At 46.8% G+C, this 487,587-nt stretch overlaps 6 protein-coding genes and 1 non-coding gene across 13 annotated transcripts; 5 read left to right on the top strand and 2 right to left on the bottom strand.

Moving 5' to 3' along the window:
* Positions 1-30,773: 30,773 nt before the first annotated feature.
* LOC137774345 (U6 spliceosomal RNA) lies at positions 30,774-30,880 on the top strand. The gene has a single exon (XR_011075866.1). It is a non-coding gene; the product is annotated as a U6 spliceosomal RNA (small nuclear RNA).
* A 38,258-nt stretch (positions 30,881-69,138) lies between these two features.
* CCDC174 (coiled-coil domain containing 174) lies at positions 69,139-94,244 on the top strand. Its single transcript, XM_068557805.1, has 11 exons — positions 69,139-69,224; positions 72,321-72,425; positions 73,130-73,230; positions 80,673-80,731; positions 82,701-82,875; positions 86,255-86,350; positions 87,335-87,477; positions 88,268-88,362; positions 88,902-89,034; positions 92,083-92,235; positions 93,653-94,244. The coding sequence occupies exons 1-11, from the start codon at positions 69,183-69,185 to the stop codon at positions 93,949-93,951; spliced, it is 1,401 nt and encodes a 466-aa protein (XP_068413906.1). The 5' UTR covers positions 69,139-69,182; the 3' UTR covers positions 93,952-94,244.
* Positions 94,245-104,169: 9,925 nt separating this feature from the next.
* Positions 104,170-181,547, top strand: C12H3orf20 (chromosome 12 C3orf20 homolog). Its single transcript, XM_068557977.1, has 14 exons — positions 104,170-104,644; positions 105,407-105,547; positions 109,586-109,705; positions 116,012-116,147; positions 117,145-117,429; positions 127,291-127,443; positions 128,216-128,336; positions 134,277-134,408; positions 139,489-139,612; positions 140,204-140,456; positions 168,385-168,688; positions 170,806-170,913; positions 172,006-172,148; positions 181,409-181,547. Exons 1-14 carry the CDS (start codon positions 104,170-104,172, stop codon positions 181,545-181,547), a joined length of 2,634 nt encoding a protein of 877 aa, XP_068414078.1.
* Positions 181,548-224,730: 43,183 nt separating this feature from the next.
* On the top strand, positions 224,731-340,213 carry FGD5 (FYVE, RhoGEF and PH domain containing 5). The gene is made up of 21 exons (XM_068558152.1): positions 224,731-224,851; positions 233,397-236,085; positions 273,842-273,974; positions 290,474-290,532; positions 290,645-290,675; positions 307,887-308,047; positions 308,318-308,474; positions 309,092-309,179; positions 310,842-310,892; positions 311,478-311,536; positions 318,583-318,654; positions 319,955-320,023; positions 323,560-323,643; positions 325,161-325,240; positions 327,468-327,567; positions 327,883-328,020; positions 329,047-329,176; positions 329,921-330,051; positions 332,596-332,724; positions 337,505-337,659; positions 338,502-340,213. Exons 1-21 carry the CDS (start codon positions 224,839-224,841, stop codon positions 338,536-338,538), a joined length of 4,566 nt encoding a protein of 1,521 aa, XP_068414253.1. The 5' UTR covers positions 224,731-224,838; the 3' UTR covers positions 338,539-340,213.
* Positions 340,214-351,098: 10,885 nt separating this feature from the next.
* NR2C2 (nuclear receptor subfamily 2 group C member 2) lies at positions 351,099-439,557 on the top strand. Of its 6 annotated transcripts, XR_011075696.1 has the most exons (16): positions 351,099-351,438; positions 364,599-364,682; positions 401,493-401,603; positions 414,812-415,012; positions 417,108-417,210; positions 419,424-419,603; positions 420,489-420,636; positions 421,390-421,483; positions 424,465-424,598; positions 425,564-425,741; positions 426,834-426,955; positions 427,610-427,749; positions 429,022-429,159; positions 430,548-430,653; positions 433,644-434,743; positions 435,361-439,557. XR_011075696.1 is itself a non-coding variant. In XM_068558266.1 (15 exons), the coding sequence occupies exons 2-15, from the start codon at positions 364,623-364,625 to the stop codon at positions 433,816-433,818; spliced, it is 1,890 nt and encodes a 629-aa protein (XP_068414367.1). In that variant the 5' UTR covers positions 351,099-351,438; positions 364,599-364,622; the 3' UTR covers positions 433,819-439,557. The 6 variants fall into 6 exon arrangements, 4 of the variants coding, with proteins under 4 accessions (XP_068414367.1, XP_068414370.1, XP_068414368.1 ...); XR_011075697.1 differs by lacking the exon at positions 435,361-439,557 and having other exon boundaries at positions 429,022-429,121; positions 433,644-433,732; XM_068558266.1 differs by having other exon boundaries at positions 433,644-439,557.
* A 2,235-nt stretch (positions 439,558-441,792) lies between these two features.
* Positions 441,793-457,166, bottom strand: MRPS25 (mitochondrial ribosomal protein S25). Its single transcript, XM_068558271.1, has 4 exons — positions 456,915-457,166; positions 450,657-450,763; positions 442,817-442,904; positions 441,793-442,168 (listed from the first exon to the last, which is right to left on the bottom strand). Exons 1-4 carry the CDS (start codon positions 457,046-457,048, stop codon positions 441,976-441,978), a joined length of 522 nt encoding a protein of 173 aa, XP_068414372.1. The 5' UTR covers positions 457,049-457,166; the 3' UTR covers positions 441,793-441,975.
* A 6,725-nt stretch (positions 457,167-463,891) lies between these two features.
* On the bottom strand, positions 463,892-487,380 carry RBSN (rabenosyn, RAB effector). 2 transcript variants are annotated; one of them, XM_068558726.1, is made up of 12 exons: positions 487,187-487,380; positions 484,839-485,155; positions 480,699-480,839; positions 477,501-477,601; positions 476,543-476,588; positions 476,263-476,424; positions 473,717-473,958; positions 471,611-471,681; positions 468,865-468,951; positions 467,730-467,832; positions 465,937-466,041; positions 463,892-465,244 (listed from the first exon to the last, which is right to left on the bottom strand). In XM_068558726.1, the coding sequence occupies exons 2-12, from the start codon at positions 484,984-484,986 to the stop codon at positions 464,096-464,098; spliced, it is 2,355 nt and encodes a 784-aa protein (XP_068414827.1). In that variant the 5' UTR covers positions 484,987-485,155; positions 487,187-487,380; the 3' UTR covers positions 463,892-464,095. The 2 variants fall into 2 exon arrangements, with proteins under 2 accessions (XP_068414827.1, XP_068414828.1); XM_068558727.1 differs by lacking the exons at positions 477,501-477,601; positions 484,839-485,155; positions 487,187-487,380 and having other exon boundaries at positions 480,699-480,782.
* Positions 487,381-487,587: the final 207 nt, after the last annotated feature.

Raw genomic sequence — 487,587 nt, forward strand, 5'->3', positions numbered from 1 at the left:
CCATGAGCTCTCTGAGAACTGGCATCTGCACAGACCCCTGCTCTTTCTGCCTCCTGTTCCCTCTTCTTCTGGCAGCATCATCCCACTTTCCTGGGGGAGCTGCTCCTCCCCTGCACTCAGGCTGGGTGGAGCTCAGCCCCCCAGCTCCGGGAGGGCCCTTGACCCAGAGCCCGCAAACCAGCACACCGTCAGCCCAGCCACGGTGATGGGCTCAGGGACAAGCACACAACCCAAGTCAACCCAGTGAGAGACGATCCCGGGACTCAAACAAATGCCTGGGAAGGGGAATTCTGTCCACTGCAGGGTGCAGGGAAGTGGCGTCATGCTGGAGCTGCTAGTGGCCACTGTGACACCAAAACAGAAGGGGGGTGGTGAGAATGATCACAACCTGATGATGAGGTCACCTCAGCACCTGGAGCCCACCGTGCCTGATGTCAGTAATATCCCCTTTTCTGTTACTGTAGCCAATAAATTCCCTTCTTTGCTTAAGCCAGTTCGGTTGGGTTTTTGGTAACGTGGACCCCCAAAGAGTCTTCCTCATCTCAGGTTCCAGTGCAGAACAGGGGCTCGGCAAATGCAGAATGAATGAATGAATGAACGAACAAGTAAACAGAACATAGATGGATATGCTCCTCAAACTCTGCCTTCAGTGGTGGTCCCAAACCCTGGACTTGAGTTGAAGGAGGCCACAGCTGGATGATGGGTTCCTTGCTGGCGCAGGAGTCCTGACTGGCAGCGCTTGAGAAGGGAGATTTGGGGTTCTGGTTTCCAGCCATCGAGAGCTTGCCTGTTATCCGAGCTGCATTTGCCAGGTGCTCCACTCCACGGTCCCCAGATTTTCACAGGGCTCCTTCTGCAGAAATGGTAGCTTCAGGGAGAGTGTGGGAGAGTACAAGACCCCCTCAAGGAGATGAGACCAGGGATGAATGAGCAGATCAGCCCAGGCAGGGAGCCAGGAGGCCTGAGTCCAGGTCCCAGCCAGCCCTGGGCTACAGGGTAGCCCCAAGCAAGTCCCTGCTGTTCTCTGGCCTCACGGGCTATAGTCCATGGTCTTCCCTGGGTTCACCCTCCCTGTGAGTCTCACTTCCTCTGCCCCGAGGCCCGGAGATGTTCCTCCCATCACCTAAGGTCACACAGCCACTGAGGCAGCCAGGCCAGGATTCAAACACAGGGCCATCTGACTTCCCTCCAAAATGAGGTGACAGAGCCCAGGAGATGGGCTAAGAGAAGGAAACCAATCACAGGGGGATCCAGGCCGGGCTCCACCCTGGTTTCTGCTTTTCCATCCCTGCCTCAGCCTCACAAAGCCCCAGAGGCCACGGGTTGTTGCCACCCCTACCTGCTTCCCGAAACAAATCAGCATCTCATCAGACATACCTTTCATCTTCTCAGCCTGGCCCTTTCTTCCCCCTGGGCCAAGTGTGACATTTCTGCTGCCCGGCTCTGCTGATCTGAGTAAGACAGAGGCCCCCAGGCTCTGCAGGTGGAGGAGAGGGGGTGGGGGGGCAGACCTCTCTTAACCACTTCTCCAGGCTTGGGGAGGGAGAAGACAATGGCCATCCATCCATCCATCCATCCATTCACTCTTTCAACAAATGTTGTTTGTTTTTGTTTGTTTGGTTTTTTAAAAAATTATTTTATTTATTTATTTTTGGCTGCGTTGGGTCTTCGTTGCTGCGTGCAGGTTTCTCTAGTTGTGTCGAGCGGGGGCTACTCTTCGTTGTGGTGTGCAGGCTCCTCACTGCGGGGGCTTCTCTTGTTGCACGGGCTCTAGGCGCACGGGCTTCAGTAGTTGTGGCGCATGGGCTTAGTTGCTCCGCGGCATGTGGGATCCTCCTGGACCAGGGCTCGAACCCATGTCCCCTAGCATTGGTAGGCGGATTCCTAACCACTGCATCACCAGGGAAGCCCCTCAACAAATGTTTCATTAAGTGCCTTCTGTATGTCAGGCTGGGAGGTACAGCCACAAACAGAACCAAGCCTTCACAGTGCTGATATTCTAGTGGGAAGACAGAGAGTAGATGACCAATGTAAGAATCAAGTAAATGTCACAGGATGTTAGAAGGTGAAATATGCTAGAAATAAATGGAGCGGAGTGAGGGGTATCTGAGCACAGAGGGAGATGTTGCCAATTCTAAAGGGGGTGGTCTCCTCAGAACCCAGACGGTGGTCTCTAAATACCTTTTCCCACTAAAAGGGTCCCCAGGGCTCCTCCGAGAAGAGGCTGATTCCAGGACTGGTGCAGGGAATGTACAAGACGAGCCTGGCACATCTTGTGTTGCCATAAAGTAAGGACACGCTTGAAGGCTGATGGGGAGGGTTGAAAGAACACAGAAGCCAGCTTGAAGGGCTCCCACCGGCCACATGTGGGCCAAGTTGAGCATCAGAAAGAATAATAACTGCAAAACTGTAAAAATCCATGTGTTCAAAATTCTCAAAAGAAAGAAAAACCTCCTTGGTTCCTTTGGAGGTAGTCCAGGCACCAACTGAGTATTCTATAAACAGAAAATGCAGGTAAAGAATGAAGCATTTATCCTGTCTTCCTGTATGAACAGTATTTTAGAGGAACCTAATAAGGGAAAGTCATTCTTTACAGAAGAACCACTGCAAATAGGTGCAGAAGAAATAACAGAATTGGAAATCCTAATGAAATAAAGGATCCAGCATTGGACATCAATGGAATGAACAGAACTATATGACAGAGGGACCAGGCAGACCGCACTTGAACCCCTGGACTGATCTTAGCATCACCAAAAGTGGAACATTCTGGCACATGTGCGTCTTGATAGGATGTGGAAGGAAGCCCAGAGCACCACCTGTGACATAGCCTTGCCTGCAAAATCGGACCTGAATTAAATCCAGCTCTAGATCCAAATCCTAGTGGACAGAAAGTACAGGAGACAGAAGAATATATTAATGACACCGTGAGACCATTCCACAGGACAAATGAGGGGTTTTGCCAACAAATAATTAGAGTGGAAAAGAAAAAAAAAAAAAAAGAGGGAGAAGGCACTGTTACAGATTAAGAGAGATTTGAGAGACTGATCAACCAAATGCAGTTCTAGGACCTTGGCTGGATCCTGATTTGAATAAACCAAGTGTGAAAAGACATTTTGGGAGACAATGGGGGAAACTGCACAAGGACTGAATAGGAGGCAAGATTAAGAAATATGGTGAATTCTGTTGGGTTGATGCTGTTATTTTAATTATGTATATAAAAAAAGTCTTTATCTGTTGGAGATATAGATGAAAGAAAAAAAGTTCATGATTTGCCCTTAAAATGCCTCAGGGGTATTCCTGGGTTATATGTGCCATTTAGAAGTAAATGAAACATTGAAATATAAAATAAAAAGAAACAGGGGGGTCCTAAAAGGCCTCACTTAGTGGGGGGCATTTGAAGAAAGGCTGAAAAGAAGGAGGGGATCATGGGGGGTTCTCCAGCAGGGAAGGGCCAGAGACAGCCTGGAGTATCCAAGGAGGAGGGGGTGCACTGGGGAGTAGAGGGGGTGTAAAGCTGGGCCTCCTAAGCACTCTGGCTTTTCCTCTGGGGAAGGTAGGAGCCACTGCAGTGTACGGAGCAGAGGAGGGATGTGGCCTGACCTGTGATTTAACACCATCCTCTAGCTGCTGGAGGGAGAAGGGACACCAGGTGGCGAGGGTGTCGGTAGGGAGACCAGGGAGGGGGTCCCTGCACAACTTGGGGGAGGGCCAAGGGTCTCTGGCCCCAGGTGGGGACAGAGGAAGTGAAGAGATGGGTGGAAACTGGTTTCTTTTGAAAGTCACAAAGCCTTTGTCTGCCAGGGTTAAACATTTGCAGAATGGGAAACAGTCTTCGGAGTGTGAGCTCTGGGGTCCAAAAGGCCTGGCTCAGAGGCCAGCTTTCCCCCCACTCTCTGTGTGGTTGCTTCCCCACTCTGGGCCTCAGTTTCCCCATCAGTATAATGAGGAGGATGATTAAGAACTCAGACAATCATTAAGCTGCTCTGTGGAGACAAAGGAGGTAAAAATGTCCTGCAAGCTGGTAAGGGCTGGGCATGCATTGCCGAGAGGGAAACAGCCTTTATTGGGCACCTACAAGGTGCCAGGCACAGAGCTCAGGGCTCCGAAGGCATCAAGCCTCACCTTATCACAGGTGATATCACCTGGGGAGCTTAAAACAACTATGGCTGAATCAGAAACATTTCGGGTGCCAGGATGGAGAATCGCTGTCTCATTGCCACCCTGTAACAAAGTCAGGGCATGGGCTTTCAGACAGGGAAAGTGACTGCTCCAGCATCACACAGCTTCCAAGTGGCAGAGGAGGGATTTCCAACACAACCCAGCCTACTACCCTCTCTGCCCATCCCCTGCCGTCCACCCTCATCAGAGCCGCTCTGAGCAGAAGCAGCCCCATGGGAGGCTCAAACGCCACCAGGCGAGCAGCTTATCCATCTGATGGTTCTGAAACTTTCCTGAGCCAGAAACAAAATGCCATCAAGCATTTTCCGAGTGGGCCAGGACGGCTGTCTGACAGGTGCACCGACAGGGCCACCTGCCAGGAAACAGGTGGCATATGCCTGTTAATAGTCCTGGCACTGCCTTCACAGCGCAACAATTAGGAGCAAACGCCTGGGCAGGCACACTGAGTATGCAGATTAAGTCGTGGGGCCCTTGGGTGGAGGTGACGGAAATGCTGCAATTATAGTAGGTCCCATGTGCCACAGGGGCTCCCCACTAGGCACGCCTGCACCCAGGCCTTCCCCACTCTGACCCCCAGGCCTCTTGCCCACTGAGTCCGCAGGAGGGGACGGCCTGGAGCGGGGAGGTTTAGAGTCCAACAGCACTGGGTTCAAATCCTGCACTTCCCTCATCCGTGAAGTGGGTATGACATCGCCCAAGCATCCCATGGTTGTAACAGCTTCACGAAATAACGCAGGTCTGGGGCTGGCCAGGGCTCTGTGAAAGGGACCTGCCTTATTATTACATGCCAGGTGTTTGCTCTCATACCACAGTTTCCTTGTCTGAAAAATTGGGATAAAAATAACTAAAGTTTGAGTTTTCCTCTACGGTAGACACTCCCCAGCTTTTGCATACAGCAACCCTCCCCATTGACCCCATGACGTGGGGCTACGATTAGCCCCATGTACCTAGTAGAGACCTAGGCACGTGGAGCAGGGCGGAGGGCCAGGGGTGCGTGGCTCTGAGCCTGAAGCCCACAGCTAGGCTCCAGGCCCACCCTCACACCCACTCCGCTGTTCCTTCCAAACACAGATGCCTCTGTTGTGGTCCCTGCGAGAGTGTGTGGGTGCGTGTGATTAAATACAGCAAATGTGGCAAAATGAGGACCAGGGGCACAGCCCACAACAGGGCCTGGGTGAGCTTCCAGCCTCTGTGCCCTTCCCACCTTGTTTTCTACCGTGTGGCCATCCCTGCAGGTGGGCAGCTCCGGGGCCTGCGCTTAGAGGCAGACCAGGGCCAGGCCATCCAGGGCTCTGACCAGCCGTGTGACCCTGGGCTCCACCTACCCTGGGCCACCGTGGGGCTATCACCCGGCATTTCAGGAGGTTCGGAAGGCTCGCCTGGGTCTGCCCGTCTGCTTTAAGTGGACACAAGGCAGCAGGGTAGACAACACCACAGCCTGGGGGAGCCCGTGGGAGGACCCCGGAGGGAGCCATGTCCGAGCATCGCCCTTCCTGGGGTGGCCTGCAGGTCTGTATCCCCCAGCCGGGCACACAGAAGACCAGGAGCCCTCACAACACTTTGCTGGGTACAAGCACAGGGGCTTGTACCCATCCACCTCATCACCGGCACGGTCCCCATCCTGCTGTGCACTTCCCCCCAAATCCCCAACGTCAAGCACAGAAAAAGGAGGGGGCCCAAGGTTGCATAGCTCGTTAGCGGCAGTTACAGACTGAATGCTTGTGTCCCCCCAGAATTCTTATTAGGAGGTGGGGCCTTCAGGAGATGATTGTCATGAATGGGATTAGTGCTCTTATAAAAGAGACCCCAGAGAGGTCCCTTATTGCTCCCCCTGCGTGAGGACACAGCAAGAAGGCGCCAGCTATGGAAGTGGGCCCTCACCAGAACCTGACCACAATGGTGCCTTGATCTTGGACTTCCAGCCTCTAGAACTGTGAGAAATACATTTCTGGTGTTCATAAGCTACCCAGTCAGGGTATTTTGTTACAGCAGCCGGAATGAACTAAGACAGTGGCACAAGTGGGGTCAGAAATACCAATGCCTGTTACCCCGCCCCCAACCCCTGCAGGCAGCACCCACACACTCCAGCACCCAGAGGTGGCCCTGCCGGGGTCCCCAGATAAAGAAAGGGAGAATGTGTCCCAAGGGAGCCCTCTGGGCTCTCCTCAGAGAGACTGGCCCAGCTGCAGGATGGCCTCTGTCTGTCCACTTGTCCTCAGGGCAGCAGTGTCAGCGATCTGGACTAAGTCTTGGGACGCTGGCCATTCAAACAAGCCACCACAGTGTGGGAATCAGAGCCCAGGCCAGTAGGAAACTGGGTGATACCCCACGAGGGCACAGAGCTCCCAAGGATAGTGACACAAAGCCACACAACCACAGGGGACTGGATAATCGTCCATGAAGCACACTAGATTGAAACCCTGGAGCCCCAGAATGTTAGTCTCATGGAGCTCCAGGATGGTGGGTCCAGAACCACAGAGCACTTATCATGGGACCACACCACACTGGGACCTGACCACAGGCCCCTGGAACAGCAGCAGACAGTGTCAGAGTTACAGACACAGAAGCCACGGTGGTGAGTGAACCCAGCCACAAGTCATCAGATTTAGGGTGGGGACAGGGTACAGGACGGCATCGTGGGACCCCAGGCCATGTCCAAAGGGACAGCATGAGTTATCGGTTTCTTGCCAAGCAGACTATAGTCTCCCAAAAGTTCCTTTCCACAGCCCCTGACCCCTCCAACCTTGCCCTCAGTCCCACCAAACTCCTCTTCCCAGGGCTTTGGGTGAGAGAGGCAGTCACGTGGCCACTGTGTGACCTGGGACAAGTTCCTGTCTGCTCTGGGCCATTTCCCCCACTGTAAAATTAGGGAGTTGGCCCTCTCTGAGGGTCAGTTCACCACCAATAATCTATGAAATGATCATCACTCTTCTCTCCCTTTGGATAAGCTTCTGTGGTTCCCAAAGGACCTCATTTGAATGAATGAATGAGTGAATGAACGAATGGACAAGGCACCCTCCTGAAGTCTGACCACTGTGCTTATCTGGGCTCACCTCCCGTGCCCCTGGATCTCAGCCTGTACTGTCTGTCCCCTAGATAAACCACATCCTTCTGCTTTTCTCCTTCGTTCACTGCATAGTCACCTCCTTGGAAGGCCTCCTCTCCACCTTCTTAAATCCCCTAGACTCTGCCGGCCTATTCATGGGTCACCTCCCCCAGGAAGCCCTCCCTGAGTCCTCTGGCCCTGGCTAACTTCTCTACCCGCACTGCTGGAACAACCGAACACTCCTCGGGACCCCACAGCTCCCTCCCCTACCCGTGTCCAGCCGTCAGCTTCGCTCTCTTGGACAGCAACAGCAGCCTCCTCAATGATCTCCCTGCCTCCACCCCCCACCTTCCCTAACCCACACTCCTCCTGGCAGTCAGAAATCAGATCTCATCTTTCCCCTGCTTATACCCTCCCATGGCTCCCAGGACACTAGATGAAACCCAAATTCCTCAAAAGGCCTACAAGGTCCCATGTGATTGGTCCCCCGTGACCTCTGGCCTCATCTCCTGCCACTCCCTTCACACTGGCGTCCCCCCACCCACACTGTTTCTCAACCACAGGGCCTTTGCACCTGCTGTGCCCTCTGCCTGGAACACAGCCCACCCCTACCCTCCACTCCTGCTGTCTGCACAGCTCCCTGCCTCCCTCTCCCCTTTAGGTCCTCGTTCAAAAATCACCTCCCCGTGATTCAGTGATTCAGCTGGGTTCCATCTGGGAGGCAGTCAGCCACAGTGAGGCTGTTAAGCGCCAGGCCCTTCCCTGGGGACAGGCGAGCCTCTGGGAACCAGGAGAGACCGCAAGAGGTTAGGGATGACGCTACTCCAGAGATAAGGAACACCTGGAGTCCGAGTGACGTCACCATACTCCTGGAGCTGCCGGGGGCCTCTCCTCTGCCTGCGGCTTGGGCAGCAGAGGCAACAAGAGAAAAAATAATAAGGACAACAACAGGGATAACCCAGTACCATGTGTGCCCAGACCCCATGCGTTCGGTTGTACCCTAGCAGTCATTCACTCACTGAAGAGATGCTGAGCAGCTCTTATGCGCCAGCAAGGAATAAAACCTGTAGCCCTTCTATTCCACTAGGAGACAAAGACAATAAGCAGAACAGGGCTTCCCTGGTGGCGCAGTGGTTAAGAATCCGCCCGCCAATGCTGGGGACACGGGTTCGAGCCCTGGTCCGGGAAGATCCCACATGCCGCGGAGCAACTAAGCCCATGTGCCACAACTACTGAGCCTGCGCTCTAGAGTCCGCAAGCCACAACTACTGAGCCCATGTGCCACAACTACTGAAGCCCACGTACCTAAAGCCCATGCTCCACCACAAGAGAAGCCACCGCAATGAGAATCCCACGCACTGCAGTGAAGAGCAGCCCCCACTCTTTGCAACTAGAGAAACCCGCGCGCAGCAACGAAGACCCAACACAACCAAGAAATAAATAAATAAAATACATAAATTTATTTTAAGAAAAGCAGAACAAAGCAATATAATGTAGGTGGAAATAAGCACACTGAAGAAAAAAAGAGTGGCATGAGAGGATTGTGTGTGGAGGAGGCTTCTCTGAGCAAATCTTCACACAAATGAAGGAAGTGGGGGACCCAGCCATGCAGATCTCTGAGTGAGGCAGAGGCTGCAGCCAGTGCAAAGGCCCTGCGGCAGGACTGCACCTGGTGTGTTTGAGGACCAGGAAGGAAGCCAATGTGGCTGGAAGATGAGTGAGCAAGGGAGTAGATGTCTCAGGATGTCAGAGGTTGTACGGCAGACCGCAGAAGGCTGGGGTGGCTGCAGGGAGGACTGTGGCTTTCCCTCTGAGGGAGGTGTGGGCCACGGGAGGGCGCTGAGCAGAGGAACAGGGGCTGTGGCAATGGGGTGAAGGTGGGGAGAAGACTTTAAGGACAAAGGTGTCTGACATTCAATTAGAAGATGTGTGAGTTTGTGCAGTGAAACCCCCTCCATTGCTTCCTCCTGGCCAGCATCTTAGTCAAGTCTGCTGTTCCATGTCACTCTCTAAGGCTTACTGTGTCTCAGCCTGAACCCAGATGGGCATTGTGGGGGCAGAGACCAACCAGGTGGGCAGGGATGTGACTCTTACACTGAAGCAGCAATAGCACGAGGACAGAGCCAGGGGCCGCGGAGGGAGGCTGCCCTGGGTGCACAGAAATCTTGGAGGGTATTTGGACCATGTGGGGCTGGGATTGGAGATGTTGAGGCAATTCCAGCCCAGCCAGATCGAGAGTGGAGCTATGCGGACACAGGCCTGCCCTTGCACTATTTCTTGCTGGACAGCAACAGAAAAGTTCAGAAACAATAAACGGTTAGCAATTCGACGTTGCCACAATACTCAAGCTCGTGATCAGTGGCTTGTGTTCTTCATGTCTTTCTTGTTTTACTTCATTTTTCAAGAATTCATTGCTAGTGTACTTTTCAAGTATATCAGTCTCCAGTAGATAAAAAAGAAAAATAACATACTAGCCCTTCACCAGACAGTCCGAGAAGCAGTGCCTTGGAGGAATTAACCAGTGACAAGAAGCCGGCACCTGGCCTGATGTGTATTTCAACATAAAGTCAAGCTGCAAAATAAAAGTTTAGCTTTTGAAATGACACAAAACTTTTACATGTGCTGAAATGGAAGCAGCTTTGTCAGATCAGCGTTTCTCAACCTCTGGCACTACTGACGTTTTGGACTGGATAATTCTTTGTGGTGGGGCTGTCCTATGCATCCTAGGATGTTTAGCAGCATCCATGGCCCCTACCCACTAGACGTCAGCACACCCCTCCCCAGTTATGACAACCAAAAATGTCTCCAGCTATCGCCAAACGTCCCTAAGGAGGCAAAATCGTCCCCAGTTGAGAAATGCTGGCTTAGATGTTCTGATTCTGTGTGTGTGTGTGCGCACGCATGCATCTAGGTGAATGTTTGTATGTGTAGGTGTGTTTCTGTGTACACATGTATGCATGTGTGTGTGTGTGTGTGTGTGTGTGTTTACCCCTGGCCCCCCTTCCTCACTCACAGGGCCAGCCTGCCTGGCCCCTATAGCCAGGGCATCTGAATCTGCAACCCCTAGTTTCACCCATTACTCTAAGGGCTGCCTGTCGGATCTCCCCTCCCTAAAGTTGGCCCGTGGATGAGGCATGGCTATCACTGAGGACCAGTCTGAGAAGGTTGCCATGGGAACCTCAGAGATGCAGTCCACACAAGAGTAAAGCTGCCTTTAATGCTTCCTATACCACCTCAGCTCCCAGAGCCCAGGGGCAATAGATCAGCAGCTGCACAGAAACCATCGCCTTCCGCCAGAGGTTGAGACTGAGAGAAGTGGTCTTTGGGAACCACTGGTCAACAAGAAGCTGGATGGCAGCCTGGCAAGGGACTGGTGGAGTACAAACTCCTAAGGACACATCGGGGAACACAGCTTTCAAACCACAGGTGTCTGTGCTCCAGCCTGGGGTCTCTGATTGAGAGTGACCTGTGTGTGCTCTAACCTGGGGGTCTCTGATTCACAGTGACGTGGCAGGGACTCAGGGTCTGCATTTTTAAAGGCCATGAGGTGATTTAGATGCACAGCAAGAGTTGAGACCTCCCTCTGAGGGCATCAGAATCCCCTGGGAAGGTTGATAAAAATGAAAGAAAGGAAGAAGGGAAGGGAGGGAAGGAGGGATGGAGGGAAGAGAGGGAGGGAGGGAGGGAAGGGAGGAAGGGAGGGAGGAAGGAAGAAAGAAAGGAAGGAAGGAAGGGAGGGAGGAAGGAAGGGAGGGAGGAAGGAAGGAGGGAAGGAGGGAAAGAAAAAGCAGGCAGGGAGGGAGGGAGGGAGAAGAAAGAAAAAGTCTGACAACAACAAGTATTGGTAAGGATGTGGAGCAACTGGAACTCACACATGGCTCGGGGCAACATAAAATGGTACAACAACTTTAGAAAGAAGTTTGGCAGTATCTCTCCAAATATGCATATCCTAAAACATAAATCAATAAAGCTGTTAAGAATATGCTTACCCTGGACTTCCCTGGTGGCACAGTGATTAAGAATCCACCTGCCATGACATGACACTATACATAGAGAATCCTAAAGATGCCACCAGAAAACTACTAGAGCTAATCAATGAATTTGGTAAAGTTGCAGGATACAAAGTTAATGCACAGAAATCTCTTGCATTCCTATACACTAACAACGAAAGATCAGAAAGAGAAACTAAGGAAACACTCCCATTCACCACTGCAACAAAAAGAATAAAATACCTAGGAATAAACCTACCTAAGGAGACAAAAGACCTGTACTCAGAAAACTATAAGACACTGATGAAAGAAATCAAAGATGACACAAACAGATGGAGAGATATACCATGTTCTTGGATCGGAAAAATCAATATTGTGAAAATGACTATACTACCCCAAGCAATCTACAGATTCAATGCAACCCCTATCAAACTACCAATCACATTTTTCACAGAATTAGAACAAAAAATTTTACAACTTGTATGGAAACCCAAAAGACCCGAATACCCAAAGCAATCTTGAGAAAGAAAAATGGAGCTGGAGGAATCAGGCTCCCTGACTTCAGACTCTACTACAAAGCTACAATAATCAAGACAGTATGGTACTGGCACAAAAGCAGAAATACAGATCAATGGAACAGGATAGAAAGCCCAGAGATAAACCCACACACCTATGGTCACCTAATCTACAACAAAGGAGGCAAAAATATATGATGGAGAAAAGACAGTCGCTTCAATAAGTAGTGCTGGGAAAACTGGACAGCTCCATGTAGAAGAATGAAATTAGGACACTCCCTAACACCATACACAAAAATAAAACTCAAAATGGATTAGAGACCTAAATGTAAAACCGGACACTATAAAACTCTTAGAGGAAAACATAGGAAGAACACTCTTTGACATTAATCACAGCAAGATCTTTTTTGATCCACCTCCTAGAGTAATGGAAATAAAAACAAAATAAACAAATGGGACTAATGAAACTTCAAAGCTTTTGCAAAGCAAAGGAAACTACAAACAAGACGAAAAGACAACCCTCAGAATGGGAGAATATTTGCAAACGAATCAATGGACAAAGGATTAATCTCCAAAATATATAAACAACTCATGCAGCTCAATATTAGAAAAACAAACAACCCAATCCAAAATTGTGCAGCAGATCTAAATGGACATTTCTCCAAAGAAGACATACAGATGGCCAAGAAGCACATGAAAAGCGGCTCAACATCACTAATTATTACAGAAATGCTAATCAAAACTGCAATGAGGTATCACCTCACACCAGTTAGAATGGGCATCACCAGAAGATCTACAAACAACAAATGCTGGAGAGGGTGTGGAGAAAAGGAACCCTCTTGCACAGTTGGTGGGAATGTAAATTGATACAGCCACTATGGAGAACAGTATGGAGGTTCCTTAAAAAACTAAAAATAGAATTACCATATGACCCAGCAATCCCACTACTGGGCAGATACCCAGAGAAAACCATAATTCAAAAAGGCACATGCATCCCAATGTTCACTGCAGCACTATTTACAATAGCCAGGTCATGGAAGTAACCTAAATGCCCATCGACATTTAGGATATTTAGACGAATGGATAAAGAAGATGTGGTACATATATACAATGGAATATTACTCAGCCACAAAACGGAACGAAATTGGGTCATCTGTAGAGACATGGATGGATCTAGAGACTGTCATACAGAGTGAAGTAAGTCAGAAAGAGAAAAACAAATATCGTGTATTAACTCATATATGTGGAACCTAGAAGAATGCTACAGATGAACCGGTCTGCAGGGCAGAAATAGAGACACAGATGTAGGGAACAAACGTATGGACACCAAGGGGGGAAACTGGAGGGGGTGGTGGTGGTGGTGGGATGAACTGGGAGATTGGGATTGACATATACACACTAATATGTATAAAATAGATAACTAATAAGAACCTGCTGTATAAAAAATAAATAAAATAAAATTCAAAAATTCAAAAAAAATTAAAAATTTTAAAAAAAGAATCCACCTGCCAATGCAGGGGATACGGGTTCGAGCCCTGGTCCGGGAAGATCCCACATGCCGCGGAGCAACTAAGCCCATGCACCACAACTACTGAGCCTGAGCTCTAGAGCCCGCGAGCCACAACAACTGAAGCCCACGCGCCTAGAGCCCGTGCTCAGCAACAAGAGAAGCCACCACGATGAGAAGCCCTCGCACCACAACGAAGAGTAGCCCCCGCTCGCCGCAACTAGAGAAAGCCCGCGTGCAGCAACAAAGACCCAACACAGCCAAAAATAAATAAAATAAAATAAATAAATTTATTTAAAAAAAATGCTTACCCTATGGGCTGGCAACTGCACTTGAAGGTATACAAGCAACAGAAATGTGTGCATCTGGCTCCCAGGAGGCAGGTTCAAAAATATTCAGAGCAGCATTTTTCATAAAAGTCAAAAATTGGTAACAATCTAGAAGTCCATCAATAGTAGAATAGACGAATAAAAATGGTGGTGCAGGGGCTTCCCTGGTGGCGCAGTGGTTGAGAGTCTGCCTGCTAATGCAGGGGACACGGGTTCGAGCCCTGGTCCGGGAAGATCCCACATGCCGCGGAGCAACTGGGCCCGTGAGCCACAATTACTGAGCCTGCGCGTCTGGAGCCTGTGCTCCGCAACAAGAGAGGCCACCACGATAGAGGTCCGCGCACCGCGATGAAGAGTGGCCCCCGCTTGCCGCAACTAGAGAAAGCCCTCGCGCAGAAACGAAGACCCAACACAGCCATAAATAAATAAATAAATAAATAAAATTAAAAAAAAAAAAAATGGTGGTGCAGGGACTTCTCTGGTGGCGCAGTGGTTAAGAATCCGCCTGCCAATGCAGGGGATATGGGTTCAAGCCCTGATCTGGGAAGATCCCACATGCCGCAGAGCAACTAAGCCCGTGCGTCACAACTACTGAGCCTGCGCTTTAGAGCCCGCGAGTCACAACTGCTGAGCCCACGTGCCACAACTACTGAAGCCCGCGTGCCTAGAGCCCGTGTTCCGCAGCAATGAGAAGCCTATGCACTGCAACGAAGAGTAGCCCCCGCTCACCACAACTAGAGGAAGCCTGAGCACAGCAACGAAGACCCAGCGCAGCCAAAAATAAAATAAATAAATAAATCTATTTTTAAAAAAAGAAATGATGGTGCATTCATGCAATGGACTACTACAGAGCAGTGAAAAAGAACATGGTGCTGCTACACACAGCACAATGGATGGAGCTCAAAAACATGGCGGTGAGGGGAAAGAGCTGGACAGAGAAGACTACACACTATGAGATTCCATCTATGTGAAGTTCAAGAACAGGCAAAAACAGACTTTATCGTGTAGTGATATATGTTGATACAAGGGGGTAACACCATAAAGAAAACAAAGAGAATGATCATCCAAAAAGTCAGGACTGTGGGTACCTCTGGGTGGAGGAGTAAGGGGGATGCCGTTTGAGATGAACCCCAGGGAACTTCTAAGGCACTGGCAGTGTTCTATTTCCTAACCAGGGTAGTTACAAGGGTGTTCACTTTTCTTTATCTTTACACTCCTCCTCTGTGTTATAACCAGATGTATATTTTACAATTTTATTTATTTATTTATTTATTTATTTATTTATTTATTTATTTATTTATTTATTTATTTATTTTTGGCTGCTTTGGGTCTAAGTTGCTGCACGCAGGCTTTCTCTAGTTGCGGCAAGCGGGGGCTACTCTTCATTGCGGTGCGCGGGCTTCTCATTGCGGTGGCTTCTCTTGTGGAGCACGGGCTCTAGGCGCATGGGCTTCAGTAGTTGTGGCACGTGGGCTCAGTAGTTGTGGCGCACGGGCTCTAGAGCGCACGCTCAGTAGTTGTGAAGCACAGGCTTAGTTGCTCCACGGCATGTGGGATCTTCCCGGACCAGGGCTCAAACCCGTATCCCCTGCGTTGGCAGGCGGACTCTTAACCACTGCGCCACCAGGGAAGTACCTATTTTACGATTTTAAGTTGAAGGGAAACTAAAGTGTTGCCATCCCACTCCCAGCAATGCTGATTCCTCAGGCTTGGGTTGGGGCCTGGGGATGAGCATTTTAAACACGCCCCCACCCCCTGGAGATTCTGATTCCCAAGGTCCTGTGGCTATACCAGGGTCTAAAACATCCATTGAGCATGTGTCGGGATGAGGAGTCCAGAAAGCCAGCTTCCAGTTGGCAAGCTGGACCATTGCTAGTAAGAACCCAGAGGACCGCCAGCACCATGGCCGGCCTACAGCAGGTCCATTTCATGCCGGTGCCCTAAAGAATGGCCCTGTGGGCTTAACGGAGGAATTCTTACTGGATGCGGGTGATACTGGAAGGGAGGGCGGGACACAGCTGATTAGTCACTGAGGGGGTGGCAGAGGGGCTAGCAGCCTACTGTGTGCACTCTGGGGGCCAGGCTGGGCGACAGCCCTTTAAGGAAAACAAAAAGGATGGGGTGGAAGCAATTAAGAGGCTGTCATCAGGGAGGCAGCTGGCATCTGCTCGGGCATCTGCCGAGACTCATTCTGTCTCTTCAGAGCCCAGGTGGCAGGGGGGCGTGTGGTGGGGGGGACGATACCGGGGAAGCTTCAGGCCCACCCTCTGTGTGAGAGGCCACGGAAGACAGAGCTGCATGGATGTTATGAATCCTATCAGCCACGGGTGGCGGTGGCGAGTCTCAAACCCACCGCCATCACCACCAGAGGGAGTGGGCTACCGCCCAGCAGCCCCTGAATTGCTGATCGCCTGCTAAGTGCCAGGCTCTGGGGCAATGCTGGGGATAGAAGGACGGCAGAACCAGCCAGCAGCTATAGGGCTCAGGGCGTGAGAGGGGGTAACAGGGAGCAATGGGAGGCTTTCCTGCAGAGAGGATGCTGGGCCGAGGTCCACAGGATTAGTGGGGAGTAACCAGAGAAGCCCCCGCCAGCCCCCGATGCAGAGAGAACAGCGTGGGCAAGGTCCTGGGATGGCAGTAAGAATGAACACCCCTGAGTGCTCCCCTGAGGCAGGCTTGGCTCTGTGGCTTTCCTGCATTAACGCAGCTTATCACATGATGACACTCTCAGGCAGACGCTACTATTCCCATTTTACAGATGAAGAAACACAGAGAGGTTAGGTAACCTGCACAAGGTCACACAGCTCATAAGGAGCAGAGAATGAATTTGAACCCCCCGTGCTACGCTGCCTCTCATTTGGCTGTTTTCCTGCAAGAATCGACAGGAGGCCAGCGTGGCTGGAGCCCAGAGATGGCGGAGGGAAGCAGAGAGAGTGAGGGTGGAGAGGGTGGTAGCGGTGGGCGGCATGGGAGGATGCTGACCTTGATCCTGGCAGCAGTGAGGAGCCACTGAAGATAGGAGGAAGTGAGGGTATCAGACACAGGTTTTAAAGGTGCTGTCTGGCCAGGGTACAGCCAAAGTCGAGCAACGTTGGACCGTCCACAAACACCTCCTCTCTTGTTCTGCATTAACTGAGCACTTGAAGGCACCATGGTCTTTCCTACAGATGTCATGGTCTATATTGACCCCTGTTAGATGGCAAGGACATCTTGAATACAAATGCACAAATTTTACAACTTGATGAACGCGAGGAAGCACTTTCTGGCATGAGCCCCAAAGACCCCATTTAAACCTTTGTTCAATCCTCTACAAAGCACAGTTAAGCCACTTCACGGTTTCCGTTGCCGTTTTTGTTTTATTGAGGTCGATTTCACTGAAATGGAGTCGTTCCTAATTAAAATTTGCAATGAAGATTTGACTCATCAATCAGTTCCTTTGCCCACAGCACACACACCACCAACTGCAGCAACTTCTGCCACCATGGATTCCCTGTTCCAGCCGTGATTTCTGTCAATTTCAATTCTCTCGGATCAGATTTTTGCAGATCTTAATGTTGGCATGGAGATTTGAATCTTCTGTCAATTTCTAGATCAATAACTATTTTTACTGTGCACAGTTTTAGCCAATGTCACTTTTATTTTGTGTTGGTTATTTCTACTGGTGATGTTCATGACAGATTGGATTGGAGACAAATGGTCCGTGATTCCTTCTTAGGGAATCTGTGACAAGTGGAAACATGCTTGCAAACCAGAAAAAGAAAAGGACTCTGAAGACAGAGACCACAGATAGAGGCTGCCAGGAAGAGAGAGAAAGACACAGAGACAGAGACAAAGAGGGGGAGGGAGACCCGTGAAATGACAGTTTAGCTCCTGACAGCTCAGCAGAGTCCAAACTAGTGGGCCACACTGCCCTGCTTCCTCTCTAGCCCCAGTATGAACTGCCCCACCTCCAGGCTGTGGTCCTGCCTGGGAGGCCCTTCCCTTCTTGACACTCAGCTCAGGGTTTTCTCATCCCACTTCTCAGTAAAGCTTTATCAAAATAAGAATAAAGGTCACTCGGATTGTATCCCAGCAGTCAGGACCTCTGGGCAGATACTGACCAGCTAACAACATCCCAGGTCCAAGTAAAACCAGGTCCAGGGCTTCCCTGGTGGCGCAGTGGTTAAGAATCTGCCTGCCATGCAGGGGACACGGGTTCGAGCCCTGGTCTGGGAAGATCCGACATGCCACAGAGCAACTAAGCCCAGGAGCCACAACTACTGAGCCTGTGCTCTGGAGCCCACCAGCCACAACTGCTGAAGCGTGCGCGCCGGGAGCCCATGCTCCGCAACGGGAGAAGCCACCGCAATGAGAAGCCCGTGCACTGCAACGAAGAGTAGCCCCCACTCACCGCAACTGGAGAGAGCCCACGTGCAGCAGCGAAGACCCGACGCAGCCAAAAATAAAATTAATTAATAATAAAAAAATAAATTAAAAATAAATAAATAAAACCAGGTCCAGCCCTTGGCCTGGAGCCAGGGAAGTCCCAGCAAAAGGAGGACTGCAGATGTGGCAGAGGGAGCTTGGGCGCTGGGCCAGGCAGGCCTGGGTTTGAGTCTGACTGTCTCTTCTCGGTTTCTAGGCCTCAGATCTCAGCTGCCTCATCTGAGAATGGGAGATAAACACACAGCTTGCAGGGCACATGTCAGATCTGGGCCTCATGTGAAGCACGTAACAGGCCCCTCTGCTTGGATGCCCTCTCCAGCCCCCACCCAGTTGGCCTGGCTGGGAAGGTGCAGACCCGCACAGTTCCGGCTTCAGAGCAATGGCCCCCTCCTCGCCCCAGGCTGTGGGGCAAAGAGGTTCTGAGCTTGGAGTCCTTTCTGGCTCAGCCTTTGGCTGGGGAGGGCCCTTCTGCCGGGCAGACCTGGACTCTGAGATGGGCCAGGGCCAGGGCCAGGGCTGGTTGTGGTAGCTCTTCTCTTGCCTGCCTTCCCGATCCATCACGAGTGGCTGCGTGGAGCTGTGTTAAAAAAGCCTCCGAGGCTGAGTCAGCAGGAAAGACTGCAGTGATCAATTGGCAATGGGCTGGGGAGTGGGGTCTTGTGTTCTCTGCATCTCTAGTTGGTGCAATGAAAGACCGAGGGCCTAGAGATCTGAGTTTGAGTCTCAGCCACACCATCACCTCTCTGGGCCTCCGTTCTTCATCTGGGAAATGGGCATAATACTATGATTGGTCTCATAGGAACTGTTGTGAGGATTAAGTGAAATAAATGGTGTATACCTAGGTGCTAATAAACATTATGAATGAAAGGGTTTTTTTCTTTCTTATTTATTGGGTGAGTCAATGATGAGGTAAGAGAGCCCTGGGCTGGATTGTCTTGCATTGGGTGAGCCACATCAGCTGCTTTCTCTCTCTGACCCTCGATTTCTTCATCCATAAAATGGGTCTGCTTCTTATAAGTTAAACATACACTTGGGCTGCAACCCCGTAATCCCACTCCTGGGTATTTAGCCAACAGAGATGGAAACGTGTGTTCACACAAACCCTTTTCTATAAGGGCACCTGGCAGCTTAAGTCACAGCAACCCAAGACTAGGAAGCACCCAAATGCCCATGAACAACAGATTGAATAAAGACACTCCCTGGATACACTCGGCAAGAAAAAGAACGAGGTACTGAGACAAAGCAGCATGCAGGGATCTCAAGACATGCTGAATGTGCAAAAACTATACACGTATGATCCCATTTCTATGAAACTCTAAAAAAGACAAATCGGGACTTCCCTGTTGGTCCAGTGGGTAAGACTCCGTGGTCCCAATGCAGGGGGCCGGGGTTCGATCCCTGATTGGGGAACTAGAGCCCGCATGCATGCCACAACTAAGAGTCCGCATGTGCAACTAAGAGTCTGCATGCTGCAACTAAGACCCGGTGTAGCCTAAATAAATAAATAAATGAATATTTTTTTAAAAAGACAAATCAAATTTATATTGATGAACAGCAAATGGGTGCTTGCCAGGGTCTGGCAGGAAGAGGAGGGGCACAAGATAGCTTTGGTGGGTGACGGGAACACTCTAATTATGCATGGATTGGGGCAGTGGTTATGCAGGTGTATACATCTGTCAAAACTTTCAAACTGTACACTGAAAATGAGTACATTTTACTGTATGTAAGTTATACCTCAATACAGTTAATTTTAAGAAGGTTCCCGGGACAACCTTCTTGCAAACTTTCCTGGGCTGGTCTGTGATCGGATATCACGTGCCAGTGGACAGGCCGCACTTTGTCACCCTGCAACGAACTCTACAGGTGGGAGGGACTGGGGACATTTCTTTGGGTGGTACCAGAAAAGGAGCCCGGGGTGGCAGCTGCATTGGGATTCCTCCATGAAGGCGACAGTGCCACAGCTCTGGGATCAGGCTGACATGGCCTGGAATCCAGCCTCCCACCTTCACCAACCTGCTATGCCACATGGGGCAAAGTAGTTTCTCTTCCTGAGTCTCAGTTTCTGGAACATTCCTCTGGGTCAAGGTGAACAGAGCTCCTGGCTCTGGGCTGAACACCAGGCATGCAGTGAGCCCTCATCAAAACCGGGAGGCCGGGCTTCCCTGGTGGCGCAGTGGTTGAGAATCTGCCTGCCAATGCAGGGGACACGGGTTCAAGCCCTGGTCTGGGAAGATCCCACATGCCGCGGAGCAACTAGGCCCGTGAGCCACAATAACTGAGCCTGTGCGTCTGGAGCCTGTGCTCCGCAACAAGAGAGGCCGCGATAATGAGAGGCCCGCGCACCGCGATGAAGAGTGGCCCCCACTTGCCGCAACTAGAGAAAGCCCTCGCACAGAAACGAAGACCCAACACAGCCAAAAATTAATTAATTAATTAATTAATTTAAAAAAAACCAAAAAAACAAAAAAAAAAAACCGGGAGACCAGCACAGAGACGGAGCACCTCCCCAGAGGCTCCGAGCTCCGCAGTGGCAGAGGTGGCCAGAAGCTCTCCCACGCCATTCCTCTGGGCAGTGAGGCAGGCCTGTCCATTGCATGCATAATGGTCTCCTCTGCCACTAATTACCATAATTCTCCTGTCAGTGTCACATCATCCCCCTTTCCTCCAGCATAGCGGCTGATGGCTAAACCACCTCACGTCAGGGCACTCAGAGAGCTGCTGACCCCACCATGGGACTTCATGCCGGATGCAGGAGCTGCTTCCCCAGCAGCCTGGGAGACTTCACAGGGTGAACTGCGTCCCCTGCCAGCTGGAGGACCCTGCAGGACAGAGCTGGTCTGGCCACCCCTGCACCCCAGAACCCAGAGCAGATGTGAACCAACACCTGTTAATGAGTAGGGAATGAAAACCACACCCAGTTCCCGGTGGCCCCAGAAGGTTCTCCTCCCCTCTCCCTCTGCTGAGGTCATGTGGCCTCTCCTGTCCTTCCCTCAGTGGTTTCTCCCAGCCTCAGGTGAGAAGCGGACAAATACATCTTTACATTGTCACATGGTGCTTATTTAAATAAGCACCTTTGTTGCTCGGTGATGGTTCACTTTATGTGTCAACTTGGCTGGGCTATGGTGCCCAGCTGTTTGGTCAAACACCAGTCTAGACATTGCTGTCAAGATATTTTGTAGATGTGATTGACATTTACAATCACCTGACTCTGAGTGAAGCAGATGACCCGCCATTATGTGGGTGGGCCTCACCCCATCAGTTGAACATCTTAAGAGCAAAGACCGAGGTTCCCCCCAGAAGAATTCTGCCTAAAGAGTACAGCATAGAAACCCTGCCTGAGTCCCCAGCCTGCCTGAGCTGCCCTATGGATTTCTGTATGCCAACCCCACCATCATGTCAGCCAATTCTTTACAATAAATCTCTCTTTTTTGATAAATATATAAATAGATAGATCTCTTATCCAATCTGTTTCTCTGGAACTAATACACTCCGAGCCCACTCTCCTCATCCAGATGAACTGAGCCCTCCACCGTGGACGTCAGTTGTTTCTGCTCATCCAACATCTAGACTCTGGTCTTCTGGTAACAACACTCTAATTTTGCTCTGGGGAGACGCCCTCCCCCACCCTCTGTCCATGCAGTTCATGGGGCTGACCTTGCCTCCAAGGCAGGCATAGCCATGTGTAGCCAGTCAGAGCAGTTCATTCTCCAGGCCACAGTGACTGGCTGAGGAACAGACATGTGACCCAACACTGTCCAGTGGGGGACAGCCCCAGGACTTTTGCTGGAGCCATCTGTGCATTCTTTTTCCACCGGACTGTAGAATGGTATGAGTCTGGAGCAAAGCCATCAGCACAGAGAAAGAAAGACAGGGAACAGAGAGACAGAGCTCTGATGTCATCCTTTGAGCCCCTGGATTCAGCCCTTCCTGAAGCTGTTATGCGCATGTAAGTTCTCTTTCTTGCTTGTGCCAGTTGGGGTTGGGTTTCTGTCATTTATAACCCAAAGCTTCCTGCCTGATACTGCCTCCTCTGCAGGCTTGACAGTGAGCAGGTGGCCATGGCTCAGCTGAGAGGGCCTGGTTTGTTTTGGACCCTGGTGTGTGCAAGCCTGAAGCAGAGCTGATGAGCAGAGCGGCCAAGGGAAGGCTGAGGAGGGAGGAGTGGGAAAAGAGACCCAGCACCGGGCTGCCAACGGGGGACAGGCTGGGAGAGAGGAGACAGCAGTTGGTGGATTTATCCCGTGTTGCTGTGGGTGTGATATACCTGCACTTCCTCTCTCCAGGGAACCTGCAGTAAAGTGACGTTTCCACTCCCACCCTCAGTGCATGATGGTCCCACTGCTCCACCTCCACACAGACACTCAGCAGTTTCAGCCTTTTCAACATGGGCCCTCTGATGGGTACCTCTCTGTGGTTTAATTTCCATTTCCCTCTGTGAGATGGTGCCGAGCACCTTTTCACACATTTACTGATCATTTGGATCTCCTTTATGAAGTGCCCGTTCAGGTCTCTTGGCCAATTTGCTATTAGGATGTCTGTCCTTTTCTTGTTGATTTATAAGAGCTCTTTATATATTCTGGATGAGTCCTTTGTCTGCTGGCAATATATGCTACATATGACTGCAAGGTGGGCACAGAGAGAGACCACAGGCCATTCACGAGACTCAGGCTTATTCAGGATGAGTCTAAAAGAGGTCAAGTTGCAAAGCTTAGATATTTTAGGAATCTCTGACCCTCACACCTTGATTACATGAAGGACTCAAGCACAGGCCAGGGAGAGCAAGAAAGCAGGAGGGCAGGGGAAGGAGGAAGAGGACCAACAAGTATTTGTCCTGTGCCAGGCCCTATGCCAGAGGTGTCACTTGCTTCACCTCATGTGCCTGTGCAGCCCCGGCCTTCCCAGAACATGAAGACCTGTCCGCACCTCAGGGCCACTGCACTGGCTATTCCCTCTGCCCATGCAATTCCCTGCAGAGTGGGCTCCTTCTCATCGTCCAAGTGTGTGCTTGACCGTCACCTCCTCAGAGCAGCCTTCCTGAGGACCACAGCTGAAGGGGGTCTCCACCCCCTGAACACCCTGCCTTGGCTACATTCTCATTTCGTGGCCTGTCACTAGAGTGGACATCCATTTGTTGACAAGGTGCTTGGCTGGCTCGCACACTAGGACGTAAGGTCCATTGGGCAAGGTCCTGTCTGTCTTATTCACACTGTACCCGCAGGGCCTAAGGCAGTGTCTTCACATATCAGCTGCTCAGCAAACATCTGTCGAACAAACAAACAAACGAACAAGTCTCATGACGAACCTGTCCGGTAAATACCAACACTGTGCCCATTTCACAGATGAAGACACTGAGACTCAAAGGAGTTGGGTAACTTGTCCAAGGTCTCAGAAGGAGTGAGGGGAATCCCAGTCCTTCTGAGTCTGCAGGCTGCCCCTGCCCCCTGCCCCGCTCCACGTTTCTTTCAGCTCTGGGGGTGGCAGTTCCCTGAATTGTTATCCTGTCTTATAACTGGATTTCCTGGCTCCCAGATGAGCTGGGTGAGGGGAACAGAAGAACTGAATGCAGTGGGGAGAGTGTGAGGCTGGGGCCCCTGCCAAGATGCCAGTGCACGAACCAGAAACAGGTCAAGTTTGCAAAAACTCGGCCCATCAGAGTGGCCAAAGCATCTCCAGAGATGCCCCGGGAGTCCCCCAGCCCAAACCCCACCAGCCTTGACGGGGAGCTCACCCCCTCCCAGGGCAGTCTGGTCCAGTCTGGCCCAGTTCAGAGGGGAGCAAGAGGTGTTGGGGCCTTCCTTAACCTGAGCTTAGCTGGGAAGCCTGGAGGGGATGCCCAGCACTTCCTGAACTGGGAAATCTGAGCGCTGCTGGACACATGGCAAGAAATTAGGTTAAAGCAGGAATAATCAGCTCATTAACCCCCTTGCTAGACTCCACACACACACAGAGCCTGCCTCAGGGCGACGCTGCCTACTGTCGCTGTCTGCCTGGATCTGGGTGGAACAGTACAAGTGAGATATTTTATTTATGGGTCGTGCATATTTATTAGGAAGAAGTAAATAAATTAGCTGCTTGCCATCTGCAACCACCAGCCCACATTAAGTTCCCTCCCTCCTCCTCCGCCTCGGGTGGGGCCACACCAGCAAAGTCCAGGTCCTGTAAAGAAGGGGCTCCTTTCTAGTAAGGTTTTTCTCCAGAGTTTGAGCAGCCCTAGAATTACAATTTTTCTGAAAAGAAACTGATATTGGGTACTACTCTAGGCCATTTGCCAATAGCTGATCCTCCCATCAAGCCTGGGAGGTGGGCATACTGTAATCCTCATTTTAAAGATGAAGACATGGAGGCTCAGAGAGGTCAGGTCACTTGTCCAGGGTGACACAGCAAACGAGTGGAGGAGCTGAGCTCAAGTCAGGGGAGGCTGAAAGACTTCTGCAACGTACTGGGGAGAAAGGCTGGACCAGGAGGCAATTATATTCTGGTTCTGTTGCTAGTTGCTGTGGGGTCCAGCCTGGTCCCTTAACTCTCCTGGCCCTTCTCTGTTGAACGGGAAAATGAAACACAATAGGACAGACTTCACATGGGGGAAAGGCAAATCGCCCCCCCGTTGAAAACCTGAGTGGCCTTCAAGCACACCACAGAGGCTCCTGACTCCGCCCCCCCTTAAAGGGGCCAGACAGCCCCCCACACCTGCCCCAGACTTGCTGTACAGCTCTGGGCACATCAGTGAACCTCTCAGAGCCTCAGTGTTCTCCTCTGTAAAATGGAAAAACAACTGGGTTGGGGAGGGCACAGGCTGTGGGGAAGAGGATCTCATGGATACGGAAAGCCTCGTAGGTCTGGTGGAGGCAGGCAGCAGGCTGGGGCCCAGGACAGAGGGGCAGGAGGGAACCCAGAATGCCTGATGGTGCTCCAGAGCCCAGAGACGGGCTGTGACTTGCCCAGGGCCACACAGCGATCACAGCCATGGGGAGTCTCAGACCATCTGCCTCCCAGGCTGCGGAGACAGCCCTGGGCACTGAGCCCAGCACCATCCAAGCTCAGCCTGGATCTGAATGTTTTATGAAGCGCCATAAATCTCTCCAGAATCACTCCTGCCCGCAGCCCGCAAGCCCTGCCTCACTGCCACTGCCTCTGCCTCTGCCTGCCTGCAGGCCCTTTTCATTAAATTAAGTGCAGAATCCAATGCAATTGCTTTTGGTTTTCCCAGAGCGGCCACCTGCCACCTCCCTCCAGGGTGCCCGCAGGGCCAGGGCTGCTGCAGGGCGCTCACACATACCCTCACAGACAGTATAGAGATTTCTGGATAAAAAATAATTTTTTAAGATGTTTGATTTAGTATCTTTACAGCTGACATTAGTGAGCCCCCACTAGGTGCCAGCACAGCCCCCTGAAAGCCCCAGGAGGCAGAATCGGCCCAATTCACACAGAGGGACAGTTCAGAGCAAACACAGGCCCACGGGGTCCCCAGTTCCTGGACCAAGGGAGTTAGGGGGTAGGGAGCTGCAGATGTGCAAAGCCAGCTCATCCTAGGGCCACTGTCAGAGAGAACAGGTGTGAGATGCAGCAGGAAGGAAACAGGTCAGACTCGAAGGAGGCCAGACGGCAACCCTGGTGCACTCTGCATCGAGCAAGTCTCAGCCCCCCGACTCCTTCACGAGGAGGGAACAACAGTAACAGCAGTTGTTCAACTGGGCACATAATGTGGGCCAGGCCCTGCAAAGGCTTCCCAGGACTCTCCGAAGAAATCCAGACTCCTCCCCTCGGCCTGCGGCGCCCTTCTGAGCCCTCCGGCCTCACCCCACTCCACTCTCCTGCACGCTGGCCTCCATTCCTCAAACACACCAGGCACATTCCTGCCCCAGGGCCTCTCCCAGCTCTTCCCTCTGCCTGCAGAGCTTCTCTCCCAGGTCTTCCCTTGGCTGGTCCCAGCACAAATGTCATCTCCTTCAGAAGGCCCTCCTTGACCACCTCGTCACCCTTTATCATCTCATCCCATCTCCTTGTCTTCCTTTGCTTCTGTGAACTCTTATTTATTTGTTCACCTATTCATGGCCCACCGCCCCGGCTCCGGCTCCGTAAGGACAAAGACTGTCTCATTCGCTGCTGTAGCCCCAGCACTTAAGAGCAGTGACCAGCACCTAACAGGTCGCGGTTAAACAACTGAAGAATGAATGAAAGCATGGAAGGAAGGAATCAGCCCACGTGGGGTCTGGTGCCGGGGCCAGGACACAGGCAGGAGGGAGGCAGCAAATGCCTGGGGTCCTGAAAGATGACGACAGCCCCTTCCCTGCCCCCACCCCTCAAGGTTAGTTCCCTGAATCCAAGGTGCTCAGGGGAGGGGGTGGCTTCCCAGAGGGAGCAGGGAGACCTCATGGGATACAGAGAGGGAGAAATGGTCTAGAACATGAGGAATCGCAACACTCCAGGAGATTATGTAGCCATTAAAAATGACAAGTGTGAGAAATAACATCTGCAGAGGAAAAAGCCCAAGCAGAACTGCCTTACAGGCTGATGACAACCACAAGTAAGCTGAGTCTCACTGCGCCTCAGCAAAATGCTGGAAACAACTTTGTTATCCAACTTGCAGGGGAGAGGAGCAGGTAAATAAACTATGCCCCATACAGCCCCTCGACGGGGCATTCTGCAGCTAGAATAATCCAGGGAGATGCTGACCCTATAAAGCTAAGTGAAGAAAAAGCAAAACATAAAATGGTATATGTCATAGGATCTAAACAAAAATAGACAGTGGAAAAAAGACTGGAAGGAAATGCACCAAAGCGTCCCTGGATAGTGAGTTGATAGAGGATGATTTTAGTATTCTTCTTGGTCTCTATCCTTCTTTTCAAAATGGTCTACATTTAACAATAATTGCATGCTTAATCAGGGAGAAAGTAACTCAATTTAAAAGGATACCCTTATTATTATTTTTTAATGATAGCAAGAGGCCAGAGGAGTGTGTACTTATCAGTGCTGCACGGGGTGGGGGGCTCTGTAATGTCTTTTTTTTAATTGATATTGCTGTGTTTAATTATTTTAAATAGTTTGAGTGCCCAACAAACATTTTACCGGATTTCTTTTTTGGAAATATAGACAAAGGAAGAACCAGGAAACTGGTCAACAGAAGGGTCAGGAGGCCAGTCCCAGCTCAGTGACCAAGTGGGGCCTTCTCCCCTCTGGGCCTCAGTCTCCTGGTCTGTAGAATGGGGTTAACCATCTTTGCCTCCCATTGTTGCTATAGGATCCAGGCCTCTAGAGAAGTGGTGTGCCCGCGCCCAGCACTTAGCAGATGCTCAGTAAATGCTGGTGCCCTCTGCCCTCCAAGCAAGCGAGACCCCAGCCAGGGTCCTCCCTACTGCTACACTCCCATCAGGTAGGCAGGGAGTGGTCCCCAAACCCTTTTGATCTTGCACTCCCACCTATAGAAAATGTTTGTACATTCCTCTGCAGTAACATATGCATATTATTTATGTAATACCCATGCTTCACTATATCTGTGTATCACATCATACAATACACAGACATAGAAAAAATTAAATTGTGATAAAACATAAATGTAAAGCAAAACTCTCAATATTTTTTCCATCTTCCTTCTCAAGAAATGTCCTGGGTGTGGCAGCCACACCCCGCTGTGGGGACCACTAGCTGAACCTGTGAGCTCCTGCAGGGCAGAGGTCACCGAGGGCTCAAGCAGCAAATTGTCCCAGCAAATTGTTGATGCTCACTCAAGAGCAGTTTGGAGGGAGGTTCAGGCTGGTTTACATTTGAAAGAAACAAAACAACTGCAAAAAGTAAATCACTCAAACCAGAATCTGACCCCTCCAACCAAGAACCCGAGAGAGCTGGACCAGGTAATCTCTGAGGGGGGTCCTTCCTGCTGTCCCCAGGCATCACCCCCCCTCCCAGCCCCTCCCCACCCACTTGAGGGAGGTGGAGGCCACAGTGATTTACACCCTCCTAGGGCCCAGCCTCACTATAAAATACAGCTGCCCTCCAGGACTCCTGCCAACCCAGAGCCAGCTGCCCATAAACCCCAGACGTAAATCTCGAGACCCAGTTCTGTCAGGACAGAAGGCAGACAGTAAATTCATAGCTCCAGGGCCTCTGGCAGCAGACCCTCCTGGGAGAATTCATTTTTCACCCTAGGATAAATTACCCTTGCTGGAGGGGAAGAGGTGAAGAATTTGTTTATTCGGTTGAAAAAATGGTTGTTTGAAGGGCACCCCCATGGGGCTCCCCAACGGGGCTGCCAGCTCCCAGGGCTATGCAGCCAGATGCCTCCAGGACAGGGGTCTCTCGGCAGGCCCCTCCCACTCAGCGCCCTAAAACGCATTCCTGCACATCCCCCAGCTCAGTGAAAGATACCAGCATAACCCCCCAGGCCCTGAGGAATCCCAGTCAGGAAACCCTGAGTGTCACCAGGTCGGCCAGGTCCCCCGCATGGTCCTCTGCCATGTCTGGCCTATTCCGCTGCCTGCTTCCCTCTCCTTGGGGCTTCAGCCTCCACCCTGCTGGACAGACAGGCCTGAGGCCAAACCACAGCCACTACCTATCTAGCTTGGGGACCTTGAACAAGTAGAACCACCTCAAATCTTGATCTTTTTTGTAAAATCACACAAATTCCCTACGGGAGTATAAGTCAGAACAGCCATTTTGGAAAGCTGCGTGGCCTCGGGGCTGGGAGTGATCTATTTCTCATCCCCAGTCAGATGTATCACTGATCGCTTTATGTTGATCTTTTAAAAGTACCAACGTTTGAGTCACTCTTCTTTGTGCCCAATATATCTCCTAATAAAAGAGCAAAGTGCAGAAATGCATGGTAGCAGGCCACCACTTGTGTAAAACAAGGGGAAAGAATAGGAATGTATAGTTGCTTATTATGCATAGAAGAAACTTCTAGAGGGATACGCTAGAAACAGATGATGGTGTTTACCTCCTGTGGGAGAGGCGGGGACTTGGCAAACAGAAGACAGACGCTGGAGAATGACTCTTCTTTTTTTTTTTTTTATCTGAACCATGTGACCCTTGAGTTCTCACGCCAGTCCCCTATTGATGGACAGCTGGTTTACGCCCTTTGGTTTTCTTCATTAACACTGCAATGAACGTCCTTATCCACTTTGTTTTATGCATCTATGTTAGATTTGTCTCGAGAATACTTAGAAAAGGGATGGCTGGCTCAAAGGATGTGAGCACTTTCCATATTGACAAGTAACTGTCAAACTGGCCCCCAAAATGATCCTACCTGCTTGTTGCATATGTCAATCTCCACTCCCCCACGGTCTCACCAACAGTAGACGCTACTCATTTTTTCATTTCCCCTCAAAATTGATATTGTGCTGTTGTTTCTATGAGCATTTTCCTAATGCTAACAGAATCATCCCCTGAGATGGTGAGGTTGACCATCTTTTCATTCACTTTCTGGCCATTTGTGTTTCTTCATCTAGTAACTTCGTGCTTGCATCCGTTACATCCTCCTAGACTGCTTATCTTTTCTTATTGATTTGCAGACCTCCTTGCACTCTGGATACTATTCTTTATCAGGGGTATATGTTTTAAAGACTTTTCCTCCCGGTCTGTGGCTTGTCTTTGAACCTTGTGAATGGTTTCCTTGGTCATAGAGAAGTTTCACATTTTTATGTGGTCCAATCTCTCCATTCTTTCTCTCATGGCATCTGCTTTTGGAGCTTCTATTTCCTCATCTGCTAACCTGGCCTTGCAGGGTTGATGCAAGGAGTGAATAAGGCATCCAGCAATGCTGATCAAATGCTCCTAAAAATGACAAGGATAGTCATTTGGGGGGGATCTCCCTGCCTCACCCTGCCTCCCAGCCCCCTCGCAGCCAGCAGGAGCTTTTCGAAGATAATCACTCTCCTGCTTCAAACCTTTCAGCTACCTAAAGAAATGATGCTTAAACTCCTTTAGTGGGTGAGTTCAAGGTCTCACGCACTGGGCAGGTGCGTGAATGTGTTATCGGTTGGATGGGGGCTGTGGTGACCACGCTCCACAAGGAACAGCAGAAACGCAAGCCCAGGGTTGCCAGATCCTCTGAAGAAAGCTGCACATCTGTTTTTCCTATGTGAAATCTCCCCCTGCCTTCTCCCACACACACTTAAAATTCAATGGCAACTAACTTTTTTAAGCCACTGCCAGCGACAAGCGAGGTCTATTTATGAGTTGTATGTGGCCATCTCTACCCTCACAATCTAGCCCCAACCCACCATTCCCAAATTGTGCCCCACTCCCCGCACGTACATATACCTCATGCAGCTGACATGCAAGCCACACTGCACAGCTGTGGACACAGCATGTTTTTTTGAACTCTGTTGTGCACATGCTGCTCTCTTGGCCTGAAATGCCCTTCCCTGCTCCTTTCCTTCCTGGACAACTCACCATTGCTCTTTGAAACTCAAGTCAGATGTCAACTTCAATTCCCCAACCCAGACAGAATTCCATGCTCCTTCCTTGAGCACCCCATCACTCATGACTCTTGGGACCGGAATTCCAAAGGAAGCAACCTGGGGTCGCAGACAGAGCCCTGGCTCGGGAGAAAGACATTCCTGGGATGAAATTCCTGCTCTGCCACATCCCAGCAGTGCATTCTCGGGCAAGTGACTTCACCTCTCTGTGCTTCAGGTGCCCAACTGTGAGACAGAGATAATGAGCCCTATACGTGGTTGGGTTTCTGGGAAGAGAAAATGAAATGGTAGAAGAGAATGACACGGCACATAGTAGGGACTTAATAATAGTTTGCAGAGTGAAAGAATAAACTTTAAAAACGAACAAATAGTGCTCGCTTCGGCAGCACATATACTAAAATTGGAACGATACAGAGAAGATTAGCATGGCCCCTGCACAAGGATGACACACAAATTTGTGAAGCGTTCCATATTTAAAAAAAAAAAACGAACAAATATTTCCTCAGAATGCTCTGAACTCAGCACATGGAAAAATTAGCTAATTTTCTGGAACGGAGCCTGGGGGTTATCTAAACTCCTGTGCCTGCCCTTTATTGCCATCTCCTGATTTCAGAGAAGGCCGTGGACCACCTACCCCTCAGTGGCATGCACTCTGAGGAGCCATTCAAGGCCAAGGACTGCAGAGGAGTGAGTCCCTGGAGTGTAAACTGAGGCAGACCAGCCAAAGGAAGAAGGGTGGGCACATCCAAGCCCCTGGTGTTTGGGAAGCACAGCAAGAGGCAGCAGCCCACAGGGCTCAGCCCCACATCTGTATGCTCCGTGAGATCAGAGGCCTTCTTGGTCTTCAGTACTGTGTGCTCACGTCTGGCATACAATAGGTGCTCAAAAAATGTCTGCTAATTGAATGGATTATTAATTAAATAATACAAATAAGGATGCTTTGCAAAGCATAAACTGCCGTACAAATGCAGTTCCCCGTGAGCGGGGTCCCTGCCGCCTCCACACTCAGGCCTGTGCTGGCCTGCTCCCAGGTTGGCGTCCCTGGGCTGGTTACTGCAGACCCACAGATGGATGGGATGGGGTTTCTGCCCCATGGAGCTCTGAATCTAGCGGAGGAGACAGATGAACAAACACACAGTTATGCTCCAACAGGAGAGGGGCAAGGACAAGAACATGGTGGGAGACAGGGGGAGGGGGCAACAGGAAGCTTCACCTTGGCCTGGTCTCAGATCGGAACTAGAGGAAACGATATTTGCTGGGTGAAGAAGAGGGCAGGGGAGAGGCACTCCAGGCAGAGGCAGCAGCCTGAGCAAAGGCTCAGAGGTGGGGCAGAGCAAGGTCTGTGCACAATTAAGGAGGAAAGAAAGGTTACTGCAGCCAGATCCCAAAGGGCTTTGAATATCAGAGGTCTCCAGCTTCAAAGGGAGTGTCGTTTGACCCGTCAGAGTGCGTTTGAATTGGTGTTCAGCATTTTAAAGTTGGGAGGTAGTACGTCAAACTCTGGTTTTTTAGTTTTTCTAGAAAAAAATCAGAAGATCTGGTGGGCTGAGCCAGGGCTCCTATAAAGTCTAACTCTCTGGTTCAACTTTGTCCCCCAGGTCCATTTCACTCCCTTTGCCCACAAATATTTACTCAGCAACTACTACGTGTCAGGCAGTGTGCTAGTTCCTGAGGATACAATGAAGAATAAGACAGGCATAGTCATGGCCCTCATGGTACTTACATATTGGTGGGAGAGAAAGGCAATAAACAAGAACATAACATAAGGTCAGGCAGTACAAAGAGCTGGGAAGGAAAAGAAAGTTACAGGACTAAAGGGTGCAATTTTAGATGGGATGGCCGGGAAGGCCTCTGTGAGGAGGAGACAGTTGTGCAGATCTAAGTGTAGTGAGTGAACCATGCCCATATAAGGTGAAAGATCAACCCAGAAAAAGGAACAGCGAGTACAAAGGCCCTGCGGCCTCCTTCATCTTTTGGGTCACTTGCCTTGCCCCTTTAAGCATTTAAGTGTGAGACCCCTACTCTAGGTAATGGAGCATAATGGGTAACGGGTAAGCAGGTGTAAACCACCCCCAGATGCGTGTATCAGATAAAACACTTCTGCCCCGTGGTGAGGGAGGCATGGGAAATAGGAATATGGGTGGAAGGCATTGTATGGTTTTTTTTCCCGTTGGAAAAAAGTAATAGGATGACAAGGAAAAGGCAGAGAAGGTTCATCGTACATGGCACATTCAAACTTGAGCCCAGGACAGAGGAGCCAAGAGTGAGAGCAGGGAAATCCCCATTTCCTTCCTCACGAGCTGCATCACCTGCCAAGCCCTGCAAAGTGGGAAGCAGGGGTGGGAGGAGAGAGACGGATAATGATAAATCTCCTGCAGCCCTGGAGATGTTTGCTGTTGTTGTTGTGGTTTTTTTCCCCCAAGCCTACCTGGGCTGCTGCTCTAGAAAGTCAACTGCAAAGCAAACACTTTGATGGCGTTTTGTTTTTTTGTCTCCCCATCCCCTTTCTGAGAAAAATTAAAGTGTAGATTCCTTGTCCTTTTGCCCACAAAGTAAAAGAAAAAGAGATACGATTGTTTTAAAAGAGGAGAGGAGAGAAAAACCCTACAATCTTATACCATTCTTCTTGGCTGCGCCAGGGGAAGGAGGCGATTCTGCACACTGACATCACAGTCTGTGTCACGGGACATAACTTCCGCCACTCAAAGCTTTATGTGCATTTTTGGAGGTACAGGGAAATGTTTAAAATCGGCTTCAGTGTTGACACTGCAGTTATTAAAACCAAACAAAAGATCCTTTCCCAAGTCTGGATGGTTCTTCTTAAATTTATCTGGGCCCTCACTACCTGATTTAAGGCAATGAGCAGATGTTTCACAGCAGGAAGCGCATTAGCTCCAGATGCCGCCGCTTTGTTCAAGACGTGCACACATATATACTGGCAGACACACACACACACACACACACACACACACACGGAGGACTTGGGGCAGCAAACGTTCGCAGCTCCCCTGCCAGCACTTGGCATGCCAGCATGGACCATTTGTAACCTCTGCCTGCAGTTCTGACAGAGAGATGAGCAGCGGGAGTAAGTAGCCAATCAGATCCCACCCCATCGTCTTCCCGTTGTCTCCTAGGTAACAGGCAAAGAGACACATCAGCTAGCTGGATACCACAGGGACTGGGACACACACACACACACACACACACACACAAGTTCCCATAAAAGTCCATAATTGCAGAGCCGCTAAATGTGCCTGTCAGAACCCTGGACAGTTCCCCAAAGGTATTCAATGCCTTTGGTTCCTGCGCACCGGCAGCCGAAGCTCCTACAGTTTTCCCACCTCCGCCCCTTTACGCATGCCATTCCTCTGCCGGGCATGCCTCTCCCCACTGCCATCTCCATCACTCAAAACCTTGCTCATCTTCGGATGGAGCCCAAGTCCTTGGTCAAGACTTCCGATGGCTCCCATCACAGAATAAAATCCACGCTCCTGGGCTTCCCTGGTGGCGCAGTGGTTGAGAATCTGCCTGCCAATGCAGGGGACACGGGTTCGTGCCCTGGTCTGGGAAGATCCCACATGCCGCGGAGCAACTGGGCCCGTGAGCCGCAATTACCGAGCCTGCGCGTCTGGAGCCTGTGCTCCGCAATAAGAGAGGCCGCGATAGTGAGAGGCCCGCGCACCGCACCGCGATGAAGAGTGGCCCCCGCTTACCACAACTAGAGAAAGCCCTCGCACAGAAACGAAGACCCAACACAGCCATAAATAAATAAATAGATAGATAGATAGATAGATAAATAAATAAATAAATAAAATTATTAAAAAAAAATCCACGCTCCTCCCCTATGGTGATCTGGCCTTTCATGATCTGGACCAACCTCCTGGCTCATCACTCTCCTCCCTCACTCCTTCTTTCTCTTCCTCCAACAGGTCAAACCGGCCCTGCCCACATTATCCCCTGCAGACCAGGGCTCTTCGTGGTACTTGCTGTTCCCTCTGCCTACACAGCTCTTCCTTCTGCTCTTGGCATGGCTGAGCTTTCTTGTTCTTTAGTCTTGGCTCAAAAGTTACCTTCTCAGAGAGGCCTCCCCTGACTCCCCTTGGCCACCCTACCTGAAGAAGTCTCCTCCCCTGGGACTCTCCACCACATCACCTTATGTTCCTGCGTTGTCTTCATTACATAGCTGACTCTGAAACGATCCCATTCCTATTTACTTGTTTACTTGTTGTGTCTCCCCCATTAAAATGTACAGTCTGTTACAGCAGGGTCTTTGTTTTGTTCATGGCTGTATCCCCAGCCCCCAGAACAGGGCCCAATAAATATTTGTTGAATGAATAAAAAGTCATTTCCTCCTGACTGCTTCTATATTTCCCCCTCTCTCTAATAAGAGAGTTGGACGTGATGACTTCTATTAAGCCTCCTGGCTAACATTCCAAGAGTCCATTAGAGAGCAGAAAGGACTGGCATAAGGAGGAAAATTAATCAGGCCACACCATGGGAAGAACCTGCCGGTGGAGATCTGACCTTCTCCACTGGGTCACAGCGCTCTCCTCCTGAGTGGCCTCCCTGATAAGAACTGGCTGCTGCTTTCAACTTCACGTTCCCCAGGCACTGGGCACCTTGAACTTTTGTTTTCTGAGGGACTGGGAGCAACTTGAAGCTGAGGACTGAGTTTTATTTCTGATCCCACACAGAGACCAGGAAGAGCCTGGGGGAGGGGGGAGGGAGCCCCCTAGAAGCATTTACTGTAGTGAATAGAAGAGAATGTGTCGCTGTCTACAGGGCCACAAGCCTCAAGGTGGAGGTTCATTACAACACAAGTCTCTCTCTCTCTCACACATATACACACACACACACACACACACATACACACACTCAAAAGCATCATGAAGCTTGAATCACAGAGTTCCCCAATCCCTGTGGCTGCATGTATTTCTCTTCAAGGGACGTGACTACTACATAAGGTCCTAAAAACTGTGCAGTGATCCAAACACATATGCTGTGCAAGTGTGTGCTGAGCACAACCACACTTTTGGCCAACCTCACTGGGCAAGACTGCGAGATGGACTCAAGTAGCCACATGGTAGACACAACCCAGACTGGATCCCCCAAACCCCAGGAGTGGGGAGCCTCAAGCTGATCATTCAGAATCCAGAAACCCACTCTAAGTCCTGAGTTCTCCAATGACCAGTACACCAGATCACTTCTGAAGTGGATGTAAAGATCCAGAAAGGAAGAGCAGGATTAGTATTTCTTGAGCACCTACTACGTGCTAGGCCCTGTTAACATTGACTCTTCAAGACCACCTGCAAGGTTACCTTTCCCACTTTATGGATGAAAAAACCTGAAGCTCAGAAGAATTAAGTAGTGTGCCCAAGGTCACACAGCTGGCAAGCAGAGGGGCTCAGCTGGGAACATAAATCTGGTCTCCAAGTCCACTCTTCTTTCCCCAGGGCCTTAAATTACACCACACGATAAGCAGATAAGCTGGTCTTGTTCAAAATGTCCTGCTGGCTGAAGCTCTCCTCTGAGGTTGTCAGGCCTGTGCCCCTATCTCTGCATCTCTCTCTGTCACACTCAAGCTTGGATGACCTCCCACCACAAGCCTCTCATCCAGCTGGACCCACATCTACATCTCAGAGTTTCTCATGTGAGACCCAGCCCACGGGATACAATTTTCCCATGGCCCAGAGAAAGCTGGGGATTTTGTCTTTTTAAAATAGTAATTCCCTGCTGGCGCGGGTGGATGCACCAGTCACCCTCTGATTTAGTGCTGCGGTCAAAGATCAACCTCAAGTAAGATTTTCCAAGGAAAACTCAAATTCTGGGTACCTCATGGCACTGAGGGAGGGAGAAGTGGCCTCCTCTCAAGAATGTGGCCAGTGGCAGGCAAAAGGACTGCAGGCATCACAAGACCCACACACCTCATACGTGTCAGTCTGAGCCTCGTGCACACCCACATGCATCTCAAACATGCCACCCATGTGCCTGCATGCACACCACACACACACACACACACACCCCACATGCCCCATCCATGCCACACACACGTGGGGAGTGGGGATCAGAAGCAAGAGAGCAACAACCTCCCTCTCAGGACATCACAGCCCCCACTTCTGAGCCTGCTCTGGGCTGTGCGCTGTGCCCCGGCCAAGGCGTCATTTCATCCTCCCTAGGCCCTCCCCTTACAGAGACAGAAAGTGAGCCTCGGAGAGAGGCAATTACTTGTCCAAGACCACAGAGCACGCCTGTGGCTGATTGCCGCATTTTCTGAAGGGTGGTGATGGGCACCTGGCTCTGCAAGATTTCCTTCTTAATTGACTCCTCTCCTTGGGGGCAGCTCCATTGAGTAGAGATCCTCCTTGTGCAGCCCTTCTTAATTTACTCCACTCCTTGAGTGGCAGCCCTGTCCGTCTGCCTCCTCACTCACCGGAAAGGAAACCTGGGCACCCCCTGTGCAGGAGTTACACACTTGACTTAGCCTTGGGAACAGGAGAGGAGGGGCAGGGACCCGCTCTCGCTGTCCTCCTCCTCCCTTCCCCCCATGCCCCGAACAGGAGCTTCTGGCCTCGTTGGGAAATGGATCCTTTCCCATGAACTGAGCCGGGCCCAGCTCGGGGGGCAGATGGGAAGCGGGGGTACTGGCACTACCAAAATCTGGCCGGTAACATAGACTTAGGTTCACCTCCCAGCTTTACCGCCTACTGCCTGTGTGACCTTGGGCAAGAGGCATTCTCTCTGAAGCTCAGTGCCCTCACCTGTAAGGTGGAAAGAAGAGCACCGTCCTGAGACGTAGCAGTGAAGGTTAAAGACAGAGGCGGAAGTGAGGGCCTGGGTACACAGTGCCCGCTGCCTGTAAGTCCGCCATCGTGCCCACTAAGTGAGCAGAGGGTGGGCAGCTGCCATCCCCACCTCACTCTGCCCCCGACGCGGTGCTGGCAATTCTCAATCAGCACCGAAGCCGAACTTCTCTCAGCGGTGGCAGGACCTGGGCGCGGGCCCTTCTTCTTCCTCCCTCCGCGGCCAGCGGCTCAGACAACAGGTATTCAGTGGAGCAGCCCCGGAGGCGGCCGGGCGGAGGGGGCTGCGCCGCAGCGCTGCTGCAGGGCCAGGCCGCGCAGGGGGCAGTGCGGCCGGGTCCACGCCCGCCCCGCACCCGCTGCCGCCTCTGGCCTCTTTGCAACTTTGAGGAACTGCACACTCCGGGGTCGGGACGGGGTTGCTGCAGGGCGTGCGAAGGAAAGTTGGGTCCCAGCGACTGCAGCCTCGGGATCCCAAGGCCCCCGCCGTGAGCGCCCGCACACTCGAAGCGCCGGCGAACTCTCGGGGGGCGAGGAGGCACGCGGTCGCCGAGCCGGCCCCGGCCGCTCCAGGAACCGGACCCGCGCGCCGGTCCCGGAGCGTCCAGAGCCTTCGCCGCAGCCCCGCGCGGTCGCACTGTCCGGGTCCCACCTCCGCGCGCCTCGTGCAGCCCCCTTGCCGGCTTCCCCCGGCCCGGCTGCGCTCCGCACCGCATTTCCTGCGGTGACCCTTCGAGCTCCCCGCTTAACGCGCTCCCCTCCCCTGCCTCGGAGGCAGGCGGACGCCCGCCCCCTCGCCTCCCGCGGGACCCCCAGCGGACGCCCGCGGTCAGCCCCGCGCTGGGCCCGCCCTCCGCGCCCCGCGCCTCGCCGCGCCGGTGCTCACCGGCCTGGGCGGCGGCCGCGTCCTACCTTCGTCCGGCAGCCGCTGCAGGCAGAGCGCGAGGTTCCTCCGCCAGCCCCGCATCCCCGCGGCCGCCCAGCGGCCCGGCCCGGCCTCGCCAGCCCAGCCCCGGCCCCGGCCCCGGCCCCGCCCCCGCCGGGCCCGGCGGCGCAGCGCAGCGCTGGGGAGGGCCGCGGGCCCAGGGCGCGGCGGGCATGGGCGGCTGCCGAGGGTCGTGGGGCCTGGGCGGCCGCCAGGCGCTCGGCTCAGCTCCGGAGCCCGCGGCTGAGCAGACGCTGCCAGAGAGCGCGCGCTTTCCCGGGCGCGGGGGCGGGGCGGCGGGCGCGGGCGGGGGCGGTGCGGAGCGAGACCGTGGGGTACCCGCAGCTGCTTGAGCCCGCTCGCCCGGCGAGCTTCCCACTGCCCGGCACACAGCACGTCCCAATAACGCTAATTACCACGAATTAGTTAATGAACGAGCGAAACAATAAATGGTTAAATAAATGGGTGAATATGTGAGGGAATGAATGAGTGAATGAATGAGTTGAATAAACAGGTGTATGGATGAGTGAGAAAATGGTGACGGAATGAATGAATGAATAACTGAGTGAATGAATGAGTTAGTGAACTGATGTATGATTTATGTAAATTAACGAGTGAATAAATGGGTGAAGGAATATGTAAATAAATGACTGAGTAAATGAACAAATGGGTGAATCAATGAGTGAGGGAGTGCTCCCAGGCCTCAGGCCTGTACGAGGCAAAGGACCTTCCACGGTAGCCCTCACCCCTGCCCTGAGAGTGGGGTGTTCCAGTTGCATCTTGCAGAGGAGGCACAGGGGGCTCAGAGAGGGCAGGGCCTGTCCGTGGACCCAGCAAAGGCTGGAGGCTGGTGGTGAGGAGGTCTGTCTGTCTGCAGGCTTTGTCCACTGAACCCCATCACAGTTCCCCACCATCAGCACGGCAGCCACTGAGCTCACCAGGTCTCAGAGGCTCTGAGGAAGAACAGGCAGGGAAGGGGCACAGGGGGTCCTATCCTTGGAAGTTAGATTTGCTTCTTCCATTAGAATGGGGTAGGGGGGAGGTGTGTGAGCCATCCAGACAAAGGAGTACTACACAGCTATAAAAAAGGAGGAAGGTACTCTCTGGAAGAGGGCAAAGTGAAGTACGTGTTTATAATATGCGCAGAACAAAGGGGGGGTAGGCTCTACCTTCATATTTCCTCTAGTGTGTGGAAAAGTATCTCCAGTGGACACACCGATGCCCTTGGCAAGGGGAGTCAGGTGGCTGGGGGCAGGTGGGAGAGACTCGATTTTCATTGAATCCTCTTTTGTGCCTCTTGAAATTTTGAACCCTGGAGATGCATTACCTATTTAAAATATAAAGTTTTTACGTAAATTAAATTTTATGACAATATGAAAAAGCATTTGTACCTCAGGAAATGCTGCCTCCCTGCTGCCCAATCAAGTAAGCCTATTTGCCTGGATGCCCTCCCTCCCACCTCCTGCTCTGGGAGGGAGAGGGTCTTGCTAGTCAACAGCAAAGTGAAATATGAACGTGGGGGTCAGTGTAGAGCAAGCTACCATCCATGAGTGCTGAGAGGAAAACAACTGGCCTCTGCTTGGATCTTGGGTTAGTCTGTTCTTAGCCAGGTTTCCTTGGGCAAACGACTTTATCTCTTTGAGCCTTAGATTCCCCACCTGCAAACTAGGGACCATCATAATGTCCTAACAGGATCCAGGAAAGCTGCAGCCAGGTGCTTGTATTCCAAAAGGGAGTCCAATGGTGGAACCCCAGGCATTTTGATCCTGTCAATGAAGCCACCTAAACCTTGGCCTTCAGAAGTACCCCTTCTGTAAGGTAAGGGTGGGCTCTTATGTGATCTTAGATCCCCGATATGTCTGCAAGGTTGGTATAATTAGCCCATTTTACAAAGGAGGGCAATGTGGCCCAGAGAGCTTAAGTGTCTTTCCCAAGGTCACACAGCCAGGAGTTGGCAGAACTGGCGTTCAAACCCATATCTGCCCAGCTCCTATCACCCCCAGACAGCGCTGCCCACACAGTCTATCTGATATACCTATTGCCTATTTGTGCTCCTAAGACCCTCAGACGGGTCACATCCCAGCCCCGTATTAATCCTGAATTATTAATCACTTCAGTAAATAGGGTGCAGGCCCAGGGGATTGGGGCGAGGGACGGGCATATCAGTACGCAGGCCCGTGTTTGCAGAGTGCTGACTCTACAACTTGTCTTAATGGTCGTGAGCTTTTGACGAGGAAGTGAGTCTCCCCCGGCAGCAGAACTGTGAATCACTGCTGTCTGCATCCAGATTGATGGCCTCATAATCAGGATGCCCGCTGCTCAGAGGATGACGGGGCTGGGATCACTGATGGCAGAGGCAAAGGTGCCAGCGCCCAGGTCAGGAGGCTCTGACAGGAAAGGTCAGTTAGGAGGGCAGGGCAGAGGCCTGGTACCCCTCCAGTGGCGGGAGAGGAAGAGGAGTGATACGAGGACGATGGGCCGTGTGAGTGAGGGGAGAGTGTTCCAGTTACCTACTGCTGCATTGAAGGCCGCTCTAAACTTAAGTGGCATAAAGCAACCATGTTATTATGGTTGTGAGTTCTACTGCTCAGGAACTTGGGCAGGGCGGATGGAATGTCTCAGCTCCATGATATCTGGGCCTCAGCTGGGAAGGCTGGGGGCTGGAATCATCTGGAGGCTTCTTGCCTTGCTGGTGCCCGAGCTGGAATGACTCCCTGTGGCCTGGGTTTCCTCACAGCATGGCGGCCTCAGGGCAGCTGAACTTCTCACGTGGGGCTCAGAGGTCCCAGAGCAAGTGTGCCAGCAGCACAGGTGGAAGCCGCTCCACCTTCATGACCCTGCGTCAGAAGTCACGAGCATCACTTCCTGCTAATCCTCGAAGCAGTCACAAGCCTCCCGAATTCCAGGCACAGACTCCCCTCTTGTGGGAGGAATGTCAAAACATTTGCAAGTATTTCTGAAACCCACAGAAGGGAAAAAATGTCAGAGGAAAGAAGAGGAGGAAGAGTAATAGAAGAAATCCTATTAACTGAAGGAGAAGAAAGAGAAAAAGTAATAGGGATGAGGAAGAGTCGCAGAGGAAATCATTTGCCAGGAGGAGTGATCAGAGAAGTAGTAGTAATAGGAAGCGGAGTGATGCTTGGAGAGGTAACGTTAAGGATAGTGACAAGAAAAACAGTAGCAGCCTGAACAGGAGGAACTGTAGTAGGAATGGGAGGGTTAAAATAGGAGAGGCCATTATACCTGGGGGGGCGGGGGGGGGGGGCGAGGAGAAAGAGAAGTTGTGCAAACAGCAGGGCAATATTTGGGGAGTAATGCAAGGAAATAGTAATAAGAATGGCAGCAAATGAACAACCTTGCAATGTAATAGGACGAGAGGAGGAAGGTAGTAGTAATGGGACGTTGTAAGCAGAGGAGTAGAAAAGGGAAGAGGAGCAATAGTGTGGGAGAAATGAATGCATGATGAGGGCGGGAGCAGCGGTAACGGGAGGTGGTGTGGCACAGTGGTTTAGGACCCAGAAGGTTCTGGAAACAGGTGCCTGGTTTCAGATCCACCTCCAAACTGCGTGGCCTCTGGTGAGTTTCTGAACCTTACCTCGGTTTTCTTATCAGTAAAATGGGCACGGCGATACTAATCACACCTCCCTTTTGAGGCTGTTGTGAGGGTTGATGAGTTAATTTGTGTAAAGCATTGAGTGCCTGGCTTGTACGGGGCCTGTGTAAGTGTTAGCTACTGTTACTAGTTCTGTTAAGACCACGGAAATGGGAGAGGTATCCCGAGCGAACGGCAGTCGCCACAGGGGGGCCTGTCAGGGAAGCAGGACCAGCAGAGTGAGGACGGTAAGCCCTGCCACGAAGAACAAGGCAGGGGCAGAACTCAGCCAAGGTCACTCACCAAGGGATGGCACCCAGGCCGCACCCAGGCCTCCAGGCCGCGGGCCAGGGCTCTCTGGGTAGAAGGAGAGAAGGTTTGGCTCCAGGTGCTCAGGGCTGGTGCCCTAGAACATTCTTGACCCCAGACTCTGCCTGCACTTCCTGGGAACCAGCCAGTCTTTGATGGGGGGCAGGCACAATCTGATCTGGTGAAGCAGGGGGGCTGAGCAAACCACCCGGCTGCAGGAAGGAACTATTACTACTTATCTTTCTCTTTATCGTCGAATATAAAGAAAATAAGATTTACTGGTATTTAATACATGGATTGAGCATGGTACATACATTTAATTTATAGGTATGCACATACTTAGGGGGTACATGCTCCCAAATTGTTTTGCCAAAGGGGGGTGAGACCACAAAATTCAGAGAACCATGCATGAAGGTAATCATACCCGAGCCAGCCAGCCCTCCGGGGAGTTTGTGTGGAGTCACGCCCTAACAATTGCTCTGCAATTACTGCAGGGCCCCAGCAGGGCTCCGAGCGCCTGTCCAAGGCCTCTCTGGGCCTTGCTTCTCTTTCTAAGCCCTGAGTCTAGGGCTGGGCTCCCCATCGTCCTGAGCTTTAATTTCACTCCCTCCCTGATTATTGCCATCAAAAAATTGGCATTCTACATTTTTATATGTCCTTCCCCTTCCAAGAAAATAATCCAAATATTTCCAGACGGACTGCCAGGACGCAGCATTGGGCACTGGAAAAAGCACAAGCTTCTGAGTCACCCAGGCCTAGGTTCCAATCCCAGCTCCACTCATTGGATCCTTGCCGAGCACCTACTATGTGCAAGGCACTGCACTTCGTGCAGGCGTAGATCAGCCACTTGGACAAAATCTTTGCTCTTACAGCTTACATCCTAAGGGAACAGCTGATTTGCTGCATGACCTCAGGCAGGGTCACTGTACCTCTCTGAGTCTCAGTTTACTCATCTGTGAAGTGCGGCTCATAACCCCCAACCTTGCAGTACGGCTGTGATGAAAGGAGGTCTGGAGTCTGGGGCATTCGAGGGATGTCATCTCAGGGGCCTAGACCTGGAAGGAACCTCAGCCCAACCCTCTATTCTGCAGCTATTGAGAAAAGCAGACGAGTGATGGGTAGTGACTTGTCCAAGGTCGCTCAGTGAGGTGGGGGCAGAGCAAGAACGGCCCAGGGGTCATCTCTTGTCCTTCTTTCCTCCAGTCTGAGGCTCTCTGCCTGGTCCAGCCAGGACTGAGGCCCATCATATTCCAGGGGAGAACAAAGCACTTTGACTGCTTCTGCCGACTTCTCACCTTTCACTCCACCCCCGAGGGGTCATGAGGGAAACGTACCCCGGCTCCCCTGGAGAAACAGCAACTTCAAGTGTCTGGGCCAGAAAAACCTGTGGGAGCCCCAGGCAGTCCAGCCTTTGAGTCACATGGAGAAAACTATTCTTTAAATACCAGTCCAGATCCATCCACGTCTCTACAAATGACCCAATTTCGTTCCTTTTTATGGCTGAGTAATATTCCATTGTATATATGTACCACAGGATCTAGAGACTGTCATACAGAGTGAAGTAAATCAGAAAGAGAAAAACAAATATCACATATTAACGCATATATGTGCGTTAGAAAAATGGTACAGATGAACCAGTTTGCAGGGCAGAAACTGAGACACAGATGTAGAGAACAAACGTATGGACACCAAGGGGGGAACTGGTGGTGGGGTGGTGGTGGGATGAATTGGGAGATTGGGATTGACATGTATACACTAATATGTATAAAATGGATAACTAATAAGAACCTGCTGTATAAAAAAATAAATAAAATTCTAAAATTCAAAAAAAAGCAAAAAACAAAAAAACAGTCCAGCCTCAGATGCTCAGGGAAGAGGCGCAGCACAGTGTGGGGAAGGGTGAGGAGGCACGCACAGGACCAGGAGCTCAGCTCCAACCCCAAAGCGGCACATGTTACCCAGCAAAACCAAAGCCTGACCCCCTGTCCCACCCTTTTGTCCGAAGACGAGTGGGTGGGCATGCTTTCACCCTTCCTCTGGCTACAGGGGCTCATGGAAGGATGATTTTCATTGAATCCACAGAGGACTCTACTCCAGAGCCCTGGGATATATAATTTTCTCCATCTTGATACATTTGCAGGGATGTTTTACACCCTAAGATTGGGGGACCAGGAAACTGCCTTCCTTGCCTGACCCTCAATCCAGGTCAGTGTCTATGGGCTTGGACTAAACGTCTCCAGAGAAATGTCTTTAAATAAGCAGATTCCATACTTGAGATGTGGCCAGAACTGCCCCAAACCATCTCTGTTTGCCCTGTCACATTTGCACAGTTAGGTTTTTTGTTTGTTTGTTTTATAAATTTATTTATTTATTTATTTGTTGGCTGTGTTGGGTCTTTGTTGCTGTGTGTGGGCTTTCTCTAGTTGCAGTGAGCGGGGGCTACTCTTCGTTGTGGTGCACGGGCTTCTCATTGTCATGGCTTCTCTTGTTGCAGAGCACGGGCTCTAGGCACGTGGGATTCAGTAGCTGTGGCATGTGGGCTCAGCAGTTGTGGCACGCGGGCTTAGTTGCTCCCCGGCATGTGGGATCTTCTCAGGCCAGGAATCGAACCCGTGTCCCCTGCATTGGCAGGCAGTTTGTGAAGCACTGTGCCACCAGCGAAGCTCTGTTTGTTTGTCTGTTTGTTTGTTTGTTTAAACCAATCACTGTCTCTTCTTCAAAAACCATGAGAAGGGAAGATATTAATCGCTCCATTCCATATGTAGCTTGTATCAGAGGGCTGCACAGCCATCCAGGACTCGAGGCGTCAAGATCCTAGACAGAGGGCAGCTCACTGAGATGAGCCCAACATTCTCCCTTGGGTCATCTGCACGGTGGGTGGAGGTGGAGAAGCCAAATGAGCTCTAAGTAGTTTCCTGGGGCTGACTAGACAAAGTTCGAAGTTCAGGGCTACCAAAGCCACCAAGACTTGAAGATCCTAGAGAGAAGGGGGGCACAGAGAAGTCAGCCCAACCCTCACTACCAGTTTTTCCCGTAGGCATTTGCTACTGAAAAGCAGAATTGAAGTGTTCTCCAGTCTCACAGCACTTAGGAGACAAAGTTGCAGTTTGGAGCCCATCAGAGAGGAGAAGCTCTAGGAACCATCCAGGGTTTTCGTTGGGACCATGGCAGGGGAGGAGGGGATTATAGCCCAGGAGTAAGGGGGAACCACAGGTAGACCAAAACTTACAAATATAGCAACCCAGACTTGTATCAGCTGAGCCCCTGATGAGATTAAGGCAATATACCCTAACTCTAGCTATGTAACAGGAAAGGACAAGTCTTCTCTGGAGGAAGCTAACATCATGAAGACCCTCTTCAATTTCTCATGCACAGTGTCTGACATTCAATTTTTAAAAATTGTTTTAAACCAGACACACCAATAAGCGGAACCAAAATGAAAAAAAAAAATAGCCAATAGAAATAGACCCAAAGGTGACCCAGATTTTAGTGTCATCAGCTGTGGATGTTAAAACAACTGTGATTGATATGTTCAAGAATATGTAGCAAATGCTGAATTTCACCAGACAATTGGAATCTGTAAGAAATAACCAACTGGAAATTCAATAACTGAAAAACACAATCACTAAAATCAAGAACTCAATGGATGGGTTTACAGATGATTGTGTGCCTCTGAAGAGAGGATTTGTGAATTGGAAGATGGGTCAGTAGAAATATGTAGAAAAATATTTCCAATATAGAAAACAAAAATGATGGAAAATACAGCAAAGAGATGTACGGCACACCGTGAAAAGCTTTAATGTACATGATCTGGAGTCCCAGAAGAGGAAGAGAAGTATAATGGGACAGAAGCAAAAGTCCTGATAATAATCAAGAATTTTCCAAAACTGATAAAAAGACATCAAGCCATAGTTCCAATAAATGCTACAAACCCAAAGCAGGATAAATATAAGGCAAACAACACCTAAGCCCGTACGAGTAAAACTGCAAAAATCCAAAGGCAAAAAGCAAACAAGCAGAAAAAACGTAAAAGCAGTCAGAGGAAAAAAGACGCATTACCTTCAAAGCAACAGCAGTCAGACTGACAGTTAACTTCTTTTTTTTTTTTTTTTTTAATATATTTATTTATTTTATTTTTGACTGTGTTGGGTCTTCGGTTCGTGCGAGGGCTTTCTCTAGTTGCGGCAAGCGGGGGCCACTCTTCATCGCGGTGCGGGGACCGCTCTTCATCGCGGTGCGCGGGCCTTTCACTATCGCGGCCCCTCCCATTGCGGGGCACAGGCTCCAGATGCGCAGGCTCAGTAGTTGTGGCTCACGGGCCCAGCTGCTCCGTGGCATGTGGGATCTTCCCAGACCAGGGCTCGAACCCGTGTCCCCTGCATTAGCAGGCAGATTCTCAACCACTGCGCCACCAGGGAAGCCCTGACAGTTAACTTCTTAACAGAAACATTGGAAGGTGGAAGGCAATGGATGGCATCTTTAAAGTACTGACAGAAATCAACTACCAACCTAAAATTCTGTACACAGAGAAAATATCCTTCCAAAAGAAGGCAAAATAAAGACACATACAACTGAGAGAGACATTACCCACAGACCACACTAAGAGACGTTCTATAGGGAGTTCTCCAAGCAGAAGGTGAATAATCCCAGATGGAAACATGAACATGCAGAAAGAAACGAAGGGTAAATTTGGAGTAAATTGAAATGGAACTTGACTGCACAAAAAAGCTATAATATTTTCTGGGGTTTAAAATACATGTAGCATTAAAATGCATGAAAACAACGGGCCAGGTAAAATACTGTGAGGTCCTAGCATGGTCTCCAACGTGATATAAGTACTAATTTACACTGGACTCTACTAAAGATGCATGTCATAATATTGAGGGTGACCACTAAATTAATCAGCAAAGAATATATAACTAATAATCTAACAGAGGGGGGAAATGAAATAATAAAAAATTCTTGATTAGTCCAAGACAAGGAGAGAGGAATAAAAACATAAAATGGGTGGTACAGAAGGAAAACAAATGTTGACATTGTAGATGTAAAATAGAATTAATGCAACAGATACTGTAAAAGTACTTATTAAGTGCAGGACTTTGCTCAGTGCAAGACACACAGACAATCAAATCACAGTCTCTTCCACCATGCCATTTAGTTGGGATTTTAAGGAGAGGGAGCAATCTTGTCATCTCCTGTTGAAATTCAAGGGAGGCTTCATGAAGATGGTGGCATTTGAACTGGGCCTTTAAGGATGGGAAAGATTTTTCACAAGAGGTAGAGCAGGCTTGCTAGGAGGACCTGGGCAATGTGGGCAAATGGCCAGTGGCAGTAAGGAGCCCTGGGTGTCAGAGGAGCAGAACAGTGTGGATGGGGCAGAATGTTTACACATGTGACTCATAGGAGAGAAAGTAATGAAGACCTGTCGGGCCAGATGAGGAGTAACCTTCAGTCCAGCCCAGGGAGTAAGGACCACATTTCCAAACCATGAAAACAAATAGCTGGAAGGAGGTATCGAGTTCATCTGGTCAACCTTCCCATTTTACAGATGAGCAAATTGAGACTTGTAAGCTCAACTATTAAGCTTTCTTAGTACAAGTATAACATGGACTGATGTGGGTTTTTGAGATCTCATTCTTGTGGCCCTTGGGGAGGATGGATTGGAGAGGCAAGATCAGAGGCAGGGAGACCAATGAGGGGTGTGTGATGGTCCAAGTGAGGGTGAGGAGCCCTGCCCTGGGGCAGGGATCCTGGAGATGGCTGAAGGGGAAGAGGCACATATGGGTGACATTGTGTGATGTGGCCGTGCTCCAGCAATAAAGCCTGGCTGAAAACCCCATGTGAATGAGTCAGGGTTCTCCAGTGAACCAGTAGGGTGTGTGTGTGTGTGTGTATGTGTGTGTGTGTGTATACATACATACATACATATAGATATTGATATATCGATATATTGATATATTGACATAGATAGATATAGATAGATAGAGAGATTTATTATAAGAAATTGGCTCACGTGATTATGGAGACTGAGAAGTCTAGACCAAGGAAAGCTAATGTTGTAAGTTCCATTCCGAGCCCTAAGGCTGGAGAAGATCAGTGTCCCAGTTCAAAGACTGGCAGAGAGAAAAGATTCTTTCTTACTTAGCCTTTTATTCTATTCAGGCCTCCAGTGGATTGGGTGAGGGCCACCCACACTGGGGAAGGCAAGCTGCTTTACTCAGTCTACTGATTCAGATGTTAATCTCATCCAGAGACACCCGCACAGACACACCCAGGATAATGTTTGACCACATATCTGGGCGCCCTAAGGCCAGCCAAGCTGACACATGAAGTTAACCATCACGCCACGTTAGCCGTAGGCCCCTCTACCCAGCACACTCAAGGAGAGGCCAACCTAGGCCAGAACACAGAGTGTGAAATCATGCCCCCAAACTCAGGGTGATGGCATTGTGAACCTTCTGGGGAAAGGAACTAGCATTTATCAAGCCTCAGGCAAGTTTGCGCCTGGCTAAGCACCAAGGCTAAGAGTGATCGCATTTAATGCTCCTGATCCTGATCACCCTCAGAGAAGGGTTTGTGCTTTTTCCTTTGCAGCTGAGGGAACTGAATCCCAGGGAGGCAAAGTGTGGCAGAGCTGGAGCCCCAGCTTGACTACTACGAGGCTCACACTGGTCCGCAGCGTTAACCAGGCTTACAAATGACTCGACCCAAATGTATTAATTACAGAAACATTACCTGCTGTACCCAACAGACCCCCAAATACATAGTGGCTCAAATATGATATAAGCTTATTTCTCACTCATGTGAAGTTCAAAACCACCTTCTCCATGCAGTGATTCAGAGATCAGGTTTCTTCTGTGTTGTGACCCCACCATTTCCACATGGTTATACACATTGAGCTGGTGAAAAGGGAAACAGGAGTCAGGGACGTTTGAGAGGCCTGGAAGAGGCTTACATCACATAATATAGATATAGATATATTCTTTTTGTTGCACATATATACAATGGAATATTACTCAGCCATAAAAAGAAATGAAATTGAGTTATTTGTAGTGAGGTGGATGGACCTAGAGTCTGTCATACAGAGTGAAGTAAGTCAGAAAGAGAAAAACACATACCGTATGCTAACACATATATATGGAATCTAAAAAAAAAATGGTTCTGAAGAACCTAGGGGCAGGACAGGAATAAAGACACAGACGTAGAGGATGGACTTGAGGACACAGGGAGGGGGAAGGGTAAGCTGGGACGAAGTGAGAGAGTGGCATGGACATATATACACTACCAAATGTGAAATAGATAGCTAGTGGGAAGCAGCCGCATAGCACAGGGAGATCAGCTCGGTGCTTTGTGTCCAGCTAGAGGGGTGGGATAGAGAGGGTGGGAGGGAGATGCAAGAGGGAGGAGATATGGGGATATATGTATATGTATAGCTGATTCACTTTGTTATACAGCAGAAACTAACACACCATTGTAAAGCAATTATACTCCAATAAAGATGTTAAAAAGTAAGAACAAAATAAAATAAACCTAAAGTTAAGCAAAAAAAAAAAGATATAGATATAGATATATAGTATCAATACACACACACACACACACACCCACACACACACACACACACTGTCTTAGATTAGACCAAGCCTTAGGGACTCTTGGTGCAAGCATTTATTTAGGGAAAGCGCAGGAGTACCTGGTAAGGGAGGGAGGGAAGCCGGATGAGGCAGGGAAGAAACCAAGCAGGGAGGTGGTTTCAGGAGAAGTCTGGCCTCAGCCTGACCCCACAGGTTGCTCTGGAGCACGAACAATACTTGAGGGAACAATACTTCCCCCCATCCCACGGGAAGAGTGTAACATCCCAGACACTGCCCCCCACACCCCCAGGAGGCTCCTGTTGGCTGAAAGCCATTCTGAGGAGAAGGTGCAGCCAGAGCTGTGAGCAGCCAACACACACAGCAGCTGGGAGGTGGGTGCACTGTTTGGTGACAGGGATCCGGGTAGAGCGCTTGCAGCATCTACTATGAGTGGAGAGAAAGAAAATGTTCCTGCAGGAGAGGTTTTTTGACCAGGGTCACAAAAAATAAGAGTTTTCCAAGAGTGGGGAATTAAAAATACTGATTTGGTACCTACTGTGAGCCAAATACTCTCCCCACATCTGGGCTTGTCTTGTCCCCGGATGGCAGCCCTGCCATCCTGTATGTGAGTGTCTGTTCCTGCCTGGACTGTGTGTGGCCTTCTGAGGGCAAGTTCTGGGTCCATTTGCTTTCGACCAGTGCCCCTTTCTCCAGCTCCATACTGTGTGCCAGGCCCGCAGGTGCCAGAATCCCCAAGGTGCTGGGGGACCAGTGAGGGACACAAACATATAGGCAAATGGGTCACCACAAGACAAGACTGGCCAAAATACCCCAGGAGTAGTCCCAGCACCTGGCCCCGTGCTCATGTAGGAGAGGGGCTAAGTGTTTGGTGAATGACAGAAGAATGTCCTTCCCAGTCCTCCCAGGTCTCCAAGGGCTTGCTGCATCCCTGACAGAGTAAGGTGCTCAGTAGAAATTTGTGAAGTGGATGTACCCGGGGCTGGATTTGGGCTCAGAAATTGTTTTCTGTTCACTCTTCACTGTGGCTAAGCTGGACGCTGAGTTCAGGAATGTGTCTATACAGACCCAGGGCTGCCATCCTGTCCCTGGTCCCCACCCCAGTAGACAGGTCTAATGCCAGACCCCAGCGGTCCTCCTCCCCCTTTCCCCCCATTCCTGGTGTCTTTGTAGGAACATGGTATTTAGTGCCTTGGGTGCTAGAATGAGAAATGTGTGCTTTGGTTCTACATCCACTGTGACCACTGACTTTGTCAGCCAGGGCTGCCATAACAAAATGCCACAGACTTGGTAGGATTTAACCGAAATCTATTTTCTCACACTTCTGGAGACTGGGGGTCCAAGGTCAAGGTGCCACCAGGGTCAGTGTCTGGTGAGGCTCTCTCCTTGTGTTGCAGACAGCCACCTTCTCACTGCATCCTCATGTGACCTTTCCTCATGCTCCCATGGAGAGAGAGACCTCTGGTGTCTCTTCCTCTTGTTATCAGGGCACTAATCCCATCTTGAGGGCCCTACCCTCATGACTTCACCTAAACCTAATCACCCCCAAAGGCCCCACTCCAAATACCATCACATTGGGGGTTAGGACTTCAATGTATACATTTTGGAGAGACACAGTTCAGTCCATAGCCACCATCTATGGTGTTGGTGCAGGCATAAAGGGTGAATGAGGTGTAAGAAGTCCCTGCCCTCACGGAGCTTAAATTCTAGAGGGAAGGGGGGAAATGGGGGAAAGTTATGAGGTATAATGAGATATAATGAGTGGTTAGAAGAAAACAAACAGGTTGTGACAGAGGCAAAGTAGAATCTACTTTGAGAGGAAGATCAGGGAAGGCTCCTCTGAGGAGGTGGCACTTCAGCTGAGATTTAAATGGCAAGGAGAAGGCAGTCATGAGAGGGTAAGGGGAGCATGATCTAGGCCCAGAAGAGAGGAACAAGCTGAGCTAGTTGGAGGCACTAAGTGAGGACTCTGGCTGCCCCAAGATTTAGAGGAAAGGAGGCCATGGTCAGAAATGAGGTTGAGAAAAATGGCAAAGCCTTATCCCAAGGGCTCTGTGGTCCCGTAAGGAGTTTGGATTTCACTCTCAGGGCAACAGGAAGCCATGTAGGGTTTCCGACAGGGAAAGACATGGTCAGATTCACGTTGCCAGAAGTTCCTTTGGGATTCTTTTGGAAGTTCCTTTGGGATGGCCTGCAAAGGTCCATTCTGCAAAGGAATGGACTTCAAGTGGGGATGAAAGAGGGGTGGTCATCAGAGGCTGGGGAAAAAATTGAGCTAATTGGTGGTCTGGGGCAAAGCAGGGGGACGCAGAAAAGGTGGGGGAAGCTACACCACTTGGTCCTAACTCTTTACCTCGTGAGGCCTTACCCTTTGCCGTTTAACTTTGCAGCGCCTGTTCCTTCGCGCTGGACTTGGCCACGTGAGTTGCTCCAGTCAATGGGATGTCAGCAGATGTGACCCCAGCAGAGCCTAAAATGGGCCCGTACACTTGGGAGGTGTTCACCCTGAGCCTCTGCCACCACTATGCACTGGGCTGGCCTGGCAGAGGATGGGAGACGTGTGCAGTTGCCCCAGGCCAAGGCCAGACTAGATCCGTGGCCAGCCAGCAACCCCCAGACACATGGGAGTCCCTCCAAGATGAGAGAACTGCCCAGCCCACCCCCAGCTGATCCTGGGCACGTGAACAGATGCTATCATTGGATGCTCTGAGGTCTGGAGTTGTTTGTTATGCAGCAGTACAGGAGCGCCACTCTGATCCTCGGGGGATACATTCCAAGACCCCCAGTGGAAGCCTAAAACCACGAGCAGTACCAAAACCTATATAGACTATGCTTCTTTTATGATAAAGTTCAACTTAGAAATTAGGCACAGGCAGAGAAAATATCTGAGATGCTGACATCACTACTCTTGCACTTTGGGACCATTGTTAGGTAAAAGAAGGGCTACTTGAACACAAACACTGTGATACCAGGACAGCCAATCTGAAACCAAGACGGCTGCTAAGTGACTAACGCCGGAAGCGTATCTAGTGTGGATGCGCTGGACAAAGGGATGATTCACGTCCCAGGTGGGAGGGAGCAGGACGGCGCGAGATTTTATCACACTACTCAGAACAGTGAGCGATTTAAAACTTCTGAAGTGTTTTTTTCTGGAATTTTCCACTTAAAATTTCAGAGCACGGTTGACCCCAGGTAACTGAAACCGCGGAAAACGAAACCGTGGCTGGGATGGGGGGTGGACTACAGTATTGTCTTTCTAGATAGCAGATACAGGAGGAGATAGAACCAGACCACACCTTGCTGATGTTTGTATGTGAGAGTGAGGGGTGGGGGGAGTCTGGAGGACCCCAGTTTTCTGGGTGGATGGGGTCCCCTAAATAAAGACAAGGAAGAGGGGGTTTGGAGGCTAGCAAGGACGCAGGTCTGTGGAGAGGATCAGAAGTCCCGTTCTCTTTGCTCTGAAGGACAACAGCGAGTCACTGAGGGCTCTCGAAGCAGGACAGTGACCTGGGACAGCAAGGAAGGGGGTATCCTGAACCCAATTCTCCCGTCCCCAGTGCGTTCCCCGCCACCCACCCCCCCCAACCGTGGACCTTTCCCAGAGGTTGAACTTAAACAAATATCTTTTGTCCATTCTGTTCCCAGAGAGAAACAGACCATTTCTCCCCTTTTCCAGTTGCTAGGACACTAATCTGTTTGAGAAAGGCGTGGGAACATCTGGTTGGCAGGAACAGTGCTTCCGGGAATTTCCTTTGTATCTGTGATTCTATCGACTCTCCTGGTGCTCCTGAGGGCCGGGGCTCTCCAGCAAGGAGGGGGCAGCTCCGGCTGGTCACCTGGGCAGCAGCGAGGCGGGCGGGGCCCCTTTCAGTGAGCGCTGCCTGGTTGCTAGTAAGTCCAGGTGCACGGGTGCTGCGCCCCACCCAGAGGGGCAGCGCTCATAGTAAAGGGCCCACCCTAGCTTTTTCCTGCTTTATCTTTCTTCCAAAGATAGACGTTAGTTTTGTGTCTGTTATTACCTGTCTCCCTCACTAAACATAAGCTTCGTGAGGCCAGTGCTTTGATTGGTCACCACTGTACCCCTGGTGCATAGAAAAACGTCTGACACGTAGTAATAATAGTACTAAACGTTTGTGGAGGGCTTACCAGCTGCATGGCATTTTTATGATTTCTTTAGATATACTAATCCTTTTAGACTTCAAAATGACCCTTCAGAACTTGGGTAGTATTTTTGTCTCCATTTTATAGGTGAGGAAACTGAAGCACATCAGCATCATGCAGTGGCTGACCTCTTGCCCTGTGCCTCCTTTGTGTCTTGCACACTCCTTAGCATGACTCTTGGTAGCAGACGGCTTAAGATAAAATATTTTTTTCCTTTTACATCATTGGTTTATTTAATGGAAATGCCCGTGTGGTAGAACTGCTTTGAACACAGCTGAGACAAAGGGTTAAACTGAGCCACTGGACTCTGCTTCTAGCATCGACTGGCTCTGACTTCCTTTGTGTGGGAAGTTCATCCCAAGGCTCCCATCTCCCAGCAGCCTTGCAGAAGTCCCAGAATTGAGTCTCATTGGTCTGGCTTGGGTCATGTGCTGGTCCTTGAACCAGTCACTGTGGCCAGGGGATCGACAACTCTGATTGGCTTAGCCTGAATCGCATGGCACCCCTGGATTCCCGGAACTAGAATGGGGAGGGGCAGCTTCTGGAGGGAAAAATCAGGGTCCTGGAACCTGAGGCCAAGTGGGGACCCAGCAGCCAGAACCCACAAGTGCCTACCACAGACGCCTCTTAGAGCCCTTTTCACACTGTACAATTATTTGTTCATATGTCTGTCCTCCAGCTGGTAGGGAACAAGGATCCTTCTCATTTATAATTCCAGAACATCATTCCAGCCCAAGAGAAGAAGAGCTTAATAAGTGGCCATTAAATTGTACGTTTTAGGCATTTCCTTGCTATGTGACCTACATAGCAAGTAAATCAGAACAGAGTCTGACAAAGACTTTTGTGACATGTATATTAAGGTAATGCTTCCTGACATTTAAAACATCATAAATTGAGTGTCTTCTCAGTGTCCATATCCATACAGGGTGAGTCCACGTGTCTCTCGTGGAATCCTCACAACGCTTGGGAAAGGAGACTCTCTCCTTGACAGGTGAGAAAACTGGGGCCCAGATGCCTTAAGTAGCTTATCAACGTAGCACAGCTGGCTAGTGGCATTGCTGGGAGTTAATCCCAGGCAAGCTGACTTTCCAAGAGTTTCTGATGGTTTGCTGAAGGGGTTCTTAATTCAGCGGGACAGAGGGAAGGATCTTGGGATCACCTTTGGGGCTTTTTGAAAATATTCCTCTGTCTTAGTTTGGGTTCCCTCAGAGGCGGACCCTGAGTGGAGAATTTAAGTGCATACCTTTTTCTTGGGAGGGGATCCAGGATGCATGGCTGACAGAGCCCGAGTGAGACAGAGAGGGGAAGGCAGCCAGTGAAAATTGCTCAGATGTGGACACTGCTGGGGACAGTTGGAGCGGAAAGCCGTGGAGACTAGCTGAGGGTCAGGGAGGAAGTAGCTCACAGTTGTCCTACCTGAGGGGTGAGGGAGCTGGCATGCTTACACCCCGACTCTCTGCAGCCATTGGTTGGGGCTGCTCCCAGGGGGCGGTGCTTTGCCAGCATGTCCAGCAGCCAGAAAAAGGCCTCAGGCACCACCAGATGGACAAGCCAGGGTCCCTCGCAGGACACTGACAGAGGCTGCTGGGACCCTTGTCCTCCCAAGCTGGGAACTACTCTGTAGAATCACAGACCAAAATATCTGAAATTGGGGCCATCCCAGACCCTTAATGGTGGAGCAGCTCAGCCACCTGCCTCATTCCCAGAGCCCGAGGAGCCCGAGGGGTAGGTGGCTGGCAACAATAGATGTTCTTGCAATATTATTGAACATTGAATGATTTCTCTTTGCCCCCAAGAAAGTACAGGACCGGAATCGCCTGAATGCCACATAGCCGGCATGAGATGCAGCTTGTCAAGAGCAGGGTCTGGCAGGAAAGCAGCCCCTGGACGGCGCTCGGTGAGAACAGGGACCCCTCTGCACCAGCGCAGCAGCCGGGACGTCGTCAGTGCCAATCCATGTTCACTTATTGGACAAGTGATTGGATAGTCTGAGACGTTGTCTTGAATCCCAAACTCAAGACTAATGTGGGGCTACCCCAGAGCTGAGAGCAACGGGCTTGCCTCTGAGCAGGGGCACTTCTACAGTGTGGAGGGCGCCCCCTGGGGCTGGGTAGCCACCCTGGCTTCACGCCTCCACGTCCTGGGTTCTGGACCCGAGAGAGAGGCGATGGTCCAGTGACCGTGGTGCCTTGTGGAACCTGTCACAGTCAGGGAGCAGCAATTCAGACTGTGACATTTCAGAGGGGTCACATTCTATGTGAATTTGAGGCAGTGCTTTGTAAAACATTAACAAAGCCCTATTTTAAATGCAAAACTGAAGATAATACAAATATTGCCCCCTACACACACACACACACACACACACACACACACACACACACAACAGCGAGCAGAAGGAAATGCAAGTGTCAAGCGTTTTCATAGCAGGCAGGCCTCCACAATTCTAAGTCATACTGCACTGCTGCCACACGGTGGCGCCACTCAAACCATAAACAAGTTGCCTCTGTCCGGTGCTTGGGGGTCTTGAATTATGAGAGTTTTGAATCATGCACGGTCTTCGGGAGCACATTCCTCACACACTCCTCGTTGTGTTTTTTGCGTTGTGCTGTTTAAAATGTTCGTTCTTTCATTCGAATAATTTAAAATATATTACTTTGTGACACCATTTTTTCATTGTTTAGTCTATCAGGCTGGCTTAGCGTCCTGGTCCCTGAGAGGCCCCAGAGATTTGCTTTCCTTTTGACCCTGGAAAGTCATCCATCCATCCCCTTCCCTCATCCATCCATCCCCAGAGACTTCTATGTGTATGTTCACGAAGCAAATACTCCCCAGCACCCACTCTGGGAAAGGTCTGGTGTTGGGAACTGGAGATCAGAGATGGACCACCCAGGACTCCCCAGCACCTAGAGGCTGGGGGAATCCAGGGAGGCCTCCTGGAGGAGGTGATGCCTCAGCTGAGTCTTGACATCGTCAGGTTGAGAGTGTGGACGTGAACATGAAATTATTAATTACCCACCTGTTTGTCTCATTGGCTGGACCACAAGCTCCTTGAGGTCAGGAAACACCTATTCACCTATTTTTCTGCCTTTCTAGTTAACATAGGAACTGGCAAGTGAATTAAGTATACTAAGTGCTTAGAGCCATGCCTGACTATGCAAGTATAGCTGCTATGATGGTGTTGTCATGCTGCTATTGTTGCTTTTAGCCAAATCACTGCATATGGAATAAATGAAAGAGTGCAATAAGCAAGTGGTGTGGTGGAAAGAGCCTCAGACCAGAGATCAAAGGCTTGGATTTGAATCCAGGATTTGCCTTTGACTAGCTCTGATCCTCAGGTCACCATCTATAAAATGGGGATAATAAAATCTTTCAGGACTGGGTGTTATGATGGTGAAACGAAATTAGAGGACACCCATATAAAGCATCCAGCATACAGTAGCTGTTCAATGCTAATTCTGTTCACCCTTCTCATGTTATGGTCCCCGGGTACTTAGCACCAGACTAGGCAAGCGTATGGGCTCAATAAGTATTTATTAATGGTTTGATGACTAATATTCTTATTGCTTTAAGAGTATTAATCATGGTTGATGCTCACTGTCTCAAACAAACCCTTAGCCAGGAATGGGAAATATCTGCCACATGAACCTCTGCTCCCTACTCACTTCCCAAAGGCAGACATTACTAATCAATCATGGCATTCTGTTAGAACTCTTGTGGTTGGAAATGACAGACCAGCTTAAGCAAAAAGGGGTTTGTTGTACAGCTACTGGAGTAGCTCAGAAAGCCAGAGAAGGAGCTGCAGGCAGCAGGGAAGCTCTGGGCCCTCCTGGGTACCTCATCAGGTCCCCGTCACCTCCTCATTTCTCGTCTAGGTGTTTGGATGTTTGCTGGCATTATTCTCTCAGGCAAGGCTCTTGGTGACTGGTAGCTGGCAGCTCTGAGGTTACCTCCTTTCTGTTTCCTAACCTGGAGGAAAGGTTGAGAGCATGCCCCTCTCCCTCCAATTTGAAAATTTCAGGAAAGGTGTCTCAGATTGGCCAGCTGGAGTCATGTGTTCAGTGGTGGGGCTGGGTGTTGGTTACCAGGACTGGCAGCCCACGGAGTCACAAAGAGTCGGGAAGGAGCCATTCATTCTCCTGAAGAAAAGGGAAAGAGAAGCTGGGCAGACACCAGTGATGACGGTCTAACTCCTCACTGCAGAGCCTAGATGAAGCCTCAGAATCCTTCTCAACATAGTGACCAGAGTCAGCGCTCAGGGCAAAGTCTATCTGATGTTTGGAACAAGACCACAGGGAGGTTCATGGTGCAGGAAAGAGGTGATTTTATCGGAAACTGCTCAGCCTGGGTTTGAATCTGAGCTGTCAGCCAGCAGGTAAGTTGCTTCACCTTCCTGAGCCTCAGTTTTCTCGTGTGGTGAGTATAACAATGCTGGCCTCAGAGGTCTCGTAAGGGTAGGTGAGATCATCTGTGCAAAGTTTAGCTTAATCCCTAAACATTCGATAAATGTGAGCTCTTAGGAGTTTGGGTTCCCCCAAAGCAGACTCTGAGACTTAAGATTTCCATGCGAGTAGTTTACTTGGAGGTAATCCAGGTTGTAATGTAAAGGAATGGGGGCGTGAGACAGGGAAGAGGAGGTGCAATAATGTGCAGGCTGTGCAGAATGGGACTCGATGCTGCTGGGGAACTCCGAGAGATGGCTGAGGATGCAGCTCAAGAGTTGTACCCTTCCCAGGGGGCAAGAGGGCTGGGGTATTGATGCACCAGCTGCCATTGGTAGTTGTTGGAGGGCTACTTCTGGCCATTACCTCCCAGGCATTTCCAGCGTGCCTTGCGCCTGGTCCAAGTTTACTCCTGTGGTCAGAGAAGCACCTGCAGGCAGAGTCACAGGTGTTTGCAGTAAGAAGCCACAGGCAGGAGGGCAGGGACAGTGTGGGCTGCAAATGTCATCATTAGCATCTGTAAGCTGTAGAGCCCTGTGTACACATAAGGGATGGTTTTAAGAAAGCGTCTTTTCTAGGGGAGCTGGAATTGCGTGGCATGGTCCTCACCCTCTTCAGTCCACAAATCCTGGCACCCCGTTTCCCCACTGTTTCTTGACCTCAGCTTTCATCTGCCATGCATGATTGTTTTCCCCTGGGACCCAAGTACGCCATTCCTCATCTCTGATCTGGGCAACGCCCCAGCTCCGCGGGGAACCGACACCTATGGGCAGGCTGGAGGCCGGCTCACTTCCCCCCACTGAGGCAAACCTAGGGGCAGGTTGACTTCCTGGAGCATCCACCGCTGGGTTCTCGGTGGCTGAGTGCTGGGCATTCAACCCATGCATAAGTGCGGTATTTGTACAAAAAATAAGCTCGGTCTAAAATTCATTATACTCTTACCTAGTTATTCATCTCTGGGCCACCCCCTTCTAACCAACTTCCTTCACATGAACGAGGTCTTGCCTGGTTTCTTTCAGCTCCTCCCAGCAGAGCTGGTTTTCTCTTTTCTTCTCTTATATAGCATTTTTCAAGATAACACTTCACATAATATAAAATTACCATTTTAAAGTATATATTTTAATGGTTTTTTAGTATATTCATTATATTGTGCAACTATCTAATTCCAGAATATTTCCATATCCCACAAAAGAAACCCCATACCCACTAGCAGTTAGTCTAAATTTCTCCCTTCCCCATTCCATGGCAACTATTAATCCACTTTCTGTCTCTCTGGATTTTCCTATTCTGTACGTTAACTATAAATGGAATCACACAATATGTGACCTTTTGTGTCTGGCTTCTTTCACTTAGTGCAGTGTTTCAGGACTCACCTGTGTTGTAGCCATACCAACACACGTCCCTTTTATGGATGAATAATATTGCATTGCATGGATAGACCACATTTTGTTTACCCATCATCTGTCGATGGGCATTTGGGTGGTCTCCACCTTTTGACTATTGTGAATAGTGCTGATATGAATAATTTGTGTACAAGTTTTTGTGTGAACAAAAACTTTTCTAGAGTATAGACCTTGGAAGGGAATTGCTGGGTCATATGGTAACTCTATATTTAAGCTTTTGGGGAACTGCAGACCGCTTTCCAAACTAGCTGCACCATTTTACATTCCCCAGCAGCGTATGAGGGCTCCACTTTCTCTCCATCCTTGCTGATGTGCTTTTTTCCACTAAAATTCTGATCATCCTAGTGGGTGAGAAGTGGTATCTCATTGTGGTTTTGACTTATGTTTCCCTGATAACTAATGATGTTGGGCATCTTTACACAGAGGATTGGTTTTGATTACCACACAACATGAAGGAAAATTCCTAATCTTGGGCTTGGACCTTTAGCATCTACCAGACTCAAGCTTCTTAGCTATAAGCAGGCACCCTCAGTCTGCCCTTGAACTGAGCCCTGCCCTAATTTCCTGGGAGCATCAGATCCCTTGGTTAAGTAAATGTCTGGTGTGAGTTAAGAATCTCCTGGTAGAAAGTGTTAGAAACCCAATCTACACTGGCTTGAGCATAGAGGGATATATGACCTCACTTATCTAATACAGCCCAGGGCCATGATAGCTTCAGGCACGGGTGGATCCAGGTGCCCTAGAGATGGCATCTGGAAGCTTTCTATTGCTCGTATTCTGAGCTCTGCTTTCCTCTAGGTCAGCTTTATTCTGTGACAGGCCCTCCCTTCTTGGTGGCAAGATGACTTTGAGCAGCCCCAGCCTCACCTCTTTGCTGTTAGCAATACCAGTGAAAAGAGAACTTCCCTTTCCCAATAGTTCCAGCTAAGGTCCCAGACTTGTCACTCACTGGACTAATTTGGGTCATGTACTCATCCTTAAACCAATGACTGAGCCCATGGCAATGGTATTTGCTGATTGGCTGGGCTTGGGTCACATCTTCATCTTCAGAACTAGGAGGGGGCCAGCTCCTCCCAAACCATGTAGACTTAAGAGTGAGGGAATGGTGGTTCCCCACAATAAATTGGGGTGCTCTCACCAGAAGGGAGATTGGACACAGGTCAGAGAGAGACCTCAGGTGTCCACTGGACCCCCTAGACCTGGCTACCAGAAGTCTGTCCCTATTCCCAATGCCCTAGCAAGACACCCACCGTCTGGTCTCATCCCAGGACAATGTGATAGACCAAAGGCTGGGAACACACCTCAGGTAAGGACAGGGAGAATGCAGAGCTGTCTCCCTGATGATCCAAGGGAGGAATAAACGGAAGCCTTGGTAAAACTCACTCTGGCTTGTTTTCAGATTTGGTTGTGAGAAACAGGCTTTCACGTTGATTACTTCCGTGAAGAGAAGCCCAATTCCTTTATGATAAAGTACCTCTCATACTAATGAGTCTCCCTAGAGCTGGTTAAGAGTCGGGGTTTGATTTGGTTGTTTGTTTCCTCCAAATTACCAGGAAGACTTTTTTTCTTCCGTTGGCGGCAGGAAGCAGCATTCCATCTGAAAACATCACCACCACCCTGCTTCCCTTCCCTGGGCAGCAGCCGGCTGACTCACTGGCTGGGCTCCACCAGGCTGGTTCGGTTCTGGACGGGCTGTGTGAACATGAATGTGCGTGTGCTCCCACCTCTCCAAAACACAACCCCACGCGTTTGCGATGCCAACGGCACAAACCACGAACGCACGGTCCCTGAAAGGGGTGTGTCCCCCATGCCTGGGGCTGCCAACAGAAGCCATTCGGCAAAGGCTTGTTAATTCTTAGACAGTCGGGTGTGAATATCGTGCTGACATTTATAGCACGTCTTCTCCACGCTCGGTCTCGCCCACGCAGAACCACGCACGTGCAGGAGGGAACGCGAGCATCCCGTGCAGCAGATGTTCTGGGCCCTGCAAATGCTTAAATATGTACTCTTTATCGAAGGCGTAGTTACCCAACACAGGACCCGAGGAGGGAGGAGAAGGGAGGGGTGCTCTGGCTTCCGCAAGCCTTCTCTGGGTGACCTGGATGGACTGCCTGATAAATCCCAGGCTTGGATGAAAACAAAAGGCTATCCTGGCTTTATTTTTTAAAACAAGCTCGGGAAAGATATTAGAATTTATTATGTAAACACACACACACATAAAGCAACACATGGGCTGTAGAGTCAGAGAAATCTGATTTTGGGTCTCAATCCTCCCATCTCTAGCTGGGTGACCTTGGCTCAGTCACTTAACCTCTCTGAGCCTCCTCCTCTGTAAAATGGGGATCTCAGAGGTAACTGCTTCTCGGTTGTGGTCAGGTTAGGTTAGTGATTCATAAGCCAGAACAGTGTTGGATATTATTTTCTTTGTTTGGACTTCTAAGTCAAGGTGGCGTGTCAGGCAACTTTGTCCTGATATTAGAGAGATTACAATTTCTAGCTGCCCTGGAGCTCAGCTGCCTGCCTCCAACTCTGGCATTCCCAAGCATCCCATGGTTGGGTCTACAGGTCGTCTCTCCTGCAGATCCAGCCCCTTCCTTGCTGTGACAGTAGCAAGTAAACCACTAATATGTTAAGTCATTGGTTCTCAAGGTGGGGGGCGGGGCATTTGGTAACGTCTGAAGACATTCTGATTGTTATGACTAAGGGTGGGGTGGAGTGGGGAGGGGTGACTGGCATCTAGTGGGGAGAAGCCAGGGGGGGTGCTGCTAAACATCCTCCAATTCCAGACCAGCCCGAACAGGCCCCACCACAAAGAGTTACTCAGTCCAAAAGGTCAACAGCCCTGAGGTTAAGAACCCCTGCTCTAAAATACGGGCATCTTGAAAGAAGGGACTTGTAGCTTGCCTTAAAACCCTTCAACAGCGTCCGTCACACCCAGGATAAATTCTGGACCCCTTACCTTGATCTACAAGGCCCTGCGGGACCTGGACCCTGGCCACCTCTCTGACCTCACATCCTACCTTCTCCCCCTCCTCACTTTACTCCACTCACTCTTGCCTTCCCTCTGGTCCTGTTTCAGACCCCACGGCCTTCATTCTTGATGTTCCTTAAATACCTTTCCTGTTGCTCTTCCAATTATTCGGGTAGACTTTAAATGTCACCTGCCCAGAGATAGCTTCCCTGGTCACACAGTCTGTATTAGATCCCCTCACACCACCTCATGCTTCTCTGTTCTCACATCACATCACCATCCTCCTTGCATGGCAATGACCGTGATTCACAATGAGCTGATGTGCTGCTTACCGGGTGAGGGAGGGATCTGTCTTCCCCCCCGGAATGTGAGGACACGAGGACAAGCACCATGTCCATCTCGTTTATTTCTGTACCTCCAGTGCCTTGCACAACAGCTGGCTTATGTGCACGGGTCAAAAATAACTTTTTTGAATGAATGAGTGAATGAGTCATGGGTGGCAAGAGCAGAGTCTTTGCAGTCAATACCCCTGGATTGAGGGACTTCCCTGGCGGTCCCGTGGTGAAGACTCCTCTCTCCCACTGCAGGGGGCCGGGTTCGATCATCACTGGTCGGGGAACAAGGATCCTGCATGCTGCGCGGTGCGGCCAAAAAAAACAAACAAACAAACCCTGAATTGAATTCTGGTTCCAACACCAGCTGTGAGTCACCTTCACTCTCCAAGCCTCTGTCTCCTTATCTGTAAAATGGGTGTGAAAATCCTCCCCCCAACCCCCAGGCCGCTACATGGATAAAGGGGGAGAGCATGTGCAGAGCCCCTGGCACGATTCCCAGCACAGAGCAGGCCCTTGTTAGCTGTGTGTTGAGTACAGAATGCTTGAGTAAAAGCACGACAGTCGATTCCCTGTGTGAGTCGTCTTGAGGGTGAATTCTCAGGGAGGAAGAAGATGGAGTTGGGGTACAGGGGGTGCTCCTTGGAATGAAGGGATGGAGAACGTGTGCTCCCAAACAGAGCCCTAGCCCCCCAGGCAGCCTCTGCTTCTCCCTGTCTTGATGATCCTATTCCTCCCCCACCCTCCAGGACCATGATCCTAGCTCCCTCGTGCCAAAATCATGGTCCCGGCTGTCGCCGGGCTTCCCTGCAGCCTGCCTCTCCCTTGCAGGATCCAGGAGGGATGCAGCCATTGTTAGGGTCCCTCTTGTGAGTTTCACAGTTCATCCCCTGAGGGCGCTTCCCCCGCTCTGTCTCTATCTATGTCCATCTAGACCATGCCAGAAATGAAAGTGGGCAGCAGGGTGTCCACAATAAATAGCTCAGGCTCCAGGCTCCGGGACCCAAGAGTGTCGGCAAGAAGGAATGTGGTTTGGGGCCTCTTTCTTTCAGGTACAGTCTCATATCAGATTTGGGGCCACAAAGGGACTTGGATTGTTTCCACCCCTGGATGTGTGAAGGGTGAGGACCACAGGCAGGATGCAGAGAAGGTGGCAGACTTGGAGAGAGATGGGTGCAGGAGCCCCGTCTGCTCGGAGAGGCAGGAGAGCTCCCATGGCCTCCGTCACCACCTAACCTCCCTCGGTTCCCTCCTCTGTAAGATGGAGATGATGAGAGGCCCTGCCCGGTTAGGTTACTGTGAAAGTTAAATTAGTTAAAATACGTAAAGTGCCACTTGAGGGTGGGCTGATCCATGTGACTTACTTCCAAAGAGCATGGATTGAGGATAAATTTCTAGTGGAGAAACCTGGCAAATCCTGAGTCAAGCCAGGTGATCAAGGTTAATATCAGTGATGACACCTCGATCTTGGACTTCTAGCCTCCAGACTGTGAAGCAATACATTTCCGTTGTTTTAAGTACCCTAGTTTGGCCCTGGTAACATAACTCAGGACAAGAAGAGGGGAGTAGGGGGCAAGGGCAAAAGCAGCCTCTGTTTCTCTGCTTTTCCCCACTTCGTGGCCTTCAAGACCCTCTTGTCACCGAACTCAGGTTCAGCTGCTCGTGGCTCAAGAATCCAATACTGAGAGACAGTGTTGGGTAAAAGGAAAGACAGCTTTATTGAGGAAGCCAGCAATCCTGGGGAGAAGGTGGATTCATATCCCAAAGAACCAACCCCCAACACCCCAGGTTTAGCTCACAGATAACATATGGAAAAGAGGAAGGGGCTAGGTGCTGAGGAGAGGGTTGCAGGTGCATGATCAGCTCATAGACATTCTTCTGATTGGTAGGTGGTGAGATAATTGGGAGTCAACATCATCAACCTTCTGGTTCCAACCAACCTGGGGTCTACGTGCTTGTGGGCAGCATACATTTAACTTCTTCCAGCTGGTGGGTGTTTCAGTATCTGTAAAACAGCTCAAAGGATATGGCTCAGCATGTTACCTATAGCCCTTGAGGAGGAACAAAAGGTCCTTGACTTTGTTTAATGGCCAAACTATTATTATTTTGTCGTGTTTGACTGTTTTCCTTTGTTTCTGCATTTTCTTACTTCTCTGATTAAATTTATTCTTTGGAACTCGGGGAAGACCTAGGAAGCTAAGGTTTTTCTACAAACAAGAGGTAGGCAGAGTACATTGGGGGTGGGGGGTGTCTGTCCTGGGAAGGCCCTATGGTGTCCTGCTCAGTTACACTCTGAGGGATACCCCTGCCCGGGCCTTGCCAGGTCCCTGACTTGCCCTCTGTGCCCCACCCTTGCAGGGCCTCACTGGGCTTCAGGCTCCCTCTGCCCCTCCCAGCTGCCTCTGTTTATGCAGTGGGCCTGGGTGGGGTTGAACATAGTAAAGCATCTTCCCCTGCTCATAATAATCTGCTGGGTTGAAGTTGGGAGACAGCACTTGGGCCCTACTTGTTGGCAGTTTTCTCAAGGCTGTAGAGTTCTTAGCACCTCTTTTTTTCAGTGATGGCCTCAAGCACCAGTTTCCCAGGCTGCAGGAAAAGCCCCACTCAGCATCCAGTTACTCCACATTTGCAAGCTCAGCTGGGCTTTCCAGGGCACCAAGTGATCCTTGTCCGGTCCCAGCTTGCCCCATCAGGCCTCCTGGCATTCACCTGGTGGGTCCCTTCTGACTGCAGTGACCTAATGACAGGTCTCTCCTGCAGAAATATTCTGGGGCCAGCTCCTATAAAAATTTCCCCCTTCCCCAGTAAAGTTGAAAGGATGAATGAATAAATGAATTAATTAATTAATGCAAAGCCAATATAGTCTCAGATCCACAGAGGGAGGACAGTGTGAGGTCCTGGCACTAGGCTGCCTGGGTTCAAATCCTGAGGCCAAGACTAGCTGTGTGACCCTGGACTAGTTACTTAACTTCTCTGTGTCTCAGTTTCCTCATCTGCCAAATAAAATAATAATAGCACCCACCCTTGAGGCTGTTGTGGGGATTCAATGAGATAATGCCAATAACTGATCTTGTACCTGATACTAATAAATGTTAGCTTCTTTGTCATCCAGGGCACGAGGCTCGGTATCTTTATACCTCATCCTGTGCTCATACTTAGAACCTAAATTTCCTTAGATCCGACCTAATCTTTTTTCACACATTGGACTTGGCTAATTCATCCACTGCTGAGTAATTTATTATCAGAGACAGTGTGTTGGAGACTGAACAAATGTTAAGACACTGCGGGCTGGACACATCTGGGAGAGACATTTTCAGTTTGAGGAAACAGGATACTGGGTGGAGAGAAATCATTCACGTGCCAAAAGGAGCCTGGGCTGAATTAAACCTCTTGACTTAATTATCAATTAAAACATTACAATAGCAGCACAGGTTACAACTTGCAACCCTGTTGCTATGAATCTTCATGCCAGAAAATGACTGCAGGAGCCCCCCTTTAAAATAAGAGCATGCCTGGGTGGCAGTGCTCACAGGGAAATAATTGCTGTATGTTTCCAAAGGCCGCCTCTCTCCATCTTTATTTAAAGTACCTAGGAGATCTGACAGACAATTAAAGGCCAATAGGAGAGGAAAAGGAAGAAGATAATAGCTCTCCCACCCAGCCTTACCCGTGGGACCCAACAGGGGTCGGGGGACAAGCTGAGCTCAAAGTGCTGCAAAACATGCAGCATCATAACACAGACTGTTGCCAGGCACGTGCCTTCTGCGGCGAGAAAACTGGCGCTGAGTGAACTTCTGTATCCCTCAACAGATGTATGCATAGCACTTTTCAGCCAGAAGACCATTTCCACACTCCTCTTTATCTCAAACATCCGTGCACCAAACTGGGTGCGAGAAGTGAGGCTCAGAGGCGGGTGATGTGAGGTTCTCAAGGTAACCAGAGGGGTGCAGCTCGGCTGAGCCTGATCTCGGTGGAAATCCTGTGTTTTTCAGCAGACGAGGGCCCTGACCTCCCCTTTCTTCCAGAACAAACCCAGGTCTGTGTGGGAGACCCAGTGGACTGAGATCTGGTTTAGAAGATGACACCCTAGGAAGAGAGCATGGTGTGGTAAAGAACAGAGGGCTGTGGCCTCAATTTTCGTACCTGGTAGAGGAAGGCAATTCCAGACAGACCCAGACATTTGGAAAGTATAAAAGGAAGAGGAGAATTTGAGGAACGGAATATGTGAAAAATGGTTGATGTGCCAGGAGGGCATGCTGGTCAATCCAGGATTAAGCTTTCTGTGCTTCTCCAGACCTGGATGTGTGCGAGGGCTGGGGAAACAGAGGAGACTCACTGGTTTGCTCCCGGTAATTTAAATGGCTTGGAAGGTAACTGAAATCAGCTGGATGCCACGGGAGTGAGAACTTTGGAGGATGGTATTGGTACAAACCTGCCTAATGAACATGGAGATGACAGCCAGGACACTGACAGGCATTATACAGAGAAAGCTAAACTCTCAAGGTCTTCTGGGGCATCCATAAACAACTAAAAGTTTTTGCTTTCTAGAAGCCCAAGATCAGAACACTGACTGGCCTCATTACCAGTGGCCAGCTAGGCAAGGAAACTGAAGTTCATGGTTTACAATCTGTCTATGGCTTTTCCTTCTCCCCTCTTTCTTTTATATAAATCCTCTTCTAGCCTTTATTAGATGAAGTCAATCTATATGGGTTCTCCTCTTTACAAGTAAATAGCATGCAAATAATTAACTCAATGCCTTTGAGTTATTATTTGACTCTAGGGTCCATCACTTGCTAGCTGGCAAATGTCCTTTGCATGTCACTTAACCTCTTGGGCCTCACTTTTCTCCTCGGTAACATGGTGTAAATAGCTCCCACCTCTGGGATCCTTGCAAGGATTAAATGAGATAATCCATGAAAAGAGGTACACACATATGCTATTGCTGCAATCATTATCATTTGTATCAGTTTCCTACTGCTGTTGTAACACATCACTACAAACTTAGTGGTTTAAAACAACACAAATTTATTCTCTTAACGTTCTGGAGGTGGGAAGTCTGAAATGAGCCTTACAAGGCTAAAATTTAGGTGTCAGCAGTGCTACACTGGAGGCTCTAGAGAAGGATTCATTTCCTTGTCTCTTCAGCTTCTAGAAGCTGCCTGCATTCCTCGGCAGTGGTCCCATCCTCCCTCTTCAAAGCCCACAGTGTAGCTACTTCTTATCTCTCATTGATTCTGACTTTTCTGCCTCCCTCTTATAAACACCCTTGTGATTACATTGGACCTACAGTACTTGGATAATCTCCTCATCTCAGAATCATTAATCACATCTGCAAATTCCCTTTTGCCATATAAGGTAACACAGTCACAGATTCTAGAGATTAGAAGATGGACATCTTTTGTGTGTGTGTTGGGGGGGCATGTGTCATTGGTCTGTCTACCACAATCATTAATACTTTTATCGACGAGCTCATTTACTTCATCTAATCCTAACTGAACCCCATGAAGTAAATACTGTTTTATTCCCATTTGGAAACTGAAGCACCAAGTAAGTAACTTTTGCAAGGTCACACAGTCAATAAGTGGTGAAGCAGTGATTCCAGCTGAGGAAGTTGGCTTCTGGAGTCCATGTTCTTACCAGCTGAACTATGTAAAGTGACACACTACACATATATAGCATTATATCAATGTTAGTTATTATTGTTGTTATTTCTACTAAAATTAATATAATAATCCTTATCTCATATGACTCTTGTGAGAATTTAAATAAATTAACCTGTGAGAAGCACCAAGCAGTGCCTAGCATACAGCAGGTCTTAAAACGGTATTTAGGTAGATCTTTGCAGTCCTACTAACCCATCTTTCTTTTCACTGAGAAGGCATTCATTTCAGTTCCCTTGCCCTTCCAAGATGGCGCCATCGCCACGCACACCCGCCCCCGCAACTGCCCCACTCAAGATGGCGTGCATTGCTCTGCAAGACGTATGCCGCCCTTCTCAAGATGGCGACAACACTAGCCCTGTTACCGTCCGCCCTCTTCAAGATGGCCTTAGCAGTTAGCTTCACTCCTGGGCATGCTGATCTTCTCAAAATGGTGAAGGACGCAGTGCGCACCATATCCTGACCTTCTCAAGATGGCGCCAGCGTCGTAAACAGCGTCGCTCTCATGAGGACACTTCCGGTTACGCCGGAAGCTTGTATAAGAGGCCTGCCGGGAGCTGGTGAGGCGTTCACTGGGTCAGGGTGCTCCAGTGCGACGATGGACCGGAGGAAAAAGCCCTTGGACGTCACGGCGTCCTCGGTGAGTACGGGTGTAGCTGATGTTGCGGGCTCCGCGTCTCCCCGCCTCTGCCGGACAAGAATCTCGACCTCGTTTGTTTCTTCACTCGGGGACCCAAACTTGGCCTCCCCTCAGACAGAACCCCGGCACGCCAGGGCCCACTTCTTGTTTATAGAACCCCGAACGTGGCGTCTCCCCTCCGCCGTGCACCGGCACCAGGCTTGCCCCTCAGACGCGGACCAGAACCTGGTGTCTTTTCCGGGTTTGGAATGTCCCTGCCTCCCCTCCGCAACAACAGGCCAGGCCTCCTTGCCAGTCTTGTCTTCGTTACCGTCGGAGGGGGAAGGCAGCCTCTGCTAGCTGTGCAGATATGTTTCCCTTCAGTTCAGGGACCGGCATGGTCCCCCCAGAACATTAGAGAGTGTGATTTGTTCCCCAGGGTCCGAGATGCCCAGCGTCCCCACCAGGAACTAAACAGTTGTTAATACACCCGTAGGCTGCGCTGCCTGGGAGCTGTAAGGTCTAACAGAATGTAAACAGCATTGTTAAGTTAGTTGCTTCTAGGAAGAAAACCTGTTCTGAGTACTTTTGTGCCAGCACTTTGTATGCACTACCTCATTGAATCTTCCTGACTGCTTTAAGAGGCAGGTGCTAGTAATATCCCCACTTTATAGGTGATGCCATTGAGGCTCAGAAAATGAAGTGGCTTTCTCCAGCTTACATACTGAGTTCTTAGTGGTGGAACTGGGCTCACTCCATCTGTTTGACTCCAAAGCTGTTGTCTTTTCCGTTATATCAGAGCAAATTGCCTAACCTTTGGTTTAATCTCGGATTTACTGCAGAATGTTAGGATGCAAGCGATACGAAGGAAAAGATGGAAGTAGCCCAATATTTGAGCTCCTTTCCCCCGTCTAATACTGAAAATTGGTACTAGTTATTATGTTTGAGGATTAGGAATCAAAAAGCTGTAAAATTAAAGTTATCCCTTCCTGACGGGTTAAAATTAGCAATACTCATAATGTGAATGCCATCTGGGAATTGACACTTTTCTGAGCATCTTCATTTTAAAGTTCAAAAGTTTAATAGGAAAATGTCTGGCTAGGAAATTCATGTAGTTAAGAAGGCTTAGAGGGGGCTTTCCTGGTGGCGCAGTGGTTAAGAATCCACCTGCCAATGCAGGGGACGTGGGTTCGAGCCCTGGTCCGGGAAGATCCCACATGCCGCGGAGCAACTGAGCCCGTGCGCCACTACTACTGAGCCTGCGCTCTAGAGCCCACAAGCCACAACTACTGAGCCCGTGTGCCACAACTACTGAAGCCTGCACGCCTAGAGCCCGTGCTCCGCAACAAGAGAAGCCACCACAATGAGAAGCCCGCGCACCGCAACAAAGAGTAGCCCCCGCTCACCGCAACTAGAGAAAACCCGCACGCAGCAACAAAGACCCAATGCAGCCAAAAATAAATAAATAAATAATAAAATTTTTAATTAAAAAAAAAAAAAAAAAGAAGGCTTAGAGGGACTTTCCTGGCAGTCCAGTGGTTAAGACTTCGCCTTCCAATGCAGGGGACGCGGGTTCGATCCCTGGTTGGGGAGCTAAGATCCCACATGCCTCTGGGCCAAAAAACCAAAAGACAGAATAGAAGTAATATTGTAACAAATTCAATAAAGACTTTAAAAATGGTCCACATCAAAAAAAAAAAAAAAAAAAAAGAAGGCTTAGAAGAAAAGGCTTAAGTTTTTATTCCTTAAATGTACAAGTCTTTTTTTTAGTGATACATGTAACTTTATTTATTTATTTTTATTTTTTGGCTGTGTCAGGTCTTAGTTGCGGCATGCGGGATCTTTCGTTTTGGCGCGCGGGCTTCTCTCTAGTTGTGGTGTGCGGGTTTTCTCTCTCTAGTTGTGGAGCGTGGGCTCTGTAGTCTGCAGCACGTGGGCTTAGTTGCCCCGTGGCATGTGGGATCTTAGTTCCCCGACTAGGGATCGAACCCACGTCCCCTGCATCGGAAGGCAGATTCTTTACCACTGGACCACCAGGGAAGTCCCAAGGCTTAAGTTTTAAATTTGTTTTTTAAAATTTAGAGTATTAGGCCCTAGAATGAACCTGCCCTTGGCATTATTAAAAACCCTGCCAAGACTATTTTTAAATTGCTTTCTTCCAAAGTAGAAATCATTGAGCTCAGTCATTTTGATTTTCCTTAAAAGTCAGTATGTGATGCTGGGGTTTTTAAGTATCTACTTTATAAATGACCATGTGTATAAGCAGCTGTACTTGGATCCTTAAAAAGGAAACTGTCATTACATCCTTTTTTGCAGAGTAGATAGTGGTGACTGATCCAACTCCCCTGTTCCCTTTGCTCTGGCCTTTCCTATTCTTGAACCCTGTTGTTCAGCTAAACTTGCAGTTTCCAAAACATGCTGAAACAAAATTCACTCAGTCCATTTTATTTCTAGCTGTTGAGATCTTGCCTATCCTTTAAGCTTCATTTCAAAGCCATCTCTGATCACTCTGGCCAGAAGGAAATACTCCTTTATCTGAACTTTTTGCTACTTAATTCCACTCTTCACAGTGTTTATTACAACTGACTGGTATTGTAAGTTACATTTCTTAGGAGATTGTAGGCTCTTTGAGGCAGGAGTATGTCTAATTCATGTTTGTATCCTGCTCTTCAGTGTTAAGTGCCAGACATATACTGGTGCTCAGATTGTTGCTGAACAAAGACGTTTTCCTATAAAAATAATAGATTGTTGTGATGTTTAAGTGAAATTACTACAAGAAAAAGCCAAGGACAGTGCCAGTCAGACAGAAGGTGCTTAATAATGTTAGTTGAATCTGAATCTAAAAGATGCAGATTTCATTTACCTTGCTTTATCACTCTCCCCTTGCCCAGAGGAAAGCCTTGAAGTGTTGAAAGTTAAATACATTTACAACAGAGCTGGAATGAAATATGACTGGGTTTTATTTTGTACTAGATTCTACATTTAAACATTTAGTTTTATATCCATTTTTGTCCATTTATAGGAGCTTGTAATCTTGTTTTGAGAATTATAAAAACTTAGAAATCCAGTCACTCATTAGAATTAATTGTTTTTGTTTGCTTATCGGTTTTATTTTAGTTGGTAGACCTTAAGGCTGAACTCTTCCGAAAACAAGAAGAATTCAAACAAGAAAAACTTCTAAAAGATGCTGGAGTTTTGGGGAAACCAAAACCAACTACTAAGGTAAAAATACGATCTAATTATCTCCATCAATTCCAAACATAGGGAAATTACAGCGTACTTAGGTTTTTTGAAAGTGTTCATGGTGTCTGCTACATAAAAATCCCTGTCTTGTATTTGAACATCTGCATGAAATGTTTTAAATATTAAGATAGAAATTAGTAAGATTTAAAAGCGCATTATAATGATCTAATTCTTAGCACTTCTTTTGGAATAGTACATGCTGTTAGTATGTGTTTGTTTACATTCCCATGGAAGATTGTCTAGCTTTACAGGTGTTATAAATCCAAACAGAGATAAACAATTAGATAATATAGAAATATAGCAGAAATATAGCTGGGTCTTTAAGAGTTGTGAATGTTTTTACAATTTTATAGCTAATGGTATCTGTTACTTGTATTACTAAATCTCTGTTATATATATTTTCATTAGTCTAGAATTAGGTTGTAATCATTCAGGAGATAAAAGAGTAGTAACTGCAATTGTATAAAGAAATTTTTTTTATGTAGTTAGGGCTTTTTTTTTTCATCTCCAGCTTTGCTATGTACCGTGTATTTGCAGGACATAGATTGGCTGTCAGAAGTCTAGTTATTTCCACTGATTCATAAGATCTAATTATCTTTTTTTTCCTTCTGATGTACAAGACAAGTAGAGATTTTTTGCAATCATTTGGTGATTCTGTCTTGTCTTTTTAAATTATTCTCCAGAAACCAAGTATCTGGAGCAGACAAAACGCAGGAGTTTCTAATCGAGCTGAGAAGGATGCTGAACAGAAGATTGAGGAACAGAAGACTTTGGACAAAGCGAGGTTAAGTTTCTCTCTGATAAATGTAGCTGCCGTTGTGGCTACCCAGGCAAAGGAATGAAAGTTCAACTTTTACTCTTTTTGATTTACAATTTTAATTTTTATCATCCTTCTAGCCAAATACTCTATTACTCTGAAAATAATATAATTTGCAGACATATATATAGTCTTATAAGAAGATAAAAGAAAGCCTCAGTTTAAAAGATGAAACAGTCCCACTTTGAGCCCCTGTTAGGCACTGAGGTATCAACAAGTGTTTAAGAAATGTCCCCATGGTGGTGTGGTTTGGGGCTACTAGGTGGCATGCTATTAGCATTTAGAAACTGAATTTCCCCCTCAACTTTTTAATATGAAAAACTTCAAACCGACAGAATATTTGAAAGAAGAGTATGGTGAACATTCTAATACTTTTCACCTAAGTTCACCAATTAACATCTTTTAAAATTTACTCTTTTCTTCCCCCTCCCTCTCTCCAGTGTGTGTAGAGAAAGTTTGTTAAACATCATGATACTTTACCTCTAAATATTTCAGCATATATCTTTTGAGAATAAGGACATTATCCTGCATAATTACAATACTGCTGTCATACCCAAGAAATTTGACACTGATAAAATAGTAGTATCATATGGTGCATATTCAGATTTCACCAGTTATCCTAAATAAAGGTTATGTCCTTTATTGTTTTTTAAAACATTTAATCCAAGATTCAATCAAAGAGTACACATTGCATTTAATTTTCATATCTCTTTAGTCTCTTTTAATCTAAAACAGTTCCCTTGCCTTTTTGTTGTCTGTTATGCCATTAATGTTTTTTGAAGAGTCCAGCCCAGTTGTTTCTACAGTGTCCCACAATCTGATTAGAGTCATACTAACTGTTGTTGGTAAGAATACTATTTTTTTTTTTTTTAATTTTAAGTTTTTTTTAAAAAAATTTATTTATTTATTTATTTATGGCTGTGTTGGGTCTTCGTTTCTGTGCGAGGGCTTTCTCTAGTTGCGGCAGATGAGGGCCACTCTTCATCGCGGTGCGCTGGCCTCTCACTATCGCGGCCTCTCTGTTGCGGAGCACAGGCTCCAGATGCGCAGGCTCAGCAATTGTGGCTCACGGGCCTAGTCGCTCCGCGGCATGTGGGATCTTCCCAGGCCAGGGCTCGAACCCGTGTTCCCTGCATTGGCAGGCAAATTCTCAACCACTGTGCCACCAGGGAAGCCCCCAAGAATACTATTGAATATATAGGTGATGATATGTCCTCCCATTGAATCACATCGGGAGGTTCATGATGTCAGTTTAAGTCATTATTGATGATGATAACTTTGATCACTCAGTTAAGGTAGGTCTGCTAGATTTTTCCACTGTAAAGATGCTCTTTTGCATTTGTAATTAATCATAATCTAAGGAGGGAAACTGAGACTGAATATCCTGTTCGCCAATATGTTTTCATGCGATGGTTTTGTCTTCACTGATGAGTCAATTATTACACTGATGATTTCAAAGTTAGGATTTTTCTAATTCTATCATTCCATGTTTATTATTTTTTCATTCTGTTTGTTAGCTGGCATTCTTCTGTAAAGAAGAGCTCTTCCCTTATTTGCAGTATCACCCTGGACTCAGAATACCAAGTTTTAATGTCTGTCATGACTGCCACATGTGCTTTTGGATCCATTGCATAATGAAAGTTGAAAACAGTGGTTGCTAAGGCTCCTCAGCTCTTTTGGGTCTGAGAATAAAGGGCAGAATATTAGCCCATTTGGGGGATTGTTTTTCTTAGTGTTTGGCCTATCCTCAACAGACATGAGACTTAAAGGTATGTTCATTTTTGAGACATTTTTCTCACTACTGGACATTATTCTTAGAATTTTAATTTTGTTGAAAGATGCTATAACTTTTTTATGCTTTATATATGTATTTTATTAAGATATAATTGAAATATAATGTTATATTAGTTTCAGGTGTACAACATAGTAACTCGATATTTGTATATATTGTGAAATGATCACCACAGTAAATCTAGTTAACATCTATCACCACACATAGTTACAGTTTTTTTTGTCTTGTGATGAGAACTTTTGAGATCTACTCTTTTAACAGACTTCAAATATGCAGTACAGTCATTATACTGTACATTACATCCCCATGACTTAGTTATTTTGTAACTGGAAGTTTGTACATTTTGACCCCCTTCACCTATTTCATCCATTTCCTCCCCACCCCCTGCCACCTCTGGCAACCACCATTCCGTTCTCTGTCTCTATGAACTTGTTAGTTTTTTTGTTTCGGGTTTTTTTGTTTGGGTGTTTTGTTTTTTTTTGTTTTAATTTCACATATAAATGAAATCATATGGTATTTGTATTCTTTGTCTGACTTATGTCACTTAGCATAATGCCCTCAAGGTCCATCCATAACATTGCAAATAGCAAGATGTCATTGTTTTTTATGGCTGAATAGTATTCCATTGTGTATGTATATCACCTTTTCTTTATCTGTTCATGCATCGATGGACACTTAGATTGTATCCTTATCTTGGCTATTGTAAATAATGCTGTAATGAACATGGGGGTGCATGTATCTTTTGAATTAGTGTTTTCATTTACTTCAGATAAATACCCAGAAGTGGAATTGCTGGATCATATGGTAGTTCTTTTTTTTTTTTTTTTGGCCACGCTGTGTGGCATGCGGGATCTTAGTTCCCCAACCAGAAATGGAACCCCTTCCCCCTGCATTGGAAGTGCAGAGTCTTAATCACGGAACTGCCAGGGAAGTCCCCATATGGTAGTTCTGTTTTTATTTTGTGAGGAATCTCCATACTCTTTTTCCATACTGGCCACCCCAGTTTATATTCCCACCAACAGTGCATGAAAGTTTCCTTTTCTGCACATCCTCACCAACCAACACTTGTTATTTCTTGTCTTTTTGATAGTAGCCATTCTAACAGGTATGAGGTGATATCTCATTGTGGTTTTGATTTGCGTTTCCCTCATGATTAGTGATGCTGAGCACCTTTTCATGTACCTGTTGGCTATCTATATGTCTTTGAAAAAATATCTATTCAGGTCCGTTTTTTAAATTGGATTGTTCTTTTGCTGTTGAGTTGTAAGTTCTTTGTTTATTTTGGCTATTAAGCCTTTGTCAGATAAATGATTTGTAAATATTTCCTTCCATCCAATAGGTTGCATTTTCATTTTGTTGATGATTTCCTTTGTTCTGCAGAAGCTTTTTAGTTTGATATAGTCTCTCTTCTTTATTTTTGCTTTTGTTGCCTTTGCTTTTCACGTCAAATCCAAAAAAAATCAGTGCCACAACTCATGTCAGGGAACTTGTTGCCTGTGTTTTCTTCTAGGAGTTTTATGGTTTCAGGTCTTACATTCAAGTTTTTATTCCATTTTGAGTTAGTTTTTGTGTAAGATAGTGGTCTAGTTTCATTCTTTTGCATGTGGCTGTCCAGTTTTCCCAACACCATTTATTGAAGAGACTGTCCTTTTCCCATTGCATATTCTTGGCTCGTTTGTTATAAATTAAATGACCATATGTGTGTGGGTTTATTTCTGGGCTCTCTTTCCATTCCATTGATCTATGTGTCTGTTTTTATGCCAGTACCATACTGTTTTGATTACTATGGCTTTGTAATATAGTTTGTAATCAGGGAGCATGATGCCTCCAGCTTTGTTCTTCTTTTCCAGAATTGCTTTGGCTCTTTGGGGATTTTTTATGGTTCCATACAAATTTTAGGGCTGTTCATTCTATTTCTGTGAAAAATGCCATTGGAGTTTTAACAGGGATTGGTTTGATTTTTGTAGATTGCTTTGGGTAGTATGGACATTTTAACAGTATTCTTCTAATCCGTAAATATCTTTCCACTTATGTGTATCATCTTCAGTTTCTTCATCATTGCTATGTAGTTTTCAGTGTATAGGTCTTTCATCTCCTTTGTTAAATTTATTCCGAAGTATTTTATGATTTTTTTTTTTTTTTTGGCTGTGCCACATGGTATGTGGGATCTCAGTTCCCCAGCCAGGGATCGAACCTGCACACCCTGCAGTGGAAGTGTGGAGTCTTAACCACTGGACGGCCAGGGAAGTCTCTTCTGTTCTTTTTGATGCAATTGTAAATGGGATTGTTTTCTTATTTTCTCTTTCTGATAGATCATTATTAGTGTATAGAAACGCAACAGAGTTTTATGTATTGATTTTGTATCCTGCAACTTCACTGAGTTCATTTCTTAGTGCTAACAGTTTTTTGGTGGAGTCTTTGGGATTTTCTTTTTTTTTTTTTTTTTTTTATTATTTATTTTTGTCTGCATTGGGTCTTCGTTGCTGCGTGCAGGCTTTTCTCTAGTTGTGGTGAGCAGGGGCTACTCTTCGTTGCGGTGGGCGGGCTTCTCATTGCAGTGGTGTTGCGGAGCATGGGCTCTAGGCACACAGGCTCAGTAGTTGTGGCGCCCAGGCTTAGTTGCTCCATGGCATGTGGGATCTTCCCGGACCAGGGCTCAAACCCGTGTCTCCTGCATTGGCAGGCGGATTCTTAACCACTGTGCCACCAGGGAAGCCCGGGATTTTCTATATATAATGTTATGTCATCTGCAAATAGTGATAGTTTTATTTCTTCCTTTTTGATTTGGACGCCTTTTTTTTTTTTCTTGCCTAATTGTTCTGGCTAGAACTTCCAATACTGCACTAAATAAAAATGTTACGGGTAGGCATCCTTGTCTTGTTTCTGACCTTAGAGTAAAAGCTTCCAACTTTTCACCATTGAGTATTAACTATGGGCTTGATCTTTTTTAGTTTCCTCTGTATAACAGAGTATTCCTTGGTACTTTGCTGTGATTTTTCTACCCAGTAACTTTTTACATAATACGTTCATTGTGCTCCTGGGGAATCAAGTCTCTCCATGATCTGCAGGACTTCTGCATCTCTCCAGAGCTTACAACAGGCAGAGATAGTTCCATGAGGATGTAAGGCCTCAGGCAAGTTACTTTTCCATTGAGACTCTTTCCTTATCTGTGAGGTGTGGTGGTTAATACTTAACTCATGAAGCCCTTTAAGAGATTAAATGAGATACATAGTGTCTGGCACATAGTGGGTTCCAGATAAGTGTCCCATACCCTTGCCCTCTGAGTTCCATCTTCACTACTTGACTGAAGAAATGTTCTTTACAGTCACCAATGACTTCCTCATTTACTAAATCCAGTGGCCATTTCCCTGACATCTTCCTTGATCTCCATTATTTTTAATTAATTAATTTAGTTATGTATATTTTTTGGCTGCATTGGGTCTTCGTTGCTACACGTGGGCTTTCTCTAGTTGTGGTGAGCGGGGGCTGCTCTTCGTTGTGGTGCGCGAGCTTGTCATTGCGGTGGTTCTCTTGTTGTGGAGCACAGGCTCTAGGTGTGCGGACTTTAGTAGTTGTGGTGCGCAGGCTTGGTAGTTGTGACTCGTGGGCTCTAGAGCGCAGGCTCAGTAGTTGTGGCGTACAGGCTTAGTTGCTCCACAGCATGTGAGATCTTCCCAGACCAGGGCTCGAACCCGTGTCCCCTGCATTGGCAGGCGGATTCTTCACCACTGCGCTACCAGGGAAATCCCTCCATTATTCATCTGAAGACTCTTCCTGCCATCTTAAAACTGTCTTCTTTCTGTTACACTGCATCCAAACTTCTTATCCTTTCCCTTGCACTCTTGTCCCCAGCTGTCTCTGTTGTGTTTATTTTGTACCACTCTCCCCTTTGCTCAGCACCTTCTAGCGCGCTGGTGTCTCCTTGAACATGTCAAGTTCATTCCCGCTTCATCTTTCCCCTGCCTGACTTGCTTTCTCCCTGAAGATTCCTTCCATGGTTGACTTCTTGCTATGCAAGCCTTAGGCCAAACGTCCTCTTCAGAGATGTTTCCCCTGACTACCCTATCTTAGTGTCCTGCCCAGTTGCTCTGTCCAGACAGTGTATTTTGTTTTCTAAATTTTTTGAAGTTTTATTTTTACTAAGATGATGAGATTCTGTAACGAGACTGCTTGTTACACTAAGCTCCATCTGAAGAAGAGCAACTTATCTCTTAGAAGTTGATATGACTTAGCTGGTCCACAGAGCACTCCATCAATGCATGACAAAGGGCCTCTATTGGGAAAACCTGCTTTTATTTCCTTCCCTTCTTCTCACTGTCTGAAATCCTCTTTTTCATTGATTTATTTGTCTTTCTCCCTCTCTCAAGTGTGACCCCCATGAGAGCTGGAACTTTGTCTTATGCACCTAAAACAGTGCTTGGCACTTGCGCAGTCAGTACTTACGAATGAATGTGTAAAATGAAAGAGGAATCTGACATAGATGTGAAGAGGCTGTAACTGGTGGCATGCTTTACGTGTATTATCTAATTAATCCTCATTACAACCCTAAGAGGCAGTGCTATCTTTCCCATCTGTTGTGATGTGGGAATTGAGGTATGTGAGAGGTTAAGTCACTTGTTCCAGAGCACACAACCGTGTGACCAAGGGACTTTATTGCCTTGGGACACCATTATTATTATTATTATTATTATTATTATTATTATTAATATTATTTTGGCTGCTCTGCATGGTATGTGGGATTTTAGTTTCCCAACCAGGGATCAAACCCACGCCCCCTGTAGTGGAAGCACAGAGCCCTAACCACTGGATTGCCAGGGAATAACCTTGGGACACCATTAGAAATGAAATTTTCTATTATGATTAAGTGTGATGCTTCACAAGCAAAAACTCAGATGACTTCTTTGGGGCTCTTTACCATCATAGGTATTTCTAGAATAAAAGAATTGTCAGCTGTCTTACCCACGAAAGAATACATGTCTCTAGAAATTAACATAAGCAGAGAGACTGCTGTGTTGAAATACCAGGGTTGATGTTTGTTTTTTATTAGCTATTTGTCATGAATACATTATTCATGTTCTGTATAAAATAGACACGATCATATTTTTAACAGACTTCCAAGAAGTTGGTCTCTACCTGCCTTAGGCCTGATGAGCCAAGGGAGACCAGGGACCCTTGTGTAAGACAAGGAATTTGTAAAACAAATGGAATTTGGCAATCTATTTGGAAGGTTGCAAATAGAAAATGTTTTTGTTTAGACATCTCTCTTTTTTTGGTATTTAAGTTGCATTTGGCATTTAAATTAAATTGGAATCTTCATTCTTCATGTATTCACTCATCAAATACTTACTGAGCATCTGCTATGCACCAGATACTGTTTTAGGCCCTGGGATACAGTCACGAATGAGAGAAACATGGGCTAGGCTTTCACGGAGCTTACGTTTAGTTGGCAGAGCAGACCTGGCTGGGCCTGAAGGTCCCCTCAGGGCCGGGTTTCAGCTCTAGCCATCAGGCTGGGTCCCTTGGGCAGGTTGCAGCAGTAAGGCTGGGGATGGGGCAGACTTACCAGGAGTGGCAGTGATAAGACCATTTCTAATACTTGCTATTTTTTTACTCCTAGGGAGAAATTGGAAGAAAAAGCCAAATTATATGAAAAAATGACTAACGGAGACTTTATAGGTAAATATGATTATTTATGTATCTTTATTTTCTGTAATTCATACATCTCTGTGGTATTTTATTATTTGTTAAAATAATTGTAAGAATAGGGAGAAATTTAAAAAATAAAATTGATTACTTTCCGTGCCAACACAGAGACAAGAAAATCAGCAATAGTTTTTCAGTTATCCCGTGGGTGCTGGGCCCCATGATAGGTGCTATGAAGGGACAAGCCAGTACGGTATAAGCCAGGTTCTCTGCCTCTGCCCTCAAGGCGGGTATCATCAGTGGAGGAAAATGGCACAGAACAAAACAAATTTAGGAAGCAAGGTCTAAATAGGCCACAATTACAGTTATTGCTATGTTAAAAAAAAAACCTGGGAGGAATTATGGTTCTATCAGGGTACTGGAGTTATGGTTCCTTTTCCCCTGTTTTTCTCTATTTTTAGTTTTTTTCTGTGATGTGCTTATAGTTGCTTTTAAAATAATAAAAAAAAGATCCCCCTTTCCTCATACCCGCCCCAGAAAAAGAAAACCCAACCTACAGTTCAACAGCAGTAGAAGAGATTTTACAAGGCAGTGCATATCTTATTGCCTTTAAAAGGCATGTGTGGAAGTCTCTAGGGAGAAGGTGGCTCTGATGGGGGTCTTGAAGGCGTTGGAAAACTGGAGAAAGGGATTCTGCAGGGGGAGAATGGAGAGAGCAGATTGGAGAGAGGAGAGGGCCAGAGCTGGCAGGGCCGACTAGCAGGGCTGGGTCTGAGGGGCAGGGAAAGGGGGCAGCGGGGCAGCAGGAGAGCAGCAGGGCTGGACCCTGATCATGGGCTGCCCAGACGGCAGAGGCCTGTTCCCTGTGTGGTAGGGAGCCCAGCATGGGCAGGTTGGGTGCTCGCAAAGCTGAGGGCCCTGGGAGACGTTTTGCCTTCCTCCTAAAGAAGCAACAGGGTGTCAGTCAGCAGGAGGCCTCACTGTTACATGGTCTTACAACTCAGTTCTGGGAACGTATATCTCTTTCCCATTTGAGTTACATGTTTTTGTGGCTTAAAAAAAAAAGTCTATTTTCATTTGATTCAAACTTTACTTATATTGTTAATATAGAAATCAAGTCCAAAGGAGTGTGTGGACGTGAAGATTTGGTTCTGTCCATACCAGCAGGCCCACCTCCTGATAGGCATATTGGACCAGCATGTTTGGGCTAGTTAAGTTTTGGAGCCTCAGCTATTCTCCACTGTACAGCGAGGGTAACACCAGTCCCTGGTAGTAGGGAACCTACTATCTGTTCCTTAGAGCTTAAATCTAGCAGAGTGAAACTTCATGTAAACATTGTGAATACATCCGCTATCCTGTGTTACATTAAAATCATGGATTGCTATTTAACTTTCAGTGTATGTTTTAGCTCAAGTAGATCGTAAGGCCTGCAGGCAGATGGCACTTTACACATCTCTGTATGCCCTGCAGATCCTGGCACCGTGCCTTACCTGAAAGTGGTGTTCTTTGGATTGAAAAGAATTCAGATGACTTCTTTACCTGTGTTATGACCCTTCAAACATTTGCCATACTTTAGCAGTATAATTAGGGTTATGGGATACGGCCCACATGTTTAGAGAGGGGTATTACTGATAGCGACAAAGACTTAACTGAGAAATATAGTTCTGCTTCTGTATTATGTAATTGGCTATATGAGTCTCTTGAAATCAAATGGTTTTGTTATCTTAAAGTCTTTTGTTATTGACAAGACAGTAGAAAACATTAGGCTTTTAAAGATTTTTTTTATGTGGTATATGTGTCCAGTGGCCTATTTACAGCTTCCCTGTCAGTCTCGAGGTGGCTCTGTGTCTTTGTGAGCATTTAGGGGGTGGGTGGAGACATCAACTACTGAATTGTCGGGTAATATAGCCGCCTAGTGATGAATGTGACTGCTTCATGTCAATTCCATGTGTGTTCTTCTTCTTTGATGTCAAGAATCTGAAAATTGATTTTTGTGTCCTAGATGAGGAAGTGGAGGATATGTACCTTGTGGATTTCACACAGAAGATCATAGACAAACACAAAGAAATGGAAGAGATTGGTGCCAATAGAGATTACAGAAGGACAGAAAGAGACGATGATGAAGAAACCGTTTCTGAAAAAGATATCCCTCCTCCCCAGGACCCCAGTGAAGAATGGTTGGTGATATTATGCCATTTGGTCACGTTAATATTGTCAGACTTGCGTTTAGTTTTTGAGAGTCATGTTGTTTGGTTGTTATCAAGCCATTTCTCTCTATCCTTAAATATTTATTTATTTACTATTTATTTTCACTGTGCTGGGTCTTAGTTGTGGCATGTGGGCTCTTCGTTGAAGCATGCGGGCTCTTTAGTTGTGGCATGGAGACTTCTTAGTTACAGCATGTGAACTCTTAGTTGCGGCATGCATGAGGGATTTAGTTCCCTGACCAGGGATCGAACACAGGCCCCCTGCATTGGGAGCGCTGAGTCTTACCCACTGGACCACCAGGGAAGTCCCAGTCTCTCTCTCTTTTTTTCTTTTTTTTGGCCTCATTGGGTCTTCATTGCTGTGTGTGGGCTCTCTCTAGTTGCAGTGAGCAGGGGCTACTCTTCGTTGCCATGCGCGGGCTCTAGGCATGCGGGCTTAGTGTTGCGGCTCGCAGGCTCTAGAGCGCAGGCTCAGTAGCTGTGGCACCCGAGCTTAGTTGCTCCATGGCATGTGGGATCTTCCTGGAGCAGGGCTCAAACCCTTGCCCCCTGCATTGGCAGGCGGATTCTTAACCATTGTGCCACCAAGGGAGTCCCTTTCTCTCTAAATCAGTTTTCTTTCTTTGGAGACTCCACTTTAAATAGGATTGGATTTATAGGTATAGAAGCAGTAGCTCCAATAAATAATTTCAGATAGACTGAGCTCCTGCCATGTGCCAGGCACTGTGCCAGGCACGGAGGCATTGATATGCCTGTTTCATTGATGTGAAAGAGTTGTTTAGGCAGAAGAATGTTCCTTTTTTACCCACGCTACCTTACAACCTCGTCCTTATTCGGGCATCACGGAGAGTCATCACGTAGATAGCGTCATCTCTATTTCCAGTGAAAAGAGGCTGGCAGAGCTGATCCAGTGAGCCTTACTCTGGCTGTGACATTTTCTGGCGGTGTGGTCTAGGCATCATGACCTGGATCTGGACTGCAGCAGCTCTGCCTTTCACTTGTGATATGGTTGTGATCAAGTTCCTACCCTCTCTAAGCTTCAGTTTCCTCATCTGTAGAACAGGGATGGTGATGCCTAGTAGGTGAATGATGGGGAAACTAAACTAGTCTTTTGTTTATGAGAGACCAGAATGAAAATTCCATTATGATTTTTTGTACCTAAGACATTGTTTAGAAACTTGTTCAAAAGGGCTTGAAATTGCATGGAGATGCACTGATGCTGTGTCCTGGGAGTAACCCTGCCTGTTCCCCTCCTGCTGGTGCAGAGCCCACCCCTTCCCTGCCTCAAGGCTCAAATGTCCTCTTTATGGGGGTGTTTGTTAGGAACTGCTAGGATTGTTGGCAGCACTTGTTGACCTTTTGTCAGCCATTGCCCCTGTGGGCAGGAGTCATTTATGAGTGAAGAGAGCAGTCTTCACTGCTTGGGAACACAGAGAACTTGCATCTTCATGCTGTGGAGGGGTCTTCTTACCTGCCTTCTAAAACACTTACATTTGGGGTGGGCTAAGTGGCCGCACGCTTGCTATAGCAACCAGAAGAGGAGCATGTATGATGCCATCCCTTCCGTCATGCTTCTCATCATCATTTCTAGTCTAAGTGGTTTCTCCCTCATCTGAGCTCTGGTAGCACTTAAACATACTTTCTGCTCCTTTGGGTTTTACCTTTTATTTATATTGACACATAACTGGCCTCATTACCAGAAGAAGATTGAGGCAAACTTCTGGTACTTTTTATACCCTGCCTGCTCCTGTTAGGAGTGTTTCATGAGTGTGTGCCCTAACTTCCCCCTAGAGCCCTGTGAAGAGGGCATGACTCCGAGCCCTCCTGTGTCCCCCTTGTACCTCGAGTACTTGTTTCTCTGAGAGCTTGCTCGGTGATTGCTGATTACATGGGGCAGTTGCTGGCTGCTGTTCTGCCACTTCTTTGTGATGGGATCTGAATGTTTTGGAGGCCTTCCCCGGAGACAGAATGGCCTATGATTGCTTTTCATAGCAGAAATCTCATCTCCTTTGGAAGGTTTAATGTCTTTTTTTTTCCTCTCATATTAATGCCTGTATGATTACAACCAATTTGTTACTGATTTGAAGAGTTTGGAGGGCAATTGAAGGTGTCACATACCACCATATGGTGAAGGAAGATGCACTGCAAGCAGTTCTGACACTTTTTTGTTTTTAAATTAGGTTCCAGAATTGTAACTGCTTGTAAAATCCTTTAGGTAGTTAAGTTCCAGGTGGTGGAAAATCTTTCCACAAAAATACTGTAAATAACTACTCAGACCATCTGGCGAAATGGTTTTTGTTCTCCATTCATAGAAGAAGAAAAAAGGAAAAGAAGAAAAGGGAGAAAGAAACTGCTCTCTGCTGTTGGAGGTTTTATTTCTGTGGTCGTCAGCTTTAGGACTATAGTTGTGGATTCCCAAACATTCAGTTTTTAAATCATAGTCTGACAGTTGGAATCGGCAGGTGTGAGACAAAAGAAAAGGCTAACAAAAGCAAAGCCACATGCATGGGAATCTGACCGTGAGTTGGTCCAGCAGCAGTGCTGGCCCTTCTGTGCTTTCAGCCTCCTGCCAAAGGCTGTGAGGGAGTCCTTGCCCATAATTTAAAAAATTAAAAATGTTTTGCATCATAATGCAAATGAAATGTTACTCATGAAAACCTGCCCTTTTCCTGTTGGGGGAGTCTCAGTATTTCACTGGCCTTGCCAGCTGCCTGGCTCCCCTGCCTCGTACCTGTACAAAGGTACTTTGGGCCAGGATGAGGAAAGGGGAACGGGGGTGAAAGATAACAGACTGGCCCGCTGCTGAGGTGCTTCTTTGGTATAAAATGTGTGTTGCTTGGCTTCCTCCTAGTTAAAAAGAGTCTCTCAAAGTACTTATATTAAGAAAGTTCTAATTCATTGGGAAGAATTGTACCAATTCGAAGAAATACAGGAAAGAATAAAAAGTCAAATTTGGGAAGACTGTAAGGAAGTGAGCAAGCTGAGAATATGGTACGGAGCAAAGTTATTATGATGCTGATAAAATATTTGGAATTGTTTAAACCAAATTAAAGTAAGTTCTGAGATGCTGCAGCAAGGGTCTTTGTGGGGTATTTATCTTGAGGTCAGAGATGTACATGATCATTTTCTACAGTTTCTAAAACTAAGATTTAATAAAGGGCTCAATGAACTTACTGTGTGTCAACTTTTAACTTTGAAAAACATGTTCTTACCAATGGTAGTGGTCTCTCAGGTTGAGGGTTTTTCTTGGTGATGGGGCCTAAATTAACTTTTTACTGTGCACCAACTCCCTGACTTAGGGAACCATATGTCATGTACAGTTTTCCATGTCTTTTCACTTTTATTTCAGGGTGGATTATGTGGATTCTTTAGGGCGATCCCGGCGCTGTATGAGAAAGGATTTGCCACATCTGCTGGAAATGGATAAAAATCTTCAGGGGAGGCTGTAAGTGTGACATGCAAAGCTTTGCCCATGACATGCAGACACGGGGATTGTTTTGTGCGCAAGGCTGTTTTTAGTTAATTATCTTTGGTGCTCTGGTATAGGAATATTTTTTTAATGTATAAGAATATTAGTGGAAGCACTTTTTTGGGGTTAGCATACACATACACACATAGTCCACACTCAGGGAACAACCTGAGTGGTTGATCATCCATATTGTGTAGCTGCTAAAAGGGATGAGTTAGAGCCTATCTGTTTACTTGAAAGGATGTCTGCCTACAGAGTAACAAATAGAGAATGAGCCCAGACCAAGCCAACAAACAAACCACTGCGGAGAAAGTGTTTAAGAATATACTCTTGGTTATCCCACAGCAGGTGGGGGCAGGGAGGTAGTTAGCTTAACTTTTTGTTTCTACACCTTTGCATTTTGAAGTAAGGGCTTTATGGCTAGAATTTTTTCTGTGGTGCCTAAGACACACGTAAGAGGTAACTTGCTAAAACATCCCAGGGAATAAAATTCTCACCAAGGGCAGCTATTGTGTGGAAAGTGTTGGGAGAAGCTCCACCTTGTCCACGTCCTCCAGGGTCAGGTGGGCCTGGGCTTGGCACAGGGAAGAAAGTGCAGAAGCCCTGAGCCACCTGATGAGACATGAGGTCCTGCACGGGAGACCATCCACAGGAGGCCCGTAGTTCCTCCTCTCTGCCTCTCCTGCCCCCTCCATTCAGCCCAAGACCAGGGTGGGAAGGAAAGTAATTTGTCTGAGTGGTGAGGCAAGATTTCATTATGCTAATGTAACATGTTGCTTGCTTTGATTAAAGAAAGGCGAAAATAGTTTTTGCAGGTTCCCAGTGGTATTGTGGGTCAGAAGCCTCTGTAAGGAATGTCGTCTTCGTAACTAGAGTTACTCATCCATGTTCGCCCTCCTGAACTGAAGCATTGCTGTGTCACAGCTCTTATCTAAGATGGTTTTTGCTCTATTTTCCTAGTTTCGTTAGTCCTGCAACTGAAAAAACCTTACTATCTGAAGATATGAGAAAAGAACTCCAGCGCCAGCAATGGGAGGAAGAAGAGAGGGAGTCCCTGAGAAGGCCAATGGGGCCCGTACATTACGAAGACATTCGTGAAAATGGTATAGACATCTGGCAACTTTTTTTTTTTTTTTTTTTTTTTTTTATTTTTGGCTGTGTTGGGTCTTTGTTGCTGTGCACGGGCTTTCTCTAGTTGCGGCGAGTGGGGGCCACTCTTCGTTGCGGTGCACGGGCTTCTCATTGTGGTGGCTTCTCTTGTTGCAGAACACAGGCTCTAGGCGTATGGGCCCAGTAGTTGCGGCTCGCGGGCTCTAGAGCGCAGGCTCAGTAGTTGGTGGCACACGGGCTTAGTTGCTCCGTGGCATGTGGGATCTTCCCAGACCAGGACTCGAACCTGTGTTCCCTTCATTGGCAGGCTGATTCTTAACCACTGCGCCACCAGGGAAGCCCCCATCTGGCAGCTTTTTAAATCATTTTTTTATCTTGAACAAATGACAAGCATAAAAGGAAGTATTCGGAAAGCAGCAGCTCTTATGTGGAAATAAAAGATTCTGCTTTCGGAATTGAAAATATCCCTTTTTTCACTTCATAGCCTAAAAATATTCATATTGGGAGTATCTTCCTAACAGAGGGTCTGTTAATCCGAGTTTGCTCCTCAAGAGAAGTGGAGGCAGCCTATGACTAAAACGTTAATGAATATTTGTTACGCTTGTCACTTGGCAAACAGGATGGAAACAACTTCTAACTTTTTTTGTAGCTGCTTCTTAGAAAAAACAAAACAAAATGTGTGAGACATCATTGTGTTCCTTTTTGCTTTGGTAGGAATTTGGTCTGAATTTAATTCACTGATCAGGGAAATCTAATCTTTTGGATAATTTTGACTTATTTCAGAGGCCCGGCAACTTGGTGTTGGATACTTTGCCTTTGCCCGAGATAAAGAGTTGAGAGACAAGCAGATGAAAACTTTAGAAATGCTGCGTGAGCAGGTACAAATTAAACTCAGTTGATGTTAAGGATTTGAGCGGTTGGGTTTCTTGTTGTACCGTACTGCAAAAAAATCTAGTAAATTAATTAGAAATTTACATTGCTATTCAGAATGCAATTATCGGTTTCATAAAGGTAATTGCCATATTATTTTGGTGTTTCAGACTTTAAGATTATAGTTGTTCAAAAGTAACCTGTATAACTTTGATGTTTTAAACTTGGTTTCAAATATGGCACTTTTGGAGCAGCCTGGGTGAGAAAATATAAGGTTATTAGAGGGGGATTAAGGAGTAGGACAGAATTTTCTTGAATGGTAAGCCTTCCAGGATACTCTGTGAACTCTTACTAAACTTCAGAAGACATCAGAGGGCTTGTGTAAGAGGACTTAACGGGTCTTCATGTTGAAGATCTCAAGGATGGCTTCTTAGAGGTGGCATGAAAATCAATTAGTCTATTTTTAGAAAAAAATTAATTATTTCATCTTTTTCAACAGAAATATTGTGAATAGGCTAATAATTTTCTAATTTTCTGTTCCGTTCAGACAACAGATCAGAGAACAAAACGAGAAAATATAAAGGAAAAGAGAAAGGCTATGTTAGAAGCAAGACTTGCCAAACTCCGACAAAAAAAGATGAAAAAATCAAAAGAGGATGGAGCAGAGGAAGAAGATAGAGGTATATCTTGGCTCGTGTTTCTAAACCTCAAAAGGAAAAATTTTAGTTCAGTTGATATCTCAATAATAGGACTGGCAATGTGGAAATCTAGTTTTATTCTCTAAGCAAGCAGTGCACCTTGGAGATACTGCCAGGAACAGTGTTTATAACCAAAGTGGCGTGGAATTACACTCCAAAGAAAATTTTAGGCTGTAGACAAGGGTATTAACAGTACATTGTGTTGTTTCATAGAACAGCATGGTTTAGTAACTGAGACTTAGGAGTAAAATACCTAAGTAAAATACTTAAAAGGTTTTTTAGGATAAAATTTAGTTGTGCACGTACATGTTTTAGACCTATTTCCATTTGTGATGGTTGCGGTTTTTGTTGGTTATTATAAATTAATGTATTTTAAAGAAGACATGCATTCAGAAAGTTAATAAAATAAAGGATTTACAAATATGGGTATAGACAGCTTACCAAGGGACTGTTGAAATGCTTGGGAGCACCGTCCAGTACTGTGGTCAGACTTGCTCACTGTGAGAGTTATGCTAGACTGGGATAAACTGCCCCAACAGAGACACTACAGAGACTGGCTCAAACCAGGTGGGCGTCTGCTTCTCTAGTTTGGACACCCATCCACGGCAAGTAGTAGCTCTGGCCTCCTCCTGTCTTACTGCTTCTGCCATTCCATAGAGGGTTCCTCTCACCTGCACGGTCACTAGCTCCCCAGCACCTGTTCATGATCCAGCCCTGGGGAAGAAGGGGCGGGGAACCAGCTTCCATTCTAGGAATGTGAGTCGGGATCACACACAACCTACGCATTTACATCCCAATGGCCAGAATCCACAGGCCATCCCCAGCTGCAGGGGAGGCTGGGAAATGGCCTCTCTGGCGAGGTGACACATATCCAGCTGAAGCTGGGGGGCACTGTAGTCCCAAAAGGAAGAAGGGGGTGTGGGTGTTAGGGGCACATAGAAGCTTCTCCAGCTCTCACAGAAACCTGTGCTAAGCCACGGGCCATTTTCTAATTCTGAACACACTTCAGTTTAGCTTTGAAAGGAGATCAGAACACTTAGAAATCGGAAAATGGTCCATTTAGTTTTGTATAAATGCTGTCTCCCTGTGACATGTTAAACTCTGTATTGTTTCTCTGTTTTTGCTCTACTCCTGAACATCTGTCACTTCCACAAGATGTGAAGTGCCACCAGTGCTTTCTAAAAATCTGTTTTCTTTTAAAATACGGCCAAAATAGAATAGCCTACAGCCTGTCGCCAGGCTCCAGCTCTTCATCACCCTCAGTCCCCTTGCTTAGTGGGAGACTCTTACTTTAGTTGAGTAATTGGGGGGTTTCTGGTCCTTCGATTGTTGGTCAGGGGAAGCAGGGTGGCATAGTGCCGAACAGAGACTTTTTTTTTTTTTTATAAACATCTTTATTGGAGTATAATTGCTTTACAATGGTGTGTTAGTTTCTGCTTTATAACAAAGTGAATCAGTTATACATATACATATGTTCCCATATCTCTTCCCTCTTGCATCTCCCTCCCTCCCACCCTCCCTATCCCACCCCTCTAGGTGGTCACAAAGCACCGAGCTCATCTCCCTGTGCTATGCGGCTGCTTCCCACTAGCTATCTATTTTACATTTGGTAGTGTATATATGTCCATGCCACTCTCTCACCCTGTCACATCTTACCCCTCCCCCTCCCCATATCCTCAAGTCCATTCTCTAGTACGTCTGTGTCTTTATTCCCGTCTTGCCACTAGGTTCTTCATGACCTTTTTTTTTCCCTTAGATTCCATATATATGTGTTAGCATACTGTATTTGTTTTTCTCTTTCTGACTTACTTCACTCTGTATGACAAGACTCTTAACTCCATCCACCTCACTACAAATAACCTCCATTTCATTTCTTTTTATGGCTGAGTAATATTCATTGTATATATGTGCCACATCTTCTTTATCCATTCATCCGATGATGGACACTTAGGTTGCTTCCATGTCCTGGCTATTGTAAATAGAGCTGCAATGAACATTCTGGTACATGACTCTTTTTGAATTACGGTTTTCTCAGGGTATATGCCCAGTAGTGGGATTGCTGGGTCGTATGGTAGTTCTATTTTTAGTTTTTTAAGGAACATCCATACTGTTCTCCATAGTGGCTGTATCAATTTACATTCCCACCAACAGTGCAAGAGTGTTCCCTTTCCTCCACACCCTCTCCAGCATTTATTGTTTCTAGATTTTTTGATGATGGCCATTCTGACCGGTGTGAGATGATATCTCATTGTAGTTTTGATTTGCATTTCTCTAATGATTAATGATGTTGAGCATTCTTTCATGTGTCTGTTGGCAATCTGTATATCTTCTTTGGAGAAATGTCTATTTAGGTCTTCTGCCCATTTTTGGATTGGGTTGTTTGTTTTTTTGTTATTGAGCTGCATGAGCTGCTTGTAAATCTTGGAGATTAATCCTTTGTCAGTTGCTTCATTTGCAAATATTTTCTCCCATTCTGAGGGTTGTCTTTTGGTCTTGTTTATGGTTTCCTTTGCTGTGCAAAAGCTTTTAAGTTTCATTAGGTCCCATTTGTTTATTTGTGTTTTTATTTCCATTTCTCTGGGGGCTGGGTCAAAAAGGATCTTGCTGTGATTTATGTCATAGAGTGTTCTGCCTATGTTTTCCTCTAAGAGTTTGATAGTGTCTGGCCTTACACTTAGGTCTTTAATCCATTTTGAGTTTATTTTTGTCAAACAGAGACTTTGAAATCCATCCATCCTGGGTTTGAATCCTGGCCCTTGTCACTGTCTACCTGTGTAGCATTTCTGATCTTAATTTTCCTTATCTATAAAATGGGGATAAAATGGGAATACGAATCCTGACTTTATTAGGGTTATTACAGGGTTAAGTGAACTATTGTATACAAAATACTTAGCCCACTGCCTGGCACATGATAGGTGCTCAATAAATACCGGTTATTGCTTGTACTCTCAGGATGAGCATGTTCTATTTAGTTTTTTAAGTAGTTTTAAGCTTTATTATAATGAAGTCTTATTCTCTTGCCAAAAATAGATGGAGATGTTATTGGACCATTGCCACCAGAACCAGAGGTCATGCCAGCTCCTCATACAGCTGCCCAGAGTAGCAAAGTCGAAGTCATCGTTCAGGAGAGGAAGGATACCAGGCCTGGGGTGCCACACGTCCGCGAGTGGGACAGAGGAAAAGGTAAGGCGGTCAGTTCTCCTCAACAGAGTGTGATTCTGGTGAGTCTTAGTGGTCCTTGGAAGCTTAAGGAATTCTCCACATCCTTGAACTTGTTTCTTCTCAATACCCAGGAGCATTAGAAAGTGTGATTATAAAAGATCAGGGTCTACAAGGCATCATGCCTAAAGGATGAGTTTTGTTTTTTTTTTTAAGAAGCACTTGGCGGAAGGTTTCTGAAATTCCCTCTGCCCCCGTGTGGTCTTACAGCTTTGGGATGCTGGTTTTTTTTGTTTTTTGTTTTTAATTTTTGGCTGCTTTGGGTCTTCATTGCTGCGCGGCTCTCTCTAGTTGCAGTGAGCGGGGGCTACTCTTCGTTGGGGTGTATGGGCTTCTCATTGAGGTGGCTTTTCTTGTTGGCGGAGCATGGGCTCTAGGCGAGCGGGCTTCAGTAGTTGTGGCACGTGGGCTCAGTAGTTGTGGCTCACGGGATTTAGAGCACAGGCTCAGTAGTTGTGGTGCACGGGCTTAGTTGCTCCGTGGCATGTGGGATCTTCCTGGACCAGGGCTCGAACCTGTGTCCCCTGCATTGGCAGGCGGATTCTTAACCACTGCACCACAAGGGAAGCTCCTGGGATGCTGTTTTTCAGGAACCGTTTTTTAAAACCTTATGAAGGTTTGGTACTTTAATGTATTCTGTGTTTTAGCGGTCTTTTTTATGTTCAGTTGAAAACAGTCTGCGTCCCAGTGTATTAACTTGGATTCACATATGGTCCCATTGGGTTATGCAGAATTGTCTGTAATTTTTTTCTGTAAATACACCATGGTCCCTACAGCAGCCTCTCTTTGGGAGAAGACTCTGGTTTATGTCTTTTTGAAAAAGATCATTTCAGTGGTACATTAGCGTGAATTGTTGGAACTGATGAGATCCACGACTAAAGTAGAAGATATGCAGATGGGTGAGTGCCTTTGGTTAGTGCTACTGTTAGAAATAGAGGTGGAATACCAAGATAGATCTGGACCTGGTGCCTTTTGTGTCTTCTAAAACTCAGTAAAAGACAAAACTTGTGTTTTGCTATGAAGTACCTGTGACGTCATGTCAGGCAAATGATTTAAGTGCTTGATTTTTTGTTTGTCTCTCACGTGTAATTTTAGTACTTTTTTGGCATTGTCTCCAGAGCCTGCCAGCCTTCTTTCTCCACAGAACCTTCCTTGAACCTTTCTCCACATGGAAGTTCTCACTCCTTTCTCTTAGCCTGGTTCCTTATCCTTTGTAAGCATTGCATATACCTTGTATTATAGTTTTGTTATTACTGTCCTTGTTCTCCAGAGAATTTAAGGTGGCTTTTAAGAAATATATACAATAATTAAAAAGTAATAACAATAAACATTCAATGATTCAATAATCAGTTCTAATAATACTCTTTCTTATTTTTACTAGACTTTTCCTTTGGGTATTGGTTGAAGAGGCAATCAGATCTCCGGGCTGAGAGAGACCCTGAGTTTGCCCCACCATCGAATTACTTTGTGGACCAAAAAAGAACTGGTTCTCTGAGTAGCCAGGCATGGAACAGACCTGCACCTGCACAGAGTGACCCGGGGCAGCACTCTGGCCAGAGCCATGACCCCGGCTCTTCACATACATCATCCACTCCAGCCCCCAGCGGCCCACCGCAAGCCCAGGCGGTCACTTTTGAAACCCTGGATGATATGATTTCATATTATAAACAAGTGACATGAACTTAAAAACACTATAACTTGGGTCTGTACTGTTGACGGTGCCTTCCTCTCCCAGAGCAGAGAAAATAACTTAACTTTAGGGACTGAATTGTAACTTTCTCTTCCTGTCTTTTCCCTGAAGATCCAGACTTCAGGCTGTATTTGTCAGCAGCAGGGAAGAAAATGAATGGTACTGTGGGAACTCTGGCCACTTAGCTGTTCATTTCATTCTAATTGGTATGGAGATACCAATTCATCTGGATTTACATGTGAGCTGAGATAGAGTAAACATACTCTGTAATATTTGATACTAAGGAGTTTGTAATCCTGTCTGCTTCATACCCACTCCCATGACTTACTCAGATTTAAGGGTTCCACTCCTTTCCTTTTGCCAGTACTAGCTTGTAGATGTCTTTGTTCCAAGCATTCAGCTTCCAGGTCATCTGGTGGAGCATCTGTCAGGAAGAATTTTGGCCTGTCAAATGGTGGCACATGAGGGCACACTGGGAGGCAAAGTGATCTAGTCTCCAGGAGGACCCTGACACTGATGGAGAATTAAGCATGTCATTTGAAATGATCAAGAAGACCAGGGAGGACTTCACAATCCAGAAAGGTAGACATTGACGTCACTTGTTCTTACTATCACCCCTTCTTGAGTGGTGATTATCACAGCCACGCATAGTGGGTGTTCATTAAGTGTGTATTGAGTGACGGGCACATGTGGAGGTGGCTGGGCGTGGTAAGAGCAAGAGATGCTCCTTAGCCACCAGGGTTGGTTTTTCATCTCCGCCTGCCTCCCTGGTTCTCCCGCTCTGGGCCCTGATCTCTCTCGGGAGCTGAGTCACCTCAGCCTGGGTGGGATGGACTTGCGCTGGAATGAGGGACAGCAAGGTCCTTTTGACTTCGCTAACAACGAGTGGGTGAGCAGAGCTCCAGAAGGACTTCCTGTGCCTGAGTACCGTTCCCGTCCTCTACCTACTACACCACAGTGTCCTCTTCACAGCTGCAGACAAGCAGTAGAAGTTGACCACCAGATCCACAGGGCTGTTACAGCTGCCTCCCAGGCCAGTGAGTCTTGTAAGAAGGTGCTAGAGCAGGTCCTTGAAGCGCCTGCTGGAGCCCGTGGTCTCTGTCCCCACAGCACAGTGGTGTTGCTGGGAGCACCCCTGTTCTCATTATGGATTGCAAGCTGGAGCACAGAGAGGGTCAGTGATTCATCACATGATGTCTAAGTGACAGATGGTTTAGGTGCAGGTTTGCTTCAGACTCATGTTTTCTTCAGCACCCTCTGCTCTCAGTCTTTTTCCCCAGTGTTGAGCAGTAATAGACAAAATTCCAAATTCTTGCAAACTTAACCTCTGAAGTCCAGATCAAGGGTGGAGTTGCAAGACCTATTAAATGGTCATTTTGTCAGCCTGATCAGGCAAATACCTCTCCTAACAAAAATGAAAACCAACTGACCCAGCTGCCTTTTTCTGCAGAAATTGACAAACTCATCCTAAAATTCATATGGAATTGCAAGGGACCCAGAATATCAAATATTCAAAACAATTTTGAATAAGAACAAAGTTGGGGGACTCACTTCCTGATTTCAAGACTTAACTACAAAGCTACAGGGATCAAAACAATGTGGTACTGGACTTCCCTCTTGGCACAGTGGTTAAGAATCCACCTGCCAATGCAGGGGACACGGGTTCGAGCCCTGATCCGGGAAGATCCCACATGCCGTGGAGCAACTAAACCTGTGCGCCACAACTACCGAGCCTGCGCTCTAGAGCCCGGGCACCTAGAGCCCATGCTCTGCAACAAGAGAAGCCACTACAATGAGAAGCCCGCGCACCACAACTACAGAAATCCCGCGTGCTGCAACGAAGACCTAACACAGCCAAAAATATATAAATAAATAAATTTATAAAAAACAAAAAACAATGTGGTACTGACATATTGATAAATCACTGAAACAGAGTTGAGAGTCCAGAAATAAACCCATACATCTATGGTCACTTGATTTTTTGACAGTGGTGCCAAAATCATCCATTAGGGAAAGAACAGTCTTCTACAGATGGTTCTGGGACAGCTGACTCGCCACATGCAAAACAATGGACTTGGACCCATACCTCACACCACATACAAAAGCACCTCAAAATGGACCAAAGGCTTAAATGTAAAACTGTAAAACCAACTGAAACAGCTTGTAGGACAAAAGGAGAGGAGAGAAAAAGAAAAATTGGAATACTAAAAGGAAAAAACAGAATTGTTAGATATCCTAGAATCATAAGGGAAAATAGAAGAAAAGAGAAGGTGAATAATAGACAAATAAGAGAAAGATGGGAAGAGGGTGTGTTTATAAGGTAGAGCAGAAGGACTGGAGAGGCCTAGTATAGAGAAGGGATGGGAAGACTAGTCAGGCAGCAACAAGCGCGTGAGTATAGGAGGCAGTGGTCGCGGAAGGGGCCCCCAAATAACCTTTTGTCCTTGCCCAGGGCACCCACGGTGGATGGCAGAGCAGTCTGTGCACGTTGGCTCAGGGTCACTGTCGACTAATAACTGTAAGTTGGATATTCTCTAGGATTTCAAAGGCTGTGTAAGCCTTTTTCTAATCGCCTTTTAACAGCATATGTTGAGTGTTTTGTGAGCCCAGTTTTATCCTCTTCCATTTCAGACTCAAGGTCCTTCAACGTTCACACAATTCCAGTTTTACTGTTTCTTGTGGGCCTGTTTTGTAGGAGTGTGTCCAGCAGATGGCACTGGAGTTCTTAGACTGCAGACCCGTGCTCTGGTAGCACTGCCCAGTAGAAATGGGGTGTAAGCTGTGTGTGTCAGTTTCAGTTTTTTCTAGGAACCACATTTAAAAAGTGAAATTAATTTTGTGGTATATAGTCATCCCTCTGTATGTGCCAGGACCTGCCATGGAAACCAAAATCCGTGGATGCTCAAGTTCCACAGGCGGCCCTCTGTACCCACAGTTCTGTATCTGTGGTTTCAACCAACTGTGGATCCTGTAGTGCTGTAGTAGTATTGAAAGATATGGGCGTAAGTGGACCCTCACAGTTCAAACCCATGTTGTTCAAGGGTCAACTCTATTTAATCCAGTATATCCAAAATATTTCAACATTTAATCAATATACAAAACGTTTAGTGGGATATTTTGCATTTATTTTCACACCAAGTCTTCAAAATCCACTGTGTATCCACTTATAGCCCATCTTAATTCAGATGCTAAATTTTCATCAGGAATACTTGATCTGTATTTAGATTTCATAAAATAAACATTTGAAAGTAGATTCATATACCCAGGTTCGTCCAAACATACTTAAAACATTTAAGAGTTTGCCAATAACTGAATTGATTATCAAGTTTTAAATTTAATAATATTAAAATGTAGTTCCTTAGTCATACTATATCACATTTCAGATGCTCAAAAGACACGAGTCTAGTGCTACTGAATGCACAGCACAACTCTAACTAAATGATCTGTTTTTACATGTTTTGTGGTCTGACTATACATAACTCTCCTGTTAGTAACTAAAGGACTGGCAAACACATCTCTTCCAAGCATACATTAAGCATTCACGCTACTCCTATGGCTTGTTTGACTTGGGAGCCAGCAGTGCTGAAATCTTCTATCAGAAAGCATGACCCCACCTCATTCGTGGCATTGTGGAGCTAAACGAAATGTTTTGGATCAGAAATTGCTTTGACTTATTTGTTTTCACTGTAATCTTTTCTCCAGGCCTTTGTGTGTTTTGATACAGTTCGTTTGAATTGGCTAAATAAATCATTTTGTTTGCTTGCACAACTCCCAAAGGAGAAACTTTAAATCCATATACATGAGATTCCTGCTATGTTTAGCCGTGCATTTGCCGAAGACTTGTGGGATAATTTATTTCCTCTTAAAGCCGTAGTGCAGCCTGGGAGATGGCTATCAGCTGACCTTGTTGTGACACACAGATGAGGCAGTAGAATTTAGAATTTGGAATGGACGTGGGTACTGGTCTTTACAGTTAATACAACACAGAGTAGCCACGCCATATGTGTTTAATGTTTTTTCAGCCAGAAAATTGAACTAAGTCAGTTCTACGTCAGGCAGTTCCTGTAAAAAACTATATGGCTAAGGTAAGTCGTGATAATTGAAAAGAATTTGTTAACCTGCTGAAAACCATGAGAGAAAATGAAACTCCCCTGGTCCTGGCACCTGCCCTGCTGGCTGGTAGGTGGTGAGGCATTTGCTGGTGTGGACCTGGACATTGGCTTAATGTTCAGAGCATGTGTGTGGGGCGGGGCAGAGTGGGGAGAACAGTGGGATGGTGTAGATCATTGTCTAGGAAATGGGAAAACCAGAACAATCAAAAGAAGCAGGGTGTTTTAGTGAAAACCTGTCACCCAGGCTGAGTATTGATCTTCTGTTACCGTTTCTCGGTAAATCCCAGCTGTTCGTGTAACCGTGCCCAGTAAATGTACGTCTGTCCAGTGATGGGAGTGGTCACCAATATTACTTGTTTTCTACCCTCTATTTAAACAGCATCTTTCCCCACTACATTTCTAACTGCCATGTTCTCTCCAACTCTAAGCTCATCTGCTAGGTGGTGGTTTTGCCCAGTTGTAAAAACCTTCCCTGGGGTACGATGCGTTCTGTTTCTATTTGGTCGTTATCAGCAAGTAAGCTTCCCTGAGCTTGAACATGGGTGTAGCTCTTGACCTCTCAGTCCCCACACCACTCCTCTCTGCACAGACAGTCTCGGTTGTTCAGGGTTGATATGGAAACCAGGAAACACAAGAATGGGCCCTGCTCCCAGCCCAGGTCTCCCAGGTCACAAGCCTGTCTGAGAACATGCTGCTTTCTTTTCAGGGACCCTTGTTTATTGTCTTCTTTCCTAAAGTGTCATCTTTACCTTAAAACTGAAAGACTTTGTATCTCTGCTTCCCATTATGATCAGCATAGGTGTTTATGGGATGTGTAATCAATGTAGACCTACCATTTGTGTGTTTTTTTTTAAATTTAACATTTCTCAAAACTGAGCTCAAGTTATTTTTTTGCTGCCTAATACTTCATATTAATCTGCGTCGTTGTCAAACAGTTCCTCAGTTGTTGGCTGGCTACGTTATTTCACTGTTAGGAATGAAGTGGCTATAAGCATCTTTTTGTTTGGTTTGACCACATTTGAAGAACTATCTTCCCTCCTCCTTTTAAAACTGTTCCCTTGGGCATTACTTTCAGAACTAAAATCACTGGGTCAAAGCACTGATCATTTTTTTGTCTCTCGATGGGTCTTGCCGGGAGACTCATCTTAATGGCCCTTTGGCGCCACAGTAGATCCCCCTGGTGGAGGATGCAGGTGGTTTACAAGTGGATTCAACTCGAGGAAGAGCGGTGACTGAGGTTGCAGTCTCAGGAGCAAACCTTGCTGGGCAGCAGGCAGTTAAGCTTGATCGTATGCACGTGACCCCCCTCTCCTTCCTCTCAGATCCACTTCTCTCCATAGCTCAGCCCTTCTTCCTCTCATCTGCTAGAGAATTCGAGCGTCTGTCCAGAACGTTCTTTTATATATTGAATGGAGAGGACAGCGTCTATTAGTTTTTCTAATTCCATTTCCACCTCTTGCGTGCATCAGGTGCGGGCTTGTTCTCTTGCCTGTCCCAGCCTGAAGCTGCGCTTACTCACAGGTGGCAGTCACATGGTTACATCTGGACTCACTGTCCTTATCAAAAGCGTTCTGGTTAAAACCAGAGAGAGCCAGAGACTAGAGAAAATAGCAAAGAAAGTCAGGACCAGATTACTTGAGGGAGCAAAGTTTAATTTTGGTTTTAAATATACAGCTGGATACAACTTCTACCCAAAAATGTATTCTTGAATCAGTGCCAGTACGAGAAGGAAGTATGCCCTTTTTTTTTCAAAGCCATGCCTGAATTTCCCCCTCAGCTTCCTTCTCTGTTGGGTGCCCTTGGTTTTCCCAAAGCCTGTTCAGAACTTTCCCACTTTTCATCCTTGTTCTGCTTGCACCCCACGGTGTACCCCTGGGGTGCTGTGGGTACAGCTCTCCTCCTTGGCTAATCCCACTGCAGTCGTATTTCTCACACTCCTTCCCACCACACCGCTGGCCCCTGGGAGGAGCGCCCTACAGTATAGATGCCACCTCTGCTAGCAGTCCTGTGGTTTCCCATCATCTGCAAGATGAAGCCAGGGTTCAGCGGTTTACACCAGCTCCTCTCAGCAGGCTGCTGCCCACCCCTCCCACACATCCCCCCGCCCCGCCAAGTAACCTGTAGCATCCTCAAGTTACTTGCAGTTCCCCAAACTTGCCAGGCTATTTAGAGCCTCCACCCTGAACAAGTGCTCTTCTCATCACCTGGAGTGCTCTTCCTGTCCTTGTTCACTAGTCACCTACTTCTGAACCAGTTTCTGTCATTTCCATTGCACAGCCTTCTTCAACCACTTCAAATGATTATCTTTTTCTGCTTAACATTCATTGAGCACTTACCTCTGCTAGGCATTGTGCCAACCCTTAACACGTATGACCTCATTTATCCTCACAGTCCTGGGAGGCAGGGCCTGGTGTCCACAAGTGCCAGGCTCAAGGTCGCATGGCCTGAGTTCTTAGCCGCCGGGTGACACTGCCTTTTCTGGATTTCCCTCTGCCTGGCAGAGAGCACTCAGACATGTCATGGTAGCCTGTGTGTGTGTATGCACTCCTCCCCTCATCTCTGTCCTGCCCCTAAGAGGAGGCAGCCCGCAAAACTTTGAAGATGTTGGAATGAGGATGGTCATTTTTCATATCCTTTATAAACTTCTTCCATGCTCTTTTTATTTCTTTGTGGGAATCGTTAATTGAAACTTTGTTTATAGCCATCTACATGGGCCTATTGGGCTATCTGTTGGATTTTCAGGCTATAAGTATTTTTCACTTTCTGGCATGTGGCAGCTTACTTGGTGTCTTACTTAGTGTCATGGAGGCTGTAAAAGGGGGAGAAGACGTGATGCTTGCCCTCTGCAGAGACCACATGAGATGCAACTAGCAATTAAAGACGATACATTGAGTACTTGCACTGAGTATATGATTACATAGCATGCAAATTCTTTGGCATGGCATACAAGGCCCTTCACGATCTGATTCTAGACACTTTTCCAGCCTTGTCTGCTACTTTCCCATAGAGCCCCAAGGCCCCAACCATACTGATGTGTTTTGTGGTTCCCTGAACCTGCCATGCTTTAAATGTCTCTGTTCCTTTGTACATACTCTTCTTTTTCCCAAGAATGCCTTCTCCCTCCTACCTGCCTGGTGACTTCTTATTCATCTTCTATGGCAGCCTTCAGTGCAGCTTCCTTTAGACTTTTGTCTTTGGGTTTTCATGACCTTTGTACATTTTTTTGGCAGTGGGACCCTTATATCAGTTTTGTAAGTCTGTTCTGCCTGTTGAGCATTGAGCTACTTGAGGGCAAGGCCTGTGTCTCAGTGATGGAAAAATGAACGAGTGACAATGAAAATTAGATATATGGAAAGGAGGGAGTGATGTTGTTCCCACACGGCTGGTTGTCCGTCAGGAATCACATTTGGCTGCAGGAACAGAGATCTGAATAAAGGGTCTTAAAGAGATTAGGGGTTCGTTCTCTCAGGTGAAACAAGTTTGGAGGCAGGTGGTTAAGTGCTGGTGTGTGGGTGCCGTGATGTCAGCAGGAGTCTGGGCTCTGTGCCTCTGCTCGGCCACCTTTAATGCATGGCTTCCCTCCTCAAGGTAACCTCATGGCTCCAGATGGCTGCCAGAGTTACAGCCATCTCATCCATTCCAGACAAGAAGAAAGAGAAGGGCAGTGAGTAAAGAAAAAGTGTTCTCTCCATGCAGACAGACTTCTTGAAAAGATGTCCAGGATCCCACCCAACAGCTCCACCTGCATCTCATAGGCCAGAATGGAGTCACGTGGTCACCTCTAGCTGAATTTTGCAGAGATAAATACATGGTAACAAATAGAGGTTATTTGTGCATTTAATTTAAAATGATGTTTCTTTCCAAAAAAAGCAGTTGTTCAATCTGAAAAGACTCTTCTCCAAAGAAGATATAAAAGTGGAAAAGTGGCCAATAAACACGTGAAAAGGTGCTCAACATCATTAGTCGTTAGGGAAGTGCAAATCAAAAACACAGTGTGCCACTTCACACCCTCTAGGATGGCACTAAAATAAAAAAGACATAATAACAAGTGTTGACAAGGACATGGAGAAATTTAAAACCTCATACATTACCGGTTTTGTAAAAAGAACTGTAGAATGGTGCAGCCACTTTGGAAACCAGCCTGGTAGTTCCTGAAAATGTTAAACATTGAGTTATCATACGACCCAGCAATTCCATTCCTGGGTATCAACCCAAGAGAATGAAAGCATCCATTCACAGAAAAATTTGTACCTGAATGTTCCATCGTAATAGCTGAAAAGTGGGAACAACCAAAGTGTCCAACAAATACTGAATGGATCAACAAATGGTGGTCTCTCCATATAATGAAGTATATGAGTGAAGTACTGGTACATGCTGTAACTTGGATGAACCTCAAAAACATGATGGTAAAAGAAGCCAGTCACAAAAGACCACATAGTGTATGATTCCATTTATATGAAATGTCCAGAACAGGCAGATCTATAGAGGCATACAGCAGATTAGTCGTTGCCTGGGGGGAGGAGGAATGGAGAGTGAGTGCTAATGGGTTTGTTGGGGTGATGAAAATGTTCTAAAATTAGATAGTGGTGATGGTTGCACAACTGTGACTATACTAAAAACCATTGTACACTTTAAAAAGGGTGAATTGTATGGTATGTGAATTATATCTCAATAAAGCTGTTTTTAAAACCAGCTTTTATCTGTTTGTAAGGCATATCTTCAAAATTAACCCCACAAGAAAGGAACTGGTAGGGGGTGGGGTGGGGTTCCTCAAACCAGTTAACATTTCAAGGATTGTATTCGTCTTCTCTTCATTTGAATCCTGGCTTTAAAACGGATCTGCCCTGCATGGTCAGGGTCAGATCCCTCTGGCTGGTTGCCCAGATGACCAAGATTCTGAGTGGTCTCTTTGTTCTGTAGACTTATCATTTCAAAAACGAACCTATTTTTCTGAGTCTCCAAAGCTGAGGAATAGAGATGCCAGGGAGTCAGCAAATAGATGTAGAAAGCCACTTTATCTGCAAACCAGCAGAATGTCTGAAGGGGTTGCTCTGTGGGACTCTTGTTCCTAGGAGATTTTTTTGCTGATGGATAGGCAGTTCAGTTGGAAGCCCGTGAGGAAGTCGTGTTGTGTTTGGAAAGGTCTCTATGCCAAGAGTCTGCAGGCAGGCAACTCCTGACCAAGAGCTCTGTCTCTATAAGCCTTCGATTCCTCATCAGTGAAACCGGAAAGATAATAGCCTTTTCACACCAGGGCAGCCGCACTGTAAATGCTGAGGGTGTGCACCAGGGGCGCAGTTCTGGAATGGCAAATTTGGGGTGGCTCCAGAGGACACAGTTTGAAGAGTGAAAGAATGAGGATTGTCTGGCAGGAGAAGAGGGCCATGGACGTCATGGGGAGTGGTTGTCAGGATGGAAGGTGATAGAACTGATGATTAGAAGGCTGCGGTAGCAGGAGTTGTCAGAAGTTCTAGATTTGAGGAGATGTGGTAAACGATATTAGTCATTGGATTAAAAAAATTCATCCTCCTCCTCCTTTCCCATCCGCCCTTGGATGTACATCTTGAATCCAGGCCCATCCTTGCGTTGCAACCAGGAGCTTCCACATCATCTTCCCCCAGAGGGAACCAATGAAACATCTTTTTGTTTTTGCAGGTTTTTATTGAGAGCCCACAAGCAGATCTTCCACCCTCAGATCTCTGGCTACGAAAGGTGCGATGGAACGTTTTTCCCTTGCCCATCCTTTCCCTTCCTCCAGCCCAGGGTCCGTTTGGGGAACCTGCTCATTCCCAGGCCCCTCCCAAAGTGACTCACTAACGTGGTCTCTGACGGGTCCCCGGGAAGGGAAGTGGGGTGACGGGGGGGCATCCCTTTGTGGGAGAGAGTGACCAATTATTTATCCTCCCGCATAGGATGCACTGGCTCAATGACCCGTAAGGGCCATTTCAGCACTTCATTCCATCTGTCCCCAAGGCCTCACCTTAGGTGAGAACGTTGGCTCTCATTCAGCTCTCAGGGTGTCTGCCTCCTCACAGCTGAAGGTCCTTCTTGTCTGAGATGGACAGTATTACCTAGCAGTATGCGTGCTCTTGGACCATGAATGACATCAAGACTAACCGAGAACTGTACCAGCAGTACACCGCCACGGCCCCCAAGCTGCTGGCCCGCATCTCCAAGCTGCTCATCGTCTGCCAGAACGCAGGCGTTTCTGTACCCAAGGGCATCAGAAACATCTTTGAGTTCACCTGGGAGGAGCTGATCACTGACCCCATGATCCCTGCCCCTTCTGAGATCCTGGGCCTGGAGATCAGCATTGGAGCCCCGCCCATGGTGCTTATGGAACCGGCCCCTGTGCAGGCCCCTGTCCAGAAGAAGCCACCCCCGCCAGTGCTACCACTGCCGATGCTGCCCGCTTCCACTGGGCCGGCCAGATTCTCCACGCACTCTCCCACCCACGGCCACCGGGGGCCATCCAGCCAGGAGACCCTGCACAGGTTCCAGAGGCAGTCTATCCACCTGCTGACCGAGCTCCTCACCCTGAAGATGAAGGCCATGCTGGAGTCCGTGTCCAGTAAGTCAGCGAAGACTGGCTCACCGGATCCTGGCTCATTTTTCTGGGCCTGGAAGGGTATGGCCTGGGCATGTGTGTATGCATCCACTGCACCCACCCCAGACAGGTCTACAAGGATGCGCTGTGAAAAGGTGGCAGCCAAAGGTCTGCTTTGCAACTCAGCTCCTTCTTGAGACCACCCCCAAGAATCATCCTTTCACCCCTCTCCGTTCTCCATTTTGTCTTCCAATCCCTCCAGCTTTGCTGAGCCCAGATTGAGAAGGTTGGCCATGAGAACAGTGTGAGGTATTGAAGGGGGCAGTTTGTGGAAATGACGCCAAGGTAGAGAGAGGCAGCACCCAGGAGGAGGGGGTAAATCGGGAGGGCCAGTTGGTGGGTAGCAAGACAGAGCCAAGCAGAGCCAGAACCAGGAGAGTCGTGAGAACCGGGGTCTGTCCACAATGAGGGTGTCATCCCAAGATCAGGGACCCAGAGTTTCATCAGTGATGGAGCCTTCTGGATTCTGTGTTATTTTAAATACCAATAGCATCAGTCCCCAGGCCTGTGGGTGGGAAGAGAGAAGGACAAGGGGGCAGAGAGCAAAGTACCATCTGACAGGTCTTGGGAGCTCGAGGCCCTCTCATTAGGAGCCCCCTCATACTTGCTCACCCTAGGAATAGATCACTCCCCCTTACTTCCTGGGCTGTTTATGGAAGTCCTTTTATAGAAGCATTAGCCCCATGCTGGAGGAAAATGAGTAGTTGCCTTTGATGATTCCTTTAGTAGGTGCCAACCCCCTGGACATTACAAGGCGCTTCGTGGAGGCCAGCCAGCTCCTCCACCTCAATGCCAAGGAGATGGCTTTCGACTACCTCATTGGCACCATCGGGAGGAGTGGTTGCAGTGTCGGACAGACGGGGAAAGGTGGGTACCTGAGCTTCAGCTCTTAGGCGAAAGGTCAAACAATACCAACAAGAGTGCAATGGAAAGGTCAAGTCCCCAGCTTAAACGTTTGACATTTCCAAGAGTTGAGGTGGATGTGAAGCAACAGGTATTCTCGAACACTGCAGGTGAATGTGTATATCCGTGCAATTCCTGTGGAGAGCAGCTTGGTGGTGTCTGCAAGGTGGGAGATGCTCTAGCATCTTACAACCCAGCAGTTTCTCTGCTGGGTCATTCCATAGAGCTGTGGTTCTCAAACTCTGCAATGAAGGACCACTTTGTAAAACTTGTAGTCTCTTGTGGATCACCCCTCTTAAAAACATGATAACGTCACAACAACATCAAATTGTTAAGCAACATCAAATTGTTACATAGTCTTCTAAATGTTTATTCTCAGTTTTTGTACTCAGCTGGTCATGGTCTGGTGTGGATTCATACCAGTCCACAGGCCACACTTGAGAGTTGCACTGCCCTAGACAAACTCACACACATGTGCAAGAAGTCATACCAGAATGTTTACTGCAGAATTGTTTGGGATGGAAAAAAAATGGAAACGACCTAAATGTCCATCAACAGGAGAAAAATAAATTATAGTGTATATAGATGATGGAACATAATGAGAAGTGAAAATGAATCAAGCACTGAAGCACACATATCAACATAGATAAACTAAAAAAATAGTGTTGAGCAAAAAAAAAAAAAGTTATAGAAGGATACATTTGGTATAATACCATTTAAAGTTTAAAATAACAAAATTATAACATTGCTTATGGGTACATCGTACAAAGTGTAAGTACAAAAGCTGAATGGCAATAACATGCAGAGTTAGAGAAAGTGATCTGTGCTAGCGGGAAGGGGAACATCTGGGATCTGGAGGACAGCAATTCAGTCATATCTGTACTGTTGTATCTCCTAAGCTTGGTGGATATACAGGTATTCATTTTGAATGCCTGAAAGTCCTCACTGTTAGGAGGCTTCATGCGAAGCATAAAAAATTTATATCCCATAACCATTTGCCCTAACCTATAAAATCCATCCTTTTTAGTGTCTCTCCCTGTCCTCTGAATGTGTGTCAGGCTTCCCTTGGTGGTCAGAGGTTAAATACCTGATGATGATGTACATATACACAGGGGAAATAAATTGCATAGTAAAATTGCAGTGCTCGGGGAAAAAAAATGCGGGATTTCGTGACGTCAATGTAAATGATGTTGGAGAGCTTCTGGGTGCTCACACGAAGCCAATCATTAGCGACGCGGAGGAGCAAAGCTAGTTAACTGCTGAGGACAGGAGAGTCATCTCGGGTGACTACTCCATGGAGAAAGGACGACTTGGTCATCAAAGGGTTAACAGTAAAAATTTGGATATTTTTGCAAAAGGCAGACATGAAGGGATTCATGTTTTATTGCTGTCGTACAGCCATTCAGGAGAAAAGGAAAATCACACCACCTGAAAAAAAGAGTCATTTTTATTTCTTATAAGAATTAGCATATGCTTACGGTATCAATGGATTTTTGTTCAATACAAGATGGAGAAGGTTATTTTGATAAACTTTGGTTTTGTTTTCTAACATAAAGTCCCAATCAAGCATCCTCCTACTATTTACCATGAAGTGGGTGGGGGCGTCTCTGTTTTAAGGGAAGGTACTCTGCCCATTGTGTTCAGGATCAGCTGTGCTCTGATAACACAGGTCCTCTGATTATGCTCTATTTGGTTGTCAGCAGACACGGAGTTCTGCGCCCTGCACTCCATGTAGGGCTCGGAGCTCCACCTCATTTGGGGGACAGCTGCCTGATGGTCTGTTGTGTGGGTAGGTAAGTCCACGGGAGGGGTCCTGGTAGCCCCAGCCCAACCGCCCACCCTCAGACCTGCAAGTGGTGCTCTCCTGTCTGAACGTTGTGTTCCCTCAGCTTGAAAAGGAAGTCGTCGTCCCCATTAGCGGTCCACCTCACAAGGTGTTTAAGCATCTTGGAGGGTCATAGGCTTTCACCTGTGATGCAGTGGCTTCCTGCATCTCTCGTGGCTTGTGGTTAACCTAGTGGAGGAGACTGCAGAGAGCCTCTCGGTGATGTGTTTGTCCGGCTGCATCAGCAGAGTGCTGAGCAAGCCTCTCCTCCATCACACTCCTCAGGAAATCTCTCTTACTTGTTGGCACATCTATTCCTGATGTTCCTCTCTTTAAACAAGCCGAGAGTTTGAAAATAAAATGTAGATGACAAAATATAAATGAAGGAGCGATCCGTTTCTTTGGGAAAAGCATTCACCCTAGAAGAACTTGAATTAGATAGGTTTCCCAGGGTTTCTTAATTTAAGATAGGTTTAAGATAGGTTTCTTAATTTAAAAAGAAGATTCAAACTCTTGTTGATCTGTTTTGCATGAATTTTGCTTTTCTGAACCATCTAACTGCTGAGATAAGACCCAAGTTGTTACTGTGTCTGGAGTGGTATTCCTTGAAAGCTGTAACCAGAATATACCCATTGCTAAGGTAGTATTTCCTCAGTAATAAAATTACTTTCTGTCTTTTCTCCTGTCCAATACCTACTAGTCCTGGCTTGTCTGGAAAGAAAACTGGACTGTTCCTTGATTTTTAGTTGATGGCAATATTATTAAATAAAACAACAAAAAAGAAAACAGATAATCTTGCCATTTTTATGTGATAACTGTTTTTCACTTTTGCAGTTCCCTTTGTGGTTCCTCCCTCTGGGGGGGGGTGTGTATTTTTTTTTTTTCCTGAGAATACTGCAACTTTTCTATTTTTCAGTTTCCTTTACTTAACAGATACAGTCTTTTCCAACACGGCTGTATACCTTTAACAGTTGTCATTCTGAGTGAGTGTAGAGTCCTCATGTTCATGTTCCATAGTTAACTGAATGCTTAGGTTTCCAGGTTTCTTGTTATTAGTATAATATACATTGTAATACACAGCTTCATGCACATTGCTTCTTATCACTGTTGTGTTGGTTATTAAGGTTAATCTCCCAGGAGAGAGATTATTGGGCAGAGGGTCTCAACATGTATATAGTTCTTGCTAAATATTGCTTTCTTGATGAATTTTCTCTACACCAGCAGTGTTGACTGGTTTTATTCCATCTTTCCCAGCATTGGCTATTATTAGTTCTTTTCATGTGGTCCTAACTTCACCAGTGAAGGTGATTGTTTATGAGCTTGCAGCATGCAGTGTGCAGTCTCTGGGTATAGTTTTTGTCTACTTAGGAGGTCAGGTTTGCCATTTTCTTTATGAATTTGAATGAGCCGTGATGAATTGCTTAACATTTCCTAACAGTTTCATGCTCAACTAGTGAAATGACTGTATTTGGGGGGAGAATAAGCAAATGATTTGATGAGGTTTATAGAAGAATGATCAAGATTTTCCACAAGTAAAGGGGTGCTAAATTTTAATTCTTAAGTGGTCAGGTATCAAGTGATTTTGCACAAGACAATGTGATTCTGCAAGAGACTAATCTATTGTTGAAGAAGCATCTGATTTCTGTGGCTTGGATAAGGGGAAACAGATTACTCTCAATTTCCTTCTAGCTAGCCCAGTGTTTATTCTCTTGACCTAGTGCAGCAGTTATATCTGCATTTATCCTTAGAGTAATGTCACCTGTGGTTGCTTTCTCTTCCTTGCTCCCTGCTCTGGTGTCATTTCATTCTTGAATTTTATTTTATTTATTTATTTTTTATACATCAGGTTCTTATTAGTTATCTATTTTATACATATCAGTGTAAATATGTCAATCACAATCTCCCAATTCATCCCACCACCACCCCCCATTCTTGAGAGATATTGAGGGCAGGGAAGGGGGGACACCATAGAGGAGAACTTTAAAGATTTCTCTTAATTACTCTGAGCCTTCTCCAGCATTAAAAAATCTTTTTCTTCCAGAAATTGGTTGTTTTGTAACAACAGGGCACTTTAGAATATCTGGTCTACCATACAACTAGGACAAAAACTTCATTATTATACTTTTGATTAAAAAATTAAAAAGTTGAAAGCAGAATCCCTGCCTGTTCCACTCCAGATTCCTCCACAACCATCCCAGCCATGGGAGTGAACTCACCTTACCAGCTTGTCTACGAGTCCTCTACTGGCTGTCTGAGCTTTTCCCTCTCAACCGGAAGGGAAGTCAAGAAGAAAACAGGTAATAGTGATTCCCAGCAAGACCTTTTGACCTATCTTTGGTGGTGGGGGTGGGATGGGGAGGGGGATAGAAGATTTCCTGTGTAGGTTGATGAGATGATTTGATTTGGTTTTCTGATAGGAAGGATATATACCTGCCCTGGCTGGAGACCCAGCAGCTATTGACAGATTCTGTCCCATAAAAGGTGACATATCTCAACCCAGTCACTCCACTTTGCAGTTTCATCGTTTGAATGTTTACAAGCACTCCATTTCTGTTAATGCGGTTCCTCTCACCTGGGGCAACACCCCTAGCAAACCCACATCTTCCACCTCCTATGTTATCCCATGCTCACCCCCTCTTCTCAGAGAGAGACCTGTGTTACCCATACTCACCCAGCAAGTGGGGGAACCAGTACCTGAACAGACGTATTTGGATACCAAGCCTAACCATGTGTCCCCAACTGGGTCAGTTTATGTGGGCAGAAAACCGACATAGAGGCCGTTCCTATTCTATTGCAGAAAACACAAAGCGGAAGGAAAGGCTTAAAGGAAAGAACTGGTGGCAGGTGAGACCAAACAGGGTAGCAGTGACTGTGCAGCCAGAGCTTGAAGGAGAGATGAGTTGGGGCTGGAGAGGGCAGAGAAGGAACTTTCTCTCGTGGAACTTCCAGGGCCCCCCAGGCTGTGGTGGTAGAGTGGTGGGGTAGGGGAGGGGCTGTATTCGCAAAGTGGTGGTGGGAGGACCCACAGAAGTTTGGGATGCTCAAAGACTGTCCAGTGATTCCCACAGACACTGGAGGTAAGGCTAGAAGTTGAGAAGCTTGGATTTTATTCCTGAGCCCACCTAGGATTGCTATGAGATTTGCCTTCTTCCAGGCCTCACTCTCCATATCAAGTTGATCCTGTAGCCTTTCAGTCAGTGAACGAATGTTTATTGAACAATTGCTAGTTGTCAGTCACTGTTCTGAATGCTGTGGGTACACGTGTGGATTCTCAGACAAGGAACACCTTCCCTGATGGAGGTGACATCCTCAGACTCTTGTTTCCCCTGTTCCTTTACCTCTCATGACGCATTTTCTGTCACTGTGAGCATCACTTCCAGCATCCCTCTTTATATGCTCTTGGTTTATCATATCTCCTCCTGAGCTGGCCCTAAATCTATGCAGTCTCTTTGAGGGGAAACAAAGTATCCTCAGGACACCCAGTGGTTTCATGATTTTTTTTCTTCCTAATGACCTCAGGGGTGATGCCTTGAGTAAGGTTGTTCCAGAACAAAAGTTACATATGTCTGTTGGTCTCTTTGTCTATGTGGCTGTTTTCCTCTGCCACCCGAGGATGTGACTACCCCATGATGTTGCATCATTCTCACTAGGATGTTCAACGCTGCTGCATTTCTTATAGGTTCCTGATATTGTTTAGAAATTATTCTCACACATGCGTGCTAGGATGGGTGGTTAACCTTCCCTAATAGTTTATAAGGAACCGTGTGTCCTAGCTTGCCCAGGAAAGTCCCAGTTTATGCTGTTGTCCTGGCATAGCTATTAATTATACCCACTTTCACTCCAAAGTACACTAGCTTAAAGAACATATTGTAGAGTCATTGTGGTTTTAAGTCACTTTGGGTTTGGGACCTCTGCTATCTGTTCCATGTACACGTGCTGTCACACCTTGCCCGCTGGCCCCCTTTGCAGTTCTAGGGTCGTGCAGACTTGGAGCAGACAGGCTCCAGGAGTTCGACCTACTCCCTGAGCAGACAACAGCTATTTCTGGAGCATAGCCCAACTTTACAGGCAGAGAATTGAGAGAAATCTGTCAACAGTGGTTCCTGGTTGTCACACTTGGGGACCCAAAGCAACTAGGGGCAGGCCAGAAATGGATGCTCAGGCCAGCAGATGTTCCAGGAGGTCAGCCAGCAGGTAGGTGGACCTCAGGGTCAAGTCTCTGGTCTCATGGCTGGAGGAGTCAGGAAAGGGACCAGGAACCACTCAAGGTGACAGATACCAGACATGGTACCCAGGCACCAACCAGAAACCTCAAGTCTTGGCTGACAGAAAGACTCCATTCTGAGGCCTTCAGGGCTCAGTTGGAGCCTAAACAATGCCCCTGGCCTGAAGACTCATTTTATTTTTGAGTCCAAGGTGAAGATGAGCCTGCATATATCAAGGGAGAGCATGTGGCTCCAGCTGAGTAGGCAGCAGAGGCTCAGAAGCAGGCAGGACCTGAATAGATGCTTCTGGAAATTCAACCATGGATGATCACCTCCACAATTTTATGTCATCATATCCTCATACCACCTAAGACTTGCCATGGGGGATAACTGTGAAAATAATGGAAATAAGCACAAAACATTGCCACCACAGATTTGAGCAGGCAGAAGAAAGAATCAGCTCGAAGACAGGACAATGGAAATTACTGAGTCTGAAGAACAGAAAGAAAAAAGATTGAAGAAAAATGAACAGAGCCTAAGGGAACTGTGGGACACCATCAAGTGGCATATGCATGTGGGAGTCCCAGAAGAGGAAGAGAGATCAAAAGAGGCAGAGAGAATATTTAAAGAAATAATGGCTGAAATTTTCCCAAATTTGATGTAATACATGAATATAAACATCAGAGAAGCTCAGCAGACTCCCAGAAAGATGAACTCAGAGAAACCCACACCAAGACACATTAATCATCAAACTTTCAAAAGACAAAGACAAAAAGAGAATCTTGAAAGCAGTAAGAAGTGAATCCTCACAAGGAATTTCAATAAGATCATTAGCAGGTTTCTTATCAGAATTTGGAGGATACAAGGTACAGGGCAAATATATTCAAAATGCTTAAAGAAAAAACCTGTCAGCTAAGAATCAATCCTGAATTCAGTAAAACTGTGCTTCAAAACTGAGCAAGACATTAAGACATACAAAACCTGAGGCAGTTCATGACAACTAAATCTGTGTTGCAGGAAGTGCTCAAGGGAGTCCTGCAAGGTGAAATGAAAGGACACTAGACAGAACCACAAAGCTATATGGAGAAATAAAGACCTCAATAAAGGTAATACGTAGGAAATAATAAAAGCTAGTATTATTGTAACAGCAGTTTGTAACTGCACTTTTTGTTTTTCTACATGATTTAAGAGACTAATATATTTAAAGAAAAAAATTAGTGTAAAAGCCAGTATTACTGTTAACTTTGGTTTGTAGCTCCAGATCTTAGTTTCTACATAATTTGAAAGATTAATGCATTTAAAAGAATTGTTAATTTATGTTTTGGGACATACGATATAAAAAGATGGAATTTTTAGGACATTAACAACTGACAGTGGTGGGGATGATGCTGTAAAGGAGGAGAGTTTTTGTACGTTATTGAAGTTAAGCTGGTAAAATTCAAATTAGAGTGTTATAACCTTAGGATGTTAAATGTAATCCCCATGGTAACCACAAAGAAAATAACTACAATATACAGAAAAGGAAATGAGAAATTTTAAAATTTCACTACAAAAAATTAAAACAAATGAAGACAGTAATGCAAGATATGAAGAACAAAAAGCTCTAATAAGGCATACAGAAAATAAACACAGTAACAGAAGCAAGTCCCTCCTTATCAGTAATTCCTTTAAATGTAAATTGGTTAAATTTTCTAATCAAAAGACAGAGATTGGGAGAATGAATAGAAACTCATGATCCAACTATACGCTGTAAGAGACTCGCTTGAGATCCAGAGACACAAGTGGGTTTGAATGTGAAAATATGGAAAAAGATATTCCATGCAAATAGTAACCAAAGGAGAGCAGGGGTGACTATACTAATATCAGGTAAAATAGACTTTAAATTTAAAAAGATTACAAGAGACAAAGAAGGACATTCTATAATAATAAAATTTCAATACAGTAAGAAGATACAACAGTTATAAACATTTATGCACCTAGTGACAGGCCGTCAAAATATATGAAGCAAAACCTGACCAATTGAAGACAAGTAGTTCTACAGTAATAGTGGGAGACATCAATAACCCACTCACAATAATGGATAGAATAACAGACAGAAGTAAGAAAATAAAAAACAACACAATAAATCAACTAGATCTAACAGACACATGCAGAACACAAACAAAACAACAAAAACAATGCACATTCTTTTCAAGTGTACATGGGACATTTCTTGGATAGGTCATATGTTAGGCCACAAATTAAGTCTCAGTAGCTTAAAAGAAATAGATTTCATTCAGAGTATCTTATCTAACCACAATGGGATGAAGTTAGAAATCAATAACAGAAGGGAAACTGGAACGTTTACAAAACTGTGGAAATTAAATAACACACAATCAATGGATCAAAGAAGAAATTACAAGGAAAACTAGAAAATACTAGAGACAAATGAAAATGAAAACAGCATACCAAAACTTATGGGGTACAATGAAAGCAATGCTAAGGGGAAAATTTACAGCTATGAATTCTTATATTAAAAGGCAAGAAAGAGCTCAAGTAAACAACCTAACTTTACAACTTAAGGAACTTTAAACTAAACCCAAAGCTAGAGAAGGAAGGAAATAAAGATTAGAGCAGAGATAAACTAAATAGAGAATATAAAAACAACAGAAAATCAATGAAACCAAAAGTTGATTCTTCAGAAAGATCAACACAATTGACAAATCTTTCGCTAGATGGACTAAGCAAAAAAGAAAGGAGACTCAAATTCCTAAAATCAGAATTGAATATGGGGCACAACTACTGATTCTACAGACATGAAAGGGATTATCATAGAGTACTATGAACAACTAACTGTGCTCCAACAAATTGGATAACCTACATGAAGTGGACAGATTCCTAAAACACAAAACCTATTTAGACTAAATCATGAAGAAATAGAAAATTTGAACTAGACCTATAAATAGTAAGAGATTGAATCAGTTATCAAAAAGCTCCCAACAAAGAAAATCCCTGGACCTGATAACTTCAATGATGAATTCTACCAAACATTTAAAGAAGAATTAATGCCAATCGTTCTAAAATTTTTCCCCAAAATTGAAGAGGGAACACTTCCCAACTCATTCTGTGAGGCCAATATTGCCCTGATATTGGAGCCAAAGACACTAGAAGAAGACTACAGACCAATATACCTGATGAACATTGATGCAAAAATCCTTAGCAAAATATTAGCAAACAGAATTCAGCAGCATAATAAAAGGATTATACAACATGACACTAAACAGGATTTATTCCTGGAATGCAATCATGGTTCAACATGTAAAACTCAATCACTGGAAGTTCTCTGGTGGTCCAGTGGTCGACTCTGTGCTGCCAATGCTGGGGGCCCTGGTTCGAACCCTGTTCAGGGAACTAGATCCCACGTGCCTCAACTAAAAGATGCCGCATGCCACAACTAAAAGATCCTGCACGCCGCGATGAAGATCCCGAGTGCCACAACTAAGACCTGGCACAGCCAAATAAATATTTTAAAAACCTGAAAAGAAAGATTTGGTCTATACCTATAATGGTATATTATATAGCCTTAAAAAGGAAGGGAATTCTGCAATATGTTATAATGTGGGTGAAACATGAGGACATTATGCTACATGAAACAAACCAGTCACAAAAAAGACAAATACTGTATGATTCCACTTACAGGAGGTACTTAGAGTAGTCAAAATCGTAAAGATAGAAAGTAGATTGGCAGTTGCCAGGGGCTGGGGGTAGGGGAGAATGGAGGGTTATTGTTACAGAGTTTCAATTTTATAAGATAAAAAGAGTTATGGGAATAGATGGTGATAACGGTTGCACAACACTGTGAATGTATTTAATACCACTGAACTTGCCTCTTAAAAATTAAGTTGGTAAATTTTTGTTATACGTATTTTACCACAACCACACAGAAAAACTCCCAAAACATCACAGTCTGAGTCCCAGTTGATACACTCTGCCCTCTGCCGAAGGCCGAGATAAGCCAGCCTCAGAGAAGTGTTGAAGCCCTTGAGCTATTGAGATGGATTTGGGACTTTTTGTCTTAAGTCAGAAGTGTCACAAGGGAATCCCTTCTGCATCCACCACAGCCACGTGTGTGCTCTCTCCACCCAGGACCAGGCCGCCCTTGGGGAAATGTGGCTGGATTCATCACTCTGCATGAGTGTTCCTGACACACACTCGGTTGACTCACAGAGTGCTGCCTCTGTTTCATAAGTGACCTGCTGGGGATTCTTGTCCCTGGAAGCGTAAATGACTCCCACAGTTATTTTGATTCTCAAGGGATGCAGCTCTCCTGCTCTCCCTGCCCCCTCACCCCAGGTGAACGTGACGTCTTGAGAAACCATTTTCTAAAACCCTCCCTAACCTCTTCATCTCCAACTACAGGCAAACCCAAAAATGTGGAAGAAGTAGTCTCGACATCCCCACAACGAGGAGCGGGACCCTCTGCCTCTGAGGTTATCGAGTTCAGCGACCCCTGCCCTGAAGCCCGGGAGAAGCTGCAGGAGATGTGTCGCCTTATGTGAGCACCTTAGTGGCTGGGGGCGGATGGGGGAGGAGGGCACGGCCTGTGTGTGCGTGGAGGGGGATCACGGACATGTCGGCTACCCAGTGCCCCCAGCCACAGTGACAGGGTGATGGTCGTCCCTCACACACACATCCCTAGTCCTTCCACATTCACAGTCCTTTTCAGTCCTACTGTGACCTTATGAGGAAGGCAGGTTTATGCCCGTTTTACAGATGAGGAAACTGAGGTACCCCAAGCACATGGTAAGGCATTGTCTGAGGTCCCACAGCTCAATGGGCCTGTCCCAGGACAATGTTCTTTGCCTCCTCACTGGTGAGACCCCTTTGCATGGCTTCTTAAAGTTTACACACCCTTACAGTTAAGAATGTTTATTTCTTGACATAATTTGTCAGATGTTCTCTTAGAAAAAAAGAAACAGCTCTCAAAACAAACAAAAAACACTGACATGGGTGATTAATGGTATTTATGATTTTGTGGGTCCCACAAGTCCTAGCAAGTGAATCTGCATTTCTCCAAAGGCCCGGACCATGGGCCATAAAGGATTTCAAACCTAGTCACATCTAAGCATATATGTGTCCTGGGGCTCCCAGGCCACTGTCACTGCAGCTGTAGAATATGCGTAGAGGGCAGCCACCCAGTTTGCTCCTTACTGTGACATTCCAGAAGGAAGCTGTCTTCCTTTGTAAGCTCAGGATTGGGAGGTGATCAAAGCCTCCAGCTCTGCCACCCCATTCCACACGCAGCTCCATTCCATGGGTCCCCACCCCTGTGCAAAAGGTGGAAATCAGGCCAGGGCCGGTCTCAAAGGGGTATGGGGACCTTCCCAGTTCTTCCTAAAAACATTGCCTGTAAGGATGAGGGGTTGGGTAGGGACAGGTACTTTGGGGACAGGGAAATGGAATGGGAGTCTCGGGAGCTGGGGAGGGGCTGCAGAGAGCCTGGTGAGTGAGAGGCAAGTGGCTAGAAAATATGTTGGTCTCCTTCCCTGCAGAGAAGCCGAAAGGGTCTCGTGGAAAGGGAGAAATATCTTCTACCCCATGATCTTACGCAACTACAGGGCAAAGATGCCCCCTAATCTAATGTCGACCCCCAAAGGGGACGCTCAGACCCCAGGCGCCCACCATCCTCACCCTCCAGGTGCTCAGACTTCCACTCCCACCCCTCACCAACCTCCTGCCCATCATCTTCACTGGGGCCGGCATTCTCAGGAGTGGAAGGCACCCAAGAAGGCCATCAAGTTGCATTACACCTTCTATGATGGGTCCTCCTTCGTTTAGTATCCTTTTATTTGGTGCTTCCCTTTCTCCCCAGCAGCTCAGCCCAGAGAACTCCAGGCTTTGACAAAGCCAGAGTGTTTCCTTTGACTTTTCATTTGGTCAGAGAAGCCTGGTGATGGGTCCTCTGGGGTATTAAGAGTTTGTCCAGGTCAGAGAAGAAGTACCAAGAGTCAAGCCTCAAATTCAGTCCTGATCAACCAGGACGTACTGAACCCGACTATCTGTGATCGCGTGTCAGTGCTGGCTGGGGGTACAGCAGCAGTCCCTGCCTTCGAGGCTCTCCCAGGTGGGAAGAGGTTGGAGACACAGAACAATTCATCTTTAGCCGAGAGAAGGTGATAGGAGACCCTTCATCCTTGGGGGGGGGGGGTCTTTGTCCTTCTGTCCCAGTCTCAACGGGTAAGCCCTGTGGTTCTTGCATACTTTGCCCCCAAGATCCATGTATTTGGAGTCTAACCCGCACCGCAGATACCCTGCCTGGCACATGCTCGGGTTGCTCTGCAGCTGAGGTCTGTTGGTATTCATGAGCATATGGGCAGCTGGGTCCCAACCTTGGGGTGTGTGAGTGGCACAACGGGACACATTTTCTCGTTGAGAATCTGGTGAAAGCTATAGACTCTCTTCCTAGAAATATGAACTGATACACATGAGTGTAAAACATTTCCTGTGATTGCAGGGGGTCTGCAGACCTTCAAAGCTTGTCCATGGACAAGAACCCTAGACTGAGGAAAACTAAGATTTCTAACGTGCAGGGTAAAGGCTGAGAGTTATGCATATTTTAGCATGAATGGAGTCAGATTGCTTTCTTCATTCACAGATGTTTATCGAGTATTATATGCAATGATTAGTGGAATGGAGTGAATGTACCACTTTACCTTAGAGGGAGGTGGCTCTCTGTGCTGTCTCAACAGGCGGTCCAGCAGGCCTGCCTGGCCAGGGCCCCCCTCGCTTCCTTTGGCCTCCTCTCCACTGAACTGGGAATTCAGAATTGCAGTATCTGTCAAAGGAGTCCTATTGTTTCTCTGACCATAAATGAGTGCATTCATTACCCTCTGCTCAGCCCTGCTTCCGGGGCACCTTGTGCATTGGACTCAGCACACACCTTCCCAGGCAGCTGCTGCTCACAGGGGTCATGGGGCTCCCTCTCCCCCGTTTTCTTACTCCACACTGCGTTGAATGGGACCATCGCCCTGAGCTCGTGAAGCTGTGTCTGTGAATTAAGTTGCTATTGGCAGGACCAGAGAGGGGTGGGCAAGTGTAGATCAGGGGATCAAGGTACTGCAGCCCAGCCTGCTGGGATCCGTGTTCCCTCGCCTGCCACAGAATCCCAAGGACCCCCTGCTGGGACCACCCCAGGCCTCAGGCCATCGATGCTGGTGCGCTTGACTCAGACCCCAGTGATCTTGGTCATTAATGTATTTCCGCTGTGGGAGTCCCAAGAGGCCTGGGTTCTAGGCCCAGTTCTTCTTGGTGACCCTGCACAAGCCATTCCATCTCTCTGGGCCTCACTTCTCTCCATTATAAGGTGAGGAAGTTGGACCCAGTGATCTTGAAGGACAGCATCTGTGTTACTGTGATCAAATGGCCAAAACACACGTGCAGGTGTTGGATCCCTCTGGAGTAGAGAAGATGTTTGGGAGGCACTTCCCTCCCTCATGGGTTCCACAGAACCCTGGGCTCGGCAGCTAATTCTGTCTTCACGGAGACTGCTGGGCAAAACTCTCAGGTAGAAGTGATGTGTCTGCCCTTGGATTGCCAAAAAGCTCCAAGCCCCAGTGGGTTTGCACTGGTCAGTGTCAGACCCCAGAACCATCCCGGCATCCCTTTCATTTGGGCTGTCAGCATCTCCTTGGATCTCTGTCCTCAATGGCTGAGTCTCCTGTCAAACTTCCCTCAAGTCCTTTTTTCATACAAAGATACAAACTCACCACATTAAAAACAAACCATAATCACCATGTGCCCAGTACTGTGCTAAGTGCTGTTCCTTTAGGGATTTGTTGAGCACTCAGAACTGCTGTGTGAGGTGCACATTTTTTTAATATGGTAAAATGCACATAACATTTACCGTTTTAAGCATTTTGAAGTGTACAGTTCAGTGGCGTTCATAGTGTTGTACAACCATCACCACTATCTAGTTTCCAGCACTTTTTCATCACCTCAGAAGGAAACCCTGTACCTATTAAGCAGTCACTCCCCATTTCCCCTCCCCCACGGTCCCTGGCAACTGCTCATCTGCTTTCTGTCTCTATGCATTTCCCTAGTCCAGACATTGCATATAAATGGAGTCACACAGTATGTGGCCTTTTTATCTGGCTTCTTTCACTTAGCATAATGTTTTCGAGGTTCTTCCATGTTGTAGTATGCATCTGTTCTCCCAGTTCCCCGACCAGGGATCGAACCCCAGCCCTTGGCAGTGGGCGCACAGAGTCCTAACCACTGGACCTCCAGGGAATTCCCTCCTTTTGTTTTTTTGATTGGGGTGAAATTCACATGACATAAAGTCCTCTTAATGTGTACAATTTAGTGGCATTTAGCACATTTACAGTGTTGTGCAACCAACTCCTCTATTGAGTTCACCCCAAAAGAAAACCCTATACCCATTAATTGGTCACTCCTCATTTCCCTCTACCCCCAGGGGCAACCACCAATCTGTTTTTTTGTCTCTATGGATTTGCCTATTCTGGACATCTCATATAAATGGAATCTTACAATATGGGGCCTTTTATGCCTGGCTTCCTTCACTTAACATAATGTTTTCAAGATTCATACGTGTTGTAGCATGTGTCAGAATTTCCTTCCTTTTTGTGGCTGACTAATATTCTATTGTATGGATATACCACTTTTTAAAATCCATTCTTTCATTTATGGACATTAGATTGCTCCCACCATTTGGCTAGTGTGAATAATGCTGCTATGAACATTCTTGGAGAAGTTTGTATTTGCACACTGTTTTCATTTCTTTTCGGTCTATACCTAGGAGTGGAATTACTGGGTCATATGATAATTCTATATTTAACTTATTATGAAAACATTCAGAATGTTTTCCAAAGTGGCTGCACCATTTTACATTCCCACCAGCAATGTGTGAGGGTTTCAGTTTCTCCACATCCTTGACTATACTTGATATTTTCCAATTTTTAAATTCCAGCCATTCTAGTGGGTGTGAAGTGATATCTTGTCATGGTTTTGACTTGCATTTCCCTAATAGCTAATGATTAGGAGCATTTTCATGTGCCTTCTTTGTATAATCTTCTTTGTAGAAATGTGTATTCAAGTCCTTTGCCCATTTTTTGATTAAGTTGTGAGAGTTCTTTTTATATTGTGGATACTAGGCCCTTATCAGATACATGATTTGCATATTTTTTTCCTGTACTGTGAGGTGTCTTTTCATACCCTTGATAGCATCCTTTGATATACAAAAGATTTAAATTTTGATGAAGTCCAATTTTTCTATTTTTTTGGATTTTATATCTAAGAAACTATTCCTTATTCTTCTGTTTTCTTCTAAGAGCTTTATAGTTATAGCTCTTACGTCTAGATCTCTGATCCATTTTTCAGTTGATCTTTGCATATGGTATGAGTAAGGGTCCAACTTCGTTCTTTTGCATGTGGTTCCCAATTGTCCCAGCACTATTTGTTGAAGAGACTATTCTTTCCCTCATTGAATGGTCTTGTCGCCCTTGTTGAAAATCAATTGACCATAGATATATGGGCTTATTTTTGGACACTCAATTCTGTTCTGTTGATATATATGTCTATTATACCAGTACCACACTGTTTTATTATCGCTTTGTAGTGAGTGTTGAAATCAGTAAGTGTGGGTCCTTCATCTTTATTCTTTTCTTCAAGATTATTTTGGTTATTTGGGTACCCTTGCAATTCTGTACGAGTTTTAGGATCAAGTTTTCCATTGCTGCAAAAAAGATTGATGGGATTGGTAGGGATTGCATTGTATTGGGTTGGCCAAAAAGACCCTAAGATGTTACAGAAAAACCCAAACAAACTTTTTGGTCAACCCAATATCTGTAGATCACTGTGGGGAGCATTGCCATTAACAATATTAATTCTTAAAAAAAAAAAAATTAATTCTTCCAATCCATGAACACCGGGAACAAATGATCTGAAATGCTATATGAGCAACAACTACAATAGAAAAGCAATAAACAAAAGGAAATGATACCATTTACAGTAACATCAAAAAGGATAAAATACTTTGGAATAAATTTAACCAAGGAGGTGTAAAACTCGTACACTGAAAACTGCAAAATATTGCTGAAATAGAGAGGACTGAAATGAATGGAAAGACATTCCAGGTTCATGAAGGACAACTTATTTCTATGTGTTGATGTTGTATCCTGCAACTTTGCTTTGCATGTTTCTAGAAATTGGTCCTTTTCAACTAGGTTGCCTAACTGGTAGAGGTACAGATCTTCATATAATTCTCTTATGATCTTTTTTCATTTCTGTAAGGTCAGTAGTAGTCTCCACTTTCATTTCTGATTTTAGGAATTTGAGTCTTCCTTTTTTTTTTTTTTCCCCCTCAGTCAGTGTAGCTAAAGTTTTGTTAATTTTACAGATCTTTTCAAAGAACCAGTTTTGGGTTTTGTCGGTTCTCTCTATTGTTTTTTCTGTCCTCTGTTTTGTTTTTCTTCTCTCTAATCTTTATTATTTCCTTCCTCTGGTAGCTTTAGTTTTACTTTACTGTTCTTTTTATAGTTCATTACGGTGGAAGGTTGGGTTATTGATTTGAGATCTTTCTTCTCCTTTAATATGAATATTTAAAAAATTTTATTGGAGTGTAGTTGATTTACAATGTTGTTAGTTTCTGCTGTACAGCAAAGTGAATCACTTATACATATATCCACTCTTGGTTTTTTTAATTTTTAATCTTTTTATCTTTTTTAAAATTGAAGTATCATTGATTTACTATATCCACTCTTTTTCAGATTCTTTCCCCATATAGGTCATTACAGAGTATTGAGAAGAATTCCCTGTGCTATACAGTAGGTCCTTATTAGTTATCTATTTTTTATATAGTAATGTGTATATGTCAATCCCAATCTCCCAGTTTATCCCTCCCCCCCACCCTGTTTCACCCCTGGTAACATAAGTTTGTTTTCTACATCTGTGACTCTATTTCTATTTTGTAAATAAGTTCATTTGTACCATTTTTTTTAGATTCCACATATAAGTGATATCATATGATATTTGTCTTTCTCTGTCTGACTTCACTCAGTATGACAATCTCTAGGCTGTATAAAAAAATGAAATAATGCCATTTGCAGCAACATGGATTGGACCTAGAGACTGTCATAATATGAATATTTATAGCTATAAATTTCTCTCTGGGTACTGCTTTCACCTGATCCCATAAGTTTTGGTATTTTGTGTTTTTGTTTTCATTTATCTCAAAGTATTTTCTGATTTCCCTTGTGATTTATTCTCTATCCATTAGTTGTTTAAAAGTGTGTGCTTAATTTCCACCTGTCTGTGAATTTTCTAAATTTCCTCTGCCAGTGATTTCTAGTTTCATTCTGTTGTCAGAGAATATACTCTTTATGGTTCCAGTCTTTTGAAAATTTATTGAGACTTGTTTTGTGGCCTGACATACTGTGTAAACCAGAGAACAATCCATGTGAACTTGAGAAGAACGTGTATTCTCCTGTTGTCAAGTGGAATGTTCTGTATATGCCTGGTAGGTCTAGTTGGTTTATACTATTGTTCAAGTCCTCTGTTTCTTGATTGATTTTCTGTCTAGTTTTTCTAGCCATTATTGAAAGTAAGGTAGTGAAGTCTCTCTTATTGTAGAACTATTTCTTCCTCTAATTCTGTGCATTTTTGCTTTATATATTTTAGGGCTCTGTTGTGAGGTGTTTATACGTCTATAGTTGTCATATCTTCTTGAGGTATTAGCCCTTTCCTCAATACATAATGTCCTTCTTTGTCTCTTGTAAAAATTTTTACTAAAGTCTATTTTGTCTGATATCAATATAGCCACCTTTCTTTTGGTTACTATTTGCATGGAATATCCTTTTCCATCATTTCACTTTCAACCTAGTTGTGTCTTAGCATCTAAAGTGAGTCTCTTGTAGATAGCATATAGTTGAGTAATATGTTTTGTTTTGTTTTTGTCCATTTGGCAGATCTCTGCCTTTGGAGAGTTTAATCCATTTATATTTAAAGTAATTGATGATATGGGAGGACTGAATTCTGCCATTTTGCTGTTTGTTTTCTTTCTTTTTCATGGAAAGGCATTTTATTTTTATTTATTTATTTGTGGGGGCTGCATTGGGTCTTTGTTGCTGTGCACGGGCTTTCTCTAGTTGTGGCAAATGGGGGCTACTCTTTGTTGCGGTGCGTGGGCTTCTCATTGCAGTGGCTTCTCTTGTTGCGGAGCACGGGCTCTAGGCGCACGGGCTTCAGTAGTTGTGGCCCGTGGGCTCAGTAGTTGTGGCTCACGGGCTCTAGAGCGCAGGCTCAGTAGTTGTGGCACACGGGCTTAGTTGCTCCGTGGTGTGTGGGATCTTCCCGGACCAGGGATCAAACCCGTGTCCACTGCATTGGCAGGTGGATTCTTAACCACTGTGCCACCAGGGTAGTCCCAAGGCATTTTATTTTAAATACAGTAGTGTGTACATGTCATTCCCAAACTCCCAATCTATCCCTCCTCCCACCCTTCTCTCCAGTAACCATAAGTTCCTTTTCTAAGTCTGTGAGTCTATTTCTGTTTTGTAAATAAGTTCATTTCTTTCATTTTTTCTTTTTGGATACAGCATATAAGTGATATCACATGATATTTGTCTTTCCCTGTCCTACTTACTTCACTTGGTATGATAATTTCTAGGTCCATCCATGTTGCTGCAAATGACATTATTTCATTCTTTTTAATGGCTGAGTAATATTCCATTGTATATATGTACCACATCTTTATCCATTCATCTGTCAGTGGACGTTCAGGTTGCTTCCATGTCTTGGCTATTGTAAACAGTGCTGCAGTGAACATTGGGGTGTGTGTATCCTTTCGAACCATGTTTTTCTCTGGATATATGTCCAAGGGTGGGATTGCTGGATTATATGGTAGCTCTCTGATTTCCTTTTCTCCACACTTTCTAGTTATTTTCTTATTGGTTCCCCTGGTATAATGGGTTGAATAATGTCTAACAAAAATTTATGTTTACCTGGAACCTCAGACTATGACCATATTTAGAAATAGGGTCTTTGCAGATATAATTATTAAGATGCAGTTATATTGGATTAGAATGAGCCCTAATCCACTGTTGTCCTTATAAGAAGAGAAAACAGACACACACAGAGGGAAGAACACCACGTGATGACTGAGATAGAGGTTAGAATGATGCATCTATAAACCAAGGAATGCTAAAGATTCTTGGTAACCAAAAATAGGAAGAGGCAAGGAAGTGTTCTTCCCCAGAGCCTCCAAGAATATGGCCCTATCAGCACCTTGATTTCAGGCTTCTAGACTCCAGACTGTGAGAGAATAAATTTCTGCTGTTCAGGTCACCCAGTTTGTGGTACTTAGTTACAGCAGCCTGAAGAAACTAATTACATTTGACAACATATTAGTTTGAGTTAATACCAACTTAGCCTCAGTAGCATGTAAGACTCTGCTCCTATACAGCTCCATTCCTCCTCCTTTATTTCGTTGTTAACAGAAATTAACTCTTTATATATACATTGCCATTAATATAGATTTACAAGTATTGTTTTATGCATTTGTTTTTTCAAATCATATAGGAAAAAAGGAATTATAAACAAAATAATAATATAATACTGAATTTTATATTTACTTATGTAGTTACCGTTACTGGTGTTCTTTTTTCCTTTGTTTGTCTTTGAGTTACTGTCAAGTGTTTTTTCATTTCAGCCTTAAGGAATCCTTTTAGCATTTTTTGTAGGGCAGGTGTACTAGTGGTGAACTCTCTCAGCTTTAGTTTATCTGGAAAAATCTTAATTTCTCCTTCATTTTTGAAGAATAGTTTTACTCAGTATAGAAGCCTTGGTTGATAGCTTTTTTTTTTTTCAGCTTTTTAAATATTTCATCCCAGTACCTCTGGCCTTCTTGGTTTCTGATGAGAACTTGGCCACTAATTTTATTAAGGATCCCTTGTACATGACAAGTCTCTTCTTTTGCTGCTTTCAAGATTCTTTCTTTGTCTTTATGCAGTTCGATAATAACATGGCTGTCTTTGAATTTATCCTACTTGCAGTTTGTTGATCTTCCTGAATGTATAGAGTCATATCTTTCATAAAAATTGAGGAGTTTTCAACCATTATTTCTTTCTGTCCCCTCACTTCTTCTGGGACTCCTGTTATGCATGTATTTGTCTACTTGGTGGTGTCCTACAGGTCTCCTAGGTTCTGTTCATTTTTCTTCATTCTTTTTTCTTTTTGCTCCTCAAGCTGGATAATTTCAATTGTTCTGTCTTCAGGTTCACTGATATTTTTCTTCTACTGCTCCAGCATGCTGCTAAATCCATCTAATGAATTTTATTTTTTTTGTTTAATAATTAATTAATTTATTTGTTTATTTTTAAATTAAAAAAAATTGAAGTATAGTTGATTTACAATGTTGTGTTAGTTTTAGGTATACAGCACAGTGATTCAGTTATATGTGTGTGTGTGTGTGTGTGTATATATATATTATTTTTCAGATTCTTTTCCAGTATAGGTTATTATAAAATATTGAATATAGTTCCCTGTGCTATACAGTAGGTCCTTGTTGGTTATCTATTTTACATATAGGAGTGTGTATATATTAACCCCAAACTCCTAATTTATCCCTCCCCTCACTTTTCCCCTTTGGTAACCATAAGTTTGTTTTCTATGTCTGTGGGTCTATTTCTGTTTTGTAAATAAGTTCATTTTTTTAGGGTTCCACATATAAGCAATATCATATGATATTTGTCTTTGTCTCTGACTTACTTCCCTTAGTATGTTAATCTCTAGGTCCTATATGTTGCTGCAAATGTCATTATCTCATTCTTTTTTATGGCTGAGTAATATTCCATCGTGTATATATGTGTGTGTGTGTGTGTGTGTGTGTGTGTGTATGTATATAACACATTTTCTTTATCCAGTCATCTGTTGGTGGACATGTAGTTTGCTTCCATGTCTTGGCTATTGTAAATAGTGCTGCAGTGAACATTGGGGTGCATGTATCTTTTTGAATTATAGTTTTCTCTGGATATATGCCCAGGAGTGGATTGTAGGACCACTGAAATTCTTCCTGTCTGGGGCACTTCTGAAATTCCTGCAAAAAGGATAGTAGCTGCCCACACCATATCTGTTTTAGTCAGGACCAGTGCTCCTTGCAGCCTCCTTAGTAGGAAATGAACAGGGAGACATTGTCTACTCTTCTAGATTGGTAAGAAGGGGAAGCAGCCTAACAGCATTAGAAACATCTCTGGCCTCAGAGTTCAGATACTGGCTCTGCCACTTCCTGTGGTGTGATGTAAGGCAGATCACTTCTCTTCACCTTGGATTCCTCATCTGTTGGGTGAATAACTTACCCTGGTTTGTCTGGGACTTTCCTGGTTTTATCACTGAAAGTCCTGCATCCCAGGAAACCCTTTACATGCAGGGAAACCCTACTCATCTGTGAGATGAAGGTAATAGTACCTACCACAGGGTGGTTGTGAGGAGTAGAAAGAGGATACAGGGAAGCACCCAGGGCATGGTTGGTTCCATAGTCATTTAGTTGTTACTTATGCAAAGTGCAGAAGACTGGGAATGATGTACCAAACAGCTAAAACACTGACATGTAGACTTGCTTTCCATGAGGCACCTAAGAGCAGAACCCTGAGAGTTTTCTGTTAGTTCTACTTAACAATTTCTGCCAGCTATCCCTCCGGAAACATCGCTGTGTGTCAGATCCCCACATGCTGCAGAGGAAGAGCCATCACCTGCCTGTTTAATGACACACCCAGCTTCTCCTTCCTGGCCATGTTCAATGCTGAAGGCCAAGGCTGTGTTCACTACAACCTGAAGGCCCGGTGAGTCGGTTGGGGGAATCTTGGCCCCATGGAAGTATCTCTGAGGGTGACAAAGTGGGACACTGAGGTGGAAAGTAGGAGCCCCTGGGAAAAAGATGGACCAGGCGGTGTCCAGAGGTCTAGGAAGACGGTGTGGCAGGGCCAAAGCAGTGCCTGTAGGGACATAGGTGCTTTGAGGCCCTTCCTTACTTGCTGGATTCATGTCATAGCCAATGAGAAGGGAAATTCCCCAAGTCCTACTCCACTTGTTCCCCCCAGAGCACTAAGATCTTCACTGTTAGCTAGATTCATGGAAGAATTCTTTAGGGGAGAGAAGTGTTTTATACTAGGAAGCAGTGAAGGAGAGGTCATGGGTAGCCCATATTCTTGGCAGCCAAATGTTGATTTTGTCTGATTTTCCTAAGGAACTGTTCCTGGAGGGATTGACTTACTTTCATGTGACAGATGTTCCATTTCCCATTTTGGTGCCTGAGCTCTTATATGCTCAGGCTCCTGGGCTACGGGCACACATTCCATTTCTCTCCCCCTTGGGTTTGGCCTGAGCCTCCACCATCTCCGTCAGATCTGACCTTCCCAACAGACTCCCCAGTAGCATCAACAGGTGTGAAGGGACATCAGACCATGTTAGGCGGGGTAAGTAGGGCCACCTGCAAGAGTCCACAGTTCCTCCAGCTGGGGCAGAGTCTCAGAGCCCTGCCTGCCTATAGCCTGTAGTGGTGGGGGCTTCCTTCCGGGACCTGGAGGAAGCTCCTCATTTACGTATCTCTCCTAGCTGCCCATACGTCTTGGTCTTGGATGAGGAAGGTGGGACCACCAATGACTACAAGGGCTATGTAGTCCACAAGTGGAGCTGGACCTCCAAGACAGAGACTTTGCTCTCCCTGGAATACAAGGTAAGGGTGGGCAGCAGAGGTGAGGCTTGCCACTGGGCTGCCCAGCATTAAGGGCCAGAGGGCTCCCTGTATGACAGGAGCCCTAGCCTCAAGGAGCTTGTAATCTCAGAGGTTCCCACGTTGATGGGCAGTGGTCCAGGGCTGGCTGAAGTGAACTTTTCACCAGCCTACAGCAACTGTTGGCTGCTGTATTGACCTTTCTTGGTAATATGCTTCCTGTTTTATTTTTATTATTAATGATATTATATTTTATAGTTAAAATGTCCTTTATTTTAGGAAGTAACTGTTACAGTAGTTGATAGTTTTATTTTTAATGCCTATGTGTGGCAATAAGAAAAATAATTCTATGTTGGTATCCCCAGTTTTTGTTTTTATAGTTTTACTATCTGTGAAAGAAAAAAATCTGAGAGTTAAAGGAAGCTGATAGACACAAATCTTTTTTTCATTCATTTGGTTTTTCAGCTATTCATCAAAGAGTTATTAAATAATAAATGTTTGATTACTAATATTAAATAATAACACATTTAATATATTAATAAAGCAAATAAGTGTGCTTGTCACTTTACCTATGGCAGAGTTTCTCATCCCCGGAACTACTGACATTTTGAGATGGATAATCCTTTGTAATAACTGTGCATTGTAGGATATTTACCAGTATCTCCCTAGATGCCCGGAGTACCCCCTCTCCTAGTTGTGGCAACCAAAAATATCTCCAGACAGTGCCAAATGTCTCTGGGAGGCAAAACTCACCCATTGTTGAAAATCACCAATCTAGGGGATAGAAAGATAGACAATACCCCTCAAGGAACTCAGAAATCTAGGGGAATAATAAGAGTATGTGGTAGAAAAGTATAAGGGCTGTGAGAGAAGGACAAGCTCATGGGGTTGGGATTCAGAGAAAGATCACAGAACATAGAATGCACCCAAGGTAAGTGTTACAGACAGAAGAAAAAAGAGTTACAGACAGAAGCACTGTTAGAGTTCATGGTAGGGCTCAAGCATCCTGTCTCATGCCCTTCCTGTTCATCCTCTACGTTGACCACTGGATTCTCATTCTTATATCTCGATTCCCGTAGACCATACCTCTGCTCAGAAACATTTAATTCCTTGAACATGTCTCACCCTTCCTACCCCACTGGCCTGAAATATAATACATCTTCTCTCTCTGCCAATCCAAATTTTCCCTCCTTCAAGGCCCTACTCAGACTTCCTGTCCTCATGGCACTCCAGTCCACACCCATTTCTCTCTTCTCCCAGTGCCCACTGTCTGGATTAAAAAGTAATCTGGGGCTTCCCTGGTGGCACAGTGGTTGAGAATCTGCCTGCTAATGCAGGGGACACGGGTTCGAGCCCTGGTCTGGGAAGATCCCACGTGCCGCGGAGCAACTGGGCCCGTGAGCCACAATTACTGAGCCTGCGCATCTGGAGCCTGTGCTCCGCAACAAGAGAGGCCGCGACGGTGAGAGGCCCGCGCACCGCGATGAAGAGTGGCCCCCGCTTGCCGCAACTAGAGAGAGCCCTTGCACAGAAACGAAGACCCAACACAGCCATAAATAAATAAAAAATAAAATAAAATAAATAAATTTTTTAAAAAAAGTAATCTGGACTGAAATGACAAATTCCAGTCATTGTACAATTAGTCATGTAATGAAGAGGTTCTCAGTTGTGGCTGCATATCAGAATCACCCATGGGACTTTAACAAAAATATAGATCCCAGGCACAGCCCTAGAGAGATTGTGATTCAGTTGGTCTGTCATGGGTTCTGGATTTTGTAGTTTTTCACAAGTATTTCTATTGCTTGACCAGGTCCAGGATCCCCAGTCCAGGGGTGTATTGAGTTATTGCCTTACTATTTAACTTTTTTTTAGTTGTATGAAAGTTTACAATCCAAAAAGATTATAAATTGGTTGCAGGCAGACACCATATGTTATATGTCAGTATGGCCAAGTGGACAGAGAACTCTGGGATGAGGGTCTGAGGAGCCAAGTACTAGTGTCAGCTTTGCCAAACCCTGGGTGTGCAGCTTTCTGAAAACCACTCAGCTTCTCTGAGTCTTGGTGGCTCATCGATACAAGGTGGGTCACAAGAGCCTCCCTCCTGCCTCACACTGTTTCTGTGAGAACTAAATGAAACAATGGTGGGGAAGGTGCTTTGACACACTAAAGTGTTTCAGCAGCGTGTTTTAGTTCATTGTTCTGTTCCCTAGAGCTGCATACAGAAATGCACAACAGGGGCTGGTACAGTCAGGAGTGGCCTGGAACACAAGTGGCCTTGAGTTGTAACATTAGTGTGTGTGCATATTATTCTCATAGATACAGATAAGAAGGAGGGAGAGCATTCTGGATAGAGGAATAGCATCTGTAAAGGCTTGGAGTTGGGACTCAGGGTGGCATTGTTAAAAGTTCACAAGTGCTTCTCATGAAAGAAAAGTAGACAAGAGCTGTATGTGTCAGGGGGGTGGAGGTGAGAGGCATTGGATATCATGCTGAGAAGTTTGCATGCTGTCTTGGAGGCTGCAGTGGCAAGTCTGTTTCTGCCCAGATATTTATCGTTCCCAGCATTTTCATTCCTCTCTGAAAATTCAGTTTCCCTCCAGTATCATTTCTCTTCATCCTGAAAAACTTCCTTTAGCATTTCTTGAAATGGAGATCTTCTGGCAACAAATTCTGTTTTCTTTCATGTGAAAAAGGTCTTTATGAAAGAATATTTTTGCCAGATATGGAATTCTGGTCGACATTTTTTTCTATCAGCATTTTAAAGATGTTCCACTGTGTCTGTCCTCCATAGTTTCTGATGAGAAGTCTGTAGTTATTCAAATCATTGTTCATTCTCTCTAGTTGCTTTCAAGATTTTCTCTTTTAGTTTTCTAAGTTTGACTATGATGTGTCTGCGTGTGGTTGTCTTCATATAAATTCTGTTTGGGGTTTACTGAGCTACTTTAATCTGTAAATTCACATCTTTCACCAAACTTGGGGAGTCGTCTGCCGTCATTTTAGGGAAAAAATGCACTCCAGTCTCTTTCCTTTTCTTCTGAGACTCCAATTACAGGTATTTTAGACCTTTTATGTCGTCCCAAAGGTCCCTGAGTCTCTGTTCTTTTTGTTATTGTTCAATATTTTTCTGTTTACTTTTCAGATTGGATAATTTACATGGATCTATCTCCAAATTCACTGACTTTATTCTGTCATTTCCATTCTGCTGTTATGCTAATCCTGTGATGTTTAAAAATTCCAGATATTTATTTTCAACTCTATGATTTCTGTTTAGTGGTTTTTTATATTTTCTGTTTCTCTGCTGAGATTTCCTAATTTTTCTTTCATTACAAATATATTTTCCTTTGCCTCATTGAGCATAGTTAAGTTAGCTGCTATAAAGCCTTGTCTGGTAATTTCAACATCTGGGACGTATCAGACAGGATTGGTTATTTGTTGCCTTGAGAACAGCTCACACTTCACTGGCTCTTCACATGTTGAGTCATTTTGGATTGCTGACATTGTGGATGTTATGTTTTAGAGTCTCTGAGTTCTGATGTATTTCTCTGAAGAGTGTTGATTTTTTTGTTTTAACAGGCAATGGGCTTGTTTAGACTCATAATGCAAACTTTGTCTCACCCGCAGTGGGCAGCAGCTCAAATCTCAGTTCAGTCTTCTGTTTCCCTGGAAGTAAACTGCCTTGAGTTTGCACTGCTCACACATGGTTCAGGGATCAGCCAAAGCTGTGGACTGTTTAATCATAGCATTTGGGACTCTATTTCTCTGTCCTTCTGTAATTCTCTCCTTACTTTTCTGTGACTGTAGTTGACCCCACGTTTTGTCCTTTGGTTCTTTGGGCCAGAAAGAACTCATCCCATGTTGATCCTTTTAAGTTTTGACTCTTCGAAATCTGCGTGCTTTTGCTTACTCTTCTGAGCCTTTGGGTAGTTGTTTTTTGTATTTTTTCCAAGTTCTGTGGGAGGATCAGCCTGTTAGGAGCTGACTCAGCTATGCTGGGAGTATAATCAGCTGGTTAGTTTTTAAGCTGAGGGCTGGTATGCTCCATCCAGCATTTATGTGGAAGGCTGACTGGAGAGGGAAAGATCAGCAGATGGAGCTAGTAGAAAGACTAGTTAAGGAGTTACTAGCCAGACTTGACATGATGAAGGGTATTAGTAGTATTTTTTAAAGGGACCATTTCAGTAAAATAAATCAGTGGCATTCAGAAGTGGGCTGTAGGGGATAAATGAGAGGAAGAGGGAATTATAGATGACTCCACATGGAGTGTGTGTGTCTGGGTGGAAACAAAGCAGTTTCTGAGAGGCTCAGAGGCCCATATGGTTTTTGATGTGCTGATTGGGCTCAGTGGACATCTCTCTCTGGACAGGGATCCTCCCCTAGAGTGAGAGATTGGGGATGATATACACGTGATATACATGTGGCTCACGAACTCCCAGGAAGATGAGCAGTGGCTGAGTTCATAGAGCACCATCGCTGGGACATTGGGAAGAGGAAGAGAAACCACCCAGGGGCCAAGATAATTAAAAACAGCTCTACCAAGCTAAGCCCTTTGCTTATTTTATCTGTGAAATCTGCTTAGTGCCCCAGAGAAAGATTCTGTTATTGTCCCCAGGCTCAGAGAAGCTAAGCAACCTGCCTAAAGTGTCCAACCACAGTGCTTGAGCTCCCAGCCACAGCTCACAGCTCTGTTCTCCACTCTCTAGAAGGAGAACAGGAGCAGGTAGTGTCTCTCTTGAGTGAGAGTGATCTACAGGTTTGAAGATGTCACACACTTGGCAGGAAGATGGTCATGGATCAGATGTTTTCAGGGTGTGGAAGGGGACTAGCACCCAGGCTGAACAGAATGAGGAAGGGGCTGGGTGGTGAGGAAATTTGAGTGTGGACCTTTGGACCAGCAAGTGGAATCCTAGAAGGAAATGGAAGGAGTGAAGATGGAGTGCACTTTCTTAGTTCCGAGGAGTTCTGGGGCACGTGTAGGTCAGGGACTGTAGAGCTACAGACGCCCAGGCCCCGGTGGGGCCACTGTGCATAAATAACTCTCTGCACACCTGAACCAGCCAGGGCCTTACGTGTGCGTTGCTCTGCCACATCCTGACAATATCTGCTCGTGTTTGGTGTGGGCCTTTGTGGTTTAGAAAGCCACTTCCATAATCTTTATCTTATTTGAACCTAGCACGAGCATTTTGACTCTGATATTGAAGATTGGGAGCTTCAGAGAGGCCCAGTGGCTTGCTAACCAGAGGCAGAACTGGGACTTACTCCAGACCACGGAGTTCTTAGTAAGGAGTCAGTTGCTATAAGGGCAGCTCACCCTCCCTGTGTTCTTCTCTGGGACTGCTACCTAGGAAATCCCACCCTTTTGGAAGTGATGAAAAAGGGTGGCTCCTCCTCAGGGGAGGAGTGGTGACACATTTGGTGACTGCAGGAGAGGGGAATGAGCATGTGTGGCACGGCCCTGGCTGGGTTCCCTTTTGCCATCTGCCCATCCATCTGCAGAGGGGTGAGTTCTGGTCCCCCTGCCAAGGTAGTTCTGCGTGCTTTCCTAGTCAGACCTGGTGCCTGGGTGGACACAGCGTCAGATTCAGGGACAGTGTTGGCTTCTGACTCCTATCCAACTCTACCAGAACCAAAGCTGACTCGCCTGTTGGATCCCTGTGTCTCCTTCACAGTTGGTTACAGGTTTGGGTTGGAAAGGGAAAGGGCAGGGGTAAGGAACCATGATTACTTTTTCTGCTCATCCCTCAAAGAAAAATTGGAATTCTTATGTGTTCTCCCTGAAAACAGGATTCTAGCATAATAACCAGAAAGATCTTACAACTCTCTTAGCCCCAAGCCAAGAGGGGTTTTGGTTTTGTGGTTTTCTGTTGTCCCTCCTACCCAGTCAGGAACGGGTAGGTGGGACAACAGAAGCAGGGATCCACTGAGTCCTGGTTTCTTCATCCACAGGTGAATGAGCAAATGAAGCTGACGGTGCTAGGGCAGGATTCTATCATGGTCACCTTTACCTCCCTGAATGAGACAGTAACACTCCCCGTATCGGCCAACAACTGTCCCCACGGGACATCACACGATAAACGGGTAAGGCACGCAGACCAGTCACCCAGGCCTGATCCCAGAGCGTTTCAACATGGATTGTCACTTTGGAATGCCTTTGTTCTTCCTGGCTCCCCTACCCATACAAGGCCCCACCTCTTTCCCTGCCTAATGGACTTCTACTCATCATTCACTGTCTGACTTTAGTACCACCTTCTCTGTGAAACTTCTATCAAGAGTCTTTCAGGTGTGACAGGATCCATTGCAGACTAGCTTAAGCATGGAAAGAAAGTGTATTGGCTCAGTAAACTGAAAAGTCAGTCTGTAGATAGGCAGCATCAGGCATGGCTGGATCCAGGCCCTCAAAGGATTCCATCAGATCTTCCCATCTCTTGGCTCTGCCTTCCTCTTTGTTGGCTTTATTCTCAAGGAGTTTCTCTTATTATGGTGACAAGATGGTCATGAGCCTCTCCAGGCTTATTGTTCTACCAACTTTGGTCTCCCCAGTAAAAAGAGGACTTCTCTTTGCTAAGCACTTCAGTAGAGGTGCCAACACCAACATCATTGGCTCCATCTACTGCCTGCACCTGAAATGTTCTCTGTGGTGAGGTATGTGTGTTGCTCTTACTAGCCAGGCTCGAGTGGTCATGTCCATCCCAGGAGCTGAGGGGTGTGATCAGCCCCAGGTATACCACTTAGGCAAACGATTAGGCAGAAGTGTGTTCCTAAAGGAAAATCATGGTGCTGTTACCAGAAAAGGGAGATATGATGCCGGAGAGAGTAACTGCCCATGTGTTGATGACCCTCTCCACCACCCCCTTTCCCATCCCAGGTAGAATCTGCCTGTCCCCTTGCTCAGCCCTCCCAGCCGTGACTCACCTCCATTCCAACACTGCTTTATTTACAAGCCAGCCTTCTCTACCAAACTGGGAATTCCCTGTGATTCCTACAGGTACTGTTGCCCTGAAGCACAGGGACTGCTTCAAATGAAGCACTTGCTAAGGGGGTAGGTGAGCCAGTGTTGGAGTCTGGAAACTCAGTTCTTCATTCACTGGGTCTTTGTGGATCCTACTGTGTGCCTGGTCCAGAGTCAACATTGTGAAAAGAGATGGAGAGGATGAGGGGACAAAGTCCCTGATCCCCGAGGAGTTTATAGTCTGGAAGAGAATAGTTGACATTCACCATGAGACTGGGGTGGCCACGGGCTCCTTGGTGGCACTGGCCGCTGGCATTACACACAGGGGATTGGCTCACTCAGGGAGCCTCCTTGGAGTGGGAGCGGGGGCACCACACCTCCCAGTCTTCCCGGGGCCAGTCCCAGTTTATGCCTATCAGCCCAGGAGTTATTAGTAGCATCCCTTTCACTCTCAGAAGTGTCCCAGTTTGGCTGATAAACTGTAGTCACTCTGAAGGAGGCATTTGCACTGTGCGGGCATTTGCCACCACATGCCGAAGGCTCATAGGCTCACAGGGCTGACAGAGCCCATCGGAGCAGCCAGCCCCATGTCTCCCCTTTACGTGGGGACACACGAGGCTGGCATTTGTTGGAGAGCCATGTTATCTAAACAAGACACAGAGAACACCTGTGTTTTTCCTGGAGGGAAGCATTGCACCTGTTTTTTTCACTGCTCTTACATTTCAGCAGCATTTCAACTTCATTAGTTGATTAGCTAATTCAATAAACATGTATTAGCACCTGCCGTGTGCCGGATTGGCTGCTGGGGATGTCAAAGTGAAAGAAGCCTCACTCCGTCTAGTCTCTGAAATACTTTCAGTCTAATGGAAGGGGCAAAAGCATCAACACAGGTTTGTGATCCAGCTTGACTGGTGTGGTGTGCGGCAGAGAGGGGCGCTGAGGGAGCTGGTAGGTTCGTTAAAGGGATCTCATTGAGCACCCAGGAAACTCAGATGCCAATGACTTCAGCCTACACTCCTCATGCCAAAGAGCAAAACAACGCCAGGATTTTGAGTCCATTAGGGCTGAGATGACTGCTGATTGATGAGTCCATTCTGTCAATTTGGTTCCATGCTCTTACTCTGAACGTCATTGTTGGCTGACTAAGTACACAGGATGTATGAGGTCACATGTCTACATTCCTTGAAAACCTTTTTATACTGTATTTTTAAAAATGTGCATTTACTTACCAAAGGCAGTAGATAATAGAAAAATTTTTGTTCACATAAAATTGCAGTAATGCTTCGTTTTTCTGGCAACCTCTTGTCTGGTAATCTCTGAAATTTGGAACATGGCTAAGAACCAGGACGTAAGCAGTTGAAGGCCCCCATGAACAGCTGAGAGAAATCACTCTAAGTTCCATGTACTGAACATGTCCTCTTGGCCTAGGAAAGCCCCTCAGTCATTCACATCTTATGTTTTCTTAGCTAAATGCAGCCTTAGAGAGCTAGAATCAGAGGTCCAGAGCTGTGCTGTCCAATATGGTAGCCATGAGTCACAAATGGCTATTGAGCACTTGAAATGTGACAATTCCAGGCTGAGATGGGCTAGAAGTGAAAGCACACGCTGCATTTCAAAGACTTAGTATGAAAAGAGAATGTAGCATTTCTTATTGATCATTTATTTTGATTACATGTTGTAGTAATCATATTTTTGATGTATTGGGTTAGATAAATATGTTATTAGAATTAATTTCACCTTCTGAGAATGTTTTTATTTATTTATTTATTTATGGCTGCGTTGGGTCTTTGTTGCTGCGCGCGGGCTTTCTCTAGTTGCGGCGAGCGGGGACTACACTTTGTTGCAGTGCGTGGGCTTCTCATTGCGGTGGCTTCTCTTGCTGTGGAGCACTGGCTCTAGGCGTGCGGGCTTCAGTAGTTGTGGCTCACGGGCTCTAGAGTGCAGGCTCAGTAGTTGTGGTGCGTGGGCTTAGTTGCTCCACGACATGTGGGATCTTCTGGACCAGGGCTCAAACCCGTGTCCCCTACATTGGCAGGCGGATTCTTAACCACTGCGCCACCAGGGAAGTCCCCTGAGAATGTTTTTAATGTGGCTTCAGGAATGTTTAAAGCCACACATGCAGTTCGCATTATATTTTTACTGAACAGTGGGGATCTAAAGGTGGAGTACTCATTAAGGGAAGCTCGCAGAGGCTGACAGTGAGGAAGGAGGCTGGAAGTTATCTATTAAAAAGAACATTGTAACTCAAAAAGCATAACCATCTTGGAGACATCTAGCGTAGGGATAAACAGACGAATACATTAAAACAGCTTCTGAAAACCACCGCATTCTAGAGGATAGTCGTTGATGTTGACCAAGGAGACTGATTTGCCCCAGAACATCCTCGTCTTAACCTCCTCTGTTTGAGAGAGCAGGATGGTGTACTGTATATTACAACCTTCTGACTAGATAAACAACAACAAATGAAGACTCATTGTGGGTAACAGGATTTCCAAATGTTGACCCTAGCTTCCAGATTAAGCATCTTGGAATATTTTTATGTGAAATCTCGAGGCTGGCAGAGAGCCTCAGCTAGGAGGTGGCCTTAGGCCTTCCCTTTCCTTGCTGGGCCTCGGTTTCCCCATTTGTATAGTGATGTGTAAAGGCCCACCCAGCTATCCCACACTTCTCTCCTAGGACTTTAAAAATCCATTCAACTGCAGTCGTGTGTGTGTGTGTGTGTGTGTGTGTGTATATGTTTGGAGCTGGTTGTCACCCACTCATCAGCAAACCTGTGGCCATCTAGGAAAGCTGAGGGGTGGGAGTAGGGTGGCCTCTTCCCTCACACTCCCTGTCAGTGGAAAACTTGTTAAATGGTTTCCCCAGACACCCATCACCCTGGAAGGAACCACCCATCAGAGCGACAGGCAGAATGGCAGTCCCAGGTGTTATAGCCCTGCGGCCAGGCTCCTCACTAAGTTTTCTATCAAGGCAGCACTTTGGAAGCGAAGAAATGCCTCAATTTAAATGCTTTATTAGCCCAGTGCTGCCTCAGATCCTTTTGGGAAGCAAGACTGCGTATAAATTATAAATAAATAAATAAAATTAGCCCAGAGGCAGAGGTTGGGGCCAACAAGCAGAAGGATCGTTGAGGCTTTGCTATTAATTGGGGCATCCTTTACAGAAGCTCTGCCTGCAGGACAAAGAGGGACACGTGGCTGACTTTATCGCTCTTCAGAAAGTCTGTCCACCACTCACCCCGCTCTCTCCACCTGAGGCTTCAATTCTGCAGATGAAAAATTATTTCACACCTCCTCTGTGTGAAGTGGGAGATATAGACCACGTGGACCCTGCCTTCAGGGGCTGACGAAGTTTAGGGATAAAGAAAGTAAAAAGTGACCAGCACCCAGAGCAAGAAGGACAGGAACGAGCAGATGTGCAAGCTCAACGTGGGGAGTGATTGCTGGTAGCTCAGCAAGTCTGTGACGCCTTCCTGAAGAAAAAGTCAGACCCTGATTACCATTAACTCCAGAATCTGAACCTAGTTTCGCCCCGGCAGAGGCAGAGGTTGAACTGCAGGGCGACCTCAGCTGTCCCATAGTAGCTCTGGAGCCAGTGTGGCCCTTTGGAGTAATCCTGAATTGAGGCCGGAGGCCTGGGCCTTGGTGCCCATGGGGACCAGTCAGTCTGTGTAACCCTGGCCTAGGGCAGTCTCTCAGCAGAGAGCGGCCAGCAGGGTGAAGAGGGTTCTGTGGGTCGTGCAATAGAGGGAGACAGGCAGCAAACGTCCAGAGAGGCGTTTGTCCACCCAGTTATTCATAGCGCAACAGGCATTAATTGAGTGCCTTCTGTGCGATGGGCACTTGGACACAAAGGAGACCAAAACCCGATCCTTGTCCTCTAGGAGCTTAGAGTCTGGCTGGGGAGACAGGCTCCCACGCAACTGATCACTTCACAAAGGGCTAACCTCTGTCTTCAGGCTGCATAGAGAAAGTGGTGAGGGTCCAAGGCAAGGAACAGTTCTGCCCAGTGCAACCAACCTCCCTGGGGGGGACGTTTGAGGTGGGTTGGGTCAGTGTGCGGGGATTCACTGGGCTGAGGGGAGAGAGGTGGGTCCCAGGCAGGAGCGGCACATCCTCTAAGCCAGGGCTAAGCCTTGTGGTCACTGGGCTGGGCAGACGGCTCCTGGCGGGGCAGGTGACAATGCCCTTCCCCTTGGCCTTTCCCCAGATGACCCACAGAATCAGCAGCATGGATGAAAAGGTGTCTAAGATGAGTCGGGCCCTGGCAGAGATCAAGAGGCGGTTTCAGAAGACAGTGTCCCAGTTCATGCACTCCGTCCTGCTGGCGGCAGGTAAGGAGACTATATAGTAAGATTATAAATCTTACTACCTAGCGTTATAAATATTTATTTGTTTCCCCATCCCCACCCCCCATTCCTGCTTGGAGTGCCAGAGGCAGGAAATCCTGTATGGGGTCATCTTTATGCCCAGTGCCCAACATTTAGTAAATGTTTGGTAAGTGAATGAAGAAATGAGAGGCCCTTGGCCAGTCTAGCAGAGAAAGCAAAAGAAAAATACAACCAAGAACACAGATGGAAATGACTTAAGTCTGGAGGCACAGGGAACAACATGGATGCATAGTGTACCCAGCCTCTACATTGAGTGCTATAAAGGACACAAAGCTGAATGAAACACAGGCCCATGGGGGAAGAGGGATCAAAGGTGGGTCTTGACAGATGGCCAGAACTGAGATCGATTTGTTCTTCCATTCAGCCAGCCCTCACGGATCCACTAGCCGCACTAGGGTGGGAGCACTGGGCCAGGCAACGGGAGGCAGCAGACTCTGCGAGAGTAATGGCCTGGAGAGGGAGCTGTGCGGTGTCACAGCGGGGCACGGCGGCCAGGCCACGAGGGGGAGTGACACCAGTGTCTTCTGTTCACAGGCCTGTTCACCATAGAATATCCGGTAAAGGAAGAGGCAGAAGTCACTCGGACCAGATTAAGGTCCGGGCCCTATCCCGAGCACGCCACCAAGCTGAGTTTATACACAGGAGAAATCCTTTTATTACAGTCTCAGTCAGCCCGACCCGAATCCTCAATTGGAGAGTCTTCGAAGGAGGAGCCTGTGTTGGCTCCTGTGAACCCCACTCGGAAGAAGCCCATCAAGGTCCAGGCCAAGGCCACGGTCACACCCAGGTGGGCTTGGGCCTTCATTTCTTCCAGCTTCTGTGTGTCAGATGCTGAGATGGGTAGTAAACACGCTATGGTGAACAAAACAGATGAGGCCCCCTCCCTCTTGGAGTTGAAATTTTAGGGGTGGGGAAAGATAGAAGATAAACATGTGAACAGCTGAACTATTTCAGTTAGGGATAAGGCTGGGATGAAAGTAGACCGGGGAAATGGGTTGGAGCCGAGGCTGGCAAACCACGGTCAGGGGCCAAATCTGGCCCCACTGCCTGCCTTTTTTATGGGAGAGCTAAAAGTCGTTTTTACCTTTTTATTTTTTAAAATAAATTTATTTATTTATTTATTTATTTTTGGCTGCATTGGGTCTTCATTGCTGTGCGCGGGCTTTCTCTGGTTGCGAGCGGGGGCTGCTCTTCATTGCGGTGAGTGGGCTTCTCATTGTGGTGGCTTCTCTTGTTGTGGAGCACGGGCTCTAGGCACGTGGGCTTCATTAGTTGTGGCACACGGGCTCAGTAGTTCTGGCTCACGGGCTTTAGAGCGCAGGCTCAGTAGTTGTGGCTCGCGGGCTCTAGAGCGCAGGCTCAGTAGTTGTGGCTCGCGGGCTTTAGAGCGCAGGCTCAGTAGTTGTGGCTCGCGGGCTCTAGAGCGCAGGCTCAGTAGTTGTGGCGCACGGGCTTAGTTGCTCCGTGGCATGCGGGATCTTCCCGGACCAGAGCTCGAACCCGTGTCCACTGCATTGGCAGGCAGATTCTTAACCACTGCGCCACCAGGGAAGCCCATTTTTATGTTTTTAAATGCTTGGGAGGAAGAAAATCAAAAGACGAGTTTTTCGTGACATGTGAAATGATATGAAATTCAAATTCAGGATCCATAAGTAATGTTTTAATTGGGGCACAACCATGCCCACTCATTTACATGTTGTCTGTAGCTGCTTTCCTGCTAAGATGGAAATTTTGAGTCATTGTGACCAAGACCACCTGACCTGCAAAGACTAGAGTTTTTACTGTCTGGCCCTTTGTAGAAAATGCTGACTGACCCCAGGCACGGAGAGTGACTGGAAAGTAGGGTGGGATGTGGTACACTAGGTAGACAGTCGGGGAAGCAGTTCTGAAGAGATATTTTAATGGAGGGCTGAAGGATTAGAAATAGGCACAAAGAAGGATCAGGAAGGAACATCAGGCAGAGGACAGAACAAGTACAAATACCTTGAGATAAGAACAAGTTCGGTATGTGTGAGGGAAAGTGAGAAGACCAGTATGGAGCACTGTGAGGAAGGGGGAAGAGGGATGCAAATTGAGGACAGAAAGGTAGGCAGGAGCTGGATCAAGTAGCCTTGTGAGTGTTATAGAGGAAACCGTTCTGTACCTGCAAGGCAGGAAGTGACATCATCTGATTCATGAGGCTTTTAGAAAACCGAAAAAAATGATAAGATATATATCTCTTGTGTTTTAACTTAAAAAATTTTATAAAATATAGAAAAATGAACAAATCCTAAGTCTATATAGCTCAACATGTATCACAAAGTGAACATACCCTATAGGCCCCAAGAAACAGAACATTATCAGCTCCTTAGAAGTTCTCTTTTGTCCCCTCCCTATCAATAATCCCACCGTCCTCCCCAACAGGATGATTTCTCACATCATAGATTTATATATTTTTAAACTATTTAAATAGAACTCTTCAGTATGTATTCTTTGATGTCTGGCCTCTTTTGCTCAATGTTACAATGTGAGATTTATCCATGTTGCTGCGTGTGGCAGAACCACTGCTCATTTTCATTGCTATGTAATAAACTATTGTAAGACTACACTAAAAATTTTATGCATTCTAATGTTGGTGGATATTTGGGTTGGTTACAATTTTGGTAATGACAGACTGTGCTGGTTTTTGTATATGTCCTTATTTCTGGTTGGGATATGCCTGGATGTGAAATTGCTGTCATAGAGTATGTGTATGTTATGCTAGATCCTGTAGTTCTGGTGAGACTACGTTTTCCAAATGGTGGTTTCAAGTTCCACTCCCACCAACAGTGTATGAGCATTCCAGTTGCTCCAAATCCTCACAATGCTTGATATTGTCCATCGTTTTAATTACAGCCATTCTATAATGATGAAATATTTTTTGATTTGCATTGCCCTGGTGACTACAGAGGTTGAGCACCTTTTCAATTGTTCATTGACCTTTTTGGATATTCTCTTTTGCAAAGTGCCTGTTGAGTCCTCTCATCCATTTTTCTACTGGTTGTTTGTCTTTTCTTGATTTATATTTTGGAGTTCTTTGTTGTGGATACAAGACTTTTGTCAGTTATACATGTTGCAAATGATTCTCCCACTCCTACTCTGGCAGTGGTATCTATTGATGCACAGAAGTTGCTAAGTTTAATGTCCAGTTTTCAGTCTTTGTGTTTGTAATTAGTTATTTGTAACCTATTTAAGAACTTTCTCTACTCAGACAACATGATGGTATTCTCCAAAGTTGCCTCCTGTTAGTTTTTTCTTTTAACTTTTGCATTTATATCCATCCTCCACCTGCAAATGATTTCTGTGTATGACATGAAGTAGGGGCCAAGTTTTATTTTCCCCCACATATATACTGAACTGATCCAGCATCACCTATTGAGACGATTGTAATTTTCCCTCAGCTCTTTGGTGCAAACTCTGTCATAAATCAAGGGGCTCTACATGCTTAAATCAAGGGTCGTTTTTCTGGAGTCCCTGTTTTGTTCCCTATTTGTTAAAACTTTTACCAACACCTAACAGTCTTAGTTATTATAGCTTTTTAAAAAAAAAAACTTTTAAAAATATTTATTTATTTATTTTGGCTGCACAAGGTCTTAGTTGCAGCATGCGGGATCTTTAATTGTGGCATGCAGACTTTCTTAGTTGCAGCATGTGGACTGTTAGTTGTGGCATGTGGACTGTTAGTTGTGGCATGCATGCGAGATATAGTTCCCCGGGCCCCCTGCATTGGGAATGTGGAGTCTTACCACTGGACCACCAGGAAAGACCCAGTTATTATAGCTTTATAATGAGTATTGATATACAGCGGAGTAAGTACTCAGTCTTTGTGTGATAAGCTGTTTTGCTATTCTTGGCCCTTTACATTTCCATATAATTTTAGAATCCTCCTGTAGATTTAAAACATTGTCCTGGGATTTCAATTTGATTCTTAATGTCTTTGTGATATTGGGGTATTTCAGTCCATGAATATGGTATATCTGTTTATTTGTTTATGTCTTCTCTAATCTCTCTGTAATATTTTGTGATTTTCAGCATAGAGGTCTTGTATGTCTTTCATTAGATTTATTCTATGATATTTTATAGTTTTGGTGCTCTTATAAATTATGTTTTAATTTAATTTTTCTATTTGTTGCTGGTTATAGAAAGGCAATTGATTTTGTTTTAGTTGAATTTATTTTTAAATTAATTACAGTAAACATTACTCTTTTTTGTGTAAAAGTCTATGAGTTTTGACAAATGCATAGAGTGGTGTAACCTCCACTGTAGCCAAGATACAGAACAGTTTCCCCACCAACTGAAAAAAAAGAAAGAAAGAAAGAAAGAAATTCCCTTATGCTACCCCTTTGTAGTCAAACTCTTCCCTCACCTGTAATTCCTAACAACCACTGATCTGTTCTCTGTAGCTATGGTTTTGCATTTCGCAGAATGTCATATAAATGAGATTATATTGTATATAGCCTTTTGAGTCTAGCTTCTTTCACGTGGCATAAGACATATGAGATTCATCCATGTTGTTGCATGTATCAATAGTTTCTTTTTTTTTTTAGTTAATTAATTTATTTATTTATTTTTGGCTGCGTTGGGTCTTTGTTGCCGCATGCAGGCTTTCCCTAGTTGTGGTGAGCGAGGGCTACTCTTCATTGCAGTGCGAGGGCTTCTCATTGTGGTGGCTTCTCTTGTTGCAGAGCACGGGCTCTAGGTACACGGACTTCAGTAGCTGTGGCACGTGGGCTAAGTAGTTGTGGCTCGTGGGCTCTAGAGCGCAGGCTCAGTAGTTGTGCCGCATGGGCTTAGCTGCTCCACGGCATGTGGGATCTTCCCGGACCAGGGCTTGAACCCATGTCCCCTGCACTGGCAGGTGGATTCTCAACCACTGCACCACCAGGAAAGCCCCTCAATGGTTTCTTTTTATTGCTGAATAGTATTCTGTTTCAGGGAGCCCCAACACCACCCCCACATTTAGAGATCTATTGATACTAGTACGCATGGGATTCAGCATATAGTTGTCTCATGGATAAGGTTTATTACAGTGAAAGGATACATGATAGGATGAGCAAGGGTAAAAGACACAGGTAGAATCTGGATAAATCCATATACAGACTTCGCCATGCGCTCTCCCTCCTGTAACGGGACACACCAAGCGTGCTTCCTTCTCTAGCAGTGAAAAATTGCAGTAACATGTGCGATGTTTCTGCCCAGGGGTGCCCATTAGCAACTCAGAGCCCAAGGTTTTTATTGGGTAGTAGTCATGTAGATACTCTCTGCCTAACAAATATCAAAGTTGCAGACTGCCAGAAGGAAAGCACGTGTTCAGCATAAATCACATTATTTATATAAACGGTGTACGCATAGTGTAGGAAATGGTTCAAGTGCCAAGTTCCCAGACGCCAGCCAGGGGCCAACCTTGTAGGCAGGTCCTTCTAAAGACAGCAGCTTCAGGCCTCCTATGTTAACTCTCTTCTGTATATATTATGTGACATAGGTGGGCAAAAATTTATTTATCCATTTACCCATTGAAAGACATTTAAATTGTCTTCAGTTTTTAGTGATTATTAATAAAACTGCTATAAATACTCAAGAACAGGTTTTTATGTGAGCACAGGTTTTCATTTCACTTAGGTAAATTCTTCAGAGTTGGATTGCTCGGTTGTATGTAAATGGTGTGCTTAACTTCATAAGAAACTGCCAAACTGTCTTCCCAAGTGGCTGTACCATTATACATTCCCATCAGTAATGTGTGAGGGTTCCAGTTGCTCCAAATATTTGTCAGTACTTGATATTGTCAGCTTTTTTTCCCTTAAATTTTAGCCATTCTAATATATGTGTAGTAATATTTCAATATCATTTTAATTTGCATTTGTCTAATTACTAATTATGTTGAACATCTTTTCATGGGCTTATTTACCATTCATATATTTTCTTTGGTGAAGTATCTGTTCAAATCTTTTCATATTTTTAAATTGGGTTATTTGTATTCTTATTGTTGAGTTTTGAGAGTTCCTTACTCTGGATATAAGTACTTTATCAGAAATGGGACTTTGAAATGTTTTTTCCCAGTCTGTGGCTTCATTTTTCATTCTCTTAGTAGTGTTTTTGTGGAGCAAAGTTTATTTTGGTGCTGTCCAGTTTATCTTTTTTTTTTCTTTTCTGTATTGTGCTTTTGGTGTCATGTCTAAAAACTCTTTGCCTAACCCAGTGGTTCTCAACAGAGATGATTTTGACCCCCAAGGGACATTTGAAAATGTCTGGAGACATTTTTAACTGTTATGACTGGGGAGGGGATGCTACTGCTATCTAGTGGGTAGAGGTCAGAGATGCTGCTAAACATCCTGCAATGAACAAAATGATCCCCCCCCAGCACACACACACACAAGAAAGAATTATATGGTCCAAAATGTCAGTAGTACCAGTTGAGAAACTCTGGCCTAACCCAATGTCACAGAAGTTTTCTTCTAAAAGTTTTATATTTTTATGTTTCACATTTATGTCTGGGATCCATTCTGAGTTAATTTTTGTATAAGGTACGAAGTGTGGGTTGAAGTTTATTTATTTATTTATTTTGCATATGTATATCCAATTGTTCCAGCAGCATTTGGGGAAAAGATATCCTTTTCTCTATTAAGTTGCCTTTGCACCTTTATAAAAAGTCAATTGCCCATATTTGTGTAGGTCTCTTTCTGGACTCCCTATTTTGTTAATATGGTGAATTACATTGATTTCAAATGCTGAACCAGCCTTGCATTCCTGGAATGAACTCCACTTGGTCATACGTATTATTCCTTTTCTCTGTTGCTAGATTCAGTTTACTAATATTTTGTTGAGATTTTTTACATCCTTAGTCATGAGGGTTATTGGTCTATAGTGTTTTTTCTTGCAATGTTCTTGTCTGGTTTATTAGTGTAATGTTGGACTTAAAAGTTTCTTGGGAAGTAGTCCCTCCTCTTCTACTTTGTTTTGAATTGGTATTATTTTTTTCCTGAAATGTTTAGTAAAATTGACCAGTGAAGTGGTCTTGCCTGGAGTTTCCTTTGGTGGAAAGCTGTTTAAAATCAAACTTAATTACTTTAATAAATACAGGACTGTTCAGGTCATCTATTTTTCGTGAGTGAATTTTGATAGTTTGTGTTTTTAAAAGAATTGACCTATTTCATCTAAGTTATTGAATTTATGTGCACAGAATTGTCTATAGTATTCCCTTATCATCTTTTTAATGTCTGTAGGGTCTTTTTTTTTTTTAAACTTACCATCTTCACTATATTTAAGTGTACAGTTCAGTGGCATTAAGTACATTCACATTGTGCAACCATCACCACCATCCACCTCCAAAACGTTTTTCTTTTTTTTTTTTCACACACACACACTGTATTTTATTTGTACAAGAGATAAATAAACTGATACCAAGCATTGTAAATGGATGACCACAACAAAAGCAACAATGATTGCAATTACCAAACACGAAACACACTCATACTATGTCATAATATTGACATTCAGTCCAGTAATCCTCCACTGTAACAGCCTCTTTACTTTGCAGTGAAAATTGATTTGTATATTTTTTGCCTCTGAGTCCTTGTGGGATTTTTTTTTATTCAAACAGAAAGTCACAAAAATTATAATCATCCTCATCAGTTCACTCAGTCCCATGTAATTAATTTTTTTTATCTTGATCTTTTGTTAGCACTGTTATGAATTCATCAGTTTTCCATTAGAGTTCTGAAAATGCTTATTCATTCATTTCAGCAGTATAGTCAGTTACCAGAAACCTGTACTTGTCAGAGTCTTTTCCATGAATTCCTTGAAGATGAAACCCTTTTATAGGAACATTTTTGCATAAGCATCAGAGTACACCCAGAACTGTCTGTAAATGACAAAAGACTTAAAAATGACCATGGTTAAAGATTTGATGAAAGTTCATAATAATGCATTTGACAAGGAAATTTAGTTATTTCTGAGATATACATTTTAAAGTAATAACTAGAATTATGACTTATAACATTATACCAGAACATATAAGATTTTTAGAAATTTCATGTAATGTCTGAAACATTTATATTAACATATTTCCATACAAATAACCCAAAGAAAGTTTAGTATTAGTTGTGTTTTTTTGGTTGTTTGTTTGTTTATACTGCACATTCTTATTAGGCATCAATTTTATACACATCAGTGTATACATGTCAATCCCAATCGCCCAATTCAGCACACCACCATCCCCACCCCACAACGGTTTTCCCCCCTTGGTGTCCATACGTTTGTTCTCTACATCTGTGTCTGAACTTCTGCCCTGAAAACCGGTTCATCTGTACCATTTTTCTAGGTTCCACATACATGCATTAATATACGATATTTGTTTTTCTCTTTCTGACTTACTTCACTCTGTATGACAGGCTCTAGATCCATCCACGTCTCAACAAATGACTCAATTTCGTTCCTTTTTATGGCTGAGTAATATTCCATTGTATATATGTACCACATCTTCTTTATCCATTCGTCTGTCGATGGGCATTTAGGTTGCTTCCATGACCTGGCTATTGTAAATAGTGCTGCAATGAACATTGGGGTGCATGTGTCTTTTTGAATTATGGTTTTCTCTGGGTATATGCCCAGTAGTGGGATTGCTGTATCATATGGTAATTCTATTTTTAGTTTTTTAAGGAACCTCCATACTGTTCTCCATAGTGGCTGGATCAATTTACATTCCCACCAACAGTGCAAGAGGGTTCCCTCTTCTCCACACCCTCTCCAGCATTTGTTGTTTGTAGATCTTCTGATGATGCCCATTCTAACTGGTGTGAGGTGATACCTCATTGTAGTTTTGACTTGCGTTTCTCTAATAATTAGTGATGTTGAGAAGCTTTTCATGTGCTTCGTGGCCGTCTGTATGTCTTCTTTGGAGAAATGTCTATTTAGGTCTTCGGCCCATTTTTGGATTGGGTTGTTTGTTTCTTTAATATTGAGCTGCATGAGCTGTTTATATATTTTGGAGATTAATCCTTTGTCCGTTGATTCTTTTGCAAATATTTTCTCCCATTCTGAGGGTTGTCTTTTTATCTTGTTTATGGTTTCCTTTGCTGTGCAAAAGCTTTGAGGTTTCATTAGGTCCCATTTGTTTATTTTTGTTTTTATTTCCATTACTCCAGGAGGTGGATCAAAAAAGATCTTGCTGTGATTTATGTCAAAGAGTGTTCTTCCTATGTTTTCCTCTAAGAGTTTTATAGTGTCCGGTCTTACATTTAGGTCTCGAATCCATTTTGAGTTTATTTTTGTGTATGGTGTTAGGGAGTGTTCTAATTTCATTCTTTTACATGTAGCTGTCCAGTTTTCCCAGCACCACTTATTGAAGAGACTGTCTTTTCTCCATTGTATATCTTTGCCTCCTTTGTCATAGATTAGTTGACCATAGGTGCGTGGGTTTATCTCTGGGCTTTCTATCTTGTTCCATTGATCTGTGTTTCTGTTTTTGTGCCAGTGCCATATTGTCTTGATTACTGTAGCTTTGTACTATTGTCTGAAGTCAGGGAGTCTGATTCCTCCAGCTCCATTTTTTTCCCTCAAGACTACTTTGGCTATTCGAGGTCTTTTGTGTCTCCATACAAATTTTAAGATGATTTGTTCTAATTCCATAAAAAATGCCATTGGTAATTTGACATGGATTGCATTGAATCTGTAGATTGCTTATAGTCATTTTAGTAGTAGTTAGGAGTAGTCTCAGGGCCCTATTTAGGGACACTGTCAGTGCCTGAGTTAGGAGTAGTGTCAGGGCCTTAGTTAGGGACAGTGTCTGTGCCTGAGTTGGGAGTAGTGTCAGGGCCTTAGTTAGGATCTGTGTCAGTCCCTGAGTTAGGAGTAGTATCAGGGCCTTAGTTAAGGACAGTGTCAGGGCCTGAGTTAAGAGTAATGTCAAGGCCTTAGTTAGGGAGAATGTCAGGGCCTGAGTTAGGAGTAGTGTTGGAGTAGTTTAGTAGGTAGGAGTAGTTTAATAGGTAGTTAGGAGTAGTTTAGTAGGTAGTATAGTCATTTTCACAGTATTGATTCTTCCAATCCAAGAACATGGTATATCTCTCCATCTGTTGGTATCATCTTTAATTTCTTTCATCAGTGTCTTATAGTTTTCTGCATACAGGTCTTTTGTCTCCCTAGGTAGGTTTATTCCTAGGTATTTTATTCTTTTTGTTGCAATGGTAAATGGGAGTGTTTCCATAATTTCTCTTTCAGATTTTTCATCATTAGTGTATAGGAATGCAAGAGATTTCTGTGCATTAATTTTGTATCCTGCAACTTTACCAAATTTATTGATTAGCTCTAGTAGTTTTCTGGTGACATTTTTAGGATTCTCTATGTATAGTATCATGTCATCTGCAAACGGTGACAGTTTTACTTCTTCTTTTCCAATTTGTATTCCTTTTATTTCTTTTTCTTCTCTGATTACCGTGGCTAGGACTTCCAAAACTATGTTGAATAATAGTGGTGAGAGTGGACATCCTTGTCTCGTTCCTGATCTTAGAGGAAATGCTTTCAGTTTTTCACCATTGAGAATGATGTTTGCTGTGGGTTTGTTGTATATGGCCTTTATTATGTTGAGGTAGGTTCCCTCTATGCCCACTTTCTGGAGAGTTTTTATCATAAATGGGTGTTGAATTTTGTGAAAAGCTTTTTCTGCAGCTATTGAGATGATCATATGGTTTTTATTCTTCAATTTGTTAATAATGGTGTATCACATTGATTGATTTGCATATATTGAAGAATCCTTGCATCCCTGGGATAAATCCCACTTGATCGTGGTGTATGATCCTTTTAATGTGTTGTTGGATTCTGTTTGCTAGTATTTTGTTGAGGATTTTTGCATCTATATTCATCAGTGATATTGGTCTGTAATTTTCTTTTTTTGTAGTATCTTTGTCTGGTTTTGGTATCAGGGTGATGGTGGCCTCATAGAATGAGTTTGGGAGTGTTCCTTCCTCTGCAATATTTTGGAAGAGTTTGAGAAGGATGGGTGTTAGCTCTTCTCTAAATGTTTGATAGAATTCACCTGTGAAGCCATCTGGTCCTGGACTTTTGTTTGTTGGAAGATTTTTAATCACAGTTTCAATTTCATTACTTGTGATTGGTCTGTTCATATTTTCTATTTCTTCCTGGTTCAGTCTTGGAAGGCCCATTTCTTCCAGGTTTTCCATTTTATTGGCATAGAGTTGCTTGTAGTAGTCTCTTAGGATGCTTTGTATTTCTGCAGTGTCTGTTATAACTTCTCCTTTTCCATTTCTAATTTTATTGATTTGAGTCCTCTCCCTCTTTTTCTTGATGAGTCTGGCTAATGGCTTATCAATTTTGTTTATCTTCTCAAAGAACCAGCTTTTTGTTTTATTGATCTTTGCTATTGTTTTCTTTGTTTCTACTTCATTTATTTCTGCTCTGATCTTTATGATTTCTTTCCTTCTGCTAACTTTGGGTTTTGTTTGTTCTTCTTTCTCTAGTTCCTTTAGGTGTAAGGTTAGATTGTTTACTTGAGACTTTTCTTGTTTCTTGAGGTAGGCTTGTATAGCTATAAACCTCCCTCTTAGAACTGCTTTTGCTGCATCCCATAGGTTTTGGATCGTCGTGTGTTCATTGTCATTTGTCTCTAGGTATTTTTTGATTTCCTCTTTGATTTCTTCAATGATCTCTTGGTTATTTAGTAACGTATTGTTTAACCTCCATGCGTTTGTGTTTTTTACGTTTTTTTCCCTGTAATTCATTTCTAATCTCATAGCGTTGTGGTCAGAAAAGATGCTTGATATGATTTCAATTTTCTTAAATTTACTGAGGCTTGATTTGTGACCCAAGATGTGATCTATCCTGGAGAATGTTCCGTGCACACTTGAGAAGAAAGTGTAGTCTGCTGTTTTTGGATGGAATGTCCTATAAATATCAATTAAATCTATCTGGTCTATTGTGTCATTTAAAGCTTGTGTTTCCTTATTAATTTTCTGTTTGGATGATCTGTCCATTGGTGTAAGTGAGGTGTTAAAGTCCCCCACTATGATTGTGTTACTGTCGATTTCCTCTTTTATAGCTGTTAGCAGTTGCCTTATGTATTGAGGTGCTCCTATGTTGGGTGCATATATATTTATCATTGTTATATCTTCTTCTTGGATTGATCCCTTGATCATTATGTAGTGTCCTTCCTTGTCTCTTGTAACATTCTTTATTTTAAAGTCTATTTTATCTGATATGAGTATAGCTACTCCAGCTTTCTTTTGATTTCCATTTGCATGGAATATCTTTTTCCATCCCCTCACTTTCGGTCTGTATGTGTCCCTAGGTCTGAAGTGGGTCTCTTGTGACAGCATATATATGGGTCTTATTTTTGTATCCATTCAGCAAGCCTGTGTCTTTTGGTTGGAGCATTTAATCCATTCATGTTTAAGGTAATTATCGATATGTATGTTCCTGTGACCATTTTCTTAATTGTTTTGGGTTTGTTTTTGTAGGTCCTTTTCTTCTCTTGTGTTTCCCACTTAGAGAAGTTCCTTTAGCATTTGTTGTAGAGCTGGTTTGGTGGTGCTGAATTCTCTTAGCTTTTGCTTGTCTTTAAAGCTTTTGATTTCTCCATCGAATCTGAATGAGATCCTTGCCGGGTAGAGTAATCTTGGTTGTAGGCTCTTCCCTTTCATCACTTTAAGTATATCATGCCACTCCCTTCTGGCTTAGAGTTTCTGCTGAGAAATCAGCTGCTAACCTTATGGGAGTTCCCTTGTATGTTATTTGTCAGTTTTCCCTTGCTGCTTTCAATAATTTTTGTTTGTCTTTAATTTTTGCCACTTTGATTACTATGTGTCTCGGCGTGTTTCTCCTTGGGTTTATCCTGTATGGGACTCGCTGCGCTTCCTGGACTTGGGTGGCCATTTCCTTTCCCTTGTTAGGGAAGTTTTCGACTATAATCTCTTCAAATATTTTCTTGGGTCCTTTCTCTCTCTCTTCTCCTTCTGGGACCCCTATAATGTGAATGTTGTTGCATTTAATGTTGTCCCAGAGGTCTCTTAGGCTGTCTTCATTTCTTTTCATTCTTTTTTCTTTAATCTGTTCCCCAGCAGTGAATTCCACCATTCTGTCTTCCAGGTCACTTATCCGTTCTTCTGCCTCAGTTATTCTGCTATTGATTCCTTCTAGTGTAGTTTTCATTTCAGTTATTATATTGTTCATCTCTGTTTGTTTGTTCTTCAATTCTTCTAGGGCTTTGTTAAACATTTCTTGCATCTTCTCGATCTTTGCCTCCATTCCGATCATCTTCACTATCATTATTCTGCATTCTTTTTCTGGAAGGCTGCCTATCTCCACTTCATTTAGTTGTTTTTCTGGGGTTTTATCTTGTTCCTTCATCTGGTACGTAGCCCTCTGCCTTTTCATCTTGTCTATCTTTCTGTGAATGTGGAGTTTTTGTCCCACAGGCTGTAGGATTGTAGTTCTTCTTGCTTCTGCTGTCTGTCCTCTGCTGGGTGAGGCTATCTAAGACGCTTGATGGGAGGGACTGGTGGTGGGTAGAGCTGACTGTTGCTCTGGTGGGCAGAGCTCAGTAAAACTTTAATCCACTTGACTGCTGATGGGTGGGGCTGGGTTCCCTCCCTCTTGGTTGTTTGGCCTGAGGCAACCCAACACTGGAGCCTACCTGGGCTCTTTGGTGGGGCTAATGGCAGACTCTGGGAGGGCTCACATCAAGGAGTACTTCCCACAACTTCTGCTGCCAGTGTCCTTGTCCCCACGGTTAGCCACAGCCACCCCCCGCCTCTGCAGGAGACCCTCCAACACTAGCAGGTAGGTCTGTTTCAGTCTCCCCTGGGGTCACTGCTCCTTCCCCTGGGTCCCAATGTGCACACTACTTTGTGTGTGCCCTCCAAGAGTGGAGTCTCTGTTTCCCCCAGTCCTGTCAAAGTCCTGCCATTAATTCCCACTAGGCTTCAAAGTCTGATTCTCTAGGAATTCCTCCTCCCATTGCCGGACCCCCAGGTTGGGAAGCCTGGCGTGTGGCTCAGAACCTTCACACCAGTGGGTGGACTTCTGTGGTATAAGTGTTCTCCAGTCTGTGAGTCACCCACCCACCAGTTATGGGATTTGATTTTACTGTGATTGCGCCCCTCCTACCATCTTATTGTGGCTTCTCCTTTGTCTTTGGATGTGGGGTATCTTTTTTGGTGAGTTCCAGTGTCTTCCTGTTGATGATTGTCCAGCAACTAGTTGTGATTCTGGTGTGCTCGCAAGAGGGAGTGAGAGCAAGTCCTTCTACTCCACCATCTTGGTTCCTCCCCTCCTTCTTCTTTTTTTTTTTTTAAAGATTTATTATTTATTTATTTATTTATTTAATTTATTTTTGGCTGCATCGGATCTTAGTTGCAGCATGCAGGATCTTCCTTGAGGCATGCGAGATCTTTCATTGTGGCGCGCAGGCTTCTCTCTAGTTGAGGTGTGTGGGTTTTCTCTTCTTTAGTTGTGGTGTGCAAGCTCCAGGGTGTGTGGACTCTGTAGTTCGCGGCACGCTGCCTCTAGTTGAGGAATGCAAGCTCAGTAGTTTTGGCACGTGGGTTTAGTTACCCCACGGAATGTGGGATCTTAGTTCCCTGACCAGGGATCGAACCCGCGCCCCCTGCATTGGAAGGCAGATTCTTTACCACTGGACCACCAGGGAAGTCCCTGTCCATAGGGTCTTTAGTGATATTCCCTATTTTATTTATGATATTGGTAATTTATGTCTTCTCATTTTTATCTTGGTCAGTCTCGTTACAGTTTTATCAATTTTATTGATCTTTTCAAAAATCACTTTTTGGTTTCATTGATTTTTCTCTATTGTTTTTCTATTTTCAATTCCATTGATTTCTGCTCTTTATCTTCCTTCTGCTCGTTTTGTGTTTAATTTGCTCTTTTTCTAGTTCCTTAAGTTGTGAGCTTAGATTATTAGTTTGAGCCCTTATATTTTTAATGCATAAGTATTTAATTTTGTAAATTTCTCTCTAAGCACTGCTTTGCCTACACCCCACAAATTTTGGTATGTTGGATTTTCGTTTTTATTCAGTCTAAAATATTTTCTAATTTCCCTGTGTTTTACCTTTGACCCATGGTTGTTTGGAAGTCTGGTATTTAATTTCCAAATATTTGAGGATTTTCCGGATGCCTTTCTGTTATTGATTTTTGGTTTATTTCTGGTATAGTCTGAGAATGTATTTTGTTCGCTTTCCATTCTTTTAAATTAATTAAAGTTTGTTTTATGACCCCAAATATAATCTGTTTTGGTGAATGCTGTGTGTGCACTTGAAAAGAATATGTGTCTGTATTCATGGTCTTGATGGGTGGAGTCTTCAACAAATGTCAATGAAGTCAAATTGGTTGATATTACTGTAAAAGTCTTATACATCCTTGTTGATCTTCTGTCTTGTTCTGCTGAGTAGTAGGAATGGAATGTTGATGTCTCCAAATATAATTATGGATTTGTCTATTTTACCTTAATTCTATATCAGTTTTTTGCTTCATACATCTCGGAGCTATGTTGTTGGGTACAGCACATTTAACTCTTTTGTCATTATGTAACATCTCTCTTGATACCTGATAATTATGTTCTGAAGTCTACTTTGTCTAATGATAATATACCCACTTCAGCTTTCTTTTGATTAGTGTTTGCTTGATACAACTATTCCATTATTTTACTTTTTTTTTTTGATGTGGACCATTTTTAAACTCCTTATTGAATTTGTTACAATATTGCTTCTTTTTTTTTATGTTTTTGGTTTTTTGGCCACGAGGCATGTGGGATCTTAGCTCCCCTACCAGGGATTGAACCCACACTCCCTGCATTAGAAGGCAAAGTCTTAACCACAGGACCGTCAGGGAAGTCCCCATTATTTTATTTTTAATCATCTATATCATTATATTTAAAGTGGGTTTCTTGTAAACAGCATATAATTAGGTCTTGGTTTTTTGTTTAGTCTGACACTGTCTTTTTTTTTTTTTTTTTTTTTTTTTTTTAATCTTTTGGCTGTGCTGTGCGGCATGTGGAATCTTAGTTCCCTGACCAGGGATCGAACCTGCACCCCTTGCATTGGAAGTGCAGTGTCTTAACCACTGGACTGCCAGGGAGGTCCCTGACACTGTCTTTTAATTGGCGTATTTAGACCATTTACATTTAATATAACTATTGATATAGTTTAAGTCTGCTATTTTATTATTTTTCTGTTTGTATCCTTTGCTTTTTTTATTTCTCTCTGTCCCCTTTCCTGCTTTCTTTTGTATTGTTTGAATATTTTTAGTATTCCAGTTTAATTTATCTATTGGCTTTTTGGCTATAGCTCTTTGTTTTTTAATTTTTTTTTAAAGGAACTCCTTTATTTATTTATTTATTTATTTATTTATTTATTTATTTATGGCTGTGTTGGGTCTTCGTTTCTGTGTGAGGGCTTTCTCTAGTTGTGGCAAGCGGGGGCCACTCCTCATTGCAGTGCGCGGGCCTCTCACTATCGCGGCCTCTCTTGTTGTGGAGCACAGGCTCCAGATGCGCAGGCTCATTAGTTGTGGCTCACGGGCCTAGTTGCTCCGCGGCATGTGGGATCTTCCCAGACCAGGGCTCGAACCCACGTCCCCTGCATTGGCAGGCAGACTCTCAACCACTGCGCCACCAAGGAAGCCCCTGTTTTTTAATTTTTATGTTATTGTTTGCCTTAGCATATACGTTCTATTCAATACATGCCTTACTTTTCACAGTATGTTTAGGCCTAATAGTTACCATTTCAAGGGAAATGTAGAAGCCTTACAATCATAAGTCTCTTTACCCTCCTTCCTTTCTATTATCATATGTATTACATGTACATATATTTAAACTCTTCAACAACATCATAATATTTGCTTTCAACAGTCAAACACATTTTAAAGCACTTAAGAAAAAATACATAGTGTATTATGTAATTTGTTATTTGTCATTTCTGTTGCTCTTCTTTAATTCCTGAAGTTCTGAGTTTTCCTTTGTTTGCAGCATTTCATGATCTGTGGCTTTCATTAGTTTTGGAAAATTCTCAGCCATTAATTCATGAGATATTCACTCTATCCTTTTTCCCTTCTCTCCCTTCTTCCTTCCCCTCTTTTCCTCCTCCTTTTCCTCTCTTCTGCATCTGGCACTCCAAGTATGTTTATGTTATACCTTTTCAGTGAGTTCCATGCATCTTTTTCTCTCGAGTCTATATTTTCCATCCTTTGTACTTTAGTCTATATTCTACTGACCTGACTTTCAGTTTACTAATATTCTTGTTAACTGTGTCTAATATGCTGATAAAACTTATCCCTTGAGTTCTTGATTTCATTTATTCTATTTTTAAATTCTAGAATGTCTAATTGATTCTTTTAGAATTTTATCCTCTGCTGAAATTCTTCATCTTATCTCCTGTTTTCTTGTATATATTAATCATGGCTACTTTGATGTCTGTGTCAGATATCTCCAATATCTATATCCCTGTAGATGTTTCTCATAGTTTTCAGTTAGTCCTTGACTTTTAAAGTATTTGATGTTTTGTGCATGCCACACATTGTATATGAAAAAGTATAGAGATAATTTGAGGCTCTGGATGATGTAATGTTCCTTAAGATAAGATTTACCTTTGTTTTCAACTGTCAGCTTGGCTGTGGCCAGACCACCCTCATCCAGACAGGAACTGAAACTGTGCTTTGGTCTTTGTTAGGGCTTGTCTATTTCTGTTTCACCTTCACTCTTCAGGATTGTTATCAGGGCCATCTTCTTCAATGGGCCCTGAACTCCCACTTTTCTCCCTTTAGCCATGAGCATGTCAGGAGCTCTGCTCAGTTGCTCAGCCTGTCATCCCCAGGTTTCATTTTCAGAATCAGTATTTGCTGAGAGGGATAAAGCTGTCTTAAAGGTCACATTCATCTTCTTGGTTTCCCTCTTCTTCCAGATCCTGACCCTGCAATTTCTCATTGACTTGTGAAGTCTCTAATGCATTTAAACAGTTTTTTAAAATATTTTTTGTTGAGCTTTTCTCATTTTTCTCAGAAGGAAGATTGGTCTAAAAGACACTAATTAGCCATTGTTGGAAGTGGAAACATTTCTTATTGCTCTGTGGGAAAATTATTTTAGGGTGGGAAGAGTGGAATCAAAGTAGTTAGGAGACGATTTTAGTAATCCTGATGACACTAACGTTGTGCTGTCAAGGGTAGTAGCAGAAATAATGAGAAAATTAGACATATTTCTAGTACATTTTGGAAGTAAAGCTAACAGAACTGACAGATGTGGGATAAGGGAGCTCTGCGATGGGCTGCTAGTCACAGTAACTTAGGCTCTAGGCTTTCAGCATTGCAGAGGTCACAGCTAGCAGATGGGAGGTGGTTCCAAATGTGTGGGCCTGTCTGAAGAGTAAAGTCAAGTTCAGCTGGGAAGGAGAACCTTGATGAGACCAGGCTGAAGAGGTTGGATCTGATGTGCAGGACAAATGGCTAAGTCCCAGACAGAGAAAGCAATGGGGAGGACCTTGTGACAGGAGCAGTGGCCTGTGATGGGAGATACGTGACCCCACAGGGAGGGAACTGGAGTAGTAAATACCCAACCTTATGCTCCTCCTCTCCTCCGATCTCCTGCTGGTGCCCCATTAGGAAAACCCAGCCTAGAATTTCTCAATGCCTGTGCAAGCGAATGCAAACGTACTTTATTTCTTCCTCTTTCTCTCTTCTTTTTTGCTTAAAAAATATCATATTAATAGCACTGTTCTGAACTTTGCTTTTTTTACTTAGTATATCTTGGAGATTATTCTGTGAATCAATTTCATCTTTTTTTTTTCCTCAGGATGGGTAATATCCATTGTATAGATGTTCCATGATTGATTGGCGCAATCCTTTATTCTTATTCTAAGCCATGCTGAAGACAATAGCCATATATATTCATTATCTCACACTTGTACACATATATTTGAGTATAAATTTCTAAAGATGGAATTTCTGGGCTAAAAGTCATATGCATTTGTAATTTTAAGAGATAGTGCCAAATTAATCTCTATAAGGGTTATACCAAGTTACAGTCTCTCATCAGCCAAATATGTTACCTTAGTATAGTTTTAATTTGTATTTATCTTATTATAAGTGAAGTTGAGTATCTTTACATTTCTTTTTCAATTTTTTTATTGTGGTAAAATACACATAACATAAAGTTTATTATCCTAATCATTTTAAAGTATATATTTTAATGATATTAAATATACTCATAATGTTGTGCAACTATCACCACCATTCATCTCTATTACTCTTTTCATCTTGTAAAATTGACAGTCTTTACCCATTAAACACTAACTTCCCATTCCCCCTCCCCCAGTCCCTGGCAACACCATTCTACTTTCTGTCTTTATGACTTTGACTACACTTAGTTCCTTATATAAGTGGAATCATACAGTATTTGCCTTTCTGTGACTGGTTTATTTCATGTAACATAATGTCCTCAAGGTTCACTCATGTTATAACATATTGTAGAATTCCCTTCCTTTTTAAGGCTGAATAATATCCTATTTCATGCAGAGACCACATTTTGCTTATCAGTTTATTGGTCAGTAGACACTTGGGTTACTTCCATGTTTTACCTATTGTGAATAATGCTGCTATGAACCTGGATGTACAAATATCTCTTCAAGACCATGTTTTCAATTCTCTTGGGTGTATACCCATAATGGATTTGCTAAATTATATAATTCTATTTTGTAATTTTTTTGAGGAACCACCATACAGTTTTCCACAGTGGCTGTACCATTTTACATTCCCACCAACAGTGCAGAGTGTTCCAATTTCCCCACATTCTCACCAATACTTGCTGTTTTCTGGGGGGTTTTTTGATGGTAGTTACTGTAATGGGTGTGAGAGTGGTGTCTCATAGTGTTGATTTCCATTTCCCTGATGATTAGTGTTGTTGAACATCTTTTCATGTGCATATTGGCCATTTTGCATATCTTCCTTTGAGAAATGTCTGTTCAAGTCCTCTTCCCATTTTTCAATCAGGTTGTTGGTTATTTTGTTGAGTTTTAGGAGTTCTCTATATATCCTGGATATTAATCTCTTACCAGATACATTATTTGCCAGTATTTTCTCCCATTCTGTGGGTTTCCTTTTTACTCTGTGGATAGTGCCTTTTGGTGCGCATAGTTTTTGTTTTTATGAAGTATAATTTGTCTATTTTTTCTTTTGTCGCCTCTGCCTTTGGTGTCATATCCACGAAATCATTGCCAAATTCAATGTTGTAAAGCTTTTCTGCAATGTTTTGTTCTAAAAATTATAATATTTTATGTTTTACATTTAGATCCTTGATCCATTTCAAATTAACTTTTGTATAAGGTGTTAGGTAAGGATCCAACTTCATTCTTTTGCATATGGATATCCAGTTTTCCCAGCTCTATTTGTTGAAAAGACTGTCCTTTCCCATTGAATGGTCTTGCACCCTTGTCAAAAATCATTTGACCATATATGCGAGGATTTATTTCTGGGCTTTCTATTCTATTCCATTGGTCTGTATGCTTGTCTTTATGCCAGTACCACACTGTTTTGATGACTGTAGCACTAGAGCAAGTTTTGAAATCAGGAAGTGTGAGTCCTCCAACTTTGTTCTTTTTCAAGGTAGTTTTGGCCGCTCACGGCCCCTTGCAATTCCATATGCATTTTAGGGTTGGCTTTTCTATTTATGCAAAAAGAAAAAGGTTTTTGGAATTTTCATAGGAAATGTGCCAAATCTGTAGATCATTTTGGGTAGGATTGCCATCATAACAGCATTAAGTCTTTCAATACAAGAACATGGGTGTCTTCTATTTACTTAGGTCTTTAAAATTTTCTTTCAACAGTGTTTTGTAGTATTCACTGTGTGAGCCTTTCACTTTCTTGGTTTCATTTATTCCTAAGTATTTTATTCTTTATGATGCTATTATAAATGAGATTATTTTCTTAACTTCGTTTTCAGATTGTTCATTGCTAATGTATAGAAACATAACTGGTTGTTTTCTTTTACATAATTGGTTTTTGTGTGTTGATCTTTTTTTTAAAATTAATTAATTAATTGATTTTTGGCTGTGTTGGGTCTTCGTTTCTGTGCGAGGGCTTTCTCTAGTTGTGGCGAGCGAGGGCCACTCTTCATCGCGGTGCGCGGGCCTCTCACTATTGCGGCCTCTCTTGTTGCGAAGCACAGGCTCCAGACACGCAGGCTCAGTAGTTGTGGCTCACGGGCCTAGTTGCTCCGCGGCATGTGGGATCTTCCCAGACCAGGGCTCGAACCCGTGTCCGCTGCATTGGCAGGCAGATTCTCAACCACTGCACCACCAGGGAAGCCCTGTGTTGATCTTTTATTCTGAAATTTTGCTGAATTTGTTTATTAGTTCTAATAGTTTGTGCTTGCACACATACCCATGTGTGTGTGTATATGTTCTTTAGGATTTTCTATATACAAATCATATCTGTGAATAGAAATAGTTTAACTCCTCCTTCTTTTCAATTTATATGACTTTCACTTCTTTTTCTTGCCTAATTGCTTTAGCTAGAACTCCAGTACAGTGTTGAATAGAAATGGTGAAAGTGGGTATCCTTGTCTCATTCCTTATCCCTAAGGGGGAAAGCTTTAAAGTCTTTCACCATTGAGTATAGTGTTAGCTGTGAGTATTTCATAAATGCCCTTTATCATGTTGAGGAAGTTCCTTTAACATGTCTGTCGAATGTTTTTATCATGAAAGGGTGTTGGACTTCGTCAAATGCTTTTTCTTTGTAAATTGCGAAGATCATGTGGTTTTTGTCCTCTTCATCTTATTAGTGTGATATATTGCATTGATTCATCTTCATATGTTGAACCACTCTTGCATTCCTTGGACAAACTCCTCTTAGTCATGGTGAATAATCCTTTTAATATGCTGCTGGATTTGGCTTGCTAGTATTTCTTTTCTTTCTTTTTTATTTAGTGCAAAAGCGATATTAAATTTTATTTTTTTATTTAGTAATTTAAATTAATTTTTTTATTGAAGTGTAGTTGATTTACAATGTTTTGTTAGTTTCGGGTATACAGCAAAGATATAGATATAGATATAGATATAGATATAGATATAGATATAGATATATTCTTTTTCAGATTACTTTCTCATGTAGGTTATTACAAGATATTGAGTATGGTTCCCTGTGCTATACAGTAGGTCCTTGTTGGTTATCTAGTTTATATATAGTAGTGTGTATATGTTACTCCCAACTTCCTAATTTATCCCTCCTTCCCACCACTGCCCTTTGGTAACCGTAAGTTTGTCTTCTATGTCTATGAGTCTGTTTCTGTTTTGTAAATAAGTTCATTTGTATCTTTTTTTTAGATTCCATATATAAGTGATAGCATATGATATTTGTCTTTCTCTGTCTGACTTACTTCACTTAGTATGATCAACTTGAGGTCCATTCATGTTGCTGAAAATGACATTATTTCATTCTTTTTTATGGCTGAGTAATATTCCATTGTATTGAGATATATATATATACACACACACACACACACACACACACACACACACACACATATACACCCCACATATTCTTTATCCATTCAGCTGTTGATAGCCATTTAGGTTGCTTCCATGTCTTGGCTATTGTAAATAGTGCTTCAGTGAACATTGGGGTGAATGCATGTTTTCAAATAATGGTTTTCTTCTTTTGTGGTATCTTTGTCTGGTTTTGGTATCAGGGTGATGGTGGCCTCATAGAATGAGTTTGGAAGTGTTCCTTCCTCTGCAATTTTTTGGAACAGTTTCCGAAGGATAGGTGTTAGCTCTTCTTTAAATGTTTGGTAGAATTCGCCTGTTAAGCCATCTGGTCCTGGACTTTTGTTTGTTAGGAGTTTTTAAATCACAGATTCAGTTTCAGTATTTGTATCGATAATTGGTCTGTTCATATTTTCTATTTCTGGCTCAATCTTGGGAGATTGTACCTTTCTAAGAATTTGTCCGTTTCTTCTAGGCTGTCCATTTGATTGGCATATAGTTGCCTGTAGTAGTCTCTTATGGTCCTTTGTATTTCTGTGGTGTCAATTGTAACTTCTCCTTTTTTATTTCTAATTTTATTGATTTGAGCCCTCTCCCTTTTTTTCTTAATGAGTCTTGCTAAAGGTTTATCAATTTTGTTTATCTTTTCAAAGAACCAGCTTTTAGTTTCATTAATGTTTTCTCTAGTTTTCTTTGTCTCTATTTAATTTATTTCTGCTCTGATCTTTATGATTTCTTTCCTTCTACTAATTATGGGGTTTTTTGGTTCTTCTTTCTCTAGTTGCTTTAGGTGTAAGGTTAGGTTGTTTATTTGAGAATTTTCTTGTTTCCTGAGGTAAGCTTGTATTGCTATAAACTTCCCTCTTAGAACTGCTTTTGTGGCATCCCATGGGTTCTGGATCATCGTGTTTCGTTTTCATTTGTCTCTAGGTATTTTTTGATTTTCCCTTTGATTTCTTCAGTGATCCATTGGTTGATTTCTAATCTCATAACATTGTGGTCAGAAATGATGCTCGATACGATTTCAGTTTTCTTACATTGACCAAGGCTTGCTTTGTGGCCCAGCATGTGACGTATCCTGGAGAATGTTCCGTGTACACTAGAAAAGAATGTAAATTCTGCTGCTTTTGGATGGAATGCTCTATAGATATCAACTAACTCCATTTGGTCTAATGTGTCATTGAAGGCCTGTGTTTCCTTATTGATTTTCTGTCTGGATGATCTGTCCATTGATGTTAGTGAGGTGTTAAAGTCCCCCACTATTTTGGTGTTATTGTCAGTTTCTTCTTTTATATCTGTTAACATTTGCCTTGTATATTGAGGTGCTCCTGTGTTGGATGCATGTGTGTGTGTGTGTGTGTGTGTGTGTATGTATATTTACAATTGTTATATCTTCTTCTTGGATTGATCCCTTAATCACGTGTCCTTCTTGTTTCTCTTGTAACAGTCTTTATTTTAAAGTCTATTTTGTCTGATATGAGTATTTCTACTCCAGCTTTCTTTAGATTTCCATTTGCATGGAATGCCTTTTTTCATTCCCTCACTTTCAGTCTGTATGTGTCTCTAGATCTCAGGTGGGTTTCTTGTAAAGAGCATATATATGGGTCTTGTTTTTGTATCCATTCAGCAGTCTACGTCTTTTGGTTGGAGCATTTAATACATTTACATTTAAGGTAATTATTGATATACATGTTCTCATTGCCATTTTCTTAATTATTTTGGATTTTTATAGGTCTTTTTTCTTCCTTTCCTCTTTTGTTCTCTTCTCTTATGATTTGATAACTATTTTTAGTATTGTGTTTGGATTCCTTTTTCTTTTTTGTGTGTATATCTATTACAGATTTTTGGTTTGTGGTTGCCATGAGGTTTTGATATAGTAGTCTATATAAATACATGATTGTCTTAAGTTGTCAATCTCTTAATTTCAAATGCATTTCAAATATCCTGCATTTGTACTTTCGTCCCCTCACAATTACTGGTTGTGATATTATATTTGTGTGTGAATGACTTCCTGTCTTTACTGTATGTTTGCCTTTACTGGTGAGCTTTCCTATTTCAGAATTTTCTTGTTTCTATTGATAGAAAATAGAAAAAAATTCTTGTTTCTTTTATTTTCTGCCTACAGAAGTTCCTTTAGCATTTGTTGTGAAGCTGGTTTGGTGGTGCTAAATTCTTTTAGCTCTTGCTTGTCTGCAAACCTTTTGATTTCTCTGTCAAATCTGAATGGGAGCCTTGCTGGATAGTTTGTCTTCTTACTCCTGGGTAGAGTATTCTTTTTTTTTTTTAATATTTATTTATTTGGCTGTGCTGCGTCTTAGTTGCAGCATGTGGGATCTTCGTTGAGGCATGAGGGATCTTTAGTTGTGGCATGCCAACTCTTAGTTGCGGCATGTGGGATCTAGTTCCCTGACCAGGGATCAAACCTGGGCCCCCTGCATTGGGAGCACAGAGTCTTAGTCACTGGACCACCAGGGAAGTCCCAGAGTAGAGTATTCTTGGCTGTGGGTTTTTTCCTTTCATCACTTTAAATATATCTTGCCACTCCCTTCTGGCCTGCAGAGTTTCTGCTGAAAAATCAGCTGATAACCTTATGGAGGTTCCCTTGTATGTTATTTGTTGCTTTTCCCTTACTGCTTTTAATATTTTCTCTTTGTCTTTAATTTTTGTCAGTTTGATTACTATGTGTCTTGGCATGTTCCTCCCTGGGTTAATCCTGCCTGGGACTCTCTGCGCTTCCTGGACTTGGGTGATTGTTTCCTTTCCCATGTTAGGGAAGTTTTCAGCTATTATCTCTTCAAATATTTTCTCAGGCCCTTTCTCTTTCTCTCCTCCTTTTGGGACCCACATAATGAGAATGTTGGTGCATTTAATGTTGTCCCAGAGGTGTCTTAAACTGTCCTAATTTCTTTTCATTCTTTTTTCTTTCTTCTCTTACGCAGCAGTGATTTCCCCCATTCTGTCTTCCAGCTCACTTATCCATTCTTCTGCCTCATTTAATCTGCTATTGATTCCTTCTAGTGTATTTTTCATTTCAGTTATTCTTCAACTCTGTTTGGTTGTTGTTTATATTTTCTAATTCTTTGTTAAAAGTTTCTTGTAACTTCTTGCAGTGCGCATCCGTTCTTCTTCCAAGATCTTGGATCATCTTTATGATCGATCATTACTCTGAAGTCTTTCTCTGGTAGATTGCCTACCTCCACTTCACTTAGTTGTTCTTCTGGGGTTTTATCTTGTTCTTCATCTGGAACATATGCCTCTGCCTTCCTAGTATTTCTTTGAGGTTTTTTGCATCTATATGCAGAGTGGATATTCATCTGTATTTTTCTTTTCTTACAGTATCTTTGTCTGGCTTTGGTATCAAAGCCATACTTTCTTGTTTCTCTTCATGCCTCATAATTTTTTGTTGAAAACTCATTTAGAATGTTACAATGCAGTAACTCTGGAAATCAAATACTCCCCTTTCTCCAGGGTTTATTATTGCTGCTTGTAGTTTGTAGTTGTTTGTTTGTGACCTTCTGTGAAGGGACATAGTTATGGAGTTCCCTACTCTGCCATTTTAGGCAACATCGCTCCTATTTTCTTATGATTAATTCATTTCTATATAACTTTCATAAATTGTGTGTTCACTTCCTTTGTCTATATTTTATTGGGTTATTAAATTTTTCAAATTCACTTACAGTTATTTATGTTGTAGGGGAACTAGCCACTTGTTTGTGATAGGAGTATCATATATGTTTTCCAGTTTGTCATTTCTTTTTTGTCTTGGCTTGTGATAGTTTCTCCACTCAGGGTTTCTTGGTTTTTTTCTATTGTGTAGTTGAATTTATCAGTCTTTTTCTATCATGACTTCTGGACTTTTGAGTCATAATTATGAAAAGTCTTACCTGCTCCAAAGTTATAAAAGGATTTTAACGTATTTTCTACTAGAACTTTTATGGCTTAATTTCCTACATTTAAATGCTTAATCCATTTTGGATTTATCTTGATATAAGTTGTGATTAACAGATCCAACCTTTTGCCCTGCAGATGTTCACGTTCTTGAAGAAGAGCTATCCTTCAGTTTGTTTAGCAAGTATTTATTAGTATCAGGTAGCCTCTGAATAATTATGAGCAGTAAATTACTTGCATTGCTCTTTTTCAGAATGATCTGGCTTCTAATGCTAGCCCTTACCACTTAATGACTGTATGAACTTGGGCAACCCCTTCACCTGGTGGGAGCCTTCTGTTTTCCCATTTGTAAACAGTGATAATAGTGTCTGCTCAGCCTATTATTTAGGGTTATTACAAAATAAACCAAGACAATGTCTATGCCAAGGACTATGGATGCTGTAAAATGCTAACCAGGGTGTAAGGCAGTAGTAATGATAAAAGTCAGAGCAGTTCTTTCTATCTGGATGGTACTTATTCCCGTCTAAATACAACAACCTTCACATCCCTGCAACACCCCTGTGCAGTGTCTGACACATAGTAGTTCCCTGATAAATACTTGTTTGATTATTTTTTGAGTACGCATTGAATCTTTACTCTTATTCCACTGAGGAGAACACTCCAAACTCATGAACTCATGGATCTTATGTTCCATTGGGATGGAGAAGTAAAACAACCAAAATAAATAAGCAAAATGTATAGTATTTTTTTAAAAAGCTTTTTATTGAAACCGTTTTCAGCTTGTTAGGAGGAAACATCTTAGTTTCAGACAGAAGTGGTCCACACAGTTGCAAGCTTTTACCTTAAACTGTTTCGGACAGGAACTTTTAAATTTATTTTATTTATTTATTTTTGGCTGCATTGGGTCTTCGTTGCTGCACACGGGCTTTCTCTAGTTTCAGTGAGTGGGGGCTACTCTTTGTGGCGGCGCACTTGCTTCTCATTGCAGTGGCTTCTTTTGTTGCAGAGCATGGGCTGTAGGCACGTGGGCTTCAATAGTTGTGGCACACAGGCTCAGTAGTTGTGGCTTGCGGGCTCTAGAGTGCAGGCTCAGTAGTTTTGGCACACGGGCTTTGTTGCTCCACGGCATGTGGCACCTTCCTGGACCAGGGATCGAACCCATGTCCCCTGCACTGGCAGAGAGATTCTTAACCACTGCGCCGCTAGGGAAGTCCTATATAGTATTTTAGATAGTCAGCAGTGGTAAAGAAAATAGGCAGGGAAGGGGGAAGTTTGTTGGGGATGGAGGGATGCAATTCCCAACAGGACAGTCGGGTGAGAAAGCACACATCTGGGGGAAAAGCCAGGCAGGCAGAAGGAACAGCAAGAGCAAAAGGGCCTGAGGTTGGAGGGTGAGAAGAGGCCACCGGGGCTGAGTGCAGTGAGCAAAGGTGAAAATGTTGGAGGAGAATAAGAGGTAGAGTGGGTGAGGAAGAGGTCAGATCAAGTATAGCCTTGGAGGGCATTGTAGGGACTTTGGCTTTTATCCTGTGAAGGTGGGAAGCCACTGAAGGGTATTGAAGAGAGTAGTGATGTGGTATGACTTGGCTCTTTTTCTAAAAAATTTTTATTAACATATGGTTGATTTATAATGTTTCAGGTGTACAACAAAGTACACACATACTTTTTCAGATTCTTTTCCAGTATAGTTTATTATAAGATATTGAATATAGTTCCCTGTGCTATACAGTAGGTCCTTGTTGTTTACCTGTTTTATATACAGTAGTGGGTATCTGTTAATCCCAAGCTCCTAATTTATCCCTCGCTCCCTTTCCCCTTTGGTAATCATAAGTTTGTTTTCTATGTGTGGGTGTGACTTAGTTCTAACAGGATCCCTTGAAAGACCCATTAGGAGGCACTGGTAGGCAGTCAGGCAAGAGATGATGGAGGCTTAGACCATGTTACTAGGAGTGGGGGCAGGGAAAGTGGTCGGATCCTGGATTTGTCTTGAATGTAGAGTAGACAAGCTTGCTGATAGATTGGACGGGATGTGGGGTGTGAGAGAAAGAAAGGCGTTCAGGATGATTCCAGAGTTTTTGTTGGATGGATGAAAGAGTCCCTTGCAAACCCTGTTTTGCAACTGAGGAAACTGAGGCACAGAGAGGTTAGGGGACCCATCCAAGGCAGCATTGCACATTGGTGGCAGAGGCCAGACTAGAACTGCCTGCAGCCCAACTCTGACTCTGCAGCAGTGGGGGCTTTGTTCATCTGGAGCTAGGCCTGGGGGCCAGGGACCTGCACCCCGCCCACTAAGCGCCACCCACTTGTTCTTCCTGGCAGAGGGAAGGCCGGAGAGGTTCACAGCCCCACCAGGTGGGCAATCTCACCCTCCGACTGCCCACTGGTTCTGCGAAAGCTCATTCGCAAAGAAGACGTCCGGGCCGGCTGCAAGTGCATGGTGAGGGCACCCTTGGTGTCCGACGTGGAGCTGGAGCGCTTCTTGTCAGCACCCCGAGACCCCAGCCAGGTGCTGGTGTTCGGGATCGTGTCGGGCCAGAACTCCACCAGGTCAGGGCAGCTCCAGTGGCTGCTGGACACACTCTACAGTCACCGGCAGCAGGGCCGTGCCTCCCCCTGCATCCAGGTTGGTCCCGGGCCCAGCCCAGGACACGGGTGGGGGAGACCCCCGTGGGGCTGGGATTGGCTAAGCCTCTTGCTGAGAGCACGTGGGCCGTCTTTCACTTCCTTTTCTCCTGGGCTTTTGCACACGCTCTTCCTACCATCTGCAGCCCTCTTCTCTCTCTGCCACTCATCCTCCTGTCTCAGGTGAATGTCACCACTCAAGGTGGGGGCCTTTTCTGACCTTGAGACAGGTCAGGGTGCTGGCCATTTTCTTCCAGACCACAAGCTGCAGATTATGGTCATGTACTGGAGTGAGCATTTAGAGGAGACGTGCTCACCATGGGACCCTCAGGGCTCAGGAATGTTCATGGCCGAATACCCGCGTGTAGGTCCCGTGCCAGGCCCCAGGGGTGGCACTGATAGCAGCCCGGGCAAGGCCCATGAGAGGACAGGTCTAGGCACGTAGGAGCCCAGGAACGGGGCCAGCGGGCTCTGAGGGTCAGCCAGGGTCTCCCAGGAAGAGAGGGTTTTGGCAGATGGGTGTGTGTTCCCAGCAGAGGCAGCAGGCTCTGCAAAGCTTGGGGGAAAATGGCCGCTCCAGGCCCCAGCTCACTGTGGTTGAAGTTCTAGGCGTTGGTCAGTCAGGGGCGCGTGGAACCCACCCCATCTCCTTGCTGCAGAGTCGTTCCTAAGTCTCATCATCACCCTGAATCAGCAGCAGTTCCCAGCCGGGTTAGCACAGTTCATGGGGTGGCCCCGTCCCCAGACCAAGTGGAGCAGAGGATGCCAAGTGTGACCAAGCGTGCGCATAAGAGCTTCATGTTCACCGCTGACCTCCTTCAGGTCCTCTTTGCCCTGTGACCTCTCGAATTCATTGCTTTGCCCTGTCTCTCTCTGGCTGCAATCCTGAGTTCTAAATTTCCATGTATGCCCTGGGAATGCCCCCTCCTTCCTTCTTCCCAGGGGTGCTGCCTCCCTGACCCCCAGGTGTCCACCCTCAGGCATGCACTCCAGCCAGTGCCTGGAGCTTGGCATCGGAACCCTTCTGATCAGACGCCAGAAGGCTTTTTACGGGTCTCATACATCAAAGCCACATATATTTTCTGGAGAGAATTCCAATTTAGTTAGATTCCATGAGCACTATTGAGTACCAGCTCTGTACCCATCTGTATATAGATATCATCCCTGCCCTTGTGGGAAGTTAGAGTTGACTTTAGTTTATTTCGGGGCTATTAATTGTTCACTAATAATTGTCTGAAAGTATAGGAAGGTGCAGTGGCCCAGCCCAGCCCTGGGCAGCATGAATGGGCACAGGGCCTGGGCTGAGGTGGTTGAAGCGACGCAGGAATGGGCAGCGGGATTTGAGGAGGGCAGAGGACAGACCGGGGGTGGTGTCAGATCTCACGGTGACTCTGGTGCCACCATTCCGGTGTCTTTAGTTAAGGCAGAAACGTTCCCTGACATTCTTTTGCTCTGATAACTAGAACCCCAGGTGCAGTTCTGCATTCCACACTTTAAACTGAACAGTCAGGCAGAACAGCTGGGGGCACCTGGAATAAAAGACAGATAGAACCAGAAAACATCACATTACACATTAGTCATATTAATGGACCTGTAGCACCCAGAAAGGAGGGGAAAGAGACAAGCTTTACTCTGGATTGACCAGGTCCTACCTTGAGGTGAACATTCAATTCAGGTCCTGGCACTGGATTGGGTGACTGGGAGGTGTTCAGAGGGGCAGCCAGTGGGGGCAGAGGGGGGTAGACGGTGGAGGAGTCCTGGAAAGGAGTACCCCCAGGAGCAGGGCACACCTTCAGATCTCTGCAGGGCTTCTCCCAGGCAAAGGGATAAACAAGTCCTGCAGACCCCAGAAGGCTGGGCTCGTGGATGTCACGTGGTGGGGGGCAGTCATTTCCGTGATGGCCTTCACCAGCAGAGGGCCCTAAGCGGATCCAGGACATCCTCTGGGGATGGTCAGGGGAGGTGTGCGCGCAGGGGCTGAAGGGCCACTGAGCAGGAGTTGGGAGGGGATGTTGTATGGGGCTCAGGACTCAGGGGAACCAGCCTGGCTGAGAACGTGGGAATCCAAGTGTGTCTTCTTGGCATGGGGGTGACGGGCACTCCTTTCTCTCTCGGCAGTGCCGGCACGACCCCTACCGCCTGCTGCAGTACAACCTGGACAGCCCCCTGCAGAGGGACCCGCCCCTGCTGGTGAAGAAGTACGCTGTGATGCAGGGGATGGTTCTGGTGAGCCGGGGCCCAGGGGGACCCACTGCCTGCTGCCTGCCACCCCGGTCTTTGCAACCCCTACCCTTGTGGAATCACAGATTTAGGGGCCAGGCTGAGGCCCAGAGAGCAGTACTGACCGAAAGTCACCCAGCGCATGTTGCTGGGGCTGGAGCCTGGCTCCCGTCCCCAGGCTGACCCCATGTGTCTCCCATCCCAGGAGGCTGAAGGGACAGGTGATGCTTAACCTGAAGAAACAAATTCTCTTCATCTGTTTGTTTTTAAATAACTTTTTGCTAAAAACAGTGTATTGTAAAAAAAAAACACATATATTCATTGTAGAAACTTTGGAGAATGCAGTTTAGAAAATAATCACTTCATCATATCAGCCGGATGGCCTAACTGTTCATGCACTGAGCGCGTGCTAGGACCAGTGCTTTCGGGAGCCCTGGGGCGTACCCCTGCTCACATTTTGGTGTCTGGGCTCTTCAGTAATTTTCTGCCTTTGAGGCCCTGCCTTTTAATTATGATTTTTAACTGTAGCATAAGAATCACTTTATTTCTCTACCTGTGTTCCTTTTGTTGGATGTTTATGTTATTTCCTTTTTGGTTTTGGCCATAATAAATAGCACCGTAATGGATATCCTTGCACAGAAATCTTGGACAGGCCTCTCTTGTTGAGACTGACACGTGGAGGGTGGGGGTGCAGAGAGCAGTAGGACAAGATCCCTGCCCTCAAGGGGCCCCCGTCCCCTGGGACCTGCTCATCAGTGTAACAGATAAGTGGGTTAGAGGCAGAGGGGGTTGGGGGCCTCTGAGCAGGAAGACACCCTTCTGGCCCCAGGGCCCTGTGAAGGGGCATTTCAGCTGGTCAGGCCTGCAGGGGGCAAAGGCTGGGATGGTGAGGCTGCCCTCTGACTTGCAGGCCTGCATAGGGGACAGGCTCAGTCACACCTCACTGAGGGACTCGGGGACGGCAGCACCCCTGCCCCGGAACCACCAAAGAAAGGCCTGGGTTCCAGGACAAGCTCTGAGAGCCCGCTGCACTGTCCTGAGATTCAGTGCTGATGTGCTGAGGGTCTCTCCCACTGTTTCCTTATTGTGTGCCAACAGATGTTCGCTGGGGGAAAGCTCCTTTTTGGGGGCTGCGTTTTGAATGGATATGGCTTCAGCAGGCAGAATCTGCTGAAACAGATCTTCCAGGCTCGACAGAACTGCAAGATGGGCTACTTCCTGCCTGAGAACTACAAATTTAGGTAAAGCAGGAAACACGTGGGATGAGGGGCGGGCACAGGGCAGGGTGACCGGGAGGGAGGGGCTAGCGCTGTGGGAGGTGCCTGGGCCCAGCTTGCTTGAGATGAGCAAAGGTAGGTCTCTAGGCTCCAGAAGCACACAGCCTGGTCCAGGGAAGGAGCCTGGTCCAGGGAAGGAGCCTGGCGTTTATGACGTTGCTCACAGCTGTATTGGGAGACAGCAGCGGATTCTAGAACGCCTGGGCAGTACCTGCCTAGGAAGCATTATCTGCCTGCAGACACGGGCCTGCCTCTGATTGCATCCCCACGGCACTGAGTCTGGCAGCGCGCCACTCCCACCAGGCCCTCAGTTTTCTAGGAGTCCTGACACCAGTGTCTCGCCCAGCAGTAGCCGGGCATGGCCCTGCAGTGCCTCTGTTTCTGGGTCCTGTTTCAAGAGGGTTGTTGGCAGACAGCCTTGCATCAGAGCCCTGAGAGGGCCTCGCCGTCCCTTGGTAGGGACCGTGTCTTCCTTACCAGAGTTTTCATCTGCTTTGTTTTGTCCCGATGTAGTGGGAGGATTCAAGGAAACCGTTCCTCTGAGGTGGGCAGGTGCGGGGGAGAAGAGACTGGTGTCGGGAAACGCAGTGGGTGGTAGGCCTGGGAGCCAGATCGTGGGCTGCGGGCACTTGGGCCTTCTCTGTCCTCCGAGGAGCTGCCACAGAGACCACCATCAGTCTGGGCTCGGGGTCCGTGAGGCCATCACAGCAAGAGCTGTGAGCATGCAGAAGAGCTGGGGTTTCCTCAGCCAGAGGAGGAACTTGGCTGCCCAGGAGCTTTCAAGCCCCAGTCGAGACTGGGGTGGGGTCGTGACTAGAGAGTGGACTGGTTGTGACAAACAGAGCACAAGGGTGAGGGTGTGCCAGGCCAGGGACAACTGGGGCAAGGCCCCAGGCTCCTACAGTCCTGAGGGGTGCAGCCACCTGGGGACAGCCCTGCCCTGAGGCGCAGGCAGTGGGTGGGGAAGTGGCTGCAGGTCCCTGCAGGTATTAAGCCATCAGGGGGCTGGGTGTCCTGCCCCACATGCCCTGGACCCCCCACTCCCTTCTCTTCGCATCCTCCGCTCATGCTCAGGGCCCAGCACGAAGGAGGCCCTTGGGAAACATCTGCTGAATGACGGCCAAGGGCTGATTTTATCCCAGGGAGTCAGAGGTCGGGTCAGAATGAGGACGGGCTGGCAGACAGTGTGTCTGCTGATAACTGGCCGCCCCTTGCCCACCTCCAGTGATGGGAGACCCCTCTCTCCAGAGGCCACCCCTTTGCAGCCTAAAAGTCATGCCGCTTGGTCAGTTTCTGATCAGCTGCAGCACGCCCAGCCTAGTGCTTGGTCAGCCCTGGGGATTTGGAGGTGGACAAGACCCGGACCTGCTCTACCCTCACTGATCCAAAGGGCTGGAAACTGATGTGAGAAGGAGTGAAGGGCACTAAGCATTAGAGAAACACAAGTCAGAATCACAATGAGAAACCACCTCATACCCATCAGGATGCCTACTGTTAAAAATCAAACACAAAAACAGAAAATAACAAGTGTTAGTGAGGATGTAGAGAAATTAGAACTCTGACGTAGGGTGCAGCCATGTGGAAAACAGGATGGAGGTTCCCCAAAAATTAAACATAGAATCCCCATATGATCCAGCAAGTCTCCTTCTGGGTACATACCTAAAACAATTAAAAGTGTCTCAAAGAGATATTTGCACACCCATGTTCATAGCAGCACTGTTCCCAATATCCAAGAAGTGGAAGCAACCCAAGTGTCCATGGATGGATGAATGGATAAAGAAAGCGTGGTCAATCCACACAATGGAATATTATTCAGCCTTAAAAAGGAAGGAAATTCTGACACCTGCTGCAACATGGGTGAAACCGGAGGACATTATTCTATGTGAAATAAGCCAGACACAGGACAAATACTGTATGATTCCACTTATATGAGGCCCCTCCAGCAGTCAGATTCATAGAGACAAAGTAGAGTGGTGCCAGGGGGAGGGACATGGGGAGGTTTGTTTAATGGGGACAGATTCAGTTTTACAGGATGAAAAAGTTCCAGAGATCTGTTGTCCAACAATGTGAACGTACTTAACACTACTGAGCTGTACACTTAAAAATTGTTAAGATGGTAAATTTTATGTTACACGCTTTTTTTTTTTTTCTTTAATAACTAACCACTTGGGCCACTTGCTTTTTCTCTTCTTGCACTTTATTTTTTTACAGTTATTTGTTTATTTGTTTATTTATGGCTGTGCTGGGTCTTCGTTTCTGTGCAAGGGCTTTCTCTAGTTGTGGCAAGCGGGGGCCACTCTTCATCGCGGTGCGTGGGCCTCTCACTATCGCGGCCTCTCTTGTTGCGGAGCACAGGCTCCAGACGCGCAGGCTCAGTAGTTGTGGCTCACGGGCCCAGCTGCTCCGCGGCATGTGGGATTTTCCCAGACCAGGGCTCGAACCCGTGTCCCCTGCATTGGCAGGCAGATTCTCAACCACTGCGCCGCCAGGGAAGCCCTATGTTACACGCTTTTAACAACAGTTATAAAAAGGGGGTTGGAGATGCTCTGTGGGTGCTTGCAGCTGACAGGGAAGAAAGGGACTGTTTTCCTCGGCTAGCGCGCTCCCAGGGCAAGGGCTGGTTTGGTCTCCGAAGCCCACCCTTTCTGCTCTGGTAGCACCGGGTCCCATTCTCCCTCTGGCCATCAGATCATCCCCTACCTGCTACACCGACCTGTCCACGTCTGTCCCACGGCCTGCACTTCCAGCGTGAGCCTGTCCTCACCACAGAAGGCTTCCTGGGCACTGCACGCTGCAGCTCCTTTCTCCCACGTAGGCCCACCCAGGAGGGAGCCTCTCCGAGCCCTCAATGCACAGCCAGCCAGGCTGAGTGGGGGCGGGTGAGGAGAGAGACCCTGTGGGCAGTGTGGCCTCAGTGGGAGCTGCTATGGCCGTCATCTTTGATGCCCAGGACGGGGCACCAACGCAAGGCCCAATGAAGGCTCCTGGCTCAGCAAACAGAGCCACAGCTGGGAGTCAGGAACGGCCTGGAGACCAGAGCTTGGAGGCCCCCTGCCCCTCACCCACCCCGTGTCTTCTTTCCTTCCTTCCTTTGTTCAGCAGATAGTGACCCCCCCATCCCCACAGCCCTGTGCTCGGCACTGAGTCCATGCTGGCCCAGCCCTCTCCTTGCCCTCTTGGCTTCTCTCGGACATTCTGCAGCTCTGGGGTGGGGTTCAGGCAGCGGCACAAAGGGACGGCCACGCAAGGGACCCCCAGGTGGAAGGCACAGAGGGACCCCCGACCGAGGGAGAGCTCAGCAGGCTGGAACAGTCAGGAGAGCTCCTGGGCAGAGTGGGCAGAAGCTGGGTCGAAAGGACAGCTGGAACGCACACAAGGTGGCATCTTGAGGAGGTGGCCGCCTCATGAGTCTGAGCTGCAGCCACCTGGACGCTTGGCGGCTGCTCTTCCCGGCCTCCCTCATTGGGCGCAGGGAGGCCTCCTTGTGGCCAGGAGAGGTTGCGCTATTGGCAGGCCCTGCGGTGGGTGCCTGTGAGCAGTGGCACGCTGGGCTGCAGTGGGGACGAGGGAAGGGCTCCTCCCCCGCCCCTGGAGAGAGCAGTGAGATACTCCTGGGAACACCAAGAGGCTCCACATGCCAGGGGCTCACCCCTGCCCCGGGGTGGGGGGATGATGGAGATGGGGCCACCTTAGCTACAGGTAAGACAGGTGCTACCGGATTCCCAGACCCCAAGTGCAGCCGGCAGCTGGGGGTGGTGCTTTGAGAAGGGTAGCCCAGGCAGCTTTGAGGGGCAAGGCCAGAGGGGGCTGGAACCCTTGACAGGCCCCTGGCGCTGAGGCCTCCTAAAGACTGTCTCCATGGCCGGGGGCCAGTGTTAATTCACAGACAACAAGACTATGGAGGGCCTCTGATAGGGGTGCCTCTCCATCAGGGTTACCCCCACTCTTGTTGGGTATCCTGCTGTTGGTCACCCTTCACCCAGGGACACACCCTTCACCTGCATCCCACTTGGCTTGACTCCATTTTTCCATTTGGTGGTGCTTTGAGTTCCTAAGACATGCTGAGCCACGGCCCATCCTGGGGAACAGGGGCAGGTTGGGTCGGGGTGTGCGGCGAGGGGAGCCCGCAGTGCTGTCTGCTTCCCCTCCGCCCTGTTCACTGCCATGTGCCCAGCGCAGGAAGTCTCAAGAGACCCATGCCTGGGGTCTGCTTTCCTGCCCCCTCTGTCCACCAGGATTCCAAGGGGACGGCGGGGAGGCAGCCTGGTCTACACTGCACCGCCGCAGACCACGGATTCCCCCTGCCATTGGTGCGGTCGCTGCCACTTGGGCCTGCCTTTGCCGTGCGTGCTGCCTACAGTGCCCGGCGGGGGTGGTGGGGAGAGGAGAGTGAAGCCGTGGGCTCCAAGCCCAGCTGCTGGATGATGTGGGAGTCCGGGAGGTGGGCCCCCTACAGAGGGGCTGGCCCAGGCCAGGAGCCCCTTGTGCAGCCCCCTCCCGTTGGCGCAGGGAGCAGAGGGGGCAGGGAAGTGCCTGGAGAGGCGGGGGCCAGGCTACGCCACACACGTGGCTTTGACGGTCACCTGCCCTCTCCCAGTAGGACGGGGACACCATTCTTTCAGGACCCTCTCAGAGCAGGGAGTCGAGAGAATCAAAAACTGTAAGAGGTGATGTGCTCTGCGATGACAAAGTGCTTTGTAAACTGTCGTATGCCCGGTAAACTGCAAAGCCTGTGTAAACTGTAATATGCCCGGTAAGCCCTGGAGCACTTTGCAAGCTGTGGTGAAATCTGTGAAAGACCGAGTCCTTTGTTAGGTGCTGCCTGCCCAACCAACCACAGGGGCTCTGGATGCTGTGAGGTGCCCCATCGACTGCAGAGTGTCTTGTAACTCTGTGTGCCCTCTACCCAAACCTGAAGACGGGCCTGCTCCAAAGGGCCCCGTGAGCTGGGAGCCTGGAAAGTGCTTCACAAACTGTATGGTACACTGTACCCTGTGAAACACTCTGTAAACTACAAGACACTCCATAAATGACAAGGCCCCTTATAAACTGTCAAGTTCTCTGAAGTGAAAAGTACATTTCAGACAGGGAGCGCAGTGCTGTAATTGCACATGTAATCCTCGGTAGGCTTTGTAAATTGTAATGTTCCCTATAAACTAGAGCAAAGTCTCTGTAAACTGTAAAGTGCCACCGCATGTGAGGGGACGCTCTTCACAGTTGTGCCACTTGATAGCATGCCTACCTTAGAAGAGGCAGGAGGTGGCCTTTCAGTGGCAGGAGGGGCAGGCAGCGGAGGGCCAGGGCACAGTGTCAGGAGACCCGGGTCTCTCCTCGCATCAGCTATGCCCACCAGGCCCCCTCCAGGGAGGATACTGTGAAGGGTGGGCCCAGTGCCAGGGAGGAGCCAGCTGCCACCAGGCCCTCCCACAGTGATGCTGCTGTGAGGGAGGGCCACTCGCTCTCGCCAGCTGTTCACGCCAGCATCCACCCTCTGCCCAAGGAAACCTACCAGGGGCCTTGTTCACCCTGTTCTCAGGCACCTTGACAGCTCTCACAGAGAGGAGTCAAGCCAGGCCTGGGAAGAGGGTGCAAGCTCTGTGTGTGCAGGGACAAGGCGTGGCTGAGCTGGCCCTCCAACCTCCACCCCTGTCCTAAGGGGCCTCCCCACCTCCACACCCAGGCAGCTCCCCTAACCAGCCATGGAGGTACTCAGCAGGGCTCTGGTTTGTGGCACTGTGAGCCTGCTGCCGGCCTGCCCTGGGTCAAGCCACTCTGTTAGGGGAACTGGAGACATGTGAGGTGTGCCAGGCCTGGTTGGTGAGATGAGACTTGTGAGCTCGTGGAGAGGAGACAATAGAAGCCTGCCAGCATGAGGCGGTGCCCGGGCTCTCTGTGTGTTAGCAGGTCACTGTGGACCAGTTCTTGAGGAGTCCTGGCAAGACCAGCTGGAGTGGGGGCCCAGCGGAAGGAGAAGCAGGCACTGGATAGGCAGGGGAAGGGCATGTCAAGGAAGGCTTCCGTGACCCGATCATGCAAGCAGTGGGGAGCCATTGAAGGTTCCTGAGCTGGGGGAGAGGCTTGATCAGCGTTGGGCTTTAGACTCATGAACCTGGTAGGGACTGGGTTGGGGCTACCAGGGTGTTAATAGGCTTGTCAGAGGAGCAGATGGTATGGATGAAGGTGGTTTTAAAGCCACTTCTGGGACTTCCTCAGCAGTCTAGTGGTTAAGACTCCACGCTTTCACTGCAAGGGGTGCGGGTTCAATCCCTGTTCGGGGAACTAGGATCCCGCATGCCCGCGCCTGCATGGCCTAAATAAATAAATAAATAAATAAATAAAGCCACTTCTCTCCCGGACAGGGGGACCTGAAAGAGCTGACTGGAAAAAGGCCACCTTCCTACAGTAGACCAGGGGCTAGATGTAGGGGGCTGGCCTCGATGCCACAGGGAGGAGGGGGGCTTCACTCTGATGAGGACCAGCCCTTGGTGTTACTATCCTTTTCACTGAAGTGAGTACAAAGGTTTTTTAAATTGCTGGAGGGGCTGGCCTGTTATAGACCCCCAGATGGCCTTCCCTGCTTATCCCTGAGCAAGGATGGTCTTGGCATGCATCTCCAGACTGTTCTTCCAGGAAAGCACCTGGCCTACTGTCAGCAGGAACAGGAGTGTTCCCGTCACCCCAGGAGGATGGCCGTGTGGCTTCACTGGCCTAGCCATTTGCGTTCCTTGATGCCCCGTCATTTGGTTCATTCGTTCATTCACTCATACCTACTGTGCCAGGTTGCTAAGATCAAGTCCTCTCCTCAGGTGATTGGAGGCTGACTCACAGAGCTGTGAACCCTGCACCAAAATAAATAGAGGAGGGAATCACTCCTTCTCCAAGAGTTCAGGGAAGGCTTCCCAGAGGAGGTGACACAGGAGCCTGGCCTTAAAAGATGAGTACAAGGTCCAGGAGAAAAGGAGAGGGAAAAGGCACTCCTGGCAGGGGATTGGATGGCGCAGCACACTTTGGGACCTGGGAGCAGGATAGCTGTGGATTTAGTGAGGCTACCAAGAGGGGCTGTTAGAAAAACGTGCCAGTGGTTTGCGCCAGATTCTGATGGGCCTCGAGCTGGGCATCACTCCAGAGAGCTGGGGCTCACCGCTGCAGAAGCTGCGGAGCCATAGACTGGTTTTAAGCAAGAGAGACAAGGCCCGATCCAGGAGGACAAGCCGCTGGGCAGCAGCGTGGACATTGGCCACGTAACGCTGGAAGCAGGGAGGCCAGGGAGGAGGCTTGTGCCCTGGAGGGGTGCTTCAGGATGGGCGGGACTGAGGGGCCAGCTGTGAGCCTAGCTTAGGGAGTAGGTGCTCAAAATTGCTTGTGGTATGAAAGAATGAGTGACTGAACAGGGAAGAAATTTAGGGGGACCATGCTTCTTCCTGGGCTTTTCCCTTCTGCTCCCCAAGCACCCTCTGCCACCCAGAGAACCCAGGGGCCTCCTCCCCATCCAGCCTGGGCTGGGGCCCTGCAGGGGTTCCCAGAGGAGACATCGGCCTGGCTCTGCCCCTGCTCATCCCCCTCTGCCCTCTGGGACCAGCAGGGATGGAGGCCAGCGCCCCTGGGCTCAGCCCAGACACCTGCAGCATCCGTGCAGGACCTGACTTCCCCAGGCCCCCTAGGCCTCCAGCCTGGTGTCCAGTGCGGTGCTGCGCAGGGTGGCTAGGACTGAGTTGTGTGGGGCAGGGGCAGGCAGCAGAGGGCGGGTAGAGGAAGGCGTCAGTTTGCAAATGCTGTGAATACACCCAGCCTTTGTGACCCTGTTTTGGTATTTCTCCACTTTTAATTTTTCTAGGGCCCTTGGAATAATGGAAGGGACCCCCTCCGCCCCCTTGTCTCTTATCTCTGAAATGCCCTGCCTTGAGCAAGTGGCATGCAGGGTCGGGTAAGGCAGAGGCAGGGGTGGGGGGACATGAGCTCAGTAAACATGAGAGACAGTGAACAAAAAGGCCAGCGCTGTCCCTTCCACAAGCCCACTCTCCTTTCTGCCCTTGTCGGTGGGACGGGGACAGAAGCCCCTGAGCTGCCTGTCCCCTGGGGCTGCTTGATGCCCAAAGCCACCTTGTCACTGGAAAGTGCTTGTTGTCAGTGAATGGCTGCAGAGCCTTGAGGTGTGGTGCAAAGGTGAGGAGTGAGCATGGGAGAGGCTTGGACAGAAAGGTGTTGTCTCATGACTCTAGAGGCCAGAGTTCAGATTGAGGTGTGGCTGCCACGCTCCCTCCAAAGGTGCCAGGAGAGGATCTGTTCCAGGCCTCTCTCCCTGCTGCTGGGAGCTCCTTGGCCGTGGCAGCACTACTGTCGTCTCGTGACATCCCCCATGCCTGTCTGTGTCCACACTTCTCCCTTTTATAAGGACGCCGGGTAGATGAGATGATAGGTCACACCACTCTGGTGTGACTTCATGACTTCATCTTTTTTATATATATATAAATTTATTTATTTATTTATTTATTTATTTATGGCTGCATTGGGTCTTCGTTGCTGCGTGCGGGCTTTCTCTAGTTGCGGTGAGCGGGGGCTACTCTTCGTTGTGGTGCGTGGGCTTCTCATTGCAGTGGCTTCTCTTGTTTCAGAACTCAGGCTGTAGGCCCACAGGCTTCAGTAGTTATGGCACATGGGCTTAGTTGCTCCGTGGCATGTGGGATCTTCCTGGACCAGGGCTCGAACCCGTGTCCCCTGCATTTACAGGCAGATTCTCAACCACTGCGCCACCAGGGAAGTCCCCATGACTTCATCTTCACTCGTTATTTCCAAATGAGGTCACATTCTGGGGTCCCGGGCGTTAGGACTCCAACTGAGAATTTGAGGGGGCGCAGTCAACCCGTAACACGGTACACGAGGACTTACATGCTGGCCTCCTGGCCTCTCTCTGCTCGTTCTGCGGGGCCCCCACGGCAGGCCTATCCGGTGGTCAGCACTGGGCGTACGGGTGTTGCTGACACAGGGTTAGGGCAAGTCCAGCCTTAAACAGAAGCCAGGGAAGCTGAGCTCAGTGAGTCTCCGGGTCCCCGGGGGTCCTCCCTTCACCGCCTCGGGAGGAGAGGCATCTGTGCCCTTTCCTCTCAGAACTGGAGCGTTGAAAGGACAGAGCCGAGCGAGGGTGGCTTGCCCAGGCCCCCCAGCTCTGGGCCCCCTCTGGCTGGGCCTCCGCTGAGCACTCCCTCCCCTCCCAGCCTCCCCTGCAGCGTTTCAGCCTCCACCCCAGGCCTGGAGGACCCTGACTCGGCCAAGACAGCGGTGTCGGGAGACATCCAAGGAAGCCTTTCCTCGTTGGCCTTGGGGAACAAGATGGAGGAGCCCTCCGCTGAAGCTGAGAAGAAGTAGGTGGCCACCCCCGCCCTGGGATCAGGGGCCTCCCCTTGGTTGGCAGAATGGGTGTGGCTCACAGCAGGACCCCTGGCTCCACCACAGGCCACAGAGGCCACGAGGGGCTAAGTGGCCTTGGGCAAGTCACATCCCCCCGGGTGCGGGTCCTCCAGCAATCCCTGACGTCTGGCCCATTTTATCAACACAACGTCCAGCTGGCCATCAAGGCTGCTCCCTGGAGTTGCTGGCAGTGCTCTGGGTGGTGGAGATGGAGGCCTTTTGTAGACTTCTCGGCAAAGCCCCACGGCCCAGACCCATTGGTCTGAGAAGGGTGGAGACTGCCCGCTGCCTCCCGGCAAGAAACTTCCTAGACCCGTCAAAAGTCCAGTGCGCTGGCCGCAGTAACTGCGAAGCAAATCATGTTCTGCAAGGGTGTGAAAATCACACATTTCTTTTTTTAAAATTATTTATTTATTTATTTATGGCTGTGTTGGGTCTTCGTTTCTGTGCGAGGGCTTTCTCTAGTTGCAGCAAGCGGGGGCCACTCTTCATCGCGGTGCACGGGCCTCTCACTATCGCGGCCTCTCTTGTTGCGGAGCACAGGCTCCAGACGCGCAGGCTCAGTAGTTGTGGCTCACGGCCCTAGTTGCTCCGCGGCATGTGGGATCTTCCCAGACCAGGGCTCGAACCCATGTCCCCTGCATTGGCAGGCGGATTCTCAACCACTGCGCCACCAGGGAAGCCCCACACATTTTTCATGAAGATAGAAAAGCAAAACTGTGAACACCCAGAAAGGTCACAGGTTCCGCCGGGACCCCCAGGTTGGAGCAACACCCAGAGGCCTCAGCTGCGCAGGCAGCGAGGCCCGCAAGGCCCACCCTCCTCGCCCAGGCCCGGGAGGCTCCAGGTACCACCAGACTAGCCCTCTCTACCCATTGCCCCGCATCTGCTTCTCTCTGTTTTGGTTTTTAGACTGGTACAGCCTGAAGTGGATCTGCATCCTCTTAGCAGAGCCAGGAGGAGCAGTAAGAAGATAACCACCTGGAAGAAACAGGCCTCCAAGAAGTGATGCCACCCCACGGCCACCCGGAGTGCGGCCTGGCCATGGCCCCTCCCAAGCCCATCCTGGGCCCCCCAGCCCTGCCTCTCCAGCCTCCCACCCCTTCTCTGAACTCTGCCTAATAAACAAGCGTGCCTCCAGCATCTGGGTGAGGCCATGGGATGGGCTGGCTCCTGCAAGGCCAAAGGCCCTGACAGCCCTGTTCCAGGCCGAGGCCTTAGAAACGCAGTGCTTCCTCTGTGGCCAGTGAAGTCAGCCCAAGAATCTCCCAAGGAAACGAAGGTCTTCAAGGGACCAAGCCAATGACACATTAACCCTGGGGAGGTCGTGGATGGGACTAAACTGTGCCCTTCTGCCCTTTGCTGGGTGGGGAAGGGCTCAGATTCTGGCCCAGGTGGAAAACAGGGTGAGAGGGAGAAGAGGGAGCAGAGAGACAGAGAGAAAGCCAGGTGGGTGGGAGAAGAAACAAAAGGAGAGATGGAGAGCCATGAGAAGGGAGAGTGTGGGAGGAGAGGCATTGGGGGCGGGGGGAGTGGAGAAACAAGGGAGGAGGGAGACTAAGGGGCAGGGGGTCGGGAGGGAGAGGGGCATGGAGTGGGATGGAAGGGTAGTGACAGGCCACACCCACAGGCCCTCTGGTGGCACTGGGAAAGCCAGAGCCCGTGTGGCTTCCATGCACTGACGTCCCCTTTTAGCCCAGTCTCAGTGCCCTTTGGCGGATTAGACGCCCCTCCCTGAGCTGACAGCCTGAAGGATCCTTACCAGCATCACTGACCCAGAGATGGCAGCCCCCTCTGGTGTGCCGATGACTCCCTGGCGGCACATGAGTGGGGCAGACGTCACAGCAGCTCTGGGCCTGCGTGTCCCAGGCTCCCGAGAACCACTTCCCAGCAGGGTGAGGACCCCAGAGCGACTGCCTTGTTCTGCAAGCCTGGAAGAGAGAGATTTCAGGCCCTGGTCCGTGGGCAGCATTGGGTGATGAGCTCTACACGTAACTACTTGTGCTCCCCCTGTAAGTAGTTGCTTCTTAAATTCAGTTCTTTGACGTTTAATTTTTATCCTTTGTATCATTCAAAGGCTTTTTTTGAATTATACATTTGTCCCCCTAGAAATGGATTTGAAATGATGTGCTATGTTCATAAGCCCGCGTCCTCTGAACTTAAGGGCCTGATAGTTGTTAGGGGTCCTGGGCGTCTAACCACTCTCCCCTCCTCCCCTCCTGAGCACAGGGACACAGGAGGACCGGAAGGCAAGGGGAAGCACGGTCCACCTCTGTCCTGGCACACAGGCACCCTCCAGCCTCTCAGGCAGGAGTCTGGTGAAGGTTGGAATGGAGACGTCAGCTCACCTCTTACCTTCCACCCCAAATCCAACCTTGGGGCCTGCACGCTCAGCTGTGCACTTCAGAGCTGCGTGCACAGAGAGCACAGACCTGTCTCTAAAGGATGGGCCTGGACCCAGCCCAGGGTGCTTGCCACACTGAAATGGGGCCAAAAGTGAGGTGGTGTGAACAGGGGTGCCTCCCACTGGTGGAATGGGGCGCTGCGAATGTCCAGTCCTACATCATCAAACTGTCTCCTGGGGAGGAGGGAGAAAAAGGGGAAGCCCCCTTCTCCACGGAAACACCAGGAGAGGGGGATAAGGCTTCACTCCCCCAGAAATGCCCTCAACAAACCAGACATGGTGGGAAGGTGTGAGATTATCTGAGGAAGTCGTAACTCTTGTCTTGACTAGAATAACGGGTATTTTCTTCAAGCTCCCTCCCGTCATCTTCCTTGGATATAGGGAGGTCCATGGCTTCCTAAAGCAAAAGTTGTGGCATAACTGAAGTGGACACTCCAGAGATGGCAAACAGATGGCACACATACTGCTGCCATTCACCCCAGGCCCTTGCAGGCATCATTAATCAATCACAGCACTCTCAACCCTGGTGATGCCTAAGATTCCATCTTCAGCTCAAAGGGGCAGGCAGCCACTACCAATTAACTACCATACTTTGCCATCCTTGGAGTAGCCCTCTCCTCTACCTAGGCCTCAGTTTTTAGGAAGACTTTTTTAAAAATTTATTTTATTTTATTTTATTTATTTATTGTTTCTGGCTGAGTTGGGTCTTTGTTGCTGTGCGCGTGGGCTTTCTCTAGTTACGGTGAGCGGGGCTACTCTTTGTTGTGGTGCGCAGGCTTCTCACTGCAGTGGCTTTTCTTGTTGTGGAGCTTGGGCTCTAGGTGCTCTGGCTTCAGCAGTTGTGGCTCGCGGGCTCTAGAGCGCGGGCTCAGTAGTTATGGCGCACGGGCTTAGCTGCTCTGTGGCATGTGAGATCTTCCCGGACCAGGGATCAAACCCATGTCCCCTGCACTGGCCGGCAATTCTCAACCACTGCGCCACCAGGGAAGCCCAGGAAGACTTCTTAGAGGAAATGAGGGTGGAGTTAGAGCCAGAGCCTAGAAGGTAGGTTTTGTTAAGCCTTGCTGTGTGCTATCTATGCCAGCAGAGAAGTAAGGGGTGATCTGATTACTCACCTCCCTTGCCTGGCAGAAGCAGACACAAATCCTCTCAGCCTGTCAGGGGGACATGTAATGATCAGTAGCTCCAAGACCTCTGGGAAAGAGGAGAAAGATCTCCCCTTATTACTGAGCATGTTTTCCCAATTCTTTTTCAAGGTGACCCAGTAGAAGTCCTAGGAGAGAGGAAGACTATCCACAAATAGATTGAGTCAAAGAAAAAACCAGAAGGAAACCCAGGGATCAGCATATCTAATGTCTCACTTTATAAAAAGGACTGAGGCCCTGAAAAAGGAAGGGACTACCAGAGCCGTACAGTCAGCACGTGGTAGGCAAGATTCCGTGCCAAATCTACTCTTTCCCCACTCCATTCCTCTGTGTGGAGTTGGACCCAGGGCCAGAGGGAGGAGAAACCAGGAGGGCAGCAAGACAAAGGTCAGGCCCCCATTTCCAGCAATGGTACGGATTAAATGGCCTGAAAAAGCTATCCTGTTAAAAAACACATAGAAATATTGAATAACATAAATCAAATATCCCTTTAATTGCATATTGGAGCTCACAAAGTAGTAAGGAAAGGCATCAGGGGCTGAAAAGAGGACCTGGGAAACCAAGTGGTACACAAGCGCTAAAACCACAGCTGTCCTGAGGCTGTTTTGATCCCAGTGACCCAGAACCTGGGCTTTAATGGTTGTAGGGAGACATGAAACAAAGACTTGACCTGAACAAGATGCCAAGCTTTAAATAATGCTCCCAAATATAGATCTGGGACCTTTGATACACACAAAATGACAAGAGAACTTGAATGTCTCAGTCAGGAAAAATTGGTTTAGTTGAGGATCCTTCCAAGAATGTACAACCCACGTCTGCCTTCCCAGAGATTTCGGGCTTTCATGTATATATAGTCTGTCTCTGAGGTCTGAGAAACCCAGTTAATAGCACCCCATGCAGCATGCCTGGCAGAAGCACACACAAATCCTCTCTGATGATGTTCACTCTCAACCTAGACCTCATAGGATTCCCACAGAGAGAATCCAGTTGAACGTGAGCTCACAATCCAAAATTTAAAAGTACAAGCCAAAGTGAATGAAAACAAATATCAAACACTAAATTAGACATCCAGGACTTTAGATATTGGCAGTGTCAGACAATAAAAAAATGAATATGTTTCAGTGTTTAAATAAACAGAAGGATCTGAAAATGTATGCAAGGAAGAAGATAAATATCATGAAACAAAAAAAGAGATGGAATGAGTTTTGCTTCCAGACATGTTGGAATAACTGGTACTGGAGATATCCTCCTGACACAGCCAACCAGGACAGGAGAAACAAAGTGAGTTCTACACCGCCCCCAGCCCCCAAGCTTTCCACCAGAGATGCTTTCTGGATCATGGTGCAAGAAAGGAGAATTGAGGCACATGATGACAGTATTGCCGAACTGAGGACAGAAATCAGCGTTTGGGCAGATAGCAGTGAATGGAATTTGGGTGCAAATTCAGAAGAGGGAGCTATGCAGAGAGGGTTCTAGGAGTCTGCATAGGCATCTTTTTGAGTCTCAGCTGAATGCTAAACTGCACGTGCTGAGGGTGTGGCTTCATGAAGCCAGGTAAAGAACTACAGGGAGCTGTGAACTGAGGGTTGGGAGATGTTCAAGTTCTATCCAATCAGAAGACCTGGAGACCCCAGAGGAGTAGGGATAAACTAGTCTTAGAAACAATCCTTGACAAAACGATAGGGACAGAAAAAATAGACAAGTGGTTGCCTGTGGGTAGGGGAGGGGATGACTACAAAGGGCATGAGGGAATTTGGGAAGGGGGGGGGTGATGGAATTACTTTATATCTTGATTATGGCAGTGATTATCTGTATACATCTGTCAAAACTCACGGAAGTGTATACCTAAAAGGGTGAATTTTTTTTACTGTATATAATTTGCATCTTAGTTTTTAAATTATAAGAAAACAAGCCTTGAAGGATCAAGCTGATCTTCAAGTAACTTGAACTGCCTGAAAAAAGCCAACTCTCTTTGAAGGAAAACAATACAATACAGACACAACATAACAGAACAACATAACATAACATCTGGCATGCAATTAAAAAAAATATGTGAAGAAGCAAGAAAATATGAGCTAAGACCCGAAAAAAAAAAAAGAAATCAGTCAATAGAAACAAACCTAGAAAAGATAGAAGTAATGCAAGTTGCTGACAAGGTCTTTAGAAGAACTATTATAAATATTTTAAATGATTTAATAGAACACAATGAGAGAAATGGAAACTACAAAAACACATGGATGAAAAATTTGAAAAATATGTTGGTAAAAATAATGTTAGATTAGATGCTGTAGAAGAAAAAAATCAGTGAATTTGAAGACAGGGCAATATAAAATAGCCAAAATAAAGTTCAGATGGTGAAAAAGTCTGAAAAAAATGAACAGAACCTTAATAACCAGTGAGACAACATTAAGTAGTCTAATATATGTATAATTTTGGGGACACAAAAGGAAGAGGGGGAAAGATGGTTAAAAAAAAATTTGAGATAACCCTGACCAAAAATTTTCTATACTTGATACAAGAATCTCAATGAATCCCAAGCAGGATAAACACAAAGGAAACACCACCAAGGTATCATAATCAAATTGGTGAAAATTAATAAGAGGAAAGCTTAAAAAGAATCACAAAGACTCATTATATACTGAAAAAATATATGAAAAACATGATTTTTCATCTAAAACAGTGTGAGTACTAAAAGAAAAAAGGCAACTTACGACTTTTATATCCAGCAAAAATATCCTTCAAAAATAAAGTAAAAAAAAAAAAAAAAAAAGTACAGTAAATGTGAATGGGTTACTCTCACCAATCAAAAAATAGGGACTCTTACATACACAAACTTGTATATGAATGCTCATAGCAGCATTATCCAAAAAGTGGAAATGACCCATATGTCCATGAACAGATGAATGTGTAAAGAAAATGTGGTATAGCCATACAGTGGAATATTATCTGGCCATTAAAAAAATAAAATACTAATATATCCTACCATATGGATGAACCTTGAAGTCATTATGCCAGACACAAAAAGCCACATGTTGTATGAATCCACATACATTAAATGTACACAATAGAGAAATCTCTAGAGACAGAAAGCAGATTAGTGGTTGCCAGGGAGTGGAGAAGAGGAGGGGATTTTAGACCGGAGAGTGATTGCTTAAAAAATCTGGGCTTCTTTTGGGGGGTGATGGAAATATTCTGGAATTAGTGGTATGGTTGCATAACATCGTGAATATACCTGAATGCCACTGGACTGTACACTTTAAAGGGGTTAAAACTGTGAATTTTATCTCAATTTTTAAAAAACCATTGCTGAGAAAAATTAAAGACAAATAAATAGAAATATATGATTTGTGTATTAGAAGACTCAGTATTTTTTTTTAATTAATTTATTTTATTTGTTTATTTTTGGCTGCATTGGGTCTTCGTTGCTGTGCGTGGGCTTTCTCTAGTTGCAGCTAGCAGGGGCTACTCTTTGTTGCGGTGCATGGGCTTCTCATTGCAGTGGCTTCTCTTGTTGCAGAGCACAGGCTGTAGGCGTGTGGGCTCAGTAGTTGTGGATCGCAGGCTCTAGAGCACAGGCTCAGTAGTTGTGGCACACGGGCTTAGTTGCTCTGCGGCATGTGGGATCTTCCCGGACCAGGGATCAAACCCATGTCCCCTGCATTGGCAGGTGGATTCTTAACCACTGTGCCACCAGGGAAGTCCCAGTATTGTTTTTAAAATTTATTTATTTTGTTGAAGTATAGTTGATTTACAATATTAATTTCAAGTGTACGGCATAGCAATTCAGTATTTTTACAGATTATACTCCATTAAAAGTTATTACAAGGTAATGGCTATAATTCCCTGTGCTATATAATGTATCCTTGTTGTGTACCTTTTTTATACATAGTAGTTTGTATCTCTTAATCTCATACCTCTAATTTGCCCCTCCCCTTCCCTCTCCCCAGTGGTTAGTTAGGAAACAAACTAACTGCTAGTTTGTTTCCTGTATCTGTGAGTCTGTTTCTGTTTCACATATACATTCCTTTGTATTATTTTCTAGATTCTACATATAAGTGATATCATACAGTATTTGTCTTTCTCTGTCTTATTTCATTAAGCATAATATTCTCCAGGTCCATCCACATTGTTGCAAATGACAGAATTCCATTCTTTTTTATGGCTGAGTAATATTCCAGTGTGTATGTGTGTGTGTGTGTGTGTGTGTGTGTGTTTGTGTATCACATCTTTCTCCATTCATGGGCACTTGGGTTGCTTCCATATCTTGACTGCTGTAAATAGTGCTGCTGTGAACATTGGGGTGCATGTATCTTTTTGAATTAGTGTTTTCATTTTTTCCATATATATACCCAAGAGTGGAATTGCTGAATCATATGATATTTCTATTTTTAGTTTTTTAAGGAACCGCCATACTGTTTTCCATAGTGGCTGCACAAATTTACAATCCCACCAACAGTGTACTAAGGTTCCCTTTTCTCCATATCCTCTCTAACATTTGTTAATTGTAGACTTTTTGATAATAGCCATTCTGACAGGTGTGAGGTGATATCTCACTGTGGCTTTGATTTACATTTCTCTAATAATTAGCAATGTTGAGCATCTTTTTATGTGCCTGGTAACCATCTGTATATCTTTTTTGGAAAAATGTCCGTTCAGATCTTCTGCCCATTTTTTTGATTACTTTGTTTGGTTTTTTGATATTGAGTTGTATGAACTGTTTGTATATTTTGGATATTAACCCCTTGTTGGTCTCATCATTTGCAAATATTTTCTCCCATTCCATAGGTTGTCTTTTCATTTTATCAATAGTTGACAAAAAGCTGTGCAAAAGCTTTTAAGTTTAATTAGGTTCATTTGTTTATCTTTGCTTTTATCTTTGCTTTTATCTCTGCCTTAGGAGACAGAACCAAAAAATATTGCTATAATTTATGTCAAAGAGTAATTTGCTTATGTTCTCTTCTAGGAGTTTTACGGTTTCAGGTCTTACACTTAGGCCTTTAATCCATTTTGAATTTATTTTTGTATACAGTTCAAGAAAATGTTGTAATCTCATTGTTTTACATGTAGCTGTCCAGTTTTCCCAGCACCACTTGTTGAAGAGACTGTCTTATCCCTATTGTATATTCTTGCCTCCTTTGTCTTAGAATAATTGACCATAGGTGCATTGCTTTATTTCTGGGCTCTCTATTCTGTTCCATTGATCTATGTGTCTGTTTTTGTGCCAGTACCATGCTGTTTTTTACTGTAGCTTTGTAGTATATAGTCTGAAGTCTGGGCCTGTGATACCTCCAGCTTTGTTCTTTTTCATCAAGAGTGCTTTGGCAATTCAGGGTCTTTTGTGGTTCCATATGAATTTTAGGATTATTCTAGTTCTGTGAAAAATGTCATGAGTATTTTGATAGGGATTGCATTAAATCTGTAGATTGCTTTGGGTAGTATGTCCATTTTAATATCAGTTCTTCCAGTCCAAGAGCACAGGATATCTTTTCATTTCTTTGTATCGTCTTCAGTTTTCTTCATCAGTATTTTATTGTTTTCAGAGTATAGGTCTTTCACCTCTTTGGTTAAGTTTATTCCTAGGTATTTTATTCTTTTTGATGTGATTTTAAATGGGATTGCTTTTTTACTTTCTGTTATCTCATTATTAGTGTATAAAAAATCAACAGATTTCTGTATATTGATCTTGTATCATGCAACTCTACTGAATTCATTTATTAGTTCTAATAGTTTTTTGATGGGGACTTTAGGATTTTCTTTATGTAGTATCATGTCATCTGTTCCAATTTGGATGCCTTTTATTTCTTTTTCTTGTCAGATCGCTGTGGCTAGGACTTCCAATGTTATGTTAAATAGAAGTGGTGAGAGTGGGCATCTTCTCTTTTTCCTGAATTTAGAGGAAAGACTTTCAGCTTTTCACTGTTGAGTATGATGATAGCTGTGGGTTGCCATAAATGGTCTTTATTATATTGAGATATGTTCCCTCTATACCCACTTTGATGAGAGTTTTTATCATGAATGGATATTGTGTTTTGTCAAAATGTTTTTTCTGAATCTATTGAGATGATGATGTGATTTTTGTCCTTCCTTTTGTTAATGTGGTGTATCACATTGTTTGATTTGTGAATGTTGAACCATCCTTACATTCTTAGAATAAATCCAACATGATCATGGTGTATGATCCTTTTTACATATTGTTGGATTTGGTTTGCTAATATTTTGTTGAGGATTTTTGCATCTATATTGATCAAAGATATTGGCCGGTAGTTTTCTCTTTTTTGCAGCATCTTTGTCTGGTTTTGGTATCAGGGTAATGGTGACCTCATATAATGAATTTGGGAGTTTTCCATCTGCTTCCAGTTTTTTTGGAATAGTTTGAGAAGGATAGGTATTAGTTCTTTATGTGTTCAATAGAATTCACCTGTGAAGCTGTCCAGCCCTGGACTTTTGTTTGCTGGGAATTTTTTTTATTACAAATTCAATTTTACTACTAGTGATCAGTCTGTTCAAAGTGTGTTTCTTCTTGATTCTGTCTTGGCAGGTTGTATCTTTCTAGAAATTTTCCCACTTAGAAGATTCAATATTGTTACATGTCAGTTATTTTCAGATTGATGTATGGCTTCAGTGCAATCCCAATCTAAATTTCAGTAGGCTCTTTTAGTAGAAATTGACTAGCTGATTATAAAATTTATATGGAAATGCAAAAGACCTAGAATAGCCAAACTTTTTGAAAAAGAGGAGCAAAATTGGAGAACTTTACTTGATTTCAAGATTTTCTATAAATCTACAGTAATTAAGACTAGTTTATTATCGGCAGAAAGATAGACATATAGATAAATGGAACGGAATAGAGTCCAGGATCAGAATCATGTGCATATAGTCAGTTGATGTTCAACAAATGACAGGGTAATTCAATTTGGAGGGGTAGTCATTTCAACAAATGGTGTTGGAACAACTGAATATCCATATGGGGAAAACATAGAATTGATCTTTGCAGCAACAATAATTAATTAACAATAATTAATTCAAAATGGATCATAGATGTTAACTTAGGAGCTAGAACTATAACACTTCTAGAAGAAAACATAGGAGAGGAAATATTTGTGATTTTTGAGGCAGACACAGATTTCCTATAAGAAATAATGAAAATAAAAATAGAGGAAAAAATAATGGACTGTACTTCACCTAATTTAAAAACTTCTGTTCTTTGGGGGGAAAAAAACTTTAAGAAAAAAGTAGTACACCACAAACTTGTAGAAAAATATATAAATTTCTAGAATAACTAAAGAACTCTTACAACTCAAGAAGAAGAAGAAAAACAACCCTGTTTTTTTTTCATGGAAAATATATTTAAGTAGATATTTTGCAAAATAAGATATATAGATGGTAAAAAAGCGCATGAAAAGATGCCTAATATCATTAGTCTTTAAGGAAATGCAAATAAAAACCACAAATGAGGTACTACTAGACACCTACTAGAATGACCAAAAAAATTTTTAACTGAAAATACCAGGTACTGACAAGTATATGGAGCAACCAGAGCTGTCATATTGGGTGGGCCAAAAGGTTTGTTCATTTTTTTTCTGAAAGATGGCTCTAGTAGCACTTAGTTGTCCTTAACTTCATTCAAAACAATTTTGTTAGATTGTATGTGACAGCCATGATTGTATGTGACAGCATTTAAAAAAAGACATCAAAATTGGTGAATTTTTTATTTTATGCACATAATGTAACTTATGCCTCATTTGGTACTGAGAATCTTTCTTTTGGTTAAGCACCAACCCGGAAGTACCATATGAAGCTTAGGTAGGAAGTGGACAGAGAGGGAGGGCTGCATACAGTGAAAAGAGTGAATGATAAAAAGGAAAAGGAAAGAGAGGAAAAGCTGTAGTCATTATTGGCATTTAGAGACTTACTACAGGCCCCTCAAAAAAAAAAAATTGGTGAATTTTTGTGTAGCCATTTTAATATTGAAGATGGGGAAAAAAGCACATTTTCAGCATATTATGCTTTGTTATTTCAAGAAAGGTAAAAACGCAACTGAAACACACAAAAAGATTTGTGCAGTGTGTGGAGAAGGTGCTGTGACTGATCGAACGTGTCAAAAGTGGTTTGCGAAGTTGACTGCTGGAGATTTCTCGCTGGACTTTGCTCCACGGTCGGGTAGACCAGTTGAAGTTGATAGCGATCAAATCAAAACAATAATTGAGAACAACCAATGTTATACCATACAGGAGATAGCTGACATACTCAAAATATCCAAATCAAGCAATGAAAATCATTTGCACCAGCTTGGTTATGTGAATCGCTTTGATGTTTGTGTTCCACATAAGTTAAGCAAAAAAACCTTCTTGATGGTATTTCCACATGCGATTCTCTACTGAAACATAATGAAAACGTTCCATTTTTAAAACAAATTGTGACAGACGATGAAAAGTGGATACTGTACAACAATGTGGAATGGAAGAGATCGTGGGGCAAGCAAAACGAACCACCACCAACCACACCAAAGGCTGGTCTTCATCCAAAGAAGGTGATGTTGTGTATATGGTGGGATTGGAAGGGAGTCCTCTATTATGAGCTCCTTCCGGAAAACCGAATGATTAATTCCAGCAAGTACTGCTTCCAATTAGACCAACTGAAAGCAGCACTCGATGAAAAGTGTCCAGAATTAGTCAACAGAACATTCATAATCTTCCATCAGGATAACGCAAGACTGCATGTTTCTTTGATGACCAAGTGAAATCTGTTACAGCTTGGCTGGGACGTTCTGATTCATCCGCCGTATTCACCAGACATTGCACCTTCGGATTTCTATTTATTTCAGTCTTTACAAAATTCTCTTAATGGAAAAAGTTTCAATTCCCTGGAAGACTGTAAAAGGCACTTGGAACAGTTCTTTGCTGAAAAAGATAAAAAGTTTTGGGAAGATGAAATTATGAAGTTGCCTGAAAAATGGCAGAAAGTAGTGGAACAAAAGTGTGAATGTGTTGTTCAGTAAAGTTCTTGGTGAAAATGAAAAATGTCTTTTATTTTTACTTAAAAAACCAAAGGCACTTTTTGGCCCACTCAATACATTGCTCGTGGGATTGTCAAATGGTACAAGAACTTTGGGAGTCCCTTTATTGAAAAGATTTCTCATAAAGTCACACTTTTTATATGACCAGAGGAAGGAGTCAGGTTGAGGAGTGGGCTGCAGACCCCAATCTGTGAGGAGTGGCTGGAGGGCCTGGGATGGTTCATCCTGAGCCCAAAGCCTCAAGGAAGCTCATCACTGTCTCCATCTCTGCAGGGCTGTCCCAGGGCCTGAGACTGTAAAAGAGAAGTCAGACAGTTTTCAGCACCTTTCCATTGAAATAAGATGGTGTTTCTTAGGCTGAAACCCAAAAACATAGTGAGAAATCTGCCTCTTTGTCCAAAGACCAATGGGGGCAGAGGTGGAGCCAGCAAGGTATCCACTCCTCAGGATATAAACATCCACTGAGAGCAATTCTGGTTCTTGTCAACATGGCAAACTGGCATGGACTGCTGGCTACTTCCCTGCAAATCAACCCCAGAGAAACTGTGGAAGCAAGAGAAAAGCATGGATACCAAGACCTAAATCCTTTGAGAAAACCCCAGAAGACTAAATATGTTTCGCAGTGGTTTATGTGGGTAATGTGGGTGGCTGCAGCCTGAGGAGGACAGGAGGTGGAGGTGGCAATGGAGGATAGTATGGAATCTTTTCAGCTCTGTCCTGCGTCTCCTCAACATAGCTTTGGGACAGTCTTCACCTGCTTCTTCACTGTAGCAACAACAGCAATAGGCCAGGCCACTAGTACAGGTGCAGGTGGTGATATTGAAGGAGTGTAAAGGCCTTATGGATTAGGATGTTGATGAAAGCTGGTGCTAACTGGCCAGGTGCCAGATTCTGACTGACCAGGTACCTTTGGTCATTCAGGCCTTCTCCTGTTCCCCTCTAGACCTCAGGGGCTTCTGGTTACAAGGCAAGGAGAAGCCCCCTTAGATGGTGCTGCTTCCCCCAGGGGTTTTTAAGGTCAAAACTTATCCAGAGGATTTGCCTGGTGGGGCGACAGCAAATCTGAGTGATGAAGTTCTGTGGCATGTGTGGCTCATCCCTTTACAACTCTGACATAATGGGACCTGTCCTTTTATACTTCCCAAAATACATAATCAGAGTAGCTGGCATGATCGAGGAAATTTGAGCTCAAAGGCCAAGATAACTAAATATATAAGAAGAATCATTTACTGCAAAAGAAGATAAGAAACTGGACAAGAAATACCATTTGAAGCAGGACTGTTGGTAAGACCAGAAAAAAGTAAGCACAGTCAGTATACCTAAGTACATAGGGAAATGTATTAGCAATATGAAATAAGTAAAAGAAATCACAAAAAACAAAGTGTAAATTCTAAGTTTAAAAAGTATGATAGTTAAAATAAAGAACATTACATATGTAAGATAAATGGTGAAGAACCAATTAATAGGTTGGAAGATCAGACTGAGGAACTCTCCAAGAAAGCATCAGGAAAGGCTGACAATATATAAAATTAAAAAAAAAAAAAAGACCCCATAGAAAAGATGTGGCGGATAAAAGTGCCAAAACCCAGATTATAAGAGAAAATAACATGAGAAAACCATAATTCAAAAAGAGTCATGTACGAAAATGTTCATTGCAGCTCTATTTACAATAGCCAGGACATGGAAGCAACCTAAGTGTCCATCATCAGATGAATGGATAAAGAAGATGTGGCACATATATACAATGGAATATTACTCAGCCATAAAAAGGAACAAAACTGAGTTATTTGCAGTGAGGTGGATGGACCTAGAGACTGTCATACAGAGTGAAGTAAGTCAGAAAGAGAAAAACAAATACCGTATGCTAACACATATATATGGTATCTGAAAAAAAAAAAAAAAAAAGGTCCTGAAGAACCTAGGGGCAAGATGGGAATAAAGATGCAGACCTACTAGAGAATGGACTTGAGGATACGGGGAGGGGGAAGGGTAAGCTGGGACAAAGTGAGAGAGTGGCATGGACATATATACACTACCAAACGTAAAATAGATAGCTAGTGGGAAGCAGCCACATAGCACAGGGAGATCAGCTCGGTGCTTTGTGACCACCTAGAGGGGTGGGATAGGGAGGGTGGGAGGGAGGGAGATGCAAGAGGGAAGAGATATGGGGACATATGTATATGAATAACTGATTCACTTTGTTATAAAGCAGAAACTAGCACACCATTGTAAAGCAATTATACTCCAATAAAGATGTTTAAAAAAATAAGAGAAAATAACAGAAAATAAAAGTTGAGAGGAGGAACTATGTGAAGAAATAATGAAGATTAATATACCATCTTTAAGAAAAATGAAAGACTTTAGAATGAAAGGAATAAGAGTACCAAACGGAAGAGATGAGGAAAATCCCAGACAGAAACATATCAGAGTGAAATTTGAGAAAATAAAATTCTAAAAGAAACCAGGTAGAGAAGGAAGACCACCTACAAAGGAGTAAGGATCAGACTGACATCAGATTTTTCACAGCAACACGAGATGCAAGAAGAATGAAGTGATATTTTTTAAAGACTTGAAGGTAAAGTACTTAAGGGTAAGAGTAGATGAACTAAAGGGACATGCTCATGTGACAAAATATTTAGCTGCTTAGGAGGTAGAGTAGATATTGATAAGGTAAGAATTAATAGGAGACACAAATGGAAGGAGGCAGAGTAGGAAGAACCGTGAATCTGTCTCCCCACCTGGACCACAATTGCCCTGGACCTGATGGCTTCAGTGGTGAATTCTGTCACACATTTAAAGAATCAATAGTTCTCAAACTTTCCCCAAAATCTGAAAAGGGAACACTTTCTGACTCATTCTATAAGGCCAGCATTACCCTAATACCAAAGCCAGACAAAGACACAACAAGAAAAAAAATCCTTATGAACATCAATGCAAATCCTCAACAAAACACTAGCAACACAAAGTTTAGCAGCATAGCAAAAGGATTATACACCATGACACCAAATGGGATTTATTTCTGGAATGCAAGGATGGTTTGACATGTAAAACTCAATCAACGTAATACACCACATTAACAGAATGAAGGAGAGGGGAACCCACATGATCATCTCAATTGATGCAGAGAAAACATTTGTCAAAATTCAACACCCTTTCATGATAAAAACACTCAGCAAACTAGGAATAGAAGGAGACTACCTCCACATAATAAAAGTCATATGTACAGAAAACATATTCAATAGTGAAAGATTGATAGCTTTTCCTCTAAGATCAGAAACAAGGCAAGGATGTCTGCTCTCACCACTTGTATTCAACATAGTACTAGAAGTTCTAACCAGAGCAGTTTGGCAAGAAAAATAAATAAAGAGCATCTAAATTGGAAAAGAAGAAGTAAAATGATCTCTGTTCACAAATGATATGATCTTGTATGTAGAAAATCCTAAAGCTTCTACCAAAAAAAAAAAAACTTGCAGAATTAATTAATGAATTTATCAAAGGAGCAGGATACAGTCAAAATGCAAAAGTGTTGCATTTCTATACGCTAACAATGAAAAATCTGAAAAGGAAATTATAAAAACAATTCCATTTACAATAGCATTAAAAAGAATAACATGCAGCACTTAGGAATTAACTTAACCAAAGAGGCGAAAGACCTATACAATGAAAACTATAAAGCCTTGCTGAAAGAAACTAAAGACATAAATGCATGAAAACACATTCCACGTTCATGGATTGGAAGACTTAATATGTCAGTGCTACCCAAAGTGATCTAAGATTTAGTGCAATTCCTATTATCCCAATAACATTTTTCCAGAAATAGAACAACCCATCCTAAAATTCATATGGAATCTCAAAGGACCCCTGAATAGCCAAAACAATCTTGAAAAAGAACAAAACTGGAGGACTCACACTTCATGATTTCAAAACTTACTATAAAACTACAGTCATCAGAACAGTGTGGTATTGGCATGATGATAGACATATAGACCAGTGGAATAGAGTAGAAATCCCAGAAGTAAACCCTCACATATATGGTCAAATGATTTTTAATGAGGGTGCCAAGACCATTCAATGGGGAAAGAACAGTCTTTTCAGCAAATGGTGCTGGAAGAACTGGGTATCCACATGCAAAAGAATGAAGTTGGACCATTCCATAACACCATATTAAAAAATTAACTCAAAATGGATCAAGGACCTAAATGTAAGGCCTAAAAAAATAAAACTCTTAGAAGAAAACACAGGACAAAAGCGTCATGATATTGGACTTGGCACTGATTTCATAGATATGGCACCAAAGGCACATGTAACAAAAGAAAAAATAGACAAATCGGACTTCATGAAAATTTTAAAAACTTTGTGCATCAAAAGACACTATTCATAGAGTAAAAAGTCAGTACACAGAATGGGAGAAAATATTTGAAAATCATATATCCGATAAGGGATTAATATCCAGAATATATAGAGAATATCTAAAAGAACCTCATTCAAAATTGAACCAAGGACCTGAATAGTCATTTTTCCAAAGAAGGCATACAAATGTCCAATAAGCACATGAAAAGATGCTCAACATTACTAATCATTAGGGGAATGCAAATCAAAACTACAACAAGATAACCACCTCACACCCAGTAGGAGAGCTCCTATCAAAAAGCCAGAAAACAGCAAGTGTTGGTGAGGATGTGGAAGCATTGAAATCCTTGTTTACTCTTGTTGAGAATGTAAAAAGGTACAGCTGCTATGGGATAGTATAGTGGTGCCTCAAAAAATTAAAAATAGAATTATATATTCCAGCAATTCCACTTCTAGGTACGTACCCAACAGAATTGAAAGCAGGGTCTCCAAAAAACACCTGTACACCCATGTTCATAGTAGCATTATTCACAATAGCTAAAATGTGGCAGCAACCCCAGGGCCCATTGACAGGTGATGGATAATCAAAGTTGTGGCCTGTACATATGATGGAATATCATTCAGCCTTAAAAAGGAAGGAAATTCTGCAATATGCTACAACATGGATGAACCCTGAGGACATGTAGCTGAGTGAAATGAACCAGTCACAAAAACACAAATATTGCATGATTCCACTTATATGAGGTACTCAGAGAAATCAAAATGGTAGAGACAGAAAGTAGAGTGGTGGTTGCCAGGGGCTGTGGGGAGGGCAATGGAGAGTTAGTGTTTAACGGGGACAGTTTCAGTTTTACAAGGTGAAGAGAGTTATGAGGATGGATGGTGAAAATGGCTGCACAACAATGTGAATGTATTTAATACCACTGAGCTGTACACTTAAAAATGCCTAAGATGGCAACTTTTATGTGTATTTTACCTCAAAAAATTATTTTTAATCCTGCAGCAAACATTTTTCTTAGTGGAGACACTGTAATGCATTCTCTGTAAAGTTAGGAACAAGATAAGGATACTACGGTCAACAGCACTGTATTAGAAATCTTGAACGCAATGTGGAAAGAAATAGAAATAAGAGTGTCATAGTCAGTTCAGGCTGCTCTTACAAAATACCGCAGAGTGTATGGCTTAAACAACACACATTTATTTCTCATCCTCTGGAGCCTGGAAGTTCAAGGTCAGGGTGCCAGCATGGTTGGGTTCTTGGTGAGGGCCCTCTTCCTGGGCTTGGCCTTTCTTGGTGTGTGCGCACAGAGAGAGATCGCTGGTCTATTCCTCTCACAGGGGCCCCAATCTCCTCAGGGGGCTCCACCCTCATGACCCCATCTAAACCTGCTTACCTCTAAAAGGCCCACCTCCAAATACCATTGCATTGTGGGTTAGGGCTCCAGTGTATAAACTTTGGGGAGAAACACAAATGTCCATAGCAAAGAGATACAAGGATGTGAAAGGAAATTATAAAAACATCCACTATTTGCAGGTGATTCAATCATCTGCATGGAACAACCAACCAAGAATCAATAGACAAATAACAGCTAATATGGATTCACCAAGATGCTGGACACAAGAACAACACATAAAGTCAACTTCTCGCAGTGAGAAGCAGTGGGCCAGGTTGCACGCACAGCGACGCGGGGGTCATAAACACACAGCTCGAGTGGATGAGAACCAGCATGAGATGCGCAGCACAGCGGCATTAATGCCAGGAATAAACTGAGGCAGGAGAAAGACAGAGCAGGGGGTTTGCATGAGAGAGGATGGGGCCTGTCTGCTGAGAGCCCAGGAGATCTCTGGAAGATGCAGGATAAATCCAAGGCTCCCAGTTGCTGAGGCCCCTGACATCCCTCCCCCAGAACCTGAAAGTGTCTCCCCCTTCAAAAAACAAAACCTGTGCTCCTCCCGTCCAAGCCTTTGGACGGTGGGCAAGCAACTTTGGTCCCTGGGCCTCCACTTGCCCCTCTGTAAAGTGGGGATAATCACAGTAACAACCTTCCAGGTCTATGGATGGATTCTGTGTGATAATGCAGGGGAAAGACTCAGCTCATGCTCAGCAAACGTGGATGAGAATAACTATTTATTAATAACTAGGTGATTGAAGAGCCCCCACCCCATGCGAAGCTCCAATGCAAGGCCCACTGCTGGCTGTCTCCCAGTCTCCAGCTCCATCAAGGGTTAAGGAGCTTGGCTGGCTGCTGGGGAGCACAAATAAAGCACCAGCCCAGCAGCGGCTCCCTATCTCTGAGCCATCTCCTCCCGCCCCACAGCTGGAGCCTGCGGAAATGAAAGCCCCTCTAGGCGGAAGCTCCTTCACCAGCTGCATCACAATGACATTCCCCACCAGGGAGATGGGGATAGGCGCCCTCCCTGGCTTCCCCAGTTCTGGGGCTACAGGGACGGTGAGCTGCCCTGGAGCTGTCAGCTCACATGTGGGAGAGAAGTTGGGTCGTTCTGTTCCTGGCCCTGTGGGGTTGGAGGAAAGCGAAGTGGGGAGAGGGGAGCTGGGAGGGTTGCTGACAGGTTGGGGAGGACCCAGTGGGTGCGCCCCAGGCACTTGGGGTCTCAGAGAACCAACACATCCTGCCAAGGACCTGCAGGTGACCACCCACTAGTGAGCTGTGAAATCCATTTAACGAGTTGTGTTCTGCATTTTTAAAAAGAGAAGTGGAATGGCAAATAGGGTGCATTGCAGATAATAAAGCCACAAGCTTTATTTCAGTCACCTTGAGTGCAGTGGCCAAAAACTGCACTCAAGGTGGGCCTTGGGCCAGAGCCCACTTGCCCGGGCCCGTGACCTCGGATGCATTGTGCCACCTTCCAGGCCTCTGTTTCCTTATCTGTTCGTGGAGAAGAGTAGCACCCACACCTCGGTCACTGTGAGAAAGGAAGGAGGGGTTCGGGAGAGCTCAGGGAATGTGGAGCCGCCATGGCTGTTGGCTCTTTTTGTCCTCATGTGAAACGTCTTTCTTCCCTGGGAGATGGGTCACAAAAAGCGGAAAGCCACTGGATTTGAGGACTGGGACAGGACCTGTCTACAGCAAGAATTTGGGGTGCAGGCTTGGGCAGGGGGGCTGCTCTTAGTAAATGAGAAGAGAGGATCCTGAGGGGAAAAGGAAAAGCCAGAGTCCCCAGAGGCAGGTCCATGTGTGCACAGCCCTCCATAGCCTACACCTCCCGCCATATGTTGAGGATGACTTTGCCCAATCGGAAGCCCCCACCCTGTGTTTCCTTTGGTCTCCAAATTAATGAACTTCTTGCAGACTCTGCACTGGGAGCTGTCCTCATATGCCCCCGTTCAGACCTGACATTAGACCCAGGAGGAAGGGACTCTCGTTCTCTCCAATTTTTAAAAAAAGAGACTTCATTTTTTAGAGCAGTTTTAGGTTCACAGCAAAACTGAGCCGAAAGTACAGAGAGTTCCCATTTACTCCCTATTCCCACCCGGTCCCCACCACACACACAAGCACAGCCTTCCTCACCATCAACATCGGCCCCCAGAGTGGTGTATTTGTTACAATTGGTGAACCTACACTTACGCATCTTTATCACCCAAAGCCAGTAGTTTACATTAGGGTTCACTCTCAATGATGCACGTTCTGTCGGTTTGGACAAAGATGTAATGATGTGTATCCACCATTATAGTGTCATACAGTGTAGTTTCATTGCCTTAAAAATCCTCTGTGCTCCACCTGTGCATCCCTCCCTCCCCTCAACCCCTGCTATCCGGGGGTTTTCCTTTTCCAAAATGTCATATAGTTGGAATCATACAGTTTGTAACATTTTCAGATTGGCTTCTTTCACTTAATAATATGCATTTAAGGTTCCTCCATGGCTTGGTAGCTCATTTCTTTTCTTTTTACTCTTTATTATGTCAGTGTCCCTGCTGTTCAGAGTTTAACTATGGTATTAATGCTATAATGTACTAATGCTTTTTATTTTTTTAATTTATTTTTTTAAATATTTATTTATTTGGCTGCATCAGGTCTTAGCTGTGGCACGTGGGATCTTTGTTGCTGTGTGTGGGAGCTTCGCTGCAACATGTAGGATCTTTTACTTGTGGTGTGCGGGATCTTTAGTTGTGTCATGCAGGATTTTTTTTTTTTTTTTTAGTTGCAGCATGCAGGATCTTTAGTTGCGGCATGTGTTCCCTAACCAGGGATCAAACCTTGGCCACCTGAGTTGGGTGCGTGGAGTCGTAGCCATTGGACCACCAGGTAAGTCCTGTAGCTCATTTCTTTTTAGCGCTGAATAATACTCCATTGTCTGGATGGACCACAGTTTATTCATTCACCCAAGAAGGACGTCTTAGTTGCTTCCAAGTTTTGGCAGTTATGAATAAAGCTGCTATAAATATCCATGTGAAGGTTTTCATTTATGTTTTGAAAATATAAGTTTTCAACTCATTTGTGTAAATACCAAGGAGTGTGATTGCTAATCCATATGGTAAAAGTATGTTTAGTTTTGTAAGAAACCACCAAACTATCTTACAAAGTGGCTGTACCGTTTTGCATTCCTACCAGCAATGAATGACCGTTCCTGTTGCTCCATATTTGGTGGAGCATTTGGTCTTGTCAGTGTTCTGGATTTTGGCCATTCTACAGGCGTGAAGTGTTATCTCATTGTTGTTGTTGTTTTTTTAATCATTTCCTTCATATAATCATAATCTATTATTTATTTATTTATTTATTTTATTTTTGGTTGTGTTGGGTCTTCGTTGCTGCACGCGGGCTTTTCTCTAGTTGTGGTGAGCGGGGGCTACTCTTTGTTGCGGTGCGCGGGCTTCTCATTGCGGTGGCTTCTCTTGTTGCAGAGCACAGGCTCTGGGTGCTCGGGCTTAGTAGTTGTGGCTCACGGGCTCTAGAGCGCAGGCTCAGTAGTTGTGGCGCACAGGCTTAGTTGCTTTGTGGCATGTGGGATCTTCCCAGACCAGGACTCAAACCCGTGTCCCCTGCACTGGCAGGAGGATTCTTAACTACTGCGCCACTAGGGAAGTCCCTGTTGTTTTAATTTATGCTTTCATAATGGCATATAATTTTGAGCATCTTTTCATATGCTTATTTACCATCTGTATATCTTTTTCGGTGAGGTGTCTGTTCAGGTCTTTTGCCTATTTTTTAATCAGGTTGTTCATTTTGTTGTTACATTTTAAGAGTTATTTGTGTATTTTGGATAACAGTCCTTTATGTGTCTTTTGCAAATATTTTCTCCAGTGTGACTTGTCTTTTCGTTCTCTTGACACTGTCTTTTGCAGAGCAGAAGTTTTTAATTTTAATGAAGTCTAGCCTATCAGTTATTTCTTTCAGGAATAGTGCCTTTAGTGTTGTATCTAGAAAAGTATCACCATACCCAAGGTCATCTAGATTTCCTCTTATGTTATCTTCTAGGAGTTTTATAGTCTGCAGTTTATATTAGGTCAGTGATCCATTTTGAGTCAATTCTTATAGAAAGGTGTAAGATCTGTGTATAGACTTTTTTTTTTTTTTTTGCATATAGATGCCCAGTTGTCCCAGCACCATTTGTTGAAAAGACTGTCTTTTCCCCATTGTGTTGCCTTTGCTCTTTTGTCAAAGATCAGTTTATTATATCTTTGTGGCTCTGTTCCTGGGCTCTCTTTTCTGTTCCACCGATCTGTCTGTTCTTTTGCCAGTACCATCCTGTCTTGATTACTGTAGCTTTAGAATAAGTATTGACCTTGGGTAGTATCTCTGACTTTGCTTTTCTGTTCTCTTCATTTTTTTAGAAGTGGAAATTGAGACACCAAAAAGTTAAGTAACTTGCCCCAAAATGCACAGTAAATGGCAGAGTCAGGATTTGAACTTAAGCCTTTTGACTACGAAGCTTGTGCTTAGGACAGAGATTAAAACACTGGAAATGGGAAAAGAGAGACAGAGGGGAAAAGGAAAAAACAGGGAAGGAGAGGAGAATGTCAGAAAAATAAAAAGCAACAATTTTCCCCACAAATACTAACCTGGGTCTCTCCTCCTCCAAAGCTGGGAAGAACAGTCTGGGGGCAAGGTGGGCGCAGGGAGAGTGTGGATGTGTTTTGAAGATCTGGAAGCCAACAGGATTTCCTAACAGATTGGATTTGGGCTGCGGAGAGAAGAGGGATAGTGGACATGACTCCAGTGTTCCGGAAGGATGGAGATGCTATTCCAGTTGGGGAGGCTGCAAGAGGAGCCTGCCTGGGGGTGAGGATTAGGAACTGGTTTGGTTTGTGTTCATTAGAGATGCCCTGTAGTCACCCAGGTGGAGAGGACTGATGCCACCTCCCCCAGGTTCCCGTGCAGCATGTCACCTGTGCAGGTGAAAGAAGGAGGAAGGGGACCTCTCTGCTCAGGGAGGAACTTTCGGAGACGTGAGGCACTGGAGGTGCAAGCTGTAAAGGAGGTTCCAGAAAGGATCACATACCTCGAGAGTTGGGGTATGACCAGATCCTGGGGTTTCCCAGCCTGAGATCCGGGACCCTTCTGCAAGCTGGCCTGGGGGTCGTGTGGGGAGGGAGGTCAGGAGGGGACTCCCCGAGGATGGCTGGTATTCTCACCTCGCTAGTACTTTCAAGGACACTTGTCAGCTGTGTCACCAGCTGTAAGCAATTCATTTTAGGTGGAAGCAGACAGGGCACAGAGTGAGAAAGGTACTCCTTCCATCCTCTTCCTGCCCTCGCATTACATCAAGGAGAGTCTTGGGTGGGTGCTACGCCATCTTTAACACCTCTCTGACACTTGCTGATCTCCCTTCTTAACCAAGGGATGGGGTCTGAAGCTCAGGGCCTTTGCAGGCAACAGTGTTTGGCTAGAATTTAGCAATGTCGCTTTACGTTCTGTCTCTCCAGTCTACTGTGACCTTGTACGTATGGCAAATTAAACAGTGATCGAAGTTTCTTTTAAATACATCTAAGTTGAAAATGTGAATGGGTCTAGTAATGGACATTCAATAAATAAATGTGGCAAACATCATGGAGGTGATGTGTAAATACCCAGCAATTGGGAAGCGTCTCTTAATTAGTGTGTTTGTAGGGTTGCTGTGAGGTTTGTCATTTTGTTTGGGGCACTTGCTGTGTCTGCCTCTGTCTGTGATATTTGCTCCCTTCTTCCTTCTCATCACCTGGCCGTTTCTTCTAGGAAGTAGGAACAGGTGGGATCCAACCTTTGCTCCCCCACCCCCCCGCCACCTTCGCTGGGCTCTGGACAGTCTGAGAACCTCAGGTCCGTGTCCTGTGGTCCCCAGTCCACTGGGGGGCGTCTCCACACGGCGCGACCTGCCCACACTCACACTGACCTCACGCCTTCCACCCTGGTCCTTAGGGCTCGGGAGCAGCGCTGTGTAGCTGCCCGTCTGCCAGGGCTTCCCGCGTCGAGGCCCCCTCTCTGCAGGCCATCTGTCTGCCCTCTGCCGCTCAGCAGCCCTGGGATATGGGGACCAACACTGAGAGGTGACAGGGCTGGTGAGGTCCCCTGGCGGGCGGGCAGCTGATCCAGGGTGACACTGATAGTGGTGCCAGGCTGGGCCCCCAGGCCTCAAGAAAGAGCCACGTGGGAAGGGCGGGGGAGGTGAACAGAGGTGGGGGGCCTCAGGACTGTGCCTTTCCCAGCCCCGTGGCTACGGGGGTGCCATGCCCCTTCTGCTTGCAACCCCCAGTGGTAAGGGGCTCACTCCTCCTGGCCGCCTGTGCCCTCCCTGCTCCGCTCCTGAGACAAAGCTCCTCTTCCTCACCCTGTGAATCCAACGCCTGGCGAGGTCTGACGCTGCCCTGTGGACCCCCAGACCTGCCTGCTGCCCTGCTCTGGGATAGCACGTGGGGCCTCTCTGACCTCTACAGAACCAGGAGGCTTTTCTGAACTCCAGGGTCTGTGACTGTAGCTGGAGAGGCTCTAAGGTGGTTTGCAGAATAAAATGAGGACAGGGCTGCGGCCACCTGTCTATGTGTATATTTCAGGCTGGTGGGCTCTGCGTCTACTTAGCCTCCCCCCACTCTGCCCCTACAGCGAGGCCAGCCCGGGGCACTGTTTCCAAGGTCTGGCTCTTTTAAATTTAGCTGCAGGAAAAAGCAGTTTGTGCGGGCCTGGACCACGGAGACAATCAGCAACAGGAAAAAGTCATCCGAGGGGAGTTTTCAGTGAATTATGGAGGCATTGTTCCTGCGCCCAAGGAGCCGGGGCTGCTGGTCCAGCCTCGCTGACCCAGCCCAGGCCTCTGGGGCCAAACACTGCCTGAGCTGCGTCAGGACAACACAATGTAAGCGTCTGAAGGCCAAAAAAAAAAAAAAAAGAGCAGAGGAAGAAAAATACTGGAAATTCCCTGTGTCCCAGCTATGGAAGAGCCTTTCTTGAAAATCAACAGCGAGGGAAAGGTTGCTGCCCGCCCAGGCGGGGGGCCTCAGGAACGGGAGGAAGTCACAAGCGATATTTTGAGATATTTTCAGTCTGGTGTGATGCCGGTTGATTTTCCAAAACATGAGGGCCTCATGCTGGGGGGAGAGTTGAGGTTGGACAGGGGTTGACCGGGGGTGGGGCCAGGCTCAGGATGGGCCAGGACGAGGACATAAACAGAAGCTGACCCAGTTGGAGAGCTGGGTGTCCCAGCTGGCTGACATGCAGGCCCCTCGAAGCCCTGGGAGACCCAGGGGGTCTCCCATTGATCTAGAGGCCCTTTCGGATCTCACCTTGATGAGAGGATCACAGATGAATACTGGGATCCCCTGCACAGAAAGCCTGCTAGGTGGCCAGGCAGATTCTGCTTGCTCACCTCTTCCGATGGGGAGCTCACTACCTAATATCAGCCTAACCCACTTCTGCATGGCTCAGCCTGGGAGAAACAATGGCAATGCTTCTGAAGGAGACACAGTGGTGAACAAAATAGACACAAATGTGTGTGCTCATGTGCTCTAGTGAGGAGACACAGACAATATACAAAATTAATAATGTTTATAGCATGTTAGAAATCATAAGCACTATGAGAAGGTAAAGCAGGGAAAGGAGCAGGAGGTGCTTGAGATACAATTTGAAAAATAAGGGGTTAAAGAGAAAATTCCTCCTCACTCTCAGCTGGGACCAGCCCCCACCCCGCCCCTGGGGCCATAGCCCATCTGCTTCTGAGTCCTGGGACAGCCTTGCTCTGCTCCAGGCTGAGCAGGGCCAGCTACTCATGGGAATGGGGCTCCAGCCCCCTCCTCCCCCCTCTGCAGCGGGTCAGAGCTGAATGCCTTCCCCAGAAGTGGGAACAGCACTTTAAATCCCTGCCCTCCATGAATGCACCTCTGTCCCAATTTAGCTGTTTTAGAAACTGTTCCCCGTTACCTCCCCCTGAGCCCCCCGACTTTGGACGCCGTGAGCGGCCAAGAAGCCGTGCCTCCTCTGTCCAAGGTACTGTGCGTGTGCCCACCCAAGATGAAGGATTTGCATTTATTCCCCTTGCTTCCTCTTGTGGAATTCTTTTTGGCACAGAGGTGGACCACTTATGAGACAAAGAGTTAATAGTAACATACAAAGAGTGCCTAAAGATACACAACAAAAATAGAGGAAGGAATACAGGCAAAGACTCTGATCAAGCAATTCGCTCCAGAAATGCAAATGGCCAATAAATAAATGAATGCAGAGCCGCTCTGCGTTCAGGCAGTGGTGGAGACAGAAACAAAAAGAACAGTGAGATGCCATTTCTCTCCCATCAGACTGGAAAACAATATTAAATATTGATGACATCCAGTGCCAGCAAGGAGGGGGGCAGTCAAGCAGTTTTGACACTGCTGGTGGGAGTGTGAGTTGCCACAGTCTTTTGGGACAGTAATCTGCAGTTTCTATTAAAGTTTAAAATGTGTGTGCCCTTTGATCCAGCAAAACCATACAGACACATAGGTGATAGGTACAAGGGTATTTGTTCAAAAAAAAAAAGGCACGTACTAAGTGTTGATCAATAGGGCAATGCTTGAATGAATCCTGGGACATTCTGTAAAATATTTGGCAGCCATATGTATGGACCTGGAACGGTGTTTGTGTATATTATTGGGCAAAAAACAAGTTACAAAGTCAGGTACATGGCGTGATCTTATTTTTGTAAACATGTTTTGAGAGAGCAAAGAGTAAAATGGAAAGAACTATTCACCAAACTGCTAACATTGTTTACCCCAGGGCAAGAGGATCGCTAAGGGCAAGATTGTTATATTTTTATGTCACTTCTGTATTGTTTGACTTTCACAGTCAGTTTTTATAGCTCCAATAATTTAAGTAGTAAATACTTTTTCTTAAAAGCCATTTTGAGAGGTTCTTATGAAGGTCTGCCCATAAGAGGGGGTCATCCTCTCTCTGCTGAGCTGGGAGTCTGGCAGACCCTCCAAGGAGTATTCCGGTGTCCACACCTCACCTCACATGAGCAGGAATCCCACTGTTCACTGAGCCTTGTGGGTTCTCCCTGCCTCAGTTTCCCATATCTGCCTCTTCCGTGCCTCATGCTACCTTCCCTGTTCTGTGAATAGTGCTGGTTCCAGAAACTGTGTCGAAGGGACTGGGCTGGGTTTCCTGATCCTGGTCAAAGATTTGGGAGACCAGGACAACAACTAGTTTCCACCTTGCATGCCAGCTCTGAGCAGTGGCAGAGGCTGCCCTGCAGAAAGGGATTCTGAGGCCGTTTCTAGGCTCCACTAGCAAGAGTGCTGTGATTGATTAGCAATGTCTGCTCTTGTCAGGGGACTGGTCAGTGGAAGCACCAAAGTCACTGATGGTCCGTGCTTGGTCTAGGCCAGTGATTCCCAACCTGAAACATGCACAGGAATCTCAAGAGATCTCGTTAACACGCAGATTCAGGTCCAACAGGTCTGGGGCAGGGTCCAAGAGTCTGCATTTCTAGCAAGCCCCCAGGAGATTCGGGGCTGCTGGTCCGAGGACCACCCTTTGGGGAGTGTGGGTCAAGGATCTTTGCAATCTCCATTCACAGCTACCTTATCTTCTCCCCCAAGTTTTCACACATTTGCAAACAGAAGTGATCAAACCCACCCCACTGTCCAGCACTTTTTATATCCATCACATCTCTGATTCTTGGAACAGCCCAGGTTATTATTAACTTCCTCGACGGACGAGGAACAGGAGGTCCGGGAGGGGAAAGAAGTCACCCATGGTCCCCCAGCCACTGGTGGCAGATTGATCGCCCACCTCCCTCACCCGCAGCCATCTCCTTTCTGGAGCCAGAAACCACCCAGAAAGACCCTGCTGCTCCCTGAAAGCCCTGCGTTCCCGGCCATAAATAAGTCCCTGGCTGCACCAGGTCCCTCCCCTTCCCTGGGCAATATTTCGCAGCAGGCTGGGGCTGGACGGCTGCGGAGGGAAGGGAGGCTTGCCGACAGCATGAGTTATGGGCTCCGGGAAGCCCATTCGTCACTGAAGGGAGAGAAGTTAACTCGAGCTTATTAACTCTACACGTTTATTATTCACATTGATCACCCGGCAGACAGCACCCGCCACCCCACCCTGGAACTGGCAGTGCATTCTGATCACAGGATGGTGTTGTGGCTACGGGGACTCCCGAGTCCCCAGGAAAAGCAGGTGGAGCACAGCCACCTCTGCTGCCCCTTCTAAGAGGCAAGGAGGGTTTCTCATCAGTGGCCTGTCACTCTTCCGCTCCCCACACATATGCCAGCCCGTGTTCCGGGCCAGGCTCTGAGCCGGGAGTTGGGACGCCGGGGATGCACAATCTGACCCCGTCTCCACCGTCATGGGCTGGCCACCAGGCAAAGGAGGTGGGACAGCCTGGTGGTTGGGAGCCCAGCTTTGTGGTCTGCCCGTTTTGATCTCCAGCTCTGCCACTCAGCAGCAGGTGACCTTTCATTTAAGTCCTGTGACTTTTCAGAGGCTCCATTTGTCATCTGTAAAGTGGGGACATGCTCATTCACTAGACTAATATTTATTGAGTCCCTACAGAAGAGAAAGACTCGCTGCCCCCAGAGAATTTGTATTTGGAGATGGAGACAGACATAAAGCAATTGAAGAACATAAATAGACAGATTCATTTCAGATAGTGGCGAGCGCCAGGAAGAAAATAACCTGGGTCGCCCGGTGGAGAGTGGCTAGCAGCGTCGAGGGGATATGGGTGGGGTGCCCTGGCCTCTCCAAGAAGGTGGCGTTTGAGCTGAGACCTGAATGACGGGCAGGAGGCAGCCAGGGAGAGAGCTGGGCCAAGGGAGAGGGAGAAAACTGCAAGGACACTAGCCGTGCTCGGGCAAAGATGTCGCAGGGACAAGAGAAGAGGCCGGGGTGCCTGGGAGTTCAGTGAGACGGCAGGGAGGAGAGAGACGGGGGCCAGCAGCTGACGTAAGGACTTCAGATTTCATTCCACTGGCTGGTTTTAGGTTAACAGAGTTGTTAGGGATATACCCATACTTGACCTCCCTCCATGGCTGTTATGAAGTCCAGTGGACACTGGGTGCCACGGTCTGATCCCTGTTGCGGGACAGTGCCCCCCATCCCTCAACTGCAGTGATAATGGCTCCTAATGGCTGACAGCTGCTGCCCCTCTCCTGGGCATTGCCCTTGGCTGCCACCCTTCTCCAGGGCCCCCTCCCCTCAAGGTGGGGCTAACTCTGTGGTGCTCTCGGCACTCCGGAGCTGCGCTGAGGCCAGTCTCCAGCCAGGACCACAGCCTCGCTTGGCGTTGTGCCTTTGCGCTCCCTGCATCCCTCACTCCTGCTGAGAGCACTTCTTCAATAATTCACATACACCTGGATCCCTGACTTGGGCTCTGCTTCTAGGGGACCCAACCTAAGACATGAGGATAGATCCAGCAGTGACTGTAAAAGCTGAACCCAAGGCCTGCCATGCGGTGGTAACTCAGGGTGAGCAACTTGCCTGGTTTCACCAAGTCATCCATGGTTTTAGCACTGAAAGTCCTGCCTTCCAGGAAACTCCTTGGTCCTGGGCAAACCAGGATGGTTGGTGGCTGGTAACTGCTTGATAAGATTCACTCATCCATTCAGCAAACACCACTTGCTGTGAGCCTGTGCCTGGTTCTGTCAGCGGAGCCATGGCAAGGTCCAGCCTCACGGAGCTCACAGTCCGGCTGCAGTTAGGCTGGCAGTATCATCACACGCTTACTCAGGCCTGCAGGTCAGGAGAGCCGTCCTTGTAGGGGGAGGAGTTGCCGCCCAGCGAATGGGGAGGGGTGTTCAGGAGAGCACCCGCCTCGGGGAGCTGATGGTCAGGAAAGCCCAGAGCTTCAGATCTCCAAATGCAGAGAGAGGCCACGAGAAGCAGGTTCTGGGGTGCCACCAGCCATGCCCTCAGCTGCTCCAGGAAACAGGAAAGCTCAGAATGCCTGCAAATCAAAAACTTCTTTGGGAAGAGCCCTCTGGGGCCACTGAGGCTCCTGGGCCATCAGTCAAGGCAGTTAAGACAGGACTGGGAACCTCCCGTGAGCCCCACGATAGCCCAGACAAGTGGGTCTCACCGAGGCTTAAAGAGGAGTCATCACTTGCCCACAGTCACCCAGCCAGTGAGTGGTGCAGCCTGGGAGGGGTCCCAGGGCTCTCAGGCTCCACAGCCACTAGGCCACCTCATTAATTCCAGAAGACAAGGAAGTCATTACGGCCTACATTTGATTCATCCCTTTCAGCACTCCCCTTTCATCCACTCTCTGATTCTAGGGGGAAGTGGATGAAAGTGCAAGTCCCAGAGCCACCCTGCCTGGGTCCAGACTCCAGCCCCATCATCCCTCTCTGCGCCTCAAGGGCCTCGTCTCTCAAAGAGGGGATCACAAGAGCACCTCCCTCCAAGGCTTGTTGTGAAGATTAAACGAGTTAATATATGGAGAGCACTTAGAGCAGAGACTGGCACACTGTCTCAGCTATTATTGCTTTTGTTATTACCATGACTTAGTACAAGCAAGACATAAAAATAAAACATTGGAAACAACCTAAATGTTCAGCAGTAGAGGAGTTATTAAGCAAACCATGATTATCTATTTCAGTGGACACAACAGTGATTAAGACAGGTGGCCTTGGCGCAGAAATAGACAACTAGACTAAGAGGACAGAATAGAAAGTCCAGAACTAGACCAACGTGGGTGGCATCACCAGATTTATGACAACGGAGACACTGCAATGGAGTGGAATAAGGATGATGAATTTTAAATAAATGCTGCTGGATTGGTTGAATGTGCACATGGGGGAGAAAAGATCCTTGACCCCTACCTCACACCATACTCCCATATCTGCTTCAGTGAACTCCAAGCAGCCATCATCTTGACCAGAACATTGGATCTGTGTAAGTTTCCCTAGTCCTGCACTTTGAAGAAGGTAACCTTATGAGAAAATGTGAGAACTTGGAATAATAAAGCCACTTCAAGAGCATGCACAGACACTGATGAGGAAGGCAAGGTGAATTTCGGTGGCATCAGTGGCTTCACGTGAATGAAAATTTTGGTTGTGATGGTTGTCCTTTCAGTAAAATAACGGACAGTCCTTTATTTTGAAGTTTTCTCACATAATTCACCCAGTCCAAGGTAATCACAGGAGTAGGAAGATGAATTTTAGGCAACAAGTAGTCAATAAGAAAGTTCCGATTTCCTTTGGAGAAAAAGGAAAACATGTTTTGTTGTCCCCCGACAGCGAGATGGAAAAAAATAAAATAACCAAGGGAAAAGTCACCCCACGCTTTCCTTGTGGCCGTGGGCCCCCACCACCGTTGGCGCCGCGAGGAAGTCGAAGGTTGAGTGAGCAAAACATGTTTTCCTTCGGCAGGACGTCTGTAGGAACTGTTGGAATCAATTATTGGGAAACACAAAAATAAAATAAACTTCAGCCTGTGGTAAACATTACCCCTTCTTTCTGGGATCAGGAAAACAAAGGTCAGGATTGGGGTCAACATGGAACAGTGGGCCAGCACGCCAAGCAGGAGGCCGCGACCTGGGCTTCGGTGAGGCCCGGCGAGGCAGGAGCCTTCCTGAGCCTCAGTTTACCCAGCTGCAAATTCATGATCCTGTGTCCATCTCACAGAGTTGGGGGAACTCACTACTTAATGAATGTGTACTTGGCTCCTACTCTGTGCCAGGCTGTGGACTGGGCACTCGGAGGTGCTGTTTTTGCAGGGCTGGTGTGCACAGGGCCAGCTTCACGGGTGTGCGGCCATCGCAGCCACACGGGGACCCACACTCAGGAGGGCCCCGTGCTTGGTTTAAACCCCCATGTTCTACTGTCACCATTTGGAATTCTTAATTTTTCGACGAGAGGCACTGCATTTTCGTTTTGCGCTCAGCCCCACAATTGCACGGCCGGTCCTAGCTGTGATGCTTTTCGCTTGCTCCCTGAGTGTGTCTGACCCCCCAGGTTCCCTCCAAGGCTTGGCCCAAAAAAGGGTGCCGATACATGGGTTGAAATGAATGTCAGAGGAAAGGCTGGGGGTTACAAATACTGCTCTACCACCCGCCCCACGTGTGCCCTGGTCACAGGGAACCCCTCAAACCCTCATCAGTGCTGCGACTGCCACTGGGGGGAAGTTATCTCCATTTTGGTTGGGGAGATCCTGAATTAAGTGCAATGGGGAAAGCACCAGCCATGTGGTTACAACAGACCTGGGATCACAACCGTCTGCTGCTCGCTGCCTCTGTATTCCCAGGCAAATTTCTGGGTCTCAGTTTCCTCATCTGTAAAATGGGTATAATCATACCTGCCACACAGAGTGCCTGTGGTGATTAAACATAACGTGTCAAGCACCACAGCTCCACCAGTTTGAGGAGGCACCGAGCCCACATCTATGTAGGCAAGAGTGTCTGCAACCTGAGGGAAGCAAATCATCCTCGGACTTTAAGAGTTTGACTAGACCCCAGAGCAAAGTCTGGATGCTGCTGCCTGTTCATTAGTGAAGTGTGAACAAATTGTTTTTATAAATAGTTAAAAATTAAACCGTTAAGTCAGTGAGGAGTGGCATGTGGGTTAGACCTTCACAAACACTAAAAGACATCAGATTCTAATTGATGGCCTACTTTGTGCCAGATACTTCTTCACTAGTAATACTTAGGAATAATATCTAACATACTGAGCGCATGTTGCATAACAGACACCGGGCTAAGCACTGCAGGGTCATCATCTTACTTCGTCTCCCCTAGTGGGCATGTGCAGTAGGTGCTAGAAATACCCCATCTTATAAATGAGGGGGACACCCAGCGGGACAAGGACTTGCCAGGGGCTCAGAGCTGGGAGGTGGGGCGGGGATTGGGGCTCAAAGCCCAGTGTGTGGTCCACACCCTCGTCCCAAACTCTGAGCTGTCAGGCTCCGTCCCCAGCTCACACTGTGAGATCATCAGAATTTGTCAGACCATGTGCTGAAGGTCCCCTCCCTCACACGCCGTCCCCTCCCTAGGGGCTCCCCTGAGCTGGAGAGGATCAGGCTCCAGCCTGCAGCCCCCCTGCCAGAAGGCAGCTAGGAGGCAGCTCCCGCGGGGTACCACGCGTGCTGACTGCAGCCTCTTCTAGAAGGATGGAGACCCCCAGCTGTGGGGCAGTGCACTGGTGCCCAGAGTGCTGAGTGTCTTCATGGTGTCGGATTCATTGCTCTAAGTTTCTGGATTTCAGGTAGAGGAGGCTCACCCCAGAAGTTGATGGTGTCCATGACAGGCGGTCACATTGCCTCTGGGTCCCTCCGCACGGGTGCACACGCGCTTATTAAGCTAATTAACATGGTCCTTGCAGAGCCGCTCCCCCGCCCTCTGCCACCAGCGGCAGAGGGGCAGAGCTCCGCTCCGGAAAATAAATCAGGAGTCGGGCCTGGTGGCTCATCCAAATGCCTCTTTAAAAATCGCCAGCCTTGCTGGTGCGTCGGGGAAGGTGACATTGCCACCCCCATTCCGCAAAGATGTCTCACAAGGGGAGGACAGCCCTGTGAGGACATGAGCTCCCTGTCCCTGGGGTAAGTCAAGAGCAGGTAGGAGGTCAGAGGTCGGAGGTTGGAATCGACTGCCTGGCAGGCCTTCCCAGGGCTGCCCCAGCTCGGCAGGGCAGGGTGTGGACATGCTCATGCCCCCTCAGACGCTCCTCCGCACCCTGAGATTATCGATGGACAGGCTCTCAGCTGATGACCCAGTTGGAACTTCAGGCTTTTTGGCTGGAAAGGATCCCTGTGCTCCTCCCAGCCCAGTCTCCACTCACAGTGGCGCCTCCACAGCCTCAACCCCGTGTTTCCCAAAATGAAGGCTCTCCACCTCAACCTCAGGGAGGCTTAACTCACTGGGCCTGGAATGCGGCTTTGGAGTTCGCACTTTAACCAGCACAGAGGGTGCTTCAGTCCAGGAAGTTTGTGTTCACCTACGTTAACCCAATGACGTGGCCGATGGCAGTGGCCTTGACAAAGCCTTGGAGATTTCTCAGATAGTCAATCACCTTTTCTCATCTGTGCGCGAGGCCCCTTTCAGCTCTGCGGAAGGTTAAGGAGAAAGGCACAGGCCCCTGGGTTTCCCCTCAACTCCGCCCCCTCCCAGCCGTGTGGTCTTGGGCTCAAGACTTTGCTTCACTGCGTCTCAGTTACCTCATCTGAAAAATGGGGATAATGATACATCCCCCCCAGTGCACGAGTCCCCTACACGGTTCTTGGTGATTGTTAACATTCGTGAACAAAACTAGTTCCTTACAGGGCAGGCATTTAACCCTTTCTCCCCTCACCTCCAACCAACTCCTCTTGAGAGCTGCCTTCCTGGCCGAGAGACCACATCTCTTCAGGCTGTGGAGGTGAGCGGGGGTTTGGTGATAAGGCCCAGGAAGGGGGGCCTCTGTCACTATCGTCCCTTCAGTACGCAGCAGATACTAGAGTGGCTCTCAGTGTGTGCCAGGCTCTGCTCCGGGCGCCCTGCCCTCCCTGAGCTGTCGTACCAGGTGGGGAGATGGGCACCACACAGGGAAACATAAATCCTGAGACGATCTCAGATATAGGTAAGTGCAGGCGAAGAAGAGACACTGGGTGAGGGGATGCTGAGGGACTGGAGGGATGGGGTTGTCTCTGAGGAGAGGTGACATTGGAGACCTGGCGGATGAGGGGGTCAGCCCAGCCACGGGAGAATTTGGGAAGGCATTTTAGAGAGCAGGAAAAGTCCCAGGGGCTGGAGGGAGCCGGGCAGGATCTGGGATGGAGAGGAAGGCCAGTGTGGCCGGAGCCCAGGGTGGTGGGAGATGGGGTGGGGAGGGGTTGTGGGGAGGTGGGGAGTGTGGGATCTCGGAGGCCCCGCGAGGAGAGCAGCCTCTGCCACAGTGCGGTGGAGCTGCGTCCACCGCATCCTCCTCGCAGCAGCCCTTGGGCGTCAGAGGGAGGGAGGGTGGGTGTGTCCTGGTGGGCCGTCAAGGAAAAGGCTGGGCCCCTGAACGGTGGCAGCACTGGGGGCAGGTCATGGAGTCCCCGCCCTGCCCTGCTCCCCAGCACCAGCACAGATGGTGTCTCCCCATGACTCAGGTCTCTCCAGGGTCCTGGGCAAGGTCCCCCCAGGAAGCACACCATTCAGAGTCCCTGTCACTCTGGTGTCTGCTCAGCCAGAGGCAGATCTTTAAACATGCGAATCAGAACATGCCCGGCCTGCCTCACCCTCCTTGGCTCCGCCTTGCTCTGCCGTTAGACCCAAAGGCTCTCTGCTCCCCCCCTCGCCCGCCCCTGTGCCTCGCTGATCCCCAGATGGCACACCTGCCACCCCGCTGCCCGAATGCTCCCCTCCCCCACCCGCAGCCCTGGTCATTCCCTGCAAGTCTCTGGTCTGCACGGACATGTGGGCCTATTGACCTGCTGACCCCCGTCTACACACACAGCCCACGAGGCAGGAGGTTGTCATTCGTGTCATTGTCGCTGCCATCAGGGCCTAGAACAGCTCATAGCACAAGTGAGTACGCGCTGGACGAGCAGGGAACTCAGCGGACGCGCACAACAGCCCCGCACCGTTTCCTGTTTCACAGGTAGAGAAACTGAGGCTGGAAGGTTCAGTCACCTGCCCCAGGTACACAGCCAGCACAGCCAAGATTTCAACGGAGACAGCTGACCTCAGAACCCACCGTGTGCCCTGCTGCACTCGACTCGCTGTGTGGCCATGCCTTTGCCCTTGGAGTGGAACTCCACGTTGACATCCATCCGATGGGTATGAAGTCCCAGCCCTGCCCTGCCCTCAGAATGGTGGTGAGACTTGGAGGATGTCACCTGTACAGTGCCACACCCACGACGGGCTGGTAAGAAGGGGCCTCAGCCAGGCCTGACCTCAGAAGGGTTAACATGGCCTCTTTGTCCCATGGTTGCCATGGGGACAGTTCCTGTCCTTCAGGAAGCAGGGAGAGCAGTTTCCTGTTTTGAAGAAGGCTCGAGGGCTGTTTTCCTCCAATCAGCCTGCCCAAAGAGGGGCAGGAAGCCTAGCGCCCGGGCCACCCCTGCTGCTGGGTGTGTGGTGGAGCCATGCCCACGCCCAGCCAGCCAGGAGGGGCCGCTGTGGAAATGCGGCCTCAGGAAAAAGCCAAACGGGCAGCAGAAGGAAAAAAAATGGCTGGCCGGAAGAGGGCGGTCACTTCCTCCACAGACCCTGGATCCCACCCAGTGGTGATAAAAACTCCGAGTGGCCCTGCCCAGCCTCAGACTCCCCTCCCCCAGAGCTCAGCCCTTCCTTGGGGAGTCAAAGGCCTGCTGCACAAAGGCTTTTGAGGCCCCTGCCTGTCCCTCTCACCCACCCCTGCACACTGGACACATCAGCCTAACTGGGCTACTGACCCCCAGTTCCCACTCCCACCCGCTGTGTGGCAGGCCCTTTCCTGCTCCCCTCTGCTTGTGTGATTTTTTTCCAGGTGCAGAGCAAAGCTTGCCTCCTCCTGGAAGCCTTCCTCGCATGCGTTTGAGCCCTGTGACCGTGGGTCAGGAACATTCATGAATTTAGGCCTAATCTCTCTTGGGGTCCCTGCCCCAGCCTCCTTGGGCCATCCTACCTCCGGACTTGTCCCTCTGGCTCCCCTCCCACTCCGGCTACAACACAGGTCTGGCCATGTCACTCCCTCCCCCAGAAACACTCTAAGGCTCCCCATCACCAGCAGGGTAAAGTCCAAACTCTTTGGCTGGCCATTGGAGAGCTTGTCCAGAGCACACTTCTCACCTCGCCCCAGTCCTGCCCTCCTCTTCCATCCCCACGGGCTGTACCCTCACCTGGAACGGCAACCCTACCCCTCCACCTGTAAATGCCACTTTAAAGCCCAGCCCAATGTCACCTCCCCTCCTCTAGCCCCTCAGCCCATTCAATCTTCTGCCTTCACCCCTAGCTCTACTGTGTCACTGTTAGCTGACCCAGGCCCTTTTCTCAGACCAATCCATGAGCTCTTCAAGGACAGGAAAGGGAAGAGAGAGGGGAAATAACATCCTTTCATCCTCACCGTGACCCCGAGAGAAAGGTCTCATTGTTCCCATTTTACAGAGGACAAAATTGAGGTGCACAGAGGCGAAGTGTCCCACCCCCCCACCAAGGCCACAGAGCCAGTGACTGGTGAAACCAGGGGCCTTCAGGACCCCCGCTCCTCCCTCTGCTTGTGCCTGGCCCGGTGTGTGCAGTGGGGTGGGGGTGAGGGCCCGATCTTTGGGGCATAGGAAGGGAGGGGTGGCCTTGCTAAGCCGAGTCCACCCCGGCAGGTGTCTGGCTCAGATCTGCCCACCCCTGGAGCCAGGAAGGCAACTCAATTACTTTCCAGGGGGAGATAAGCCCTGAAGCTGATGATGTCGCAGCCGTGGCGTTGTGGGGTGAGCAGTCCAAAAGCACAGAGAGGCTGCAGGGCTGGGGTCATTTCCGTTTTCATAACATGCATTTTATCCCCGGAGACAAAAGGCATAGAGCTGCTCCTCGTGGAAACCGGGAAACCAGGGGGACTCTGCTACAGAGAGGGATGCAAAGGTAGCTGGCCTTGCACCCCAGCTTTATGGAAGCGCCCCCATCTTGGTGGGAAACAAAACCCCGATCGTTCCCCAACCCCGGGCCAGGAAGCAGGGTCCAGGCTGCCTCCCCGTGCTCCCGAGGGGCTCCCCCGTTGCCCCCTCTCACCCATCCCAGTATACAGAGGCTGCTCAGTAAATGCTCTCTCCCATCCCTCTCCTGCTCTGATCGTGGGGTGTGGGTGCCCCAGTTCCCGGTGTACTTTGTTTGTAAGCATTTATTGAACACCAACTCTGTACTAGATGTTTAAATGATAATGATCATTTCTGGAGCACCTCCTGTCTTCCCCTGTCCCCTCCTGAATGCTTTAGATAATTTATCTCATTTAATGAGCAGAGACACTATTATCATATCCTTGACAGGGCGGCAGTGTGTTGAAGTGGGTAAGAAAACCAGCCCCAGAGCCAGGGTGGAATCCCCACTATTCACTAGCTATGTATCCCTGGGCGAATGCCTCAGCCTCTCTGTGCCTTGGTAGCCTTGTCTGTAACACAGGGGTAATAACATTGCCTACTTCAGGGGCAGGAGGAGTTTGTTTGTTGGGAGGAGTAAATGAGCTAATATATGCAAAAGACTTACTGAATGCACCAAATAAGCGCTCAGCAAATACTAGCTACCAATGGGGAAGCTGAGGCTGGGACCTGCCCTCCCGCCCAGGTCACACCCAGGTCAGTGTGGCTCCTGACCACTGCGCTCTACCGCCTGTCTGGGAGGCTTGGCCGTGGAGCTCACAGAGCCTGGGCGCTCTCTGTTTCTGGAGATCACATCCAGCTTTGGTGCTGGCTCTGCACTTTGCCGAGGCTTCAGGCAGGCGGGAACAGGGAACTGAATTTCAGTGGTTTTGATCTGAGGTCACCTAAGTTGTATGCAGAGCTCCACATCATTCCGACTTGGGCCTGGATGTCAGGGGGTGTGGATCCCAGCACTGGAATCCCCTGACTTACCGTAGGATCCCAGGCCAGTTATTTTTCCCTCTGGACCTCAGTTTCCCTGTCTGTCAAGTGGGCATAACACCTACCCTGGGTGGCTCACGTCTGCTGAGAGGAGCAAGTAAGATGGTGAGTGATTTGGAAAGCATGAAATCTAGGCAGACTTTGTGCCCATCACAGAGAAAGCAGTGTAGCCTGGTAGTTAAGAACATGTTCTCAGAGTGAAGGGGGTGTGAGTCCTGGCTGGGCTGGAAGGGCAAGTCACTTCCCCAGTCTGGGCCTCAGTTTTCCCAAGTGTGAAATGGGGAGATAAACACTTTATAGGGTTCTTGCGAAGAGTGTGTGTGTGAAAGGCTCAAACCCAGAGGGATGATGGTCATCACCCCCCACACAGTTATTGACCGCATCCCTGAGCTCAGTGAGTGGTTATAGCTCAGTTCCATAAGGACTAAGCAAGTCCAACCACCAGTATTAGCTCCGGATGTTTGGAAAGCCCTCTGGTCTTTCGCATCCATTTTCTAGTATTAGGAAAAGCAAACAAAGGAATAAGCGTTTCAGCTTCACGGCTCATCACTCCACACCACCGTGTGGTTTCAGCTAAACAAGTTCAGACCTGGGTTTTTTTCCCCAACTGCCCTTGGTGCTATGATCTTTTAAAGTAGACTCTGCTTAGCCTCAAATCCCAAATTCAACAGTCGTGGCAAGGTCTTAGCGAAGCACTGAGGTCTCTTCCTGCCCTCCCTTCTTCTTTCCACAGGCCCTGCAGCAAAGGGTAAGCTGGCCGTTGATTGAATTATCTGAGCCTCCCTCTCCTGCCCCTGCCTTGGGGGCCCTAGGTTCTTTGAGTTTTATTGCCAATCCCCAGAAATGATCTCAACTTTTAAACCATATTTCCTTCTTGCATCAAATATTGAAGTGATTGATCCACTCACTCATTTGTACCCATATTCAAACGGACACCTCCCGCCCTCTGTACCTCTACCTCCATCACCTCCTCCAAGGCCACCATCTGCACCACATCCATCAAATCCATAACCTCCATCCACCTCGTCCTCCACCACCTCCGACTACATCACGCCTTCCACCTTAACTGTGATGTTCACAGCTACTTCTATCCTGTCACCACCTCACCCTACCCCACATCCTTTGCCTCCAACACGACCTTTCCCACCTCCGCCATCACCTCCATCACCACCTCCATCATCTTCTCCACCGCTTCCACGCAGGGGTTCATAAAGTTTATGAAGGGCCTGTCTAAGTAACACAAATTCTGCCATTGATTTCCTATTTCAGAGGCAAAAGGTTTTCCCCACAAAATGCTGGAGGCTTAAGGACTCTGTAGCGGTTCAGAGATGAATAAGTCCTTTGAAAGGATCAAATTCATTTCTGAATTTGGAGAAACTGAGGTACACCCTAGGCCCTTGCCTGAAACGCGCATAATCTGATTCTATACTGTGGGCATTAAAAGATAAAAACAAGACAAAACCTACAAACTTGGTTAGGTATATGGAAGTGCTTGGTGAGTGCGAAAACATAAGATTTTTCATAATGATGGGAAACGAGTTTCACCTCCCCAGAGCCTTTCCACATTATCTAACTGAAATTTATTGATTCCTGTCTTCAGTATGTGTGCATTGAACATCCTCTGTGTCAGGCACCAACTGGCTCATGAAACAATTCAAATCAGACCTTCATACAAGTTTTATATTTTTAGTGAGCACCTAATATGCACCAGGAGTTCTGCTGGGTGCAGGCCCCCAGATATCCAGAAACCTACCCACCTTATAATAATGTATTAATAAGGAGACAGAGGTCAGAGGATTAAGTTCTCACCCCAGTGAGAACCTGGGGAAGTCTCTTCTCTACTTCTGTGGACTTTGGCAGTACATCTGGCCAAAAAGTAATGGGGTGAGTTATCCAGGGCAGTGTTTCTCCAGATGTATAAACAGATCACCTGGAGGTCTTGTTAAAATGCAGGTTCTAGTTCAGTAGGGCTGGGGTGGGGCCTGAGATTCTGCATTCTTAAGAAGCACCTGAGTGCTGCTATTGCTGGGCTCCACAGACGATGCTCAGAGCAGTAAGTGTTTCATCTGTGCAATGAAAACATATGGTTATCTGGGACTGCCTGGACCAAACGCTGGACCAAAGGCATCTAGGTTCAGGGAGGACAGCCAAGGCTGCGAAATGCCTCGTGGCCATTTGGAATTCTGCCTCCTCACAAGCTCCCAGCACAGCTGGTCAAAGTCACAAAAATTCTAGCCTCTGCCACCTTCAGTCCCAGAAAACCAAAGTGATCCCAAACATTAGTCTGAACCTCTGTCCCAGGCCTTTATTTTTGTGGACAACACATATTTTTTGAAGACCTACTAAGTGCTGGATTCTTTATTAGATGCCAGGGCTGCAGGGGTAAGCAGAGGAGACACAGCCCCTGCCCTGGAGTCATCACCCTGGCATGGGGCCATTTCTGGGCCTTTCGTCCCCAAATGAGGGACAGGAAGGGATGGTGGTGGTGCGGGGGGATATGTTCCATGTCCCCCCCCACCTACTCCCACATAGTAGATACATTGGCTGAATTGCCTAAATGAGTTGAGGTGCCCCAGCCCCGCACCCTCCCACAGAGTGCTGGGGTTGCTGCGAGCCTACACCCTGGCACATAGTGGGATCACAACCAAACTACTAAATGACCAAGCCACACCTTGAGCTGGGTCCTGGAGATGCAGACATGGGACAGCCAGGGCAAGAACAGTCAGGAAAGCTCATGTGAACTCTTCGTTTACTCGGTTTCCTCAAATGTAAAATGGGAAGAATTTTGATACCAGCTTCATAAGGTTGTGGTGAGGCTTAAATGAGTAAATATGCAGGTACAGAGCTTAACACCTTGCCAGGCACACAGTAGGTGCTCTATAAGTACTGGCTGCCAGTTACAGATGAGAGACATGACCCTTGCCCTCAGCTTTCAATGGCTGATGGAAGGAAGCCCTTGGTATGGCTTTCAAAGCACGCCTCACCCCAACCTTCTGTGCCTCTTATCAGATGTTGCCACCCTCTATTTCCCTGCCTTGCCAAACCCCTCACAGCTCTTCCATCAGGCCATGCCTTTTCACACATCTAAGTCTCTGCCCAAGCTACTCCCTCCACCTGAAAGGCCTTTTTTTTCTTTTTGCTGGAACCCTCTCCACTCAGGGGCTGCCTCTTGAGTTCCCACAACCTCCTGTCCCCATCCCAGCACTTGTCCAGGGAAGCAGAACTGCCTATGTTTGCGTGGCCAATCCAACGGGTGCTCAGGGGTGAAGGCTTGAGTCATCCGTGTCACCCAGCACCAGGCCTGGTCCCAGCGAGGTGCTGGCTGGTGAGCGCTGAATGGACAAAGGCTCCTCATCTACCAGGTCTCCCTTTCAATGTCACCTCCTCAGGGAGACCTTCCTTGATCACCTGTTCTCTACTCCAGAGGTTCTCAAACTAGCTTGCATCGGAAGGACCTGAAAGATTTGTTAAACACGGGATTTCTGATTCAGTTAAGTCTGGGGAGGGCCCTGAGAATTTGCATTTTTAAAAATTACTCTGCCCCACGACCCTGGTTTATCTCCCTCAAGGCACCCATCACTCTCTGAAACGATGTTTATTGCTTATTTGTCTTGTGTCTCCACTGACATCCCATTTAAGCTCCACTAGGGCAAGGATTTGGGGCTGTCTTGTTCTGCGCTCAGCACTGTGCTTGGCCCAGGACTGAATGAACGCCCGAGGTTGAAAATAAAGTGATAGACGGTCCGCTGGGCGAAGGGACCAGGAAGTCCCCAGAAGCCCAACTCGCCAGCTTCACCCCGCCCCTCCCATCCTAGTGCCTTGAACCTCGCGCAGCTCCCCGAGTCCCCACGGCCATGGCCCCTTTAAATGTGCGCGCGGACGCCTGGCCCCTCGGCTCCCTCGATCCCTGACAGAGCAGAAAGGGGAGAAAAAAAAAAAAAGCCTTCCTCTCCGGGAGCGGGAGGAAACGTCTAGGAAGGGGCGGAGGGGTAGCGGCGGCAGCGGCGGCACGGGCAGCGGCGCGGCGGCCAGAGCGCAGCGCGCGCGGAGCTGGGAGCCGGGAGCGGACGCGACACCGCGCGCTGTCCCGGCCGCTGCCCCCCCGGCCCCGCCCCCGGAGGCTCGCGCCCTGCGCCCCCCTGGCCCTGCGCGCCGCGCGGAGTCCTGAGTGAACGCGACGCCGCGCGCCCCGCGTTCGCGCCCCTTCCCCTCCCTGCCCCCGCCCAGCCCCGCCCAGCCCCGGAGGCTCGCACCCCCCCAAACCCCCACTTGCCCTGCGCGCTGCGCGAAGTCCGGCGCGCGCCGGGGGCGGGGCAGGCGCCAGGGGGTGCGGGCCCCGCGGGGCGGCCATGGAGTGAGGCGGCGCGCGGACTCGTGCTCGGAAGAACGGACGCACCGACGGGCGGCCCCTGGCTCCGCGCGCTGGAAGATGAACAGAGCAGGTAGGAGGCTCCGCGCGACCTCAGGCGCCGAGGGACGCGCGCGAGGGGCCCCCGCCAGGCGCTCCAAGTTGTAGCCCGCGGGGCGCCGGGAGCGAGCTGCCGAGAAACCCCCGACCTTCCCACTCTGCTCTGCCTCGGCCGAGGTATGGGCGGGTCACGAGTGCCCTCGCCGAGGAGGACGAGAACATCGGGGGCCGCTGCCCCTGTCCGAGACGCCCAGCCTCGGGGACGCCCCCTCGGTCTCGGCGAGGCCGCACCCTGGCCACATACGGCCGTATCCCTCTCCTACCGCGGTCCCGGTATTGAGAGTCCCCTCGCAGCGGGGAATGACGCTCCCTTCGCAAAGGCGACTTGGTCGCGCCCCTAAATCCTCACTCCTGCTCCTCGGGGTCCCCGCCAGGCCCTCGCTGGCCCCTCAGAGGCCCCTCCTGGCCCACGGGAACCGTCTGAGGTCTTCCCCACTGCGGGGTCTATTCCTGGTCCCTCGCTACTCCGAGGCGCGCCCTTAGCGGAGTCTTGCTCCCTTCTCTCTTCTAGACGCCCAGACTTGGAGCTCGCTCTCCGTTGGAACTAAAAAGCCCTAAATTATCACACACACACCCCCGCAGCGCACCCCAACCGCTTATAGTGCCGTGGCCCGGGGCCTTCTCTGTGCCTCCCCCGGGGGACCGAACGCTTAGGGGACGCCGAGGCTGAGCCGCACTCCAGGCGTTCCCTCCCAAGCCCTTGCTTCTCTGCCCTCCAAATCTGCCTTTGTTAGGCCAGGGATTCCGTGAAATCAAGAATGCGTTTTACAGTAGATAGTGACCCTTCCAGAGGAGTGCCATTTAACAGATTTATTAACTGAGACTCAGAGATGGGCGGTGCCTGGACCCAGTTCTTGGGTTCCTGACTCCTCCGCGGGGAGGGCAGAAAGTTCCCTCCAAGAGGCGAGTTTGCAAGGCAGCAGCCCCAGCTAACTTCATTTGCCTGACAAGGAGCGATTACTGCTCTTTTAATATTTTTCTCTTAGAATTTAGCAGAAGGCAGCTCCGTCTCCGACCAACACCCTTGTCCGAATCCGTACTCCAAAACACACATCCCTGAAGAAACAGGAAGCCACCATTTTGGCTGTCTTAGAACCATATCCTGCTGCCCTGAGTATGTGTAAAAAGTGTGTGTTTGTGTGTGTGTGTGTGTGTGTGTGTGTGTGTGTTGTGGGCTTTTTCTTTTTAAAATCTTTCTGATGAAAAAAGTCATTGTCTTAGGAGTGAGGTGCAGATGGGAGACGTTTGGCTGGATTGATCTGACAAAGGAGAGACTTGGGGGCCCGGGAGTGTGGTAGCCGCCTCCCTGTGTCCGGGCCCTGTTTTGCTGGGCGTGTACGCACCTGGACAGTGCATGAGTGTTGGTCGCAGGGTAGGGGGTGGGAGTGGGAGCAGGGATGCCCCTTTTGAGGAGTGGAAGAGGCTGGGGCAGGGTCCCAGCGCCCAGCCAGCCACTCCTTGTACGAAGGAGGTGGCCTGCTGCCTGATCTGGCACAGCCTGGACAGAGCCAGGCTAGCTCTTTCCTACACTCCTAATAAAACTTGCTGAAAACAATGGTGAGAGCCGGTCCAGTATTCCCACGTTTCCCTGCATGAGGCTTGGGCAAGCCCTCCCTCCTCTGAGAATCTGGGGGATGGAGTGAGCCGGAATACACGTAAAGTCAGGTTTGGTCCCAGGAAATCTGCCATCCAGTCATTTGTCTCCAGCATAACCCTGGTTACTTTTTCAGTGTGACGGCAGTCATAGACCTCACGTAATGATTTCTGTGTGCCAGGCTCTGAAGTTCCCGATCATGCAGCATAGTGGTTCATAGACTCCATGGGACTGAATGTCGTAACCACCATCCTCTTAGTTACTGTGACACAGCCAGTGTGTGGCAGAGCTGGGGTTGGAGTCCAGGTCTGTCTGAGCCGGGGACCCATGCTTCCCGCTCTGTCGTGGATCACTGGACTAGCCTAACAGCAGCCTAATTAGAAATCATCAGGCTTCGCTGGGACATTCCAGCAGGCACCCAGCAATGAAAGTTAAATTAAGATGCAATTGGAAGGTGAAATTGGAAGATAATTACTCTTGGAACATATGGTTATGAGAGTTCCAGGGGGAGTATGGTGAACTGCAGTTGAAACAGACACAGGGGCTGAAGATGGGAATGTCAGGGGACGTCATCAGAAAAGCCATGAGTTTAAAAGGCTGTCGTCGGCCAGAGCAAGCAGAAGGCACTTACTGACTGGTTGGTGCAGTCCCCTCACTCTGCACATGTGGAAACTGCGGCTCAAAGAGGGGAGGGGACTTGCCCAAGGTCTCCCCTTCAGTCAAAGGCAGAGCCGGGAGTGGAGATCAGAGCTCCGACTCCCAGTCCAGTGCTCCTCCCAGTACCTCTTCTGATTTAAACTCTGCAGAGCTGGCAAGGGAACAGCAACATGGATGTGTGAGTGGCAGATATTTAATTAAAGTAGAGAGAGAAAATATAAACTGGTACCAGGGGGCTGGCTGGGGATGATTTCTATCACCAGAAGCTCTTAAAAATCTCTTCCTCCTGTCAGTGTGACTCCCCACCCCCAGTTAACTCTTGGCTCAAAGGGTATTCTGCATTCGAGTCATCCTCAGGTGTAGCAAATTGCCAGGAGGTTTTTGAGAGTTGGTACCTCAGGGTGGGGAGGGTGTGCCCCCCAGGCCCTGTGTTACAGAGAGAGAGAAGGTTCATGCAGCAGCCAGAGGGACTCAGGAGGCAGCAGAGGGTCCAGCAGTTCCATCCATGCTGGGTTCTGGACAGTCAGAAAGTTAAGCTCAGCCCAGAGGAGGAAACCCCTGCTCTGATTTATCCGGTAATTGCCCCATCCCTGCCATTCTCTAAAGCTCAGCCAAACTGGACTCTTTACTCCCAAAGGGCTTGCATCTAACTGCCTCTGGGCCTCTGCACATTCTGTTCCTTCTGCCTGGAACACCCAACCTCTTGTTTTAAAATGTTTTTAATTTAATTTTTATTTTATATTGGATTATAGTTGATTTACAGTGTTGTGTTAGTTTCAGGTGTACAGCAAGGCAGTTCAGTTATACATATATATGTGTATCTATTCTTTTTCAGATTCTTTTCCCATATAGGTTATTACAGAATATTGAGTAGAGTTTCCTGCGCTATACAGTAGCTCCTTGTTGATTGTCTATTTTATATATAGTAGTGTGTATATGCTAATCCCAAACTCCTCATTTATTCTTTCCCCACCTTTCCCCTTTAGTAACCTTAAGTTTGTTTTCTAAGTCTGTGAGTCTGTTTCTGTTTTGTAAATAAGTTCATTTGTATCTTTTTTTTTAGATTCCCCATATAAGTGATATCATACAATATTTGTCTTTCCCTGTCCTACTTACTTCACTTGGTATGATAATCTCTAGGTCCATCCATGTTGCTGCAAATGGCATTATTTCATTCTTTTTCACGGCTGAGTCATAGTCCATTGTATACATGTACCACATCTTCTTTATCCACTCCTCTGTCGATGGACATTTTGGTTGCTTCCATGTCTGGGCTATTGTAAATAGTGCTGCAGTGAACGTTGGGGTGCATGTATCTTTTCGAATTAGGTTTTCTCTGGATATATGCCGAGGAAGTGGGATTGCTGTATCATATCCAACCTCTTTTTTGATTATTAAAATCCTCCCTGTCCTTCAGCGTGCACCCTGGTGCTATCTGTCCCCTGGGTCTTCTCTGGGCAGAACTGGTCTGAGACCCTTGTACTGAGAGCAGGGGCTCTATGTGGTTCCTCTTTGTGAGGGAAGCAGGGAGGGAGCAGACCTGGAAGCTCTCACACTCTTCATTTTCTCTCCTCCCTCTTCTGTCTCTCTTGTTGGCTCCTTCTCATAACCTTTGGGCCACCGGAGCTCCCTCCTGGGCTCCCGCTTGTCTCTGCCCCCGCTCAGTCACTTGGTGGGCTCACACGGCTCATGCCTTAATCCCGTCTCTGTGATGGCTGCCTCCAGGCCACTCCCGGGAACCCAGGCTGGTCCATCCGAGAGCCCACTGACAGTTCCTCTTGGGGCTGTGATAGGCAACTCAGATGTAACACGTGCCAGTTGAAATTCTGGTTTCCTCCCCTGGCACCTGCAGCCTTCCCCAGTTCAGTTGGTAACAAATTCACTTTTCCAGTTGCTGTGACTCAAAACCTTCGTGTTGTCCTTGATTATTCTTTCTCTTACACCCCAAATCCAAACTGTCTGTAAATCCCACCAGCTCTACCTTCATATTTGGAATCTGACCTTTTCTTTCTTTCTTTTTTTTTTTTTTTTTTTTTTTACCACTTCCACTGCTACAGCCTGGTCCAGGCCTCCATCTTCCCTGGCCTGGATTATCGCAGGCGCCTCCTTCCTGCTCTCCCTCCTTCCATCCTCACCACTTCTAGTTCGTTCATCACACTGGCTGGAGTGTGCATGGCCTTCTGCTCAAGGCTAAGCAGCATCTACACAGTCTTTGTTTTGTTTATTGATGTATCTAAAGAGTCTAGATGAGTGCCTGGCAAATAGTAGGTGCTTGATAAATACCTATTTAATGGAATTGGATTAAAGAAAACTGGATAGGAACGAAGGAAAGCCAGTCATTCACTTTATGGTCACAGTTAGTCCTTCTAACTCAGCCTTATGTGAATTTCTCACCTGGTTAGCGGTCCCTGGTCTCCCTGGCCTCAGTTTTCCTGCGTTTTGCCCTTCTCTGCTGGGAGCCTTGAGTCTGCACTGTAGAAGAAATGCTCAGTGGCAGAAAGGTGAAGGCAGAGGTTCAAGGGACTGGACCAGGAAGCAAGAAACCCCCATTCTGGGACTTCCCTGGTGGTCCAGTGGTTAGGACTCCACGCTCCCAGTGCAGGGGGCCCGGGTTCGATCCCTGGTCGGGAGCTAGACCCCACGTGCTGCAACTAAAGATCCCGCATGCCACAATGAAGATCTCGCATGCTGCAACTAAGACCCGGAGCAGCCAAATAAATATATATCTTAAAAATCCTATTATTAACAAAAAAGAAACCCTCATTCTACTGGGGCCCTGCTCTGGACTCGCTGAGTATTCCAGGCCAGTCACCCGCCCTCTCTGTGCCTCAGTTTCCTCATCTTTCAATGAGGGGTCAGACGAGGCCTTTCTGACTCTGGCATCCTTTGATCTCAGAGGGGTTGTGGATGAAACGCCCTGAGCTCTAGAGCTGGGAGCAGGGCATGGACACTGTGTACCTGTCACTCCTTAGGGGCTCCTGTGGGGAAGGCATTTTCTTGCAGGATCATGCCTCAGACACCCACTGTAACCTTTTCCGAGGAGACGGCGCCCACAGATCAATAGCTTGATTGGATGAAGGATGGGGCGGGTGGTGGGAGTGATGCAGCCTAGGCGATGGTCATTTTTCATGGCCCGTCTGTCCCTCTGTCAGGTCTCATGGTGCCCATGTGAAATACCACCTGTTAAGGATGAGAAGTGAGAGTCCCCACCCACAAAGAATAATTTCATGCCAATGCCTGACACCTGATGTTGAGAGCGTGAAGCTCGTATTATGTCATATATCAGTGTAGAGCAAGACTTAACACCAGGGGAAGATGTGGGGTAGGGAAAGACAGACTTTATTAGAACGATAATAGCTACTGCTTATTGAGAACACCTCTGTCTATGCAAAGTCCTGCTAATATATATCTTTTAATCTTCGTAGCAGCCTCTTCAGAGTAGGTGTTACTATTGAACCCATTTTACAGATGAGGAATCTGAGAGTCAGTTTCATAGCTTATAAGTGGCAACAGCGGAATATGAACCCAGATCACCAGGCTCCAAAGGCTTATTATTACCCTGTTACTCCACATTGACAGGTAGTTCTTTAAGCTCCAAATATTCAAAATTTTTTTAAACTAAATTGGACAGAGATTTTTCTAAATTAGGCTATATTTGATTGAGTATGGAAACAAGAAGTTGGAAAGTCACTTCTTTTATCTTGAAGACTCTGGGTTATTATCCGGATGCCAGTGGCTGGCCTGGGTGTTGGTGCGGATGAATGTAGGTGTGGGTTGGGACGTTGATGCAGTGGTTGCTTTAGCCTTTAAAGTCTTGACAGCTGTGCCTCTTCTCTCCATTGCTTGCTGTTCGCAACCACATCTTACAACTGGCAGTGTTGCTGCTCTCACTGCACCTCCACCCCCCACTGATTAGCTGTGTCCTGGGAAACCATACAAGTAAGTTCATTAGATTTATAAGCAATGTACAGAGGCTCTGGAGTCAGGCCCTTCCAGGAACAGAGTGCATGGGCTTTATAACCCTGTATTATTGCTGTCCTGGGCCTTTTTTATTTCCTTTGGGGCTCCTCAGCTGAATTTTGCATAGCTGTGCCAGTTTGGGGGAGATGATATTGACTTTGGCCTCAGATATACTGAAATTGAGGGGCCAGTGGGACAGTCCCGTGGAGATGGGTTAAAATCAGTTAGAGCTGTGCTAGCTGGCACCATAGCCACTACCCTTGCGTGGCTACTGAGCACTTGCAGTGTGGCTGGTCTGAATCGTGATGTGCTGCAAGTGTGAAATATACCTTAGATTTCGAGGACTTAGCACAAACAAGAGTGTCAGATATCTTGTCAATAACTTTGTGTATTGATTACATGTTGATCCAAACATGATTCATTGATTACATGATAATGTCCAAAATGATAATATTTGGGATATATTGAGTTGAAAAATGTACTGTTAAAATTAATTTCACCTGTTTCTTTTTGACTCTTTAATGTGGCTATGAGAAAATTAAAAATTACGTGTGTGATGATAAATGGGGCTCACATTATATTGGTCAGACAGCCCTGGATTAGAGATGACCAGGGTTAGATGCTGCAGGGATTGAGCTGGGAGTCAAACGTGTGGAGAGGAGGAGAGTTTGCTGACAGACCTCCAGGCCCTCTGCTCAGTCTTCCTTCTGTCACAAGCCAGGCTGGCGTGCTGAGGCTGCTTTGTATCACACCCAAGGCTTAGTGGGGATGGAACTGGGAGTTGAGACTAATCTGAAGGGGGGACCTGTATGTCCTAAACCTGGGCCATGAACAGCCAGACAGTGCTTTTTTTTTTTTTTTTAACTTAATTAATTTATTTATTTTTGTCTGCGTTGGGTCTTCTTTGCTGCACGTGGGCTTTCTCTATAGTTGTGGCGAGCGGGGGATACTCTTCGTTGCGGTCCGCAGGCTTCTCATTGCAGTGGCTTCTCATTGCGGAGCATGGGCTCTAGGCGCATGGGCTTCAGTAGTTGTGGCTCGCGGGCTCTAGGGCGCAGACTCAGTAGTTGTGGCGCATGGGCCTAGTTGCTCCGCGGCATGTGGGATCTTCCTGGACCAGGGCTCGAACCCGTGTCCCCTGCATTGGCAGGCGGATTCTTAACCACTGCGCCACCAGGGAAGCCCCAGGCAGTGCTTTTGAAGCGAAGTTGGCAGGATGGAGTTGCATTTCACGAACATCTGCATTCCTCACCCTGCCTGCAGTGTGGACCGGGGCTCGGAGGCACGGCGGGAGGTGTGAGGGCATGGGCTGGCTGTGGCAGGAGAGATGCTGAACTTGGAAGTGGGCGACTCCTCCCTTGACCCTTCTGCTTGTCCAGGTCCCTCCAATCCTGCAAAAGTGAGCTGAAGTTTCACCTTCTACGAGAGGTCTTCCCTAGCCGTGGCAACTCTTGCTTCCCTAACTCCTGTCACACGTGCATGTTGTGCTACATCTTTTATTCTGCCGTGGCTGATAGATCCTCAACATCCACAGGGGATAAGGCCTTTTGCAAATATCCATGTTGGAAAATACCATATAATTTCTCCTGTGAAATTTGGAGGCAGGGCAGTTAGCTAGAAACCAGTCTTGAAGCATGTAGAATTCAGAGGTGACCCTCAGAAGAATCATATGCCACCATCCCAAGCCTGTGGTGTATCATTCTGGAGGGAGGGAGATATTCAGTCATCATATTCCAGGGGTCTGTGGCTCAGTCCTCCAATTGTCCTGTTAGTCTTGTCTCCCTAATTCAATTGTGAGTCCTCAGCAGAGGTGTTCTTCTCTTCTTGGCCCTAGAAGCCTCTACCATCTACAGTGCTGCGTATATAGATAGAAGAGTGAATTAGTGGTGGAATGACTGTGGGCTCCATGAGGGCGGCAGGGATGCTGACCGTTAGGATCAACATTGGCTCATGGGCCCGTGCACGTCGAAAGCATTTACTACATAGCTGTTGAGTGAATGAGTGCAACGACGTGGACACCTTTATGTGAGGAGCACAGGGTGTCGTCCAGTTGGGTTCTGTTAGCTGGACTGCGCATAGAAGAAAGATCTCTTCACCTTGTTTACAGAATGAATCTTTATTGGAAGGTCGAGGGATTTTAAAGATGTTGGTGGAGGGTGTAAGCCTGACAGAACATGGTAGATTGGGTTCATGTGGGTTGGGAAACCATCTTCAGTGTTCTCTTGTGAATGGTAAGTAGGAGACTGAGTGTAAGGAAAGAAAGGTAACTGTAGCTTTTCTCTCTCCTTTTCTTATTTTCATCCTCTAGATTCACCCAAACCACCAGTTGCTCCCAAGCCGAAGGCTGCCAGTCCCCTCACGCCAGTGACGGCACCCAAATTCCCCTCGTCACCCCGGCCCGAGAGTCTTCACAGTCCCAACTCCATGTCCAGGGGGCCGAAACCCCCCATCGCCCCGAAGCCCAGGCTGGCTACTACCCCCAGTGAGTGGAGGGCCAGCATCTACATGATCAACAGCTTGAACAAATGCAGCAACGGGAAGCTGCCCTGCGTAGACAGGGGGCTCTACGACGAGCACCGGTCCACCCCGGAATGCTCCGAGCCCGAGGCAGACGAGGACTACATCGTGGCCCCCTGGGCTCCACCAGCAGAGGACGGACCCAGGGATGGGGGCTCCGTGGAGAATGCAGTCACGGTGCCTCCGGAGGGCAGCGGGGGGGAGGAGTGCCAGGAGAGAGGCGAGGAGTGTGAGCAGGAAGGGGCAGCGGCTGCAGAGGACTGGGCAGCCCCGGCTGAAGCGGTGCTGAGTGGAGAGGGTGATGGAGGTGTCACCCCCACTCCTGAGGACGTGGAGGTGGAGGACTGTGCCTGTGACTCGGGGGCAGAGGAGCAGAAGTTCACAAGTGAGGAGGAAGAGAAGCGGGTGGAAGAGCACAGCGTGTACAGCCTGGAGGGCGGAGGTCCTGGGGATGGAGAGGCAGTCCTTCCAAGCGATATCATTCTAAGTCGCCTCGATGCAGAGGATGCAGCTGCTCGTGGTGAGGAGCCTGGGCCGCCCGTGACACCCGGGGAGTCAGAGGAGGATGGTGAGGAAGGCCGCACCAGCACAGAACTGGGGGCACCAGATGAGTGTGTGGGCTCTGACGGGCCCGCTGAGCGGGACGCTGCCGATGGCGGCGAGGAGCCCCCAGAGAACGAGGGGCTGGCCACCGGTGTCCCGGAGGCGGAGGCGGCCACAGACAGCCCTGACATCTCCCAGGAGGCGTGTGAAGATGCCCCAGGAGGTGGCGGCCAGGATGGTCAGGATGAGCCACCTGACCAGAAGGAGAAAACTGACCCAGAAGAAACAGCAGTGGTCACCCAGGAGGCGGGAGAAGACCCTCAAGAAGGCGAGGACCCTGTGCAGGATGAAGGAGCCGAGGAGAGCTGCCAGATCATTCCTTTCGAGAGGGACTTTGTGGACGACTTTGTGGCTCCACTTTCAGGACGTCCCTACGAGTTCTTCCCGAGCGAGAGCACCTCTTTCTGTAGCGAGAGCTGCTCTCCTTATTCCGAGTCAGCACAAAGCTTAGAGTCAGAGCAGGAGCCGCGGTCGGGGGAACGTGCGGAGCAGGACCCCGCGGCTGGGCCTGGATGTGGCCGGCGTGGCTCCCTGCAGGGTGGCGCCCGGGAGGGACCCTCTGTCCCTGACGTGGTGGTCATGCCAGAGGAGGAGGATGCCGCGGACGACGCGCTCGCCAACCCCTATGAGATGGGAGTTGGCCTGGCATGCGGGGCAGACCCTGGGGAGGGGGAGAAGCCTGAGGCACAGGCTGCCTCGGACACCGCGAGTGGCTGTGGATTGAAGGAAGAGGTGAACTCTGATGCGGAGGGCGGCCTGGTCCCCATCGACAGGAAGAATGTCATCACGAGGGCCAGGCCCCACTCCGGGAAGATGGCTGGCTGTGTCCCAGAAACTGTCCCAGAAGAAACGGGACCAGAAGCTGGCTCATCAGCCGTTGGCATTGGGGGTGCCACCAAGGAGGCGAGGAAGGCGGTCCTGTCATTGGAGGGGAAGCTGCTGGACGTCGGCAGGGCCTTGCCAGCAAAGCCCAGAGCCTTCACTCTGTACCCGCGATCGTTCTCCGTGGAAGGCCGAGAGATCCCCGTGTCCCTGTGCCGGGAGCCCGAGGCGTGTGGCCTAGACGGCCATGGGATCAAGAGGAAGGACGACAACCTCTCTCTGCCCTGCATGATTGGCTCCTCTGGCAGCTTCTCCCAGAGGGGCCACCTCCCATCCAGCGGCACCTCCACCCCATCTTCTGTGGTTGACATCCCGCCCCCTTTTGACCTGGCCTGCATCACCAAAAAGCCCATCACGAAGAGCTCCCCCTCGCTTCTGGTGGAGAGTGAGCCCCCGGACAAGCACACCAAGAAGAAGAAGCCGTCCTTTAAGCGGTTCCTGGCACTGACGTTTAAGAAGAAGACAGAGAGCAAGGTGCACGTGGACGTCAACGTGTCTTCTTCCAGGTCCTCCTCGGAGTCCAGCTACCATGGGCCGGCCCGGCTCCTGGAGATGGACCGGAGGAGCCTCAGCAACTCCCCCCAGCTCAAAGCGAGGACCGGCAAGCTCCGGGCTTGCGACTCGCCCTCCTCCCTCATCTTCTACAGGGACGGCAAGAGGAAGGGCGTCCCCTTCAGCAGGACGGTGTCCAGGGTGGAGTCCTTCGAGGACCGCTCCCGGCCTCCCTTTCTGCCCCTGCCCCTGACCAAGCCGCGCTCCATCTCGTTCCCCAACGCTGACACTTCGGACTACGAGAACATCCCGGCCATGAACTCGGACTATGAAAATATCCAGATTCCACCTCGGAGGCCCCCAAGGGCCGGGACGTTTACGAAGCTTTTTGAAGATCAGAGCAGAGCCCTGTCCACAGCAAACGAGAATGACGGCTACGTGGACATGAGCAGCTTCAATGCCTTCGAGAGCAAACAGCAGAGTGCAGACCAGGAGGCAGAAAGGTACCGTGAAATGACATTTCCTTTGCTGTTTGCCAGGTGTAGCTATCCGAGAGGCATGCTTAGGCGTAGGGGACAGAACGGACTTGCTTTTTAGCCTCAGGCTCAGTTTCTCTCTAGCTTTGTGACTTGGGGTGAGTGGCTTCAGTTTCTTCATCTGGGAAATGGATTTGTGCTACCTCTAGGCAGAGTGTTTGAAAAGATGAGAGTACCTAATCTATTTGAAAGTATTGGCTAAGATGCCAAATATAGTGCCCATGTGACTGTATGTATTTCTGTTATTTGGGGTACATTTCTCATCTCCTAGGTACATGGCTTTACTAGTCCCTTCTGGGAAAGTCACCAAAAGAGAAGGTTCTGGAATCTTGTCAAACAAAATATCTTTCACCATCAGGAAGATACCCTAAATTGAGATTGAGACCTTTTTATTGTGTCAATATATACTCTGTTCAAAGGAACTAGAAAAGACAATTTATTTAAATTGTTTAAAGAGCTAAGGGTGCCCTGAGCTAAATTTCTGAATAGAGGTCTTTAAGAGGTACGTCCAAGCTGATTTTTTTTTTTTTTTTTTTTTTGGACTCAGTCACCTTGGAAGTGAGCGTGAAACACTGCAATTATTGACAACAGTGGCGGTTTTCTGACCCCACCTTCCCAAGACTGACTGAATGTCCTATTGATCATCCCAGGTGGATAATTGCCAAATCTTGCTGTTTTTTATGCACCATGGATGCAACTTAAAGGCACTGCGATTCAGTCTCAACCATTTACACGCTTGGGGGCACCTGATCTGAATTAATGAAAAGTCAGAATGGTGGTGATTTTAAAGGAAACCCTGATTCTTTCCCCTCGTGTGCAGTAACTCAACCCAGTGCGGTACAGCTGTCGCTGCTCGGAATTCCCAGGGGACCTGCAGTAATGACTAGATAAGAATGATTTGCAATTAGCATTAGCTCTCTCTGGAGTGTAGACACTAGAAGTGTTTGTGTGGTTTATTCTCCTGAATTTTTCATGTGGTTCCCCACCCTGGCTTCATCTTCTCCCTGCCCCAAGTCTGGGTAAGGCTATGAATTGGTTCTTTCTAGGTTTGTTTGCCAGAGCAAAGGTAGACATCAGTGCCACCAGAGGGATCCAGTTTAATTTGGAGAATGTGGATGTGTGCGAACTTTAAGAGGGTGGGAGTGGGAGAGCAGACAAGTTCATTGCGTTAATAGTTATCAGCGGGGTTTGACAAGACCCAACCCTCGCTGAATGCCTCCAGCGCTAATGAAAATAGAACCAGGCTTTGAAACCATGAAATCTCCATGCTGGGAAGGACCTCAAGGAGCGTACGGTCAAACCTCCCATGTCTAATAGGTCCCTCTCTTAACGGGCTCTGTGCTTGAATTCCTCAAGCCACAGGGAACTCACCACCTCCCAGAGCTGCCTCATCTGTTGCTAGGTACTCTAAGTTTTTCTTTCCGCCTGAGGCAAAAGCTGTCTCTCCCTAATGTCCCTATCCCACTGAGGCAGAAGCTATTCTCTCTAATATCCTTTCCCCACTCAATGCTGGCTCTTTCCCCTCAAGCCAGGCAACTGAGCTCATTTCCTCTTTTGTATGACTGTCCTTCGGAAATTGAAACCTGCTTCTGTTGAACCACAGAATTTCATAGCTGGAAGGGAACTTCAGACAACATTTGGTCCTGTTACAGAGGAGGAAACTGAGGCACAGAGAGGGAAAGAGACTTGCCTAAGATCTCTAAGCAATTTAGTGGAGAAATCAGTGTCAGGACTCAGATTTCCTGACTCTTGGTTCAGGAATTTGTAGTGCATTATGCTGAAGGATGCCAGGTCTGGTTGTTCAGGCTGCCCACTGCACAACCCCAGGGTCCCACTCACTTTTTAGTCTAATATGGTGCCCCTGGGGTTGTACAGTGCGCAGGCTACTTGGCCATATGCAAAGGCCTTGTTGCCTTGATCTGTACTTAGTCCAAAAAACAAAAAAGCTCCCTTCATCCAAACTGTAGTGACATTAAGGGAATAAAATACCCAAGAAAATGCTAATACTTACCGTATCCTGACTGCTTACTGTGCCAGGCACCGTGCTAGGTGCTTTCCCTGTATTATCTCACATTTGGTGCTACAGCCTGAGGCCTTGGTTGAGTATCCTGACTCAACCGTCAGACTCTGAATTTCAAAAGCACTGTTGCCCCGCTCTGAATTTATTTCCCTGACGGCCAGACTGACTGGGATGACTCTCCCGTGCAGGAACCACATCCTCTTGGACATCAATCAGTGAGCAAAGCTTTCTTCCGCTTCCCTGCATGAAACAGATCGAAGCAGAGGGAGAGAGACATCCCCGCTCTGGGCGGGAACATGTCTGGGCAAGGGCGGCTTCAGACACACGGAATTGAGAGGCAGGGGAAACTGCCACGGGGTGAGGAGCCACTGCTTCTTCGCCTGAATAGGGGCTTTGAGAACCGAGCGGAGGGGTGCCGCTGACCTGAGACACGTGCCCAGGGGTGCTTGGCGTTGGACAGGACAGGACGAGAGGGTGGGAGACAGTTCCTTCCTCCCTCCGCTGCCTGTCCTGCCCCAGACCTTGCTTCAGTGTGAAGATCAGAGGCAGAAGCCAAAATAAATACTGACAGTCCTGAAGGAGCACGGGCCAGTGCTGCAGGACGAGCGGGTTCAGCGCCCACCCCGTCGCTGACTTGCTGTGGGATCCTGGAGGAGGCTGGGCCCTGGTTGCTCCTCTGTAAAACGGTAGGATTGGAGCCCATCTGTACTTCTCAACCACCTGCGCTATCACTGACTGCTTTTCTTTAATTTAAATCAGTCCCTGTTTTTTACTTAAAAAACATTTAAAAAGGAAATTTTATGCCACTGTTGGGAAATGGAAAAGCAGTATTAGGTGTCATAAATAGAAGGCAATTGTAAACGTAGGATACAAAGAGAAATTAAAATAGCACGGGTAAAGTCTAGCTTGAGGTTATTAGTTGCCAAGGCTGTGAGCGGGAGGTTGGTCCCTTTGTTAAACAGGGAGCGGTGTTAAAGGCATCCTGGCACCACACGGAGACTTTCTACTTGGCATAATCAGAAGGATTCAGGCGGATTGAAAAGGGAATAACTCTCTCGTGGTGTGATTCAACGTTATTTAAATCCAAGTCCTTTTTCCACTGACAGTGCCTCCCTTCAAGAAATGTTTTGAGTATGTAATAGAGTTCAGAGAGCCCTTAGAGATCCCTAAATCAGAGCAGCAGCTCCGGGTCTGATGGATGATTATAAAGTTTCTTCTATGCAGTTACCTCCTTTGAGATTTGTGTACACAGATAATAGCATTTTCGAAGCTACAACAGTATTCTTATTAACCATTTTCTATCCTATAAAATAAAAGTGTATACGTTGTTACCTATGTACAGTTGTCGCTCCCCCACCCCCGTATGTAAAAGAGGTTTCGTTATCCTTTGGTTTAAAGTGTATCCCCAAAGCATTCTTTTTTGTCCTGAATTGACTCTCATACACACAAAAAATGTTTTCAGTAGTCTAGTCCAACACTCATCCTTTTCAAATGGGGTGTTTTATGTCCTCAGTCAGGACTCCTGGTTGGGGAACCCAGTCTTTACTTCTGAATGTCCCACGGGACCTCAGTATGTTGGTTATGCATTAGGAGCTTAATACATGCATGTCGATGAGTTGGTGATTTTGAGCTTCACTGGGGGAAAGAACTATCATTTATTAAGTATACTCTGAAACACAGTTTGGGGTGCTTTGTATACGCTTATTAAATATCCATTTGATGCAAAACACCACACACTGGTTTGTCCTGAGTGTCTCACTTAAATCCCCATAATTGTAAGTTTGCTTTTGGCATGATGATGATTCTCCTTTTAATCACTCAGTGTTATACCTCGACACAGATCCCCGAGGCCCCTTTTCCCCATTTCATCATGAAAACTTTCAGACTTACGGGAAAGTAGAAAGAGTTTAACAGTGAATGTCCATACGCCCACCTCCTAGATTTTACATTAACGTACCGCTGTGCTGCCTTTTTCTCATCCCTTTCCAGCGCCCTTTCCAACTCTTGATGCATATTGTTGCTGATGCATTTCTGGTGGCTTTTTATGTTTACAGATGAGGACACGGCAGCCCAGGGAGAGCCTGTGAGAGCACGGTGGCTAAGCGTGCAGGCTCCTGCCAGGCTGCCTGGCTTTCAGTCTGCCCTCCACCACTTACTGTGACTTACCTCTCTGTGCCGCAGTTTCTTTACCTGTAAAAGGCGATGATAGTAGTACTGGCCTCACAATGTCATTAAGACGAAGTGAATTAATGCAGCACAGAGTGAAATGTTCACTAAGCACTAGCTGTTATCAAGTGACATGATCAAGGTCACACAGCAGTGGATGCAGGTGGAGAATCGGGTCCCTTTCACTGAGGGAGTATCTCTCTGTCTCTCTCTCATACGACTGTTCTGCGTGTGTTTGACTCAGTGTTCAGGACCTCACATCCATAAACCAGGACCAGGCGTGAACTCGTGAGCTTCGGTGGTGGCGTGTGGTGTCAGCACGGCCTCTGCCTTCTGCGTGAGATGGAGTTGGGGCTGCAGGCAACAGCCTAAGCAGCCTTGATTTGGACCCAGCACCAGGGCTTTTTTGATTCCGTAATCTCGCTAGCAGAGGTGCCTACTCTGTGACTCTGACTGTAGCTATTATTTCACTTGTAACTCACGATTAGTTAGGCGCCTTAGGAATTTCCAGTTCCTATTTTCCAGGTGAGAAAACTGAGGCCCAGGGAAGTGGTATAAACCATCCTCTGTCACACAGGTAGTAAGTAGCCAAAACCAAGGTTCAAACCCCAGTCTTTCTGCCTCTCGACCCGGTGCTCTTTCCACGTCCTGTTTTCTGTGGTTGAAAAATGCCACGTTAGCTGGTGGTCTCCATCCAACAGCTGTGAAGTGTCTTTGCTTGCAGGAGTTAGGCTGGGGTAGCCTTGCTTGTCGGTCCAGAGGAGAAGTGGAAGGACACTCTCCTTTCTTTTCTCACGGCTGGTGGGTTTACTGCTCTCTTGGCAACTCGTCAGGAAGACTGACAGCATCTCCTGGGACTTGCTAATGAGGTGCTCAGATGTCTTTCCCTCCCTCAGGGCCTTGGGGGGACCCTGGCCCTCCTGTGGCCCCTTGTGCCTGAGGAGCAGCCAGGAGGAGCTCTGGGTTAGAGCAGCTGTCTGTACCGCTCATTAGGGGAGCTTCAGACGATTCAGCCCCGAGCAGCAGTGCTTTCCAGAGAGAGCTGTGGATGGGCCGAGGCCCAGCATTTCAGGCTCTCCTCCAGAGCTGTTCCTCATCGGAATGCAGCTCGAATTACATGCTCAGGAGTTTGTGGATTGGCCACGTGGTACAGCGCAAGATGAGGATTATGAGTGGGAGCATCCAGGGGATTGAATACTTTGGCTCACCAATGACGACCATTCGAGAAATGAGTAATTCTGAATAGCAACTGTGCTGAGTGACGTGTGGAAGGAGGTGGAGAGGGGGACCCGGTACCGTCACCGGCCTCAGCGCGCGTACAGTCGGGTGGTTGGAAGAGGACTTAGACCCAAGTCCCTGCAATGCAAGATCGGAGATGCTCAGGACCCAAAGAGTAGGAGTCTAGAGGAGGGGGGGGATAGCTTCGTGGAAAAGGGGACATTTGAACAGGCACTGAAGGAAAAGTAGGGTTTCCACATATGGAGGTAGAGGAAGGTATGAGCACAGACAGACACACGCGGGACTGTGGTTTTTAGCAGGTGAAGCTGCAGTGAAAGTGACCTAACCTTAGTTCAGCGCGTCCTTCGATATCTTTATTCTGGAAAACAGTTCCCATCATCTGCAGACACGGAGACTACGTCGGGGAGGCTGGATTGAAAGCCTTAAGTACTAAACTCACACCATCTTCTTCTCGTTCCCAGTCGGTGGTAGAACGTTGCACTGGCTCAGCCGATTCCCTCACCGGCCAACCACTAAACATCGGCTGCAGTTCTTAGCACTGGAGGGTGACGGTTCCTGCCCTCAGGGTGTTTCCGTCTGGCTGGGGAGAAAGGCAGACCGAGGTCCTTAGAACCTAGTGTAATAAAGGTCCTGTTAGAGGTCCATCCAGACAGCTCTGAGGAGAGGCAGCGGGGAGCCCTCACTGTCTGGGGTATCCGCGGGTATTGCCAGAGGAACAGCAAGGGGTTCGTGATGGAGACACACAGTCCGGGAGGAGCGCAAAGCCTGGGCAGGAGTCGGGGGTAAGAAAAGACCATGAAGCGTTCAGGCGGTTGGGAAGGCAGCCTGGGGCCCAGCCGAGAAGTGCCTTGCATTTCGGCTCCATGAGCCTGTCCGATACCCCAGGGCAGCGGGGAGACCGGGCCGTGGTGGGGATGGTGCATTGGACTGGCCGCCTTGTCGGCAGGATGGAGAGTGGAGGGGATGAAGCGACGGGAAGCAGGGACATTAGCCAGGAGGCCATTGCGCCGGCCCCTGCAGAGGAAACGAAGACCCCGCGGGGCTGTGGCAGGGAGTGGGAGGTGTGGGGTTCCGTCTCTCGAATGCGCACAGCAGCCCGGTCCTCCAGCGTCAGTTCACTCCAGGGCTAGTTGTGTCTGCCTTTGCCTTTCTCTTCTTAATCTGTTGTTTATCTTTTACAGTCTGTCTGGTCCCAAATAGATGAAAGGCTTGCGCTGGTTTCCAGTCAAAGGCATAGCGAGAAATAATAAGAATTTAGTCCCTAAAATAAAAGTTAAAGGATACAAGCCAAGTAACAAAGGTGGGGGAGGTAATTGTACGGACAATCCAGACCAAGGACAGCGGCTGCAATTAAAATTCTGAAATCCAGCACAGACTGTGGCGTGAGGGCCCCTCCTTCTCACCTTCCTGGCCCCCAGCATCTTTAGAATGCAGTAGATGTTTCGGTGAAGTGATTCCCTGAGAGAGCGAAAGCTGACTTATTTTTTTACAACCGTAGACAGTACTGCAGCAACAAAAATACGCATCCTTGTAAAACAAAGGTGATTTACGGCCTCAGCTACACATCCTTGAGTGGGTATATGGCAGAGTTGCAACCAGGCCTCCTGCTGGCTGATTGCATTGGTGCTGAGAGCTGCGTGGCTGGGCTTTGGGCACAGCCCAGCAGTGGTGTTCATTGGTATCTTTCTATCGGTCTGCAAGCCGGGAGCTTTCCTATTATTATTATGTTTTTGACAAATGAACTCATGCAGAGCTTTCATTAAGTTTCATTGAAAGGACCTGGAAATGCCATAAAAATTATTATAATCTCAAAACCGTCACATTCCTAATGCGTGCGGCTGTGCTTCTTGTTGAAATTGACTGATGAGAATATTCAGTTTTTAATTTTCTGCCTTAAAATAAGACCATCTGCAGCTGTTTCTTTTAGCAATAATTTTTAATTAAACGCAATAAAATTTACATGGAAGGACCCTAATAAGAAAATTGTGTCAGGAACACACTGATTGGAACATTTATTAGCGTGAGATTAAAGCCCCAGCTATTTTTTTTTTCCTCGCAGAGCTATAATGCAGACGAAATCCTGATTAAGTGTTAATCACAATGTGGTTTTACCTTCATAAAGTCAGGGTTTCCCTCTGTGGGAGGTGTGAGAATAATTCTCACTAATAGCAGACAGCCTTACTGCATGGGTTCTTTGGTGAAATGTCAGCAGCTGGTCTCCTTGACCAGCTGAGCCCCAGAGGAGGCGTGGAGTCTTTGTTCCAGCCTGAGTGTGGATGGTGCTGACATCTGGGGCCTCAGTCTTCCCGCCCGTGGACTGGGGATAAGCGTATCATGCAGAGGATGCAGCCAGAGAGCAAAAGTCATCTCTGTAGTTCGTGCATTTCTTCACTGAATTCATATCAAGTGAGGTTATTCTTTTGTGAAAAAGAAGAAAAAAGAGCAGAGTGATAGAAAGTGACGGGTGGAAGGGACTGTTTAGACAGGGTGGTCAGGGAGGGCTTCTCTGAGGAGGTGACGTGAAGTGAAGCCTGAATGGTGATCAGGCCTCATCAGGGGGAAGGGCGTTCCAGGCAGAGGAACAGCAGGGACAAAGACTCTGAGGCTGGAGGCCCTTGGGGGTTTGTGGAGAGGCCAGGAGTCCAGCGTGGCTGGAGAGCAGAATGCAGTGGGGAGAGTGACCAGGGATGGGTGGGCAGGGGCCTTTGTAAAAGATTTGGATTTTACTTTAATGAGACGCCATTGGAAGGAAGTGTTAGGATCCAAAACGTTGGAGTTATCTGAACTCGTTAAGACTTGTATGTTTACAGTCATCAGCAAATAATTTGAAAATGCAGCAGAGAATATTTGCTATCGAGAATGGTTCTGGCAGTATAAGGAGGTTTGAATTTGGGTCCCAGCTCTGCCCCTGACTATGTGATTTTTGAGCATCTGGGTCTCAGGTCTCTCTCCCACCTGTGATTGCTCTGGACTGGCTTGGAGCCAGCGGTTCTGAGTCCCCATCTGAGGGCTCTTTACAGAAAATGGTGGTGGTCCAGGGAGCCAAGAGGACACGCACCCAGCAGAGGGAGGCTGAGAGGTGATAAGGCTGGGAAAATTCCTGAAAAGGAGTGTGCTACATTTGGACTTGTGCTCCCTGCGTGAACGAATTTGATCTGTGAGCCTTAGGGAGCTATTGAAGGTTTTAGAGTAAGGGAGTGTCATCAGCTAGTGCTCTAGCACAGTTATTGTCAGCCATGAGGGGTGGAATGGGGGAAGAGAAGCCCCACCAGTAAGGTGACTAAATATCAAGGGATCGAGGCATGATGACAGGCCTCGCTCTGCAGCCTCCGTAATGTGATGGCCCCCAGTCACGGCAACTGCACAGTCACTCAGAGCAGAGTGACCCAGAGCTCTGGCTGCCTGCATCTCGCCAGCGTGGGGGTCTCAGGGTGCCTGGTGGTGTGTAGGCAGCACAGCTGACAGAACCAGAGAGGTAGCAGCAGGGCCGGAAGAGAATGAGGTCGAGTCCGGCTCTGCCCCTGTCCCATCTGAGCCTCAGTCTTCTCACCGGTTCCAGGGGTATGATGGTCCCTTCATCACTGAGCTGTCCTGAGGAGTCAGAGATAATACTCGCACAGGGCGTTCTCAGGTATTAAAAAATAATACCATCAGCCTTGGCCTTTGCTGCTGGGAGCCGTGTGCACCACAGCTGATGAGGCTTTGCTGCGTGTTCACTAGATGCCAGACGCTGTCTCAGACCCTTTACATGTGTTAACTCAGTTAATCTGAAAAACCCACCTGCCACATAGATACTTTTTTTTTTAAATCTACACTCAGCAGATGAGGAAACTAAGGTACAAAGAAGTTCAATAAAGGGCCCAAGGTCATACAGCTGGTCAGCAGCAGAGCCAGAATTTTAACCCAGGCAATTTCCAGCAACTGTGCTTTCAACTATGTTGTGAGGTTCCCTTTCACTTTGTGTGCATCACTACATTTAATTTGTTACATGTCCCTTTGGGAGTAGTTATCCAATTTTACTTTTTTTAATAGAAGAGGAAACAGGTTCAGAGTGGTAACATGACTTGTAAGCCAGTAAGTGATGGAGCCAGGACGGGAAGGAAGGTATCTTTAGGTATAAATTCTTCCCTTTTTCTGATACACCCCCAACTGGAATCGACCCTCCAGATGTCAAAGGTGAGGACACACAATGGGGTATGAATCTTTAGAACGGAAATGTCCTTAGTGTAGGCATTCAGAATGGACAGTTTATAATGACTGTCCCCTTGCTTAGATCCACATGGCCAGGGGATGATGTAAAAACTATATATAGAGAGAGTAGTGCACCCTGTTGCATTAGTAGTCAAAGGAATGATATTGTGCAGCAGGTTAACGCTTCCTTAGATTGCCTAGCTGGGCTCAGGAAGGGCCCTTGGGGAATTTATCATCCGTGCTCACAGTACTCCAGGTGAACAGGACAAAAAACTGATAATAATTTCTGAGTGATGAATTAGTGTTTCATCAGGCTCCTTGAGAATGTCCCAAGACTGTCCGGCCTCCCATAGATGAAGGCAGCCACTCAGCTGTGTGCGGGAACTTCTGAGATTGCAGCTGAGAATTGCAGTGTTTCCCTCTCTTGGAGAGGCCTCTGTCTTTGGCTGTTTTCCTGTAGAACGAATGTCTTAGGGTTGAGATTGTTTTGGGGGATGATGTGGCTGGTCTCTATGTAAACAGACCCATTCTCTACATGTGTGGGGTTGATCTGGAGCCCTGAATAGGGCCCAAGAGAAGTTTCTCTAGGTCAGGGCATGATCCGAGAACTTGACATTTCAGGCTTGCTTGCATGATTTTAATAAAGAAGACAAGATACACACATATGCATATCCGCCCCCCCCCAAAAAAAAAAAAACTCAACCAAACAAAAGCAGAATCTGCTCAGAGACCTTAAGGTCTGCTGTACTGTTAGGATGAGAGTTTCCTACACTTAAAGAGGTGTCCAGCAGGGTTGTCCTGTGGGGTCGTGAGCCTTCATCATGGTCAGTAATTAAGCATCAGTGGAAAGGATACCGGAATTGATCATGACTTACACAGGCCAGGAAATCTGAACGCGGGGGGGTCATTTTTGGCTGGGCAGGTAGAGTCCCAAGGAAGCAGCTCCTAAAAGGTGTCCAGGCCCCAGGGCTGGAGAGGCCCCAGAAGACTATAGGAAGACTCAATAGCAGCTCTGAGCCCGGTTCCAGAAGGCACCTCCCGTTACGGAGAAACATGTTTTTCACGCCCCCTGCCCACTGCATCCAAACCCTCTGAAATGCTGAAGAGGCAGTACGTGGGGGGTGGTAGCCCTTGGGGTATGGCCTGCCTCAGGGGAAGGCAAAGGGCCCCCTCTTGGAGTCAAGGGCCCAGCTGCATTGAAGCAGATGGGAAGGTTGGTTATTTGGTGCCCCTTGTGGGGGCTCCCTCACAGACTTCATCTCAGTGGTTTTCAAACTTTCTGTTGCAGCAGGATCCTTTTTTAAATGAAATCTTACTCGGAACCCCAGCATACAAGGCAAAGCTTTATTATTGTAATTCTCCTTCACAAGTTCAAAATTTTTAATACTTCATAGGAAGTTAATTAACGAGATTGTCATAATGAATAGAAACCTTGGAAATTGGGAATTATGGATTACAGTGCTGCTCTTATGGCCTAATGAGGGGTGTTGTTTGTGCAAAGTGGTGTATTATGGGTGTCGAATGTGTCTTCTAGGGCAGATGGCTGGGTTCAAATCCCTAATCGACGAGCTACTGGCTGTGTATCCTTGGGCAAATTACTTAACCTCTCTGTGCTTTAGCGGCCTCATCTGTAAAAGCAGGGAAGGTGGTACTGCCTACCTCAAGTGGTTGTCTCAAGGTTTGAGTAAGTTAACACCTGCAAAGACTTTAGCTGGAGCGTGGTCCTTGGAAGTCCTCGGTGCACTCTAGCTGTTGATACTCCAGCAGTGTCTGTACCCATGAAATTCCGAGCAGGTATTTGTGAATCCTTGCCAGAAAGGGCTTAGGGTTTCTGAGCAATGCAGTTTGAAAACCCCACCTCATCCCAGATACTCTGGGCAGGCTTCTTTTAGTAAGTGCTATCCGTTGAGTATACATAGTTATAAGTCATATTCACTGAGAATTTGATCAGTGGTTTACAGACCCCTGTGCAGGGGAGGTGGAGAAATGATGGTTTCTGCCCACCTTTCAAAAGCAGGGCTTTTATTCTGTTGAAGGGAAGGTGTAGCAGTTTGAGAAGCAGTTTAGGGGTAAATAACTATTGGATCATAAACTCCTGGATTATAATAACCCCACCACCATCTGGTTTACAAGAATGGAAATGAAATTAATGATATGAGTGGGGAAAGGGGGCAACCCCCAGTGGGTTCCACTGTCTGCCAATACTTCACATACCCGTGTGCACCCCACTGCTTTATACACATTATCTCGTTGATTATTGGCCCCATTTTACAGGTAAGAAAACTGAGGTGCCCAGACATCATGTGGCAGAGGAGGCAAACAGACGGGGTCTGAGAATGCAGAGCACAGAGCTAGGACCACAGGGTGGGCACACGGAGGGGTCCCAGCTCCACTGAGCAGTGCTTGCTCCTGGCAAGAGTTGTGCCCGTGTTAGGAGACTGATTCGCCCTCACTGTGGGTGTGTGCAGAGGGGCTGGATGAGCCCCTGCCAGAGAGGCTGTCCTGCGGATTCCTTTTGCAGGTCAGGAAGCTGGATGTTCAGAAAGTTATGAAACCTCGATGTGGCAGCCACATACGTGTGCACTGCACTTTACAGTTTACAAAGCTTTTCCATGCCTGTTAGCTCCATCGATTCTTCCAACAACGTCTGTTTGGAGTAGGCAAGACACCGATTAAAAGCAAAATTTAAGCAAAGACCTGAAGGAGGACAGAAGGTAGTCAGGCAGAGTTGTTTTCTTTGTGGGGCTTGCGGTTAGCCATTTTCCTGGAATGTTTCCCAGTGTCCTCGACTGAAAAATGGGGACAGTAGAGTGACAGGTATCTGATGGTTAAGAGTAACCCACACCAAGTGCTTGTTGCAGGGCCTGGCATGAAGTTGGTTCTCAGTGAATGTAATTATGGTTATTATTATGATTGTACTGAATATGAAGAAGGGATCTGAGGAAAGGCAGGAGGAGAAGGTCCCTGTAAGACCGAGGGTTTGGAAAATGCCAGGGAAGAGCAGAAAAGCAGCTGGAGGCTGGAAGAGTATTGTCCAAGGTCACGTAGCTGGCAAGTGGCAGAGCCCAGCCATAGGGCTCAGGGCTACCTGCTGCGATGCCGCTGGCCACGTGTTCTGTGATGAATTGAGCTGAGCAAGGCTGGTCCCGGGACGGACCCAGGACAGGCAGTGGCAGGTCCTGGGCGCACCTGGAGCTGCTCTGGGTGATGACAGGAGGAAGGAGGTGGTGTCGTGGGCTAGGGGTTGTTCTGGGCCCGCACTCCCCTCCCAGGAAGCTCCTTGCAGATGCTACATCTGGTTTCCAGGGAGGTCCCTAGTCCAAACCCAAGTTTCCTTGCCGTCCTGAGGCCAGAGGTCAAGGCTGGGTTTAGAGCCATGGAGTGAGTCGGTGGCTTAGCAGAGACCAGAGTTTAGGCAGCTGCTCAGCCTCCGGGATAAGGAGCCCCTTCCTCTCCAAACCCAGTCTCAGACCCCAGGAGGTCCCGAGGTCTCATCCAAGGCCGGCCAGCAGCACCGTGCTGAAGAGACATTTGTGTGTTGCAGCCTTTGCCCCAACTTCTGGTAATTCGTTTACCCTCCCCTGTTCCCAGCGTTGGGGAGGGAGGTCCAGGATACCACCTGGCTTTACAGAGGGGGAAGCCGAGGCCCAGAGAGGGGGCTTGGTTCCTCCATTCCTCCTTCCACTGGATAAGCTGCCACGCGCGTAAATGCATAAAGTAATGATGGAAAGGAGGACAGTGAGGGTGTGGAGGAAGGGCATGACACTATGATGAGGGAATTTCAGACGCTGTATTACGTGCTTGGAGCAGATTCTGGAACAGAACGCCTTCTTGGTGTTCCCCAAACCCCAGCAGGGAAGCACTGCCCTCCGTCCCTCCCCTCCCCAGGGCTGGTCACTTTCTCTGCTGTGCCTCTGTGTGGAGTCTGCCCGCCTGTGCTGACTATGGAACTGTCTCCTTTACTAGACTGTGGGCCCCTCCAGGGTATCACCACCGCAGCTCATCCCTGTGTCCCTGGCACTTGGCATAGAGCTTGGTACCCAGATGATGCTCAATAAGTACGTTAAATAAAGGGATGTCTTCTGGAGGCCGAAGGGCACTGTTATCTCCGAGGGACACACCACCAGATCCGACTTCCCACAGATTCTTCCTGAGCCCCGTCAGTGCCCGGGGTGCTGGGATGACAGGAGAGACAAGGCAGGCTGACAGTCAGCTTGGGGACTCAGACAGGAAATGCCTGACTGCACAGTTAATTACTTAAATTCAACTGTTCTGAGTGCTCCAAAGAAGTGCAGGCAATTCTAAGAGCTTCTGACCGGTGCCCTGATCTATTTGTGACTGGAGAAGACCTCTGAGAAAATGAGACCTCTGAGAAAATGAGACCCTTAGCCCTGGGGCTTGTGAGGCCTGAACTCTGATGAGGAGTTAACTTGATAGAGGAAGTTGATAGAGGGAGAGGTTCGGGGAGGACCCTGTGAGGAAGGTCATCTTGCCCGTTTTACAGATGAGAAGACTGTGGCTCAGAGCAGGAGCCTTACTTGCCTAAGGCCACAGGGGTATCAAGAGGAGAAGCTGGGGTTTGCATGCAGGTCCGTCTAACTCCAGAGCCCTTACCCTTTCTCCTGCTGGCTCTGCTCTGAATGAGGATGCTTCAGCTGGCCCTGGTGACGTCACAGTGTGCTGGGCCAAAGCCCTCATTTCCCACGGGAAGCCTGGCCACAGTGAGTGCACACTCACTGCTCTCCTCCCTTCCCGCACCTGGGAACTCACCACCCCCTCGCCCCGCCGCTGGCTCCTTCCTCTTCTCATTTGCTCTGCATCTCATCCGTCTTGGCATCACCTGTGTGACCCAGGTCTCTGTTCCCTCCATTGTACAATGAGAGGATCAGGTAACCAACTTTCTCAGGCTCCTGAGTCTGGGATTTTACTACATACAATTTTAAATTAATTAATTAATTAATTAATTAATTAATTTATTTATTTATTTTCGGCTGCGTTGGGTCTTCGTTGCTGCGCGTGGGCTTTCTCTAGTTGCGGCGAGCGGGGGCTACTCTTCGTTGCGATGCGCGGGCTCCTCATTGCGGTGGCTTCTTTTGTTGCGGAGCACGGGCTCTAGGCGTACGGGCTTCAGTAGTTGTGGCTGACGGGCTCCAGAGCACAGACTCAGTAGTTGTGGCGCACGGGCTTAGTTGCTCCGCGGCATGTGGGATCTTTCCCGACCAGGGCATGACCCTGTGTCCCCTGCATTGGCAGGTGGATTCTTAACCACCACGCCACCAGGGAAGTCCCTAGTACATGTAATTCTGACCTTAGGAAACATTTGTGAGCCTTACGTCTGGAGAGAAATATTCATCAATTTAAGGAGCCTCCACTGGGCATCTACTACGTGCCAGCCCCTGCAGGATTGGGAGCGGTGGGTCACAGGTGCAGCTTTGACTGTGGTCTCAGGGTGAGGGGGGAGCGGGATGCAGATGCGTAAACAGCTGACTGAACGCGATTATAAATGCAGAAGGAAAATAAACAACGTTCTGGCAGCGCAGAAGGAGCAGCCAAGTGCATTGAAGAAAAGCCTTCCCTGAGGAGTTTGCAGGGTTCAAATTGGGCATTTGAGCTGGGCTTGAAGAGTGAGTAAGCGTTTGCAAGGTGAGGAAGTGTGGCAAGGGCATTCCAGAGAAGGCACGGCATGTGCAAAGGCACACAGTCAGAAAGGGCCTGGACTGTCCAAAGACAGGACACGGGCACGGTGGCCAGACTATCTGTGGCAGGGAGTGACTGAAAGCTTGAGGTTCTGAAGGGCAGCAGGTAGACGCAGAGGCTGAGTGCAGGTTGGCGGTGGGTGGGTCTCCCAGCCTGGGCTCTCTCTGCCCTGACTGCCTTCATCAGACCATCCCTGCCTTTTCCAGCCTCCATTGAAATCACCTGGGATTATATGAGACTCTCCTCCCCTGGAGTTGGAGCAGGGAAGGGGGTAGATGTAACAATGTCTTTCTGAGGCTGGGTCTGCCTCCCAGTTATCCCTGGAGGGGCCACTACTCGGCTCACAGGGGCTTCATTCTCAAGTTGCTTCCAATCCATGGTGCCCTGGTGACAGTCATGAATTATTGTCCTTTGAATAGGCCAATTAGAGCTAATCACTGTGGGAAAAATAGGTGGCTTTCCCCTGAGGACTAGCCCTCTCTAGATTGTGGCTTTTCAGAATCCTGGTCTCTGAGTTGACCTCTGCCCTGTCCCATCCCTGTCTCTTTGGCCTGAGGAGCAGGTGGGTCTTGTATAAATGAAGTCCAGCCTGGGTGGACTCTCCTCCCACAGAGATGGAGGCAGGCTGGGACTACTTGTGGGCTGTCTGTGAATCATCACGTCGGAAGTGGTTGATCATGGCTATTCACAAAGTGGTTCACATGGTCCACAATTTGGTTTAGGGCATAGAGTCCTGCATCTCCCTCTGAGAACCAGAGCCAGACCAGGATATCTGGGCTCTTTGGCTCTCTGCCTCTTGCTGTGTAACCATTTGTTGCTTTCTGCTCTCTGGACCTCAGTTTCCCTATTTGCAAAAATGAAGGTTATGGGGAAGTGCCTTCTGAGATGACATATTAGTTTTCTATTGCTGCCATCACAGTTTACCACACATCTATTGGCTTAAAACAATGTCCATTTTTAAAATCTCACAGTTCTGTAGGTCAGAAGTCTAGTAGACTGGGCTGGGTACTCCCCTTAGGGTCTCACAAGGCCAAAACCAAGGTGTCAGCTGCCCTGGGCTTTTATCTGGAGGCTGTGGGAGAGAATTTACTTCCAAGGGCACTCAGGTTGTTGGCTGACCTCAGATCCACATAGGACCGAGGTCCCTACTCCCTGCTGGCTGTCGGCCGGGGCTGGTTTTTGCTCCTGGAGGTGGCCTGCATTCTTTCTCATGCTTTCCACGGAGCCCCCTCCAGCAACAGTGGGTTGACCCTTTCTCACGCTTTGGATCTCTGACTCCAAAACAGAATGTTTTCTGCTTTAAGGACTGGTGTGATTAGATTGGGCCACCCAGATAACCCAGGATAATTTGCCTATTTAAATGTCTGTAATCTTAAATACATCTGCAAAGTCTCTTTTGCCGTGTAATGCAAAATACCCATAGGTCCCAGGATTAGGAGTTGGACATTTTTTTGAGGGCCATTATTCTGCCTATGACAGGCCACCCTCTGACCCCCAAAGATTTGTGTCCGTCCCAAATGCAAAGTTCACTCCATCCCAGGGCCCCCAAAGATCTCATCCCATGATAGCATCAACTCAACAGATCTCATCTGAATCTCATCAGCTCAGAAGTCCCAGACCTCATCATCTAAATCCTCTCATTGGGTGTGGGTGAGGCTCTGGGTATCATCCATCCTGGGGAATAATTCCTCTCCATTTGTGAACTTAGGAAACCAAAGAAGTTATCTGCTCCCCTAAAACAGTGATGGGACCAATTATAGATATTCCCGCTCAAACAGGGAGAAAATGGAAAATGGAATCATATGACATTCCAGGGAACCTCATATCTGTCTCCCAAAACTATGGGGAGAAAAACACAACAGCACCAGCCTCCCAGACCCACACCCTCACCTCTGCAGTGGCTGACTCTATTTTGGCCCTGTCTTCCGGATGTTGGGAGAATACACTTGCACAGCTTTGTGTCAGTTGGTTAGAAGCAATAGGGAATTTAGTTGAAGTACAGCAAAAAGGATTTAGGTAGGACTTGAGTGATGTTTGATATGAGAAGGGTTTGCTAACGTGTTTCCAGCATTCCCCCTTCCCTTCCCTCAACACCAGGAAGTGGGAAACGTACAGATTCTCACATCAGATCTGCCACCTTCTAGCTGAGTAGAATGAGGACATTCATTTCACCTGTGTGCGCCTTAGTCTCCTCCGCTGTGAAGTGGAGCTATTACCGTGTACCCCATAGACTTCTTGTGAAGGTCCAGTGGGAATAGTATGTGAAAAGTGTTTTGTAGACTTGGAACTGTTTGCAAATAGTAGCTGTATTTGTGGTCTGGGCCCTGCTGTGCCCCCGGACCCCTGCCCCAGGGAGGTTAGACTGACACGGACCTTCTCCTCATTTGGAATACCCTCTTCCCCACCACATGCCAATCTGATTAATTGACCAGTGTTTAGAGGACAAGAGGTGCAGGATCCCACCTTGGGTGGTTCAGCACAGGGTCACGGAGGTCACTACAATGGCCAGAATTCTGGCCACAAGGAGGAAATTGTGCTCTTGGGGTAGTCCAGTGGGAGAGAAATTTGACCAGTGCATTTTGGTTCAAAAACCATTTTTAAAATGTTTTGTAGAAGGTGACATGCACTTAAAAAATTCAGAGCTGCAGCAAAAAATCAAATCTCACACCACTGAACCTCTGTTCTCCAGCCCCTCCCCAGATGCTTTATGGTGTGCATTCAGGGGCACGCACACACACACTCCCCCGATCCTTGACTACTTCTAGACATAAGTGGAAGTGTATTGAATACACTCTTCCCGACCCTGCTTTGTTACTTTAGACATTGTTCCCTATCAAGGCACATACATCTGCCCCCATTCTTTTTAATGACTGCAGGGAGCTCCAGTATCTGGTCACCTATTGATGGATAGCTAGGTTGTTTCCAGTCTTATACTCCTCTGAAAATACTACAGTTAATAACTTTATATACACATGTGCACACTTTTACAAACATACATGAAGGTTTAAAAAAAAATTTTAAAAAGACAGTCCCACAGTACTGACATAATCACTCCTAGCATTGGGTTGTATTTTGTCCTTGCCTTATGTGAATATATCTGGCGTTCAACGGGGATGTACTCATGTTGTATGTAAACTCTCTTATCTTGCTTATTTTATTTAACTGCGTGTTGTATTTGCCTACATTATTAAATAACTTACTGAATTACTGAAACTGGCGAGGAGACAGTCTGTTGGGCTTCGCGGATAAAGTAGTACCAAGTGATTGCACAAATGCTCCATTTGGTTGGTTGGGCCCCAAATTAACGTACTCATTCCCTTTCCCCAAGTATTTAGGGCCTTGGTGTTAATCTTGCTGCGTTGTACAGCACGCTCGGGTGAATGTATTTGTAATGAAAGCTTTTTTGGCGTTTGAGGTTATTTGCATAGGAGAGACGGTCGGGGAACGGGTGTGCTGTGTTGCCTAGGTGCTGTCCAGAGGGCTATGCCAGCGGTCGCCTGGGCCTGCCCCGTTGGTCCCATCTAAGACGGGAACTGAGGGATGATTGTGACGATTGTTAATAAAAGCGAGACAGTGCGAGCTGGGTGGGAGGTGCCGCGTGTGCAGGAGGGGTGGCGGCCTCTGGTACTGAGCGCCCGGGCGGCTGGGTTAAACGCTGCTCTGCCCTGGCTGGGATCAAATTATGGTCGGTGTGAATCATTCAAGATTCTGAGACTCGGAAGGGCCTGCTGGAGGGAGGAAGGAGATGAACAGGCTTAGTTAAGGAGAAGACGTATTTTTTTAAGACAAGATTTCAGAAAAGATAGAGGAAAAGTCAGGCACCGAAGGGCATGGTTACAACCCACAACTGTCCTTTCTCCCTTATCCAGAGGACAAGGGGCGGGGGGATGGGGGCCCCCAAGCCATCTCCCATGGGTCTGGGTGTGAAAGGAAACGCTGTCACCGGGCACCAGGCAGTGTTGACCTCATGGGTAGGATTAAGGGGTACCTGCCCCCCAAACAGCGCTCTCCTGCCTGCTTCCCACCGTTCTCAGTCACCTGAGTGTGCTTTCCTGGGGCTTTAGAACCCCTCCCTCACCTACCCCTGCAGCGTGCCAGGGTCCCAGACATCCCCCACATCTACCCCCGCAGTCTGTTAGGGTCCCAGACCCTGGCTTTCCGCAGTCCTTTTTCCCAAAGAGGACTCTCAGGCAGTTGCTAAACTCTGGGCGTTTGGCTTCCATCTCTGCTTGGCGCAGCTCAGCCTGACAGTTAAGTCGGGTGAGCTTTTTTCCTGGAGAGGCATCTGGCTCGTGCAGCTGCAGCTTTCCGGGATCCAGAGAAATATCTCCACGTTGTAAACCCAAGTTGTCCTCAACCCTGGAGCAGTGTTCGCAGCAGCCCGGCTGCCAGTTTCCCCACAGGGAGCCCCAGGGAGCTTCTCCTTTGACCTCCGGCCTCAGCATCACAGGCAGCCCTCACCTGTCAGCTGGAGACCTGCTGCTCCCTGGGGCTGGGAAGCGCTTTCCTGGAGGGCCAGGCATTTCTAGGAGTGGCCTCCTCCCCATCGCCAGAGCGTTGGTGTGGCGGTCACAGAGGCTGGCCACGTGCACCAACCGTGAGGCTTGGGAGGCCCGCCTCTCTTTCTTCGACCCGGCTCTTCCCAGCGGCCGCAGAGCCCCCTCAAGGCCCTGCACGCTTGTTGGGACCCTTTTCTCCCAACATCTCTCTGCTGCATCCCTCAATCGGAATTCCGTCTTGTCCCATTACATATCCTGAGCCCTTGCCCACACTGTTGCTTTTTGCCCAGCTGCTCTGTCACTCTTTCCGCAGGTTCACATCCTTCCCAAGGGCCCGGTTCAACCTGTTTTAAGTAGCACCCTCTGCTTGAAGCCTTTGTTGTATCTTTTGGCAATTAGTGGTATCTCTGATGTCATCCGAATTTTCCTAGGAGCTTCTCTCTCCTTCTCTTATGGCTCCTGGAACTTTCTGCCACCTTCCCTGTTTTGGAGCTGTGTGCCTGTTACTGGCTGTAGCTCCTCTACACCACAAACTCCTGGTGAGCAGGTGCTTCTCCCCCTCCTCCCGTGTCTGTCAGGAATCTGGCGTGTGCAGTACCGTGTGTGGATGTGAAGATGGGTGGGTGCTGGGTGGGCAAACAGATGGGTAGGTACTGGGTAGGAGGCTGGGTGTCAAACACTGGTCCCATTGTCCATGGTGTCACCTTGTCCAAGACGGATTGCCCCCGAGACCTCGGTGCTGTTCTTCTCCCCACCGTCTTCCTCCCCACTATTAAAATTTTTTAAAAAGAATTCTGGTTTTAAGAGTTAGCTATATTTATCAAATGCAGTCTTATGTTTCTTATTCTTAATTTAAAAATCCTGAGAATTGAATACTTGATATTTCTTCAAGAAAACAAGAATCTAAATCAAGTTGCCTTTTTCTCATGTTTGACGTTTTGCTTGATTTATTTATTTTCTTTTTAGACTCTGGCTCTCTATGAAAGGGAGGGTCCCCATCCAGAACTTAGCACAGCACCTGGCACACAGCAGGGTCTCTATAAATGTGAACTGCACAAAAATGAACTGAGTTGTACTATGCTCAACAGCCAAGGAACTCTTGGGGTCTCTGCAGCTTAGAGACCGTCCCCTGCATGTGCTACAAGGAGGTTTGAGCTGGGAGCAGAGTGAGGCTGATGTGCTGTGCCAGAATTCCTCCCTGCTGTGGTCTTTTCCTCTTGGCCTTGAAAGCTGGGACTGGGCTCCCCCTTCCCTCTGTAGACGCTCTCTTGAGGGCTGAGTCAGACCTGGCTGCAGACAGCCCTCCACCCCGGGGCTCTGCAGCAGGCATTGCATGCAGAGCGCCATGTGGATGCCAAGCAGCTTGCCCGCCCTGGCTGGGGATGTGCCTGGTCCACCCTGCCACCCCCAACCTCCCCGTTGATGAGGTCACAGCCAGCCCCTCCCCATCAGGACAAAGTACCAGTCGGGTGGCTGGAAGGAACGCAGGTCTCTCGGGGTCCACACCTGTGCGTACCCAGAAAACTTTTCTAATGTCCTTTGATCCTCACAGCAACCCTGTGGGTTGGAAGGAAGGGATTCCCACCTGACAGATGGAGAAACTGAGGCTCAGGAAACAGAAGTGGCTTGTCCAGGGTCGCACAGCTAAGGGAGCTGGGATTTGAACCAGAGTCTCCTGACCCTTTTAGCTATAGCATGTCTCAACTCTTACTGTGCCTTTGAAAAAAAAAACTATTAAAAATGCAGGTTTCTAGGACCTGCACCCTGAGATTCTGATCCACAGGGTATGGGGTGTGGCCAAGGGATCTGCAGTTATAACAGACCCTCCCCCAGGTACCCCAGTGCACCTTAGAGAAACACTCCCCTAGCCATCTGACTTCTCCTTAACTAGCTGCACGAAGAAGTCGCCTCTCCTTCCGTCAGGTCCACTCCTGAGGGCAGGCAGGCTTGGGACCTGGCTGACACTCCTGTATTTATGTAAAGGAAGGGACAGGGGAAGGGTCCCTTCGGGAGGGCCGGCCTGGACAGGTAGATACAGGTCACAGTGCCTGAGCATCTTGCCTTTCCATCAGACAGACTTGGTTTAAAACTCTGGCTACACAGTTTCACAGCCGTGTGGTCTGAGGTTAGTGGTTTCATGTCTCTGTGCCTCAGAGCTGGTAGCCCTGCTGCATTGACTTGCTGAGGGAACTAAACGACAGTGTCTCTGAAGGGCTAGCACAGTGTTGTGCTTGAATACAAAATCTCCTAAATAGGCCACATGCCTGTCTCTGTGCCTTTGTTTGTGCTGTTTTTCCTTCCTGGAAAGTCCTTCCCTCATATGTCCTCTTAACTCTCCTCCTCCACCCTGTGGATTGGTGTGGACTGCAGGAAAGGTTTCATCCAGCTGCATTCTGAAGTCATCCTCAACTTGCCAGCCACATCAACCCATAACTTATTTTACTCTGGGAAGTTTGAAATAAAACTAACAAAGTTAGTCAGTTTGGGGCTGGAAAGGACTTTCAAGATGTGGACGCCCTGCTGCTCACTGGACGCTTCTGTTCTCAACAAGCTGGTGTTTGAGTACCTCCAGGATCGGGGTTCTCGTCCCCCACACAAGGCTGTGGCAACATTGCACTTCTGTCTGTTAGTTCTCTTCCTGCTCTCAGAGGTTCGGGAAGTTTCTTGGAACCAGGGAGTCTGGGAACAAGTGATGCAGGTGGGATGAAGGTAGCAGGACTCCTGAGGCTGGGATGTGAGAGGGTTTATCACAGTGGGTTCCCAGACCCTGGAGTGGGGTTACAAGGTGGGCTTCGTATCAGAAACAGCATGGTCGAGGAACGCCCTGGAGCGGCGATCACCCAGCCTGCTCTTACAGACTCTACAGTAGGAACACTGCCTTGATGTGCTTTATGTTCAGATCCTGTGGAGCTGAATGAAGTTCCCCAGCGCCTCCCTGACTAGTGGCGGAATGAATCCAGAATCTGGAGAGAGGCTAAGACTGAAGTTGGCAGCCAGGTGGTCCAGCAGGTAGAGAGGAAGGATGAGGGGCTGAGGAGTTGGGCTGCTCGGAGGCTGGGTTTGGGGCTGGGATAGATACCGAGGACTATCTATCGAGAACTCAGCCCCCAGGCCCTGTGGTTTCTTTAGGTAAAGGCGAGCGACTCTCTTTGGAAAACTCTTCCCTGGTGGATGGTACTTCCAGCTCATTTCACATAGGGCTTTTCACCTGAATCACTAACTAGGGGCAAACTCATCATTGAACCTGGGTGTGCAGTTTGACCTTCATGTGGAAGAATATGTTTCAACTGGCCTGGGAGCTGAGGGCCCCTCACAGAGGACTGAAAGAAGGATTCGTGAGGATGGGGCTGAGGGAGGAGGGCACCATGCCATGCCATCCTCAAGGGTTCTGTTTTCCAGCTCATTGCCTCTTTTCCGGCCCTTTCTTTCATCCCGAGCCAGAATGGCCTGTGTGACGGTGGTTTTCCCAGCCTTCCACTGTCGTCGTCTCTGTCCTGGGCGTGTGAGGGCGAGGCTGTGCCAGCTGGCGTCGTAGCGCAAATCTCAGAACCCGTATTTCAGAGCAGTTACACACACACACACACACACACACAGAGCAAGCTTAGCTGCATGGTTCATAAATACTTCCAGACACCAGTCCACAGGCCTCTAAAACTGCTCACACGGTACCCGGGGTCTATGGGGCTGGTTCAGTGTCGGGAACCACCACTGCCATCTGGGGAACAGGCGTTGTCATGCGTGGGGGAGACCTTTCTCAGCCTGGGCCAGGCACACATTCTAGTCTCCATTTCTCCTCTCTACTGTGGGACCCTGGGCAGGTTACTGGGCCTCTCTGGTCCTCATTTTCTCCTCTCTAAGTTGGAGGTGATGGTGCCTACCTTACAGGTTTGTGGGGAGAGTCCACTGAGATGAAAGATGCAGAGGTGTTTGTAGACTGTAAAGTGCTATGTGGATCTTAGCTGGGCTGTGAGCGAGTCCTGTGCAGCCCATTTTTAGGCGTAGGGTGTTAGGTTGAAGCCTCAGTCTTGTCATCCGTGACGTGGCATGGAAACACCCACTCAGAGGCCCGTCTTCGGGAGTCAGTGGGAGATCACGCAGGGTAGGTGCTCGGCCGGGTCCTGGTGTGCAGGAAGCTCTCGCTGTAGCCGTACCGTTAACTCTGCCCAGAAAGAGTTCTCAGAGTTTATCATCAAAGATGAGATTTGGGAACGATTTGCTTGGGAATGCCGGCTTCTGTCTTCAACACCGAACACATGTCAGTTTGGTTTCCTGCCCACTGTCTCATTTGATCTCCCAGCAATCCAGGAGGTGGGCAGAGCAGGGATTTTTAATTTTTAGAGGTGAGGAAACGAAAGCGCAGTGGAGGGAAGTGGCTTTCCCTAGGGTCACAGAGTGGAGTTTCTGGCAGAACAAGAGTCTCCTGACTCCCAGAATCACCCTTCTAACTTCGAACTGTGTTGAAGTTGGAAATCCAACCCCAAAATGCGTCCAAGGTGGGCTGTAGCCTGGAGACGTGGGTCTGCCCTGGATGCAATGTTCAGTAAACACTTAAAAACAGCAACAGTAACATAGCTACTACATCCCAGGCACTGTCTTGGGTGCTTTTTATATATATGTCCACTCACTAAATCCTCTCAAGAACTCAGTGACATCGGTACTATTATTCTCCCCCATTTCACAGTTGAGAAAACTGAGGCACAGAAGACTTGCTTGAGGTTGCAAGGCTGGTAAGTGGCAGAGAACCAGGTTTTGGAAACCCAGATGGGCTGGCTCCAGAGTCTGTGCTCCTAACCAGCTTCCTCACTTCTAGGACTGAACACGTGGCAGTGAGGGTAGAAGGTGCTGGTGTAGAGATGAGCGAGGTGCCCCTGCATTGCCCTGCAGACTTGCTGTGCGGCCAGGGGCAACCCCCACCCCTAGCTTTCCTCTGCCCGCCTGTGGCAGGGGAGCATTGGACTGTCCAGCTCTAGCCGTGGATGGCATTTCTCCGGGTCCCAGGGAAGGCCTGGGGTGTGGAGTGGCCAGCCAGAGCCCAGGGCCAGCCATTGTGTGCGGGGCTGGCAGGCCACCGGGCGTGGCCCCAGCACTGCCAGCCCCCACCCCCCACCCCCAGCCCGCCAGAGGAAGTGCCGGTGTTTACAGGAAATGCAGGACAAGGCCTGGGAGGTGGGGGGAGGAGGAGTGGAAGATGTGTCTTGGCCTGGCGGTGGGGCTGAGGGCGGGTGCCCCTCTTCCCACCCAAAGGACGAGGCCTTTCGTTGCTGTTGAAGGGAAAGGTCCCACTTCCCAGGCAGTCCTGCCCCTCCCCTGCCTTTTTCCTCCAGGACGCCACACCCTGCAAGCCTCCAAATCCCAGGCCAGCCGACCCCTCCTCCCAGGGGAGGCTCCTGGGAGCGTGGAAAGAGCACTGAGCTGGGCGACAGGAGATCTGCCCCTAGTCCTTCTGCTCTGGACTCAGTCTCCCCACCTGTTAAATGGGTGACTTGCTGCAGCCCTAACAAAGGCACAGCAACACTCACTGCCCTGGTGCAGCCCGCAGCCCAGCTGTGAGAGGAAGGAAGGGCAGGCCAGCCCCACTCAGCCCTGTGACCAGGAAGTGCAGGGTGGCCTCACTTATGCCACAGAAATGTGCCTGAGAAGTGTGTGTGAATTGAAATTTTGTGAAAATGGGCCCTGGGTTGATTATACTGGAAGCACGGATTATTATTATTATTATTATTATTTTTTGTGGCTGCGTTGGGTCTTCGTTGCTGTGCACAGGCTTTCTCTGGTTGCGGCGAGCGGGGGCTACTCTTCGTTGCGGTGCGCGGGCTTCTCATTGCGGTGGCTTCTCTTGTTGCGGAGCATGGGCTCTAGGCGCGCGGGCTCAGTAGTTGTGGCTCGCGGGCTCTAGAGCACAGGCTTAGCAGTTGTGGCGCACGGGCTTAGTTGCTCCGCGGCATGTGGGATTTTCCCGGACCAGGGATGGAACCTGTGTCCCCTGCGTTGGCAGACGGATTCTTAACCACTGTGCCACCAGGGAAGTCCCACACGGGTTATTTCTAAAAGCCTGAATAAGAATTGGAAAGGAGACTAGCATTCACTGAGTCCGTGGCAGGTTTCAGGCACTGTTTTTGTTGCTTTTACATCCCCGATTTCACCCTTTGAGAGACAGGGGTTGTATTTGGGGCAGCAAGACCTGAATTGAAGTCTTGGGACTGCCTCTTGCTCACTGCGTCACCCTGAGCAAATCCCCCGGCATCTCAGAGCCTCCGTTTTCTCATCTGTGAAATGAGGATAATAGTTTATTGTTTCCCACACCTCCCTCTCGGGCCCACGGACTTGCCTGAGCCCACGCCTCGCCCTCCCCCCGCCCGGACCGGGGTGGCCTTCTCTGGTCTCCCTGCCCCCAGCGTGTCTCCTCCTGCCGCTCTTCCCAGGTGGCCAGGGTGAACTCTCCAGGGAGCACAACTGCTCGGGTCCTTCCCCTGGCTAGAACCTTCGCTGGCTCCCATCCCGGCCGGGATACACAGTCCAGGGGCATTTGAGAGCCCGCTGCCTGGCCAGCCCCTTGTCCCAGCCCTCCTCACCCCACAGCACGCAGACCCCAACGTCTCTCCCTTCTGTGCCTTTGTGCAAACTTTCCCCGAGAGCTCTCCCCTAACGTTCTTTTTCCTGTCTGTCTCGTGTTCAACCTTCAGACTGTCTCAGGTCTCCCCTGGCCTGGAACCGCCCCCCTACCCACACACACACACCCACACGCACAAGTTTAGGGCCCCTCTCCTGTGCTCGTAGCCCTCACCACCCTTCTTGTCCGCCGCTTGTCCGTCTGTGTCCCCGCTGGGCTGTGGGTGCCTCAGGGGCGGAGAAGGGGTATCTCCTCCCTCTCTGTGTCCCCCGCTCTGGCGTGGGGTGGACGGTCAGCACGTGTGAGGTGTGTCAGGCGAGACAGTGCAGGCAGCAGGCGCTCCATTTGCAGGAAATTGCTGTGTCTGTGCTTCGGGGCAGCTCTGACCGGGGGATGCCCCACATCCGTGTCTACTCACAGAAGCACACACGGATGCACGCACGGATCTGGCTGGAGGTGCTTCCCCTGGAGTCCGTTGAAACCAGCAGGTTAGTTGAGCACCTGCTGTGTGCAGAGTTCAGCCCTGGGGGCTGGTGAGGGAGAGGAAACCTGTGCAGAGCTAAGACCACAACCAGGTGAGGGGAGCCCCTGGGTACAGGGCCGTGTAGAGGGGAGCAGGCCCTCTTCAGGGAGGTGTGGCCAAGCAGGGGCAGATTCTGAAGCTTATGTAATCTGGGGAGTCTCTTTAAGATGAAGAGTGTACAACGAAGGATAGAAAATTATCCGCAGAGCCTTGAGAGGGACCCATGCAGGTGTGGGGCCTGAAGCTTAAGCCTCACTAGTTCATGGTAGACCTGCCTCAGTGGTCAGGGAAGGCTTCCTGGAATAGGAGGTGAGGTTGGAGCTGGGTCTGGGGCAAATCCATCGGCCTGGAGACCCTGGGCGTCTCCCAGGCATCTGTTCTAGGCCGGCAGCCCCGCCCTCGAGAAGCAGGGTGGATTCATAGGCTCTTACAGGCCTTTGGCAAAGGATGGCATTTCTTTGGAAATGTTTCTTCCCTGTTTGGGGGAAAGGAGGCTGGTGGAGTGGGCACTACCACAGATGAGCCATGTGACTGGAGTATGTGAGACGTTGGATGTCTGGGTCCAGGCCTGTTGCCCTTGCCTGTGTCACCTTCCCTTCTGGGTCTCAGCCTTGGGGTGTCCGCTCTCTGTCTGGACCCCGTGTCCCCCATCCAGGCGTCGCACTTTGTTCCCACGTGACTCGCTTGTTCACGTGTCAGGAAGGCCCCGCCTGCTACCCGCCTTGTGCCGACTGCACTGCGGACCCCCAGTGTGTCTGGGCACGTCTCGCACGTTTTCACATCTGTCTCCCCAGCACAGAGAGGGCAGCAGTGAACCAGATGAGTGAACATGTCTCGTGAGTGGGCCCAGGTGCGGATCACCTGTTTGTGGTTCTGTGTGGGAGAAGCTGAGGGAGGGGCAGAGCAGAGTGGGCTTGGGCGAGTCCTTCAGCCTCGCAGAGCCTCCGTTTCCCCAGATGCAGGATGGGGACGGTAGTGGGGCTTGTCCCACTAAGTGGCTGAGAGGGTCACAAGGGATGATCCCTGAGGCATGTGCAGCTCCGTGCCTGACACACGTTAGCTGCTCCTGCTGGTGGAAGCAGTGTAGGTGAGTGGTTACAAGGACAGGCTCTGAAGCCGAGGTCCCTGTGTTCAGATCAGATCCCAGCTCTGCACATATCATGTCCCTGCTTATTTCTTCATCTATAAAATGGGCACCTTAATACCTACAGGATACAGTGATTGAGAAGAATTTGTCAAGTGCCTGTCACGTCGTCAGCGCTCAAGATCACTGGCTTCTGCCTCTCCTGCTGTTGCTGCTGCTGTTGTTATTGGCTGGCTGTGTCCATGTGGCAGGGAAGGGTGGGAAAAGGGGCTTGTTTGTTTTTCAGACCACCATGCACACAAGCCACAAACGCCCTCTCTCATAGCTCCTGGCAGCTTCAGATGTGGTGTGCCATTATAGAATTATAGTGCCCCCCATGAACCTCCAGCTGCTGGGGGTGCAGCCGTGGTTCCCCTGCCCGTCTCACCTCCCCTGTGCTCTGGCTTCTGAATCCTGGAGCAGAGATGACAGGAGAAGGATGTGTCCGAGTTTCCTCTTGCTTTGGGCTGTTGCTCAGGAGTGAGGGCTGTGGAGCCCATCTTACAGATGAGGAAACTGAACGCGTAGAATCCGTTGAACCTGTGGGTGAACCACATTCAGCTCATGGGGGTGCCTCTCCCAACCCCCTCCTTCCGCCGTATTTGAAGCAATATAAAGTTACGGCCTAGCTAGCAAAAAAGCTCCTCTATCCATTAAGACTCCACGCCGCAGCATCCTCGGTGGTGGCAGTGCCCGGCAGTGCCATTTCCACCAGAGGTGTGAGCACCTGCTGTGTGCCAGGCTCCTGCCGGCTGTGCGGAAGTGGAGGGGGCCTCACTGACAGGCCGATGGAAGTCAGAAGAATAGCTGCATAGGACGGTCACTCAACACGTGCTCATCATGCCCCTACTGTATGCCATTCATGGAATGCACGGAAACGCATAGCGAGCCCATGATTCCTGCCCGCAGAGAACTGGTGGCTGACAGGGGAGCTGATACAGGGACACAGATTTCTGCAGCCTCAACATGTAAGTGGTGACGGGAGCCCCATCCGGCTGGAGCCTTGGAAGAGGCACAGAGATGGGGAGGTACAAAGGTGTGTGAGGGTCAGGCAGGTGGTGGTTTGGCCGCATGTGACGGCTGACGGCAGCAGATGTGTGGCGGGAATCACCGGGACAGAATTCCTCAGGTTTGCAGGGGACCCCTTTGGACACAGACTCACAGAACATCATGGTGGAAGGGGCCTTCAGAAGTCCTCCAACTCCCTGATTTTACAGATGAGGAAACTGAGGCCCAGAGAGAGGAGAGGGCCCACACAGGGTCAACAGCAAGCTGGCGGCGGAGGTGGGTTAGAACCCAGCTCTGTAAGACCTCGAGGAGCTCTGGCTGATTAGTTTGGCCCTGCCTCCAGCTCACACTGATTGTCGTAAATCCACCTGCCAGGCACTGTGCTGAGCAGTCCACCCGCCTCGTTCATACACACCGTCTTATAAACCCTGGGCGGGTAAGTGCTGTATCATCTCCATTTGACAGGTGAGGAAACTGAGGCAGGTTAAGCAGCTGACCTTGGGTCGTTGGGCTGATGCGTGGAAGAGCTGGGTCCTGACCTCAGGAGGTGGAATTCTGACACTGTGCCCTTTAACGTTATCCTCTCCTGTGGCTGCAGAGAGGGCCACAGTGCTGGGGGCAGTGGTCAGAGCAGGGCCAGGCCCATATGCCAACAGCGTGGCTGCTGCTAAGGGCCAGAAGCTCAGGACTCTTGCTCTGCTGTCCTCACTGGTGGCCCGAGTTGCATGAGGCAGATACTGTTACTGAAGCCAGGGTCAAGAGAGACCATTACACTGGGGAGTCTGGGACTGTGGCTTATGTTTTTTCTCTCGTATGTTACCTCTTTATATTAGTCTGTCATTTCATGAGGCTTCTGCAGATCTCCCAAAAGTATTAATTTTTCCTCCCTGGACCTCTGAACCTCAACTGATTTTCTGAAAAGAAAGCCTTCATAGTCACAGTTATGTTTCTCTCTGAAGAGGAAACACGGTAGTGTTTGTTTGGGGCGGGAGGAGGCTGAACTGTAATCAAGGAGAACAAAATTCCTTGATAATCCCTATAGAACTACTTCAGACGCACTAGGAAGGCTAAAATAACAAAGACAGACAATAGCAAGTGTTGAGGATATGGAGAAATCAGAACCCTCAGCACTGCCAGTGGGAATGCGTAATGGTGCGGCTGAACATGGTCTGGCAGTTCTTCGAAACGTTAAACGTAGAGTTACCACATGACCCAGCCATTCCACACCTGGGTATACCAAGAGAAATGGCGACGTATGTCCCCCAAACACTTCTACATGAATACTCCTAGGAGCACTGTTCATACAAGCCAAAAAGTGGAAACAGTCCAAGTGTCCGTCAAGAGATGGACGGATAAACAGAATGTGGCACAGCCATGCAGTGGACTGGTATTTGGCCATTAAATGGAACGAAGGACTGATACCTGCTAGAACACGGATGGACCTTGAAAACATTGTACTGAGCGAAAGAAGCCAGACACAAAAGGACAAACGGTGTATGATTCCATTAATATGAAATGTCTAGAGTAGGCAAATCCATAGAGATAGAAAGTAAATTAGTGGTTGCCAGGGACTGGGGAGAGGGAGGAATGTGATTGATTGCTAAATGGTACATGGTTTCATTTTGGGGTGACGAAAATGTTCTAAATTAGATAGTGGTGATGGTTGCACAACTCTGGGACTATACTAAAAAGCTCTGGATTGTGCACTTTGAAAGGGTCAGTTCTGTGGTATATGAATTATATATCAGTAAAGCTGTTATAACAAGAAAACAAATCCCTGTAAAAGACCATTGAGGCTGTGCTTTAAGAAGAGGGGTGTGGATGTCACAGGACAGAGAGCAGGGATGCACTTCTGTTTTTACTTAGTGAAAAATGGAAATTGAATTTTTTAAAAAGCCTCTCCTTCAGTCATGTTTCTGGGAAGCATTACAAGCACTAGCCCTTGGCTGACCCTGGGTGTAGGATGCATTCCCTCCAAGAAGGAATGAAGCAGAGAGGAGAAGACTCCAGGCAGCAGCTGCTCTCAGGGCCTGGCCCCCAGGCCATCGGAGGCATGTGGTCCGGTCTCAACACGCGGTCTCACGTCTGTGGGTGTCTTGTTCTCCACCTCCATTTTACAGGTGTGGAGGCCCACCGGGAGGATCACGCAGTGGGTTAGCAGTGAATGCAGGACTCCCCCGTCTCTGACCCCCATCTTCTTGGGCAGTTTCCACCGTCTGAGATTGAAAGTTCCCAGTTACAGGGCGGGTGGTATCCAAGAAAATCTCTTGTGCCTTTGAAGAAGGGGGACCTGTGAAGGGTCAGTTTTGAGTGACAAGGAAATAGGGCAGAAGATGCCACCTGGGGAAGGTCTGGAGGGACGTTCGAGTGACCTCTGAAGGTGCTGAGGGATGTGGGAGGAGACACAGGACAAGATCAAATGTCTGAGGATTTGGAAATCCCTGATTTTGCACCCAGCCCTCTCCTCTATCCACTTCCAAGCTCTTCCAGCCGCCCTGCTGATTGATTAGGATAGTCATGTTCACCAAGTCCGTCCTCCTGTCTCCTCCATCTCAAACTTTCCAGCTCCCAGAGATCACAGCCCCGAGGCCCCCCTGCCCCTCCCGCCAAGCTGGCGCGCTCCGGGAAGGTCCCAGCCTATCTCAGAGGAGCCAGAGGACATTACATCTGCAATCTGGCCTCCTCCATGCATATGTCACTGCACCAGCAGGGGTGGAGCGAGGGGCCAGAGCACCCACTGAAAGGCTCCCAGTGAGGAAAGCGTTCCCTTTTTATGAGTTATGAGGCCATTTTGGCTGTGCTCAGGGTTATGGCTCCCAGTGAGTGTCACATGGGATGGCGTTTAATAGGCAGAGCCGGACAGCCCTGGACCAGGTTACAAAGTCCTCGTCCCCCCATGTGGATGCACATGTCCTTTTATGACTCTAGGCTGCTGGAAAGGACTGTGCTCATTTGGAGGGTCGTTTAAGGTCGCCAGCTCTGGGCAGCTGTAATTTATGTTCCCTTTAAAGCACAAGTCAACCGAGAGGGAGGGAGACTAGCTCTGTGAAGACTAGTCTGGGGGTTTAGAACTTGGCCCCCCTGCAGGCTGGCCAGAAAGGACCTACTATGTTCTAGGCAATGGCTGCTTTTACTATCATGTTCTTATTGAAGCCCACAGTGAACCTATACAGTCATCCCCACTTGACAGATAAGAAACAGAGATGGTGGGTGACTTGCCTAAGGTCACCCAGTGACTCTCCTTGATCTGATGACAAAGTTTTATACCACTTGGTCTCTAAACCTACAGTGCTGACCACGTGGCATTTCGTCTGTTTTCCCAGCATGTGTCATTACCCTTGATTTACAGATTAAAAAAAAAAAAACTGAGCCATGGAAAGTTGAAGTAACTTGCTTGAAGTGGTAGAGCTGGGATTCAAACCAAGTATTCTGACTTCTGAGCTCATCCTCTTAACTAACACTTCGCACTGTGCTTTCTGTGAGGCCAGGAGAGTGCTTTAGTCATCTCTGAGGCCTCCATGTGTTTGCACTTTGAAGTAGGTGCTAATTTGTGTTTGTTGAATGAGTGAGGGAGTGGATGGATGGAAGGAAGGATGATTGGGTAGCTGGATAGTTGAGTGGATGGATAGAAGGATGGCCAGATAGGTACGTGGATAAATGGATGCAGTGATGGATGGCTAAGTAGATGGGTAATTGGATAGATGAATGGGTAGAGGAGTGGATGGATGGAGGGGTGGATGGAGAGGAGGGTGGTAGGGGGGAGTGGCTAAATGGGCGAGTGGATGAAAAAGTGTATAGATGGGTGAGTGAGTAGATGGGTAGGTGTTTGGGTCAGAGGGCTTTCTCATATGTAATCTATTGGTGTGTTCAAAGAAGGTGTCTAGACACGCAGACGTAGAGAATGGACCTGAGGACACGGGGAGGGGGAAGGGTAAGCTGGGATGAAGTGAGAGAGTAGCATGGACATATATACACTACCAAATGTAAAATAGATAGCTAGTGGGAAGCAGCTGCATAGCACAGGGAGATCAGCTCAGTGCTTTGTGACCATAGGGAGGGTGGGAGGGAGACGCAAGAGGGAGGGGATATGGGGATATATGTATACATATAGCTGATTCACTTTGTTGTACAGCAGACACTAATTCACTTTGTTGTACAGCAGAAACTAACACACCATTGTAAAGCAATTATACTCCAATAAAGATGTTAAAAAAGAAAAAAAGAAGGTGTCTAGCGACAACACCTCACCTAGTTATGATTATAATGGGCATTTTGACTGGAGAGGCCGTAGAACAGACAATATGTGTTGGTTCACCACTGTATTACCAGTACCTACAGTACAGAGTCTGAATGACCAAAAAGCAAGCAGATAGGAACCAGATAGCTGAAAATACAGACCTTGCAGCCTTCCTTAGGGCATACTGTGTAGAGGACCCACCTCAGAGGTTTATGTTGACGGACTGGGGCGATGGATGGGCTATGTGAGGGTTCCCAGTCTGTCCTCCTACGGAGGAAGTGGTTACTCACCCAGGATACGAGTTCTCCAGGGCCTGTCAGAGCATTTGGGCAGAAGTTATTAAGAAAACATTTGGAGCTGTTTATCTTCCCCTGTATTTGAAGATCAGCCTGGTAGCAAATATCACGGGTCTATAGAGGCAGTTCTGTTTTGATTTGCTAATTTAACAAATGACTTCGGTCCAATATAAGGTCTGTCACTACAGCTTCCACTGAATCTGTTAAGGCCTCGGATTATACTTGCTCTTTTATGTTGTGAAAGCATGTTTTTAATGGCAGTTTGTCCCCGTCTGCTGTGCTCACAATCCCTCAATAGGACAGTGAAATAAATGAGCCAGAGTATCATCAGAGAACCCAAACCCCTGTCTCCTGACTTCCCTTTTAGATCTTTCTAGAAAACAGAAGTGAGAGGAAGAAGGAGAATAAAAAGAGCCTGAGCCACATTTCTAGCCAGAAGCTAAGGTTGGATTGAGGACAGATGGTTGGTGGGTCAGCAGTAACCATGTTTGTCTCTAAGGTCTGAGCGTCTTCAATGGAGGGCAAGATCATTTCAGTCAAACGTGTTATAGGTTAATTATTGTATGGTTTATCTTAAAGTGTTAGAAGAATACGTACTGTGACTTCACGGGTATTATCACTCAGGATGAGGTCAGAATAGTTCAAATGTTAAAAACGAGCTGACATTAGACGACAGTCGGTCAATAATGGAGCAGCCGTGCACAGCCAGGCCAAGCTGGTAGGGAGGAGAGCTCACATTTATTGAGTTATTAAGTGTTGGGAACTGTTCTTAGTGTCTTGCATTGTTTAGTTCATTGAATCCTCCCAGCAGCTCAGGGAATTGGGCACTGCTGAGGCTTAGGGAGGTTAAACATGGCCATTAAGTGGCCGAGCCAGGGTTTGAACCCAGGCGGTCCCACCCAAGAGTGAGCTCTAATCGCTGCACTCTGCTGCCTCTCAGAAAGGAAGTAAAATAAGAGCACAGACAACAAAAGCAAAGCTCCTTTTGCCCTTGCAACCTGAGAGCCAACCCCACACATCAGTGCACCGAGAGAACCCAACTGGACCTCTGTTTTCATGTCTCTAAAGTGGGATAGAGTGTAGGCAGAGGCATCTTCAGAAGCGATGTGTGTTGGTCCAGATTTGCCACGTGACCATGAGCCGGCCTCTCCGCCTCTCTGGAGGTTTGGTGTCTATGAGCTCTCTCCCCAGTGTCACCCATGGCTCTGCTCCGAGGAGTCCAGCCCTTGCCTGGTTTGAGGCAGAGCCCCCGGATGCCTGGTGGAGTCTGATGCTGGGCAGACTTCATGGCAGCATCAGGGCCCAAGGATGCCCACCTTCCCCAGCCCCAGGTTGAGTGGAGCCTTGCCTGGCAGGCTGGGCTGTTGGGGCCAAATCCCAACAGCACTGGAATATCCCTGAACAATTTGAGCAAGAGGGTGACAGGATCAGACTGGATTTGAGAGGGTCCCTCTGGCCGCTGGGTGAATAGATCGGAGGGCAGTCGGGGGGAATGGGAGCCAATAGGAAGCAAGTGTTACAGACGTCCAGGCAAGAGATGGCTTGGACCACAAGGCTGTCATAGAGATGCCAGCGGAGTCGGGGAAGATTTGAAGGTGAATTTGGGAGAGGTTTAATGTTCAAGCAGCGGCTGGCTGTGCAGAAGATGCTCGGGTTTCCAGCTTGCTGCCTGGGAGGATGGAGGCACCCTTTACCCGGCGGGAGGCTTGGCTGGGAATCCTTTCCTCCTTCACAGCACGTTCTAGGAAAGGCCTGCTGTATACCTGCTTTTCCTTGATAAGGAGGAGGAATGGTCTCGGGGCACAGTTAACTGCTCCTTGCCTCACCACTACTGGCCACCCTTCACAGGGCCTAATGGGCTCCTGCTGGGGCCTAATGTGGCCATTCCTCATGGAGGGAGAGCAGGGCTCTGCTCCCTGTCTGAGGACACGCACAGCTCTGGAGGGAGGGGAGCCGGGCTCAGTGAGACTGTCCACGCCGTCACTTTCTCGAGCATGGTTCTGAGCTCCCTCAGCAGGTGCGGCGTTCCTGACCTTTGGGCCAGGGGACAGCTCCTTAGAGGAGGGAACTGGTGGCCCCAGCAGGAGGGGAGGCTCTCGCATGCCTTTGTACACCTCCGTGGTATATGGCTTGTTGCAAAGTACTTGTTTGCTCTCATAGTTTGAAAGAAAAGAACAAAGTAAATCTTGAAAAAGAGGAAGAAAGAGGAGTGGCCAGAAGGGTGTGCAGTTGGATGGCAGAGCGGGTTGTGGCTCAGCTTGGATCAGGGCTGTGCCTCTGCAGACAAGTGCACAGCTCCAAGCCCTCACCACTCTCTCACACACACACACTCACACACTCACACTCACACACTCACAGTCACACACACTAACACACTCACACACACTCACACACACACACACGCAGCAAGAGCCCAGGCAGGAACAGGCTGCTCATCTTTCTAGCCTCTTCGCCAATGTGTGGACCAGGGGACGCCCGTCCTGCTCCAGGCAGACCCTTGTTTCCTGGGCTTCAGGTGTTCTGGAGAGAGGTGTCCATGGTCTGGCTCCTATGATAGTCAGGAAGGAGCTCCAAGAAGGGCCTCTACTTGCACTGCAACCTAAGGCTCAGTTTCTCCTCTCCTGATGTACCCACCCTGGCCATGCTTCCCCCTGCCTGAACTAGACCTGAGGCGAGGGCCCTGCACCTGCCCACCGAAGGCCTGGGCTGGAGTTGGCAGGGCCACTCCAGAGGATGGAGGTTCCCTCCTCGCCGCCCCTCCTCCATCTGTCCATCCATCCATCCATCCATCATTCCCAGCGGGCAGGAATCAGTATTTGATAAGAATTTAATAAGACAAGATGCCTGAATTTTTAGCATGAAGAGAAGTTTTGTGAGAAGTTGTCTGGGACCACATTGCCAAAGGCAGGAGGGAGCCATTGAAGGTTCTTGAGTAGGAGGGGGACGTGGCCCAATTTCTGTGGTAGAACAATCAATCACTCTGCTGTGTGGAGAGGGAGGCTGGGAGCAGGGAGCAGAGCAAGGAGGCTGTTGTGATGGGGCCAGAGCATCCTCTGTGAGGAAGGTTTAGAAGGCAGAGAAAGGAGGGTTCTTCTGCTCCAGGTCAGCTTATGTCACATGCCAGGCTCTTTGCTGCCTCGGTGCCTTTGCACATGCTGCTTCCTGCCTGGAACACTTCCCCTCCTATCACAAGGCTCCTTCTCCTCCTTCTGGTCTCAGCCTCAGAGATGCCTTCCCTGACCTATCTAAACAGCCCCCCTCCTTGTTACTCTCTATGAGAGCACATCCTTTTCCTTCACGTGTCACAATTTATGATCATATATTAGCTTTTCCCTTTTTGAGGACAGGGACCATATCTGCTTTATTCACCGGCGTTTTACCCACTGCCTGGCTCTGTGCCAGGCATAAAGCAGGCAATCAATAAATACTTACTGAGTGAATGTATTATTTAATCAATTAATGACAATGCCTACATAATAGTCATAGTTATATAGATATGAGAGTATCACACCTGAATAAGCTTTCTACATATTGATCCTCACAGCATCTGCCAAGAAAATGAGAATAGGAATCATTATTCCAGAGTAGCCTAGGTGGAAACTGATACCCTGAGCTGTGTCTTGTCCATGATCTGGCTGGCGGCAGGGCTCGGGCGAGGGGCTAGAATGCACATCCCAGACTCTGTCTGCCACGTCATTGCATCCCTTCTTCAGGCCCAGAGGACACGACCACCTTGAGGACTGACGCTGCTGCGCAACCAGGCCAGTCCAGACTGCCAGACTGATCACAGTGAACATCTCTTGCCCTCATAGTAATTATTTGTGCCTTCCTTCAGCATCCCAGCCTACCTCGTGTCTAAGGGAGACAAGTCTGTCTTGAACAGCACATGTAAAGGTACTGAGGCAGCAAAGAGCTTGGAATGTTCAAGGAACTAGTAGGAGAACGGACTGGCTGGAGTGAGGGCAGGAAGGAGGTCCGTGCCTCGTCCTATTCACTTCTGGGTCCTCATGGAAGCACAGAGCACTCATTAACGGCTCATGGCATTAGTAGGGCGCCTGGCCTGTTCGCTTGTTGGACAGGGAGCTCTAACCCTCTCTCTCCTCTGCTCTGACCCCAGCGCCTACACAGAGCCCTATAAGGTCTGTCCCATCTCGGCGGTGGCCCCCAAGGAGGACCTCACGTCGGATGAAGAGCGGGGAAGCTCGGAGGAGGAGGACAGTGCTTCAGGAGACCCCAGCCTCACCCACAAGGTAGGGCTCCCCACCCCAGGCAGGGGGCCGGCGGGATGTGGGCGTCAGAGGTGTGAAGGCGGAGAGAGGGTCCACTCCTGCCCTTCTCCGTGCGGAGGGAGCTGTTTTCAAACAGCTGACCCCAAGCTGGATGCAGAGGCTGAGTCACAGGGCGGCTGGGGCTGCGGCCTGAAGACACATGGCAGACACGGGGGCGCTGATGCTGCAGGGGTGACTGCTGACATCCTCCTGGGTCCCAGGAAGCCTGGGGATGAAGTGGAATAGAGCTGCCTGATTTGAATCCAGACAGGGCTGGATTCCAATGACCTTGGTGCCCTGGGCAGCCTCACTTACCTCATCTGTGAAGTGGGAATCATGAGGGTAAGATGAGTTAAGGGTTATGAGCAAGTTTCGTGAAGTGAAAACTTCAGAATGAGAGCTGGTGTCCCCGTTGCCTGCAGTGCTGCTGAGGGGGGCAGGGCTGAGAGGAGGGCTGTCACTTCTCTGGAGGCGGATGGCGAGTTGGGGCCCAAGTCACAGCGGAGGCCCAGACCTTCGCACTGGGCGTCGGGCATAGGGTGTGGGGTGGTTACCTCTGCTCGGCCGATCTCGTCCTTCCATGCCCCTTCCAGAAGGCACGGGCTGTCTCCCGTGTTTCCCGTTTGCAGAAACTGTCAGAGCGGAAGAACTTGCCCAGGGCCACATGGCTGTTACTAGTGTCACCCAGGAGACATCACAAGGTGCTGGGGGCCAGGAATTTAGACCAGGGGGACACCCCAGCTGCACGGAAGGTTGAGACCAGCCTGAAGTTCTCCCCCTCCCCCATCTCGCGGGCCCGCTCCCGTCTGCCATCTGCCAAGGAGGAGCCGGGGCGGCAGAGGAAGTGCCCTCGGGCCCCTGTTCCTGTCTGTCTCCCACTCTGGGCATCTTTCCCTCCCAGCCTAGGTGAGGCGGGCCCCTCTGATTACAGACTCTTCCTGTGGGAGCACTTGGTACAGGTGCCTGGCCCCTACCAAGCATTTTATAAATGGGCATGTCTTTGATTTTGTTTCATACACTCGATTTCTTTTAAAAATTCACTCTCCTGTCTGCCCATGTGCCCAGTGCTGTGGGAGCGGTGAAGGGGGCTTTCCCACCGGCTCGTCCGCACCCCCTTCCCCTTCCCTCTCTAGACAGCGAGCTGTCTGCTGGGCACTCCGAGCTTCCTCGTCTGCTCTTTCACTCCTTACAACCACTTTGAAGCCGGTACCGTTGTCTTGTTTTGCAGTCGAGCACACAGAGGTTCAGAGAGGTTAAGTAACTTGCCCAAGGCCACACTGCTAGTGGTTGAAGGGGTTGGACTTGAAAACAGGTCTGACTCCAAACCCAGTCTTGTTTGTTTGTTTTTCCGCTGCAATCCCGGTGGCCTCCTCTTATCTCTCCACTTCTTCCCCTCACCCAAGAAGAGGCTGTTGGCTCCTGGAGTGGGGAGAGGGTGACAAGGGAGGCAAGCTTTGAGTGAGTGGTGCCCATTTAGAGATGATTTTGGCTTTTCTGGGCATCCCTGGGGTCATGGAGCCTGGGAGCAGAAAGACATAGCTTGTCATCGGGGATTTGGTCCTTTCTCTGAAGCTGGGAGCTGGGGCTGGATCCCAGGCCCAGAAGAGTTGAAGGGCTGAGAGGGCAGTGGGGCCCATGTGCAACTTTCTGTACCTCGTGATGATTTCCCAGCAGTCACTGAGTTCTCTGTTAAACCTTCCTCTGGGACCACCTGCATCTCCCCCTCCAGCTGTGTTACCACTGGCTGGTCACTTCCCATCCTGAGAAGGACGGTCCTGTCATCCTGAGAGCACAGAGGGAGAAGTGTGGGTCCAGACTCCCCACGGCAGGTCAGTCCACTCGGGAGCCCAGCCTCTTCAGCTGCCGAGCGGACTGACTGCCACCCCCCACCCCCCGCCATGCTCTCTTCCTCCTTATGAGGCCTTCATGGTGTAGCAGAGGTAAAATGGCCTTTAGAAATCAGGTTCTCATTGCCCGAGGTGTGCTCTGCTAGATGATCCTCATAACATATGAAATCATCACGGGTGAGGGTTAAGTGCCCTGGGACACTCATTCCTGGTCCTTGTGCCCTTATGGAGGTAACTGGTATGCAGTTTGGTGTGTATCCTTCCAGAACTTTTTCCCTGTGTTCACCTACATACATCATCATTATGCGTGGGAAATGGATGGTATTGTTTGTGGAGTTGTGATTTTTTTTTTCTTCGGTAAACCACATCAAACTATAAGAAACGGGGGTGGAGGGGTAACTTGGTTGGGTTCATTTACTAGTACCTTAGAGATCTTCCCACATTGGCACAGGGAGCTCTAACTTAATTTTTTCCTGCCGTATAGTATTCCAGTGTCTGGATGTGCTGTCATTTATTTTGCCCTCCCCCTGCTGAGGGACATTTACAATGTCTCTTTTTTTTTGCTCAGTGGACAGCACTGCAGGGCACCTGTTCATACCCCTCCTTACACACACGTTTTTGCGGAGGGTGGATCCCAGGAGGGGGTGGATCCGAGAGCACTTGCAGTTTCACTCAGTCTTCATACCTGCCGCTAAATCCCCTGCCCCAGTCTGTTACAGACACTCCCTGGCAGCCCTCAGGGTGGAAGGGCTCCCAGATCACTGGGAGCTTTCCAGACTGAGCAATCTTTCCTGGCTCCTTTTTGCTGCAGACGGTTTGGTGGGGCAGGGGTGGGGTGGAGGAGCATTTACTCCGTATTCTTTTGTGTTCAATTCTCTCTGAAAATTCTGTTTCTCTAAAAGGCAGACCTCGCCTCCGTCTTGTCCTGGGGGAAGTGGGACCCAGATTACCATCTCCAACCGTCTCAGAGGGGCAGACCTGGACCAAGTGTGCGTGATCATAGAATTGCCTCCCCGGGGCCTTGGGAGGCGTGTTTGGGGGTGTGGTGGTGAGCCCCACCCTTCTTACAGTGTGATATGGTTTATGTAACAATAAATAAAAAGTGGTGAGCCCCACCCTTCCCAGATGTTTTGGGGTGACCGAGTCAGGAGGGGAGAGGATTTTGGAGCAGGACAGGATACTGAGCCCAGCTGGTCCACCCACCTGTCTGACCTCTCTCTCTCCCACTCACAGATGTACAAAGGGTGTGGGTTGAAGGAAAGAGGGGGCAAAAAAGAATCAAGAGGGACCTAAAAATAGATCTAGCAATGAAAGGAGACATTCAAAGGCGGGCTGTCGAGTTGCCCCTCCCCGACAATGCGCCTGGTTTTCAGGCTAATGGGGACTTTTCAGGCGAGATACCAGCTCCCCTGAGACCAGCCCAGGAGTTGGCGGCCCCTCCCGGCTACCTCCTCCCTGGCCGGGCTCCCGCTGTCACCATGGACGTTGTTTCCTGGCCGGGTCCACCCCTGAGCCCAGCCCTGTCCCCTGGAGCAGACCCATCCTGCCTTCACGCCCTCCCTGGTCCCCGCCCACTCAGGACGTCCCCTCCCTGGCTGCACCCACGGTCCCAGCGACCTGGCCCGGGCCTCCTTGCTGACCTCGTGCCCCTAGCCTTGCACCTGTGGCCTTGCCTGACAATCTCTGGGGTTAAAGGATCTGCGTGGGGAATTCCCTGGCGGTCCACTGGTTAGGACTCTGTGCTTTCACTGCCAAGGGTGAAGGTTCGGTCCCTGGTCAGGGAACTAAGATTCCGCAAGCTGCGTGGCGCAGCCAAAAACCAAACCAAACCAAAAAAAAGGATCCACTTGAACCCTGGTCATTTCCACTGGGCGAGTCCCCAGCCTGTGTTAAATGTCACACTGCGCCTTCTCCATGCTGGAGACCCTGATACCCCCCCTTCCGGCTGCGCGTTGGCTGCACTGCAGACACGCACTCCTCCGGGCCTCGGGGAGGCCATTCCAAACCTGCTGCAGCTTCCTCTCCTGCAGCCTGTTCTCCTTCCCAGAAAACACTCTCCTGTCGATGTGAACTCCCTCCCATCTGCACCTCTTCTCTCTGTGTCCTCACCCAGTTTCACCCGTTCCTCCTCCTCTTCAACAGAATTTTATTTATTTACTGAGTACTTACTGAGCACCTACTATGTGCCAGGCACCCTTCTAAGGGCTGAAGATACAGCAGCCACAAGTCAGACCAGGTGTCTGCTGGCTCTGCTAGAGTCTACATTCTAGAAGGGGATGAACAGTCATCCAGAAAACTCCCAAGGTGGGTTTAGGTGGTGAAAGTGCTATTAACAACGAACAAACAAAACAAACCACTGTGGCGAAGGACAGAGCACTGGGGGTGAGGAGAGGGAGGAAACTTAGACAGGGAGGCTGGAGAAGGCTGTTGGGTTTTTTTTTTTAATTAATTTTATTTATTTATTTTCGGCTGTGTTGGGTCTTCGTTTCTGTGTGAGGGCTTTCTCTAGTTGCGGCAAGCGGGGGCCACTCTTCATCACAGTGCGCGGGCCTCTCACTGTCGCGGCCTCTCTTGTTGCAGAGCACAGGCTCCAGACGCGCAGGCTCAGTAGTTGTGGCTCACAGGCCTAGTTGCTCCGCGGCATGTGGGATCTTCCCAGACCAGGGCTCGAACCCACGTCCCCCGCGTTGGCAGGCAGACTCTCAACCACTGCGCCACCAGGGAAGCCCTTTTTTTTCCATTTTTAAAAATTTCGTGAATATACACGTAACATAAAATCTTCCATCTTGACCATTTTTAAGTATACAGTTCAGTGGCCTTAAGAACATTCACGTTGGGACTTTCCTGGTAGCGCAATGGTTAAGAATCTGCCTGCCAACGCAGGGGACACGGGTTCGATCCCTGGTCCAGGAAGATCTCACATGCCATGGAGCAACTAAGCCCATGTCCCACAACTACTGAGCCCGCATGCCACAACTGCTGAAGCCCTTCCACCTAGAGCCCCTGCTCCACAACAAGAGAAGCCACCGCAATGAGAAACCCGCGCACCACAAAGAAGAGTAGCCCCCGCTTGCCGCAATTAGAGAAAGCCCGTACGCAGCAACGAAGACCCAACAGATCCAAATAAATAAATAAATAAATTGAGAAAAAAAACAGAGAGAACAGTAAACTTACATTAAAAAAAAGAAAAACAAAACATTCACCTTATTGTGCAACCATCCTCACCACCCATCTCCAGAACCTTTTCATCTTCCCAAACTGAAGCTCAGTATCCCTTAGACAGCAGCTCCCCACTACAGTCCTCCCGGCACCCACCGTTCTGCTGTCTGCTTCTGTGATTTTGACTACTCTCACATGCGTGGAATCATACAGTATTTGTCTTTTTGTGTCTGGCTTATTTCACTTAGCAGAACGTCCTCAAGGTTCATCCATGTTGTCCCAGGTGTCAGGATTTCCTTCCTTTTTAAAGCTGAATAATATTCCATTATGTGTGCGTATCACATTTTTTTTTTTAAATATACAGTTTTATTCCCAGTCTCTACCCTTTCCCAAATGATGTTAGTTCTGTATCCACCAGGATTCTTTTTTTTTTTTTTAATTATCATTTATTTATTTATTTATTTTTGGCTGTGTTGGGTCTTCGTTTCTGTGCGAGGGCTCTCTCCAGTTGTGGCAAGCGGGGGCCACTCTTCATCGCGGTGCGCGGGCCTCTCACCATCGTGGCCTCTCTTGTTGCGGAGCACAGGCTCCAGACGCGCAGGCTCAGTAATTGTGGCTCACGGACCCAGTTGCTCCGCGGCATGTGGGATCCTCCCAGACCAGGGCTCGAACCCGTGTCCCCCGCATCGGCAGGCAGATTCTCAACCACTGCGCCACCAGGGAAGCCCCGTATCACATGTTGTTTTTCAGTTCATCCATCGATGGATGCTTGGGTTGCCTCCACTTTTCCACTATTATGAATCAGGCTGCTGTGAACATGCGTGTACAGATATCTCTTTAAGACATTGCTTTCAATTCTTTTGTATATGTACCCAGTAGTAGAATTGCTAGATCACATAGTCATTCTATTTTTAATTTGGGGGGGAACTGCCATACCATTTTACAGCTGCCCCATTTGACTTTCCCTCCAGAGATGCAGGCGGGTTCCAGTTTCCCAGAGAAGGCCTTTGTGATGAGGAGGCACCCTTCGAGCAGGGAGCTGAACGTTGTGAGGGAGGAGGAAACGGGAAGGTCTAGGGACAGAGCATTCCGGGCCGGGGGCAACAGCGCAAAGGCGGGGCGGGAGGTGGGAATGAGCCTATACAGCCGAGGTCAGCGTGGGGGAGCAGAGGAGAAGGGGGTGGGCTGGACGGGTTCTGCAGGACTTGGCTCCGCCCACAGGCATGCTCCTCCCTGCTCTCCTGCCCCCGCTGCTGCAGTCATTCGCCCTGCACACTGTCCACCTCAGATCCCAAGCCTCCGCTCTGGTGGTCTCCCCGCCCTGGGAGCTGCCTCGGCTTCTCTGGCTCCGTTCTCTCCTTGTCCTCTCCCTACTCCCCTGACCATCCTCTCTGCCCACGCCTCCACGTGAGGCGTTGACGTCCCGGGGCCTGGGTTCCTCCAGCCCCGCTGTCCTCCTGTGTCCTCTGCTCAGGCAGCCCCTTCCGGGCCAGCGGCCAGCCCTCCTCAGGTGTGTTCCCGGAGCCGACCTTCTGCCCCACCCCTCCCTGCGACCCCGCACTCCATCTGCCAGCTGCTTTTTGGGGCCCTTCTTGGAAGCCCTGCAGACACCTCAAACTGGACACATCCCAAGCTGAACTCGCCATTCTCCCATGCCCCCCACCACCCGCCCGCCCGCCACCCGCCTGCTTCTCCACTTGAGTTTGCTATTCTGGCGGTTGGCACCAGATTTGAAAGATTTTAAATCCCTGGCATTTCATCTTCTGTTGCCATGTCTTAATTATGGATCAAATGAAATTCAGCCTCGAAGGCTACAGAACGAGTCAGTCTGTTCTGTAAACCCACCCCAGGGCCTTTGCACTTGCACTTGCTTCCAGTCTAGATACTCTTCCTGCCCTTTGCACTGCTGGCTGCAGGTCTCAGATGAGATGTCACCTCCTCAGAGAGGCCTCCCCTGCTCACCCTGCTCATTCCTGTCATTTCCTTCCTCATGCTTATCTCAAGCTGTGATTATGTTCTTTATTTTTCTGCTTACTTGCATATTGTTTGCCTTCCCCTCTCAGAGTAGCTCCAGGAAGGCAGAGACCATGATTGTCCTATTCACAGTTACGTCCCTGCTGCCTGGCACATAAAATAGTATTGAGTAAATATCCTCCAAAAAACGAATAAGTAAGTGAATGCATTAGACTCAGTTCCTGCGTTTAAGTGAGGAAAACAAACTTCGATGAATGACAGTTTAATAAACAAAAACACTGGTTTGGTCCTGTACAATTTACAGTGCACAGCGAGGGATGGAGTCGGGAGCCAAGCCTGCCTCTCACCGGCCCCACAGCAACCATGCAGAGGGCACAGCAATTCAGCAGAGTAACGCAGAGACATTTTCAGGCCTTGCTGAGCGGAGGAGGAGCAGGGTGCAGACTCTCAGAACCCGAAGCGGAAGGGAGAGAACAGGAGCTCAGAGGTCCGGGAGGCATCCTGGGTACCCGCCTGTCTCACACCCCTTGTTCAGGGCCCTGGAGGGCTTGCAGGCTGTCAGGAGCCAAGAAGCTGGGGATGGGGGGCCGTTGGGATCCCCTGGTCCCGTGAGAGCTTATTCTGTGGCTGCTTTTCCTCTCTGCCAAGTCTCAGACGTGCCCCTTTGACCAGTTTAGAATTCGGGCCACAGGGTCACACTCGCCCTCACTTTCTCCTTCCCAACTTCGTGACAGTCGTTCTCTGTGCCTGGTCTACAGCCCTGCTGCTCAGAGTTGGACATGTGGACCAGCAACACCCCAGGCCCCCCTACATTTGTCCAATCGGGATCTGCATGTTTACAGGATCTCCCCCCCCCCAGTGGCTCGTATGCTCACTCAGATTTGAACTCTGGTCTGTATGTCAGCCGTCCAGTCTGTATGGAACACCCCAGTGCCCCCAGCTCTCCGAGGTGCGGGAAGAGAAGCTGGTGGGGTGCCTGACCGTGGGGACTTACAGTCAGGCTGGAGAATGAGACAGCTCCTTATGTGATAATCTCTAAACTTTACATTTTATACACTTTAATGAGGGTTACGTCTCACAGTTTTTTACAAGACAAAGGCTGCTCGTGAGATGGAACAATTATGGGGCAGCCATGGCGGCCTCAGCTTTGTGAGCTAAACCCTGAGCAGTGTGACTATCCCAAGTCTTAGAAGTCAGGACAATCAGGGAGGTTTCCAGGAGGAGGTGAGGCATAAGTGCTCTGTGAAGGAGAGTGGGACGTGACTAAGTAGAAAGGAGAGAGAGGGTACATAGGAGGCCAAGGCAGACAGCACGAAGGCATGGAGGCCAGTCACTGACTGGCTTCTTGACTTGTGGCTGGTCCTTCCCCGAACCGGAGTGAGATGCTGAGGGCAGGAAGGCTGTGTCTCGTACGAGCCGTGTGCCGGCCTTTCCAGTGAGCTGGCCCGGCCACAGTTACCACCACACTCTTAGGCTCCCAGAAGGTGAGAGAGCTGACAGAGGCATTTAGAGGTCACTTCGTTTTATTGTTTTTATTGTGGTAAGAACACTTAACATGAAATCTACCCTCTCAATGTCCATCGAGGGATGGATGGATAAACAAAGTGTGGTCTCCACATACAATGGAATGTTATTCAGCCTTTAAAAGGAAGGAAATCCTGTCACGTGGTACAACATGGACAAACCTGGAGGACATGGTGCTCAGTGAAGCAAGGGAGTCACAGAAGGACAAATACTGCGTGATGCCGCTTACAGGAGAGATCTAAGACAGAGTCATAGGAGCAGGGAGTAGCATGGTGGTTGCCAGGGGCCGGGGGCAGAGGGAATTGGGTGTGGAGTCTGTGATGCACGAGATCCCTTCATCTCACGGGAGGGAAGACTGCAGCTCCTGGAGAGGCCGCTGCTCGCTCGTGGCTGTTTGGCACGTTGGCGGCAGAGTCAGGAGTAGGCGCCAGGTCTCCTGATGCCTCATTCGGGGTGTTCCAAGATAGCGTGCTGTCCTCTATTACAAACTGCATCCGGAACCAAAGATTCTTTGCAACTGAAAGTTTTCTAGAGTATCTGGGCCAAACCCAGACTCACACCAGCCTGTGCTCAGGAACTAGAATAAGGCTGGGTGTCAGCAGGAAGCGAAGCCTACCACTTGGTCCTGGCGGAGGAGGGGGGGAGGGGCTGTGTTTGGTCCCTCCTTCTTACCCCCTTGTCCTGCAGGTGTTGCCTCTCCTTTGCCCTCCTCATCCCTCCTCTGCCACCTGTGGGAACACAGGCGACAGCTGGGATGAAAGATGAGCCATCTCTCCCTGAGCGCCTGTCTGAATTTTCCAGCGGCCGCTGAAGGCCGTGCTGGGAGCCCCGGTCTGCATTCCAAGGGGGAGGTGGCCGCTGTCCGTGCGGGTGGTGCCCCGAGGGGCGTCGGAGACAAGCGTTCTCCTGGGGTCCCTGCTGCCCCGTGAGTCTGGCTCCCTGAGCACGTTCCCTGCTCCAGCTGTGGCCTCGGGAGACCCCAGCAAGGCCCCTCGCTGGGACCCTCAAAGTAGCGAGGACTCATTAGGAATATTTCCCCAGGGCTTGAAACAGCCCTGGACGGCAGCCCCTTCCCTCTTTGCGGATGTGCCCCCCTGCCCCGCTCACGGGATGTGCGGCTGGCAGATGTGGAGCATAGGGGGCCTGCCTTGGCGCTCTGCCTCACTGGGGTTAAGCGTGTGACCTAGAGACACTTATTCGATCACAGGGAAGTTCTGGACACAGGCACCTGTGTGAGCCAAAAAGCCCCGAGGAATGAAGGTACGGTGCCTGGAAAGGGTCTTTAGGCGGAGTCACAGGTGCAGGGTAGGACTTACTTGTGCCTCAGTTTCCCCATCTGTGAAATGGAGGTAATAATAATAGTTCCTCATAGATTTTTTGGGAAGATTCAGTGAGGTAATTCGTGTAAAAAGCTCAGAGCCGGGCTTCCCTGGTGGCGCAGTGGTTGTGAATCTGCCTGCCAATGCAGGGGACACGGGTTCGAGCCCTGGTCTGGGAAGATCCCACATGCCGCGGAGCAACTAGGCCCGTGAGCCACAATTACTGAGCCTGCACGTCTGGAGCCTGTGCGCGTATGTAGCCTGTGCTCCACAACAAGAGAGGCCGCGATAGTGAGAGGCCCGCGCACCGCGATGAAGACTGGCCCCCACTTGCCGCAATTAGAGAAAGCCCTCACACAGAAACGAAGACCCAACACAGCCATAAATAAATAAATAAATAAACCCCACCCCCCCAAAAAAAAAAAAGAATCTGCCTGCCAATGCAGGGGACACGGGTTCGAGCCCTGTTGTGGGAAGATCCCACATGCCGCGGAGCAACTGGGCCCGTGAGCCACAATTAAGAAAAAAAAAAAAAGCTCAGAGCCATATTTAGCACGTACTAAGTGGTCAAGAAACTCTAGCTGTTATATTATTAAGTAGGTATTGTTATTATCCCTCTTTTACCGATGGGGCTCAGAGAAGAGAAATAAATTGTCCAAGACCATAGGTTTAGGAAGGGCTGGAGCCCAGGACTTGAACCCAGGTCTTCTGACCCCAGAGCGCAGGTCTCAGCATCAAGCTGGACGACAAGTTCTTTCTGTAAGTCCTGGGGAGCCACTTGGGAGTGCAAGTGACAGCAGAAGGCAGTCCCCACAACGTTGTGTGGATTGGAGTAGGTCCAAGGCTGCAGCTCTCGTGAGCTAAGAGGGGAGTTCAGCTGAGGGTGGAGGGGCGCTCGGGAGCTTAGGTCCCCACCACCTCAGAGCAGGGCAGTTCTGAGTGGGGACAAGGCCCAGGTGGGTGGAACAGACATAGAAGTAGGTGAAAGTCGTCTGAGGAGGAAGGGAGTCTCCAGGAGGTGAGAGGCTGAGGGTTACGGCGTGGAGGGTGGAGTTCCCAGGTGACCACAGGCCGGGGTACAGGTGTGAACTAGGGAGGGGACACTGAGCCAGGCACCAAGACGTCAGGACATGGGGCTTGGCCCGGAGCTGGCAGAGACGAGGGTAAAAGGAAAGAGGCAGCTGTTGAAAGGCAGAGCAGGTATCAACCCAGGGGGCCTGCAAGCAGGGAGAGAGGTGACAAAACAGGAGCTTTGGAGGTGGTTTCTTCCTCTTCTGCAGGACAGGACGCTGTGGAGAGATGGTGTGGCCCCCGGGGAATACGTAGGGCCATGCTGAGGGCCAGGCCATACAGCCTGGGGCTCATTACCCTCCTTTCACCATAACAGTAACGGTGATTGTTGTTACAATACAGTGGCAGTGATGCCTCCTCTTTAGATCTTCACTGAGAATGAAGAGCTTTTCGGTCCACAGTCCTACACGATCAGTGTGACAGCCTCTAAAACAGTGGTTCTCAAAACCTTTTGGTCTGAGACCCCTCTGTCCTCATAAAAATGGTTGAAGACCCCTAAGAGTTTTTATTTCTATAAGTTATATCTATCCATAGTTACCACATGAGAAAGTAACGCTGAGAAAAACTTAAAACATCTGTCTTTTAATTCATTTAAAAATAACAACAATAGACCATTATATGTTAACATAGATAGCACTTATTATGAAAAATAGTTGTTTTGCAAAATATTTAGCGAGAAGAGTGACCAGGTTTTACATTTTCGCAAACATTGTTAACGTCCGGCTTCATAGGAGACGCCTGGATTCTCCTCGGGTTCCGTCTGTTGAAAATGCTGTTTTGGTCAAGTTTAGTGGAAATCCAGGCTCACACAGATAACGTAGTTGGGAAGGAGAGGCAGAACCCTGGGGCTTCTCAGACCAGACTTGGGGAACCGCTGTTCTAGAAGGGGCCTAGGAACCCCTGTCTTATAGCTGGAGAAACTAAGTCCCAGGCAGAGGACCAAGACTCCCAACTCTTTCTGGGTCTGTTTAGCCAGGAGGGTCCCTAAAGGAGGACTGTTCCTCCCGCCCTGCGCTGGTCCCAGAATGGCCAGCACTGAGCCGGCAGGTTTGCCTGGGGCCTGGGGAGGAAGTGCGGCTGGGCGGCCCAGGGGAACAGGGGAGATAAGCCGCTTGGACCTCGGGCAGAAGGGCGGCTACCTGATGTAACCCTCACAGCGCCAGCCTGAGAAACGCGATAGCACGGGCCCAGCCCCCACGCGCCGGGGAGGAACCCTGTTCCCAGAAGTCTGTCCCCGGACACTGCCGTCAACCGCGGAGTTCATTTCCTGGTTAAACAAACATCTATATTAAATGGCCCGGCTGGGCAACGCCCAGGAGCAGCTTCTGAGGAGAGCCCCAGGCACATGGCCCGCCAGGCCTTCTTCTCTGGCTGGCAAAGACACATCCATCATCAGCAGAGTCACTAAAGCAGGACGGCCTGTGCATCCCACCCAGAGTCTGCCCGCCTGGCTGGAGGGCCTGGGAGGGACGTGCAGAGTGGCCCGTGCCCAGAAGTCCCTCCCGACAGCTTCAAGATTGTGACAGGGTAATGAGGGCAACTCCAGAAGTTCGGAGGGGTGGGGCGGGGACACTCCATCCATCGTCTCATCATCTGGTCCTTGCAGTGGGGGAACACTGACCCCATCTTCCCGATGAGAAGACTGGCGTCGGAGGAGGGCTTGCACTCGGTCACATAGGTGCTCGTGGCCTGGCTGGGGTGTGGATCCGGGCATCCTCGCTGCCGGCCCTGCTCCCGTTGCTGTGTGCCATGGCGGGTGCTGCTCTGCGGGCCGGGCATCAGAAAGGGCTGTGGCAGGAGGACTAGCCCGGGCGCCCTGGAGTGCTGGACTCTGCTGCCGCCTACACAGTGCAGGTAAAGGGTAGGTGTCTCCCAGCTTGAAAGCCCACCTCCTCCAATGAGCAGAGACATGATTTACTGAGCTCTTGCCAAGTGCCAGGCACGCTGCCAAGTGCTTCAAGGTTGGAGCTGACTACCTGGCTTTGAATCTTGACTCTGCCACTTACTAGCAGTGACTCTGGGCAAAGGGTAGGACTTAACTTGTTCCTTAGTTTCCTCGTCTGTAAAATGGAGATCATAATAATAGCATCTACCTCCTAGGTCGTTGGGAAGATTCAGTGAGATAATACATGTGAAAATCCTAGAGCCATACTTAGCACAAACTAAGTGTTCAGTACATGCTAGCTCGTATATTATTAGGTAGGTATTATTATTATCATCATCATCATCATCATCATCATCCATGTTTTACAGATGGAGCTCAGAAGAGAAATTACTTGTCCAAGGGCATAGGCGTAGGAAGGGGTGGAGCCCAGGACTTGAACCCAGGCCTTCCGACCCCAGAGCACAGGTCTCAGCATCAAGCTGGATGACAAACGAGAGTTGACTCACAGGCCCCTGGAAGATTGGACGTCATCTTGATTCTCGTCTTCATCTTATAGGACCGATCTCCTGACCCCTGTCCTTTCTCTACAAAGTAATTCTCTTTACGGGAGCTTGACCACAGGGTTTTCTTAACTGTTGAGGCCTGTCCTGGCAGAATACGTTTCCGTTGTGAGGGTTTTGTTTACGAAGGCTTTTTGCGTGTGGGACTCTGCAGGATCCCCTGCTCGGGAAGTGAGCTGCTCTTGCCTGCAGAGCCCCACGCTAGCCCTGTGGATGCACAAGGCAGACCGGGAATCATGATGCGGCGCCCGTGGAGGGCGGGAGGCCAGGTGAGGCTGGAGGCCTCTGCACGCCTCACAAGTTTCCCTCCTGCTCTGTGGATGGTGCAACAACATCACCCACCACAGAGGTGGCAGTGAGAGGCAGGAGGAAGACTGACCGTAGGCCCAAGTTCTGCTGAATTTGGGTGGCCCTGGAGAGACTGAAATCTCCAAAACACTGTGCTCTTAGCCAAGAAGCTATTAGGGACACACCAGCTAGGGAAGGGAACTCGTTTATTGAGCACCTACTATGTGCTGGGCACTGTATCTCAATTCTATCCGTTTATTCAAACGTTTCTTGAACATCTCCCGTGTACAAGGGTAACGTTAGGTAGTGTGACTGCTATAAAGAAAAGTACAGCAAGAAACAGGGTTCGAGCAGAGGTTCTCACCCGAGGTGAGCTCTTGCCCCGCAGGGGACATTTGGCAGTGTCTGGAGACACATTCAGTTGTCACAGCTTGGAGTGGGGCTACAGCTGTCATCCAGCGGGTAGAGGCCGTAGATGCTGTTAACAGTCCTGCAGCACGTGGGACAGCCCTTGCAGCGAAAGCTGTGTGGCCCAAAATGTCAGTAGTGCCAAGGCTGAGAACCCCAGAATAAGGCTGACTCTGGGAGTTCTCTGGGTCGGGTGGTCATGGATGGCCACATTGAGGATGTGACTTTTGAGCAGAGACCTGAAAAAGTCAGAAAGTAAGAATGAGAAGGAGATCTGGGCAAGAGCATCACAGGCAGAGGGAACAGCAAACGCAAAACCCGAGTTAAGAGTGCATCATCCGGGCTTCCCTGGTGGCGCAGTGGTTGAGAATCTGCCTGCCAGTGCAGGGGACACGGGTTCGAGCCCTGGTCCGGGAAGATCCCACATGCCGCGGAGCAGCTGGGCCCGTGAGCCACAATTACTGAGCCTGCGCGTCTGGAGCCCGTGCTCCGCAACAAGAGAGGCCGCGATGGTGAGAGGCCCGCGCACCGCGATGAAGAGTGGCCCCCGCTCGCCGCAGCTAGAGAAAGCCCTCGCACAGAAACGAAGACCCAACACAGCCATAAATAAATAAATAAATATTTATAAAAAAAAAAAAAAAAAGTGCATCATCCCAAACACCAGTGTGTGAGACCGGGTTGGTCATTCTCCACGTATTTCAGGTGAAAAAGCTGAGGCTCAGAGGTCATGGTTTGCCAGCCGTGACACAATTACATGATGCTGGAGCCAGGATTGGTACTTAGGTGTGCTTGATTCCACGGTCCGTTTGCTTTCCTCTGCCTCAACTGCTGCTATCAGAGGAGTGGCTCAGCCTCTACTCTGCAGTTGAGGCCTTTCCCTACTTGACCCTGTAAATTATTTGTTCTTATTCCATCCCTGGGCACCTGGTTCTGTTCCTCAGGGTACAAAAAGCACAAGCATAACGATAGCTGTTAGTGTCTAGTGTTTACTGTGTGCCAGACACTGTTCGAAGTGTGAGATGCAGATATGGATACAGATACAGAGAGGTCTCTATCTGTATATATACACACTCATTTAATCTTCACAATATGCATGTGTGTGAGGTACCATTATACTGCTGTGCCCATTTTACAGATAAGGAAATGGAGGTACAGAAAGGTTAAATGACTTGTTTAACTAGTACAAGGCAGAAGCAGGATTTGAGCCCAGACTGCCTGGTTCCGGAGTCCGCGCTCTTAGCCGCAGCCCCGTGCAGCTGCTCCCTCGACAGGCAGTGCGTTTCTGGTCACTGGAGTAGATCATCGCATCTCAAGTTTAATAACACACAGGTTCAGCAGAGAACGGCCTTCAGAGGTCACTTTACTCACACATGGGAGGCTAAGGCCTGACCTCGGAAAGTGACTTCTGCAGGGTTGCACGGGAAGGTGGCAGGAGACCGGAAACCAGGAGCCACGCGCCCCGGCAGCGCCCTCTGCTCTGCGGCGGCCACCCCGCCCAGCCTCGCCTGCACGGGCCCAGTGTCTTTCCCCGTCTGTTCTGTCACTGCCCCATAGTGTCTCTGCTCTTCCGGATCCACCGCAGTGTGTCTGACACCCGGCAGGTTTGGGGCCACAAGGGGTGCTCGTGGCAGAAGGCCCGGGCCTCTGCCTCGGCCCCCACCCATCCTTCCTGTTTATAGGCAAAATCTCAGTTACTGTCGAATCTCACAGGTGCGGAGGCTGGGGTTCAGATGGGTTAAATGGCTCACCTTCTGAGGTTAGCCAGGAGAGTCAGTACTTCCCAAGTGGTATGAACATTCATTCATTCATTCATTCATTCATTCAGTAACAAAAGAGGACCAACCCCAGGCTGGGCACTGTCCTGCAGAGGTGCACTTCCCAGGGGGAGTGCCTCCAAGGGGAGACGTAATCGGTATCCTGAGAGGGGGCTGCCCAGAAAGGACACCTAATCCAGCCTGTTCGGGGAGGGGATCAGGAGTGCTCCTTGGAGGAAGTGATAAGACACCATGGCTAAGTCTCCAAGGATAACTGGGTGGTGGCCAGGCAGAGAAAGGAAGAGTACACTGAGGTGACAGCATGTAAAAAAACAAGAAGAGAGAGCTCGCTTGGCACAGAGAACCGCAGGTTGTTCAAAACCTGCCGGGCTGTGGGCAGAGTCTGCGTGGGTGTGAGGGCGGCTGCTTCCCGAGCACGCAGGCTGCGGCAGGCACTGGGCTGAGCGCTAGATGCTGTTAATGTCCACGTTGCAGATGAGGCAGCCGAGGCGCGGCGAGGCTGAAGATCACACAGGTAGTGAGAGCCGGGGTGCGCGGAGAAGCCTGTGGAGTTCACCTCCGGCAGCGTGACGGTCCTTCTGTACGCCTGACTGACGCTTGTGGAGCTGGGATTCCCCTTCTGCTGCCCCCATGGGTACCGTCCCTCCTGATGGCTCTGTTTCCTCCCACAGGTGGACGGACAGTCCAGAGCCCACGTCATAGCACAGGAACTGCTGTCTTCAGAGAAAGCGTGAGTCCCCAAGCAGCTGCCTGTGGCCTTGAGCTTGTTAACAGAACATCACCCCTCCCCGGCTTCTACAGAATGAGAATTAATGCACACTCAAACCTCTTTCCCCCTGCAGATACGTGGAGATGCTGCAGCACCTACATCTGGTGAGTTAATCATTTCACTTGTCCATAGCTGATCGCCCTTTTACAAGGCTGTGATACAAGGGGCAGAAAAGCAATGAGGAGACAGAGGTGCTTTCCACAAGCAGAGGCACCTGTTCACCGAAGCTTTTCAGGGAAGTCTGTCTCCTGCTTCATGTGCTTCAGGGGGCGAAGGGCACATTCTTTCCATGGAACTACCCTCTGCCTGGGACGTGCTGAGGTTTCTGGAAGGATGTTTGCGGTCTCCTCGACCCTCTCATTGAAGAAGACAGAAGGAGGCTAGATGTAGTTCTGGGTCGTAGCTGTGTGTGCAAGTTCAGGTGTGTGGGGTGGGGGCATGCATGGTACGTGTGTGTGTGTGTGTGTGTGCAGGTGTGTGCGCTCATTGTATGTTTAGGTCTATGTGGAGAAGGTGATGTGTTTGCACAAGGACCAGGCAGCTGGGGTATCAAGAGGCTTTCTCAGTCACCCTGGTATTGGGACAGTAGCACCTGAGCCAGTGGGGTCGGGGGAATCCTCTGGATTTTCAGAGGAAAAGAGGCCAGACTGGGGACTGCCTGGATTTCTGACACTGCCACCCTTCACAACCTGCCAGACTGCCTGGAAGGTCTCCCTGTGCAGTCAGTTCAATTCAGTTCAGCGAATGTTTTTTGGACACTTGCTGTGTGAAAGAGCTGGGGATGGAAAGTCGGATCAGACAGGTCCCTTCTGCAGGGGCAGTCTGGCCAGCGAAGGAGACAGATTGGTGAATGAGTAATTATCCGGAGCAAAAGGGAGTGACTGACAACCTCAGGGAATCTAGGCAGGCTTCCCGGAGGGGGTGACTTTGGGGTTGAGTCATAAGGAAGGGCAAGGGAAGAGGGTGCAGCAAAGATGTGGGAAGTGAGGGCATCTGTCCCATAAAGGCCCTCGTGACCGCTCCCTGCTCGGCTGGGCTCTCTTAAGCCATCTGCAGTCTCCTCGTAGGCTGGCACCTGATCCCACACTGCTTTGATTCGTCTTTGTGTCTTTCCAAGAATGTCGGAGCTGGGAATGTCCATCCTGAGCGTTTTTGTCGGTGGTGATGCAGAGGCCAGTGCCCCCCGGTGACTGAGCCAGGAGGAAGCCCCAGGTCTCCTGACTCCTGATGCGCTGCCGTCCTGTGTTAGTCACGTGTCCCCTCCGCCTTTGGAGCTCTTCGGGGCAGGGGCCTTCCTGCGGGCAGCAGAGCACCGGCACCAAGCCAGGTCTCTGGTCGAATCCTGCTGAGGTCCCTCTCGGTGACATCACCCTGGTGTCATGTTGCCATGTGAACAGAGGCACCCAGGTTCCCGGGAGAGCGGGGATAGAGCACTGCTCTGGCCCCGCACTCCCAGCCCCTCGTTTTTGCCCTTCAGGCTGAGAACTTTGTGTGGGTGATTAAACCCAAAAGCCCTCAGGTGTGAAGCGCAGCCGCCCCAGCATGGCAGGAAGCATCACTCTCCCTTTTGTAATGCTTCTTGCTTGCTTCTGAGCTGGCAGCTTGACAGAGGGGCTGCGCCTTTTTGTTTTATGACTTTGTTAAGAGGGTTCTAACTGGGAAACTTCCATCTCTGTTTGCACTGCTTCCTGCCAGTTGGAAAGATGCTGAAGCCGCTGGTAATCCATAATAATATCCTGAGGAGGGGAAAAAAAGAGCCCATTAAAAAAAAAAAAATCACAACTCAGAAGCTAGTTGTGGGAAATTGTGGCCTGGAGCTACATTGTGATGTTAGTGCTTATGGGGGTAGAAGTGGCAGAAACGCCCCAATGTGACTCCAAGTCCTAGCCAGGGACACTAGTCCAAAGGAGACCACAGACTTTGGGGCGTTCTCCACCACTCCCCTCCCTGGGTCTGTGTCTGATTGCTAAGGTTGGCAGGTACTCTCAGAATTTCTTCTGTGCAGATCCGCTGCTTTTGAAATCCCAAGGCTGCCTGGTGGTGGGAAGGGCCCAACTGTGCATTTCAAACCTCCCCAGCTAGAACAGTCCTCGACTCCATCGTGCTTTTGTTGAGAGGGGGACAGGGATGGCCTCCGGCCTTCTGTGTTAGGGATTCAACTTCGTGTTTGTCAAACGGTAGATAGCGCTACCTCAGGGATTAATAAAATTTCTGGTCTTCCAGAAGTGAATTCTTATGGTCAAGATCTTGTTTTTCTACAGCCTCTTAACTAAGAATGGATTTTACATATTTTAAACACTTGTGAAAAAAAAAAGGCAAAGAAGAGTATATGACTGAGACCATATGTGGCTCACAAAGCCTGAAATATTTGTCATGTCTTTACAGGAAATTTTGCTGACTTCTGGTTTAAAGACTTGCTCTATCCTTCCATGAACCCAGTCATAAATGCATTCATCCACCTGCCCACCTGTGTGTATGATCAATCTCTCACCCACTCATCTAGCCAGGCTTTCACCCACTCATCTGTCCTTCCATCTGTCCATGCACCTAATGATATGTCCATCCACCCATCCATCCAGCCAGTCATTCGTCAAACTCCCCGTCCACCCATTCATCCATTCACCCGTTCATCCATCCATCCATCCATCCATCCGTCTATCTATCTGACTTACCCGTTCCTTCTGGACAGAACATCACAGGATGTTTACAACACCATAGACACTGAGATAGGCCTTGGACCCCCAAAGAGGGAAAAGGCCCCCAACCTGCCCTTGAGTAGGTCTCCTTTTTCTGTTGAGGGAAAGGTTGGAGGTGGGGAGGAGAACTATATACGTGAACAGTTGTGCTACTCTGTGGTAAGTATAATTTGTGCAGAAGTCTGCACGAGCATGGGGGACAGAGAGGCTTATTCCCCTTTGGGGTATCCAGGAAAGTTGGCAGAAGAGGTGCCACTGACATGGACTTTGAGGGAGCCACCAGGCCAAGGTGGTGGAGGAGGGCAGGTCGTCAGCATAAGAACACTCACAGGCCTAAAGGAACGTGATACGTGTGGAGAACAGGGCACCATCACACGTCGTAAGAACATGGATACGTTTGGAAAGGCAGGTTTCCAAGTGGGTCAAGTGATGGGTCCAAAACCAAGGTTAGGACCAAACTGAGATGTACCTGAAATGCCAAGCCAGAGGGCTCCTGCTTTTCCTTGCATATAACGGGTCATTGGAGATTTTAAACTGATGTGGCCCCTAGACACCTTTAATTCTCTGTTTTCTCATCTAAAAAAAACCCCTCTCCTAGTGTAACCGAAAGTGGGGTCTGGCTACTCGCCACTCAAAAGCCAATAAAGAGACCACATTGGTGGAAAGGAAAGTTTGCTTTATTTTGGATGCTGGCAACTGGAGTGGGGAGTGGCAGAGCGCGGACGCTTATCCAAAGGCCGACTCCCCACCACTGACAGTCGGGGGCAAGAGCTTTCATAGGCAGAGGGAGGGGGCTCCATGCAGAAATAGCACAGTCAGCTCTGATGGTCATCTTGAAATTGGTCTTCAGTGGTCTGACCAGCAGCATCTTGATTGTATTAGGCACAGTTAATCTTCAGTGCCAGGTTCGGTTTGTTTCCATCTCTTTGAGGCCAGTTCTCGGAATTGTGGCAGCTTATGTCATGGCTACAGCCTGGTCATCATGTAGTTAACTTCTTCCACCTGGTGGGCGTTTCAGTATCTGTAAGACAGCTCACAGGATATGGCTCAGGATATTATCTATAGCCCTTGAGGAGCTACAGGTCCTTGACTATGTTTAATGACTAAACTATTATTATTTGGTCTCCTTTGACTGTTTTCCTTTGTTTCTGCATTTTCTCATTTCTCCGATTAAACTTATTCTTTGGCCAAAATTTTTCCACAGACAGAAGGCAGGCTGAGGACATGGGGTAGGGGGTGGGCAAGGACCATAGAGTCCTGCTCCGTTTCACTATCAGTTGCAGAAAATTCCTACCATGGGTCCCTCCTTTGGGCCGAAGCATTGTAGGCCTGTGCATAAGCCAGTCTGCTGACTGGGAGAGGTGACTCTGGAAGCTGTCACCATCTGAGACCCCAGGAGGAGGTCCCTCACTGAAGAGGCCCTGTGCGATCTGGTCCTCATCCACGTCTGCGCCCTTTCCTCTGACCACTTTCTCCTTCCTGCACCCCAGCCTCACTGGCCTTCTTGCTGTCCTTCAGGTGCTACAAACGCAGTCACGTTGCATGGGTTTTGCACTTGTCCTTTCCTCCGCTGGCATGTCCTGCCCCTGCTCTTCTCACAGCCAAGTTCTTCCTTCTCATTCTGGTCTCAGTTCAAGTGTCAAAGAAGTGGTGCCCAAAACTTAGTGGCATAAAACAACCATGTTATGATGTTCACAGATTTTCCGGGCCGGGAATTCGGACAGGGCAAGGTGGGGAGAGCGTGTCTGTGCTCCATGATGTCTGGAGAAGACTAAAATCAAGGAGTGACTTGATGGCCAGGGACTGGAATCAACCAGAGGTGCCTTCACACCAACGGCCGCTGCTCGGCGCTGGCTATTGTCTGGGACCTCAGCTGGGCTGGCGGCCAGAACACTTACTGGTAGTCTCTCTGCATGGACAGGTTTTGGCTTCCTCACAGCATGGTGGTTAGATTCCAAGAGTGAGTGTCCCAAGAGGGAGCCAGGAGGAAGTACATGACATTTTTATGATGTAGCCTTGGACAAAGCCAGGGCATAAAAGTAGCACCACTACTACCACACTCTGTTAGTTGAGACAGTCACAAAAGTCCACCTTCGCTCAAGGGGAGGGAACATAGTCTTCACCATTCAGTGGGAGGGGTATCATGAATACAGGATGGCTGCTGTAGTCTAGCCATCACATCTGTGTCCCAGGCAGGAAGAAGGAAATGGGGGGAATCAAAAGGTTACGCTCCCGGCTGAGTTAGTCTACTTGAGACCAATTTCCTGAAAGCCTCGCTGGACAACTTCTGCTTTCATCTCATTGGGCACTCCTAGTTGCAAGGGAAGCTGGGTCAACTGGGAGTCATTTGGTCAAAGTTGGGTTCAAGTCAGCGGCTGTATTTCTTGTGTGTTTATTCTGGGGCCCAGTCTGAAGGTACAGCAGGTAACCCGGGGGAGGCTGTTCCCAGGGTGAAGGCAGGAGAGCAAGTAGAAACACCAGAGGGCTCCTAAGATTCACGCTCACAACTGGCGCATTGTCGCTTTTTCCCACATGGCTTTGGGCAGAGCAAGTGTCATGGCCAGGCCCAGAGGCAAGGGACAGGGATGTGCCCTCCCCTGCGATGAGGCCGTGGCAAGGGTGGGGATGCAGGGAGGGCGAGGAACCGCAGCTCTCCTGTCTTCTATGCTCCCTCCTGCTTCACTTTCTTTTCTTTACGGCACCTTTTACTATCTAAAATGATCGAATTTATCTGTTTGTTTACTTGTTATGTTGTGTTCTTATTTTCATTCAGTTTCACATACTTTCTAATTCCCTTTGTGCTTTCTTCTTTGACCCATGGGTTATCTAAAATTATTTAGTGTCCAAATATTTGTGAATTTCCGAAGTTTCCTTCTGCTTCTGCTTTCTAATTCCGTTGTGGCTGGAGAATGTGCTTTGTGTGGTTTCAGCCCTTTTAAGTTTATTGAGACCTGTTTTATGGCCTGACATATAGTATATCCTGGAGAATGTTCCGTGTGTACTTGAAAAGGATGTGTGTGTGGATGCTCTGTAGATGTCACTGGGGTCAGGGTGATGGTGGTGCTCTTCAAGTCTTCTGCACCCTGTGATTCTCTGTCCTGTCTTCCGTCTGTCCCCGAGAGTGGGATATTGAAGTCTCCAACTGTGAGTGTTGAGTCCTCCATCTCTCCCTTCAGTTCTGTCTGCTTCGCTTCGTGCATTTTGTGGCTGTTTTTAGGTGCTTGCTTATTGTCTGCCTCTCTCACTAAACCCGGAGCTGCTTGAGGGCAAAGCGCTTGTCAGATCTCGTCCCCAGTGGTTTGTGATGCCCGGGATGCTGTCGGCGCTCAGTAAATGCCTGATGAATAAATGATGGCGGGGTCAGTTCTTCCAACAATCTTACCATTTCTTCCATCAAAAATATTTCCCGAGCACCTCCTGTGGGGTGGGTACGGGGGACTTATGGAGGAATGACAAGTGGGAGGGCCCTGCCCTCCAGGAACTGACAGTCCAGGAGGGAAGTGGGCATGAAGGAAACAATATTAATACAGTGGTGGGGGGCACCCAAAGGCTGCGGGGGCTCAGGGGAGGTACCCACCCCAGGCGTCTGGGGGGGTCCAAGAAGGATTCCCAGAGGAAACGTGTCTAAGCTGAGACTTGAAGGATGGGGATGAGTTAGCTGGGTGGGGAGCAGCGAGGAAGGCTTGCACCTGGCAAAGGGATCAGCATGTACAAAGGCCCAGAGGCCAGTTGGAGAATGGTGTGCTCTCAGACTGCTCGGAGAAAGAGGAGAGTCATTCAGAAGCCCTCCCTTATCAGCACGTAGGAGTTTAATTTGGCTGCGGCCTCGGTGCTGACATGACTGGGGCAAACACAGGATCTAGAGGGGCTTTTCGGCGACTTTCTGAGTTTATTTACCTAAATTGGTGTGCTGTCAGTTTGGCCCCCCTAGTCCCCTCTTTCCTCACCCAGCCGTAGAGCATTTGTTGAGCTCCTATGTGTGCTTAGCAATTTACATACATTAGCTCATTTAATTGCACATAGTTTGTGCTCAGTAAATATTTCTCACATGGTTGGATGGGTCCAGAACTGAGTCCCAGAGAAGGTGAGTGACTTACCCAAAGTCACACAGCCAGTGAGAAGTGGAGCCAGGGCTGTTTGACTCCAGAGCCCTGAGAAGGGGGAGGAGACAAATAAATGTGGAACAGTCCAGTGAGGTGGCAAGGAGCCCGAGGAGGGAGGAGTCAGTGTGAGCGGGAGGAATGAAGTCAAGGAAGGCTTCCTGGAAGAGGAGGTGTTGAGCTGGCCATGGAAGAACAGGAAGTAGAAACAGGCCTTCTGGCAGGTAGGAGCCACAGAAACAAGTGCACAGAGGGGAGGGCTTGGGGAGTGTACAGTGTACAGGAGGAGTCTGGAGAGCTGGTCTTCAGGCAGAGCCTGAATCCCAGGATGCATTGTGCTTCAAAAAGGAGACATAGGAATTTGGGAGCCCTGAGGACTCGAGCAGGGCAGATGTAGTGAGGGAGTTGTAGGGAAGGTTGGTCTGGTGGGTTTGGTGGGAGGGGGCGATGCTGGGGGACCACAAGTTTAACCCAGACTAAGCCCCCAGACGGCCTCATGCTGGGGAAGTTGCTGTATAGCCAGGAAGATTTTCTGTTTCTCAGGGGAGGAACGAGGCTGTCTCTTACTTATTTTTGCAGCCCCTGCCCACTAAGAAATAATTTTTAATCAAGTTGGCGGGGGTTGGGGGGGTTCTGTTTCTAAGTCTTTGCTGGACTATTCCAGGGCAGAGAGAGCACACTGATCTTTGGGAGAAGCAGAGAGAAGCAGATTTTAGTTGCGTGTGAGAAAATGTGCTCGCTTTCCCCCTGAAGTGCCAGGGGGGTTGGTGAGCTCCCCATTTTGGGAGGTATGAATGCGGTAGCTGTTGGGGGCATCTCAGTTAGAGGAGTTTCCTGTGCTAGGCGTGTGGCTCTTCCCTCTGTATTTTCATTCAGTTCAGGAAAAGAGATTGCTGTGTGACCTTGGAAAGTCTCTTCCTCCTTGATGCCTCACCCTGAGATGGCTGATGGGACTCAGACATTTTTAGCCATGGAAGCTTGTTTTCAAGGGAATTTCACTCAGAATGCCAGTATGAAGAGTGGATGAAAGTGGAGGCACTTTTGTTCAGAGGCAGGTGGAGGCTGGAGTCGGCTGTGACTCCACCTTCCTTGACCCCTGGGTCTCCACGGAGTACAGTGTGAGAAAGACTCATCTACATCAGTGGTTCTCAGAGTGTGGTCCCCGAACCAGCTGCATCAGCATTACCTGGGAACTTGTGGGAAATGCATAGTCTTAGATCCCACCTCAGATCTGCGAAGTCAGAAACTCTGGGGGTGGGGCCTGGCCATCTGTGTTTTCAGAACCCTCCAGGCAGTACTAACATTTGAGACACACAGACAGGTGATCCTGTAAGTTCCCTCAGCACAGGCTGGCTGTGCATGGGTACCCGGCAGCTTTAAAAAATACGGATGCTTGGGTGCCACCCTTAGAGATTTGTGTTTAATTGGTCCGGAGTGCAGCCTGGTCATCGAGTGGAAACGCTCCCCAGGTGATGGCAATTTGCACCTGAAACTGAGAACCTAGTGGGAAAGTAGCAAACATTCATTCAGCACAGTTGTGAACAAAACCGGGTCAATCCGAGGGTGAAACAAAAGTGAGTGAGACACAACCTGCTCTCTGCTTAATTGGAGGGAAGGTAACAGAAACATGCAGAGTAGGTAAGTAGCCTGACAATGCAAAATCTTGTAAAGCCATTACTTTTCAGGCTGGGATACATGTTACACTGCCCCAGATATGCAGTAGGTGCCTGGGGAATCGTTGAGGCCACGGGATAAACATGGCACGTTTATTAAGAGCCCCCGCTTTGCTCTAGATGCGAAATTTTAGATAAATTAAATTGGATATATTTTGGAGAATAATGTAAAATATGCATGCATTTTTAAGCTAAAATATGAGACTTCAGAGACATTCTGAGATCGGGGTAGCTCCCTTCAGGCTGTGACCCCGGATTTCTGGAGGCCCTAGGACACTTGAGAGTCCCTTAGACTGATGGCTGAAGTAACCCAGGAAGCCCTCGTGATGGAGGTGGCGTTTGAAAGCAGCTGTGTACAACCGAAACTAACATAGTATTGTGAAGCAATTATACTCCAATAAAGATCTATTTAAAAAAGAAAGAAAGAAAGATGAGCAAGATACGGATCAGATGCTGGAGGCACAGAACAAACACACAGAGGCTGGGAAAGAGGATTCTTACAAAGCAGCAGTTCTCAAAGCGTGGCCCCGGGACCAGCAGCAGCAGCGACATCAGGGAACGTGGAAGAAATGTAAATTATCCAGCCCCACGCCCGATCTGCTGAATGGAAACTCCGGGGCTGGGGCCCAGCAAGCTTGAATAAGCCGGGCAGGGGATTTGGATGCACACTCCGCTTGGAGCCCCACTGGTGTAAAGGAATGAGCGTCAGCTGCAGAGGCCACCGCGGCCAGCTCCTGAAGGGCCGTCAGCGACCGGCCAAGCAGACTAACTTGGCTGTGAGGGCAGGAGAGGCCACGAGGGGTTTGGAGGAGGGTGAAAGCAGTGGGGAGCACTTGCGTGTCCTCACTCCCCCAGGGGCCTCAGAGAACTGTTTTGCTTTCTTAAAAAATGTCTTGTAACTTACCTACAGGTAAGTGCACACATCTCAAGGGTGGGGCTCAAATTTTTAATACGTGCCTGTGTGCGCACTTGTAACCACCACCCAGGTGGACCATCCCCATCATCCCAGAAGGTACCTTGTGCCCCACCCTAGTCGACGTCATCCCCGCAGAGGGTACCACGATTTTACTTTCCGTCACATTCAGTTGGTTTAGCCTGTTCCTGAACCTCATCTGAATGGAATCATGAATTGTGTATTCCTTTTGTCTCTGGCTTTTTTACCTCAACGTAATGTGAGATACATCCCCGTTCTCCGTGTATCGGTGTTCTTTCGTATGGATCTCCCACAGTTGGTCTATCCATCCTCCTGTTAAAGATCGTTTGGGTTGTTTCCAGTTGAGGCTATTATAAAGCTGCTATGAATGTTCTAGGGAACTCATTTCTCCTCAGTATTTAGGAGTAGAATTGTCGGGTCATAGGGTGAGCATAGATTTGGCTTTATCAGAAGCTGCCAAATAGGTTTACAGCGTGATCGAAGCAATATATACCCCGACTCCCGATGTGTGGGACTAGCGCTTTCTCCACGTGCTGGCCGGCATACCCGCACTGTCAGTCCTTTTACTCATGGCCATTCTGATCGTGTTGTGGTTTCTCATGCGGTTTCAATTTGCATTTCCCTGATGATTAATGAAACTGAGTATCTTTCCTCTGTTTACTAGCCATTTGGAAATCCTCTTTTGAAAAATGTCCTAGGCTTCTTTTTTAATCGGGTTGTCTGTCTTTTTCTTATTGATTTGTAGGAGTTATTTAAGTATCCTGGACACAAGTCCATTTTCAGATATGTGTACTGTGAATAGTCTCCCAATCTGTGGCTTCCCTATTCAATTTTTTCAACAGCTTAATTCAGATATACATCTCATAACCATACAATTCATCTGTTTAAAGCATAAAATTCAATGCTTTTTAATATATTCAGAGTTACACAGTCATCACCACAGTCAATTTTGGCACATTCTCATCACCCCAAAGAAACTCCATACCCCTGAGTTATCACCCGCTTCAGCCCTAGGCACCCAGCAGTCCAGTTCTGTCTCTATAGATTTGCCTATTCTGGACATCTTATGTACAATTTTTGGTCTTTTGACACTGGCTTCTGTCATCTACCATAATGTTTTCAAGGTTCATCCATGTTGTAGCGTGTGTCATTGACTCATTCCTTTTCATGGCTAAGTAAAATTTCATTGAATGGACATACCACATTTTTGTTTATCCATTCGTCAGTTGATGGACATTTGGGTTCTTTCCACTTTTTGACTGTTATGAAAATGCTGCTGTGAACATCCATGTACAAACTCCTGCATGAACACGTTTTTCCATTCTCTTGGGTATATACCTCGGAGTGTATGCTGGATCATATGGTAACCTTTCTTTAACCTTTTGAGGAACTGCCAGACTGTTTTCCAAAGTTAGCTGCACCATTTTACATTCCCACCACTGTAGTATGATGGTTCCAATTTCTCCACTTCCTTGCAGCACTTGTTGTTATATGTCTTTTTAATTATAACGATCCTGGTGGGTGCAAAATGGTATCTCATTGTGGCTTTGATTTTGCGTTTCCCTGATGACTAATGATGTTAGGCATCCTTTCATGTGCTTCTTGGTCATTTGTATATATTGTTTGGAGAAATGTCTTTTCAAATCCTTCGCCCATCTTTTAATACGTTGTCTTTTTATTGTAATTCTGTATACAAGTCCCTTATCAGATACATGATTGGCAAATATATCCTCCTATTCTGTAGGTTGTCTTTTCACTCTCTTGATAGTATCCTTTGAAGCATAGAAGTTTTAAATTTTGATGAACTCTAATTGATCTATTTTTTCTTTCATTGCTTGTGCTTTTGGTGTCATAGGTAAGAAAGTTTTGCCTAGCCCCAAATCACAAGGATTTACTCTCATTTTTTTAAGAGTTTTATGGTATTAGCTCTTTTTTTTTTTTAAAGATTTTTTTGATGTGGACCATTTTTAAAGTCTTTATTGAATTTGTTACAATACTGCTTCTGTTTTATGTTTTTTGGTTTTTTGGCCACAAGGCATGTGGGATCTAAGCTCCCCGACCAGGGATCGAACCCATACCACCTGTACTGGAAGGCGAAGTCTTAACAGCTGGACCTCCAGGGAAGTCCCGTATAGTATTAGCTCTTACCTTTAATCTTTGACTTTGAGTTAATTTTTGCGTATGATCTAAAGAAGGAATCCAAATTCATTCTTTTGCATATGGATATTCAAATATCTCAGCACCATTTGTTGAAAACATTATTTTTCCACTGAATTTTCTTGGCACCCTTGTCAAAAATCAATTGACCATAAATGGTGAGGGTTTATTACTGGATTCTCAATTTCTGTTCCATTAATATAAATGTCTGTCCTTCCATCATTACCACACAGTCTTGATTCTTGTAGCCACATAGGAAGTTTTGAAATCAGGAAGTGTGAGTCTTCCAACTTTGTTCTTTTTTTAAGGTTGTTTGGGCTATTGCATCTCCATATGAATTTTAGGGTCAGCTTGTCAATTTCTGTAAAAAAGGCAACTTGGTTCTTGATAGGGGTTGATGTGAATCTGTCTTTCAACTCGGGAGTGCTGACCTGTTAACAATATTAAGTTGTGAACATGCGACATCTTTCCATTTACTTAGGTCTTCTTTAGTTTCTTTCAGTGATGTTTTGTTGTTTTCAGAGTACATGTTCTCTGCCTCTTTTGTTAAATTTATTCCTAAGCATTTTATTCTTTCTCATCTTATTTACTTTTAAAATTATTCTTAGCCTTTTATTTTAAAATAATTCAAGGGACTTCCCTGGCGGTCCAGTGATTAAGGTTCTGTGTCTTTCCACTGCAGGGGGGCACAGGTCGATCCCCGGTTGGGGAACTAAGATCCCGCATGCCTCGTGGTATGGCAAAAAATGAAATGAAAAGTAAAATTTATAGAAAAGTAACAAGAATAAGAGTAGTACACAGAACAACCAAATTCCATTTTTCCATATTCATCTTCTAACGTGAAGTCCAATTTAATAGTTTTTTTCTGTATGGTTAGTACTTTTTGTACACGGTTTAAAAAGTCTTTGCGTGCCCCACAGAAACATTTTCAGGGTTCCAAAGTATCCTCCGGTGATTGGCCAGGCCAAGTGAAGTCATGTGCCCTGGACAGCTCACGGCCTCTGCCAGGGCGCAGTTGTGACCTAGGTGGGTCAAGGTTGATGTTGGTGTACGTTTGGACTCATGGGATTCCAGTGAGTCTACTTGACTTCCGGCAGCACCTTCAATGGTTTGACCACTTGCAAGGAGCGGGACATTCTGGCCACCCACTAACTGTTCAGCCCAGAGAATGGAGATGCCATGTCACCCAGAAAATGCAATGAGTGGTTTGGAGAAGGGGAAAGGAGCCAGGGGACCAGGCCCCTGAATGTGAGGTCCCTGCATCCACTGCAGGCAAGTCCAGAGCAGGGTCCTGGGAACCCCGTGAGCTCCCAGGAGACTTGTCTGGGCTCCAGAGGCAGAGGCCGTCCTTGCCTCTCTGCCAGGCTGCCCCAGGGTCTCTGAGGTTGGGCAGAGCCCTGGCCAGGATTCTGGAGATCTGGGCTCCAGTCTCCCTCCTTGACCTGAGCAAGTCACTCACCTGTCTGGGCCAGTCATAAAAGGAGGAATTGGCGTGGAGCAGCTGGAAGAGCTAGGGTTCTGGAGTCAGGCTGACTTGGGCTCAAATCTCGCCATCTGGTGGCCTTGGGAGTTACTTGATCCTTCTGGGCCTAATTCCCTTATTGGTAAAATAGAAATAATAATAATGCAAGCGTTCAGTAACCATCAGCATTGCTGTTTGTTGAGCACCTGACCTGGGCTGGGTGCTCGGGGCACAGAGATAAGTACCACTCAGTCTAGGGGAGAAGCAAGGCCCAGAAACGAATCTTCCTAAAACATGACAGAAGGAGGTCTGTACAAACCCTGTGCAGAAGGTACGTGTGTCCCCATTTAGCAGAGGGGGAGATTGAGGTCCATGGTGATGGAGTGACTTGCCCCAGGTCACATGGAGGCAACCGTCTAGATAGACAAGGACTCATCCTCGTTCTCTAGAGCCCTCGAAGGTTGGGGCAGGAACTCCACACGGCGCTGGGGAGGCGCGTATGTGAGAGGGTGGACCGAGTCAGGAAGGCCTCCGGTGCCCCAGGGGGTTGGGCTGAACCCTGCAGGCATGAGGGCCAGTCACTTCATACTCCTTACTGACTCTGGTCCGTGCACTCTCTCCCCCGATGGCACCATTGGGTCCTGGCCTGTCTCCTGTTTTGGACGACTGGAACGGCCTTCTCACTGGTCTCCCACTCCAGCCATCTCCAGTTTGTTCTCCCAAAACAAAGTGAACTTTTAAAGACAGATAACCTGGTCACTTTGCTCCCCTGCTTAACACCTTCAGTGATTCCCCACCACCCCAGGATGAAACCCAAGTCCCTTAAGAAGCCTGCTGCAGGGCCCTGTGGGGTGGGTCCCGTCTGACCCTCCAGCGTCATCATGCTCCAATCCTGCATGCAGCATGCGCGTGCGCGCGCACACGTGCACACACCCACGGCACGCAAACCACACCCAAATCAGTACCTCCTCCACCTCAGGGCCTTTGCACGTGCCGTCCCCACACCTGGAACACTCCCCCTCTTGTCTCAGTGTGGGTGTTGCCTCCCTGGGGCTAAGCCGGGTCTCCTTCCCGTGGTCTGCACAGCCCCTGTGCTTTTCCCGTCACAGCAGTTACACCCCTGTGTTGACCTCATCGTTTTGCTCACTGCTTTTCCCCTAGATTGCAAACTCTTTGACGGCAGAACAGCGTCTCTCCTGTTCCCACTGTCCCCTCAGGGCTTGGGGCAGAGCAGGCGCTCAGGATATTTGTTGAGTGATAAGGAGATGAGGACCACGGATCTTCTACCCCCTTCCTCCCTCTGTGGTGGCTGCCAGGCCCCCAGGTGCGGTGATGGCAGAAACCGTTCAGGGAGCAATGGATGGGGCGGCGGGCCCTCGGCGCTTCCAGCCGCTGCGAGTTTGCAGAACGGATGTCTGTACGATTCCGATTGTGCTCCAGTTCATGGAATGAGTCATGGCTGTTGGTGGCCGTCCTGCCCATTGGGACTGAGTCAATTGAGTGAGAATTAATTACAGATGAGAAACCAGCTTGCAAAGCCATTAATATTTAAGCTCCCTGGAGTGTGATGCAAATGCAACCATCAGCCTTGTCTTTGCTTGTCCTTCCCGTTCCGCTCCCTCTCCCTCTCCCTCTCCCTCTCCCTCTCCCTCTCCCTCTCCCTCTCCCTCTCCCTCTCCCGCCCCCGCCCCTTCTATGTACTTTGGTCTGCATATCAAGGTGACCCTATTCGGATCTTGGCTCCCCCGTGACTCACTCTCCTTTTCTGGTAAATAAGGGCGCTGCAGTGCATCCATCAGCAAGTATTATAAAACACCTCTGTGTCGCATGCTTTGCTGGACTTCAGAAGCATGGGAGGAAACCAACAGATGTGGCCCTGCTCTGAAGATGTCATATCTAAAATTGAACCATTGCTGCCGCAGGAATAGTGCTTTATAGTTTACAAAGCAGTTTCAAACATCAGGATGAGCCTCTCAGGAGCCTCACTTTGTATATACTTGGTGGTACTGTTATCCCCATTTTCCAGGTGAGGAAACTGAGGCTCAGATAGGTTGACAGCTTGCCCGTGATCACTTCTGGGGTAGCTGGGCTGGAACTGAGCCGATAAGGGGGCGTGTTAAAGTCCTCTGTCCACCAGCTGCCAGGTAGGAGGGGTTATCGGCCTCATCAAGCACGTTTTCTCTCTTTCTGTGGGATGCCACGGCTGAGAAGACCCTGCAGGGCTGGAGACTGGGTCCTAGTGAACACAGAGACTCCGAAGGGAGGAGTGGGTGGGCCCTCCCGGGTGGGCCCTCCCGTGCCAGGTCAACAGAGAAACCTCCCCTCCAGGTTCAGGATGACCCCAAGTGTCCCAGAGCCAGCTGTGGGCAGAAATAAGAATTCAGTAGCACCACCTGCTGGCTGCGTCCCCACCTAGCTGCCCTCTCACTGTCATTCATACTTTCTCCACCCTCCTAAACTTGCTTTCAGGAAAGGCTCCGGTAGCTCAGGTACAATGTGATTCGGTTTCTAATTATGGCTCGAGCGTGTGGCCTCCACTTAAGGACACACATTCTCTCCACCCTGTTTCTGACCTGAGTGATGGGGCTGGTGAGGGCCGGCCTCAGGCAGGACCAACTCATCCCCCCTCCTTGGGACTGCAAGCCAGGGTGGCCGCCCTCCCCGTGTCCCCCCTGCCGTTCCCGGACGCAGGATGGGGTGAGGTGTTGAGGAAGTGGGGACCTTTGTAACCTCCACATCTGCTGCCCTTCCTGGAGCACAGTGGCCTCTTTACAGATGTTCCGGGGGAGCCAGAGAGTCTCCCCAGGTCTCTGCCCCTCCCGTTCTCTGTCTCGCTCTCTCCATCAGCACCCCTCCCTCTGCTTTCTTGGCTCTCTTCGTTCCCTCTCCTCCTTTGCCTCCGTCTGCCCCATCCACCTCCCTGCCTCTCAGGCACTTTCCCTTTTCAGATCTCTATGTAAAGAAACTTTTCTAACAGTAAAAACTGTTCAGCAATGGGATTAACTGTCTTGCCCGTAATGAGTTCCCCATCAGGGAGGCAGTTGAACGAGGCAGGGTGGTCGTGCTTCCTGAATGTTGACAAGGTGACTTCACCTTCTGGATTTGGGCTGGACCGTGGCTGCTGATGCTGAGATTCACCTGATGTGCCTTGCTTCAGGATTCAAGGTGGTTTCGGGATAGTCCATGTATTTAAAACCGTAGTGCTGGGCCTCATGTAATAGCATGTGTATTTGAAGATCAGACATTTTTGTTGTGAGAAAGAAGTCGTACATTCTTTATAATCTTAATGTTTATTAAATTTACTTTAATTTTTTTTTAATATTTATTTGGTTGCACTGGGTCTTAGTTGTGGCAGGCAGGCTCCTTAACTGCAGCTCTTGGGCTCCTTAGTGGCGGCTCACCAGCTCCTTAATTGTAACATGTGGCCTCCTGAGTTGTGGCAGGCGGACTTCTTAGTTGCAGCTCGCAGCCTCCTTAGTTACAGCACGTGGGCTCCTTAGTTGTGGCATGCAAAGTCTTAGTTGCGGCATGTGGGATCTAGTTCCCTGACCAGGGATCGAACCCAGGCCCGCTGCATTGGGAACGCAGAGTCTTATCCGCTGCGCCACCAGGGAACTCCCTAAATTTACTTTAATTGTTAAAGTACATAATCATGATACAGAAATTTTAGAAAACAGAGGCAAGAAGGGAAAATAACCATTCCGAATTCCATACCCCTGACACTGTAACTGTTTACATTTCATTCCCTTTCAGCTTTTTCCTTTATTCATTTTTTACACAGCTGTGTTAGGGTGGGAGACAGCTTTGTACCCCTTCCTGATTTCTTAGCACTACGCGTGAATGTTTTTACATAGTCATCATCTTCACCATTTTTACACCAGGGAGCAGATGCCTATAGTTTCTTTAGACTTTGTTTTGAAAGAACAGCCCATGAACCTCTTCAAAGATGGATAATTGTAAAGCAAGAGCTGTATATTTCTTCAGAGAAGGAATTACCCAACTTCTTACCCATCTTGTAAAAGAAGAGCGTGCACCCCAGTTCCCACAAGGAAGGGGAGGAATGAGCATGCTTTAAACCTACTCCCCACTGGGAGCTGTGAGGGGCTCTTTGGGCATCAGTTACCTGTGATCACCAGGTGCGTGTTGTCACCCCCGTTTCGCAGGGTCTGAGACGCCGGCGTGAGGTCCCGTGCCGTCAGTATGTACCCAGGGCTCCTAAGCCGCGGGGGAGCTGCCTGGGGGGCTGTGCTCAGTCCAGTCGACTCATGCGTAACAGGCCTCTCGGGGTTGCAGGATTTCCATGGAGCTGTCATGGGGGCCTTGGATGAGATGGACCAAGAGGGCAAGGACACGTTGGCCAGGGAGGAGCTGCGACGTGGCCTGAGTGAGCTCCCACCCATCCGCGACCTTCACCAGGGGATCCTGGAGGAGCTGGAGGAGAGGCTGTCACACTGGTGAGTGGCCCCGGACCTCCATCCCCACCTCGTTGCCATGGGGAATGCAGGAGGTGGGGTAAAAACCCCACCGTGTGAAATGGTGTCTCCATGTGACTGGTGGGGAAGCTGAGACACGGAGGTGTTAGGTCGTTCACCCAAAGTAAAACAACCGTGGGAGAGTCGACCTGGGATCCCCACCGGGGATGCAATGCCAGCCTTCACCGTCCAGCACCGTGTGGTCACAAGGCTGAGTTCTTGCTATCCTGTCCGCCCCCTCCTTGGCTGCAGGGAGAGCCAGCAGAAGGTGGCTGATGTCTTCCTGGCCCGGGAGCAGGAGTTTGAGCACCACGCCGCTCACATCCAGCAGTTTGATAGGTACCTGAGTCTGCTGGGTGAGAACTGCCTCCATGCCCCGCGGCTAGCAGCTGCCATCCGAGAATTTGAGGTGGGTCGTCGGTAGTCCAAGAAGCAGCTCTGAGGATGCAAGGGTTGGGGTGGGCATGGAAGGGCTTAATGCAAATCAGTGAGGCTTCTTAGTGGGGCAGACGGGCAGACCTGGGGGTAGGGAGGAGAGGGTGACCCAGCAGGAGGGAAAACCCAGAACATCCCCCATTGGGCCATCGATGACAACTCCATGAGCACCAGCCATGGGGAGGGTTTTAGTAGCTGTTTCCCTGTCCAGGAGAGAAGCACAAAGCAAGCTGGGGCCCTAAGCCACTGGAGTGACCAACAAATGACCACCAACTGGGGATCCAGTTACTGGGCAGCAAAATCAGGGACTTTCTTCTACCACTAACATTAGATGCAAAGCAGGGTCTGGGAGCGACGTATAACTGAGTGTAGCACAGTCTGTGAGCCTGAAAGAATGACTGTCAGAGTGGGGCGGTGCTAATCTGGGAGGACACCCTGGAGGAGGGGAACCTGGTTTTGGAGATGCTCAGCCTGGCCAGGAGAAGGCATGGAGGGAACATGTCTGGATGGGCTCATGTGGGATGCCGTAAGCCCGGAGACCTCAAGCAGGGGTCTCTGATGGAGTTTTGTTCTCCTGTCTCTTGGGAGCAGCAGAGTCAGCAAGGAGGTGGCCAGAATGTGAAGCACCGGCTGCTGAGGGTGGTTCAGCGCCTGTTCCAGTACCAAGTGCTCCTCACAGGTGGGCCCCACAGGAGGTCAAGGTGCACCGGGCTGGTGCGGGGAGGGGAAGCACCTGCAGAAGGGTTGGGGAGGCCTGGCAAGGTATGCGATGAGACCTCCCCTCCCGCTGTGGCAGGAAGGTGTGGGAGGGAGGATGCCATCACCCCCTGCGGAGGTGCCAGGTCCAGCCACCACCTTCCCTCCGTCTGAGCTTTGGACCCCCTGCTGCCACGTGGAAACTTGCCCGAGTGGCCACCTGCTACGTCTCCCTTAAGCCTCTCCCGTCCTAACACACAGGAGCTCACACCTTCCCCTGGGCTGCATTTCCTCCCTGGCTCAGTGGGTCTCATTTCCCTAAAGCTGTCTTATCACCAAAGCCCTCTTGAATCAGCGGATGTTTTCCTCCTTGGACCTGCTGGCCCTCTCTGTGGCTTTGCCGCTGACCACTTCCTGCTTCTCGAAGCCCTTTTCTCCCGGGGCTTCTGTGGTATACTCTCTCCCTGCCTCCCTCTGACCCCTCTAACCGCTCCCTCTCCATCTCTGCTGGCCACTCTCCACGGCCCCGTAAATATCAGTGATTCTTGGGGCTCTGCCCCAGGTCCTCATTTCTTCCTTGTGTACAAACTTCCCCCAGGAATGTCATCCCCTCCCCTACCTCTGCCTGCCAGAAACACCCTTACCTCTGTCCTGAGCAACTGCCTTCTAAATGGACAGAGACCTCTGGCTCAGGAGCTGGTGCTCTGGTGGGGAAGATGGAACTACACACATAGAGATAGGCGTGTAACTCCAGGGACCAACCAGGCTGTAAGAAAAGACATTAGGGCCAGGAGATGGAGGATTTATTCATCTAATTCAACCAGTATTTATTAAGCACCTACTGTGTACCAGGCTCTGTGCTAGATGCTGGACAGGTAGAAGTGAAGTAAACAGTCAAACTCTGTGATGCTATGGAGCTTATACTCGAACAAACAAATAAGGAAATAAAAGTGTAATATGTCCATGATAAGAGCTTTACAGAAAAATAAAGCAGATTAAGGACATTCAGGGGAACAGGGATGCTGTATTAGATCCATCCCTCAGGGAAGACCTGTCTGAGGAGGTAACATTGAACAGAGATTATCAGTGAAGTGAGGACATGAGCGATATGAAGATCTGGAAGAAGAGAGTACCAGGTGGAGGAAATAGTAAGTGCAAAGGCCCTGGGGTCTGAGCAAGCTTGGCATGTTCAAGAAGTAGCAAGAATGCCTACATTGCCCCACTAAACGAGAGGCACGGAGAGGTAGCTGGAGAAAGACCAGCCCGTGTCGAGCCTTACGGGTGTAAATGTGTTAAGGGTCTGACAACATCCCACTCTACCGTGTTGGTGGTCACATCTGTCTCCCCCAGCCGACTGTGTGCTTCGTTGGCATAGCACAGTGCCAGGCACACAGCAGGTGCTGAATAGATATTTGTGGAGTGAGTGAATGAATGACTAGCGGTGGTGGGCGTGATGCTGGTGGTGATTCTGGGGGCCCAGTTTTGTGCCAGTGTGTTCTTGTGATGGGCTAACAGAAGAGAGGGTGGGCACCTCATTCTTCTGGAAGTCTCATTCCATCTCTGGAGACGGAGGGGCTCCTGTTGTGGACACGACGGGCTGGCCTCACCAAGGCAAACTGACTCCTGGCTCTTGTTCTGTCTGCAGACTATTTGAATAACCTTTGCCCGGACTCGGCTGAGTACGATAACACGCAGGGTAAGTCCAGTGTGAACCCAGAGGAAGGGGATACGTTCCTGTTTTGGTCCCTCTCCCCAGCTCTGGACTCTACACCAGATCCCAGGCACACAACACAACCCCCTCCCACCAGCTGGGTGTGCAGGGGACGTGAGGCTTCTGGGGCTGCCGAGTGACTCCCCTTCACCTCAACCATGGGGACTCCCTGGGATGGGCTGACATCCAGTCAGAGGAGGAGAAGGGGGTGACTAGAATTCAGTGATATGAGGTGGTGCCAGGTCTAAAAATCTCACCCAGACTCCCTGTTTCCTCCCAGTTCTGTGTGGCTGTCCCTGCATACGACCTGCCGGGGCGGTCCCTATTTTAACATATTCTAGTTACAGCCAAGGAAACTGAGGCACGGGGTGGTCACGTGACTGTCAGGGTCACTTAGGCGGTAGTGGCCAAGCTGGGATTGGGCCAGTGACCTGACCCGGCCATGGGAAGAATTGGTGCCACCCATACACAAGGCCCTGCAGGGCGACCTGCGCGGGGAGAGGCGAGGAGGTGGCAGCTAGCCCGGCCCGCCCCAGGAGGCCCAGCGCTCGGCTCTGCTTCTTCCTGTAGGTGCGCTGAGCCTCATCTCCAAGGTCACAGACCGCGCCAATGACAGCATGGAGCAAGGGGTAAGTCCAGCCCTGGGCAGCTTCCGTTGGGTGCAGGTTCCAGGAGCCCCTCCACCCTGCACAGGTCTGCCTTGTGATACCCCACTTCTTGGTGGGGGGTGCAGGCAACCATTTATTTCATGGGATCTTGCAAAGAGCCGTGGGTTCTGGCCCTGACATTTGCTGTGTGACCTCAGGTACTGTGTGTCCCTCTCTGGGTCTCCAGTTCACCATTTATTTGAATAGTGAAGGAGGCTGCAGACTTGCACAGACCTGATAAGTAGTGCCCAGACTGTGGTCTGAGAACATTTGCGTTAGCACCTGGAGTGGTTTGTAAACTACAGATTCCTAGGCACGCCTTAGGTCTTCCGAGTTGGAACTTCTGGGATAGGGTTCAGAGATAGGCATTTTTAACAAGCACCCCAAGTAAATGGCCCACAAAAGTTTGAGAGCCGTTCATCCACGAGAACATGTGAGCTCTAAGCGCACGCCTGGTTCTGACAGTGTATAACTCTGCATTCGGGAGATACTGATCAGATGCTTACTGCGTTTCTGTCCAGGATGGCCAGTTTTATCCCACCTCCCAACTCTGTTCCAGTGGTTACCACAGTTACTTGTGTCCACATATTTTCTGCTCCTCTGAGCAGTAAATATGCTAGAGCTGTGTGTTAAGAACGATTCTGAGGCCGAGTCCTAGACCAGTGGGAAAGAGTTCAGTGATCGGTTAGTGATGTCTTCCACAGGCAGAGGTGGGAGCGACGGTGGTATGTATGCCGAGCTGTTGCTCAGCTTTGCTGTGGCAGGTATGCAGAGCATCCTTGTAATGAGTCATCAGCAGATAGAAATAGGGGAAAGGAAATAACGTCTCTTGGACCCCTGCTGTATGTCAGGTCTTGTATTGGGGTCTGGAGATGCAGAGCTAAGACGTGAATCCCAGCCCTTGAGGAAATCACAGCTTAGTGGAGCAGTAAATACGTGGACATGGAGAACCATGATAAACATCGTGAGGGAGAGAGAGAAAGTGCTACAAGTTTCAGAGAAGGGATTCATCTCTCCAGCGGGGAGATCACTGAGAAGCAATGATACAGGAGGAGCCCACACAGGGAGGACTGTGCATGTGCCATGAAGGCAGAGGGAGCAAGGGTGGTCCAGGAAGAGGGCCTGGCCTGGGCACAGGCATGGAGATGAGAAAGTGCCGGACATGTCAGAGTTCAGAGGGTCACCCAGCATGGCTGGAAGATGGGAACAGCGTAGGCGCGGTCGGAAAAGAGTCTGAGGGGAGAAGTCAAGGTGGCTGGTGGAGGCGTGTGCAAGTGTGGAGGCTGAAGCCAGCTGGGTGCGAAATCCAGTGGGTCAGACACGCTGTTGTCATCAGGCCCCCCCTCCGGTGTCCGTGGGCTCCCTGCTCTTTGTCATTTTGACATTTTGTACATTGAGATTTCCCTCAATGTAGCCAAAAAACAGAGGTGCTTTGGAGTCGGCGCCCTGTCATGACGTAGCAGCAGATGGGCTGGGCTGCCTGCACTTCCCTTTAAGAGGGATATGCCTCTGCTTCCAAAAGGAAAAACTAGGTCAGGAAGGGCTGTGTCTTCCCTCCTGTGGCGAGCTCCTGCACACGGCCCCTGCCTGGAGGAGGAACTGGAGTAGCCCACGGCCAAACGCCCTCCTGGCTTTCTCCAAGGGCCAGGCTTGATGCTACGCCAAGATGCAGGCTGGCCGTTGTCTCTCCAGCTGCCTGTGGACACTGCACCAGGCCTGCTCTGGACTAGTGGCCTCCACCTCACGCCTGCTGGGATCGGGCTATGACTCTGCCTGAGCCATGGACGGGCAGGTCCAGATAACCCAACCCCGACGCAGAGCTCAGTGGCTGTGAGTGTTCCTGAAAGATGGACTGAGGCTCTGCCTCTCCCTCCCCCTGGTCACCCCCCCAGCTCAGGCCTCATCACCTCCCAGCTCTGCCATTCCATTCTCCATCTGGCAGCCAGAGTGATCCTATTAAAATATGTTTGAAGGTGCCAGAACCCCTTTTTGCAAAGTCTTCCGTGAATCCAGATGGCCTTCAGTAGAATCTGGAAAGTACTTATTGGTTGTGAGGACCAGCGAAGGCTACCTGGAGGAGGGCGGCGTTCCTTTGGGGTTTATGCTCACATCAAACCACTACCACAGTTCCTCACACAGGTCATAGCTGGAGGTATGGTTTCCAGGAAAAGCCAGATCCCACCACCCCGCCAATCCAAAATGGGACCCACATACCATCCAACACACAGTCTGAAACACCACCATCCCCACCTCTCCCCAGCCCGTGGCTACCACCATTCTGCTTTCTGAATAGAGCTTTTTTGGGAACAATTTTAAATGTGTAGAAAACATTGAGAAGATTATACAGGAAGTTCGCATGCATGCCACAGTTTCCCCTGTTACAAACATCTTATATTAGCATGGTACATTTGTTACAGTAAAGAACCAATATTGATGTAGTATTATTAACTAAAGACCATAGTTCATTCAGATTTCCTTAATTTTTGCCTAATGTTTTCTCCAGGTTCTCATCCAGGATATCGCATCACTTTTATTTTTATTTTTTGTTTGTTTGTTTTGTTTTTTGTTTTTTTTTCACACACACACTGTATTTTATTTTTACAAGAGATAAATAAACTGACACCAAGCATTGTAAATGGATGACCACAACAAAAGCAACAATGATTGCAATTACCAAACACGAAACACACTCATACTATGTCATAATATTGACATTCAGTCCAGTAATCCTCCACTGTAACAGCTCCTTTACTTTGCAGTGAAAATTGATTTGTATATTTTTTGCCTCTGAGTCCTTGTGGGATTTTTTTTTTTTTTTATTCAAACAGAAAGTCACAAAAATTATAATCCTCCTCATCAGTTCACTCAGTCCCATGTAATTAATTTTTTTTCGTCTTGATCTTTTGTTAGCACTTTTATGAATTCATCAGTTTTCCATTAGAGTTCTGAAAATGCTTATTCATTCAGTTCAGCAGTATAGTCAGTTACCAGAAACCTGTACTTGTCAGAGTCTTTTCCATGAATTCCTTGAAGATGAAACCCTTTTATAGGAACATTTTTGCATAAGCATCAGAGTACACCCAGAACTGTCTGTAAATGACAAAAGACTTAAAAATGACCATGGTTAAAGATTTGATGAAAGTACATAATAATGCAATTGACAAGGAAATTTAGTTATTTCTGAGACATACATTTTAAAGTAATAACTAGAATTATGACTTACAACATTATACCAGAACATACAAGATTTTTAGATATTTATCGCATCACTTTTAGATGTCATGTTTCCTTAGGCTCCTCTTGACTGTGACAGTTTCTCAGGCTTTCTTTGTTTTTGATAACTTTGACAGTTTTGAAGAATACCAATCAGTTATAGTGTAGGATGCCCTCTGTTGGGATTTGTCTGATGTTTTTCTCGTGATTAGACTAGGTTTGTAGTTCAGGGGGAAGAAGATCACAGAAAGTACTACTCTCATCATATCATATGAAGGGTACATACTGGCAACCTGTTGTATGACTGTTGATGTTGACCGTGATCACCTGGCCAAGGTTGTGTTTGTCGGATTTCTCCATGTAAAGTTCCAGCCCCACCTGCCCTGTCCGTACTCTTTGGAGGAAAGTCACTACGCACAGCCCACATTTAAGGAATGGGGAACTATGCTCCCTCTCCTTGAGAGCAGGGTATCTACCTAAATTATTTGGAATTCTTCTGCAAGGGAGATTTGTCTCTTCTCCCTCATTCATTAATGTATTCACTAATTGTAAATAAATTATTTATATCAGTAAGAATTCACGGATATTTATTTTATGTTTGAGTTCTAATCCCATCTACTTTATTTTATTTCTCAAATTGTTCCAGCTTTGGCCCTTGAGAGCCTGGCCAGTTGGTTCCTGTGCCCCTTTCACATACCCCCATCGATGTGGGTTTGGGTGGGGATTTTTATTTTGTTTATTTATTTTTTGAGCACTTCCTTACTTTCTGGCACTACAAGATGCTCCAGGTTCATGTTGTATATTTCCTGCCCCAGTTCTAGAATCAGCTATTTCTCCAAGGAGGCTTGGTCCTTTAATTGGATAATGGTATTAGAAACCAAGATCTGGGCACCAGGTTTGCTCATTGCTATTGGGGTATCATTTCTTCTAGATTCTCTTAGCTATAGAGCAAAGTAATAAATGTGTATATACCAACCTGTGTATATACTCATATCTATAGCTATTTCTATATATAACCACCTGTATTAAGCTAGATGTGAGTTCTTACTGATGTCTTCAACTCTAATTCTTACCAAACGGATCATTCCAGCCTCCTTCCCTGGCTTATCTGTAAATTTCCACTCCAACAGGGAGAAACCTGGCTCCTGCCATCTAACATGCATTTATTTAATTGATCAGTTTACCTTCCTTCTTGGAAAATATTTTTCCTGGGTATAGAAATCTGGGTTGACCAATATTTTCTTTAAGAACTTTAAAGATGCCATGCCACTGTCTTATGGCCTGCCTAGTTTCTGATAAGAAATCTGCTGCAATGTTTATATTTATCCTCTTTATGTAATGTGTCCCTTTTTTACTAGCTGCCTTCAAGATCTTCTCTTTACATTTGACTTTTAGAAGTTTGACTATGATATCTAAGTATGTGTGTTTTGGAGGGATGTGGCATTTATCCTATTGTGATTCTTAAACTTCCTGGACCTGTGATTTGTTGTTGTTCCTCAATTTTGGAAAATTCTCTTGGATGCTCTGTTCTTCCTCCCCACCCCCACTCTGTTTTCTCTTTGTGTTTCAGTTTGGTGAATCTCAACTTACCTATCTCCCAAGTTCATTCATTCTTTCCTCAGCTGTGTTCAGTTTGCTGTTAAGCCTGTCAAAGGAATTCTTCATTTCTGATACCACATTTCTTATTTTTCACATTTCCGTCTGTTCAGGCATGCTGTCTACCTTTTCCACTAGCTCCTTTAACATATTAATCATAGTTATTCTAATGTCCCTGTCTGATGGCTCCAACATCTGTGTCACCTCACATTCTGGTTTTCTTGAATGCTTTATCTCTTGAAAATGAGTTGGGGTTTGTTCTTGTTTTTTGTGTTTCCCATAATGTTTAATCGAATACCAGACATTATGTGTAGAAGAACTGTAGAGACTGGGGGAAATAGTGTCTACCTCCAGAAGTGGACATGCTTCTTTTTTACTCATGCCATTCATGTCGAGGGTGGGAGTTGCATCAATCCAGTCAGTAGCTGAGCTGGGTTTAGGTTTTGTTGTCACCATCCTCGCCTTCAGAGCCCCACAGACTTCATGCTCCTCCAGAAGGGGACTGCCGTTACCTGATGCCGTTTGTTGGGCCTGAGGTGCCGGAGAGTTTTTCTCATGTTCCTGCTCCATCTTCGGAGATCTCTTTGTTCTTGCCCCTTCTCAGGGGTAGACCACTCTTTCCTGTTACTCAGTGCTAGGCTCATAGGTCACAGCTCTCCTGGACAAGCCTCAGTCTTAAGTAGGGCCTGTGAGCCAGGCTCTCTCAGCATTCCTGCCCCTCCTCTGCATGGTGGCAAAACTCTGCTGTGTGTCTCTGGCAGGTCTTTGACAGGTTTCTGCTTTGTGTTAGTGCACGATCCTGGGCCTGAGAGGTTACCCACCTCTTCTTGGAACAGATATCTTTTGCTTCTGCCCTTTCCCCAGAAGCAGTGGGTGGCTCTTTGCCTGGGCTCTGGGAGTGGGAGGGTTGCCCCACCTCCCCCAGTGGCTGAAGGGTTTTGTACCAGAGAGGGGCCTGTGGAAGTGGGCAGGGTTTTGTTCCAGCCCCCAGTGGTAGCCTGCTTGCCTTCACCACCAAGAGGGGGTTCTCTCTGGCCCCAGTCTTCCTTGTAAGTACCTGGCAGAAACTCCTGGAAAAGAGCTTGCAAGTGACTGCAGATGCCCCTTGTGTCTGGGGCTCCCTGTTATTCTGAATTGTCCCACCAGCCCACACCTGACCTTTAAGAATCTATTAACATTTTAGCTGCTTTCTTCTCACCTTCTTTATGCCGACCACCTCCTCCCCATGTGTTGCCGAAGGCAGAATAGCTCGTTCCTCTTGTGTTTCCATGGTGGGGCTGTGGTCAGTCTTTGGGACTCAGTTCACCCGATGGCCTTGGGACCCCACCTCTCCCATAGGCATAAGAAGAGTTATGCTTTTGCAGATGATATGGCTTTTTCTCCCTGTTAGGTTGGGGGCATGGTTTCCTTGCAGCTCCTACGTGATAAGCGGAAGTGGAACAACTTATATACATTTCTAATGGGTAGGATTTTATGCCCTAAATGGGGGACAGTGTCAAGGCCTGAAATTCAAGACATTTTCTCTACACACAATTTTCACCTTGTTCGTTGACTTTAGAAACAACCCTGCAAAAGGTTAAGGGGCGTGTGCCCCATGGGTTAGGTGCTTGTCATTTCTAATTTTACGGGATGCTGTGCATAGGCCTGGGGGCATGTCACCTTACGTATTGTGGATTCCCAGTGAGGGACCAACAGGGAGGTCCCAGCACACTTGTTTTTCTTGAGGGAGCATGGAGCATTTCCTCCACAGGTGCTACGCTTTTTTGGTTATTCTCTCTCAGGCCCTGCCCGTCCCCCACCACCCCCAAGGGCGCAAGCCCACAGAGCCAGTCCAGCCTTGGGCATCTGTCACCTCTGGGTTATTGAGTTCCGGATGCTCCAGGTGTTACGGAGGACACAGGCTAGAGTAGGAGCAGAGGCCGGGAGACAAACGGGTATCGGACAGCACAGCGAGGCCACGTGACCATCTCCATGGCGTGCAGAAAGATGGCAGTGTCAGACCCCAGGGCCAGAAAGACTAGCCTGCTTGTAGGCAGTCCACAGAGGTGGCATCCTGCAGACCCAGGCTCAACTCCTGGTCCTGCCACCGACAGGAGGTCAAATTGGGAGCAAGTCCCTTCTGGGCTGCATTTCCTCCTCTGAAGTGGAAACAATGCCACTCCTTACAGAGGAGATGAGGCGTTCTGACCATCTCCCCCTCGCCCTGCTCCCACCAACAGGAAAACCTACAGAAGCTGGTCCACATTGAGCACAGCGTTCGGGGCCAAGGGGATCTCCTCCAGCCAGGAAGGGTGAGTGCCACCACCGCCGCCAAGGGCAAGGGCAGGGGGCAGCCCGGCAGGCGGGCGAGGCCTTGATAAGCCCCATTGTTCAGCTGGGCTGGCCCCAGGCAGGCCTGGCTGCAGGTGCCGTTCACCCAGGAGGGTGGGGGGAGGGCAAGGGCTCTGCTGGGCTCCCCAGGCCCCCCAGCTGCCTCCCCTGGGGTTTTCCGCTTTCAGGGCCTTTAAAGAAACAGTGCCATTTGGGTTCCGTGTCCCTCTGAGAAAAAGAGACACCAGTATTCTTAGTTTAGTCCACTTGCTGGGAAATCAGGGAAATCATCTCTCAGGAACCCCAACAAAACATTTTAAAAGTAACATTTTGGGGGATTCCCCTGGTGGCACAGTGGTTAAGAATCCGCCTGCCAGTGCAGGGGACATGGGTTCGAGCCCAGGTCTGGGAAGATCCCATATGCCGTGGAGTAACTAAGCCCATGTGCCACAACTACTGAGCCTGCACTCTAGAGCCCGCGAGCCACAACTACTGAGCCCGCGTGCTGCAACTACTGAAGCCCGTGCACCTAGAGCCCGTGCTCCGCAACAAGAGAAGCCACCGCAGTGAGAAGCCCGTGCACCGCAACAAAGAGTAGCCCCCGCTCGCCGGAACTAGAGAAAGCCCACGCACAGCAATGAAGACCCAACGCAGCCAAAAATAAATAAATAAATTTAGAAATAACATTTTTTAAGAGACAAATTTACCAACTTTTAAGCTTCCAAATGGAAAACATAAAACTCAGCTCAAGAATAGTCAAAGAATGTGTTTATTACCTATTCCAGTCCGTGAAGGACAAGGAACAAAGGAATGAGAGATTGCACTTAGGTGTAAAATCACACCTAATGTTTTGGCCCGCGTCATCAGTTTAGTGAATATTTATTAAACATCTGTTTGTATCCTCCAGAATTGAGGGGGCTGTAACAACTGTTCACAGGTCTTCAGCCGTTTTAGCAAACTTTCAAAGGCTCTGTTCCGATTGGACCCCTTGTGGTAGCGAACCAGCAAGCGAGTCATTGTTCGGACCACTCTGTGGCCAGAACGGTGTCTGGGGTTGGTGTAATTCAAGGTGGATGCTCCTGAAAGTCCAGGTGCCTGTCCCCAGAGCTGCTCCACCAAACACGGAGCACGTCTCCTAAGCTGGGAATTCTCCCACGAGTTGCTCTCTGGTATTCTGGGAGGCACCGTAATTTGTTTCCCACTAAAGGGCCTCCCCCCACCCTTCTCCAGGACATAGGGGGGTGTCAGCCTGACCACGGAGGTCTGCTTCTCTCCCCACAGGAGTTTCTGAAGGAAGGGACACTGATGAAAGTAACAGGGAAAAACAGACGCCCCCGACACCTGTTTCTGGTAAGTACCTGTTCCCCCTCCAGGCCCCAGGACTGTCAAGTTCTGTAAGGTGTTCTGGGGCAGTACTCAAGGACAGCTGGAAGCAAAGGGGAGACCAGACCAGAGCGTAATCCTTCGGGTGAGGATCATTCTGAATAGCCGAGCTTTCCAGAAAGCTGAGGGCTTTACAACCCATCCCTCATGTATTACTTGAATGACTTTGAGGGGAATGTTGCCAAAATTTAATTACCCAGGTGCCCATCCTAAAACCAAGAAGTTCTTAAACCGGGAATAGCTGTTCAACTGCCTTATCTAACAAGCGAGAAAACTGAGATCCAGAAAGGAGGGTTGGCTTGGCCGGATCTCCCCGCAGGTCGGTGGCAGAGGCCCAGAAGGGAACCAGGGTTCTGACCCAAGCCCAGCCCTTTCTCCACTGTGCACAGGATGGGATATCCGTAACATTTTTGATGATTTACCGCCACAGTCTGGAACACCAGGGAATGTCCAGGCCTGGGGTATAGTAACATCAACCTCAGTGGCTACCGAGCTACAAGCAGCTCTTTGCCCCAGTCCTGAGACCCGCCCCCCCACCCCGCAAGTTGTTTTGCCTTTTAAGTTCTTCTCTCTGCTGGATGTAATTTTTCTCTCTGCTCCTTCGCCGTTAGCTGTCATCTCTTGTTACTGGCAGTTGTGGCTGCCCTAACAGCCTCGTTACACTTTGTTACAATCGTGTGCAAAGTAAAAGGAAAGAGGCTCTGAGTCAGTGTGTAGGACCAGGCCGACAAAGGAAGGGCACTGGAGGAGCGGGAACAGCATAAGCAAACGTAGAGGCGGGAGGAGCGTGGTGTGTCTGGAGGAGCTCTGTGAGTCTCGTGGAGTCATTGGCTGCAGATGGGGTCTTCCACTCATGAGCTGGGTCTACACCAGGCCTCAGATAGACCCTCTGCCACTTGAGGACTGAATTTCAGAGAGGGCTCATGGTCCTGAGCAGGGGAATCCTGAGCCTGACCGAAGCGGTACGTCTGTGGCTGCCCATCAGGGTTTGGGGAGCCTCTGTGGCACGTGTCCCGAGGCCCCAGCCTGGCCTCAGTGGGTCACTCCACTCCTCATAGAGCACAAGGGGCGCCGAGCTTAGAGGCTCTTCTCCCTCTGTTCCCTCCTCGCAGCCACCTGTCACCTCCCGTGAGAACCCCTCCCTCTGGCTGGCTGGTGCTGCAGTGCAAGGCAGGCAGCGTGGTCATGGACCACTCATAGAGCCCTGGGTGCTCGTGGCATTGCCATGGCAGCAGGGGCTCAAGGGACAGCCGCAGGAAGGCTGGAACCGCTGTGGTAGTGACACAGGCGGGTTCCCCAGGGTGGGCGGGGTTTGGTCACCGTGTGGCCACCACCAGCACACTACCCTGCACACACTTGGAGGCACCCTCATTTACTCGTGACCCTGACTCTGCCACTGATGAGCTTTGTGATCCTGGGAGGTCGTGTAGCCAGTCTGTGCCTCGGTTTCTCCCCCTGTGAAATGGGGATGATAATAACAGCACCTGCCCGAGGGAATTGCTGGGGGATGAATTGAGATCATTCCGGGGGCTTAGCCCAGCACCTGGCCTGCCCGGGAGTGCATGTGGAATGGCCAGTAGTCCTTGTCAGTGTTAGAAGAACAGAGCCAGAAGGGGCTTTGAAGGCTCCTCTGACCCAGGGGTCGGCCTGCTGCCTGTTTTGTTCAGAAAGGTCTATTGGAACGCAGCCTCACGCATTCTTTTATGATTGTCGGTGGCTGATTTTAGGCTGTAGCAGCTGAGTTGAGCAGTTGCGACAGAGACCACCTGGCCCACAAAAACTGAAATATTTACTATCTGGCCCTTTACGAAAAAAATTGCCAACCCTGGTCTATTCCAACTCTGTTTAGACAGTGAGGCCCAGAGAGAGGAAGGGTTTGCCTGAGGTCACACAGCAGCTCAGTGCCCAGGCTGGGTCTCCCGCACCGCCCTGGCCAGAAGCGCCAGGAGAGCTGGTGGCAGGAAAACTCATCCATTCTGTCCCCTCAGCAGACTCTGTTTGCAGGGAGAGGAGTGTAAATCCTGAGTTCTTTCTCCATTTCAGACCCCGAGATGCCTTGTCCTGTTCTATCCTCAGGACACCCCTAGTCTGCCTTGGCTCCCACGCATAGCGGCTCACTGGGGGCCACTCTCAATGTTTGTAGTGATGTGGGGGTGGGGATGTCCCCCGCTTGGGAGGTGAGGAGGCTGAGGCTCAGAGAGGGCAACGGCTTGTCCATAGTCACAGAGCTGCTGCAGAGCAGGGTCAGGACTGACGGCCCACAGCCCCACCCAGAGCGTGGCGTCGGCTCTTCAAGCTGTAAACTTTTAGCCAAACAGAAACACTCTCTCCGGAGGAGAAGTGACTTTCCTTATGTTTCCTCACCTCTGCCCTGCTTCGGGGCAGGAAGCTTCAGTTGTTCATTCAACAAATATTAATTGAGCACTTACTACGTTGCTGGAGGTACGGCGGTGAATAGAACACACCAGCTCCCTGTCCCCAAGGAGCTTCCCCCTTCCCTCCCTTCCTTCCTTAACTTTGCTTAAGAGGCTTAATTAATTAATTTTTAATATTTTATTTATTTATTTTTATTTTTGGCTGTGTTGGGTCTTAGCTGCGACACGTGGGATCTTTGTTGTGGCATGCGTGATCTTCCGTTGCGGCGCGCAGGCTTCTCTCTAGTTGTGCGGGCTTCTCTCTAGTTGAGACGCGTGGGCTCAGTAGTTGTGGCGCGCGGGCTTAGTTGCCCCACGGCATGTGGGATCTTAGTTCCCCGAACAGGGGTTGAACCTGTGTCCCCTGCATTGGAAGGTGGATTCTTTACCACTGGACCACCGGGGAAGTCCCTGAGGCTTAATTTATATAGAGTTAAATGCATCAGTTTTAAGTGTACGTGTTAGTATGTGTTGACAATTGTATATCATCGTGTGACCACCACCTGGGTCAAGGTACAGAACATATCCAGCCCCCAGAAAGTTCCCCTGTGCCGCTTGTCAGGCACCTTCCCCCACCCCCACCCCAGGCAACCACTGGCCTTGTTTCCATCAGTATAGATTAGTTTTGCCTGCTCTGGAGCTTCATATAAATGTTGTGAAGCAGCGTGTACTCCAGAGTCTGGCTTCTTTCCCTGGCATGTGTTGGAGGTTAAGCCCTGTCATCAGGCATGTATCTGTCTGCTCTGTGGTTACTGTGTGGCTGTGAGGTGTGGATGAACCACAGTTTCTGTGTCTAGTCACCTGTTGATGGACGTTTGGGTTGTTTTCCTTTGGGGCTGTTATGAATAATCCTCTAGGAACATTCCCATACCTGACTTTCTGTGGGCATCTGTCTGCATTTGTTCCTCCTGGGTATCTATGTCAGAGTGGAATTGCGGGGAAGGGTGTCCCGTTGCAGCCCAGAGCGGTTTTGCTCTCCTGTGTGGGTCACGGGGAATGCAAGATGCCTCTGCTCAGTGACGCTCCAGGACACACCCAGCACAGCTTTCTGGGGCCAAGACACGTCTGATGGGGTTCCCCTCTCCCCAGATGAGTGATGTGCTGCTGTACACGTATCCCCAGAAGGATGGGAAGTACCGGCTGAAGAACGCATTGGCGGTGGCCAGCATGAAGGTAGATATCTGGGGTGGGTGGGGGGACCCCAGGGGAGGCGGAGACACAGCCCTGCTTGTGGAGCTCACAGACCAGCGGAGGTGAGGGAGCCTGGGTTGTGAGTTCCAGCAGGATTCTGTTGTAGGTAGTCCAGGGGGAGTGAGGGTGAGGGAGGCCTCCTGGGCGGGGGAGCTGAGTCCCTCAGAGTGGATAATATTTGGACAAATAGGGAAGGGAGAGAAGGAAAGGGGTCCTAGGAGGAGGGAAATGCATAAGGAAGGGCTCGGAGGGAGGAAACAAGCAGGTGTTTTTTTTCAATTGTGGTAAAATATGCATAATATAAATTTACCATTTTAACCATTTTTAAGTATACAATTTGACAGCATCAAGTACATTCACGTTGTTGTACTGCCACTGCCACCATCCACCATCCACCATCCACCATCCACCATCCACCCCAGAACTCTTTTCATCTTTCCAGTGTGAAGCTCTGTCCCCATTAAACACTAATTCCCCATCCCCCCTCCGCTAGGCGCTGGGAGCCACCATTCTACTCTCTGTCTCTATGAATTTAGCTACTCTAGGGACCTCATATAAGTGGAATCATATGCGATATTTGTCCTTTTGTGACTGGCTTACTTCACTGAGCATAATGTCCTCAAGGCTCATCCATGTGGTAGCAAGTGTCAGAATCTCCTTCCTTTTTGAGGCTGAATAATACTCCATCGTATGTGTAGACCACACTTTGTGTACCCATCATCCATCCATGGACACTTGGGTTGCTTACACCTTTTGGCTGCTGTGAATAATGTACATGGGAGTGCAAATACCTATTCAAGTGGCAGGTATTTCTTAAATGTGAGAGAGATGCCAGCCCAGCTGGACATTCTCACGGGTGAGCTTGGAGAGAAGGGAAGGCGACACAGCTGTGACCTCACTTGCTGTAACTTGGGTCCGGAATACGGGGCTGGGTGGGAGCTGATGGGGATTCTCAATGAGCAGGAAGTTTTAGGAAGTTAATTCCAGCCCAGCGTGGGGGCAGGGTCAGAGAGGGGAGCACTCAAGTGGGGGAACTGGGTGCGGGCTGTCGTTTGGGAGGGCGGAGGGACGGGAGGGAGGAAGAGCTGTAGGGGCCCTGCAGGGGCTTTCCCGCTCCTGAGGCTCCTAACCTGGAGAAGGGGAAGGGAAACACCTCCTTCAGCTGGGAGGCGGCTTCCCTTTTTGAACCAAAGCTTCTGCTCAGGAGTCTGTGACAGAGGCCGTGAGGGAGGGTGGCCACTGGACAGGTACTTGTCCAGAACGATGGGTTCTAAGAGGGATGCTTGTAGCCTTCCTGGGTGTGGGCGGGTGGCCATAGAGTTGGAGTCGGCAGCCGAGCCCTCACTGCGCGTGCATGCACACACACACACACAAACACACACACCCCATCTTCCACGTAAGAAAGGTTTGCCCTTTACAATGAGGAAACTCAGGCTCAGAGTGGGGCAGTGGCAGGACCCCTCCCGCCCCCATCCTGAGGGGCCGCTCTTGGTTTCCAGGTCAGCCGCCCTGTGATGGAGAAAGTGCCCTATGCCCTGAAGATCGAGACTTCCGAGTCCTGCCTGACCCTGTCTGCAAGGTAGGAGGAGGGGAAAGGAGGGAGGGTCTGGGGCAGAAGGGGCAGGATTTTGCTGGTGGGAACATTGGGAATAGCAGATGCTGGAAGTGTTGTCATTTTTATTTTGGTATCCTTTTGGGTAAAGGACTTTTGTCTTTTCGTTATTTCTTGTCCTTTTTTGGATCACAGACCTCTTGGAGAATCTGGTAAAACTATGACTTCTCTCCCCAGAAAAAAAATGAGCATACACATAATACTTTACATAGAATCTCAGGGGTTTCCAGAGCCCGTTGCTTAAATATAAAAATATCTCATCGTTGTAAAACCCTAAGGATTATTGGGTCTTTGCAGCAGTAAGAAAAGTTACAGCCAGTGAAAAGTGCATGGTGCACCTTAGTTCACAAAATGGTCTGCGTTTAGGCTTCCAGGTCTGGAGAGTGAGAGAAAAGTAAGGAGTGAGCATTCGTCATTTTACTTTCCCTGTTTGGGGGTAAGGCTTTTCTATCAGAGATGGCTGTTTTTTTAGGCCCTCGAGCTCTGCCCCGGGGACCCCTCCTCGCTGGCTTCTGGCAGAGAAAGAGCTCCCCCCTCCCTCTTTCAGGGCAAGGCCAGGTCAAGCTGGGGGGTGGGGCTCAGAAACCAGGGAGCGGGGGCTCCTGCCAGGGGCCTCTCTGGGCACAGTAGGGGTACAGAGTTGCCCAGGTTGGGGTGTCTTCCCTCCCAGCTAGCATGTGACCCGGGCGGCAGCAGGTCCCCTTGTGGGCGTGGTTCTGGGTGTGGGATGGGACGTCCGGCCTGACGCACACGCTCTCTCATAGATGCGCTTTCCCGTCCTCAGTGCCCAGTCCTGTGCTGAGGACACAAACTGTCTTAAGCCTTGATTTGCTCAGAAGAGCCCACTTTACAGGTTGGAAAGTTATGACCTAGCAGAGCATAACTGCTGTAATAGTAGTGATGACAAAGGTGACATGCACTGGGCACCTGCCAGGTGTCAGGCGCATCCTCGGGTCCTCAGCACCACCCTTGGAGGTGGGGCCTGCAGCTTCTCCCATGTGCAGGGAGTTGAGGCCTAGAGAGGGGTTCCACATCCATGTGAGGCAGAACTGGTGTTCAAACGCAGGACTGTGTGAGCCAGAGCACTCCTCCACTACTATCTACTGCCTGAGGGGGTAGAAGTAGCCTTGGAAATTCTAAGGAGTGACCCCTCCATCTGGGGAAGTGAGGGAAGGCTTCCTGGAGGAGGTGATGCCTGGGTGGGATTCCATGGCCTCTCCTCTCCTTATCTCTAGGTAAAATCAGGGGCATGAGGAGGCCCAGGGTATGGTTTCCTTTTGCCCAACCGTGAAGTGAGGGTACTGACCGGCCACGCTCAGCCCTTCAGGTGGGGCTGCCCGTCTGTCCTAGGAAGAGGCACTGCCCTTTGGCCAGTGGCCTCAAGGAGCCACTGCCACTGTCAGGCCGGTCACCTTCCTGCTAGCCCCAGATACTTCACGCTGAAGCTTCCAGGGGACTCATGCATCTCCTTTTAGGGACGTGGCATCTGGCTGCCCACCACCCTCCCTCCCAGGCCAAACTGGTCCCTTCTACTGGTTTAAGTCCGCACGCTTAGTACGGGGTGGGAATGACATCTAGGGGGCTCTGCGAGAATTTCCACCCTGAAGCTGCTCTGGGGCAGCTCAGGCCAGGTGTGGCTCTCACCACTCAGGAGACCCTGCCAGGCTCGGAACGGGGATGGGAAGTCTGCGTTTTGGATGAGTGAGTGGGAAGTTGTGTGGGAAACTGAGGAGGAAGGTGGAGAGAGTGGGACGGTGACCGTTGCCAGCATTTATCCACCCACCCTCCCAGTGGTACCTGGCCCTCAGCCCCCCTGCCAGCCTGCCCCCCTAAAGTGTGGGACCCCTTGCTTTTGCACGGTGCTGTGTCCTCGACAGAGTCCTCCACACCACACGTGTCATTTGGTCCCTACAACAGCCCTGGGAGTTAGAGGAGCAGTGTTGGATGTTCCCTTGTTACAGGCAGAGCCCAAAGACAAGTAACGTTTGGGGCCGCCTGCTCGGAAGCAGAGGTGCCGCGGTGCAAGCCTTGGCCCGTCTGGCGGGTGGCCGGGCTGGCCAGTGGGGTTTCGGGCATGGGGGAGAGAGGCTCCGGCGTCGGGGAGGGGCGGGGGCCACCAGGACGTGGTCCGCCCCCAGAGGGCGGAAGGCAGAGCCCTTGTGCGCCCCTCGCTCACTCCAGCTCATGCCCATAGCTCCTGTGCAGAGAGGGACGAGTGGCACAGCTGTCTGAGCAGAGCCCTCCCTGAGGACTACAAGGCCCAGGCCCTGGCTGCCTTCCAGCATAGCGTGGAGGTGAGCGGGGTTTCTGGGGCGCCCGTCTCACAGACCTGGGTTTCCCTGGGGCCCCTGCACACCCCCGAGGCCTCGCCTCTCCTTCCATCAGGGCCCTGGGTCCTCCCCGCGCCCGGCTCAGGGTCATCACTGTGCAGCCCAGAGCCTGGCACCTACGGCTCTGTTTGTAACCGAGGTCAGCTCCTGGGGGTTGCAGGGGAGCCTGTAGAAGTGGAGTCCACCCCGCCCACACACGTACACACCCCGTATGGGGTAGGGGGGCGCCCATCCAGCTGGTCTCCTGACCCCGCTGCTTGCCCAATTCCCCTGCTCCAGATACGGGAGAGGCTGGGGGTCAGCCTGGGGGAGAGGCCCCCGACCCTAGTGCCTGTCACACACGTGATGATGTGCATGAACTGCGGCTGTGACTTCTCCCTCACCCTGAGGCGCCACCACTGCCACGCCTGCGGCAAGGTGAGTCGCCGTCAGGGGCTGTGGGCGTGGGGGCGGCGTCGGTGGGGACCAGGGGGCATCCAGCAGCTGCTGCGTGTCAGGCCCAGAGTGGGGCATGCTCACACCAACCCTGTGAAGTTAATTCCCCTTTTACTGGTACCCTCCCACCAGGACTCCAAATCCCAGGCCCATCCCACTACACCAGCAAGCTCTCAAAAGGAAGTCGTAGCGGATGTGGTGGTTATCCCGGGGTGGAAAGCATCCTGTGACGGTTAAGGGCACGGGCTCATCAGAAAAACAGATCAGCTTACAGCAGGGCGATGATAGTTAGCAAAAGTGTAGTGTATAGTTGAAAGTTGCTAAGAGAGTAGATCTTAAAAGTTCTCATGGCAAGAAAAGAAAATTGTAACTGTATGTGGTAGATGGATGCTCGCTGGACATTGTGGTGACCATTTCAGCATACAGTCTCCCCTGATGTCCACAGGGCATTGGTTCTAGGATCCTGGGATCCCCGTGGATACCAAAATCCGAGGACGCTCAAGCCCCTTATGTAAAATGGGGTCGTAGTTGCATATAACCTACACACATCCTCCCGTATACTTTAAGTCATCTCTAGATGGCTTATAATGCCTAATACAATGTAAATGCTATGTGAATAGTTATAAATACAGCATGAATTCCGTGTAAACAGTGGCCAGCACATGGCAAATTCACATTTTGCTTTTGAAACTTTCTGGAATATTTTTAATATTTTTGATCCACAGTTGGTTGAATCCGTGGATGTGGAACCCACAGACATGGAGGGCCCACTGTATATATGTATATTGAATCATTACATTGTACACCTGAAACTAAAATAATGTTACGTATCCCTTATATCTCAATTTTTAGAAAAGAAAAACAGATAAGCACCTGCACAGAAACATAATTACTGTGCTCAGAGCACGGGGCCCTGGAGGAGGTGGGGGCAAGCGGGCAGGGGGCGCGGACGCGTCGCTGTGCACGTGCTGGGGGGTTGAGACCCTCTGACACGCATCCCCCCACCAGATTGTCTGCCGGAACTGCTCAAGGAACAAGTACCCTCTGAAGTACCTCAAGGACCGCATGGCCAAGGTGTGTGACGGCTGCTACGGGGAGCTGAAGAAGAGGGGCGGGGACATCCCAGGCCTGATGAGAGGTACCGGGGACCACCCTCCCTTTCTTCCCCACGTGGCTTCTCCCAACCACCTTCCTGGGGAGGCTCTGAACAAAAGCAGCCCTCAAGGAAGAAACCATTTCCCCAAACGTTGGTTCTGTAGAAAGTGCATAGGTGCACCCAGAAGAAGGGTTCCACGGACAGCTAAGTTTGGGAAACGCTGGGTCCACGCGTCTGTGGCGAGGACGGTTGGCCGGCGCTCACGTCTGCTCTGCGTAGCGGCCCTCTCTGCAGGCCTGTGTTCCGTGGGGCCTTTTTGCAATAAGGATGACGAGATGGAGAGCAGAGGCGTCGTGGTCGCGGAGGGGCTGAGGGTCCTCCAGTAAAGGAGCCCGAGGCAGCTGAGCTGGCCTGTGAGAGCCCGTGCGCAGGGGACAGGCTTCGGCAGAGCAGGGTCAGCTGGAAGGAAAGCAGGTGGATCCTGGGCCTAAAACCAAACTCCCCCTCCCCCACCCCCCGGGGCCACCTGAGGCCATCGGAGAGGACAGCCCAGCCTCATGGAGACTCAGAGAAGAGGGGCTAGCCAGCACTCAGGGAAGGCCTGCCCCCAGCCCCGCCTTTGTGTTAGCAGAGGGGGCTGTGCCCGTCTTTCTGGTCACACTGAACCGCCCCAGTGAGGCTGGGTCCCATCTCGGGAGGGACGGGAGCTCAGATTTTACAGACACGTGGCTTCCGTGCCCATCCGCGTGAACGCTCACCTCCCTTCCGGCGCTTGTCTTGCTGCAGGGCGGCCGGTGAGCATGAGCTTCCCCCTGTCCTCCGCCCGCTTCTCGAGTAGCGCCTTCTCGTCCGTCTTCCAGAGCATCAACCCCTCAGCCTTCAAGAAGCAGAAGAAAGTCCCTTCGGCACTGACTGAGGTGAGGCGGGTGGGGCTACCTGCGTGGGAGGCTGTGAATTTAGAAGTTTCTCGGTCCTTCTCAGTGGACAGGGACGGACCCCCCGCCCAAGCCTGACCAGGCTCTTCAGGACAAAGACGATCCCTAATGGGAGGCGTCCTGACTCACGCTAACAAAGGCAGCCCTGAAGCACAGGCCCGTCTCCTGGGTGACCGAGAAGACACCTGTTGGTGGCAGAGGACAGGAGCCCAAGTGGTTGTAGGTGGTGCTAGGAGACATCTCTCCCATCCTTCTCTGCACTTGTCCCCCCAGCCTAGACCTAGTCCCCAGGGTTACTGCACAGATCGCCCGGGCACTTGGGTCTAAAGCCGTTCGTCCTGGCTCAGGTCTCCCACGTCAGCCCTTCCCTGCCCCCTGCCCCTGCCCCCGAGCTTTGCACCATTCTCTCACCCTGGGGGTCCCACGCGGGCTCAGGTGGTGAGCCTCCTAAAGGTCGTGGGGCTCTTTGCAGGAAACCTCAGAATTAGCTAAACTCAATTCCATTCTGCAAGCAGGACCAGATTACATGTCTGTATTCTAATCACAACCACAAACAAATGTGTGCCATGAATATACATGCTGTCAAAAGAAGAGTGATCAGCTGTTTCCAAGTTTTCTCATTAATATTCATTATTGAGTAGCAGGTGGTAAGGGCTTAAAAAAGTGTTAGGGATGCAAATTTTAAATGAGTACAGTTCTGTCCATTAACTTAATTCCGTTTGCATTTTAAAAATCTTGTAAATAACACATATGTGATAAAAATTTTTTCACAACACAGAAGACTATATGATGAAAAGTGAGTTTCTCTCCCTCCCCAGACTCCTTCAGTCCCACCCCTCAAAGGTAACCACCATCAGGTTTCTTATGGACCCTTCCAGAAATTTTTGTGCATATACATAATGAAGATAGACGATCATAGACCCTTTTTTTTACCCGAAAGATGATATACTGGGTCCTCTGTACATTTCTTCTAGTTAATTTATCTTCGATATCATTATTTCACAGTAGCTCATACACATAAATCTCACACTTCTTACATCGTGTGGCTGTCTCATCATTTATTTAACTAGTCCCTTTCCACAAATTGAGAAAAGATCACCCTCTCACTCCCACTGTGGTGTCTGCATGAGCTGAGCTCATAGAACCTGAGCTGTGGGTGCAGAGTTCGAGAACCGTTCTCCGTCTTTGGGCATCAGGGCACTATGATCCTGGTGCTGTGTGGATCTGCCCCAGCCAGGTTGGCAGTTTTTGCCCAAAGTGACAACCTTTTTGTTATTCAGCGAAGACTACACCGTGGGCTCTGCAGCAGCTCCAGAAGAAACGGGCGCCCGTCTCCCTCCGCCCCTCTCCTCTTCCCCCAGGAGCTCCACCTCAGCAGTGAGATCTCCTTCCCATGGGAAGGTCTGCAGGAATGCTGCCCCTGGAGCATCTGTCAGGGAGGGAGATCGCAGAGTCGGTTTCCCTGACGTGTTCTGTCCGTTCTGCCTTTCTCACTCTGGGAGCTGCTCCAGCAGGTCAAGTGTGGGGAGAGAAGTCCAGTCTGGTGTTAGGAGTCCTGGGACCCGGAGAGGGGCAGGTTCCTTTCCTGGTACTTCTCAAAACACCCGGCTGGCTGTAGCTTTCTCTCCCTACACTGAAGTTAGCTGACCTTCAGAACATTTGCTGAGAGATCTGAGTTCTTACCCTCTCTTCAACTAAGTCAGGATTTGACCTTTGGTAGATCCCTCCATTCCTCTGGGCCTCAGTTTCCCCACCTGTAAAATGAGAGAGTCAGGTGAAATTATTTCAAAACCTGGCTTTATTGCTCTCATAGTAAGGTGAATATTTATGGAGCACTTACTGTGGGTCAGGCACTGTACCTGACAGGTACCCGTCTTATGTCACTTAATTCCAGTTTTACTAGTAAGGACACTGAGACTTAGAGGAAATAAGTGGCCTGACATTACCCTTCTAGTAGCTGGTAGAGCCTGTGCTGGAGCCCTAGATTGGTCCTACTCCAAGCCTGTGTTCTTAGCCCCCATATGAAGCCTGTTCAACAGACCACAACCACTACTACTACTACTTAGAGGAGTTAACAAACTCATTAGGCAGGAGATCATAAAACCTTTCAGGTAAACAGTACAAAAGGGATCCTCTCTTAAATATAAGAAAGAAATAAGCTGAAAAGTATAAGAATCAATTTTAGAAGGAAGAAACTTTCCCCCAAATATCTGCAGTTTTGTAATTTGGGGGCTTGGGGGTTGAGGGCAGGGAACCAGGAATCTGAATCTCCACCAGGGGGCAGCACTCCTGCAGGCAGTTTTTGATTCCTGTGTCTAGGGTCCGCAAATCCTGTCAGTAAATCCTGTCTCTCAGACATGGTACAGTTTTGCTGCCTTTGAGGTGCTGGATGGATCCCGAGATCATCCAAGTCTCAGATTCCAAAGCAGTATAAACACCCTGCCAGCGGGTCTGCAGTGTCATTTTGGCTCTGTGTAAACCGTGTCGACTACCTGGTGCCCTGACCGCCCTGCTTCCCTCTGCCAGGTGGCCGCCTCCGGAGAGGGCTCCGCCATCAGCGGCTATCTCAGCCGTTGTAAGAAAGGGAAGAGGCACTGGAAGAAGCTCTGGTTTGTCATCAAAGGCAAAGTGCTCTACACCTACATGGCCAGTGAGGTAGAGTGGTTCCTGCTTTCTCTCCTCTCCCGTGAGGGCCCGTGGGTTAAGCTCGTGCCTCAGACTGTCTATGTGGGGTGTGCACTGCGCCTCACCAGAGGGCGGTATGAGTCCTGCATCTGGTTCCCACGTCAGTTCCCACGTCGGTCAGGTGTTTACTGAAGGACGCCATGTGGATATGCAGCCATGCGTCCATTTCCAATCTGAGTAATTTACCTTTTCTTTGTGGGTCTAAGGCAGTACAGCAGGCAGACCTGTGCAGCATAGCATTTGGATATCACAGCCCCAGCATCCAGGACAAGCTGGCACTCCCTAAAAGAGAGCTCCTTTCTGTTCTCCACTTCAGTTGTTTGAGACAAAATTCAGCAGCTTGGAGGAAGCTACCATACTTACTTACTTACTTACTTATTTATTTATGGTTGCATGGGGTCTTAGTTGCGGCATGCAGGATCTTCAATGCAGCACATGGGCTTCTCTCTAGTTGTGGCGCATGGGCTCCAGGGCGCTTGGGCTCAGTAGTTGTGGCGCATGGGCTTAGTTGCCCATGGCTTGTGGGATCTTAGTTCCCCAACCAGGGATCGAACCCGCGTCCCCTGCATTGGAAGGCGGATTCTTAACCACTGGACCACCAGGGAAGTCCCACTTCTTTACTTTTTGTCTGTGCATTTGTCAGGGAACTGTATTGCCTCGTGGTAACTCTTCTGCTAAGTAAAACTTAAGTTTATATATATATATATATATATATATATATATATATATATATATATATCTCATAGACCATCTTACATTTACGTCTACTAAAATATCAGAGAGAGGGCCTTGCTCAAGCCTGCTTGTGGAGTAGATAGGTGTGAGCTTGGCTGTACAGCAGGGGGCGCTCTGGTCCTGGCCCAGGCTGAACCTGTGGGATAATGTGAAAGATTTCCGTGTCCAGGCCCCACCATCTGATGGTTTCCACAGGTGAAATCCACTTAGAAAATGGGACTTAAATGCATTCTGCCCAGCTGCACAGGGTAGGTGCTTTACCCACAAGGATGTGCACATCGGCACAGGGCTGGCCCTTCTCCCCTGACCCCAGATGCTGGCAACTGGGCAGAAGGCACTGCCTTCTTCCGGGCATAAAGCTTCCCTCACGAGGGGCCTGCAGCTGTGCCGGCTGCAGTCAGCCCCATCCTCAGGGATCCCAGAGACCAGGAGGGATGCAGACACACAGAGGGGACCCACTGTGGGCCTGAGTGACTCGGGCACTGTGTGAGGCAAGCCCTCCCTGAGGGGGCCTTTCACTTACGGGTCCACAGATGGGGCTCTCCGTGCTGAGGAAATTGTGGATCTTTCTGGAACAAACTGAAATGTGCTGCAACCCAGGGCGGCATCTTCCTAAGTAGGCATTCCACAGGACACTCGCAGGGGCCCTCTGAGAACTGGGCTCTGAGAGAACCCTGAGTAGACAGTTTGTGGGACTTCCTCACAGTAGTGCTTTTGAGTCTCTAACGAACAAGGGCGTGTTGTGGGTCCCCAGGATGTGGAGAGTCCCAAGGTGGCCTGACAGCAGGCCCTTCCTCACAGAGCATCTCATGGAAAACACACTTGGGGAAGAAATGCTGGCTTAGACAGATGAACAAAGGCTAGTGATAATTAACCAACCACCAAAGAGAGAGGATCCTGTTTGAGAATGGAAAACCCAGAGGCCCTGGGTCCTGAGCAACAGTTGTCATGGAAGTGAGAGTGTGGGTTAATTTTAAAAGACGGATTTAAGTATGCTTCCAAAGCCACTTCTTCAGAGAGGAACTTGTACAGTTTCTCAATAAGCCTAAGCCAGTGACAGGACCAAGCTTTCAAATTCCATCAAAGAAAAAGATTTGATAAAATGGATAGCCAGTTTTCACTGTCTACACTACCATGAACCCCGTCATGTACCCTGAGGTAACGCAAAGCAGATGTAACTTGCTCTCAGTAACAGTCCTGGGAGAGAGTGACTGTCAGAAATATATAGGAATCTTTTAAATGTTTTCCAATATTTTATTATTTAGTTAATATATTTATTATTATTATGTTTAAAAAATTTCAAACATAAAGAAATGTTGAAGGAATTTTACAGTGAACTGTCTTATAACCATCAACTAGATTATACAATTAACATTTTATTATACTTCCTTGAACAAATATCTATCTATTCATCTCTCATCCATCTTACTTTTTGATGCTTTTCAAGTATACTTCCCCCTAAGAGTTCAATATTTCTGTATCTTTTTTCTTTTGAGGTACAATTTATATATAATGAAGTACACAAATCTTAAGGATACTATCTGTTGAGTTTTGACTAATGAATACCCCTGTAAATCCCCACCTCACCCCTATCCCCAGAGGCAACACACTGTTTTGATTTTTTTCCTACCGTACATTAGTTATCTCTTTTAGATCTTCATACAAATGGAATCATGTGTGACTTCTTCCACTCAGCATGTTTTTGAGATGCATTCATGTTGTTGCATTCAGTAGTAGGTCATTTCTTTTATGACTGAGTAGTAGTCCATTTTGTGAATATACCAGTTTGTTTGGTCCATTCACCAGTTGAAGGACATTTGAGTTGTTTCCAATTTGAGGCGGTTATGAATAAAGCCAATTTAGACTTTTGCATACAGGTTTTTGTGTGAAAATAGGTTTTTATTTCACCTTGGGTGAATACCTAGGATTGGAATTTCTGGATCACAGAAGGGTATATATTTGGCTTTTAAGGAACTAGCAGACATTTTTCCAGAATGGTGTAGCGTTTAACAGTCCCTGCAACAGTGTAGGTAAATTTGGGAGTTCTGGTTGTTCCACGTGTTTGTCGGCACTTGGTATTGTCAGTCTTTAATTTAGCCATTCTGGTGAGGGTGTAGTAGTATCTTAATGTGGTTTTAATTTAGGTTTCCCTAGTGACTAATGATATTTTTCATGTGTCTGTTGGCTATATATATATTTCTCTTCGAGAAGTGTCTGTTCAGATCTCTTGCCCATTTTTTAGAGTAGATTGTTTGTTATTGAGTTACAGAAATTCTTTCTGTACCTTGGCTACCAGTCTTTTATCAGATAAATGTTTTGTGAATATTCTTTCCCAGTCTGTGGCTTGTCTGTTCATTTTTTTAAATGAATGAATGAATCAATCAATCTTTTGGTGAACAGAAGTTTATAACTTTAATGAGGTCAATTAATGTTTTCTTTTTTGGCTATTGCTTTCATGTCCTAAGAAACTTCCGACTACTGTAAGTCACAAAGTTATTTTCCCCATATTTTCTTTTGAAAACTTTACTGTTTTAGCTTTTACATTTAGGTCTATCTCAAATTAATTTTTGTGTATGGTGTGAGATAGGGGTCAAGGCTCATTTTTTCCCCTATGGATATCCAGTTGTTCCAGCACCATTTGTTGAAAAGACTTTCCTTTCCTTATTGGATTATTTTGGTGTCTTTAGTAAATATTAAATGACTAAGTGTGGGTCTATTTCTGGGCTCCCTATTCTGTTTTATTGATATTTACCAAACCTTATGCCAATACCATACTGTCTGTCTTATTACTATAACTTTATATAGTAAGCCGTAAGTCAGGTCGTGTAAGTCCTCCAACTTTGTTCTTTTTAGAGGTTTCAGTACAATTTTGAATTTAATTGGTAAGGGTGAGCGTCCTCTTGCTTTGTCTCAATCTTAAGGGAAAAGCATTCACTATTTCGCTCTTAAGTATGATGTTACTGGTAGGTATTTTATAGATGCCCTTTGTGAGATTAAGGAAGTTCCCTTCTATTCCTAGTTTGCTATGAGTTTTTATCGTGAATGGATGTTGAATTTTGTCAAAAGTTTTTTCTGATCTAGCAGTCTTTTTTTTTTTAAAACATCTTTATTGGAGTATAATTGCTTTACAATGGTGTGTTAGTTTCTGCTGTATAATAAAAATATGGAACGCTTCACAAATTTACGTGTCATCCTGGCTCAGGGGCAGTCTTTGAAAATTGATTCCCTTTTAGACACAAACTCTACTCCCCCTCCTCCTCCTCCCACAATCATTCTAATGTGCTTAACTAATTATATATCTTTGTTTATGTGTGATTTTATAAAGCTGTATTCTTTATGAACATGTATTTTTACATAAATATGTGTGTATAAAACTATCTTTATCTATATATAAAAAGCTCTTTCTTTTTCCACTAAGCACTGTGATTTTAAGATCCATCTGTGTTCTCTGGGTACATCTCACCGAATTGTTAGCAGCTCTATAGCACGAACACCCTGAGTGCTCCATATTGAAGCACTGTGAAAGAGGGCCTGGGGGATGAGTACAGAATACGTTAACAAGGGTAACACTAGAAATCTGAGTCACTGATAAATCGAGTCAGTGGAAAGAATGTGGGGTTTTAGAAAGTGGTCACGAGTCCAAACACTGGCTCTGCCCCTTAACTCGCTGTGTGACCTTGGGGAGTTATTTACCTTCTTTGAGCCTCAGTTTCTTCTTAGAATGGGGGTGACACCTTCTATGATTGTTACGAAGATTAAACAAGATAATGTGAAAGTGAAAGTGCCTGGACCCTAAATGCTGTCACAAAATGTTAAGTTTCTTTTCCTCCTCGTGACTGGTGCTGGCGGGGAAGTGGGAGTGAAGAGTATGTGTGTGATAATTGCACCGTTGCCAGAGATGCCCCACACAGAGGGGCTCGTCATGCATGTTACATGGGAAGCATCGGTGATTGCTAAGCTGCTGACTGGGTGTCTTGCCGTGTTTAACATCAGTTTTCCCTCTGCCTCTCTGCAGGACACAGTGGCCTTGGAGAGCATGCCCCTCCTAGGTTTCACCATTGCGCCAGAAAAGGAGGAGGGCAGCAGCGAAGTAGGACCTATTTTTCACCTTTACCACAAGAAAACCCTATTTTATAGCTTCAAAGCAGAGGATACCAATTCGGCTCAGAGGTACCAAAATAACTAGTCGTGCGTCTCCTTGCCTCTCTCTCAGAAGGGAACGAGCTGTCACCCTGGGCTTTGGCTTCTGTTCTTCTCCATCCATCCTGTCCTTTCAAGTCCCCTCGGGCCACAGCAGAACAGCAGATTTAAATTCACAGGCAGACCTCGGACATATTGCGGGCTCGGTTCCAGACCACCGCAATAAAGCAAATGTTGAAGCAAAGCGAGTCACAAACTTTTTGGTTGGCCAGTGCATAAAAAGTTATGTTTATACTGTAGTCTACTACCTCTGCAATAGCATTACGTCTAAAAAAATGTACATACCTTAATTTGAAAAAACTTTACTGCTAAAAAATGCTAACCATCATCCGAGCCTTCAACAAGTCATGATGTTTTTGTAATAGTAACATCAAAGATCACTGGTCACAGATCACCATAACAAATACAGTAACAATGGAAAAGTTTGGAATATTGTGAGAACTGCCAAAATATGATACAGAGACACAAACTGAGCAAATACTGTTGGAAAAATGGTGCTGCTAGACTTGCTGGACATAGGGTTTCCACAAACCTTCAATTTATAGAAAATGCAGTATCTCCGAGCACAGTAAAGCAAAGCACAATAAAACGAGGTCTGCCTGTATTATGACTCATTCATACAGGTGTGCATTGATTCAGCAACCCTTGCACTGTACTCTAGGCGTTTTGCTAAATGCTAGGGAAACAAATATAGTAGGACACGGTTGCTGACTTCAGGCTAATAATAACGTAGTCTCATCGTTCACGGGTTCCGTGACCAGAGTTCCAGGCAGAGCCTCAACACCAAGTGTCCCCTCTCTTCTGCGTTGCAGGTGGATCGAAGCCATGGAAGATGCAAGTGTGTTATAGCAGTTATCAAGCACGTGGACTCAGAGTACACTCTTAGGTTGATGCGTGGACCCTTCCAGAAGCCAATCTGTGTCTCCACTCATCCGGACACACATCTCGATTCAGCATGGGGCCTGACCTTGTTTGCTGTAACCCCTCTCTCACACCTTCACAAGTGGAACCCTTAAGGGATATTTATGGACCTTTTCTGTCTTCGTGTTTTCCACCCCCTCCCCAGGCATAAACTATTTCCTTTTCCAGTAGTGAGTTAAAATTTAGTAACATGAAGATGTGGAAACCAATAGAGAAGTACATTTTAGAAATGCAAGCTTTTTAGTAGAAACAAGCTTTTACAATTTTTACTCCTGGTAAACATGATGACCTTTCACGTTGTTGATGTCGGTGCCTCAGGTGAAATGAGAAACAACCAGCGAATGACAGCTACTCTCATCAAAAGCACTTTATTGTTTTACTGAGCAACAACCTCCAGTTTTATTTTTTCCAAGGGATTTACTTAAGTAAATGGTAGATGGAGTCCTGTGGACTAATTTGCCACCAGTACTGGCTGTGGCGCAAGGAGGCGACACCAGGAGGGTCTCCCTTACCACGGAGGGTGCAGGGCCACGTGGCACTGGAGCACAAGGGGAGGACTCTCTCCTCCAAGTGCCCACCGACCGGCAGACCGACAGGGCTTCCGAAAGGAGGTACTCCGTCCTCCCCACGGCGGTCCCAACACCAGAGTAGTGCGGGAAACTCCGCTGCTGGCAGATCCGGCCCCTGCCCCCGGAGGTCACTGCAGACCCTCCGAAGAGACAGGGGTCTGCTTTAATTTATTGTGTGCCTTCCTGAGTTTACCCTGCACAAGCTGATGTCGTTATGCTTGTGAGAACTATTCTTGTTTTCGACACGGTGATCCTTCTGCTGTATTCCTGAAGCCTTGAAAGAGATAAAAGGAGAGAAAACAAGATGCAATCAGAAAGTGAATTCGTGGTCTTGGCCAGTGGCTCTGGACACAGTGAGGGAGCACAGAAATAGTGGCTTGAAGATCCTCTCTGGGCGCCTGGGGCTCAGTCACCTCCCCGCTGATGACTGCTGCTCACGATGCTGGACGTGTTTTTACATAAAGCAGAGTGGTGGGGGGACTCCTTGTTACTCTCATCGAAATAAAAAACAATCATCACATTTTCTGATGTCCTGTCCCCATCTTCCTGCTGCCCTGTCCCCTAAAAAAGGCATTTGCCTGACAAACATTTTGTAAAAAGCACCATCTCCAGGAGTTATTTACATTAAATATTTTTAGGGGAATTTTTTTTTTCTAGTTTGCAGTTCTTTTAAAATGTTTGGTTAAACATTTAATTAATGATTCAAACTAAGTGATTAGAGAGGCCTTCTTATTAATTTTTGAGGACTTTCATTTTCATCGTCAGACATATTGAAATGGGCCTTCTAGACCCTTTGAGCCTTTAGAAAGCACAGCAAGACTTCAGCACAAGGAAGTGGGCGCTTCTCCAACCTGCCCGTGCCACTGCCCGTTGTCAGTTTCTGAGCTCCGGGTAGAATTACGTCTGGAAGTCATCTGGAAGGCCTCTTTCACTGTATAACATCCTACTTCTGATACTCTGTAAAGAAGATGTGATAGGGCTTTTATTCTCAGTGAATATTTACCCTAATAAAAACACCTGGGTTGTAGCTAAAACATACTGGTTGGGTTTTGTCAAAGGAAGTAGCCACAAAGGTCCTCCACAGCTCGTGTGTGACTGGGCGAGGACCTGCCTGGTTACCTGGGCCTTGTTTTCACCTGTCCTCCCCATGGTTCTGTGTGGACGCATTTCAGCCGATTTCTACTGGTTGATTTGGCTCATTGTCCCTCCCCTGCCCTTCTCTCTGTCCAGCTCGTCTTACATGTTCATGTCACCGTCTGTCCACTGGGTGAGCCCAGAGTAACTCGGGCCCAGAGGCTGGAGGAGTGGCTGCCCAAGGCCCCACGATACCTGCTTTGCCCCCCTGCTCCCCAGGCACAGGACAGCCCCTGGGCACATCCCCAGCAGAGGCTGTGTTTCTAGAGAGGAAGCTGTGCTGTGGCTTAGAAACCAGAACACACTCCAGGAGCCCTGAGGCCCGGTGCCTTCACCTGTCACCCGGAGACCCTTCCAGCTTCCCAAAGAGATCAGGGGACACAGCGCACACCGGGCATTTGTAGAAGTGGACCGAAGGCTGTGACACCGGAAAGCAGGTAGCACTTACTTTACACTCTGGTGGTTTCACAGCTTTCCTGAGACTGGATGTGTCTCTCCAGTCTGGACTGGTCCTCATAAGCAGGAAGAACTCTGTTCGTTGTCACTAACGCAGAGCACACTGGAACATCGTAGTGTCCCGGGACACTGATTGAGTTCCTGGGTCCTAATAAGTCTTCTATTAATACATGTCAGAAATACACTCTGAGTTGTTCTGCTGAGGCTGACAGATTCCCTGACCACTCGTTCTGCTTTGGATGCAGCCTGGGCAGGTGAGGCGTGAGGGGCTGATGCCCAGGTGGTGTGCTGGTGTGCACCGACCCCAACGGCCCTGCTGCAGCCCCAGAAGCAGGTCAGAGTCCTTTTCCCATCTAGTCCAGCCTCTCGTTTGATTGACAGTGTAAATGGCATCGCTGAACACTGAGGCCCTATGTGGGGACTGAGGCCGCCTGGGCTGGGAGTGGTGGGAGCAGATGGAACCCGAGTTTCTTTTTTTTCTTTTTTTTTAATTTATTTTTGGCTGCGTCGCGTCTTTGCTGCCGTGCGCGGGCTTTCCTCTAGTTGCGGCAAGCGGGGGCTACTCTTCGTTGCAGTGCGCGGGCTTCTCATTGGGTGGCTTCTCTTGTTGGAGAGCACAGGCTCTAGGCGCGTGGGTCAGTAGTTGTGGCACTAGGGCTCAGTAGTTGTGGCGCACGGGCTTAGATGTTCCGTGGCATGTGGGATCTTCCCGGACCAGGGCTCGAATCCGTGTCCCCTGCATTGGCAGGCGGATTCTTAACCACTGCGCCACCAGGGAAGCCCCCGAGTTTCTTTCTGCTGTGGGGCAAAGTCAGCCACATGCTGGAATATTCTTCCCTTCACGGATTCAGCCTGTGATATGCAGCTGCTGTGAGCAGGGAAACTTCTGTGCTTCCATGTATTAACTGTCAGTCAAGAGGACAAATGTATCCACACTAAGATGTCTGTTTCCAATAGCAAGTAAAGGAAAACCAACCTCACACTGGTTTAGACAGTTAGGAAATCAGCTCAACAAGAAGTGGGGAAGCAGGGCAGGTTCAGGGCTGGACAGTATCCCCCAAGCTCCAAGCTCTTTGGGTTACTGACCTGTCGTCCATTGTCAGCTTGATTCCAGGGCTGGTTCCCAAGAGGCTGACCGGTGACCGCTCCCAGTAATGGGAGCTACCGCTGGCCTATTCACAGCCCCCAAGGAGGGGGCTCAGCTCCCTGTAGCTTCTTCTTAGAAGCACCCAGCAGACCCTCCACACGGCTCCAGGACCACACTTCCTGAGCAGTCACTGCAAAGGGCACCACTATGACTGGCAGAGACCAGTCAGCTGGGGGAGAGGGAGCTGGCGGAGGCAGCTGCTGGGGATTCACCCACAGTGGCCACTCTCTGGACCACATCTTCTGGAAAGAAGACTATGGTTTGGATTAGTGTAGTGCACGGGCTGTGCCTTGCCATGGATTTGGGGGATGTTCTGTGATAGAGTAACTTACACAGCCATCGTTGGGGCATCTATTATATATATATATTTGCTGAATATTACTGTAAGTGGCATTGGGGAGGCTGGTTTGATGTTATTGGTATTTTAAGCCCCTAATCAAACACAATTATTAAATCAGCAGCCAAACAGCACTGACCTCTCATGGGCTCGTAGAAGACCTTTGTGTGATTAACAACAAATGATAGCAAACATCTCGGCACAAAGGGCTCTAAGCACCTTAACCCCGCTCCTCCATTTAATTCTCCCAAGGACCTGTTGAGGTGAGTTGTTTTTCTGATTATTATTATCCCCATTTTGCAGATGAGGAAACTGGGGACTAGAAATGTTAGGTCACTTGCCCGGGGTCACACACTCACAACTGGCAAGCCCATGCTTGTAACTGCTCCCCTGTGGTGCCTCCCTCGAATGTGTGTGAGCTGATACTCAGGGCAATTTTCTGACACTTGCAACATGAAGTCCCTCCTAAAATCAACAGAAATCTCTAACTGCCCAGGAGCAATCAGTAGGACCTTTTCTCCAATGTTATAACAAACACAGTGTTGAGTCAGAGAAAAATTGTGCATTTTTTTCTCCAAGCAGAATCCTTAGATGTTGTCATGTAAGGTACCATCCATGTACATAATCCAGTGTTATTTCAATATACTAATTGCAACAATGAATACAGTTCTGTTTTTCTGCAATCATATGCACAAGATTTACCTCAACTTAAAATGGGGATCTGGATATTTAAAACCCAAAGTACACATGCTTTAAAAATAATTTAACATTTCACATTTCTAGTGTTATTCAATAATTGACATGTTAGGATGCACACTCAAATATGAGGGATTTTTAAGGTAAGTAACCTTGGGGATTCAGCACATTTCTCTCACTTACATAATGGAATAGCTTAGAATTCCTATGATGGATTTATAAATAATAACCTAAAAATTGATCAATTACTTGCTATTCTCAAACCCTTTATGAATTTACATCCTGTGGTGAAAAGACAAGCCTGAAGGTTATAGTTAACACGTGTCCTATAAGAATGGACAAGAAGTCTTATTTTGGGAAGGAAGCCATCATACCCTTGCCACACCAGTTCCAAGGGGAAGAGAGCACGTGTTCACAGAACACTTCTGTGTCCTGGGGGGGTTGCACCCCCAAGAGAAGGGGGCTATTTCCAGAAGTGAAATCAAGCCAGTGCAAGCAATGCACAGCCCGGGGTGTGTTGGTCATGTGAAGCCAGAGCAGTGTGTCGGGGTGACAGACCACAAATGTACAACTTGCTGCAGCCAGAACCTGGGCCACTTTACCAAGGCTGCCCCCCATTGGGGTGCAGTGGGGAACAGCAGAGGGAGAGCTGGCCCTGGGGACAGCTGTATAGGTTCTGTGGCCTGAGACGGCTGCCCCACTGTGCATGTGTGGGTGGCTTCAGGCTCTTCCCGTGGCCCACCCGTATCCTCTGGGGTGCCCCTCTCTAGGTCTGCAAGTGCCCTCAGGAAACTGTGGACAGGCAAGTTGGGGATCCAGGGTTGGGAGGGTCTGGGAAGGTTTTCAGAGTAAAAACTTAACTTAGTCCGTGGGCAGTGACCTCAGCTTGTGGCCAGGCTTGGAGTCTGTGGTACCAGTGTACAGGGTCTATCTGCAGTGTATAGTCAGATCCTGAGCTGAAGAAAATGAGACCCGAGAGTGTCTGAAATGATGTTTTAGGCACAAGGGCTGTCACTAGTATCGTCAGACAGGACTGCAAGGCCCCTTTTAGAATTCCACACTGTGCCAAACGTTATCAGGAGGAATACACGACTAAGGTAGTGAACATCTGAGGGGAAACCAGCCTAACCGAGCCAGACGCCGGACTACAGAGGCAGTGCCCAGCATCACAACATCCCCTTCCACCAGAACTCTCTCTGGAGAAGCTTAAGGCCCCGTGGCCACCCTCACAATGTCCTGGTGATCGTGGAGTGATTTCGCAGACAAGTTCTCTACATGGTCTGGGTCTCTTCGGTGCACAGATAATTGACGATGTCTTAACAGGGAAGGGCATTCTGTGTTGACAGAGCAGAATGATGACGGGCCTCTTTTCTACTTTGATCATCTTTCAAGGGTGCCGTTAAACTAGAGCCAGTGTATAGAGCAAGAGAGAGGCTTGGACAAGAGAAAATCTGTATCAAGAAAGCACAAGACAAAAAAGGAAGAAAGCACCACCATAAATGAGTTTTTTTTGTTCTTGTTTTTCAAACTGGACAGTATCCCCCAAGTTCCAAGTGAGTTATGAAATCAATGTAATGGGTCACAACCAGGACCCGACCCCTGCCCCCCACACCAAAGAGCAGAGTAGAAGGCAGCAAAATATTCCATCATCCTTAAGGACCATTTCATGACATTTTTGTTTCAATCATACGTGTATGTATATACTATATGTGATATGCTGCTTGTTGATAAAAATGTATTTATGCTTATAGATCATGGTCAAAAAAATTTTAAACCACTAGCCTAAGAGTATCAGGTAAGGAAAAAAAAATAAAGAGCACAAAGTTGCAGTCAGACACATAATGAGCCAAAACAGAAGAATTAAAGACACATATTAAAATGTAATGACACTTCCAGTTTTATTTTTTGAATGCTTCAAAATATTACAAAGAGGAAAACATAAAATTCATGGAAAAGCTACCCAAATTCTTTCAGTTATTCTGGAAACTGACTTTACATCCTGGGGTGAAAAGACAGACTTTGCTTATTGAAACTCTGATACACTCATAAACAATGACTTTCCTAATACAGAGAAATGCTGATTTACCTAAGTCATTTCTGAAACGTCTGTGAACAAGTCAAATTTCATGTTGATACTTGGAGCCTCAAGAAACACCTAGATAATCGGGAAACATGCATTTCTTGGCTCCTTCCAAAACCTACTAAAAGAACAGCAAATGAATAAAAAGATATAACCTAAAGGACAAAGAAAATCCAAGAGGCATAGGGTATGGAAATGGTCAGCTCATTTTTGGAAGATATAACATGCGTGGACAGTGGCAGCTAACTTGGCAGAGGAGAAAGCTAACACCGTAGTGCCCCCTGGGAGAGACGCCAGTGAGACATATCATCCCCTGCCTCCGGAAAGGCTTGGAAGCCGGAGGCATCGTATCTGGGAAGGCCATGGTGGGACTCAACAGGAGCACCAGTGGAGTCTCTGTAAGGAGTCATGAGACCCTCATCCCCTGACCCCACCCTATAGACAAGTGACTGCCCTGGAAGGAGACAGGAAACACACACACACTTTGGATTCAACTTTTTTTTTTTTAGTTTTATTTATTTATTTTATTCTTGGCTGCACTGGGTCTTTGTTGCTGTGCGCGGGCTTCCTCTAGTTGGCAGTGAGTGGGGGCTACCCTGCATTGCGGTGCACTGGCTCTAGGCGCGTGGGCTTCAGTAGTTATGGCACACGGGCTCAGTAGTTGTGGCTCGTGGGCTCTAGAGCGCAGGCTCAGTAGTTGTGGCACACAGGCTTAGTTGTTCCGCGGCATGTGGGATCTTCCTGGAGCAGGGATCGAACCCGTGTCCCCTGCACTGGCAGGCGAATTCTTAACCACTGTGCCACCAGGGAAGTCCCTGGATTCAACCTCTAAACGGGGGCGCTCCTGTTTCCTGCCTGCCAAGTTCCCTCTCCTTGAGATGAAAATGTGTGCTCAATAGAAGGAATCAAAATTCTGAGTTCAACAGTTTTTTTGTTGGGAGACTACCACTGAATGATGCTCTAATCTGAAGGTGGCTGAAAAGACCCATTATGAAGGACTTTCATTTGCCCGGAGGAGTTTGGATTTTATCTGATTAGTCCAAGGTCCTAAACTGGTTCTGAGGCCCAGAACCATGCTTAAGAGATGCTGCTTGCCCTGCACAGTTTAAAAACCATTTGCAAATTGCCAACATTTTAAAGTTAAGAAATGTTTACATTTACAAATCTAGATTTCTGGTTTCTCTTGAGAAATCTGAGATGCGTCATCTCTGGACCACATTCCAGGAGCTGATGAGGGGCTCTACCCCTTTAAGTGGGCACTGAGCTCTCCAGGTGTCACTACCACCATTTAACATACTAATTGTGTTTGTATCAATTTCTTAACCTCCCTTAGATTGTCTGCCAGACTCCTGCACCCTCCCCCAAGGCCCCACATGAGGCATCTGAGTTTTTACTTCAGCCCTCAGCAATGCAGAACCATTAAAGACCTTCATAGATAGAAGAGGGCTAGGAGAGGCTCTGTTTCAGCAGCAGCACAAAGGGAGCAAGGAAAGATGAATGAATGAAAGAGGAAGGCAGCTAGTTAGACTGGTTAGGAAGGCTAGGAAACTACGCAGCAGCGGCAGCGAGATGGAGATAAGACCTAAACTAGGGACCAGTGGAGGAGGGGCCAAACCTGAGGGTAAAATCAAGGGGATTTGTTGTTTAGACCCTCAGTCTTAACTGTACCCAGAGCCTCCTGAAAGCCAGAAGCCTCAGGCAGCATCCCATCTCTCCCCAAGGGAAAGGGCAGGATCCAAAGCAAAGCACTTAAGGGAGAGGCTTTTCCAAGGAACCTCTGCTTCCAGGTGCATTCCCTGGCCTGCAGTGAACAGGCTGTGGGGTGGAAATAATTTAAGAACCTCAAGGAATGCTACTATTTAACTTCTAGACTTCATCAGTGAAAGGCTGGTAGTCCCAAGTGGGTTAGCTCTTGAGATGGTGCTGGGTTAGTAAAGAACTCCAGGCCTAAAGATTGAGAGTCCCAATTAGACGACATTTAAAAACAAGACATCCTCCTGAGCCTATTCTAAAACGGGACTAAGGGCAGGTGCATTTTTCTGAGAAGATAATCTGATTTTCCATCATGTTTCCAAGATACTTGAGCCGAGTACAACTTATTAAGGCATGGGAAGCCCCAGGTCAGAAACCAAATGGTCATAACTCTCAATAAAAGCCATTCTGGAGGGGCTCAGGACTCACTCTGACAGTGTTCCTGTGTTCCAGAACCATCCATCCACTGCAGGGTTGGTCTCTCTTCCTGGGAAGAACAAGGGCCATTGATACAGAGGTTGAGACCTCCCCAAGTAACCTTCTACTGTGACAGAGCTTGACTGTGACAGAATCACGGAGGTGGGTAGAAGAGGGTTTTCTTCCTTTCGAAGTCCGCAAGGACAGAAGAGAAGAAATAAGCAGAAATAACTATTAATAAACGTTCCACCACTTGCTAGCCACGTGACTTTGGCAAAGTTGTTCTTCCTCTGTTAAAGGCCTCTGCCTCTTCAGTTGTAAAAAAGAAAAAAATGATAATACCATCTACTTCACAGGGTTATTATGAAGATTAAACAGGATAATGTGTAAGTATAAGGAATGTGCAATCTGGTATTCAATGATTACGTCTATTCAGGTACCAGATTTTTAAAAAAGAAAAAAAGGCTAGGAACAATTACGTGAGGTTTAAAAGTTTATTTTATAAACATGTCATAATTATACAAATGACAAACAGAAGTTTCAGAAATTGATTACTGTATATAGTAATAAAGCATAAGCTTTTATAGAAAAATTGACATAGATATACATAAGTACTTACGAAGGTAATTACTGTCTTCCTAGTCTATGAAAATAAAAAAAACCATTATTTACACTATCACAAAAGCCATACATACCCTTATAGGTAAAAAAAAAAACTCTACTAGATAATGGTAATTTTAAAAATTTAGCACATCTACAACTATTGTTTAGTCAAAACTTGATTTTCATTGACTCAACATTTATCATTTAAATGCAAATTCAAAATAAGCTTGGATGGCAAAAAACATTTACTCTGTTAGGTACAAAATGAAACCGCATGATCTAGTTCCTGCTCTCAGTTAATGATTGCAGAACAGACTGCTTAAGTGTTGTGGGAAAAAAGACCTGCCCAGAGGACCACAGAGGGCAGAGGTGGGAACACCTGGATCTCATTCACAAGCACCGTGTAGGGAGCTGGAAGCCCCAGGCTCATATCTCAGCTCCAGGAAGTCACCAAAACCTTGTTTTCACTGAGTTCATCTGTAAAAATGGGATGATGATATGAACACTGTTTACCATACACTGTTGCTGTGAAAAGCATTCATTCAATAAATGCCCACTGCAGGACTTCCCTGGTGGTCCAGTGGTTAAGACTCCACCTTCCAACACAGGGGGTGCGGGTTCGATCCCTGGTCAGGGAACTAAGATCCCACATGTTGCACAGTGTGGCTGAAAAAAAAAAAAAAAAAAAAAGGAAATGCCCACTTCATGCCCATTCTGTACTTCTGTACTAGGTACTGTGTTAAGGGCTGAGATCGAGCGGGACAAGGCACATTTCGATACAGGGCTCAGTACAGGTAGGTGCTGAGGCGATGCACACACAAGGGCTGGGTACTGCTGGATGTATCATTCCCTCTGAGCCACTGGCCCTGTCAATGAGTAATCTTCAGGCACAGTTAAGGAGTTAAAAAAGATTCTTTTAAAAGGTTAAACAAAAAGTTTTGCCTTTTTTTTTGCCACACATTTTTGGAATTAGATCAGTGATTTGGGCCTGTAGTGTGCATCAGAATGATCTGTGATGCTCAGTAGAAGTGCTGATGCCAGGCCCCACCCAAAGCTTACAGTTTCAGACCCAACGGGGAGCCTGGCAGTTCTGAAGTACACTCCACAGTTAAGAACACTTTATTTTAAAGGCTGATAAAACGTTAAAAGCACTGTTAATGCAAATGTGGATACAGCATATTAACAGTCAAAAATAAAGTATAGCTAGTATAACACAACATGTATATTTTTGTGATTATAAAGTCCATCAAGTGTTACAAAGCCATTTAAGAGTTCTCACTAAAAGCTTCTACCAAAAACCACAATGGAACAAAAAATAGCACTATGGCAGTGGTGCCCTCAGCTTGCAGAAGCCTTTTACCTGCTGATATTGTTCGCAATCTGTGTATGTACATGTGCTTCTGTCCTTCAGGGGAAGAAAAGTGCTCAAGCCCATCAAGATTGTGAACTTTGCTATTACTTTTAATATTGAACAGCTAACCTTTTAACTCAGTGGTCCCCAACCTTTTTGGCACTGGGGACCGGTTTCATGGAAGACAATTGTTCTACAGAAGGAGGGGTGCGGGGTGGTTGAGGCGGTAACGCGAGCGATGGGGAGCGGCAGATGAAGCTTCGCTTGCTCACCCACCGCTCACCTCCTGCTCTGCGGCCCGGTTCCTAACAGGCCACGGACCGCTACTGGTCCATGGCCCAGGGGTTGAGGACCCCTGTTTTAACTGGAAATTTTACTGACTACTACTACAAACACAGCAAACTGATGCAGCATGGTTTACAACATAAACCTCAAGGAGAAAAGGACTAGATTAGAGCCCTGGCTTCACTTTCTGCACCTGTAGCACTGGGAAGGTCGCTTCACTTATCTGAGTATCAGTTCCTGCACCTTAGTAAAATGAAGTAACAGTGCCTTGTTCACAGAATTGCTGAGTATTAAATGGAGAAAATTAAGAAAACTATAAGCCATCATAGAAACATTAACTATTTTTAGTATTCATTTCAAAATCTAGTACAATTGTAATTTGTTTGCCAAAAAAACCCTTAAAACTCATTTAAGTGTGTATTTTAAAGCTATATCTAGAAGTATTATATAACATTAAAAACAATTTTGGGGGAAAAAAAAGTACACAATTACAAAGCAGTCCATGTTTACAAGGATTTACCATCCAAGTACTGTGTTCCCTTAGGCATATCATTTGACCTCTCTGGTCTCATCCGCCTCTCCTGTAAAATCTTTCTGCCAGAAGAGGATGGGACCATTATCATCTCTGAGACCCCTTCCAGCTTCAGGGTCTGTGGTTCACCATGACATTATAAATTTAACTCTTTTTCTCCACTTACTTCCTTGCAAGGTGAAAACAAGAAAGGAAAATGGGTGCATTTCCTATCAAAAATTTTACAAGATTATGGACAAAATACTCAAATTTGGGGTCACACTGATAAAAGCCCAAATGGCCACTGTTTAAGAAAAAAGGTTAAACGATCCACCTTGGAGTCAGTATTCATAATAAAGATGAAAAGTGCAGGAAAAAAATCAATTAGCAGAGGATCTTCGGCCTACAGAGAAAGCACGGTGATCAAGGAGTCTGGCCTAAGCACTTTAGGGCATCCCTGATAAAACAGTGGTCCACACCTTCCAAAGCAAGTCAAAACCACTTAAAAGAGAGAAGTAGCTAATGAAAACCTACAACCCAAGATTCATACGCTCAAGAGAAGCAATTCTGCAAAGAGTTTAATACACACTTAAGCATGGTTTACTCGTCTCAAATCGCGATACTCTTTATGCACTTGACCGGATACTCTCAGAAGCTGGTGCCTCCTCGGACCATCTATACCGAACAGGGCACAAACAGTTCAATACCCACCCAACAAACCACCCGCTTCCGACGTACAGGCTCTCCGCTCTGTTATTGCTTCCTCAATCAACACAGAGGTTTCAGCTCGGCGGGAGCCGGGGTGGAGGACGTCACAGTGAGAACATAGCCCCTACCCGGCCTCGAGGAGCTCGCGGGCCCCCGAATAACGGTGCCCGGCGTTCCTGGCCTTCGAAAACGACCAACCAACCCTTTACCCCAACGACCTCAGCATTTAACCTACACGGTGGCCCTACAGCGGCGCGGGCCCAGCCCGGGCAGACACCCCGGCGGACTGCGAGGAGCCTTGCGCCTGCCGCCGCCGCCGCCGCCGCCCGGGCCGGGCCGCCAAGGGGCCGGATGGAGCAGCGCGACCGCCGCGTTCCGTTGCGCGCGCGCGCCTCAGCCAATCGCGTGCTCGCCCGCCCCCCGCGGCCACGGCGAGGCTGGCTCTGGGAAGAGGAAGAAGAACATTCGCCCTCCTCCTACCAGCGCGCGGGCGGCGGCGGCGGCGGCACCGGGGTCACGAACTCTGACCTTTCACTGACAAAAACAATAACAAACCCCTCCTTCCTCGCGACCCCGGCGGCGCCTCCGGGCCCGCCCGCGCCGCCCCGCTCCCACCTTGGCGTCTCGTCTCTCGCCCGCTGACCTGCGAGCCCGCGGCCCGGGGCTCCCGCCATCCGCCGACGCCGGGAAGCCGGCCTCCCCGCGCCCTGCCCTCCGCGCCGGGGGCCGCCCGCCGCAGACACGGGACCTGCTTCGAGGTCGCTTTGGCGCCAAATCCTGAGGTAAAATTGAAAAAAGGCCGGGGCGGGCTCGGGCCGGCGGCGGAGGGGGCGGTCCTGGCGCGCGGACATGGAGGCGCCGCGGCGGCGGCTGAACCCGACCCTTTTACCTTTGCCACGGGGCGGCGGCGCCGGCGCCAACCGCTTTGCATAGTGGGCCGGGCCGCTCCCCTCCCCTCCCCGCCCGCGGCCGGCGAAGCGAGCGGGCTACCCCTGACCGGCCCGGCCGTTACGAGGGTGGGGGCGGAGGGGACGGCCGCGGCCCCGCCTCACAGTTGGCCCTCCGCCAGCGCCGCCATTTTGTTCTCGGCGGAGATGGCTCCTGCTGGGCCAGGTTCCCCTCCTCCTCCTCTATCGCCTCCTCCTTCCTGCAGTCCCTCCTTCCCTCGCTCCCCGGTTTCTCTACCCTCCGCTTCCCGCCCGCAGTTGGCGACCGCCGCGGCCCAACCGCCGTTTTTTCCTGAAGGGGAGGGTGGAGGAAAGGGAGGAAGGCGGGTGCGGGGCGCGAGCTTGCGAGCGACAGCTGGGCGGGCCACTTGGCGCCCAGATAGGAGGGCCGGGGACCCCCCCCGGGGCGCCGCCCCCCGAGGCTTTGCTGACTGGTTCTGTCGGCAGGGGGCGGTCCCCGCGCGTCGCGGGAGCCCTGGCGGGGTGGGAGCAGAAGCCGGGGCGCGACGTGGGGTCCGGGCGCCGGGGGCGGGGCGGGGGCGCGGCCGGGTGAGCGTGGGGCGCGCGGCTACGGCCCGGGCGCGTCCTCCGCGTGGAACGCGTCCAGAATGAGTGCTGTGGAACAATAGTAATAAAGGTGATGAAGCATCCTGAACCCAGGGCGCTGGCTCGTGGGAAGGGCTTTTTGGAATCTGGACACCTTAGGGCTCCTGCCCGTATATTCCCCTTGAAGCTCAATTTCATCGACTGTGAAATGGGAGGATGGGCGTTCTTGCCAGGCCGGACCTTCCTTCTCAGATCGTTTGAGGGGCTCAACTCAGAAAATGGAGTCCAGGCTACTTTCCGAACCTCAGAGTAATGCAAAAATGGTGTTGTTGTTGAAAATGGAGTGTGGAGCCACCCGGAGTGGAAAGGCTAAGGGTATTGAGGGCTTGAGAGAACAGAGAGGAATCTGGAGTGTTCTCTTATCATTCGTTGATTACATACGTATTTGCTTAGTCTGGGGCACTGGGGATACATCCAGAGAACCAGCTAGACCAGGCCCCTGCCCTCCTATAATTGGGGGTAGGGTGAATAGACAATTAAAGAGGTGATTTCGGAGAGTGGTAAATCCTGTGAAGGAAGTGAAGTGAAACTGGATGATGTGTTGAAGGTCTGACGCAACTGCGATTGAAGGGTCGGGGAAGGCCTCCGTGAGGACGTGATGTTTGAATGGAGGAACCCAAGGAAGGAATAGCGTGAGAGAGAAAACAGCAAGTGCAAAGCCCCAGGAGGGAAGGCGTTTGGTGTGAGTGAGGCTGGAGAACTAGTTCGTTGTCCCGTCCATTATTCTCCTCTATCTCCAGGCTGAGGTCTGTGAAATATGACAAAGGTAGTGGAGAATAAATCTCTAATATTCAACGAGAGAGTCAAGGAAAATATAGCCATGAAATGAATAGCTGTTGAATACATGACTTGGTGGAAAGCGTCAGAAAATCACTTTACTTCCAGATTCAAATCTTTTGTCATTCCCTCGTGTTCATCCTCAATTCCTCAAATATTTGCTGAGCCCCCGTATTACCCAGGCGCTAGTTGACTAAGACATTAGTGGGTGTCAAGTATGTGAATATAGTTCCATACACCTGAGTTCTGTTCTCTCCCTCTTTCCCTAATACATCTGCATACACATACACATACACACACAAAATGTTGTAGGCAGAAGCTAAGTAGTGTTGTGGTTAACAGTGCCAATATTTACGAGCCCTGTGACTTTGAGTAAGTTATTTAACTTTTTTGAGGCTCAGTGTCCTCATCTGGACAGTAAATAGAACCTTCTTTCTAGAATTGAGGATTAAATGAGTTTAATGTAAATAAGGAGCTTAGAAAAGTGACGTATAGTAAATGCTCACAATTGGAGTTATTGTTGTCATGAAGCACTAGCTGTCTGGTAAAGACATTGGACTGGTTAAGTGATGCAAACAATGAGATTTTTAGGCAGTGTGGTGTAGGGGCAAAACACTGCATTGGAATACTGGGGTACTAGTTTTGGCTCTTCTGCTTTCAGCTAGTCACTTGGCATCCAGACCAAAAGTTTATTTAGAAAACAGTAGTGTAACTAATACTATTAACAAAAGTGTGGTGTGCTTTACAATTTACAAAATTCTCTTACAGGCATTATAGTGTTAAAGCCCTAGCATTATAGTGTTAAAGCCCTAGCAGGATGTAATGGTAGAGGTCCTTTGCCTGCTCCCTATTTTAAAACCTTTCTAAGACTTTACATCATTTTCTTATCCCTGTATTCCTAGCTCCCTGTGCACGAAACACACTGCCCTGCCTTCAATTTCCTTGAAAGTGTGGCTTACCTGTACCCCAGGCCCTTTCAGATGATGTTCCCTCAGCCTGAAATCCTCATTTGCCCCCTGCCCCCCGCCCCCCATACACCTTAGTCCTGCACATGTTAGCTTAAGCATCACGTCCTCAGGGAATCCCTCTCTGATGCCCAATGCCAGTCTAGATCAGATTCTTTCACTTTACATTGTGTTCTTTTCCTTTTTAACATTTGTCTCATTTCATAGTTACACTCCATAATGTGATTGATTGATACCTGTTCCCCTTACCTTAAGAGAGCAGGAATCATTTTGGGCACCATTATATTTCCAGCACTTAGCAGAGTGCCTGGCACTACTTGTTAAGTGAATGAATTGTTTATAATTTATGATATCACTGCTAACTAAGTTGCTGCTCATTGACGGTGCCTTTTTTTTTTTCTTTTTTTTTTTTTTTGATGGTGCCTTTTTATGTGGGCTTGTTACCAATTCAGAAGCAGTGCCAGCAATAAAATAAGTATCTGTTATGGTATTTGGATGAATTCAGGAAGTGGTTCCTCACAGATGTGGGCACTGCCTGCAGACTTGAATATGGGTAAGATAACCCAGATAAATCCTTTTTTACACACTTAATGTGTTGATTTATGGGGGGTCTTTTTGAGACAAGAAATAGATAATTTAATAATTAGTTGTATTACAAGGTAAATTACATGAAAGTTAATCAGTTCGCATGGAGCTCATTAATAAACAGCCAAATATAATCATGCCATTTACTTTAACTGAAGAATCAAAGCACCAGTGTGATTTTCTTGAAATAAAAAATGCTGGTCTTATTCTATCACAGGGGATCAAAGAACAGAGAAGAAGACTTAATGGGTTTGCAGAGAATTGGGAGTTCAGCCTCTGTAGCCATTAATTTAAAATAGTTATCTTTCCAAAGATAAATTGATTCATGCAGTGGAATTATTGAAAATCACTTTGTAATTGCCTTACCAAGTTTAAAAGCACATCTTGCCAGGTGTATATCAAGCTTCTGCTTAAAAGTGTGGTAAATAGAAAATTTTTGTTGACTTATGTAATACAGATTTTACAAATAAAATGTTCTGGTATTTTTAAAACAACAGTCACCCTTTTATTTATTTATTTTTGGATGTTTATTTTCTATCCTGTTCAAGGATTTTTTGGTATCACTTGTTCAATCCAACACTTTTGATTCCTTGAACTACCTAATTCAGGGTAACCAAAGAACTGATAGTTTAATGAAAAAGCTAAGTATATATATATATATATTTTTATTTATATATATATATATATATATTTATATATATGTGTATATTATCTTATACCATTAAATTACTTATTTATTGCTTTCAACAGTTGTATTTACGGTGACCTTGAAGTTTTGTTTTCATGAATATGCCTTTACAGAAAGAAGAAAAACCCTATGTGTAATAACGTCACTTCATGAGGACTTCTGGGAAGTTTTAGCATCTGTCTCCAAGGAGTCAAGTGACAGTGCATCGCCTGTTTCTGGAACCTTGAGTGGGTAGCCTCTCTGAGGCTTATACATTCCCCAGTTGTAAAATGGGGAGGCGGGGAGCCAACACTGAGACTTGGGTCAGAAACAGGGACCACTTGTTATCCAGATGGCATAGAGAGCAAGGCAGGCGAGCCTGTGTGGATCAGCCCACCTTCAGCGTTGGCCCTGAACACTGGCCTCATGTGTCTAGCTGCCTGACTGTCTCCACATATTAAGGGCTTTCATTTGGGATTTTTATCCTCGAGTCTGCTTACCTATGTGCCATATGCTCCTTTAGTCCCAAAGCACCTCCTAGAGCAGATACTAGTCCCCCTTAATCAATACTGCATAGGGGGAATTTGGGAAGGAATCCGTCTTAAGGCTCATCAAGTCTAGCCTCACACCTGTTGCAAAACTCACCTGTCAGAGGTTAGTTTATCTCTTTTCACTTTATTGCTGGTTATGAGGAGCTTAGATGTAGACTTCTTCCCTCCATGTATGATTATCATCTTTAACCTAATCTGTCACACATTGTAAAGGATACGCTCTTACCTGTTGGAGTTTCACTTGCCTCAACCTAATAGGCCTGGGGGCTGAGATTCTCTTTGTGACTTTGTCCCATCCTGCCATTCCTTGCCCATATCCCTTGTCACGCACTGCTGCTACTTCCCATCCTTTCTTCAGGTGCCCTGAATGCTAGAGCTTTAAGCAGCAGGGGCTCTGTACAAAAAGGCAAGACTCCCTGGGAACAGTCAACTAGCATAGCTCACAGTGATGGTGGGGGGATTGGATAGAAGACATTAAAGTCCAGATCAGGGCATTGGCATAGGGCATTGTTAGGGGGACAGAAAGAGCAGATTCATACCCCAGCATCTGGGAGTCTTGGTGCAGAGGGACGGGAAGGGAATTGTTAAGGATGGGAAAGGAATAGGCTAGCTCAGATGCTCAGCTATCTTTCTGATTACCCCTGGACTCCAGGTAGCCTATAATTATGAAAGCCAGCCTCAGGGACAGAGTGTGATACCTCTTCCACTCTAATAAGAGGCCTGAAGTCCATAATAGGAGGTGAAACCTTTCATTCCAAAATTATCAACAGTAACCCTGATGATTCTAATCCCTGGAAGTGTTAACATGTTGATAGGGGGGGATTTCTGCCAACGATAGAAGAGCATATCATTCTCTCTTTGGATTAGTGGAAGGTATGAGAGAAGGTGTTGGGGCCTGGAAAATGAAGTGAATGCTATTCAAAGAGTGGGGAGAGAAATGAGAGGCTGGCAGGGCCAGACACAAACTTGAAGGCTTTATGGTTTTACTGGGAGCCACCTTACTTACCTTTGTTGTTCATGTTTGAATAGAAGCTATGCCAAAAAAAAAAGTTTCTTACCTGGCTGCTCACACATGCACCTCCAATAAAAACTCCAATAACTGCCTACCTCTATGTGGCAGGCAGGTCTCCACTGAGAAAGATAGACAGCTGAGATTGGATGGCTCGTAAGTTAAACAATGCCAGCAGGCTTCAGGTTGCATTTCCCCTGGTGGTATTTATTGTACAGTGAATCTGATTATGTATTATTTGTACTGCCCTCATTCTCTTTCTCTCCACTCCTCCATTGCTTCTGCAATAATGCTTCCTTCTACTAGGTTGATTAGGTGAATAAACCTGGAATTACTGAAAAATCACCTTTTACCAAGATTAAAAGCACATATCTCAAAGTGCATGTCAGCCTTTGGCTGAAAAGACATAATTAGAATATGTTTGATGACATAATTAATACAGTACAGCTTTTTAAAAGAAATTTTAAATTTATAACATACGTCTCTTTTCTGAAATGGTAGAAAGACAGTCAGTTTTTTAAAGTAGGAAAATTTTCAAGTGAAGAAAAGGTAGCATTACATCAAAAGGCATGTACAGATCTTCCTTGACTTATGATGGGGTTATTTGTAAGTTTAAAATATATGTCGAGGGGACTTCCCTGGTGGCGCAGTGGTTAGGAGTCCACCTGCCAATGCAGGGGATATGGGTTTGAGCCCTGGTCCGGGAGGATCCCACATGCCGTGGAGCAGCTGGGCCCATGCGCCACAACTACTGAGCCTGCTCTCTGGAGCCCACAAGCCACAACTGCTGAAGCCCGCGTGCCACAGCTACTGAATCTCGTGCGCCTGGAGCCTGTGCTCCGCAACAAGAGAAGCCACCGCAAGGACAAGCCTACGTACCGCAACGAAGAGTAGCCCCCACTCGCCGCAACTAGAGAAAGCCCACGCGCAGCAACAAGACCCAACGCAGCCATTAATTAATTAATTAATTAATTTAAAAAATTTATTCGAAAATGCATTTGATACACCTAACCTACCAAACATCGTAACTTAGCCTTGTCTACCTTAAACATGCTCAGGACACTTACATTAGCCTGCAGTTGGGCAAAATCATCTAACAGAAAGTCTGTCTTATAATTAAGTATTGAATATCTCCAGTAATTTATATTGAAGGTGAAAAACAGAACAGTTGTAAGTGTAGCAGTTGTTTGATCATGTGGCTGACTGGGAACTGTAGCTGGCACTGCGCAGCATCATGAGAGAGGATCGTAACTTTATACTGCTGGCCCGGGAAGAGATCAAAATTCAAAAATCAAAGTACAGTTTCTACTGAATGCATATCACTTTCACACCATGATAAAGTTGAAAAATCGTTAAGTCAAGCCACCCTAAGTCAGGGACCGTCGGTACAGGAGTGTTCATAGGAACACCAGTCATAAGAGCTCCAGACTAGAAACAATCTAAATGTTCATCAGCTATAGAATGGATAAGTAAATTGTGGCATAGTCATATGTTGGAATACCATACAGGGATGAAAATGCACTAACTACTCGTGGTTAATGAGGAAAAGAAGCCGGACACACAAAAAATATATTAACATATAGCTCAAAAACAAGCAAAACGAATCCATGATAGTGAAAGTCAGGAGAGAAGGGAAGTAAGGGACTCTGAGGGGGTACAAGGGAGCCTTTTAAGGTGCTAGTAATGTTCTGTTTTCTGATGTGAGTGGCATTCGCATGTTTCTGTTCTCTGAATGAAAATTCATTGAGCTGTTTCATTTATGATTTGTGCACTTTTGTATTTGCATGTTATACTTCAGTAAAAAATTTTACTTTAAAAATGATGGTAGAATTATCCTCACTGTTTGAATCAATATGATTATTATGTAGGTAAAATTTTAAGGGAAAGGTGTGTTCAAGTTCTGAAGGAACTGTCATGTTACTGTCCCGATGGAGCTAGGTCAGAAATTTCTGTGAGTAATACTGAAACATCAATCACATATTTAGGAATTAGTGGTTATATAAATGAGTTATTAAATGATCAAGCTTATTGATGTAAGCAGTTTGTTCCTTTGGATAATTAATTGGTCTCCTGTCACTCTTTAAAATTCTCTTCTCTTGACTTCCTCTTCTGGGAAACTATTTTGAAGGGTGCTGTGGTGCAGAGGTTTTATTTTTTATTTTATTTTTTAAAATATTCATTCATTCATTCATTCATTCATTTGACTGCGCCGGGTCTTATTTGCGGCATGGGCGTTCTTCATTGCGACATGCGGGATCTTTAGTTGCGGCATGCAGGATCTAGTTCCCTGACCAGGGGTCGAACCTGGGTCCCCTGCATTGGGAGCACAGAGTCTTAACCACTGGACCACCAGGGAAGTCCCTGGTGCAGAGGTTTTAGAGGCAAAGAGACCTGAGTTAGAATCCCAGGTTTACCTCTTTCCAGCTGGATAACTCAGAACAAGTTGATTAAACTTCTAAGTCTCCGTTTTTTTCTGTCTGCATTGGTGCAGCTAATCATACCTACTCAGAAGGTATGTTAAGGATTAAATGATGCCTAGTTTGATATAAGGCACGTTGTAGGTTCTCAGAAAATGTGTCCTGCTTTCCTTCCATCCGTCTACCCCTGGGTCACACTAATAGAAACAAAGAAGGTGCGTTTCACCCTTACACTTGGGCCCTTGGTAAAACGAGGAAAGCCACCCACACTGTACAATGATATTTTAGGAAAGGTCTCCACACAGAGACCTGTTGCACTGCTCTGGTAGCTAGGAACTCCATGTAGATGAGAGCCACTTCTCTTCCTTGCAAGTCACTGCTCACCCATCTCCCCAGCCCCAGCACACACATACCATCGCTGCCCCTTTCTCGTAGCCCAGACTTGTAATATGGAAGAAACAAGTTTCCTGTGGGGACAGGAAATCACCTTACCCAAAAGGTAAGTAATCTTTGAGTCTAACTAGTGTCAGGGTTTCTGACAGACAGGATGTATATCTCAACTTGACCTTAGAGGCATCCCCGTAAGCATCTTTTATGTTGATGAACATCTACTGAATTATACTAAATCTGTCACTTGATTTCCATTTCCTGTTTTCAAGTCTTGATCTATGATTTCAAGTCTTGAGCTATGTATTTCTCATTTTTTAATTCCCAGGCTATTTATATTTTTGTTTTTATTTTCCCATGAGTATAAAGAGACTTCTGACAATCTTAGCATAGTAAAACTTACACTGAATACCTTGTGCCTATCAAGAAGTTCTGAACCCAGTATTATTTTGCAAATAGTTATTAGGTATTGGTTTATTTTTAAATATTTATGAGATTTATCCTAATTCAGCCATCTCATTTCACTCAGTTGTGCAGTTTAATAGAATCAGTTATAAATGCTGTATGAGCATATAATGCATATACATATGTAGTTAAATTTCATGTGGATCTTATGTCAAAATGAGAGACATATTCCTAATTATAATACGCATTTTACAGTTTGTTGTTGCTTTCAAATTTCTTTGAAATTTGTGCTAGTAGTAGCTCCCATGCATTGCATGCCTGCTGTGTGCCAGGCACAGTGTTAGGCCCTTTACATTGTATTAAGAGCTATTCTTTTTTTTTTCTTATTAATTTATTTATTTATCTATTTTTGGCTGCATTGGGTCTTTGTTGCTGTGCACAGGCTTTCTCTGGTTGCGGCGAGCGGGGGCTACTCTTCATTGAGGTGCGTGGACTTCTCATTGCGGTGGCTTTTCTTGTTGCGGAGCACGGGCTCCAGGCGCTCGGGCTTCAGTAGTTGTGGCGTGTGGACTCTAGAGCGCGGGCTCAGTAGTTGTGGCGCACGGGCTTAGTTGCTCCGCGGCATGTGGGATCTTCCCAGACCAGGGCTCGAACCCGTGTCCCCTGCATTGGCAGGGGGATTCTTAACCACTGCACCACCAGGGAAGCCCCATGTATTAAGATCTATTATTAATGATAACCTCATGCAGTTCAGTATCAGAGAAATTAGCTTAGTGCCTGCCAGAGCCTCTAAACCCAGTGTATTTGTTCAGAAGACAAACTACCAAGGCAGTAAATATTTTGAATGTTATATGATTATGGGCCACGTAATACATAAATAAGGATGATGTGAATCAGTTGATTGTGAAGGGAAAGGTAGGCTCACCCATTCCTGTCAGTGAAGACAGAGTTTCCTTGTCCCAGGATTTGTTTATTGTTATTTGAGACATTGGCCTCTCAGCCTGCCCCTGTGGAGAGCATAGCTGGGCTGTTCTCTAACTCACTGGTATTCAGGTGCTCCCGGTCCGAGCCCAGCTTTCACTGCATTGGGGTTTGTAGCCCTCCACTGAAACCAAAGACACTCTGGTTGCAAAGTTTGGTCAGCTGTACACTTTTCGTAAGTCTGGAAGAGTTGATTAAAGTCACCATTGTGTTCTCTGTATCTTTGCTGTTAAGAGTGATATTGATCTACTTGTATTTGAAAGAATTTATGTTATAAAACCTACTGCCACATGAGGCCAAGCAATAATAGTTTCACTTCCGCCATTCTGTGGTCTGTATGACAGTTTTTATATACTGTGCCCTGTTGTCATTTCTGCGCTATACAGGAAAGACTCACTAGTTCAGGTTAAGTTTAAGAGTCTGCCTGCATCCATAGTGTTTGTTGCCACCACTTTCTAACTGGCCTCCCATAGACTGTCCTTTTCTATCATCTCCACACTGTCCCCCAAAGGATTTTTTTTTTTTTGAAGATCCAGACGTGATCACTACATTTCCCTACCAAACTTCTGATAGTTCTCATTGTCTACAGTGTCAGCCTCTCTCCTCCCCTGACCTCTCCAACAGTCCTCACCAGATTGCCTGCTGTTCCTCAGCTGTGCCATTCTCCTCATAACCTGCAGTTTGAGCTCTGCTTAGAATTCTCTCCCATCCGCCCTCTGTTTGCTTGCTAAATTCCCACTTTCCTTCAAGACTAGTCTAAATGGCTCCTCTCCTGTGAAACTGTCCTTGCTCTCAGAGGTGCTTCTTCCTTCGGACACTCTGTAGCATCTACATTGCACAGCTCTTAGCAGTTTCCTTCTTAAGTTCTTAAAGGACAAGGACTTTCTCCTCCTCTTCCTCCTCTTTTCCTTCTTATTGTTGTTACTAATTCTCAGCGGTCAACTTATTACCTAGTTATTTTTCAAGGGTTGATGGTGGTTGAACTTGATTAGTTTAAAACCACCATAGGAAAATATTCTGTAGTGTTTGTTGTTGTTGTTGTTTTGTTTTTGTTTTAACTTAAGGTACTTGGTTTTATAGCTCTTTGGTTAATTAATTGGGAAACATTGTGGTGGTTGGGGGCAGTACTTCAGGGTTAGGAGCTGAGTGGGTCAAGCGCCAGCCTTTGAAGACTCATGTTTCTGTTCCAAGAGCTGCTTTAGTGTTCAGTCCAGAGTACTTATGAATACAGTGCTTGGGGTATAGTAACCACTCAGTAAGTGTTAGTTACTATTTACATTAGCCTGCTTAGCTCTACCAGCAAGGCTGTTTTGAAGTGCTTTGTCTAGTTTGTACTGGCAAAACAATAGGGTTTTTTTGTTTTTCAAATTTCAAATGCAAAATTATATTGTGCTGGTGAATATGTAGACACGACCCACTGTTCCCTGGAGCTTTTCATTCTTGAAGGACACCCCCTCATTGATAACCACTTCCCAGTACCCTTTCCAAAGCTTTACCCTTCCTTCTCACTGTGTGTCTCAGCCTATGGCTGCGGTAGCCAGTAAAACAAGCTCTCAGGTGAGTCTTACTCCCTGACATCCTGACATCCATAGTCTTTGTTAAATGTTTTCCCTCACTTCTTAACATCACCAGAGGATGTTGTTTTACTTACTTCTTACATTGTGATACCTTACAACTTGGAGGATCAAGCACCTCTTTTAGGGAAACCCGATAGAAAGATATGCCTTTCTAATACTTTGTTATTTCTGTACTCTAATCCTCAGTAATATTTCCCTAACAATATTTTTGTAATACTCAAGTTCATGTATTTCTTGCATAAAACTGCAGTTAACAGCAATAGAAATGCTAATAACACCTAAAAGTGATAAAATTAATAGTCACAGCTGCATATTTGGGTTTTATTTCTTAATATAATCTATTTGCTATCTTTGTCCGTTTGATTCTTTAGAGAGCTCTTATTTACTGTTTTGAGGAAAAAAAGATTAGAAATCTAGACTTTTCACATGCAATAGTTGTGTTTTTAACAACAGTTGATTGACTTTTCTGGTACATGTGAAGTGATGCTTTTTTCCTCTATGCCTTATTAGTTGGAATCAAACTGTGAGTAGAGGAAAAGACCAGTCAGTGTTTCTCTGTGCTTTTTCTTCTAGAAACAAAGAAAAGTAAGCAAAAGTTAAAGGTCTTGAATACTTATTAAAAGAATAAATAACCAGAAACACTGCCTCCCCAATCTTGGACCTAACCCTGTCCTGTGAAGATGATTCACTGACACTGGTGACCTGGTATCGTTATAGCAGTTGATGCAGTATGTACTCTTAGAGGATATTGATCCTTGAAGGCAGGGCCGATTTCTTTTATATTTGTCCCTCATGGTTTCATGCTCCCATTTCTCTCTCATTACCATTTTGCCAATAAAATAATCTGAAGGGGAATTATGATAATAGAAGTGGCTGTCTAATAGTGGATAGAATAATGTAGAAAGTTACCAGAGAGTGAAAAAGTTTATAGACATCAGCAGTGCTTACAAATATAATACTTTAGGTGAGAACTATAGGAAAAGTGTTTTGTAAAGTTGCATTGCAGAATAGTCCAGTTTGTGATTGAGGAGGGGCCAAGCAAATGAACTGTGTGTGCATTTTATGTGTTACACACTTGGTAGGACTATATAGATTTTATGTATAAATGCTGAAAATAAATTATACAAGAGCTTTAAACTCCTGTTAACCATAGGATTTGTGCAGTCAATAATGAAGTCTTTGCTTTGTCCAGGAATTAGGTCCAAAGAGGAATCCCTTTATCCTGAATTTTTTGTGGTAGAGTTAATTGGAAAGGGTTTAGGGACTATTCAGGGGATCTTTATGTCATGACCTGAAGAGACCAGGGGGTCTGTTCATCAACACTGCTTGCACTCAAGTGATCCTGACCCAGGAGACTAGCATGCTTTTTGGACTTTAGATGATCTTCCTCAATTTAAGGCAAATGATGGCATAATTTTTCTAATAATATAAAGCTGAATTATCTGGGTTTCTAATTTAATGAGGACTTAAAAATATAAATTGATAAATTTATAAGCACCGTGTTCTTAGCCCACTTTAGTAATGCAGTCTCCGTACTTCTTTTCTTACTTTGTTAGTGATAGTGTTTGTCTTTAAACCCGTGAGTGAGGTGTGTTAGCACCTGGGCAGGGTTTTGCTCCTTGCTTGGTCACTAGTAACAGAAGTACAGTTGCTGATAGCAGTCTAATGCTCTGTATTGAAGTTGATCTTACACCTTTCTCAGATAGCCACCTTCTTATTCAGCACACTGTGACAAGGAGCTATCCAAAAAGGTGCGATTCCCACCTGCCTGAGAGGTGAACCGAGCTGTTACAACCCAAGAGAACTGATAAAGTTCCAAATTCACCTTGTCTGTATTTACCAGGGCAAGTCTTGTTTCCAAATTGAAATGTTACTACTGATTAATATTAGTACCTGTAATCGAAGAAGCTGGTGCAGCCTATCCAGATATGCTTAGTCTGCTAGCTCGTTGTCTGTGGAGGGCAAAATCTGCACCAGATGGTACCAAAGAAGAATTTTGATTACTGATGTTTTTCAAGTAGGCTGGTTTCTCTCCACCTGATAGAAGTTGCTACATCTTTCCAAACAGGTTCTCTAATGATCTTGCTTCACCATGGCTACAAATATGGAGGGGCTGGTTCAGCACAGAGTGGGGACCCAGCAGGTGGCTGAGGTGAGTGACAGGGGCTAGCAAAATAGCTGGCACCCTTGATTTTAAAAGGAAAAGTACATCAGTGTGCGCTGTTCTTTCAAAACAGTCCCAATGAAGTCAGCATGTGAGCCAAATCCAAAGCAGGATGCTGCCATTGAAGAAAAATGAAAATGACAAGAACATTTGCTCCTAAAGTTTCTTTGCATGAATAAGGTGACCTGGCTGCATACGATGAGGTGACTTTAAAGATTTTACTTTGAACAAAAACTAAGAGTCTAATGATGCTTGTCAAACTTGTGAGTATAGTTTTAAGTCAAAGGCTCTTAGTTTCTTGCACATTTGATACTCTGTTAATACTGTGTATGGTGGAAAGCGGATTCTGTGCATTCTACAGTCATTGTTGACCTTCTTCCATGTACTGGGGATTTTGCTAAGTGCTAAGAAATATGGAGGTGAATGAGCCATTGGTTCTTCCTTTAGTGTTCTCTGGGCCTGGTTAAGGAGTAATTATAAAATGGTGAGACGTGAAACTCCATGTGAGGAAGGTAATCCTGGAGGTGGGTCTTGCATCGCAAGTAATCATTTGTTAGACCTAAGGAAGCGGGGTGGGAAACTGGCAGATGCTGAGGAGGGTATCCTAAGTCAGAAACCTATGCAAAGACAGGACAGAGGCATGAAGTAGCTTGGAATGCTCAGGCAGCTTGAGGTGTAACGGAGGGAAGTAGGGCCAGATCTTTTCAGTCTGTACCAGGCCCTCTGCAAGGGCTTCAGTCCTCAACAACCTTTTGAGGTTTGGTGTGATTGCTATTCCCATTTAATAGGTGAGGAAACCAAGGCTCAAGGACAAGTAACTGGCCAAGGGCACACTGACCCAGTTCTGTTTCACTTCTTCCAAAGCTCCTCCAATAAACCATGCATCGTGCTGCAAACAGGAGCCATTAGAAGGATTCAGATTTGTGTCTTTGAACCAATAATTGTATTTCTAAGGTGAAGACACAGATTTATCAAAGGATGGACATTAAATGTCAGAAAGGATTTTTTTAAATAAAAATAAGTACACGAATGCCAGTTTATACCAGTAAAATTGGTGAGCAGACTTTTCAGATTTTAGATCAACCATTGACTTTAACGCAACAGTATAATCATCCCTTTCACCCAGCAAATAAGGGTTAGTGTTAACTGAAGTTGAAAGCAGATTTTACAAATTTTTAAATATTATATTTTTGGAAGAGCTAAAGAGCTGTGAAAGTATTGGGGTTAAAATGCTTGTGTTTATATGTTGCTTTAGTTTGTCTTAGGAACAATTACCTTGAAAATCATTGTTGGCTTTTCAAATATTTAGAGGGTTATTTTGCATTTAATACAGTTTCCAGTTGAGACTGACTTGGAGACTAGTATGTGGATCACTGCCTTAAAAAGTCATCACTAATTCTTTAGGAGAAGAGGTTAGTATGGTAACCTATAGTACTGACCTATAGTAATTTATAGGATAATACAAGTTTTGTGTATGTATTCAGAAAATTTGCTAGGTAAAATTTTCTGTCAGATGCCTTATTTCCATCAAGAAATGGAATTTCATGTATTAATTTAGTGCAACTATTGTTTCCCATGGCAAAAAGCACATTTTGAGGAGACATCCAAAATAGTAGGAGGCATTATTAATTTGGAGAATAAAAGCAATCTTCCTATTTAAAATATTCCCTAGATTTCCATGCTATTATTTTGAAATTTCAAGCTTAATGACTTTAAACTACGTGTGGTAGCTATATACAGTATTAGATCAGCCAAATGAGTAAGAGAGCCTACAGTTCATCATGTTGGTGCTAAACAATAATTGAGTGGGAATGAAGTTTTTAAATTAGGAGTTACTAGCAGTCATTTGGGGACAGTTGTTTATTCAGTCAGCAGACAGTGAAGGAACATACCTCTTCCCTGCCTGTTCGCCAGAAGCACACGCAGGTGAGTAATAGGACTGGGGATCTGCTCACCAGAACTCTGTGTTGCAGGGATCAGGCATGAGACAGGCTACACCAGAGGACAGGGTCTCCATAGTGGAAAGGGGGCTCTCTAGGGATCAGACAGATTGGGGTTTAAATCTAGGTCCTGCCATTTGCTATCTGGGTGACTGCCTTGTTCCTCAGTTTTCTCATCTAGAAAATGGGAGTAGTAGTAGAGCCTATTATCTCATGGGATTGTTGTGAGAAGTCATTGAAATAAAAACATATAAGGAGCTTTAGCAGGTCCCATGCTTTTGCTCCATAAATGAGATAGAGCAACATTGTCAATAGTGTAAATGATTTTCTCTCAAGTCCCCAGAACAACCTTTTTCCCTATGGACCAGATAAGTCACATTACCAAAATAAACTACAAAAGTTGGATCATACAAACAAACAACTTGATGTCCTATAATGTGCTCCAATTTATTCAGTTATTCACAGAGACAGTTTAATATAGTGGTCAAGAGTATAGACTCTGGAGCCAGATTGCCTAGTTTAAATCCTGATCCTGCCACTTGCAAACTGTGTGACCTCTCTGTTTTTTGGAATTGTTTATGAAGAGCTAATATTAATTCTTCTTTAAATGTCTGGTAAAATTCAGCAGTGAAGCCATGTGAGCTTGGGCTTTTCTTTGCAGGTAGTTTTTTAGTTCCAGTTTTAGTCTCATCACTTGTTATAGGTCTGTTCATATTGTCTTTTTCTTCTTGAGTCAGTTTCAGTAGTCTGTGTCTTTTTGAGAATTTGTTCATTTCATGTAAGTCATCTAATTTATTGTCAAAACAGTTGTTCACGGTATTCTTTTATCCTTTTTATTTCTGTTAAGGTCAGTACCAATTTCTCCTCATTCATTTCTGATTCTGTTTAGTAATTTCAATCTTTTTCTTGGTCAGTCTAGCTAAAGATTTGTGAATTTGTTGACCTTTTCAAAGAACTGCCTTTTGATTTCATTGATTTTTCTCTATTGTTTTTGTATTCTCTGTTTCATTAATTTCCATTCTCATCAAAACCACAACGAGATACCATTTTACATCCACTAGAATGGCTGGGGGGAAAAAAAAGGCCAGATAACAAGTGTTGGTGAGGATGTGGAGAAATTGGAAACTTCCTATATTACTGGTAATAATGTAAAATGGTGCAGCCACTTTGGAAAACAGTCTGGCAGTTCTTCAAAAAGTTAAATATGAAGTTAGTACATGACCCAGCAATTCCATTCCAAGCTATATACCCAAAAGAAATGAAAACATACATCCACACAAAAACTTGTGCACCAATGTTTATAGTAGTATTATTCAAAATAGCCAAAAGGTAGAAATAGTCAAATGTCCATCAACTGACAAATGAATAACAAAATGTGGTATATCCAGACAGTAGAATATTATTCAGCTATAAAAAGGAATTACTGATGCATGCTACAGCATGGATGAATCTTGACAGCATTATACTAAGTGAAAGAAACTAGTCTCAAAAGACAACATATTATCTTATTCCATTCATATGAAATGTCCAGAACAGGGAACTCTACAGAGATAGAAAATAGGTTATAGTGGTTGCCTAGGGCTGGATATTGGAAGTGATACCTAAAGAGTACAGGGTTTCTTTTTGAGGGGATGAGATTTTCCTAAAATTTACTGTGGTGATAGTTGCACATATGTGTGTATATACTAAAAACCATTGAATTAAACACTTCAAATGGGTAGAATGTATGGTAGGTGAATTATAGCTCAATAAAAGAGTTTTTTAAAGACAATACACAACAGCAACCAGATGCCACTACCAAAATTAGGAGGTATTTTCCAAAATAAAAGAACAAAAAGAAATGGAAAAAAAAAAAAAACTAGAGGGATTTGTGACTTCTACTTTTTAATTAGAATTATATACTTTCTAAAACAATAAAGCATGATTACATATGCAGTATATACAGTTTGATTCCAGTTTTGTAAGATATTTATTTCTCACATGTATCTGTAGCTACATAATACAGTGTGCCAGGTGTTATGCTCAGCTCATCACCTCATTTAATACTTCTGTTAACACTATCAGGAAAGTATTATTATTTTCCCCACTTTAAGTGGGGGAAACTGAGAGGTAGAGAGATTACTTTGCCATATCTGAGTGACTTCAGAGCCTAGACTTTTACACTACACAGTAAGTTCATTTTTTATTTTATTAAAAACATTTTTTCTTCCAGTTTTTTTTTTTTTTAATCAGTGTTAGACATTGCCCTTTTTTGGGAGAGAGGTGTTTTTTTAGTTTTAATTGTGGTAAAATGTAAAATTTACTATTATAACCATTTTTAAGCATATAGTTCTGTGGCATTAACTACATTATTCTGTAACCATCACCACTACCCATCTTCAGAACTTTTCATCTCCCCAAACTGAAACACTGTACCTTTTAAACACTAACACCCATTCCCTCCTCCCCTCTACCCTGGCAGTATTTTACTCTTTTTGATGCTATTGTAAATGGAATTGTTTACTTAATTTTTTTTGAGCATCATTGTTAACGGTGTAGAAATGCAACTGATTTTTGTGTTGATTCTGTATCCTGCAACTTCACTGAATTTGTTTATTCTAACGTGTGTGTGTGTGTGTGTGAGACATCTTTAGGTTTTCCTATGTGGAAGATCATGTCATCTGTGAATAAAGATACTTTTACTTCTTCTTTCCCAATTTGGATGCCTTGTACTTATTTTTCTTGCCTAATCATTCTGGTTGGAACTTCTAGTATATTGAGTAGAAGAGGTGAAAGCAGTCATCCTTGGCTTCCTGATCTTAAAGGAAAATTTTTCAGTCTTTCATCACAAAATGTGATGTTAGCTGTGGGTTTTTCACATATGACCTTTATTATGTTGAGATAGTTTCCTTCTGTTCCTAGTTCGTTGGATGTTTTTATCATGAAAGGGTGTTGAATTTTGTCAGGAATAAACCCCACTTGGTCATGTGTATAATCTTTTTAATATGCTGCTGATAACAGTTTGCTCGTATTTTGTTGAGGAATTTTGCATTGGTATTCATAAGGGATATTGATCTGCAGTATTCTTTTCTTGCAGTGTCTTTGCCTGACTGGTATCAGGGCAATGCTGGCTTCATAGAATGAGTTTGGGAGTGTTCCCTCTTCTTCAGTTTTTTGGAAGAGTTTGAGATGGATGGTGTTAATTCTACTTTAAATGTTTGGTAGAATTCACTAGGGCTGGTCCAGGGCTTTTTGAGGGGTGGGGAGGCTTCATTACTGATTCAATCTTCTTACTAGTTATAGGTCTACTCAGATTTTCTATTTCTTCATGATTCAGTCTTGGTAGGTTGTATGTTTCTAGGAATTTGTCCTTTTCATCTCGGTTATCCAGTTTGTTGGTGTACAGTTGTTCATAGTACTCTCTTAAAGTCCTCTTTATTTCTGCAAAATCAGTAATAAGTTTCTGCTTTCATTTCTGGTATTAGACATTTTTTGACTTAGTATATAAATAAACTTTAGTTTTCATTCAGTGCCTCACACACCTACATCTTCCCTTCATTCTCCCAATAGAAGTGTATCCTCTTTGCATAAATTAATGTTCTGTTACCTAACTATGACATTATCACATATACTTCCTAGTATCTCCAATATAGTTGTAGAACCCTCTGAATACTATTCTTCATACAAATACATCAGAGGAATTTTCAGTTTCCTTTATTTTCCTGTGAAAACATTCCTCCTAAAGTCCTCTGACCTCCTGCTCCAGTCCCTACTGATTGCTTTTTAAGCCTGCTGCACAGCTGTCATCCTTTATTTGTCTTTTGTTTGGGATTCTTTCCTTGAATTCATGTGTTTTTTTTGTTTTTTTTTTTTTAAAGGTTTATTGATTGATTGATTGCTATGTTGGGTCTTCGTTTCTGTGCTAGGGCTTTCTCTAGTTGCGGCAAGCGGGGGCCACTCTTCATCGCGGTGCGCAGGCCTCTCACCATCGTGGCCTCTCTTGTTGCGGAGCACAGGCTCCAGATGCGCAGGCTCAGTAGTTGTGGCTCACGGGCCTAGTTGCTCCGCGGCATGTGGGATCTTCCCAGACCAGGGCTCGAACCCACGTCCCCTGCATTAGCAGGCAGACTCTCAACCACTGCGCCACCAGGGAAGCCCCTTGAATTCATGTTTTTTTCCTTTTTTAAAAAAAATGTAAATAACATGCTCCAAACACTTCCTAAGAAAGAGTGCATCAGAGTTGAATTGTTTTTAGATCTTGCATATCTAAACATGTCTTTATTTACACCCACATGCTTGAGTGATAGTTTGGGGATAGAAATCTAAGTTGAAAATAATAATTTTACCTCAGAATTTCAAGGCATCATTTTATTGCCTTCCAGCTTTGAGAAGGCCGTTTACATTCTTGATTCTCTTAGGTGTCTCTCTCCCTCTTTCTCTCCTGCCTTTTCTGTCCCCTACCTCCATTGTTAAGATCTTTTCTTCATCCCTGTTGTTCTGAAATTTCATAGTAATGCCTCTTAGTGTAGTTTTTCTTTTATACGTTATACTGGGCACTCAGAGGGTCCTTTCAATGTAGAAACTCACAACCTCCTGTTCTACGAAATTGTTTTACAGTAGTTCTCTGATAATATCTTCCCTCAGTATTTTTCCAGTCTCTTTCCAGAACTCCTAATTAATTGGATACTGGAGCTCTTGAACTAATCATTTCTTCATTTTTTCTCTTCTGTTTCTAGCTCTTTCTGCTGCTTCTACTTTCAGGGAGATTTCCAACTTAGATCTGTCTTCAGGTCTTACCAGTTGCTTGAGCGTATTATTTAACCTTGCTGTGCCAGTGTCCCCAACTATCAAATGGGGTTAATGATTATACTTATTGTAGAGGCTTATTGTGAGAATTCAGTTAGTGTGTCTAAAGCATGTCACATAGTAACAGTGTGGCAAATAGTCACTGCCCAGCTCCTGCTGCTGCTGTTGTTTCTTCAACATTGTTTTCTTCTTTGCTATCTTATTTTTCATTTTAGGAACTTTTTTCTGTTTTTCTTTTATAGCAACTTTTTCTTTTATTTTCCTTTCTCAATTGAAATTTTATTGGTTGTTTTGAGCATCAGTCCACAGACATTTCAGTTTGTATACAATTTGTAACATATGTACCAAACATCTAAAAAAACATGTAGTTGTCTTTCCTAAAGTTATTCCAGCTTAAAATTTGGCAGCAAATTTTTCTGTAAGAGGATATCAAGTACCAGTATCTTCAAGTGTTGATAAACTGTTACATTGTAAGTCCCACTAATTCACAATTTTTAATATCATATACATACTCCAATTTTCAGTCTTTCACAGCACATTAACAAAGTTACTAGGAAAATGGACTAGCATGATGAAAGATGTTACAGAGAGCAGGCAGTTCTAACAGGCAGGGCCAAGATCAAGGGGTGGTTTTCTTTAGGAAACAACTTTACTGAAAACAACATGAGAACAGAAGTAATTTTAAATGTTCAAGGCGTATTAAATGCACGACTAGGACTCCAAGTTGTCATTTAGTATGATTTATGTAATAGGAAATGAAAAGTACCCCCATCCATGGCATGTTAAGCTGAACATCCAAGACAGTCAAAGCCTCCTGCACTCAATACCCCACTATTTTCTGGTTGTATCGAAAAATAAGCAACAGCAAATGATTCACCTCTCAAAAAAAAAAAAGAAAATTTAGTCTTGAAAAATTGGATGTGGTGGGATTTCCTCCTTCTTAGAAATGTTTCTAGATAACACTTTAAAAAAACCTTGTGTTTACGAAATAGTTGATAACGGTATTCCTCCACCTTGTACAAGAAGTGAGACAGGGACCACTGATAAGACTTGGTGTGTGATATTCATCAGACTTGGCTTCTTTCTCTCCTGCTTCATCAGAGGCTGGACTCTCCCCCTTTCAGTTCTCTGTTTTCTGCAAGTAAACCTTCTTTAGTTTCTTGGTTCTTGAGCCACTTCGGCCTGTTTTCCCTTTGCTCCCCTGTTCTCGTTTCCCTTTTTGGCTTTGTTTCCACTTTTGCAGGAGCAGGTTTCGCTGATAACCTTGCCCATCTCTTGGGTACCTCCATCCCCGCCCCTTGGGGAGAGCTGCCCTTCCTTTGGGTGGAGCCTGGGCCGCTCCAGATCCCCGAGGAACTGGGCCCCCTGTGCTGTCCCTTTCTGCCCTCTTCCGCCCAGGCCTTGCAACCCGACGTGGAGCGGTGGGAGAACCAGATCAAACCGTGTGGCAACTTTTTGTTGTCTCATGTATGCAGTAGTTTGTCCTCTTTTTGTGAGGGTGATAATTGCAGTTTTTTGCTGTTTTTAGTTTTCTTTTGCTGCTTCCATAGGTGCTGTTTTATCCAAGTTCCTTTTTGTTTCTTTTAGTTCCTTTATTTCATAAGGAAGCTTTTCTCAAGTGGCTAATGATCCTTATTGTTGGTTCACATTTTAAAATGAAGCACTTAAAACTGAAAACAAAAACAAACAAATGTTTTTTTGTACAAGAGTAAGGCTTGTCAACTTTTGGTTTGATTTTACTTTGTGGTGATTAGATAGGCACCCACACATTTTGTTTGGAGGGTGCCCCACGTGTCACTATCCATAGGTTTCTTTTCTGGGGCCATTCAGTTTCTGGAGGCAAGAATTCTTCGGGGGTGGGGGTGATTTATGCCTTCTCTCCAGCATTTTTATTGTTGTTGATTTTAAAGTTATGGCACAAAGTGAGGGTTTGAGGTTCAATATTTAATCTACTCTTTGCAAAGTGAAGAAGGGTGGCTCCCTCCTCGCTGGGAAGATGTTTTGATGTCTCTGGTCTGGGGCCTGGTACGCTGCACTTTCCCTGCAGGGGAATGAGGAAGTGGTGGTCATGTGATGAGTCACATGGCTGCACCACAGGTATTCAGCCAGCCCCTGGTTTTCAGCCTATTTCTAAACCCAGCTTTCTGTGGAACTGAGGGATCTAGTACTGAGCCCTTCCAGGGTTCTGGGGTGGGAATTAGCTTGTTTCTCATTAGTATTCCCCTCTGTAGTCATTCGGAGTTCAGCTTTGTTCATTCTGCTGAGTCAGTTTCCACTCCACCAGCTACTTTCCCTGTTCCTAGAGTTTGTTAGTATTTGTGATCCACTGTCATCTCCTTGACTATTCTTTTTGTCCTTGTGGATCTGTACATTTTCTTAATCCTTTACTCATGCTTAAATGTGATTTGTTAAAGGAATAGAGATAATAAATGCATGTATTTGCTATATTTAACTGGAAGTAAGGGAAAGTATTACTAGTAAAGCAAATTAAAGTTGTTCACTGATAGACTTCAAGGTACTTCATAAGTATGCATTTATCCATTCAACGAGTATTTAAGGAGGGCTTACTGTGTGCGGTGTGCTGGGCATTGTTCTAGTGTTTAAAATACTCTGCTCTCGTGAAGCTTCTAGCCTATTGGGAAACAACCAATGTCTAAACAAACGAAAAATGTCAAGAGAGCAATAAGTGCTATAAAGAAAAGTGAAGAGATAGAAAATGATAAGAGTACTATCTAAGCACATTCAGGGAAGACTTCTCTTAGAAGGTGACATAAATTTTTTTAAAAAATTATCGTTTTTTAAAATTTATTTATTTTTGGCTGTGTCGGCTCTTATTTGTGGCACGTGGGATCTTCGTTGAGGCATGCAGGATATTTTGTTGAGGCACACGGGCTTCTCTCTAGTTGTGGCATGCAGGTTTTCTCTTCTCTAGTTGTGGCACGCAGGCTCCAGGGCGTGTGGGCTCTGTAGTTGTGGTGCACAGGTTCCAGAGTGCATGCGCTCTGTAGTTTGCAGCACGCAGGCTCTCTAGTTGAGGTGCACGAGCTCAGTAGTTGTGGCACGTGGGTTTAGTTGCCCCGTGGCACGTGGAATCTTAGTTCCCTGACCAGGGATCGAACCCACGTCCCCTGCATTGTAAGGCGGATTCTTTACCACTGGACCACCAGGGAGGTCCCAGAAGGTGACATTTAAATGAAGACCTGAATGAAGTAAGAGAGTGATTCAGATATGAGTATCAGGGCGTGGGGTAACATTCCAGGTAGGGGAGAGGGGAGCGTGCTTGGCACAGTAGAGGAACCATGAAGACACCTGTGTGGCAGAAGTGCAGGGGGCGAGGGAGAACATGGTGGGAGATGAGGTCAGGGGGGTAGGTAGTGCCAGGTCTTCTTGGATTATATAGGCTATGGTCAGGAATTTGTATTTTATTCTATGTACGTTGGGGAGCCATTGGGGAGTTTGAGCAGGAGATTGGCCTGTCTTTGAGGGTTGAACTAGGAGCCTGCTGATTGTGCACACTGCTGCACTCAGACCCTGACCTGACAGACCATACTCTCTTCATTGAAGGTGGGCAGTTTGAGGTAGTCCCTGGTTTTAAACCATTGCTACCCATAGTCCCTGCTGTGGAATTTACCTGCGTGGCCACGTCCATAGCACATTACCCGTGGTCTCCTTGGTCTACAGCTGATTCAGCCAACCTGTATCCCTGATGGACTGATTGAGCTGATAAGATTCCTACTCTTAAGAATTGGAAAACAAGCATTTTTGTTTTTATGCGAAATATGCGTTTCTGGAAAACCTTGTGTTCTACACACTAAAAATAACAGAGCTGGGCTTCCCTGGTGGCGCAGTGTTTAAGAATCTGCCTGCCAATGCAGGGGACATGGGTTCAAGCCCTGGTCTGGGAAGATCCCACATGCCACGGAGCAACTAAGCCCGTGCTCCACGACTACTGAGCCTGTGCTTTAGAGTCCACGAGCCACAACTACTGAGCCCACACGCCTAGAGCCCGTGCTCCACAACAAGAGAAGCCACTGCGATGAGAAGCCCGTGCACCGCAATGAAGAGTAGCCCCTGCTCGTCGCAACTAGAGAAAGCCTGCGCACAGCAACAAAGACACAGCACAGCCAAAAATAAAAAAAAATAAGTAAATTTTAAAAAAAAATAACAGAGCTTATGGAAAAATAGCGTTCAGGGTGGCCTAGAGCACTAACAAAAGTAATAATAATCCTAATAAAAATGCTAGTATAATTTAAAAAACATGTTAAATTCCTAAAAATCAAACATTAGAGTATAGGATTTTGTCTTAAAAACAAGGTGAAAGTAGCTTTATGGAAGAGGATATAAGGAAGGGTTAAAGATGGTGAATTACTGAGTAAATGCATAAAGGTTAGGGAGAACCATGCAATGAGCTTTTCCAAGACACAGAACACATGGCCAGAATGAGACAAGAGGATGAACCTGGTGTGAATAGGCATCGTGCGTGACACTGAATTCCTGTTAGCTTAGATGCCGACGTGCTTTGCATTCTGTGGCTCTACACTGTGATACAAAGCATTAAGGAATTGGGAGCAGTCACTTGTAAATCAGTGTGATTTCAAGTGTTATACTGCCATCATTTCTCTGCTTACAATTTTGTAGAATCAAAATCACATTACAGAAATAACCTTGCAACAGAACATACTTTGCTAACAGTGATACCTGTTGAACCCTTACTGTGTGCCAGGTACTGCACATAAGCTCTGTATCATCTTGCTTAATCTTAACATAATGCCTGTGAAATGGTGCTCTCACACTTTTCATGGTTAAGGAAGCTAAGGCACAGGAGAGGGTTAAATAATGTGTCTACTGGCATATGGTCAGTAAAAGGTGACATTAGACCCTGGAGTTAAAAGATCATGCAGTGTCAGGGCTTGAGATGATGCCATGTGTAAGCCCAAGTTGTTGCAGGACGTAGAAGCAGAGAAAGGTGGTCCTCAGAGAGAGGCCGGAGAGTGACTCTCAGACTCTCAGAAAAAAGCAAAGGGGAGTGAGCAGGTGGCCTGAGAAAGAGATAGAGAAGCTGCCTCACAGCTCTCCCCTTCCCAAATAGCACAGTCATACATCCTGAGACTGGGTTCTGTGAGTGTCCTTCCAACAAATTTCCCCTTTCATTTGAGTAAGTTTGAGTGTCATTTGTAACCAATCACTGACAAAAGCACCCAAACCCTCCCAATTCTATTTGATATGTATCTGGCATGTCACATTTTGGGGATATAAACTTCAGTTTTCAGTAAGTAGATTAATTTGATTAATTTGATTAACTTTAATTAAGTTATCTCTTGGGGTTCAAGCCCATGGCTCTCAGATACGCACATGGATTGGTTTTGGGTGGGGAAGGTGCTGTGGAGAGGGGGAAAGTCAGGAACAGAGGGAGAGGGCTTGAATTAGCTCCAGTGTTTTGTCTTAGTTTCTCTTTGAAGGGTCGAGTGAAATCTATTCTGAGGTAACAGTGTGTGGCCATGTCCTGAATTTTATGGAGCCATTTCCTTTTGTCTGTGACTTTACCACCTATGTATATATTGCTACATTCTTTTTCTTTTTTAATTAATTTTATTTATTTTTGGCTGCATTGGGTCTTTGTTGCTGCATGCGGGCTTTTCTCTAGTTGCGGCGAGCGGGGGCTACTCTTCGTTGTGTTGCTCGGGCTTCTCATTGCGGTGGCTTCTCTTGTTGTGGAGCACAGGCTCTAGGCGTGTGGGCTTCAGTAGTTGCAACATGTGGTCTCAGTAGTTGCGGTGCACGGGCTCTAGGCGTGCAGGCTCAGTAGTTGTGGCTCGCGGGCTGTAGAGCGCAGGCTCAGTAGTTGTGCAGCATGGGCTTAGTTGCTCCACGGCATGTGGGATCTTCCCGGACCAGGGCTCAAACCCGTGTCCCCTGCATTGGCAGGCGGATTCTTAACCACTGCGCCACCAGGGAAGCCCAACATTTCTTTATTATATGAATAAACATGTTCTTTTTTGGTCTTTTTTTTCCACATGCGTGTCATCCAGTTATAATCATCCTGTGCATACAACTTTGTATCTTTTGTTTTCACAGAATGTTAATTTCACAGCCTAAATGTCATCATCCTTTCCACGGGTTACTGCATAGCCTACGTGACCATCATTTTTCATAGCTACATAATTTTGTATCAAGGGAGCATAGCATAATTTACTAATCCATCTCCTAGTTTAGGACATTTAAGTTGCTTCTGACCTTTCTTTATTATAAATTAACACTGATAAATATATCCATGCTTTACCAGTCAAGGAATCTACTAGCAAATAACATCAGAAACCAACTGTTGCTGATTTAAAGAGAAATGAGATTCTTAAAAAACATTGACTTAAAATATATGTGAGGATGGATGGATGGATGGATGGATAGATAGATAACTTACTTGACAGAGTTACCAAGAGAGCTGGAAGACTAGCTTTGCATCTAGGAACTGCACCCAGATCTCACTGAAAAGCTGGTCTGAAGCTGTGGCTGCACACCACACCGCCAAGGCCAGACATGGGGCTCCTGCTGTTAGTGCAAAGTCTCCGCATCTGATCGACCCCCTGCCCTCCTCCAAGGGAGGCCAGACCTGCAAGTATCTGGCATTTTCTGCCTCTACAGTTGGAGACGGGCTCTGCCTTATCTGAACCCCTGAGAGAGGAAATTCCATATTCCCTAGAAAAATAATTTAGGATTACACACTGATAAAGCCATTTCTGTATTTAGGATAGTTTGTGTAAGGTGGTTTCCTGGAAGTAGAATTACCAGGCCAGAGGGCATGAACAAATTTTTTTGATGAGAGGACCTCAACAGTTGGGCCTTGGAGCTTTTTGCTTCCTTGGATTAATCTTTCCTTTAACATGTCATTTACTGGCTGTACTGAGTGAATAGAGTGTTACGTTTCTTAGAACTTTAGTTGTTGAGATGGAAGGACTTTTAGTCACTGCTTTAAAAAAGGATAATCATCTTTTTTACTCTTGATTAATTTTTCCCCTTTCGGTTGGGGTGCCTAGGTTTGTGCTAGAATCTGAAAAATGGATGGCATGTTCTTTTTTTTTAATTTATTTATTTATGGCTGTGTTGGGTCTTCGTTTCTGCGCTAGGGCTTTCTCCAGTTGCGGCAAGCGGGGGCCACTCTTCATCGCGGTGCGCAGGCCTCTCACCGTCGTGGCCTCTCCCGTTGCGGAGCACAGGCTCCAGACGCGCAGGCTCAGTAGCTGTGGCTCACGGGCCTAGTGGCTCCGCGGCATGTGGGATCCTCCCAGACCAGGGCCCGAACTCGTGTCCCCCGCATTGGCAGGCAGATTCTCAACCACTGCGCCACCAGGGAAGCCCCTGGATGGCATATTCTTTTAACTTAGATTGTTTTAAGTTTCCACTCCACATACAAACTTGTGGAGTGGAAATTCATTATTTATGGCAGTGTGAACTTACTGTTCTTTAATTTCCTTCCTCTTTCAATCCCCTCCTCCCATCCTACATAAAAGTAAATATCCATATATTTCTTCCTACTCTTCCCCCAGGCTTTCATTTGTTTTGTTTGGTTTAGGGTGATTGACCAGCATTCACTCCATGTCAAACAGGAGGCAAGTGCTCTTATCTCCCAGCCCCACCTCTCTGTGACCTCCCCCGGGAGCTCCCTTTCCTCTGTGGCCTTGGGGAGAAGGGGAGGCTTAGATTTGAAGCCATTCCACAGTCTCTCATTTGCCCTGACTACACGTGCTCATCTTCTGACCAGAATAGGAGGCTTTGGAGGCTAGAGTCCTGACCTGTATTCACATGCCTGTTACGTGTTGGGTGGATGTAGTAAAATGTTTGTTAAACGAGCCCAGTGCTGTTATTCTTATGGGTGTTTTTATATGTAATGCAGATGGTTATGATGTTGCCTTCCCTTTCAGTGAAGGAGGAACTTGCAAAGACCCCATGTCTTTAAAAATATTGACTTAATGTACTGTGAAATTGAAAATGCTATATGCAGAACATGGTATTTCTGAGTTCTCCAGATCTTCCCTTTACTCCTTATAGTTTTAAAACTGTTTTGAGTTGGTTGTACTCCAAGGTAACATTCTCCTGAGCTCTCAGTTCAGGAAAGGTGGTCTGGGGTGGGGGCCACCATTTAGTAAAGGCAACAATCTAGGTGAAGGGAGAACTTTGTAAAGCAAAGTTACATCTTCCCTAGAAACAATTAATCATATTATTAGACAAACTGCCTCAGCAGCTGGTGAAACAGCAGGAACATGTCAATTTTGCTTCCTTAGTTACAGGGAGTGATAGTGTACTTGACCTTCAGCAGAGCAGGGTCATAGAGAGGGCATCTTTAAACAGCTCTGTCTGGTTTTGGTGAATGGAATCTGCACTGGCAGTTTGAAAGCACATGCCGATGAGTTCCCCCACCAACCCCTGGCTGTTTTGGTTGGACTCTTTGGCCGGGGAAGTTGCTGAGAAAAAATGTAAATAAAGCTGCAGAGAGCCATTGGCGTGGTAAGTAAGTGCAGTGTTCTGCAGAAAAATAAGACTAATTTTGAAGCCTTTTCTCATTCTCTCTGTTTCTGGAGGCAAGTCTCCTTGTAATGCAGTATATTTCATAGGCAGTTGTTTTTATAGCAGGTGGTAAAAAGCAGTGGATTTAGATGCCTAATACGTATTTGAAAGAAATCAATTTAGTGTCTATTGCTATGCTTATTTAGCACCTAGCAAATTATTTCTTCATGGGAGCTTGTATTTGAGTGTGCTGGGTAGACCCAAGTGGAGCAAGAGCTGTTTGTTTGTGGTTGTTGTTGTCGTTTTCAGTAGGTTAACCTGCCTCTGAACAGAGTATGTGAACCTGTTCTTAAATACCTCTTTGTTTTATATAATTGGGGGTAGTGGTCATTGATTTTGGATCTTTGTTTTTGTGCCAAGAAATTTAGGGCTATAGTTTTATCTTTTTAAACATACTGTCAACTTGAAAATTTTCAAACTGGTTAATCAATTCTGATTTAAGTGAGGTGGATTTATTAATATTGAGGTTTGATTCTTCCACTGGCTTTAGTATAACGAAGAGCTGCCCTTGCCACTCAACAGGAGTAATTCTTTAGGAACGTGGACACTGGCAGTATAAGGTTCTGGTCCTTTGTATGAGGTGAGCGGCGAGCACTTTCAAGACCAGCAGCCTCCTCTGGCTTCCTCCCCCTGTGGTACAAGTTGCTGCAGAAAGAGCGGTTAACTCTTTGCCCATTGACCCTTCACCACACTTATTATTTGGTGGTCCTTTGAAATAAAAATAAAAGGAGGACGTGGTACATTTCAGTTCAGGCTGGAGGTGTCCCCCGCCTGAAGCCCTTTACCCACTTAGGCAGTTGTTTACATTGTTCATTATTTCACTAGGAATGTTAAGGAGAAGTGGAAGTTCCTGATTGAGATCGGTAACATGTTGAGTCTGCAGGATCTGTTATTTTTTTTTCCCCCACAGGGTGTGAACTTTGTTGCCCTATTAATAACCCATGGGAATGTTGCAGCCAAAAATCAGGATCAGAATAAATTATAGATTTAGAAACTTAATTTTTGCTTATTAGCTGAATGCTTTGGGCATTCTGTTCAACCTAGATGTTCATCCTTTACCGAATGACTGCATGTTAACACAGAAATTTTTCCTAAAAATTATTTCCCCAAAAATGCTGCCAAGGCAATGTCATGTTATGGTGAAATAGAGAAGGTTCTCGCTCTAGGTTAAAAAGGTATGTACTTTCCCATCAGCCACATACACTCGTGTGTCAGTGGAGGCAATATGCCTTGGTTTATTTATATGATAAACTGCCAAGGCAGGTGTTGTGCATACCTGCAGGATGTTTAACTAGCAGATAGATACAAGAGTGGAGTAAAACAAAAAGAGGTCTAGGCAGAGTCCCAGCTTCAGGACTGTAAAATAGACTTCTTCTTTATTCTTGAAGTTAAAAAGTACTCATTCTCTAACCAGTCATTGTGGGCCTGATATGTGCCTGGCCTTAGGAGTAAAAGGAACTGTTCCTTCCTGCCCTCTGAGGTAGACTTGAGCAGGTACTATGAGGGCCCTGTGGAGAGTGCTAAGATACAGGCACTCTGGGAGCCCAAAGCAGGACTTGTGCACCAATCCGGGGGGGTCACAGACGGCTGACCAGAGGAGCTGGGCTTTCGTGAACTCTTTAGACAGTAAACATTTGTGTGTTGGTAAAGCATGGTTAACTTTAGAAAGGATGTGAAATGGAAGTGCCGATTTTACCCTTTAAGTGTGAGTCAGACAACATGCCCTGGAAGACCTGTAACCAAATGTACTTTCACACCCTGCTTGCTCATGGTTTAATTGAGTCCATTGGACTAGCTGTTTCCGTGTCAAAGTGCAAGTGCTCTGGCCAGGTATAATACACACCTGGGTGTTGCTGGGCATTTACACTTCACTGTGAACTAAATGAGCTTGTCCTTCGCAGCTGGAGCAGATTGAAGGGGTAAAAAGTAAGCTAAGGCAGAGGGGCCAAGACTTACTTCAGGCACTGAAAAGGTAGGCAAGAAAGGATGGAAAGGAGATGCCTCTACCGGTCAGAAATGCATCTAATATTTTTATGTCGTTGACTTTTTATCATTGTGCTAAATGATATTCAAAAGAATGCTTCAGGAAAAAAAGTAGACTTCCTGCTTTGATGTCTGTTCATAATATTAGGCTCGAAGTTCACACAGCTGCAAGAATTTCTGGGAGATCCCATCAAGACGTCACTTTGCCTTCAAGCCAGATCATATCTAAACTGCCCCTGATGCCAGTAGAACACACCTTCTTTCTAAAGGCCACAGGAGTAGGGGATCCCAAGTATTTTCCCATTTACCTGTCACTTCTGGAGTTAAGCATCCTTCCCTTGAATCCCAGGGATATTTAAGACTGTTCACCCAATCTAAATTTATTACTGAGGGACTTCCCTGGTGGTCCAGTGGGTGAGACTCCGCGCTCCCACTGCAGGGGGCCCGGGTTCCGTCCCTGGTTGAGGAACTAGATCCCGCATGCATGCCGCAACTGAGAGTTCACATGCCACAACTAAGAAGTCTGCGTGCCTTGACTAAGACCCGGTGCAGCCTAAATAAATAAATAAATATTTTAAAAATAAATAAATTTATTACTGAGCCCATCGCCAGCATGACCCTTGCCCCCTCTCAGCAAATCTGTGGAGGTCTTTGGGATTCTCATATAAAAGGAATCATAAAATTTGCAAGCGTATTCCTTAACGTGGGGGAACCAGAGTCCAGGGGGTTTAAACCGGAGCTCAGGCAGGGTCTGAAAGCTGGCAAATAGTCTTGGCACCCAACCCGCACTTCCTCCCCTGTAGCTGTCCACCCACAGCCGCAGGTGCTGGAAGGCAGGGCCACTTCTGCTTGCTGTGCACACCCAGTGCACAGCCCCAGGGTGGCACAGGGTCAGTGCTTAACAGGTTCCAGTGAAGCGTGGACAAGGGTCACTTTGGCCTACTGACTTAGAAAGCTTCTCTGAGTCCCTGTGAAATACTTTTTGAATACTATTATTCTTTTAAATAAAGCTTTTATTGTATAACATACATATGTTCACAGTTCATAAGTGTGTAACACAATAAATTATCATAGAGGGAACATTCCCATGTAACCACCACACAGGTTAAGAACAGAATAGAATTTCCTGTCCTCTCCCAATCACTGCCCCCACTCTGCTCCCTAAAAGTGACCTCTGTCTCTTTTTTTTTTTTAATTTATTTATTTATATTGGCTGCACCGGGTCTTAGTTGCAGCACGTGGGATCTTAGTTGCAGCATGCATGTGGGACCTAGTTCCCCGACCAGAGATGGAACCCGGGCCCCCTGCGTTGGGAGTGCGGAGTCTTACCCACTGGACCACCAGGGAAGTCCCAAAAGTTTTTAATTTTGACAAAGTTCGTTTTATCTTTCGTTTCTTTATTTTGCTTTAAGTGTAATAGCTAAGAACTCATTGCCTAAGGCAAGGTCATGAAGATTAACACCTGTGTTTTCTAATTTTTGTGTATGATGTGAGGTATATTTTCTTATAAAAAGAAAATAAGAATTTTCCATTCAAGAAGCATCTCACTAGTACAGTTAATCATGTGTAACAAAGATATTTATACACTGTTTATAACTCAGGCTTTAGAAAAAATTTTCAGAAGTTTGTGATAGTATTAATAGTAACTATGTGCTGAATAGAATTAATACTTAACATATTATTTACTAACCCTCTCATCAATCTCATAAAGTAGTAACAATATGTCTGTGTTGAATTTGAGGAAACCGAAGTTTAGAGGGTTTAAGTGACTTTCTCAGGGTGACAGTATGTGTTTCAGAGCCTAGGTCTATCTGATTCCATAGCCTATGGGTACTCAAATATTGTTGATTGCTTTAAAACTTCTAAAAAATAAAGTGAGTCAGAAAGGCAGAATATTATTCTATCAGTTAAGAATTCAAAATATCTGAAATGGGTGGAACTAACTTACAGAGTAATAATAGACTCAACCAGAATTCTAAATGTTCATTACTAAGGAAGGATTTAATGCCTATGCACTGATAAAGTGACTGGCGAGCCTTTTCTTCTGAATTACAAATAAACAGAGCTAAGAAATATATGTACATGGATGCTGGGAGATATATTCTGCAAGATTTGAGCCTCATCACACCCTCTCTATAATGGTTTGTGCCTATTCTGCCTATCTCTTAACCAAGAGAAAACTAATACATACAAAGCATTTTGTAAACTAAAAGTCACTATGAGAATATTGCATTCTGTTGTCCTTTTTTTTTTTTATTTTTGGCTGCATTAGGTCCTCATTGCTGCACGCGGGCTCTCTCTAGTTGCAACGAGCGGGGGTTACTCTTCGCTGCAGTGCCCGGGCCTCTCACCACGGTGGCCTCTCTCGTTGCGGAGCACGGGCTCTAGGCACGCGGGCTTCAGTAGTTGTGGCATGCGGGCTTCAGCAGCCGTGGCGCACGGGCTCTAGAGCGCAGGCTCAGTAGCTGTGGCGCATGGGCCCAGTTGCTCCGCGGCATGTGGGATCCTCCCGGACCAGGGCTCAAACCCATGTCCCCTGCGTTGGCAGGCGGACTCTTAACCACTGTGCCACCAGGGAAGCCCGCATTCTGTTGTCCTTTTATGGTGAACTTTTTTTGGTAAAATTAATGCTCATGAAAGAAACAATTTTTTCAACTACCCCAATAATTAACCATGCTGTGCTTTATAAAATTGAGATATAATTCAGTTACCGTAAAATTCACCCTTTTAAAGTGTACAGTTTAGTAGTTTCACAAGGTTGTACAGCCATTACCACTGTCTAATTCTAGAACATTTTCATCATTTCAGAAAGAAACTCCAGGGAATTCCCTGGCTGTCCAGTGGTTAGGACTCCAAGCTTTCACTGTGAGGGCCTGGGTTCGATCCCTGGTCAAGGAACTAAGATCCCGCAAGCCACGCGGTGCGGCCAAAAAAAAAGAGAAAGAAACTACATATCTATTAGCAGTTATCTCCCCTTTCCCCCATCCCTTCAATCCCTGGCACCCACTAATCTACCTTCTATCCCTATGGATTGCCTATTCTGGGCATGTTATATAAATGAAATCATACAATATATGGTCTTTTGTGACTGATTTCATCCATGTTGTAGCATGTATCGGTACTTCATTCCTTTTTATTGCCAAATAATATTCCATTGCATAGACATACCACATTTTCTTTATTCATTCATCAGTCTATAGGTATTTGATTGTTTTTACTTTGGGGCTATTACAAATAATGCTGATGTGAACATTTCTACACAAGATTTTTGTAGACATATGTTTGTCTTTCTCTTGAGTATATAACTAGGAGTGGAATTGTTGGTTTATATGGCAACTCTGTTTAACCTTTGAGAATTGACCACAACTGTTTTCCAAAGATGCTGTACCATTCTGTATTCCCTCCAGCAGTGTATTAGAGCTCCAGTTTTTCCACATCCTTGCCAACACTTGTTATAGTCTCATCTTTTTGATTGTAGCCATCCTAGTGGGTGTGAAGTGGTATCTCATTGTGGGCTTAAATTGAATTTCCTTGATAACTAATGATGTTGAGCATCTCCTATGCTACTGGTCATTTGTATATCTTCTTGGGAGAAATTTCTATTCAATTCCTTTGCCTCTTCGGTTTTTTTAAAATATTAACTTATAATAGTTCTGTATAGTCTATATGTGCATGTCCATGTATCAGATACATGATTTGCAAAATTTTTCTCCCATTTTGTAGGGTGTCTTTCCACTTTCTAAATGATGTCCTTTGACACACAAAACTTTTTAATTTTGATGATGGCCACTTCATCTAATTTTTCTTTTGTTACTTATGCGTTGATATCATATCTAGTAAACCATCACCTAATCCAAGTTCACAAAGAGTTATACCTATATTTTCTTCTAAGAGTTTTATAGTTTTAGCTCTTACATTTAAATCTTTGATCCATTTTAAGTTAATTTTTTCCCATTTTTTAATTGTAATAAAATACATATAAAATTTACCATTTTAACTTTTTAAGTATACAGGTCAGTGGTATTAAATACACTCATAATGTTGTGCAACTTTAACCACTATCCATCTCCATAACTCTTTTTTTTTATTAATAGTAATCTTTTATTTATTTATTTATTTTTATATTTATTTTTGGCTGTGTTGGGTCTTCATTTCTGTGCGAGGGCTTTCTCTAGTTGCGGCAAGCGGGGGCCACTCTTCATCGCAGTGCGCGGGCCTCTTCACTGTCATGGCCTCTCTTGTTGCTGGAGCACAGGCTCCAGACGCGCAGGCTCAGTAGTTGTGGCTCACGGGCCTAGTTGCTCCGTAGCGTGTAGGATCTTCCCAGACCAGGGCTCGAACCTGTGTCCCCTGCATTAGCAGGCAGCTTCCCAACCACTGCGCCACCAGGGAAGCCCAGATCTCCATAGCTTTTCATCTTGTAAAACTGAAACTCTATACCCGTTAAACACTAATTCCCATTGCCCGCTTTTCCTAGTACCTAGGAATCACCACTCTACTTTCTATCTCTATGAATTTGACTACTTTCAATACTTCATATAAGTGAAATCATACAATAGTCGTCTTTTTGTGACTGGCTTATTTCACTTAGCATAATGTCCTCAAAGTTCATCTGTGTTGTAGCGTGTGCCAGAATTTCCTCATTTTAAAAAGCTGAATAATATTCCATTGAATGCATATACCACATTTTGCATATCCATTAATCTGTACATGGACACTTGGGTTGCTTCCACCCCTTGAGTATTATGAACAATGCCGCTGTAAATGTGTGTACAAATCTCTCTTTGAGGCACTGCTTTCAACTCTTTTGTGTATATCCCCAGAAGTGGAATTGCTGGATCATATGGTAATTCTAGTTTAATTTTTTAAGGAACCACAATCCTGTTTTTCATAGCATCTGTGCCATTTTATATTCCCACCAGCAGTGCACAAGGGTTCCAATTTCTCTGCATCCTCACCAACACTTGTTATTTTCTGGGGTGTGTTTTTTTGGTTTTGTTTTTTGCTTTTGTTTGTTTTTTGATAGTAGCCATCCTAATGGGTATGAGATGGTATCTCGTAGTTTTGATTTTTATTTCCCCAGTGATTAGTGATGTTGAACAGGCTTTCATGTGCTTATCGGCCATTTGTGTATTTTCTTTGCAGAAATGTCTATTCAAATCTTCTGCCCATTTTTTAGTCAGGTTGAGTTTTTTTTTAATGTTGTTGAGTTTTAGAAGTTCTTTATATAACCCGGAAATTAATGCCTTATCAGATACATGATTTGCAGATGTTTTCTCTCATTCTGTAGGTTGCCTTTTTACCCTGTTGATATTGTCTTTCAATGTGCAAATTTTAAGTTTTTATGAAGTTCAAGTTGTGTGTTTTTTTTCTTTTGTTGCCTGTGCCTTTTGTGTCATATTCATGAAATAATTGCCAAATCCAGTGTGTGATACTTTTCTCCTATGTTTTCTGAGAGTTTTATAGTTTTAGGTCTTGGACTTAGGTCTTTGATCCATTTTGAGTTAATTTTTGTGTATGGTGTGAGGTAAGAGTCCAGCTTCATTCTTTTGCATGTGAATATCCAGTTTTCCTAGTACTGTTTGTTGAAAAGCATGTCTCTTCCCATTGAATGGTCTTGGCTCCCTTGTCAAAAAATCATAACCTTTTATGCAATGATTTATTTCTAGAATCTTTTTTCCTTTGGTCTGTATGTCTGTCTTTATGCCAGTACCACAGTTTTGTGGCTATAGCTTTGTAGCACGTCTTGAAATCAGGAAGTGTGAGTCCTCCAGCTTTGTTCTTTATCAAGGTAGTTTTGTCTATTTGGGATCCCTTGAGATTCCATACAAAGTTCAGGATGGATTTTTCTATTTCTGCAAAAAAAAAAAAAAATCATTGAAATTTTGATAGGAATTGCATTGAACCTATAAATCACTTTGGGAAATATTGACATCCTAGCAATATTAAGTCTTCCAATCCCGTGAACATGAAAAAGGTTTCCATTTATTCTTTAATTCCTCTTAAAAATGTTTTGTAGTTTTTAAGGTACAAATCTTTTACCTTTTACTTCTTTTCCAATTTGGATGCCTTTTCTTTCTTCTGCTTGCCTAATTCCTCTGGCTAGAACTTCTAGTACAATGTTGAGTAGAGGTGGTGAAAGCAGGCATCCTTGCTTTTGTTCCTTATCTTAGAGGAAAAGCTTTCCGTCTTTCACCATTGACTATGATGTTTACTGTGGGTTTTTCATACATGGCTTTTATTATGTTGAGATAGTCTCCTATCCTAATTTCTTGAGTGTTTTATCATGAAAGGGTGATAAATTTTGTCAAATGCCTTTTCTCCTTCTATTGAGATGATATTGTGGGGGGTTTTCCTTCATTCTGTTAATGCAGTGTATTACAGTGGTAGATTTTTATGTGTTGATTCATCCTTGCATTTCAGGAATAAGTCCCACTTGGTCATGGAGTATAGTCTTTTTAATATGCTGCTGATACAGGTTTGCTAGTATTTTGCTGAGGATTCTTGTATCAGAGTTCATGAGGGATATTGGTCTGTAGTTTTCTTGTAGTGTGTTTGCCTGGCTTTGGTATCAGGGTAATGCTGGCCTCAAATGAGTTTGGAAGTGTTCCTTACTCTTCAGTATTTTGGCATACTTTGAGAAAGCTTCTTTAAATGTTTGGAAGAAATGACCAGTGAAGCCTTCGGGTCCAGGGGTTTTCTTTATGGGAAGATTTTTTTTTTTAATTATTGATTCAGTCTCCTTAGTAGTTACAGGTCTCTTCGTGTTTTCTATTTCTTCATGATTTACTCATGGTATGTTTTGTTTCTAGGAGTTTGTTCATTTTGTCTAGGTTATCCAATTTGTTGGCATACAATTAATCATTCTTATAATGTTTTATATTTCTGTAGAATTGTTAATAATGTCCTCACTTTGATTTCTGATTTCAGTAATTTGGGTCTTCTCTTTTTTTTCCTTAGTCTATCTAGCTAAAGATTTGTCAATTTTGTTGATCTTTTCAAAGAATCAATTTTTAGTTTCATTGATTTTCTGTTTTCTATATTTCTTTTTTCTCTTCTATAATCTTTATTATATCCTTTCTCCTGCCAGCTTTGGATTCAGTTTGTTCTTTTTTTATTCTAGTTGTAAAAGTTAGGTTGCTCATTTGAGATCTTTTTTTTTTTTTTAATGTAAGTACTTATAGCTCATAAATTTCCCACTTAACACCACTTTTGCAATGTCCCCTAAGTTTTGGTACGTTGTGTTTTCGTTTCCATTCATCTCTTAAGTTTTTTATAATTACCCTCGTGATTTCCTCTTTGATCCATTGGCTGTTTAAGAATGTGTTGTTTAATTTCCACAGATTTGCGATTTTTGCAGTTTCCTTCTGTTGGTGATTTCTAACTTCATCCTGTTATGGTCGGAGAAGACACTTTGTATGATATCTGTCTTTTAAAATTTGTTGAGATTTAATTTGTGGCTGAACTTATGGCCTGTCCTGGAGAGTGTTCCATGTGTACTTGAGAAAAATGTGTCTTTGTTGTTTCTGAGTAGAGTGCTCTGTGTAGTGTGTTCAATCTATAGAGTTAGTTTTTATTGTGTTAAGTCTTCAGAATTTCCTCATATATCTTCTATCTAGTGGTTCTGTCCATTACTGAGATTGGGCTGTTGAAGTCTCCAATTATTATTGCAGAACTGTCCATTTCTTCCTTAAGTTCTATCAGTTTGGGCTTCACATATTTTTCTGGTTATTAGGTGTGTAAATGTTTGTGATTGTTGTATCTTCTTGCTGTGTTGATCCTCTTATTAGTATCCTTCTTTGTGTCTTAAAACCTTTTAAAATTTAAAGTCTATTTTGTTTGATTTTAGTACAGCTACCTCTGCTGTCTTCTGGTTTCTATTCGCATGGACTTTTTCCTTTCATTTGTCTATTTGTATCTTTGGTTCTGAAGTGAGTCTCTTATAGGCAGCATACAGTTGGAACAGAGTTTCTCTATAATATTCTGCCGTTATCTCTTTATTAGAGAGTTTAATCCATTTGCATTTAAATATTTACTGATGAGGGACTTCTGTCATTTTGCTCTTCATTTTATATATGCCTTACAGCTTTTTCTATCCTTCGTTTCCTGCATTCCTGTCTTCTTTTATGTTTAGTTGATTTTTTTGGTATTGAAATGTTTAAATCATTTCTCATTTTTTTGGTATATATTCTATAGCTATTTTCTTCATGGTTACCATGGGGATTACATATAACATCCTAAAGTTACAGATTCACTCTAGTTTGAATTTATACCAACTGAACTTCAATCACATAGAAAAACATTCTTGCTTTACAACTCTGTCCCCACCCCTTTCAGTTGTTGTTGTCACAGATTACATCTTTATACATTGTGTGCCCCAAAACATAAGCTAATAATTCTTTTAAATACATTAGTCTCCTATGTAGAAAACAAGAGTTAAAGTCACAACAATACTAGCTCTTACTTACACTGATAATTGAGGGGTTTTTTTTTTCTTTAAATGTATTTGTAGAAAATAAAAAGTATAGTTGTAAACCATCACTACAATAATACTAGCTTTTATAATTGCCCATGTATTTACCTGTATTGAAATCTTTATTTCTCCAATGTCCTAGTGTTTTTTCCTTTCACCTTGCAGGACTCCCTTGAGCATTTCTAGCAGGGCAAGGCTAGTGATCACAAAGTCCCTTACCTTTTGTTTATCTAGGAATGTCTTGGTTTCTCCCTCAGTTTTAAAAATATTTATTTATTTATCTATTTATTTTAATTGAGGTATAGTTGATTTACAATGTTGTGTTTCTGGCATACAGCAGAGTGATTCAGTTTTTTATATATATATTCTTTTTCATATTCTTTTCCATTATGGTTTATTACAGGATATTGAATATAGTCCCCTGTGCTATACAAAAGGACCTTGTTGTTTATCTATTTTATATATGTAAATATATGTGGTATATATATGTGTGTGCGTGTGTGTGTGTATAGTTTGCGATAAAAGAAATTTTCACATACTGAGATAACAGGGAAGTCATTCTGGCTTATGCATGAGTTAACTCGAATTTTATGCTAACTAAAATAGCCTGTTTGTGGCCTATCAAACATACATTGTACATCTGCTTTAATTATTAAAGAAAAGGGCACACTGACCAGAAGTAAAGAATGTCCATGTTAAAAATAAAGATTCCTCTCTTCCTGAGGCGCCAATGCTGGGCCTTCTTTGATGATAAAACTCCCTTCCCAGGTGCCAAGGCCATGCTGACTTACTGATCTCTGATCTTTGTGGGGTTTTTTGTTTTTAAACCTTGAAGAAGTGTAATGTTCTTTGTTCTGACAAGATATAAAACTGTGCTGGAAACCATGCTTCTCCAGAGGAGCTTCTCAGAGTAATCTGGGAAGCTGGCTTCTGGGCTTGTCCTTAGTTTGGCTCAAATAAAACTCTTCTTACTATAGATTCTTTATTGATTATTTTCATTGACACTTGTATCTGCTAATCCCAAACTCCTAATTTATCCCCTTCCCCTTTGGTAACCATAAGTCTGTCGTCTATGTCTGTGAGTCTGCTTCTGTTTTGTAAATAAGTTCATTTGTATCATTTTTTTAAAGATTCCACATATAAGTGATATCATATGCTATTTCTCTTTCTCTTTCTCACTTAACTTCACTTAGTATGATAATCTCTAGGTCCATCCATGTTGCTGCAAATGGCATTATTTCATTCTTTTTTATGGCTGAGTTGTATTCCACTATATATATATATATACTGCATCTTCTTTATCCATTCATCTGTCGATGTACATTTAGGTTGCTTCCATGTCTTGGCTATTGTAAATAGTGTTGATGTGAACACTGGGGTGATGTTTCTTTTCGAATTAGAGTTTTCACCAGATACATGCCTAGCAGTGTGGTTGCTGGATCATATGGCAACTCTTTATTTTAGTTTTTTAACAAACCTCCATGCTGTTTTCCACAGTAGCTGCACCAATTTACATTCCCACCAACAGTGTAGGAGGGTTCTCTTTTCTCCACACCCTCTCCAGCATTTATTATTTGTAGACCTTTTTTTAAAATTTTATTTATTTTTATTTTTGGTTGCGTTGGGTCTTTGTTGCTGCTCAGGGACTTTCTCTAGTTGCGGCGAGCGGGGGCTACTCTTCATTGCGGTGCGCAGGCTTCTCATTGCAGTGGCTTCTCTTGTGGAGCACGGGCTCTAGGCACGTGGGCTCAGCAGTTGTGGCTTGCAGACTCTAGAGCACAGGCTCAGTAGTTGTGGCGCACAGGCTTAGTTGCTCCGAGGCATGTGGGATCTTCCCGGACCAGGCCTCGAACCCCTGTCCCCTGCATTGGCAGGCAGATTCTTAACCAGTGTGCCACCAGGAAGCCCTATTTATAGACTTTTTAATGATGACCATTCTGACTAGTGTGAGGTGATACCTCATTATAGTTTTGATTTGCATTTCTCTAATAATTAGCGATGTTGAGCATCTTTTCATGTGCCTATTGGCCAACTGTATGGTCTTCTTTGGAGAAATATCTGTTTAGGTCTTCTGCCCATTTTTTGATTGGGTTGTTTGCCTTTTACTATTATTGAGTTGTATGAGCTGTTTGTATATTTTGGAAATTAAGCCCTTGTCAGTCACATCATTTGCAAGTATTTTCTCCCAGTCCACAGGTTGTCTTTTTGTTTTGTTTATGGTATACTTTGCTGTGCAAAAGCTTATAAGTTTTATTTTTGTTTTTATTTCTGTTGTCGTGGGAGACTGACCTAAGAAAACATTGCTACGATTTATGTCAGAGAATGTTTTGCCTATGTTCTTTCCTAGGAGTTTTATGGTGTCATGTCTTATATATGTCTTTAAGCCATTTTGAGTTTATTTTTGTGTAGGGTGTGAGGGAGTGTTCTAACTTTGTTGAGTTACATGCGGCTGCCCAGCTTTCCCAACACCACTTGGTGAAGAGTCTTTTCTTCATTGTGTATTCTTGCCTCCTTTGTCGAAGATTAATTGGCCGTAGGTGTGTGGGTTTATTTCTGGTTGATCCATATGTCTGTATTTGTGCCAGTATCATGAGATTTTGATTACTGTAGCTTTGTAGTATTGGCTGAAATCTGGGAGGGTTATGCTTCCAGCTTTATTCTTTTTTCCTCAGGATTGCTTTGGCAGTTCTGGGTCTTTTATGGTTCCATAAAACTTATAGGAGTATTTGTTCTAGTTCTGTGAAAAATGTCACGGGTAATTTGATAAGGATTGCATTAAATCTGTAGATTGCTTTGGGTAGTGTGGCCATTTTAACAATATTAATTCTTCCAATCCGAGAACATGGGATATCTTTCCATTTCTTTGTATTATCTTCGAATTCCTCTATCAGTGTTTTATAGTTCTCAGCATGTAAGTCTTTCACCTCCTTGGTCAGGTTTATTCCTAAGTATTTTACTTTTTAATGCGATTTTTAAAGTTTTTTGTTTTTTTTTTTTTTTTTACTTTCCCTTTCTAATATTTCATTGCTAGTGTAAAGAAATGCAACTGATTTATGTATGTTAACCTTGTATCCTGCTACCTTGCTGAATCCACTTATCACTTCTAGTAGTTTTTTTTTTTTCTTCTAGTAGTTTTTATGTGGAGTCTTGAGGGTCTTCTGTATCTTAGTATCATGTCACCTGCATATAATGACAATTTTACCTCTTCCTTCCAATTTGGATACCTTTTATTTCTTTTTCTTGTCTGATTGTTGTGGCTAGGACTTCCAAAACTTGTTGAATAGAGGTGGTAAGAGTGGGCATCCTTGCCTTGTTCCAGATTTTAGCAGGAAGGCTTTCAGCTTTTCACCATTGAGTATTATGTCAGCTGTGGGTTTGTCATAAGTAGCTTTTATTATGTTGAGGTATGTTCCCTCTATACCTACGTTGGCAAGAGTTTTTATTATGAATGGATGTTGAATTTTTCAAATGCTTTTTCTGCATCTATTGAGATGATCGTGTGGTTTTGTCTTTTCTTTTGTTGATGTGGTGTATCACATTGATTCATTTGTGTATGTTGAACCATTCTTGTGACCCTGGGATGAATCCAACTTGGTTGTGGTGTATGATCTTTTTTTATGTATTGTTGGATTCAGTTGCTAATATTTTGTTGAGAATTTTTGCATCTGTATTCATCAAAGATATTGGCCTGTAATTTTCTTTTTTGGTGGTGTCTTTGTCTGGTTTTGACATCAGGGTGAGGTGGCTTTCTAGAACGACTTTGGGAGTGCTGCCTCCTCTTCACTCTTTTGGAAGAGTTTGAGAAGGATTGGTGTTAGTTCTTTTAATGTTTTGTAGAATTCTCCAGTGAAGCCATCTGGTCTTGGACTTTTGTTTGCAGAGAGTTTTTTAAATTACGGATTCTATTTCACGTCTAGTAATCAGTCTGTTCAAATTATTTCTTCTCGATTCAGTTTTGGTGGGCTGTATGTTTCTAGAAACTTGTCCATTTCTTCTAGGTTGTCCAATTTGTTGACATATAATTGTATTTCTTTATGTTTTCTTTGTATTTCTGTGGTATCAGTTGTTACTTGTCCTCTTTCATTTATTTTGTTTATTGGGTCCTCTCTCTTTTCTTTATGGTGAGCCTGGCTAGAGGTTTGTAGATTTTGTTTACCCTTTCAAAAACCCAGCTCTTGGTTTGATTGTTCTTTTTCTGTTGTTTTTTTTAATCTCTATTGATTTCCTCTCTGGTCTTTATTATTTTGTTCCTTCTGCTGACTTAAGGTTTTGTTTGTTCTCCTTTTTCTAATTCTTTTAGATGGCAGGTTAGGATGCTTATTTGAGATTTTTCTTGTTTTTTGAGGAAAGCCTGTATTGCTTTGAACTTCCCTCTAAAGAGTTTTTGCTGCATCCCATAGATTTTGTATGGTTGTATTTTCATTGTCATTTATTTCAAGGTATGTTCTGATTTCATCGTTGACCTATTGATTTTTTAGTAGCATGTTGTTTAGTCTCCATGTAATCGTTTTTTTTTCTCATTTCTCTTTCTGTGGTTGATTTCTAGTTTCATGCTGCCATTGTGGTCAGAAAAGATGCTTGAAATGATTTCTGTCCTCTTAAATTTGTTGAGACTTGTTTTGTGTCCTAGTATGTGGTCTATCCTAGAGAAAGTTCCATGTGCACTTGAAAAGAATATGTGTTCTGGGTTTTTTTGATGTAATGTCCTGAAAGTATCAATTAAGTCTAACTGTTCTATTGTGTCATTTAGGATCTCTGTTGCCTTATTGATTTTCTGTCTGGACGATCTGTCCATTGATGTCAGTGAGGTGTTAAATTTTCCTACTATTACTGTGTTCTCATCAGTGTCTCCATTTATATCTGTTAGTATTTGTTTTATGTATATAGGTGCTCCTATATTGGGTGCCTATATTAATGAGTGTAATAGCCTCTTCTTGTATTGATCCTTTTATCATTATATAGTGTCCTTCTTTGTCTTTCTTTATGGATTTTGTTTTAAAGTCTGTTTTGTCTCGTATGAGTATTGCTGCCCCTGCTTTCTTCTCATTTCCGTTTGCACGAAATATCTTTTTCCATCCCTTCACTTTCAATCTATGTGTGTTCTTCGCTCTAAAGGGTTCCTTGTAGGCAGCATACTGTAGGCTCTTATTTTATTATCCAGTCTACCACTCTATGTCATTTGATGGGGGCATATAATCCATTGACATTTAAGGTAATTATTCTTTTTTTTAATGATTATTTATTTATTTATTTATTTATGGCTGTGTTGGGTCTTAATTTCTGTGCGAGGGCTTTCTCCAGTTTCGGCAAGCGGGGGCCACTCTTCATCGCGGTGCGCGGGCCTCTCACTATCGCGGCCTCTCTTGTTGCGGAGCACAGGCTCCAGACGCACAGGCTCAGTAATTGTGGCTCATGGGCTTAGCTGCTCCACGGCACGTGGGACCTTCCCAGACCAGGGCTTGAACCCATGTCCCCTGCATTGGCAGGCAGATTCTCAACCACTGCCCCACGAGGGAAGCCCCGGTAATTATTAATAGATATATATTTATTGCCATTGTAAATGTTTTCCAGTTGATTTTATATTTTTTCTTTGTTCCTTTTTTTCGTTTTTCCTTTTGTGGTTTGATGGTTTTCTTTTATATTATGCTTGTGTTTTCTTCTTTTTGGTTTTTGTGAATAATGTTTTTGATTTGTGGTTTACCTGTTTTTCAGGTGTGCTAACCTGTTACTGTATCTACTTGCTTTAGACTGGTTGTCATATAGACTCCAAATACATTCTTAAAAAAAAAAAAATCTACAATTTCTTACTCCCTTCCCCACACTTTATGATTTTTATGTCCTCTTTTATATCTTCATGTTTATGCTGTTGCTGTTCATTGTAGTTATCACTTTCACCCAAAAAAATTTTTTTTTAATTTTTTAATCTGCGTACTGGCTTATTTAAGTGATCTATTTTCCAATTAAGTTTTTTTTTAAAGTAAGTTATTTATTTATTATTTATTTATTTTTGGCTGTGTTGGGTCTTCATTGCTGTAGATGGGCTTTCTCTAGTTGCAGCAAGTGGGGGGTACTCTTTGTTGCGGTGTGTGGGCTTATTGCAGTGGCTTCCCTTGTTAAGGAGCATGGGCTCTAGGCATGTGGGCTTTGGTAGTTGCGGCATGCGGACTCCAGAGCACAGGCTCAGTAGTTGTGGCACACGGGCTTAGTTGCTCTGCGGCATATGGAATCTTCCTGGACCAGGCTCGAACCCCTGTTCCCTGCATTGGCAAGCGGATTCTTAACCACTGCGCCACCAGGGAAGGCCCCAATTGTGGGTTTTTTTTCTTTCCTATAGATTCTTGCTGCTGCTGCTTTTTTTTTTTTGCTTTTTTCTTATTTAGAGAAGATTTTTTAATATTTCTTTTAGGTTGAAAGTTTAGTATTGCCATATTCTTTTAGTTTTTGCTTGTCTGAGAAATTCTTTGACTCTCCTTCTATTCTAATGATAATCTTGCTGTGTAGAGTATCTTAGGTTGCAGGTTTTTCCCTTTTAGGACTTAGAATTTATCTTGCCACTCCCTTCTGGCCTTGTAGCATTTCTGTAGAGAAATCAGCAGATAGCCTTATGGGGGTTCCCTTATAAAATTAACTCTGTTTTTCTCTTGCTGCCTTTAGAATCCTCTCTTATCTTTAACTTTTGCCATTTTAATTATAAACTCCCTCACTTTTTTTTTTTTTTAAATAGATTGAGAAACTGATTGGAAATTGAATGCAAACTAAGACCACTTGACTGTTACTGAAATGAACAGCCCAGTTTGCTTTTTTTTAAAGAAATTCACGTTCTTTCATTCATTCCTTCATTCATTCATATATTTATTTATTTATTTATTTATTTATTTATTTATTTATTTATTTATGACTGTGTTGAGTCTTCGTTTCTGTGCGAGGGCTTTCTCTAGTTGCGGCAAGTGGGGACCACTCTTCATCGTGGTGCGCGGGCCTCTCACCATCGCGGCCTCTCTTGTTGCGGAGCACAGGCTCCAGACGTGCAGGCTCAGTAATTGTGGCTCACGGGCCCAGTTGCTCCGTGGCATGTGGGATCTTCCCAGACCAGGGCTCGAACCCGTGTCCCCTGCATTGGCAGGCAGATTCTCAACCACTGCGCCACCAGGGACGCCCAACTCCCTCACTTTTGAAGGACAGTTTCGCCAGGCATAGTATTTTGGGTTGACAGGTTTCTTTTCTTTGAGCACTTTGACTGTATTGGCCAACTGCCTTCTGGCCTCCAAAGTTTCTCATGAGAAATCTAATTGCAGGTCCTTCGTATGTGATAATTTGCTTCTCTCTTACTGTTTTCAAGATGTTCTCTTCTTGTCTTCTGAAAGTTTGATTATAATGTCTTGATTTCGGTCTCTTTGAGTTCCTATTACTTGGAGTTTGGTGAGCTTGGATGTTTATGTTCATGTCTTTGATCAAATTTGGGAAGTTTTCAGACATTATTTCTTCAAATATTCTTTGCTCACTCCCCTTTTTGTCCTCCAGGCTCCCACAATGCTATGTTGGTCTACTTTTTGGTATCCTGTAGGCCTCATAGGCACTGGTCAGTTTTCTTCAATCTTTTTTCTTTCTGTTCCTCAGACTCACTAATTTCTATCAAGGTAACTGATTCATCTGCTTGTTCAAATCTTCCTTTGAATCCTTTCAGTGAATTTTTCATTTCAGTTATTGTAGTTTTCAGCTCCAAAAAATTTTTTTTGGTTTCTTTCTAGGTTTTCTATCTGTTGATTGGTATTTCCATTTTGTTCATACATCGTTTTCTGAGTTTTCCACGTCTTCCTTTAGTTCAGTCCTTGTCTAATACATTTGACATGAGATCTTTTTCAGGGATAACTTATGTTGATTTTTTTTTTCCTTTGAATGGATCATAATTTTTTGTTTCTTTGTATGCCATGTGGTTTTGTTGTTGTTGAAACAACATTTGAATCTGGACATTTAAATCTAATAATGTGGTAACTCTGGAAGTCAGATTCTCTCCTTTTCCAAATATTTACTGTTTTTTGTTACTTTGTTGTTTTTGTTGTAAGCCGTTTCTCTTCCAAGGAGCATCCTGACATGTAAACTTAAGGTCTTTTCTAGGGTCTTTTCTAAACCTGTGCCTTTCTCTGAGCATGTGTATTTACTTTCTAACTGTCCCTGTATATGCAGTTAGTTTTGAATGTCCTTGTCTTTAATGTCTGGTTCCCAATAGAGGATAAAGAGAAAAATGGGGAGGGGGGGGGAAGCAATCCAGTCTTTTAAGTCCCCTGGAAATCACTTCAGCAGAAACGGAGGGGCTTGCAACAGGAGGAGGAAGTACAAAGACCATGGGTACCCCTTCTTTGTCTGCACCTCTGGGATCAGAGGAAGCAATCAGCGATTGGAGCACAGATCCCCAGTATTTGGAGGACAAGGGCCCTTTTTGCCCGCCCTGGCTCCCACAAGCTGTGTGCAAGCTGCTTCTGGAACATGTGCACAGCTGCCTGTTATAGGGTAGAGGCGGGGAATGGGTAGCTGCTGCTACTGTGCTAACAAAATTAACTGCAGTTTATGGTCCAAGGCTTCCCCTGGAAATTGCAAGCCTCCAGTAGACTCCTGAGTTTCAAAATAGTTACATCAGACAGATTCCACCAGTGCAGTTGTGGTCTAGGTAGGGAAAGAGATTACTGGTGTTTCCTACTCCACCATCTTACCAGAATTCTCTCTCTTGAGTTAATTGTTTTCCATATAGTAGGAGGGAGGGGTCCAGTTTCATTCTTCTATGTTGTGTCCAGTTGTTCCATCACCATTTGTTGAAAATACTGTTCTTTCCCAATTGAATTGCCATGCCACTTTTGTCAAAAGTCATCTGACCACATATTGGGAGGGTTTATTTCTGGGCTCTTTGTTCTGTTTTGTTGGTCATTGTGTCTGTTTTTATGCCATTGCCAACAGTTCTGATTACTGTAGCTTTATAATAAGTTTTGAAGCCAGGAAGTGTGAGTCCTCCAACTTTGTTCTTTTTCAGGATTGTTTGGCTATTCTGGGTCCCTTGCATTTCCATGAATTTTAGGATGAGCTTGTCAATTTATGCAATGTAGGCAGCTAGAATTTTGATAGCAACTATATTAAATCTGTTGATCAATTTGTGTAGTATTGTCATCTTAACAATATTAAATCTTCTGATCCATGAACACAGATGTCATCTAGGTCTTCTTTAATTTCTTTCAACAATGTTTTGTAGTTTTCAGTATACAAATACTACACTTTTGTTAAATTTATTCCTAAGTATTTTCTTGTGTTTGATGCTATGGTCAGTGGGATTGTTTCTTTAATTTTGTTTTCTGATTGCTCTTTGCTAACTTATAGAAAGATAACTTATTTTTATATGTTGATCTTGTATTCTGCAACCTTGAAACTCATTTACTAGCGCTAATAGTTTTTCTGTGGTTTCTTTCGGATTTTCTGTGTACAAGATCGTATCATCTGCAAGTAGAGATAGTTTTCCTTCTTTCCAAATCTGGCTGCTTTTGTTTATTTTTCTTTCCTAATTGCCCTGTCTAGAACTTCCAGTACAGTATCAAGTAGACATGGTGAAAGCAGACATCTTTGTCTTGTTCCTGGTCTTAGGAGAAAGCTTTCAGTCTTCCATCACTAAGTATTATGTTAGCTGTATTTTATAGATACTCATTATCAGATTGATAGAATATCAGTACTCTATTCTTTTTTTTTAAATTTATTTATTTTATTTTTGGTTGCATTGGGTCTTTGCTGCTGCAAGCAGGCTTTCTCTAGTTGCGGTGAGCGGGGGCTACGCTTCGTTGCCGTGCACAGGCTTCTCATTTCAGTGGCTTCTCTTGTTGCAGAGCACGGGCTCTAGGCATGCGGGCTTCAGTAGCTGTGGTGCACAGGCTCAGTAATTGTGGTGCACGGGCTTAGTTGCTCCTCAGCATGTGGGATCTTCCCAGACCAGCGCTCAAACCCGTGTCCCCTGCATTGGCAGGTGGATTCTTTAACCACTGTGCCACCAGGTAAGCCCAGTACTTCTGTTCTTATTTTGTTGAGTGTTTTTATCATGAAAGAGTGTTGAATTTTGTCAAATGCTTCCTCTGTACGTTGAGATGATCATTTGGCTTTTGTCCTCTGTTTTTGGGTGTGTTACATTGTTTGATTCATATGCTGAGCCAACCTTGCACTCCTGGGATAAATCCCACTTAGTCATAGTGTATGATTCTTTATATGCTTCTGGATTCATTTTGCTAGGGTTTTGTTGCAGATTGTTGCATCTATATTCATAAGGAATATTGATCTGTAGTTTTCTTGTGGTGTCTGTCTGGTTTTGGTATCAGGTAATACCAACCTCATAGAATGAATTGGGAAGTGTTGCTTCCTCCTCCTCCTCTTCTTCTCCTTCTTTTTCCTTTTTTTGTTTTTTGTTTTTTTGTTTTTTTGAAGTTTGAAAAGCATTGGTTCATGATATACTTTTATTCAAGGAAAAATAATATCTGCTCACTTCAGGTGCCCAAGTGACCATTCAGAACCTTGAAACTTGACTTTAGTGGGTATTGACCTTGTGTTATTGATGAGCTTTTTCCGATTTTATCACAGTGAGGATGGGAGGTTGCCAGACTCTTTCACAAGTATTAATCCCAGTAGTTTCGAGTGTAATTCTGGTTGTTTGCCATCCTCAACAGTATTGTGAGAGCCTGTCTTCTGGAAACTGTCATCTTAAAGGAGTGCTTTATAGCTGGCTTTAGAGACAGTGAAAAAAAATTCAAAGATGATCTCTAAGAAGTTATTTTGGTAGCTTTTTATTTTATTGATGCTGTGCAGAGCAGACCTGAAAATACCTTTCATTTTTTCTTGCATTTTCAACATTAGAAACAGCTATTTTAGCTGTTTCTCAGGATCGTTCTGTGGAAATATCTCATTGATTCCTTTGTCATCGAAAACTATACAATTTTATCACTCAAAGCCACAGTGAAAGCAGGAGGCATGGTCCTCAAACCACCACTGGGCATCTCTCTGAGCCCCCTTGTGATCCAGCCCGCTTCTCACCCACAGGTACCACGTACACAGACTTCTCGGCCGGAATCTCCAGGGATGACCAGCCCCTCCCCGCGCATCCAGATAATCTCCACTGATTCTTCGGTAGCCTCACCTCAGCGCATTCAGGTACCTGCACCAATCCCACTTGGTTCCAGCCACCTGCCTGAGGGCAGACCTACCTTCCCTGAATCGTTTCCGAAAACAAACCTGCCTAAGGGTTTCACTAAGGAGCTGTGCTTCTTAGGCATCAAGTATAGTACAATCTCATTTATTTTTTAAAAGATAAAAGAAGAAAGATTTTACATTTACTAAGCTGACTTACTTTTAATCTAAAAGTCTGAACTGTCACTTCAAACTATTGGAATGAAGTACCATTTATTACTTATGTGCTTCAAAATTGAGAGGTAGTGTGTCTTAGTAGTTAAGAGTATGGACCTCCACTTGAAGTCAAATCCAATGCCCCATTTTATAGCTTTTCTAATGTCTCACTTTTTTCATTTAGAAAATGTACATAATAGTAGTACTTACCTCATAAGGTTATTAGAAAGAATCAGTGAATATTGCTTGTAAAATGCTTGAAACGGTGCTTGGCACATAATAACATTTGGTATGTACTAATTATCTATAATAACTATTATTGCTAGTATTGTTGTTATTGTTAACTAATTGATGATATTCACTTATGGGAAGTTTAGTCTTCCCAGGGCTCTGAACCTGCCTCTTTCCCACTGAACAAAGAGAAGGTACATGTATCGAAATCATGATCAACAAGCAAGAAGAAGGGAAAATTATCGATGACACACATACATTAAAGAATCATAGTTATCTCAAAAGGCTGAATCAAAAGGCCAAACCAAAGCACATGAACAGACATGAACGGCAGAAAAAACGCTAGTTGTGTAACGTAAGTTTGAGAGAATAGCAGGTGGACAGGTATTTGAGTGAATAAGTAAAGGATTGCTTTCATTTACAGTTTCTTTATTTTAAAAATCAGTGTAAGTGAGTAGTATGCTGTAATAACTAGATGACTTCCATAGTGTTCACCCATTCTTAAAAGTGATTTTATGGATTACTATAAACTAAGCATAGAAGAGTTCTAATAAGTAAAGTGAAATGAGTTGTTAAAAATTATATTTCCATCATGTCTGTATTACATAATATTTTATCATAAATACCAAAGTTCATATACTTATTTTCTTAACTTCACACCAAGTAGGAAGCACATATCTGAGTGTCTAGAAACTCAGAAGGAATTGGTCCAACGTTAATGAGATTTTACTATTCCTCAGAATTAGAAACTTGATACAGCTAAGTTATTTTTTTCTCTTTTGCTTTGTTCTTATTTGCTGATTGTGACTTGAAAATGAGTCCTTTATAGTTTTATGTAGCAGATGTTAGGATCCTGCCTACATAACTCTCCCAACTCTAACTAACTAGGAACTAACTTTGTACATTTAACCATGGATGTTATATTATGGTTTCACAACCACCTGAGGGCAGATGAGAACATAGAAAGTTCTTCTAGAAAACTCCGTTGGTAGCTAGTTTGTGTTTTAAGAGAGGGTATACAGCCCCCTGTATTGGTATAAGAAGGATCTTTCTGTTTTCCTGAGGGGTATTCAGGCATCCCATTCCGTACAGTGGGGCTGTTCCCATGCCCTGGTGCTTGGCCCATCGTTCCACCACTGTCCTGGCTAGAATGCAGTAAGATTCTTGAGCAGCAGTCTTGTAGAATAGCTCTTTGGTGTTGAGCTTTCAGTTTCTCTAGGGAAGATAACCCATTAGCATGAGTTTTATGTAAAGTTAGTATAGTTGAAAATCTTTTCATTGTGCGCTGTCAATAAAATTAGCCATACCTCGGGACTTCCCTGGCGGTCCAATGGTTAAGACTCCGTGCTTCCACTGCAGCGGACACGAGTTCGATCCTTGGTTGGGGAACTAAGATCCTGCATGCTGTGCTGTGGGGCAAAAAAAAAAAAAAAAAAGGGACCTACCTCGGTGCAACAGAGCTGACTGTTTTTCAAGGTTTGGTTTTTTAAAGGAAGGTTATTGGTCATAGGTTGGTTTCTGGGTTCTTGATGTTGGTGCTGATGGCTTTGATGAAGTTTTCATTTCTAGCCCTGACTTCAGTGATGGATCTCTGATCCCCTGAGGTGTGGGGAAAGAATACATTTTCTGATATTTTAATGAATAACAGTGCTCTGAACCCAAATAGTGGCTTGTGTGATAAGGTTGGGAGGGAAAGATTATTCAATAAGGGTGGCAAGCTATGCAACGTTTAGGAGCTTTGGCTCTGAATGGAACAGATTTTAGGGTCAAATCTTGTTTCCACTCAGCACTGTGACCCTGGGAAACGTTTCTATAACATCTATAATTGTAAAGTGACAGCAGTTATAGTACCTGTTTTATAGGATTGTAAAAGGATTAAGAGATACTGCCTATACAGTTGTAGGAAGTAGACGTCAATAAATGTTAGCATCTGTGTTATAATTTTTTAATGTTTTATTTTCATATAAGTTCAAACTTAAGGAAAATAATACATATAAATCCTGTGTCCCCTTTACACGGATTCGCCACTTGTTTGCTGTAACATTCTGAATGTATGTATAATGTGTTTTTTTCTGAATCATTTGAGAATAAAGTGGAGACATCATGCCTCTTTGCCCTGGATACTTCAGCATGTATTTTCTCTTACATAATTACAATACAGTTATCAAAATCAGTAAATTTAATATTGAAACATGCCATTATCTATTCCATAGTCCATATTCTAAAATTTCATCAGTTTTCCCAATTAAGTCCTTTATAACTATTTTTTCCCATTCCAGGATTTATTTTTATTGTTTTTAATAATGATAGCAAAAATGATGGTGTCAGTCAACACAAGCCCTACATATCTAGTTGTGCAGACCAACAGAGGGCTGATCTAATGATGGACTTGTGTTCATCAGTATCATGTCATCCTAATGGCTGCAAAAGGGCTTTGGGGCCAAGTGCGAAGGGTGGTGGTCATCAGAGCAGGGGAGGTAGCCTTGTGACTGGGGTTGAGAGCTGTTGTTTTTTGGGGTACAGAGGTCTAGGGCAGAAACTGTGGGAGGAAGGAGATGGAGATAAGAAAAGCTGTAGGAGAACACCTGCATGTCTGAAAATAAGGCTTAATCGGAGCCATGCCATCACAAAATCTAGCTTCTCAGTAAATTTCATGGGTTTTCATCATATGTAGTCTTTTTAGGCCAGTGGTTTTCAAACTGTGTTCTTTACTGTTTCCCAGATTACACAAACATTACGTTCAAATTTCATTTTTTAGTCCAGCTTTCAAAGCAATTAAAGTAGATTAAAAGAAAAATACACTTGAACATGTCATATACCAAATTTGACATGCTGGAGGTCGCTGGTGCACTCACTTGTAATCCATGTTCATTCTCTTTGGGGCAGATCTTGGCTAAAACCTTCTTTTGCCATCTCCGTGCATTTTAAGGTTTTCCAGAGCTATTGCTCCACACTCCCCATTTCACATTTATGTTTTCAGGAGAGCATAATTATACTCATTGTTTGAAGGAAATGTTTAAATTTGAGCTTATAAAATACATTTATATAATACAGTGCTTTTTTATCTACTTTATTTTTTGAGGTTTCACATGTTACTAGAAAAGACTTCTGCTGTTTATATGTTTTTTAAAAGTTTGAAATCCTTATTACATTCCCCAGGGGACTGCATCTTGGGCTCTTGTAGCATCCTCCTTCCCTAGGTCTCTCTTCCACCAGCTCTTTATTCCTGCACATCCTTCTTGAGCAGCCAGTACCTGTTCTCTGTCCTTTCTCCATGCGCAACCATCTGAATATTTCCTTTCTTGCTCTGATATTCTAGTGGCCCCTCTCAGGTACTCATATGAGTTGTTTGTTTTTATGTGCTGACTGGGTAGTAGTTGTACACTGTGACGAAGTCACACCATACAGAGTAAAAGACGAGTCTCCCTCCCTCCCTCTCCTTGGAGTCACCCATGTCTTTCCCAAGAAAAGCCACTGTTACCATATTGCATATTCATTCTTTCAGAGATGGGCTCTGCATCTACACTGGCAAGCATACATGTAAACAATACAGCATATTTTTACAGTCCTGTCGACCTTCTGCCCACACTGCTCTGCACTTTACTCTCTTTTGGAGGTATTTCCCTGTGGTACAAATAGAGCTGCCTCTCTCTCTCTTTTTTTTTTTTTTTTTAAATATATCATCTCATTTAATGCTCACGACAGCCCTGAGAAGTAGGTGCCATTATTACTATCCTCATTTTTTTTTTTTAACTTTTGTCTTTTACTGGGTCTCTTTTTTTTTTTTTAAATCAGTCATCAATTTTATACACATCACTTTATACATGTCAATCCCAATCACCCAATTCAGCACACCGCCATCCCCACCCCACCGCAGTTTTCCCCACTTGGTGTCTATACGTTTGTTCTCTACATCTGTGTCTCAACTTCTGCCCTGCAAACCGGCTCATCTGTACCATTTCTCTAGGTTCCACATACATGCGTTAATATACGATATTTGTTTTTCTCTTTCTGACTTACTTCACTGTGTATGACAGTCTCTAGATCCATCTGCGTCTCAACAAATGACTCAGTTTCGTTCCTTTTTATGGCTGAGTAATATTCCATCGTATATATGTACCACAACTTCTTTATCCATTCGTCTGTTGATGGGCATTTAGGTTGCTTCCATGACCTGGTTATTGTAAATAGTGCTGAAGTGAACATTGGGGTGCATGTGTCTTTTTGAATTATGGTTTTCTCTGGGTATATGCCCAGTAGTGGGATTGCTGGGTCATATGGTAATTCTATTTTTAGTTTTTTAAGGAACCTCCACACTGTTTTCCCTAGTGCCCACCAACAGTGCAAGAGAGTTCCCTTTTCTCCACACCCTCTCCAGCATTTGTTGTTTGTAGATTTTCTGATGATGCCCATTCTAACTGGTGTGAGGTGATACCTCATTGTAGTTGTGATTTGCATTTCTCTAATAATTAGTGATGTTGAGCAGCTTTTCATGTGCTTCGTGGCCGTCTGTATGTCTTCTTTGGAGAAATGTCTATTTAGGTCTTCTGCCCATTTTTGGATTGGGGTGTTTGTTTCTTTAATATTGAGCTGAATGAGCTGTTTATATATTTTGGAGATTAATCCTTTGTCCATTGATTCGTTTGCAAATATTTTCTCCCATTCTGAGGGTTGTCTTTTCGTCTTGTTTATGGTTTCCTTTGCTGTGCAAAAGCTTTGAAGTTTCATTAGGTCCCATTTGTTTATTTTTGTTTTTATTTCCATTACTGTAGGAGGTGGATTAAAAAAGATCTTGCTGTGATTTATGTCAAAGAGTGTTCTTCCTATGTTTTCCTCTAAGAGTTTTATAGTGTCCAGTCTTACATTTAGGTCTTGAATCCATTTTGAATTTATTTTTGTGTATGGTGTTAGGGAGTATTCTCATTTCATTCTTTTACATGTAGCTGTCCAGTTTTCCCAGCACCACTTATTGAAGAGACTGTCTTTTCTCCATTGTATATCTTTGCCTCCTTTGTCATAGATTAGTTGACCATAGGTGCGTGGGTTTATCTCTGGGCTTTCTATCTCGTTCCATTGATCTATGTTTCTGTTTTTGTGCCAGTACCATGTTGTCTTGATTACTGTAGCTTTGTAGTATAGTCTGAAGTCAGGGAGTCTGATTCCTCCAGCTCCGTATTTTTCCCTCAGGACTGCTTTGGCTATTCGGGGTCTTTTGTGTCTCCATACAAATTTTAAGATGATTTGTTGTAGTTCCGTAAAAAAAATGCCATTGGTAATTTGATAGGGATTGCATTGAATCTGTAGATTGCTTTGGGTAGTATACTCATTTTCACAATGTTGATTCTTCCAATCCAAGAACATGGTATATCTCTCCATCTGTTGGTATCATCTTTAATTTCTTTCATCAGTGTCTTATAGTTTTCTGCATACAGGTCTTTTGTCTCCCTAGGTAGGTTTATTCCTAGGTATTTTATTCTTTTGGTTGCAGTGGTAAATGGGAGTGTTTCCATAATTTCTCTTTCAGATTTTTCATCATTAGTGTATAGGAATGCAAGAGATTTCTGTGCATTAATTTTGTATCCTGCAACTTTACCAAATTCATTAATTAGCTCTAGCAGTTTTCTGGTGGCAGTTTTAGGATTCTCTATGTATAGTATCATGTCATCTGCAAACAGTGACAGTTTTACTTCTTCTTTTCCAATTTGTATTCCTTTTATTTCTTTTTCTTCTCTGATTGCCGTGGCTAGGACTTCCGGAACTATGTTGAATAATGGTGGTGAGAGTGGACATCCTTGTCTCATTCCTGATCTTAGAGGAAATGCTTTCAGTTTTTCACCATTGAGAATGATGTTTGCTGTGGGTTTGTCATATATGGCCTTTATTATGTTGAGGTAGGTTCCCTCTATGCCCACTTTCTGGAGAGTTTTTATCATAAATGGGTGTTGAATTTTGTCAGAAGCTTTTTCTGCATCTATTGAGATGATCATATGGTTTTTATTCTTCAATTTGTTAATATGGTGTCTCACATTGATTGATTTGCATATATTGAAGAATCCTTGCATCCCTGGGATAAATCCCACTTGATCGTGGTGTATGATCCTTTTAATGTGTTGTTGGATTCTGTTTGCTAGTATTTTGTTGAGGATTTTTGCATCTATATTCATCAGTGATATTGGTCTGTAATTTTCTTTTTTTGTAGTATCTTTGTCTGGTTTTGGTATCAGGGTGATGGTGGCCTCATAGAATGAGTTTGGGAGTGTTCCTTCCTCTGCAATTTTTTGGAAGAGTTTGAGAAGGATAGGTGTTAGCTCTTCTCTAAATGTTTGATAGAATTCACCTGTGAAGCCATCTGGTCCTGGACTTTTGTTTGTTGGAAGACTTTTAATCACAGTTTCAATTTCATTACTTGTGATTGGTCTGTTCATATTTTCTGTTTCTTCCTGGTTCAGTCTTGGAAGGTTATACCTTTCTAAGAATTTGTCCATTTCTTCCAGGTTGTCCATTTTATTGTCATAGAGTTGCTTGTAGTAGTCTCTTAGGATGCTTTGTATTTCTGCGATGTCTGTTGTAACTTCTCCTTTTTCATTTCTGATTTTGTTGATTTGAGTCCTCTCCCTCTTTTTCTTGATGAGTCTGGCTAATGACTTATCAATTTTGTTTATCTTCTCAAAGAACCAGCTTTTAGTTTTATTGATCTTTGCTATTGTTTTCTTTGTTTCTATTTCATTTATTTATTTATTTTTTTATTTCATTTATTTTTACTCTGATCTTTATGATTTCTTTCCTTCTGCTAACTTTGGGTTTTGTTTGTTCTTCTTTCTCTAGTTTCTTTAGGTGTAAGGTTAGATGGTTTACTTGAGATTTTTCTTGTTTCTTTAGGTAGGCTTGTATAGCTATAAACTTCCCTCTTAGAACTGCTTTTGCTGCATCCCATAGGTTTTGGGTCATCGTGTTTTCATTGTCATTTGTCTCTAGGTATTTTTTGATTTCCTCTTTGATTTCTTCAGTGATCTCTTGGTTATTTAGTAATGTATTGTTTAGCCTCCATGTGTTTGTGTTTTTTACGTTTTTTTCCCTGTAATTCATTTCTAATCTCATAACGTTGTGGTCAGAAAAGATGCTTGATATGATTTCAGTTTTCTTAAATTTCCTGAGGCTTGATTTGTGACCCAAGATGTGATCTATCCTGGAAAATGTTCCGTGCGCACTTGAGAAGAAAGTGTAATCTGCTGTTTTTGGATGGAATGTCCTATAAATATCAATTAAATCTATCTGGTCTATTGTGTCATTTAAAGCTTGTGTTTCCTTATTAATTTTCTGTTTGGATGATCTGTCCATTGGTGTAAGTGAGGTGTTAAAGTCCCCCACTATTATTGTGTTACTGTCGATTTCCTCTTTTATAGCTGTTAGCAGTTGCCTTATGTATTGAGGTGCTCCTATGTTGGGTGCATATATATTTATCATTGTTATATCTTCTTCTTGGATTGATCCCTTGATCATTATGTAGTGTCCTTCCTTGTCTCTTGTAACATTCTTTATTTTAAAGTCTATTTTATCTGATATGAGTATAGCTACTCCGGCTTTCTTTTGATTTCCATTTGCATGGAATATCTTTTTCCATCCCTTCACTTTCAGTCTGTATGTGTCCCTAGGTCTGAAGTGGGTCTCTTGTAGACAGCATATATATGGGTCTTATTTTTGTATCCATTCAGCAAGCCTGTGTCTTTTGGTTGGAGCATTTAATCCATTCATGTTTAAGGTAATTATCGATATGTATGTTCCTGTGACCATTTTCTTAATTGTTTTGGGTTTGTTTTTGTAGGTCCTTTTCTTCTCTTGTGTTTCCCACTTAGAGAAGTTCCTTTAGCATTTGTTGTAGAGCTGGTTTGGTGGTGCTGAATTCTCTTAGCTTTTGCTTGTCTGTAAAGCTTTTGATTTCTCCATCAAATCTAAATGAGATCCTTGCCAGGTAGAGTAATCTTGGTTGTAGGCTCTTTCCTTTCATCACTTTAAGTATATCATGCCACTCCCTTCTGGCTTGGAGAGTTTCTGCTGAGAAATCAGCTGTTAACCTTATGGAAGTTCCCTTGTATGTTATTTGTCGTTTTTCCCTTGCTGCTTTCAATAATTTTTCTTTGTCTTTAATTTTTGCCACTTTGATTACTATGTGTCTCAGCGTTTTTCTCCTTGGGTTTATCCTGTATGGGACTCTCTGCGCTTCCTGGACTTGGGTGGCTATTTCCTTTCCCATGTTAGGGAAGTTTTAGACTCTGATGTCTTCAAATATTTCCTCTGGTCCTTTCTCTCTCTCTTCTCCTTCTGGGACCCCTATAATGCGAATGTTGTTGCGTTTAATGTTGTCCCAGAGGTCTCTTAGGCTGTCTTCATTTCTTTTCATTCTTTTTTCTTTAGTCTGTTCCGCAGCAGTGAATTCCACCATTCTGTCTTCCAGGTCACTTATCCGTTCTTCTGCCTCAGTTATTCTGCTATTGCTTCCTTCTAGTGTAGTTTTCATTTCAGTCATTGTATTGGTCATCTCTGTTTGTTTGTTCTTTAATTCTTCTAGGTCTTTGTTAATCATTTCTTGCATCTTCTCAATCTTTGCCTCCATTCTTATTCCGAGGTCCTGGATCATCTTCACTATCATTATCCTGAATTCTTTTTCTGGAAGGTTGCCTATCTCCACTTCATTTAGTTGTTTTTCTGGGGTTTTATCTTGTTCCTTCATCTGGTACATAACCCTCTGCCTTTTCATCTTGTCTATCTTTCTGTGAATGTGGGTTTTGTTCCACAGGCTGCAGGATTGTAGTTCTTCTTGCTTCTGCTGTCTGCCCTCTGGTGGTTGAGGCTATCTAAGAGGCTTGACGGGAGGCTCTGGTGGTGGGTAGAGCTGACTGTTGCTGTGGCGGACAGAGCTCCGTAAAACTTTAATCCACTTGACTGTTGATGGGTGGGGCTGGGTTTCCTCCCTGTTGGTTGTTTTGCCTGAGGCAACCCAACACTGGAGCCTACCTGGGCTCTTTGGTGGGGCTAATGGCAGACTCTGGGAGGGCTCACGCCAAGGAGTACTTCCCAGAACCTCCGCTGCCAGTGTCCTTGTCCCCACGGTGAAACAGAGCCAGCCCCCGCCTCTGCAGGAGACCCTCCAACACTAGCAGGTAGGTCTGGTTCAGTCTCCCCCGGGGTTACTGCTCCTTCCCCCGGGTCCCGATGTGCACACTATTCCGTGTGCGCCCTCCAAGAGTGGGGTCTCTGTTACCCCCAGTCCTGTCGAAGTCCTGCAATCAATTCCCACTAGGCTTCAAAGTCTGATTCTCTATGAATTCCTCCTCCCGTTGCCGGACCCCTAGGTTGGGAAGCCTGACGTGGGGCTCAGAAGCTTCACTCCAGTGGGTGGACTTCTGTGGTATAAGTGTTCGCCAGTCTGTGAGTCACCCACCCAGCAGTTATGGGATTTGATTTTACTCTGATTGCGCCCCTCCTACCGTCTCACTGTGGCTTCTCCTCTGTCCTTGGACGTGGGGTATCCTCCTTGGTGAAGTCCAGTGTCTTCCTGTCGATGATTGTCCAGCAGCCAGTTGTGATTCTGGTGTTCTCACAAGAGGGAGTGAGAGCACGTCCTTCTACTCTGCCATCTTGGTTAATCTCTGCCTCTTTCTCTTGAGTGGCGGTTTGATATCCCATTTTTTGGATGCTGCAATAAATAACCTTTTACCTGCTTAATTTAGGACATGTGAGAGTATTTCTGTAGGATCAATTCCTCAAAGTAGGATTGGTGGAAGAGTGTGTCATGTGTAGTTTTTTTTTTTTTTTAAGAAGGAATGTTATCTTTTATTTATTTAGTTAGTTTTGGCTGCGTTGGGTCTTCGTTGCTGCATGGGCCCCCTCTAGCTGCAGTGAGCAGGGGCCACTCCTCACCGCGGTGTGCGGGCCTCTCATCGCTGTGGCCTCTTGTTGTGGAGCATGGGCTCTAGGCGCGCCAGCTCAGTAGTTGTGGCTCACGGGCTCTAGAGCGCAGGCTCAGTAGTTGTGATGCACGGGCTCAGCTGCTCCACGGCATGTGGGATCTTCCCAGAACAGGGATTGAACCCATGTCCCCTGCATTGGCAGGCGGTCTCGGAACCACTGCGCCACCAGGGAAGTCCCTTATGTGTAGTTTTGACAGTAGTTGCCGGACTGCCTTCCAAAGAGGTTTCACCAACTTATATTCCCACCAGCCTGGTATGAGAGTGCCCGTTGCCTTACACACTCAGCTATATGTTTTGATATATATATGTGTGTTTGATACATATATTTGTGGCCCAGAATGTGGTCTGTCTTAGTGAATGTTCCATGCAGGCTTGAGAAGAATGTATATTCTGCTGTTGCTAGATGGATTATTTTATAAATGTCAGTTACATCAAGGGGGTTGATAGTGCTACTCAGGTCAACTATATCCTTATTGATTTTCTGCCTGCTTGATTTATCAGTTGCTGACAGAGGAGTGATGATAACTCAAACTATAATGGTTGATTACTCTATTTCTTTTCGGCAGTCCTATCAGTTTTGTTTTTTTAAATTTTATTTATTTATTTATGGCTGGGTCTTCTTTGCTGAGCACGGGCTTTCTCTAGTTGCAGCGAGCGGGGGCTGCTCTTCGTTGCGGTGCGCAGGCTTCTCATTGTGGCTTCTCCTGTTGTGGAGCACGGGCTCTAGGTGCACAGGCTTCAGTAGTTGTGGTGCGCAGGCTCGGTAGTTGTGGCACATGGGCTTAGTTGCTCAGTGGCATGTGGGATCTTCCTGAACCAGGGCTCGAACCTGTGTCCCCTGCATTGGCAGGCAGATTCTTAACCACTGCGCCACTAGGGAAGCCCCTTAAAGGTCTTTTGGCCATTCAGTTGGAAGTGATGATGTGCTGGGACTCGTGTCCAGCCTGTGGCTCTCTGGTCTTGCACTCACTGGGCCCTCAGCCTGCAACCCACTCTGTCACAGCTCTGCACGGCTTCCTCTCCTGCCTCATTTGGGTCTTTATCCACCGTCACTCCCTCAGAGAGGTCTTTCCTCTTGAAGCTGCCCCCTTGTCTCCTTCCCCATGTCGTGTTCTGTCCATTACCCTGCTTTTTGGTTTCCTCCGTGGCACTTGGGCGCTGACTGAACTCTTCATGGCAGGGTGCACAGTCTGTCTTTCCTCTAGCAGGCGAGCTCCCCGCCGTGTTGACACTTCCATCTCTAGTACCGAGAATAGGGCTGGTCACCTAGTGGGTGCCCAGTAAACACGTGTTAAGTAATTGACTCTTTCCTTGCTTGTGTCATTTTCTTTTGAACCTACCAGCATCGTTGGATTTTCCATATTGGACTGTTGGCAAAGCTGTAGGACTCTGTGTGAGTTTGCTGTCTGAACCTTGGGATGCCACGTCCCAAAGCAGTTCTATCAAGAGGTGGCGCAGATTCCAGACATGTCGTCCATAAATGTGCTGTAGGGAGCTGGGGTCCAGCCAGAGACACAGTACGTCTCCCCTGCCCAAGGCCCAGTGCACGCACCCCAAGAGTCCTGTCTGCAGTGAGGGCCTGCTGGGGTCCTCAGGGAAAAGGTGCCCCATGCTCCAAGTTGGGCACTTGGCCTGGAAGAGAGACAGGAACGTGCTAGAACAGCTTCAAAGAACTTCACGAGCAGGAATAAGAGAAGTCGCTCTTACGTAGCAGCTATCTTAATTGTGACTGATGCCCTTAGGCAGGGATGCAGGGAAGAGGTGAGCTATGGCAGTGGGGCTCATGAGTGGTGGACATCCCTGGAGAAATGAGGCTCAGGGCTTCTCCGGAGTCAGCACCCACTGCCTCCAGGGCTTCCACAGTCTTTTATTCACATCTTCTCTCCATGTGCCAGGCCCTGTGCTAGCCCTGGGGATGCAGCCCTGAAACAGGTGTTATCTCTATGCTTAGAGACCTCAGAGTCAAGAGGTGAGAGAAGTTGGATGTGTGTCAGCAAGGGACTCCCTGCGTTCTGTCACTCCAAGGCAGGATTATTTATAGGACCTCCCCTTCAGAAATAGCCCTTTAAAGCAGCCATTCTCAGGTTTTGGGGTTTCAAAAAGTTAGGGTAGGGAATTCCCTGGCGGTCCAGTGGTTAGGGCTCCACGCTTCAACTGCAGCGGGCCTGGATTCGATCCCTGGTCAGGGTACTAAGATCCCGCATGCCGTGCAGCGCGGCCCAAAAAAAAAAAAAAAAAAGTTAGTGTTGCCCACATTTCTTAGGTTTTTTTGTTTGTTTGTTGGTTTTTTTAGTTAAACCTATCATCTACTATTTATTACTGTCTTCATTTCATAACAGAAAGGGCCTTTCTTTGTCCAGTTTTATTGAACTGTAATTGATATGCAGCACTAAGTTTCAGGTATAGAACATAATAACTTGATTTACATATATTGTGAAATGATTGCCACAACAAGTTTAGTTAACATTCACCATCTCATATACATACAGAAAAAAGAAAAAGGAAAAAAGTGTTTTTTTCCTTGTGATGAGAAATCTAAGGATTTACTCTCCGGACAACTTCTAGTTGACCACCTTCATACAGTTTCCCTTCCCTCCACTTCCAAAGGGCATTTTAATTCTAAAAGTAGGAGGGATGATATCATCCTAGAATAAAATTAGCTGTATGAAAGCCAGTTTCTGAAAAGCTCCCTGTTGTTTTCTCTTTCCCATTTCACCGGCACTGGTGAAACTGTCCTGGACCAGCACTGACTCCGGGCCGGCGTTGGCAGCCACTGCACATGCTCCGTGAGAGCAGCCTCCGTGTTGTGTCTTGTAGATCGTGACAGACCAGCAGACAGGACAGAAGATCCAGATAGTCACCGCAGTGGACGCCTCCGGATCCCCCAAGCAGCAGTTCATCCTGACCAGCCCAGATGGAGCTGGAACTGGGAAGGTGATCCTGGCTTCCCCGGAGACCTCCAGTGCCAAGCAGCTCATATTCACCACCTCGGACAACCTCGTCCCTGGCAGGATCCAAGTAAGACCTGTTGATAGGTGTTTGTTTCAGCACTTCCGCTACTGCCCTTGTTCTTGACTCTTAACCTCTACCATGGAGGCCAAATCCATCTCTAGAAGGTTCTTTGGGGACCTGCAAACATGGTGGGTTGCTGCCTCGGCTAAAGTAAAAAACCAGCAAATGAGTGGCAAGGCCCAGAAGGCAGCCACTGCAGTGCTCAGGTGGAATGGAATTTGAGCCAGCAAATCAGCGGTCCCACAGGAGACTGACCTGAGCAGTTGGCATGAGCCACTGGAGAATTGTTCTCAACCAAGGCCACGTGGTGGCAGCTCTTGGCCTGTGATGCTTTAGGGGCACCACCAGGGGCTGACCACAGTCAGGTGAGGACCGACTTGTTCTAACTCTTACTTCGGACTGGCCCAGCTCTTTATTCTGATCTTGTTCCTGTGAACTGCTGCCTGTGGGCCCCTCCGTTCTGCCCTGGTTCTCCCTCCTCTGGCAGGCGGGATGGGGTTGGGGCAGGTACAGGAAGGAGGAGAGCAAGGACTGGAAGAAGAGCAGGGTTATTGGGAAGCATTGAACTTCCAAGTCCAACACTCAGAGAAGCAGGGACTCAAGGCCAGTGTCCCATGGTGGCCAAGCATGGAGCATGTTTAGTCCAGGTCAGGGTGCAATCCATGGTCTTGTTTGGTTCTGGTTTTTAAGTTTTTTAAAAATTTGTGGTAACATATAAAATTTACTATCTTAATCGTTTTTAGGTGTCCAGTTCAGGGGCATTAAGGACATGCACACTGTTTTGCAGCCATCACCATCACCCATCCCCAGAACTCTTCATCTTCCCAAACTGAAACTCTGTCCCCACTGAACAACTTCCGTTCCCCATCCCTCAGCCCCTGGCCACCACTATTCCACTTCCTGTGGGTCTGACTACTCTAGGGACCTCACATAAGTCGAATCCTGTAATATTTGTCCTTTTGTGACCGGCTAATTTCACTGAGCACAATGTCCTCAAGGTTCATCTGTGTTTTGTCTTATGTGTCAGAATTTTCTTCATTTTAAAGGCTGAATAATATTCCACTGTATGTATAGACCACGCTTGGTTTTTCCATTCATCTTTCAGTGGACACTTGGGTGGCTTCGACGTTTACTGTGAATAATGCTGCTAAGAATCCATGTGTTTTGCAGGGAGATTTCTACTCTGGAGAAAATTCAGGAAGGAAAGGGTTTTTTTCCTTCCACTGGATTTGGGTTCAGAACACCAATATGTTCATCTTCCAGAGCTGTACTTTTGAGACACCTCCTAATGCCATTAGTAAATACTTCCTCATTCTTCCTTTCCCAGTGTACATTCTGATCATCTGGAATCAGAGTTCCTCACTGCTTGCTTCGACTCCTTGCTTGTGAAAGGATGGCTGGTGGTTCTGTTGCATGTCTTATAAGAGGTCGTTGCACATAATGATTTCTGTATATATTCTCACTGTACATAAATCATTTTAAGGCTTATTGTTAGTACATGATTTAATAACAGCTATTTTTCACTTTCTCATGTTGAAACCAGTTACATTACTCTTCCAAATGAGCAGCACTGTGGGTCATCTGGAAAGTCACCTCCAAGTGAAGGAGAGAGAGCAGGTTTCAGAGGCCACCTGTCCTAGTCCCTTCACCCCCAGCTGCCTCACAAGAGAGCTAGTTATTTAGTCAGTAAAGCTGAATTACTTTTCTGCCAAGTAAACCTCTCTGTGTACTTTCAAGCTGTTTCATGAGAATAGAGAAGCAACCAAAAAGACCTTGAGTATCTTCATGTTGGAGCATCCGCCTGTGAGTCCCCTCACGGCCCCTAGTCCTAGGTGGTTGGGGTGGCCAGATAGGAGGGTAGGTCACTGAAAACCAGTGTCCGGCCCTGGACAAGCCCACCGCCACCCACCACCGCTGAAGGGGCTTGGTCCAGATGAGCGGCCACGCCATTCCTGGTGGCAGATTCAGTTGTCACGTGGCATTTTCCCAGTTCTTCCCAGAGTTCTTAGAAACCCGAGATTAGGAATTCACGGTTCAACCTGACCTTGCTTAGTGCTCTGGTTTTTCATCAGCGCTCTGCTTATTTCCTGATTCTTCTTAGATCGTCACGGACTCTGCTTCTGTGGAGCGTCTTCTGGGGAAGGCCGACGTCCAGCGGCCCCAGGTGGTAGAGTACTGTGTGGTGTGTGGCGACAAAGCCTCAGGTGAGTAACAAAAGGCCATTCTGGGTGCACATCAGGGGCCAACATCATGCACCAAATCCGGGGCAGGGGAGGGTTGTAGGTTTCGAAACATGAACTCCACTCTTCTTATTGGGGTGGTGATGTAAATAAGCAAATCAGTTTGTCAGATTATAAGAATCAAAAGGAAAAATCAAGAAACTATTTCTGCGATTTGTAAATCTTGGTTGGGTGTCAATTATTTTTGTACTAGTAAGAAAGAAATTGGGACTTCCCTGGTGGTCCAGTAGTTAAGACTCCACGCTTCCACTGCAGGGGGTGAGGGTTCAATCCCTGGTCGGGGAACCAAGATCCCAGATGCCACGCACCCCCCGCCCCCCAAAAAAATAGAGCAATCATTTCATTAGTCTGGTTAATATCTGCTCAGTTCTTTGCTGTTTCACAAGATGTGTTTGTTGTCTATCCCTCCCTCGTCCTAACTGTAGCTACCTCTGTCATGCCCTCACTATAACCCAGTGTGATAAACAGGAGGGGGCATGCGATTCTGGCTGGAGTCCCAGGGTCAGGAAAGGCCTGAAGTCACATTGGTGACCTTGGTGGTTGAGTGTGTGCTGTCAGGTAAAGCAGAAGGGTGTTCCAGCTGGCGGGACCAGTGCCTGGAGAGTTTAACATCCATACCCACCATGTCTCTGGGGAAGCACTCCTGGACTTCCATGGTTAGGAGGTGGGTACAAGGAGACTAAAGAAGATGTCTGACCCAAAAGCTCAGACTTCAGCCTGCTAACAGTGGGAGCCATAGAGGGTAAGTGATGCTAGGGACACTGACCTGAGTTCTGAGATGACCACTTGGTTCTGCTTTATTCTGTGGTCACTACATTCGTAGGAACTTTGGATACTTTGTGGTCCTGGTTTAAAAAAAAAAAAAAAAAAAATGCTGAGCCAAGCCTCTTAAGAGGAAGACAACCCCAGGCAAGCACCAACTGAAGGCCGGAAGCTCCACCCCCTCCCGCTCATGCCTCAGGTGCTGTGCTCTCGCCCCTTCTCTGAAGCCCTCGTCTGCCCCAGCAGGCAGGGCCCAGCGCTGCCTCTGTCCTCATCACCCTTTTGTTCAGATCTCTGGGCACTGGATGTGTTCTTTTCTAGTTGCTTCCTTACAGGCCTGTCTTCCTCTCCAGAATGTGCTCTTTTTTTTAGAGCAGGAACCGTGTCTGACCCCTTCATCTCTATATCCCCATCTTGTTGCTCAGCAAGGAGAGACACTCTGCAAACTTTCGAACAAGTGAATGAAGCATGAGCATAGCAGAGGCCACAGAATCTGCTTGGCTTTCCCTTCTGGGCTTAAAGCGCGTGACAGGCTTGCAGTGCCATTGTCTCCAGATATTAGAGATCACTCTAAGGCCTAGAGAGCCCGAGGAAATCCACTGCAAGGAAGGAAATATGTCCACAGAGTCATTTCAGCATGACTCTTCTTAAAGGCACACAGTTGAGACCCTCCAAGTGCAGAGTTGGAGAACGGCTCCACGCGCCAAAGCTTAGGGCCATGGGTTGCTCTGCAGCCGCCGTCCACAGTGACCCTGGGAACTCTGACCCTGTAGTGTAGTTATGACCCTGGGTTACATGAGACCAAACCAGGAGAGCATACGCGAGGGCGGTCCCAGCTGGGAATGTGAGGAAGGGTAAACTCACGTGCGGCTCTTTTTAATGTGGGAGGGAATTAGAACTTAGAGACCCCCAAAGTAAACAAGCTTAGAAAAAAGAACTGGCGGCCTTCCTTTGCCCTGGGCTCACACGGTCACGCCCCCCACCCCGGGTCAGTCTGGGGCCCAGGACATGACGCACACAGAGGGAGTAAATGCAGGATGAGACCCTTTGGGCTAACAAAACACGAGCTTGTGTTTGCTCTGTGACATTCTTGATGGGACAGGGGAGCTGAGGGCCTTCACCAGGCAGGTCTGCAGAGCCGGGCCCAGTGAGTACAGCGGACGGTGCAGCCGAGCCATCATCCGCGAGCTCCTGCTGTGCACTCGGAGCACCGAGGTCATGCCGTTTACCAGCGGCCGCGTTACCTGTCTGAGCTTCCGTTTGTCCATCATGACCTCACAGGGCTACTTTAAAGATGGTAGAAAAATGTGAAGGCCCCGGGTGCCATGCTTAGCGCTCAGGCCTGTGGTTGGCCCGTGGCTGCTGGCATCTGACCCTGCACACCAGTCCCCTATAGACTTACCTTTCTCTTTCAGGCCGTCACTATGGGGCTGTCAGTTGTGAAGGTTGCAAAGGTTTCTTCAAAAGGAGCGTAAGGAAAAATTTGACCTACAGCTGCCGGAGCAATCAAGACTGCATCATCAATAAACACCACCGGAACCGCTGTCAGTTTTGCCGGCTGAAAAAATGCTTAGAGATGGGCATGAAGATGGAATGTGAGTAACTATTAAAAAACCACGTGAGTTAATAAGGAGGGCGAAAGTGAGGTTTCCATGCCTGGCGTTAAAATACTCTAACGGTATCTGCTGAGGCTTCATTTTGGTTCACCTTCAGGGTCAGCTCAGTGATGCGGCGCTGATACCACTAGGGTTGGTTGGTTTCCACAGTGGAAACCTAGTCCAGGTAATTTGGGAGGCAGCATGTGGAGTGGGATGAACACAGGCTTTGGGGTAAAGCTGATACCACGTCAGCTCCAGCCCTGCCCCCTGGAGCCGGGAGACCTCGGGAAGTCATGTGGCCTCTGAGCCACAGGTCCCCGTCCATGAAATAGCACCCTTGCCTTCCTTACATGATGCGTATGGGGTCCTCTTTCCTTTCTTCTGCAAAGGTCTGTTTTCTTCATTTGTTTCTGGCATGTGTTCTTGCTCTTGTACCAGATGCTGAAGGAAGAGGTCACTGGTGTCACGTAGAATGGAGCCCCACTGACAGTTAGCAGAAGCTTTCCAGCTCGAGTTGGGCATTAGGATGCTTCCTTTCCCACGTGGGGCATGGGCAGCTCTCTGTTAAGGGCCCACCTGAGGGGGTGTTTCTCCTCCTGGAGAGAGTCCTGTGAGCAGCAGGAAGTGACGGAATGATACCCACACAAAGGCCACTCGGTCCTTTCTCGGCCATAGCACCCGCCATCTTGAGCTCCTTTAGATGTGACAACACTTTGGCTTTGAGCCTTTCTCTCCTTTGGCTGCAAAATCCACTGTGGAAGTTGAGCCAGGCGTGTCTAGCACCGAGCTTATCCCGACAGCAGTGGGCTTAGTCAAGAGGACTCCTACCTCTCCCGCGAAGGATGTGGTTTTTAAACGTGGGTATTTCTGTTGTGATTTAAGCTGTGCAGAGTGAACGGAAGCCCTTTGATGTGCAGCGGGAGAAACCAAGCAATTGTGCTGCTTCAACGGAGAAAATCTATATCCGGAAGGACCTGAGAAGTCCTCTGATAGCCACGCCAACATTTGTGGCAGATAAAGATGGAGCAAGGTCAGTCCCTGTGTTAACGAAGGGCAACGCTGTAATCAGCCTTTGGAGCTGATTAGGGGAAGCACGGATATTCCTTGGAAAGGGGGCTTGTGTGGCTCCCCGCCTGAGGGCCACAGCCTTGAGTCTTGTCTTGCCTTATCCCACCCTTTTTGGAGCCACTCTAGTCACACCTCTGTCCAGGCCTGAGGATGGTTGATTTAGGATGGGGTCAGAATTTCTCCCATCTCAGGTGCTGGGATTATGTGCTGTAGTTCAGGCATCGTTCATGCAGGAAAACAGTTGTTTCATGATTCAGGATGGGGGCTTTTTTGCAGTAGAGATAAAAGGCCTAAGATCCAGGTGTGGTCTAGATGGTGCCACAAGTCAATTTATATGTTTTCTTTTTAATGTAATCTATCAAACTTAAAGGAACAGAAAGAGGGAAACAAGAAATCCAAAACGTATCATGGCAAGCGCTAGAGTTGGGAATGCCCTGGTGATACTCTGAGATCAGGTTAGCATTACTGGCACAGCAGTGGACGTGGAGGCCCGGGGGGGTGTGCGGTCTTTGTCATCCTGTCTCAGGCTGCAGACCCGGCTCTGCGCACGTCTCATTGTAGAGAGAAGGGGGTTGGTGAGCCACTCGGTGGCTGAGTCTAGTTAGCTTTTCTACTGCTCAGCCTTGCAGATGTGGACGGGACAGGTAAACGCAGCCTGATCACACTGTGCATTAAATGTTGGAAGCTACTCTGGGTTTCTTTATGTCTTAAATAGACAAACAGGTCTTCTTGATCCAGGGATGCTTGTGAACATCCAGCAGCCTTTGATACGTGAGGATGGTACGGTTCTCCTGGCCACAGATTCCAAGGTGATGTTCTCTCCTCATGCCTTCTCCACTTTTATGTCTCAGTGCAGGCCGCTTCTCTGAATGTGTGCACCCACCTTCTTCTTGGCCTTCAGACTACGTCGAGGCCATGGCCTTCTGCATCTCCATTTACTTCTGATACAGCCGTGCTGTGATTTGTTTCAGGGATGCCAATGGCTTTTTGGCAACTCAGAGCTGGCTGGTCATGGTCACTTAACATGTCAGGGTCTAGAGTTCAATTTGGTGAAAATTCTGTGGTTCACTTCTAAGATTTTCCCCCCTAGTGATGCACATTGGCAAACTACGGGCAGGCTGAGGAAGAGCTCTTTATCCTAAGATGGCCTTTTGCAGTAGTCCCTAGTTCCTTTTTATTAGATGACCTGCAGGTCCCTAGCTCCTTTTTATTAGATGACCTGCAGGAAGAAGTCCAGCCAGGATTCTGGCAGCTCTAACCCGGACAGAGTGAGTCAGCTACAGGGAATCCAACTTGCGGACAGAGATGTTTGTCACCCCAAGAAAGAGACAGCTGGCTGCCTCCCGTGGAGATACCTGAGGAGAGGGGGTTTTATCCAGGCAGGGGAGCCCATTGCTTCTCTCACCTTATTGTCCCTGATGTAACTCGAGCAACGATGAAGCGGCGGCAGCCCCACTGAGCCCCAAAGTCTCTGCTCTGGAAGGAGCGACTTAGAACAGTGCTGGCGTTGCTGCCGCCCTCAGAGCCAGAGCTGGGCCTGCAGGCTCCCCTCTCATCTGCTCTCATGCACATGTGGCGCATTAAGGAATGTCCTCTTCTGGGAAAGGAAAGGCAAAAATGAGAGCCGATGGACAGCTGCCCTCCACCCATCGGTCCCTGGCTGGGCTTTGAGCCTGTTGTCCTCAGGCAGTGGTGAGGAATCATGCATGCCTGGCTCGTTGCCTTAACCCGGCAGACGTGCAGGACAGTGACCGACCACTTGGTGGGGTGGACACACCATAAGCCTGAAAGTAAGGCCTGAGCACCCTGAACTCCTGATGGCAGGGGGTTGCGCAGCCCCTGTCCCGTGTGCCACCCACACACAGGCTGGTACAGAGCCGGCCACCCCGTGCCCTCCCGTCCCCACCCCAGCGCCCACCAGGCAGGGGTGTTGGGAAACCTGAGTGAGTTATTTGATAAAGCATGCAGTGCCCACTCCGTGAACGCTAACTGCTAGGAGTTTGTTGTGGTCGCTGCATCGAGGAGAAGGAGCACAGAGCTGTGCAGTAGCGAGTGAAGTGTAGTGAAGACAGCAGCTGCAGAGTCATAGCCAGGCCCTACCCGCCCCTCTTGCAGGACGTGGAAGTGACAGGACCCACCCCAGAAGCTTGTCATGAATAATAGAACATACGCAGAGCCCCTTAAAGGTAGCTATTTTCAGAAGCTGATTTTTAAACTTTTTACTACGAAACAATTATACATTCAAAATCATTTACTTTGAATAAATACAAAGATACCACAGTGCTGCGTGCTCCCTTCACCCAGTCTCTCCCGGAGGCCGTGTCTTGCAGAGCCATAGCACAGGGTCAGGACCAGGGCAGGATGTGGGGACAGGGGTGGGTATCCTTCTTTTTCTTTTTTTCACCCTTCAACTTTTTCCCTTCAACATATCTCTCATGACGACCTACATCTTTCACCAGCTGCATGATATTCTGCTATGTGGTGCTTCTGCGATTTATTATCCACATCTCTGTTTATGATCTTTTCTACTGATTCTAGTTTTTCATTTTTATAATCAAGATACAGCAGACATGTTTGTATACGTATCTTGGTTTAGTTGTTTGAGTATATCTTTGGCTTGCTTTTTTTTTTTTTTAGTTGAGATGTAATTCCCGTACCAAAAAATTTACCCTTTTAGTGTACAATTCAGTGGTTTTCAGTATATTCACAAGATTGTTACAACCATCCCCACTATCTAATTCCAGAGCATTTTCATCATCCCAAAAAGAAACCCTGAACCCATTAAGCAGTCGCTGCCCCTTCTTCCCACTCCCAACCCGTGCAAGCCACTCACTTTCTGACTATGGTTTTGTCAATTCTGGACGTTTCATATAAGGAGAATCATACAATATGTAGCCTTTTGTGACTGGCTTCTTTCTCTTATCATAATGTTTTCAAGGTTCATCCATGTTGTGGCCTCTTTCCTTTTTATTGCCAAATAATATGCCATTGAATAGCTATATTATGTGTTATTTATCCATTCGTCAGCTGATGAGCGTTTTGAGTTGTTTCTACTTTTTCCCTATTAGGAATAATGCTGCTGTGAACATTGTGTACAAGGTTTTTTGTGCACATGTTTTAATTTCTCTTACGTATGTACCTAGGAATGGAATTGCTGTTGTCATATTACAACTCTACGTTTAAACTTTTGAAGAATCGCCAGACTGTTTTCCACAGCACCTGCACCATTTTACATTCCCTCCAGCAGTGTATGAGAGTTCCAATTTTTCCACATCCTCGCCAACACTTGTTGTTATCTGTCTTTTTGACTGTGACCATCCTAGTGGGTATGAAGTGATATCTCATTGTGGTTTTTATTTGCATTTTTAACTAGCTTATTTGTCTTTTTCTTATTAAGCTGTAAGCGTTCTTTAGATATTCTGGCTACTAAACCATTATCAGATGTATAATTTGCAAAAATTTCCTCCCATTCTCTGGGTTGCGTTTTGTGTGTGGGGAGAGAGATTGTCTTTGTATTTTCTTGATAATGTCTTTTGAAGCACAAAAGTTTAAATTTTGGTGACATCCAGCTTATCTGTTTTTGTTCTGTCATTTTATCACATGTGTAGGTTTGTGTAACTACCATCACAATCAAGATACAGAACTGTTTCATCACCAAAAAGCTCTTCCTCTCTGCCCCATCATAGCCGTACCCCCATAGAAGCTGTTTTTAAAGCAACATTAAACCTTCATTGCCCTGAGAGTCTTGTATGTGTGTTCATCTTTAATATTATTATTTTCTGATTAACAGGCTGAAACAAGCCAGGGAGCCCTGGGCACACTGGCAAATGTAGTAACTTCCCTTGCCAACCTAAGTGAATCCCTTAACAATGGTGACACTTCAGAAATGCAGCCAGAGGACCAGTCTGCAAGTGAGATTACTCGGTACGAACCCACGAGGGTGGAGGCCCCTCCCGACACACACACAGGCGCGGCGTTGTGAGGGTGGGTGGCAGCATTTTGACACCCACCCTGTATTTAATCAAGGATTGCAAAGTTGTCCCAGTGCCCCTGCATGTCTGTCTTCTTTCAAATTTTAACTATGGGAATGTGGACCCATTTTATTACACGATATAAAACAGTCTAAAAACTCTTTTCATTCAATAACGAAATAATAAACGAAATTGAGTAACTCAGTGGAAGCAGGGGAAGAGATGTTACTTGTATTGGTCACTGCTTATGGTGCCTAAACATCAGTAGTGCATCCCCTTTCCCACTTCTGTTTATCTTATGTATCTTTTTTCCAAGTACTGAGTTTAGAGCTTAAATCGATTCATCAGGGTAGACAGAGATTAGCTGTTAGATGGCACCAGCTGGTCCAGACACCTGTGCCGGCTGCCAAGGGTGTGTTCTCTTTGCAGCTGGGCTGCTAGGTTTGCTCCTTTCCTGTTGGACCGGCCACTCCTGCCCCTCTTGCCAGGCCAGGCAGGTGCATGGCCGGGGCCACTCAGGTGCACCAGTCCTCATGTTCACTTGTGGTCTGGTAGAAAATTAAAATCTGGATCCAGTGGAAAGAGGCTGGGATTTGAGTTAGGTCGAATTCTGGTTCTACCACTTACTAGTTGGGTGGTCTTGGAAAAGTTACTTTCACATCTGTAAGATGGAGAGAATTCTACCTTGGAGAGTAGTTGTGAAAAATAGAAATTACATGTGAAAATAAATAATATCTAGCTTAGCACCCAAGGCGCCATGGAGACAGCATGTGGAAGCCGCCACCCCTCCTCTCAGCAAGTCAGAGTTAATTATCTTTTCCCCAATGTGTTGTTCCCTAAATTACGTCTCAGCTAGAGTTCTTCTCCTCATAGAAGCTGTGGACTCACAACACTGGCTTGCTACGTTTTTGCTTGCAGGGCATTCGACACCTTAGCTAAAGCACTTAACACCACAGACGGCTCCTCGCCTCCAAGCCTGGCGGACGGGATAGACGGCAGTGGAGGAGGGAGCATCCACGTCATCAGCAGAGACCAGTCCACACCCATCATTGAGGTCGAAGGCCCCCTCCTTTCAGACACTCACGTCACATTTAAGGTGAGTGTGTTCAGCTGGGAGAGGAGCTCTGTGCCCAGGCTGGTCTCAGTTAAAAAAATCAAACCTTGAAGTGAGCTCATTTTTCATATGGTCGTCTTTGATCAGGATCTTGTGTTCCAGAACAATGTTCCCATTATGAAGCATTTTCACTGTCTTTTGCTCACTTGGCTGTTTGGCTCTGCCGGTAACCCTGAAGCAGGCGTGGCCACCTGTCACTGCCGAAACAGGCTGATGCGGGCTGCTCTGCCGTCTGCCTTCCCATGATGACCTGGCTTCAGCATAGTCTCAGGCAGGCCCTTTGTCTGTTCCAGCAGGTGTTCCTGGCCATTGGGCCTGACCTCTTGCCCTCTAGAGCCGCAGAAAGTAGATCTCAGATATACTTGAAGACTGGTCAGGTCCTCACGGTCTTCCCTGCACTCACCTCCCCGGCCTCACTTCTCCAGGACACTGCCAGGCTCCCTGAGCCCCTGGTCTCTAGGTCTGCAGATTGAGTCTTCAGTTCCCCTCATATTCTCCACTAGAGAGATCTGGCCAATCACTTAGGAAGACTGAGTCCCTGCCCAGAGTTGTCCAAGGGTGCCAAGAACACAGGTCACCAGTGGGATTCCAGCTTCAGAGGCATTCAAGCCTCTTCTAGACAGTGGGGCTCCCGGAACCCAGCCCGACATCCTGGTGGTGGTGTGCCCTCCTCCTGCCATCTGGGCTCCTGCTCAGCTCTCATTCACTGTTCCCTGAGGCCACCTGCCAAATCCCTGCTAGCCTGTGGAGCTGACCCATCCCCCAGTTTGAGTTAGACTTGAACCTATGGCTCAAAATGGAATTGCCTTAGAACAAGTACCAGTGTAGTTGAAGCAGAGTTGAGACGTATATCTTTGTGTGGATAAGCTGGGAGGTCCCCATCCTCCCACATTCTAGGGGCCATGAGACCCTAGTTCACTGGGCAGGACCCCACAGGGAGTCAGTGCCGGCCCCCCTGCAGAGGACGCATGCTTCACAAGGATGCTCTGCACGGGGGCTTCAGTGTCAGAGACTGGTGTTGACAAGCTGCCCCCGTCACTTGGTCACCCCCGTGCTGTGTGCTCTCTCTCCCAGCTCACGATGCCCAGCCCGATGCCCGAGTACCTCAATGTGCACTACATCTGCGAGTCCGCGTCCCGCCTGCTCTTCCTCTCCATGCACTGGGCCAGGTCCATCCCGGCCTTTCAGGCACTTGGGTAAGTGGCTTTTTTCTCCGTGTGTATCCTTGGGCAGGGCCTTCCCTGCTCTAGGAATGGCCTGCAAGATCTCTGAAGGCCCTTCTAGTTTGTTCCTTTGGCCCGATTTGCTTGTTAAATACAGTTGGTGGCCAAGGCTGCAGTGTTCCTCAGACCTTTACTGTGCCTTCTCCACGCGCCCTGGACTTGGTGCTAGGAGCAGGGGATGGCGTGGAGTGGAAGGCAGGAGTCGTCCTGTGATCTTGAGACAAATAGGGGGTACTGCGTCTGGGGGCTTCTGAGATGAAGACAGATTGTTTCGAGGTGCATCAGCCGCGCTGTCCTGAGTGTAGATTCCCCCCTCCTCCCTGCTGCAGCCCCAGCTCCTCCCTGGCAGGCTGGGTGTGTCTCTACCTTTCGGAGCCCACCCTCGGCTCTCAGTCCTTTGATCGCTGCAGCCTCTTGTGACAGAACCACACCGGGGCCGTTAAGGGAATAGTTTCTCCTCAGAGGGACTTCAGTTAAGGCAGTCACGGACAGTGGTGTTTGTGGAGAACAATCCTGGGCATTCCATAGGCCTTCGGCAAATACATGGTGACATGACTTGTTTGGGACACGCGGGGGCTTGGAGGAGTGCCACCGGCCCCTGCACCCACCACGCCTCTGTGTCCCCAGGCAGGACTGCAACACCAGCCTGGTGCGGGCCTGCTGGAACGAGCTCTTCACCCTCGGCCTGGCCCAGTGCGCCCAGGTCATGAGCCTCTCCACCATCCTGGCCGCCATCGTCAACCACCTGCAGAACAGCATCCAGGAAGGTAGGGCGGGGGCTGCGGGCAAGGACGGCTCGGTCTCAGCTGGCCCGCCGCTTAGCCAAGCCTGTGTCCCACAGCGCCCCTTACCCGTCAGAATGTTTAAATTTCTACCCGACTGCCTTCTTTTCATATAATGAAGAGGAAAGGAAAAAAATAATTGGGAAAAGGTGCTGATTTCCAACATACAGACACTGAGTGATGTTTTCAGAACAGTCACAGCTTCTGTTTTCAACTTCATTGACAGGTTGCCCTTCCATGTATCTCACAAATCCTCACAACCCTGTAAAGTAGAAACTGTTATGTCAGGGTTACATATGGGAAGACCAGGTCCCAGTAAGGTCCCTGGCTTGTCCGGGATAAAGCAGCAAGTGGAAGAGCTGGGGACTGGGGCACAGACCTGGGTCATGTGACCCCCTAGTCCAGGGCGTGAATGAACAAGTGAGTCTCTTGTTATGAGATCTGTGCAACCACCTGACATCGGGTGGTCAGGTCCCAGCCGTATCAGGACTGGGGAGTAGCCGGGGGTGGGGGGGGTCTCCACAAGCTGCAGATCCGCGGCACACTGAAGATACTGTCGAGGGAGCCCACGCTGCCCAGCGTCTAGACTATCCCTGCAGATCACACTTGCATCTGAGGTGGAGTTGAATTGCTCTTTTAATCTAAAACGCATCCCAGTGTTTGAGACTTAGGAGTGTAAGTCACCTAGTCACGCCTTCATTTTTCTAGTTATTCCTTTGGAATAGTTATATAATGGTGATTTTTAAAACCCTGTAACATTTTATTGAATTTTAGGTTTGTTCGCAGATGAGCTTTAGTTTTGTTTTTAACTGAATATAATGATACTGCCTTCAGCAAGATACTGTCATGAAGACTAAATCAGACAACGGATAAAATTATTTTGACAACTAAAAAATGCCAACGTGTTCAGGTTGGCACATATTTATTCAGTGCCTGCAGAGACTTGCAAAGAATTGACCTTGATAAGAACTGGCATGTGGGCCTTCAGCACTCGCAGGCCAAAGGTGCTGCCCAGGGTGGGGTCGGGGAGAACCACTGGTCTCGGAGGTCGTTACTGAGGCAGAATATTAACAGAGTGGACTCTGGGTGCCTGTTGTCACTTCACCTATAACTGGAAAATGAGGCTCTTGAAATAACTGGTTTTTCATTTAAAAGTGAAATTATTCTCTCATTTTTTTCAATCCGTGGCCCCTCAAAGAAGCTCATGTTATTGCTCTTATTAGCCTTTCTCAGAGGATCTGTGATGTTGATTTCTAGATAAACTTTCTGGCGACCGGATAAAGCAAGTCATGGAGCACATCTGGAAGCTTCAGGAGTTCTGTAACAGTATGGCGAAGCTGGATATAGACGGCTATGAGTATGCATACCTTAAAGCTATAGTTCTCTTTAGCCCCGGTAAGATATGCAGTGGTCACGGTCACTCAGCGACGGCTTTCCACCTGTGTCTACTGATATTTCTGAACATGAGCATGTTTGTCAGGTTGTCAGCAGTGTAGAGAGAGCCCTGCCACACTGTGTGTGACTGAATGTTCCCGTAATATGTGTGCTTTGCTAGCTAATATAAATACATAACATTCTTTTAAAGTCCTGTCTTTATATTCCCAAAGAAATATGCTGTAGTGCCGGGTAACTTCATATGCTAAATAGATATCATCTGTATCCTAACTAAGCCATTGGCCAAATAAGACTACGGCAAACAAAATTGAGTACACATTTGGCCCTCTGTATCCATGGGTTCCGTATCAGTGGATTCAACCAACCGTGAATCAAAAATATTCAAGGAAAAATATATTCCAGGAGTTCCAAAAAGCAAAATTTATTTTGCCATGCGCCAGCAACTAGGTACAACTATTTACATAGCATTTATAATGTATTAGGTATTAGAAGTAATCTAGAGGTGATTTAAAAGTATACGGAAAGATATGTGTAGGTTATATGCAAATACTATATACCATTTAACGTAAAGGACATGAGCATCAGTGGATTTGGTATCCATGGGGGGTTCCTGGAAGCAATCCCCTGTAGATACCGAGAGATGACTATACTACCACCCAGTGTCCTTTTTTTGTTTTGATTTGTTTTGTTTTGCTTTTTGCTAATTTTTAGGTATGTTAGCACTTATAATCCAGTACAGATTGAAACTGCACAAGTTTACCCACAGTCTCTGTAGGGCAGTAGCAGCAGCAGCTGCAGGGCATGCCAAAAGGTGTGGTCACAGCAGATGAAGAAGAGGCAGCAGGACTGTTGGTGGAAAGTAAGAGTCGACCGGGCTGGCCTCACTCACTCCCCATCAGCTGTTCCCTCTGAGCCTCCTGAGAGGCCATTTGGTGACTGTTGTCCTCGACAGCAGGGGTGGACCCAGCTTAACCTCTCTGTCCCACTGCCCCGGCCCCCTACTCATGAATAACAAAATAGCTAATAAAAATGGGAGACGCTATGTGATTAAATATCTAGAGAGCAGATGATAATTTCTAATTTCATGTGGTATATGTTGTCTGGAGTAAGGAAGGAAGCCACAGGTCTAGAACCAGCCCCATTGGGGCTGCTGAGGCTGATGTGAGCACCCAGGGGCCGCACTTCTCCTGGGAACCTTCAGGTCTTGGCAGAGCACAGAGGAAGAGCCAGTGTTCTAGCAAGAGTATCCAAACGAGACCAGCCGTCAGAGCTCAATCTATTGCACTTGAGAAATTTGTCAGAAGTTTTACTAAAAATAAGTACTGAGAAGTCTGCAAATGAGGCTTTCCAAATACAGAAGACAATTTGGGGTACTTTTATTTTTTCAGATCATCCAGGTTTGACCAGCACAAGCCAGATTGAAAAATTCCAAGAAAAGGCACAGATGGAGTTGCAGGACTATGTTCAGAAAACCTACTCGGAAGACACCTACCGGTGAGGCGCACGGGCAAGATGGGGGCGAGGCTGGGTCTGTAGCTGCAGGTATCAGTTACATTGGCCTTCCCATTTCTGGCAGCCTGGTAGAGCCTCCGTTTGATCACACTTTAATTCTTGCATTTTACGGCTGATAATGGAGTGGGGAGGGTCAGGAGTCCCAGGCCATCCCAGTGTTGCTGGGTGACTGGGTGAGACCTTGGGTTGTTGCTCTTTGAGGGGCTGGGAGCCGTGATCTCCTCTGGGGCTGATGTTGTGTGTGAGATGAGTTCTCACGGAGACTCCGGTCGTCCAGAACAGTCGGCAGCTCTGCCCTTCTGCCTGCATTCACTGAGGAGGCGGTGCTAGACAAAAAGGGTTTCCTTGACAGAAGCCAAATCTGACCCCTAGAAAGAGTGACTGGGCTGGACAAAGTAGTAATTTAATCCTCACATAAACTGATTTTTTTCAAGTTCCTTTATTTGGGTGAAAATTTATAATGTTTGGGCAGCAGGAAAAAAATGTTATCTGTATGCCTTTCTCATGCAGCTTTGACCAGGAAAGTTGTTCTGAAATAGGACAATGTGCTGGCAGGCTTTCCCTCCGGCTGAGGAGTGGAAGAGCTCTTTCCTCGTGACCTCTTCTGACCCACTGGAGGCTATGTGAACTTCTGGGGCCTGTCAAGCATAGTGTTTCCCTCCCCACCTTCCCCCGATCATGTCCTCTGCACAGACAGACCCTCAGTCAGTAGATGCCCTGTGGGCCTGAGATGCCCCAGCCCCAGGGGGACAGTTTCTCTGGTGTGACTGGGGGCCTCTGGCGGGCCCGGCTGGCAGAGAGCCTGCCTCTGCTTTAGGCACACCACCATGGCCAGACACAGCTTTTGCCAAAGCAGGATCCATTTTCTACTGGAATCACTGAAGACCTCACAGTGAATCTAGAATGGCTTCAGCCTCAACGCATACAAAGTGGGACTGTCAAGTAACACACCCACACCAGAGATCATACGTACACCCAGGCGTGTGGGCGTGCTGTCCCCCGAGGAGGCTCTGGGCCCAATCCACACAGCACCTGTGGCCACAAGAGGCTGAAAAGGCTCCTCTGGGGCTGCTGGCAGAGCCCCAGCACACGAGAATTGCCTTGACGATGGCAGCTCTCTGGCCTTTGAAAGTACATGTTTCTGAGAAAATCCTGAGTCACTACTCCTGGTCCAGTCAGGGACCCTGGGGGAGAAGAGGGCAAGCCAGGTAGGTGATTTGGGGCCAGAAATGAGAGCAGGGGGACTCTCTCATAGCACTCAGAAACACTCAGTTCCCAAAGAAAAGGCCCTAGAATGGTTGCGTCCTGTTTATACAGTCATTGCTTTAGTCTGTGCCATCCTTAGGCCTTTTCTCATGCTGTTTGTTCCTCCTGAAATCCTCTCCCATCCTTTGCATCTCTGCTGATAGGAACCTTAGCCAGCGTCTAAGGCCCAGCTAGATGTCCTCCCTGACTGGCCTTTGCCGACTTCCCGAGACCCTTCAGCCTGTCGGCCCCTTGGCACCTTTGGGTGCCCTGCCAGACACCGTGGCTGGGCAGATGGATGATGGTGCTGGAATACTGCTTTCATAATACAAATATATTTTCCCCTTTTAAAAATAACGTTCACTGTAGAAAAAAATCAGAACATTCTGGAAAGCAAAAAGAAAACTTTTAGCTCTTTGTAAATACCACTTCCCAGGGAGACTTGTTAACATTTTATGTATTTACTTCCAGTAATTTCTTAGTATGTGCAACTGGAATCAGAAAATAGAAAATAAGGTTTCATGACCTTTTTTTCACTTAATATTCAGTGAGCACGTATATATTCTTCTAAATCATTTTCCATGGCTAAGGAGATGCCATAATTTCATCATTTCATCATTTCACTTATGAAAATGTCAGTCATTTCAAGATTGGGCTGGCCCTGCAGTTCGCGTCCTGGTGCCCACCAGTCTGGGTGCTGGCTGTGGAAATGGCCCATCCACAAGATGCTTCAGATAGTGTCCAGTGACCTGCCAGGACAGGGTCATGGAGTGCCCTCCCGGGGTTCCTTCCAAATAAAAATCTTATTGCTTTATTTTTAATTACAGTGCTAAAAGAACACTGGGAATTAGAGCAATATAGAAAAAGTTTTAATTGATAGAATCACTTCAAATCCCAATACCCAGAGGTCAACCATTAGCACGCTGGTGACCATCCTTCCAAGTACTTTATTTACACACATACATACAAATGAATATACGCAAGTGAGGTCACGCTGTACTTGCTGTTTCACATCCTTTTTTTTTTTTTTTTTTTGGCTGCGTTGAGTCTTCGCTGCTGCGCGTTCGCTTTCTCTAGTTGCGGTGAGCGGAGGCTACCCTTCGTTGCGGTGCGCAGGCTTCTCATTGCGGTGACTTCTCTTGTTGCGGAGCACAGGCTCCAGGCGCGCAGGCTTCAGTAGTTGTGGCTCGTGGGCTCAGAAGTTGTGGCACACGGGCTTAGTTGCTCCGCGGCATGTGGGATCTTCCTGGACCAGGGCTCGAACCCATGTCCCCTGCATTGGCAGGCGGATTCTTAACCACTGCACCACCAGGGAAGCCCTCACATCCTCCTTTTAAGTTTTTATTCAGCTGTATGTCATGGAATTATTATCAATGAATATAGACCTTTATTATCCTCTTTAATGAGTATGTAGTGATTCATTATATGGAGATACCATACTTTATTTTAACCTACCCTCCACTGACAGGTTTCCAGATTTTTCTTTTTGGTGGGGCTGAGGAGAGTTGTTATAAACAATGAAGGGAACATATCTGTACATAATCTTTGCATTCATGATAAACTCCTACAAGAGGAACTGTTGAAATCAGAAAAGCATGGGTGGACAGTGAATGTGTTTGTTTGGTTCAGTTCCGAGCAGTGCAGACAGGGCCCTTGGGAGCCCTATCCACGGTGAAGTCTGAAGTGCAGCGAACCCCCCCTTTCTCTAATGACTCTTCCTCTTACAGGTTGGCCCGGATTCTCGTCCGCCTGCCAGCACTCAGGCTGATGAGCTCCAACATAACAGAAGAACTTTTTTTTACTGGTCTCATCGGCAATGTTTCAATAGACAGCATAATCCCCTACATCCTCAAGATGGAGACAGCAGAGTATAACGGCCAGATCACCGGAGCCAGCCTATAGCGCACACCTCATACCTGCCGAGGAGCACAGGATCCGCCCAGGACCGCTCAAATACAAAGAAAATAAAGTAGTGGTATTTTGGTATGTGCAAATATTTCCAGTATCTTAGCTATTTCCTACCTGGTTTCTTCTTATCTGTTAATCCCAGACAGTAGCAACTAAAAGACTAGTAGGATCCTTTCCTGCCATAAGAAATGTTTTAATGCCTTTTGATGAAGCAGCAGATTTTGGAACAATCTTTTAACTCAGTTTTTATTTAGAAATTCTCAAAGGGCAAAAAACAAAAGCAAAGTTTTATAATGTCAGAGACTAGTTAAAACTAAAAAGAACCTAAGAGAACAGTATGTGTATATATTAAAAATGTCCTTGGAATTAATAGCTACTAATTACCAGGGTAATGATATTAGCACTTTCTAAGCACTTCTTATCAATGTGTAATGTTAGCAACATCTTGCCTATGTGCAGGGCAAATGGAAAATTGTGTATGTCTTTTGCCGAAATACTAATGATTTCTGTGAAAATGCAATAGGGTTACAGGAGACAATCATTTATGCTTAAGGAAGGAAGGCGTCATTCCTAACTGTACGCACATGTTGCTGGTGTAGAGCTAAATTCCCGGGAGTGAATGAAGATGCAGCTTATCTGTACGTGCAGTCAGGGGGAGTGTGGTGGCACAATCGTGGTGATCCGAATTCAAAGCTTCCTCAGCCAGAGCTGATGCTTGTCGGGTTCCCTGACCTCTGGTCCTGGTCTGTGACGGGCATCTGCAGGCTCCTCTGAACTCGCGGCTCTTCTGGTGACTGGTTCTCAGAATTGGATTAAACCAGTCAGACGTTAACTGCCAATTCCTGCAGCAACTGAAAACATCCCCGAATCACCTCCACCACTCAACAGCCGTTGGAGCGTTCTGACCAAAAAGTGCAAGGTGGGCGTTCTGAACCCTTGCCGGGACCTCCCGACTACAGTGTGGGGTGGTTGCATGGTTTTCAGGTGGAGGAGTGCGAGGGCTCCCTTCTCAGCAGGCCTGTGTTCCTGCACTTCGGTCAGAACTGGGAGGTGGGAGGTGGATGGTGGTGCGGGTCTTGCTTGCCTGCCCAGGCAGCAGCTGTGGTGGAGCTGAGTGGCATGTTTCGCAGTGTCTCCAGGCTCAGCACCTCTGTCAGCAGGTCTCTCAGTGATCCTGGCACACCACGCACTTGGGTTCCCCCGGGTTGTGCCAGCAGACAGACTCTGGAGCGTTTTAGATGATGGATGCAGAAGCAGGCTGCCTGCTCCTTAAAAACCTTTAATCCCCAAAGTTATCATCTTTTTTTCTCCTTGTAAGTGATAGCGACCATCGTTTACAAGAACAAAATGCGGTTATTGGGAAGTTTAGCCGGAGAAAAGCGCCCATAGTTCCCCTGGTTGTGAAGCAGCAGCACACATTTCCATTTGGGAAAAGTAGCAAGGCAGCGTCAGGTACCTGTACTTTCTTTCTGTGTAGCCCAGATTAAGAAAATACAGTGTGAGGCTAAACTTGTATTTCTTGAACCTTTTGATCAGATGATACCCCAAAAGACCCCAGTGCACGCACTCCCCTGCCTCCAGGCATCCACGGCCGTGTAAAGCTGAGGAGAGCAAGGTGGGTGCCTCGTGTGCTGCGCGTGGGTGCTGGGCTGCCGCCACGGGCTCACGGCAAGACGGGACCCTATTCCGAAGTTGGCGGCGGCACTTATGGAAGTCATTAGTGGGAATTAGTGGGAACAGTGTCTCCAACTTGGAAATTCCTGTTTGGATCTGATTATATCATTTATCGTTCATGCCTTGGGAGCAAATTTTGGAGAATAGTGGGGGTACCCGTTATAAAATGACGGGAAGGATTTAATTTTGACAGCTTAAATTTTTGGTTTTCTAACTTTGAAGTGATTTCAGTTTCAAAATTAAGGCAAAAAGTGGCTAAGGATTTTCGCAGAGGGCATTTTGTAGCACTTGTGTGCATCTTACATAGCGAGTTGCCTATTTTTCTGTTCTTTTGACTTCGGATGTAAGCATGTCTGCTGATCCTGTAGCAGCTCCCTGGGACTGGATGTAAGCATGTCTGTTGATCCTGTAGTAGCTCCCTGGGAACACGTATTGTGTCACATTTTTCAGGTCTGAGTTCTCGGTAGTGGTGAAAAGGTCGGCACTGGCCGGCTGCCTTGGGCCCTGGGGGCGTCCTGTGGTTGTGAGGCTTTTACACTCAGGTTGCTTTTAAGGTATGAGGGCAGCTTAGCCAAGACCTAGACTGAAGTCTGTGCTGGGAACAGAAGGTGGTACCAGCAGAGAGACAGTGAACACCTGGATAAGCACATGCCCCACTCCAGCAGGACAGCCCGGGAGAAAAGCCGATTCTAAGCCGGTCCTGCTCCCTGAGTCCCTTCGCTGCTGATGGCTGATTCTAGTGGACCATTTTGGGCTTTGAACACTCCTCATTAGTTTCCTAGATCCCCTTGGCCTTACTTTGAAGTGGCCTTTTCCTTAAAAATCAGCTCCACGCCACCTGAATTCTCGCCGCTCCAGATCATCTCAAGCCTTTGACAGCAGGTCCATTCTCTCTTGTCAAACTGGTTAAAAGCAGCCCAGAGTCAAGAATTATTTAAAGAGATTTCAAGTAAATATTTGGGCTCAACTTTCACCAGGCTTTTAACCCTTGTTAGTAGCCTGTGAAACTCTGATTTAGTGAAGTGAGACCAGCCCCGAGTAGTCTGCATCTGAGTGAAATAAGCCAGGATCAGGATTCTTTGCCACGAGAATCCTGGCCCAGCCACCCTTCCCTCTGTGAGGAGAGTACCTAAGGGAGGTGGGGACAGACGTACACCACTGCTTCTTGATGAAGTGGGCTCTTTTCCATCGGTATTTCAGATAATGTTGGACAGTTATGTATAGAAATTTGTGGAGTTCATATTATCATAAAACAGGACCGGAAGAGACATAGAAAAAGACCAAATTACTCAAGCAAATATTTTCCATGTTATTCCTTGAAAGTATTTTTAAGCAAGTATGTTACCACCCTTCTGATTTGTGTGTGTGTGTGTGTGTGTGTGTGTTTGGGGTGGGGCGGGGAGGCTGCCTTATTTATTGTCTAACCTCTGCCATGAGGCTGTGGTCAGGGTTCTTTTGTTTGGGTTTTTATATTTAATTTCAGGTGTAGTCACTTGTAAGATGTTATGTAATTGCCCTCAAGAGGGATCGTTTCTAGCCTGTCGGCATCAGTATTAAACGCAGACTCTCTCCCGAGGTGGTGGCAATGGACACGGCTACCAACGGGCTCTCTGATCGATGCGGCGGCAGCACCCTCGCTGGGGCACAGGGCTGTAGCCACACTGCATACTGGCTCTCTGGCTTGTTTGGGGGTAGCCACGGCAGGGAGCCAAGAACTAGAAGGGCTCTCGTTGTACCTAGTGCTCTTATCCTGATCCTTTGAGGGAACACCAAGCAGAGCAGTCTTGCTCCCAGCCCTGCCCTCTGCCTGACAAGCAGCCTTTGGCTGGGGATCCAAGTTCCAGGGCCTGATCAGATTAGAGCCTGGAAGCGCGTTGCCCACTTTCCAGTGGAAGTGGCCTTATGTGCAATGGGGCTGAAGGTGACATTACAACTCTTCTGAGTCCAGGTCATGAAAGGCGGCATCTTCTGATGCTCACCTTTATTTTGGAGGATGGTGCCCTTCAAAGCCTGGAAAGGCAGGAGAAAGCAGGGCACACACCCACATCCTTCACTGTCCCACTTCCATTCTCCATAGATTGTGCGGCTCTTGGAAAATGTCTTAACTTTGATGTAAATCTGCAAAGCTAGCCCCTCATTATGACAGAATGGGATGAGTCTTTTGTACACAGAGTCCTGGGCCTCCTCACCTGTGCCTCCCACCAGCGGGCACTTCGGCGGCATTGTGTTGTGTACAGATTTATAGGCTTGTGTGACTGAATGTACATGTGTTTATACCTTCTCTATATGTACAGTGTATATAGCGTATGTGTACATAGATGTATATTATGTATACAGACATGTAGCCACGTATCCAGACTTTCCTTTTGTTTTACAGAGAATCTATGATAGAGTTTCTACAGTAAATTGATGTGGGTGTTCCGTGGTCCCTCAGCAGGATGGATTTGCTGAGACTTTAACTCCATTTTCCTTTGGGTGAGCCTGGCTGGGAAAGGCCCTGAGGTCAATGTCCACTCTGCACCAGGGCAAGTTCCAGACAGAAAGGCCCTGGGAGGATAACATTGCTTTCTATTCTCTAGGAAGCATGAATGTTGATGGCTGATTTCTATGGTATATAAATTACAAATCTTAAATTCTCTAACTAACTGTATAGCATGTGAATGAAATCCACTGACCTTATTCCTTTCTATAAACTATGATTCTAAAATTTTTAAATTTCAGATAAAAATTGCATTTTTATACAGATGTATATATACCCTTAAAGCTACAAATGCCAAATTTTCCTTGTCCAGGTCTATTCTGAGGAATTTTCCCCATTAATCGGGCTTTAAACTGAGATACACTAGTTGCTCATGCACCTGGTAAGCAGAGACCTGAATGGTGGGAAGGTTGAAAGCTGGCCTGCTGAAAGAAATCACTGGATAACTGCAAAAACTCACGTAATCCACAGGTTACTTTTTTTTTTTTAAATAAGCTTACTGAAATGTTTGAAAATACTTCATTGAGACCACAGTACTCGGTGCCTTTTGTGAGATGGTGGGTCGTTTAGCCTTCAGCTTCCCATAGCTTTGATGTGACGAAAGCTCCTGCTACTTCACTGGCCTCATCCCACAGTGATTGTTCGACCTTTCTTTCCCATGTCCTTACCTGTCGTGACAATCACACTATTGAACATGGCTCTCCAGTTAAAACACAAGTGGAAGCCTGACAGTCTCTAAAGAATAATTAAACTGTGAGTTTAAAAAAAGTATCTTGGGGGTGAGGAATGTCTGAGATATTTTTAATGCCCAGCTATACTTTCAGTTAAGAGGCCGATAATAATTCTGAAATGCTGGGGAAAAAGGCTCAGCAGTATTTATCGATTGACAGACTGTGATAAAGCTTAACACTTGGATAACATTTAGAAATGGTAGTCTTTACATTAAAAATGGCTTTTCTTTTAGGAAAGTGTAGTCAATTATCATTTTAACAACCAGAGCACTCATGGATTCAAATGCTGCTGCCACACACAACTCAAGTGCTGGAGTATTTTTCTACACTCTCTCCGTTCTCCCAATTATCTTGTAAACCAGTGTTCAACTAGTTTTATAACTGAAAACTGCACATTTTTCATAGTACAAACCATAGTTTTTACCTGTAGTTTGGAGCTGTCTGTTAAAATGTAGCTGAGCTGCACTACCAGCCCTTTTAAAAGAAGTGTGTTAAAGGAAAATTTGGGTGTTTTAGATTTTTGGGACCGTTTCTGTAACCTCTGCCCTTCACAATATAGAAAATATTGTTTATGCCATCACATTTTAATTCCAGGTTTAAAATCTGTTGAAAGCTGTATAGCTTGAAATCAGCTTTGTTTATGCGATGGCATTTAAAAAACAGCATGTTCTTTTTAAACTGAATTTTATATCTAATCAATGTCTTCAGTCTCGAAGAATTTGCATTGTTGTGTTTGTATATAGAGTACTGCAGTGCATGAATTAGCTTTATGCATTTTATTAAATGCTGTTTCAATGTGGCATTATTGTTGTGGCTTAATACTACTACCTAAAAGAGGTTTATACTATTAAAGTGAATTAAAAACTAATAATGTGCATCCTGCTCCTCATTTCTCCTCGTAATAGTAACATCGGTAACGCCTGACCCCCAGAGGCACCCAGAATGCTCTGCCTGAACCCCAGGTAGGTGGCAAGGAGGCACCCTGGTCGTCAGACCCCTACAGCTCGCACCCCACCTTAGCCTTGCCCAAAAGTGACTTAGCCCTTGATGGTCCATTTGATGGTCCACTGGATTGTAAATACCTTTAACGAAAACGTTGGCGGGACCATCCCCTCTGCGTTCTCCCAGTGGAGCCACTCCTTGGTGTGGTGTCCAGAAGCCACGCAGACTTTCCTGGAGCGGAGCAGAGCACAGCTTGGGCCACCGGACACACAGATCGCTGGCACAGACAGACAGACAGACATGCACAGAGCCAGGCCTCAAACCAGCAGACGCTTACTGTAAGGATATTTGCTATCCAGGGTAAAAATATTTTCTTAAAGTTTCAGAAGTTTAGAACTTGCTCATTATGTCATCTGACCTCTCATTTTACAGGTGAGGATTCTAAGGTCCAAAGTCAGATTCATGGCAGAACCCACAGGCAGCCAAACAGCTTTAAGTGGCTTTGCCAGGTAGAACTCAAAATGAGAAGAAAATTGGTCACTTCAGTAGAACAAGGGCAAACACCATCTGGCGAACACTGCTTATGCAGGTAAAATTAAGAAAATGTGTCAATTACAAGATCCTCATATGAGAGGACTGGGATTGACATATACACTAATATATATAAAATGGTAACTAATAAGAACCTGCTGTATAAAAAAATAAAATTCAAAAAAAAAAAGATCCTCATAGCAATCTTCTCTACTAATAATTTCTTCCCATTTTTGTAAATTTAAACCCATCTTTTTACCACTAATAAAGTAGGAAATAGATGACAAAGGAATAATGCCCCCCAGTGGTGTTTATCTCCATGCATGTTACCTGCTACCTATAAAATAGTCCACGCAAACAGTAACAGCAGCGCCATCGTGTCAGGCACTGTTCATCTATTCTCTCTCTAAAGAGGGGTCAAACGCTAGCTTAGTTCAGGGCGATCCTCCTACTTGGCAACCCTGGGGGCGCCCCTGTGGACCACGGAGGGACTGGCCATTTCCGTAAGTCCTTCTGTCTCACTAGCTCTGGAGACAAGGCCAAGAGGAACCAACTCTTTCTGAAAAGCCCAGTCAGCCACTGTGAAGGCCATGGCTGCCACCAGCTGGGAGCAGTATCAGAAACATGGCAGGAACTGAGACCAGCACCCAGGGAGGGATTAGAATGGGGGACAGGTTCTTCTAGCTGCCCTCGGAAATGGTGATGAGGGAGAGAGCACCAAAGTGAATTTCAGTTAAACAACCCTCATAAGCCTGTGGTCATTCAGGACAGCTGCCCATTACACATCAGACCCACATGCCCACCTCCCCACAACCCCGACGTTTACACCATCACCCTGAACACAGGTCTGGTACAAAATCACAGTAAACCATAACCTGAGCACCGTATGTGAAAGGAGCCAAACTTCTCCCAATTTAATGAGGTAATCTGCAACATTTATATAAAACATCCCAGTCTCACACTGGGATAAGGATTACCTTTCTTCCCATCTCACAGGGAGCTTTTGGCTTCAGCCCAAGTCCTTCACTCTCGACCAGGTAAACCTAATCTTAAGGTGACTCTAGAGGGCCCCGGTGTCTCCTGAGGACTGAAACCGATACAACTGAAGTGACAGCAACATCAGTGTCCTGTGAGGAAAGAACTCCCAGGCAGACCCCCAGTGACACCTCACACCCTCTTCCAAACCTCAGTAAGCGAAGGCTGACCAAGCCAGAGGGTAGCGCCCCCCACCAGGGGGGCGCCCTCTCCTTGCCAGGGAGGCAGGTCTGGGACCTCTTGGCCTCTGGCACAGCCTCGCAACAGTGGTCAGTTGGCTTTAGTTTAAAAAGCGAGCGCTGCACACAGGCTTGCCCTGGGATTTCTGAAAAATCCCAAAGAGCCTGACTGGAGGGGACGTCTATACCACCAACCAGACAGCTCCAGCCAGACCCCCGCGCAGCAGTTCTTCATTATTCTCCAGAGCAAGGCCTGGAAGAAGAGTCGAAGCCAGTAGAGACCAGGAAAGGGCTGCAGGACTGAGACGAGATGTCACCAGGCTGCAGCCTTACACCTTCCCGACCCCAAAGCCCTATCCCTACAAAGGCCTATTAGACCGGACTCATGCCACACTGCTCAGTGATTCTGAAGCATTTATTGCCCTGATGGCGCAGGGTGTTCACTGGGCAGCTTGGCTGCAGCCCAACTCCTCCTCTCCCCCCATGCACTTCTACACAGGTGTGTAAAGGAGACCCTTTTATTGCAAAGAGATTTTCATTCAGTCTCTCGGGGAATAGGACCAGGGGCTTTTCTGGCGCCTCAGTCTTGGGAACTGGCTTTCAGAGCTGCTTTGTACTTCCCTGTCATCTCCCTGGGCAATGGCACCAGGCCCGGGCAGGGCACCTGCCCCTCCACCTCACAGATGCACTCCCGCAGGCAATACTTTCGGGGGCCAAAGTGGGCTGGGTGAGAAAGCTGTTTTTTCTCCTGCTCCTCTTTCTCGAGGGTTTCCCTGCCAAAGAACACAGACAGCAACAAGGCGTGGGTGACACGGCTCCAAGCTGCTGGAAAGTGGGGGACTTCTCAGCCGAGTGAGCCCCAACATCTGCCAGGGAGACCTCCTACGCTGCTCCCTACTCCCCCCGGGCCTCCGGGGCTGGGGGGTTGCGCAGGAAGGCCTGCAGCCCGGTGAAGGGTAGCAAGGGGTGACCCCAGCTCTGAGGATAGGCAATCAGGACCAAGGGGCCTGGAAGTGCCTCCGTGCGCTTTCTCAAGACAGACTTTCCCATCTTCCCTCCCTCCCTCCATTCATGGAAAGAAAAGGAATGTGTCGCAGCAGGCCCTGGGGTTGGTCACCCACTAGCTCCAAGCTGAGATTCCCCAAGAGGGACATGGTCACAGCCACAAGGGCACGCATTTCAGATGCGTCTCAGCTTCTCGTGGACCCAGGAGGAAAGGACCACCATCTTTATCTTCACGGTGCAGGGAGCTGCAGCTCAGAGGTTCAGGCGCACAGACTCCCGTCCGCTCTCTGGTCAGCATCCGAGGCTCCTGCCAGAGTCCGCCCTCTCAACACCCCTCCCAGCGCGCCCATCTCCTCCCTCTCAAATCTCTGGGCCAAGACGTTTGCACCCCTCCAGGTCAAGCCCCACCAACTCACTCGCTCTTCCCCAGAATCTTTTTGATGTGCTCCATGATCTCCTTATTGCTCTTGGTCTCCACGTCCACAAGGACTTGCTCCCCAGAATCTGGAAACAGGAGGAAAAGGGGGGAAGAAAGCTGAGAACACAGCAAGGCACTCCCTGGCCTCAACTGGTGGTGATTTGGGATTTGCTTTTAGAGGAGAAACATTTTAACGGTCAAATAAATGTTTATGTAACCCATTATGCTGCCTTTTTTCTGTATTTCTTTAGATGTGAGCGCGTAAACTTTAGGTATGTACAAAAGCATACATACTATTTTAAATAGAAACTCCATGTTCATGGATAGAAAGACTTAATATTGTCAAGATGGCAATCCTCCCCAAATCAAGTCTATGGATTCAGTCAATCCCTATCAAAAATCCTAGCAGGTGTTTTTGTAGAAACTGAAAAATTGCGCCTAAAATTCATGCAAAGGACCCAAAACAGCCAAAACAACCTTGACAAACAAGAAAATGGGAGAACATTCATTTCCCAATTTCAATTTTACCACAGGCTACAGTAATCAAGTCAGTGTGGTATTGAGCAAAAGAACAGCCTATAGGAATGGAACTGAACTGAGTCTAGAAATAAACTCTTATTAAATTTATGGTCAACTTATTTTCAGCAAAGATGGCAAGACAACTCAGTGAGGAAGAAGAGCATGTATCTGATAAAGGACTTGTATCCTGACTAAAGAACTCTCACAATTCAATGTCGAAAAGACAATCCAAAGAAAAAACGGGCAAAATATCTGGACATTTAACAACAACAAAAATGGATACTAGCACATGAAAAGATACTCAATATAATCAGTCATTAGGAAAATACAAAATAAAACTACAGTGAGATATTAAGGTGGCTAAGATTTTTTTTAACACAATACCAAGTGCTAGTGAGGATGCAGAGGAACTGGAACTTTCCTAAATTACTGGTAAAAATGCAAAATCTTAACAGCCACATCAGGTAGTGAATTAAGACACACAAAAAAGAAATTAAATGATTGGAAAGGAAGAACTTTATTTGCAGATGTAATGATTGTGTATGTAGAAAATCCTAAGGAATTTAGAAAATAAAAACTTCTAGAAATATGAATTACCAAGGTTGCAAGACACAAGGCCCATGTACAAAATCAGCTGTACTTCTACGAAGTTGTTTGGTGCTAACCAAAGAACTGAAAAATGAAAATTTTAAAAATACTATTTACAATAGTCACAAAACATACTCAATATTATTAAAATGTCCAGGGACTTCCCTGGCAGTGCAGTGATTAAGAATCCCCCTGCCAATGCAGGGGACACGGGTTCAAGCCCTGGTCCAGGAAGATCCCACAGGCCACGGAGCAACTAAGCCTGTGCACCACAACTACTGAGCCCACGTGCCACAACTACTGAAGCCCACGTGCCTAAAGCCTGTGCTCTGCAACAAGAGAAGCCACCACAATGAGAAGCCCACGCACTGCAACGAAGAGTAGTCCCCGCTCGCCACAACTAGAGAAAGCCAGCGAACAGCAACAAAGACCCAATGCAGCCAAAAATAAATAAATTCATTTTTTTTAAAAATGTCCATTATCCTCAGTGATCTATAATATAATTCCAAACAAAATCCCAGCAAGCTTTTTTCTAGAAACTGGCAAGCAGATTTTAAAGTCAATATGGAAATGCAAAGAACCTACAAGGGCCAAATTAATCTTGGAAAAAAAAGGGGGGGTGGGGAACAAAGTTGAATTTACACTTCCTGATCTTAAGACATATTATGAATTACAAAAACCAAGACAGTGTGCTATTAGCGTAAGGACAGACATACATATCAGTTAAAGACGATGAAGAGGTCAGAAATAAACTCGAATAGCCAAAACAATCTTAAGGAAGAAGAAGAGAGCTGGAGGAATCATGCTCTCTGACTTCAGACTACACCAGAAAGCTACAGTATTCAAAACTGCAAGGTACTGGCACAAAAAACAGACACATAGATCAGTGGTACAGACTAGGGAGCCTAGAAATAAACCCACACACTTATGGTCAATTAATCTACCAGAAAGGAGGCAAGAATATACAATGGAGAAAAGACACTCTCTTCAATAAGTGGTGCTGAGAAAACTGGACACCTACATGTAAAAGAATGAAATTAAAACATTTTCTAACACCATCTACAAAAATAAACTTAATATGGATTAAAGACCTAAATATAACACTAGCTACCATAAAATTCCTAGAAAAAAACATAGAACACTCTTTGAAATAAATCATAGCAATATTTTTTTGGGATCTGTCTCCTAAAACAAAGGAAATAAAAGCAAAAATAAACAAATGGGACCTAATTAAATTTAAAAGCTTCTGTACAGCAAAGGAAACCATAAAACAAAATGAGGGACTTCCCTGGTGGTCCAGTGATTAAGACTCTGCACTCCCAACGCAGGGGGCCCAGGTTCGATCCCTAGTCAGGGAACTAGATCCCACATGCTGCAACTAAAAGTTCACATGCCGCAACTAAAAGATCCCGCATGTGGCAAAAAACACCCGGCACAACCAAGTAAATAAATAAATAAATAAATACTTAACCTGATTAAAAAATGGGCAGGAGAACTGCATAGACATTTTTCCAAAAGGAAACACAGATGGCCAACAGGCACATTAAAAGATGCTCAAGATACCTAATCATCAGGGAAATGCAAATCAAAACCACAATGACATATCACCTCACACCTGTCAGAATGGCATTCATCAAAAAGACCACAAATAACAAAGGTTGGTGAGGATGTGGAGAAAAGGGGACCCTTGTACACTGTTGGTGGGAATGTAAATCGGTGTAGCTACTATGGAAAACAGTATGGAGGTTTCTCAAAAAAACTAAAAATAGAACCACCACATAACCCAGCAATTCCACTCCTGAGTATATATCCGAAAAAAAACACACTAATTCAAAAAGATACATGCACCCCAATATTTACAGCAGCATTATTTATAATTGCCAAGATATGGAAGCATCCTAAATGCCCATCAACAGACGAATGGATAAAGATGTACTATACACACACACACAATGGGATATTACTTAGCCATAAAAAAGAATGAAATTTTGCCATCTGCAGCAACATAGATGGACTTGGAGGGCATTATGCTAAGTGAAATTAAGTCAGACAGAGAAAGACAAATACTGTATGATAGCACTTATTTGTGGAATCTAAAAAATACAACAGACTGGTGAATATAACAAAAAAGAAGCAGACTCACAGAACAAACTAGTGGTTACCAGGGGGGAGAGGAAGGAGGGAGGGGCAACATAGGGGTAGGGGAGTAAGAGGTACACAAACTATTATATATAAAATAAGCTACAAAGATATACTGTACAACACAGGGAATATAGCCAATATTTTATAACAACTATAAATGGAGTATAACCTTTAAAAATTGTGAATCACTATATTGTACACCTGTAACTTATATAATATTACTGTACATCAATTATACTTCTTTTTTTTTTTTTTTTGCTGTGCCATGCGGCTTGCAGGATCTTAGTTCCCTGACCAGGGATTAAACCCGCTCCCTTGGCAGTGAAAGCATGGAGTCCTAACCACTGGACCTCCAGGGAATTCTCCCATTTTAACCAGCTTAAAATGTAGAATTTGGTGCTTTTTAGTGCCTTCACAATGTTGTGCATCCATCACCACTATCTAGGTTCCAGCACTTTTTCATGACCCTTTCAAACAGAAACCCTGTACCCATTAAGCAGTCACTTCCTATTCCCCACACCACCCCAGCCCCAGCCCCTGACAACCACTTCCTGTCCCTATGGCTTTGTCTGTTCTGGACACCTCACACAAATGGAATCACACGCTATGTGGCCTTTTGTGTCTGCCTTCTTTCCGTTGGCATGTTTTCAAGGTTCATCCGTGTTGTAGCATGTGCCAGTACTTCATTCCTTTTCATGGCTGAATAATATTCCACTGAATGAATATATGGATTTTGTTTATCCATTCATGGTCGATTTTTCTGACAAAGGTGCCAAGGAAATTAAATAAGGGAAAGGAATGTCCTTTCAACAAATGGTGCTATAACAGCTGAATATCCCAAATCTAAAAAATGAACCTCAATCCTTATCTCACTTAATACACAAATAGAGATCATAGACCTAAATGTAAATCTAAGACTCTCCCACAGGAGAAACACAGGAGAAAAATCTTTGTGACTTTGGGGTAGGCAGAGATTTCTTGGACAGGACACAAAAAGTACTAAATGTGAAAGAAAACAACTGATAAGCTGGAATTCATCAAAATTAAAACTTCTGCTCTTCAAAAGACACCATTAAGAAAATGAAAAGGCAGCCACAGACAGAAAATATTCACAATACATCTGACAAAGGAACTGAATCCAGAATATATAAACAACTCAACAGGAAAAGAGCCCCCACTTTTTTTTTTTTAATGGACAAAAGATCCAAACAGACTCTTTACAAAAGAAATAAATGAATGGCTAATAAGCACATGGAAAGATACAGGGAAATGCAAATTAAAATGTCAAGGAGATATACAGGCACTGGAATGGCTGAAAAGACCTATGTGATGAGAAGAATGGCCCCCAAAGATGCCCCCTCCTAATCCCCCAGAACTTGTGAATATGACACCTGACGTGGCCAAGGGGCCTCTGCAGATGCAATTAAACTTAAGGACCCAGAAATGGGGAGATTCTCCTGGATAATCTGGCAGCCCCATTAATCACAAGGTCCTTAAAGTTGGAGACCCTCCTGGGCTGTGGTCAGAGGGACGTGTGACTGTTGGAGAGGGCCAGACACGAACGCAACTGGCTTCGAGGATGGAGGAAGGGACCACGAGCCAAAGAGTGTGGGGGTCTCGGGCTTTCCTGGTGGCGCAGTGGTTAAGAACCCGCCTGCCAGTGCAGGGGACACGGGTTCGAGCCCTGGTCCGGGAAGATCCCACATGCCGCGGAGCAGCTAAGCCCGTGCGCCACAACTACTGAGCCCACGCTCTAGAGCCCGCGAGCCACAACTACTGAAGCCCGCGCACCTAGAGCCCGAGCTCCACAACAAGAGAAGCCACCGCAATGAGAAACCCCCACACCGCAACGAAGAGTAGCCCCCGCTTGCCGCAACTAGAGCAAGCCCGTGCACAACAATGAAGACCCAACACAGCCAAAAATAAAACAGAAAGAAAGAAAGAAGTAATTTAAAAATAAATAAATAAAGAATGTGGGGGCCTCTAGAAGCTGGAAAAGGCATGGAAATGGATTCACCCCTAGCGCCTCCAGGAAGGAAGGCTCTGCGAACACCTTGATTTTAGCCCATGTTGGACTTCAAACCTACAAAACTGTAAGATGAGAAATCTGTATTGCTTTAAGCCACCAAGCTCGTGGTGATCTTACAGCAGCCACAGGAAATGCAGATGAGCAACAGGACCAGTTTGGGTGAGGATGGGGGGCCAGCAGGACCCCTCACCCTGCGGACTGCAAGGGCAAATGGCATGATCATTTTGGAGGCCTGTCTGGGTGGTTTCTAAGAAGGTTACGTGCCTATTCTGTGGCCCAGCAAGGCCATCCTGAGCCTGTGCCCAGGAGAACCAAGCACCTAGGTCCACAGAGACATGCACCTTCCCAAAACCACCCTCGGCAGGCAGCCGCTAACAACCCCTCGAGCGAGACCCTCCTTAGAGGAGTCTCTGGGACCCGCTGCTGCAGCAGCAGAGCCAAGCCCACCTGGCTCTCCCAGGTCCCCGTCCAGGACCTGCCGCTTCTGCCCAACACGCAGCCAGAGCTTCCTACCGACCGGCCCCGACTTTCTCATCTGAGGTGTCTCCTGGCCAGACCTCCTTCCAGAGATGTCAGACGTGCTTTGCCATCTGAAGACTCTCCGTGCCTGCCCCCAATATCTCCAATAAACCTCATACTTGTAACTCTGTCTTGGCATCTATAGAAAACCCAAATGTTCATCAACAAGTGAATGGATAAATAAACTGTGGTATGTTCTGATAATGGGGCACTACGGAGCAATGAAAATGAATAAGCTACTGATACACGTAACGTGGATGAATCTCAAAAAGACAAGTGAGGGCTTCCCTGGTGGTGCAGTGGTTGAGAGTCTGCCTGCCAATGCAGGGGACGCGGGTTCGAGCCCTGGTCTGGGAAGATCCCGCGTGCCGCGGAGCAGCTGGGCCCGTGGGCCACAGCTGCTGAGCCTGCGCGTCTGGAGCCTGTGCTCTGCAACAAGAGAGGCCGCGATGGTGAGAGGCCTGCGCACCGCGATGAAGAGTGGCCCCCGCTTGCCACGGCTGGAGGAAGCCCTCGCGCAGAGGCGAAGACCCAACACAGCCAAAAATAAATAAATTAATTAATTAATTAAAAAAAGAGAGAGAGAATGATAATCTTCTTTTAAAAAAAAAAAAAAAAGACAAGTGAAAAGCAGACACAAAAGGACATATACTGTGAGATTCTATATTAGGTTCTGAAACAAATAAAACTAACTAGTCTATGGTGAAAGAACTGCTAACAGAGGGAATTCCCTGGCAGCCCCAGTGGTTAGGACTCTGTGCTCACTGCTGAGGGCCCGGGTTCGATCGCTGGTCGGGGAACTAAGATTCCACAAGCTGTACAGTGTGGCCAAAAAAAAAAGAACTGCTAACAGTGGTTGCCCCTCTTGGGAGTGAGAACTGGGAACTGGAAAGCAGTACTAGGTGACTTTTTGGGTCTTCGCTGGGAAACAGTGACACAGGCCCGTCGCATCTATCAGAACTCATCACTCCATGCACGTTAAGACCTGTCCATTTTATTATGGGTAAATTATACCTCAATAAAGTTAATTTTTTAAAACACCAACACGAAATATATACACAAAAATGCCAACCACCACCATTCTCTTCGCCTCCACCTTGCTCTATTTTTCTTTTCTCCATAGCACTCATCTTCTAACAAACCATGCTATTGAGTTTCTTGTTCATTCTATCTCCTCCTGCTAGAATATCATCTCTACAAGTCTAGACATCTTTGTCTGTATGGCTCCCTGACACCCCAAGCACCTAGAACAGTGCCTGGGTCCTAGCAGGAACTTGATACATATTTGCTGAATGAATGAAACAACATCATCCTTTTCTTTCCTGACGAATTTCCCAGTCTATACTTCATTAGATTCTCGTAACCGTGTAAGGAAGATGTTTTGCCTTCCCCTAGAAATATGTAAGTGGGAACATTACTCGCTCAGGATCAGAATGACTGAGTAGAGAGTTGGGCTAGAACATATGGTCTTCTGACTTCCAGGAACTGAGCCCAATTTAACTGAATAAATCTTCATGTTTGCTCCTCGCAGGGACAGGAGAGCATCACGTAAATGCATATGGTCCATAGAGGACACGCGCAGACACATACACTGTTCAAGAGAATGTGGCCAGCACTGAGAGACGTGCCCTGAGAGAAGGGAGAGGCCAATCTAAGGTGCAGGTAAGGTTTCCTGAGTGAAATGGTGCCCAAGCTGAGTCCCAAAGGATTTATTTTTTAATTAAGCAAAGAAAAGTAGAAGGGGATTTGCAGCAAAGGAACCAACATTAGCAAAGGCATCAAAGCACAGTGTGGCAAGGGAATTTGGAAAGACTAGCCCGTATGACATGAGGCATATGCAGGAGATGTGGCAGCAACAGGAGATGCGGCTGCAGAGGGACAGATCTGTGCAGTCACTGTGTGCCAGGTATAGGAGCCAAGGTGACAGGACCAACGTAGGTTTACAAGCGCTCCCATCTCAGCCCCCGCTGACTGCCTGCCACACAAGAGGAACATGGGAGGGAAGTCAGGCCTGGGCCACGGCAGAGGGCCCTGCACTCACCTAAATAGAACCGCAGGAAGGGTGTTGGCGTCATGTTCTTAAACATCATGATCTGCACCCAGGGGTTCTTGTACTGGATCTGAGGTATGTTGAAAAACACGAATTTCCTGCAAAACAGAAGAAATTAAACCCATGAGAGTTTTTAAGCTAAAATTGTATGCACCTGTGTATTCTTCTGAAGAGAAGGTCCAGAACTTTCATCAGGTTCTAAGAGGACCCTGCCCCCCCCTCCGAAAAGGTGGAGGTAGGAAAAGCAGGTCTCAGGAATCCACTAACGTGTTGTCTGAATGTGGGTGTTGGGACTCTTGGTTTGTCATTTTAGGGAAAAGAAATCTATATCCCTACCTCACGTTGCGTATTAACCTAAAACTCACCAAAACAGAAGTATAAATATAAAAATGGGGGCTTCCCTGGTGGCGCAGTGGTTGAGAATCTGCCTGCTAATGCAGAGGACACGGGTTCAAGCCGTGGTCTGGGAAGATCCCACATGCCGCGGAGCAACTAGGCCCGTGAGCCACAACTACTGAGCCTGAGCGTCTGGAGCCTGTGCTCCGCAACAAGAGAGGCCGCGACAGTGAGAGGCCTGCGCACCGCGATGAAGAGTGGCCCCCACTTGCCACAACTAGAGGAAGCCCTCGCACAGAAACTAAGACCCAACACAGCCAAAAATAAATAAATATTTTAAAAAAGAAAATAAAATAAAAATGAAACCATGAAATGTCCTCGGTCTTGATTGGTGTGACAGCTGCACAGTGCACTCATATGAGAAGCTGTGTATCTACAGGTGAGCACTTTATGTAAATCATACCACAATTCAAAAATAAATGAAACCATGAAAACAAACATGGGGAATACTTTTACAATCTAGGAGTGGAGAAACCTCTAAACTCAGAAGGTTTAAAACACAGATAAATTTGATTACGTTAAAACCTTTGCAAGGGACTTCCCTGGTGGCGCAGTGGTTAAGATTCTGTCTGCCACTGCAGAGGACACGGGTTCGAGCCCTGCTCGGGGAAGAGCCCACATGCCGCGGAGCAACTAAGCCTGTGAGCCACAACTACTGAGCCTGCACTCTACAGCCTGCGAGCCACAACTACTGAGCCCGCGTGCCACAGCTACTGAAGCCCACGCACCTAGAGCCTGTGCGCCGCAACAAGAGAAGCCACCGCAATAAGAAGCCACGCACCACAACGAAGAGTAGCCCCCGCTCACCACAACTAGAGAAAGCCCACGCACAGCAACGAAGACCCAACACAGCCATAAATAAATAAATAAAATATCTGCAAGGCAAACTTTACCAAAAACAAAATCAACATTTGCCAAACTAGAAGAAAAACGTTTGCAAAACACAAAACAAAAGGTTAATTCCCTTGATATAGAGTTCTGCACATTATTAACACCATTTATAATCCAACACTAGAGGCAAAGGCCACAGACGGGCAGAAACCCACATAGCCTATCAAAGGAAGGATCCTCAGTATCTTCCCAACAAAGTCATAAATTAAAATGGTCCTTTTTTACCTCTTAGATTGCTAAAATAAATAAATAAATAGTTTTAAGTTATAGTAAAGTGAGAAAACGTTTCCTTAAGTATATTAATTGGTTTAACCTCCTTGGAGGTCAGTTTGGAACTAGCACAGATCTTGACTCAATGTTTTCACCTCTGCCTTTAGGTATTTTCACACTTGAATGCAAAGATATGTGTGAGGTTTACTGCAGCATTATTTGTTACAGCAAAGGAACAGAAACAACTTAAATGCCAGACTGATTATATAAACTATGACACAACTGTATGCCTGGACCCCTCTCCACCTGCTCTCCATCCAGAGTAGCTGACAGATATGGGCTAGGAAGTGGGCTTTCCTGCCCTCTGGGTTTGTGTTGGCTTCAGCCCACATGGAGCACTGGCAAAAGAATGGAAGGAGGAGGAGAGTTAAGGTATTTATCTCCCTGCCTCGACCCCAGGCTCAATCCCGGCTCCAGAGGCTCCTGTCAGGCAGCCCTCTTCATCTCCAGGTCCCAACAAACATTCTCCTCCTCACTTCTGCAGCCTAGACCCGGGCTCTTGCACTGTTCCTTGTGGTTTCTTTTCCCATCCTTGCCACACCATTGCAATTAGTCTCTTGATTAAAGCCTCCCCAATGACCCGAATTTAAATGCATTCTCTGCTTCCTGCTGCCACCCTGCTCCCCACACCAGACGATGGAAAGGTGCGAGTGGTACACGGGTAGAAGCGTGGTTGCCTGGCTTCACCACTTCCCAGCTGTGTATGACCCAGAGCAAGTTACTGCTGTGTGCCTCAGTGTTTATGCCAACATGATGGCAATGCAGGACAACCAGTCCAGATAGGAGCTTGTAGTTTATTCTCAAGAAGAAAAAGATAGGATCAACAGAAGGCCTGATTGTGTGACATTTGCTTGGGGAAACGTCCATAATTGGGGCAGAATCTGCAGTTAAAACAAAAGCAATGACAATAACCCCAGGGAAAACAAAAAACTGCAAAAACAAAAAGGAAAAATAAAGTGTTTGACTCAACTGTGTACAGTGTTTACAAAGTCATAATAATTTAACAGTGAATACTGATTTATCCAAAATTCTTAAATGACTATATTGGGAGGATGGGGGGGTCGAGTAGTATGCATCTGCTGGGGTAGGGAATGGCAATGCTTCTGGAAGAGCTAAATCCTTGCCTTCCACAGTGGCAAGTCAATAGATAAAGCCTAAAGCTAAGAAAGTAAGGAGGAGCTCTCTAAATATAGTATTTAACTATATGGGAGTAAAACTCTAATCAAATGGTTAGAGTTGAAAGTTGTTGCCTCTGGAGGATACAATGGAGAAAAGACAGCCTCTTCAATAAGTGGTGCTGGGAAAACTGGACAGCTACATGTAAAAGAATGAAATTAGGGCTTCCCGGGTGGCGCAGTGGTTAAGAATCCGCCTGCCAAGGCAGGGGACACAGGTTCGAGCCCTGACCCAGGAAGATTCCCGCATGCCGCGGAGCAACTAAGCCCGTGCGCCACAACTACTGAGCCCGCACTCTAGAGCTCACGTACCACAACTACTGAAGCCCGCGTGCCTAGAGCCCATGCTCCATAACAAGAGAAGCCACTGCAACGAGAAGCCCGTGCACCGCAATGGAGAGTAGCCCCCGCTCACCACAACCAGAGAAAGCCCACATGCGGCAACGAAGACCCAACGCAGCCAAAAATTTAAAAATTAAAAATATATAAATAAATTAATATATAAAAAAAAGAATGAAATTATAACACTCCCTAACACCATACACAAAAATAAACTCCAAATGGATTAAAGACCTAAATGTAAGACTAGGCACTGTAAGACTCTTAGAGGAAAACATAGGAAGAACACTCTTGGACATAAAACACAGCAAGATCTTTTTTGACCCACCTCCTAGAGTAATAGAAATAAAAACAAAAATAAACAAATGGGACCTAATGAAACTTAAAAGCTTTTGCACAGCAAAGTAAACCATAAACAAGACGAAAAGACAGCCCTCAGAATGGGAGAAAATATTTGCAAACGAATCAATGGACAAAGGATTAATCTCCAAAACAGACAAACAGCTCATGCAGCTCAATATCAAAAAAACAACCCAATCAAAGAATGGGCAGAAGACCTAAGTAGACATTTCTCCAAAGAAGACATACAGATGGCCAAGAGACACATGAAAAAATGCTCAACATCACTAATTATTAAAGAAATGCAAATCAAAACTACAATGAGGGGGCTTCCAGGGCGGCACAGTGGTTAAGAATCCGCCTGCCAATGCAGGGGACACGGGTTTGAGCCCGGGTAGATGCCACATGCCGCAGAGCAACTAAGCCCATGCGCCACAACTACTGAGCCTGCACTCTAGAGCCCGCTCACCACAACTACTGAGCCTGCAGGCCACAACTACTGAAGCCCGCGCGCCTAGAGCCTGTGCTCCGCAACAAGAGAAGCCACCGCAGTGAGAAGCCCACGCACCACAACGAAGAGTAGCCCCCGCTCCCCAGGATTAGAGAAAGCCTGCGCGCAGCAACAAAGACCCAACGAAGCCAAAGATAAATAAATAAATATATAAATTTTTAAAAAACTACAATGAGGTATCACCTCACACGGGTTAGAATGGGCATCATCAGAAAATCTACACACAATAAATGCTGGTGTGGAGAAAAGGGAACCCTCTTGCACTGTTGGTGAGAATGTAAACTGATACAGCCACTATGGAGAACAGTACGGAGATTCCTTAAAAAACTAAAACTAGAATTACCATATGACCCAGTAATCCCACTACTGGGCATATACCAAAAGAAAACCATAATTCAAAAAGACACATGCAGGGCTTCACAACTAGAGAAAACCCGCGTGCAGCAATGAAGACCCAACGCAGCCAAATATTAATTAATTAATTTTTTTAAAAAAAAGGGCCAGAAAAGTAAACTGTCCTGGGTCACATGACCAGTAAGTCAAAGAATCAGGACCGTGAGCATTGGGCTCCATCATTATCAAATTCACCTGGATCCTGAGGCGCAAGGCTGGACACAGAACTCAATACATTCCAGCAGCTGTTACTTCTCCCATTGCATCTTAAGGGCAAGAACACCTGGCAGAGGTGAGGAGGAACTTAGCTCTCAGACTCCGAATAAGGCAGCTCCCCACACACCCAGCAAATACCCTAAGACTCGCTAGCCCGGTGCTGTACTGGCCACTGGCACTTGGAGTGGAGGGCCAGGTGAAGTGCTGAGGGCACATGAACAAGCAAAGAAAGGCCAGTGGGGCTACAAAGGGCAATTCTGACAGGCTCAAACCCAAAGGGCACCGGTGGGACAGCTAAGCCCTTATCACTAGGAACAATGAAACACAGAATAGCTGTTTGGCTCCTATTTACCCAGAGAGTATTAAAATTCTTGAGCATGCGACTATGTGCAGGCCTATTTGGATTGGCTGACCATTTAAAAACCAGAGATTTACATAAAAATCTGAATTTCTGGCTCCTTGACAAGTCAGAAATTCTCCATGGAGCCCAAATAGCTAAGATGTAGCCAAGCAGTGAATGGCCCCGTGAAACAGGGCACGTTTTCAGTTTACTGCAGGCCCATCCAGACTGTCTCCCTCCTGTTTGTACCTGCCTGGCCTCTGCCCTGTGACTCCTGGTGCAGATGGATGGATGGATGGATGCAAGGCTGGTTATGCAGGAGTATCTGGGTGCCCATTCAGCCCTATGACTGAGTCTTCTAGGAAGCCCTCATCCCAGCTGACCCCACGCAAGTAGGTCCAAGTTCTTGCGTTGACCTGTGGAAAGCAAACGGCTAGGGGGTAGCTGCTGGCTCTCCTGAACAGCCCTGCACTGAAGGCCCCGCCATGGGGGGACCACCCTCCACAGGGAGTTGCTCTCCAGTCTCACTCTGATCCATCCCACACACCCAATCCCAAAGTTTCTGAAAGACAGGACTTGAATTCCCAGCAACAGCACGGGGCCCAGCATCAGCAGGCACTCAGTAAATTTATACCTAACACCTGAAAAGCCCAAAGCACTGCTACTGCCTCAAAGTTCAGTTCAAACCTTTCACTTGCAAGTTCCATTCAATGAGTCCCGACTCTGCTGCGGGCTGAAAAGCATTGAGGAGTTGGGGCGGGGGCCGCTGCGCAGCTCACAGACAGTCCCTTCACTCTAAGGGTGATGAGTCCTCTTCGAGAACGAAGCCCCCTTTCAGAACCACCCCCTCACCAGCTGACTATGGTACCCTGGACAAGCCAGTTCCTTAACCTCCTGCGTTCTTTCATCCCTGGAGTGAAGAGAACAGTGGGGTTTCTGTAAAAATCAAACGAGCTAGTGCACGAGGAGCATTCAGAAACGCGCTGCACGCACGAGGACTCAATAAATGCCAGCAGCTGTTACCCCTCCCACTGCACCCCCATATCCGCCCTGGGACATAGGTATCACCCCGGTCGCAACACTGAGGAAAAGCAACTCTCCCAAAGCCAGCAGGTGGAAGAGCCCGGACCCCAGCGGGTCGGTCGCCCCGGGCTGGGCTCCACCAGGACCGCGCGCCGCCCGCGGGGCACGGGTGGCTGAGGAGGCTTCGGCCTCCCCGTCAGCGCGGCCCCCACACGGCGCGACGCGGCCCTGAGGTCCTCTTCTGCTGTGGAACCCGGGGCAGCTGCCCGTCCATGCAATGGGGGCCCTGGCGCCAGCGCAGCGCCAGGTCTCAACGACTCGCAAGTTATTGGTGGGACCCGGCGGCTCGGACTGACCTGGCGCCCTCGCCCAGCTCCCCGTGCGTGTTGTAGTTCACCGTCATGACCTTCACCGAGTCCTTGAACACTATGTCCCCCTGGCCCAGGTACTGCAGGGTGCGGCGTATCGGGAAGCGGCCCTTCATGGACATGGCGGCTGCGGCGGAGGAGCCGGACCGCCGGCCGCGAGCCCAGCAGCGCGGAGAGACGAGCTAAGCTGACGCAGCCCGGGCGGCCCTCTAGCCGCTTCTCCTCCGCGCCGGTTTCCACTTCCCGCGCAGACTCACAGGAGACGCCTCCCGGCGGGCAGCGCACGCGCCGCGGAGCAGCCTGGGACTTGTAGTACTGGCTGGCAGAGTTTTCCTTAGGCGGGGGCGGTGGGAGCCGGCACGTACGCCTAAGCGTTAAAGCTCCTGTTGGAACGTTAAGGTTTTCACGATTTGTGAATCAAGTCTTTCTCCCCTCCGCCAAGGGAAAATATTTTATATAGGCTCAAACTCAATCATTCAGACAACAAACTTACAGTAGGAAATAATTCAGGAGAGCTGAGTTTGAACACCAAGTCGGCCAGTAACTTTCTGTTCAACCTCAAATATGTCAGTTTTGCTCTCTCAACTTCTCCAGTTTTAAAGTGAAGGGTTAGAACTGCGCAATTTCTAACATTGACTTAAAAAAAAAACAAAAACAAAATTAAAAACCTGACTTGCAAAAGGAAAAAAAAAAGATTTTGGGATCTACTCCTTTCTAGTTTAGCCACTTGAGAGCTCTGGACCTCAATTTCTTGAAAAGCAAAAGGTGGATGAGATGCATTTCCTATTGATCTGAGAACGTTCTCCTTCACTTTTGAAGGATAATTTTGCCAGATACAGAATTCTAGGTTGGGGGTTGGGAGGCATCTTTCAACACTTTATTTCAGTCCACTCTCCTCTTGCATGGTTTCTGATGAGTAGTCAGCTCTCTTTTTTCCACTATAGGTTAAGATGGTTTTTTCTTCTGGTTTCTTTCAAGATTTTCTCTTTGTCTTTGGTTTACAGAGGTTGAATAAGATATACCTAGGTGTATATTTTTGGTATTTATCCTGCTTGGTGTTCTCTGAGCTTCCTGGATCTGTGGTGTAGTGACTGTCATTAATTTTGGAAAGTTCTTGACCATTATTACTTCAAATATTTTTCTTTATTCTCTCATTTTTTTTCTCCTTCTGGTATTCCAATTATGCATGTTTTACCTCTTCTGAAATTGTCCCATAGTTCTTGGATGTTCTATTCGGTGTTTTTGTTGTTTTTCATTCTTTTTTCCCTCTGCTTTGCAGTAGGGAAGTTTCTATTGACCTATCTCCAGACTCACTGATTCTTTCCTTGGCTGTGTCAACTGATGAGCTCATCAGAGGCACTGTTTGTTAGTCTCTTTTATTTCTAGCATTTCCTTTCAATCTTTCTTAGAGTTTCCTTATCTCTGCTGACATTACCCATCTGTTCTTGCATATTATTTACTTTTACCACTAGACTCTTTAACATATTAATCATTTAAGTTTCCTATCTGATAACACCAACATCTGTGTAATACCTGAATCTGGTTCTGATATGTGCTTTGTCTTATCAGACTGTGGGGTTTTCCCTTACCTTTTTTAGCACACTTAAAATTTTTTGTTGAAAGTGAGACGTTATTGGCTGTATTAGGTAATAGGAACTGAGGTAAATAAGCCTCTACTACGAGGGGTTGTTATTCTGGCTAGAAGTAGAGCTGTGTTTGTTTGCTGTAGCTGTAGGCCCCAGAGGCTTCAAATTCCTCTAGTGTCTGTTTTTGTCTCTCTTGACTTCGGGCTTCCCTAGAGTCTGTGTTTTGTACCTCTTTTAGCTGTAATGCATCCTTATACTGGAGTCCTGTTGGTGTGGTAGTAAGGTGTGGCGGCAGGGAAGCATTCTGTAGTTTTATGGTGAAATTTCAGTATTTTAGTGGGCCTGTGTCCTTGGGCTGTGACCTTCCTGTTTCTTAGTCCCCCTCTGTGATACAGAATAAGAAATATGTTTGGTCTTTGTTCCCAGCTCCCGGCCAGAGCTCCTAAAACTCTTGTAATTTCCTTAACGATAAGAGTGATAGGAGCTTCTTTTGTCATATCTAATTTTTGTCCCTGTTCCTGAAATAGCTCTGGAAAGACGAAGGTGAAAGGAGTGGCTTTTGTTATTCATAACAAGCCCCTTTGAACCTCTGACCTCCAGGAAGGTAACAGGGGCTAAGGGTTGAGTTAATCGCGAATGGCCAAAAGATTCAATCAATCACGCCTATGTAATAAAGCCTTCATTATAAAAACCCTAATTTAGGAAGTTGGAGAGCTTCCAAGTTGGTGAACACACCATGGTGCTGGAGAGTGATGTGCCCAGAGGGGGGGCATGGGAGCTCCACACCCCTTCCTATACCTTGCCCTATGCATCTCTTCCGTCTGGCTGTTCCAAAGTTGTCTTCTTTTACAATAAACCAATCATCTAGTAAGTGAACTGTTTCCCTGAGTTCTGTGAGCCATTATAGCAAATTATCGAAACCAAGGAGATGTAGAAACCCCTGATTCATAAAAGGTCAGAAGTACCAGAGGCCCGCACTTGTGATTGGCATCTGAAGTGGAGGGGCAGCCTTGGTGGACTGAGCCCTTAACGTGTGGGATCTGATGGTAACTCCAGGTAGACAGTGTGAGAATTGAATTGAATTGTCGGACACCCAGCTGGTGCTGGAGAATTGGTCAGTGTGGAAAACCGCCCCCGTATTTAGTGTCAGAAGAGTGTGAGTAGAATGTATAGAAAAACATGAGTTTTCAAGTTTACCCTCCCCACACTTGGATGAGACAGGAAGGCTATTGCGGACTGGTGTGAAATGCCCTTCCCCAGGTGGGGTTAGACTCCGGTAAACCTCCCAGCCCCCCAACAGGCCTTTGTTATGGAGAATGCTCTCAGTTTATTTTACAAAGGTAACTCTTCCCCCTTTCCCTGCCAAAGCAATTAGCTATGAAAACCAGGTGGGGTTCCTGGACGTAAAACCCATGAGAGTGTGGGGTGTCCTTAGGCTGACCCCCAGGGGTTTCTCCCTCCCATGCTAGTCCACACTCAGCCTCCAGCAATTCAGCAAGTATTCCTAGCAGCTCTGGATCCCGTGGCTTCTGCTTCAGGTAAGCAGATCTTGGCTGCGACTCTGCATTCACCTCTCCACATTTCTAGGTGGCAGTAGGCCCTGCAAACTCAGTTCTCTGATGGATCCAAAGTCATTGGCTTTCAGTTTGCCCAGCTTTTCCTTGTGGTAAGGACAGGAGTGACAACTGCCAAACTCTTTGTATGCCTGAGCTGAAGCCAGAAGTCCTTTCTGAAGTATTTTTTAAAACCATGCTAGGCTACTGAAGAGTTTTAGTCAGAAGAGCTTTTGACCTTAAAGTTCAGAGGAGGTGCTTCCTATGGATGAAATATCCTACCCCATGTGAGAAACCTGAATGTCCATACACGAAGCAGCCAGGGCAGCTTGGGTTTTGGAGGCAGACAGACCTGGGCTGGAATCCCAGCGGTGTAAGCCTGAGCAGGCTTAACCTCACCACACTCATTTTTTCATCCGTAAACTGGAGCTGTTGGGAGGATTAAATGAGGTATGCATACATAATACTTGGCAATCTGTCTGACTCACAGTGAGCACTAAATATTACCTCCTCCTGGTTTAGTCCTGGGAGGTCTCAAAGGTCCAAGGGATGGCAATATCAGAGATCCACTCAGCAGCTTCCAATCTCTTTCCCCGTTGCCCACTTCCGCTACCTTTGGGCCACAAACCTTGCTTGAGCACTCCCACTGTACCTGACCCACGTGGAACCCTCCTTGCTACTTAGGGCAAGTGAGTCAGGCAGACTGGGCTTTAAATCCTCCTTCCACCACTGACTGCCTTTGTGACCCCAGCCAGGCTAATCTCTCTCAACCAGTTTCTTCATGTGTCAGCTGAACACCTGATTAACCACCTCAAAGGGCTGTGCATGACACCTGTCTAAGACAGGTCATTTAATCAACACTGCAGGAATAACTAAAGATAAGGACAGAACTTGAACCCATACTTATCCCCTGTTAAGAGCCCAGTGACCTTGATTTTGTCCGGAGGCCTTAACCACACAGGTAACACAGGAGCTGGGCTGTCTTCTGATACTCAGAAGTCATTAAGAAAGGAGGGGAGAGATGTTATCTGCTAATTCTCACTCGCAACATGTGTGCACATACTCACACACACCCCCAACCACTAACATGTTATTTTATTTTTTCTAAAAAGGTTCCAATACAAGGCCTCAGAGTAGTGCATGCAAATCAATGACCTTCAAACTGTCTGTCACTGTCAGATGACCAGCACAATCTACTACCACAGTGTGTGACCTGGTAAAGAGACCAGCTTCTCACCCTGAGTCCCATTACCTATGCCAACGTCCAGCCTACCACGTGGCTCTTGAATGACTCAGGTACATTTTAGTACCTGAACAGAAAAGACACATTGAGCAGCAAGCATAATGAGTAAGTGTCCTTAGTGTATTAGACAAGGGAAAATACAGACAAGGCATAAAAGGGAAAAGCCAGCTTCATTTGGTGCCTAAATCCCCAAAGTCTCTTGCATACATGATCTGTTTCTAGGGACATCTGCCAACGCCGTATCAAGGACTTGCCCATTTTCCGATGAGATGGAGCTGTTTGCGATGAAGGGCTGCAGGACGGGGGAACTATTCACACGAGGTAAAAACCTGAAGTTGTGGCTGCAATTCATAGGCCATCTTTTCCCTGACGTTAACCCATCCCTGTAAATCCAACTTTGTGCCCATGTGAATTCCAAGGGATAGAGAATTCTAACTCCGGTCATGTCTGTGATTATAGGAGAATATAGCCATGGAAGAATTAAATGGAAAAATACAGCCATGGAAGAATTCAATCACATCAGAGGGTTTTAGTTTGATTTAGTATATTCAGTTAAATTTTTTTTTCTTTTTTTTTGTTTAAAAACATGTTTCTTATATTAGTGGCTCTCAATGCTCTTAGTTACTTATAGATTGCCACCTGCAATTGATTTCAGGGAAAGGGTATGTTTGGTAAACTAGTCTTAATTGAAACCACCAGCTAACTAAAAGAGATATATTCTCATTAGAAAAGTAATCATGAGGGAGAGCAGCATTTAGCTTTTGGAACTACCTGCTTTTCGGCGCAGAGAACTTCCTTCTCTTCAGTCAAAGAGAAAAGACAGACTGAGCAGGGAGGAGCATGCAGCCAGCCATCCATAAATCCCTCCAGAGTAACAGCATGAAGGGTAATGACCTTGAGGAAGAAAAAACGCCTGTACCGGGCAACATTTTATATGCCTGACGGCCAACTTCCCAAAACCATGACATCAGCAAGGTTGGTAACTGGCTGACCTCAAACCCACTCACATTCCTTTGTGAAGAGAACCCAAACTCAAGGGGTCCTCCACACACCCTCCACCCACCCACTCCCCATTCCCACGCCCCCGTACAGAACCTCCTCATTCAGCCCAAAGATCCAGCAGGTGCTAAAGAAATGTGAATAGTGTCAATACAAAAACAGATTACCTTTACACCACAATGTTTTTCAGACCTTCCCAAGATTGAGAGGTCTTCTCAGAATGTAACAAAGTGAATTTCAACTCTCACACCATTAACCATTGAGAGTATGACCCAGAGTTAGTTAAGGGGTATAAAGTGACTAGTGGTCAGTTATTGTTCAGTAGTTAACAAGCATAATTGCAGGAACTCTACCCAGAGCTGAGCACACTTGGGTATCACGATGGCAGATGTCAGTTAAGGGTTATGTTCCTGTAAACCTAAGCACCAGAGCTAAATTAACAATTTCCCTTTTTGCCCTTAATTGGTGAAGAGTTCAAGTACTGCAATTCTACCAAAATGATCCTGGGTTGTGCCTCTTTCAAACATTTCAGTTTCTTTTTTTTTTTTTTTCCCAGCCATACGGCACACTGTGCAGGATCTTAGTTCCCTGATCAGGGATTGAACCCATGCCCTCAGCCATGAAAGCGCCGAGTCCTAACCACTGAACCATCAGGGAATTCCCCATTTCAGTTTCTTAATACTAAACTTTGGTAAAAAAATATCTCACCACTGCCCACGGTCAGCACAAGATGAACCAAAAGGGAAGAAGGCTCATCAACTAGCCTTGGAAGTTATTTTAATTGACCTTCTGACTCAGGGGAGCTTTAACTCTTCTGACAATGTTCCACAAGAGCTTCCTGGTCACCAATTCCTAAACTATGAAAAAGTCTGAAAAAGCCCAGCTCAGAGTTATTTTGCCAAAGCTCTTGAGGAAGCTTTCTCTGGGGACAGACAATTATCCCAGCAGTCATTCAGTTCCACAGAGCCACACTTGGATAGAGACTCTTCTCCCAAATTACACCACCTCCATCAACCAAAAAGTTACCCAGTCCTGTTTTGTAAAAAGCTCATGATCAGACTCACAGTGATACCCCCGCACTGGGAGTTTAACTTCCTGAAAGAGACAAACAAGAAGTCAAAGAGGGAAATAGACCCTGGTGAAACCTCACCCCCATTACCCACTCTTAAGAAGAGGTGCTAGGCTTTCCTGGATCTAAACTATTGCCTTCATAGCAAGACCTCCCCCTTCCATTGCACAGGCAGAATGTGCCCAGTAGGGCAGTGGAAGTCCTAGGTAAAAGGAACATAATACCCTAATGGGGACAGACTTCCTCCAGAGCCGAGTAAAATTTACAGGACTCTATCTTGTCTGTCTTGGCTAAAAGAAGGGCCCTATATAAGGCTGCCCTATAATACTGCATAATGACCAAACACTAGGCAGGAGCAAATGGATGCAAGAGGTACACAGTAGCCATTTCTGCCCAGGGCCCAACAGAACTGCGCTTAGTTATATCTCGGCAGTGAAGTTTTAAATTCCCTTCTAAAGGGAAAACCCAATTATAAAAAAAAAAAAAAAAACAGGAAAAACAGCAAATGCATGCTGATTCTTCCTGTTCTAGTTCCCATTTTATTATTCAACTATCATGGAAAAAGTTCCAAGTGCACAGCACGAAACAGCAGATTCCTCCCCCCCCTAACCTGCGTGCAGCTTAAATCTCACCCTTCCTCCTTCTCCATCAACCCCACCAGCCCTCCCTCCTGCTCCCCTGGCTCCTGCCAGGCCCCAGAGGCGCCCTGCCCACCACGGTCAGTCGGCGCCCCCCTTCTGTTTGGCCAGGGTGTGCTTCAGCTCCCTCAGGTTCTCCGTCAGCACCTCCACCTCGTCCAGGCGGCCGCACTGCTTGGCATCGAAGATGTACGCCTTGATGTTGTCGATCTGCTGGAGGAGGAGCTCCTCCTCTATGGGCTCCTCGCCCTCCTGCCCGCTCTCACTGTCCACCTCGAAGGGGTTAGTACAGGGCGCCTCCTCGAAGGGGTTGCCAGGAACAGGAGGGCCTGAGGGTCTCTGATGGGGATGCCCATCTTCCTCGTCAAAGGGACTGGGGGCTGGGCTGTCTGGGCTAGTGAAGGGATTCCCTGCCACTGCCTCCTCTTCCTCCTCTTCCTCAAAAGGATTGTACTCCTTGAGGACACAGGCTGGAGGGCCGAGGGAAGGCTCTGCAGCAGGAGGGCTAGCCGTGCCCTCTGCTGCAGGGCTGGAGAGGTCTTCCTCATCAAAGGGATTTAGGGAGGGCACCTCATTGTGCTGCGACGTGGTGCTCTGGGGGAAGAATTCCTGGTCAAGGGCTGGGGGCCCAGACCACACTCTGATGGGCTCGAGAGCCGAGCTGGGTGAAGGGGTCTTGGGTGCTGCACTGCTCTGAGCTGGGGAACAGCCCAGATCCAGGGCATGAGCACGGTGGTCGCGGGGCTCTCTGCCTGGCTCCAGCTGAAAAGGCCTGATTTCTCGGAAGTCCAGGGACCGAGTCCGCGTGTGCAGAGATGCCGCCTGGAACTGCTCCCGTTCTCGTTCCCGCTCCCGTTCCCTCAGCATCTGTAGCTGTTCCCGCTGCAGGTCCTCCTCCTCGGCCTGCCTCCGGGACAGCTCAATGGCCTTCTCTGTCTGCTGCTGGTCATACTCGTCCTGCAGCTGGCGCAGGTTCTCCTGCAGCGTACGCACTTCATCCATCCGGCCCGCGGCCTTAGCCTGCCTGATAAAGGATGTGATGTTGTGGATCTGTTGGAGGAGTGGGTCCGAGTCTTCGATCTGCCCCTGACCTCCTGAGAGCGGGAGCCAGCCCTCAGCCTTTCTCAACGGGGCAGGGCCCCTGCGAAGGGACACCACCTCCCCGTTGGTCGCATGAGACACCAGGTCACTGCGCCTTTCCTCAAGCCTTCGCTGGGATTCCAGGGCAGCCTGGGGAGACACCAAAGCCAAAGAGAAGAAACACGGTCACCAGGCTAACAGCCACACAGCCAGCCACCCTCTGCGGTCCCGCTACCCCTGTGTCAGTGAGACTCCAATTCTCCACCTCAGGACTACGATATCCAACTGCTAAAATCAAATCAGGCTTTTTTATCAGAAGGGAAGGAGGGACAAACCCTGATTTTCAAAATTAAAATAACAAATAACAGTAAGTTAAGGGATAAGCTTTTTCTCAATCTTAGATTCACTGGCCATGCACTTGTCTTAAATCTCTGAGGTCTATTACCACTCATCTACACTAGATCCTCACACAATCTTAAATACACATATTATTCTGTTTAATATTGCATATTCCAAAGTGTTCTACAAAGAACTCCCTGGTGTCTGGGTCCTCTGCAGCCTGTACCAGGGGGAGGATTGCCAGTCTCTATGGTATTCTGGACAGAAGAAAATCAGTAGAACCTCTGAAAGAAAAATAGGACCTGGAGAGAAAAATAATTACTCTGACCTCTGAAGATGAGAGAGGCCAGAAACAGAACAGAAGGAGAACGCAAACTAGAGAGAATGAGAGGTTCTGACTTAACGACAACCTCACAGGACCTCCTGGGAGCCTGAGGAGGCCTCTGAGCTCAAGGGAGCCGCAGGGAAGAAGCCAGATGCCAGCATCCCTGAGCTTCACTCACCCGTCTCTCCAGGATCTTCTTCCTCTCCACTTCCTGCTTCCTTTTCTTTTTCAGTTCCTCAAACTGTTCTTTGGTTGGCAGTGACATCAAACCAAGCAACTTTTCCTGTAGGGGGTCACAGGCAATTTTACACTTAAACCCTTTTAGGAAAAAAGTGAACCTGAAGCCCTCTAGTGAGAGCCCACTTAAGCTAAGCCACCCCACTCTTGGACAGTCACGTTAATGAGCAGAGCAGGGAAGGACCTAATGCTGAAATCAGACCAGAGCCAACTTTCAAACGGGCCAGTCTTTTCCTGATGAAATGATCAACACCAGACATCCCAGTTATTTGCCCTCTCAGTGGGGCCTTTTCCTGCCCTCCCTGTCTACATCCGTAAGCCTCCATCCGAGCCCCAACCCCACGCTCTTTACGTTTCTCCACAGCACTCTCCACCCTCTTAAGCTATATTTTTTAGTTGTTTCTTATCTATTCCCCTCTCTAGAATACAAGCTTTATGAGAACACGAATGTCTGTCTTTACTCATGGCAGGATACCCAGCACCTAGAACACTGCCTGGGACTCAGCAGGCACTCATCAAACGACTGTGGAATACAGCCACTAATCAAAAGCAGGAAGGGCCTCATTCTCTGCATGACGATGTTGGGAAACTAACCCAACAGGACGCTTAGATCTCTGTCAGGAGCCCCACAGGGGATTGGCTGTGACTCTCACAAGGGCTTTCTGACGTAGAAACAACTTAGATCCAACCACCTAGGTCTAGTGTGCCCTTGAATAATCACCTGTTTCCTCCAAACCAATGGCCCAGGAAGAGTCCCGTAGGAGCTTATCCCAAGGAGGAAATGCTATGTGCAAGTATGTCCATCAGGCAATCCTCAACAGCAAAAAATGGGAATCTATCAAATGCCCAGTGAATGGGGAATAGTTAAAGGATGGTGTACACAGAGCACTATTCTGTAGTCATTCAAACAAGAGCTGTTTGAGGACTGCATAAAAAAGTTCTTATGGGGGCTTCCCTGGTGGTGCAGTGGTTGAGAATCTGCCTGCCAATGCAGGGGACACGGGTTCGAGCCCTGGTCTGGGAAGATCCCACATGCCGCGGAGCAACCAGGCCCGTGAGCCACAACTACTGAGCCTGCGCTTGTGCTTGTGCTCCGCAACAAGAGAGGCCGCACACACAGGGACCGCGCGACAGGGAGAGGCCCGCGCACCACGATGAAGAGTGGCCCCCGCTCGCCGCAACTAGAGAAAGCCCTCGCAAAGAAACGAAGACCCAACACAGCCAAAAATAAATTTAAAAAAAAAAAGTTCTTATGGGACTTCCCTGGCACTCCAGTCGTTAAGACTCAGTGTTTCCACTGCGGAGGGCATGGGTTCGATCCCTGGTCGGGGAACTAGAAATCTTGCATGCCGTGTGGCGCCGCCAAAAAAAAAAGTGCTTATGATATAAAATTCAGCAACAAGAAGGCCTAAACTTGCAAATATGCTACTTATATAACTATAAGTTACTATAAGTAGCATATATAACTACTTTATATAACCACTGCAAATGGAATAAAAAAGAAAATACATCAGAATGAGGCAGGATGGTGTTAAGGACATAGGACTAAAAGGAATATTTACTTTTCTTTGACATCCAGATTTTTCTCTAGATGTGGCTGACACATTTATAATCTTAAAAAGTAATAAATGTACAAACAGAAAATAAACAAGCCATTGGCCCAGTCTGCCTTCAGAGTGGTAGAAGAGCAGGGGAGGCGAGTGTGGTGTTTCTGCCACCCCAGGATGGCTTTACCTGCACAAAAAGCGTAGCTGAGTATCTGATCATCCTCTGCAGCCGTAAAGTGTTTGGATGTGGCGGAGGGTCCTGCTTCAAGTCTAAGGTTAAGATCTTCTTACTGAATTGGAACAAACACATCACTGTAACAGGCACTGCCAGCCTCAGAAACATGGGTGAAAAGTCCCGAGTCACCAGGCTTGCATGCCAGCAACATGTGTAGAGAAATGGGTTAGAGACTCCACTGAAATGTCCTTGCAGGCAAAGCCCATTTCTTACCCTCTGGCTGTACCCAAGGCCCCAAACAAGCACAGGGTGAACGACAAACACTCAGCCATCGAGGCGCTGACCACTGGTGCAGGGCCAGCGTCGTGGGTGAGTGACCAGCACAGCAGAAGGGCCCTGTGCTTGGTTTCATATTCTGCTATCACTGTCTTACAATCCTTAATTTTGAACAAGGGACCTGAATTTTCATTTTGCAACAGACCCTAAAACCATGTAGCTAGTCCTGCACGTACGGATGGACAAGGGTTCCGCATCTCTGTTCTGAGTCACAGTACTTCCTATGCTGCAAAGGGCTGATGTAACCCCAACAGCCAATCCACATTTAAAAAGCAGCGACTGGGACTCCCCTGGTGGTCCAGTGGTTAAGACTCGGCGCTTTCACTGCCATGGGCCTGGGTCCGATCCCTGGTCAGGGAACTAAGATCCCACAAGCTGCACAGCGCGGCCAAAAAAAAACAAGGCAGCAGCCAACTTGAAGAAAAGAATCTGGGTTTCCATCTGGGCTCCAGCACTTCTTCTAGCTGTGGTGCATTCTCTCACCTATAAAATGGGGATGTTAATCTCTACCACACAGGGTAACTGTGGTATGATAAAGGAGCTACTCTGTGTGGAAGTAGTCAGTGACTGGCACACAGCTGGTGTCAATCAGCTCCTATTCCTTTCATAATAATGAACAGTAGAAATCCTTAACCGAAAGTTACTGAGATGCACTGAGCGCCAGAGCTGGCAACTCCCTCAGCCTCCTCCTCACACACTCCCACTATCACCAGGACTGGGTAAGCTCAGGTCTGCTGGCCGCCCACCACTCATTAACACAGCACCTCCTCCACTCAAGGCAGCACGTAAGACATCACCTAACAGACCTTACCTTAAAGCGTCTATTAGCTCATACACTTTCTGCACTTCCACTCTAAGGTCATTGGCATGTTCCAGACTGTAGGTTGTCTCTCCAGCACTAGGGAGAAATCACAGAGATGTTTGATCTAAGTGTCATCGCACTGAATGGACAGTGTGGTGTGAAAGGACTCACAGAGGGGTAGACAGTTAATTCTCTCCAAATGGCATTTCAGACTCTTGTATATATTGCAGTGCTCATTCCTTTTCAAAATATAAGTGCTAATCAACTAGAAACTGCTTTTAATTTGCAGACACCATAGGGACACACTAGTGCCAAGGTCTTTGAGAACCAGCTCCTAAGCTCATTGCCAAAATAAATGTGACTGAATCTACTTCAGCCTACTTTCCCTGAACAATTTCAGTGCATCTAGTAAGACGGATGAAGTGGTTTACTAAATGACTTGGTTAGACCACATAAGAGGAGAAGGAACTTTCTTTTCTCACTCAAAGACTACCCACGGAGCGGAGGAATGATAGGAAAGCTGACCAAGGAATCCAAGCCATGGCCTGTGTGGCACTGTGTCAGTTGCCCCATGCTCCTGGTTCTCACGCACAACTGCTCCCTGTGTGAGAAAAACACTTGGACTCCAACTCAAGAAAGGAGGTGAGAGGGAGTAACTCTGCCCAGGATGGAGGAGGGGACATCAGGGAAGGCCAGAGGTGGCTTAACCCCAGTCTCAGAGGAACAGCAACAGTTATCATGTGGTCTTAGAATTGTTCCTTTACAAGTCTGCCATTCCCACCAGACTGCTGAACTCCAAGTGCAGTGATTATGGCTTTTCATTTTTATACCCCTAGTAACTAGCACATGGGACAAGCTTAAACAATGTTTACTGTGAAGAGAAACATTTCAAATGATCTCCAAGCTATTAATCCAGCCTCAGCAATGGCCACTCAACTCCCTTCCTGAGGCAGCAGCTATTTAAGTTAAATAAGCAGAAAGAACTGCTGTGTTTACCTGTTTTCCATCTATAAGGCAGCCCTAGCTGGAAAAATCTTGGTGTGTGCTGTAATCTGCAGATTCAGTAAAGTCGTTTCATCATCTCTAACTGCACAGTTTGCAAAAAGAACATCAGATCAGAACTAAGAAGACTTGCACTTTGTCTTGATAACGCCAAGTCATGTGGAAAATAACAGGGTTGGCCCAAATCTGAAATCACTGCCCTGGTCTCAGTCACATCAACCAACTGTATTCTCCTCGGAGCACCTATCATGCCTGGCATTATTATCATGTGCGTTACTTGTTCACTTGGTTACGGTCTGCACTCCCATGATAATGAAGCTGTCTTCACAGTCCATTGCTGCAGCCCCAGCACCCAGAACAGCACTTGGCACATAACTCGTGCTTGATAAATATCCACTGAGTGAATGAGTGACAGACTGAAAGGCACTTACTTAAAGCACTGCAGAACTGGTCTTTGGAGGTGTAAGAGTTAGACACCTGGAAGCATGCTCAGCAATGGTAGCTCCCCCCGGCTACGGAGGCCCATACAGTCTCTGTTGCAACTATTCAACTCTGCTGCTGTAGTGCAAAATCAGCTACAGTAATCAAACAAACGGGCATGGCTGTGTCCCAATAACATTTTATTTATAAAAAACAAGTGGCAGTAATAAGTGTGGGCAAGAATGTGGAGAAATTGAAGGTCTCATACACTGCTGATGGGAATGTAAAATGGTGCAGTCATTTTGGAAAACTGTCTGGAAATTCCTCAAAAAGTTAAACACAGAGTTACCATATGACCCAAGAACTCCACTCCTAGGTATATACCCAAGAGAAATAAAAATATATGTCCACAAAACACCTATACATGAATATTCATAGAAGCATTATTCCCAATAGCCAAAAGTGGAAAAACCCAAATGTTCACCATGGGACTAATGGATAAACAAAATGTGGTCTACCCACACAGTGCCTTCATACAAAAGGAATGATGCACTGAACCATGCTACAACAGGGATGAATCTCGAAAACTTTACATTGTGAAAAAAGCAAGACACAAAAGATCATATATCTATGATTCTATTTAAATGAAATATCCAAACTAGGCAAATCCATAGACAGAAAGCAGACTAGTGGTTTCCAGAGAAAGGGAGAAGGAGCAGTGACTACTAATGGGTATGGGGTTTCTTACTAGGATGATGAAAGTGTTTCAGAATTAAGACAGTGGTGACGGGCATACAATTTTGTGAATGTTGTACTAAATGTGACGTGATGGTTGTACCAAAACCACTGAACTGTACACTTTAAAAGGGTAAATTTTACGGTGTGTGAATTAAATCTTAATTTTAAAAGAAGAGACGGCACACTAGATGAGGCCCGAGGGCCGAAGTCTGCCAACCCCTGACCTAAAGGAAATGTCTGCTCTCAGCCCTGACACCTCAACGTCACCCTGAAGTGGCATCGACCCAGGCACAAGCATGAGGCACAGTGCCCTTGCCCACCTCCGGATGCTGCACTTGGCAGTGGTGCTTATCATCCAAGGCCCTTCCTAAACCCGCTCAATCAGAAAAGCTGGGGTCACATGACTGAACATGACTACACAGGACTGTAACATGCACCCCAAAGAAATACAGATATGACGAAGATTCTCTGCAGTCGGTGGCAGAAGAAAAGCCTGGGCAGAGTTAGGAATTTCATTTTCACCTACTAAAGAATTGACCTAAAATGCCAGAAAACAGTCACCACTAAATTAGTAAAACAGAGAGGAATAGCTTACTTTAATGATGCTGCCATCCTGATGTATTCAGGAGCTTTTTGGTCAACTTTCTCCATGCAAAGTCGTAATTTCTAAGAACAAAAAAGAAGAGATGAGTTGTGCTCTCAAGGTACAGAAAAGCCTACCCAGAGGTTATGCTGAATCAACAGAGATGTATTTAAAATGTGCAGTTTTATAAAATGCAAAAAGTGCAGAGAGTGGTTTTTAGTTCTGTTTTGTTTTGTTTCTTGTTATCAATTTCCTGATTTAGACCTACTCTACAAGAAAACCTTGCAGGAAGGAAAGAAAGCAAGGGTGAACTTTTTTTTTTTTTTTTTTTAATACATTTATTTATTTATTTTTGGCTGCGTTGGGTCTTTGTTGCTGTGCGCGGGCTTTCTCTAGTTGCGGCGAGCGGAGGCTACTCTTCGTTGCGGTGCGCGGGCTTCTCATTGCGGTGGCTTCTCTTGTTGAGGAGCACAGGCTCTAGGCGCATGGGCTTCAGTAGTTGTGGCTCACGGGCTCTAGAGCACAGGCTCAGTAGTTGTGGAGCACGGGCTTACTTGCTCCGTGGCATGTGGGATCTTCCCGGACCAGGGCTCGAACCCGTGTCCCCTGCATTGGCAGGCGGATTCTTAACCACTGCGCCACCAGGGAAGCCCAAGGGTGAACTTTTGACCGGATGTTTCTGAGAGGAGCAACGCCTTCCAGGACACAAGTCATCTGAGTTAACCAAGGTAGAGAAAAGAAATTAGTTGCTATGTCCTTTATCTGCCAGGTGACGCCAGATCCCAGCACAAGGTACTGCCAGGGCGCACTTCAAAAAAGAAGGAAGCCAAAAGCACGGCAGCTATTTACAAAAATGAGTTATCAGATCGTGAACTCCACATAAAGGACGGCCAATGGCTACATCTGCAGCTCAGCAAGGGTTTAATTAACACCATTTCTAGTATCCTGAGTATTTTCACGGTGGTTTCAGAAATACAGCCACTCTGACCTGCAGAACTGCTACCCGTGACCATTCAGTGATCATCAGACAAAAACACATCCCTCCTTGGGGCTTCCCTGGTGGCGCAGTGGTTAAGAATCCGCCTGCCAAGGCAGGGGACACGGGTTCGAGCCCTGGCCCGGGAAGATCCCACATGCCGCGGAGCAACTAAGCCCGTGCGCCGCAACTACTGAGGCTGCGCTCTAGAGCCTGCGAGCCACAACTACTGAAGCCCACGTGCTACAACTACTGAAGCTCACGTGCCACAAGTACTGAAGACCGCACGCCGAGAGCCCGTGCTCCGCAACAAGAGAAGCCACCGCAATGAGAAGCCCGCGCACCACAATGAAGAGTAGCCCCTGCTCGCCACAACTAGAGAAAGCCCACGCGCAGCAATGAAGCCCAACACAGCCAAAAATAAATAAATAAATAAATAAAATCTATTAAAAAAAAAAAAAAAGACCACACCCCTCCACTGTTCAGTTTTGCACAAACTGCTTCCGAAGCCCGGGCTGGTTTCCTCCTCCCCGTTTCCTACCACCTCCCTGCCCAACCCCCACCTGGCTCATCCTTCTCATCTTGCAGGCCTCACCTGGCCATTAGGAGGCCGAGCCAGGCTCACACCCAGTCTGACTCTAAATCCCAGCTTCTGGCACCATACTCTGCTCCTTTAAAGCAGCACCTACTGAAGGCATTCCAGGGTTGCTGGTGGTAATGAGAGCTGAGGCATCTGAATAGACTTAAAAGAGGAAGCTCTAAGCCTCTGGGCAGTTTCTCAAACTCCCAAGTGAGCGTGGCAGGTCTCTTCCAGCCCACTCTTCACCACCAGCTCCAGCTCCTGCCCACCCACAGAACTTGTCCACACCGCATGGCAACCACCCTTCCTCCTCTTGCCCCTGGGCCACGGAAGCCCCTAACCACCCCCGCTGTCAAGTGGGCATGGAAGGGCGAGGGAACAAGCTTGTTGCAACATACCCAGTGACTCTGCGACTCACCCAGGGCCCTAGCTAGTGCCCTTTGGCAGAAACTAAAAATGATTCAAAAGAATGACTTCCCAAAGCATTCTCCAAAATCTGCAGGCACGTATATAAGCAACAGCCAAATCTCTCTAATCAGACTCAAGACCACACACGAATCACCTCGTAGAGCTTCACGATGTCAGGGGTGTGCTCCTTCTCGTCGATCTGCTGCTCTCTCTTGAGTAGTGTGTCCTTGCAGTGTGTACAGCAGCGGATCCGGTCGTCATCCTTCTCGTCCAGGACAGAGCTCACGCTGCTCACGCTGCTGATACTGGCCCGGCGGGAGCCGTGGACACTGTTGGGTGACTGGCTGGGGCTGGTATGAGTGCTCAGGGAGTCCTTGCTGGCACTGGTGAGCTTGTCTGTAAAGCACAACACAGGACAGGCAGCAGTGAGCCCGCAGCCTCCAATCACCCCACCAGCCACGACAGCAGTGGAGTCCAACGGTGGGCGTGGCACGAGAGCAGGCTCTGCCCACAGGCGAGAAGCACCCACACCCCTGCCTTCCCGGGCTCAGGCTCTGAGGTGGGATGGACACCCAGTGCAGCCGGCGAAGAGCCAGGCAGCCTAGGACAGTCTGTCTTCGAGGCTCGGAAGCCCACCCCTAACCTGGCCTTACCACCTACTGCCCTGCTCCATCTGCCCCGTGCCTCAGACACAACCCAGGCTCTCCCTGGACTATCCTCCACAGCCTTCCCCCACGCCCAAACGCCAGACTCCTATCCCTTCCAAAGCTCAGCTCAAATGGCACATCCTCCCGGAAGCCCCCCCCCAATTCCCTGAGGCAAAAACAATCTGCCTTTCTATCAGTTCCTACCACGTCGCCCCTCGTGGAGCACTTCCCACTTTTCCCTGTAGTGATAGCTCTATGTACACCCCAGAGCTGCCCTAGGAATCTGTGATTCTGAGGGTAGAAACTGTCCTATTCATAGCTGCACCCCTATATTTTTTCCAACAGGGCCACCTCATAGCAGCTGCCCAGTAAATGTCAGTTAATTAGCCCAAAAGAAGGACGGTGAAGAGTGTCCCCAAAACATAGTTTATAAAGTCTCAGGTAAGACAGGGAGTCGCCTCAGGGAGAAAGGGGAAGTATCAAGGTAATGCGAGCCTGCTGGACATCAGAGCTCGACAGAGGAAGCATCTGCTTCTGTCCCATGTTATCCAGACATCCTGCAGCCAACAGTACATGCAGAGTCAGCAGAACTCTCCAGGGTTGCAAAATCACCCCAAAAGTCCCAGAATTAGCCAAAACCCCATGAGATCATCTTTAGCAACCTTTAACCAGCTGAGATTCAAAGTTCTGGACCATTGGGACCACTGGGTTCCACCTAACATTTACAGCCTCATTCCCACATTCTCAAGCAGTGTTTCACACCCCCAACTACTGTACCTGCTCATCTACTAACCTTCCCCGGGCCTTTCCACATCCCACGCCTGTGCACCAGCTCTTCACTCTCCCCAGGATGCCTGCCTGCCCCACCTCTCTGCAGTCCCAGTTGTGTTTCAAGGCTCCTCTCAAACGTCACCTCCCGACCCTGAGCACCCACACTCTCCCTCTTCTCCGGCCTCTGCAGCGGCCTCAGCAGCGCTCAGTGGCTCTCATATTACGACATTACAGCCTATTCTATATGACAGTGAGCTGTCTGTGACTCTTTGCTCAAAGGAAAGGACTAGCCCATTGCTCATTTTTCAAGACCATCTCCTACAGTCTCCTCTCAAAGCCTCACCTGCCACTTCAAGCAGAGCTGACAAAGATTCCATCAACTCGGGACTTCCCTGGTGGCGCAGTGGTTAAGAATCCACCTGCCAATGCAGGGGATACGGGTTCGAGTCCCGGTCCGGGAAGATCCCACATGCCGCGGAGCAACTAAGCCCGTGCGCCACCACTACTGAGCCTGTGCTCTAGAGCCCGCTCACCACAACTACTGAGCCCGCTCACCACAACTACTGAAGCCCACGCGCCTAGAGCCCATGCTCCCTAACAAGAGAAGCCACCACAATGAAAAGCCTGTGCACCACAACGAAGAGTAGCCCCCGCTCGCCGCAATTGGAGAAAGCCCGCTAGCACCAATGAAGACCCAACACAGCCAAAAATAAATAAATAAATAAATAAATAAATAAATAAATTTATTAAAAAAAAAGATTCTGTCAACTCTCCCACATGCCTGACACAACTTCTCTCATCATACCTGTCTCTTTATAAAGCACTTGTTCGTGAGTGTGTCTCCCCTGTTGGATGCTGGACTCCCTGAAGGAATGGATGATGCTTATAGACCAGACGTGGGCAAACAACAACCTGCAAGCCAAGTCCAGGCTGTTTTTGTATGGCCCTCAAGCTACATATGGTTTTTACACTTCAAAAAGGTTGTTTAAAACAGAAGAAGAAATGTGACAGAGACCGTATGTGGCCCACAAAGCCTGAAATATTTACTACCTGATCTTTTATGGGAAAAGTCTGCCAACCTCTGTTACAGACCACTGAATCACGGGTCCCTAACACAGGGCGTAGGCTGTAATGGGCTTCAAGGAATAAACAAGTAAATGAATGAAGATCCCATGGGCCATTAATTTTTAAAAAATGTCCCCCAAATCACCCAGTGGTAATTAGTAAACAAGTTAGTCTCAAAAGGAGATCAGGGTCCAGGGCCTGCCTCCCCATCACCTACTTGCCAAGGGAAGGCTGATGAGCTCCATACACTTCTTGCACATAATAGACCCACAGAGGCGGCAGTGGTGGCGGCGGTTGCGGATGCTGAACTTATTCCCACAGTCTGGACAGAAGGGGACATCCTGGTCGTTGACCCAAGGCACCACGGACTTTTCTATTGCTTTGGGAAGAACAAAACAAAAACCAAACAAACATAAATGTAGGCCATTTTAAAAAGGAGATCTGGTCAAGAAGAAAGATAAAGACTAGAAGGAATGTGAGCAAAGTTCTAGAGTTACCTCGGATCTTCGCAGACTCAGTATTTGTTCTGTCAAATGCAGTGAGCTGACAAGGAGAAAAAAGTGCCAGAAAGAATTAATCTGGTGGTGTATACACTTTCTACAGGCAGAGGCATCAAGTGGGAATGAGCACACCAGCATTGCTCAAGTCTTATCTGTCGTCTCCAACCCCAAAATGTCACAAAAACAACTTTATGGGGGATAGAGTATTAGCTTTGCATCCAGAAGGTACCTCCCTTCGCATGACCCATTCCAATCTCTTTATTGTCAGTTACCCGCTTAAGCAATAACCAGGGGTAGGCAAGGACACGGTGGGGTGGCTACTGAAAGCAATGGGAACCCCCCGATTCGCCACAGTCCTCCTGGACAATGAAAGTGGTCACATATTTCTGCCCTACGAAGTACACATAAAGAACTGAACCCGTGTGGTTGCTGCCATGCCCACCACACAACCCAGCTTATACACAACAAGCATTTCCAGGGTTAAAGTAAACAGCAATCGTGGGATTGAAGACACACTCTTAAACCAACCACAGGACGAGAGGCTCCCACACTGCACAGTGGCCCTGGCAGGGTACTCCTCTCACGCCTGGTTACTAGCCTCTCTGTTTGCCATCACATGGTATCACACACTATGCCTCACTGCGTGATTGTCCCTGGGACACCCAAACGAGGAAAGGATCTAAAGGCAGAAAGGCTGTCCAGCAGCCAAGTGGGCTTCATAGGAAGTAAAAGGGAAGCCGGATATGTGGCCAGTCATCAACCTGGGCCACTACCTTCAGTAAAGCCAGCCCAGGCTGGAACCATCCACCACGTCCTCAGCACAGCTCTAGGTAGGGCGCTTCCTTGCCAGCATGGGACATACACAATATACAAGACACATGCTACAGAAATGTAATTCTCCCCCCAGAAAATTTATACTTGCAGAAAAAAAGTGTTTTAAAACAAAAGAATTTACCTTCTCTAACCTGATTATTAATTTATTGACTTCAACGACATAGTGGTCAATTCTGGCAGCTCGGTGTTTTTTGAAGTTGGAAAGATGGCTTCTCACAGCACCTAGGAGGGGAGGTGGTGACATAAACGACTTGTCGTTTCCCTGAGGGAGCCTCTCTACCTTGAATTTCAAACATTCTAGGATTGTATTATATTTATCTATTTATTTATCTATCTATCGGCCGCACCGTGCAGCATGTGGGATCTTAGTTCCCCAACCAGGGATTGAACCTGGGCCCCCTACGTTGGGAGCGTGGAGTCTTAACCACTGGACCGCCAGGGAAGTCCATTAGAGTCTTACTAAAAATTAAAAAACTAGAAAAGCAAATGGAAGGAAATTTGCTAAAATGTTAACTATGGTCACCTTGGGGCCACAAAGTATGATAGGAAAGACCTTAAGGACAGAGGTTGAACTCTGGAGCCAGCCTGTGCTCAAGTTTCAATTCTGCCACACACTGTGTGACCTTGGACAAGTTCCTAACCTCTCTGTAACTTGAAGTACTCAGCTATAACATGGGGAAAACAGTAGTACCTACTCCACAGGGCTGTTATCAGGACTAAAGAAATTAAAATTTATAAAATCCTTAGAATACTGCCTGGCACATGAATTTTTGTTAAATAAAAAGGCAGTAACGTTATGGGTGATTTTTAAACATCTCATACTTTTCTGTACTTTTCAAGGCTGGTACAATATGGTTTTTCATCAGAATAAAAACAATCCTTCTCAAAATGTAAACGCTAATAGATGCCCTTGGAGGGGGCTAGTTAAACTGGTAACTTCTCAGTCCAGCAGCCAAGACCCAGGACAAACCTCCTCACACAAATGGAACCAAGTAGCCTGTTGTCTCAGTTCACCTGAAATATAACCTGCTCAATCTCACCTCTTCTGAAAGCCGGCCCTGCTCCCCAACCCTCCCAGCACTCAGTTCATTTCTTCCACCCAATGATGGCCTATTCATTTAGGTACTTTACCACAGGGGTCCCCAACCCATGCCACACAGCAGGAGGTGAGTGGAAGGCAAGGGAGCGAGCAAAGCTTCATCTGCAGCTCCCCATCGCTCCCCACCGCCCGCACTACCACCTGCACCATCCCTCCCATCGCCCGCATTACCGCCTGAACCATCCACCCTCCACCCCTGTCTGTGGAAAAACTGTCTTCCTCGAAACCGGTCCCTGGTGCCAAAAAGGTTGGGGACCGCTGCTTTACCATATCTAGATCTTTACGCTACACTCTTAACCATCCATGCTTTTCTTCTTCCCTAATCAACTTTAACACCTAATTAAATTTTAGTTTTGAATTTTTAGGAGTGACAATACATATTAATTTTAAAATTTGCCATTCACTTGACCTTTTGTAATTTGTGACTTCCTTCAGTTGCTGAAACAGGCAAGTTAATCAGTAAATTACCTTGATAATTTAACACTGGCAATCATGAAATAAGCTATCAAAAAGCTAATAATTCATATGCTTGAAAAGTCTCCTTTATGTTTCTAATTGTCTTTCATATGTAACTAATAAATATATGCGTATAGTCTTATTTTTAAGCCATTTTTCTCCTGCCATAATGAAAATAAAATGTTTCCACTCTCCAACATGGTAGCCCCTAGCCACACCTGGAGACTGAGCACTTAAAATGTGGCTAATGTGTGGTTGTGGAACTGACTTTTAATTTTATTTAACTTTAATTTATTTAAATTTAAATAGCCACATATAGTTAGTAGCTATCATATTGGATGGTGTAATTATAGGACTTTCCTCTTCCAAAAAGACACATTCTGGGATTCCCTGGTGGTGCAGTGGTTAAGAATCTGCCTGCCAAGGCAGGGGACATGGGTTCGATCCCTGGTCTGGGAAGATCCCACATTCTGCGAAGCAACTAAGCCCATACGCCACAACTACTGAGGCTGCGCTCTAGAGCCCACGTGCCACATCTCCTGAAGCCCGCACGCCTAGAACCCGTGCTCCACAACAAGAGAAGCCACTGCAATGAGAAGCCCGCACACCACAAGGAAGAGTAGCCCTGCTCGCTGCAACCAGAGAAAGCCTGTGTGCAGCAACGAAGACCCAACACAGCCAAAAATAAAAGTAAATAAAATAAATAAATTTATTAAAAAAATAAAATAAAAGACACATCCTGCAGCAGCACTATTTGGTAGCTGACCCCAGGGTAAATATCACTTCCCTTCTTAGAGCCTGTTTTCTCATCTATAAATGGAATGAGCATCACTACCCTTTCTACCTCACAAGGCTTTTGTGAAAGGTGAACAAGATAATGAGTATCAAAGTATAATAAAGTACTATGGGACTTCCCTGGCAGTCCAATGGTTAAGACTCCACACTTCCAATGCAGGGGGCGCGGGTTCGATCCCTGGTTGGGGAACTAAGATCCCACGTGCCATGCAGAGCGGCCCAAAAACAAAACAAAGTATAATAAACTACTACGACAGAATCATTATTTACCCATCGCATGGATAGAAAATACTATATTAATGATCACTATCATTCAGCAGTTAAAGGACATGTAAGATTAGCTAGTTCAACTCCATGTGGCATGATCTTTTTGGTAAAAGCTTTACTGAGTTATCATTCAAATACATACAATTCACCATTTAAAGCATACAAATTCAATGGCTTTTAGTATATTGACAGGGTTGTGCAACCATCACCAAAATAAATTTTAGAACATTTTCATCATCCCGAAAAGATGGTAATTTTGAAAGTAAGTAGGTGATACCACAATTACATGCTTCAGAAAATTAAGTTGCATGAACCAGTGCTTCTCAGTAGGCAGGTAATCAATGTCTACACAAGAAGAGACAGCCCAGTCAATGGACTGCACCTGGGCTGATGTCAGAGACCTGGATTCCTACCCCAGTTCTGCAGTTTCCTAGCTGTCTGACCCTGGGAGGTCCCCATGGAGTTCAGTAAGGATTAAATGAGAGTTCACATGTAAAGAATTTAATGCAGTGCCTAACACAAAGCAGAGGCCCAGCTCATTCTTGTCCATTTTCTCCCCCCACTAGAACACAAGGTCCAGAAGCTTACAACCATTCTGATTTACTGGTGTCTCTTCAGCTAACTCTTAAAACATATAGATGTTCAATAAACATTTGCTGAATGAATGAATGAATGAATGAACGAATGAAAAGAATTTCTTACCAAGCTCCTGGGGTTCCCACATGTAAGGATCAACCCCTCCATAGCTGAAAGACTCATATCCTTGGGTCCCTGATTCAGCTCGGTCATCTCCTTCTCGTTTCAACAGCCTGTTCTTTGCTTTCCTAGCCTTCTGGACAAGACCTTGAAAAATGGAACAAACACCATATGAATCCACGAAGAATACCCAGTAGAGAGTCAAGGTCCTATAGGAAGAGCACTTAGATTTCACCTATCAACAGGGTCCCAATGCATTTCACGGCTTCCCCTGTATCAGGGTTCTTTCATTTTCTGAGGACATAAGTAATATGAGGGAAGGAGGAAAACTTCTAGAATCACTGTCACAATCCATTTACTGGTCCAATTCCATCCTCCAGCCCATATACATTACAGGGATCTTGTTGCTTAAATCAATTATAAAGTTAAGGAGAGACTCAACTGCAGGCTGAGGAACATCAGCAAACCCTACCAGAAAATCGGTTCTGAAGTAGAGATTCTTGAATTCAAAGATCTGTACTTTAGATATGTAGTATGGAAGGGAACTCTTGGGTCTGGGGTCCCATAAGAAAGCTGCAGACTGTGATTTCAGCAGTATTATTATGATTAACTCTAGTCTAAAATCCTAGAGCCATAAAAGATAAAAGAGACTATTTCAGACAAAATTAGAGAATTTCAAGGACTGTAACAGCTCGGGGCCAAGGAAGTAGACAAGAGGAACTATGTGCTTCTATGAGGACAAAAACGCCAAGTCAAGAGCTCGAAAGGTAAAGAGAGAGAGCTAAATAGTAGGAATATGAGGACATTATGTTTTTATTTATTTATTTATTTATTAATTATTTGGCTGCGTTGGGTCTTCGTTGCTGCGCTCAGGCTTTCTCTAGTTGCGGCGAGCTAGGGCTACTCTTCATTGTGGTGCGTGGGCTTCTCATTGTGGTGGCTTCCCCTGTTGCGGAGCACCGGCTCTAGGCATGCAGGCTCAGTAGTTGTGGCACGCAGGCTCAGTAGTTGTGGCTTGCAGGCTCTAGAGCTCAGGCTCAGTAATTGTGGCGCTCGGGCTTAGTTGCTCCGCCGCATGTGGGATCTTCCCGGACCAGGGCTCGAACCCGTGTCCCCTGCATTGGCAGGCGGATTCTTTTTTTTTTTTTTTTTTTTTTAATTTTTATTTATTTATTTATTTATTTTTGGCTGTGTTGGGTCTTCGTTTCTGTGCGAGGGCTTCCTCTAGTTGCGGCGAGCGGGGGCCATTCTTCATCGCGGTGCGCGGGCCTCTATCGCGGCCTCTCTTGTTGCGGAGCACAGGCTCCAGACGCGCAGGCTCAGTAGTTGTGGCGCACGGGCTTAGTTGCTCCGCGGCATGTGGGATCTTCCCAGACCAGGGCTCGAACCCGTGTCCCGTGCATTAGCAGGCAGATTCTCAGCCACTGCGCCACCAGGGAAGCCCCGGCAGGCGGATTCTTAAACACTGCACCACCAGGGGAGTCCCGAGGACATTATGGATAGTAGAGTCTATCCCCCGGTAAGTCATTCCCTAGCCTTGGGTCTTGCCTCCCAAATTCCAGCAAGACAAATGGAATAAGAATCTTAATGAACACCAGAGTGTCTCCCAGATTTCAAGCTTCCTAAAAAAGAGGCTGATTAAGAGGAACAGAGAGAATGAGGAAAGTTAAATTCAACTGACAGCCCTTGTGTCCTGAAAAAGCTTTGTTTAAAAAAACGCATCTCAGATAAGGCAAATGTCCTAGACACAAAATGGACTAGACACTGAATCCTTCCTGAAAGGTTTGGATGGCTTTTTTATAGCAGAAGGTAGCTATAAAGTAAGCCTAGTGAAGGCACCAGGAAGACAATGGGCTATATACATAAATAGTTTCCCTCTGATGTGAGATACTGTGAGTTAGGAGAGAAAGTAGCCCATAACCTGCCCTCGTCTGGGATGGTGAGGTTAGTTTTAAGAGATTATGCTAGAGTTAGAACCAAAGCTTGAGCCAACCAAAGAAGGTCCTTCTTGCAGCCTTCCATTGTAACGGACACTAAATAGAGAATTAGAAATGCCCTTCCTAATAAAAGCAGGCTTTAGTGCTTGCAACCTGGCCCCTTAGCTACCATCATCTTTGAGAGTTATTTCCAGTCCCAGGTTTCACAAGAGCCCACATCAAGCCAAGTAAAGGAAGCAGAGGTAGGAGGAAAGAACTCCACCTGAAGAGGTAGTTTCCAGTATTTGATCGGCCCAAAGCATTTCTTCAACTCAGTACCAAGTTTCTCCTTTTCATTAGTGAAAAGAAAGCCCAAGTCTTGACTTCTTGCAAATGTTTTGTGATTATGAGCTACATGAAAGAAAAGGGGACTAAAATCTAGGTGCCTTATTCATTTTGCCTGTCTTCCCCTCACAGCCAAAGCAGCAGGAAATTCACTGTCTCTCAAAGGAGGCAGAAACAGAAAAGCAGAGAGAAACAGACACTGACAGAAAAGAGAAACTAAATTTGATAACTCCCGGTCTCTCTCCAGCTAGTGCTCAGGATCAACCCTCACTTCGTTTCAGTCAGCAGCAGAAGGTCCTATATCTATTATTCCCTCGATAATCTTACACATTTTTCCCCTAATACAAGGGCAGTCATCACAGGAATGTGAGGACATTCTCTAACCTCTCCACCCACTGGCATCAAAGTTTTAGTGATATCACGGTATATGACTCAGTTGAGCTGGCACTAAGACTAGATGCTCACTGAAAATCACGGAGGCCCTTCAGTTATCCAAAGGACACTTAGACAATCAGTTCCTTCGTTTGTTAGTTTTCCAGCTGTAGTGCATGCTGTGACTGGAATACAGGGCCTCACCTCATCAGTGATGCCATGTGCAAAGAGCAGCATTAGGCTTAGAGGTGATGGAAGACATGGGGTCAAGGCCTACCTCTGTCAATTCCTATCTGACTTTGGATAAGTCACTCCACATCTCTGAGCCTCACTTTTTCTCTATAAAATGAGACCAACACCTTCCTGCAGGGTTGTTGGGAGAGTCAAATGAAATAACAATGTATGCGAAAGAACATACATTTCTCTTTTTTTTTTTTCTTTCTTGTCTCCTCAGAGTTATGACTCTGTTCCAGCCTCTATAGCCAGAAGCCACCTAGTCCATTGCAGCCTTCAGGATTTTGAAAATGTTTGACTTTGTCATATTTTTGACAGAAGTTATAAATGTTAATACTTTCAACAACTCTTTTTTTTCGGAACTGAAAAGTGAGACATGGAGTGAGACTTTGATTACAAGGGGCATGTGACTCACATGTGTGGAGGCCAGAGTCCGCTTAGGAATACATGGACCATTCCTTTCTCTCCCACCCAACAAAGAATTGTGAATACAGCAATAGACCTTTTTAATCTCATTGCCTTCAGAAATGTGGCCAGCTATTAACTGAATCACTAGGAAAGTGAATTCCAGAGCACCAGCATCATACTTAGGGGTTAGAATCTAAAGTCCGGGAAATGAATAATCTGTATAGCAAAAATTACTTTGAAAAATTCTTTCTGCAACCCTCCAGGACCTGAGGGTCCTTGGAAGCTCAAAAACCAAGTTTTAACTTTTTAGGTTTAACTCCTTATATTTCAACCATAATCTTCCTTTTCCTGTGCTGCAGAGGACAAGGTCTAGTTGAAGAAGTAAGGATGGCAGGAAGGCCTGAATTTGTGACAGGTGACTGGGTGTACAATGTGCCTCCACTTACAGAGCAAAGGAAAGGAATTCCACCCCAAACCCTCTTAGGCTGGCAGTTAGGTAATTCAAACATTCTAGCAAGAGACAGCAGAGAACAGTAATTACACTTACTAGGTTCAAAGCCGGGCTCTAACTCACTTTGCAGCTTCAGGCAAGTTATCTCTGTGTCTAATCTCTCTGTGTCTGGTATCCTCATCAGTAAGATGGGGCTCATAGTCACATAGGTATCGTGAGAATTAAATGAAGTTAATACACTGGAAGATTTTGAATAATGCCTGGCACATGGAAAGCACGAGAAATATGTTCTCTATTATTATTATTAATTTCCTATTGTTTATCATATTACGGTGGCAACATGGTAGCTGATGAAAACCATCCCACGAGTTAAAGCTCCCAGTGACAGAATGAGATACGCAGAAAATCCTTGCCTCTTACTTTTAATTTGCCCTTTGACATCGCGGTCTTCCCCGGAGTGCTCTTCCTCATAATGTGACTGCAGCTGATAGAAAGACTGCAGGTCCTTCAGGCACAAAGGGCAGAGGAAGCCCTCCCTCACTTCCCCTGGGTCATCCAGAGAAGCCATGGCAGTGTCACTCTCAACCCCCGCAAGGCAGGGTCTTCATGCCAAGAGCCAGCTTGATTCCTCCACAAGAGACAAGGGATCCGCAGCATTAGCTTAACCAAGCAGCATACAGGTGATGGGGAAGTGGCATCACGGCCCTGGATGAGGTATCCTCTCTGGAGTAGGAGTCCTAAGAAAGGAAAGAAGCGGGAGGAAACCAATTCAGGCAAATTAGCAGCAACTGAGAATTTTCCTTGTTCTTTTCACAGTTCAGGAAGGGTACTTAACATTTTTCAGTGCAGGTTTGAGAACACAAACTGCTTTCTCGAATCCTCAGACCAAAACACAAAACTTTCTAAGATATGAGAACATCACTGGACAATGGCAATTCAGTGAAAGGGAAAGCACAGATTCTTGAAGATAAGAAAGGAAAATACAACTTCAACAGTAAACACAATACCAAGGCAATTCACTAACATTCATTCCAATGATCCAGCTGCATAATCTGTATGCCACTTTAGCCGCTGGGTAAATGTCTGAAATAGTTATCAACAAGCACAAATTTTTGACTCTCTTTACCCTGAGCATTTATTCAACTACATATATGGAGCTCTTGCACCTCTGTCAAAAAGGCACTGATGAAAAAAAAAAAAAAAAAAGGCACTGATGTAAAAGGGATAGCGCCTGCCCTAAAAATCAAACCAAACCAAATCAAACAAAATCCCAGCTTCAGTCTAAGGAGGAGCATTAGAAACCTAGTGATCAAAAAGAAAAATCTATTCTGTGTCTTACGTTTGTAGGGTACTTTTTCTCCAATGAACTTACTAGACTTTATAAACCAGCAAGCCTAACGTTCTCACTGCTTCAAAAATAAAAGAAGCTGATGCTTATACAATTCAGGGCTTAATAAGTTACATTTTCAGCTTTATCCGGCCACGGCAAAGTCACTTCCAATGTCACCTCAGAAAGATGCACAGCCATAGGGAAACGCAGACAAAACCAATCCACGGAAGCAGAGAAATTTCTCCCCAAGGACCTGAGGCCACAAACCACAGTAGAGAGTGAGAGGGAATGTATGACCGTCAGCTTTGAGCTGTGGATGGACCTGCTAACAGGGCCACGGAGGAGCAACTGACTAGCCCTCCAAGCTGAAGAGTGGCAGTGACCCAGGAAATAAACAAATGAAACACGAGGTCCCTGTTTTCTTCCTCTAGCTAAAAAGCCCAATGGCTATATACATTCAGGTCTCAGCCCCTTTTCCAGACGGTCGCTGAAAGAGCAGCTCCCGGCCCCTCCCAGCCAGTGGTTCACCCGAGCCCCCTTCCTTCCCACGCACTCATGCTACCAACACACACTCCCCGCATCTCAAGACACCCTCACTTCCTCGAGAATGTCTTGCTTGACGCATTCTCCCATCGGGCAGCCCTGCACCTCTCCTCATAGCATTTATCTCAATTTGTAATCACAGGTACACAAAGCGACTTAATCCGACAGCCTGTAAGCTGTTTGAGAGCACAAGCCACGTCCTCGTTCCCAACACCACACCCCCCGGGTCAGTGCCCGGTACAAACCACCGAGAATCTCAACAACGCTCCAAGGGTGAATAAATGAATGAACGGACGAACCCTACAATCATATAACCAAATACCCACCACAAACCACCAAGCCAGGCCCCACGTCCACAACATATGCGAGACCCTCACACCCTAAATCACGTCCAAAGTCCAAATAAAACCCACATCTCCTGCAACTCCACGTCCAGCGTGAGTGCTGCCGGCCACACGCCGCAGCCACCACACATCCCCCGGCCGCCCGACCACCCTCCACGTAACTCAACGTGACGTGCACGCGCCGCATCACCGCACCCACAGTGCGGTGGGTGAAAAGGCTCATCCCCACAAAGCACACACGACAACTTCACATAGGCACCACACAAACCCCGAACCCAAACGCCTAAACCTCCACAGAAGACCCAAAAAACGCTCCTTGGAGACAGCCCCCCGCTGCCCCAGCCGCATAACGCTACAGGGCTCACACAACCCCAAGCAACCACAGAGTAAAAACACCCCGGGCACACGAGCGAGACGCGCGGCCCGAGAGCCCCAGCGCCCACCACGCACGTCACACCCACCACACACAGATCCCACGCCCGCACGGCCCGCCCGCCCGGTTTCTGACAAGAGCCGCGCCCAGCCCCGCAGGCACGCCCAGCCCTGTGTACCTTTCCCGGTCCCACAGCCGCGAAGGCCTGTCCAGTTCTCCGACCCGAACTTGGGGCCTCCACGACCCCTCAAGCGGTCGCGGCCACCATCTCCATCGACTGCTCGGCGCTCGACAGGCGCGCCTGCGTCGACGCCTAAAACGAAAGAAAGGCAGACGGACCACGGAGGAGCGCCGAGTCTTCGAGGGGACGAAAGGGACTCCCCAAGCGCAGGCCAGCGGCGGATTCTGCGCAGGCGCAGGAAAAACCGGCCAGGCGAGGCTGGGTAATTTTGCGACGTTTTGACGACTCTGGTAGTTCCGCCAGCGAAGTTGAACTACGCCCCTTGCTCTCCACCCCACTGTTAAGTATGGGAAAACTGAAGCCCGTGCTTTTTTGCTCCTTGAGCGAGGTGCGCAGTG

Source organism: Eschrichtius robustus, chromosome 12 (genome assembly GCF_028021215.1).
Source record: "Eschrichtius robustus isolate mEscRob2 chromosome 12, mEscRob2.pri, whole genome shotgun sequence".
In the NCBI taxonomy this organism is placed as follows: Eukaryota; Metazoa; Chordata; class Mammalia; order Artiodactyla; family Eschrichtiidae; genus Eschrichtius; species Eschrichtius robustus.

Bases quoted from the DNA above. Each gene is read 5' to 3' on its own strand.
- CCDC174 (XM_068557805.1), top strand. From the start codon at position 69,183: ATGGACCGGAGGAAAAAGCCCTTGGACGTCACGGCGTCCTCG. The intron at 72,426-73,129 runs GTAAAAATACGA...ATTATTCTCCAG, and splicing joins AACCAAAACCAACTACTAAG to AAACCAAGTATCTGGAGCAG. The intron at 88,363-88,901 runs GTACAAATTAAA...TGTTCCGTTCAG, and splicing joins TAGAAATGCTGCGTGAGCAG to ACAACAGATCAGAGAACAAA.
- C12H3orf20 (XM_068557977.1), top strand. From the start codon at position 104,170: ATGAATGACATCAAGACTAACCGAGAACTGTACCAGCAGTACACCGCC. The intron at 140,457-168,384 runs GTGGGCTTGGGC...TCTTCCTGGCAG, and splicing joins AAGGCCACGGTCACACCCAG to AGGGAAGGCCGGAGAGGTTC. The intron at 172,149-181,408 runs GTAAAGCAGGAA...CCTCCCCTGCAG, and splicing joins CCTGAGAACTACAAATTTAG to CGTTTCAGCCTCCACCCCAG.
- FGD5 (XM_068558152.1), top strand. The intron at 318,655-319,954 runs GTGAGTGCCACC...CTCTCCCCACAG, and splicing joins ATCTCCTCCAGCCAGGAAGG to GAGTTTCTGAAGGAAGGGAC. The intron at 323,644-325,160 runs GTAGATATCTGG...CTTGGTTTCCAG, and splicing joins TGGCGGTGGCCAGCATGAAG to GTCAGCCGCCCTGTGATGGA.
- NR2C2 (XM_068558266.1), top strand. From the start codon at position 364,623: ATGGCTACAAATATGGAGGGGCTGGTTCAGCACAGAGTGGGGACCCAG. The intron at 364,683-401,492 runs GTGAGTGACAGG...TCTCACCCACAG, and splicing joins GGACCCAGCAGGTGGCTGAG to GTACCACGTACACAGACTTC. The intron at 426,956-427,609 runs GTAAGTGGCTTT...CTGTGTCCCCAG, and splicing joins CCGGCCTTTCAGGCACTTGG to GCAGGACTGCAACACCAGCC.
- MRPS25 (XM_068558271.1), bottom strand. From the start codon at position 457,048: ATGTCCATGAAGGGCCGCTTCCCGATACGCCGCACCCTGCAGTACCTG. The intron at 450,764-456,914 runs GTCAGTCCGAGC...TCTGTTTTGCAG, and splicing joins GAGCTGGGCGAGGGCGCCAG to GAAATTCGTGTTTTTCAACA. The intron at 442,905-450,656 runs GTGAGTGCAGGG...TCCTGTTTCCAG, and splicing joins CTTCCTGCGGTTCTATTTAG to ATTCTGGGGAGCAAGTCCTT.
- RBSN (XM_068558726.1), bottom strand. From the start codon at position 484,986: ATGGCTTCTCTGGATGACCCAGGGGAAGTGAGGGAGGGCTTCCTCTGC. The intron at 480,840-484,838 runs GTAAGAGGCAAG...CCATTTTTCAAG, and splicing joins TGTCAAAGGGCAAATTAAAA to GTCTTGTCCAGAAGGCTAGG. The intron at 476,589-477,500 runs GTAAATTCTTTT...TCTCCTTGTCAG, and splicing joins TAATAATCAGGTTAGAGAAG to CTCACTGCATTTGACAGAAC.